General features: G+C 39.6%; 7 protein-coding genes and 3 pseudogenes across 16 annotated transcripts; 4 read left to right on the forward strand and 6 right to left on the reverse strand.

Moving 5' to 3' along the window:
* Positions 1-5,409: 5,409 nt before the first annotated feature.
* On the forward strand, positions 5,410-32,562 carry TBX4 (T-box transcription factor 4). The gene is made up of 8 exons (XM_081110069.1): positions 5,410-6,445; positions 7,134-7,228; positions 15,271-15,390; positions 16,591-16,738; positions 26,550-26,702; positions 27,590-27,678; positions 27,792-28,027; positions 31,001-32,562. Exons 1-8 carry the CDS (start codon positions 6,260-6,262, stop codon positions 31,618-31,620), a joined length of 1,647 nt encoding a protein of 548 aa, XP_080966195.1. The 5' UTR covers positions 5,410-6,259; the 3' UTR covers positions 31,621-32,562.
* Positions 32,563-73,157: 40,595 nt separating this feature from the next.
* On the reverse strand, positions 73,158-78,093 carry LOC308531850 (protein maestro-like; annotated as a pseudogene). Its single transcript has 2 exons — positions 77,932-78,093; positions 73,158-73,867 (listed from the first exon to the last, which is right to left on the reverse strand). The product of its transcript is annotated as a protein maestro-like (transcript).
* A 65,265-nt stretch (positions 78,094-143,358) lies between these two features.
* On the reverse strand, positions 143,359-260,841 carry BRIP1 (BRCA1 interacting DNA helicase 1; the record flags this gene model as incomplete). Of its 2 annotated transcripts, XM_081108822.1 has the most annotated exons (20): positions 143,359-144,170; positions 146,713-147,540; positions 149,457-149,690; positions 153,002-153,084; positions 159,662-159,774; positions 185,787-185,908; positions 186,844-187,003; positions 195,190-195,351; positions 198,992-199,132; positions 199,243-199,408; positions 206,200-206,354; positions 208,008-208,140; positions 211,133-211,332; positions 213,887-214,108; positions 216,564-216,854; positions 245,506-245,625; positions 248,018-248,145; positions 256,979-257,152; positions 258,928-259,039; positions 260,746-260,841. In XM_081108822.1, 20 exons carry the CDS (start codon positions 260,839-260,841, stop codon positions 144,073-144,075), a joined length of 3,738 nt encoding a protein of 1,245 aa, XP_080964948.1. In that variant the 3' UTR covers positions 143,359-144,072. The 2 variants fall into 2 exon arrangements, with proteins under 2 accessions (XP_080964948.1, XP_080964949.1); XM_081108823.1 differs by lacking the exon at positions 143,359-144,170 and having other exon boundaries at positions 146,638-147,540.
* Positions 221,908-231,109, forward strand: LOC308532575 (armadillo repeat-containing protein 10-like; annotated as a pseudogene). The gene is made up of 2 exons: positions 221,908-221,921; positions 230,269-231,109. The product of its transcript is annotated as an armadillo repeat-containing protein 10-like (transcript).
* Positions 260,842-266,179: 5,338 nt separating the features above from the next.
* Positions 266,180-312,346, reverse strand: INTS2 (integrator complex subunit 2). The gene is made up of 25 exons (XM_081110674.1): positions 312,247-312,346; positions 310,719-311,025; positions 309,911-310,049; positions 308,351-308,453; positions 307,352-307,465; positions 305,725-305,855; positions 305,081-305,254; positions 303,898-304,124; positions 301,650-301,775; positions 299,922-299,993; positions 299,719-299,833; positions 297,203-297,271; positions 295,134-295,268; positions 293,805-293,981; positions 291,848-291,956; positions 289,693-289,797; positions 285,112-285,276; positions 281,274-281,475; positions 278,428-278,553; positions 274,002-274,200; positions 270,355-270,606; positions 269,915-270,022; positions 269,677-269,782; positions 268,300-268,476; positions 266,180-268,199 (listed from the first exon to the last, which is right to left on the reverse strand). The coding sequence occupies exons 1-25, from the start codon at positions 312,263-312,265 to the stop codon at positions 268,030-268,032; spliced, it is 3,627 nt and encodes a 1,208-aa protein (XP_080966800.1). The 5' UTR covers positions 312,266-312,346; the 3' UTR covers positions 266,180-268,029.
* A 10,717-nt stretch (positions 312,347-323,063) lies between these two features.
* MED13 (mediator complex subunit 13) lies at positions 323,064-416,365 on the reverse strand. The gene is made up of 30 exons (XM_081109403.1): positions 416,154-416,365; positions 414,190-414,424; positions 403,482-403,650; positions 387,125-387,270; positions 386,091-386,288; positions 382,939-383,133; positions 382,025-382,187; positions 381,251-381,361; positions 372,730-373,413; positions 361,368-361,581; positions 360,201-360,282; positions 356,747-356,868; positions 355,014-355,104; positions 354,667-354,881; positions 353,085-353,281; positions 349,528-350,438; positions 347,962-348,123; positions 342,073-342,296; positions 340,064-340,253; positions 338,578-339,037; positions 334,271-334,490; positions 333,545-333,736; positions 333,110-333,333; positions 330,594-330,736; positions 329,722-329,880; positions 329,420-329,605; positions 327,445-327,587; positions 325,909-326,082; positions 324,915-325,015; positions 323,064-324,154 (listed from the first exon to the last, which is right to left on the reverse strand). The coding sequence occupies exons 1-30, from the start codon at positions 416,217-416,219 to the stop codon at positions 324,022-324,024; spliced, it is 6,510 nt and encodes a 2,169-aa protein (XP_080965529.1). The 5' UTR covers positions 416,220-416,365; the 3' UTR covers positions 323,064-324,021.
* A 48,860-nt stretch (positions 416,366-465,225) lies between these two features.
* LOC308531851 (keratin, type I cytoskeletal 18-like) lies at positions 465,226-479,405 on the reverse strand (annotated as a pseudogene). The gene is made up of 2 exons: positions 479,312-479,405; positions 465,226-466,418 (listed from the first exon to the last, which is right to left on the reverse strand). The product of its transcript is annotated as a keratin, type I cytoskeletal 18-like (transcript).
* Positions 479,406-494,172: 14,767 nt separating this feature from the next.
* Positions 494,173-508,918, forward strand: RNFT1 (ring finger protein, transmembrane 1). 2 transcript variants are annotated; one of them, XM_081110548.1, is made up of 9 exons: positions 494,173-494,293; positions 495,932-496,376; positions 496,582-496,658; positions 499,748-499,848; positions 501,684-501,837; positions 502,201-502,359; positions 504,144-504,209; positions 506,986-507,087; positions 507,755-508,918. In XM_081110548.1, exons 2-9 carry the CDS (start codon positions 495,986-495,988, stop codon positions 507,887-507,889), a joined length of 1,185 nt encoding a protein of 394 aa, XP_080966674.1. In that variant the 5' UTR covers positions 494,173-494,293; positions 495,932-495,985; the 3' UTR covers positions 507,890-508,918. The 2 variants fall into 2 exon arrangements, with proteins under 2 accessions (XP_080966674.1, XP_080966673.1); XM_081110547.1 differs by lacking the exon at positions 494,173-494,293 and having other exon boundaries at positions 494,567-496,376.
* A 4,556-nt stretch (positions 508,919-513,474) lies between these two features.
* Positions 513,475-548,829, reverse strand: RPS6KB1 (ribosomal protein S6 kinase B1). 2 transcript variants are annotated; one of them, XM_081109620.1, is made up of 15 exons: positions 548,621-548,829; positions 536,020-536,069; positions 534,939-535,059; positions 533,311-533,379; positions 528,293-528,332; positions 526,288-526,345; positions 524,772-524,872; positions 522,701-522,791; positions 522,427-522,517; positions 521,821-521,928; positions 521,460-521,522; positions 521,202-521,279; positions 518,667-518,774; positions 516,299-516,411; positions 513,475-515,086 (listed from the first exon to the last, which is right to left on the reverse strand). In XM_081109620.1, exons 1-15 carry the CDS (start codon positions 548,759-548,761, stop codon positions 514,849-514,851), a joined length of 1,470 nt encoding a protein of 489 aa, XP_080965746.1. In that variant the 5' UTR covers positions 548,762-548,829; the 3' UTR covers positions 513,475-514,848. The 2 variants fall into 2 exon arrangements, with proteins under 2 accessions (XP_080965746.1, XP_080965745.1); XM_081109619.1 differs by having other exon boundaries at positions 528,293-528,440.
* A 1,822-nt stretch (positions 548,830-550,651) lies between these two features.
* On the forward strand, positions 550,652-564,564 carry TUBD1 (tubulin delta 1; the record flags this gene model as incomplete). 4 transcript variants are annotated; one of them, XM_081108824.1, is made up of 8 exons in its annotated part: positions 550,652-550,823; positions 552,990-553,137; positions 553,924-554,140; positions 554,972-555,203; positions 557,532-557,696; positions 560,376-560,516; positions 561,624-561,807; positions 563,718-564,564. In XM_081108824.1, 8 exons carry the CDS (start codon positions 550,652-550,654, stop codon positions 563,818-563,820), a joined length of 1,362 nt encoding a protein of 453 aa, XP_080964950.1. In that variant the 3' UTR covers positions 563,821-564,564. The 4 variants fall into 4 exon arrangements, with proteins under 4 accessions (XP_080964950.1, XP_080964952.1, XP_080964951.1 ...); XM_081108826.1 differs by lacking the exon at positions 561,624-561,807 and having other exon boundaries at positions 560,376-560,526; XM_081108825.1 differs by lacking the exon at positions 557,532-557,696.
* Positions 564,565-576,716: the final 12,152 nt, after the last annotated feature.

The following is a 576,716-nucleotide window of genomic DNA, read 5'->3' on the forward strand; positions in this document are numbered from 1 at the left end:
CACTAAGCTATGACACACCCTTGATTTTAAGATGTATCCCATTTTCAGAGATGTCAAAATGTGGAAAATGTGTGTCTGTGAATCAACGAAATAAAGCATTCCGTTCTAGTAATAGGGAAGTGTGCATAACCTCCCTTTCTCTCTTGCTTGCTTGCTGGCTGGTTTGCTCCTTCCTTTTCATCACCAAAACTGCCTGTCCCTTCCACATCCAATTTCTCCATGTCAACATGAACAAGTTGATATTGATTTGGGCTGTGAGTCCAGAGTTCATGACTTGGAGTCCATGGGTCGCCAGAAAGCCTTACGCGTATAGAAAGGCTCCACTTTCATTTCTTTGAAGAGCTGCACTAAAAAAATAAAAAATAAAAAATAAAGAGCTGCACTAGATGGTCTCATGATGAACTTCCTCCAATGACTGTCAACACATTCTTTCCAGAATCTGGCCCAACTCTAGTCTTCCCATGGTACCTGGAGTTTCACTGCCTTCCCTGTTCATCATTCCAACACAGTAGTTGGTTGACTAGTCTGTATACTGTTTATTTACAAGGGATTTCCCTACAGGCTGTTGGAGAGGACATGGGAGGGGGTTTGGGAGCAGAGCTGAGGCGTGTCATCCACTTCTCTGTAACACAGGAAACATGACTCCCCGGGCGCCTCCTGAAACACCAGGGCCTTCCCTTTTCCCACTTCAGGAGGAGGTGGGATGCAGGGAGGATTACGCTTCTCCACCCTCTTAGCTCTTACTTCCCCTCCCTGGTTTGGGACTCCATGTGAGACAAGTCATGAAGGGAAGGTGGGGTAGCAGGATCTGGGGCTGCTGGGGGAGAGAGGGATTCGTGAGCAGTGGGCCATTGTGGAGCTGGGGGACAGGCCTGACGGGGCAGTTGGCTTTTCTGAGTTGTGTTTTGCTTCCTCCTATGAGTGCAGGAGGGATGGAGGAGGCACTACTGCTGGCGTCCTGTTTCCTAGCATTAGAAAAGGGACAGATCCATCCAGGGAAGGAATTTCCCCCTCCTGTCCTCTTCAATCTGATTTTGAGGTCAGAGGCTGATTGGAAAGGTTGCGGACACCAGTAGAGGGAGGGATGCAGCCACTGCTGAGAAGCCAGGGGCTAATGGGATTCCTTTGACAGAGGACTCTGGGCCTTTGGGATAGTGGGCAGGCCTACCCTGGACCTAGCATTCTGGGCATGTGTCAGACTGGGAGGCTTGGGCATGAGCTGAGGTCCACATGGGTCTGCCTGCTCTGGTACATAGTGGGAGGTACAGACAGACAGAGATAAATAGAGGTGAGTGGAGACAGTGGGAGTCAGAGGCTGCGCAGGGAGGTCTGGCAGTGGAGGGGTCCTCACTTTCTGAGGCCCAGAGGCTGGCTGGCTCCAAGCAGGGCTTCCTCAACGGGAGCAGGCATTGGGCTTCCTCTTCAGCTCTCTGGGATCTCGGGGAGCTGCTGGCAGAGTCCTGGTCCTCCCCACAATTTCCCCAAGAGGCTCTGCCAAGCCTGGCACCTTGGAGTTCGGGCCTCGGCTCCGGCTCCGATTCAGAGGCTGGCGAGGCACCTCCCCGCTGCCGGCACCGCTGCTCCAGGCCTCCTCCCTGTCGGAGAGCAGGCCCTGCCCTCACCCGGTGACCTCCACGGCCAACTCCAAGAGCGCCAGGCCGGTCACAGCGCCCGTTCCTCGGCAGGGCCCCCGATGAGCAGGGTCCGGTGAGCAGAGGGGCCCCCGATGAGCTGGGTCCGGTGAGCAGAGGGGCCCCGGGCGAGCAGGGGCCGGTGAGCAGAGGGCCCCCGATGAGCTGGGTCCGGTGAGCAGAGGGGCCCCCGATGAGCTGGGTCCGGTGAGCAGAGGGGCCCCGGGCCAGCAGGGTCCGGTGAGCAGAGGGCCCCCGATGAGCTGGGTCCGGTGAGCAGAGGGGCTGTGCTCAGACGAGACGGTGCCGGCCGTGCGACGGTGCCCGGAGCCCGCGGGCAGGAGCGAGCGCGGCCTGCGCGCAGGTGTGAGAATGTGCTGGGCACGGTCGGAGCGGAGGCCGGAGCGCGGGGCCGTGGCGCGCGGGCCCTGCGACGGGGAAGCGGCTGGCGAGGACCCGGCGTGCGCGGCGGGGAGCCGGCTCGGACGGGGTGTGTGCGGGCGCGGAGCCCGCGGCGGGCTCGGCGGAGGGCGGCGGTCTGGAAGCGGCCCCAGCCCGGAGGCCCCGGGCGGAGCGCCCCGGGTGCGGGCCTCGCGGGCGCTGGGGCGTGCCGTCCTGGATGTCGAGCCTCGGTGCGAGCCGCGCGGTGTGGCCGGGCCTCTCGCCCGCTCTTCCCGCCCCTCTAATCTAAACCATGCGGGCTCCCCGCCCGGCCCGGCCCGGCCGGCGGGCCCTAGGGCCGCAGGGAGGGCACCGGGCCGCGCGGTGGGGGAGCGGGCGGCTCGCTCCGGGCTGGGGTCCTGGGGCCGCGGAGCCAGGGGACCCTTGAGGCCCCCGCCACCGGGGGCGGCGGGCGCAGACTGATTGACAGCGGCGACGTCAGAGGGGGGGGGGGCGTCCCCGCAGGGAGGGAGGGAGGAGGAGGGAGCTGAGGCCCCAAAGTGCAGCCTCGGAGATCAAGGGTCCGCTCCAGAGCCGGGATGTGACGGGACCCGAGGGCGCGGCGGGCAGAGGGATCCTGACCCAGCGGCCCGATCCGGAGGCGGCTGTCCAGTGTCCCTCGGACCCGAGCCTGCAGGGGACTCGGGCCGCAGGCGCCTCCGCATGCGGCAGCGCAGTTAGGGTGAGTGTGGGTTCTGGCGGGGATGGGGGTGAGCCAGGCGTGCGGGACTGGGGCTACCCCGCGCCCAGGGTTAGGCTGCAGGGTCAGGGAGGCTCAGCTGGAAAGGGGGCGAGTAACGAGACCGGGTGAGAACCTCGGGACGATTAAGGTGACAGGAGGGCAGCGAGAAGTGCCCCAGATCTGGCTGCCGCCTCAGCCCGACTCCCAGCGGTTGGGGCGTGAGTCCTCCTCTCCTCCAAGCAACCAGACAAATTGTGTCTAGGGACCCAAGAGCACAGAAGAGCCAGCGCCAAGGGAACCAGGTTAAGCCGAGGTAGCTTTGAAATTGAAGTTTGCAGAATAGGAAAGGCCATGAAAGAAGGCCCAGCTCCTGACGGTGAATATCGTCAAAATTAAAGCAAAGGGCATTATATGTAGATAATGATCGATGATCAAGAATTATCAGAATGTGAGCAAGCAATTACCAAAGAAACGGGCTAAGCAGCATAACTAATGCAGTACTCGGGCTTTAAAACGACAAGACAATAATAGTCACTTTCAGAACCAAGTGAAAATTGTACCCACAAATGTAAAAGGATCACAGACAAAGTAACTCCAAATATAGGAACAATATGATGAGAACCACTGTATTAAAATCAATAGCAATAGTATAAGAAATGGTAATAGTGTAAAAATGATAAAAATGTAGGAAAAATGTGACTAAGAAATACTACGCAGGGAAATAGTAATATTGGTAGAATTGACAGAATACTACCATATAATTTATTGCTGATACTATAATGAATTATTAAAATGAATATTAACCCAAATCTTAAGAGCTATGGTAATACAAATAAAGACAGCAAGTAGAATTGCTGGAGTGATATGACTATTTACAACCAGGGTATTAATAGTCCCAAAACATTATAAATAATGGTAGAGTAGTAAGAGCTATTGTACCAATGTGATGAAAATAACCAGAATATTAAGAGCTACAGCAACATTACAAATTATGACAAAATAGCAACAAGTAATGATGTGATGAAAAATAACTAGGAAATTAGATCTGCAGCATGGCCAATAATGAGAAGGTAACAGATATCGTAACAATGTGATGAAGACTACCTGGAGTATTAGGAACAATCCGAACAAAACAAATAATGGCAAAAACCAGCAAGTATTAAGTATTATAAGGATTCGAAGAAAATTAAGGTGAATATTGAGAACAATAATATTATTAAGGTGAATATTGAGAACAATAATATTCCAAGTATGGTAAATAAGTTTTTGAAACGTGACAAAACACAGAGACCGAGGAAACATTTTAGAGACACAGGGTAAATTAAAACAATGCTAGGTTGACAAGACCTATTGGAACACTAGGCCCTAGAATGATGGGCACTGACAGGAAAGCAAGAGGGCCCAGGCTTAATAATGATGAATTAATAAATCAGACCAGTACTTGAACCATATAGTATTAAAGATAAAAAATAGCCAATAATTTATGTGCTAGGATAAATGTTCTTAATGTTGTTGAACTGAGCAGACGACTACTTTGATAACAGAGGGCATTAAAATACAACAGTCCCCCAGTGCAAGAACAATACCACCGGTCATCTAGAGAGCAAAGAAAATGCTGTTCTTGGAAAGCGAGGTGGCTGAAAGCGATGAATGCGGAGCCGCGCCCGCCCGCAGAGGGTCCAGGAGAGGGGCGAGCGGGCGCGGACTCCAGCTGGATGCAGACCCGGCTGTGCGCGGGGACCACGGGGATGGCCGCTCTGGGCCAGCCAGGAGGGAAGGAAAGGAAATTAGAGGGAGCTCCAGTGAGGCGAGCTGTGGGGTTTGGCTCCCTGACCGAGAGGAAAGGCGGAGGTGAGCCTCTAGAAGGAGAGCGCCTGGTCCCCAGTCGGGGCGATGGGCGTCCGAGGACCTGCTGGGTACCGCTCCGCAGCAGAGAGGCCGCTGTGAGCCGCTGCCGGCTCGCGGTGTGACAAGTGTCCCGCAGAGGGCCGAGGGGCCACCTCATCTTGGACCAGCAGATCGTGGGCGCCCATCCCAACTGGCACCAGATATAGTTGAAACCAGCGTCTTGTGCCCCAGCGAGCCACTACCCTGGCCATGCAGTTCCCCTTGCCTGGGGCTCCTGCGTTTCTCAGCCCAAGCCCTGGACCCGCACGTGGCCCGAGGCGGGTTCTGGCGCTGACCATGCGGGGTGCTCCTTGCTTCCTGCTGCCCGCGGCCTGAGGACCAGCCGGGCTGTCAGCCTTATCTTTACGGGCTTTTCCCAGCCCCGACTGGCCCCGGCCCCTTTTTATCTCCTCGGTTGCACTTGGCTTATTTGCTTTGTGAGGTCCTGGAAGCCGCTGCTGAGGCCCTGGGATGGGGAGGCCAGTGGACAGGAGGGGCAAGGGGCCTGGGCCTTGGAATGCCCCGATCCAGGGGAAACGGGGAGCGGCAGGAGGAGAAAGGGGGAGCATTCCACCACAGACATACGTACAGAAAGGCAGCCAGACACTGAATGCCCCCCGGAACTTGCCCAGACCCAGAGAAGGGAGGAGAGCAGGGAGGTGAAAAGGAGAATCGAAGCTAATGCAGGGTTGCCCCCACCATGGAGGCAGGACAGGCAGGTCCTTGCCGGCTAGGCTTTCATCCTGATATCCCAGGACCAGCAGGCACATGGGCAGGCTGGTGAAGAGTCCCAGACACTTGGGGAAGGACAGTTATGCTCTGGGCAGGACCCCACCCCAAGGCTGGTCCTTAGCTGGGAGGGGTCTGGGTCCCTGGCCCCAGAGCAGAGCCCGTTGGAGCTGAAAGTGTGAGCCGGGGAGTGTGACCGAGAAGGCAAGGCTGGGAGGCTCCTGGCTGAGTTCACTGAGGAGAGTGGCTGCCTGGGGGCTGTGTCTGGGAGTGAGGATGTGTGCTTCCTGGGTGACATACGGTGACTGGGAGTGAGGATGTGCAGGAGGAAACGCCTTTGGTTCAGGAAGGCTCCACCTGACTGCTGTCTGAGAGTGGGGGGAGGCGGAGGGGTGAGCAGGGGCAGGAGAGGCTGCCCAGCCTTTCTGCAGGTGTGGAGCCCCAGGAGCCTGCGTCCTGCCCTCCAGGCCTGTTCCCCTCTCCTGGCCCCAGGACTCCAGTTATTAGGGAACAGGGAAAAAGACCCAGGCCGCAGGCTCCACTGGAGCCCAGCGGGAGGGAGGGACTGGGGGTACAGCTGGGGCAATGCCGAGAGGGCGGTCCTTCCCCCCAGACCTGCTCACCGCACAGCCCCACACCCTGGGCAGGCAGACCTTGCACCGCACGCAGACCCTCCCAGGCCCAGAACCCAGAGGGAGGGGGCGAGGGTCCTGCCCTGGCAAATTCCCCCTCCCCCAGCTCAGGAGGGGGCGGGGTTCACGTGCGCCAGGGCGGCCTCCCCACCCTGTCCAAGACCCTCCACCCCCACCCCGCTCAGCTCGAGAGGGCTGCGGGCCTCTGGCCAGTGTGGACCTGGGCATGTGCCTGGTGTGTGCTGTGCCCGCAGGAGATGCTGCAGGATAAGGGCCTGTCGGAGAGCGAGGAGGCCTTCCGGGCCCCTGGCCCCGCGCTCGGCGAGGCCAACGCTGCCACCGCCCCTGAGCCCGCGCTGGCCGCTTCGGACCTCAGCGGAGCGGCGCTCGGCAGCTCCCCGGGCCCCGGAGCCGACACCGCCGCCGCCGCCGCCGCCGAGCAGGTAGGGACGCGCCCGCCGTCGGGGAGAGGCCGCGCGGCGGCCGGTCTGCAGGGCCTCCGGTGTCAGTCCGCCCCACTGCGGGCAGGACTGGCTTCCCGGGGCCTGGCTGCGTCCTGCGCTGACTGCCGGTTGGCGCTCCCCGGCAGGGGCTCTCTGCCTTCCGTCCTGCCCCACGGGGACCCTCTGGGACGGGGGGAGGAAACCCGGCGGCCCTGGCCAAGTGTCCAGTCCGACGAGCCTGCGGGTCGAGGGTGAAAGCCTAGGACCCGGGGGCCGAGCGCCCGACGGCGGGTGTGTGTGGGAGCCGCCGCGAGGACTTCACCGGGCGGGTCACGGTGATAACACGGTGACGACAATGACTGTGTCTGCGTGCAGTGTCCGAGGGCGCGCGGCTGGCGGAGGAGGCGCCCCTCCTGGGTCCGCGCTGCGGCTGTCTGGGCAGGTGGAGTCATCCACGTGTCCTCTGCCGGCCCATCCACAGGCGCGGCTCCGAAGGAGGGGTTCCGCTACTGATTCCATTTCTTAGCAATGCATCCACCCTACGAATAATTTCGTGAAACGACATCTTGAGGCGTGGGCCCCGGACGGGCAGTGTTTCTGCATAGCTCCTTGGGCCTGTGCTCTGCCTTCTGAGGGCTCTGCCCGACGAGGGCCATGCCGACACAAGTCCCCTCCCTCCCCTCCCTAGACCATCGAGAACATCAAGGTGGGCCTGCATGAGAAGGAGCTCTGGAAGAAGTTCCACGAGGCGGGCACGGAGATGATCATCACCAAGGCGGGCAGGTCAGCTCTGGGAAATCGACTCTGGGGGGGGATGATGGATAGAGCAATGGGTATCCCGCAGGGCACCCTAGCAGCCTCGGGGTCTCCAGGCTGGGGAGGGGAGAAGAGGGGAACGACGCGAGTTCCCCCCACCGCTCTGGCCTTAGCCCCAAGTCCCGAGAGTACTTCCCACCCCACCCGCCAGGGAGCACGGGAGGAGGGGCAGCAGTATGTAAATGACTGTAAATAAGGTCGCTGCTCTGGGGCTGGGGCTGGCTCCAGCAGTTTTGGCCCCCTGGGCAGCTGCTTTGTCCTCCTTTTGGGGATCTGCGGGGTTTTGCAGGACTGCATTGATGGGGCACCTGGAGATGCCCCCAAGCGGAGAGGGAAAGGGACTGTGTTTTCCTATTTCCATCACGTTATGGGGGCAGCACGAACCCCAAGTCTCTCATCCCAGGGTGCGGCTTTCCAGTGCCAGCCCCCTCCTTGGCCAAGGGGGAGGCACATTGGGCCCTGTGTGTGTGTTGTTTGAGGAGCAGCTCTCAGTGGCTGCCAGAGAGGGATGATTTATAAAGTGGAAACATCTTTAAAATGTGCTGGTGTCTGTGGGAGAGGACCGGGAGGAGAGGGTGAGAGGAGGAAGATGCAGATGGGCTTGACGGAGAGATTGGCTGGGGCAGCGTCTGGGTGGGGCCGCGGTGGAGAGCAAGAGAGTGGTTCCCAGGTGAAGGGAGATGGTCCTAGACAGAGATGCTGGAAAGTTCAGGTTCAGGAACCCCCCCCCCCCTCCACTCCTCCACATACTCACACTTGATTGTGATCGCTGGGGGACAGGTTAGGTGTGAAGCTGCCCCTTGGCCTGGCTGTGGGCCCATAACTGGGTTTTCTAAGATGGTGAAGTGTCAGGGCCAGGAATCTGGAGTCAGAAGGCAGGGGCTTCAGTTGCCACTCAGCTACTTCCATCTGGGCAACCCTCAGGCAAGGGTCTCTGCCCCTCCTCATCTCCAGCTGTAAAATAATAGGTGTGTCTCCATACAGTTGTATGTAAAACACTCAGCACACCTCCTGCACATGTAAGCACACAATAAATGCTAGCTATAACATTAATGTAACAAATGCTAATAATGTGAACCATAGTTAAGAGAAATGTCTGGTATCCACTCAGCATTTCCCCCCTACTTTTTGGAGAATGCTGTTGAACTGCTTAGGCTCTTCAAAGAAAACAAAAGGCGGTGGTGGTTTGCAAGCGTAGGGGTGCTGGCTGGCCTTGTGAGGTTTCCTTTGTTTTGTTGGGGGTGGGGATCATGCTTAAGTCAGGGAGGTGGCTTGGCCACTCAGGGTCTCTGTCAGGAGGGGGAGCAGTTAGGTGTCAGGGCCTGAGCTTGCTGCATTTGGGGGATGGGGAAGGAGGATGCATTAGGGGAGCCTGGCTGAGGGTTCCACATGGAGGGTCATTGAGGTCAGTGTGGGGTGGGGGCAGGTGTCACAAGCCCTGCCTTTTCCTAGCTGAGTGCACTTGGGCAAAGCCTGAACTTCCCGTGGCTCAGTGGTGCTAGGCAAAACAGAGATGGTGACTGCAGACCTACGGTAGTGTGAGACTCAAACCAGGGATCGTGGGCGGTGCATGGTCAGTTGTTGAGTGGATTACAGGTGTGAAGAGGGGGGAATTTAGTTCTTGCGACTGCTGTGGTGGACCGAAGGAAAGAAGACAGAGAAAGACTCAGAACTTCCATTTTTAGGCAGCAGAAATAACCTTGTCTCTAGAAAATAAATGGCCAGCGGGTTCTTTGGGCATGCCTGGCCTCTGCCATTTTCAACAAAAGGCATTTGTGATTTTTCTCAGTGGGGTTTCCTGCATCTGCTTGGGTCCTCCCTCCCTCCCCCCAACACACACACACACACACACACACGCACACACACACACACGCACACACACACACACGCACACACACACACACACGCACGCACACACACACACATGCACACACACACTTTCAGAGGTGACTGGCTTCAGGCAAAGTTTTGTCCCTGATTCTAGTGGAGGCTTAGAGATGGGCCACAGGGACTGATGATATCATTTTAAAAATGGTTGTGATGATGTTGGCCAAGTATGGATTCATCAGTCTTCCTTTCTCTGGCAGAGAGTTATCCTTGCCCCAGGTCTAGTCCTGAAGAAAGCCACTGGCCTTCCCCTCCCCCAGAGTTCTCGCAGGCTCTTTTCCTCCTGCATGGCTGCCCACTGACTTCAGGGGCCACTTCCACTGCTCTGATCCCTGCCTCCCCCCGTCTATGTCCCCCCCCCCCCCATGCCTCCCTCCCACGGGCAGCCTCAGGAGGCAGCTTGCTTTGCTTGGGCTTGTGGCTCTTCAACCTCCTGCCCGGTGCCTCTCCCTCTTCTCTTCTTTGCGTCTCTATCAACATTTCCATTTCTCAGCAGATGACCTGGACCCTTCTCCTAAACCTCGACTCATAGAGTCCTAGACTGTTAGAGTTGGACAACCCGATCCCAGAGAAAGGAAGGCACCTGGCTCTTGCAGACAGAAGCAGAGTTAGGCGGTTACCAGGTCTCCACAAGTCAAGCACATAGTACCCACCCCAACTTTGAGAAACTTCCTTGATTGCTTATTGACGGGGCCAGTTCAATGCTTTGAACGGGGGCTGTTGCTCTGCCCTAGAGAGCCTGGCTGGTTAGGGGCAGGGTAATTGCTGACTGGCTGATGGAAGGGTGGGTCCTGGAGAGGAGGGAACAGCATGTTCTCAAGTCAGTTTGAGTCCTTGAGTCACAAGCCTCTCTCCCCTCTGCCTTTGAAGGTCTGAAGCCACAGGAGTGAGTTTGAATTCTCGAACAATTGAACCTGGTGAATACGGTGCCAACCACAGGGTGATACATCAGTTTCTGATTTCTGAATGCTCAGGCATAAGATGTGGCCAGACCCCTCCCCAGCCAGTCTCTGTCCCTCCCAGGCCCCGCAACCCGAAGGTTCATGCTGTGGACTGCAGCGAGCAGACCCCTTTCTCTGCCTCCCTACATCCCTGCCAAGCTTGACACATGTGAGAAACTGCATTTTTCTCCCAAACACAGATAAAAGTGAGCTCCACAGAAATTTAAATATAAACCTCCCCAAAATGAAAACGTCCTAACCGTCTGACGGCGCTGCTCCTAGGTCACGGTTGTGCCACCAGATAAATCTCCACTATCAGCCTTCAGAGCCTGTTGAGTTCAATGTTGCTTGTGTTAGTGACAGTGAATTTGCGTTTGAAAAATGAACTACCGATGAGAACTCCTGTTGAACCTGTATTGTTTGTTATTCTGAGGCAAGGATTTGGCCTGGCTTAATCCGGGGCTTCAAAGCCAATTGCCCTCGCTCTGTATACACAGCGTCAGAGCTCAGTGGCGTGGGTGATAAGAGAAGTAAGGGTTGAAGACACTGGGAAAGTGGACTGGGGAGAGAGTGCTTTGATCTCTTTTTAAAGTATTTTCTGAAAGCAAAAGTCTATCAGAAGGAAATGTCTTTTAAAAAAAGAATCTAAGAGAAACAACTGACCTTCCCAAACAGCATCCATTCCACACACCCTCACTCCTGCCCCCACCTCAGGGAAAATATTTCTTAAAAATGCTCTGAGTGAATTAGAAAACTCTGTGTGTGTGTGTGTGTGTGTGTGTGTGTGTGTGTGTGTATGTGAAGTGGAAATAAATTACGGAGCTGTGTTATTGCTCTCAGAAATCATTTGGCTACAAAAGATTTGGCCCCATAACAGCCCCCAAACTCAGCCTTGGTTGCTGGGCCCTGGCCTCTTCCCAGCATATCCCGAATTCTTCCTGAAGATCCCCAGAAACTAGGGATAGAAAGACTGGTGAGGTCTTCTCTGGACCCCCGACCTTTTTTCCTGCAGCCTGTTCCTTTCAGAATCTGCACTCCAGGTCTCTCTGTGTGTGCGTGTGTGTGTGTGTGTGTGTGTGTGTGTGTGTGTGTGTGTGTATAAATTTTAATGTCAATTTTATTGAAGTGGAACATTCCTGCAGAAAAGTGAGCAATTCTTAATTGTGCAGCTCTATAGACTTGCACAGAGTGAGCACACTCGTGTAACCACCACCCAGATAAAGAAACAACACTCCCAGCCCCCAGAATCCCTCGTGTGCCTGCAGTCGCCACCTCTCCCGCCCCCTGGGCTTCTCTCTCCACACTTCTCACCCCTCCGATTTGGTTTTGCACCTACATTTAAAGGACAGCACCTAGAGCTGCTCCTGGGGTCCCTGTTGTCCTCCCCCCACCCCCAGGAAGTCGGAGCTGCGGCGGGTGGAGGCTTGGAGACCCGCTGGGTGGGGAGAATTGGTGGGTCCCTTAGGTCGCTATTCCCTGTCCCCCTTGCGGGCTTGGCGGGGCGGGTGGGCCAGTGCTATGAACTGGCGGCGCTCTGAGCCCAGCTGTAACTTGCGTGTTCCCGCTCAGCAGTGAGTTTGCACTGAAGGATTTGTTGCCAAAATCAAAATGCCCTCAGACCGTTTCTCCGCGCCCGTCCAAGGAAGCTTATCTTAGCAGTTCATTCTAAAGCCATTTCCGAGTATGGGGCAGATAAAGGCTCAGCCCCGCACCCTTTCAGAGCCTGTTTCTTGATCAGAGGAGGAGCCCGGCTTTCATCTCCTCCCAGGCCGGCGGGGCGGGCGGCTTGTTTATTCCCCGGCGGAGCCGTTTCCGCGCGCTGGGAGCGCTGCTCCCGCGGGGTCCGGGAGCCCGACCGTGCGGCAAACTAGGAGGGAGCGGCGAGGGCGCCTGGGCAGAGGGAAGGCTCGCAGGCCGTGGAGAGGGTGCGGAGGGGCGGGGAGAGGATGGAGGACGGGGAGGCGGCGGGCCGGACTCGGGGAGAGGGCTGACGGCGCGAGGAGAGGATGGGGAGACGGCTGGCGGGGCGCCGGGAGAGGGCCAGTGGGGAGCGACGAGAGGGCAGGGAGAGGGCCAGTGGGGCGCGGGGAAAGGGGGGAGAGAGGGCTGGCGGAGCGCGGGGGTGCGGGGGGCAGGGCGCAAGGTGTCTGGGACCAGCGAGCCAGGTCTTGACATCCAGCGCTGGTGGCGGGGCTGCGTGGGATGCAGGCTGCCCGGTCATTACCTCCCTTCGTGGCCCCTCCCTCCCTTTCCCACTGAGATGTTCATTTCCGACATTGGCGTCAGTTTCAGGTACATTTAACGTCCCAAATCACAGAAACACTATCACGCCATCTGCTCATGGGTTTCAGTGGGGCGACCTTCGCAGTGCAGGGTGAGCCCAGAGGAAAGTCGGGCTCCCAAGCCCGGCCTGGCCTCGGTGGCTTGAGTGATGCCCACCTGCGGATCCTCCCATGCCCAGCCTCTGGGCTCCAACTTCAGCCACTTCTGGAGCCAGGGCAGGTGCCCTCAGCGTGGGCAGAGCCTATGGAGGGGGGAGGAGGGGAGTGTGTCTCACATCACACTCAGCTTTTCCCCACACAGGGCAGCCTCCATCCTGCTAGAGCCCCCGAGAGGGGATGTGGCTGTGCCTGGGGTCCCCCCGAGTGTGTCCTCCGTGGCCCAGAGCCCTCACCACTGAACCCGACAGAGAGGAGATATGTTTCCCTGAAGGAAGGGAGCTCGCGGAGGAGCCTTTGGAACCCCCCCTTCAGACCAGATGTCCCATCTCCCTCCCTGCTTCCTGAGAGAGGGGGCTCGGCAGGCAGGGAGGCAGAGGCTGTGACACCTTCACTCTGTCCTTGCCCCTCCTCCTTCGAGTGACCGAGTGACCGTCGTCAGGGATCTGGTCTGTAGTCAGTTTCTAGCAGAAGGCAAATCATGGGATGCAGGCTCCGGGCCTTGGAGGGCTCTTAGCTGGCCATCAGAAAAGCACGCCAGCCACCTGGCCCCTGCACTGCCGAGGTGGCCACAGTGGGGAGCAGAAAGCGGAGGACAGGGCCCCAGGCTATGAAGCCTGCAGAAGTGACAGCGAGCCATAACCTCCCAGCCCCCTTTGGCCTGGGGGAAGCCATGCCCGCCCTCTGCTGTTGCCCCTGGGGTGATAACGGGAGAAACAGGCCACATGCAAGGCAGGGCACTGGTCCCCAGCAGCCACGCACAGCCAGGGCTGCCCCATTTTGTGGCCGTTTCCATGGCACTTATAAAATGGTGCCTGGAAAGGACAGGGTGTGTGCCCCCCCACTCGCCCAGGGAGGGGGAGCTGAGGCAGCTGCGGCCCCCCTCTGAGGGTTAGGCCCACCAGGGGAGAGGCTGGGCCAGGAAAGAGGGTGGTGCAGCTCCAGCTGTGCCCCCAGGCCAGGCAGGGGGGTGGTGAGCAGCAGGATTGGGTTCCTGAGCCCTCTCACTTCCCCGTCCAGGAGAGGGGGTGGGGTGGACATTTGAAAATGCTTTCAATTGACATCTGAGACAAATTCTTCAACACGGTTTATAAGTCCCTAGACTTGCAGCTAGAACTTCCCTCCTGCCTCCAGGCACGCACACATGCACGCATGCGCACTCCACCTCGCACGCCACCACATGCGCCGGTGCATCCACACGGTCACACACACACACACGTCCCATCCCGGCCCACTGCAGCCTTCCCCCGCCTCTCCTCCAGCAAGAGGGGGCACAGACCTGGCTGGGCTGGGGAGCGGAGTGGAAGCCTGCACCTCAGGGCCTGACCTGGGCTTGCTGTAGGGTCTGGCAGCGTATGGAAGCCTTGCCCTGTCCAGGTAAGCAGGTACCCCTATTGACAAACTGGGGTACTCCGATAATTGGAGGTGCCCAGGACAGCTTCTCTTCAGGGCCCCTGACTATCTCTCAGCTTAGTGAGAGGCAGAGGACCACCCGATGGCTTTCCTGGAGTGGGCGGGTCGGGCTCAGGGGACTTGGCCCTTCATGTCATTTAGGTTTGGGTCCTGCCTCTCTCAGGGGACACTTTTGTGAGAGGCCATCTAGGAGGGATGGGGTGTCTGAGGACAACTGTCTGCCCCTCTGGGAAAGGCCAGTGTCAGGGACCTGGTGGCCGGGGAGGGAGGTGTGCCCTGCAGGTATGTGTGCATGCTGTTGTATGTGTCTATGTGCTGAGGGGCCTGGGGAAGCTCTTCTCTAGAATGTTCTCTGCGCCTCAGGGTCCTGGAAAGCCTCAGCATGGGCTACAGGGACTGGACAACTTCTTTTGATGAATCTATTTTCTTAGAGGTAGGTCATCCCACAGGTCTGTGGAGAGAGCAGCTCAGTGGGGTCCATGGTAATTGTGGTGCATGGGTTCATTTAATACACACAGCAACCTATGAGATATGTAGTAATATCCGCATCTTAGAGATAAGGAAGCCAAGGCACAGAGAGCCGAGCGAGCTGTCCAAGGCCTGCCACTTGTGGGGGTGGTGGGGGGGTTGGGGAGCAGGCTGTGAATCACGCAGAGTGGCTCTGGAATCCATGCTCTTCTCCCGAGGCTCCTGGGCTGACCTCCCAGGCACCCAGTTCATGTGGGCAGGCCCAGTCCAAGCGTTCATCTCTGCTAAACACCGAAGGACTCCAAAGGCCTCGCAGAATCTCCTGCTCTCCTGCAAGTTGGTTTGAGGCCTGAGGGTTTCCACAGAGACATGAGCAGGGGAGCCATCTCATTGGTTAACGAAGCGGCTGACAGACTCCCAGGTCTGCTGCTCTCACTCCCTGTAACGGCAGCCCAGAATTTTAGCTGTCCACGGACTGGTGAAGGACAGGAGGGGAATTAAGGCAGGCAGGTTGGTGTCGAAATCCTCTCTCAGAGCCTCTGTGCTTTACCTGCTCACAGCCACTAGGCTAGGGGTGGGGGTTCAGTTTGGGAAACCATGTAAATAAACCCTCCTTCTAGACACACAGACTGACAGCTGCAGGGGCTCAGAGGGAGTGCCTAGTGCATCCCTCTCATTGTGTAGGGGGAGGCTGAGGCCAGAGAGGGAAGTGACGTACACAGGGTCCCACAGCTCTGACCGATGCCAAGACCTCTTGCTATAGGGGCAGTGCCCCTTAAGGCCTCCTGCCCCCTTGCTCACTCTGTGCCCTCTCTCCTGGTGCTCTGACCACACCTCTGCCTCACCCTTTGGCTTCTCCCAGGAGGATGTTCCCCAGCTACAAGGTAAAGGTCACGGGCATGAACCCCAAGACCAAGTATATCCTGCTGATTGACATCGTCCCTGCAGATGACCACCGCTACAAGTTCTGTGACAACAAATGGTAAGAACTGGGACCCTCACATCACCTGCCTTCCCTCCACTGCTCTTTCCATTCATCACACCCGTGGCCACCTGATGTTTGCTGCAGGGACTCACCAGTTAGTCTGAATGACTGCCCTGATCTGCAGCCTGGGGAGCGGGGCCTGCAGAGGCTGCAGGGTAGGCAGGTGTCTGAACACCTGCTGCCGGCAGGGCTGGGGCTGGGGCTGAACATGAGCTGCAGTGTTTGGTGGATTTCAGGGTCTGTGCTCTCCTCACAGCTGTGGACAAACAGGATTGCTGACTATGCTGTGGGGTGACAGGTGAACACCCACCAGGGTTGATTTAGGCCCCAGCATTGCTGCATGGGGAGGAGGATGGGAGCTGTTTTCTGGTGGGGTCCAGCTGCCTGCTCTGTGGCATCTCCTTTTTCTCCACTCACTTCCTCTTTGCCTGGCTACATTGTGTGTCCCCCACCCAGAGTCAGTGGGTCCGGTGGTTGGATGATGGGACCCTTTGGCAAGTGGCTGGATTGAAGGGCAAAACCAGGCTGGGGCCGGGTAAACACTGGGCTCCATTTCCTGAGGCCACCTCCTTAGTGCCCTGTCTGCCCCTAGAGCCCAGGACAGCACTCAAGGAGAGTGAGGGAGAGAGCAAGGGATCGAATGAATCAGCAGCCTGGGATGTGGGCTCCCTGGTGGGTGGTCTGTGGGGCCCGCAGAGGCTGAGGGGATTGGTTGGCCAGTCCTGCCCAGGGGTATGTTTCTACTTCTCTCTCTGGGCTGTATTAGCACTCAGAGCTGGCTCTGGCTGAGGGGACCAAGACCAATTAATTTCTTTGGGGCAAGCATTGTTTTGGGGGCAAGAAATCTGAAAGTTGTCTGGGTCCTCTGAGAAGCTCCCTCCAAATAATGTAACTTATAACATTTTAAAATGGTCTCTATAACACAGAGAAGTGCTGCCTAAATCGCCCTATAATACATTTGTGCTTCACCCCATTCCTTCTAGTAAACACTGACATTGCTCTGTAATGTCCCTTTCTCTTTCACGCTCTCTTCTGTGCTTCACTGCTACCCCCAAAGTCCTAAATTGTCAGTGTGATGGGACCAGCATCGATTTTTCCCTTCAGGTCTGTGAGGATTTGCTCTCAGAGGGGACAGGGTCTCTGGGCTTCCCACACCCCAGGATAATCCCCTGCTGTGGCCGGTTGCTCTGTTGGCAGGATGGTGGCAGGGAAGGCTGAGCCCGCCATGCCAGGAAGGCTCTATGTCCACCCGGATTCTCCGGCTACTGGGGCCCACTGGATGCGACAGCTGGTCTCCTTCCAGAAGCTGAAGCTGACAAACAACCACTTGGACCCTTTCGGCCACGTAAGAAGGGGCCCCTGGCCCTGAGGGCGAGTCCTGGGCTGGCTGCAGATGGATGGGTGGGTGGGGACGGGGAGAATCCAGCTCCAGGCTTTGTCACTTGTCAAGCCAGGTTGTGGCAGGAGCCAAGGTCCCAGCCCCACAGTTGCACATCCTTCCCTAGTGCTTACTGGCTGCGTGACTTTGGGCGAGTCTTAGCCTTTTGGAGCCTTAGTTTCCTTGTCTAGAAAGGGAAGATGACCATGCACACTTTGCATGGGCGTGAGAATTAAACAAGGGAATATGCATGAAGCACCTTACACCAAGGAGGCTCTAACTAAAAGGCAGCTGTGACGACAATGATGGCGATGATGGGTCTGATCGCCCAGCTTCGGTTTCCCCGGATTTGGCCTTGCTGGAGCATAAAACAGTCCACTTCCTTGAGAAAGAGTCACGATGAGTCCAAGCCTCTCTTTGGCGTGTCTGTCTGCTTGGCCTGGCAGCTGCCTGCCCTCTGGAAGGGGAGGCCTTGCTTTGGCTCCTGTCCACTCCTTCCTGGCCTTGCCTGGGACCTGGCTCTGGAAAGAGATTCTAAAGCCCTACGGATGCTGCTGTTGACGCCCCATCCAGGCTGCTAAAGCTTATTCTTTCGCCATCTGGCCCTGGCAGGCCCACAAAAAGCTTTTTATGTGGAAATTTTTAGCTCAAGTGCGTGGGGCAAACTAAAGTCTGGGGACCTGGTATTATGTGCCAGGGCACAGGCCCTACCCCTCTAGGCTACCCACGGTTACCCTGGGAGTGCAGGGTGGGGTGGGGTGATGCGGGTGCATGAGAGGCTCCTAGATGCAGTTACTGGGCTGCCCACCTAGTGCTCAGGTGGCAGGGTGGTGGGGGAAGCAGCAGTGGGGTAGGCAGGCAGGTACGTGCCTCTTTCATGCCTCAGTTCTATTTCTGGAGTCTGTGAATCACAGTTCCCCGTGGAAAATGCCAACGTTGCTGTGTTTCCGATTGACCGGTATGTAACTAGCAAGCAGCTCTTAGCTCTGATTTTCTTAGAGTCTCTTCCATTCTTTTCTGAGTTGGTGATCCATAACAGGCAACTAGGAGAATGCTTAATTAACGTAATTGACTCCCAACTTATCTGTTTTGCAAGCAGCCCCATGCAGGGCCAGTAGGTGCTGTTGGGTGCATGGCATAAACGTGCAGTGTGCACAGTGGCATGTGCTCATGCAGCCCCAACCTGTCGTGGCGGCAGAGACAAGCCAGCGATCCAATGGGAAAGGTCAGCCAAGCCCCGCACACACCCCCCCCCCCCCCCCCCCCGCCTTCTCAGGGCACAGGGCCTTGCAACTGAGGGGAAAGGGGCCTTCCAGGTCTTCCTGAGCACTGTCCTGGCCAAGACTTTGTTCCCAGCCAGCTCCTCCCAGCCTCCTCTGCTTGGCCAGGCTGTGGCACCAACCTCAGAAGGTTAGTGAGGGCTTCTGCGTGGGAGATGGAACCTAGCTGACATGCACATCCCTGCCCACAACTGCACACACTGCAGACCCAGGGGACAGACCCTTGGGGTTCGCACAGAGCTTGGCAGGAGCTGAATCTTTGGGTGAGTGGCCAGGGGACCCAGGGATCAAAGCTCTGGTGAGAATTTTGGATGCATAGCTTGCCATGATGGCTCCCAGCTGTAGGGATGCCTGGGAGGACTCTTCCACCTCCCCGACAACTCTGCAGAAAATGGCAGGGGAGAGAGTCAGTGGCCAAAAAGATGGGCTTTTTAAGAGTGGGAGACAGACAGAGCCTTGCAAGCCTGGTAGTAGGTTTTCCCAGCCTGACTTGCCTCTTTGGTGGCTCTACTGAGGCCCCTAGGGGCTTGCACTAACCCTGCATATAGTCTTGTGTCTGGGCCAGTGGGGCTGCTTGATGGGCTAGTGATGGGGGTGCCCCTGGCTACACTTTCCATGTCTGCCCCTTGGTGTTAGGGATGGTCCTCACACTAACTCGGCTTTCTCTCCAGAGGGTTGGGATGCAGCGCATCTTCCTTCTCCCCCAACCCCTACCCAGCACATTCAATGTATTGGTAATGACACCCCCTGTGGGGGAGCGGGGCTCAGGAGATGCAGTGATTGTCTAGGGGCTGGGAGCAGTGCTGGACCCTGCTTTCTGATTTCAGTTCAGCTCTCTCGGCTTCTCCACCCGTTTTTCTGTACCCAAGGCTGTCACATCTTCAGCTATTTGGAGCACCGCTGGGGAGGGAGCAGGCTTTGGCCGTGCAGGAGAGGCGGTGGAGGACGGGTTAACGTCCTAGACATATCAGGGCCTGGACCTGGGCTCTCTGTTCCTTGGCCTGTGTCCATGGTAGTGAGGAACTCTCCAAGTTACCCTTCTTGGCTTCTCAGTGCAGGAACCTGGGAAAGTGCCATCTCATACTGTGAACTTGCCCCAAACAAGTCTTTCCTTCTGCCTAATTCATCTCCAAATGTTCAGTTATTCCCAGGAGCTTCCAAACCTCAAGTATCGGTCTCCAGCCAAATGGACTTCGAACTTTTCTCACAGCACTTGAGGGACTTTATCTAGCTGCTGCCTCCCATTTGCAGCCTTCCACCAGGAGAAGGGTCCAGGGCTCAGGGGAGGGCTGGGGGTGGACAGCTTGTCCTGCATGACAGGCAGGGGCTCCGGGACAAGGACCCCCTCAGACCACATGGTCATGTGCTCTGAAAAGATAGGACTGGGTTCTAACTTGAAAACTCCTTGTGGGTTTTTGCTGAGTCTGGGAAAGTCCTCTGTTCTCGAGGTGGTAGGTTCAGGGTATGACCCCTGGGTTGTGGAATAAAACCCAAGGCCACGGGCAGGGCCGGCAGCAGAGGCAGAAAGGATCAGGGGCTGGGGCAGGACTGAGCTGCCTCCATACAGCCCCAGGTCACCTCCATTTCTGCTGGCTGTGCAGGCTGCTTCCCATCATGCCTTCCTACCTGCCACCCCACCCTGTGCCCATGGGCCAATGACTGTGGGTGGAAAGAGATGCTTCGGGAAGTTGAGGGCCTCACTGGGGTAGGGTTTGTTTCCCACGGTGGGGCGTGGAGATGACTGGCACATAAGTCTTACTTTTCTTGTCTCAAGTCTCCCAGATTCCTGAGGAGGAAGGTCAGTTTATGATTTCTGACATGAATTTGATTTTTGAATCTGTTCCAGAGGCTGAGTTCATCCTGGGCTGGGGGTGTGGGCTGCAGCTCCTTGGCCGCAAAGTAACATGGGCACAGTCCCCTCAATGTGCTTCCTCCTCCTCCTCCTCCTCCTCCTCCTCCTCTTCCGGCCGCAAGCCTCTTCACCTAGTTAGTCCCTCTCCAGCTTGGCATCCAAGCTCAAATGCCACTTCTTCAGGAGACGGTTCAGGGCCCCCCTCATAGGCTTTCAGAACTTTGAGCACCTTTCTCCCCTAGTACTTCCCACAGTTACAATTTTATACTCATGTGTCACCTTTGTTTTTGAATAGGAAATACATTCACAGGTTTTAAAAATAAACCACTGAATAAACCAAAATGTCTTCTTCCATGGGGTCCCCATCCATCTAGTTTCTTCCAGTCCCAGCCACAGGTAACCAATGTTACTAATTCTTTTCACCATTTCTTTTTGCATAGACAAGCAGAATGCAGAATTTCAGATCCCTTCTTCTAGACACAAATGGTAGCATACTACAAACCCTTTTCTGCACCTTGCTTTGTCAACCTAGTATGTCATGGTGATGGTTCCATTCATCTAGCATCCGTATTCCTTTTTTCACAGCTGCATAGAATTTTATCCCGTGATTGTTCCATAAATTATGTAGCCAGCCCTTATAGGACTCAGATGTTTTCCTATATTTTTGCTCTTTTGATTAAGCTTGTGCATATGGCATTGTATATCTGTGCCATAAAGTGCCTGTTCAAAGGGTATTTGGATTTGTCATTTGTAATTCTGCCCTCCATTGAGTTACACTGATGTATATTCCCGCCGTCACTGTAGCCTCACCAACACGGTGGGAGAGAAAAGGTTTGGGTTTTTGCCAGTCTGATGGGTGAAATGTAGATATCAATTTTAGTTTTAATTTGTATTTCCTTTATTATGAGTGAGGTTAAGTATTTTTTTATATGTATTTCCTCTTCCGTGAACTGCTGTCTTTATCCTTTGCTTATTTTTCTCTTAGATTTTTTTTTTTATCACTTATCAATTCTAGGACTTTTATGAATTAGGAAGGCTTAGCTCCTATCTGTGATATGAGTTGTATATACGTTTCCCAGTTTGTCACTGGTCTTGGGGTTTTGCTATGGTGGTATTCCTGCGCAGGAGTTTTTCATTGAATGCATTGGTCTTTTCCTTACTCATTCTGCAGTGTGAGTCATTGAAAGCCCATATCCACTCCTCACTTACAAGGGAATTTTGTTCTGTTTTCTTTTAGTGTTTTATAGGTTTATTTTTACATTTAAACCATTGATTCTTTTGGAATTTATTCTGGCATTTCATAGGAGGTGTGAATCCAACTTTTTTATTATTTTCTAGAGAGCTATCCAGTTGTGCTGACACCAGTAACTGACGAGTGCTCTCTCCTCCTGCTTTAGATGCTTATTTCAGGAGTCGAAATCCCCAGTTGAGTCTGCGACTGTTCAGGTGCCAGAGCCTTAACTGCAGAGGCTTCAGAACAGGTTTCAGTGCCTGGCAGGGCTGCTCTCCCCCTCGCTGTTCTTTTTCAGTTTCCTGGGCTTAGATGCATGTATTGTTTTCACATGAACTTTAGGATAAGCTTGCAGTGTTAAGAATGAAACTTATTTTTATTGATTGATTGATTTAAATTAGATTATTGGGCTACCATGGGTCAACAACATCATATAGGTTCCTGGTGTACAGCTTTATAATACCGCATCTGTATACGCCATTGTGTGCTTCCCACCCAAAGTCTACTTTCTTTTTGTCACCATATATTTTACCTCTTTTGGCCTCCCCTTTTCCTTATATTTTTATGAGAATCACTATAAATGATAAATTTACTTAGGGACATTGGTAGGAATGCCTTTCTCTTTGTTGGAGTCTGCTTTTTTGTCTTCCAAAAGTGTACTCACGTTTTCTTTCTAAGGTCCTAGACCCTTCTCATTCTGTATTTCATCTTGTTACTATTATCAATGCGAACTTTCTTCCACTGCATTTTCTCACCACTTTCTTCCAGTTTCTGCTTGATTTTGGATGACTGTGTGACTGCCCACTAGAAGGAAACCATGAGGTTTTTAATCACCATAATGTCCTAGTGCCTGAAACTGTGTCTGGCAAAAGGTGGATGCTGGTCAGCAGTAAGTGAATGAGTGGACCCACTGAAGGGGGTGCTATTTAGACAGAGAAGACACTTCCTCCACCAGGGGCTGGTGTTCCCCCAAAGCTTAGGCCAGTGATGGCGAACCTTTTGAGCTTCCAAACTTAACTCTGGTGCTGTGTCACGTATAGAAATTTTTTTATATTTGCAACCATAGTAAAACAAAGACTTATATTTTTGATGTTTATTTTATATATTTAAATGCCATTTAACAAAGAAAAATCAACCAAAAAAATGAGTTTGCGTGTCACCTCTGACACACGTGTCATAGGTTCGCCATCACTGGCTTAGGCTGTTAACTTGCCAGTGGGGGCCCAGAGCTATTGCTGTCCTTTTCCTCCCCTATTTGCTGAGCCCTGACAATGTGATGAGCCCTTGCCGGGGGCTTTGGGACATATAGATGGATGCCCATACAACTCCAGATCAGGCTTGGCCTTCACCAGCCAGGCACAGGTACAGGTTCAGGCTTGGAAATTAGCACCAATTCTGGCCTGCCATCAGCTGTCTGAGGTTGGGCAAATGCCTTCACCCCCCTAAGCTGAGCCTCTGTTAAAATGAGGCTGATAATAATGCCTACTTTACAGGGATTATAAAGATGAATTATATGATGTGTGTAGGATACTCGGCCCAAGGCCTGGCACTCAGGATATGCTCAGTGAACATTGGCTATTATTGCAGTTTCTGGGCCCCTGATTACTGCCCCAAGAGCAATTCCCAACCTTGGAGTTGACCCTTGAACAATACCATTTGAACCACATGAGTCAATTGAAAAATAATCCGCGTATAAGTGGATCCACTCAGTTCGTGCCGTGTTGCTCAAGGGTCCATTGCAATGACTGAGCTTGCCAAGAGCAGCGTGTACTGTGTCAGAGGCTATCTGGATTCTTCTCAGGATCCGTCGGGTGTCCTTGGGCAAGTCCCACCCCCACGACAGGCCTCCTGGTGCTCATGTGCAAAACGAGGAGGTTGGACTCGAAAGATCCCAGGTCTGCCTCCCCGCGCCCTAATGTTCTGTGTTTCTAACGTAGATAATTCTGGGCCCCACTGGCCGAGCATGTTACGGTGATCTCTTGAGAAGATGGATGTTTGGCGCTATCACAGTTGTTAAAATAGAACAGGCTTCTGAATCGTAGCCAGGACATAATGAATCCCATTTCCATAAAACAGCGATGATGACGAGACCAGCCGTGTAGTGGGCTTTGTTGACGTGGCTAGCCCATTTGGCCCATTATCCTCGGCAACAAATATAAATGTGAGACTCTGGCAAAGTAGTTCAATGTGACGCCTGAGGAACTTCCGAGTGAAGCCAGGTGTGTGAGTCACCGCGTTGGTCTCACATTCTCTCTGGCTGATGGGACTGAGACTCCAATTTATATTTGTGTTGGTTCCATGGGTGGGACTTCCTTCCAGACACCTGTCCAGGTTCCAGACTGCCAGAGTCAGGAGGATATTTGGGACCATTTAGTGGAAGGCCTCACTTTCTAGATGGGGACCCCAACGACTAGAGGGGAAGAGCTTTGCTCAGGACTTGCAGCTGGTGAGCAGGGGTCTATAGAAGCTTCCAGGCCCTTCTTCACTTCTCTGAGGCTGGGATTGCACACCCCTACTGGCATCTACTTGCCCCTGCAGGTCTGGCTGTTTCTCTCTTTCCAGGTTCCCCTGCCAGCCTGTCTGGTTCCCTTCCCTAGAAGGTGTGTTTGACAATCCAGGACTTTGTCCGATGGGCTACGGAGTTTGGCATTTATCCCAAGGGGCAAGAGGGAACCATCAAAGGTGACATTATGACTAAGTGCTCGCAGGAGTGAGGTGGTGGGAACATGGAGGCAAGAGGAGGAAATACAAAGGGCCATGCTCTCAAACAACGGACGGTCTTCTTGGAATGGCCATCAGGTTCTGAGCAGGGGAGTGGCCTGACAGGATGTGTCCCAGGGGAAATGGGGAGAAGTAGATGGCGACCAGGAGGAGGCCGTCCCTAACCCTGTGAGAGACAGTGGGGCCTGAGCCAGGGCTGCACAGCGGGAAAGGGGAGGCTTTGTTTTACAGCCGGAGTCACAGGACTTGGTCACCACTGACTGACCTGGAGGAGGGGGACCGTGAGGAAAAGCGGGGTTGACAATGCCCAAGGCTCTGGCTGACGGTTACAGCCTGTGACTGCTGCCATGGGTCCTGAGGTGTCCCTAGGGGACAGCACAGCCTCATGTGCAGATGCCTGTGCCCTCCCCTTGTGCCCCGTCCCCAGGAGAGCCGAGTGACCAGGGGTGGTCCTGTTGCCGGAGAGCATGTGTGTGCTCACAGAAAGATTGTCTATGCATACGTTTAATCACCATTTTTGACCTGAAAAATGCCTTAGAGGCCAGCTTGTCTGTAGTGAACAAAGAGAGACAAGAGAGGAGTGGATAGAGAGTTTGTGACCATGACCCAGGTCTCCCCATGCCTGTAAACCTGCCTTATACTTACTAGTTCCTGTTTTGAGGGAAAGTACAAAAGGAATAAAGATATGGCCCCTTTTCTTGAGGAGTTTTTAGTTCAATTGAAGGGACAGGAAGAAATAGGAAGTCAGGAGGAAGAAGTACCACAGTCATGGGGAAAATACATGGGAAGTTTCAGAACTGAGAGTTCAGAGTAGGCCCTGGTAATCTAGGAAGGCTTTCTGGAGGAGTTGCTAGGCCTAGAAGGTGAGAGAGAATGGGAAAGGAAGATAAAAACAGCACAGGGACTGCATGTGCAAAGATGCAGAGGTAAGTATCTAGGGATTCCTAGGGGCATCTAGACCACCTCCCAGGGATTCAGTTGCTGGGTCTTGTGGGAACTTAGTTCCTTTGTTAGCTCCTGCAGCTTGAGGGAATAGTGCAGGGTGACAGAGGAACTAACGGACTGGGAGGTGTTTCCCAAGATCCAGCTCCTCTCCCCAGTGGACCTTTCCCTGGAAAGGGGTGTCTATCAAGCCCCACCCCACTCCCGCCTGTTGTTAGTCTCTGTGTTTCTTGTCTGGCAGGCCCAGTTGGGAAGCGGGACCTAGTTTGGGGCTTGGGAAGCTCTGTCCCTGAGGGCTAAGGGGTAGTGGCTGGTGCAGGAGGCAGAAAAGCTAGTTCCTGCTGGACGGAGCTGCTCAGCCAAAACCACGGAACCCAGGGAGAGCCAGAGCCCACAGCCCAGCTCCTGGCCAACTACCTCCTCAACTGCACCTGTGCTCTGGGCTGTCCCTGTCCCTGGGGTGTGGTCCGAGCAGAGCCTCCCCAGACTAAGGCTTCTGCCCGCTTTCCACGGGAGAGCCCTGCCCTGCTTCAGTCACTCAGAACTGAAACCTTTCACTAAGCTTCAGCACCAGGTGGGGAGAAAGGAGAGAAAGGAAAGGGAACTGGGACCCAGGGCCAGCTTAGCCCAGCCAGACAGGAGCCAAAGGGTTAACAAAAGCAGCAGTGCTGATAAAATGCCCCAAATTCCTGGTCTTGCCTCCAATGGGGAGTGCGTCTGGCAAATGTCAACGATAAAAAAATACATTTTAATGGCACATGATGCAGCCGCTACCGTGGGGCGCAGGCCAACGAAGCAGGTTTTGAGCGGCCACTACTGTGTGTTACTCCCGGGCACCAGGGCCGTGCCTCCTGGTCTCTTATAAGCTTTGGCCACGAGGGTGACCCACCGCCCAGCCCCAGGCACCTCGGGCCCCTGGCCTCCTCTGGCTTATTTTAGGAACTTGGTTTGTCTCCTACCTGGGTACCAAGCCTGGGATGGAGCTTCCCTCTAAGCTGTGAGTAGCCTCAGGCAGGTCTCAGGATAGGATACAGCTGAACTACCAGCAGCAGGCCTCTGTGAAGGCTGAGAATGAATGAACAAAGGAGTCACTAGATGACAAAGGTCAGAGTGCAACATTCTCTTCAGCTCCCTCCCTCCCCCATGCCACAGACTCCTGGGCTGGGAAGTTGCTTTTGTTGCTGACAAATGTGAGGAGGGGGCTGAGCCCCCACAGTGAGCATTACTGGGGAAGGCTGGTCACACATAAGGGGGAGGGAGGGGGAGGGGGCAGGGAGGCGAAGAGGCAGGAGAAAAGGAGAAGCAAGGGGAAGAGTCAGCCTATAGGGGACCACTTGAAGGAGGTAAGTTATGCATTATGATCCCATTTTACAGACATGAAAACTGGGGCTCAGAGACGTCCAGTTACTTGTCTGAGGTCAGACGCTGAGACAGTGGCAACCTGGACTTTTGTCTATAACTCAGAATTCCACCCACTACACTGCCGAGTTCCCGGGGGACTTTAAACGGCCAAGTTCTCGGTTGCCACAGTGAAGCCATCTAACGTAGGGGCGTCCTGGGACCGGGCAGAGGTGCTGGAGCACAGAGGCCAGGTAGGAGCCCAGGGGCCTCGTTCTTCACGTGGGAACTTTAGGACCTTTCTGGGCTCAGTCTTGCAGTCAGGCGCCGGGGCCCGGGCCTTCAGGAGATGAAAGCCAGTCCAGGGCCCGCGGGTGGGGACCTGGAGCTCAGAATGAGACCCTTGTCTTCCAGATCATCCTCAACTCCATGCACAAGTACCAGCCGCGGCTACACATCGTGAAGGCTGATGAGAACAACGCTTTTGGCTCCAAAAACACAGCTTTCTGCACCCACGTGTTTCCAGAGACGTCCTTCATCTCCGTGACCTCCTACCAGAATCACAAGGTACAGCTGCAGTTGCCACCACTCCACCACCGACACCACGCGGCATTTGTGTTGGCCTTCAAGGCAGGAAGTGCAGCTTTGGAGGCAGTGCGGTGGAGGCAGGCCCAGTGCAGGGAGAGGCATAACGAGCAGGAAGGGAGACCAGACTCCTAAACCTCTGTGCGAAGTAATTATGCTCTCTATTTAGGGTTCAAGGTTGGCAACTGTAAAAACTGGAGCGTGGCGCTTGCCCTGTGGCATCAGTGTTAGGACCCTGGTGGGATTCAAAGGTCGAATGCTGGGCCTACAGAGAGCAGGGAGAGCCCTGGGGCCCTGTCAGCTGTAGTCAGAAGGCTGCCTCCCGCTACTTACCCTCCCTCCCCAGCCCAACCAAACTGCTTCCGATCCCTGCATGGGTCACACCCCGGCCCCTCTGCCTGTGCTACCCTCTTCAGCGTGCTTCTCATATCATGTACAATGGACTGGTGAGGGGTCAAGGGTCACTGCAGAGGGACCACGGCTGTGGTGGACTTTAGGCAGAGAGTGACAGAGGCAGATTTGCATCTAGAACAGTCCTTGGAAACTTGATGTGGCAGTTGCACTGGACAGGGGTGACAGGGACAGGAAGCTGTCACAGGCACTGGGGGAGAATGATGAGGGACTGAGCCAGGAGCACAGTGAGAGCAGAAGACAGATGTGGAGGGTCTGTAGCGAGTAGGGTGGATAAGAACCAGTGACAAGACGTGCAGGGTGAGGCCAAGGAGGACCCAACAGGACTGGGCCCAGGGCTGGGTGGGCAACTTCCCCAAACCCTGCCATGAATTCTGAATGTGCCTGGGGCAGGAGGAGGGCCGAGGCCAGCCCAGTCCTCTACCCTAGCACCTCTGTTGTGTATCCTCTCCTGACAGATCACACAGCTGAAAATTGAGAACAACCCTTTTGCCAAGGGATTCCGGGGTAGTGACGACAGTGACCTGCGTGTGGCCCGGCTGCAGAGGTGAGGGTTCCCAGGGGGTGGGATGGGCAGCCTGGGTTCAGGTACGTGGACTTGGTAACCCTCAAAGTACCTTCACTCTTTCCTGTCTCCCTCTGTCCTCCCCGCTGCTCCAGCAAAGAATACCCCGTGATCTCCAAAAGCATCATGAGGCAGAGGCTCGTCTCCACCCAGCTGGCGGCGAAGCCCGATGTCAGCCCCCTGCATGGCCCCCACCAGGCGCTGCAGCACTACCAGTACGAGAACGGGGCTCACATGCAGTTTGCTGGGGCTGAGCCACAGGACCTTCCCCTCAACACCTTCCCGGCCCAGAGGGATTCAAGCCTCTTCTATCACTGCTTGAAAAGACGAGGTAGCTCTCGCTGGTGTGGAAGCCCTAGAGGGTCAGTGGAGGGGTGCAGCTCACCTTGCACACACTCCCCACTACACATGGGAGCATGCATAGATGCACACCTGTGCGCATGTGCACGCGCACACACATGCACACATGGGAGAGCAAACTGAAGGGTTAGGAACCATGGCTGGGCTCAGCGCAGGGATGTTGGTTCTTGCTTTTAATGCAGCCTTCAGAAACCTCACAGATAGCTCATGGCCTTGGTGTCCCCAGACATTGGTACCCCTCCCCAACTCCAGGTGTTGTTGCTTTGCAGCCAATGCTTTGAGAGCCTCCACAGGGTGAGCAGACATCCGAAACCTGCTGGATTCTGCCTCTGAGCAGGGGCGGAGGCTGAGGGGTCACAGTCCAGAGGTTTTGGATTGGGCCTGTCATTCATCAAAACAACCTCAATCCTAGAACAGGGGCAACCTCGTTCTAGGGCTACAGGCTCTCTGCCTCATCACACCAGGACTTGCAAAGGCTTCTTGAGAATGGAGATGAGCTATTGTGGATGTAGACTTGGGCCAGGACCACAGGCAACAGCACAGTGTGTGCTGAGCCCTGAGCCAGAACCAGCACATCTGTGCTCTGTCTGGTGCCAGGTCTCATCTATAAACCTATAGATTCCTTCATCTATAAACGAGGGGCGATTAGTGCTACTGTACCAGAAAACTTCATGGGGTCACTGAAATTCTCTTGGAAATGAGTTTGGGGACTTTTGCTTGCAATCTAGAATGTTCTCTCAGCCCAGCTCGTAGGGACCAGTGGGCAGAGCTCTGGTACCAGTCCCATTAGATCTAAGGACCTAGACCAGGGGTTGGCAAACTGTGGCCCTTGGACTAAATTTGGTCTGCTGCCTGTTTTTATTTGTGCCTGTGAACCATACAAAACGGTTTTTACATTTTTTAATAGTTGAAAAAAATCAAAAGACTATTTCATGATATGAAACGCAAATGTTAGCACCGTAAATAAAGCTGTATTGGAGCACAGCCATGCACATTTACTTACCCGCTGTCTGTGGCTGTTTTCATGTGACGACAGCAGAGCTGCGGACAGCAAGTCCTGGCTTAACATCGTCCACAGGCTCTGCGACTTCGAGCAACACTAAGCACGACAAAACCAGCGTTACCATAGGCTAACTGATATAAACAGGAGCTAAGTTCCTACAGCATATTGCTGGCCATGAAAACACCATCAAACTTCTAGATAAAGATGCCAAACACTTCAACATTAAATATTGAAATAAAGGTGAACTATATGTACATTTAGGAAAGATTAATTTTAAAAGGTAAGACAATGATTTTGCAACCTTATTCCAGTTCAGGGTGGCAGGTGGCTGGAGCCTGTCCTGGCAGCTCAGAGCACAAGGCAAACCCACTCTCACTCAGACAGGGACAACGTAGACAGGCCCACTCACCGCATGTCCTCATCTTTGGGATGCGAGAGGAAACCGGAGTACCAGAGAAAACCCACACAGACATGGGGAGAACCTGCCAATTCCACACAGTGGCCCGGGCCCAGAATCGGTTATTTTTCCTCATCAACATTATAATGAAATGATGTTGAATGAAACAACATTATTCATAGACCTATTGTAGTGGCGACAGATTCCACATGGCCCACAGAGCCTAAAATATTTACTATCTGGCCCTTTACAGAACAGTTTGCTCACTACTGACCTAGAGTGACTGGGCCACTTTCCAAGTTCAAGAGCTTAGTGCGTTCGAGAGAAAGGAGGAATCTGGAGAGAAGATGGAGAGGAGGGATGAGTGAGGGGTGAAGGAGAGAGCTGGGTAAGAGAGAGGGGCCAGTGCCTCATCAAGGAAGATGCCTCTACCTGGGGCAGAGTTGGGGCAGGCCTTCAAACGCAGCCCACGCCCCCGCCCGCCCTGCCCTGAGCACATACTCCCAGAGTGAATCTCCAGAGAGAACAGGAGGTGAGCCAAGATAAGCCGCAGGACAAGCGATCTAAGTTTGTCAAGTGGGCTGTTGCCCAAGTCCTGGGGCCTGGGTCATCCCTGGATTCCAGGAGGGGACATGCCACTCTGGAGTCAAGTCCTCATGGTTGAGGATGGTTTGGGGCAGTTGAGGTTATCTTTTCCCAGAGTATTAGCTTAGGCTCACAAGTAGTCACCTTTTACTTATTATCAGCTCCATTTCTTTTCTTTTTTTTTTTTTTTTAAATATTTTTATTGATTTTGTACAGAGAGGAAGGGAGAAGGATAGAGAGTTAGAAACATCGATCAGCTGCCTCCTGCACACCCCCTACTGGGGATGTGCCCGCAACCAAGGCACATGCCCCTGACTGGAATCGAACCTGGGACCCTTCAGTCCGCAGGCCGACGCTCTATCCACTGAGCCAAACCAGTCAGGGCTCCATTTCTTAATTTTGTAAACAATGTTATCTTGGAATCTGTGTAATGACAATTTCCTCTTCTGAAAGCAGCAGGAACATGCCTGCAGGTAACTTGGGCTTCCTAAAGGCCTTCCTGGGAGCCGAGGATTGAGGCAGAAACACTGTGGCTTGTACTTCCTGGCTCATTCACAAAGATGTGGCCTCTGGGCCTGGTTTGGTCTGGCAATTGTGTCTACTTTCCTTGGCCAGGGTGGGTCTAGTCTAAAAATGCCAGCACACATTAAGGCCTCTTCCCAGCCCGGAGAGTCAAGGCAAAGGATCAAAGCTGAGGGCCTCCTGGCTAAACACACAACTCAGTGCCCAGTGATGGAGTGTCCCTGTGCCTGTGGGACACCATTTCTCTCACCATTTCTCGGCTGCTGCCACCTTATAAAAGCTGTTGCTGATTAAAGTGGTTTTGGGAGTGCCATGGCAACACGGGACAAGGGTTGGCCCTGAATGACAAAGGTAGGCTTATCCTGGCCTCCAGCTGGGGTGCTCTGACCCATGGGCTGGTGGGAATGGCTCTTCCTGAAGGTTTCTTTGTCTTCCAGCAGACAACGCCCGCCACCTGGACCTACCCTGCAAGCGCTCCTACCTGGAAGCCCCCTCTGCGGTGGGGGAGGATCATTACTTCCGTTCGCCCCCTCCCTACGACCAACAGATGCTGAGCCCCTCCTACTGCAGCGAGGTGACCCCACGAGAAGCCTGTATGTACTCGGGTTCAGGGCCTGAGATTGCCGGGGTGTCTGGGGTGGACGACTTGCCCCCACCCCCCCTGAGCTGTAACATGTGGACGTCAGTCTCTCCGTACACGAGCTACAGCGTTCAGACAATGGAGACTGTGCCTTACCAGTCCTTCCCCACGCACTTCACCACCACCACTATGATGCCTCGGCTGCCCACTATCTCCGCTCAGGGTGCCCAGCCACCAGGAAACACCCACTTCAGTGTCTACAATCAGCTCTCCCAGGCTCAGGGCCGAGAGCGTGGGCCCACCTCCGCCTTCCCCAGGGAGCGAGGCCTCCCCGCGGTGTGTGAGAGGAAGCCACCCTCTCCACACCTGAACGCTGCCAACGAGTTTCTCTACTCTCAGAGCTTCTCCCTATCCCGGGAAGCTTCCGTACAGTACCACCCAGGAATGGGGACTGTGGAGAACTGGACTGACGGATGACTCCCAGGTCCCTCGACAGCCCCAGGACCATGTTGATCCAGCACTGACCTCTGTGGGTGGCCTGCACTACCAAGAAACACAGGAAGGTAGTTAAAGGGTGGGCTGTGTGCATGTGTGTGTGTGTGCACATGCATTTGGAGAGCCTTGATCTTCTGCCATACAATTGAGGCCATGACAAGGAACAAAACACAGCTGTCTAGGATGTGCTTTTGGCTGTAGGACCTGGGTCCTTTGTTATCTGGCATCTCTTGAACATGCCCACGGGTGGGATGGAAGTGGGGAGTTCATGTGAAATATTCAGAGATTTTATAATATAATATTTGACTTACTCAGGGCCAGGTGATGAGGTCCCTCCGACAGGAAAGGTGGGGGAGGATTCTCTTCGCTGGGGTGGGAGGGCTCTGTGCACACCTTAGTGGTCCTGGCCTTCTCTTTGCAAGGGGGGCTGAGAACCTCTGGCCCACTCCCTTGGCTTCTGAAGGTTCTATGACCCGACCCAAGAGGTGGGCTCAGCTAAGCCACAGAGCACACCCTTAGTGGAGCTGGCTGCCCAGTGAGTGGCCTGGAAATTCATCCCTGAGCTATGAGGGCTGATCTTCAGAGAGGGTCATGTGCTAAGTGCCACCTGATGGGTATAAAAAAAACTTTTTTTTTTCCTTTAAGAGGAGGGAAAATGCAACCTATGGCATCTCTGTCATCATTCAGGTTTTCTTATAAAGTGCAAAGCCCTTCCCCCTTGGTCCCGAAGGCACAAGCTCTCACTCCCTCTGCTGTGCAAGACTCAGCCTCTCAGGCCCCATCTGCATCCTGTGGCTGGCAATTATGAAACACACTCCACCTGGCAGCGTCCCCAGGAGACTGCGCTGGGGCTGCTGCCAGGCATCTACGGAGCCTGTTCTGCTCCCAGAAAATCCGTGCCTCTGGAGCAGGAAAGCCCAACAGAAATAAAAACGAGAATCGAGAAAACATTCACTTCTTCCAATAAATTCAGCCAGTGCGCTCAGAGGAGCAAGGACCATTCTTCTGCAGCGAGGTGGGTCCAAGTCCTCAGCCCCGCTCTTTAGCATTGAACATCACCAGACCATCCACGCGGCTGGTGCAAACTCTGTAATCCAAGTTGGGAAATCTCTAAACTCTTTGCATGCTGAATAGCTATTTATATATTATATAAATAAAGAAATATATATATATATATATATCTCACAAATGCAGGCCACATGTCAAATTCAGCTTTGCTCTTTACAAATGAATAAACTTTAAAAAAAAGAAATGTTGGAGGGGGTATTTGGAAAGACATCTATTTAAATTTTTATTACACACTTGATGTTAAAAAAACTAAGAATGGTTTAGAAAAACATAAATAAATGAATAAATAAATAAATATATATATATATATATAAACACACACAGTACAGATTAAATTTTATTAGCAGACACATTAGCTAACAGGGGATATGGAACCTCAAGTGTTTTGTTATATAGCATGGGCATTTTATTTTGCATATCGGAACATAAAGCCATTTTATAACTGTGAAGTGTGTGGGTGCCCTTTACTCCTGACTTGTCATTTCTTGGCTCAGCCATGGTCTCTGCCTCCCTTCTGCTCGCATTTTTTCTCAAGGGCCAGATGGAGCCCTTGGTGCCACTGACCGTTTGTACCATGGAGCCTCTCAGCGTGGAGAGAAGGGTCCACGGAGCCACTGGACCGTGGACTTCATGCTGCTCTTCAGATGATGGGTCTGGGTCCCAGGGCCCACAGAGGCCCCAGAGGGGCAGGGTAGGCAGTGCCCAAGGGGCTGTTCCCTTTTAGTAGCCAACACACAACCTGGTGGTTTGGGGGAGGTGGTCTCCCCTGTAGGGAATCATTAGTGGGGTTTGTGCAGCTGCTTCAGAAAAGCAGCTTCCATTGGAGACGAAGACTTTCCGAGCTCACCAGCCACCTGCACCCAGAGAGGAGTATGAGTAGGCCTAATGGAGCCCTCCCTCCACTTGCCCACTCCCCAGCCAGATCCCTGAAGCCTGGCCACAGGTGGAAAAGGGAGATGAAATCCAGTGCGGAGTCGTCCCACTAGATTAGAAGAGACGCTGGTGTCGGAAGTGCTGTTGGGTTTCCCTCCTAACCACCCCCTGCCTCTTGCCCTACCCCCCATGGCTCCTTCTCCAAAGCCGCTCACTGTCATCCACCATCTCCAGTGCAGGCTGGTACCTTTCCAATCCCGTCCTCATCGGGATTAGGATGAGATTTCCGGCTGGGCACAAAGTCAACCTTGTCTTCTGTTTCCTCAGAGTCCTGCCCTTGTGGCTCTAGGGTTTCTCCCTGACTGGACTTCTTCCTGCAGGAGGAGGCCAGGCCCCTTCTTCCCTTGCTGTTGGTTCCCACCTTGGGCTTGCTGATCACAGAGGAAAACTTAACTTGGTTCAGGGCACAGGGAAGGGGGCTCTTCCTAACTCACACCTGCTCTGCTCTTTTCTTTCTGGGTGAAGACTGCATCCTGGGATACTCTGCATCTTCTAGAATCCAAGCAGAGGGCTGGGAGCCGGCTGTGGGTTCCCAGGCTCACACCAGACACACAGTTGCCTGGGTCCCAGGTAAAGAAAGCTGCTTCTACAGGGGTGTTTTGCCTTTAGGCAGCTCCCAGCTTCCTCCCAGCTTTCTGGGAAGCAGGAGGTCCTTGGTCTTCCCCACCTGGGTACGGCTGGAGCAAGGCCTGCAGTGGGATTTGTGGAACTTTCCGGCCCCTCTGAATCAACAAGTCAATAAAAAGGGGGCACATGGGATACCCGGGAACAAAGGGCACTATTCAGTAGCGCCAACAGGCCATACATCATCGGGCCAGAAACCTGCCACATGAAAAGGGTCTGCTTCTGCTGTGCCCTGCCTGGGAAGGAAAAAAATAAAAAAAGAACGATGAACATTCATCTGTGAGGCCATCGGCAGGCAGCCCCAGGGCTCTGTTCTCCAGCCCAGGGCCAGGCACTGGGAAAGGCTGGTCCAGGCTCAGCCACCCAACTGCTCTCCCACAGCAGAGGAGCCTGGGATCACAAAAGGGAGAATGAAGAGAGAAGCTGGGTCAGGCTGACAAATTGTTAAAAAACAAAACCAACTTCCAGCCTCTGCGAGGCCTCAGGGGGTCAAGAGGCCTCCGCTGGCTCCACTAATGGAGCCTGCTGGAGGAGCAGCAGCCCGGGCCTCACAGTGTCTTATCTTACAACATAAAATTAAAACCCACTTAAAAGGCCGGAGGGCATGTTAACATTCCCCCTGCTGTCTAATTGAAGTAGTTCCCAGTGCAAAGGATTTCACTTGAAAGATGCCTCCCTCCGAGGCCCAGTCCTCCTGCTTGGCGGGCAGCAGCGGGGGCTGGGAGGGTGGGACTGTCATCTCTAAGACCAGCACCGGCTCAGGCCAGAGAATCCTGTTTGCTGCCACCACCCAGGCGGCAGGTGGCGACAGCGAAAGTTAGAACAGGCTGGGTTGTTCTGTATTTTTAAAAATTTACAAATTCATTAGCAGCGATGTCAGCAGAGGCCAGATCCCTGACAAGAAGCCCTGGTAATGATTCAAATATGGTGAGCTCCGCAGCAAAACCTGGCAGTTCCCGAGGCCAAGAGATTTCTGTTCTATCCCCCACCAAGGCCCTCCTCCCTCCTATGCAAATCCGTTTCAGGTCTGGGAGGCATACGGAATCAATCAGGGCCATCCTGTAAAGGTGGTGAACTTGCACTGGCCATCCCCAGTAATGGGAACCAGTCAGCCCGAAGCCGGCTGGGACAGAAAGCCAAGGTGACAGCTATTAAGCAATTGTGTGCAGAACAAAATGGCAAAGGGGCCAGGTAATCAATTCAATTTCAATGGGCGACCCAAGCAACGGCAGCGTCTGTCGCAGCTGATTAGAGAGGCCCGGCTGGAGCTTTCAATGCGAGCCCATCACAGATCAGAAACAGGCCCTGGATGAAACGGGAAAGAACTGTCTCCTGAGAAGCAGGCGATGAAGGACTCTGTTTTATGTGACCGTGTTCTTCCTTCTCTCCTTGAAGAAAGAGTAGAAAAAAAGCAAGCAGTTGGGAGATTAGATAGTTTTCTTTTCAGCCATTTATCATTATGAAAGAAAGTAGACAGGGCAGGGGCAGAAAACTCTCCAGTGGGATTTCTGCAAAGTCTCACTAAGAAGGCCCAGGTTTACACTCTGCAGCTCCAACGGCCCCGGCTGATTACCACAGCCTGATGGGGCCTGCAGAGCGTCCAGAGTCCCTCTTCCCTAACAAGGGCAAACAGGCCCCGTGCTCTGAGGATCACATTCTCCTGCAGAAACCCCAAACCACCAAATTGTATCATTTGTGAAAATTAAAGTCTGAGTTAGAATAATGGGGAGAGGAAAAGATGAGACAGAGTTATGCCAAGTCCCAGTGGGCTAGACCCCGATTGGAGCCCCCCATTTGCTTGGGCCCTGCTGTGCTTGCCCCAGGTCAGCAATGGCCTGTCTGATGGTGGACCCAAGCAGCCAGCTGGTTCTCTGGTGCAGAGGGTGAGGGAGGCAGAGCAAGGGGGCACCCACAGGCACAGAAGCAGAGAGAGAGACCAGAGATGAGGCTGTGGAGGGAATGGGAGAGGCTTGTGAGCAGACGGCAAAGGGTGCAGAACCAGGAGGGAGAGGGCCACCTTGGAGCCCAGGGCGGGGAATGAACCTCTGGGGCAGGAGGCTTGGGGCTGGGGCAGGGCTGGTGGGGAGGGAGGAAGGGGGACTTAGAAGAGGAGAGCAATGGGTGCCATTATCAGGTCATTTTAGAAGAAGAATTACAAATGGTTGATTAACCTGAACAAACCTAACCTCACTAATAATCTAAATATCACTTTTGTCTAGCAAATTAACAAACATTTAGGGAGTCTCTCTCAATCATTGCTGAGCTTGCTATAGTCTTTCTGGAAAAAGCAATTTGGTAGCATGGACAAAGGCTCTAAAAGTGTTCATATCCCAAAGAAAATAACCAGCAATGTGAACACAGCTTAATGCTCTACAATCTTCATTGTGGTATTATTTTGAATAGCTCCAAATTGGCAGGAAGTAAATTGTGGTTAAGTAAATGATGATATACTCATATTCTGGAATATGATATAATCACTGAAATTATGTTTACAAAGTGCATTTAATGACATGGGGAATTGATTTAAAACTAAGTGAAAAAAGAGTATGGACTCAAGAATATTTGAAAAGAAAAAAAAAACACTGGTGTAGCCAAACAATAGATCATTAAATAGCAATCAACAAGAGATTGAAATATATAAGTACATATATCCATTATATATTATGTAAAAAAGTTTCTGAGTAATATTTATGGTCTCCCATTTATGTAAAATACAAAGCAAAAACCTCTGTGTGTGTGTGTGTGTGCGCACATATATTTATTTGTGTGGTGTATGTGTGTGATGTGTGAGTCTGTATGTGTGTGAGTGATGTGTGAGCCTGTACCATGTATTTGTGAGTGTGATTGTGAATGTGTGCGTGTGTGTGTGTTAGGGGCACAAAGATGTAGGAGGAATTGTTTTAGATATTTCCCTCATACATCTGTTTCATTTGACTTACTATAATATGCCTGTATTACTTCTATAACTAAAAGCTTTAATTAGAGGAAAAAGGAAAAGAAGTTGTGATTATAGAAGTGCCTGAAATAAAAGAAGAGTGGAAGAAACAGTGCCCGAATGCTATGGCAGCAACTCTGGGAAGTGGTGGCTGCTGCCCATCAAGTGGAGGAGACTGACTTCTGGGCCCCTCACCCTCCTCACCCTACTGCCCTACTAGTTTCCTCCTGACACTCAGGTGCTCCCTCTCAAGACGCCTCCTCTTCCTCCAGCAATGCTGCTGTGGTTCAAGGTCTGGGGCTTTAGCCTTCCCTTCCCACTAGCTACTCTCTCTGGGTGATGCCGTATCTTTCCTCAGCTCCTCCTTTCCCTCTTGAGACCGTCTCTGGAGATGTCAGGATCTCCAGTGCACCCTGTTTAAACCTGAACCCATCATCCCCTCCCAACCTCCCCTTGCGTTCTGTCTGGTGAACGGCAACACCAACTATTGTCCCCTTGCTCAAATCAGACACCCAAGCTTCTGCGCTGACTCCTTCCACTCCCTACCTGCCCACGTGCCAAATTACACAGTCTACCTCCTAAACAGCACATATCTGTTCACCTTTCCTCTCTCCCACCAGGCCTGGTAGCACCCTGGTCCTGGGCTTCCCACTCTCTAGTGTTAGCCGTGTGAGGCTGCGGAGCTTCAGGTTGCTGTGAGCAGCACCCCTGGGCACTTAAGAGTCACTCCTGGGGTTATTATGGCTGCTCAGCCATGTGGAGCCAAGGAACTGCCTGAGGAGGCCGCTGGGGTAAACTGCTGCTTGCACCCATGACTGCTTTCAGCTGGGCATGGCCTGAGCCCTCTACTGTGGCTGCCACGCCACCAGGGGTATGCTGAGGAAGCAGGGTCCTCTGCTATACCCCCGAGTGACAAGCGATCTGAGCCCCTCCTGCCCTATAGGTCTACATCCAGAGCCTGATGTTCATCAGCTCTCTGATGTCTTAGCCAGCTGCTTCCTAGGAGCATATGAGCTGCAGGAATACGAGATCAGGGTCGTTTCCAGTGTCTGCTCTCCATGTCTCTACATCTCTTTCTCTTTCAGGGATTCCAAATTGTTCCCTCCCGCAAACCCTTCCACGGAGACCACTCAGCCTATGACAAGATAGGACTAGCCTTGTCTCTCTCTTAAGAAGGGAAAAACCAAACCAAAGACAAAAAGCCCCCCAACATGGATTCCCTATGTCAAGCACATAGGACAAATGCATGCTTGGAAAGTGATGTATGTGTGTGATGTGTGAGTCTGTATGTGTGTGAGTGATGTGTGAGCCTGTACCATGTATTTGTGTGTGTGATTGTGAGTGTGTGTGTGTGCGTGTGTGTGTGTTAGGGGCACAGAGAAGATGTAGGAGGAACTGTTTTAGATATTTCCCTCATACATCTGTTTTGTTTGACTTACTATAATATGCCTGTATTACTTCTATAACTAAAAGATTTAATTAGAGGAAAAAGGAAAAGAAGTTGTGATTATAGAAGTGCCTGAAATAAAAGAAGTCCTTCATCCCTTCCCAGCTGCACCTCTCTCCCTACCAGGTGCCTGATGAGCCCCTCACCAGCCCACCTGACCATGAGCTACTGAGCTCCATGAGCTCCTCGGTATGCTCTACTCGGAACCTTCTTTAGATTTGGGTCCAAAGAGTTGGGGGACTCCTCTAAACATAAGTTACTGAATAATTTGTGGCACTTAGAGTTACAATCACTTCCACCAACTGAAACTACCCACAACGGGGGCATAAACTTGGGTTATCTACGGCCCTGCCCCTCACAGAGAGGCAGGCTGATCAAAGGAGGGGCTGTCACTGCATTAGGCCTCATCCTCTCCACCAGGCTGGGATAGTTCGAGCAAAACAGCTGCTTAAAGTGCTGTGGGGACGCCCCCAGCCCCACTTGGCGTGGGCAGCAGAGCCTTGCCTCCCCAGTTCCTGGTCACATGTGCTTCCCTGGGAGGACTCTGGCGAGGCTTGTTCTGGAGCCACTTTTCTTTACCATCAAGAATTCCTAGCTGGGGTGCCTGAAGCAAGGGCTGGGTCTGTAAAATGACGTGGCTCCATTAGGAATGATGGAAACTATGTGAGCTGCTTTTAATAGGATCAAATATAGCACAGCACAGCCTTCTCCTTAGACCCCACGTGCTAATGGCCTGGCCCACATGCTCTGTGGCCCAGACTGAACGGCCAAGGGCTGTATCTTCAGGGCAGTTGATGAACCTGAATTTACTCCAGACACAGCAGTGAAGAAGGCTCAGGCGTTAAGTTCTGGCCTATCACACTGGAGACCCAAATGCAATTTTCTAGCCCATGAAAATGAGCTTTTGGCTTCTTTTGATATCAATATAGAGCAGTGAAAAGTGCTTGGGACTGGATGTGAGGAGATGCGGGTCCTAGTCCCAGTCCCATCGCATGCTAGTCCTGGGACTTGCCCTGCTTCTGAGCCTCCTTTCCCTTCTTCCTTACAGGTCCTCCTACCCCTGGCAGCACCAAAGGTCTATGATTCCAAGAACAATGACTGCAATCATGACTTTCTTAGTACTAGGGGGACTCTGTCTGACTCTACAGCAGGACTCTCTCCAAAGTAGGGTAATGAAAGGAAATATTAGAACTTATTTATTTATTTTAATCACATCCTTTTCCAATATCTGAGTCTATACCAGTACACTAGTGTGTGTGTGTGTATATAATTTATAAGTAAATTTATAGATAATAAGTAGTATATTGGGAATATGTACTTTAAAGCTTGTCACTGAAGGGAGTTGAAATAATAATAGTTGTTGTTGTTGTTGTTGTTATTATTATTATTATTATTATTAAAAGGCATGGAGACTACAGGATGAAAGAGAAGTCACTGTGAGACTCTGGGCTCCCCATGACCTCCTCACAATGGTTTAACAGAGCGTGGGATGGAGAAGCACAGTGAGGAAGTGGAGAGAGAATGGGCCTGGCGCTCTACACCCATTAGATGTCTTCCTAATCTCTGGGAGCCTCTGTCTCTCCACATGTTAATTGGGGGTAATAAAGTGCTCACTTCAAGTTGCCCCCTCCCCCAAGATGAGATGCCAGTCTGCACAGGTTTCATTTCAGATGCTTAAAAGATGTGAGTCTTCTTTTCCTGGGAAATTCCTTTTATTGCTTTTCAGGACTTTATTGCTTCTCCTGTCTCACAGTTAAGCCTCCTTTAACAGATGCCAAAGCCTAAATCTATGTGCAGTTAGGTGTACAATGCCAAGCAGGGGCGGGAGGGCCATGCTGGGAAGAATCCTGCTTGCTCCGTCCAGCCCTCCGAGCACCTCACATTTCCAGAGGTTTGGGGCTCATCTAGGATTCAGGACACTTAGGAAAGGGTATCCCTCCAACAGAGAAGCCAGCCATCTTCACCAGTGCCTCCAGGAAGGGACCGCCTGAGTTTTCCACTCCTTTATCCAAAACCCACTGCCAAACTCAGTGATAGTGGGAATTAATCTACTGCTGAAAGTCCCAACTCTGCCACTAGCTTCTTGGAGGTGCTGGACAAATCCCTCAGTCTTTCTTGGCTTCAGTTTCCTCATTTATAAAAAGGGATGAGTAATATCTGTGTTGCCAACCTCTGAGGCACGGTTCTTGGGCCAGATGAGATGCTCTGCATCAAAATACTTAATAAGAAATGAAAGGGATTGCAATTAAAACCTCCTGTTGGCCCAATTAGTACCAGCCCATGCTCATTTTTGCATTTTCATGGAAAAAACCAAAAAACTTCCACAAAAACACTGCTTTTTATAGACTAAAAATGGGGTATGGTTGCCAAGATATTAAGCAATCCCATCAGCTTTGAGAGGTGGGTGATTTAGCATCATCACCTGCCTTATCATTATCCTTGCCCTGCCTGCATCCTCAGCTTTTGTGGAGGTCAATTTCCGGCACACACAGAAAAGCCTGTGGCTGTGGTCGGGAACAATCGGCCACAGTGCTCCTCTCGGGTTGTTGATCCTTTCATTTCCTCCAGCAGACTCCTGCCGTGGACTGAGTCCTACGTTTTACGCTACTCTTTTGAACTGATCATTTACAACAGCCCTAAGCACCAGCCTTCCTCTCACTTTTGCTGTCCAGCTACTACTGCTCTGGATGGCAAGATGGCTAATTGGGACACGATCCCAGCCAAATGGCAAGAAAGATTCAACAAGCTGGTTCACTGGACCTTAAATATCCTGCCCACAACTTTACAGCTCCAGCAGCCATGGAGGAAGCATGAGTCATACCCAAGAAGTGAGGCGGCTGCTTAGGGAAGGCCTCGGCAATGACATTTTTCACGCTTTTAATAAACCGCTGTATTATTAGAACTCACCAAAGCTGAATTTAATGAAAGTTTTAGGCCCTAAGGCCTGCATTTTTCTTTTGTGTTGCAAAATGAAACCAACTGGCCCAATTCAAATTAACCCCAGAAAATGCATAGACTTTAATTATGTTTCTTTCATTCTTTTTCCTTTCTCCCTTTCTTTTTCTCTCCCTTTCTCCACCCTCTCATTTTCAAATTTTGCTGGTGATTACCCTCTAATTGGAAGAAAAGGAAATAAAGTATGGGAAACATATTCAGATAGCCACAGGTTTCTCAACAGACTTCTTTAAGAAAAGTTACTGGTAAGTGATACAAATTCATGTGAAAATTTTAAAAAAGAGAAATAAAAAGGCAAAAAAATACAAGGTCCTCTCAACTTGTACCAGAGACATAATCTGATTTGAAATTCTGTTAGACCTGCTAAGCATCATTTCATAACAGGCAACTCTGCACGGTGACCTCAAACAAACCAGTAATCACTCCAGAAATAATAAGAAGGCAAGTCCTTTATTTTTCAAATTCCTGGGACTGAGCCCTTGGGGGAGGCGGGCAATGAAATGTGCTGCTGTGCACCTGGCCTTCAACTATGCAAAAGCCTGGGCGGCCGGAAATAGCTCCACAGCAGCTTCCGTATTCGCAGGAGCTAGTGAAAGACATCTTTTTCCCCTCACAGCTCCGTTCTTAAACAAATGCTTACTCTCCAACCCTCACCCCAATTTGGAGCATATTTACCAAATAGAGTGGGCTTTCAAACGCCTCCTAGTCCTTTATAAAGAAGAAAGGCTCAAGTCCCCAGCTCCTAACCTCACGGCCACCTCAGGGAATGCACTCGCAGCCCTTCCCCAAAGCAAGTCAGTAAATCCCCGGAGGATGCACGGGATCCCCCACTTGAGCTGCTGGACTGTAAAGTCACCCAAGAGGATGGCGGGGAGGGAGACATTTCAATGCACTGCCTTCCGCATGAAGGGGCAGGAGACAGAGAGGGCTGGGAAAGTCCCGGGTGCAGGGCTGTCTTTGTCTCAGTCCATTCCTTCTTTTGGGGATCAGCTCAGCTCTGAATCCTGCAGGGAAGTCCCTGCTTGGCATCAAGGCTGGCCTCAGGCATAAGATCCTAATTATTTGAATGGTATTTGTTTTCATAGCTCCTTTTTTTTTTTTTAATGTGTCCAGGTCGATGGCATTTTAATGCCTTATTAAATGGGAAGTTTTACAGCAGTCTGTCTGTTCAGTCTCTGGGCCCATGCCTGTACTTTGTGTGCAGGGATTTTATCTTTCCTGCTGGCTGAAAATATTTTCCGAATTCCCTATAAAAGTTTTCGAGATTTCCTAAGACAAATAGAGTTCCACCAGCTCTAAATGCCCTCGATGCTGTCGGAATTACATTCAGACACGTGTGCTTTGCCTTGTTTACACAAAGAACAGCATGTCCCTGTACTGGTTAACTCCACAAATGTGCTGGTGCGTAGAAACCCAGCTCTACCCGGGATGGCTCCCCAGAACCCCATCTTTTACCGGTTTCTTCCATCCTCGCCAACGGCCGCAGCACCAGTAAAGCCTGTCCTGGATGAGGGCTTACACAGGAGCGGGCAGCAGCGCACAGCTGAGGGGAGCAGCCAGACCTGCAACAGAAACATGGTCTCATGAAGACCACAGAGCCACCTGGAAGAAAACCAGCCGAGCCCTTTCGTTTACTTGATAGTCTTCAAAGTTTATGAAAACATGTTGTTCAGTTGGAAGCTGAAGGTACTAAGTAGTGAAATAAAGCATAAGTCCGGCAACTTAGTGTCGTGGAAAGAACCTAGAATAGACTTAAGTTCAAATCTCATTTCCAGCACAATTTATAGCATGTGACCTTGAGCAAATACAATGGGGACAGTTAACTATATTTATGGGTATCTCTGGGTTATGGTGAGGGTTGAAATGAAGTAATGTACATAAGACTTCGGGAGCGGCGACTGGCAGTGACTGTAGATGGCTGCCGTTACTATTTCATGAGGGTGCTTAGGACTCAGATGGGCAAAAGCACAATTCAGGCATGTACTCAGGCTTTGTTAGGGGTTCTGGAGGTGAGAGGGAGAGACACCTCCGGATGGGAAGCCCACGCTGGGCCACAGACAGCACTATCTGGTGGAACCAGAATTTAAATCCAGACCTGACTCCAGACCTGTGCCGGTTCCACTATTCAACTTGGGGAAATTAAATATGGAGAATTATCTCACCTGCCTGCAACACAACCTAAGCCTAAAGCAACAAAATGAGGCTTATTTCGCTCAGTTGGCATTAAAACACACACACACACACACACACACACACACACACACACACACACCCCAAAAAACACTCCCGGGCCAACTGCTTGGCCACCAAAAAGTTCCCTCTGAATTTCTGTTTCACTGGGTCATTTTTGAACCTTACTCTCCTGGTGGTATTTCACTAAAAATGCCACACTTAACATTTAAGAGAGACAAATGTCCTAGAGATGAATTGATAGGAATGCCCAGCTCATTCAGAACATTTCCTGCTTATCCCATGTCTGCTGGCATGAAACATGTCACAACCAAAGATGGAAGGTTGCTTGATGCCTGTAATTGGAAAGGATAATAATCAGGGGTTATGTTTATGATTCTAGGGTTAAAACCTTTTATTTATTTATTTCCTCACTTGAAGATATTTTTCCACTGGTTTTTAGAGAGAGTGGAAGGGAGGGACGGAGGGAAAGTGGGAGTGAGAGAGAGAGGGAGAGAAACATCGTTGTGAGAGAGGCACATCAATTGGTTGTCTCCTGCACACAAATGCAAGTGAACTGGGGCCTGGGATCAAAACCTGCAACCCAGATACATGCCCTTGATTGGAAATTGAACCTACGAGCCTTGGTTCCATGGGTCCACACTCTGACCACTGTGCAAAACTGGTCAGGGTTATTGATTTTATTTTATTTTAAATATATTTTTATTGATTTCAGAGAGGAAAGAAGAGGGAGAGAGAGATAGAAACATCAATGAGGAGAGAGAATCATTGATTGGCTGCCTCCTGTATGTCCTCCAATGGGGATTGAGCCTGCAACCTGGGTACATGCCCTTGATCTGAATCGAACCTGGAACCCTGCAGTCTGCAGGCCGATGCTCCATCCACTGAGCCAAACCAGGTAGGGCTATTTATTTTTTAACTAAGAAGCTCCATTTTCACAGAATCAGTAAAAAATCTCAATTTTAACAAATATGTTTCATTCCTTGAAATTCAATTTGATTCCTTTTCAATTCAGTTTAGACTCTTTTTTGAAATATTGCTTTTTTGTGATCTCCTTTTTATGTGTTGAATTATCTTAAACATATTTAATAATATGCTCTGGATGATAATAATGTTATCTAAGGTTCTTGGGGAGTGTCTAATTCCACCATTTACTGATGTTTCAAAACAGGTTTTTCCTATACAGCTTATAGTTTTTCTTCCTTTGATTTCTGCATGACTTCTGTTATAGCTTAACTTGGGCCCTTATACATTAATGATTCAGAAATCAAGAGACAAATCACTTCTCTCTTGAGTATCAATATCTGTATTTCTATTGCCTTCTGGGTATTGTTGCCTAATGTCCTATGGATACCTCAAACTTTTCATATTCAAAACTGAACTCTTTTCCTCACCATAAAGCTCTTCCTCCTGCAAGTCCTAAGCAGAAGTTGATGATTTACTAATCACCTGGTCACCTAAGCTAGAAACCTTGGGGTCAATGTTGTCTCCTTCCTTTTCTTCCCCTTTCTTTATTGCATATATTGAAACACAGATGTTTTTGTTACACAAAGCCAAAAGAGTAAATAGCAAAATTAGAAGTTCTCATGTGCAAGGCGCTAGGAATGACATGAAATAAGGTATGGTCTTCATGTTTGTAGTGGTAAAAAAAAAAATGCTATTAAAAACAATAGCCTACTACTATAGGAAAGTTGAAAAATTGATTTTTAGGATAGATAGGAAAGTACTTTGATGGGACTTTTTGACTGAGAAAAGCACAGCCTGTATGTGCTAGACAAAGAGAGAACTGAATTTCTCTGTGGAAGAAAGGGAGAAGACTCACTGTGAAAGAAATGGGGTGGGACCACAGGGTAGAGATATCTGGAGTTATGAGGAAGGACCATGGAGAAAAGAGGGCCTAACAAGATAGCAGTAAGCTAGAACTGAAGAAAAGAAAGTTTTGTTTTTTTCTGGGGAAAAATGCTCTGTAATAGGGATGGCCTGAAGACCACAGGACGGTGATGCTCACATCCCAAGTTGTTTGCTGTGCTATGTTGCTAGCTCTCCTGTGACTCCCATAGAAATATACTTTCCATAACAGCCTTGCATAGATGGTGTTGAAAGAAATGAAGGGTGCGGGCAATAAAAAGAAATGAAACCTTCTCCACAGCCCCTCCTGGAGCCAGTGTGGCTGGTAGCTGCAGCGTGGAGGAAGGACAATTCAAGATTGTACCCCTGAAACACAATTCCCTTTCCTCAAGGATATCAGAAGCAAGCGATCTTTGAAAGGGGGCAGGAAGACACTTAGGTTGTACTAATAGGTTAGAAGAGGAGATAACACAAGTAAAATCATAACTATGACACAAAGCAATGTAAGACACATGCCATAGAGTTGTATATACAAAGAACTATTGGAGTTCTGATTCATATTGAAAATCACTATATAAAGGGAGGGCTGAGAAACACTGAAAATCACTATATCAAGGGAGGGCTTTGATATTAATGAAAGGTGAATGAGGTAGAAGTATCTAATGTATATATAATAAAAAGCAATGTGCATACCAATGAAAAACAGATAAATGTGCTATGAGTTACTAAAACTATAACTAATTTCTGCAAGAGTAAATTAAGAGTACATTTTTATTTATTTATTTTTTATTTTTTAAAATACATTTTATTGATTTTCTTACAGAGAGGAAGGGAGAGGGATAGGGAGTTAGAAACATCGATGAGAGAGAAACATCAATCAGCTGCCTCCTGCACACCTCCTACTGGGTATGTGCCCTCAACCAAGGTACATGCCCTTGACCGGAATCGAACCTGGGACCTTTGAGTCCGCAGGCTGACGCTCTATCCACTGAGCCAAACCAGTCAGGGCTAAGAGTACATTTTTTTTTAATTAAATCTTTATTGTTCAGATTATTACATTTGTTCCTCTTTTTTTCCCCCCATAACTCCCCTCCTTCCAGTTCCCACCCCACCCTCCGCCCTCACTCCCCACCCACTGTCCTCATCCATAGGTGCACGATTTTTGTCCAGTCTCTTCCCGCATCTCCCACACCCCTTTCCCCCCCAAGAATAGTCAGTCCATTCCCTTTCTATGTCCCTGATTCTATTATAATCAACAGTTCATTCTGTTCATCAGATTATTTATTCACTTGATTCTTAGATTCACTTGTCGATAGATGCATATTTGTTGTTCATAATTTGTATCTACCTTTTTCTTCTTCTTTCTCTTCTTAAAGGATACCTTTCAGCATTTCATATAATTCTGGTTTGGTGGTGAAGAACTCCTTTAGCTTTTCCTTATCTGTGAAGCTCTTTATCTGACCTTCACTTCTGAATGATAGCTTTGCTGGATAAAGTAATCTTGGTTGTAGGTTCTTGGTATTCATCACTTTGAATATTTCTTGCCACTCCCTTCTGGCCTGCAAAGTTTCTGTTGAGAAATCAGCTGACAGTCGTATGAGTACTCCCTTGTAGGTAACTGAGTTTCTTTCTCTTGCTGCTTTTAGGATTCTCTCTTTGTCTTTTGCTCTTGGCATTTTAATTATGATGTGTCTTAGTGTGGTCCTCTTTGGATTAATTTTGTTTGGGGTTCTCTGTGCTTCCTGGACTTGTGAGTCTATTTCTTTCACCAGGTAGGGGAAGTTTTCTGTCATTATTTCTTCAAATAGGTTTTCAATATCTTGCTGTCTCTCATCTTCTGGCACCCCTATAATTCTGATGTTGGGACACTTGAAGCTGTCCCAGAGGCTCCTTACACTATTTTCCTATTCTTTTTTCATTTTGCTTTTTTCCGGTTGGGTGTTTTTTGCTTCTTCGTGTTTCAAATCATTGACTTGATTCTTGAGCTCCTCTGGTCTGCTGTTGGGAGTCTGTATAGTATTCTTTATTTCAGTCAGTGTATGCTTAATTTCTAGTTGGTTCTTTATCATAACATCGAGGGTCTCATTAGATTTCTTGTAGATCTCATTAGTTTATCGGCGGCTTCTAGACAGTTCTTGAGAGACCTTAAAAGTGTGGTTCTCAACTCTATATCTCCCATTGACAATTTTGTCCTGTTTCTTTGTCTCCGCATTTTTTTTATGCTTTCTTGGTGCACCCCCTAGTGGTCTTTGTGCGCAGTCTTGTTGTAGTTAAGCCTTGATTGTTGTAGTTAATACTGGGGGGATTTGACCTCCAGGCCAACTGGCTGTGAGAGTCAGCTGTGTCTGCAGTGGGAAAACTTCTGTCCTCTGGGGAGGTGCTAATCTAGCCTTTGCCTGAGGCTATCCGGCAAATGGCTCTGTGCAGGGCTTGGGCAGGGCGGGTCGCACGGGATCAAGAGGACGGGCACAGGGAGCAGTTATGGCTGCTCTCAGTCCTGTCCCCAGAGTCTCTGCCTTTCAGAGTCCCAGCAACCGCTGCAAATCTCGGAGAGAAAGCTGCCCTCGCGTTCCAACCGATGCCAGACAGTCGTGCTTCTCCCGTTTGAGTCTGGGTCCCTAGAGACTTGCCCAGAACTGGAGCTCAGGGCCTGAGCCTCCCTCCCGATGGAAAACAACAACCGTGCCCTCAGCTACCAGCCCGCTCCGCGCGACCTCCGCACCTTTGTATTTTCCGCACTGCGCCTCCTCTGAGTGTCAGTATGCTGTTCTCTTTCCTTCTAGTTGAAGAATTTCCCCTCAGCCAGCTTTCCTGTGGTTCTGGGTGATGTCCGTTCCATCTTTTAGTTGTATTTTTGAAGTGGTTGTGCGAGGCAGCATTCTCCGGTGTTTACCTATGTCGCCATCTTGGTTCTCCCCCAAGAGTACATTTTTATTTTTTTTATTTTTTATTTTTTTAAAATACATTTTATTGATTTTTCACAGAGAGGAAAGGAGAGGGATAGAAAGTAGGAAACATCAATGAGAGAGAAACATCAATCAGCTGCCTCCTGCACACCTCCTATTAGAGATGTGCCCGCAACCAAGGTACATGCCCCTGACCAGAATCGAACCTGGGACCTTTCAGTCCGCAGACCGACGCTCTATCCACTGAGCCAAACTGGCCAGGGCCAAGAGTACATTTTTAAATGTAAAACTTAACACAATGTTTTTTGATCAGATGAATGAATGAAGAACTTGTTGAAGTAATTCAGAATGGGAACATGATAAATGAACGAGTGCAACTGATCAAGCAGGAAAGATTGTAAAATAAAGGAACGAACGGCTGACAAAAATGATCTGAGATCCTAGGTGACCAGGGGGTTGGTATGTTTACTAAAAAGTACATTTGACTAAAGGAAGAATGAGCAGCACAGATGCTAGGGCATCTCATCACTCTACCAAGATCACAAATCCTGTTGCTAGTCAGGGCGAGGGCAATTGATGAAAAGTTGATCAAGTAGAAAGCTCCTTAAATTGTGACAAAGAGCAGAAAAGATGAAATTGGAAACTTTTAACCAAGTTCCTGATTCATTCTGATCATAGGTGGCTATTCTGAGTAGATTACAGTAACTAAAAAATATCTGTGCAGGAGGGTGTGTGTTTGTGTGTGTGTGTGTGTGTGAGAGAGAGAGAGAGAGAGAGAGAGAGAGAGAGAGAGAGAGAGAGAATATGAATGAAAGAAAGTCTGTGGCATTTGTGAGTGAAACTTTGTGATTAACAACATGAAAATCAGAATGTCCAGTTGTCCTTTGTCCTAAGTGATCCTCCCTCAGATTCTGGGCCTGTGAAAATAATATTGGCTTTTCATTTGACAAATATATGGAGCATGATGGGTAAGTTGAGTTGGGATGGTTAAGTACATGGTATTAATATTCCTGAGTATTTAAAGAAAAGGAAAAAAATCAGAAGCTCTTGCCAACAATTATTTTTCTACCACAGTCTTTACATAGGCCAAATGTGCAGATGCGAGTCTGGGGAGAGTGGCAGAGGAAAAGTTTTTGGCCAAGGGCTGGAGAGGTTGACTGCTGTTAAAGGACTACTCTTCCTCACTTGTTGAGAGCTCTGTATCATCTTATTGATTCTCACAAGTGAGAAAGACAAGTGTCTTCATAAATAGACAAGAAGACTGAGGACCAAAGAGCATACACATTGGATAATTATTAAAACTTGGTTCAGGTACCAGGCTTGTTAGCTCCATCTTTCCATACCACTTGAACCCTAAATAAGGGTAAGCATTCCTTTTTACAATTTCTTACTGATTCTCAGAGACGACAAAAGAAACCACACAAACATTTTTGAGATTCAAATGGCTGTTTGACACTAAGCAGAATTCCCCTGGAACAGGTGAAAGTTATCAACAAAAGCCTGTACTTTTTGAGGGCCTCTAGAGACAGACTCCTGCTTTGGAAAAAGAAAAGTGTAAAATGAACTGAATCAACTCCAGATTCGTCCCAACCAGTACTGTCCAAGAGGCTCTAGGGGAGCCACTCACTAAGGGTGAACTAAATTCAGCTTATTTTTCCTCCTCAGAGAAACAATTATGTAAGAAAAGAACAAAGACAAGCTATATTAAAACTTAGTCAGCATAAATAACAAGAGACATGTCAGTAATATATTTGCAACACATCAAGTGATAAGACTATAGTACATATAGGTAGTTTCTACAAATGACTAAGAAACAGACAAACAACTTCAAAGATAACTGGGCAAGAGACTTGAACATGTGCCTCACAAAAGAATAGATATGATTGACTGATAAAAACGTGAAAGATGCTTAACTTTATTGGAAATCAGAGAAATGAATCAGAAAAAAGATAACATTTCACATTCACTAATTGCCAAAAGTTAAAGTGTCAAATAAAACCAAGAATTAGAAAGGATATGGGGCAACTGGAACAAACACACACTGTTGGTGGCTAGAAAACAATTTGACATTATTTGGGATATTGAAAATGTGTGAACTCTAGGACCCAGCAGAAATAAATCCCCAGAGAAATTCTTGCTATAGTCCCTGGGGTCCAAAGCAGAACTGTGCAATAGCAAAACACTGGGTTAAATACAGTTGAGTGCAGTCAAACAATGAACTATTACATAGCAGTGAAAATGAAGTTAGCCATGTATATCAACATGGGTGAATACTGCAAGTAAATTGAATGAAAGAAGTTGCAGAATAATACATACAGTATGACACCATCTTTATAAAGCTCAAATAAAAAACTGAGCAACAGAGTTTAAGGATATGTACTCACATAGATGAGCCACACGCTAAAGAAAAGTTAAGGAGTAATAAACACAGCATTCAGGAAAGAGGGAGCAGAATTTGAAATGGGAAAGGAGCATGCAGGTCTCTGGTGGTGTGGGACTGTGTTCTTATTCTTAGCCTGTGTTTTGGTACATAAGTGTTTATCTCATTCTTCTGCCTCATATATACTTTATATGCATTCCTTTGAATGTATAATTTAAATTTTTGAAGAAAGAAATAGTATTAAAGGCTTAGAAATACATTTGCTTTCATAAGAACCTTACTAACTTCCCCTCCCTAATCAGTTAGTATTCATCAAACACTTTTCCTTTGCCTTAATGACTCCCTTTGGAATGGAATTTACAGTGGATAAAAGGATTAGACAGCAGAGGTAAAATTGTTAACTGTTGGTAGATCTGCAGTTTGCTTTTGACATTTAAAAAGTAAAAGTTAAATTTCAGGTTTGACTGACCCCTAAATGTTCCATGAACATTTCAGTAGTGCCTCCATTAATGAAAAAGACTTTTCTGAAAATGCCTTTGTTGATAGAAAGAAACCTTGTTTCTAGAGATAGAAATCGTATTGGCAGTGTGGGGTTGGGGCTCAGAGCCATGGATTCCTCTCCTTGCTCCCAAACCAGGCGCCACAGCCAGACATGGCCTTTCTCCCCGGAGATAAGCCTTGACTCCCCAAGTCTCCTGGACTGTTGGGGAACCAGGGGCAACCTTCTGCCAGGGATGGGGAGGTCCTTGATCAGTGATGGTGAACCTTTTGAGCTCAGTGTGTCAGCATTTTGAAAAACCCTAACTTAACTCTGGTGCGTGTCACATATAGAAATTTTTTGATATTTGCAACCATAGCAAAACAAAGATTTATATTTTTGGTATTTATTTTATATATTTAAATGCCATTTAACAAAGAAAAATCAACCAAAAAAATGAGTTTGCGTGTCACCTCTGACACGCGTGTCATACGTTCGCCATCACTGGCCTAGATGGTGGCTGCCCAGCTCCTGCTCTGCCCTTCCTTCAGCTGGGGCATATGCCCAGTTACTGTCAGTGCTCCTCTCCCTCAGCCGCCAATTCTCTGATTTCTCAAATTTGGGATTTATCATGTCACTCTTGAGAGTCTTTTCTTGGGAGGTAATTTTTCAATTTTACATATATTTTGAATGTCTTTCCTAGAGTGAGTGGCCAGTGAGAGGTATTACAGGAAGAGTAGAATGAGTGGGGATATTAAAGTGAAGAGGTTAGAAGAATTTTTACTATTAACTACTATAGATACTGTCATGTCTCTGAGTTACCAGTAAGTTGCTACCAATAAAGTCAGTCTATTAGATGTCAGGCTGTGTTGACTTACACTGTTTTCTGTTTGTACCAAACCTAATGGAAAGTAAAACTGAGGTTTAAATATCTATTGGTCAAGGTCACATAACTTGGAAAAATCTGACTTCAACCCTCTACAAAGCTGCCTCCGCTTGGAAATTCAAGTGTCTTTAAGGTGAGAACAGCTCCAGCCCCTGGTGGCGAGTGACAGTGATGTCACTCGACATGTTACTCAGGATATGCAGTAACTCTGGACTCCACTCACTTCCACTGCCCCAGTTCGCGTGTAGGAAATCCATATTCCTGATGGAACAATATTACTTTTTCGAAATACAGTTTCTGCAAATTTATAGAGGCAGGCTTTTGCTGCAATGTACACCAACCACTTTACCACATGAAGTTTTGGGGATGTTTATAGAAGTACCCCAAATGTATCAAACTAGAAATGTCTCCATTTCTGAGCACACAGCTTAAGAACTGCTAAGAGACTGGATGCCAAACTTCAGGCAAGAGTGAATTTTTATAACTTAAGCTGTAAGCCTATGAAGTTAGAGGTTTAAAATGGAAACGCTGACACAATCTTTGCACTTCGTAGAACACTGAATGCTGGTCGGGGCAGAGCTCTCCTCTTGCTGCTGCTGGCCACTGCTGTGCTAGGAAACTTCCTGTCTAGCTTTCTCCACTTTGGGGCCTCTTGTCCCTCTTAGATCTCCCCAGGCCTCCCTCTGGCCCAGCTAGGAAAAGCAGCTCAGATATAGGCCCATCTGGAGATGTTCAGTGTGAGGCCTGGACTGGCTGCGGAGCCCAGCCTGGAAGCCTTACTGGTTTCACAGCTTTCTAGTGCTGCCCTGGACTGCTGTCCACCAGGCCTCCTAGTCTCAGATCTCTCAAGCGCCCTGAGAAGTCCTGCATCGAACTGTTGTCTTTCCAGGGCCAGCCACCACCACCTATGAATCCTCCCCATGATGCAGAAGGGCACCATTCCGGAGGTATCCAGGGCTCTCCCTTGGATTGACCAATGGCTTCTGGCTAGTGCTGAGTTTGAATTCTCCTGAAAGCAAACCTTTCAGAATCTTTTCCCTTCGTGGCAGCAAGAGTGACAGGTATTGAGGGCTGCCTGAAAGGTACCTCAAATCACCATAGCTTTAAGAATGACGACTTTGTCAGACTGCCTGGATTCAAATCTTCACAGTACCTACTCACAGGCTGTTTTGAGGATTAAGTGAGGTAATATAAGCAAAGTGGGTGAGGGTAGTCCTCTTTCCCCTGGAGCAGGAGGCACGGTTAGCACTAAGGGGACTGGCTCTGGGAGGATTGCACTGGAGGGAAACCGAGGAAGAGAAGAATGGAAACTGATAACTTCAAAATAAAATGTTATCTGCATGGTGCTTTACGGTTTATGGTTTCAGAATTTAATCAGATTATCCCTATAAGGTAGGTTATCTCCATTTTACAGAATGAGGTTCAGAGAGGTTAAGTGACTTGGCCAACGTTATATAGCTAGTAAGTGAACCATGTCCTGATACTAAGTTTGGAGCCCCCCCCCCCCCCCATTCCATGGGTTGCATGAAACTAGAAGGAATGGCTGGTGGTGATGGTGGAGACCCCATCAGGTTATGGATTTTTAATTTAAAAGACTGATTTCATACCTTTAAAAAGACTCACTTTTTAAAGAAAGCTTAACTCATTTCTTTATCACTAAGAATCCCAGAAAAATGCCTTGGAATTTGTACAAACCAGGTTCAAATGAACATAGAAGTTTTTAAATGGAATCAAATCGAGTTGTCTAATTTACTTCCTCTTTCTTTTATACTTTCCCCAATTTTTAGCTTTAGTAATTTTCTTTTCCTCAGTGATTGTGTTACAAAACCTTTTGGTCCATGATCTGAATTTCACTAGGAAACAATAGAGTGAAAAACATAAAAACAAAGAAAAAATAGCTAAGAAATTTTTCATAATTCAGTAAATGTGCTTAGAAATTTGATGTCCACATAGATATGGGCCTGAAATAATTAAACAACAATACTCCAGTTTGCTACAGTCAGAAAAAAGGATATGGTGTAACACAGGAACTATTATTACTCCTGGACAGTGGAGAAGACTTCTCAGGTTGTTCCAACCTGAAAACTGTTTTCTTCCTTAAAAAAAGAAACAGAGACAGAGAGAATATAAACAAGCGAGTGAGAGCAGCAGGCATCAAAACTGGACAAGACAGAAAGTGCATGGTTGTGGTGTGCATTTTGCAGGGTGCACAGTGAAAAAAAAAAGAACCTTCCTATGTTACACCTTAAATGGTTCTGTCAGGGGCAGATGGCGAACAGTTTTTCTAGTGCTATGGAATACAGTTCCACAGACTGTAATTAAAGACAATTTTAAGCAACTGCAGACGGGGAAGCTGAAAACTCTCTGTGATCAGTTAAAAGCATTTGAAGAAGGTAGAACAGTGAGGACTATCAGACAGTATGGGACCCAGAAGATGGGTAGATGGTGTACTACCAGGCAATCAACAGGACCAGGAAAGAGCCACCGCACCAGTGCTTAATGTCGGAATTGTATTATGTATTACCATGGATGTGTTTACAGATTTATGTTTAAGTTAACTATTTGATAAAAAATAGTTCATTCTAGAATATATATTTAACCCAGCCAGTGTGGCTCAGTGGTTGAGCATCGACCTATGAACCAGGAGGTCACAGCTCAAATCCCGGTCAGGGCACATGCCTGGGGTTGCAGGCTCGATCCCCAGTGTGGGGCCTGCAGGAGGCAGCTGATCAATGATTCTCTCTCATCATTGATGTTTCTATCTTCCTTTCCCTTTCCCTTCCTCTCTGAAATCAATAAAAATATATATTTAGAATATATATTTAGTCACTATCAAAAGATCCTTTTAAAAGTTTTTATGAAGTCCAAACAGACAAAACCTTTAACTCTTGATGATACTTGAAATAACTGGATTCCAGCTTACAAATATATCAAGATTTTGTCAACAATTGGCCAATAAGATAAGCACTCAGAATAGTGGCTGATTAAGGATGACCACACTTGCAACTATATGTAATATATTACCAATGTTTATATTATTGATTTTTTTATGCTCTAATGATAATTGCCTTATCATCTTGGCATTTTTCTTCCTTTTTACTTGCATGAGTGGAAAATTATAGTCAGACTTCATCTCTCAGCTTCTCATGGTCTCAGTCTTCTATGGTATCACCACTACCACTATCCAAACAAATTCCAAAATGTATACCATGAGAGAGCATATATCTCACCTGAGATAGTAACTCAATCATCCAGAAATACAGTAAAAATCAGGAAGAAAATAAAAATGAAGGGCAAAGTAAAGAAAGAGAATAAAACTTTATGTATCACCTACTATGTGTCTAGGACTCCACTATACAGTTTACATATATTTCTTCATTTAATCATTGTCATTCTATAACAGATTTTATTTTCTCTATTTTAGAGATGAGAAATCTGAGGTTCAGAGAGATCAAGTAACTTGCCCAAGGTCACACAGCTAACAAGTAGAGGAGTTAAGGTTCAGACTCATATTTGTCTAACTCCCAAACTCCTGTTCTTTCACTGTACCACACTATTTTCTGAAAAGGTGTCTGGATAACCAACACTTGTATTTCAAAGTTTGAATCTGTGATCATATATTTTATTCACACACATAGTCTAAAACCCTCGTGTGGAACTTGGTTGCTCTTACATGTATTTAAGTCATGGTTGCTTGGTTTCTAAATCCAGAGCAGATTAGAAAAGAGAAGCAAATTAAAAGACGGGAGTAGGGTTTCAGTGAGCAAATACAATGATTACAGTGAGAAGAGATAAATGCCAGCTTGATGGAATACAGAAAACCACATTAAAAAGCAGATATAAAAGCATAAATATGAATAAAAGCTTCACATTAAGTGATGCTAATACTAAACTGCTGTCATTTAAATAGTACCTACTAGGTGTCAGACTTTGTGCTAGATGCAATGATTTTAAAAACTCAGAACATTTTATTTGTTCACAATGGGGCTCTGTATGAAATTTAATTTATAAAAAGAATTTTGGGTGAAAGATTCTTAAAAACCACTGCATTATATCATTTAATCTTCAAATCATAACTGTTACATTTGATTCTGCCATCCCCTTTTATGGGTGAGAAATTGGAACTCAAAAACTTGCCCAAGGTCACACAGCTATTAAAGGAGCCAGTATTCAAACACAGGTCTGCTGCCTTCAGAGCCTGTGTTTTTTCCACTGTCATGCTGCCTCCACATTCATTGGCATGACTCTGAGTCATTAAAAGAAGATTAACTTAAAAAGTTTAAAAAGCCAGGGAAATTGCACTGGTTAAACTAATGGAAAAGTGTACTTACATGGCAAGCAGCCAGTTACCTGGGAAACTTAGCTCTCTAGAAGGAGCAGATACACAATAACCTAGGGGCTATTCCGTAATCAGGACTCTTATACCTTTCCTAACTTTATCTTTACATTAGTGCAATTTTGTAATTTTCATGTTTCTTGCAGATGATCTTATGTGGCCATTTCAGTGGATGTTTTGAAAAAGTCAAATTCAGAAAAGATCATGAGAAATGTACACTTTTCAGTTAGGGTGTGTGTTTTCCTGCCTTCTTGGCAATTACTTTATTAAACCACCACTCATTAGTAGCGTTCATACAAACACATAAATATAATTTATGAATTATTATTAATAAAAATGTATCCTCTGTGAATAATAATGTGAGCCACATATCTTTAATGATATCTTTCTAATGATGTTGTTGGAGGGAAAAGGAGTGCTTATAAATCATTCCTCAAATCCCCTAAAGGTTGAAAGGTAAGTAGTAACTAGTCATCTTCAGAACTCATTGGATTTACAAGTTTATCCTTGGAAAGGTTCATGACTGGAAGGAAGCCTCATTAATCTTAATCATATCAATCTGAGTACCCAGTAAAGTCAGGTCCGAAATGGCTGCTATCAGAGGCAGTCAGGACAGACTTCAGACAAGAATGCACTCACTTCTTAGACACACATACCCAGGCCAGATAACAGCCAGGGATTTAGGCGAGGCTCCCTGGAGACACAAATAGTCTCAATAACGACAATAGCTAGAGATCCCAGAGCCAAACATACAGATAATAAAACCACTAGGCTGCAGGGTCAGACCAGAATTAACTGCAGAGTCATCCAGAGCACTACTGGCTCTATTAAAAAAATAAAATAAAAAGGCTACAGAAGCCTTGTGCACCACCAGTGGCCAATTTGGAGCTCCAAAGGGTAAACTCTGATTGTCCTAGGAGATAGGTCTGATATCATTAGGGTCAGGAAGAACTCTACTCTGAGCCTTCCATTTAGATGTGGGAGATCAACACGAGATGATGAAGACAAAAAGGAAGAGAGGAAAGAAGAATCACGTAATATAAACAGATGTTTGCATTTGTTGGAGGGTCTAAACTCTAAAAGTTTAGATGGACCTGACCAGAGAAGAAAAAAAGAGCCACCTATCACCCAGTGTTGGGAACATAACCAGTCGGGTTAGTATGTTTAAATGTTTTTAATCTTGTGAAATATACAAGTTTGCCAAGAAACTCTAGGATAGATATTCTCTTCTCCCTCCATCTCTTCAGCCCAAGTAGCTTAGACACTCACTCTATCAAATTTCTCCTAGATGTAAACTCTTTAGGAACAAGAAAATCATATCTAATTCATCTTGTTTCCCCTACAAAGCCTAGCACAAAACATACAGCAGGCTCTCAATAGACGTTTGTGGATTTTAACCACCCTCTCCATTTCCCTTCCTCCCACTCACTGTCATCATTGACAAAACTCTTTACCTTTTGGTCATAATTTTTTTTAATGTAAAGAAGCACAGGCCTTGAAATTGAAGCATATAATTCACTTATTTAAAGAGTGCAACTCAATGATTTTTAATATATTCACAAATTGTGGAACCATTACCATACTCAATTTTAGCATATTTTCATCAGCTCAAAAATAAACCCTGTATCCGTTGTCTATCACCCCTTCATCCCTCACACACCCTAGCCATAGACAAGTTCTAAATGCTTTCTGTCTCTATATATTTGCCTCTTCTGGACACTTCATATAAATGCATTCATACAAAGTATACTGTTTTATGACTGGCTTCTTTCCCTTAGCATAATGTTTTTAAGTTTCATCTATGCTGTAGCATGTATCAGTACTTTATCCCTTTTATGGCCAAATAATATTCCATTGTATGCATATATTATTTTAATTTAACCATTCATCAGTTAATAGACATCTGGGTTGTTCCCACCTTTTGGCTATTATGCATAACAGTATTATAAATATTGGAGTACAAGTTTTTGTGTGGACATATGTTTTCATTTCTCTTGGGTATATACCTAGTAGTAGAATTGCTGGGTCATATAATAGCATATGGTTTGAAAAACTTCCAGTGTGTACATTTCATCAGCAGTGTACGAGGGCTCTGATTTATCCACATAGCTCACCAATCCAACACTCGTTATTATCTGACTTTTTAAATTCTAGTTACCCTAGTTGAGGTGAAGTAGTATCCCATTGAGGTTTTGATTTGCATTTCTCTGATGGCTAATGATGTTGATCATCTTTTCAAGTGCATATTGGCCATTTGTACAGATTCCATTCTGTCTCTAGCAGAATAGAATAACATATCCATAATTACTGGCACCTGGCAGGCTCTCAATATGAGGTGGTTTTTGTTTTAATGATAATAGTTGTTGATTTTTTTCCTATGGTCTAGGTGAAAGGTCTGATAGATTCATCCTGGCAGCAGAGAGGCAAGTTCTCTGAAGCTGGTCTGGAATCCTTGCCTTCTCAGTGGTTCAGGCCTACCATAATCCAAGAGGCGGAGTTCATCTTACACACAAACTTCTCTTTTTGGCTTTTGCTCTCCCAACCCACTCATGATGTTAGGATCCCAGGTGCATAATATACTAGAAATTAGATATTTCATGGCAGAATCAATCTGCCATGAGACTTTTTTACATAGTGATGCTTACTATTTTATACTTGATGCCTATTTTCCTCCTTGGAGATAATAATGTTTCATAATTGTTTTCATTATGCTTACTTAGGCAGAACTTCTCTCCTAGAGGGTATGCAATCAATTTTTCTAAGATATGGAGAAGCAGCCAAAAAAACTTGCAATTCAGAGAAATATTGGGACATACAAGGTCCTAATCCAGAAAGAGAAAAAAACAAAAACCATCTAAATTTAATAGTTTGTTGTTATTTTTTTGAGATAGTAGAAGGGAGGGGGAGAGACAGAGAAACATGGATATGAGAGAGACACATTGACTGATTGCCTCCCACACACACCTGATCAGGGCTGGGGATTGAGCCTGCAACAGAGGTACATGCCCTTGACAGGAATCGAACCAGGGACTCTTTAGTCCGAAGGCTGATGCTCTATCCACTGAGCCAAACCAGCTAGGGCTTATTTTAATAGTTTTAACAGCCAAATTTGTATGACCTCCTTGTCTTTAGTCAATCCAGCTGAGAATGAGGAAAACAAGGTTGAAACCCAGAAAAAGAAGGAATTCCTGATCAGAACCCTCTAATGTATGTAGATGCAATGTCTACCATGAAATACCACACATATGTACACAGGAGGAGCTAAACCTAACAATAGAACTTTGAGCACCAGATTCAGAGATCTCATAAATATGAGAGATAAAAAAGAAATGTCGTTACCATCTGATGCTTGCTGACATTATCCAGATACTGACAAGAGAAAAATCAACTCAAGTTTGAATAGTGATTGCAGTTTATACCTCTTGAGTAAAATACCTGAAAACCCCTAGTGTGGGATACTATGGTAGAGAATAGATAGGGGAGTGGTAGTCATTATTCTATGCATTTAAAGTATGTTTTTCTGAAAAAACCTGGTTCTCAGATGTGCCACAAAATATGAATTTGCCACAACCCTAATTTGGTGGTTAAGAAGGAGTAGAAAGAAGCTGGAGAACAACTTATCCTCCAATACTCTCTTTCCAAATATTAAGTCTGTTAACAACGCCAGCATCTCAATAATTCCAAGTTTTGCTCATACAGGAACACAATCAGTATAATTTATTCCTGGACAAGAATTTGCCAGGAGTCTACCAGGTGCCCACCCCACATCCTGGAGAACAGCAAATTCACTAGACAAACTGGCAGCCCTTCCAAACCTCTCCACTGGGTCAGGCCTCCAAACGTGTAGCAGCCACAATGCTTTCCTTGGACCAGCCTCCGAACTTTTATTAGCTTTTTGCTGTTTTTCTAGGTTAAACCCATTGGAAATTGGATTCCCTTTAAAAAGAAGTCTATTTTGGTTGTGAATACAGAGTATGTATAATAATCAAGTCAGGTAATCTCTGGGGCTTTGGATTAAGAATTCTTTGTACATAATGCATTGTATTTAGCTTTTATTTTATTATTATTTTTAAATCCTCTCCTGAGGATATGTTTTTATTGAGAGAGAGAGAGAGAGAGAGAGAGAGAGAGAGAGAGAGAGAGAGAGAGAGAGAGAGAGAGACATCAATGTGAAAGAAACATGACATGGATTGGTTGTCTGCTGTACGTGCCCTGACCAGGGATCAAACCCGCAACCTAGGTATGTGCCCTGATCTGGAATCAACCCACAACCTTTTGGTGTATGGGATGACACTCCAACCAACTGAGTCACGCAGGGCCAGCTTTTATTTTTGGTGAAAGGCTAGTCTAAGAAATTGTACAGAAAAAGAAGCAATGATAAATCTGGAAGAATAGAAACGATGTCTGACTAACTATTCAGTAACTCAAGAGGATTCTGGCTTTGTCCTTTTTGCTTGTTTTAAGTTGACAGGTGTTTCCAGAAAAATGAGTCATATTGTTTAAGGCCAGTATTGGAAGCCAATACAAAAGGCTGAACTTTTTGGCTCTGAGATTCACTGTGATTTTGGATTTTTCTCTCTATTACATTAAATACGCATTCCTTAAAGAGTACCTAGAGTCCTGGGATGGATGTAAAATGTCAACACTGAACTAAGAACACAAAATTCCTGAAATCATAGCAAACATATTGTTAAGGAGCAAACTGAAGATGTGCAAATCAAAAATAATAGTTTAAATATACTCTCAGCTTTTCAGGTCATCCTAAAAACTCAACTGTTGCTCCCAGTAGAGGGTAATGGTCCTTTCCTCCCCTTCTACATACTTCTCTGAAGAGCTCAGAGCACTTTCCAGGCATGACTTCTTCATTCTCCCAGTAACTAACAGTCAGGAGATGAGAGCACGAATTAGTCTCTCACTATTACATATTGAGGAAAACGTGGCTTAGAAAAGAAATTATGTTTGAGTAGTGTAGGATGTCAGGTGGAAGAGTCTGTGTGCCTCTCATGTCTCCTGACTTGTAAAGGCGAAGTCCATAGAATGTGAAAGCTGGGAGAAAACTTAGATGCCATCTGGTACAGGGGTTTCTAATGTTTTGGATGCTATATATATATACAAGTAAAATTTCAAAACAATTTTAAGAATTAACTATACATGTTTCCCAAAAAAAGGACATTTGAAAAACAAAAGCCGTCATCTCATGGAAAAAAAAAAAGGGGGAAGAGGGTATTATAACACTCTGAGACCAAAAAAAATGATAACACCTGGTGTAGAGGGAGAAGAAATTTTAGGCTCTAAGAAAGAAAGTAATGGAATTTGGAATAATAAAATTAGAATTAGAAGTGGGGTTGAAGATGGTAGGTATCTAAGTTATGAATTAGTCAGATAGAAGAACAATCTCAAAATAAAGGATAGTCTTTCTCAAGAAAGGACCTTTTCAATTTTATATCAATACATGAATGCAAACACACTATATATTCCTAATTTTTATCATCAAAGATCAGCATCAGTACAAGGGAAGATATAGGAATTTAGTCTATATCTTCATTTTACTAATGAGAAAATTAAGACCTGAAAAAGGAAGTAGGGCTGCTAGATGAAATACAGGACACTCAGTTAAATTTGAATTCCATGCAATATTTAAAATATACTTATACTAATTATTTACTGTTTATGTGAACTACAAATTTAACAGGGTGTCCTGTATTATTTTTACTTGCTAAATCTGGCAGCCCTAAAAGGAAGTGAGTTCTTGCTACTTGACTTGAAGTAACTGTTGCTTAACGATGGAATTAGGAGAAATCAGTTCTGACTCCAGTAAGTTTTAAAAAACAAAACACTGTGCTATCTTTACTACATCAGAGTCCTACTCTTATTCAACACAATCCATCAACCATACTAATTCACAGTTTGAACACCTACTGTCTTCAACCCTTACCTTTAATTCTAATTTGATTATTCCAAAGTCTGTTACCTCATTCTTTAAATCCCAAAGTTTCTTTTCCCTCTATACCTGCAGTTCTCAAATTTTTTTGGTGTTAAGACTCTTAAAAATAATTGAGGAACCCAAAGGATTATTAATTATGTGAGTTATGTCTATCAGTGTTTACTGTACTAGAAATTAGAATTGAGAAAAATTATTTTTAAAATAAGCTATTACATGTTTATATGAATAATACTTAACTATTATTTTCCTAAACAAAACAAAAAATAGCAGGAAAAATGGTAATGCTTTATATCTTTGCAAATCTCTTTAATGTCTGGTTTAATAGAAGACAGCAAGGGACTCTGGTATCTGCTTCTTCATATGACTTGTTCTGAAACTATTTAGTTGAAGCATATGAAGAAAAAGCAGCGTCATACAGACATATAGTGAAAAAAGGGATAAGTGTTTTAAATAACCTTTGAGATAATTGTAGCTATTTTTCTTTGATGATACATCAAAAATTAACAAGTGGTAGTTTCTTAAATATTAGTTGCAAGGGAGAATCTGAAATCTTATCAATAAACTTCTTTGTTAGGTTAAAACCATTGGTCTCTTATGCACTATGAATGGATATTTTACCAATGAATGATTCTTTACCATTATTCATTGGTAATTTGGAAAATATTTATTAATTGAGTTCCAAATGTTGGCACATTTCATTAAACAATATCAAAAAAATCACACTTGTTAATATCACTATTGAAATGATAAAAAAAAAGTCTTCAAGTTTTCCACAATTCTATTTTTACTTGGAAACTGGACTTTAATCACTGGCAACAAATACTGTATTTGGCTCCCTTTTTTCTCATTGAGAAAATGCCTTCCAAATCTGAGTAACCACAACTTGTCTGTCAGTAATTTTTTCAAGTAAAAATAAAGTTTTGTGAAAAGCAGCATCTAGTTCAGTGATGGTGAACCTTTTGAGCTCGGCATGTCAGCATTTTGAAAAACCCTAACTTAACTCTGGTGCCGTGTCACATATAGAAGTTTTTTGATATTTGCAACCATAGTAAAACAAAGACTTATATTTTTGATATTTATTTTATATATTTAAATGCCATTTAACAAAGAAAAATCAACCAAAAAAATGAGTTTGCGTGTCACCTCTGACACGCGTGTCATAGGTTCGCCATCACTGATCTAGTTCAACTTGCAACTCACACAACTGCACAATAATTTTCCCTGAGACAGCCATCGTACTTTGGTACACAGCAAAAGTGCTTTAGCTACTGTTTGTTACACAGACAGTTAAAATCATTCTGTACTCAACAGTTGAGATTAAATAAAATTAATATTTTCTTCTGCTTCATCAATAATATTCTCAAATGAAACTGGATGTTTGTATTTGTCACTGTTGTGTTTTGTTTTTCTCGTCACTGTGAGTGGGTGTTGGTGAAGAATGCAATGACTACTATTACAAGTTTGTAACAACAGTTTTATCTATTACTGCTTTTGAATCATCAGTGTAAATGTCAACATAGTGAAAAAGGCAAATAATGGTTTAGTTTTGTTTAAAAAATACTTTTGCCTTATGGACCCCTGAAAGGGTCGTATGACCTCCCAGGGTCCCTCCAATTGACTATTCTATACCACCTTTGCTCTAACATACTCACAGCCAATTGAATTGTTTAATGAGAAACTTGTTAAGTCTAAAACTCATTGAGAGGGTCAACCCCTTTGTTCTAACTCATCACCAAAGCACATAACCTGCAGAGAAGCCTCAGAAGTCATTTTCTTTCTTAATTATCAAAAGAGAGCTGTGGCCTACATGGACACTAAAGTATGACCTTCTCCCAAACACATGCTTTTCCTTGGGCCTAGAATGTTCCTTGGCCCTTCCCTACCCCTAACTGCCACACATTCTTCAAGTTCAGCTGAGGCATTACCAAATCCTCTAAAATTGTATTCCCATAGCATTGTGCTTGCCATCAAGGGCAAGGGTTAGGATGGAGGTAGGCAAAGAATAATATTGTTAGGTGCCTACCATATTTCATTCATCATGCAGGATATTTAACATTTAATGCTTACAAAAACTCTGCGAAATAATTTTACAGATGAGAAAACCAAAGTTTAGAGAGGTTGAATAATGTAGCTGGTAAGAGGAAGAACTGTCTAAATCCAAATCTTGATCATGGCTTAGTTTTTTTTACTGCTTAGAGAAATTCAATTTAGTTTAAAAAAATTTCCCATCTTATCATCTATGAAAAGGTTTAAATCAGTAATCTCATTCCTTTTAGCATTAAAATTTTTTAATTTATGTTTCTTGGCTTCTTATAGAGCAACTAATCATTTATTTGGCAATCCTTATAGAAATAACCATAATATTTTACATATTGCTGAAAACCAGAGAGGGCAGAAGAAAGGCTGAAATGGAAATGGGATAGGGGAGGAGCAGAGGCAGGAAAGATATATTTAGCCCATTTGTTGACATCATCAGATGGTAGAAATTGATATTCAAAGTAAAGTCACACTATTAGAAAAGCCAGGAATAACTATACTTTCAAAACCCAAGAGCATAATTTAAAAAACAAGGTAGGGAAATCTGTCCAAACAAAAATCAAGATCTATTATAAAGTGATAGTAATTAAGACACAAAGAGCATAAATTACAAAGAAAAGATTAATAAATTTGACTATTTTAAATATTAAAATTTTGGTTTATCAAATGACACCCCATAGAAAAGGTGAACAGGCTAGATATCAATTAGAAAAAGAGACGTAATATGCAGAACCAATAAAGAATAAGTGTTCATGATATAAAAGAAAAATAATTCCCCTGTCCCCTAAAAGAGAAAAGATATAAGTTTATATTTCACAGAAGATCAAACATGAATGGCCAATAAACGAATAGATATTAAACCTCCCTTAAAAATCAGGAAAATGAGATATTTCATAACTATCAGATTAACAAAAATTAAAAAGTGTTATAATACTAAGTGCAGATGAGATGGTGACACAGAACCTGTTGAGAAAAAGCAAACTTCCTAAGAATACACATAGTATGATAACACTTATATAGAGTTTTTAAAATAAACATTACTACTATGTATTGTTTAGGGACACATACACGGGTGTTAAAAATATACAGAAATGCCTGGAAATGATAAACACCAGATTCCCTCCTCTAAGGGACTGGGAGGAGGATGCAAATGGGGAGGGGAGCACACAGGAGGCTTCGATTTTATTGCTAAGGTTTCATTTCTTAAGTTAGGCAGTAGTAGAGGTGTTTGTTGCATGGTTGTTTTACATGGCTTTGTATATGTCATAATACAGTTCTAAAAGCCCAAGGTCAAATGTCTAAAAAGTCATTCTGTAGGTATACCAATGATATAAATATATTCTCTAGGTGGCCAATAACTTTTTTTCTATATTCAGAATATTGGACTTTAAGAATTGAATTGCATTCAAGAATAGCATTAGGCAAAATAGCACAAAACCTCATTCTCACTAGTTAAGTTTCACATTATGTGCCTTCTGGATTAAAATAATGCAATGTGGAATCCAGCTTACGTCACGTGAGCTCAGGGGAAGAAAAAATAACGATACCTGGAAAATAGCAAGGGGAAACAGACCCTCTGTGCACACTGTTTATTTGTTCAGGCTTGTAGCAAGGAGAAAGGGAAACATGGAAATACCTTGGTCATAAATTGTCATGTAAAAGACAAAGAGAAACTCTGGAATATTATGAAACTATAAATTACTTCTGCTGAAAGGGTAGAATTTGCAGTATCCCCTTAACCGAGGTTTCACCTCCCCACGTTTGACAGAATAACTCCTGTTCTTTGGAGAAAAACACATGAAATAAATGTAAAACCCGAGAGGGAAATCATCTAATATGTACACCACCTGCCTAATAAAATGAGAATAAATTTGGCTTTTTGGCTAAGTAGATTTGCTTATGTTTTAACTTAGATAGAGGCACATGCCATCGAAATTACACATTTTTTTTTTTAAAAAAAAGCCAACATGAAGGGACAAAAAATAATTTCAGAATGTCTTAATGGTTTGCTTTCAAAGTACACATCATACAACAGAATTCATAATTATAAAATAAGCCACAATCAACTCTTAGGTTAACATGGAACCATGTCTATTTACTAATAATGCTAATGAGATTCTGAAACATCACAGTTTTCGGGCGCCAGCTCAGCTCTGAGATCTTAAACCCATAAAGGCTGAAGTACAGGACGACACAGACACATACTTTTACTCCAGACGTTGCCAGCAGTTTAGTTACTGAGCTAATGGCTGCAGGTACCAAACAATGACTTCTCAAAAGTAAACATCTCTACTCTTTTAAAACTCTCTTTCTCCCAAATCCTAGGACGTGGCAGGCCTCATGAAGAGCTACCTGCAAAATCCTTCCTTTGAAGAAATTCACAAATGAGTCAATCCCCTGTTAAAGGATTTGCCAAAAACAAAATTCCAGGAAGCCACGTAAAAATGATTTGTGAGGCTGCTTGATGCCTGACATTTTGGGGGGGCGGGAAACACCCACCCTTCCTATGCCCCGTTTCAAAAAATGCATCTGCAGACAACTTCACTGCTACTTAAGACTAAACGCTGGTCTCAGATGTATCTTTGAGGCGTCTATTCAATCTGGAGTTTACTATAGCCAAGATCGAAACCATAAAAATAGAGTCAAAACGGAGAACTTCAGAGTCAGAGCCAGATCCCTATCCTGACTCTTCCAGCACCTTTCACTTATGAGTAGTCACTGCCAAATGGAGCAGTGGGAGCTGCATGAGTCCCTCTCCACTGGCCAAGGTGACTCACTCCAATGGAAGCCCGCAGTCCCTTGGAGCTGCTGGTTTTTGCAGTTATGTTTGGTAAGATATGAAGCTAGAACTTAAAAAAACCCAGGGTATTGCTTTGGCTCAATTCCATTCCTTATATTGGATGATAGAAGCAAATATATATTTTCCAAAATTCTGCATTCTGTACAAGAGAAAGAATGGCCAGTATTTGAGTATCAAACTAGGACCTCTTTTTGGTACCAATTAGTTTTTATTTTTATTACTGGGAAGAAAAATTACAAGAAAATTATTTCAACAAGCATTTGCTATGAATAATAATAGTCACGAGCCCGACCAGTGTGGCTCGGTGATTGAGCATCAACCTATGAACCAGGTCACAGTTGGATTCCTGGTCAGGGCACATGCCCTGGTTGTGGGCTCGATTCCCAATGTGGGGCGTGCAGGAGGCAGCCAACCAATGATTGTTTCTCATCATTGATATTTCTCTGTCTCTCTCCCTTCCTCTCTGAAATCAATAAAAATATATTTAAAAAAAATAATAGTAGCCATGATTTTTCAGCCACTCTTAGTGCTTTCAGACCCTGAATTTCATAATCCTCCTAACACATCTAATAATATAATTATTATCTCCGTTTTATAAATGAGAAAACAGGCCCCGGCATTAAGTAATCTGAACCGGGTCACAAATTTACTAGGTAGCAAATTTGGGATTTGAATCCACATCTAGTCCAACATTAAACCCCTTTTCACTACACTATAATGCTTCTTCAGAGTTATTTTGTATGTGAACTACTCACAATGCTGTAAGATCAAAACACCTAGATACATTAAAACACATTATGTTTCCTGAGTAATGTACTCTAGTGGTAGGCACCGAAACCTCCATTCTGTAATGGGAATAAAGTAGGAAGCAGTTAGCTATTTAGTTTAGCATTACACTGTAAGGAAGAGCTGTGGTCTTGACTTGACCCTTTGACTTTACTGCTCTAAGAAAGTTATAAAATACTTATATGACTCCTCTTATTCTACCGCTGTGTTTGATCTGACAGCAATAGTTTACAAAACCTCCTTTGTTTCCAAACAATGTTAAATAATATACTGAAGGGAGAAAATTAGTCCCCTACCCCAAAGTCATGTACAAATAGTAAGCTGGCTAAAAAAAAAAAAAAAAAAAAAAAAAAGAAGTATGAGCTCTTTTTGGAATTAATTCATTGAAAGAACCATTACAGTATCTATATCCCTTTCCATCAACCTTGCCATCTGGAATTTATTTTTTAGGCACTCATTGCTTCTCACAGGTTCAATGTTACCCATTTCACACCATTTAACTATTGAAAGCACTTGAAATTCCGGACCCTAGAAGCAGAGCCTGTGTCTTGCCCCGTGATGTAGCTAATGTGTCAGACTTGTAAAATAGCTCTTAGTGGCGGGCCTCCATTTAGAGAAAGACGGAAACTAGCTTTAAATACTTAGAGCTTTAATATCTAGTCCATTATACTGAAGCAGGGTCTTGTAAAGAGTCAATTATGGGATACTTCTGATTTGATCCACATGCAAGGGAAATCCGCTTCTTTGCCTTTAAATCCCTGTTATAAGTGTCTTGTTTAAATAATTAGTGACACTTTTTCTTTGATCAAATTGATTCATATTGTTATTCTTCTATGCTAATTTAAAACTTAATCCATGTAAAAGTCTAAGACAGATTTTAATCTCTCATGGAGAAAGCTTTCCCCCAAAATGGAGTTTTCCAGAAAATATTTTAATTTTTAAAACATCATTAATTGATTGAAAATAGTTATTTTTCTAAATGGGATTTGCGAATCAATCACAAGCCAAGATGGTAATGTTATTTTTTGTATATGATGTATTGCATATACAAACACATATACACAATACATAATACATGCTTAATAGCATTTTTAAGCAACTAATATTACTGAGACCTCTAAAGGCAATCAAAAGTAGTCTCATTTTATGGCTTGGGGCTAAAATGTTTATGTGTATTTGCAACATACTGTCAAAGGGTTAATATCTTGTAATATTCATTTATTCACAATCAAATAATCGATAAGTTTATGTAAAAACAGAATGCAGGACTTTACTTATCAAATTCATATTTTTAAAAATTACAATTGGCCAGGGCACTAGGAAACTGGTACTCTCATGTGCTACTGGTAGGTATTAAATAATAGTTTACTGAAAGGCTTTTGGAAATACCTATCAAAGACCTAGAAAATGCACATGATGTTTGATCTAGCAACAACACTTCTAGCAATTTAGGATTCTAGTCTCAGGAAATAATCACAATAAGAATTTTGTTATAAAACACTGAGAAATATTGGGAAAAATTAAAAATACAACAGAAGATTGATTAAATACATTTTACTTCTACTCACCATTTTGCCCCTAGTATTTATTGAACAAATGAAGGAATATATATCCTTTTAAAAGGAATAGTGCACATAAATATTTTTATGTTAGGGCAGATGATCACAATATAAAATAGCATTTTTATTTTTTAAATGCATATATGTGAATAAAAAATTGGCAGGTATATATAAAAATATTAATAGTGTTTTGGGGGGGTTACAGGCTAATCTTTATTTTATTTTCTGTCTCTAAATTTTTTATAATAAACATAATTGCTTTTATAAGAGCGTCACTGCAAACATTTATGTAAATTTTAAATTATTTATACAAGAAACATAGTCTCATTAATTTTATAAAAATATGTAAATAGATAACATAAATATTGAATAGTTCTTTCTTCCTTTTACTATCCCCAGTTCTACTCCTTTTTCAAGATGTAACTAGTATTAAGAGTTTGATGTATCCTTCTTATGAGATTGCATTTCATGAATCCACAGAACCAAAGTCTACTTAGCTCCATGAATATTTATATTTCTCTTGTTTTTTGCTATTATAAACAATGCTTCAATAAACATCTTCATACATATTTTACCATATACAGGTACAAATATTAATCTAGGATAAAAAGAAATTGAAGTGATCGGTTGATGAGAATGGTTAATGAGAACTTAAAATCACCTTCCAAACTCCACCAGTTCTCAATGATTCATGTGAGTGCCTGCCTATTGCTTACATTCATCAGTGGTGGATAGTACCTCTTTTTCTTTATTTTAGTCAATCAGATGAGCAAAAAGACCGTATCTCATTGTTGCTTTTCCTGATTACTTGTGCATTTGAACATCATTTCAAATCTTAATTGGTCATTTTTATTTTTCTGTCAATTGCCCTTTTTATTCTTGGTCTATGATTTCTTTAATTGCTTTGTACTACTCTTTATATTTTGAATGTTCCCATTATTTATTAGATATGTTGCAAATATTTTCTCCCTGCCATTTTTCTTTCCATTTTCATAAAAAAACTGAGGTAAAATTTACATATGGTGAGTACACAGTTCAATTTTATAAAAGCTTACTTTTGTATCATTTTAAAAAATGATGTGTTTTCAGTTGTACAGAATTTTTTATTTACTGTCAATCTATTTTATGGCTTCTAAAATTTTCATCACGCTTAGGAAGGACTTCAACAGACCAAATTTAGACTAATCTTTTATACTTTTTGTGATGTTTTATATATTTAGCTTTTTAATCTATTTAGAATTTAGTTTTGTATTTTATGTGAGATGGTGATATTCTTTAATTTTACTTTTCTAAATTGACAGTAATTACCTCAGCAGTATTTTCTCACGCATTTGAAATGCCATTTTTATCATAAATTAAGTTTCTTTGGATGAATGCTTCAGTTTCTGAGCTCTGTATTTGTTCTCTTAATCTAATTGTCTATTCTTGCACAAATGTCACAATGTCTTAATTATCATAGGTTTACAGTATATTTTCATATCTGGCGAGGCTATACCCCCCTCACATATCAAATAGTTCCCTTGTGGTCTCATTCAATTTCTCTTCAATAAACAATTGATCAGTTTCCATGGAAACTGACCAGTTTCCATGGAAAATACTTAGTGGGATTTTGACTGGGTTTGCATTAAACTTCTGGGCAATTTGAGGGTAACTGACATCTTTACCACATTGGGTCTGGCAATCCAAGATTAAATTGAGATATTGTTTCATTATCTTTTGGCATCTAGCCTTAGTAATGAAACATACAATGCCTACTTGATATCTATTTCTTTGTAGATTGTTTTCCCTCACCTTACCCTTGGTATTCTGATGTAGGCCCTTTCAATGGAAAGCTTGTATTTTCCTCTAGATCTAGAAAACTTTCTTCTATTATTTCTTGGATTATTTCCTCTTATCCTTTGCATTTTCTTTCAGAGATTCTTCAAAATGTGTAATCTGGTTAACCTTTCCTTCTTTTTAATATATGTTTTCTTACATTTTACAATTTTTAAAAAATATATGCTTTTATTGATTTCAGAGAGGAAAGGAGAGGGAGGGAGACAGAAACATCAATGATGAGAGATAATCATCAATTGGCTGCCTCCTGCAACCCCCTTCCTGGGGATCCAGCCTGCAACCTGGGCATGTGCCCTCATGGGGAATCAAACCATGACCTCCTGGTGCATAGGTTGACGCTCAACCACTGAGCCACACTAGTGGGGCTTATAATTTTTTGGGCAAAGGAAGTAGCGTATAATCAGATCACAATTTTAATCCCATCTTTCTATGCATTATGAAGGAAATTTTAAAATAAATTTCAAATTACAACTTGATTGAATTGAGCTCTGGCTATTTCCTCAAAGAATCTTAGAATCTTACAGAATTTTCATTCACTGAACCAGTATTTATTTTGTGCCTAATTTCTGTCTGGAACTGTTCTAAGTTCTGAGGATCCCAAGTGAAAAAAGGCACAAGTTTATAGTCTGGCATAGTTTCTCAACCTTGGTACTATTTATTTATTTATTTTTTTACATTTCTAACCTATCAATCAATTATTCTATAACAGGCAGTGCCACATGGTGGTTGAATGTTGACTCCAAAAATCAGATCATATGGGTTTGAATTTTGGATCCATTGTTTATTGGGGCCATCTTGGGCAAGTTACTTTAATTTCCCTGTGACTTAGTTTTCTATCTATAAAATGAGGATAATAACAGTACCTTTCTCATAGGGTTGTTGTATTAAATAATACTTGCACAGCACTTAGCACTCAATAAATTATAAATGTTCTCAATAAATGTTACTTCTTATTATTCCATATGTTACCATCACCCTGAGGTTTTTCAACACATGCTTTATAGATTTTTTCTCTTTATTAATTCTTGTTTGGAATGATCTTGGAGACAATGACTATTGATGATTATGAGAAGCTAAAGATACCCCTCCAACCTTCTTGGTATTTTGACCAACTTTAAATAGGTCTTACCAAGAAAAGGAATCAGTAGCAAATGACAAAGTATCAATAACAAATTTTTTAAATACTTAAGGTAATAGTTATTCTCCTATGGCTCAGAAATTAAAATAAAATTAAAACTGAAAGATAAGTGACAGCATTGAACTTAAGGAAAAAAATGAGAAAGAAGCACTGAATCGACATAGACTTTAAATGTTTTAAAGAAAGGACATACCTTCTCGTCAAATTTGTATGGGGAGACATTGACATAGGGAAAGCAATTTAGATTTACTTTGGACATAATTATACTATTCTGCAGTATTATTTTTGCCATCAGTTGTTCTTCCGACATCCCCTTTTCTATCACAGTCACCAGAGGAAAGCAGAAGCGTCTGAAGAGTTTGGAGAGGGGAACGAGCAGCGCTCCCGCTCCCGCAGTGTGCTCATGTGGAAGCATTTCCCTGCGGCTCTGTGTTTACAGGATTTTATTTGTGTAGAAGTACTGCAGAAGCACTGGGTGATAGTGGCTCAGCTGCGGGCAGAGCTGGAGGTTCTTTTGCCCTTCTTCACTCTGGAAGCTGTGTTCCCTCCTTTGTCTCAGATAGGGAGAACAGGCCCGAAACGTGGTTTTGCAAGCCTTGGCAACCTGGAGATTTCTATCCTGTAAATGGATTAGGAGGGAATTTTGAGTTTGCTTAATATGATTGGTGAAAATTTTCTTCCATTTCCACCCAGCAAAAGCAGCCAATTGCCCAAGTGAGACAAAGGCTGAGTGTCTCAGGCTGTCATTGTTGGCATCTAGTAGAGTCCTGGTCTGAAGAGTGATGTCTATGAAGAGCCCAAACCTTTCCCCTGGATCTTGCCCAGGATGATGGTCATAGTCTTCCTGCTCATGCAGGTGCCTTCAGAACTCACAGGATCATACAACCCATGCACCAGCAGGTCTAGGACAATTTTCTTGTACTTTCTCATCTTGTTGGGGTTCTCACAGGCCATGGTTCCCAGGCCTTTCATTGACATGTGATACTTTTTAGCACTGGATCCTGGGGCTCTTTCTGTCAAGAGGAAAAACACATTCTTCAGAGGCTCTCTCTTCTAGAACCTCAGTTTCCAAGAGATCCTGGAAAAGAAAGACATCGTTGATGTCCTTTTCTTCTTGGACTGGGAGGTGGAGATGGAAAGGGGCTAGTCCAGGATTCTTCTGTTTGGTCCATGGATTTTAACTCATTTGCTGAGCTCCAGCGCTGGGGCAGCAGCTCAAAAGGCCCAGGGACATATGAGGAGGAAGTGAATTGTCTGGCTTCAGTTTGAGAGCTGGAGGGGCAGCTTTCTCCCAGACGGAAGTGCTGGCAGAGGCCATTGTTCTTTTACTGAGTCCTTCCTCCACAGAGCCAGCAGGCAGGCACAAAATCTGAGTCTCCATCAACCTCAACCTTGGTATTATTGACATTTCTGACTGAATAATTCTTTGTTATAGGCTGTTTAGCAGTATCTCTGGCTTCTACCCACTAGGGCTTCTACCCTTCTGTGACAATCAAACCATCTCCAAACATTGTTAAATGTCCCCTGATAGGCAAAATTGCCCTTCTCCCCCCAGAGCACGGGTCTAGCAGAAGAAATATCTAATCTAATATTAGAAATATGTTAGTGGAAAAGTATACACAGTATAGTATTGACACAAAGAGGGTAATAGCTAACCTTGCCTGGGGTTCAGGAAAGGTTTTAAGAAGCAGAAGACAGTAGATCTGGGTTGTGAAGAAAGAGTTAAGTGCTTGACAGGCAAACAAGGGAAGACAAAAGAATTAATAGTAATATTAGAAAGAAAAACAGCATCTAAAAACAGAAAGGTTGAAATAGTTTGGTGTCTATGTAGAGTTCTAGTTCAGTGTTGATTGGAACATAGATTTGAAGGCTGTGGTGAAGGGAGAAGGAAGCAATAAAGCTGAAGAGGTAGAGACAAGGTTATAAAAGAACTTGCAGGCGATGCTAAGAAAAGTTGGGTTTGCCCTGACTGGTTTGGCTCAGTGGATAGAGTGTTGGCCTGTGGACTGAAAGGTCCCAGGTTCAATTCCGGTCAAGGGCATGTACCTAGGTTGCGGGCACATCCCCAGTAGGAGGTGTGCAGGAGGCAGCTGATGGATGTTTCTCTCTCATTAATGTTTCTAACTCTCTATCCGTCTTGTAAAATATTAATAAAATACATTTTTTTAAAAGTTGGGCTTTATTGAGTTATGATGATAAACCACTGAAAGTATTAAGCAGAGAAATGGCATTTTAGAAAGGTAATTTTTAAAAATAATCAGGGAATGGTTTAGGAGGAGATAATATTGGAAATAGATTAGGTAGAAGACAGTTACAATAGTTAAGGGCCTAAACTAGGGCCATGGGGGCTAAAGAGATGGGAAATGGCACAATCAATATACAGGAGGTAGAACTGATAAGATTTAGTGATTGCTTAGCTATGGAGAATAAGGAATTGAGAGGAGTTAGGACAATGTCAGATATCCCACTATTGAGTTAACTCATTATTGTGGCATTACACAAGACTGTAACATTTTAAGCCAAGATCAGATAAAGACTAAATTTTTTTCATTTATTAATAGACAATTGTATCCATAAAATGACTAAGTTCCACAAATGCCATGAAGGCCAAATAATTCAAGGATGGGATAATTTTTCAACACCTTTGTTGAAGAACTATGGTAATGAGGACCTCTACTGTTGAGAATATGAATAGCTTCAACATTAGAATTAAACATTCAGTAAAACGTCACCCAGGCACCAGCAATCCACAGCCTACCCAGAGTTCAGATATTCTTTTTAGAGGCACAAGGCTAGTTGTGTTACTGGAGCCTAAACAGAAATGCTAGTAGGGTAGAATCCAGGTCTCCTCCAACCTCCTGGAATACTTCTTCACCTCCAGGTGCTCCGCATTCTAGTACTGTCTGCTGGCCTGAGTCTGTATTCGTCCTGAATACTACTGTGGTTTTTTGTGGGGGGTTTTTGAGAAACAATTACACAGCAAATTTAATGTTTATGCAATTTAAATGCATTGATGCTACAAGTTGGAATAAACTGTACTCCAAATTCTCCCAGTCTATGCTCAAATCCTTTTAGAAAGGGAAGAGAGTGCTTCTTTCTGTCTAACCCTTGCCTCTAGAAAAAAGAGCTCATCTGAGATGGAGGGCTTAGAAATGCAACCTGGTCAATAGAAATATTCCCTTTTCCAGATAATTTTTCCTTTACGTAATCCACCTAAATGCTATGTTGACTGAAAGCACCAGATTCTCCTACAATTGACTCCTCCACAAAGTCTGAATCCAAAAGATGTTTGAGTTTGCCAAGCAACTGAGCATAGGATACACATTTTCCCTCAGGTTTCCTTACAGTTATCTCAAAAGATTTTTAAACAGTTCAATTACTTTTAAAGGGTTATTTGTTTATTTGTTTGGTGAGAAGCTTTTCTCAAATGTCACAAACTATAGGGTTAAGGAAGATTTCTTTTGTGATTATATTTAGTATACGCATGGTTATGGCTCTTTATACAGCTTTCCCTTTAAGGGAGCCTTAGTTCCATTATTTCCACGATATTCATTGATAGCTATTAAACTGACCCAAGGGTTTCCCTAGGTATAGTTTGGCTAATAAATATCAGACACACTAGTGTTTGAATTTGGGCTCTGCCATTTATTAGTTTATTGTTCAAGTTACTTAACCTCTCTGACTTTCTCCTGTGTTAAAATGGGGGTTTTATGAGGTTTGAATATGTTAGCATTTATGAAAAGTATATGACAGAGACCAGCACAAAATGAATGCTGAATATATCTAAATTTCCCTTCTCTTCCTTTTCCTTCTCTTTATAAAGAGCACAATAAATAATCACTTCAAAGTGAGAGTTATTTAACTGTCTACAAAACATGTCTAGGTGGAGTCCTTAATCAACATCATGTTTTCAAGCCAAATGTGAGTCAAACCAAATTCTTCCCTTTATCAGATTGTGTTTTTAGCATAAGAAAGGCAGTCAAAAGAAACTAGGTGTTAGAGGGTGTGGTTGTACGCATACAGTACCAAAGGCATAACCCATTTTGTATAAGAAATCCAATAGAATTACCAAAGAGTTTTTAGTCAGCATCTATGGTCACATGTGAGCATGTTATTTGGTACAGGGATTGATGAGGGAGAAAAGCCTACGGAAGTTCGAAACAAGAAAAACAGAAACCCCAAATGCAGAGGAGGCTCACACTATCACTGGCACCATGTACGCAAGTTCCCAACAGGCAACGTGCGCATTTAGTCACTCTATACCAGTGATGGCGAACCTATGACACGCGTGTCAGAGGTGACATGCGAACTCATTTTTTTGGTTGATTTTTCTTTGTTAAATGGCATTTAAATATATAAAATAAATATCAAAAATATAAATCTTTGTTTTACTATGGTTTTCTTTGTTTTTCTATATGTGACACGGCACCAGAGTTAAGTTAGGGTTTTTCAAAATGCTGACAAGCCGAGTTCAAAAGGTTCGCCATCACTGCTCTATACAAAGAAAGATCAATAGCTCTCATGCCTCAGCTTGAAGACTCATAGTTAGGTCATCCCGTCATAATTTTTGTTGTTGTTAAAAGGGAATCTCAAACCATATGCAGAGAACCATATGCTAAAATACAAATTCAAGCTAGTGCACAAATGTATTTTCATACAGCCAGGAGATTTTGTTGTTTTCAATGCTTGGGGTGAAATGTGAAAGCTAATGGTTCCTATTCATTTTGAAAATGAAGAGGAAGCAGCAATTGGGTTGAAGAAATAATGGGTTAGCAATCAGGAGATCAAGAGTCTAACCCTTGCTTCTGTCACTGCCTATCAGTGGGACCTAGGACAAGTCCCCTACATACAGTGCTTCGGTTTCCCCACCAGAATGTTCTAAATAACAATTCTGGCACGAACCTCAAAGGGAAAAGATAATAAGCATACAATACTTTGCAATCTTCCTTAAGACGGTGTTACATAAATCCCAGTCATTACTACCACTAATACGCTAGGATGATAGTACCTGCAGGGAGGTAATCATCACCCTGTAGAGAGAGTAAGCTATTAATCACCTCCAATCCCTCAAATTGTGTGTCAAGTCAAGGACAAGTGAGAGATATGCTGACTATAGTACTGGTATCAGAAGGAGTTTCTATAAGCCTCAAGCCTTCACTGTGAACATTTTGCTTCTCAGAAAAAAAAGATTCTGCATTCAAAGTAACCTCATTGCTATGAGAAGGTATGATCTTGACTAGTTTATCTTTCTTGAGGCTTTCAATCTTGGCAGCAGTGCTGTGCTTCCCACTGAAGCTGAAGTACTTGTGCCAGATTGTATTGTCAACATAAGCAGGGGGAAAGAGGCTTACATCAGCTGAGAAACCCATTTCCAATTTAGGGTTAGAAAATGTCTTTCTAAATCCAAATTGTAACTTTTATCTTAGACTTCCCCTTTAACTAATGCGGTCACGTGCAGATCAAATGCTTAGACTGATAAATGTGTAAGGGATTCACTCATTGTCAAAGCCCAGAATCCAAAGGTGATTAGTCGGCTAAAGAGGGAAGATGCGCACCAGACAACCTTGTTTGTTGCTTTGCCACTTAATCACATTAATCCCTCCACAAGAAGTTCATCTGCATGGCAGGGAATTAAACACTGACAAAAATAAAACCAAAGCCCTCAAATCAGTCCAGACACCTGTTTCACATAAGTAAGTGTGATAAGATTGTCTATGGGTAGCAATTTTTTTTTCTTTAAACATCCTTACCATTTTTTTTGACACAAATAATTTAGGATTCATTTTCATAAAGGTGCTTTTTCTATAATGTAGTTAAGTGTTATATTCGAGGTACAAAGCAGACTAGATTCTAATGGAAAGCCAGGAGTGTCCTCTAAGTGTGGTTACTAAATCATAAGCAATAGATTTCCTATTTCAGAAGAAAGCCAATTTAGAGATTTCTCTTAACTACGCCAAAACCACTAAAAGTGACCTTTGTTTCTGCACATACACTTAACCTAGTTGATTCTGATCAATTTTCCCTCATGATCCTTACATTGTTTAAATAAACTCTTTATAAGGCAGACTTTAATCTTTTAAAGTCCTAGTATGGAGAGTATTATTTAAAGGTGTTTTTTAAAATCCAAATTAAATATATTAATTTAAAGACTTTAAATTTTATCTTTAAAAAAAACCACACAGCCAGTCTTGTACCATTTTTTGATAATTATTTTTCTCCTATGTTCCATTTTTAGCTAAAACCACAGACATAAAACCATGTGCAAATCAGTTCAACATTTGAGAAAATATTAGTGAAACAGTAAAGTAGAAAATAATTTCTTCTGAGAAAAATCTACCGTTTACAGGCAGTGCTAATTAAATTTTTTAAATTTAAAAGTAATTTAAAATGGAAAATCTTTCATCGGAGTTAACTTTAAGCAGAATTTAGTTTTTCTTTAACAGTGCAAATGTACAGAAAATCCCAGAGATGTTCAAATGCATTAGGCACCTATAGAGCAACAACATCCAAGCGGAAATAACTCGGAAAAGATCCATGAGGGTTTTCGTGACTGCTGGAGAGAGTCAGCTCAGAGTACAACTTTCAAAGCACACCAGTGTAGGGAGTAAAGCATTCAAACACAAAATGAGCACTCAGCAAGAGCTGCAAAGGACGCTTTTACCTAATTAAAAGCTTAAATTCACAGAACTTCAGAGCACTGCCGTTTCAGCTTAACTTTGCCAAAATAATCAAGCAGAATGAAGCAAAACAAATAGGAGAACAACAAGCCTACCACTCTGGTTTTGATTTGCTGCCCATTACAGTGGAGCGGTTTGGCCTGCTGGGGCTAGACTGCTCTCAAACGTCTTCCAAATGCCCTATAATGACACCTAATTTTACATTTAACTCTTGGAGGAAAACGTTGTTTTCCTTGTGATAGTATTTGTCCTATGTGAACATTATCAAACTGTTTGTTCTCACCCGTTGGAAAGAACCATAAGGCTCCTCTGAAATGAAGGCTTTTCCTAGTTAGGAAGGTGACTGAAAAGATTTAGTTCTTTAGCTTGTCTTTAAATCTTCTAATGAAAGATGATTTACAATTAAGCTATGAAAATGTGAACACTCTCAAGTCTGGAAAGTTTCAGTCTGAATTGAGGTATCCTAAATCAATGCAAAGACTCTGTCTCACAGAACCAAATCTTACCCAAATCAGCCTCTATGCTCAAATCTTAATAAATTATAAAGGGTTTACACACTATGTCTAATTCAACTAATTTCAGCTGAGACACTACCAGTATTTCCCTATAAAGTGCCATGAAAAAATAATAGGGTTTATATTTAAAGACAAAATGGCATAAAGTACTAGGAGTTGTCACACAAAGATCATTTTCCTTGAGAAAAATATGATTATACTTCTAATGATTTGAGAAAGTAGATTAGAAAAATAAGGTGCGCTAGGCTCTTCAGAAGACCTCTCCAGATTTAGTTGCAAATAAGGTGAATTTTTATAAATGGAATCCTCAAATTGTTTAAATTTTTAACCAGTCTAGGATTATCAAGTTTGGGGACCTCATTAGCATAAACTCCTTGCTTTCTCTTCTCTGTACTTTCAACGTCCTTCCCCTTCTTCAGAGACCTTATTTCTATTCAACAAGCAATACAAGTAGTAGAAAGACCATGGTTAGAATCCTGGATTTGGAGCCAAGCTATATACATTAGGCAAATTTCTTTTCACCAAAGCTCATTTTCCTCATCTGAAAAACAATGAATTAGACCAATTATCTCTAAGAATTCATTCCAGTTTAAAACTGAGTTCTCAGCAAAAGAAGAGTACCCAAGTATTACATCACCCAGGTCTCTCAGCAGACCTTTGGGTAAATGCTGTAAAACTACCCAACTAACTGATTATTGAAACAAGAACTAAAGGCCAAGAAACTAGATTTGGGAAAAAGAAAAGAAAACAGGGTTAATAAACTAGACAGATAAAATCTAGAGACAGAGGAAATTGAGTAGAAAAAGTTGTTGTACACAGGATAGGTATGCATAAGTTCCACTCCAGATAGTAGAAGGAGAAAAAGAGAATGCAAATCCAGAAAGAGGACTATATCAAGAATGAGATTTACAAAATTGTGTCAGAAATAACACTTCCCAAAAATGAATAGATAAAATTTTTCAATTCCATGTATTACAGTGACATTGTTAATACAATTATATAGTTTCAAGTGTTTAGTTAATGATACATCATCTGAATATTGCATTGTGCACCCACCACCCAAAGTCAAATCTTCTTCCATCACTATGTATTTGATTCCCTTTCTCAAAAATTAGGATACTCACACTTTTTTGTCTTAGACAAAAAAAAAAAAAAAAGACAACGTAGATAGTGGCTAGAACACTGAGGTAGGACTCAGAAGATTCTGTGGCAGTTTAGACTCTGCCATTTATTAAGAATATGTGATAGAGAAGTCACTTCACCTGTCCAGAAGTCACTTCACCTGTCATTTACTTATCTGTAAGAGGAAGGAGTGGGACTAGATCTTTAAGGTCCCTTAGAGATCCTAAATTGTATAAATTGACATGATTAAACAAAAGCGTTCTTAATTAAAGTTAGCTGAGAATCTAAGAAAGGCCTTAAAAGTTGACATTAGCCCAGCCAGAGTGGCTCAGTGGTTGAGCGTCGGCCTATGAACCAGGAGGTCACAGTTCAATTCCCAGTCAGGGCACATGCCCAGGTTGTGGGCTCAATCCCCAGTGTGGGGTGTGCAGGAGGCAGCCAATCAATGATTCTCTCTCATCATTGATGTTTCTGTCTCTGTCTCTCTCCCTTCCTCTCTGAAATCAATAAAAATATATATATATTTTAAAGTTGAGATTAATAATAATAACTGCTTCATAAATTTTGGAAAATTTAAAGAAATGGTGATTGTGGCAGTGTTTTGTAGGCTGCAAAATGCTATAAAAATTATGGTAGTGAATATTTTTATTATTAACATTTTAGAAAAATGAGTTAATATTGATAAAATTTTGGCAATGCAAAAGTAGGTAGTTGACACATACTTTCTGAACAAATAATGGATTCAAAGTAATATGTCTAATCTCAGTACAACTGATAAATAAATTTGCAGATAAAAGGGAGGGGAGCTCATATAAACATTGTGGAGAATGTGGGCAAATAGGAAGGCTATAATAAATCGCACCAGAAATTATATAGCTATATACATATATTTAAGGTTTGGACTCTCAGTCTAACTCAAATCACATTTAAACACTTTCACTTCAATTTTTAAACAGCATGAGGCATACAATGGAGCTAACTTTCCTCCCTATGGCTCCAGGACATTAACTTACTTATTTCCATTTTCCCCAGTACATTCTTTTATCTCCCTTCCAGAGAGGTGGCATATATTTCACTCACTTTATTGCTTTATCTGACTGCTTAATAATTAGCCAGGTTCAAATATCTTTTCAAACTTATCCTCACCATGAGTTAATCAACCTAAGTAGTCACTTCTGAGTGCTGCAATGTAAGGCATACTATCCCTGACACGTTCCCAGATCCTACTGGCGTGGGTCCAGAGTTTGGAACTGGAAAGTCAATCAGAACCATGCGTTCCTATGGAATTTGACCTTATATTATTTTTAACACATACAGTCCAGCAGAAACAAACAGCTGTGAAAAGGAACTTCATATTAAGCACATAGCAGGCTGTGGGGTAAACATCCCATATTATGCCATAGCGGCTATGGTCTCTCATGTAGCATTTCTGTTGTTGGAAGGTATAAGCCTATCCATCAGAATATGACTGAGCTATACTAAAGCAGGTGGTCTGGTCTAGGGATCCTTTGGAGAAGATGGTTCTAGAGAGATGGGGGGAAACACTGGGCTACTTTTTCCAGTCCTTTTGCATTTCTCATGTTCCACAAAGGTCAAACAACTTTTATAAAAGGAAATTAAAAGGTAAAAACAAGCACTAAAATGAAATGACTCTATTTTCTCACATAAACCCACCAAAGTCAGGGTGTTTGGAGCTCCTATCTCCCCATTTCAACAAAACAGATGATTTTATTTTTTAAAAGTCTCTAGCTATTTCATATGCAATAATTCTTCAGAAGAGGATATAACTCTGGTATATCTTTTTAAGGAAATATGACTTATATAATAATAAACTGGGCACTGCTTTCTACATCATGATTGAATTTTTCATTGATTTCCTTTGCTTGCAACATATGTGTAAGCACATGTACTATATGTGTGATTCTATCTTTAAATACATGTCCATTAAGGAGGCAAGCGCGATATTTCTAGGTGCCAATTCTGAAAGTCCTCATGTAACACTTCCTTTTGCTGCCAAATGGAATAAACCCACTTTGTTTAAAACATATAGTTTCAGATACATGCAGTGCAAGTGCGAAGATTTATGTGGCAAAATTCACCTGCAGGGAACACACAGAAACTATATTTATAATAATTAATATTTGAGAGGCAGCATAGCATTGTGGGTAAGCATGCTGGCTACAGATGCAGACTGCTATGCTTGAATTCCGGTGCTACCACCTACTACTGTACAATTTTTCTTTGCCCTGATTGTCTTATCTTCAGTGGAGATTATAATAGCATCTAGGATAAAGTTAATATGTGTAAATTGCACTATGCACAACACATACTAGTGCCCCAAACAGTAGTTATAATTATTTGCATAATTCTGTGCTTTGAAAGTGTTCTCACTGGCATCTCACTGGCTCCTCCTAATAACCTTGCTCCTGTAATGCAGCATAGTGTTGTTAAAAGTATGGATTCTGGAACCAGACTGCTTAGGCTAGAAGTCTTGCTTCCCCACTTACTAACTATGCCAAATGGTTAAATTTCTTTTCTAAAGCTTCAATTTTCTGATCTGCAATATAGGGATGATAATAGTATCTACCTCATAGCATTATGTGTACATATGCAAAGTACTTAGAAGAATACCTGTAACATAGCTGATATTTAATAAATATTAGCAATTATTATCTTCATTTTAAAGATGTAAAAAGCCATTCCAAAGAGGCAATTCATTTGCCTAAGGGCAATTACCTACAAAGTAATAAAGTTATAAATAAGAAAAAAACACCTTCTAAGCTCATAAACTATTATGTTTACTCCAGAAAACATACAAATGTATGCATTAAGTTTAGTGTTAGGCACTGGTGGCATAAAATGACATTGCTCTATATGTAACAGAAATGATTTCAATATAATATGCTGAATAGAGATTTGCAGAGACCATTATGTGGTCAGGGAAAAAGGGACTTAAAATTTTTTATTTTTAAATACTTTTATTGATTTTTGAGAGGTGGGGTAGAGGGAGAGAAGATGTTTCTAACATCTCGGCTTGATTCCCAGGAGGGGGAATCAAGCCCATAACCAGACATACCATACTGGGAATCGAACCAGCAACCTCTTGGTGCATGGGACGATGCTCAATCCACTGAGCCATGCCAGCTAGGTGAGAAAGGGACTTTTAAAAGTACAACCTAGGACCTCAAGAGATAATGATGCCTCAATTGGGGTCCTAAAAGATGAGTAAGAATTAGCCAACCAAAGATTCATGGGAAGGACAATCCACGTAGAGGAAACAATGAGAAAAAATGCACTAGAGGTATGAAATAGCATGTATGTATATGTTACAATTTTAAAAAATCAGTATTAGCAGAGCATAAAATTCTAGATGGAGGGATGTAGAAAATAATATTGAGCAATGATGGGCCAGAGGTCTTACATGCACATTAAAGAACTCGGACTTTATTTGGTTGGCAATGAAGTTTTAAGCAGGAAGTTGTAGGCAGGCTGTTGTGGATGCAATATGTATGATGGGTTTAGAAGGTTAAGATTAGAGAGAGGCAGGAAACCTGGCTAGAAGGCAAGATATGAAGCAGGTCAGAACTAGAGTATGAGAAGCAGAGGTGGAAAGGATTGTCCTTAGGCTGCATCTATTGGGTATTGACAAAACTTCGGAAAAAATGAGACTGGTAAAAACATTTTATAGTAATGATACTATCAAAGCACGTTAATATAGCACCAATTTTATAGTTTTGCTTTTTTAAATCACTTTTCTAATTGTTGACAGTTTACCTGGTATCACCCATATCTAGAGTCCTAGACATACTATATTAATATGTTTATGTCATTTCCTCAATTAGACCGTAACTTCCCTGAAGACAGTAACTTTTTCTTATATTTATCTAACAGTATCTAGTTCATTCCTGAATATGTAGTAGACATACTATAAATACTTGATTAGTGAACCTTTATTATGTTAATATAGTGTGATCTTATAAGGAAAGTACTAGAGGCCCGGTGCACAAAAATTTGTGCACTCGGGGGGAGGGGGGGGGGTCCCTCAGCCCGGCCTGTGACCTCTCGCAGTCTGGGACCCCTCAGGAGATAACGACCTGCTGGCTTATGCCTGCTCCCGGGTGGCAGAGGGCAGGCCCAATCCCTAGGTGCAGCCCCTGGTCGGGCTCAGAGCAGGGCCGATTGGGGAGTCGGGGCGCCGCCCCGTCATGCACAGAGCAGGGCAGATTGGGAGGTTGTGATGCCACCCTCAGTCACGCTCAGGGTAGGGCCGATTGGGGGGTTGGGGCACCGTCCCCTGTCACACTCAAGGCAGGGTTGATGGGGAGGTTGCGGCGCCACCCCCTGTCACGCACAGAGCAGGGCCAATCAGGGGGTTGGGGCGCTGCCCCCGTCACACACAGAGCAGGGCCCATCAGGGGGTTGGGGCACCGCCCTCTATCACCCACAGAGCAGGGCCAATCAGGGGGTTGGTGCACCGCCACTCTCACACTCAGGGCAGGGCCGATGGGGAGGTTATGGCTCTACCCCATCACACACAGAGCAGGACCCGTGGGGGGGGGGGGTTGGGGAGCTCCCCCCTATCAGGCACAGAGCAGGGCTGCTCAGGGGGTTGGGGCCCCGCCCCCTGTCACACACAGAGCCACAGGGCGTTCGGGGGGTTTGGGCGCTCCCCCCTGTCACGCTGATCCTGGTGCCGGGAGGCCTCGTGGCTCTGCTGATCCCGGTGCTGGGAGGCATATTACCCTTTTACTATATAGGGTAGAGGCCTGGTGCATGGGTGGGGCCCGCTGGTTTGCCCTGAAGGGTGTCCTGGATCAGGGTGGGGGTCCCCACTGGGGTGCCTGGCCAGTCTGGGTGAGGGCTGTTTTCGGGCTGGGAGTGACTGAAGTTCCCAACTGCTCCTTTTTTTCTTTCTTTTTTTTTTTATTCTGGGCCAGCTTTACCTTGAGGCTTGGCTCCAGCTCTTAGGCCTACCTCCGTGGCTGAAAGTAGGTTTCTGGCCTTTGCTTACAATGTTGCGAATCTGCTGGCTGAAGTCTGGCGGTATTTGTTACAATGTTTCTTAAACTGCCTGCTCAGAGGCCTGCAGTCGCAGGCGGGGAACGTTGGTTTCCTCCAACGATCCTCAGATCCTCTGTCACTGAGGCAAGCAAGCCTCATGTTAGTTTCAAGCTGCCTGGCTGCCGGCCGCCATCTTGGCTGACAGTTAATTTGCATATCTCGCTGATTAGCCAATGAAAAGGGTAGCAGTCGTACGCCAATTACCATGTTTCTCTTTTATTAGTGTAGATAATTCTTACTATAATAAAGTCAGTATCAGTGAGTGACATAGCTAATACCAGAATGATTAATTCATCTAAATATGAGAAATTCTAAAAGTAAAACATATTCTCAGAATGGCCAATAATTAAATTTCCAAATTACTTTGATGAAAGTTTTTTTAAAAAACAAAAACTATAATATCAAGAATTTCCAGAAAAGGAAGCTATACCCTTAAGAAAAGTTGCTGCAACATATCTGGGAAAGAAAAACTTTTCAGGGACATGATCAAAGGAGTACCATGTTCAACTTAAAGAGCAACTTACACACCTGCTGAAATATTAGTTTTCTATTAATGTTTACAGGGCACTAGACTCTATAGTATCTTTCTTACAGCTCTTCTATGGGATGGAAAGTTGACAAAAGGTTATTTCTCTGTACCTTTTGAAAATTCTACTTTTATCTAGGGACTGAAACTTCTTTTGTCCCTCTCTTTTGTTCTACTGTACACATTGGTGGATTTTAATTGAAGTGACTCATCATTGATGCAACTTGTGAAAAGTTCAGCATAACTGGCAATTAAATGAAGGCATTTTGGAAAACATTACAACTTTTGTGTTAATGGGTGGAACCCAAAAGATGGGCCTAGTGAATATTCCCTTTTATGTATTATGACTCCACCACATTAAAACCAGATAATAAACACTAAATACACTTTAAAGTGCAAGGTATTATCAAGCAGAAATCATTGATCTTGTACCCAACATGTTAACAATGACCAAACAATATTACCTATGAGTAAAAGAGAACTGTATTCTATATAAATTGTAAATTGTTTGAGCTCATTCAAAAAATATTTTCAATTTGCCTTGAACTTCTTTTCACTGCAAACAGTTATTACTAGGAACTATTGTCTCTATGAAATCCAATAATGAAAATGAAGCAAAAACAAGCTAAAAATACCTTAACAAACACCTATTTTTCTATAGAGCTGGAAAGTTGAATATTTTAAAGATAAAAGAAGTTTCAAATACCCTAGATGAACATAAACATTGACTTCTTTATCTGGTTTTTAAACATGTTGCTCTCCAAGACAAGAAACTGCATGCTAATTAACACAGGTTTCATTTCGAGTGAAAGTTCAAAGAAGAAGCACACGTTGGAAGGTATTACAAAGTTATGGTGACTAATTCTACCAGAGAATTATTAGGTATCTTTGTTTTAAGTGTTTTATGTGCATTTTTGTTACTCAAAGCCAACTTTTTTAGATAGCTTGAGCTCTTGGTGGGAAACATTCCCTGCCTACCTCTATCTATCTCCATTTCTTAATTTTTTTCTTTTTACTTTCAGACTCAATCAATACTCACTGTGAAAAGAAGCCAGAAAGAAACATTGCAAATACGCAAGTCATTACCATAAGCACTGAAAATAGAATGCTTTTACAAGTTCATTTTAGCTCATTTATCTCCTCTGTGTTTACCTAACCAACCACACCTATGTTGACATAATGATTCACAGAGAAAAATAAGAACCCATATTTAAGCATAAAGTTCAACAACAAAAAATACCACCCAGGAAAATATTGTCATTGAGTCAAATCATGAGTAACTCAGAAAGATGTGTAAATGAATTGTCAACCTAATGGCTCAGGTGCCAAAGGATACTAATTGGAGCCAAACCTCTTGTCCATCTTTGAGTTCTTGCAGCTAACAACGTGTGCACAAAAGAGGCAGAGTGGGAGAGGAGAGGATCAAGGACTCCAGCCCAGAACAAACACCTTTTCTGAGTCAAAGCAGAGGTTGCTTCTGTCATGTGCACAAGAGATGAAAAGTAGCCAGACTAGGGTGAAGTGTAGGGGTGCCTGAATGATGTATAAAACCATCAAACAGCAAAGTTCACCTCCTGATAAAATCAGTGCCTCAAAGCAAATACGGTTGAAGGTTAAGTATACAACTGTTGCAAGTTCTCATCTAAAAATGTAAATGTCACCCCAATAAATTTAATAACTTTTTTAAAAAGACATAAACATACAGAGCCATGTGTAGACATTAAGTATGATTATGATTAAGCCCATACTTTTGACTTTATACGGTTATCTACATAGTTTTATTCCCAAATTATCTAGATATTTTGAATCCACTTGCATTTCTCAATAGTGTTAATTTTTATAAAATGCTTGTATTACGTATATGGCTAATGTTCCCTAAAAATTGAAATGTAATTAAAGAAAAAATTTGGGGTACTGTACCTTTCTTTTTTTTAATCCTCACCTGAGGATATTTTTCCATTGATTTTTAGAGAGTGGAAGAGAGAGGGAAAGAGAGAGAGAAATATCAATGTGAGAGAAACACATCAATTGGTAGCCTCCTGCATGTGCCCCAACCAGGGCCAGGGCCAGGGAGGGGCCTGCAACCAAGGTACGTGCCCTTGACGGAAATCAAACTGCAGGCCGATGCCCTATCCACTGAGCCAAACCAGGGCATTACTGTATCTTTTAAATATGACTTTCTTTGAATGCTTTATGTCTTATAGCTTAAATTCTGTATTATCATTTGTAACAGAAAAATATATAGAGCATAATGAGACCCAAATATCTATCAACTGATTGAGTGAATTTTTACCTTTTTACTATTATGAATAGTGTTGCTATGAACATTTTGTAAGAGTACATGTTTTGTAAGAATACATGTTTTCAATTCTTGAATGTACAGGTGGGAGTGGAATTGTTGGGTCATATGGTAATTCTATAACTTTCTGAAGAACCACTAAACTGCTTATCACATCAACTACACCATTTTGTATTAACATTGGCTATGCACAAGGGTTTCAATTTTTCTATACCCTTACCGACATTTGTTATTTTCCTTTTTTTAAAATTGTTATAGCCCTGGCAGTTTGGCTCAGTGGATAGAGTGTCAGCCCTGGGACTGAAGGGTCCTGGGTTCAATTCTGGTCAAGGGCACGTACCTTAGTGCAGGCTCCCCTGCCCCAGTTGGGGAACCTAAGATAGGCAACAATTGATGTGTCTTTCTCACATCCATGTTTCTTTCTTTCTCTTTGTCTCTCCCCTTCCTTTCCACTCTCTTAAAAACAATTTTTTTTTTCCCAATGGAAACAATATCCTTGGGTGAGGATTAACAACAAAATTTATAGCCACCCTAGTGGATGTGAAGTGATATTTCATTGTGGTTTTTGTTTTGCATTTCCCTAATAATAAACGATGTTGAACACCTTTTCATGTGCTTTTTGGCCATTGCCTATTCAAGTCCTTTGCCCATTTTTTAATTGGATTGTCTGTATTTTTGTTGTTGAGTTGTAACAATTCTTTATATAGTCTGGATACTAGACCTTTATCAGATATATGATTTGTAAATATTATCTCCCATTCTTTAGTTTGTCTTTTCATTACCTTGATAGTGTCCTTTCATGTACAAATTTTTAAGCTCAGTGAGGTCCAATGGATCTATTCTTTCTTTTGTTGCCTGGGCTTTTGGTGTCATATCTAAGAATCCATTGCCAAATCCAAGATCATAAAGATTGACACTTAAATTTTTCTTCTAAGAGTTTTATAGTTTACATTTAGGTCTATGATCCATTTTCAGTTAATTTCTGTATATAGTTTGAGATAGGAGCCCAACATCATTCTTTTGCATGTGGCTATCCATTTGTCCCATTACCATTTGTTGAAGAGATTATATTTTCCTAGTCTTGGCATTCTTATCAAAATTCAGTTGACCATGGACATATGGGTTTATTTTTGAAGACTCAATTCTTTTCCATTGATCTATATATCTATTCTTATGCCCCCATGCTTTCTGTCTTTTTTAAAAAAAAATTTTATTGATTTCAGAGGAAAGGAGAAGAAGAAAGAGATAGAAACATCAATGATAAGAAAGCATCACTGATAGGGTGCCTCCTACATGCCCACACTGGGAATCGAGCCCGCAATCTAGGCATGTGTCCTGACAGGGAATCAAACCATGACCTCCTGGTTCATAGGTTGACACTCAATCACTGAGCCACACTGGCTGGGTCACCATGCTTTCTTAATGATACAGGCTCATTGCTTTTAGTATGAATTTGCCTTCAAAGTACACTGAAATAAATTCAATTTTTAACAATATTTTTATTAATGAGAGAGAGAGAGAGAGAGAGAGAGAGAGAGAGAGAGAGAGAGAAGTGAACTTTATTATGAAGGCAATTGGAAGGCAGTAAAGGTTTTTTGAGTAAGTGATGTGACTAGTTCTGTTTAGGAGAATAACGTAAGTGCTTTGCAGAGTAGTGCTGGTGGTAAGGCTGAGGCAGAGTTAGGAATTTAGTTTTTAATCTATATATGAGATGATGAGGAGTAGGCAAGTAAGTCATAAGGAAGTTATAGTGTATAGTCTTTGTGATGCTTAACTTTTGACTACTATGAAGGAAGAAAGTGACAGGGTTCAGATCACACTATCTCGAAATATGGCCCACTGGCATACTGAATATTTTAAGATGAAGGAATCTGAGAAACAGCATGTACAGGAAGAACTTTCTGACCTTCCCTTGAAGCAGGTCATAAGACCCTCACATGAGCAGTGCCCTTTGCATATTTGGAAGAAAGGAGCATCCTTATCTCTGAAGACAGAGGGACACAGAGAGGAATCTGAATAAACAGGCCTTACTAAGTTTCCCCAGTTTACTGCACTCAGCGTATATTAATTTTGTCCTATCACACTTTCCACAACTGTCCACTCTTCATCACACCTATCATAAAATCACTCGGATTTCATCACTTCTTTGGGTCTTCATTTCCTTAGGAAGGCTCCCATGTCATATAAAATAGACTTGTATGATTTTCTCTTGTTAATCTGCCTTGTTACAGGAGCCCCAGATGAGAACTTGGAATGGCAGGGGAGAAGATACCTTTTCCTCGCCTACAAAGGCATAAAGACAGTACAGGTTTTATGGTCACTAGAGCCTCAACTCTGGCTCTACCATTCCCCAGCTTGCTATGGGCAAGTTCCTTAATGTTTTTAAATGCTATCCTAACACGGATCCATTACTATTAGTATCACAGAGTTAATGTGAAGTACTGAGATAACATGAATGCTATTCAATAAAGGTCAGTTTTCTTATTTTCCTTCCCCTCCCAGGTTCTTCACTATAATTTTAATGGTTGAGTTTGTCATATAATTAAATGTCCTTGAGATTTAGCATTATTAAACTAATCTTTTTAGGTTGTAGTTAAGGGTTGATGAGAAAATAGTGACCCTGTCTCTTCGCTTTGAACTCAACACAATTATTTTCTAAATTTTTTGCTTTAGTATTAGAGCTAAATGGTACTATTTAATGTAAATACCATGCTTTGGTTCATGCTGCCCCTCTGTTTGGAATCCTCTTCTATGCCTTCCAGTTGGCTGGTGTAGCCTATAAGACACAACTGAAATGTCAGTTCCTTCAGGAAGGGTCTTCCCCTCTACACCAAGTGAGTTTTGCCTTCTCTGTGTTCCCATATTGCCATATTATACGATGTAGTAAATGCAATGATAGAGCATACTGTGTTATAATTATCTGTTTGTTGGCTTCCCCTAAACACTACAAAAGGGCAAGTGTCAGTGTTTCCTCAGTTCTTATCCTGGGTCTAGTACATAACAAACATTTAATAAATATTTACTGAATAAAGAAAACAAATTTTAAAAACCATCCACTACCCACTCCAAGTGCTTGCAAATTATACCCATTTTTCTGTCTTAAATTTATCATGTCCTACCTACCAGTCTCTTTCTCTTCAGAGAAGCAGCTGTAATGGCTCTGAAAAATTGATCCTATATAATAAAAGTCTAATATGCAAATTGTCCCCTTGACTGGGAGTTCGACCAGGGGGTGGGGCCGGCTGAAACTGCCCAAGGCCCCACCCCCTGGCCGGCCTGCACCAGCCAGCAGCAGGTAGCCGGAGGGAAGGGAGGCCCAGGCCAGTGGCCGGCAGCCGAAAGGGACCCTACACGTGCACAAATTTTGTGCACTGGGCCTCTAGTCTTAGAATAAAAAACCTGAATTGCAGCTTGCCCCACCACTGTTAGCTGTGAAAAGTTGGGCAAGTCATTGAATCTTGTGGCCCTTGCTTCTTCATGTGCAAAATAAAAATAACTGGGTTTGTAACATGGCTTAAATGAAATATAAAAGGACCTTACATAGTATCTGTCACAGAGTGAGTTTCCCTCACTTACTGATTACTCGTTTTTTTCTTTTGTTAAAAATTTAAGTTAGAATATAGCTGGATGTGAAAAAGGACGTTCCATGAAAAAGTGAGGTCTTTCATGCAATTAACTAGATTATTGCAAACATCCAGAGAACTCTATAAAACTGCTTTTATTTTAGGTTCTAATTGTTATCACTAGCACCAGAATGAACCTGTTAACAAAAATAAAACAAAGTAAAACACCCAACCTCAAAGTCATTGCCAGTCATAAATAACTTGAAAGTTATTTAAATGAAGATATATTGCCTCTATAATGGGGTGCTGTCTATAAATCAGGAATGAAAACAAACAAATAAAAGGGCCATTAATGTGAAATGCTGACAAATCTGTGTTTTCAAAGGCCCTGTGATTGGTATTTTTAGAACCTCTTATACAGTACACATTCATGGTGTCTCCCCAATGCCACAACGAAAGGAACGTGCTTAAAGCTGCCTGAATGTAGTGAATTTAGAAGTGGATGCTTTCAGAGTGAAGAAAAATTTTCACCCTCAACAAAGAAAAACCATGGCTGGTGTTTTAGTGAATCAACTGTAGTCCTCCAGGAACCAGAGCCCCTAACATCTTTCTCACAAACTCGCCTTGGGAGGCTTTAGGAAGAACACATTAGTGTGATGCTGCCACCTACAGCCAGAATTTTTCATCTGCTTCACTAAAACAATGAAAAAACAATTCTAGGCCCCCAGCATACACTTTAAGTAATCTTTTAGGCTGCTTAATTGAATAAGGTGGTACTCTTTAGCTCCAAAAGAATTTTTGGCTGAGGTTCCTTCTGGTTAAGAAGGAACCTATGTTAGTTCCACTTCGAGAAATCTCATAGATAAGATACTTCTATCCCATACTAGTTTTCCTGAATTTTTACGGCACACATTTCTTTCAGATGGTATTACTACTAGAAATATTTTTTAAAAATTATGTGTGTATATGCTAATGATTATGTAAAATCACTTTAGAGTGAAGTTATAAATATAGGCAGACCCTTGGGGGTGCTGATTCTAGACCTTCCCAGCTCCGCTCCCTGACCACCTTGTGTGGCTTTTGCCTTTTCTCTCCTGTTTTGACAGCAAGCAGAGGGAAATAAGATGGCAGCAGAGGGCATCCATCTTTTTCCTAGAGAACAATGCTGCCTTAGTAGTTAGCATCCCACTAATATGTAAATCACATTTATAAAACACAGAACATTCCCAGTTTTATAAAGATGAATATCATGCTCTCTACTTCTAGTCTCTACCTTGTTAACAAGTTTGGTTGTTTTCAGCTAAAGTAATTCGATTCAGCTAATTGTACCATATATTTTTATGAATTTTTCTTATGTCTCATTATGAGCCATCTTATTTTCCTCAAGCTAAGTTCACTTCTCATATATCTCAGTGCTTACTTAAAAACAAAATAAAAATCAGTGTTCATAATCTCTCTCAAATATCCTAATATGAGTTAGCTTATTTAAACTCTTATCGTGTTTCAGTGTATTTTAGATTAAGAGTTCAACAAGTTTCCCAAATGCGAATCGAGGTATCATAAAAAAATGTATAAGTCATATTAAAAATATTAGTTTGTTGGTATCTTTCCAAGGGAAAGATACTTTTGGTCATCAGAAGCTGCCATGTAACTAGACCATCCTTTACTCTCATTTGGCAGATGAGAAAAATAAGACATGTAAAGGTTAGATGACTTAGTCAAGGTCATTTCAAGTAATAAACACTTAGAGGAGAGGGTCTTATCATTAAGATCTGTACTGAGGTTCTAGCAAGAATGTTAGGCCTCTGCTTTTTTACTTCAAATTTCCCATCTGTAAAATAGGTATCAATTTCTCAAACTGAACAGTAAGATAATAATTTATGACAACTCATACAATTCCTAAGAGATAGACTGGGGAAGAAAAATGAGATGCTGCCCAGCCGGTGTGGCTCAGCAATTGAGCATCACCAGTTCGATTCCGGGTCAGGGCACATGCCCAGGCTGCGGGCTCATACAGGTGGCAGCTGATAATCGATGATGTTTCTCTCTCTCTCTCTGGCTTAAAAAAAAATCAATAAAAACATATATTTATTTTTAAAATAGATGAGATGCTATCTTGGAAAGTTTAAAAGAAAAGGCTTTTATCTAAACTTACAATGATAATGTTTTGTTTTTATATCTTCAGTAGTAAAAGTTACTAAAAAGTCAGTGCAGGAGTAAGTTATTCAGCTTGTTTATAAAATAGTTAAGAAAATATTACTAGCAAGCTTATTATAAAGGCTTAAGTAGAAAAATATAATTAATGCTTCCACAATCAATCTTCTGAAATACTTGGGATAAAACATATATGTCTCAGTTATAATTATTTATCACTTTGAATTATACCTATGCTTTCTCAAAATATAAGCTTTTTGTTTCTTCATAGTTTGAAGAGAAAAAACAATTATTATCTCTCTATCGCCTTCAGATATTTTTGGTCTGGGCATGATATATAATCATCTGTGTGAATTTTAAGTGAACAGAGGGAGAAAATATTTTAAATGGGGGGGGGGGGGGTAGGGGAGTCCAGGGGATTGTCAAGGGCAGGGGGAAAAAAAGGACACATATGTAATACCCTTTGTAATACTTTAAGCAATAAAACAATAAAAAAAAAAGAAAAAGCAAAAAAAAAAAGAAAATATTTTAAATGACAACTATTTTAAATAAATTCAGAAACATATGAATTCTTCAGCCTCTTATTCAGCTTTCATTGTATTGCAAAACCATCAAACACACACACTTTTAGCTTTTCTATTTTTGTAAACCAAATATTTGGTAGGTGGATTTTTAAAATGTTTTTATTGATTTCAGAGGGGGAGACAGAGATAGAAACATCAGTGATGAGAGGGAATCATTGATTGGCTGCCTCCTGCACACCACCCACTGGGGATCAAGGTGGAAACCTGGGGATGTGCCCTGACTGGGAATCAAACTGGTGACCTCTTGGTTCATGGGTCAGTGGTCAACCACTGAGCCACACCAGTTGGGCTAGATTTCTAATTAAACCGAAAATGTGCCCATAATACAGTTTTATTAACTCTGAACAATTAAAAATTTTACAACAGAACAAGGTCTTGAATGAAAAAAGAATCTATGCATAATATCAAACCTACTAAATAGGAGCAAGCAACTGGTATATTGTCTATACACTTTCATTTGTTTTTCAAATACAATCTATGGTGATGGCTGTACAACTCTGTGCATATACTAAAAACCACTAAATTATACCTTAAGGGAGTTAATTTTATGATATGTGAATTGTGCCTCAATAAAACTTATTTTTTAAAAATGTAACCCAGCCCTGACCGGTTTGGCTCAGTGGATAGAGCATCTGCCTGCGGACTGAAAGGTCCCAGGTTCGATACCAGTCAAGGGCATGTACCTTGGTTGCAGGCACATCCCCAGTAGTGGGTGTGCAGGAGGCAGCTGATGGATGTTTCTCTCTCATCGATGTTTCTAACTCTGTATCCCTCTCCCTTCCTCTCTGCAAAAAATCAATAAAATATATTTTAAAAAAATATATAACCCAAAGTTCTGTAAAAAAAAATCCTGCTAGGAAATAATATATGTGTTTTTTCCATGTTAGCATCATATTTAAGCATATATACAAAAATGAAATAAGCAAAATAAGTGTTTGAAGCAGCTCAGATAAGGCGATGCTATCATTTAGAGGATATGATCTGTGCTATAGTTATGAACCCCAAATTCTTATCTCAAAGATTTGTGTGAAATTCCCACTGAAACCAGTGACCATTACACTACAAAGCTTAGGGCATAATTTAGCACATTCTGCCACGTACTTATATTTTTATTTTTTTAATATGTATTTTATTGATTTTTTACAGAGAGGAAGGGAGAGAGAGAGTTAGAAACATCAATGAGAGAGAAACATCGATCAGCTGCCTCCTGCACACCCGCTACTGGGGATGTGCCCGCAACTCAGGTACATGCTCTTGACCGGAATCGAATCTGGGACCCTTCAGTCCGCAGGCTGACGCTCCATCCACTGAGCCAAACCGGTTAGGGCACATGTACTTATATTTTTAAAGGATTCTTTGTTATAACTTTCATCTGTTTTTGTTTAACTGACAAAAGGATCAAGCAAAAGTTATGCTCTTGTGCTATTTCTTTAAAGTAAATCTGGATAGAAACATGAAAGTTAACCCAATATAGCCACATAGATTTAAATTCACTGAAAGCTTCTAGAAATAAATACAACAGGCACCTTCCATTTGGATTCTGAAAGGAGGAGGAGTCAGAAGGGTCATTCTTTCCTAGAAAAAATAGTTTTGATATCATCAAAGAATCTTAGAGTCAGAAGCACTTTAGAGATAATCTGGTTAAATCCACTACCCTCCTTGGTGAAGAAACAGAGGCGCAAAGAAGTTAAGCAATTTGTGCCAGGCCACAGAGTGTGTGAGTGAAGGAGTAAAGTAGAGAATGGGCCTCGGTTCCCTAACCAAGGCGTTTCCTCCTCTCCTTCATTAGACTACTGTCATCTGGGGAAAATAAAAATTGTTAGGTGTTCCCAGTTTAAAAAATTATATGTTGATGAGATTTTGTAATTCATCTCATAATAAAGAATATTGTACATGGAGAGTTTGGGGGTGGGGGTGAAGGAAAGGGTCAAACAGCAATCACATCGCTTTCCAAATACCACTGTGCCTCATGAAATCCCAAGAGAGTTTTAAAAATCAGCCACCTGAATGGAGCCATGAAATGAATATTGTCACACTCTGCTAGAGAGAATGTAAATTGATACAACCATTCTGGAAAACAATTTCACAATTTCTACCTCAAGCCTTTAAAAAGTTTTTAGTCTAACCAAGATCCAGAAATACAACTTTGCAGGGAAATGTTCATTGCAATATTACTTATCATGATAAGAAGTGATACACATCAATGAAGCAATGGTTAAGAATACCATAAGATACTCATTTGATGATGATCATTATAGCTAATAAAAGAAATTTTAGAGTAATTTAACACAAAAACAAAAAAATTAAAATGTGATATAATGTTAAGTTTAAAAAGCAAAATATAAAATTTCATATATGGTATATTTTTAAAAATATAAAAACCTGTGCATAGAAAAATATATTGGTTGCCTTTGGGTAGTAGAAATATAAGTGGTTTTTTCTCATATTATCTAATTTTTAAATAAAATATGTATTGCTTTTATAGTTAAAAATCTTTAATAGATGTTATTATTAAATATAAAATGAGCCAACCAGTCAAAAACCAATTCAGAAAATATAATTAGAATCTACCATTGGAATGAAGTATTTATAGGCTTTGGGTTCAGATGCCTTTTCACTACATCACATTACCCAATACCATCACTTCTCATGTTGTTGCCAACTGCTTTTCTCTACAGAATCACGTACGATTAACATCTAATATAATATATAGTTTGTTGAGATTCTAAAGAATACCATTCACTCCAGAGCTTATAAATACTTCATTCCTTTGATTTGCTTGATCAGACTGCACCAATTAGAACCAAACGGCACATGTCTCCCAAACTTAGTTCAGGTGCAGAGGCTCCTCTCGCTGCTTCCTGAGAGGCTCTTAATTCAAGTCAGTCCCCCTTTTACTGCACATGGTAAAGTCCTGTTTTCTCTTTGTACTGGGACCACATCCAAACTCACACAAAAGCATGAGGGGCCATAATTCCTCATTTCACAAAATCCCAAGTTAACCAAAGTTCTCACACATCAATCTGGAAGGATACCAAACACTTTAAAGGTAATAGCAACGATCCTTTTAAGGAGAATAGAACACTGTTTCAACCAAGAAAAGAGCTTCTAATGAACTATTCTGTGAAAATGTTCTTCATTTAAGAAAGACAATTTATTCAAGGGGATTTCAAAATTCCTGATATCACCTTTAAAAAACATTCGCCTGTTGCTTACACTTTGGGATAATGAGGCCAGATAGAAGAACCCTTTATTTCTGACAGCGTGACTCACGTCCCAGCATTTGAAATGAAGAGGATCCCTTCCTGCCTAGATCTCAGTAAGACAACCATGAAGGCAAACTGACAACCTGGGTTTCTGCTGTCAGAGATTTGCGCATCAATCAACGAGACTCCATATGGCATCTGTTTTCAGTGATCATGTCATTTACCATCAACATCACATTAAACCCATGCTGTAAAAATGGGTTATTTTCCCCATATTCACAAGCAGATGATCTCTGGTTTCATCCTTAGGCCTTTCAGGTTGGGAAGAAAACAGTGCAACAGTGTCTCCTGCTGCCTGTGAGCATGGTGGCCCATGTGCATGGGTGGGACTCTTCCTAATGAAAGAGAATGAAGACTTAATCCTTGGCAGTACTTGACTTCATTCCAGTGTGTACTTTCTCTGCATGCAATTAAACTGTGTTTTGAATTTTGTGTTGCTCATTCCAAAGTTAAGAATACCATGATCTCTAGTATCAGAACTCTCCTATTATTAAGCAATTACTCACATTTATTTAATTTTGTATACGTTCATTTCCACACTTGCCTACTCAGCACTCCTACTCTCAAGTGGCAAAAGCAATACAAAATAGCTAGTTAAATTTGGAGAACAGTTATATCAACAGAAGGACCCTAATTTTAGACTCCCGAGAGAAAATTACTGGTGTCAGGACATATTCTGATAGTTTCACAGGTTTGGCATAACATTCAGTGGGAAATCACTCTGGATGAGTGCCATGAAAACCCACACAAATACAAGTTGGCTTTTTAGTATTCTTTTAGATCCTTGATGGAGGAAAAATGCATGTCTGGGAGCAATCAGACTCAAGCATATATCTTCCTCTGATGCAATTTTGTGAATCCGAAGTGATAAAAAGAAGTTGTGACTTCTGACATTACTAAATAAATTCCGAGGTACTGTTTGAATCAATCAAGTTACTTCTTCCCCTAAAATAAGTCCAGTATGTTGACACTCCTTACCATATGTTAGAAGAATGCATTTAGAAATCTCATGATGAGTTAATTTATTTTTTAAAAAGGTGATGGCAAGGGGGAGAGCTCATGTAGAAAACTGCACAGTGTTGCTCCAACTCTTTTTTCCTTCCAAATTTCCAGGCACTTTTCTAATTTTGAAGATCTGCTCCTGGGGAATGGCTAGTTTTTTTTATTACTTCTTGCTTCGGGAAAATTTGTCAAGCAGGGCTGCACCATCTTACATGCTAAGGTAACTGCCTTTGACTGTAAGGGTAGTATGTTCCATATGTGTTCAGAGTTAGCTGAGGAAGGGCAATTACCTTCCCTGGTCTTAAAGTAACTACTGAAGAAGTTAGTGTGTAAGACAGAATCATGGTGTTGTAATGCCTGCCGTTCCTGAGGAGCAAAATAGCCCTTTGCTCTAAGGCCAACTATAGGTCGTTTTCTACCTCTCTACCCTGATCTGGAACAGTTATTGTCTATTTTGACACATAACCATGTCCAACATATTTTCCTTCTAAAACAGGACTTACTTAAGGGTATGATGAACGTGCTATGGTTCCTCTAGCTCTAAGCACATTTATTGAAATGATCTTTTTTTTCTTTGCCTTAGAAATCTCAGGGACAATGCTAGCAGACTTTAAGAAGTGTTATGGAATCAATTCATTAATATTTGTGCAGCACTTCAGAAATAAAGTACTAAATACTGTAGCGGGTAGCAACTTAATAAGATAATTAACCGACCATTTCTAACTTGAAACTGTATAAGTATGGGCATGTTTTACTTCTGAATATTCTTTCTTCCTTTTATTGGCTTAAGCATAATACTGAGCAGTCTGATGACTCAATTTGACACACAAAAAAGAGACATTTTTAGTTTGAATAAGAATTACCTTACTATTTAGCAGCAACATTTTCTCTCAGTATACAGAATGTTTTTTTTCATTTTAACATGTCATTTTTGTGCCCTGAGTAAAAAGACCGTTAAAGGTAAACACCTGAACTAATCTCTAGTTAGAAAAGCATTTGATCACTGGCTTTGCTTACATTTGAACAAGGACACTCTTTAAGAAGACAACCAACGCCTCCCAAGGTAGAAAGCAACTACTCATTTCTGTTGTATATACAGTTAAACCTTCTATTATGTGTCCTATTAATAATTATATTTGTTTTTGCAGTGTGTGCTGTCTCCTGATCTTTGAGCTCATACCAACTATAATCCTCTCTAAACAAATAACATTCGAGTTCCAATCTACTGGCAGAGACCGTTTCCCTCCATTTTTTTCTAGCGCTCCAGGACCCCAACATACAATGAGAATCTAAAACTATTTTAAAGGAACAATTAGAGTAAAATGACAATTAGGAGCTACTAGAAACTCATAAAATACTTAAATGCATTTACCGATTTTTTTTTTCTGGCAAGATGTGATGTTTAAACCATAAGTCACTCAGCTTAAAGTATATTGAAGACAGGTAAGCAAAAGATAAATGCAACAATAGTTTCAAATTAATAATAGAAAAAAGTATAGAAAATCATTAGAAATAAATATTTTTAAAATAAAAATAACAGTCTCATTTATCTTGCTGAATATTAGGTTTAAGGCTATCATTACTATTTTATTAGTCCTAAAAGGTAGTTCATCCCATTTTGTATCCTCAATGCTTAACACAATATGCCAGGAACAATAATGAAGGCACTGAATAAATATTTTTTTTTTTTTCTCATGAAAAAAGCATTTTTATTATAAAGATGTCAAGAAAAATACTTTTTTTGCTTGTTTTCTTGCTACTAACATGATCGCAACCACACCTTAGGCAACACAGATGTTCTATATAAATGAATATTCCACCTCATTTTTCTGATCATGTGCCAAGCATCTTTCAGAGTCATCAGGAAAATATATTTTTTAAAATTACCTAAATAAATGAATAAAGAGAACAAAAACAGAATCATTTTAGATATTACCTTTAACTATATTTTTAAAATGCTTATATTTTGGTAATGAAGTGATTCTGTGAATTGTAAAGTAGCCATTGCCCACCTACACTGGCATTTCTGTATGTGGGGACTGCCTCCCACACCCTACCAAGAAGGAATGGTAAAGGAGAATAAATAGGAACATGAAGGTGGATTATGGCATTAGAATAAATATTTGACGAGTGAGAGAATGAAAAAATGAATGGGTGGATGGACAATGTACTCTAAATATATACTGCAGTTTATATATAAGCTTGTATCTTCCTGCTGTTTTTACAGATGTTTCTGAAACAAAGATATAGGAAGCAAACATAAAGAATCAAAAATCTTTAACTTGAAATCTCACTCATTTGAGAGTATGTGAGGGGGGCATTGAAGAAGTCATTTTGGAAAAAAGGAAAAGGCATAATCCGAGGTATTTGGAAGGCTTAAGATAGATTGTTAGGTTAAAATTGAATTTTATTGCCAACAATTTTCAACTTTTGTTTTAGATGACTTCTAATATTATTTCACAACTTCATTCAATCCTATACTATATGCAAATAATTTTTATATGTAAAGGAACATATTATTTCTGTGAAGTATATTTAATTTTTAAAGCCATAACCATAGGGGGAAAGTATAGGGAAACTAATCTTCTTGCTGAGAGGGAACACATTTGGAGTTCTCATTGAGATCACGGTTAAGAATACCCCCAGAAGTGTGTTTATTGAGGGCAATACAGAAAACCTTGGCATGTGTTATCAATTTGGGAACAAGTACATGTATCTACTTTGGCATCAGGCAATTTGTTAGACCCAGAGGCAGGATTCTAAGTGATGTACTAACAAAGCAAAAATAAGAAAACCATTTTAAAAAGCACATAATTAAATTCAGAATAAAAACACTACCCCAAATAGTTTATACATAAAACATACCACCTTGTGGAATAAAAGATAAATGCTTTACTATGTTCTGCCACTTGTGAATGATGTCATCACTATGATTACATGAAGAAGAAACTTCTTAGCTACAGATGGTCACCATTCTCTCTCTCTCTGGTAGTCCTAGTGTTCATAAGTTAGTACAGTTTTTGTTCAATTCAATTGCATAAAAACCACATTGCAAAAACACACATTGCCTTTCTCACTGCTATCAGTGGATGAGCATATTGTTTTATCTTATTACTCTCTTCAGTCTTTGCTAATGTGTTTTTCTATATGATTTATTCTGTTAGGATAGTGATCACAAGCTTTGCCTAGGTAACCAGAACAGACTTTTAAAAACCTCTTTTCTCTTACTTTCTAAGTGGATCAGAGATTTTTAAAAAAGGTTTACTAAAGCCCTAGCTGGTTTGGCTCAGTGGATAGAGTGTTAGCCCGAGGATTTGATTCCGGTCAAGGGCACATGCTGGGGTTGCAGGCTCAATCCCCACTAGGGGGCATGCAGGAGGCAGCCACTCAGTGAAGTAAAACAGTATCTTTGCTTGATTGCAAGAGAGTTTAATAAACGTTTTTTTAAAAAGATATATTTTTATTGACTTCAGAGAGAGAGAGAGAGAGAGAGAGACTTCAGAGAGAGAGAGAGAGAGAGGAGAGAGAGAGAGAGAGAGAGAGAGAGAGAGAGAGAGAGAGAGAGAGAGAAACATCGATGAAAGAGAATCATCTATCGGCTGCCTTATGCATGGAGCCCACAACCCAGGCATAAGCCCTGATCGGGAATCAAACTGCGACCTCCTGGTCCAGAGGTCGACTCTCAACCACTGAGTCATGCTGGCCAGGCTAGAGTGAATTTTAAGTGGGCTTTCCAAACAGCAAAATCCATTCTGTTTATCAACTATACAACTTACTCAAAAGCTATCAGTCTCTTGTGATTTTTATATTTCATGTCTTAAATATAATGCTAAAGTTCCACTGTGATGAAAATAAAGCTATTTTTTGTATTTCCTACTTGCAATTTTTTTTAAAAAACATGCATTTTATTTTGAGATTCGCTTTATTGTATGTGCAATTTAAAAACCAGGAAAATGGAAACACTTCTGATTTTTCCATCAGCTATAAAAGCAATGTACTTGCTTCAAGACAAGAATTCATTATAGGTATTTACTCTATGGCACATATGAATTCTGCCAGATGCTTGGCTTACCCATATTACAGAAGTTTGATGACAGCTACGTTGCAATTTCTAATTGAAGGAGCTTTAAGCAATTGTGCTAAAACCATGTTCAATGTCTGTAGCAATGAAGAAGCCCAGATATTGGAGAAGAATCTTTCACTGGAGTTATCAGAATCCAAATTCCAGTTTGTAAAGCCACCAGCTGCAACCCACTTGTGATATACCATATGAAGAGGAACAGATGAACTTGATAAAAATGATTTATTTATAAAAGCAGAAATTTGCTATTTAAAATTCACACTAGGTGATTTAAAAAATATGTTTTTGGACTATTACTTGAATTAAGAACAAGCAACCTAAGTAAAAACTCTACAGCATCCTAAAAATATGCAACGTCAGGTACCTATAGCTTCCTTCTTCTGAAAAGTTTTTTTTTCTAAATATGGAATTAGAATACCATTTCCTTTGTCTTAAAGAATAAATATAAAAAAGATGTTTCTTGGATTTATATCTGGTAAATAAATGTTCTACATTTCCAGTTTAGTCTTATAAAAAATATGAATTACAGTAAGTTTCTTTGGAAGAAAATGTACATATTTACCAGTGAGGGGGAAAAAGGAATCATCCTATTTAATAAAAGGCTTATATGCAAATCAACCGAACAGGGGAATGACTGGTCACTATGATGTGCACTGACCACCAGGGGGCAGCTCAATGCAGGAGCTGCCCCCTGGTGGTCAGTGTGCTCCCACCAGGGGAGTGCCGCTCAGCCAGAAGCCAGGTTCACAGCTGGTGAGCACAGCAGCGGTGGTGGGAGCCTCTCCCGCCTCCGTGGCAGCACTAAGGATGTCCAACTGATGGCTTAGGCCTGTTTAAACCGTTAGCTGGACATCCCCCAAGGGCTCTGGACTACAAGAGGGCACAGGCTAGGCTGAGGGACACCCTCCCCCTCCCCAGTGCATGAATTTTGTGGACTGGGCCTCTAGTCTATATATAAAAGTCTAAGTGAGAGAAAATGGCGGAGGTTTAGACAGACGTGTCGGTGCCTTGTCCCGGAGCAGATAAGGGCGGGCAGCTGAAACGGGTAGCATACAGCCCGAATAAGCAGAGGAGATTCAGCTGAGACAGTCTGCAGCCAGGAAAGACAGAGAAAGCCTAGATAAAGGGAACGGTTAGAGGCTGAGGCTGAAACCTCTCCAGGTGCGCCGGCACAGCCGCGGAGACCATACCATCTCGGGTGACTGTCGCCGGCATCCAGAGACCAGCTACTAACCCGGCAACAACGGCTCTCAAGCAGCGCGACTACGTGAACTCAGAGGAACTCGGCTTCTCCCCACAGAAAGGTTAGACTTTCCCCAAAGGTGCGGTTTGCAGTTTAGGTTGGAGAGTGGAACGCGCGCAGGGGGGTGGGGGCTCTGCGCCCCACAAAGACCGCGGCCGTTGGAGCCAGCGTGACCCACGAGTGTGGAAGGGCACCCCCAGGGCTGCTGGCAGAAGGGAACACTATAAATAAGCCCACAGTTGGACAGGACACAAACGGGCAGCCTCAGATTACGCCAGTTTGCCGGCTACTCGGTGCCAGGAGCCAGAGCGCGCGCAGAGACTTCGCGCAGATTTGGAAGGTGAAGCGTTGCGAGTTCGCACAACTTCCCAGGCTCTTAAATCTGTGCGTTTGATTGTTGAACCCAGTGCAAGGGACTACCCAGTTGGGGTCAGTCACAGAGCTTGTAAGGGAAGGCTGTTTTGGGGGAGCCTGGGAAACAGAGCGGGGAGTGACTACTGGAAAACCAGCTCTGGGCGGAGGACATTCCCAAACCAGCTTCCGGTACAATAGAGAACACCTGGTCAGAGAGGTCCTATACCCTCGGAGGTCAATCCCGATGCACTGCCACCCAGAGGCAGAGCCATGAACTGACTCTTCTGTAAATACAGATAAGGGCTGTCTGGGAAACCAATGTAGCCTGCCTTAAAATCAGGACTGTGGCTTACAACACAGAGGAACAGTGTATCAGAGGAAAATTCAACATTCTCCTGAATACCTGGTGTGCCAAAAAGAGGAGCATAAGATCTGAAGCACCTTCATTACAGCCCATTTTTTTTAATTATTTTTTTTTAATTATTGTTTCACCTTTTAACTAAGAAACCATTTATTTTCTTTTTTCATCACCTGATATTACCCTTTTAATTACTACATTTTTATTTTTAACCAGTATTATTACTGCTGCCATTTTACCATTTTTTTTTTTTAAAGTGTCATTTTATTTTCTCTTTATTTTATTTTGGGACTAAGGTTCTCCATTCTATTTTCATCGTTCCTTTAGCATCATTTTCCTCTACCTCAATTGTGCTGCTGTGCTAAAACTCTCTTCCCCACTTTTCCCCTTTTGCTGTCCTGTTTCTCTTACCCTATTCCTGCTTTAGATTTTTCCTATTCTTCATACGCCCTGTCTAAATTTCACCCTACTTATATATCCCTTTTCCAATCACCTGCTCTAAATCCTTATCCACCTCTCCCTTATCTTTCTTCACTATCCAAATTTTTTTATTCTCTCCTTTTCTCTATTGTTCTGTTGTTGCTTGCTCGATTGTTGAGTATATTGTGTTGTTTTTTTTTTTTCTTTTCTTTTCTTTAAGGATTGTATGTGAGGTTGTTCTGCTTTTTCTTTTTCTTTTTCTGTCTCCCATTCCCCCTCCCCACCCCAACCCCGGCCAGTTATTTTTGTGCTTCTGCTTTCCCTTGCCTCACTTGATATTATTGGCTGTTTGTAGTTTGTATTCACTCCAGAGATCCGTTGCTGGAATTTGTTGGGATTAGTGGCGGTTCTATCGGAGTTTTCTCCTCATATGAATAGTCTCCTCCCCTCTTCTACTTCATTCTATTTTTCTTTTTTTTTCTTTTTCTTCTTCTTTTTTTTTTCTCTTTTTTCTGTTTTTCTCTCTATCTTTTTCTCTTCTTTCTTCCTTACCCCCCAACTCTCTTAGCTTGGGTGGCCATCTTTATTTGGGGTTATTAATACCGTAATTCATTTGTGTTCAGTGCCTGGTACGTTGTGCCTTGTTGTGTTGTATTTTGTGCCTTTAAATCAACGCAGCAGATCCAAGCAACAGCGGCCTCCTGATCTCCACACGCTCTGTCTGAGGAACAGCTGCTGTGGGTGAAGCCTCCCTCCACCAGCCAGAAGAGCCACAACAGCTGTGAACAGCACCCATCAGAAGACCCGCTAACAACAGAGGAGCAGCTGCTACCACAACCGCCCAAGGAGCAACCACAGCCCGAGGAGCCACTGCCACCTAGGGAGCAGCCACTGAACGACTCAATATCTATATACGTCAGTGAGATCAAACATGGGTAGACAAAGAAATCCCCAAAGGAAAGAAAAGGAGGACTCACCAGAAAAGCAGCTAAGTGATACAGAGGCATACAACATGACAGAAAAAGAATTCAGAATAAGGGTCCTAGAGTGCATACACCGGATGGAGGAAAAAATCGACAACTTATCCAAGAAGCAAGAAGAAACAGATGAAAAAATCGACAACTTAACTAAGACCCAAGAAGAAATGAAGTGCGATATAGCTGCAATAAAGAACACCATTGAAAGTATCAACAGTAGACTAGGAGAAGCGGAAGACCGAATTAGTGAATTAGAAGACAGGGAAGCAAAACACACCCAAACTGTACTTCAGTTGGAGAAAAAAATTAAAAGACAGGAGGAGAGCCTAAGGGAGCTTTGGGACAACATGAAACGAAACAACATACGAATAATAGGGGTGCCAGAACAACAGAAAGAGGAACAAGGATTAGAAAACCTATTGGAAGAAATAATATCAGAAAACTTCCCTGAGGTGGGGAAGAAAAAAGTCACACAAGCCCAGAGAGTCCCAAGCAAGGTGAACCCGAAAAGACCCACACCAAGACACATCATAATTACCATGGCAAATGTTCAGGACAAAGAGAGAATCTTACAGGCTGCAAGAGAGAGACGGAAAGTTACATACAAGGGATCTCCCATTAGATTATCAAATGATTTCTCAACAGAAACACATCAGGCCAGAAAAGAATGGACGGAAATTTACAAAGTGATGCAAAGCAAAGGACTGAATCCAAGAATACTCTATCCAGCAAGGCTATCATTCAAAATTGAAGGGGAAATAAGAAGCTTCACAGACAAAAAAAGGCTAAGGGAGTTTATCACCACCAAGCCAGCAATGCAAGAAATGCTAAAGGGACTGGTGTAAAAAGAAGAAATAAAAATCCCAGAAAGAAAACAGCCACACACACAAAAAAAGAAATGGCTACAAACAAGTACCTTTCAATAATAACTTTAAATGTAAACGGGCTAAATGCTCCAACCAAAAGATATCGAGTGGCTGAATGGATAAAAAATCATGACCCATACATTTGCTGTCTACAAGAGACCCACCTCATTAGAAAGGACTCACACAGACTGAAAGTGAAGGGATGGAAAAATATCTTTCAGGCTAATGGAAAAGAAAAGAAAGCTGGGGTAGCAATACTTATATCGGACAAAATAGACCTCAAAGTGAAGGCCATAACAAGAGATACGGAAGGCCACTTCATAATACTAAAAGGATCAATACAACAAGAAGATATAACCCTGATAAACATATATGCACCCAATGCAGGAGCACCCAAATACATAAAAAATCTTCTGGAAGATATCAAAGGAGAGATCGACAACAATACAATCATAGTAGGGGACTTTAATACACCACTGTCATCACTGGATAAGTCCTCTAGACAAACAATCAGCAAAGATACAGCAATACTAAATGACTCGCTAGATCAGATGGACTTAATAGACATCTTCAGAACACTTCACCCCAGTGCCACGGAATATACATTCTACTCAAGTGCTCATGACACATATTCAAAAATAGACCATATATTGGGTCACAAGCAAAGTATCCCCAAATTCAAGAAGATTGAAATCATAAAAAGCGTCTTCGCAGACCACGATGGCATAATATTAGAAATAAACTACAATAAAAACAACCCAAAATACTCAAACACCTGGAAGCTGAATAGCATGCTATTAAATATTGATTGGGTTACCAATGAAATCAAAGAAGAAATTCAAAACATCCTGGAAACTAATGACAATGAAAACACAACAATCCAAAACCTATGGGACACAATGAAAGCAGTCCTGAGAGGGAAGTTTATAGCTCTACAGGCCTATCTCAAAAAACAAGAAAAAATGGTAGTAAATCAGCTAACTCTACAACTCAAAGAATTAGAAAGAGAGCAACAAGAAAACCCCAGAGTGAGCAGAAGGAAGGAGATAATAAAGATTAGAGCAGAAATAAATAACATAGAGACCAAAAAAATAATACAGAAAATCAATGAAACCAAGAGCTGGTTCTTCGAAAGGATAAACAAGATTGACAAACCTCTAGCCAGACTCACCAAGAAGCAAAGAGAGAGGACCCAAATAAACAAAATCAGAAATGAAAGAGGTGAAATAACAACAGACCCCACAGAAATACAAATGATTGTTAAAAAATACTATGGACAGCTCTACTCCAACAAACTAGACAACCTGGAGGAAATGGACAAATTCCTAGAAAAATACAACATTCCAAAACTCAATCAGGAAGAATCTAAAAATCTCAACAGGCCAATAACTATGGAAGAAATTGAAGCAGTCATCAAAAAGCTTCCAGCAAACAAAAGCCCAGGACCAGACGGCTTCACAGGGGAGTTTTACCAAACATTCAAGGAAGAACTAAAACCTATCCTCCTCAGACTACTACAAAAAATTCAAGAGGAAGGAACACTTCCAAGCTCATTCTATGAAGCCAGCATCACCCTAATACCAAAACCAGGTAAAGACAACACAATGAAAGAGAATTACAGGCCAATATCCCTCATGAACATAGATGCCAAAATCCTCAACAAAATCTTAGCAAATCGGATCCAGCAGTACATCAGAAAGATCATACACCATGACCAAGTAGGATTTATCCCAGGGATGCAAGGATGGTACAATATCCGCAAATCAATAAACGTGATACATCACATAAACAAATTGAAAGAAAAAAACCACATGGTCATATCAATTGATGCAGAAAAAGCATTTGACAAAATTCAACACCCATTTTTGATAAAAACTCTCAGCAAGGTGGGAGTAGGAGGATCATACCTCAACATAATAAAAGCCATATATGACAGGCCCACAGCCAACATCATTCTCAATGGACAAAAACTTACACCATTTCCCCTAAGAACAGGAACAAGACAGGGATGCCCCCTCTCACCACTCCTGTTCAACATAGTACTGGAAGTGTTAGCCATTGCAATTCGGCAAGAAGAAGAAATAAAAGGCATCCAAATTGGAAAAGAGGAAGTAAAACTGTCCTTATTTGCAGACGACATGATATTATACATACAAAACCCTAGAGACTCCATCAAAAAGCTACTAGACTTAATACATGAATTTGGCAATGTAGCAGGATACAAAATTAACCCCAAGAAATCTGAGGCATTTCTATACACCAATAGTGAACTTTCAGAAAGAGAGATTATAAAAACAATCCCGTTTACCATCGCACCAAAAAAACTAAGCTACCTAGGAATAATCTTAACTAAAGAGGTAAAAGACCTCTACTCAGAAAACTACAGGACGTTGAAAAAAGATATAGAGGAAGACATAAACAGATGGAAGAACATACCGTGTTCATGGATTGGTAGAATCAACATCATTAAAATGTCCATACTACCCAAAGCAATCTATAAATTCAATGCACTTCCCATTAAAATACCAACGGCATACTTCAGAGATCTAGAACGAACTCTCCAAAAATTCATCTGGAATAAAAAAAGACCCCGAATAGCTGCAGCAATCCTGAAAAAGAACAAAGTAGGTGGGATCTCAATACCAGATATCAAGTTGTATTACAAAGCCACTGTTCTCAAAACTGCCTGGTACTGGCACAAGAATAGGCATATAGATCAATGGAATAGAATAGAGAGCCCAGAAATCGGCCCAAACCAATATGCTCAATTAATATTTGACAAAGGAGGCAAGAACATACAATGGAGCCAAGATAGTCTCTTCAATAAATGGTGTTGGGAAAATTGGACAGATATATGCAAGAAAATGAAACTAGACCACCAACTTACACCATACACAAAAATAAACTCAAAATGGATAAAGGACTTAAATGTACGACAGGAAACCATAAAAATTCTAGAAGAATCCAAAGGCAACAAAATCTCAGACATATGCCGAAGCAATTTCTTCACTGATACAGCTCCTAGGGCACTTGAAACTAAAGAGAAAATGAACAAATGGGACTACATCAAAATAAAAAGCTTCTGCACAGCAAAAGAAACCATCAACAAAACAACGAGAAAACCCACTGTGTGGGAAAACATATTTGCCAATGTCATATCTGATAAGGGCCTAATCTCCAAAATCTATAGGGAACTCATACAACTTAACAAAAGGAAGATAAACAATCCAATCAAAAAATGGGCAAAGGACCTAAATAGACACCTTTCAAAAGAGGACATTCAGAAAGCCAAGAGACATATGAAAACATGCTCAAAGTCACTAATCATCCGAGAGATGCAAATCAAAACAACAATGAGGTACCATCTCACACCTGTCAGACTGGCTATCATCAACAAATCAGCAAACGACAAGTGCTGGAGAGGATGTGGAGAAAAAGGAACACTTGTGCACTGCTGGTGGGAATGCAGACTGGTGCAGCCACTATGGAAGACAGTATGGAGTTTCCTTAAAAAACTGAAAATGGAACTCCCATTTGACCCTGTGATCCCACTTCTAGGAATATATCCCAAGAAACCAGAAACACCAATCAGAAAAGATATATGCACCCCTATGTTCATAGCAGCACAATTCACCATAGCTAAGATTTGGAAACAGCCTAAGTGCCCATCAGTAGATGAATGGATTAGAAAACTGTGGTACATCTACACGATGGAATACTATGCTGCTCTAAAAAGGAAGGAACTCTTACCATTTGCAACATCATGGATGGAACTGGAGAGCATTATGCTAAGTGAAATAAGCCAGTCAATGAAGGAAAAATACCACATGATCTCACTCATTCATGGATAATAGAGACCATTATAAACTTTTGAACAATAATAGATTCAGAGGCAGAGCTGCCTCAAACAGATTGTCAAACTGCAGTGGGAAGGCCGGGGAGGGTTGGGGGGCAGGAGGTAGGGGGGTAAGAGATCAACTAAAGGACTTGTATGCATGCGTATAAGCATAACCAATGGACATAAGACACTGGGGGATAGGGGAGGCTGGGGGACTGTCTAGGGCGGGGGGATAAAATGGACACATATGTAATACCCTTTGTAATACTTTAAGCAATAAAAAAATTAAAAAAAAAAAAAAAAAAAAGTCTAAGTGACCATTCAACCATTAGCTATGATGTGCACTGACCACCAGGGGGCAGATACTCTGACTGGTAGGTTAGCTTGCTGCTAGGTCCAGCCAATCGGGACTGGGCGAGACGGACCAGACATGCCCTGGTGCCCTCCCGCAGTCCCTCCCTGGCCCCAATTGTGCACCAGTGGGGTCCCTTGGCCTGGCCTGTGCCCTCTCACAATCTGGGACCCCTCAGGGGATGTTGGAGAGCCACAGGCCAAGCTGAGGGACCCCATTGGTGCACAAGGCCTATAGTATTAAATAATATTTCTTACTAAACTTGATTTGGACAAGCCTATGTCATCATTTTCTTCTCTTCTTCTTCCTTTTTCACCTTGTTCCTATTCTGGTAGCTGTTGATGCCTGGCTGCAGTGCGCTCAGTGATTGAGCACCGACTAGGGACCAGGAGGTCACAGTTCAATTCCCGGTCAGGGCATATGCCCAGGTTGTGGGCTAGATCCCCAGTGGGTAGAAGGTAGCTGATCAATGATTCTCTTTCATCACTGATGTTTCTATCTCTCTCTCCCTCTCTCTACCTCTCTGAAATCAATAAAGATATATATATATTTTTAAATAAAAACAATGAATTTTCTATTTCTTGACTTCTAAGAGCTGAGAAATAATTGGCATCATCTTTTGAGAAATTAAATTTTAGTCATGGAATGTCTATTTGAACCAAAATTACATAACTCATAAATATATTTTGATTTACACCTAATGACAGCAAATTGGTTCATAGTGGCAACAGAGTAACTCTAAATAGACATAAATTTTATGTTTCAAAATGGGACAAAGTTTTCTAATTGTAATGAAGAAGAGAATCCAATTAGTCCCAATTGCCAAATGAGACACAGTGCCAGAAATTTCAAGAACAGAAGAAAAAAAAAGAGAGAGAGAGAGATTGTATTTAATCTCTCATGAATGCCAGGGAAAGAATGCTTCCCAGAGGCTCTAAGACTCCTCATGGAAAATAAATCCCTTTAGCTCGTTAAATTTCCATACCTATACTTTTCATCAACACCAAGAATTTCCTCAATTTTCAAATTTCTGGTATTCTAGTTTCCTTTATTAAAATCCCTGTCATTGCTCTGAAATTTCCTCCTCAGTTTAGAAAGCCTGAATTTATGAAGGTCTTATGATTTTGTTTTCTAATAGTATCAAGTTTTTCCTTTTAATGTAACCAATGAAGAAGAATATAAACAAGGAATGGACAGGGGTCACTGGCATCCAAAGATACTGCACCCTTTTTAAAAATGTCTTGCTTATTGTCTCCTGGATCTCTAAGAAAATGCCCATGTTTATGTCCTGGTAACTTGCTGGGTCTGTAAAATGACTGCTTCCCCCTATTCTGAGAATGATTCCACTGAAATCCAGAATCTCACCACAAACTCAATTCATCACCCTTTCAAGAACATCATGAATGCATCACTTTCCAGAGAAAGCAACAGCAAAGCAATGTGGGAAATGACACATCAGGTTTCTGTCTCTTCCAATTTATATTACTGTATTTCTGAATTGGCTTTTTACCTATTGTACGTAGGCATTAATATTGTCTCTTTGCCAAATTGCTTAAGTATAAAGATTTTTAAAAAACAGCCTGACTGGTGTGGCTCAGTGGTTGAGCATCAATCGTTGAACCAGGGTGTCACAGTTCGATTCTGGGTCAGGGCATATGCCCAGATTGCAGACTCAATCCCTAATGTAGGGCATACAGGAGGCAGTTGATCAATGATTCTCTCTCATCACTGAGGTTTCTATCTCTCTCTCCCTCTCCTTTCCTCTCTAAAATCAATAAAAAAATATTTTTAAATATATTTTATTGATTTTTTACAGAGAGGAAGGGAGAGGGAGAGAGAGTTAGAAACATCGATGAGAGAGAAACATCAATTCAGCTGCCTCCTGCACAGTCCCTACTGGGGATGTGCCCACAACCAAGGTATATACCCTTGTCTGGAATTGAACCTGGGACCCTTCAGTCCGCAGGCCGACGCTCTATTCGCTGAGCCAAACTGGTTAAGGCTAAAAATATATTAAAAAAAAAAGATTTTTAAAACAAAAATGGAGAATAAATGTCCATTCTCCAAGGAGAATACATGCATAGTCTTCTCCAAAGCCATCAAAGATAAAGACATTTTCTTCTCATGCACTCAGAAACTGGGGTTAGGTGTCAAAACATTATGTGATTTTAGCATCTTATTAAAATTGGTGTTTTTACCTATAAAAGCTTTCTCTCTTTCATTATTCTCATTTGGTTTGAAAGATGATGCTTTATAACCAGCCAAAAATGTGAAAGATTCAAGTACTAAGCATTTACATAGTCAGTATATTGTAGTATGTGGTGGTGGCTTCAGCAACGTATTGGCTCCTATCCACCAGAACTCAAAATGGAAAATGTACCTAATGAAGGCTTATACATAACTTATGGGAAACCTCTCTAGATTTAATTTTTTAAAATTTAACCCTATTATTCATTTCATATAAGTGGTCCCAAAGAGATCTCTGTTAAGTGGCCAGCTTTAATTCATATTCCTCAGGAATTCATGGCATTATAAATAGAAGGGCTAGCCCTGGTATTAAAATAACAGCCTGCTTGATTACAGGCATGATACAGTAGTTTGAAATTAACCAAAATTAACAGAACTATATATTCTACCTCCTGATTATTTAGCTACCTGAAAAGTTATTCTAGCTGCCTCTGGTCAAATATATCAGCTAAATTAGATTTAATCCATTGTTCAATACCAACTCCTTTAGTAGTATTAGACAAATTGTCTACATGTCGTGTCTTCTCTAAATGTATAAATGGAGATTATGCTCTTGCCTTCTGTAATGAAATACTAACCTCCTGCTTCTGTTGCCACTACCCAAGGACTTAAGGTTTCTTCCTGTGCTCATGGCTTGGAAAGGTAGCCCTTCCTTTCTCTTGTACTTCTCCTCATTTTATATTGTCCATAGCAGCACACCCTCAAAATACTTATCTTCTTTGAATTGAAAAAAAGTCCTTAACTATTCATTGAAATTTATAAAAAGAAAAGTAAGACTAGGTTGACATTATAGTAGGTAAAGTACCTCCATAATCTAGCTTTTTGTAGCATAGGGAATTCACCTAGTAAAAGATCTTGTTTCTGGGTGCCTTTATTCAGTCACGTGGCCTACTTCTTCACTCAGTCTAATATAGATCCTTTCCTGGTCAATGAAAATTAGGTAATATTAGTTCAACCATTCTTTTTGTTACAAAAAAAGAAAGAATTTATGAGTTAGGCTTTTATGCTTTGACTTACGATCTTCCCTCTGCAGTTATATATTAAAAACCTACTTATATCTTTAAGAATTAGTCAATACATATAAAGCATTTAGAACAGTACCTAGTACATAGTTCTATATTAACATTTATTCTTATTAATATATTTTTATTCTAACTCCTTTGTAAGTCTTCCCTATTCTCACCTGGCCTCTTCTCCCTGTACAATCATATATTTTGGGGGACATATTTTCCTATTTAAACTTATATTGAACTTAATTGTTTATATTTTCCTCTCCTTCAATAAACAGTAAGCTACTTGAGAGCAAGAACCATGGATTTTCTTTGTATTGGCCTCCTCTCCAGTGCCTAGCGTATTGCTTTTCAGGCATTACATCTTTTTTAAAAATGTTCTTTGATTAATTATAATGATGACTTTCAAAACCAGTGAGAAGTTATCAACCAGTGTAGGCTTTTTTCTTAGATCTGCCTACAAATATGAATAGAAATCAAATTAGTTTCTTTATCCAGACAAGTTGAAATTGCACTAAGATTAAGCAAGTGGCATGGTCAAATGGTAGGGACCAAAAAAAGGTCATTGCAAAACAACAAAATGCACAAACAATGGGATTAACAATGGAATTTAGACTGAAACTCAGTAAAGCAACAGACTGAGACAAGATTAGAGACAAGGAGCCCTAACCAGTTTAGCTCAGTGGATAGAGCATGGGCCCTGGGACTGAAGGGTCCCGGGTTCCATCCTGGTCAAGGACATGTACCTTGGTTGTGGGCTCGATCCCCAGTAGGGGGTGTGCAGGAGGCAGCTAATTGATGTTTCTATGTAAAAATCAATAAAAGATATTTATTTTAAAAAGATTAGGGACAAGGATAGTTTTATTTCATTTTAAAAATATTTTTATTGATTTCAGAGAGGAAAGGAGAGGGATGGAGGAAGGGAGGGAGGGAGAGAGGGAGAGGGAGGGAGGGGGAGAGAGAGAGAGAGAGAGAGAGAGAGAGAGAGAGAGAGAGAGAGAAACATCAATGATGAGAGAGAATTACTGATCAGCTGCCTCCTCCACTCCCCACACTGAGGATCGAGTCTGCAACTCGGGCATGTGCCCCAACCCGGAATCAAACTGTGACCTCCTGGTTCATAGGTCAATGCTCAACCACTGAGCCATGCTGGCTGGGTAGGACAAGAATAGATTTAGTTAAATGAATAGGGCATTTATAGGTGGGAAAGAGAAACTGCAATCCAAAGAAAGTATCTGAAATGACTTCCAAGTGTTGCATTAATAGGCGATTATAGGATAGGAGATTAAAAAACTACAGTGTCTTAACTACAAAGGATGTTGTTCTATAATATTAGTTCTGCCCACAAGATATTTGTTAAAGGATCTCAGAGTGGTTAATTAGAGTGGTCCCCTTTTACCCAGATTCATCTTCATAACTGTATATTCCACAACTATGTCCAGATAGTAATGCTATTTCTTCAAAGAGGGTCTAAGACATAATCATTACTTAAATACCAATTCCAATTTTCTAAAGACTCCAGGAATTTCTATATGGAAGTTGTTCTCTAGAAGTCATACTAGCTGAGCTTTGACTAGAGCAGGGGTGGGCAAAGTTTTTGACTCGAGGGCCACAATGGGTTCTTAAACTGGACTCAGAAGAAGGAGCTGCGGCCGTGTTTCCCGACGTTGCCATGTTAACACTGCTGCTGGTGAAGGAGCGGAGGGGAGAGCAAGAGAACCCTCTGCTCTTTAGGCTCCGTGGGCCAGATCCGGCCCGCGGGCCGTAGTTTGCCCACAGCTGGACTAGAGGAACAATACTGTTTCCACTCATGCTCACTAAGTAGAATATCAAATGCATAAATTCCTGGGTGTTATTTGGTTGCAGATAGCAGTCCCAGTCTAAAAGCTATTCCTTTCTATTGAGTATGCCTAAGAAATACTACATGGTTCAAACCTCAAATTTCACAGCATTGCTTACTTGAATCAGTGAAGGATGGAAAAGAAGGGAGGGAGGACACTGTGTAGGAAGGAAAAAGGTTTAATATTGAGTTTGGTGGGGCAGAGAAGAAAAAGGGAAAACACTGTCTAAACTTAAAGGTCATTGGGAAGCTGAAGCTAATCATTTTCCTGATAAGAGAACAAAAGAAAATACTTTTTGGTCTTTAAGAGGATTAAAGGGGACCCTAAGTATAGTTAAAAGTAGTTGGTCTCCAATCCATTAATATGAGCGACTGCAGTTTATTTATTCGCTCAACCCCCCTCCCCCCTTTGTAGAAGGATGTCCCCTGACAATTTAAATTCTTTTTTAAGCTTGAGAGAGTCTGTAAGAGCTCAGGACCTTGGGTGACGAGGCTTTTTATGTTTCTATCATTTAGGCCAGTGGTTCTCAACCTTCCTAATGCCGCGACCCTTTAATACAGTTTCTCATGTTGTGGTGACCCCCAACCATAAAATTATTTTTGTTGCTACTTCATAACTGTAATTTTGCTACTGTTATGAATCGTAATGGAAATATCTGATATACAGGATGTACTTTCATTGTTACAAATTGAACATAATTAAAGCACAGTGATTCACCACAAAAACAGTATATAATTATATATGTGTTTTCTGGTGGTCTTAGGCGACCCCTATGAAAGGATCGTTTGACCCCCAAAGTGTGCGCGACCCACAGGTTGAGAACCGCTGATTTAGACCCTCTTAAACCCTTGAAGAAGGTTAACCAGACATTTGTGTTTTTAAGGTCTGTGGACTCTTATCTTCTTGACACCTCCCTCACATCTGATGTCTCTTTGGCTATCCCAAATTCAATCTCCTTTCCTAACATCACTTTAATTTTGGGGGGGAGGTGGATATTTCCTTCACTGAGTTTTGTGCAGTCTTGAGGACTATAAAGCATGAGCAAGAGAGGAAAAAAGAGGAAAAAACTCATGGACATGAACAATAGTGTGGTGACTATGTGGTGAGAGGGGTGGAGGTGGAAGAAGGTATACGAGGGATGAATGGTGATGGGGAAAAAATAATAAAATAAATAAAATAAAATAAAGGGAAAAAATAGCAATACAAAAAAATATTTTGTAAATAAAAATCCTAGAAGGATATACAGCAAAGTATTAACAATGGTTTTGTCTGAGAGGGAGACAGAAGTTCTATAGGTAGAATTTCCAGTTTTGAGATTTTTATATTGATTTTTACAACAAATGTATATTTTAAGTATTAAAAATCAGTAAAAAGTTTCCGTTTTGAAAAAAACCTGTTCTAATGTTATTCAATAAAAATTTAATGAAATTATTAATAAAATCCACCCCAACCTAAGTTTTAAAATATTCTAAGTGGTTCACTGGAAGCTTCTATAAAGTGTTTTTTCTATTGAAAGATCATAAACAATGTTCTTAAATTGTGATTTTTAAACATTTGCAAGCAATGGTTCTTAACCAAACAGTTTTGAGCATGAAAAGTACAAGATGTTGGACTTGTATAACCAGCTCTGAGTAAAATACATCTATCATCACTTTGTGAGATGACTTCCCACTAAACAAACACCTGGGCTAAGAAAATTAATGGATAAACCAATATTGCAAGCCTGGGCTACATTCATATATATTGGATTAGTTTTCATTCACATCATTACTTCTTGTTGAAAAGTATTCCATTTAAAATAGTTTAAGAATTCACTTTTCCCAATATATTGTCACATTTATACATTAAAATACTCTGAATAATGTTACACAAAAGCTACAAAACCCTGTAATTATTTTTGAAAAGATATTGTATAATAATCATCTGTGCTATATATTTGCACATGAAAACAAAGCACTATGAGGAACACCAGTTATTAGAACAATGTGTCTGAAAATGAATCATCTTCAAATTTTAAAAAATTCACATCAGGGAAAGTTGGCAAGATCAAGGCATGATTAAAGATAATAATAAGTTACACATCAAATATGAATTGCATCACTTCTCTGCACCAAATTTTATCACTGCTGCCTATGACAACTTAAACAAAAAATCCAAACACATTATAAATCATGCACCCTCACACACACTCTCTTAAGCAAAAACACCTACCAGGTATACAGTCAAATTAAAACTGTAGGAGAGATTTATTAGCTTGTAGATGTTCCTAATTATTTGAAAAACGTGTCTTATGTTCAATAGCAACATCTTTCAAGAGCACATTTCAATCTTAGGAAAGGGGATCAAATCACCATAAAAGCGATCATAGAGAGTGTTTATTAGATCAACATTTCAGGGCAAAGCAAATTTTTGGCAGGTATTGTGGGTTATTTTCTATAATGCACACAATAGTGCTCAGCCTGTGTCTCTATCTAGAAAGCTTGCTATGTATAGGAGATACAATAATGTAGAAAGTATACTGGGGCAGGGGCAATATAGAGGGAAAGGAGGTAAGATTTATTACCTTCAATTATTTTTGTTAAAAATGTTCCTCAGGGCACAGGCACATAATATATTGTACTTTCCATTACTTAGCACAAATGTAAAACATATCTAAAAAACACATTTCATCTTTATAACATATTAAAATAACAAGTAGGATGTCATGACGTTAATTTGACAGATGGACTGTCATTTAGCAATGTTGTACGACATTAGTTAACAGCAAATTAATATCATCATACCCAATTTTTCTTAACATCTAGAAGCTATCAGATTGAAAAAAATTTCCTAGTATGGTATCTTTGATTTACTTACTAATCTAATGAAGCAAAATAGTTAACTAAAAATATGCAAATGTAATCCACATATAGTTTAAAAATAGCTAATTTCCAATGAATTATAAATAAATGGTAAAATAATCTAAAAACTCTGATCTTAGCCACTATCCCCCAACTTTATCCTTCACTAAGGCAGTGATTTTTTTTTGACAAGTTCACATGTACATTATTAATTGACTCATAAAAATTTTCAGCATATTGTACTAGGTTTATTATAACCACCCTTACTATATATTAAAACCAGTATCTTTTCATCAACACCAGCTGTTAAGCAAACTCAAGTGACATAGTAGATTAATGATTAGTCAATAGAAAAGAAAGCAAAAATAGAGTGGCATAAATTTAATTTCATTACACTTTGGCATCTGAAGCCACAATTTATGCCCCACTGACCAGAAATGACTTCTCTATTGTGAAACAGTTTTGATGTATACAATTTTAGTAGCAATGACATTCACCAAATGAATGTTAATTTTAAAGTCTTCATATTAAATATAATGTTTTCTGAAATAATTTTAATAGTATGGAAATAAACTGAGAAAATTATTTCTTGCAAATTTATCCCCATTGATAACTTGTTTCTATAGGTACTTTCTGTTAATATTTTTTCATTATCTAATGTACGAAGGGGAGGGGCAAAAGAGGAAGGAGAACTTCCAGCCTAATATCAGGGTTGGAGTCAAAACGTCAGCTTAACTTTAGCTGGCTCTTGAAACAGGAACAGGAAAGGTTGCAAAAACATGGTTTTAAACCTTTAGCAGCTACATTCTAGAAAAACATAAAAGAGTGAGGTTATAGCATTAAAATCGACTTACTTCTCAATAAAAGGAATTGTGATCATCATAATTTATCAAACAGGTTTTTTTCCCTAATGGAAAAAAAGAAGACCTGATTTCAGGAATGATTGTATCAAACTTAAAGAAGGAATTTGCATGCTCTTTATTTAAAACTTGAAAATTTTACCTCCTTTGAGAAACTAAATCATTCCACACCATATAGCTTATTTCTCTAGTTGTCTTATGTATGTTAACTCAGTCATTCCCATTGGATTTTACATTCTTTGAAAGTAGAGACCATATCTTAAATTTCCCCTTTCCCTTTATCACATAGTGTTAAGCACAGAATATGTACTCAATAAATACTTGATTATGAAAGCTTAGCAATGTTTATCTGTTAAAAAAAACTAGATATACTTTTTACCCCAACTCCAGTCTTACTAGTATTAGATTAAGTGTGCCTTCCTTTCCTGCTTATGACTTATTCCAAGTCTCACTTTTCCTTCATTTCATCTATTTCTTACTCCCAATCTTTCCTTTTTCTTTTTCCTCCCCCTCTCAAGATATATATATATATATATTTGGAAGCACAGACACATATACACAGACACAATACTGAATATATAACATTCTTATGAAATTATATATAAAATATATTATAATCTTATGTAATTGATTAATCATGAGTATACTTTGTTCCTATCTTATTGCTTTAAAAGAAATCTAGAACACTAAATCAAGTTTTTTTTTAGGTTATCTTAAATTGACTTTTTCCACCAAAATCACTGGTCCTCTCTTCTAATGGTTGGTTTTCATTATCTCAGGACACAGCAAGGATTTCACTCAAATGTAACATTCCCTACTTAAAACATTTAATTTTATTACCTTCTTGGTAAATTTGTTTTGCTGCATTTGTTGGTTCCATTGGAAGAAAGTGATGGTTGTTACTGATAAAAGAGGATTTAAAAAATAATTATTGATTTCTCATGGTGGTGTTAGTAGTTTTATCTTAGCTTTAATAATGCTCAGTCATTTCTAGATTATAAATCCTCATATCTTTTGTGATTTATGATTATTTTAGGATCAAGAATGTAAATTATTATGGCAATTGATACACAGACCTGGAACTCAGTAAGAAACCTAAATTTAATTCCCATCCTTCTAAAAATAAAAGCAGTATAGCTGCTCAGTTTCTGTGTCTATTAGATTTGAATACTGTTGTTCATTATTGATATGTAATCTATTGTGTCTATTGGAAGTGATATCAACAAAAGGGCAAATAAGAACTAGTAATGCAATCATTATTATACTATGCTATCATTTGAACATCAAAATATTTCACAGAAAATTATATTTAGTGATTTGAATCACACTATTGATAAACATGTTGAGGCATATGGAAAGTTAGTATTCAGATCTGAGTTTCTGGCACTAACAATGTGTGGCTGTAGTTGGTCTTTAGAAAATTGCAATGACCTGGATATCATAAATACAAGTTGACTTATGATAAATAATAACAATTTTCAGTGGGTAGAAAATGCATATTTCATGTACCCTAACTGGTGTTTGGCATTTACTTTGTGAAGTTTAAGGTTTCTTAACACATTGTATGCGGGAAACGTATTTATACATTTTACGTTGACTGGTAGCGTTGACTGGTAGTAGAGCGCGGGACACGTATTAATACGTTTTTTATAGACTAGCGGTAGAATGCAGGTAACGTATAAATACGTAAACTAAAGTTATTGTAATTTTACTGAACGTTGCCATTTGCGCAAAAAATTAGCAAAAATTGCCCTCGCCACCTGTTAGCGCGCGATAAAAACTACCCGCAAACAATGTGTTAAAATATAAAACTGGACTCAGAACGTTATTTTCATGATTCTTTTAAATATCCATAATAACTGGTTATTTATTTGACATAGAATCACCTACTTCAAATGTAAATGTAGAATTTAAAACATTGCAACTCCCACTCTGCATGTGAAATTCCATCAGAATTATCTTTTGAAATATCTACTTGGTTTTTCTTTTGATCTCAATGATAGGTATCTGTAATTATCCACACTAATAAAAGACAAATATGCTAATTGACCATACCTTCGCCACATCCACCAGCCAATCAGAGCAACTATATGCAAATTAACCCAACCAAGATGGTGGTTAATTTGCATATACGGGCTGTGAGTGAAGACCGAAGACAACGTAGAAGGAAGCCAAGCACTGCAGAAGGGAGCAAAGTAGAAGCGGCGGAGACAGGAATGGAGCCAAGGCGGCGAAGGCGGGAGGCAGGGACACGGGGCGCTTCGGCCGGAAGCGGCAGGCGGTGGGAGGCGGGAAGCAGTGGGCAGCGGTGAGCGGCGGTAGGTGGCAGCAGGAGGCGGCAGGCGGCGGTGGTGGGAGGATGCAGGAGGCGGGAGGGAGCTGAGGCGGCAGAGGCCGGAGCGAAGCCCTATTCTTGCAGGAATCTTCCTGCAATGGGCCTCTAGTAACTACTATAATAGGCAACTATAATTAAAAACTATATCTACCTTTGTCCCTGATCCATGGCACAAATCTTCAAAACCCTTGTGATTTCCTGAGTTACAGGAGTGTCATTTTTATGCTAATGAGGTGACTCTAAACTGGGCCCTAGATAGCTTCAGGATGAGGGCTAGTCACCAGAAAGACCAATCACATTATTAGGTTGGAACTTTGGGCAGTCCAACCTTCAGGGAAAGGAAGAAGGCTGGAGAACTCAATCACAGGGTCCTATGATTTAATCAATCATGCCTGTGTAACAAAACTGTCTGCACACCCAGGCCCAGGGGCACTTTCTGATTGGTGAACAATTCAATATATCGGTGGCACACCCTGACTCCACAGGGACAGATGTTCTTGCACTCAGGACCCTTCCAGACCTTGCTCTATGTAGCTCTTCATCTGACTGTTCATTTGAATCCATCATATATAATAAAGGCCTAATATACAAATTGTCCCCTCGGGCAGTCATTCGACTGCTCGCTATAATGTGCACTGACCACCAGGGGACGGCATGGAACATGGTGGGCATCAGCGACATGGCACTGGCAGCAGGTGGCAGTGGAGGTGCTGTGGGCCCCAATAGGCCATGACGAGAGTGGGACTGTGGCAGGATAGTGAAGCAGGTGAGCGGGCGGCACTAGGCCATGGTAGGTGCGAGCAGGGGCCCAATCGCCCCGCAGATGGTGGCCAGCGGTGGCGGCAGGGGGCGGAGCCACCACCCGGCTCCCAGGCACTGAGGGAACTGGGTGTGGGCCCTGGCCCCGATTGATCGCCCCATAGGCAGGATGGTGGAGCAGGTGAGGGGGCAGTGCCAGGCCAAGGTGGGGTGCCAGGCAGGGCTGCGGGGCTGTGAGGCTGGGGGCATGAGCTGGGGCCCAATCTCTGCAGGCCACCCCAAGGGATCCCACCCATGCACGAATTCATGCACAAGGCCTCTAGTTATAATATAATGGCCATTATAGGTATAGCATTTTCCTGAGTTCTGTGAGTTACTCAAGTTAATTAATGAATCTGAGAAGGTTGTGGGAAATCCTACCTGAATTTGTAGTTGCCAGATGTTAGTGTGAGTGTTTTGGTGACACCCAAAACCTGTGACTGGCATCTGAAGTAGGGGCATTCTTGTGAAGGACCCTGTCCTAAACCTGAACTGAACTGAATTATAGGACACCCAATTGGTGTCAGAGAATTGGTGTGAACATAGCAACAAACACTTTTATCTTAGAAGTTGTAAACTTTTAAATTTATTTCTCCTCTGCCCCCTGCAATATGTAACCATGAAATTTAAATAGCCTTTAAAGAAAATATGTCAGTGATGTCATAGCCATTATTCGAATTGCTTTTTCTAAATATTTGCATCTTAAATAACAAAACAAATATCAATTTAAAAAACCCCAACCTACTAACACATATGCAGGACACAGGGAATGAGAATAAAATCGATAGAATATATATATGTGTGTGTGTGTATATATATATATATATATGTGTGTGTGTGTGTGTGTGTGTGCGCTCGCGCGCGCGTGCGCATATATATATATACATGCATATATATATATATATGCACACACATATATATATTCAATGGTCTTTATTTCAATTATATTTATAGAGGTCAAAACTAAAGCCCAATAGACTTTAATTTAATGAAAAAGAGCTAAATGCCAAAACCCTAAAACACTAGCAATTTAAAAATACAAAATATGTTGTAGTTGGAACTGTTTCATGAATGTTTTTGCAAAAGTGTTTTGTGAACTATACAATATTATGTAATTTAAAATAATTTATATAAAACCCTAGATAAAAAGTATTCTGCTAATTTTTGTTTTGCAATAAAAGATGCACTGCCATGAAAAATACTGAATTACAAATTAAGAGAGTCCTTATATACAAGACTATACTGAATTTTAAAAAAATCTTTGTAAACATTGGTGAATGCCACATGTTTTAAAGAATTATCAATTTTAGAGACTGATGAGAAACAGATGAAGTACACAGTAAAGTTGCCACAAGGGCTAAGTAAAAGTCCTGGCCACTATTTTTACCAACATTTAATAGTCAATAACTCTAAAAACATTTGCTAAATTTACTTACTAGAAACTGAGGGATGTAGAGAGTTATTTATAAAGAAGAAATGCTAAAGACTAGGGGGGAAAGTGTCTGTTTCTTTATGATAAAATGCATTTTACAATGAAAATAATTCACCTGGTGATAAAATCTGAAAAATACATTTTCCAGCACACCTTATCCACTTATCAGAGTATAGGAAAATACATAGATTTCAATTTGGTGATTTAGCCTATAGCTTTAAATCTTTAATAAACAAACTTGAAATTCCAAACTTTAATAATAAAAAGGCCATAACTGAAATGATGTCAACCCTGGATATGAATCTCTTACCAACACGATGAAAGCCCCACTTGTAGAGCTGCACTTCTGGTCAGCAGCTGCATTCTTGTTTTAATAAAAGGAGAAAGGGTGCCAGCACACCAATGCAATCCAAGGCATGGTTGCTACATAAGCAGGAGGATTAATTGCTTTTCCAGAAAGCTGGAGTAAGCTCTCCTTCCACTGTCCCATCAGGATCAGCTTCCATAAAATGAGTGTAATAAGATAATGTATTACATACGCCAGTAACTCCTACCACCAGTATACAGCTGAACAAAGCCATCCATATTTATATCAGTCAATAAAAACTTCATTGCTACACATATTTCAGACATCACATTTTAGCTACATCTTTTAGGTGGAGATAAGGTAGGCTGTAAAGAAGCAAAAGTGTTACTCCCTGAAGGATCTGCCCACCTTAGCTCCAATAACTTCCATGGCTGCTAATGAGATGAGAAAAAAACACCATGTATTAGGGATTTTGAAAAAATAGCTCTACCAATATGAAGGACCTTATTCACAAAAATAAGAACTATACATGCTTTAATTAGTACCAAAATAGTCATACTAATCATAATTGGTATGATTTCATGACTGATGAGATTTGGAGTGATCATTTGATTTTACTATATGGAGCCATGAGAAGGTTCGTTTTGGTTGTGATGTATCTTGATGACTTCATAGGCTCACATTATCCTTTGAAGGTAAACATAAAGGAAAAAAAATATTTCTAATTTTAAGAATAGCACAGAAGGAAGCAAGACAAAGGTCACTCTCCAACTAGAAAAAGAATCTTTTCTCTGGTTCCACAGTCTGAGCTTATCCACTAAATCATTTGGATTTCTAGACCGCAACCTAAATATACCTTCTTATGGTTATACTAGAGGCCCGATGTATGAAATTCATACAAGGGGCTTGTCCCTCGCAGCACCTCACAGCCTCAGCCAGCCCTCCCAGCCCCGCTTCATCTGGAAGGTCGTTCTGCTATTTAGTCTAATTAGCATATTAGCTCTTTATTATATAGGATACAGGATAATCAAAGATCTCTCCAAAATTTATCAATCATTTTATAAACTATTGGAGAGCCTAAAAACCATAGTTTATGTTTACTTCATAGATACAAAAGTTCTGAGACTACTTTTGAAATTCTGGCCCATTTATGAAAATGACACAATGTACTATATTAGCAACTGAAGTCTTCCTATGATAGCTTCAGGTACAATAATATGTAGAATAATATTATTTTCAAAGTAAGCTATCAGCTGCTTAAAATGTTTTAATAACATCAGCCAAGCATTTTCTAAATTCTTAATAAAATTATTTTTTGTTGTAGCCATTACCTACTCTGAGAAACCACATACAATTCTATCATCCTCTATTATGATGTCCCTGATGATTTCCAAATGTTTCTTTGCTATGCAGCAGAAGTATATGATTTCTGATCCAGATGCTTTAAAAAGCAATTCTAACAAAGAAACTTAATCTGAGCTGAACTTGGCCCAGATTCTGAAAACCTATAGGATGATGTTTTGGAAGCTGCTCAAACAAAAGCTGAAACAAAAATATGCATCCACAATCATATATCCCTGGCTGGTAGTAATAAATGAAGGATGCAGACTTTTTCCATAAGTATGGGTGAATAGAAGTTAATGCTTATAAAATACAGTGTAAGTACCAAAACAGTATTTGAGATTGATGCTTCTATTTTTTTAAAACCAAGACACCCATTTACTTCACAAAAAGGTATAAATTAAGGAAAGAAAGATTATACTTATTCTTTTGAAAGCTATTCAGAAATTTTGGTGTTCTTCTTAAGTAAAAAATTATTTTAATTATAATATTCAACAAAATTATAGTATAATATTCCAAAAACTGTTAACATAGATGAGGGCACTTTGAGCCAATTTATTCCAGTGACCATGTAATAGGTTGGGTACAAAAGTTCCAAACTCTTTTTGGAGTCCCAGAAGAAGAGGAGAGGGAGAGTAAGACAGAAAATATTTGAAGAGATAATGCCTAAGAATTTTCCCAAACTCACACATTCAAGATGTGCAAATACCGCCACGAACAATAAACACGAAGAAAAATATACGAGGAGCATCATAGTAAAAGGGCTGAAAACCAAAGACAAAGAGAAAAATCTCAGAAGTAGCCACACGAAAGAAAGTACATATGACATTTCAATGAAAACAACTGAAGTAAGAAGACAATAGATTGTTATTTTCAAAGTGGTTATAGAAAATAATTCCAACATAGAATTCTATACCCAATGAAAATATCCTTCAAATATAATTGTAAAAGAAGTTTTCAGACAACTAAATATAAAAAGAATTCATCACAAGAAGACAAAAACTAAAAGGGAAACTTCTATATAAAACATAATTTAAATAAAATAAAACAATAAATTAAATTTTTGATCTTGTATTGTAAGACCTTGTTAAACATACTGATTAGTTCTAGTAGCTTTTTTGCAGATTCTTTATGATTTTCTACATAGGTGATCATATTGTCTGTGAATAAAAAGTTTTACTTATTCCTTTACAGTCTATATATGCTTAGTCCCCACCCCCACCCACCCCCACCTTCATTGCACTAGCTAGGGCATCCAGTACAGTGCATAATAGAAGTGTTTAGAGCATATTCTTATTTTGTTCCTATTCTTAGGTAAAAGTATTTGATCTTTTACTGTAATTAAGTATTTTGCTGGCTGTAATAATAATAATAATAATTAAATACCTTTTTAAAGTTTTAGATTCGCAGAAAAATTGAGAGGAAAATACAGAGATTTCCCATATACTCCCTGCTCCCGGACATGCATAGCTTCCCCCATTATCATCATTCATCAGAAAGGTACTTTTGTTACCAATATATAATGGAATATTATTTAGCCTTAAAAATAAAGAAATCCTATTATTTGCAACAACATGGATAAACCTATGGGAGGACACTAAGATAAGTGAAATAGGCCAGCCACAAAAAACAAATACTGCATGATCTCATTTATATTGTGGAATCTAAAAAAGTCTAACTCATTGAACCAGAGAATAGAATAGTGGTTACCAAGGAAGTGTTGGTGAAAGGGTACAAACTTTCAGTTATGAGATAAATAAGTTCCAGAGATCTAATGTGCAATATAGAGACTATAGTAATAATAATTTATTACATACTTGAAATTTATAAGAGTAGATCTTAACCGTGTCACCGCACATAAAACAAGGTTACTATATGAGGAGATTGACACATTAATTAGATTGATTGTGGTAATCATTTCACAATATATCAAAACATCATATTGTTTTGATACATCTTTTACTTGTCAATTATATCTCACAAAGCTGGGAAAATCCCAGATGCACTGTAAATCTAAATGAGAATAGTTAAACAATAAAGGTACTAGAGGATTTTTTTTAAAGTGAATATTTTCACTCTTAAATAGAAATCATTATTACATCCTATAATTATTACTTTATTTATAAAATGCTTGACATTAACTCATTCTTAATATAATTTGCAATACGAATTAGAAAAATTCAGTTTCTTCATAAAATATAAAATAATAAATATCTTTCCTCTAAAACTCACTGGTCAGAAAACAAGAACAACTATCTAATTCCATCTACTCAAAACTTTTAAAACAGATTAAAATGCTAAATCTACCTTAACCCTTAACTGATGAGGATTTTATTTCTAAGGCTGCAATAATTTCATTTATGGCCAAGTCTCAATACCAGGAGCAGACAGATTATCAAAGACATTCTGAGATCAGTATGAAGCACATTCTGCTTAAACCAATTATGATGAAATTGTTAGATTACACATGACAGCTGATACCATGCATCTCATAGCCATTAAATTTATTTAATCACAATAATAATAGAAATTGAACAAGAAAGATGTCACACCTATAAATCTTTTGGAAAATAAAAATCTTAGATGAATATTTTACAAATAAAATTCTGTGGGTCAGCAAATAGGATTCTAAGAAAATATGTTGTAGAGAAAATGTGAATGTATAAACATGTTGTTTAAAAATTATACTTTTATGATTATTTTCTGCTTATTTCTATCAAGGGAAAGCTAACATGTAAGTTTAATTAATATATGTAATATTTTCCCCTCTGTATCATTTCATCAATAAAAGTGGATAAAATATATCAAGGTAAAAGAGCAATGCTTACAAAATTCTCACTTCTATACACTTTTAACACATAGATTCTCAATGGTGCTCTATAACATACACAAGAAGAAACTGTTTAATAAATATAAATAGCAATTATTACATGCATTCTTCAATATAAAAACCTGTTTTGAACTAAGAAGAATTCATATGAGCTTTTTCTAAGATTGTACTTCATTGTGTGCTTGCATAATAATAAGATCCAATCTGTTAGAAAACAAGTAAAGGACAAATTAATAAGGTCATAATTTGGTCTAATGATGCTTAATACAGTTTTAGCAATCTGCTCAAGACAAAGGTGACCACTCAGACATAGCCAATTATGCATTTGTGTGGCAGATGAAATCTTTAGTGATGAATCTGATTAACATTCAATAATAAACATACAGGCTGAGAAAATGACCACGCACCTCCTGCAAACATCAACTAAGGCTTTGTTAAGATTGAGGTCAGCCTGGTATTCCAGAAAGGCGCATTAAGATAAAAAGTTTATCAAATGTGTTAACATGGATCCCTCTTAAAAAACACAAAACCCCTATTACACAAAGGTCACCTTTTAGCAGCTGACTTGTCTGATCAATTAGGAAAATAATAGGCCAACCTTCTTTACGAGTCACATGTATTTAATTTTTAGAGAAGTTTTAAATCAATTTGGTTTAATCTCCAAACACTGGAAACGTAATAAAATCATGCCATAGAACATTTAGCAGTTCCACTGCTTAAGTTTTTCCACCAATGACCCTTTCTGAGTAACTTGAAGTGATTCTGTTTTACTAGTACATACATTCCTAAAATGCCTTAGATCCAATTAGGCTTGATCATTGTTTCTTATCTAAGTAAGCATGAATTAATAAAGTATGAAAGAGGTTAGATGAGGATACAACAAACTGTACTTTAAAAATACTTTATGTAAGAATAGCATACATATAGAAAAGTACACAAATAAAAGTTCCCTAAATTTTCACAACGAACACATCCCATTAACCAATAACTGGGTTTTTAAAAACTAAATATCAAGAAACAGCATCCTGGAAGCCCCTTCAGTCACCAGATCCCTCCGTGCCAGCCCAATAACCTGACTTTATTTTTATGTTGATTTCCAAGAAGAAGGGAGATGGCCCTAACCAGTTTGGCTCAGTGGATAGAGCATCGGCCTGTGGACTCAATGGTCCCAGGTTCAGTTCCGGTAAGGGCATGTACCTTGGTTGCGGGCACATCCCCAGTGGGGAGTGTGCCGAAGGCAGCTGATCAATGTTTCTCTCTCATTGATGTTTCTAACTCTCTGTCCCTCTCCCTTCCTCTCTGTAAAAAATCAATAAAATATATTTAAAAAAAAAAAGAAGAAGAAGAAGAAGAAGGGAGATGGAGAGATAGAAACACCAATGATGAGAGAGAATCATTGATTGGCTGCCTCCTACATGCTCCCCATTGGGGGGGATCAAGCCCACAACCCTGGCATGTGCCTTGACCAGGAATTGAACAGTAACACTCCTGGTTCATAGTTCAACACTCAACCACTAAGCCACACCGGTTGGGCTAACCTGACTTTAAACAATATAAATTAGTTTGGCCTGTTTATGAATTTGCTCTTTGATTTCTTCATTAACCCATTGGTTGTTTAGTAAGTAGCATGTTTAGCCTGTACATGTTTGCTTTCTAGTTTTCTTCTTGTAATTGATTTCTAGTTTCATATCATTGTGGTCAGGAGTGTTGCTTGATATGATGTCTTTTTAAATTAATAAAATTGTTTTATCATGTGATCCTGGAGAATGTTCCATGTGCACTTGAAAAGTATGTGTATTTTGTTTTTGGCTAGTGTTCTGTAAACATCTATTAGGTCCATCTGGTATAATGTGTTAAGGCCAACGTTCCCTTGTCGATTTTCTGTCTGGATGGTCTCTCATTGTTGTATATGGGATGTTAAACTCCCCTACTATCATTGTAATACTGTCTATCTCTCCCTTTATGTCTGTTAATATTTGCTTTATGTATTTAGGTGCTATGTTGGATGCAGAGATATTTATAAGTGTAATGTCCTCTTCTTTGATCCCTTTTCCATTATATAATGCCACTATTTTTCTTTTACATTCTATACCAAAAACATAAAATTTGAAAGTATAAATATAAGTGCAGTTAACCCTTGAACAATGTGGGGTTAGGGATGGAGACTCCCCATAGTTGAAAGTCCACATATAACTTCAAAAAGTTAAGTTGTTCCTCAGTACGTATTCACAAGAGATTGGTCCCAGGGCTCCCTGTGGATACCAAAATACGAGGATGCTCATACTCTTCCCTCCACCTGAAAATCTTAATATCTTTCAGAAAAGTTTTATAATTTTCATCACATAGGTTCTAAACATTTTCTAAATTTCAGTGGACTTTTCCATCTTGTATGAAAAATTCAAAATAGCCTGACACATTCTTAAATACATAAAAGTGAAAATATCTTGAATATTAATTATTTCAGTTCTTTCCTCCTTGGATAGAAGTCATCATAATTATGGCTTTTGTCACAAAGATATATTGTCTTACAAAAAATCAGGAGTCGCCTTCTTAAACATAGAGTTATATACTCATTAAGAAAAATTTGAAGTGGTTATTTTGAAATTATGGTGTCAGTGTTAGGGTTTTAAGATTAAAATAGAAATGTACTAAGAGATTTGCCTAATAACAAACATGTAGAAAATTGACTCACTGGAAAAAAATACAAAGAAAATTGACTCATTGGAGAAAATAGCCAATATATTTGAATCGGGCAATTATTTAAAATAATTACTGAAAGTTTTAGATGATCAATGTATAATAAAGTATAATTGCTTAATCCTTTCACTAAAGATCAGTAAACCCGTGTGAATGGTTTCTCAACAGTATCAAGATATCTTCTAAAGAATCTAGAAGTTTAAAAAGATAAATTCTAAGGATAACAACAAAATTTCTGATGCTTTAATGAAATGAGTGAAGAATGAATTATTAAAAAGAGCATTTTTGCCCAGCTGGTGTGGCTCAGTGGTTGAGCATCAACCTATGAACCAGGAGGTCATAGTTCCATTCCTGGTCAGGGCACATGCCTAGGTTTGCCTCAGTCCATAGTGTGGGGCATGCAGGAGGCAGCCAATCAATGATTCTCATCATTGATGTTTCTCTCTCTCTCCCTCTCCCTTCCTCTCTGAAATCAATAAAAGTGTGTGTGTGTGTGTATATATATATATATATATATATATATATATATATATATATAATTTTAGTGTATATTTTTAAAAAGAGCATTTTATCCTCACCCAGGGATATGTTTTTATTACTAGAGGCCCATCGCACGGGATTCATGCACTGGTGGGAGGAGTGACCTGCAGGGATCAGCCCACTGTGGGAGCGCCACTCATCCTGATCAGCCAAGCGCTGTGGACCCACGCTCTGAGTGGCTGCTCCCTGGTCTGTCATCTTCCACGGAGCTGGAGCACTCACCTCTCCAGGGGACCCAGTTGGGGCCGGGCCCATGGACAACAGCACTGAGAGGCAACAGAGTAGGCCTCAGTACCGCGGTGGCCACGAACCCGCCTCCTAGGCTCCAGGGTCAGCTCTGTGAGCCTGGCAGCAGCGCTGCACAGCCTGCGGGCATCCGGAGGAGGCGGCAGGAAGGAGGAGGAGCCCAGGGTGAGGAGGCGATGATCTGATCGCAGCCCAGGTTCCTGCCCATGGCCCAGGGTTCCCAGCCGGAGCAGCCCCTCATCCCCATCAGCCAAGCGGCGCTCCCATTGTGGTAGCACACTGACCACTAGGGGGCAGCTCCTGAATTGAGCGTCTGCCCCCTGGTAGTCAGTGCACATCATAGCAACTGGTTGACTGGTTGTTCTGGTCCTTCCACCATTCGGTCGCTGGGCTTTTATTGTATAGGGTTATTATTATTATTACTACTATTGATTTTAAAGAGAGAGGAAGAGAAACATCAATCAGTTGCCTCCGACACATGCCCTGATCAGGGATTGAACTCACAACCTAGGTATGTGCCCTGACAGGGAATAGAACCCAAAACTTTTTGGTATAGGGGATGACGCTAGCACCAACTGAGCCACCTGGCCGAGCTAAAAAGAGCATTTTTAAATGAGAGATGTGAAAGAAAGCAAGTTTTTACCAATTCTCTATTGAATCATTACTCTTGTCGACCTTAGGATGCAATATGAGATTTTTAGTTCATTCTTCATCATGCTTTATAGATGTGACCCAGTGCACAGACTCATTGAAAGAAAATTAATTAGAAGGTGGCCAGTGGGGTAGGACTGGGTGGGATGGGCTGGGCCAGACACTCCCTGGAGCCAAGCTCCTATGGTCCCTCCCCAGCCAGCCACACCTGGGGTGGCACTGCCGCTCAAAGGGTGTCTGTGGAGTGAGTGGGGTCCCTCCGGCAGGTGGGGTCCCTTGGCCTGGCCTGCGGGGACTGGGCCGAAACTGGCTCTCCAACACCCCCCCTCCCCCACCCCCGAGGAGCCCCAGAGTGCGGAAGGCAAACACAAGTGTGCAGTAAACCAGATTCGGGGCCGACAATGCCCCAGCAACAACATAACCCACGGGTCGAAGGTGGAATTATGCAACCCAGTGAGGAATCGGGCTCCCTCCTCTCTGGTGCGTCACCAGAGAACTGCTGCTGCCAAGTCACCACAGCTCAGCAGCTCCTGTGTTGAGTGTCAGTGTGCCTCATACCTACCCACCGGTCGGGTGGTTGCTTAGCCTTTTATATATATATATAATTATGGAAGTGACATAATGATCCCAGGGTATGTTTAGTTCTTAGGCAGAAGTGCTGTCTTAATTGAGGAAGATTTGTTTTGGATCGACACAATGTTCTCTTTTAATAGTTGCCAAATAGAATGCAAATGTTTTCCATATTTTGGGTTTCCACAAAACACAAAATATTTTTAGAGAGTAATGTAATTAATGTAAGTTGTATTGATGCAGTCATTTAGGGAACACTAATAAGCAAACCCTAATTTGGTATAAGTAGTAAGTAGCAAAACAGGGAGAAGGGTTATAAATAGGCATAAATGAGAGAAATAAGACAAGAAAAATAAATTTATAGAAAATTTTAAAAAACGAATATTTAATAGGTGTGCTTAAAGATACTATAAAAGGAAAAGGGAATATGTTAAGAACTATAAATCAGCCGAAACCGGTGTGGCTCAGTGGATAGAGCGTTGGCTTGCGGACTGAAAGGTCCCAGGTTCGATTCCAGTCAAGGGCATGTACCTGGGTTGCGGGCACATCCCCAGTAGAAGATGTGCAGGAGGCAGCTGATCGATGTTTCTGACTCCTATCTCTCTCCTTTCCTCTCTGTAAAAAATCAATAAAATAAAAAAATAAAAAAGAACTATAAATCAGAGAAAATGTAGTTTGTTCACTCTATGTGGTTATAAAATATGAAAAAATGTATCTTTCACAAGCAATTAAGTTACATATGATGTATTTGTCATGAAAACATTAACATCTCTAAAGCACACCTTATTTTCATCAATAAGATTGCTACCAATAGCTATAAAAACCACCTTCATAATGCCAGAAACAGAACTAACCCTTCACTTTCAAAGTAAATTTGCATGTACAGTCAGATCAATTTTAGATTTCCAAATAAATTCACTATTTCAAAAGGATCACTATATTAAACAAGTAAAAAGTAATATCTGAATTTTGGTGTGCTACTGTTAGGTACAATTGAAAAAAGAGAAGAAAAAGTAAGTTATCTCTCAGTAACTTAGGTGATGCTTATGTTCAGCTAACAATTTCCTAACAAATGTAAGAGTGTGTGATATGGATGGATAGGACATGGGCATAACTATAAAGGAGAAAGTTATATTTGAAAGCTAATTCCCAGCTGTCCCAGCCAAAATAAGGTTATTCTTATCCTCCTGTCTAAATTTCTTATCAGGCAAGACAATGGAACAAAATCTTGTTACAAAATTTTTATTACATTTCCAATTGGGAAGAGTAAATTTTAAAAAATAAAATATATAACCCTGCCAGAGCTTTTCAATGTTCCCATACTGCCAATTTTACCTTTCTTGGAAGAAAGACAAGCTCTATTTTTTCCCCACAGAGAAGTATTCATTGTAAGACATAATTCGCCAGCCCACAAAGGAACAGTACTCTTCCTGTGAGCCTTCAATTAACTGTATGCTTATAAATGGCATTTCCTCTGAATGTGTATTGAAACTCACCTTATAAAATCCACAACGGTAGAGCAGTTCTTGTTGCTAAGGGACTATGATATTATTTCATGATGCTCAAACAGGAATATTATAGTTTAAATTGTTCATGTGCCTAGCCATCATCAGACTTTTTAAATACTAAAAGAGATAAATGTTCTAACCTCTATTTACGTTATTTAATGTTGAGATAAAGAATGATCCTGTACTTTTTAAAAACTAAAGACTTTTAAAGTAGTATCAATAATAATAATAAAGCATTATTATCAATATGATTGTTGCATGAGCTCTTGCATCATGCCAGGCACTATTTTATGTAGTTTATAGGAATTAACTCATTTAATCCTTATAACAACCCTACTGGTTAGGTATTATTACCTCCCCAGTTTTGCACAAAAGGAAACTAAAGCACAGAAAAGTAACTTGCTCTAGGTTATGGAGCTAATAAAGTGGCAGAAGTAGAATTTGATATCCAATTGGTCTCACTGTAGAGTTTACATTCTTACCTGCCACACTATATTACACTAAGAAAACATTTTTAAAAATCTTACTACATACATTTATTTACCTGGGATTTGATGTTTTTTAAAGTAAAGTAACTCATAGTTCTTTAAGAACATACCTAGTCTTATTCATAGAACATATTTGCTGAAAGTACTTCCATACTCTGGTGGAATTATATTTATAACCTAATTGTTTACATCATTAGGATAACTTTGAACCTACTAGGTTGAGGGATATGCACTAGCAGTTTACATTGAGTGGAAATCTGATCCTTATTTTACAAGGCTAATCTTTGGGTCATGTCTCCAATGTATATTTAATCCTGATTAGGCTTAAATGAGCAGATTAAAAAACACACAAAGAGGTAAGACAAAATAATAGTGCAAGTTTCTAAAGTGTAATTTCACTGTAATGTGGAAACTTAATTATCTAATTTTGCTATGCAGCCACACCAAGTGGTTTTTTACTTTGGCTTTAATGTCCAATTTACTAAAGCACTACATCTAGGAATAGTTCATCTTTAATAGTATATCATACTTTATATTTTTTATTAAAAAAGAGAATGGGCCTTATTAATATATTTATGTGCAGCATAGCAATACTTCATATATCTTCATCATAACATAGGTATAGTTATGCATAAGAAAGCTTCAAATTAAGTTTCAAAAACAAACATATATAAACTTACCCTTGATTCAGCAATATTTCTAGGGTCACTTATTTCAGCACCAATTAAAGGACATGGGAGTAGAGACTGGTTGATACAATTTCTACACTGTAAGTAGCTGGTTAAAGAACATTCTTTCGTATTCCAGATGGCATTTAAAGATAAACCTGTCTCCATGCCTACAAAAAATTAAAAAAGGCCTTTCATAAACCCTGAACTACCAGATTCAACATCTCAATTTCACTTATAAAGGTCTAACAGAAAGTGGAGTGGATGTTAAGATTGGGTAATATTTTTGAAAACCATTACTATAACATATTTAACTTTTACAATCTTGAGTCTAACATAGAAGAGTACAGAAAATAAGTTTAAAAAAGAGTAATAGCTTACATTTATTAATGCCTATTATATAAATTCATTATTTTATTTTCACAGCAACGCTATGAGGTAATTATTATTGTCCTCATTTTATGGGTGAGAAAACAGTTTCAGGGAGTATAAATTAAAGTCAGAAAGCAATAGGCTGGGATTTAAAATGTCCAAATCCAAAACTCATGCTTCAGTCCCCTTTGGCTTGGTGCCTTCCTCAGAATCAAAATTGTTTTCAAGAGAAAAATGTAATTCTTTGTTTTCGAATAAAACTATGTATAGTTGAGAACCCTATAAATCTCCATATTCTACAATCATAAAATTGTTCTACATTAATTGTGAAATGGGACTTTTCATAAATTTAACACCAGTAAGTTTAAAACAGAAATTTGTTTATCATACAAGTCTATGAGAATGTAATTTCCCACAATTAAAATAGCAAAGTAATTTTGCTCAAGCTTTCACATGGTAATACATCTGCAGGAGTAGCATTCCTTTTACAGTACATTCATAACAATAATAGATATCACTATTATATATTTGGTTTCAGGACAAAAAGTTTCTCCATATTCTTTAGTTGAACAATCCACCAAACAAATTTCAAATATGCAAGGACAATCTTCTTTGTGTGTGGACTGCCTTTGGTAAAAAGTGAATAAAACTCCAAGTTTTCATGGAGGAAATGAGAGTTCCAGGTGTTAGATGAGCACTTGCTACCTTCTGTAGGAATTAATGGTACTACACAACAAAGGTGTACAGTTATGGCAGAGAAGAGACAAGAGACCAAGAGAGAACCTCTCTTAAACACTGCACTCCCCAACCTCTCTTGTGACTGAATTTTATTTGTGCCTGGAAGTCACTAAAAAAAGGAGTGGAAACTCAGAATGAGATGTTGGAGGCAGCACAGAAAAGAAATTAACAACATAGCTTTTCACTTCAAGCTTAAGTGTATGCAGTTGAAATGGGAAGAATTTGTGTAAAAGAGGACTATGAATCTATACAAAGTTGTAATTCTCAAAACTATCTTACAATCTTCCACACTGCACTAAGCCAAGAAATTTTAACAACCACATATTCATTTTTTGATAAATGAGTACATTCCCACAAGAAAGAATTTCCAATTCCAGAGAAAATATTGAAATTGGTCAAAGCTGCAAAGTACTGACGTGAACATTATTAGAAACATATGATCTGACCATATGTTTCTGCAGACATTTGTAACCAAAGTAAACATTCAGACTTGTCCTGAATGGTCCACCTTTGAGGTGGTAGCAACAAAAAGAAATCCCAAGTTTTATTTTTAAGGGTCTTTTATATTTAGTATTGAATGAATGTATATTATCATAGAGCTTGTTGCCCTCGGATTTTAAATGGGAAGAAAAGGGTTTAGATGAATCCACTGATGTTAAAAATGGTAAATGATAGGGTGTCTGGGTTATCTGAAGTCAGCATTTTGGAACAGAAGTAATATGCTTCGCCTTGTCCCTACTGCTTCTAGGAAGAGTAGACAAACTTATTTCTAGGTGAGTGTAGGGCTGAGATAAAGAATAGTAGTGTTTGGCCTAGTCCTTTCTACCCAACATTGGAAACAGGTATTGGTAGAATAAAAATGAACATGATGAGCAGACTTGAAAGTAGCTGGGAAATTGTACAAGGGCAGCAGGCAACCTGAGACATACTTATGCAAAGGTAAAAACACTTGTGTTTACGGGTCATTGGTTTGTCTCTAAGCATCTAGCCCACTGTTTTTTAGGAACAGCTGGTAGAGCCCAGTTGCTTCTACCCTGGAGGTTGCTCCCATGAGTTACTACCCATCCTTTACCCAGGTCAAGCCTGCCAAAGCATGCGTGGGACCTGGATTTGTGGTTTTTCTTTTTTTTTCTTTTTTGGAGTCAGTATCAGACACAGATAGATGAATGCCTCATCTGTCCTGATGTGACTTTTCTTATTTATACATTGCTTTGTTTTGAACAAAATTTGAGATTCTGTTTTATTTTTCTTCCTTTGCAATTCTTAAGTCAGTGGAACATATTTTAAAGAGCAATTTTTAAAACTGCTTTTCATTTGAGAATTCACACAAAAATAAAAAGGTCCCTTATTTACGTTTAAGGGGTTTAGAAAGTGACAAAAAAGCAATATAGCTATTAAATATTAAGTTTACCTTCATTCTTTACTGAAGTCTGATAAACCACTAATGTGGTTTTTAAATGGTTAAGGGCAGCACTGTCCCCGATGACATAAAATGAATTTTCTTCTTCTGAACTGTACTCGGACTCAGTTAAGCAATGGCAAAGGGATTCTGTGCAACTTAATTTAACATTTAGGAAGATTCTTTGGATTTTTATCAGCATAGCATTCTTGGAAAAAACTTTTTTTAAAACTCCTATAAGAAATAAGGTGAAAGAGATTTAAGGAAAGTAAATCATACTAGTAATTATATTAATTTTCTAGAAATATACTGCTGGTTGCTGTAATTTATTAAAAGTAATTTGTGTAGGTATGTTTGTCAATCAGAAGACAACTCAATGGAGAATTATTACACATAGTGGAAACAATAAAACAAGTAAATATATTGTCATTAAAACCTAGTATCACCAACAGATACCACTTCTCATAATAAACTCTAGTTGGATGCAGTTACAAAGAATATAATTGAGTGACTTTTTAATTAGTATCTTAATGTGTTAATTTCTTGGTTATCTAAAATTGTACTTTTCTCTAAGAATGCCTTAAGAAATCAATTTAATATGAACTAAATTACATTAAAAACAAAGTGTGGTGTGTTGCCATCAATGACCTTGATCTGTATACTATGCTCTAGGACTGTTGAGTTTATATTCCTCAATAAATGTTAATATATTTTTGTTTAATATAAAAACTAGAGGCCTGGTGCACAGATTAATGCACGTGGGGATGGGGGTGGGGCCCTCAGCCCGGCCTGCGCCCTCTTGCAATCCGGGACCCCTCAGGGAATGTAGCAGTGCACTAAGCGGCAGGTGGCCAGGGAGGAGCATAAGCTGGCACCACGCCACTCACACTCATCCTGGCCCACTGTGCTTGCTGCCACTGCTGGGTAACGCTGCCGCGGAGTCCGGAGAGGCTCCTGCCACTGCAGCTGCACTCATCAGCCGTGAGCCCAGCTTCTGGCTGACCAGTGCTCCCCCTGTGGGAGAAGACTGACCACCAGGGGGAAGCTCCTGCACTGAGCGTCTGCCCCCTGGTGGTCAGTGTGCATCATAGCGACTGGTCGACCGGTCGTTCTGGTCATTTGGTCATAAAGGTCGCTTAGGCTTTTATATATATCTAGATACTATGATTCTGGAAAGTACTCCTTTGGGAAAAAAATAAGAGAATGAGGCTTGCTTTCAGAATTCTAAGACTATGCCTTTCATAAAGAGATTCTGGCAAAGGTAAACTAAAATAAATATAAAAGTACAAAAATACATCAAAATGGTGGAAAGAGTTCCATGACCTTGCTTGAGCTCTCATTATAACGTTCCCTTTTCCTCACTTATAAAATAAGAATACCACCTGTATTGTTGACTTTGAAAGCTCTATAATACACTACATGGCACACTCTAAAGCACCATAGATGTCTCTGCTATGTTCTTGCTTTGCTTTGCTTGCTTTATAAGTAAAGAATCCAGAGTAGAGAGGCTAAGAGATCAGAAGATGGGAACACCAGGAACAAACAGCATATCCTGAATTCCCTCAAGAATATATTTTTAAGTTTTTGTTTTGGTTTTTTTCCGTAAAAACTTAAAGAAAATTGCCCTGGACGTGTGGCTCAGTTGGTTGGCAAATCAACCCAAACACCAAAAGGGTGCAGGTTCCATCCCCACCCAGTCAAGGCACATACAGGACAAAACAGATTGTGTTTCTCACATCTATGTTTCTCTCTTTCTGTCTCTCCTTTCCTTTTGGAAAGAGAAAGGTCACTAGAGTCTAGAAACTGGTCAAATGAAAAAGGTATTTATGAGAGCCAAGTATCATGACAAAGTAAATACATTTATAGAATGCTCTATTCAATTTATTTAGTCATAGTCAGTTAATATAGTGTTGGGAGTGTAAGAGTAAACAGCAAAGGTACCCCCCTCCTTCAAAAAAAAATCCCTGACCTGCCCTATGGATTTTACATAGAATGTTCTCAATGGATTTCAGTGTTCCTTTGGTAACTTTGTGTGTGTGTGTGTGTGTTTTCAATGTATATATATTTTAAGATACTAAAATGAAATGTAAAAAAAAACCAAAAAAAACAGAAAATAAGTCTTCACAATACTTAAGTCTTGCTAGTAAAAGAATAACTACATAGAACTTTTTTCCCGAAGAAGCCCTAAGTGTTTTTCAGCCAAATTTGAAGGTGCGATGCTGAGATAACAATTACTGTAGATTACTGTTTTAGTTTCCTAACAACTAACATTTGCACAGTACTCCAGAATTTATAGAGCACTTTCACATACTGTATATCATCTCATTTAATCCTCACAATAATTTTCTTAGGTAGGTAGTGCTCACCTTTCCCCACTAGAAAATAAACCCAAAGCTCAATAAAGTAAAATACTATGACCAAGGCCACTCTGTAAATAGTAGGGCCAAAGCTCACACTCATTTCTTTGACCCCCAATTCTGTTATCTTTCTCTTTGCCTGATGTTTAAAAAAGTTTTAATGTACTCTACTGCATTGGTATTCATAAAGTTTAATTTATTTCTTATGAAATTATTTATCTCCATTTTAAAATGAGAAAACAAATTCCAAAAAGTTAAGTAGCTTGATCAAAGTAAGTCAGCAGCTGGAACTGGAACGTTTCCAAGTCTAATGATAATAAAGTCAATGTATATTAACAATCAACTTTAAAGACTAAAATATGAAAATATTAATACACCAATCTACTTTATTGCAATTTAGGTGAACCTATACTAAGGATGACACAAAGTAATTTTTTATATTTCCTACCTCCTTCTGCTTTAGGTAATAGTTCAGTTCCACAAATAATACAATAAAGTCCTGACTGGCAGGGCAGGGTACTTGTGTCCTTTTACAACACATAAGAGAGATCAATGGTTGAAAGAATGGTTAATATTCAAGTATGAATACCATAAGGCAGTTTGAAAATAAGAGAAAATATACCTAGGTAATAGTTGATACAAAATAATAACTATCAGTATTTAATATCCTTAAATCTTTTCAACTACTATGAATCATATATAAATGATGGCATCTAACTTAGTTTGCATAAATGATACTCCAATTATATAATCTCATATTTTATAATAGCAAGAGGCCAAATGAAACATTTTAATATTGAGCTTTGTAAATACTGATGTAAAATAATTTAATGTGAAATGATGAAATTTTGGGGAAAAGCATGAGCTTCAAAATCATAGAAACTGCTTAGAAAAGACCAAGATTTAAAAAAATACAAATCAATTATGAAGAATAGTAAGATATCTACATGACTATGCCTTGTTAATAAATATTCCTTTTAATCACTATTTATGCTTGGATTTTCAAAGGTTAATTTCTGGGAATAGTAAGTTTCATATAGCTTTTGTTTTCTTTCTAATACATTGAAGCTCGTTCATTATAGAGTGGAATTTGGTATAAGATGGGCTGTTTTGGACCTAGTCCAAGAGTTTAGTTACTGAAAGCACTTCATTCTTAGGAGGTTTCACCAATAAGGTGATCCACTGGCTCAGATCCCTTGGATATTATAACAAGGCTCCATTGTAGAGTACAGGAAGCCAGGCAGCTAATGGTTCGTTCTATCAAGTGAAAGCTTAAGAAACAAAATTCTTTTTTTTTTTTTCGTAGGCATGAAAATCGTTTAAGGCTAGAGAATTAATAAGCCTAGGTCATCCGTCTAAATTTCCGTTCCCTAAAGTGATGTTCTCTATTGTATGTTTAACAGCTGCAGATACTTCATGTTATGGTTTTAGCTTCCTTAGACATTCACTGTCTGATACAGTCTTAAGTTTACTTTTTATTAATAAAATTTTCAGTATTAGTAACTTTCTATTTACAAAAGACTAAAAACTACCAAGAATTCATAAAGGTTAAAGTAAAATCTTGTCTAGCTCATTAATAAATATTAAAAAGGGCACAAGCAAAAGTAATTTTTAGGTAATCATATACCCAAAAAAATGACATCACTGAGATTAAACGAGTACAATAACCAGTCTTTCAAGTAATTTTACATCAGGCACTTTGATTTTGTAAAATTTTATAAGCAATCCTAAAGAATTAAATATTTTGAATGTGTTTTACCACAGGAAAATAACATGACATAGTCTATTGCAGAAAAATAATATAGGAAAGCCTTTTAAAAAAATTAATGTCTTAAAGATCATAAGGAAGACTAAAAACAAAGCCTTGTGTGAACTTTGGAACAGTGCTAAATTTAAAACCATGTAATAATTAAATGCATAGTAGTAGCAGAGTAAGAGTTGTCATTAATTTCCAACATAGCTATTACAAGTTTTAAATGATTCATCTAAATTTCAATAGTCAAGACAGGTACTATCTACTCTTTACATTGTACCTTTCTTCCATGAATAAAGCCCTTTCTCCAACTGGTAGTTTTCCTGGTTCGTGGCTTGTATGTTCTATAAACTTTCAGCCCTTGAATAAATTCAGTATTAGATAATTACTTCATATGCATCAAATGGGTAAAGCAAATTACCTGATAAGCAATTTCTATCTTAAATATCTCAAAAGTCCTAAAGAATAAACCAAATAATTTTCCTTCTAACCATATAACAATTCTTTATTTTTTATTTTTTAACTTTATTTTTATTATTGACAGTATTACAGATATCCCCATTCTCCCACCCCTTGCCCACCTCCACCAGCTCCTGTCCCCTCTTCCCTCTGGCCATCACATACAATGATTCTTTATTGTTGGTTTATCTATTTATTTATTTATCTATCTATCTATCATCTTCATCATCATTAGGAAGTTTCATATAAAGTAAGGATGCACTCCAGATATGATTGATTTACTAACTAATAACTGATAGTTTGCCATCTGCCAGGTACTCTTTTAAATGCTTTTATATATTTTAATGTATTCAACTCTCTAAAACGTCTTTAAAAAGCATGTAATCACTAATGAAACTGTTCTACAACCTACTGTATTATATAGGTTAGTACTTTTGCAATATCCACTCAGTCAAAATTATAAACTAAGGACACAATATATACCTGATTCAAAATTGACATTATACAAAATGTTTGAAACACCTCTTGGAATTACTAAAAGCTGTGGCACATCTCTACATACATTCCAAATAAGAGAAATTTTTAGTTTTAGACAGTTTGGAAGGAATAAATATTAGGGAAAGGAGATGGTATTTGAGATCAACTTGGATAATAACACTAAGATATGAATAAAATATAATGTGCCTGGTTTTTCTCATGTAGTTTACCAATTTTTCTAAAGGTGTTTTAAGCACAGAATTATTGAAATAAATATCTTGCTTCTCAAATTATTATGTACATATTCATAAAATTAGTCCCTTAAAGGTAGATTAGTATCATTTCATCTATTCTATAAAATGGTTTGCTTAACTTTACTCATTTTAGAACAAAAGCAAATGAAAAGTAATTCAGAGTAAAATAACATATTCCTTTATAGATTTTTAAAGCTGAGATATACATGATTTTATAGTGCTAAATCCTGCATTTCACAATTAAAACATCCCCTAAAAGGCACAGTAATTGACAACATGACTAAGCTATTTAGTGGCAGAGCCAGGAATAGAGCCCAAATCTCTTTTCTTCCTCCAGCTGGTATTCTTTCTACTACTCCACTACCCTTACCGACAAATTTAAAAATATACCAGAGAGGAGAAATGATTATACCCTTTGAAAACAATTTAGAAATTACCTTCTAATCTAATGCTTTGTAACTTGTTACTCATTGATCAACTAAAAAAAAATGTGATACGAGGTGGGATATAGTACATCCCAATTTCTAGATGAATGCTTTAACTGGTAAATTATCAATTTGAACTATGCTTAAGAGTTATGGCATCCAATGCTATAAAACAGTTAAGCTGTATTCAATCTAAATACCATCAAAATAAAAGTAAACACATGCATATGTAATAATTTATCATCCACATAAATGTAAAATAAACTTCATTGCTGGGAATTCTGACTTGAAAATAATAAGCCACTTCCACAACTTCAACAGCTCGTAAAATTTCAATTCAAATCACTCACAAGAAGCCTAAATGTCCATAAAATAATAGATATTTCTTAGAAAAGGATCAGTGAATGTAATTTTGGAATGATGTCAGAGGAGAGCTTCTTTTATAACCACTTTTGATAAGAAGCATAGCTCCATTCACAAAACCTAGTCAAAACTTACCGAAAGACTTACTGAGCTGTAAGGGAACATTTTTAAGCTACAGTTACATGTTTACATTTACTTATCAAATTTACATATGAAGTTTTTTATCTTAATAGTTGCAAAATTAAAGCCTTTATGCTAAAACATGTCACTTTTCCTCCCAATGATAATGAAGCTAGATAATCAGAATTGAAAATTCGGAGTCCTTCATTTGGCATTTTATAACTTTACATAAGTTTGCTTAAAATATGCTTGATTTTAATTTATCAAACAAATGCAAGACGTCAATTTAAAATGCATGCAGTTTTCTTCCTTAATTCTTAATTCTTAGACAGTTTAATACAGGAATAAAAATTTTAAGAAAACTTTGATTTCTAAAAGAAATGTCAGACTAATTTGAGGCAAAATCTATAATAAAACATAACTGATTTACACTGTTGTTAATTTTTATGTATTGGATGAAAACAAATGGATGAAGAAAAGTACAATATATAAATGTTTATGTAAAATTTAAGATGCCCTAGACAACTATTATCTTTTAGACTGATTAATTTTGAATTGCACTTAGCTAAGGAAGACTGTTGAAAGAAAATATTTTGAATGAATCTCTTTATCAAAACTCAAGAATAGTAAAACTTATATTTCAGAACTTACTATACTTTTAAAACTCTAATGCAATTAAAGTAAAAAATATATCTCAAATTTTAAAAAATTATACTTTGCTAATGTATAAGTTATCATTTATAAGAGTTTAATATAAGTACAATAATACAGTTAAGTATTATTATCTAATACCAGGGAACACACCTTTATTTTGGGGAGGAGACTGTTTAAAGTCCTTTATATCCATTTCATGAGTTTTCCCCACTTCCAATTCATTTATATGAGTTGTTTTTATATTATTACCAATATCATCAACTTTACTTTCTTCAATATGCATGAGTCTATTTAACTTTGTGTCTGGGCAATCCTCAACTTTCATTTTCCTGGCTGAATCTACTTCTTTTGTAGTCCTAGTTTCAAAAAGATCTTCAGCTAAAATACAATTTGAATTATTGGCCAATCTATTGTCTCTATCAGTTTCAACTAGTTCATTTTTTTCTTCATTTGTATCTACAGGATCATAAAGTTCAGGCGTAAAATAGATAGATTCATCTTCTGCTTCTGTTTCAAAAGCTCTATTTGAAGTAGAAAGTTTATCTTCTTCACTCACTAGAGATAATTCAAGGTCTGGATCCAGAGCTTCTTTACAGCAAGGTAGCTGTTCAGAATGATCTTTTTTAAAAAGAGCAGCCTCAATCTTTATTGATGGAATAACAGTTTCTGTCTGAGGGCATGGTTCAAATGACGTGTTTACTCTTAGAGATGAGGACTCAAATTTATCAGTGAGTGGCAAAACAGTTTCACAATCCTTTTCTGTTTTGAAAGTGGAAGAACTAGAGGCACAGTCCTCTGATGACCTAAACTTAGGTGCTGTAGTCAGAATTTTACTAGAAAAACACTGTCCCAAAGAATTAGAACTAGACCAGCTAACTCTATTTGTTTGTTTGCTGAAGGTTGGGCTTGTGGATCTGGAAATCCCAATGTTTTCTGCTTCCATTGCCTGGCCAGACTCTTCCAATAATTCTGGATCATCTAGGAGTACAAAAATGTAAAAATGTTAACTTTCTGTTCCTAGCATAATAATTCTTTTATCAAAATGATTTTTGTTAGAAATACTACAATAACTGTAAAGAAGACAAAATTCTAAGCCCACAACCAGTAGCAGGACTTCCATCTTAGAATGTAAATCACAAAATATTAACTCTGAAAAGAACCTTATGTCTCCAGTGAGTCCTAACCCAAGTTATAATGCTGTATGGTATATTTTCAAATCCCTCTCCAGAAACCTTGGGAGTGAATGAGAAAAGAAGTAAAAAGAGGAAGAGGGATGAATAACGGAGGGAACAGGCTGTAACAATTTACTTTTTAAATCCACTAACTAGTTACTGACCTAGACTAATTCCCTTAAGGAAACTGACACTACACAGACTAAGATATAAAACTGGTTAGTACTCAGACCTGAATTAGAACCTAGGTTTCCTAATTACCAATATAATTACCTTGAATTCACTATGACATTTATTGTATACTAGAGATCCAGTGCATGAATTCGTGCACAGGTGGGGTCCCTCGGCCTGGCCGGCGATTGGGGCCAGCTGGCCGGGGGTAGGAACCACAGGAGGTTGGCCAGCCACGGGAGGTTGGCTGTGGGAGCACAATGACCACCAGGGAGCAGCTCCTGTGTTGAGCATCTGCCCCCTGGTGGTCAGTGCGAGTCATAGCTACCAGTCCAGTAGCCCAGTCATCCATTTGTAATGGTCGCTGAGGATTTTATGTATATAGATAGAAGCACATACTATAAAATATTTAAAATTTGATATATTAATCTATCATATATTCATTAAAACAACTGAAATAATACCAATCATATATATATATATTTATACACAGTTTGGCAAACTTTTTCTATCACAGGCCGGACAGCAAATATTTTTGGTTTTGTGGGTCTTATTGTATTTGTCACAACTACTCAATTGTGCTGTTCTAGTGTAATAAGTACAATTACTCAACTCCACCTTTGTATATAATATATAAATGAATGGATGTGACAGTGTTCCATTAAATTATATTTAAAAAAACAGATAGCAGACCAAATTTGGTCCAGAGGCCATAGTTTGTCAATTCCTGATACTGACCATTATATTCTAATATATTTTGAAATATTTTTTTTATCATTTAGAATACATGGCTTCATTTCCTTAAACTAAGAAATTCATGTAAGAAAAAGACCTATAAGTGAGACCAATTTTCAATATAACCTTTAGAAAAACACCTAGCATATGCATAGTACTTTACAATGCTGTAATATTTATGTTATTAAATCTTTACTATCCAACTTTGAGGGATAGGTATGCAGATAATCCTTTTTCTATTAAGACTCAAAAAAGTTAAGTGACTTGCTCCTGGTCACAAAGCTAGTTAGTAGCAAAGTTGTTCTTGTTATTTTTTAAAATATATTTTTATTATTGATTTCAGAGAGGAAGGGAAAGGGAGAGAGAGAGAGATAGAAACATCAATGATGAGAAAAAATCATTGATCGGCTGCCTCCTGCAGGCCCCACACTGGGGAATCAAACCATGATCTCCTGGTTCATAAGTCAACGCTCAACCACTGAGTCATGCCAGCTGGGAGTAGCAGCAAAGTTTGTTAATGGAAAATCAGAAAATGTGCTCAGCTCTCCTGACAAAAGTTTGTTCCCATTCCAATATACTTTAGTACTTCACTAATTTATAATAATACTTTACATTACAAACCAAGGTATTTAAGGACATTAATCTACAACACAAAAATATCACTTCACTAAATATAATGGAAGACTTTTCTATCAAATGAAAATGGACAAAGCTTTTCATACATTTGTCCTTCCTGGAGGTGATGTCACTTGGGAGAGATGAACTTTTAGTTATTCATTTTACATTTTAGTCCTTAGACACACATTATTGCTTTACCTTCCCTAGGATTTTCTGGTAATAGATGATTTGCTGCTTCTAAAAAGTAAGGTGAGGTATTGTCCTTCAAACAAGCCACTTCAAGTGTAGACTGGCTGTCCTGTATGGACTTTCTGTCCTCTTTGGATACATCAATGAACTTTTGGTGCTTTTTAGAAAATTCAGCCAAAGATTCCAGGGCACTTTCAAAGGTTGAATGGTGCTGAATCTGCTGCCGTACCCATTTAGAAAGTCCTAAGGAAAAAGTAAACCCAGGGAAGAAACTTCGGTTATTTTATGATATTATTTATGATATTTGGTTATGATGATATTGTGTATTAAGAAAAACTTGGATAATTTTTCTAATGAAGTAATGTAGAATTTAGAGTACATAGAATGGTTCTCAATACTTTTCCTGCCTTTTTACCGTCATATGTACAATATGCTCATATATCAGTAACATTTCTCTTTATATGCAACGATTGTCAACTGGGGAGAGGAAAGAGGCAATGAGAGTAAAGTGAGGAAGGGTGAAATTTTTGTCACTTTAGAATAACTCGGGAATAAAGCAAATTTAATTTCACAATTCCCCACAAAAATTGGCTGCTTTTTCATTATAGGAAAACTAGAAGTTGTAAACAACACAATTTTGCATACTTTCTAAATTTCACTCCTGTTGCAAAAATAAATTCAAGATTTCAGTCTCATAGGTTTTTTGTTCCTTTTTCCCCCCTAATTCCAAATATACCTTAAACTACTCTGGGGGCCAAAAGGAATAACATTGTTTTATGAGTAAAGCATGTCCTATCTAAATATTACATTATTTTTAAAATATACAAATAATCAAGTTGTAAGGGAAAAAATTTGATCTATGACATATGAAAACTACATAAAAATGAACCATAAATGAATCTAACGGGCTGTATAGTAAGACTCACTTCAGAATGAAATTCAAAATCAGATATTCAAACTTTTAAAAAATAAATTTTCTCTACTGTTACTAAAATTATCATCACCTTTCAGAGTAATTTAAAAAGTCACTGTGGCCATGGCTTGTGTGTCTCAGTTGGTTGGATATTGTCCTGGGCAACCAAAGGTTGCCAGTTCAATTCCTAGTCAGGGCACATGCCCAGGTGGCAGGCTTGATTCCTCTCTCTCTCCTTCGTCCCCTCTAAAAATCAATAAAAAAATATTTTTAAAATAAAAAATAAAAAGTCACTATGGTAACTATCTTTGATTTCAAATATATTCCTTTGTTTTTTAATGGAATTTTTATATCAGTCTATATGTATAAAAATTGAATTTAAACGGATATCAGTCATCAAAAGAAATTTGTATTTTGTGCTATTATTGCCCAGATAAGAAAAAATTTCACACTTTGAGTCTCAAGAAAAAAAAAAATTAAAACCAGACAGAAATAAAAATACGTATTTAATTCAAAAAAAAAATCTCTCAACAAATCTGAACTATAAGATAAAAAATTGTTCTAGATTTTAAAATTTAAAAAATTAAATATGAATTTCCTTTAAAGTTCTTTATTTTTGGTTGCTAGGAGAAAATAATTACACCACCTAATAATATGAAGAAATTTTAGCACTATAGTTACCTCTTCCATTTTGATTATTTTGTAATCAAAGTAAGCCTTTTCAGTGTAAAATGTCAGTTTACTTTTGAAATTTGAAAGAATATGAGCTCCACCTGCTGACTAAACATAAGCACTTAACATTTTGCTTGTAGTTATGTCTTGACCTAAGCACAATTGCTTGCTTTACATTCAAAAGCAAGACTAATAAGGCAACATTTGCTGCTTTAATCCATCCAAGGTGGATATGTTTTGATATCAAACCAAATATAGTAATTAGGCTCTGAAATGGAAAAAGTATAGTCCATACTCATAGAAAGCTAATTTGAAACAAATTTAAATTTAGAACCTTTTCATTTTAGTATAGTACGAACTTTCTAGCATTAAAGATAATAATAAAGATGCAAATATTTCCAACAGTTCTTCAATAACTGATGGGTTTCTGGTATTGCCTCTAAAGGGATTGTGTTACTGCAAAATAAAGACTACAGACGTTCATCAACTCATGATGGGGTTACATCTTAATAAACCCACTGTAAGTTGAAAATATTGTATGTCAAAAGTGCATTTAAAATACCTTACCTACCGAATGTCACAGCTTAACTTAGTTTACCTTAAATGTGCTCAGAACACTTACATTAGCTTACAGTTGGTCAAAATCATCTAATATGAAACCTATTTTATAATGCCCAGCATCACCAGAGAGTATCCTACCACATATCACTATCCCAGGAAAAGTTCAAAATTCAAAATTCAAAGCATGGTTTCTATTCAAAGTGTAAAACTTTTGTACCATTGTAAAGTAGAAAAATCCTAAGTCACACCAATGAAAGTCAGGGACCACCTGAATAGGACATAATATTTGTTCATCTGAATGAGGGGGGGAGAATGACTATTTGATTTTGGGGCATGCAATAGTGTTTTTCCTTTTAGAAAATATGAGCTCTGTCTAACATAAACCCTATAATAACTGAAGCAATTTCTAGACAAGCAAACCAAGAAACACAACAAACTTCAACATAACCCAGAATGAAAGAATAAAGAATCCTAAGCAACAAAAGGAGATGTGCTTAAATGAAAAAGCTTAATATTTCTCAGAAAAGTCATTTCTGTAGAACAGCTTTTACCCCTGACAATGCTAAATAAATTATTAGTGTAACTGAGTCGAATCCCATATTCTATGAAATTGAAGGATCCTAATTGATTAATACTATGTTGATAACTAACCAGATTCTCCTCTATAAAGATTGTTTTGCAAACACATAAGCACTAAAAGGCTAGAATTCCTTTCAATATTGATTTTTCATGTTTGATCTAAATATTCAAATTCTCACAATGCAATATACAGATGATATAGCATAGAATTGTGCACCTAAAACCTACATAATTTTATTAACCAATGTCACCCCAATACATTTAACTTAGAATTCTCTATCCAATTGTCTTTAAAAATAAAAGTCATTAAAGACTGTTATTGCCGAAACCGGTTTGGCTCAGTGGATAGAGCGTCAGCCTGTGGACTGAAGGGTCCCGGGTTCGATTCCGGTCAAGGGCATGTACCTGGGTTGCGGGCACATCCCCAGTAGGAGATGTGCAGGAGGCAGCTGATCGATGTTTCTCTCTCATCGATGTTTCTAACTCTCTCTCTCCCTTCCTCTCTGTAAAGAATCAATAAAATATTTTTTTTTTTTAAAAAAAAAGACTGTTATTAATTCATTACTCTAAGCCAGTGATGGCGAACCTATGACACGCGTGTCAGAGGACACGCGAACTCATTTTTTTGGTTGATTTTTCTTTGTTAAATGGCATTTAAATATATAAAATAAATATCAAAAATATAAATCTTTGTTTTACTATGGTTGCAAATATCAAAAATTTCTATATGTGATACAGCACCAGAGTTAAGTTAGGGTTTTTCAAAATGCTGACACGCCGAGCTCACAAGGTTCGCCATCACTGCTCTAAGCCAACCTGAGAATCTTACCAGATATATATCGACTTGGGTTACTCCTGAAGCGGTCATCCACTAAAATAAGAGCTCCCCAATCATTTTTGTGTCGAATACATCTATAAAATACAGGAAGAAAATAAAATAGATATAACTTTGAAAATAAAAGCTAAATATCTAATGGAAAAGATAGAAGACTGAAAAAATCAATTACGTGTCATTGGTTTATATTCCTTTAATCAAACTCACATATATTCCTTTAATCAAACTAATTATTATGAACAAGGTTATACTCAATACATTGTACCAAAGTAGTTCTGTAACCAAATCACATACTTCTGCTGACTACTGATAACTCAACATCCCAAAATGTTATATGCATTCTATTTTGAAAGGCAAAAAAATATATTTTCCAAAACTTTTCTTAGCCACACAGACTATTTTTCACCTCGTGCATTATATTGTTAGTTTTATGTAGATGACTTTTATTCTAGTTTAATGAGTTTTTATCATAAGTGAATGTTTAATTTTACAAAAATCTTTTATATGCACCAATTCATATGCTCATGTAGTTTTTCTTCTTTCGACTGTTAATGTGGTAGATTATACTGGCAAATTTTTGAATATTGAGCCTGCCTTTCATTCCTAGGATAATCACATATGGTCATGATGCATTATTCTTTTTATAGATTGTTGGATTTGATTTGCAAAAAATATTAAAAGTAAACATATAATTCAGTGGTTTTTAGTATATTTATAAGGTGGTGAAACCCACACCACTATTATACAACATTCTTATTTCACCAAAAAAATCCCAGTGCCCATTATTAGTCACTCCCACTTATCCCAATTATTCTCCCTAACCCCTGGCAACCTCTACTCTACTTTGTCTTTACAGATTTGCCTATTTGGGGCATTTCCTATAACTGGAATCATACAATATTCAGCATTTTGTATCTGGCTTCTTTCACTTAGCATGATGTTTTCAAGGTTACTTGTATTGCACATTGGTACTTCAATCCTTTTTATGGCTGAATAATATACCACATTTTGTCAATGGGCATTTAGGTTGTTTCCATCTTCGGACGATTATAAACAATAGTGCTATAACATTTGTGTACAAGTTTTGGTATGAATACAAAATTTTTATTATCTTGGATATATAACTAGGAGTAGAATTGCACACTTTTTTGGAGTTGAAAAGTATAATTGACTAGGATAAAGAAATAATCAGTTTAATTAAAAATAAGTGAATTGAGTCCTTTCAATCAGAAAATTATGCCCTCTAATTCTGAACATTTTTCTGAAAATTATTTCTTTGCTATGTTCCTTTCCCTTATTTTCTCTAGTCTGATATGATATGGATCATATCAGAAGTTGGTTCTTACATACTGACTTTTTTTTTTTTTTCAAGTTCTTTCCTATTTTCCCTTTGTCTTTTTGATCTGGAAAATTTCTATTTTATCTTCTAAGCCCAATTCTTCATTTAAAATTTATTGCTATCATGTTAATGTCTAGGAGCTTTTTCTTATTTTCTGTTCTTCCTTTTTGAAGGCACTTAGCTCACCTCTCTATAAATATTACTGATACTTAATTTTTAAAAAGCTTTCTTCTATCCAGAGTTTAGCAAACTATGAACCACAGGGAAAATCTGGCCCATATCTTGTTTTTGTGCAGTCTGCAAGGTAGAAGTGGTATTTACATTTTTAAAGGGTTAAAGAAAAAACAAGAATTTGGATGCAAAACATATATGGCATGAAAAGCCTAAAATATATACTATCTGTACCTTTATGTAAAAAGTGTGCTAACCCCTGTTCTATTGCACTGTTTCTGTTTTCTATGAGTTCTTCCACCCTATTTTGTTTTGTTTTGTTGGTATTATTTTGCTATTGTTTTGGTTTCTATATCTCATGATACAGATATTCTTTGAATATCTAAAGACTCTTGGGACTTATTAAGGGTGAGGCACTAATTCTTGGCAGCTCTAATTATGAGCAGGGCTTATAGGTTAAGAGGCTTTGCAGTAAGGCAGTGGTTCTCAACCTTCTGGCCCTTTAAATACAGTTCCTCATGTTGTGACCCAACCATAAAATTATTTTCGTTGCTACTTCATAACTGTAATGCTGCTACTGTTATGAATCGTAATGTAAATATCTGATATGCAGGATGGTCTTAGGCGACCCCTGTGAAAGGGTCATTCGACTGCCAAAGGGGTCGCGACCCACAGGTTGAGAACCGCTTCAGTAAGGTAATCTGGTAGAAGCGGGGCCACTTTGTCACTATCTGTAGACCCTTACTCATGGAGTGGTCAGTTTCCTGGAAAAGAAATACTGTACTTTCCTGATCTGTAGATATAAGATTGTCAGCTTACTCAGAACTGATAAGAAAAAGGAGATGGAGTTCTGACATTCAGTAGGTAGACTTTTCTTAATCCCCATTGTTAATACATCCTTAGCTGTACTAGGAATTGAAGAATATATAGACTCTAGTTTAATCTCTCTAGAGCAGTGGTTCTTAACCTGTGGGTCGCGACCCCTTTGGCGGTCGAATGACCCTTTCACAGGGGTCGCCTAAGCCCATCCTGCATATCAGATATTTACATTACGATTCATAACAGTAGCAACATTACAGTTACGAAGTAGCAACGAAAATAATTTTATGGTTCGGTCATAACATGAGGAACTGTATTTAAAGGGCCAGAAGGTTGAGAACCACTGCTCTAGAGAGTAAACCTGAATGGGGGAGGGAGCTATCAAACTATTTTTTTATACTAACTTGCAACCAATCCTCTTGTGTTTAACCTTAACTTTAACTGAAACTTTAGAATGCCCCCAAGTCCTAAGCTTTTCCATGACTGAATCTGGAGGATCTTCTTAGCTTTCATGACTATGGATTTAAATTTCAGTTTTCTCTTGCCTGTTAAGTTATTCAATCATTCATCTGTTTTCCAGTGTTCAGAATTTGCTGACATTTCGTCTGTCATTGTCCCCCCTCTGCCGTTCCTTTTTAATTTTGTAGGTTTGGCATTTTAATTCCTTTACTATCATGGGATTTTGAGAAAGGGTGAAGATTAATATAAACGTTTGATTTTTCCACAGAGACTTGGGCAGAATGGGAAGATGGATATTGCCAACATTATAGGACAGTGTCAAAAATCATTAGAAAGTCAGGCTGGCACTCTGTTTTGGTTCCACTACAGTTTATATTTAAAGTGCCCTAGCAAAGAAAGGCATTTAAGTTAACAAAACAGTTCAGAAAAACAGGTTTCACCTTTTCATTTTCCCATTGTTTTCATACTGCCTTGCTCAAATGAATTACGCCCACTTGAGACAAAGGTACTTTTAGTAAAGCAGCCCTGTTAGGAAACTCATAGTGCAGTTATACTCTGGTCACAAAACCATATGGTACATTCCTGAAAGCTGTTATTACATTTCAAGGACTTATATTACTTCAAATACTCATGTGGCCTTAAAAAAAGATAACACTTTTCAAACATAATTTGTTTCTGTTTACTTTAGACCCTCTAAACATATCCCTTGTAAGGACAGTGCCTAAGTATAAGCACCTTTTATGTCAATCAATACACATTATGAGTATGATCAAATGATGTAAAATATTTACTTGGCTTTTAAACAGACATGTTTCTATAAGTTGTTACTTATTGATACTGTTGCCCTTAAAATCAATGACAGTTGTTACCCATTTTTTAATTAATAAAATACTATAACTACAGTATTATATATCAATACTTGAGGCCCAGTGCACAGATTCGTGCACCGGTGGGGTCCCTCGGCCTGGCCTGCGCCCTCTCACAATCCGGGACCCCTTGGGGCCAGGCCGAGGGACCCCACTGGTGCACAAAACCGTGCACTAGGCCTCTAGTATGCATATAAGATCTTTGGTTAATCTCTTCCCGCCCTTCCCCTTTACCCCCCCTCTCTCTGAGATTCATCAGTCTGTTCCATGTTTCCATGCCTGAGGTTTCTGCTCCTGCGTTGAGCATCTGCCCCCTGGTGGTCAGTGCGCATCACAGCTACCGGCCAGTTGGCTGGTTGGCCAGCCGCTTAGGCCTTTATATATATACTGGAGGCCCGGTGCACAAAAATGTGTGCACTCAGGGCGGGGGGGTCCCTCGGCCCAGCCTGTGCCCTCTCGCAGTCTGAGACCCCTCGGGGGATGACCACCTGCTGGCTCAGGCCTGCTCCCCGGGGGATTGGACCTAAGCTGGCAATCAGACATCCCTCTGGCAGTCCGGCAGCCCTCGGGGGATGTCCACTTGCCAGTGGGGAGTAGACCTAAGCTGCAGTCAGACATCCTTAGCGCTGCTGAAGAGGCAGGAGAGGCTCCCACCACCACCGCTGTACTGGCAGCCATCAGCCTGGCTTGTGGCTGAGCAGAGATCCCCCATGTGGGAGCACACTGACCACCAGAGGGCAGCTTCTGCATTGAGTGTCTGCCCCCTGGTGGTCAGTGTGTGACATAGTGACCAGTCATTCCCAGTCTTTCTGCTGTTAGGGTCAGTTTGCATATTACCCATTTACTATATAGGATAGAGGCCTGGTGCACGGGTGGGGACTGGCTGGTTTGCCCTGAAGGGTGTCCCGGATCAGGATGGGAGTCCCACTTAGGTGCCTGGCCATCCTGGATGAGGGGCTGATGGCTGTTTTTAGGCTGGCCACACCCCCTTTAGGGTGGGGGTCTCCACTGGGGTGCTTGCCCAGTCTAGGTGAAGGGCTGAGGGCCGTTTTCAGGCTGGCCGGCGACTGAAGCTCCCAGCCTCTCCTTTTTTTCTTTTTTTTTATTCTGGGATTTATTTACCTTCTATAATTGAAACTTTGTTGCCGTCACTGGAGCTGAGAGATGACTCCTGCTCGGCCTGCTGAAAACAGGTATCTGGGGTTTGTTTAACTTCTATAATTGAAACTTTGTTGCTTTTGGAGCTCAGAGCCAGGCCGCGGCAGGCAGGGAACCTTGGCTTCCTCCATCACTGGAGCAAGCAAGCCTCCCGCTCGCTTCAGCTGCATGGCTGCCGGCCGCCATCTTTGTTGGCAGTAAATTTGCATATCGCCCTGATTAGCCAATGGGAAGCATAGTGAAGGTAGGGTCAATTACCCTTTTTGTCTTTTATTAGATAGGAGATATATACATACATACATACATATATATATATACACACACACACACACACACACATATATATATTACAAATACATACATATATATATATATATATATATATATATATATATTACAAATACATCCTTTTTATTCCGTTTTAGAAAAGTAGGTTTTGAGGCTCTAGCTCTCTGACCAATACGGTAAAATGAAAAAAAGCACTGAACCTGGCATTTTCCACTAATTCAACAAACCATCTATTAACACATTGTGTACCGCATAGAAATCTGTAAGACATACACCAGGGACCGCACGTTTTTGGGCAAACTGCACGTTATTTAAATCATCATAATGCACTTTAGGTGTTGTTTTTCAATAACTATAACATTTTTATTTACAAAAACAATTAAACAATTAAAGTTCCTAGTACTTTTTTAACATATGGTACTGCGTAAAACATTTTCCTCTATGAAGAGGGACCAAACAAAATTTACATAAGTATCTAGATTCGCTCCTTTTTCCATGGGCATGAAAAACGAGAACACTCGTGAGCGGTCCTTAACAGATGGCGCGCGAAACACGAGAAAACTCCTGAGCGGTACGAAATGTGTTAATTAACCATCTATGCCCAAGCTGAGATATGGTTGCTGAAAATACAAAAATGTATAATACATGCTTAGGGAAGGAAACAGAGAAATAACAAGTTAATATAATACAATGAGATATATACTACACCATAAATAATGTATAAAATACTAAGGTTTCTTATAGAATAAATAATTTCAGTTGGAGAAGTAAAAAGTGTATTAATTAAATGTTGGTGCCTTACAATATGAAATTACAATATAAAATGGTGATTTAAAAACTAATTCTACAAAGTACAAATCTTAATGAACCAGAATCCTTAGAAAAAGGAGTATTATAATTAAATTTTATTGTCAGTTTGTGTTAATTCTTTGGTATCACAAGCATGGTTTAGTTTAACTCTTCTTAAATGGTTTGCTTTTTTATGCATAAAATCATCATCTGAGTGTGGCCAGTGTGGCTCAGTGGCTGAGCATCAACCTATGAACTAGGAGGTCACAGTTCGATTCCTACTCAGGGCACATGCCTGGGTTGTGGACTCAATCCCCACTGTGGGGCATGTAGGAAGCAGCCGGTCAACGATTCTCTCTCAGCATTGATGTTTCTGTCTCTTTCTCTCCTCTCCTTTCCTCTGAAATCAATAAAAAAATATTTTTTTAAAAAAAAATCATCATCTGAGTCTGATGGTCATTAAGACAAAAATTTTATTATTTGCTAGTAATCTTCTACAAAGGTGTGTCATTCATTGTTTGAACAACCAAAAATCTTTAAACTTTAGCAAAGTGAGTTTTGTTTTGAGTTTCATTTATTCCACTGATTCTTTGCAACTTTCACTTGTAACATCTATCACTGAAAATGTACAAGTAACTAGGGTTCCAGTGAAATAAAATTCTACCTAATTTCTTAAAAGGAGTAAAGTAGTAAGACTAACTCTACATAGAGCCCTGCTCACAGATAATGTTACAATAACATTACATTAAATTTCACTCCACTTACCTACCTAGGGCCTGATTTAAGGCCCTGTATGCTTGAATTTCATACCATTGACGACCAGGTAAAAGACCTCTCAATTTTGAATGCTGGTCATTATATTGGCGCTTTAGTTCAACCTAATAATAATTTAAAAATATATTAAAATATAGTAGGTAATTAAAGCTCATTTAAAAAATCATATTAACTTCTAACATTTCAAACATCATTTTAGTAGGGTAGAGAGATTTTGTTTTTCAGTGCTAAATTTGTTTCAATTCATTTAAAACAATTTTTTTAAAAATTTACTTTTTCAATTGAATTTATTGGGGTAACATTGGTTAATAAAATTTATATAGATTTCAGGTGTACAATTCTATAATACATCATCTGTTTATTACATTGTGTGTTCACCACCCAAGTCATCTATTCATCCTTACATTCCCCAAGTTCCTACATATACATAATAAATTCCATGTGATATCAATTGCATTGAGAAATAATGCACATACAATAAAATTCACAAATTTCCAATGTACATGGAGACAAGTTTTGATAAATATAATCATAATCAGAATGTAGAATATTTTCAGCACCCCAAAACTTCCCTCCTATCCCTTTTTCAGTTAATCTCCTTCACTACTGACCCTATTAACCAACGATCTGCTGTTATGTCTTTTCTAGAATTCCATGTAAATGTCATAGAGTATGTAATTGTGCCTGTCTTTTTTCATTTAGAATAATGATTTTGGAATTCATTCATCAGTTCATTCTTTTATGTTTATCTAGTCTGATAATCTCTGCTTTTTAATTAGAATGTTTAGACCACTCACATTTAAAGGGTTATTGTTACAATTTGGCTTAAATCTACAGCAGCAGAATACACATTCTTCTCAACTGCACATGAAACATTTTCCAGGATAATATATGTTGGGTCACAAAATTAGTCTTAAGATCTTTAAGACTGAAATCATATCAAGTATCCTTTTCAACCACAAGAGCATGAAATTAGAAATCAATAACACAAGGAAAATTGAAATATTCACAAACACGTGGAAATTAACACACCTGAATAACCAATGGGTTAAAGAAAAAAATCAAAAGAAAATCAATATCTTGGTAAAAATGAAAAGGGAAACCAAAACAATGGTTTCCTACAGCAAAAGTAGTTCTAAACAAGAAGTTTAAAGCAATAAACACCTATATTTAAAAAAATAATCGCAAAAAAACCCCACCCTAACTTTAGACCTTAAGAAACTAATAAAAGAAGACAAACTAATCTCAAAACTAGCAGAAGGAAACAAGATGAGAGCAGAAATAAATGAAACATAGACTAGAAAACACAATATTAAAAAATCAATGCAATTAAGAATTGATAGTATCTTCAGGAAATGGTGATTGAAAATGGACATGCACATGCAAAAGACTAAAACTGAATCCTTATCTTACACTATACATAAAAATCAACTCAAAATGAATTAAAGACTTAAATATATGACCTGAGATCATAAAAGACCTAGAAGAAAATGGGAAAAGTTCCTTGACTTTGGTCTTGACAATTGTTTTTTGGATATGACACCCAAAAGCACAGGCAACAAAAGCAAAAGCAAACAAGTGGAACTATATCAAACTAAAACACTTCTGCACAATAAAACAATCTATATGTATAAAAGGCTAAGTGTCTGTCTCTCCAACCAGTAGCTATGACACTCACTGGCCATCAGGGGGCAGGCGCTCAACGCAGGAGCTGCCATGATGCGCACTGGCCATTTAAAAATAAATGGCACCATGGACCTGGCGCCAACAAACCAACACTTGGCTTCCCCCAAGTGGGACACAGGTCCCGCCACCACCCCGGAGTGACACTCCACCAAACTGCAGCCAATGCTGCCAAGACCTCATGGCGCAAAATGCAGCCCACAGCCCAGCCCGGCCCAGAAACAGTGGCTGTGGACGCCAGGTAATGATGTCACGTAGCAACACCCGGCTTCCTCTCCCTAGCAACTAGCATCCTTGGAGTTTCTTCAGCCCGGGAACTCAACTTGCTTTATAGCCAGGTGCAAACATTTTACAGTTCAACCAAATGTTTGTGAAGTGTTTTCTCGTGCTTCATCTCATTTGATCCTCACAGAAGTCCTGGAGTAGGTAGATAGGAGACTCGGTAGAATCCTATTTTCTTTTCATTAGCAAGACACAAATAGTGATATTAAAATATTTCTTCTAATTAATTTACTTTCAATATGCACGAATCCGTGCACTGGTACACTAGTCAACAATATGAAAAGACACAACCTACAGAACATGAGAAAATATTTACAAATCATATGTCTGATAAGAGGTTTATATCTAAAATTCGAAAACATACAAATAGCCAACAGGTATATGAAAAGCTGGATCTCTCAACTCCTGATTAAAAATCTTTCAGCCAGAGCCAGTTTGGCTCAGTGGATAGAGCGTATACCTGCGGGCTGAAGGGTCCTGGGTTCAATTCCAATCAAGGGCATATGCCAGGTTGCAGGCTTGATCCCCAGTAGGGGCGTGCAGGAGAATCAATGATTCTCTGCCATCATTGAAGTTTCTCTCTCTCTTTCTCTCTCTCTCTCTCTCTCTCTCTCTCTCTCTTCTCCCCCCCCCCAGCCCCCTCTCTGAGATCAATAAAAATATATTTTTTTAAATCTTTCATGGTCCCAAACCACCACAAGTAACATTGGAAGGCAAATTAAAAACTGGAGAAAGGTGTTGTCATCAAACATACAATTAGCTCATACACATGACCAATAACAAAATCTGAGCTACTTACCAAAGAGAAAAGTGAGTAATGTCTATGAGAAAGCAAGTCATCAAAAATGAATGATAAATTCCTGGTAACCCACATGAAAATATGCTTAACTTTACTAGTAAGCAAAGAAATGTAAATTTAACAATCCCATTGTTTTCATTTATACAATACTGACAAATATTTACCAAATGTGCTTATATTTTCCCACAAGAAAAGATAGATAATGTGTACAAGGATATGCATTGCATCTCTGTTTGAACTGAAGAAAAATAGAAAACAACATAAATGTACACCAAATGGATCAATTTAACATATTACAGTTACTCTGAGATAAATATTGGATTATTAAAAAACAGATGTATAGCCGTAACCGGTTTGGCTCAGTGGATAGAGCGTTGGCCTGCGGACTGAAGGGTCCCAGGTTCGATTCCGGTCAAGGGCATGTACCTTGATTGCGGGCACATCCCCAGTAGGAGGTGTGCAGGAGGCAGCTGATCGATGTTTCTCTCTCATCGATGTTTCTAACTCTCTATCTCTCCCCCTTCCTCTCTGTAAAAAAATCAAAAAAATATATTTAAAGAAAACAGATGTATATGTTTTGACATGAAAATTTTGCATGTATATATTTATTAATTTTTTAAAAGGAACATATATACACAGAGACATATACACATGGCAAGGTATTATGTTAGGAATACGGACCATAATTTAGAGCAATGTCAATTATAAACCAGCCTGCCAAAAGACTTAAACTAAACCCTGACAAGAAGGGAGACAAGAGTTTAAGGATGTGTACTTTTAGGTTTTCCCATATCTCCCCTAACAAATTGTTAAACCATGCCCATATAAATTTAGGATGACTGACTACTATCTGACCTCCCCACAAAAACAAAACAAAACAACAACAACAAGAACAAAACCCACAAAAATCAATACAGAGAATAGAATCCATAATCACTATAATGTACCAACTATAATGTCCAACATAAAATAAAAATTCTTAGAAAAATGTGGCCCATAATCAGGGGGGGGGGAAATGGTAGTCGATAGAAACGAATCTAGAAAGGGCCCAGCTGTTGGAATTAACAAAGACTTTAAAGTACCTGTTATATTTATATAATTTTAAAACATGTGACTTAATGAATGAATTTGGGGGATCTCAAAAGTGGAAATTATAAAAAAGAACCAAATGAAAATTCTACACCTTAAAAATACAATAATAAATAAAAATTCATTGGATGGGCTTAATAACAGATTGGAAAAGGCAGAATTAGCTAGTAAATCTTAAGACAGATCAATAGAAGCAATGAAACATCAATAAAAGCAAAATAACTTCATACACAACAAAGACACTGGTGTAAAAGAATCAAAGCATATATAACCAGTCAGCAATGACCTAATCAAATTTAAAATTGAGAGTTGAAACAATACTAATGCATTTGATCCATTATTTATTGCCTCGATGGCTCCACTTATTAAAGGATATCAACAATCTCTCACTTTTCCAAGTGACTGAATTTGCATTCATTTTCTATCTTGGGAGTAACACACAGAGACTGTGTTAAACTAAACTACTTCTTTGCTGGAAAAGAAATCATAATAAATTCTGCTATCTAGTCATTGAATTTGATATTATAATCATATCCCTTTTCAAAGAGACTCAGAATTAATTACAGGGCATAAAAATACATTCCTAGTAAAAGCAATGCCATACCAAAGGGTACTAAAAACCCAGCTTTCATCTGGTCTTCAGAAAAATCTTTAAAATTACATAGTCCCAAGAGTAAAATACTTTTCTACTGGGTCAGAAGGTATAGTATACATAATTCAGACTGACCTATTCAAATATATAAGTTAATAAGCTTTTTCCTGTAAAAAGTTCACCTGTAAAAAGTACAAGTTCTGAGTGAAAGGAAATTATGTATTATGGTTTCAATTTTTTAGACACTAACTGAATGAAAACAAGGACGTATTTTAAGCAGCTCTCGAGAATGCCAGCCACAGAGTTAACTATGCCTCAATAAAGCTTAACAAAGGAACCTAAATAAAAAAGAATTCTTTAGAAACATTAAAAATAACATTTAAAGTAGAAAAATTGATATAATGCGAGGAAGAAATTTTTGGTAGCTTAAGAAACACTCAATTCAGTCCAATATTTACAATTTTGACTGTGTGCAAGATCTGTGAAAGGAACTAGAAATACGAGGATGAGTTAAAAATATTTTTTGCCTCCAAATAAGAGCTTACAAAGATCAGAAAAAAATATGAGGGCAAATGGCCATCAAGTAAATAAGTGCTAAAATATGAAATTTGATTACAGTATATAGAAGAGGAGTTGAGGAATGACAACACACTATGAATTTGGTGCAAGAGTGATGAGGGCCTTACCTGGAAAGGCAAAAGGAATGGAAAAGAGGCCCAGTTTGTAACACATTGTGGACCTAAAGAACTTAAGTGACAAAGTAGATGTGGAGTTTATTAAAGAGGGAAAAGTCTAAAATGACTCCAACGTTTTAGCCACTAAGAGAAGCAATCCAGTGATCCACCCAGAGAAGACAAGAGAAGTTTATGGAAAAAGATACTTTGGGTTAATCCATTTTAAAGGAATAACTTATAAACCAAAAACAGAAATTGACTATGAGTTAACTAAATAGAAAGTAAAAACTAGGAAAGCGGGGAACCAAAGGTCATATATATAAAAGCCTAAGTGACAGTTATGACCGAACAACCAGTCGACCAGTTGCTATGACATGCCCTGACCAACAGGGGACAGACGCTCAACGCAGGAACTGCCCCCTGGTGGTCAGTGCGCTCCCACAGCAGAAGCACCACTCAGCTGACCAACCCGTCCTGGCAGCCCACCAGCCTGGCGGCAGCCACACATTCCCTCAGTAGTCCTGCAGGTCCAATCTCCGGAGAATGGGCCAGACCAGCACTGCTGGCACGATCCTGACAGTGCCGCAGGCCTCCTGGAAGGCAGCTTCAGGAACCTTGTCCGCTTCCCCTCCTTAGACGCTCCACAAGGAAGGATATAAAAGCGGCCGCCAGGTGGCTCCCAACAACCTGCGCAAACGTCAACAGGATGGAACGGGATCCCAGGTTGGCAAGGGTGTCCCACTGCCCGCCCAGAGGGCCGATCGTGACCCAACCCCCACCCCCAGGACCTCACCCGTGCACGAATCCATGCATCGGGCCTCTAGTTAATAATAAATGAGCCTGGTCCGTGTGGCTCAGTGGTTGAACATCAACCCATGCACCAGGAGGTTGCCAGTTCAATTCTCAGTCAGAGCATATGCCCAGGTTGTGGGGTTGGTCCCCAGCAGGGGCATGCTGGAGACAGCCAACCAATTGATGTTTCTCTCTCATCAATGTTTCTATCTCTCTCTCCCTCTCCCTGCCTCTCTTTCTCTAATATCAATAAAAACATATCCTACATAATAAATGGGTAATATGCAAATTGACCGTCACACCCACACACAAGAGTGCTGCCACAGATGCCTGGCAGGCGAGGGCAGTTGTGGGCGATTAGGCCAGCAGGGGAGGGCAGTTGTGGGTGACCAGGCCGGCAGGGCAGTTGGGGGTGATCGGGAGAGCAGGGGAGGGCAGTTGGGGCAATTGGGCCAGCAGGGGATCAGTTAGGCATCGATCAGGCTGGCAGAGGAGCAGTTAGGGGGGGACCAGGCCTGCAGGGGAGGGCAGTTGTTGGGGGCCGGGCCTGTAGGGGAAGGCAGTTAAGGGCCACCAGGCTGGCAGGGGAGGGCAGTTAGGGGTGACCAGGCTGGCAAGGGAGGGCAGTTGGGGGGGACCAGGCCTGCAGAGGAGGGCAGTTAGGGGAGACCAGGCCAGCAGGAGAGGGCAGTTAGGGGTGACCAAGCCGGCAGGGGAGGGCAGTTGGGGGGGACCAGGCCTGCAGGGGAGGGCAGTTAGGGGTGATGGGGCCAAAAGGGGAGGGCAGTTGGGAGCGATCGGGCTGTCAGGGTAGGGCAGTTGGGGGCGATAGGGCCAGCAAGGGAAGCAGTTAGGCATCGATCAGGCTAGCAGGGGAGTGGTTAGGGGGTGATTAGGCTGGCAGGCAGAAGTGGTTAGGGGCAATCAGGCAGACAGGCAGGCAGGCAGGCGAGTGGTTGGGAGCCAGCAGTTCCGGATTGTGAGAGGGATGACCGACTGCCGGTTTAGGCCCGATCCCTGTAACCAGCAGTTGGACATCCCCCATGGGGTCCCGGATTGAAGAGGGTGCAGGCTGGGCTGAGGGATACCGCCCTCCCCCTGCATGAATTTCATGCACCAGGCCTCTACTATTTAAATAATAATGATAAATGACAGCAACATTTTGAACTCCTATAATGTTCTTTCCATGAACAGTGCAGTGCTTACTACATATTATTTCATTAAATCCTCACAACAATCTTAAGTGGTATATGTTATTATTCCATTTTACAGATTAGAAAAATAAGGTTTAAAGCATTAGGTGGCATGTGGAATGTCACCCAGCATAAAAGGTGTAGAGCTGGGATTTATCCCTTGTCAGATATAACATCTTAAAGATTTTCAAAATTTCCTACACCATGTTCAGACAAATACTTTATAATGATCACTTTGCCTATGACAACCATTGTTCTAGGAAGTATTAGTTATAAATGAAATAGAGCTAATGTAACAACTATTAAATTAAATAAACAAAATTATATTATCTTTCCTTGGTCTTTTATTTTTCATTAAAATGAATTAACTTATATATGAATACATCATTTCAATTTCTTGTAAATTTGCAATTACTCTTTACAATCCAAATGGCTTTTAAAAGACTGCCAATGTTTTACCTAGAGAGATTAATTTAGGTGAGAAGAAAAAAACTTTTGAAAGTAAAAATATATAAAGGTTAACTTTGAAATATTTTTTATTATTTAAGAAAGAGATTTTTTAAATTAATAAAATAATTACTGTTGGAGGAATACATTTAATCAGGGAAAGCAAAACTAAGGGTTTGAAAAAGTAGGAAGCCAGTGCACCTCTTTTTAATGACACCAAGAATCTATTTCATTGTACACTTAGGAGGCACGAATCAATTTAAAAATGACAGAAAGTGTGCCGAAACCGGTTTGGCTCAGTGGATAGAGCGTCGGCCTGCGGACTGGAGGGTCCCAGGTTCGATTCCGGTCAAGGGCATGTACCTGGGTTGCAGGCACATCCCCGGTGGGGGATGTGCAGGAGGCGGCTGATCGATGTTTCTCTCTCATCGATGTTTCTGACTCTCTATCTCTCTCCCTTCCTCTCTGTAAAAAATCAATAAAATATATTAAAAAAAAAAATGACAGAAAGCGTATGTGAAAAAGCCAGTTTCTCCTGCCAGCAAATAGCCTAAATGTTAAGTAAACCAAAAACTGGAAGGGATTAGTTGAAATGTCAAAAGACAACCTTTTACCTGCTCATCCTTATAAACTCATTCTCATCCCTCAGGCATGCTTTCTAAACAAATAGTTTCAATGTGCAGCAGCAAAAAGCCTATGGCAAGGTCTGCCATCTTGTAACTGTCAAAGAGATTAGTCTTTGATCTATTTGGGAGGTCATGTCCACATTCACATTAGCTAAGTCTAACAATATTATACCTGTTGAGCAATGATTCTTTAATGCTTAATGAGACAGACATTTTAAATTATGGACGTTAACTGTGAATTTTTTTTTCTAAGTTTTGACAGAAAGTAAACACCAGAAATTGAACTCAAGTGTGGTTTGGAAAAATGATCTTTTAGACCAGTTAATATTACTTTTCAAATACATTTTACAAGGCTTTCCCAAAATAGAAAGTTATATTTAATTGTACTCTCTGAAATGAGTTTAAACCAGTTGGTGCCCACCCATCCCTGATAAATTAGTGTATGTGTAATTTTGGAGGAGTGTGTGAACAGCAGAGAGATGGCAAATTCTTTCACCAGAGATTGCAAACGGAAAGCCCAAAGTTTGTTTTGTAAGGCCCTTATTGTAGCTTAAAATAATCTGAACTATTAGCCAACCCTCAACTAGCTCACTCATTTAAATAATCTGTTTAACTTCTGTAATGGCTTGAGTTTTTAACCTATTGGTTTAGATATTGCACTAATTCATAAAACATGTTTTCATACGAATTCAAAGTTCACACAAAACGAAAAACACCCTTAATTTGATAGATTCTAGCCAAATGAAAATATTTCTGCATCAAAAGCTAACCTGATGGGAGGGCGGGGGCGGGTAAGAGATCAACCGAAGGACTTGCATGCATGCATACGAGCATAACCAATGGACACAAGACACTGGGGGGCATGGGAGGCTAGGGGAGGGTCAAGGGGAGGAAAAAAAAAAAGGAGACATATATAATATTCTTTGTAATACTTTTAGCAATAAAACAATTAAAAAAAACACAAAAGCTAACCTCATAGCCCTAGCTGGTTTGGCTCAGTGGCTAGAGCATGGCCTGCTAACTAAAGGCCCCCGGGTTCAATTCTGGTCAAGGGCACATGCCCAGGTTGTGGGCTCGATCCCCAGTAAGGGGCATACAGGAGGCATCCGATCAATGATTCTCCCTCATCGCTGACGTTTCTCTCTTTCCCTCTCTCTCTTTCTCTCTGAAATCAATAAAAAAATAATTTTAAAAAGTTAACCTGATATAAGTAGAGATGAGACCCTGAGTAGCAAAGACAGATAATCAAGAGTGAAGAGGTACTTAGAGAACTTTGTAAAAATACCCAAATAGCATCCAGGCCATCCAGACAGAAGTTATATGGTTTTGAATTTTGATTTTACCATTATATTGTAATACACTTGAGATCAAACAGTATGCTCCTGAAGTACTCCAATGACTCAGTTTTATTGCAGACAGTATAAGTAGCATACTACTGATAGTAGTAGTAGATACAAAATAACCAAAAAGATTATACTGTATATGTCAACAAGAAATTTAAGTCACAATTTTGAACATGAGATTACTTTTTCAACTTAGTCAAACCCAACCATGTTGGTCTTAAACTGCTCTGTTCAAGAGTAGCCTTTTATAAATTTTATAAGTAGCTTCTGACAAAATAAATGGTTTAATAAACATGAGCTGGAACTATAAATGCATCTCTTTACTTCACTACTGCCTTATATCCCAATTCACATAAATATGCATTATTATTTCAGAAATAAATGCCTCCCTAAAAGCAATCAATATAGCCAGAATACATACTTTTTCTTGTCTGTAAGTTTTATCACAAAAGTTCAAGCCTCAAAATAAGACTAAGAACAAATAATCAGCTAAACTTAGTAATTAAAAATATTAAGAAAACTTTGCCTCAGAAAAATAAACACATTTGTCTAGCAAACACTCAAGAAGAACAGTTTTATCTTTAGCCAAGATACAGGACCTAAAATATAAACATTTATAGCAAACCACCAAATCTGGAAGACGGAGACTGTGCATTAGAGGCATTTACTGCTCCATATCCTCACAGTGTAAACACTTTTATCAGGGTATCACAATATAAATTCCAATGGTTAGAGTTCTAAACTCAGCATAAGATCTTGTACGTGAAATAATTTAGCTAGATAAAAGGAATATAGCTGGTTTTATTTCATCTGGCACATTTTCAAGATTTCTGAAACACCACGTTAACCAAATGTAGTATGTGTATGTGTATATACATATATATATATATATATATATATATATATATATATTTTTTTTTTTTTTTAAATGGGGAAAAATGGATTTCTGCCAAGAGTTAAGAAGCCAGGCTCCCTTTTAGATTAAAAAACACACACACACACACAATACATTAGAAATGGTTTTCAATTGTTATGTATTTTTCTTGTTATGTGAGGAATTGACCACAATAATCTACCAAGAAATAAGAATCAAGACATAGTAACAGACATAGTAATGTAACTTATTTCACATATGCTTTAAGGCTGCTTGTATAAGATACTATTTGCAGAGAAATCTGTATTAAACTTTGTGTCATAAATTGTCAGTGTTGAAAAAATAGCCTAAATTTTCCAAATATAAGAAAAAGAACAAAGTATATTGCTCTTCAATAGGGATATTGTTCTCAACATAAAGGAAGGAGCAAAAGTAGATTTACAGTTGTGAGTATGATAAACATGGAGTTAATACAGCTATTGTAATAATGATAATCTGCATGTCTTTTTCCATATGAACAACTACAAACCTACTTTTGCTAATGTAGGCCATCTAGCCAATGTTGGCCACCTACTTTAGGCGTTTTAACACTTGGATCAACTCTCTCTGAAGGTGTTTAACCTACACTATTCAATATATACATTATTTTAGGTGACTTATAAAACAATTTCTTCAGCTTATGGAGTGGCTACTTTTATATAAAATATCAATGAAAATATGTACACTGGCAGGACATACAGAGAACAATGTTCAGTTTTGAAAAATACCTTTTACTAAATGACTTCCACAACTGATCTTACTTTGTCTGAGAAATTATAATATTAACATTCTTAATATCCTTCACAATATTTTTGATCACTTTGCAACCCTATGAGCTGTAATAGAAGCAAACTATATAAACTACTACTGACCCGTCGCACGAGGACCCATCCCGCGAGACCCGGGACCCCTTCCTCCTCCCCCACCCCGTGCCATGGGACCTCCCCACGTCCCGGAGTCCCGCCCGGCGTGTGGCCAGCACACCACGAGACAGCCTCAAGACCTGGAGTGCCACCCCGATGCCCCGCCTCTGGCTGCATGCAGCTGCCGCCGGGCCCCGCCCCCGTGGCACGCACATGGGGCCGCAGAAACCCTGGTGGAAGCCGCACGGAGCAGCCGCCAGCCCCACCCCTGCTACCCCACCCCCACTGTGCACGCTGCCATCTTGTGATGGCATTACAGCATTAGGGTCAATTTGCACATTACCTCTTTATTATATAGGATGTTAGTGGTGTAATTTACAGAATGAGTGCATAATTAAGCCTTGATAGTCTAAATATTATTTCATTCCCGTATCTTATAATCTAGAGCTTCCTCTGTTAAAGTCATGAGATTTTAACATATGAGAGTCAAATAACAATGAATAAACAACAACCAACATAATGAAATATTATCTTACATAACAAAGCAAGGTGCAACTGTAAAAGGAAAACTAAGCTCTCAAAGGAATGAATCAATATTAAGAGGTTTTGTTAAGAGGAATGAGTAGTGCTGCATTCAGCAAGTGACAGACTTGTACCTACTCCCATATAACCCTTGAGGATGGCAAGATTTCTCATGGAGGAAGCTTATGGATGCTAAAAGGAGCAATACTAAGTACTGAGGGGTTGTATAAAAGTTTGGAGGCAATGGCAAGCAAAGAAAGTAGAAGATAATCCCAGCAAGAGGAAGCTCAGACTCAGATTTACATGACTAAATACTGTGACATTTAACACATTGTTTGTGGGTAGTTTTTATCGCGCGCTAACAGGTGGCGCGGGCCATTTTTGCTAATTTTTTGCGCAAATGGCAACGTTCAGTAAAATTACGATAACTTTAGTTTACGTATTTATATGTTACCCGCATTCTACCGCTAGTCTATAAAAAACATATTAATACGTGTCCCGCACTCTACTACCAGTCAACGTAAAACGTATAAGTAAAACGTATAAATACGTTTCCCGCATACAATGTGTTAAAAACAAGCATGAGCAAGAAACAGTGTACAAGTAAAAAAATATAGATTAAAAATATACTTAAAACTTTAATGTTGGGGCTGACCAGCAGCCCCTGAGCGACGGAAGAGTGGATTACTCCGACACATTTGCTGTGAAAGAGAGGCTAAGGGACTACCTGGCTATAGCAACCAGACAGCCTTGATTGCCTGCCTCATTAGCCTTTTATTGTAGCAGCAGTTTGAAATAAAATTTATCTTTTAGATACAATCAGCAGGGTAATATTGGGAGGACACATGTGTTTGTAATGTCCTGTAAGCAAGGGCACCCAAAGATTAGGCATAAGTACTCCAGTAAACACACGGAGGTCTGCACATGCACAGACTTGTTTGGAAAGGCCAAGGAATAATTAGAGGCACCGCCTCCGACACGCCCCTAAGTCTCCCCTAAGTTGGAATTCCAATAAATGGCAGGTGGCCTTCCACACACTTCCCTTTTCTCAGAATATCCTCCTTACGAACTTTCCAATCAAGTCTCCTGTGCTCCCCAACACTTTAAAACTGTTTATCACCTCCGTAGCCTAGCACAGTGGTTCTCAACCTTCCTAATGCCACGACCCTTTAATACAGTTCCTCATGTTGTGGTGACCCCCAATTTCACTGTTACAAGTTGAACATAATTAAGGCATGGTGATTAATCACAAAAACAATATGTAATTATATATGTGTTTCTGATGGTCTTAGGCGACCCCTGTGAAAGGGTTGTTCGACCCCCAAAGGGGTCGCAACCCACAGGTTGAGAACCACTGGCCTAGCAGATGCATTATTTTTTTAATCCTTTTTAAAATATTTTATTTTATATTTTGCACAACAGATGAATTATAATACTTCACCATTCAAAGTTATCTTTCAAAGATAAATATGTTTGATTTTTTTTTTTAATTATTACTTTCTGATAGCACCTTCAACAGTCCCAGATCTGTCTCTTGCTTCAACACTGTTTGGAGGGAACAGACCCAGGGACACCCCTTCTTCCAGCCTCTGACCACTTTCTAGCATTTTATCCAGTCACCACCTTCAGAACCACCTCTGAGACCAGCCAACACCGTTTTTGTTTTGTTTTTTTTTTTCCCTATTTTAATTCCTTATTTCCTAACAACCCTGAGCTCCCAAATTCAACAGAATTATTCCACTAAGGTGGAGGCTGCGGTCAACCACCTGGTCAACCTGCATCTGCGGGCCTCCCACACCTACCTCTCTCTGGGCTTCTATTTCCACCTAGATGATGTGTGGGCCATTTCTTACTTGATTTGTCAGAGAAGAAGCATGAGGGTGCTGAGTGTCTCTTAAAGTTGCAAAACCAGTGCAGTGGCCGCATTCTCTTCCAGGACATGGTGAAGCCTTCCCAAGATGAGTGGGCAAAACTCAGGATGTCAGGAAACGACCATGGCCTTGGAGAGGAACCTGAACCAGGCTCTTTTGAAGCTGCCTGCCCTGGATTCTACTGAGAAGACCCTCAGCTCTGTGACTTCCTGGACAACCACTTCCTGGGTGAGCAAGTGAAACTCATCAAGAAGATGGGTGACACCTGACTCACCCCTGCAGCCTGGCTGGCCCCCAGGTGAGGCTGGGCAAGTATCTCTTCGAAAGGCTCACGCTCAAGACCTTTGAAGGGCCCCTCTGCATTCCCCTGGTGTCTGGCTTTTGCCTGAGCCTCTCCCCAAAACTACTAGCCATTCTTTTAACCACTCTGAAGCACTTTCCCATGCACTGGACCAAATGAAAACAATGAAGCTTCTTGCAGCAAAATAAAATAAAGTAAGTATTACTTTCTAACTTAACAATGTTTGATTCAGTTTCTCAAATGTGAATGGGAATAAAGGAATATTGGATCATAACACTTTAAAATACTTCATCTTAGGAAGTAATTAAAAATTCTGGTTTCAGGAAGGGAAAAAAAGGCATTTCTTCTTTCCTTGCCTCTTAAACCCCCCAAATTAAAAGACAAATGAGAAAGTGACATAGATTCTATCTTCAATTAAACTAAGAGACATCTGTAACCTCAAACGCCAGTATATGAACATTAAAAGCTGATGGACAAAGCAGAGGTGAAAGTTCAAACTGGAGTGCCCATAGAGTTATTGATGGGAAATAGGCCAGCAGGAGTCAAAAAGGATTCAGGAAATAGGTGCACAGGGAAACAGTTGGAGGATGTGTACTACAAAGATGAAACAGTAAACAAGAAACAGAAGAACTGAGACCCAAGAAACTTGGGATCCAACACAGAAGATAAGCAAATCAACTCCTAGGATGACAGCAAAGGGAAGTCTCAGGATGTTGGCAGTTAAGTAGACCTAAACAGCAACTGATTAAAGCAATTGATTACTTAGTCCTGATAGAAATAGGAGATCAGGAGGCTGCAGAAGGGATGTCTTCAGGAGGAAAGAAAAAAAAAAAAAAAAGAACTGAGATTATCTAAGAGATCTGATAGAAAAATTATGTTAAGAGGCATTGCACGGATTTATTAAAGGGTTGATAGATGATTTAGTTAAAGATCTTTCAAAAAGACCAAAAGGGGGAGAAGGGTATTATTATTGCCAAGAAAAATTTTAAAGTTCAAGAAAGGAAGGAAATCATTTGACTACAATGAACAATATTTTCAGAGTCATGATAATGTATATTGGTTATGAATTTTAAAACATTTGATATAATTATATGGGAGGATAAAGGAAGAGAAAGGTAAAGTAAGCTAAATTCTTATCTCATATAGGAAATAACTAATTAATACCTAAAACTGATTAAATAAAGATAAAATGTATAGATAAAAATACCAGATATAACAGCTAAAAGAAGCAGGGGCTGGGAGTAGGGTAGAAGCCAAGGACTGTTGCCCTAAGACTATTACTGTATTTAGTTATAAATTAGGCTCTCAGTAAAAGCTTTATTGGACTTTTTTCAACTTGATAAAAATAATTTTTAAATAATAGTAGGTTGTTACTTTTAATTCATGACATACACAATGGCATTCAACCAGAAGATATTGGCGTGGCAATGTCTAGAGACATTTTCGTTGTCACAACTGGTGGGAGAAGAAGGGTTTGCTACTGGCATTGAAACATCCTACAATATACAGGACATCACTCACAGCAAACAATTATCCTGCCCCAACTGTCATTTGTGCCAATCTTGAAAAACCCTGCTATAAAGTAATTTTAAGCAACACATCTGGAAATTTTGATGCTATAGGAAAATAAGTTGGGTAGCTTATTATATTCCCTGGCACACTGGGGCTATTTGACCCAGAGTTAGAAAGCATAAAGTGAACTCATTCCCAAGGTATCAAACCTTTAATCTTCATGAAAACAAGAAAGACATGTTATAAACACCAAACAGTGCTCTGGGCCAGCGGAAGTAGTTAAGCGTCAGTCAACCTTATAATTGAAGTGTGATAATTTCACTTTTAAAGCCTTCCACCTATTATAAGAGCAAAAGTAAAATACAAGTAAGGCCAACAAAGTTCTTGCTCTTTCCAAAAAATAAGATGAGCACAAGAAAATAACTGCAGAATTTTTCAAAAACCAAAGTTTTTGTTGGCTTTATTAGTTATCCACAGGTTTAACTTGTAGCTATCTATATTCAGACATGGCTTTTTCCCTAAGCAAATACAATGACATGAGTGTTGAGAGAAATTACAGTTTACAGTTAATACAATTTTGTATTAGTTTCAGGTGTACAGCATAGTGGTTAGGCAATCATATCCTTTACAAAGCGATCCCCCAATATCTCAAGCACCCACCTGGCATATAGTTATAACAATATTACTGACTACATTCCCTACGCTGTACTTTACATTTCTATGACTCTTTGGTAAATATCAATTTGTACTTCTTAATCCCTTTACCTTCTTCACCCAGTCCCTCCAAACTCCCTCCCTTCTATAACCATCAGTCTGTTCTCTGTATCTATGAGTCTGTTTCTGTTTTGTTTTTTCATTTATTTTGTTCTTTATATTTTACACATAAGTTAAATCATATGGCATGTGTCTAAAATTTTGTGACTTTAAATGTTTCCTCCCATGAACCTAAAACATTTAAGATATATGGAAAAAAATGTTTAATTTAAAAACACCTCAGCAATTCATTAATTTTGTGTTTTTATGTTTGTTTTTCAAGAGGGATAGGAATAATGGATTTGGCTATTCTCATTCTTCACTGTTCAAGGAAAATTACAAATTATCTACTTACATGGCATACTTAGTTTTAAATTAGATTTTAATTTTGGAATTTCAAAATATACTTAAGCCTGCTTTAATAATACTATTGGCTACACCAATTTAAAAAATAAAGCTGGGAAAAGAAAGTTTTCTGAGAGGGAAAAAAAGGATTTCATAATTGAAGATAAACTCATTCTGGACCTTCAGCGGTGACAGGTTTTTCTTCCATATCTGTGATTTGGCTTAAGTGTTTTCAACACTTTCAACAGCATGTTGCTGGGCTCCTAAGTATTTACAGCCCTTTAAGTTTATCCATGAACCTGTTACAGGTCCCGGTCCTTTACTAAATTATAGACATCACCAGTACAGAGACAGGATCTTCTTCAGTTTTGCACTTACTATGTTAAGTACAAATTAGGCGCTTAGTACAAGTCTGTTAAATGAATAAATAAACGAATGCTAAAACACTCAACATTAACACAATTATAAAAGTGGCTCAAAAGAAATACATAAATTTACTACTTCCCCCGGGTAACCACACATTATTTAGGCTAGGTCCAAGTGGGTTTCTGTATCAGATGCTACACTATAAGAACACCTGACCTCACACTGACCTCAGGCTCTATTCCTGGATAGTTTCCCACAACTTACGATAAAGTCTCAAATCCTTAAAATGGTGTACAGAGCCCTAACTGATCTGACTCCTTAATATCTCTCTCAGCCTCTACTCACATGCCGTTCTCCCCAAACTCACTCTCTACCTCAGCTTCTTTTTTTTGTTTTTGTTTTTTGGTTAATCCTCACCCAAGAATATATTTTGTTGTTGTTGTTAATCCTCAACCGAGGATATTTTCCATTGATTTTTAGGGAGAGGAGAAGAGAGAGGGAAAGACAGAAACATCGATGTGAGAGAAACACATCGATTGGTTGCCTCCTGCATGAGCCCCGACCAGGGCCCGGGCCAGAGAAGAGCCTGCAATCAAGGTATGTGCCCTTTATTGGAATCGAACCCAGGACCCTTTGGTCTGCAGGTCGAGGCTCTATCCACTGAGCCAAACCAGCTAGGGCCCTCAGCTTCTTTTAATTCCTGGAAACTGCTATCTTCTTTCAAACCTTAGGGCCTTAGCACACGCTGTTCTCTCTGCAGTGAATACTCTTATCCATTCTTTGCACCTACATAACTTTTTTCCTCAGGAAGTCTTTCTTTACCCCTCAAAATTAGGTCAGGAACCTGTTATACATTCTCACAATTCCTGACTTTTTCTTACAGTCCTCATGACAACTATAAATAACTGTTTCTTCACTGCTTTAATATTAATATTCCTCACTAGACTGTAAGCTCCATGAGACAAGGGGCTATACTCTGTGTAGTGTATCACTATGTCACCAGAGTCTAGCTATTAGTACTCTAGCCAGATATTAAAAAAACAGTTGTTGGCTGGGTGGCTCAGTTGGTTAGAGTGCTGTCCTGTACAACAAAAGGTTGCAGGTACGACCCCTGGTCGGGGGGCAACTGATTGATGTTTCTCTCTCTCTCTCCCTCCCTCTCTTTCTAATAATAATAAAAAAAAAATCAAAGAAAACAGTTGTATTGTTATTCTGAAAAGTCTTAATAAAGTCTTAATAATCTGAATAGTTTTGTAATCTGGCCTTTCATTCCACTTTATCAAATGTTTGTATGTTTGAAACTCAATGTAGACAAGATTTAAGATTCATATCTCATCTCTCTGGTTCCTCCATCTATTTTAGGCAAATCAGTCAAAGTAAATGAATATTTGCATGAAAGTGAAAGGTGTTGTTCAAGCTCTCTTTCTCTAAGCAACCAAACACCCATATCTTATCCCACCAAAACATCCTGTTACACATTCGAGTCCTTTACTAAATTACAGACATCACTAGTACAGAGATAGCATCTTGTTCATTTTGCACCTACTATGTTAAGTACAAATTAGGTGCTTAGTACAAGTTTGTTAAATACATAAATGGTTATTATATGCCAATACTAAGATAACTAACTAGTCACTATCTAAACTGTAAATAGTTTCTAAGTGAATTTATTTTGGTAACTCAACATACAACATATATTACTAAAGAAAAATAATACACAAATATAAAATTTGTTTATCTTATTTATCTTAATTTTAATAATTGTAACTTCTGATATTGACATCAAATTTTATTAAGCTAATTATAAATATTTAACATGCCACTTGAACATCTTTAAAGTATAAAAATTTTTTGCCTCATGCCATGGTTTTATAAATTTTTTCTCAGAGGAGTAAAGGCACAATACTCATGAAAGGAGAATATTTCTATGTACTCTTAAACTAATCTGTGCTAAGGAATACAAATAAAATGCAAGTTTAAAAATCTAAGTAGAGCCTGGCCAGTGTGCATCAACCCATGAACCCGGCCGGAGGTCACAGTTTGATTCCCGGTCAAGCCATAATGCCCGGGTTGTGTGCTCGATTCCTAGTAAGCAGTGTGCAGGAGGCTGTGGATCAATGATTCTCTCTCATCATTGATGTTTCTACTGGTATTTCTCTCTCTTGTTCTCTTCATCTCTGAAAGCAATAAAAACATATTTTGACTTGTTTAAAAAAAAATCTAAGTATTGTACTTTATAATGTCTCAGAAATTAGACCATGCCATCAACTTGAGATGTGGATGCCTGCATTATAAAGCTGAATGCTTTTGCAGTTTTTAGATCATACTATTTGGCCAAAGGATTTGCTTTAGATATCCATTATACTGTGACTTAACTGCGTTAAAAGAAAACATCTTTTCTTTCAGTTATACTTTTCCACCAACATCTGATCATGCAAAAGCCTTGGTTCACTTTTCTGCTCCTCAAATACTTTGGTTTAGTGCACAGAAAGGTTTCTTCTTAACTATTACACAGTTAAGTATGTCCATATAGAATGATCAGAAGCATCTGGAAAGGTGGAAGTGAAAAAATCCTCACTGGGAAAGTTACTTACTGCTTGCCCTTCAGAGTGGCCTATTATCAACATTTCATAGTGGGTTTCTTTATTTTCAGGTCCCTGAGGTATATGCAATAAATTATGACAAACTAAACAAGTCACACTTGGCTCCAAAATGAAATTTTCCTACCACTACTTTCTAGTCCCCAAGGTGGGAAAAGGAAATCCTGGTCACAGCCAAAGAAGTCATATTTTTGGCTCTAACATACATTTTCCTGCTTCTCTAAAAGCCAAACTCTGCAACTGAGACTACAAAAGTCTTAAGTTAGTATTTTAAACTGCATTTTAATTTTTACTTCCATAATCTGTGCCTCAATTTAAGGAAAATATTTAGTATCATAAAATTAATGTCACTGCCTTTTTTTCCCCCCACTCAAATGACTTTTCTAACTCAGACACTGATCTGAACTTTTTAAAATAACGATTCAGCGCTCGCTTCAGCAGCACATACGCTAAAATTAGAACAATACAGAGAAGATTAGTACGGCTCCTGCCCAAGGATGACATGTAAAATAAAAATTCAAATCAAACAATATAGAAAATAATGCAAAAATAGATTTTTTCATTTCCACAGATAGAATATTTAAGGTTTGCATTTATAAATAACTTTTACTTATTCTTGCATGATAGACTGAGTATTAATGCAAAAGAAAATAATAAAGTCCTAATTTGTGGTCCAGTAATTTGAAGCACGGTGTTAGTTTTGGAAAAGCCATTTCAGGAAATCATTTGCCCTGGTCAGTTTGGCTCAGTTGGTTGGGTACTGTACCATGTAATGAAAGGTTGCCAGTTTGATTCCTGGTTACAGCACATGCCCAGGTTGTGGGCTCGACACCCAGTAGGGTGGTACTAAGCATGCAGGAGGCAGCCAATCAATGTTTTTTTCTCTCCCTCCCTCTCCCTTCCTCTTTCTCTAAAAACCATTAAAACCTTTAGGAATAAATAAATAAACTTAAGAGCTAAGACTATATGAAACTCTTTGAAGAAAACATTAGGGGCATGGCCTTGTATTTGGCAATGGTTTTCTAAGTATGTCACCAAAAGCACAAACAACAACAAAAATAGATAAAGTGAATTCATTAAAACTGCCACGATATTTTGAATTGAATTAAAAAAGGTCCACTGCCTGCGTCTATAGATGCTTATGGCAGTTAACTGGTTAAAATTTCAGAATATCTTTTATATCCATAAAAGTACAAATAAATATTTTTAACTTGTTTGGTCATTTATGAATTTTAAGAAACCATTTATAATGATGCTCTGATTTATTTCAGATATTAATATTTCAGATATTCAGATATTTCAGGAATTAACTGCTGGTATTTCCAAATGATAATAGACCTTCTTAATTAGAAAACTTGCATACCTATACTGTTAAAGTTTATAAACATCAGTCTTTTGGATGGATGCCTTATAAATACCCTTTAATTGTAAAAAAAAAAAAAAAAATGCCAGGATTCCTTTTTGAAGTCTTAATTCTAAATCTATTGCCCCCCATGCTGCTGACTTTGGGCTTGGGCATATGACATGCTATGGGCAAAAGGTTAGAAAATGTGGAAGTACTTACACAGTCAAGCCTGCCCTCTTGTACCCCTGTCATTGCAATGATAGCATGTTTTGGCTAGTCTGTCGGTCCATGAAAAATGAGATAGATATGTAAAACAGTCCTTACTCAGTCGAGCCCAACCTACATTGGTCAAACCACAGCAGGGTGACTGAGCCCAAGTGAAATTGCCCAACATGCCCAGCCTAGATCATCTATTGCCCAGCCACCCCACCCCACCATACATGTGTGTATCATAATAAATGATTGTTGTTTTAGGTGAGAGTTTTAGAATTGTTTGTTACACAAGAACTGATCCAGACATATGACAAAAAGAAATACACTTCCCTTATATCTAGTATTGCCAATAAAGAATTTCCTACAACTTGGATTACTCTTAGGTCTATCCCATTTGGCCCTTCTAGGAACCACTAGGGATACTAGGCAAACTAGGTCAACTTCTTTAGAACAAACCTCCTCCTCCCTACCCAGACCTCATTGTCTTCTGTTATTCTGCTATTTTGTACAACTAGAGCCACTAGGATTCAGTTAAGTAGAACTACAAGGAGGATATTACTGAAGAATGTCAGAGCAGACTACAGGGTGTCTATCTCTTTTTTTTTTTTTTTTTGTATGACAGACTGAAATGCTGCCTGGAAAGAACTTATTGTAAGAAAAATAGAGCATTAAAAACCCAAATTGGGAGGAGAACCAAGATGGCGGCATAGGTTAACGCCGGAGTTTGCTGCTTTGAACAACTACTTCAAAAGTGAAACCAAAAAACGGAAGGGACATCACCCAGAACCACAGGAACGCTGGCTGAGTGGAAGTCCTACAACTAGGAGGAAAGAGAAACGCATACGGACACTCAGAGGAGGCGCAGTGCTGAAGTCAAATCCTGAGGTGCGGAGTGCGTGGAGCGGGCTGGCGGCGGAGGGCACGGTTGGAGTTTTCAATCGGGAGGGAGTCGCAGACTCTGAGCTCCAGATACAGGCGAGTCTTTAGGGACCCAGACTCAAACGGAAGAAGCGGGACTGTCTGGCTTCGGTCAGAGCGAGTGCAGCTTTCTCTCTGAGGTTTGCAGCCATTGCTGGGACTCAGAGAGGCAGAGCCCCTGGGGACAGGACTGAGAGCCACCATAACTGCTCTCTCCGGCCCACCCTGTTGATCCTGTGCGACCCGCCCTGCCCAAGCCCTGCACAGAGGCATTTGCCGGATAGCCTCAGGCAAAGGCTAGATTAGCACCTCCCTAGAGGACAGAAGTTCTCTCACTGCAGACACAGCTGATTCTCATAGCCACTTGGCCTGGAGGTCAAACCCTCCCTGGTATTAGCTACAACAATCAAGGTTTAACTATAAGACTTGCGCACAAAGACCACTAGGGGGTGCACCAAGGAAGCATAACAAAATGCGGAGACAAAGAAACAGGACAAAATTGTCAATGGAAGATATAGAGTTCAGAACCACACTTTTAAGGTCTCTTAAGAACTGTTTAGAAGCCGCCGATAAACTTAATGAGATCTACAAGAAAACTAATGAGACCCTCAATGTTATATTGAGGAACCAACTAGAAATTAAGCATACACAGACTGAAATAACGAATATTATACAGACTCCCGACAGCAGACCAGAGGAGCGCAAGAATCAAGTCAATGATTTGAAATGCGAGGAAGCAAAAAACACCCAACCGGAAAAGCAAAATGAAAAAAGAATCCAAAAATGCGAGGATAGTGTAAGGAGCCTCTGGGACAGCTTCAAGCGTACCAACATCAGAATTATAGGGGTGCCAGAAGATGAGAGAGAGCAAGATATTGAAAACCTATTTGAAGAAATAATGGCAGAAAACTTCCCCCACCTGGTGAAAGAAATGGACTTACAGGTCCAAGAAGCACGGAGAACCCCAAACAAAAGGAATCCAAAGAGGACCACACCAAGACACATCATCATTAAAATGCCAAGAGCAAAAGATAAAGAGAGAATCTTAAAAATAGCAAGAGAAAGAAACTCAGTTACCTACAAGGGAATACCCATACGACTGTCAGCTGATTTCTCAACAGAAACTTTGCAGGCCAGAACGGAGTGGCAAGAAATATTCAAAGTGATGAATACCAAGAACCTACAACCAAGATTACTTTATCCAGCAAAGCTATCATTCAGAATTGAAGGTCAGATAAAGAGCTTCACAGATAAGGAAAAGCTAAAGGAGTTCATCACCACCAAACCAGGATTATATGAAATGCTGAAAGGTATCCTTTAAGAAGAGGAAGAGGAAGAAAAAGGTAAAGATACAAATTATGAACAACAAATATGCATCTATCAACAAGTGAATCTAAGAATCAAGTGAATAAATAATCTGATGAACAGAATGAACTGTTGATTATAATAGAATCAGGGACATAGAAAGGGAATGGACTGACTATTCTTGGGGGGGAAAGGGGTGTGGGAGATGCGGGAAGAGACTGGACAAAAATCGTGCACCTATGGATGAGGACAGTGGGTGGGTAGTGAGGGCGGAGGGTGGGGCGGGAACTGGGAGGAGGGGAGTTATGGGGGGGAAAAAAAAGGAACAAATGTAATAATCTGAACAATAAAGATTTAATTAAAAAAAATAAAATAAAATAAAATAAAATAAAAACCCAAATTGGCATAAAACAATGCCCAGAATCATAGTTGTTAGAAGTGAGGGTAGAGAAAATAGAAGTTAATATAATTTTTTTCTTCACAAGTAACATTTTATTTAATTTTAAGAATGTTGAAAGAATAACATATAAACACCTGTATTCTCACTATATTTTCTTGAAGCTTGCTTTTTACTAAAACAAACAAGTATTACAGAAAATGCTAAAGTCCTTTTGATCACTACCCTCTATACCATTTATTTCTCTTCTCAGACATACATTGAGTTGGATGTGAACCCTTTTGTATCTGTTACGTGGTATTTAGTACAAACTATTATTAGCCATAAAGGTTTTTTTTCCCCCAGCTCTGAAAAACTCATATATAAGTTCAAAAAGAGAGAAAAGATTTCAAGCAACAATTTAAAAAGCTAGGGTTTTTTTTTTGGGGGGGAGTACTTATTTAAGACATTGGAAGAACATGTGGTTCAGAAAGAAGGGGAAAAATACTCTTTCCACTTTAACAAAGCACTATTAGTGCAATAATATGGGTAAAATGATAAGACATAAAAAAGAGACAATACCACTGCCAACAGCAGTGCCATCAGCAGCAACTCAGCTTTAGCACTAATGCTGTTGATGGTGAACACAACAATTTCCCCGAGTGGATGGCAGCTGTTTCATCAGTAGCAATAGCCAGAGGCATCATTGGCCATTTTAGAACAGGAGCCCTAGGCATGGTCATCAGCATTCTCAATGGTAGCACTGGTGGCTGGAGAAAGGTACTGGAAGGCACCAGTTACTGTAGGCGGGAAGGATCAGATATCCTTTATGGACTTTCAGAAATTTTGAGGAGCTCCAGAGGTTAGGGAAGAGTAGAAACTAACCAGAGAAATATCACTTATTACTGTTAATATTATATAATTCACAGTGTCTAGTAAAATATTAACAGTAAAGAAGATAACTGCCTGGAGAAAGAATTTCTTCTTTGGTATGAGATCCTAACCAGTTGTGCTCTGGGAGGAAAGATATGAATTATACTCAATGCAATCAGCTCAGTGGTCAGAAAACCTCAATTCTTGGTGTCAGATTGCTAGCATCTTCAAATGCCCGTAGAAAATAAATAAAAATTCTTCTCGATGGAAGATAACATCATCTTTGGCTTCAAATTATTGCTACGAGTAATTTTTCAAATATAATGTTTAGCAAACAATCAGTGATAATGAAGCAGAACTCCTGTTTTTGGCCAAGACCAGAATAACTGGTTTAGGAATATCCCTCTCTACAGTCTTTAAGTGACTGTAAAACTGGACACAACAGATAAAGCAACTGCTTTCAAGGAGTAGACACCAGGCAACACAAGACTAGTCTCAGAGATTAGGGAAATCCATTTCAGGGGTGGGCAAACTTTTTGACTCGAGGGCCACAATGGGTTCTTAAACTGGACCGGAGGGCCGGAACAAAAGCATGGATGGAGTGTTTGTGTGAACTAATACATGTTAACACTGCTGCTGGTGAAGGAGCGGAGGGGAGAGCAAGAGAACCCTCCGCTCTTTCGGCTCTGCGGGCCGGATCCGGCCCGCGGGCCGTAGTTTGCCCACGGCTGCATTAGGTGAACTCCATGATTCTCAGCTCCCTTCCTGGGTAAAACTTCCTGACAGCAGCACAGAGCACTGAACAGGCAGAATACAGGGTCCTGTTGAGCTGAGGTGGAAGAGAGAAGAATTTGGGCAGCTAAAATCACTGCAATCTGCAGGGCAGGGCACGGCATTGGAAAGAAAGGAGCCAGGTAGAAAAAGGGCCCCACAACTACAGGGGACCCCTGTTAGTCTGTGGCTAACAGCTTCACAGAATGCAAACTGCTGGACTCTACTTCCATAGGTCTGGATGGAGTCTGAGAATATGTATTTCTATCAAGTTCCTAGGTGATACTGATGTTCCTGACCTGGAACCACACTTGGCAAATCACTCTGTTAAACAATAAATAGTATAAGTTAAAAATATAATAGGCGCACTCTCCCTCTCAAGAACACGCCCATGCCTTTCCATTCCCCTTCTTCTTACCGCCACCCCACCCCACTCCTCCTCACCCCATCACCACCACCAGTTACTTCTCTCTCCTAAGCTCCAAGGGTCCTTCTTTTGCTTCTGTAACTTGGTTCTTGAGCCTACACAGCCCAGCTGGCTCATTTCTAATACCTCGCTAACTTCCTAAATAAACTTTCTCTTATAATTTGAAAAGACAAATAAAATAAACCGGTATCTACTAAACCTTTCTCACTCATTAAGTCACTATAAAATTAAAATAAAATACCTGAAGATACAAGAAAAATGTATAGTTAACACAAAATCAACAACTTCTATGATAAAATTTCTTAAGACTTTGAAGGCCTACCTGAAGATCTTTCACATTTGGAAAAGGAATTCCGATTGTTATGACAGCACGGGCATTGTCATCTGAGAAATCCAGACCCTCACTCACTTTACCACGACAAACTGCTACCAGGAGGGCTCCATCTTAAGCAACAGAAAAAAAAACATTTTCAAAAGCACACTCAACATTCCCAGAAATTGCCTTTTCTTGTCATTTTGAAAAGCTCCGATTAAGTCATCATAGTAACAAACTTAAAAAAATCAAAATTAAAATCTCTTATGAGATAAAGTTTTAAAAGTTCAATGTCTTTAAATAAATGAGGAAAATAAAATTACATTTAGGTACAATGTGGTAGCAAACCAATTTACAAACTATGTGTCTCAGAGAAACACACAGTAAAACCACATCAGAGGAGTAATTTGCACATGAACTGAGCAATTGTGAACCAATAGTTTTATCTTTAGAAATTGAAACGGCAACCCTTACCATTACCATAAGCATATAAAGAACTCAGAACTATTTAAATAATTCTCAATTTGTATATCATATTGAATCAATGTAATATTAAAAAGTATGTACAACACGCACAGAATACTCATCATACAAGGATAATGACAAGTATGTTATAGTATCTTTCTGATCTTGCATTGTCCATAAATTATGGGCATTCTCTAACTTTCATATTCAGTCTTCGCTTATGTTTTGAAAACTCAAGTTTACCTTACGTAATAGAATATAAACACAAAGTATATTATTTGCATCAAAATGTGGAGCTCATTTGGCTAGTAAGGAAGATCTATAGGCCTGCTCTACCTGCCTTTTCCCACAACACATTGTGGGTAGTGTAGGGATGACTATGGAATAATAACTGAATGTTTCCCCAATTGAAAACATTCACAGAATAACTCCAAATAAAGAATTTCTTTCACTTACTTTCTTTTCACTCAGGAGTATAACATATAATTCTTCCTTTAAATGCATTTAAAAAAGATAACACAAATAATGTTCTAACAGCGCCAACTTCTTACTTTACAGTAAAAAACATTTTTTCATTGGTCACCCAATTATTTCCAATTACCTTTCTCTCCTTTGCACTTGATCGCATCATAGTACACTTGTAGTAACTCATCAAAATCAGTTTTTTCTCCTCCCTGTGGTTCTACAATGACGGTCTTCACCAACTCCAGATTATGCCATAAACCAGTAGAGAGCCAACGTTCTTTTAACTTTTCTAATAACTAAAAAGGAGGGTAAAAGTGAATTTTGTGTATGTCAAACTTACCTTGATTTGTTTAAAGCCAATGTGGCTACAACATGACTATGGCAAGCATATTAACGTTTTTGTGTACGGGTGTGTACAGAGGCAACCGATCAATGTTTCTCTCTCATGTCGATGTCTCTGTCTCTCTTCCACTCTCTCAAAACATATCCTTGGGTGAGGGTTAAAAAAATAAAAATTAGTAACACATGTACCAACAAGGATGAACACAAATCTATATGTATTGAGTTTAAAAAGTGAATTACAGATAGATAACATATAAATGATTTTATTCTTTTTTTAAAATTTATCTTTACTGGTATTGTTGAAAGTATTACAGATGTCCCTTCCCGCCCCCTGCCATGGACCTCCCCACCCTGCTCCCACCCTATTCCAGGCCTTCACCGCACTATTGTCTGTGTCCATGAGTTATACATATATGCATATAAGTTCTTAAGTTCAAAAACAATATATTATCTAAGCATATATACCTATATATAAACTACTTTTTTAAAATAAGCAACATTAATGTCTCTAAAGATGAAAGGATATGATTATGAATGGGTACATGGAGTTTTCTAATGTTCTATTTTTTGTTGAATGGTGGATACTTAGAAGTCCATTCTATTATTATTGAAATGTGCATATTAAGTTTATACACTACATACATATTTCACAATTAAAAAACATAAAGACTAAAAATAATACTACTCTGATATTAATATGGAAGAGTTAGGGGGGTTAGAATGGGTAGATTAAAAAAAAAAAAAAAAAAGAATGGGTAGATTTAAATTACTAATACAGCAATCCAGAGATGGGTGTAGCTTGGATTAGAAAGTATTAAAAAAAAATTTACAGAAACATGAGAGAAAGGGAAAGAAGTATAACACAACCTTTCGATTTCATATGGAGGCAAAAGTCCATCCAAGGATTATATAGGGAAATGGACTTTACTGAACTCACTGTTTACTGTTAAGATATAGATTTAGTGAAATTATTTGAACTTATATTTTTTACCCAGTAGAAATGCAAATAATTTCTGTCCAGGAGAAAAGATAACCCCAAAGGTTACAGATTATTAGCCTGTAGTACATTAACCAGTTTTGTATTCAGAATCTTATATTCTATTCCTTTATAAGTATATAGCTCCTGTAAATGCTGTCTGAATCAGCCTTAACATCATATTCATTCTCTTATTAGTCAATAAGTTGAATAAACTCTGACAGGTGTTCAGTTTATATTGACATGTGAGTCATGATTTTATCTTTTTGAAAATTATATTGTAGAGAAAGTGAGATTATAAAATATTTAAAATTAAAATGATCATATCCCCAGGTTATCTGATTAGTCCAAATATAGATTGTGGTACCATTCACTCATAAAGGCAACACTGGAAAACAACCAAGATTGGGAGGAAAATTTAGAAATATTTTGCCTTTGAGATACTCATATTGATATATTAATCTGGCATTGAGTAGGGTGAGTATGATGTTGTGATTGATAATAAGAAATATATATTTGATCTTTATATATCAGGCTCCAGGAACAGAGCTCCTAAAACCCTTGGAATTTCCTCAGTAATAAGAGCTATAGGGACATCTTTTGTTCCAGTTCCTGAAATAGCTCCATGGCCATAGGTGAAATAATCTATAATAATAAAAAGGTAATATGCTAATTAGACCAGAAGTCCTTCCAGACAAAGCTGGGGCCGGAGAGAAGTCTGGGTCCTGGGTGTCTGCCAGCTGCCAGAGGGAAGTCCGGGTCCCAGGTGCCTTCTGGCAGCTGGAGCAAAGCCTGGGTTCTGGGTGCCTGCTGGTGGCTGAAGGGAAGCCAGGGTCCCGGGTGCCAAAGGGAATCTGGTGCTGGCAGTCAGGGGAAGAAAGACCTACTCTTGCATGAATTTCATACATTGGGCCTCTAGTTTGTTTATAACAAGCCCCTTTGAACCACACCTGAGTATATGTTAATTAGACTTTTGGACAGTCCCTAAGTAACCTTAAGATGGTGGATGGTTGCCAGGGGAATCAACCATATTATTAGAGGATTGGGACACCCCCAACCTCCAGGGAGGGAAGAAGGGTTAGAGATTAAATCAATGGCCAATGGCCAATGATTTAATCAATCGAGCCTACGTAAGAAAACCACCATTAAAATCCAAAAGCATGGAGTTCAGAGACCTTCCTCCTTATGCAGGAGGGAGTAAGCTCCAGTACTTGAGATCCTCCTAGATCTCATCCCATACACTTCTTCATTTGGCTGTTCATCTGTATCCTTTAAAATATCTTTTATAATAAACTGGTGGAGGTAAGTCAATGTTTCTCTGAGTTTTGTGAACTACTTTAGCAAATTAACTGAACCTGAGAATCTTTAGCCAGTCTTGTGGGATGGAGCTCTTAACCGCTGGGATCTGATGCTATCTCTAGGTGGATAGTGTTCAAAATGAGTTAAATTGTAGCTGGAGTCGCAGAATTGGTTGATGCGTAAAAACTGTAAAAACCCACACATCTCGAGTCAGACGTGAAGTTGTGTTGTAATTGATTACTGAGAATAGAGGAGTCACACAGCAGTGAGTTTTTTCTTTAAGCTGTGTTACTTAGTGAAGAAATCAGAACTGAATTATAAACTGGGAAACCAAGACAATAGATGTTCCTGAAAGAATGCACTTGGATGAGACTGACTTACAGTAGAGAACAAAAAGAAAAACGTCCACTAAGAAAACCTGACTCACTCTTTCTATCATGATGCACATCCAATCTATCAGCAAATCCTGCCAGTGCTACTTTCAAATTTTATCTAGACTCCAAAAATACTGCTACCACAGTGGTCCAAGGCACCACCATCTCTCCCATGAGTTATTACAGTAGACTCCTATATAGTCATCTTACTCTCTACAGTCCATTTTCCATGCAGTAGCTAGTATAATCCCATTAAAATTAAGTCTAGAGCCTCAAATGGATTCCTATTGCATTTAGAAAACATAGCAAAAAATACTAATTATTTTTATGAAAATGGTCCATAGCAAAATTTCAGTTTTAGATAACAAAATATTTAGGTCTACAGCTTTTCCATGATCACTCAAACTGCACATTTATATAGCTTAATTACTTCCCCCTTACCAGAGAAATCATACAAATAACTAAACACATACATAATCCAGTGATTTTTAAATTCTCTTAAGTATCGCAACTAGGTATCTAAAAGTCAAATAACTTAGAGGAAAGTACACTGACACGAAGCCATCTCTCGGTTTTAAGACTTATATATATGAAAAATGTGAGGCATCGCTATTATAAAATAGTTTACTTAGCTCATAAAGAGCAAATACTATTCACACAAAGAGACTAACCCACATATAGTGACATAGGTGATTTAATCTACTAGTTGGTGTTCACATCATTTGGATTTGGTAAACTCAGATACTTTTTTTGTCAGATCTCACAAATTAAAAGACACTTTGGAATGTTTGTGCCTTATCTGGTTATTGTCATTTTACTTTTTCAGACTTCTTAAAACTGGTATCTCACTGGGGAGGCAGTAAGTTAGAATGCAACCTAGTGGGGAAATCCTGCATTTGCTCAATGTCTATAGCTTTTACACAGTTCCAGATGTTCAGTACATTAATAATGCACTAACTCAAAGCCTCTTTTTGAAACTTTAGAAAGTGCAAATTGCATTAAAACCTCTTTGCCCTCATTAATGGTATTGTTACAATCCTAGTCCTCTGGAAAATGTTTTTTGGCATGTGTTTAACTTTATAATATTGCCATTTACTCACTTTAATAGCCAGTACTCAAGTCTTAATGCTTTCTAATAGGCCTGCCTAAACAGGCTACCACCTTTTGTAATCTTTTTCACATAATTTACTTACACGTAAAACCTGTCATATTTTTCCATATGAAGGTGATTCTTCACTATTCATTTCAATATTTAAGAAATTTTTACTAGACTTTATTCAGTTATAATGTACCTATAGATGGCACATGTTAGGAATAAAATATAGTTCCTTATAAATAATAATAAAAATTAAAAATAAACGTATTTTTTTCATAACTTTTTTAATTACAGTAAAAATATATGCTTAAATCTTACTGTACTCAAACATAAAATATGAAAAATATTAATTTCTATTGAAACAACTTCCTATATGCTAACTTTATCGTGATGTCTGATTCAGCATCTTCACCTCAAGAGGCTCAGTTATATTTCAAGATCAAATTTTCAACAAATTTGGACGCAGTCAGTAATGCACTAGGAAGAATAATATGGAGGAATATCGTCCTGAAGTGTAAGATCCATTTTAGTTCTTGGTTTAATAAAAATGAAAGGTCCTACAGTCCTCTCTCTCATAAGAAAAATTCCCTCACATAATTTTGTTATAAGAATGAGGACTCTGAAAATGTTAGAACTGCACTACTGTTACTGATGTTTATTTACAGTCATTTATTGATACATTATGATAAAAATATACAATGATATACACAATGTAAAAAATTTCAAATAAAGTAGAATTTCAGAAATAACTCATATAGTTCCTCATGATAATCTACTTGTTGAAATCTCTTGGATAGAAAATAAGAACTGAATAGCTATTTATGTATGGAAAAAATTCTTGACTCTTTAAAACATAAATTCTGAATTTCTTTTTATTGATCAACATAGTTGGGTTCATCAATGACTGAAGAAAATATTTGATTAAAATGCATATATTTGACCAGTTTTGCAACTTTAGAGTTAAGTACTGGCTTACTAAATGTTGGCTGAAATCTGAACAAATAAATTTATTCATACAAATACATTTTTATGTTTCATTCCTTACCAGAGTAGATTAATTCTAGGAGAAAAAAAAAAGCAACTCATTTTTTATCCCTCTATTAAAAGGCTAATAATTAAAGTAAACTATAATGAGGTCACTGTACCTGCACTATTATAATCTAAGTAGAATCTAGGCTGGGAAGAAGATAAATAAGATGTAACCACTACAGTGTTTCCTAAAACATACTACTACTTTCAGGTATGCCAACCTGAATCTGCTATAAACCTGTTGCTATAAAACTTGAAGATGAGATACTTTGGAAAAAACACCATTTCAACAATCTAGTGGAGAAGATCCACTAGAAAAAAAAGAAATTTACAACGCCAAAATAATAATAATAATCCTTTTTAAACTGTGGTAAAATATACAAAGCATAAAATTTACCATCTTAACCATTTTTAAGTTTATAGGTCAGTTAGGTTAAGTATACTCACATTATTGTACAACCTATCTCCAAAACTCTATTTATCTTGCAAAATTAAAGCTATTAAACAGCTCATTCCCCTCTTCCCCCAGCCCTGGCAACTAACCTTCTAACTTTTTGTTACTATAATTTGACTACTCTAGCTACCTTATATAAATGGAATCACAGTATTTGTCTCTTTGTGATTGGCTACTTTCACTTAACATAATGTTCTCCAGGACCATCCATGTTGTAGCATAAAAACAACCTATTTATTAAAACAATCTGTCTATAATAATAAAAGCATAATATGCTAATTAGACCAGAGGTCCCTCTGGAAAACCTTTGGATGAAGTTGAGGCTGGGAGGGAAGCCACTGCTGGCAGCTGGGGAAAGGAAGGCCTACTCTTGAATGAATCTCATGCATCAGGCCTCTAGTTTATTATATCTCTAGGTCACAAATCCAAGCACAGCCCAACTGGATTCTCTACTCAAGGTTTCAAAATTAATGTGTCTTCTAGGGCTGCAGTTCTCATCTGGGACTTGGGGTTCTCTTCCAAGGTCTGGCTGTTGAAAGAATTCACTTCCTACCAGCTATTGGCCAGAACTGCTCTCAACTCCTACAAGCCACTTGCAATTCCTTGCCACATTCCCTACCTCTCCCATCGTCAGTTTACAACACAGACATCTGCTTTCTTCCAAGCAAGCTAGATCATGTCTCTCTGACCTCCTATTCTGCAACCAACTGTAGAAAACTCTCTGCTTTTAAAGGGCTTGTGGGATTAGATCCGGACCAAATAGATAATCTCTCCCTATCGTAAGGGATTTCTTATGCAAAATCCCTTCACAGCAGTACCTATATTACTGTTTGAATGAATAAGTGGGGGAAAGAATGTATACACAAGGGGCCAGGAATATTGGGGGGCCATCTTACAATTCTGCCTACCACACATAGGTAGGTATGAAAATGCATGACAGTTCTAAGCATGCATAATGCAATGTGCTAAAATAAAGGTATACACAGGATGGGGGCAGGCTAGGAATAAGGCTGAAAAATAACCAACACTATGGGGAGAGCAAAATATTTTAGGCTCAGTCTTTCAGAAAATAAGGAATTATTAAAGGTTTTTAAACCTGGATATACTATTAGGGTCTGATGGACCTATTTTTCACTTTTGAACATGTCTATTTGTAAAGATTGATATTTCATCACTTTTTTTCTTAGAGAACTTAAACATACACATAAAAGGCTTGGTGCCTGGTGTCTTTATCAAAGACAAAGTACCCAATGAACAGAAAAGTACTAATGCCTATAAATTTTAGTTGATTCATTTAGCTATAATATATTTTAAACTGCTGAAACTGGCAAATGAAAATTATATCATTTGAAAACACTGGAACCAGAAGGTATGATTTATTGTTCAGGCTGTTTTCCACTGTAACTTTTTCATTGACAATTATATTACTGTCCATTGAAATAACTTTACATTAGATTTGGTTCTCCTTCATATATACTAAGAAAAAAACATACAAAGCTGGTTCCTAGCATATAAAGAATCATTCTTACCACATCTTTGAAGCTTAGCAAAAAATGAAATTGTTCATTTATTCAACTGGGCATTTCCTGGCTCACTTTTTACCACTGTGATTAGAAAATATAAAAAGGTTTTATTAATGTGTTAAGATATTGCTTTATTTTAGTTCCAGGCTTAATTATTGGTTATCCTTAACATAACTATTTAGTGTAGATGTTCACACTCTGGAATAAATATTGCTTTGTATTAAATATTTTAAAGATGTTTATGTCCATTTTATTTTTAGAAATTTCTTGTAAAAAAATCTGATTAAATTTCTTGTAAAAACAATTCCTTCAGTTTATCTCTAGGAGGACTAATTCACTGCATCTCTAGCTAACAAAGTATGTCTCTTAGTTCCAATCGGGCTGCTATAACAAAATACTCCTGACTGGGTAGCTTAGAAACAACAGAAATTTATTAATAGTTCTGGAGGCTGAAAAGCCTAAGATCAAGGCACCAGTGTGACCACATTTGGTGAGGGCTCTCTTCCTGGTTCATAGCTGGCGCCTTCTTGCTGTGTTCTCACATGGTGAAAGGGGCAAGGGATCTCTCTGGAGCCTCTTTGATAAGACACTGATCTTATTTATGAGGATTCTATTCTCTGACTTAAGCACCTCCCACTGCTTAATGTTATCATCTTGGGAGGTTAAGATTTCAAAATATAAAATTTGGGGGATATATTTAGACCACAGCAGTATGTATGTAGATGAAAAGACAGTAGAAAAGCCAAAAGTATCAATACTGCCATTCATATATATTATTTCTACGACTGTCCTTACATATATAACTTCATATGAAAAAAGAAAAGGAAATGCCACTTCTCTACATTGGAATTTAGCTTTGATTTTGATAAATATATTACTCTCAGAAATTATATGTGGTTTAAATTCTTTAGCTATTAAGACTAAGATATTATAACTCAATTTAACTCAAGAAAATATTATTGAAAATCAGAGTGAGTCTAAAAACAAGGAAAAAAGTCATTTACATGAAGTAAAAATATAGACAACCAAGAAAGTTGACTTTAGATTCAAATTACTAAAACTTTCAAAAGTGTAATCTATGAAAGTGGAAAAGAACGCTCCTTTTCCCTTCAACTATGAAAATATCAAGCTACCTCTAAGAATAAAAATCCCATACACATAAATAGTCCCCTTATATAACAAGCACTGCTTCAAAACGTTTTTAGTCTTTAAACTGTCAAGTAAAACAGTAATAGAACAATTAGGCAGTGCCTTAATCAATAAATAAGTAAAACAACATATGATGTTTAGAAAACTATAAGTCCCCTGTTGCTTCTAGCCCTAGGAATCTTACCATGGTAATCCCACATGATTTTCTAAAGGCAAAAGAAACAATAAGTATTCCCCTACCTTGTAAGATGGCAAGAAACACAAAATTCCTTGGCCAACAATCTGGCACACAGATAACAAAAGTGCTCCCACTTCATCCTGGAACTCAAATGTTTCTGTGTGCTGGAAGGTAGCACAGAGATTCCGACCCTTGGGTCCTGACCCAATGGTGCCAACCCAAACCTAGAATATAAATATATTAGTATTAGAGTTATACCTAAACTAGGCAGGCAATTTAGAATTTAGTTGGGAGCCTTAATTACATATATATCAAAAGAAGATCAAGCAACAAGTTTAGAGGAAATTTATTTTTAAATTCCCTTTATATAATTATATATAGATTTAATTTATAAAAGTTTTATTTTTAGGCAGATCATTGAATTCTCCTAGGATAAAAGCAAAAAGGGTTTCACTTATCTATTCCTTAAATGGCTTTGCACAATTAAGCATGTAACAAAATTATGTTGGATTATGTGAACAAATGAAATGGATAAATCAGAAATAGTCCAAGGTATTAGAGGTAAGGACTGGTATGATCTGCTATAGACAAGTTTCTAAGATTCAACTATAACATGAACTACTCTTTCATAAATTCACTGATATTCAAAGATCTACAGTCATAAAAAAAATCAAACTCACGAAATTTTACAGCTCTATGCAATTCCTCTAACTCACACAGATCTAGCCTTAGTGTAGTTAATTTGATTAAGAGAAAGAACAGACTTTATTAGTAATCCACAGAAAATACAAACAGTTCAGATTGCTAAAAAATGTAATATTATATTTTGAAATAATGTATAAGATTGAAGTACATTGTACAAGATAACATCTGACGGACACCATATTAAGCAATTATTACTTAAACGATCAACTAGTAACATAAAAAACTGACATTATGTTTCTTGACACAAAGCAATGAAAAGTAACAATACCACCTGTATAGTATTCTTATCAAACTGCTTACCCTGAATCTTATGATAAAGAAACAATCAGATAAGTCCAAATTATAAGCCTTTCCTTAAGGAAACAGGTAAATTGAATTCTTCATAAAATGTCAGATAGGAAAAAAAAGGCAAGAAAACTGTTTTTAAGACCAAAGAAACATGAAAAACAAAAGCAATATATAATTCTTGTGTGGATCCTGGATTAAGAATTTTAAAAATAGAGAGAACCAAGATGGCGGCATAGGTTAATGCCGGAGTTTGCTGCTTTGAACAACTACTTCAAAAGTGAAACCAAAAAACCGAAGGGACATCACCCAGAACCACAGGAACGCTGGCTGAGTGGAAGTCCTACAACTAGGAGGAAAGAGAAACGCATACGGACACTCAGAAGAGGCGCAGTGCTGAAGTCAAATTCTGAGGTGCGGAGCGCGCGGAGCGGGCTGGAGGAGGAGGGCGCGGTTGGCGTTTTCAATCAGGAGGGAGTCACAGACTCTGAGCTCCAGATACAGGCGAGTCTTTAGGGACCCAGCCTCAAACGGGAGAAGCGGGACTGTCTGGCTTCGGTCAGAGCGAGTGCAGCTTTCTCTCCGAGCTTTGCAGCGGGTGCTGGGACTCAGAGAGGCAGAGCTCCTGGGGACAGGACTGAGAGCCGCCATTACTGCTCTCTCCGGCCCACCCTGTGAATCCCGTGCGACCCGCCCCGCCCAAGCCCTGCACAGAGGCATTTGCCGGATAGCCTCAGGCAAATGCCAGATTAGCACCTCCCTAGAGGAGAGAAGTTCTCTCACTGCTGACACAGCTGATTCTCATAGCCACTTGGCCTGGAGGTCAAACCCTCCCTGGAATTAGCTACAACAATCAAGATTTAATTATAAGACTGCGAACAAAGACCACTAGGGGGTGCACCAAGAAAGCATAACAAAATGCGGAGACAAAGAAACAGGACAAAATTGTCAATGGAAGATATAGAGTTCAGAACCACACTTTTAAGGTCTCTCAAGAACTGTTTAGAAGCCGCCGATAAACTTAATGAGATCTACAAGAAAACTAATGAGACCCTCGATCTTATATTGGGGAACCAACTAGAAATTAAGCATACACTGACTGAAATAAAGAATAATTTACAGACTCCCGACAGCAGACCAGAGGAGCGCAAGAATCAAGTCAATGATTTGAAATGCGAGGAAGCAAAAAACACCCAACCGGAAAAGCAAAATGAAAAAAGAATCCAAAAATGCGAGGATAGTGTAAGGAGCCTCTGGGACAGCTTCAAGCGTACCAACATCAGAATTATAGGGGTGCCAGAAGATGAGAGAGAGCAAGATATTGAAAACCTATTTGAAGAAATCATGACAGAAAACTTCCCCCACCTGGTGAAAGAAATGGACTTACAGGTCCAAGAAGCGCGGAGAACCCCAAACAAAAGGAATCCAAAGAGGACCACACCAAGACACATCATCATTAAAATGCCAAGAGCAAAAGACAAGGAGAGAATCTTACAAGCAGCAAGAGAAAGAAACTCAGTTACCTACAAGGGAATACCCATACGACTGTCAGCTGATTTCTCAACAGAAACTTTGCAGGCCAGAAGGGAGTGGCAAGAAATATTCAAAGTGATGAATACCAAGAACCTACAACCAAGATTACTTTATCCAGCAAAGCTATCATTCAGAATTGAAGGTCAGATAAAGAGCTTCACAGATAAGGAAAAGCTAAAGGAGTTCATCACCACCAAACCAGGATTATATGAAATGCTGAAAGGTATCCTTTAAGAAGAGGAAGAGGAAGAAAAAGGTAAAGATACAAATTATGAACAACAAATATGCATCTATCAACAAGTGAATCTAAGAATCAAGTGAATAAATAATCTGATGAACAGAATGAACTGTTGATTATAATAGAATCAGGGACATAGAAAGGGAATGGACTGACTATTCTTGGGGGGGAAAGGGGTGTGGGAGATGCTGGAAGAGACTGGACAAAAATCGTGCACCTATGGATGAGGACAGTGGGTGGGGAGTGAGGGCGGAGGGTGGGGTGGGAACTGGGAGGAGGGGAGTTATGGGGGGGGGGAAAAGAGGAACAAATGTAATAATCTGAACAATAAAGATTTAATTAAAAAAAAAAAAAAGAATTTTAAAAATAGGTTGAAAGTAACTAAAGAAATACAAATATTGACTTTATTATATCAATATTAATTATTTCTCTCTTCCACTCTCTCTAAAAATCAATGGAAAAATATCCTCAGGTGAGGATTGAAAAAAAAAGAAAAAGAAACAGAAAACAGATCAATAAATGACAATAAAAACATTTTTAGGAAAATTAAAGTAACATCTATATGGTATTATTATAAAAAATTAAAATCTTAAGTCACAGGACTCATAAGAGTACTTCTAATTCATTTCAGATACTCAAATATGTGCCCACCACTTGCTAACTAATGCTAGATAGATGTTAGTCTAGGTACAGTAGAAGAATGTATACATAAAAAGAAGAACAAGAATACACCATAGTCTAATGGAAAAGAGAAACACATAAATAAATAATTAAACAATAGAAACTATGGTAAAGAAGTTGAATTTTGTTTTGGTTTTCATTTTTATTTAAAAAAAAAAAACACATTAAAACTTATTTAAATGAGGAAATTGCAATACAGTCTTTGCACCCAAAGTATATATTTTTTATTCAGTGGGTTGAAGGAATGCATTCATTAGTATTTCTTTTTTGTTGACACTATCAAGTAGCTGACAGATTTTCCTTTATTCTAAAACTGAAATGTTGATTTTCCTATCAGGATCTGTTTGCTAGTACTTCCAATTTGTTTATGTGCAATTATATTGAGGTAAAAAGACTGAACGCCTTCAAAAAAAAATCCTAACCTGTGAGTCATTAATGACATGATTAGCTTCCAGTTGGATAGTAAATGTAACACCCAGTTCTGATGAAAAGGATTTCATTGGTGATAACGTCCCAGATGTCAAAACAATCGTCCACACTTTGCCATTAATATCTGAAAAGGCCTAGAAGGAAACACCATTAGATATATAAAATCATCTTTAAAAGAGTCAGCACATTTATTTGTTTGTATTGAGTTAGAAGATAGAATTTTCATATACAACAATCAGCTTACCACAGCTGGATTTAAGCACCAAAAGTTTAGCACATGAACTGCAGTTTTCTGTCGTGAACGTTTCTTATTTTTTGGTGGAACAAAGAACACATTTTTATCAGAAATATCACTCTGATTTATCCAAGAATAAGTCTGTTGAATAGCAACTTTATAATCATCTGCAAACCTAAATGAAAGTAAATGTTAATTAAATGGCAAAGCTTTATAAAACCTATATTGTCACAGCTACATACAAGAAAAAAATTGATTATATTAAAACCGAGTCCTGTATCTTCCCCAAAATTATATTTTGCCTATGAAACACCTACCACTAATTAAATTCAGTAATTCTGATAGAAAATAAGCCATTAAGTCTTAGAAGCAACCCCCTCTTATAGAGATTAGATATCATCTAACCATCCACCCTTTATCATTCTCCTCCCTATGATCAAACACTACATAAATCATGGCAGAGCCAGAATTAAAATCCAAGCCTCCTAACTCCTAGTCCAGAGCTCTTTGTACTCTGTTACATCATTAGTTATAAAATAGATAACTAGCATTGTTGTTAGAAAAAACTAAAGTCGCTTATACTTTGTTACATGAGAAAGCAGGAAAACATTCATTTTTACTGAAAGTTTAAAAAGTTCAGGAGACTACAAAAATGTTAACTTCCTTTAATATTTGGGTCTCAGTCTTCATTCATTTTTAACAAAGGTATTGAACCAGATGGACTCTAGAATCCCATCATTTTATAATTTCTTTCAATCAGAGGCTATAAACACCTAGGCTTAAAGAGAATAAAATGTGGTATTCTCTACCAGTCCTCAATTTTTCTCTTACAGAGATAAGGTCTCGATGTTCAAGGCAGGAACCCTATAATCTGTGAAGAGAATTTTATAAAAATATTGAGAGCTAAAAACTATAAAACCCTTAGAAGAAACATAGGGGGAAATCTTCATGACACCAGATTTATCCATGGTTCTTGGATGTACCAAAAGCACAAGTAAGTAAATTGACTTTAAAGAAATAAATTGGACTTCAAATTTTTAAAACTTTTATATATAAAGGATACTATCAAGAGAGTGAGAAGACATCCATAGAATGGAAGAAAATATTTGTAAAGCATATATCTGATACAGGATTAACATGCAGAATCCTATCTAATAATAGACAAACATGGTAATTAACCATACCTCCGTTACACTTCCCATTGGCTAATCAGGGTGATATGCAAATTGACTGACAACCAAGATGGCAGCCGGCAGCCAGGCAGCTGAAGTGAACATGAGGCTTGGTTGCCCCGGTGATGGAGGAAGCCATGGTTCCCCGCCTGCGGGGCCAAGCTCTAAGCTACACTCTAAGCAACAATGTTTCAATTATAGAAGCTAAACAAACCCCAGATACCTGCTTTCAGCCAGCCGGCTTCAGAGCTGGAGCCGCAACAAAGTTTCAATTACAGAAGGTAAATAAATCCCAGAATAAAAAAAAAAAAAAGCCCTGACTGGTTTGGCTCTGTGGATGGAGCGTCCGCCTGCGGACTGAAAGGTCCCAGGTTTGATTCCAGTCAAGGGCATGTACCTTGGTTGCAGGCACATCCCCAATAGGGGGTGTGCAGGAGGCAGCTGATTGATGTTGCTCTCTCATCAATGTTTCTAGCTCTCTATCCCTCTCCCTTCCTCTCTGTAAAAAAAATCAATAAAATATATTTTTAAAAAAAGAAAAAAAGGAGAGACTGGGAGCTTCAGTTACAGGCTTGGCCTGCCTGAAAACAGCCCTCAGCCCCTCATCCAGGCAGGCCAGGCACCCCAGTGTGGACCCCCACCCTGAAGGGGGTGTGGGTAGCCTGAAAACAGCCCTCAGCCCCTCATCCAGGCTGGCCAGGCACCCCAGTGGGAACCCCCACCCTGAAGGGGGTGCGGGCAGCCTGAAAACAGCCATCATCCCCTCACCCAGGCTGACCAAACACCCAAGCGGGACCCCCACCCTGATCTGGGACAACATTCAGGGCAAACCAGCCAGCCCCCACCCGTACACAAGGCCTCTATCCTATATAGTAAAAGGGTAATATGCAAACTGACCCTAACAGCAGAAAGACTGGGAATGACTGGTCACTATGACACACACTGACCAGCAGGGGGCAGACGCTCAATGCAGGAGCTGCCCTCTGGTGGTCCGAGAACTCCCCACATGGAGGAGCTCTGCTCAGCCACAAGGCAGGCTGATGGCAGCCAGTACAGCGGTGGTGGTGGGAGCCTCTCCTGCCTCCTCAGCAGCGCTAAGGATGTCCGACTGCAGCTTAGGTCTGCTCCCCACTGGCAAGTGGACATCCCCCAAGGGCTGCCAGGCTGCCAGATGAATGTCTGATTGCCAGCTTAGGCCCAATCCCCTAGGGAGCAGGCCTCAGCCAGCAGATGGTCATCCCCCGAGGGATCCCAGACTGTGAGAGGGCACAGGCCAGGCTGAGGGACCCCCCCGCCCCGAGTGCACAAATTTTAGTGCACCAGGCCTCTAGTCTATATATATAAAAGCCTAAGCGACTGAACGACTGGTCAACCAGTCGCTATGACACACAATGACCAGCAGGGGGCAGATGCTCAATGCAGGAGTTGCCCCCTGGTGGTCAGTGTGCTCCCACAGCAGAAGCACTGCTCAGCTGACAGGCGCCAGATGCGGCTGGCAAGAGCAGCTGTGGTGGCGCAAGCTTCTCCCGCCTCCACAGCAGTGCTAAATGAGCTGCGGCGGTGGCAAGCACAGTGGGGCAGAGATGAGCAGGAGCAGCGCAGCACCTGACCCGGGCTGGACTCCTCCCCGACCACCTGTACTTCATGCACTACTACATCCCTCTGGGGATGTTGGATTGCCAGTCTCCGCCCGATCCCCACAGGGGATCTAGCAGTCCGACATCCCCCAAGGGGTCCTGGATTATGAGAGGGCGCAGGCCAGGCTGAGGGACCCCACCAGTACATGTGCACTGGGCCTCTAGTATATAAGCAACTCCTACAGCCCTGGCCAGGTAGCTCAATTGGTTGGAGCATCATTCCATACAACAAAAGGCTGTGGGTTTGATTCCTAGTCAAGGCACATACCTAGGTTGAAGGTTCAATCACCTATCAGGGCATGTACGGATGGCAACTGATGGATGTTTCTCTTTCACATTGGTCTCTTCTCTTCTCTTCTCTTCTCTTCTCTTCTCTTCTCTTCTCTTCTCTCTCTCTCTCTCTCTCTCTCTCTCTCTCTTCTCCCCCCCCCTCAAATGAATAGAAACATGTCCTTAGTGAGAATTATAACTCCTCCAACTCAACAACAAAAAACCCAATTCAAAATGGATTTGAATAGATATTTCCACAATAATGATATACAAATGGACAATAAGCACATGATAAGACGCTTGACATTTCTAGCCATTAGGAAAATATAAGCCAAAACAGCAGGAGATACCACTATGCCCATTAGAATGGCTAGTATTAAAAACAAAAACAGAAAGAACAAGTGTTGGCAAGGATGTGGAGAAATTGGAACTCTTGTGTGTAACTATGAGAATCTAAAATGTGCAGCTGCTGTGAAAAACAGTATGTTGGTTCCTCAAAAACTTAAATACAGAATTACCATATGATCCTGCAATTCCACTGCTAGGTACATACTCAGAAGAAGTCAAAGAAAGCACTCAATATGATACTCCTGCATAAGTGTTCACTGTAGCATTATTCACAACTAGAAGCCCAGTGCACGAAATTCATGCACATTAAAAGGGAATTAATTGCCCTAAACAGTTTGGCTCAGTGGATAGAGCATCGGCCTGCAGACTCAAGGGTCCCGGGTTCGATTCCGATCAAGGGCATGTACCTTGGTTGCGGGCACATCCACAGTGGGGAGTGTGCAGGAGGCAGCTGATTGATGTGTCTCTCTCATCAATGTTTCTAACTCTCTATCCCTCTCCCTTCCTCTCTGTAAAAAATCAATAAAATACATTTTTTTTAAAAAGGGAATTAATTAACAGAGATATTTTAATATTGCTATTTGCCCTTTCTCTATAATAGAAGTGTGAGAGATGAAAGGAAATTAGTAAAATGTATATGAAAATAACATATAAATTTATTAATAAACAGTAACAAAAGGATATAACAACAGAGGCATGATATAAAAATGACAAAAACATGATATGAAAACTACAAAAACATATGAAAACAAAAACATGATATAAAAACAACAGTGATGCAAACAATGACTGATAAAGTGATTAAATTTATTCTAGTATCTCCCTGTACACCACATTAAGAGTGAAAACACTTTCAGAGTGCTTGACTAATTTCCCTTGTGATGAAGTACTTAGAACTTTAACTGTAACGTCACATGCTCTTCAAACTCGAGAGAAAACAACATATAACTGACCATGTGCGAAAATGGGTTCAGTAGGAATATGCCTACTCTATCTAGAGTTTGTCCTTGAGATTTATTAATAGTCATCACAAATGCTGGCATCACAGGAAACTGTCGTTGAATCAATTTAAATGGGAGGCCAGTGTCAGATGGGGACAAATCAATTCTTGGAATCAGAACAACCTCTCCCTCTGCAGATCCTGTTAATACTTCAGCTTCGGTAATGTTAGGTCATAATCTTTTGATAATAAATCTGGTACCATTACAAAGACCCCATTTACTATTAAGATTTCTCAACAGCATGATGATTGCACCCACTTTCAATTTTAATTTATGACACGGCATTCCCAAAGGAGTAATACTATTAAGAAATTCGGTGGGAAAATTTTCCTTTTCACCATCATCTGTGGAATCAATGGAATCATCACTCAAATATGTGTGAAAATCTCCATCGAGTATATCCAAAATTTCTTTATTTAATTTTTGAACATGCTCATTTTTTGGACAAAGAATTGCACGTTTAGATATATTTTTAATATTATCTATAGATATAGTATTTCCAAAGGTAGCTTCAATAATAGATCCATTACAAACCATTTCACAGGGGATTTCAATAATATCCATTCCTAAATGAAAACTGCTATCAAGTTTGCCATCTCCAAGTTTTACTAACCATCCACTATAAGCAGAATCCTCTGATCTCATATTTGTTGTAAGAGACAACTTTCTGAAACATCCCCAAACATTGCAGTACTTTAAACTCGTTTGTACTATGGCCGATCACATAGCATGCAGTACAATACTGAGACATTGTCGAAAATCTCCTCTGAGAAGGAGAACTTTCCCACCAAGTATAACATTCAAATATGTCTTAGTAATCTGTCTATGGCGTTTATAGCATGACTGGGTGCCATGGTGCATTCATCAACAGGGAGAAGTTGCGCCTTTTTAATAGTTTTAGCAACTTCACTCTTTATATTGAGTCTAGAAATTGAAGTTTCATTTAATGGAATCGGTAATTTATATTGGGAATGAAAGGTGCTTCCACCAAGAAGTAAATTTGCAGCAATTCCTGTAGACGCTGTGGGTAAAACAGTACCACCACAACCTCTAATATAATGTATTAAAACTTTATACAGATATGCAGGTGAATAGGATTCCTAGCTGGCAGGCCCCTGACAGCAAGCTGGCCACCTGTGGATTCCGTAAGGAATGGGGCTCCCTCCTCCCTCCTGTCAGGGTCCGGGCTGCAGGTGAATGGGGTTCCTGGCTGGCAGGCCACTGACAGCAAGCTATTCAATAGCAGGTTCTATGAGGAATGGGGCTGCCTCCTCCCTACTGTCAGGGTCTGGTTTGAAGGCCGGACTCAGTACTTCCACGCTCAGCTCCGAGGGTGGGTTCCTGCCTGAAACCTTGCCCTCTGGGAAACAGCTGGGGGAGGGCACAGCCGTTTCCAAGACGACCCCTGCAGGACTGACTTCCTTCCTGTTGGTCAAGGTTCTGGACATGATGTTACACCCAGGGTTTTTATATAAGTAGATTGGCAAAAGGTGCAAACAATTTAAATGTACATCAATATGGTAAACTAAATGTGACATATATATATATAGAATATTAATCAGCCATTAAAAAGAATGCTATTCTGATATATGTTACAGCACAGATGAACCTTGAAAAGTGAAATAAGCCAGACACAAAAGAACAAATATATATGGTTCCACTTATATGAGATACCAAGAAAGGGCAAATCCATAAAGATCAAAGTAGAATAGACGCTGTGAAGAGAGGAAAATGGTAGATATTTGGGAGATATTGTTTCATGGGTATAGAGTTCCTATTTGGGATGACAAAAAAGTTCTAGAAATGGTTAGTGGTGGTGGTTGCACAACAATGTGAATCTACTTAATGCTACTAAAATGTACACTTAAAAATGTTTAAGAGGATAAATTTTATGTTATGTACATAATACCACAATTTAAAAAACAAAATACTAGAATCAGGGAGTACCATAACTGCTTTTCATTTTCCACAATTCACTAAATAGAGGCTTTATGCAATAAGAAACTTTCTAATACTGGAAGAAACATATATAAACTATACTTAAAAGATAACTTAAATGCTTAAATTTAGTCCTAGAGAACTATAAACTTAATGCTGAATTAGTGTATCTATTGATTTCAATACTTATTTCCATTAATAAAGACTAATTTCAATTAATCTGAATCTGTGCCAAGAAGAGCAATATTTCTACCAATTGTTTATTATTATCCTATGTACTCATACAAAATAAGAATGTACTAAACACATGCTAACATCCAGTAAGGCTAATATTTTTTTAAATATATTTTATTGATTTTTTACAGAAAGGAAGAGAGAGGGATAGAGAGTTAGAAACATTGATGAGAGAGAAACATCGATCAGCTGCCTCCTGCACACCTCCTACGGGGATGTGCCCACAACCAAGGTACATGCCCTTGACCGGAATCAAACCTGGGACCTTTCAGTCTGCAGGCCGCCGCTCTATCCACTGAGCCAAACCAGTTAGGGCAAAGCTAATATTTTTAAGAGAAAAAATACAGATCAGATATCTTCATTTACCTGCTATTTTGCCTAAAAAGATAGTCAAGCACCATAAAAAGTCCTTTGAGCATTATTTGAGTTGAAGCACTAATAACAGGTACTTCTCTTGTCTCCTCTTTACCATGAACCAGTAACATTTTTTCTTCTTTTTGAAGGACAGCAGAAAAATGTCCCTATAAGAAATTACAATATTAAGTATACAGTGGGGAAGTGTTAAGCAGTAAAACAAACTTTTCAAAGCTATCATGAAACCCAAATGAAATATACATTGAAATTTTAGGCAAACATTACTAATACACAAATGCTAACAATATGCTTTGGGTTCCCACATTATCGTCAAAGACCTTTAATAAAATTATATATTTAGGAGGTTCATTACATCTTCAGGTAATCAGGATATTATTTAGTACCCTTCAAAAGTAATGAACTACATAAAAATGTACTTACCAAATGGCTTCTCCATGGAGCTTAAAAGAGTTGATATGTCACCTAAATGTCTGAATTATTTTCAGTGTACTATGATACTCAAAATAATACGACTATATTACAAGAAAAATTAAATGAATGAACCAAAGCTAATTCTAAAATTCAAATGGCAGAGTAAGGCCAAGAATAGCCAAGATCATTCCAAAGGAAAAGAACAAAGTGAAGAGATATGCCTTACCAGATATATCAGCATTTTTCTAACAGTAATAACACATGACAGTTTAGATCAGTGGTTCTCAACCTTCCTAATGCCGCGACCCTTTAATACAGTTTCTCATGTTGTGGTGACCCCCAATCACAAAATTATTTTCGTTGCTACTTCATAACTGTAATTCTGCTACTGTTATGAATCATAATGTAAATATCTGATATGTAGGATGTATTTTCATTGTTACAAATTGAACCTAATTAAAGCATAGTGATTAATCACAAAAACAATATGGAATTATATATATGTTTTCTGATAGTCTTAGGCGACCCCTGTGAAAGGGTTGTTAGACCCCCAACAGGGTCGCGACCCACAGGTTGAGAACCGCTGGTTTAGATAAACAGAATCATAGAATAGAGTTCAAAATTAAATTCACACATGAATGAAAAATTAGATGTGACAGATATGGCATTACAAATAGAGGGAAAAGTGGACTATTTAGTAAATGAGAAAATTCACTATCCATACAGGAAATCAAAATGGATTTCCTACCTCACGAGATAACACAAAAACAAATCACATACTCATAACATTTTGCATACTATTTCATAATGTTCACAGTATCCCATAGCCCACTCATGATCTCCATCCACCTAGGTTTATATAACCACTATTCTGAGAACAAAATATGAACTTCTTACCTATTTATTTTCCAAATTTTTAACTTTTACAATTAACAAAATAAATTTACAACCTAAAAATATTGACTTCTTTTATCTTTGAACTAGTGGTCCAGCGCGCAAAATCGCGTGAGACCCAGACCTGCGGGAAATTGCGCGATACCTGGGACCCCCAAGTCCCACCGCGCCACGAGACCCAGAGTCAAGTCCCTGCCCACTGTGTGCACCTCGCCACGCAGGCAGCCTCCTGGTGACCAGTCTTTGGTCCTTACGCCATTAGGGCCACTGGGTTTTTATAATATAGATAAGCAATTCATTTCTTTAAGCCTCATTTCCTTCAAACTAAATACTACTACTTTTTCATCCATAATTTATGCCATCACACATAAGCCTATCAAACTTACATAATAAAATTTTAAAACAAATTGCTATATTTTTTACCCTGGATAAAACTTATTCACTATTAATCATTTCTAATTCACTAAATGAATTTCCACAGGTGGAAATCTTACCTGCAAAATGGGAAAAGTAGCAGTGGTGATGCCCATTTTGTGGAAATTTAAGAGCATTTCACTTCCACTCCATATTTTACAGGATGATTCATAATCCCGTTCCACAAGATGTTCAGAGTTTGCTTCTAACCAACTGGAATAAAATAAAATAGTCCCCATCAACCAGTATCATCCTATAGGCACCATTTTCACAGAACAGAGAATTGAGATATGTTCATCTGGATTCCTTGAAGCACTTAGGACACAAATATGGACTAATTAAGACATATTTGTGTCCTAAAAGCATGCAAATCTCACACTAGTATTACAAAATAAACATTCACATAGCTAAAAAGCAAGCTTTCAATCAGAAAACAAACAAACAAATAGGCTTTTATTCACAAAAGAAAAACAGGCAGCATTTTGTGGATTCAGCTGCTTTACTTGACTCTCTCCAAATGAGAGCCATGTCTTGGGAGCTTCATCCCAAATACACATTAAAGAAAATACAAAACTACCTAATAAAAAAATTTAAGTTACATATTAACACACAAAAAAGATAATTAGTAGAGCCCTGGCTGGTTTTGCTCAGTGGGTAGAGCATTGGCCTGCGGGCTGAAAGGTCCATGGTTCTATTCCCGGTTAAGGGCACATGCCTGGATTGTGGGCTCGATCGCAGTAGGGGGTGTGCAGGAGGCAGCCGATCAATGAGTCTCTCATCATTGATGTTTCTCTCTGTCCCTCTCCCTTCCTCTCTGTAATCAATAAAAATATATTTTTTTAAAAAGTGAGTTACTAGAAAATATATAAATATATTCATTAATTTATATACACATGTGTACATCCAATAAGTGCTTAAATGCCAATTATTATGCCAGACAACTATACTAGGTAGTAGAAATACAGCTGTACATAAAATAGGGAAGGCCCTTATTCTCATGGAAATTACATTCTACTAAAGGAAGAAAGAAATTTAGAAACAAATACATGAACAAGAAAATATCAGGTAGTAATAAGAAGTATAATGAAACTAAATTAGATTAATATAATCTAATTGCTACTTTAATTTGAATATCAAGAAGGCTCTCCCTGAGGTAACATTTATTCTAACAATTGAAGGCAAATGTACTTGGTCATGGCAGTATTAAAAGCAAAATGTACCCAGTCCTGGGAGAATCAGAAGAAATCATGCAAAGATCCTGAGGTGGTTCACAAATTATCCTCCTTTAAGGACCTGAAGAAAGCCAATGTATTTGCAACACAATGGGCAAAAAGGAATAATGGTATGAATAATGTTAGAGTGATAAGCAAGAATCAGATCATGTTAAGCCAGGATAAGAAATCTGAATTCTATTCAAAATGCAATGGGAAGGTTTTAAATGGAGGATTTTAAAAGAGAGAGAGAGAGAGAGAGAGAGAGAGAGAGAGAGAGAGAGAGAGAGAGAGAGAAACCATCTATTCTAAGTGTTTAAAAGATGATTCCTGCTTCCAAGTCACAATGGAGAAAGGCAAGAGTGAAAGCGGAGACTGGTCAGGAGGCTGTTACAGTATTCTAGTTGAATGGTAGACATGAGACTGAGGAATTTGGGATATATTGTGCAGGTGGCATTTACAAGACACTGATAAATTGAATGAGGTGGGGCGGTAATCGAAAATTATACTTAAATTTTCTATTTGAGAAAATGATTAGTACTGTTTGCTTAGATGAGAAAGACAGGGGGTTAGGTAGGGGAAGGGAATAAGTTTTGTTTTGGAAAGCTGAAATTTTATATCCAAACAAAGATATAAAGTATAGTTGGATTTATGAACATAGCACTCCTGGGAGAGGCTGGGGCTAGACACAGGTTCAGGCCTCGGCAGTACTGCTGTGGGACTGGGTTATATAATTTAGGAGAAATGCAGAGCTAGAAATGAAATGAGGTCCTAGGACAAAGTCCTGAGGCACTTCAACATTTAGACATCAAACAAAACAAGAACTATCAAAAAATTGAGAAAGAATGGACTCATTATGCATAAACATGCACTAAATGATAAATTTGTATAGGAGGACAAGAACTAAGCATATGGGGGTGGGGTGAGAAGGAGGTTTTTACAACAGAAATTTGTGTATACCTTTTCTGTTCAAACATGTGACTATGTAACTTTCACATTTTTAAAAAGTATACTGTTAAAGGAACAGAAAAATGCTGAGACAAATGAAATAGGATGTAGAGTCAGGGGAGGTTTTTTCCAAGATCCTATATAATAAAAGCCTAATATGCTAAGTGTCCAGTCATCCATTCAACCAATCAAAGCGTAATATACTAATGATATGCTAAGACTGCTCAACCGCTCGCTATGATGTGCACTGACCACCAAGGGGCAGACAGTTGGCTGGTCGACCAGTGGCTATGACGTTCACTGACCAACAGGGGCAGATGCTCCAACTGGTAGGTTAGCTTGCTGCTGGGGTCCAGCCGATCAGGACTGAGTGACAGGCTGGACACACCCTGGAGCCCTCCCACAATTCCTCCCCAGCTGGCCAACCTCCCGCATCCCTCCCCGGCTCCAATCGTGCACCAGTGGGGTCCCTCGGCCTGGCCTGCGCCCTCTCGTAATCCAGGCTGAGGGATCCCCCCCAAGTGCACGAATTTCGCACCAGGCCTCTAGTAAAGAGATAAAAAACCTAATGTCTAATGAAAGAGAAATTATGTAATATAAATCTTAATGAAATTACTACTAAATATATTATTTTATAGTACTGAAATATTGGTTAATTGAAATTCATTGGTTAATTGAAATTCTACTCAAACTGGATGATAAAGCAATAAATTAAAGCCATATCCAGAATTTTAAAATGTTAATTAAAACCATTAATTTATGTACAGCCCAATGTCCTATACACAGCATAAGTGGCTGTTAAATTATCCTGTTAAATTAAGATAAGATTCACAATTATCAATTTAAAAAAATCTATTCTGTCCATTATGTTCTTTTGAATAAGACAAAGTTTGGACTAGACCTATTTTTAAAAGTTTAACTGATAAGGAACAATCCATTTCCAAAGTAGCCTGGTCAAAGTTTGCTAACAATAAATACTCTGCAAAATAAAACATGTTTTTAATACAAAGGCAGCACAAATGACACTGATAGACAAATGTTCTTACTTAATGAGACTGCAGCACACAGCTTGTAAGGGTTCATGGTCTTTCTTCCTTATGTTATTGTTGACCATGCTATCTAGTTCATCTCGAGCAAACCGAAGCTGAACTTCCGTTATACTATAACTTGCTGATTCCCGAGCACAGTCCTCAATGTTATGAGCTTCATCTAAAATGACAACCTGTTCTTTCAGATTGATATCCATCTATAAGATAAAAAAAATTCCCCGTAAAACTTTCAGCAAAATGCATTTAACAGCCGTAGGTAAGATGTTTCATTTAAAAATTCACACTATAGGCCAATATTGCACGTGCAACTGATTCCAGGCCTTAAAACTTCTAAAGCACTAAAGCCAACCAAATATCAGCTCAACATTACAAAGTTTGCCATTTTTCACTCTCAAAATACTTTGCAAACCTATCACAACCAAAATAATGTGTTAAGTGAGCCTGGATTAAAGTATAGCTGGCTACACAAAGGAGCATAAAAATCCCTCTATGAAGGGATCTCCAACATAATTTAAAAAGCAGAGTAAAAAAAAAACCTTTAAAAGTAAATTAACAATACAAGATTCCAAAGACTCAAAACATTAATGTATCTTTCATTTTAGTCTGTCCTGCAACACTTCATTGTAAGAACTGCTCTTCCCCAACTCCTATGTGATGTTGGTAGGACTTTTAATCTGTTAATCAAGGGACATCACCACTCTTACTACATGGGTAGACTCAGAGACTAGGCTTGTCAATTAAAAAAAGTATTACATCCCTACATGGTCACAGTGACTGGCACAACAATGGATATGAGATACAAACTAGGCCAATCAGAGTAATTTGGAGTGACTAATATAAGATCATGTTCTTTTTTCCAGGTTAGCTAGCTAGCTACCTATGGTTATCTTTGTTCCCATTGAAAAGAACTTGCCATCACAATGAAGAGTTAGTCAAGTGGTTTTTCTTAAGCTCTAATGAAGCTGAGCTTGTGTCACTTGCCATTGGAAAAGTCCTGACTAACACCAAGAAATGTCACAAAGCAACTGTCAATGAGTTACTCTGAAGAAATAATAATATACAGAGGGTTGAAGATGACTGAGAAAGAACCATAGAAGAGTAGGAAATACACGGGGCTTAAGGAGGAATAGGACTTGGATTTGGATAGAAGAGAGTAGGGCATTTCAACACAGGTGTCATCAAAAGCAGAAATACAGGCCTGGCCAAATGGCTCAGTGGTTAAAAATAAAAAAGCAGAGATATAGGAAATAACAAGGAGTCCTCAGGGGACTATAAGGTAATTTTTATTGCTTGATTGATTTTAGAGAGAAACATTGACTTGTTGTTTCACTTATTTATGCATTCCTTGGTTGGTTCTTTTTTAATTTTTTTTCTTTATTGATTAAGATATTACATATGTGTCCTTATCGCCCCATTCCCCCCCCCACCCCCACTCATGCCCTCACCCCCTGTTGTCTGTGTCCATTGGTTAGGCTTATATGCATGCATACAAGTCCTTTGGTTGATCTCTCCCCCTTACCCCTCCCCTCCGCTACCTTCCCTCTGAGGTTGGACGGTCTGATCGATGCTTCTCTGTCTCTGGATCTGTTTTTGTTCATCAGTTTATGTTGTTCATTATATTCCATAAATTCTTGTATGTGCCCTAATTGGGGATCAAACCCACAACTCTGGTATATCGAGACAAAGCTCTAACCAACTGAGCTACCCAGCTAGGTAATTACCACTATGAGGTAATTTTTGAGGCGTTCCAGTTGCGAGTTTGCAGCAGAGAAAGCTGAAAGAGCAGATTCAGGTCAGACTATTAAGAACTTGAAAGTAAGCTTAAGAAATATGGACTTTACCCCATGAGCAAAGAGCCTGTGAGATTTTTAAGCAGAGGAAAGATTAATAAAAGTAATATTAGAAGACTGGTCTGCAGAGTTGCTCAGAATAAAGAGACTTAGCCAAGAGATAGGATAAGAGGCAGGATAGTAGGGGTAGTAAACACAATTCTATTCATTTCAAACTTAAGGAAATAGAAAGCTAGAGTTTTGCAGTCAGATCTAAAGAGAGAAATAACAATTGAATATACCAAGTTATTCTGGGTGTTTTTTTCTTATGCTGAAACAATTGGATGTGTCTAAGAAAAACCAGGCAAATAAACACAAATGATGTATACAAAGTTCACTTCTCAAAAGCTCACAAAGCATAATTTGCATAGTATGAATATTCTTCCAACATAAATTCTCCAAAAAAGATTCTTCAGATATTTAAAATGTTTTAAAATAATTCTTTCTGACTATTCATAAATGGAGAGAGTGATAGCTATAAATGGATCATAATTGGGCAATTTTGCCCCCAGGGTATATTTGGCTAAGTCTGGAGACATTTTTTATTATTACCATGTGAGGGTGCTACTGGCGTCTAGTGGATAAAAACAGAGAAGCTGTTAAACATCCTATAATGCACAAGACAGTCCAACACAACAAGGAATTATCCAGTCCAAAATGTCACCATTAACAAGGTGATGAAAACCCTGCTATAATCCCACTTAAAAGTACTTATTACTTTGGAAATTAAAGTGACGAGACCTAAAATTCAATTTTTACTACACCTTACAATATGCTTTCAGTACTCTAACCTGTTTATACACTTACATACATTAACTATAAAACAAAAAAATAAGACATTAAAATATCTAAAAGCTTTCACATTCACCATGTATATCCCAATAAGTAGGAAAAAAGCTCTAATTTTTACGTATCTACTCACACTTTCCCTTATTTGTGCATCTAGAAGATAGTTGTAGGGACAAAATATTATGTCAGCGTCTTCTATTAGTTCTCGTGCTGTGTAATATGGACATGCCTTTAATTTTTTCCCCAAGCTAACGAGTTCTTCTATGTCCCAGGCCTTGCACATCCCTTGGAGAGTCTGGAATGTGTGTTGACCACTAATTTTATGAACACCGTGATAAAAATAGCAGGATTTGCCCTAAAAACAAATATGCACAATTGAAATGTGAACCAATATTGGCACAGAGAAATAAAACAAGTTTATCTCAGAATTTTAGTAACATCATTAAAGCTACAAAGCAAAGACGAGACAAATTATACCATGTCTACCATCCCAAACTAATCAGAAAACTTGTATTTGTACAAAATTATCACTAAGGTAGGTGCCTTCACAGTCTATGATTAAAAACTGTTAAATCTCATCCTAACAAAAGTAGATATTCTTGCATACCTGAAATATTATTTTAAAATTACTTCTGGGGCTAGTTAAGGTAATTTTTTCTTAACTGAAACAAAATTAACTTTTAACAGATAAATGCATTGCATTTCCAGTATAAGAGCACATTCATAAAAGAAACAGTGAACAAAAACACATGTGCCTTTGGATCAAGCCAAAGAATCAGAAAGTTTACACTTTAAGGGCACTTAGAATGACACTCCTGTACAGGCTGATAGCAAAACCAGAAAAGCTCATCCATTTTAGCAGTGTAACACAACCCTGAGGGCAGTCTGTCAATTAAAGCGTTATCACACTTTACACTCTTTTTCACTCAAACTGTCAGTTATCTATTTATCATTTCGCTTTGGTAATTCAGCCACAGTAAACATAGACACCTATGGTGACTTTGTAATTGGCCCTCATTACAATACCAAATTACCCTAAGGGCTTGGGGACAAGAAAAAGAATGTTCATGTATGCCTATGAGCTAAGCATTCTGAGGCAAAATTAGGTCAAGACAAACAACTAAAAAGCAGGTATATTCAATTATGTACATCGCTAATATTTTTTAAAGACTTGTTTACTTTAAAACAGAAACTAAATGCTAATGAAAAATTCTAAACATTCAAGTCTATTGAATTACTTTTTATTTTTACACGATTCAAACTTATGACAGTAAAGATCAATCAAAAAACATAACCAGCACTACAGTATTCTAGGGATTACATAAAATAAGATTATCTGCTTTCAATGCACAATCTTAAACTTTATAATTGCTTTTAATAATGAGATAATAAATAATCGATTATGGTAAAATTTTCCCAATAACAAGCAAAAAATAGGCAATGCCAAGTCTTCTTGCATAAACTATACAGACAAAAGAGAAATTTCAAGAATTTGAGGAATCCAGTAGATTAATTAACCACTTATGGAAAGAAGTCTACTTAAAAGTGCACAAAATTTATGGGTATTTATCATGAAGAGCCTTTTCTCTATTTTATTATTTTTTTAGTATTTGACTTTTTACTATTTTCATCTCTCCTTGAAGAGAACTTTTTAAATATTGTGAAGATTTCACAGTTCTTCAATTAAGAAGAACTTATTGGAAATAAATATGTAAATAGTATTTACAACAATGGTTTTGATTCAATAATCTGTATTCTCTTCCTGACTCTGAACAAGTTCCCTAGTACTTCTACTTCATATTCACATGTCTGAATGCCTATTGAAACATCTTTTTAATGTCCCAAACAAAGCTTGAATAAATTTCCATCTAATAAAAAAAAGCAGAGAAAGAAAAGCATAATATAAAATAATTTATTTACATTATATAGTAAGAGGTGATATATCAATTAAATGAAATCTAGGGGCTATAGCCATCTCCTTTTGTGTAAAAATAACTGACAAAATAGTAGTGAAAAACTGAAATTTAAAAATGTATTAAAATGTCATCGGTCATTTCATCTACTATCAATTTATAGTTCACCAATAATTTCTGGGTATAATTACAGACTCGTAACTTCCATTTTAGAGTAAGCTAGTTATCAAACAGGGACACAAACTACCAAACTAATACTATGCCAAAAAATTATTTAAAAGTCGTGTCTTTAGTAAGAAAGACTTCTCTATTTCCACCAAATTTCCAGTCCAAATTTATGTCAATCTAGATTTTCCTGGAAAACTTCAAAACCACTATGACATATCTTTAAAGTTAGTAATTTAATATATTTTTTGGAAACAGAAGTTTGTGTTAATCAGAATGAGACAAGGTAATCATTATATTTCTCATTCAATTAAAAAAACATTTTAAAATTTGCTCAAAGAAAACCTAAATAAACTATATTCCTTTGAAGTTTTAAATATGTATAAGACATTAATTAAATCTAGTCCATTTAAATACTTTTATCTCTTCATATGACATCATCCATGTTTGACTTACAAGAAAGTTAAGAAGGCATCTGGTTTAAATGAAAATTAATTTCAAGGAATTAAATATCCCCAAATTTTAGGACAAAAACCATAATTTTAAACTTGAATAAAGATTTTTCTTGTGGTAAAATTAGTTTTCAAAAAATATTAATACTAGCAATAATTTGATTTCAAAAGTTATTTGATTATAACTGGAAATGTATATATAAAAAATAAACCAAAAGACTGAGTTAATGTAATCCTTTTAACCTTATTTTTTTCTCAAAAACAAAGTAACTTTACTCACATTTTTTCCATCCAGCAATTCCATGCACTTTTCATTTCTGTTGAAGTTACCTACTACTTCAGGATGGACACAAGTATGGTCCCTGCTGGAAAGAATGGTCATTGGGACCCTTGAGTACGCTGTCCTCCGGAGCTCTCTAGTAATTTGAGCAATCTGCTTGTGTGTACGTGTCCCAAAATATATTTTTGGTATCTTGGATTTCCCCCCGTGATCCTTCTTGGTGGCATTTGAAGAATCTTGACTGTTTCCTTGTTTAGTAGAACAACAGCACCTAGCACAGTGACCAGAGGGCTATATAAGAAAAGAAAAAGATAACTAACGTCTGAACTACCATAAAAAATGTCATCAAACTTCTCAAAGAATCAGAACCCATAGTAATGAATCACAACTTTCAAAAAATATCAAGATACCATCTAACACTTGCCATTAAAGAAAAACTACAAATTCCGTTTCAAATTGGTTCTCTTTCACTCTTAAAACTTATAAAGGATATTTTCATATTTGCACTGGTTCCTACATACCACTCCAACTCTCAAATTCCAAATGCTTTAAATACATTTTAACTTCACTTTTTCATAAATTATAATAAGATAATTTTAATTTTTGCTTAGGCTTCAAGTGAACAAGTGAGCTTAGAATTGATAGTACTATTTTGTTTACAGCACAGCCCATTTAAATATCCTGTAATATATCTATATTTTTAAAGTATTTAAAATATAGCTTACAAAAAAATAGAAATATCAAGTTGAATCTAAGTATCACTGAACAACAGAAGCAAAAATTATTCTCTAACAAAGGTATGAAAATGAATGCATATTAATATTTAATAATAAAGGCAAGTTGCTTGTGTGGAACAAGTATATCTGAAACTCAATTACCTGTCATAACATGCAAACCCATCAGTAAAATTATCATTCAGGATACCTTTCCCTGGACAATTTTACTCGTAATTCAGTTTCATAATTGAAATAGTTATATAAATGTCTCCTTAAATACACCATATATGGAACTTCAGGAATATAGTCTAATGTTTACCGGATTTTTTTCTCTCCTATTTCTAAACTCTTAAAAATAAAAAGCAGTTTAATGCTATATATTAGAACTCATGGATTCTTAATAACTACTACCTAACTTTAACCTTAATTACTATACATATGAGACAGAGTGCAGCCTTATTAAGAGAAATTCCATGAAATGGTTAGTTTATAGAAGTGATCACTAATGGGGGGAAAAAAGCTAAGTAGCACAGTAGCGTAAGAGAATTTGTACTGTAGAGTTATAGTTTAGTAGAACAAATATACCATTTAACTGAAGTGTTTTGAAAAAAATATAATCAGTAAGATTAGCCTTCATCAACAAATGCTAAGTCATAGCATGTTACACCACAATACTGGGGCTCAAGCTGTCTTTTAGCCTCAACTCAGTGGAAAAGCAAGTTCAAATTACTGCCAGTCTCACTCAACCTTGTCCGCCATTAAATATTACAATACATGATAGAATGGATGTAAATGTGACCCTTCTGGAACTGTCACTCACTGGGATAAAAGGTTCACTGATGTGCCAAATAAACAGTCAAAGCAGATAAAGTTACAGCTATGCTGGAATTGTTACATTCCCCTCTCAGGTTGCCAGTAACAGCAGATTTCATTACAGAGTGCTGCCACATTAAATAGCCAGTTCCAAATATCCTGCCTTCTATATTGAATAATTACTTATTCACTGAAAGGATAAAAAGAAGAGTTATGAATGGGGCTCTTGTCAACAGTGAGGCAGGAAACAGCTGACATGTGGTTTATGTTACATATATTGCAATATCTGACAATTTATGGTCACACACAAAAATGGGATGCAAATTATACCATGATATTTCTGACTGAATTCTTTTTTGGCCTTTGCAATGATCACATTAATTAATTAACACAGTAAAAGAATTAGGGTAACTCTAGGTAGCAGAATTAGTTTACTTTTTTATACCTTCAATCTTTTCACTCAATTATACTATTTCTCTTCCCTGTGATACAGTTAAATTTATCCTGAGTATTAGAAAGCTGGGGTCTAATGCATTGCTGTATACTATGTGGATCTACTCTATCCAAACATAAAAGTAATCCTGTAAAATGGTCTTTTTTGAAGAGTTGGACATCATCTATATTTTGATGGAAGGAATACTTTTCAACACCAATTCCACTTAAAAGTTTATCACCTGTCCTACACCTTTTAATTCCACTTTTTTCCCCCAACCAAAAAATTCAAACAACACAGAAATACACAAAATAAACTAGCTCCCCATCCCAAATAATTCATTATAACTTTAGACCTTTCATATATGTGTAAATACATCTTTCATATAATTTTTTCAAACAAAAAAAGAAGCTATTACACAGCTTTATAAGTTGCTGCTTTGTATTCAAACTTTTTAAAAGGTGTGAATTGGACACTAATAATTTAAATAATGAATGTGTTTATTTTTAAATGTTATGCTTATAGCTGTACTAACAAAAACTAAGATCAAGCACTAGTTTCAGAAAATGTTTCCACTAGAGCAGTTTTATTAAGGTATCTTAAATTTGTTTTTCATTTCATAATTTAAAAAATTATAAATGATGGAAAATTTTATATTAACATGTTTTTCTTTGTTTTGTTTTAAGATTTAAAGTGCTCTGAAATCATCACACCATCTATCAACTTAAAGTGAGTCCTCAAGAAGATAGTTTTTCAGTGGGTGGATGGGCAAGTAGAGTAGAAGAAAGAATTTAAGAAAGAAAGTTGATTCTTTTTCTTTTGCTATTGTAAAAAGAAATTATTTCTTCAGGAATGATCTATGAAAGGATTTGGTACAATCATATTTGAGAATGGAAAAAAATAAATGTGGCAATAGGACAGAGGCTTCAAAAAGACATTTAATAACAAAAAAGAATTATTTGTACCCAAATCAGCAACATTCAATGCTGTAAGAAAACTAGAGAAATAATCTTGAAAAGAGAAATGGCAGGAGGTCATAGTATACTTCAATTCAATGAAAGGCTAACACTTTAAAAGAAAGATAAGACACTTTAAGGATAGAGGTGGGCAAATGGGAATGGGGGGGCATCTATAATAGTGGCGACAATAAATTTAAAAAAGAAGAAAGACACATTAAGAAAGATAAAACACATGGGCTCCCCAAAACCTGTAATCTCTAAGATCTGTAAAGCAGCTACACTGAGTGGCAGAAGCAAACTCTAAAAGAGAGGGCTTCTTCTCCCATAGCTAGAAACTGTCTATAGAGTCCTTTCACTTCCACAAAAGGTAAGAAAACCCATCCCAAATAATAGCATAAACCTATTATTATGCAGGATTCAATTATTCAAAAATACATTTCAAATCTACAGTAGCTAAAACTATTCTTAGAATGTCAGCATCCAGGGATTTTTGGAAAATGTTCTTCTAAAAACTTCTATCTAGTCCCTCATTTCACCTGGTATATAGAGACATATATCTAAATCCCTAGAAAAGATGAAGAAAGATTTTAAGATTTGATCTTGAAAAAAAAGGCCAAAACTGCTGAGTCCTTGCCAGTATTTCTTTCACAAAGCCATAATTAGAAGTTCAAGTAGATTAAGATAGCACAGTGTCAATCTCTAAAATTTCATAACTTTCTCCAACCTCTGCTTACAACAAAAACAATTACTATACCTGAATACTTAAAAAATAAAAATAAGCATGGTGATTAAATATGCTTAGAAATAGAAAATGACAAAGGCATATTTTAAATTAGGGTTGATGAACTATTACAGAGGGTTAGAGATGACCCATAAACTACAGACACAAGTTTTTGTGCATTTCTAGAAAATGACTCCATAATATTCATCAGGCTCTCAAAGAAGACTGCTATTTATTTGGGTGACGGCTTTACCCCAAAACTTATGTCTGATTTTATATGGAAATCAAATTGAAACAGCATTTTCTTTATAACCATATTGGCCAGACACAATTATACTGCAGAGAAGTAAACAAACTGAGCCCTGTCCAGTGTGGCTCAGTTGGTTGGGCATCGTCTCATGCACTGAAAGGTTGCGTTACATTCCTGGTCAGGGCATAATCTCCAGTAGGGGGCATTCAGGAGGCAGCTCTCACACTGATGTTTCTCTCTCTTTCTCCCACTCTCTCTCTCTCCCTTATTCTCCCTCTCCCTTCCTCTCTCTCTACAAATCAATAAAAAATATTTTTAAAGAAATAAAATTATAATTCACACAAGACATATATATATATATATATATATATATATATATAGATAGATAGATAGATAGATAAAAGTTTAAGCGACTGACTGACCAGCCAACCAGCCAGTAGCTATGACGTGCACTGACCACCAGGGGGCAGACACTCAATGCAGGAGCAGAAACCACAGGCATGGAAACATGGAACAGACTGATGAATCTTAGACGGAAGGGGGGAGAAGGGGGGAGAGATTAACCAAAGATCTTATATGCATACTAGAGGCCCAGTGCATGTATTCATGCACGGTGGGGTCCCTCGGCCTGGCCTACAGTCTCTCACAATCCGGGACCCTTCAGGGGATGTCGAAGAGCCGTTTTCGGTCCGATCCCCACAGGCCAGCCCAAGGGACCCCACCGGTGCACAAATCCATGCACTGGGCCTCTAGTAATTTTATAAAGGTTCCTCCACTGCTTGCAAATTCATTTCTTTTTTATATTTTTTAATTACTTAATATTAACATAATTCTAAAACAGTTCAGTAATATTATTTTTAATTCCATTTTACAGATGAAAAAAGTAAAACAAAAAGTTCTTCAAGTTACTACAAAACACAATAAATTTGTGGAGAAGTTAGAATTCATAACCTCAAAACTTAAAGCTTTAAGATTTATTATCATCTACCATTTAACTTGGCAAAAAAGCAAAATACTGCCCTTTTTATTTCAAAAAGTCATGCACATATAGAGCTAGTGGTAAAAAGCCAATGAGTGCAGAATTATATTACAATCTTGAGGCATAAAAAACAGGGTTTATTGTTCATCTTTATCAACCATTTGCTGTTGTCCAAACCATCTAAACAGGTACAGAATGCCTGTTGTGCAAAATCTCACATAAGCACACACTCTAGCAAGATAGCAAAAGTGACATAACTATACCTTTTCAACTATTCTTTTTAAAAAATTCAAACAGTAGTAGTACTCTACCGCCACAGTTTCATGATTAAACTGCACAAAGCAGCTGTTTATCCACTCACAGCCACCAGCAGGTGAACCTGATTCAATATTTATCACAGGCTTTCACAGATCACTGCTAACCAAGCAAACGTTTTAATTAAGCTGGAACTTGCTTCAAAGAGCTCATTCAAGATGTCAATCAGCAGGTAAGGGATCAGATACAGTGTCAGGTGAGAGTGTGTAATACAAATCCACAACTTTCTTCATCCCATCGCTGTAAATTAGCCTGCTCTAAAGTTCAGACTCTGATTGTAACAGACTGCCAGTCTCCTGGAATGTGTAACTGAAGTCACTCAAATTCTATTGTGAAGGTTGTAAGCAATATGTTAAACTGCAATGGGCTAGCACATTAAGACAGATCCTTTTCACGGTTGTTTTTTGATACCATAAGTGTTTGTTACCCTACTCTCCACTTACTGTTTACTTTCTTGCCTAGTGTAAATGGGAATTCCTTAACACAGTTGCCCCAGTTTCTGAAAAGTTTATGTTTCAGTAGAATTAATCAAGAAAGACCCAAAGTGGTATAATTTTTATCTATGTTAATACTTGAACCATCTTATTCTATAAGAATAAGAATTCTCAGTTTAAGTCAAACATATAAAAATGTCCAACCTGCTATAAAGTAAAGTTCTCCTGGATTAACATCACTTTACACAGATGTGGCTATACATAGCAATGAGTCCCAAAGTACAGTGATGAGTTACACTGACCAACTTCATAAAAAATACCTGGGGTGCTTATATTAAAAAAAAAAAAAAAAAAAAAAAGGTGGGGGAAATACAGAATCAAAGGAGAGACAGATGGGCAGGGAGGGGAACTGAATTTTAATTTTAGAGAAGAATGCCAGCTAAAAATTGTTAAATAGAATGATAAATGATAGAATTTTTATACACCATTTTGCAACTCCCTTGTAATAATTGATTCCTGCAAGCTACCTAAATGGATGCTAAAATCATTAGGTGAAAAGTTGTTGGGAAAAAAGATATTCACATAGTCTTTAAGTATTACCCCAGATTACTTATTAATTACAAAAGGAAAATATGCCTTGATAATGGAGACCTGGCAGTCACCACTTCAACAAAGTGATCAAACCTGCCATCATCAGTGAGACAAATTGGCATCACATGCCTCTTGATGTAATATAAGAAATATACTTATGTGTTCTTCTTGAACAAAACTATGATTATAAAATCCAAACAAGCAAGACATGGATAAAAAATATCCCAGGAATAGAGAAACTGTAGTCAAAAGACATATTATTTAGTTAGTGAAAATTAATACAACTGCACACTATGTCCACTTATATACTTCAAAAAAGCTATTTAAAACTCCTATCCCTTGGGGTCGCAGGAGATTTTTATTTTCTCCTTTATGGTATATTGGTAATTTTCAAACTTTCTTTCATCAACCTTTTAAAATGAGAAAACATAGCTATCTTGATATCATCTTCCACATATTGATCAAAATAGTATAAGAGAACCCTATACAAAATATTTTTGCTTCTTCCATGGGCTTTAAAAATTAGATAAATTATCTACCTGGCCAGTGTTTCTCAGTGGTTGACCATCAACCTATGAACCAGGAGGTCACAGATCAATTACCAGTCAGGGCACATGCCCGGGTTGTGGGCTTGATCCCCAGTGGGGGGTGTGCAGGAGGCAGCTGATAGATGATTCTATCCCATCATTAATGTTTCTATCTCTCTCTCCCTTCCTCTATGAAATAAATATATACTTTTTAAAAAATTAGATAAGTTATCTGCCGAAACCGGTTTGGCTCAGTGGATAGAGCGTCGGTCTGCGGACTAAAAGGTCCCAGGTTCGATTCCAGTCAAGGGCATGTACCTGGGTTGCGGGCACATCCCCAGTGGGGTTGTGCAGGAGGCAGCTGATCGATGTTTCTCTCTCATCGATGTTTCTAACTCTCTATCTCTCTCCCTTCCTCTCTGTAAAAAATCAATAAAATATATTAAAAAAAATAAATAAATAAAATAAAAATAAAAATTAGATAGGTTATCAATAGACAAGCCTCTAAAGAAGCACTACCCAATAAAGGTTTCTGCAATGATAGCATGTTCTACATCTGCACTATTCAATACACTTGCCACTACCCATATGCAGCTATTGAGCATCTGAAATATGATTAGTGTAATGAAAGAACTGAATTTTAGTTTTAATTAATTAAAATAAAGTCACATATGGCTAGTGATGAGTGTAGATTTAAAGTATAACTATAGGTTCTACATTTAATCTGGAAAGAAACTACTAGTGAGAATAACCAAAATATTTTTAATGGGAAAGAATAGTATATATTCCTTTTATATATATATTTATTTATTAAATTGATTGGGGTGACATTGGTCAACATGAACATATGAAGATTTTTGTACATATGATAAAGACGCTGTACTAGGCACCTCTTAAGACATGTGTCCCACCCTTTATTCTGAAAACAGTTCATCATCTATAGCCCCTGCTGAAAAGGTTCACCTAATACTTACATTAATAACACATGCCTAAACTCAATCCCAGGCATAACAAGATGAATTAAATTCACTTTCCTAGGAATTGGTACTTGGGCCATGTAAACTAAGTTAATTAACTATAAGGAACAGACCAGACCGTCTTGTAGTCTTAAAGGCTTCCGTTTTGCAATGTCATGGTAAGGTCATATAAAAGAGAAAACCAGTCTACAGAAAAAAGAAGAAGAAGAAGAGAGGCAGGGAAGCCACACTTGAGGCCCAAAGAGAAGAGAGAAGCTAGCTAAAAACTTCTGAGTTTCAGTAAGGGCAGTTATATTTCCTGCTTGATCTTTCTTTGAGTAGGCTTCTATTTCTTCAAAAGCAAACCACTCTGATTAAGTCAGGTGGCATTTCAAATCAGTGGGAAATTATTCAATTAATATTTAGACAAATGACTATTTGAAGAAAAATTAGTTAGATCCTGCCTCTCATCTACATCAAAATTAACAAACAAAACAGAAACAAACAGAGATTTGGGGGGTGGTGAAAAAAGTGAAAGGGATTAAAAAATACGAATTGCCAGTTATAAAAATAATCATGGAAATGTAAAGTATAGCATAAGCAATATAGTCTCCAATACTGTAATAACTATTTATGGTGTCAGATGGGTACTAGACTTACCCAGGAAGTTGGATTCCATGCTCAATGGAATCCTACTTAGTCAGCAGAATCAACAGAGGAAGAGAATGATAAATAAGGCTAAAATCAGGGGGATAATCAGATTTGAAAAACAGGACAATTAACCTAATCAGCATCCCAATCTATCTCATACAGAAAGCAGTCAGTTAGCAGACACCAGATGCCTCTTCTCTAAAAAATTGAATTAAATATTAGGAAAGCTAAAGCTTCTAGGGTGTATTCAAGCTTAAATATTGGCTTCCCTGAATAAAGTTCTCCTCCTGCAGATTATTTTTTTTTAAATATATTTTATTGATTTTTTACAGAGAGGAAGGGAGAGAGATAGAGAGTTAGAAACATCGATGAGAGAGAAACATCGATCAGCTGCCTCCTGCACATCTCCTACTGGGGATATGCCCGCAACCCAGGTACATGCCCTTGACCGGAATCGAACCTGGGACCTTTCAGTCCGCAGGCCGATGCTCTATCCACTGAGCCAAACCGGTTTCGGCCTCCTTCAGATTTTTAAAGAGCCCACAGTCTCATAGCCAGCTCTCTGCCCACCTAAAACAGGGACTTTGCCCTCACCATTCCCCAATACAAAACATTCAGTTTATATAAAAGCTGAAAAAACCTACACCAGCCACCCAATCCTTTTGCCTTAAATATGAACTGACAAAGATAGCCAGCATATGAAAAAAAACCAAAGGTGTAGAAGAGAATGAGCAAAAAAAGATATGAAAATTCACTCTGAAGGAAACTCACATAATTTAGGGATCATTTTTAAAAAACACAAGTAAACTCTCATTACACTATCCAAGAAAATAGTACATCTTTTGACAAAGGAATAATCATACTATAAAAAAGAGCCCAGTGAGGCTAAAATCTGCTGAAAATTATCAAAGAAATCACAAAATAGAATTTCCGTAGATTAAAGTCTGTGACTCTTCAAAATAATAAAAACACTGAGTAATTACCATAGTGAATGAAGAAGACTCTCGCTTAAACATCCAGCCATAAAATATAAACATAACTTATGGAACAGCCAGTCAACAGAATGCAATGCAGTCATCTAAAATTTTGTAGAAAAAATAGTAAATGACATGAAAACATAATCCGGATATGTTGTTATAAAGAGAGATAACTGGACATTATTTCCCTCCTGAGCAATGCAACACAAAGCATATAGCACTTTGTGTTATTCCTGAAAAAATAAAAAATAAGGACAAAATCAAACCTGAATCTAATTCAACCTCTAAATCTAACTACTATTACTAGAAATATGGGGATAGACCTCTATCTTAAATGAAATCGTAAGGATAAAATTAAAAACATCCTAAATATGAGAAATTCTATAAGACAAATAAAGCAGTTTTTTTCAACAAATAAATGGCTTCTCTCTTCAAAGAAATGTCATGGATTTACATTTGGAATCTGATTTTATTTTTTTTATTTTTATTTTTTTAAAATATATTTTACTGATTTTTTACAGAGAGGAAGGGAGAGAGACAGAGAGCCAGAAACATTGATGAGAGAGAAACATCGATCAGCTGCCTCCTGCACATCTCCCACTGGGGATATGCCCGCAACCCAGGTACATGCCCTTGACCAGAATCGAACCTGGGACCCTTCAGTCCACAGGCCGACGCTCCATCCACTGAGCCAAACCGGTCTCGGCTGGAATCTGATTTTAAAAGCCTCTCTAAAATGACATTTTTTAAACAAACACAACTGTAAACAGATTGGGTATTAGACAAAGAACTACTGTTAATTTTTTTTTAGCTATAATAATATCTTTAAATAGTCACTGCTATATTTCTTTTGTTTTTAAAAAATCTTTATTGTTGAAAGTAATACATATGTCCCCGTTTTTCCCCCATTGACTTCTTCTGGCCTGCCCCCACCCAGTCATTGTTAATTTTTTTTTTAAGTCTTTATCTGTTAGAAATATATATTAAACTAGAGGCCCGATGCATGAAAATTCGTGCAAGAATGGGCCTTCCTTCCCCTGGCTGCTGGCACCACCTTCACTCCGGCTGGAACCGCCTTTTTGCCTTCACTCCAGCCCGGAGCTGCCTTTCTGCCTTCGTTCTGGCCCAGAGCCGCCGGGGCGGTGCCGAACCCCTGCGTTATCACCATGGCAATAATGCAAGCATCCCACCCTGCCCCCGGTCGCTCGGCACCTGCATATGCAAATTAACCTGCCATCTTTGTTGGGTTAATTTGCATACTCACTCCTGATTGGCTGGTGGGCATCGCGAAGGTACGGTCAATTTGCATCTTTCTCTTTTATTAGTGCAGATTATTTATGGGCAAATAGGTATGATGTCTTCTAGTTTCTTTAAAATATCCCAGTCCCACACTTTCTTCTACCAATCCCTCCCAAAGAAAGAAAAGAAAATGATATGGGATAAATAAAACAAACACAGAGGGAAAATGGCAAAATATTGATAACTGTTAAAGCTATGTGATGGACACAAGGAGGTTCACTATCCTGTCCTCTTTCTGCTTTGTGTATAAAATTTCCTTAATAGAAGATTTTAAATATAAGGAAGAGTTTACAAATTCTTTTTTATAAAACAAATACAACAATGATCTTAAAACAAATCTAGATAAGCCTTCTCTCACCAAAAATATCAAGTGACATCACTAATGAATTCTAATAATAGCAAACAGGACTCTTGTATATACACACACACACACACACACACACACACACTTGAAAAAAACCAAAAAGCCAAGAACAAAAGGATATACCCTTTTCAGGATTAGGACATCTATTAATATAGTTTAACATATCAAAAAATAAAATATGAAAAATCATATTTATCTCTATAGCTTAATATTCATTCTTGATTAAAATGCTAATATACAAATGATTCTTCTCTATAATGTAAAAAAATTATACCTTACTATATATATATATACTAGAGGCCCGGTGCACAAAAATTTGTGCCCTCGGGGGGGAGGGGGGCGGTCCCTCAGCCCGGCCTGTGCCCTCTCGCAGTCTGGGACACCTCTGGAAATAACGACCTGCTGGCTTAGGCCTGCTCCTGGGTGGCAGAGGGCAGGCCCAATCCCTAGGTGCAGCCCCTGGTCGGGCTCAGAGCAGGGCCAATTGGGGAGTTGGGGCGCCGCCCCTGTCATGCACAGAGCAGGGTGGATCGGGAGATTGCGATGCCACCCTCAGTCACGATCAGGGTAGGGCCGATTGGGGGGTTGGGGCACCGCCCCCTGTAACACTCAGGGCAGGGTCAATGGGGAGGTTGCGGCGCCACCCCCGGTCATGCACAGAGCAGGGCCAATCAGGGGGTTGGGGAGCTCCCCGCTGTCATGCACAGAGTAGGGCCGATAGGGGAGTTGGGGCGCCGTACCCTGTCACACTCAGGGCAGGGCCGATGGGGAGGTTATGGTTCTACTCTGTCACACACAGAGCAGGGCCTGTGGGGGGAGGGGGGTGGTTGGGGCACCACACCCTGTCACACACAGAGCAGGGCTGATCAGGGGCTTAGGACGTCGCACCCTATCACACACAGAGCCGCAGGGCGATGAGCGGGTTGGGGAGCTCCCCCCTTTCAGGCACAGGGCAGGGCTGATCAGGGGGTTGGGGCACCTTCCCCTGTCCCGAACAGAGCAGGGCAGATTGGGAGGTTGTGGCCCCGCCCCCTGTCACACACAGAGCCACAGGGCGATCGGGGAGTTTGGGCGCTGCCCCCTGTCATGCTGATCCCAGTGCCGGGAGGCCTCGCAGCTCCGCTGATCCCGGTGCCGGGAGGCATATTACCCTTTTATTATACAGGATAGAGGCCTGGTGCACGGGTAGGGGCCGGCTGGTTTGCCCTGAAGGGTGTCCTGGATCAGGGTGGGGGTTCCCACTGGGGTGCCTGGCCAGCCTGGGTGAGGGGATGATGGCTGTTTGCAGCTGGTCACACACCCTTCAGGGTGGGGGTCCCCACTGGGGTGCCTGGCCAGTCTGGGTGAGGGGCTGAGGGCTGTTTTCAGGCTGGCAGCTGACTAAAGCTCCCAACTGCTCCTTTTTTTCTTTTTCTTTTTTATTCTGGGCCAGCTTTAGCTCTTGTTCCAGCTTTGAGGCCTCTGCTGCTGAAAGCAGGTATCTGGTTTGTTTGGGTTCTATAATCGAAACACTGTATCAACTCCAGCTCTGAGATCCCGGCTGCCTGAAAGCAGGTTTCTGGGGTTTTGTTTAGCTTCTATATTTGCAACAATGTTTCAAACTGCAAGCTCAGAGGCCGGCAAGGCAGGCAGGCAATGTTGGAGTCCTCTGTCACTGAAGCAAGCAAGCCTCATGTTAACTTCAAGCTGCCTGGCTGCTGGCCGCCATCTTGGCTGGCAGTTAATTTGCATATCGCCCTGATTAGCCAATGGGAAGGGTAGCGGATGTAAGGCTAATTACCATGTTTCTCTTTTATTACATAGGCATTTACCCCCCCCAAAAGCTAGTATCGTGCTTAATGGGGATAAACTAGAAGCATTCCCATTAAGGTCTCGAACAACACAAAGATAACCATATTTTCTAGTTTACATCTGTTGTTTCAGATTAATTAATAATGCTCCCTACCATCTTCATTCTCAAAAGTGTCCTGGTTTGGACAATAAATTAAATGATCATTCTATCTGTTACTATAATTACACTTATACTTTTTCCCTAGATATATAAAATTACAAAACAGGTAAAATGATCACTACTTATAAAAGATATGATTGTATACTTGGAAAAAATAAGAAAACTTTGAAACTATTACAAACAATAAAAGAATTCACTAATGAGGTTTGGTACCAAAAAAATAATAAATGTGGTTTGGTAAAAAAAAAAATTAAGTAGTCATATACAGTGGGGCCTTTACTTACGAGTGTCCCAACTAACGAGTTTTTTGAGATACCAGCTGTCTCTTGGCCGATTTTTTGCATTGAGTTGAATGAGTAATTTGAGTTAACAAGCTCCTTAACGAGCTCGGTCTCGGAACGAATTAAACTCGTAAGTCAAGGCCCCACTGTATAAAACCACAACTAATTAGAAAATGTAACAAAATAAAAAATCCCAATTATATAGAAATAAAAAATAAATTACCTAAAAATCAACTTACAAATACATTTAAGAAGTTATTGACAGGATGTGTTAATTAACTAGATGGGGGGAATTCTTTTACAATCTATATATACATATCAAATTATCATGATGCAGCTAGGGTGGCTGCGGGACCTGCTTGCTGCCTAGATCCCTGCACCCAAGAGCCTCCCACACCCTTACCTATGCCCCAGCCCCAGAGGTAGTATGGATGGCTCCCTGAATGGGGGCTGGGTGGCCTGGTCCTCAGGGGCTATTGCATTTACAGGCTGACACAGGGCCAGAGGGGAGAAAGTCATGTGTCCTGGGTTGCGTCCTCCCAGTTTGCAGAAGACTTAACCAATGGTTCATATGATGTTGTTCTAAATGCTGAACAACTTCAGAACTCCTTTATCTACTTGAGTCAACTGAGGATCCTGTAATTATTTAAAGAGATTTGGTCACTTTGGGTAACAATGCAGCCTTTTCAGCTAACCAAGTCATTATTCGTGAATTGGTTGGTATTCCAATTGTTGGTAGCAAAATCAACAATCCCAAGCACGATATTAAAAAGAAGGCTTTCGATACACTGAGTAACCCGAGTGTGAATGTTAAAAATCAATTCAAGATAAAGGTATATGTCAATCAAGTCTGTGAGGATGTCTTCTCTGGTCCTCTGAACTCCCCTGTGCAACTGGTGGGACTGAGATGGTTAACAAACATGACAGTTACCAAAGACCACCAGCACATGCCTAACAGTTATATTACAGACCTGTTCGAAGTGTTGCTTTCAGGAAATAGAAGCACCAACATTCAAATTTTAAAACTGCTGTTAAATTTGTCTGAAACTCCAGCCATGACAGAAGGACAACTTGGTGCCCAAGTGGATACATCATTCCTTTCCCTTTATGATGGTCATGTGGCAAAGGAGATTCTTCTTCAAGGTCTTACACTCTTTCAGAATATAAATAACTGCCTCAAAACGGAAGGCCATTTAGCTATTCAGCCTATTTTCACTAAAGGTTCACTGTTTTCCCTATTACATGGAGAAGAATGTGCCAGGAAATATGAGCATTTATCACCATGATGTAGACATGAAGGAAAAGGTAACAATAATATCCAAATTCTAACTGGTAGGTCATATTTTTCCAGAGTAATGTAAACTTCATTTTCATCTTTACAAAGCGATTCTTTCAGCTGCTGAATTTAAACAGTAAATATCAGATTTCATCATTTACACAGCTATAACTTGTCATGGTCTTCTGGTTTAATTTGGACCATTTTATTGATACCAAATGAATGTAACAGCTTGTTCTGAAACATTTTTTATTTTATTATTTGCTGAGCTACTTCAATTATTTCCTCGACATGAGGTGACAGTGACCTTTTTATGTGTCAGCTACTCTTCTACTGTTTACTTTGATTTGTAGTTACTCATCTGAGAGAACATTAGTATGTGATTGTTTCAGAACTGCCTTAGGAATGACCTTGTTCTTTTAGTAACAATGAGATCCTAAGCTCTTGAGTCCACCTGCCAGCCTAGCCGTCCTGCTTTCGGAAGTCTATCCCAATCATCAGAATCTATTCTAGCCAATGAAAATTGTAAACTTTAGGAAAAATGCTTCCTCTATCAGAAATGGATGGACCTAGCAAGCAGAAAATTAGTAAGGACATAGTCTAACTCAATAACACCATCAATCAACTAGATATAAGTGACATCTATAGACTACTTAATCCAACAATAGAATACACATTCATCGCAAGCTCAGATGGAACCTGAGATTCTGGGCCATAAAACACACTTTAACAAATTTTAAAAAATAGAAATCATACAATGTCTGCTCTCAGACCACAACTGTGCAAGTCTGGTTCAACATTGGAAAATCAATTAATGTCTAAACATCAACAGTCTAAAAAAGAAAATGCACATGATCATATCAATAGAAGAAGCATTTGACAAAATCCAACACCCATTCATAATAAAAACTCAGTAAACTAGGAGTAGCGAGTAACTTCCTCAACTTGATAAAAAAAAAAAAAAAAACTACAAAAAAAAACAATTGTAACCAGCATGCCTAATTGTGAGAAACTTAAAGCTTTCCCACTAAGATCAGGTACAAGTCAAGTATGTCCTCTCCCACCACTCCTATTCAACATCATACTGAAAGTTCTAGCTAATGCCATAAGACAAGAAAAGGAAACATAGGGTATACAACTTGGGAAGAAAGATATAAAACTGTCTTTACTAATGGAATGATCGCCTACATAGAAAATTAGAAATAACAAAAAAAACTCCTGGAGCCCTAACCAGTTTGGCTCAGTGGATAGAGCGTCAGTCTGCAGACTCAAGGGTCCCAGGTTCGAATCTGGTCAAGGGCATGTACCTTGGTTGCGGGCACATCCCCAGTAGGGATTGTGCAGGAGGCAGCTGATCGATGTTTCTTTCTCTCTCATCGATGTTTCTAACTCTCTATCCCTCTCCCTTCCTCTATGTAAAAAGTCAATAAAATATATTAAAAAAAAAAATCCTGGAACAAAGTAAGTGATTAATAGCAAGGTTGCAGGATATAAAGATTAAATGTAAAGTGTCAATTACTTTCCTATATACCGGCAATGAACAAGTGGAGTGTGAAATTAAAAACATAATACCAATTATATTAGTACCCTCAAAATAATTAGGTATAAATAAGTCTAACAAAATATAAATAAGATATATATAAGGAAAACTACAAAACTCTGATGAATAAAATCAAAGAACTAAATAAATGAAGAAACATCCCATGCTCATGGATAGAAAAACTCAATATTGTTAAGATGTCAGTTCTTCCCAATTTGACCTATAGATTTAATGTAATCCCAGTGAAAATCCCAGCAAGTAATTTTGTGGATATTGACAAACTAATTCTAACATTTATATGGAGAGATGAAAGACCCAGATTAGCTAAAGAATATTGAAGGAGAATAAAAATGGAGGATTATGCTGTCCAACTTTAAGACTTACTATAAAGTACAGTAAGTAAGACTGTGGTATTGGTAAAATAATTGACAAACAGATTGGTGGAACAGAAGAGAAAGCTCAGAAATAGACCCACATAAATATAGTCAACTGACCTTGAATAAAGGAGCAAAGGCAATAAAATGGAGCAAAATTCGTATCTTCAACAAATGGTGCTGGAAGAACTGGAATCCACATGAAAAGAAATGAATCTAGACACAGTCCTTACACCCTTCACAAAAATTTAAGTCAAAATGGATCATAGACCTAAATGTAAAATACAAAAGTATTGAACTCTTAGAAGATAGCATAAGGAAACCTAGATAATCTTGGGTGTGGCTTTAGATACAACACCAAAGGTATCCTATCTAATAAAAGAGAAACATGGTAATTGGCGTACGACCGCTACCCTTCCCATTGGCTAATCAGCGAGAAATGCAAATTAACTGCCAGCCAAGGTGGTGACCAGCAGCCAGGCAGCTTGAAACTAACAGGAGGCTTGCTTGCTTCAGTGACGGAGGAAACCAATGCTCCCCAATTGCTTTGCTGGCCTCTGAGCCAGCAGTTTAAAAAAAAATTTTAATGAATATAGAAGCTAAACAAAACCCCAGAAACCTGCTTTCAGCAAGGCCGGGATCTTAGAGCTGGAGTTATACAGTGCTTCGATTATAGAACCAAAACAAACCAGATACCTTCTTTCAGCAGCAGAAGCCTCAGAGCTGGAGCCAGAGCTAAAGCTGGCCCAGAATAAAAAGAAAAAGAAAAAAAGGAGCAGTTGGGAGCTTCAGTCGGCCTGAAAACAGCCCTCAGCCCCTCACCCAGACTGGCCAGGCACCCCAGTGGGGACCCCCACCCTGAAGGGTGTGTGACCAGCTGCAAACAGCCATCATCCCCTCACCCAGGCTGGCCAGGCACCCCAGTGGGGACCCCCACCCTGATCCAGGACACCCTTCAGGGCAAACCAGCCAGCCCCACCCATGCACCAGGCCTCTATCCTATATAGTAAAAGGGTAATATGTCTCCCAGGACCGGGATCAGCGGAGCCGAGAGGTCTCCCGGCACCGGGATCAGCTTGACAGCGGGCAGCGCCCAAACCCCCTGATCGCCCTGAGGCTCTGTGTGTGACAGGGGGCGGGGCCACAACCTCCCTATCTGCCCTGCTCTGTTCGTGACAGGGGAAGGCGCCCCAACCCCCTTATCAGCCCTGCCCTGTGCCTGATAAGGGGGAGCTCCCCAACCCCCTGATCGCCCTGCGGCTCTGTGTGTGACAGGGTGCGGCATCTCAACCCCCTGATCAGCCCTGCTCTGTGTGTGACAGGGTGCGGTGCCCCAACCACCCCCCTCCCCCCACAGGCCCTGCTCTGTGTGTGACAGGGTAGAGCCATAACCTCCCCATCGGCCCTGCCCTGAGTGTGAGAGTGGCGGCGCCCCAATCCCCTGATCGGCCCTGCTCTGTGGGTGATAGAGGGCGGTGCCCCAAATCCCCCCCCCCCCCACGGGCCCTGCTCTGTGTGTGATGGGGTAGAGCCATAACCTCCCCATTGGCCCTGCCCTGAGTGTGACAGTGGCGGCGCCCCAACCCCCTGATCGACCCTGCCCTGAGTGTGACAGGGGACGGTGCCCCAACTCCACTATCGGCCCTACTCTGTGAGTGACAGGGGGGAGCTCCTCAACCCCCTGATCGGCCCTGCTCTGTGCATGACAGGGGGCATCTCCCCAACACCTTGATTGACCCTGCTCTGTGCGTGACAGGGGGCAGTGCCCCAACCCCCTGATTGGCCCTGCTCTATGCATGACAGGATACGGAGCCCCAACCACCCTGATGGGCCCTGCTCTGTGCGTGACAGGGGGCAGTGCCCCAACCCCCTGATTGGCCCTGCTCTATGCATGACAGGATACGGAGCCCCAACCCCCCTGATGGGCCCTGCTCTGTGCGTGACAGGGGTGGCACCGCAACTTCCCCATCAACCCTGCCTTGAGTGTGACAGGAGGCGGTGCCCCAACCCTCCAATTGGCCCTACCCTGAGCGTGACTGAGGGTGGCATCGCAACCTCCCAATCTGCCCTGCTCTGAGCCCGACCAGGGGCTGCACCTAGGGATTAGGCCTGCCCTCTGCCACCCGGGAGCAGGCCTAAGCCAGCAGTTCGTTATCTCCCGAGGGGTCCCAGACTGCGAGAGGGCAGAGGCCGGGCTGAGGGACCCCCCTCCCCCCCGAGTGCACAAATTTTTGTGCACCAGGCCTCTAGTGATCTATAAAAGATAGAACTGATAAGCTGGACTTCGTTATAATTAACATTTTCTGCTTTGCAAAAGACAATGTTAAGAGATAAGAAGATGCCCTAGTTGGTCTGGCTCAGTGGATAGAGTGTCGGCCTGTGGACTGAAGGGTCCTGGGTTCAATTCCAGTCAAGGGCACATGCCTGGTTGCAGGCTCGATCCCCAGTTGGGGGTGTGCAGGAGGCACCTAATCAATGATTCTCTCTCATCATTGACGTTTCTATCTCTCTCACTCTCTCCATTCCTCTCTGAAATAAATAAAAACATTTTTTTTTTTTAAAAGAGAGAATAAGAGGACTAACGACATTCTCTTGGGGGGAAATATTTACAAAAATACATCTAATAAGTGACTGTTATCCAAAATATGCAAAGAACACTTAAAAATCAACAAGAAGAAAACAAACCAATTTTAAAAAATGACTTTTTAAATCCTTTTAGACCTATTAGACACCTCACTTTTTCACCCTGATTAAAAACCCCACTAGCCGAAACCAGTTTGGCTCAGTGGATAGAGCGTCGGCCTGTGGACTGAAAGGTCCCAGGTTCGGTTCCAGTCAAGGGCATGTACCTGGGTTGGGGGCATATCCCCAGTAGGAGATGTGCAGGAGGCAGCTGATCGATGTTTCTCTCTCACCGATGTTTCTAACTCTCTATCTCTCTCCCTTCCTCTGTGTAAAAAATCAATAAAATATATCAAAATAAATAAATAAATAAATAAATAAATACCCCACTAAAGAAAATATACAGTTGGCAAATAAGCAAATGAAAACATGCTCAACATAACATGTGATAATGTCATCAGAGAAATGCAAATCAAAACAAGGAGACTACATACCTATTAGAATGGCCAAAATCCAGAAAGCCGACATCACTAAATGCTGGCAAGAATGTGGAGCAACAGGAGCTCCCATTCATTGATCTATATAATTTTATTAACCAATGTCACCCCCAATAAATTCAATTAAAAAATCAGTGGTTGGCAGGGGTTCAGGGAGACAAGGACAGGATGAATAGCCAGCACACAGAGGATTTTTAGGGCAGTGAAAATACTCTGAATGATACTACAATGATGGATACATGTTATTATGCATTTGTCCACACCCATTATATGTACAACACCAGGAATGAACCATAATGTAAACTATGGACTTTGGGTGACTGTGATGTGTCAGTGCAGATTCATCATCTATACTAAAATACACCATTCTGGTGGGGGATGTTGATAATGGAGGTAGGACCTATATGGGAAATGTATGTATCTTCCCTTCAATTTTGCTGTGATCTTTAACCGCTCTAAAAAATCATCTCAATAAAAAATTAAAAATTAAAGAAAAATAACATGATTTAAAGCAAAAATAGTAACAAAATACTGTGTCATTCATAATATATAGAGAGGTAAAATATGTAACAAAATTGCACAAAAGATTAGAGTGGAAGTGAAAACAGTGGTAGAAGGTTCTTACACATTATATATGAAGTAAAATATTTGAAAGTACAGTGATAAATTTATAAACCCTAGAGCAACCCCAAAACAAATATGCCTTTGCAAGGTCACTTTGTAACTCTTTTTTCCTTCTTTTTTTAATATATTTTTATCGATTTCAGAGAGGAAGGGAGAGGCATAGAGATAGAAACATCAATGATGAGAGAGAATCATTATCGGCTGCCTCCTGCATGCCCCCCTACTGGGGATCCAGCCCACAATCCAGGCATGCGCCCAAGCGGAATCAAACCTGGGACCCTTCAGGCCAATGCTCTATCCACTGAACCAAATCGCCCAGGGCACTTTGTAACTTTTCTCACCAAGAGGTTAACTCCACCCCCTGAATCTGGGTTTGGCCATGTGACTTGCTTTGGTGACTGAGACATTAGCAAACATGACACAATGAGGAGCTCAAAATATATTTGTACATTGGGGTTTATTCTTATGCTGCTCCTGGAACCCTGGGGATATTATATACATAAACCAGGATTAGCCTGCTGGATGATGAGATACCCACCCCATGTCCCAGTGGACTGCCAACCAACCCCCTGTAGCAGAGCTGCCTTGCTGACTTGCAGCTGACCATAGACGCATGACTGGCCCAGCTGAGATCAGCAGAAGAAATGCCCACCTGAGCCCAGCCTAAATTGCTGACCCCCAGAATATAAAGCTAAATAAATGGTTGGTTTGTTACACAGCAATAGATAACTAATTGTGTGTGTGTGTGTGTGTGTGTGTGTGTGTATAAGAATAGATAAGTAAAATATCATGGTTTGACAGAGAAAATAGTTGAATTCAGAATTAATGTTAATAACTTAATTATACACTTTGATGGTTTCCAAGTTTTCTCTAAAAAACAGGTAATCTTTCATACACAAAAATATCAATGTCATTAAAAAATATCTAATTCAACATAAAAACATTATTTCCACTAAATACCAAGAGTCTAAAAAAAGGACATTCTTGACCTGATGCATTTGAATGAACGGACAGATTTTAAGTTCTATCAGAGTTAGGGTATAAACAATTACAAGTATATAGAAAATTGCGTATATTACAAGACAAGACAAAGATTAGCACTAGAAAAAAACAAACAAACCTGGTTTGTGGAAAAACATTGTTAACAGTATAACATTTGGTTCAGTTTTTTGATATAGACAAAATTACAATAAGGTAAACACCAAATATGTGAAAGGTTAAGGGGGAGAAGTAATGAAGAAATTAGAAAAAAAATAGTAAGAAAGCAAAAGAAGGTATCTAAAACCAAAAATTCAAGAGAAAAGCAGTGAAGCATGTTATTTTTAAACAAATAAATATCAGAATAAACAGGTAAAATGATTTCAAATCATTGACTTCAGAGAGTGGAAACTGGTGGAAAATAAAACTAATGCAAGGTCTACTACTTTTTGTTGGAAGCCATGTAGAAAGAAATCTTTGACTCTGAGAAAATACATACATACTTTGAAAAAATAAAAATTTAAAGATAAACAAAAAAGGTCCAGTAACCAATTCAAGTATATATTTGGTGTATAATAATAGCAAAACTTCATAGCAGGAAAAATTACTTTAGTTGACTCTACAACTGATCATCTATTTGGAAAAGCATACAGTTAGAGCCTGGCCTCATACATATATTAAAATAAATCCCTATAAATAAGAGGGTTAAATGTTTTTTAAAAAATGTAAACTATAACAGATCCATGAAAAATATCTGTTGTAAATTTATTCAAAAATATTAAGATTCTCATAAAAGTGTTTATGCTGTTTACTTGTGGGAGGCAGAAAAAGGTGTGGGAGCAATATTTTAAGAGAAAATATTTTAATTTTCACTCTGTACTGGTTTATATTGTTAAAGGTTTTTCAAACAATTTTTTTTAATTTGAGTTTTAAATTTCCTTTGCTTCTTTAGTAGATAAAATACAAAAATGTTTAAGATAATTTAATATTTTCCCAATTGTAGGTTGACTATTTAAAGGAAGATATTTTGATGCCAGGCGTATTGAATAATAAAATCTATTTTCTTTTGCACAGTAACTTTGTTTTTTCCTCACCAGCCAACAAGAAAACATTTTTTTCTTAGTCATTCCTTTGCTCTCTTTTTCCCCCATTTATAATCATGAATCCATACTCACTCAATTTTAGAAGTAGGCTCAAATAATGGTTCCACTATTTACATGCAGTATGACCATAGTCAAATAATCTAATATTTTCTAGCTTCAATTTTCTAATTTGTAAAATGGGACTAATATCTGCTCAATTTCCTCACAGTGCTGATATAAAAATTAAATGAGAAAACATAAATTAACTGGTACAAATATATATTCCAAAAAGCTATCATCATATCATTATTAACTAGTGGCCCGGTGCACAGATTCGTGCACACTGAAAGGAAATTAACTAGAAAAAATGTTTCAATATCACTATTCACCCTTTCTCTATAATAGAAGTGTCAGAGATTAAAGAAAATTAGTAAAATGTATATGAAAATAATATAGAAATTGATTAATAAACAATAACATATAACAAAGACATGATATAAAAACAACATTGATAAAAACAATGACTGATAAATTTATTAAAACTTATTCCAATATCTTACTGTATACCACATTAAGATTAAAAACACGTTCAGAGTGCTTGACTAATTTCCCTTGTGATGAAGTATTTACAACTATAACTTTAACATCACACGCTCTTGGAACTCGAGAGAAAGCAACATATAACTGACCATGTCCAAAAGCGGGTTCAGGTAGGAATATTTCTATTCTGTCTAGAGTTTATCCTTGTGACTTATTAATAGTTATCGCAAATGCTGGCATCACGGGAAACTGTCTTCTAATTAATTTAAATGGGAGGCCAGCGTCAGATGGGGACAAATCAATTCATGGAATCTGAACAACCTCTCCTCCACAGATCCTGTTAATACTTCAGCTTCAGTTATGTAAAATCACAATCTTTTGATAATAAATCTAGTACCATTACGAAGACCCCCTTTACTATTAAGATTTTTAGTAGTATGATGATTGCACCCACTTTCAATTTTAATTTATGACATGGCATTCCCAAAATAGTAATACAATTAAGAAATTCGATGGGAAAATTTTCCTTTTCAACATCATCAGTTGAATCGATGGGATTATCACTCAAACAGGTGTGAAAATCTCCATCGAGTATATCCAAAATTTCTTCATTTAATTTATGAACGTGCTCATTTTTAGGACAAAGAATCGCACATTTAGATATATTTTTAATATTATCTATAGATATACTATTTCCAAAGATAGCTTCAATAATAGATCCATTACAAATCATTTCATGGGGGATTTCAATAATATCCATTCCTAAATGAAAACTGCTATCAAGTTTGCGATCTCCAAGTTTTACTAACCATTCGCTATAAGCGGAATCCTCTGATCTCATATTTGTTTTAAGAGACAATTGTCTGAAACATCCCCAAACACTACAGTACTTTAAATTCATTTGTACTGCCCGGACCAGTTTGGCTCAGTGGATAGAGCATCGGCCTGTGGACTGAAGGGTCCCGGGTTCGATTCCGGTCAAGGGCATGTACCTTGGTTGCGGGCACATCCCCAGTAGGAGGTGTGCAGGAGGCAGCTGATCAATGTTTCTCTCTCATCGATGTTTCTAACTCTCTATCCCTCTCCCTTCCTCTCTGTAAAAAATCAATAAAATTTATTTTTTTTAAAATTCATTTGTACTATGGCTGATCGCATAGCATGCAGCACAACACTGAGACACTGTCAAAAACCTCCTCTGAGAAGAACTTTCCCACCAAATGCAACATTCAAATTAATAATTTCTCTTAGTAATCTATGGCATTCCTGCCAAAACCGGTTTGGCTCAGTGGATAGAGCGTCGGCCTGCGGACTCAAGGGTCCCACGTTCGATTCCGGTCAAGGGCATGTACCTTGGTTGCGGGCACATCCCCAGTAGGAGGTGTGCAGGAGGCAGCTGATCAATGTTTCTCTCTCATCGATGTTTCTAACTCTCTATCTCTCTCCCTTCCTCTCTGTAAAAAATCAATAAAATATATTTAAAAAAAAAAAAGTAATCTATGGCATTCCAAATTCACGATCGACAATGACAGAGAGAAACACACATGTGCGACTGGCGCCAGCAAGAGTTTTATATGTATCACGCATGCACAAGTCAACATTTATTTTTAAATTGCCAGTGTGCGTCATATATGCCAGCCGATCAGTCGGTCACTTAGCCTTTTATATATAAAGATAACTTTGTGAAATACAGGTTACTGGTGGTTTTTTACTTTATTTTTGTTGTTGACACTAATACAAATATCCCCATTTTCTCCCCCTTTGCTCACCTCCACCCAGCCCCGCTTCTCTCTGGACATCACCACACTGTTGTCTGTGTCTATGGGTTATGCATATATGTTCTTGGGCTAATCCCTTCACCTTCTCTCATCCTGCCCTCCTGTACCCACTGACAGCTGTCAGTATGTTCCATGTATCTACTTAAGTGTCTCGCATATAATTGGTTCAAAAATTTGTCTGCCTTGAATATATTATACTTCAACTAGTTGGTAATATTATTTAACAACTTGTTCTGAGAGTAGCTACAGAAATCAAAAGTTATTTCTAATCTTTTCTTTATATTAAGCACCTATTTGCCTGTTGGTCCCTGAAATCATTGTTTGATCTTTTATTTTTGTATGCTACAACCAAAATGAGCCATAGAAGAAAAAGAAAACATTTTAAAACCTGCTTTAAGTTGCCTCTATTTAATAGCATGGTCACCCCTCCTTAAGTATATGGATCTGAGTAAAATCTGTAAGCCACAATAGTGGCAAGTTGTGCAAATCTTTAACTTTGGCCATTTTTTTTTTCATTCATTTATTCAACAAACATGTAAGACTGCTAGATACAGGTCCTGTGCAAGATACTGGTTATAAAAACGTGAACAAGAAAGACATCATATTTGTCCTTATGGACATGCTGGCAAGGAGGCAAACTAAACAATTAAACCTACAAATATATAAACTTTGTTAAACATTGTAAAGAAAAGAGCAGGATGCTGAGAGACTGAAAAGAGGACCTAAGTTAAAAGAATTGTCTGTATGGTATTGCACATAATATGGCCTGGAACTGTACAAAAATGAACTACCTTTTCTCCAAATGTCATCTGAAAGGGTTTATTCAGAGGGAGAATAGTGAGGTTGTTGAGAGGATCAATTCTAAAGCTGATGGCCTGGGTTTTATTTTAAACCAGCCTCTACTCATCAGTTTTGTGACATAAACAACCTATTTAAATGTTCTGTGCCTTAATTTCTTCATCTGCCATTGGGGAATATATTAAGACATTTTTCATAGAGTTAATATAAAATTTGAATTAAGCTCTTTTGTCTTATTTTGAAAACTATCAAATTCACAGAAAAGTTAAAAGACCTGATACTAACTTGTAACTCACATGAATCTGTATTTATCAGGCAAACTAATATTTCTACAGTGCTTAGAAGAGTTTCTGGCACATAGTAAACATCATATCACTACATAAGCAGTTATGTTAAATAAAAGTAAATTAAAACTATGAGAAAATGATTTGTAAAATACTTTTCAGAGAAAATTGGTCATTTTCTCCTGAGATCCTAGAGAACATGCCAAATGTTGAAGAGAGGGAGGGAGGGAAAGAGAAAGAAAGGGAATGAGAAAATGTGGAAGAGAAAGACAGAGACAGAGATAGAGTCAAAGACAGAGACAGAAAAAAAGAAAAGGCAGGAATTAAGATGAAAAAGGAAAAATAAAAGTCCAAGGTTTTGCCCAACAAGACTTTATCTGAAGGTCAACAGCGCTCTCTGCTGGACCTATGTCTTTTCTACACACTAGGCGAAAGTAATAAATTAAAATAATACATGCTACCACAAATAAAAAAGTATCACTTTTGTAAAGGAATACAGACAATGTTAGCATTTATTTAATAAACAAACAAATAAAAGCAAAATAATGTATCTGTAAAAATACCTCCCCCATTGTGAGGATTTGCTAAAGGAATGGAAACAATACAAATAAATTCTAGAGAAAATGATTATAAATAGTGGAACAAAGTAATATCAGAATGGTAATGTTCTACTTTTAAAAACAATGTTTTTCTTAACTATATTTTAACCACATGGAGACTAGTTGTTCTTCAACATATAAATTAGCAGTCAAAAAAGGAAACTAAATGTCCATTCCAGTGACCATGGAAGGTAATTCAAATAAGAGAGGAGTATTGACACCATTTTCTGAATTGGAGAGACAATAAGGAGACTGGAAATGATAGGAAGGTAAAAAGATAACTATCCAATTCTCCAATCCACAGGATGGGAACCAAATTAGTTTACTAAAAACTGAGAAAATTTGAAAGAAAAACCTAAAAAGTTTTAATGTCAAATTTAGTGGAAGACAAAAGTCATTTAATTTATGAAGGAATGTTTAAAAAAAAAAATAATACAACTGCAGATTTCAAATGTATGAAGACTACAACATTTATATCTTTGTAGGGATAAACGAATGAAACCATTATTTATTAATCCAAATATCCATTCCTTTAAAAATTAAATACTGCCCTCCCTAATAGCATCTTATTGGAATCAAAATAGGAAAAGCATCCTTAGAATTTAGAGCTATTAGATCTAAATGAAATATAGGTATACTAAATCTAGTCCCACCATCCTTTTCCTCCCATTTGAAGGAACAGGTCCTAAAAAGAAATGGTACTTGTACAAGTCCCTCAAATTACCTTAAGATCTTTATATGATACGCCCTAACCGGTTTGGCTCAGTGGATAAAGCATCTGCCTGCGGACTAAAGGGTCCCAGGTTCGATTCTGGTCAAGGGCATGTATCTTTGTTGCGGGCACATACCCAGTAGAGAGTGTGCAGGAGGCAGCTGATTGATGTTTCTCTCTCATCAATGTTTCTAAGTCTCTATCCCTCTCCCTTTCTCTCTGTAAAAAAGTCAATAAAATATATATATTTTTAAAAAGATCTTTATATGATTAAAATCTAATACATAAAATATGAGTCATATAAACTGTCAACATTAAAAAAGTTCCAAAATACAGAATGCATTTTTTAAATTACTTTAAGAATTTTGGTGATAAACTAATTTCAGAAGCTGTAATACAATAAATATTAAATCTTATGAAACAGTTTTCTTCTACTTCTTTATGAAATCACCTATTCCAGAATTAACAGAAAAAATTTTTGTGATTTATAATATGCCACTCTGTTAAAAATTAAGAAATATTATACAATGAGGAAAGAACAGTCCCTGTATAGTGTGAAATGGATACTAGATTTATCAGGGTGAACACTTCATAAGTTATATAAATGTTAAATCACTGGGTTGTACACCTAAAACTAATATAATGTTGTATGTCAATTGTAATTGAAAAATAAAAATGATTTTTTAAAAAGAAAATTTGAAAATAAAGAGCAGAAAAAGGGTAATAAATTTTTTTTTAAAAAATCACTGTAGCTATTACAATAAAGAAGAAAAATTACCATAATCTGTCAGTCATTCTTTCAAGTAAAAATGATGTTCCGTGAAAAAAAGTGGCTAGTTCAGCTCACAATCCAAACTATCCTACCACCAGTGTTCTTCCTCAAGACAATCATTGTATTCCTGTAGGCAAAAGTGTTTCATGAGCACCACTCCTTTCTTCACACAGAATGTTAAAAATCTCAAGCACTGAGATTTGATAAACAGTAATTTTTACTGCTTCATCAAGGGCATTCTTAAGTAAAACTGGCTTTTTAAAAAACTGTATATCAATGATGAAGAAAAATACTATTAGTACAGGTTGGTGCCACTATCTTATTGTGTTAAGTCACCAATAGCTTTACCCAGCATTGCTTCTGCATCAGTGTAAATGTCAAGACAGTAAAAAAAAAAAAATTAAGAGCAAATAACATCTTAATATTACTGTGAAAATACTTTTGGCCTCACAGAGCACCTGAAAAACATCTTAAGAATCTCCAGCCCTGACCAGTTTGGCTCAGTGGATAGAGCGTCGGCCTGCAGACTGAAGGGTCCTGAGTTCGATTCTAGTCAAGGGCATGTACCTTGGTTGCAGGCACATCCCCAGTGGGGGGTGTGCAGGAGGCAGCTGGTCAATGTTTCTCTCTCATCGATGTTTCTAACTCTCTATCCCTCTCCCTTCCTCTCTGTAAAAAAATCAATAAAATATATTAAAAAACAAAAAAAAGAATCTCCAGAGCTCCATGATCTGATGATGTGCCTTCCCTCTAACCCAGAGAACTCTAACTCTGCTGTCATGCCCTGCAAAGGAAGCCAGGGCCTAGGATGGGGGACAGTGAGATAGCCCCTCCCTGACACCCACTGTCCTCTCAGGAACACCAAGCGGACAGCTGAATTGTGGATGGATGAATGTACTAGTATACACACAATACTATTATGCTACCCAACCACTACTTGAGAATTGCTGCTCTCAGGACACTGAAAGAACGTTAGGGAAGTGGAGTTCACAAACATAAGAATATAGATGAGGCAGAAAACGTTCAGATCTCTTTCTAGTTCCATTCTTACATTTTACAAATGATGAAAAGGGAGCACAGAGAGGATAGGATTTACTATCTCATACATTAGTAGCAGAGATGTGATAGCACTTAGAACTTCTGAGTGGTTTTCTATTTTTCTTTGCATTATACTATTCTTTCTTTTTCAAACATGGATTTAACAAATTTCACATTCTCCTTCTTTAAACTAAACAATGGCATAAATACATACATTTTGTGGAGAAACCGAGTTTATCTTTCTTAATGGAGAGTTGAGTTTTGTGGTCTTTCCTGAAGCAACTTTTGTATCAAAATGGTGTACTTCCTTTTCAAAACAATGCCGTTTTCTAATCTGTAAACACAAGACCAAAATAAAGTTTAAAATAAACATTTGAGCAGGCTGGAAGGGTGGGGGGATAAAAGGTGATGAAAGAAGGCTTGACTTGGGGTGATGAACCAACAATAGTGTACAGATGTTGTATTGTGGAACTGTACACCTAAAACCTGTATAATTTTGTTAACCAGAGTTGCCTCAATAAAGTCAATAAAAAGGAAAAAAAAAAAGTTTGAGCAGGTTAGTTGTCCCCCAAGGTCCAAATAGCTATGTTTGTTTTCAGCATTTAAAAATGACTATTTCAAGCTGGCCGGTTAGCTCAATTGGTTAGAGCGTGGTGCTAATAAAAATGACTATTTCTAACTGACGATAATCAAATAATTTTTAAAAACACAAACAGGCACCTTATTACAAGACCTAAGTAAAATAAAATATAGTAATACCTCCTTAATCCTAACCAAAATAGCTTTAATTAGTGATATTCAAAACTATAGTACTGAAAAATGATCTTCTCATAAAATAGTTCCACCATATGGACACCAAGTATAATATTATAGCAAAGTCCAAATTACATATCTAACTGGAAAGTAAAAAAGCAAATAAAGTGTAAACCTCATTGGAAATTAAAACTCAAAATAATTTAAATGTAGATATTCATAATTTCCTACATGACAGAATTCCTTGGTTACTATTACTTTTACTAGATAGTTGATAATCTAAGTTGTATTTGACTAAATTTCTTTGATAAATACCACTAAGTTTGCTTTCCAGTCTATCCTTTTTTTCTACTTGCCAAAACCCTAATTACTTAAATTATAAAAGGGAGAGGGACATTTCTATTCATGATCCCATTCCTACCAAAAAAGAAATGAGACCCAAAGAAGTCAAGGATAAGTGTTATATGTTGAGTCCTACCTCACAACAGCCAACTCTATGTACACATTTTTGAGGGGAAGGGGGAATTTTCTAAAGATTCACGCTTCATTTGTAATTGGTGTTTTTCTAAAAATAAACTAGTTCATTCTATTTCTAAAAATGGTTTAATTATGAAAGTTAAAGATGGTAAGTAAAATAAACTACATAAGAATGCAAAAACTTTTTTAATATATTCAATTAAAAATATTCAATTACGTGCAAATGACATGCTGATTAAATAATACCCTTTTTATTTGTAATTAAGGCTATTAAAAGTCCCAGCCTCCCCATCTCACTGCCATAAACTCTATGAGAAAACAGGGTATTCATCTTTGAAAAGTACTGTCATTTAAATTATCTAGTAATTTAGGCCTTTCAATAATTTTTAGAAAAATTTTATCCTGTATTGATATTAAAAACTCAGTAAATAAGAGTAAACCTTGTAAATATATTAAAACTACCAATACCAATAGTATCCATGATATAAATATTTATATAAAAGGAATTTTGGCCGAAACCGGTTTGGCTCAGTGGATAGAGCGTCGGCCTGCGGACTGAAAGGTCCCAGGTTCGATTCCAGTCAAGGGCATGTACCTGGGTTGCAGGCACATCCCCAGTAGGAGATGTGCAGGAGGCAGCTAGCTGATCGATGTTTCTCTCTCATCGATGTTTCTAACTCTCTATCTCTCTCCCTTCCTCTCTGTAAAAACTCAATAAAATACATATAAAAAAATTTTTTTTTAAAAAAAAAAGGAATTTTGGACAAAAAATATGCCATTATTAGATAAAAACAACAGAGGAGTTAAAATGTACAAAGTTGCTCTATTATTAATATATGCCCTAAGTAAATATTTTATTATCAAATTCCTCATATATAAGTAAGCATCATGCAGTTTCACTTTAATGGCATTGATTGTAAGTAGCCCTATATAATAAAAACCTAATATGCTAAGTGTCCACTCATCCTTTCAACCAATCAAAGTGTAATATGCTAATGATATGCTAAGGCAGCTCAACTGCTCGCTATGATATACACTGACCACCAGGGGGCAGATGCTCCGACCAGTAGGTTAGCTTGCTGCTGGGGTCTGCCCAATTGGGACTGAGCCAGACAAGCTGGATACAACCTGGAGCCCTCCCACGGTCCCTTCCCAGCCTCGATCGAGCACTGGTGCGGTCCCTTGGCCTGGCCTGCGCCCTCTGGCAATCCGGGACCTCTTGGGGAATATTGGAGAGCCAGTTTCCGCCTGATCCTGCAGGCCAGGCCAAGGGACCCCTCTGATACATGAATTCGTGCACCAGGCCTCTAGTCTTTTATAATAAACTCCATTGTAATGAGTACCTAGCTAAAATTCAACTACAACAATTTACCATTTACTTTACATCTGTGACCCCATTAATCTCCACAAGTGACACTGAGAACTAGATTGATATCTGACAGCCTTGTTCAGCTATAACTAATGGGATTATTTCACTGCCAATAAACTCTGTTTACCTGCTGTGTAGTTTCTAAGGATCGAATTCTTTTCTTCTCTACTTGAAAATCATCATTTTCATCTCTGTATAGGAATGCCTGTTTCTTGGCAGATAATTTTGCAGCCAGCGTAGTTTTTTCAGGCGAGTCTTATAAAAGAAGTTAAAAAATCAGCATAAATAACTTACACTTAATGCAGTTTTCCTAAGAAAAAATTGGAATCAAGATGTAGACTTATTTTAGAAATTAACATATTTTAAAAAATGAATTGCTAAACATGTTTAAAAGCACTTTTTTACCAGATTACTTTAACAAAATATAGACAACATTTTGAGAAATACGTTTTCAATAAGAAAGTCCAATTTTGATTTAACAGGTTTATACTTTTGTATACCACTCCCAATGTGATTTTAAAAAATACAACTGTAAGACTCTCTCAAGAAAATGTATTTCATTTCTATAAAAATATTTCTTTACATGTCTCAATGTCACTTTCTTACTAAGCTTCTATGTTTGTTAGGATTAAAAATATAGTAAAATTAAGCTCTTATAATCTACCTTTTAATCCCACAATCCTGAAAACCCATTCTCAAGGTCATCAACCTTATAATTCACCAAATAGCATCATCCCATTTTACCAGGTGTACCGGTTAATAATGCGGATTTTGTAATCAAAGAAAACACAATGATTTCAAGAGAAACATCAAAAGTGCTTTATTCAAAGTAATGTCCATCACTAGCTACACATTTCCCCCATCTTTCAGGTAATTTGTGGATACCGTCCCAATAGAACTTTTCTTGTTTTGAGGCAAACCATTCAGAGACCCAATTTTCCACCTCTTCATATGTTTTGAAGTGCTGCTCAGAAAGCGCGTGTGCCATCGATTGGAACAAGTGGTAATCTGAAGGAGCAAGGTCTGGTGAATACAGCGGGTGGATTAATACTTCCCAGGCAAAATCTTTTAACGTGTCTTTAACTGGTTTTGAAGTGTGTGATGGTGCATCATCATGAAGCAAAATTATTTTGCCATGTCTTCTGGAACATTCTGGTCTTTTCACGATCAAAGTATGGTTCAAATTGATTATCTGTTGTCGGTAGCGATCAGTATTAACGGTTTCACCTGGTTTTAGAAGCTCATAATACAGTAACACCTACCTGATCCCACCAAACACAGAGCTTTGTCTTCTTTCCGAAGCGATTTGGCCTTGCAGTCGATGTTGATGGTTGACCTGGATCAACCCATGATTTTGTGCAATTGGGATTCTCAAAATAAATCCACTTTTCATTGCCAGTCACAATTCAATGCAAAAAAGACTTTCTTTCGTGCCATTGAAGCAACATTTTACTGATGACTTTTCAGTTTTCCATTTGTCTTTCGTTCAGTTGTGGCACCCATTTTCCTTCCTTTGAAATATTTCCCATTGCTTGTAAACAATTGGAAATTGTTTGCTGAGCAATGTTTAATTTTTCTGCAAGTTATTTTTGAGTTTGACATGCATCTTCATCCAATAATGCTTTTAATTGTTTTTTGGTTGACCTGGACCGTTCTTTGTCTTTCACATCGAAATCATCACTTTAAAAGCATTTAAACCAGGGTTCACAAGTATCTTGAGATGGAGCATGTTCATCATAAGCTTCCCAAAGTATACGATAACTTTCAGCAGCACTTTTCTTCAAAATAAAGTAATGAATTAAAACTTCCCACAAATGCTCTTTTTTTTGGCATGAAATTCGACATTTTTAAGCCCCAAAATATCTATGATGTTAACACCTTCAGCAAATTTGACATATGAAGTTTTGAAGCTTGCTGTCAATACAACAAAATAGCATACATATCAAATCGCATATATATCAACATATGTGTAACTCCATCTATTGAAAAAAATCTGGATTATTAATCGGTACACCTGGTATAAATATGAACACTAGGTTTTTAGAAAGTCAAGTAACATGCCAGTATCATACAGCTAGTAAGAGGCAGCGCCTGGATGTGACTAACTCCTGCTGTCTGACTCCAAAATACATAAGCATAAATTTAGGCATAAAGCCAAACATAATACTCTGTCTTCTGTAAGATAACAAACACATTTCCTTTTTCCTTAATGTCTGTAAAACTGTTCTTAACTATCCCTATACATTGGTTTCTCCCTGTCCCTAAATGTGTGTTCTTAAAAGTACCTTCCTTCCTCTTTGTTCTTCTCTATGAGTTCCCTTGAATTCACTAAACAAGCATTTATTTTATCAAGCCCAAACAATTCCAGACACCATGAAAAAGAAACCGTTCCTGGCCTTAAAGAATTTACAGACTATTAGGACAGAAAGATCTGTAGGCAAGACTGGTACTGTTTTCAAAAACGCAAGTTTATCTGAATAAACGCAGAAGTGAATCTATACCACACACAGCACTGATTTTCAAACTTTTTCTGAGGATAATATTTTTTAAAGAAAAATTGCTTACAATTTCCAAAACAGGATGAAAGACTTAGCCAGTGATGGCGAACCTTCTGAGCTCGGCGTGTCAGCATTTTGAAAAACCCTAACCTAACTCTGGTGCCGTGTCACATATAGAAATTTTTTTATATTTGCAACCATAGTAAAACAAAGATTTATATTTCTGATATTTATTTTATATATTTAAATGCCATTTAACAAAGAAAAATCAACCAAAAAAATGAGTTCGCGTGTCACCTGACACGCGTGTCACAGGTTTGCCATCACTGACTTAGGCCTTCTTTGGTCCACCACTATTCTTTCCCCGCTATGAGCCATGCTTTTTCCTAAGACTCATAGGAACATCATTTGAAAATTCTAAAACCGTAATTCTGCCTTTCAGACCTAGATCTTTAATCTACACGGAATGGACTTTTCTGTATGAAGTAAAATAGGGCTACAATTTCAATTTTTTTCTATAGGAATATCTGAGAGTCCCAGTACCACTTATAGAAAAGTCCCCCCTTTGCCCTCTGCTCTGTAGGAGCACTTCTATTTAAAAAAAAAAAACAAAAAACTTTCTGGCTATATGTGGAACTAAATGTGGGTTCTCCATTGTTTTCCATGGGTCTACACTGCACCAATACTAAAGTGTTCTAATTACTATAGCTTTATATATAGTAAGCCAGCCCATCTCAGTGGTTGGCAAACTCATTAGTCAACAGAGCCAAATATCAACAGTACAACGATTGAAATTTCTTTTGAGAGCCAAATTTTTTAAACTTAAACTATATAGCTAGGTACATTGTTATTAATTAGGGTACTCCTAAGCTGGCCTTTGCTAAAAACGTCTTCAATCTGATTGAGGTACGTTCGCTGAGGTCGACCCCTTCCAACTCTCCCATCCACACTCGTCTTTTATACTTGTCTCGTCTATCTCCTTTCCGAAAGCCGACTTCTGCGCATGGGCCACGAAGTTTCAATCGCACTGTACATGCACGCCGGCACGTGGTATTTTGTGGAAGAGCCACACTCAAGGGGCCAAAGAGGTGCGTGTGGCTCGTGAGCCGCGCTTTGCCAAACACTGGCCTATCCCATAGATTAAGTCTTCTCACCTTGACCACATTCTCAAGAGTGTCTTTGGCTGTTATTCTTAGCCCTTTGCATTTCCATATATATTTTAGAAAGACATGTAATTTTGAGCTCCGCAATTTCCAGGCAAATTGGTAAAATACCCACAAAACAAACTAGCATAGTGGTTCTCAACTGGGACCATTTTAACACCCCTATCCCCACACCAGGAACATTGAGCAATCTCTGGAGACATTTTTTGTTGTCAGCAAAGGCAGGAGACAGCAGGAAAACTACTGGCATCTAGTGGGTTGAGGCCCGGGAGATGCTGCTAAATATCCCACAATGCACAGCACAGTCCCACAAAAAGAATGATCCAATTCAAAATGTTAATAGTGCCCTGTTTGAGAAACCTTGCCCCAAATAAACCAAGGGGCAAATTTGTATGGGCCCATTAAAGGGTAGGGAATAGCTACCATAAACAATAATTTAGTTTTAGAAAAATTGAACTGCCATCTGCCAAAAAAGATTAATACCCAATTCATTAAAATAAAAATCATATTATCTACATATACAAAAAAGGTTTATCTTCATGTTCTTTATAGCAGAGAAGTTTGCAGGAAACTTATTGAAAAGGTTAAGTCTCTAAAATACAAAGTTATAAAGAAATGAGATATATTCAGATTATTTTTTTAATATATTTTATTGATTTTTTACAGAGAGGAAGGGAGAGGGATAGAGAGTTAGAAACATCGATGAGAGAGAAACATCGATCAGCTGCTTCCTGCACACCTCCCACTGGGGATGTGCCCGCAACCAAGGTACATGCCCTTGACCGGAATCGAACTTGGGACCTTTCAGTCCACAGGCCTACGCTCTATCCACTGAGCCAAACCGGTTAGGGCCAGAATATATTTTTTAAAAAAAACTCCTAGAAATGAATAAGAAACCACCCAATTCAAAAATGGGCAAAAAACCTGAATATTCAGTTCAATAAAAGGAATATTTAAACGACCAATAAACATACTAAAAGATGCTCAACCTCACTAATCAACAGAGAAATACCAATTAAAACTCATGAGAACATGACACATGCACCAAAATGGGTAAAATTTTTAATGACTGGAAATATCAAATGCTAAAGGTTCAACCACTTTGGAAAATATTGGCAGTAACTACTATAACTGAACATATGCATACACTATGAACAGCAATTCCATTACTAAGTATATATCTGGTAGAAAATACCTATTTGCACCAGAATGAATAAGAATGTTCAAAATTGCCCAGCTGGCGTGACTCAGAGATTGTCGACCAATGAACCAGGAGGTCAGGGCTCCATTCCCAGTCAGGGTACATGCCTGGGTTGCTGGCTCAGACCCCAGTAGGGGGCATGCAGGAGACAGCCAATCAATGACTGTCTCTCATCATTGACATTTCTCTCTCTCCGTCTCCCTTCCTCTCTGAAATCAATAAAAAAATACATCTAAAAAATATATATATATATGTCCATATGTTTAAAAAAGAATGTTCAAAATAGCAATAACCAAAAGCAGAAACCACCCAAATGTCTAACAACTATAAGATAAATTAATAAATTGCAGCATATTCCTAGAAAATAATATATAGCAATAAGTACTACTATATGCAATACACAAATAAATCTCATAGTACAACATTAAGCAAAAGTAGATGGATATAATTTCATTTCTATAAAAAGGCAAAGCTCACTAATGGTGACAGAAGGGAAGACAGCAATTACCTGTGGAAAGGTGACTAACGAAGAGGATGAGAAGTGTTGGTCATATCCTATTTTTTATCTAGATGGGAGCACATTAGTGTGTTTACTTTGTGAAAATTCTTCAAACTATACACTTAGAATTTGTGCACTTTTATGTATTTAGGTTACATCTTATTAAAGAATTTACTTGAAAGTATAAAGAGAGTATCAGAATACAACCATGATTTATGCCATCTGATTCTTCAAGAGAAAATTCTACATACTCTAACTCACAATAATGTTAAAATGAAAGTTGTAATTGACAACTGATTTTTTACAAAGGCAATGCAGTGGACAAAGGATAGCCTTTTCGATAAATGATACTAAATAATTAGATATCCATATGAAAATAAATGAACTTGGATCCATACCTTGCACCATATTAAAAAATTAACTCGAAATGCATCTTAAACCTAAAGTAAACCTACAACTACATTTTTTTAAAAAACATGTACTCAAAATATATAAAGAAACTCTCAAAACTTAACAGTATTTCACCAAAGAGATTGAAACTTAAAAAAAAAAAAAAAGGAACCAAACAGAAATTCTGGAACTGAAGAACTGAATGAATGAGATGAAGAAAGAACTAGCAAGCTTAGGAAATAGAGCAGACCAGATGGGAGAAAGAATTAATGATACTAAAGACAGAAATCTAGAATTACTCAGGTGGAAGTAGAGAGAGAATCGTGAGTTAAAAAAAAAAAAAGATTCAAGAAGTATCTGACTCATTAGAAAGAAAAATATAAGAATAATGGGGCCCTAGACGGTTTGGCTCAGTGGATAGAGTGTCAGCCTGCAAACTGAAGGGTCCTAGGTTCGATTCTGGTCAAGGGCAAGTACCTCGTTTGCAGGCTCAATCCTGGCCCTGGTCGGGGTGCATTCAGGAGGCAACCAATCGATGTGTCTCTCTCACATCAATGTTTCTCTCTGTCTCTCCCCCTTCTTCCACTCTTTACAAAAATCAATGGGAAAAATATCCTTGGGTGAGGATTAACAACAATAACAAAAAAAAGAATAATGGGCATACCAGAAGAAAAGAGGAAGAAGGAAATGAAGAACCTATTCAAACAAATAATTGATGAGAACTTCCCAAACCTATAGAAAGAACTGGGTCCTCAAATCCAAGAAGCTAACAGAACATCTGATTATCTCAATCCAAAAAGGCTTTCTCCCAGGCACATTATATTAAAACTGTCAAAAACTAACAACAAAGAGAGAATCTCAAGGCAGACAGGGAAAAGAAGATGGTAACCTATAAAGAAGATCCCATTAGAGCAGGGGTGGGCAAACTTTTTGAGGGCCACAATGGGTTCTTAAACTGGACCGGAGGGCCAGAACAAAAGCATGGATGGAGTGTTTGTGTGAACTAATATAAATTCAAAGTAAACATCATTACATAAAAGGGTACGGTCTTTTTTTTGAATAGTTTTATTCATTTCAAACGGGCCAGATCCGGCCTGTGGGCCATAGTTTGCCCACGGCTGCATTAGAGCATTACTGCATTTTTTTAGAATACTAACCTCAGAAGATCAGGCAAATTTATCAAGAATAAATGAGGCGGATTACAGTTTGTATTACAATACAAATTAATATGTTTTATGAAATTCTACCATACTATCTAATAAAAGGGAAACATGGTAATTAGCATATGTCCACTACCCATCCCATTAGTAATTAGCGAGATATGCAAATTAACTGCCAGCCAAGATGGCGGCCGGCAGCCAGGCAGCTTGAAGCTAACATGAGGCTTGCTTGCTTCAGTGACGGAGGAAACCAACGTTCCCCGCCTGCCTTGCCGGCCTCTGAGCTTGCAGTTTGAAACATTGTTATAAATATAGAAGCTAAACAAAACCCCAGAAACCTGCTTTCAGCACACCGGGATCTCAGAGCTGGAGTTGATACAGTGTTTCAATTATAGAACCCACACAAACCAGATACCTGCTTTCAGCAGCAGAGGCCTCAGAGCTGGAGCCAGAACTAAAGCTGGCCCAGAATAATAAAAAAAAAGAAAAAAAGGAGCAGTTGGGAGCTTCAGTCAGCCGCCAGCCTGAAAACAGCCCTCAGCCCCTCACCCAAACTGGCCAGGCACGCCAGTGGGGACCCCCACCCTGAAGGGTGTGTGACCAGCTGCAAACAGCCATCATCCCCTCATCCAGGCTGGCCAGGCACCCCAGTGGGAACCCCCACCCTGATCCAGGACACCCTTCAGGGCAAACCAGCTGGCCCCCACCCATGCACCAGGTCTGTATCTTATATAGTAAAAGGGTAATATGCCTCCCAGCACCGGGATCAGCAGAGCTGCAAGGCCTCCCAGCACCGGGATCAGTGTGACAGGGGGCAGCGCCCAAACCCCCTGATCGCCCTGCAGCTCTGTGTGTGACAGGGGGCGGGGCCACAACCTCCCTATCTGCCCTGCTCTGTTCGTGACAGGGGAAGGCGCCCCAACCACCTGATCAGCCCTGCTTTGTGCCTGATAGGGAGGAGCTCCCCAACCCCCTGATCGCCCTGTGGCTCTGTGTGTGACAGGGGGCGGGGCCACAACTTCCCCATCTGCCCTGCTCTGTTCGTGACAGGGGAAGGCGCCCCAACCACCTGATCAGCCCTGCTTTGTGCCTGATAGGGAGGAGCTCCCCAACCCCCTGATCGCTCTGCGGCTCTGTGTGTGACAGGGTGCGACGCCCCAATCCCCTGATCAGCCCTGCTCTGTGTGTGACAGGGTGCGGCGCCCCAACCTCCCCACCCCCCCACCACGGGCCCTGCTCTGTGTGTGATGGGGTAGAGCCATAACCTCGCCATCGGCCCTGCCCTGAGTGTGAGAGTGGCGGCGCCCCAACCCCCTGATCGGCCCTGCTCTGTGGGTGACAGAGGGCGGCGCCCCAGCCCCCTGATCCGCCCTGCTCTGTGCGTGACAGGGGGGAGCTCCCCAACCCCTGATGGGCCCTGCTCTGTGCGTGACAGGGGGGAGCTCCCCAACCCCTGATGGGCCCTGCTCTGTGCGTGACAGGGGGCAGCACCCCAGCCCCCTGAATGACCCTGCTCTGTGCATGACGGGGGGTGGCACCGCAACCTCCCCATCGACCCTGCCTTGAGTATGACAGGGGGCAGTGCCCCAACCCCCCAATCGGCCCTACCCTGAGCGTGACTGAGGGTGGCACCACAACCTCCCGATCCGCCCTGCTCTGTGCATGACAGGGGGCGGCGCCCCAACTCCCCAGTCTGCCCTGCTCTGAGCCCGACCAGGGGCTGCACCTAGGGATTGGGCCTGCCCTCTGCCACCCAGGAGCAGGCCTAAGCCAGCAGGTCGTTATCTCCCGAGGGGTCCCAGACTGCGAGAGGGCACAGGCCGGGCTGAGGGGCCCCCCTCCCCCCGAGTGCACAAATTTTTGTGCACCGGGCCTCTAGTATAATTAATAATAGTGCCTACAAATAACATCAGTCTCTGAACATCATTTATTCTGCCTCGCCTTCAAAAACTAATTTAAGCTAGCAAAATGTCTGAATAAATGAAAAGTCAAGCCAAGAATAAAATAATCCAAGGATTTCTGACTACTCTATGAATTATCTAAAATAATTGCAGAGAATATATGTAGAAGTACATAATCAATTATGCTAACCAAATTTATCTAAATAAGGTCTCATAACAGCAATAAATAAGGCTTCTGTTACAGATACTAACAGACCCCAGCAAAATATGAACTACCTTGACAAGGTGATGAAGTGCCATTTCTTTCAGAAGGTGGTGTACTTGGACTATTGAAATGACGTGAAGTTCCTTGGTTCATGTCATCGTTTGTAAAATTCTTTGAATGGCATGTACAACAACATGACAATGATACTTCAGCTTTTTTACTTAAGCTTTCATCCATTGGCTTTCCTAAAAAATAAAAGAACTTCTATTTATAATATTTCTAATTTTTTTTAACTCAATCTTTCTATGCAGTTAGGGTAAGCAAACACCCCAATTTGCCCAGGATTGGGAGCTATCCCAGGATGCAACACTTTTTGTGCTAAAACTGAAAAAGTGCCTGGCAAATCTGGACATCAAATTTGGGACAGCAGAGAAACACTTATGCCAGAAACATGTAGAGAGGTTATCGTGTTATTTACATAAGTTATTAAAATTTAATTTTAAAAAATTAATAATGTAATAAAGGCACAACAATGCAAGTATTAATTTATATTGAGATTTATTAAAATATCAATCATGGAATAAAGACCTAAAATATCTTAATTACTGTTATTTCCCTTAATCAAGAATTTGAAAGTTCAATATGTTAAATAATAATGTAAACACATAAGGGTAAATCATTCCCACATTATACTTCTTTTTCAAACAGAAACATGTTTCATGATGTAGCAATTATGATACATGTATCAAAATACACTTTAAAGTCAATATTCAAATTAAATAAAACAGGTCATTTTTAATACTTTAATATAATACAAATTTGCAATATCTACATTATGTGCCTGTGTGTTTCAATATACAATTCATAGATATAAAAAAAGCTGAGTAATTTATTTTCTCTAAAGAGTACTGCATTATTTTCCTCTCTATACTACAGAAATACTACTAATTCTATTTTCCAGAATCTCATTAAAATTTTAAGTTAAGATAATCTCATTTTCCCCCAAAGATTAATTTAACATCAGTAAGAATCAAAACGGACAACCAAAAGCTTATAAAATATTTACTTTTTATTTTTAATATTTAATAATGTTATCAGTAACACAAACATTTCCTTTTAAAAAACATTATATATTCAAACATATATACATACACAAACACACATATACATACATATACACCCATGCTTACTTTTAAATTCTGCTAATACTTTAGGTCAAAGCAATCTAATTATGTAACTAAAATGTATACAAGATGGTACTTCAGATTCATTATGTGTAGTAGACAGTCTTTTCATAAAAGTAAATATTACTAGGCATTTTTTTGCAAATAAAGTAAATGTAATGAAAAATAATATAGATTCATACAAACAATTTTACAACAAATGCTTATCTGGTACCCAGACAAGTAGAAATGTTTTCCTTTTTATATATTCATGTTTTAATGTTATGAGAAATGGACAGATAAGCAAATATACCACAGGATTTACTCAAAAAATAAACAAAACACACACACACACCCCTACATACACACACACACAATTATTCCTATGATGGCATCATGACAGACCCATCTCTTGCATCTTTTACATAAAAATTATAATTAACTATAATAATAAAAGTGTAATTGCTAATTAGACCGGACAGCCGGACAACCTTTCGGACGAAGCCGAGGCTGCAAGGGCTGAGGCAAGATGCCGCAGCTGTGAGGGCCAAGCCCCTTGCACAAATTTCGTGCATCGGGCCTCTAGTTTTGATAATAATAAGCATGCCAAGATTCTTATATATACTCTGAATCATCAAATAAAAAACTACATTATGTTCAAATTTATTTGGGGATTAATTGAACATATTTTGCCATATTGAAACTCTTTTGGAAGACATAATAACATCATAAAGAAAGATCTTAAAAGAGAATACTAAGTTAGCTAGAATACAGATGAATCATTCTGAATTAAAAGTACTTCATTATATTTTTTCAGGTCCCAATAAGCAACCTGAAGATAGCAATCAGCTACTTACCACTAAGAGATTGTTGCCATGCTAAAGCAGAACAAAGTAAGGCTAAGCTTTTCCCACTTCCTGTAGGGCTTTCCAACAAACAATGTTGCTTACTGTTTAATCCTCTGACAATCTATGGACACAAAAACAATTAAAAAAATCAATAAACAATTTCTTTCATTAGGGTCTCTCTCCATCAGAAGGAAACATGCATAAGAAAGTTCATAGCAACACTGTTTATAATTGCAAAAGAATGTAAACAATTCAAATGTCTGGATGTGAGAGCGATCTGGCTGCGACATCTGTCACCCCATTGATTGCCAGGGTTGATTCAGCTGATCTGGCTGGCTAGGCGGGTGTCCCCCTCCTCCCTCACCGATCCATGTGCGTCCCTCCCGAAGCTGCGCGCTAGGTCGAAGAGGACGACCTCCCCCCCACCCCCGGCCCCCGCCCCCAGGAGAGGACCGGTCTTCGGTCAAAAAAATTCTGGTATTCATATAATGGAATCCAATAAAGCAATTAAAATGGATTAACAATCAACAGGGTGACATCTTTTTTTTTTTTTTTTTTTAGTATATTTTTATTAATTTCAGAGAGGAAAGGAGAGGTAGAGAGAGAGAAACATCAATGATGAGAGAGAATCATTGATCGTCTGGCCCCTGCATGCCCCAAACTGGGGACTGAGCCCACAACCCAGGCATGTGCCCTGACTGGGAATCGAACCGTGACCTTCTGGTTCATAGATCGACCACTGAGCCATGCTGGAAAGGCCAGGGCTACATCTTAAAAATAATGTTGCCATAACCAGTTTGGCTCAGTGGATAGAGCGTCAGCCTCCGGACTCAAGGGTCCCAGGTTCGATTCTGGTCAAGAGCATGTACCTTGGTTGCAGGCACATCCCTAGTAGGGGGTGTGCAGGAGGCAGCTGATCGATGTTTCTAACTCTGTATCCCTTTCCCTTCCTTTCTGTAAAAAATCAATAAAATATATTTAAAAGAATAAAAATAAAAATCATCATTCACCCCTTTAAAAAATAAAAAAATAATGTTAAGCAGCCCTGGCCAGTATGGCAAAGTTGGTTGGAACATCGTCCGGTACACCAAAATTTGGCAGGTTCAATTCCTGGTCAGAGCACATACAAAGGTTGCAGGTTTGATCCCTAATCAGGACGTGTGGGAGGCAACTATAGATGATTCTCCCCGTCTCTCACCTTTCCTCTCTCTAAAATCTATTAAAATAATAATAATGTTAAGGGGGAAAAAAATCAAGTTCTACAGAGAGGTATAGTATGATATCATTGTGCAAAGTTCAAAATTATGTAAATTAACTGGATACATACATAATAAATGTATTAAAGCAATGCTAGGAAAGAAAAAGGAAAAATTAAGGATACTAGTAATCCTGTTATTTATAAACAAGGTATAAAGCAAATATGGCAAAATATTAAAATATAACAAAGTTGGAAAGTTGGTAAACTAAAGTTTGTTTCCATATGACTGAACTATCTTCAAAAAAATTACGGTAGGAACTAGAGTGTACCATGTGGAAGACAATAAATACTTTGTAGAAAGCCGTAATTCCGTAAAGTAAAAGTTCCAAATGAGCTGAGAACTTTGTTCAGAATGTTCTCCTTTGCCTCGTAACTAACCATGGACAGACAGTTTAGCAGGGATCAGTAATACTTTTCCAAAGGTTAGCTGTTCTTCAGTAAACCCAGCAAATGTTTTCAATCCATTTACTATCTGAGAAAATAAATGTAGTCACAGACTCAATGTATGTTATGACTTACAGACATAGGTATCTTAATAAGACTTCAAATAACTGCTGAAAAATACTTACAGAATTCATCATAGCAAGCTGGGATGGATAAGCTTTACAAGGAAAGCTAATCTTCACCCCACCAATGGTATATTCAGACCACGCTGAAGACATCATAGTCTCTTGTTTACTTCAGATTCCTAACTGCAACACAAATGAAAATCAATCTTGAAACAATGCCATTCAAAGAAAACCAGATACCCAACACTAAGACAGAAATCTGGAAATAAAAATTGGAATAAGTATATAAACAAAACAAATGGAAGTGAGATAATTTCCTGGCCTTATAAATCACCGCACTTGAGAGCACGTCTTGGAATCTAACACACCTGGTTGTGTATCCCTACTTTGCCAAAGCTGTGGGCCAGGAGTTAGGAAATAAAGGTTCTAGATCAGACTGTGACAACTCACACATGTACCTTGATAATATCTCTTCATTTCTCACCCGTAGTCGGCAAACTGCGGCTCTCGAGCCACATGCGGCTCTTTGGCCCCTTGAGTGTTAAGCCTTAGGAGTATCCTAATTAAGTTAATAACAATGTACCTACCTATATAGTTTAAGTTTAAAAAACTGGGCTCTCAAAAGAAATTTCAATTGTTGTACTGTTGATATTTGGCTCTGTTGACTGATGAGTTTGCCGACCACTGCCCTAGAGCAGTGGTTCTCTGCATATTAGAATCACCTGGGAATCTTTTTAAAATCCTGATTTCTGGGCCTCATCCTCTGGAAATTCTGTTTCTTTGTTACTAATGTTGTGGCCCCGCCCCATAACAAAGAAACAGAATTTCCAGAGGATGAGGCCCAGAAATCAGGATTTTAAAAAACATTCCCAGGTGATTCTAATGTGCAGCCAAGGTTGAGAACCACTGCTCTAGACTAAGATCCTTACCTGTAACAATGCTTCCTGTAAAAATGGTTGTAAGGAGAAAAACTCCTTGGCATATAGCAGGTGTGCAAGAATTCTTACTTCAAGGACAGTATGGTAGAATGGAAAGGAGTGGGCTCTGGAGTCAGGCAAGCCTAAGTTTGAATTTCGCTGTGTGAATCGCTTAAGGTCTCAGAGCCTGTGAAATGGAGGTATTATCTATCTGATAGGATTTTATGCAAATTAACCAAGCACTGAGTTACGAATAAGGTCACTACAGAATAAGTCTAAACTCCAGAATCCGTCACAGAGGAAGTGACCGGCTTTAATCTCCGCCTCTTCTAAACCACTCTTTCTTAACCTAGGACCCACAGGTGTCATTCGGAGACTGAACTCGCTACAGTGCATGCCCAAGTTTCTGTGCACAGCTGCATTTTCTCAAGAGAAAGTCCATAGGGTTCTCTTTCCCAGAAACATATCCTAAGGAAGTAACTGAAAATATAGGGGGAAATGACATACACTGTTATCAAGTGATAAATTATTTGCAACAGTGGGGGGAGGGGGAGGTAAATTCAATCTAGGGATGGAGGGATGGTTAGGACAGCAATTCCATAGAATGAAGCCAATAATAACCTTAGCCACTGCTAAAGTGTTCCCAGAGAAGTTAAGGGTATATATATATATATATATATACTAGAGGCCCGGTGCACAAAAATTTGTGCACTCGGGGGGAGGGGGGTCCCTCAGCCCAGCCTGTGCCCTCTTGCAGTCTGGGACCCCTCGGGAGATAACGAACTGCTGGCTTAGGCCTGCTCCTGGGTGGCAGAGGGCAGGCCCAATCCCTAGGTGCAGCCCCTGGTCGGGCTCAGAGCAGGGCAGACTGGGGAGTTGGGGCACCGCTCCCTGTCATGCACAGAGCAGGGCGGATCGGGAGGTTGTGATGCCACCCTCAGTCACGCTCAGGGTAGGGCCGATTGGGGGGTTGGGGCACCGCCCCCTGTCACACTCAAGGCAGGGTCGATGGGGAGGTTGCGGTGCCACCCCGTCACGCACAGAGCAGGGCGGATCACGGGGTTGGGGCAACGCCATTGTCACACTCAGGGCAGGGCCGATGGGGAGGTTATGGCTCTACCCCATCACACACAGAGCAGGGCCCGTGGGGGGGGGGGGGTGTTGGGGCGCCGCACCCTGTCACACACAGAGCAGGGCCAATCAGGGGGTTTGGGCGCTGCCCCCTGTCATGCTGATCCCAGTGCAGGGAGGCCTCGCAGCTCCACTGATCCCGGTGCTGGGAGGCATATTACCCTTTTACTATATAGGGTAGAGGCCTGGTGCACAGGTGGGTGCCGGCTGGTTTGCCCTGAAGGGTGTCCTGGATCAGGGTGGGGGTCCCCACTGGGGTGCCTGGCCAGTCTGGGTGAGGGGCTGAGGGCTGTTTTCAGGCTGGGGGTGACTGAAGCTCCCAGCCGCTCCTTTTATTCTTTTTTTTTTTTTTTTAATTCTGGGCCAGCTTTAGCTCTGGCTCCAGCTCTGAGGCCTCTGCTGCTGAAAGCAGGTATCTGGTTTGTTTGTGTTCTATAATCGAAACTCTGTATCAATTCCAGCTCTGAGAACCCGGCACTCTGAAAGCAGGTTTCTGGGGTTTTGTTTAGCTTCTATATTTGTAACTATGTTTCAAACTGCCCGCTTAGAGGCCGGCAAGGCAGGCAGGGAACGTTAGAATCCACTGTCACTGAAGTAAGCAAGCCTCATTCATGTTCGCTTTAAGCTGCCTGGCTGCCGGCTGCCATCTTGGCTGGCAGTTAATTTGCATATCTTGCTGATTAGCCAATGGGAAGGGTATCGGTCGTATGCCAATTACCATGTTTCTCTTTTATTAGATAGGATATTTAGATATATGTGTGTTCCCAGAGAAGTTAAGAGTATATCTATATATAGCCTTATAGTGTGTGTATACATATATATATTTATATTTTAATCTCATTCAAGGATTTTTTTCCCCACTGATTTTTAGAGTGTGGAAGGGAGAGGGAGAAACAGAGGAAACACCCTGAGAAAGACACAGGGATTGGCTGCCTCCCGCATTGCCTCCGACCAGGGCGGGGAGCCTGCAACCGCAGTACGAGCCCTGGACCGGAATCCAACCCAGGACCCTTCAGGGCACAGGCCGAGGCTCTATCCACTGCGCCGAAACAGCCTGGGAAGCCACCCCTATTCTAACCTAATCGTCTGTGACTCTATCGCTGAGGCTCTGAGAATTAAATCTGGTGGACCCTAACCCCTTGTCCTGAAACCAACCACTCAACGCTGGCCTAGTTACTCGGCTATTACCAAGAAACCAACCCGTCCCCCCCCGCCCCAATTGTGGCAATGAGCTTCTCAAAATGGGGCCGCGTCCCCTACATAAGGCGGGGGCGGGGGGCGGGGGGGGGGGGGGAGGGAGGGTCTGCCTGCCGCTGTCGCCCCCTGCTGCCAAGTGACCGCGGGGCCGGGCGGTAACAGGCCTTTGCTCTAAGGGGAGGGCAGGCTTCCTCCTCCCAGGTTGGCTTCCGCCCTCTGCCGTCTACCGGAGGTGCAGGTGACCCCCCCGACGCCGCGGAGCCCGCCGGGCGGCTGGGCGGCGGCAGAAGGCGCCCTCCGTCAGGTGAAAGCACTCCCCCGCGGGTGGCCGACTTGCCTGGTCTGAGGAAAACCGAAGCAACGCTGCCTGGGCTCCGACTCCCAGGACAACAGGACACGATGTCGGCGAGCAAACGCAGCGGAGCCCCGGCGCCGAGGAACGGCCACGAGCCTCTCACCCCCTCGCCAGGCTGCGGCTCCCTGCCTGGCCGCGGGCCCGCGCCGCCTGACTGTTCCTCTCCTGCGGCTCTCACCCGTCCCCTCCACCGCTCTCCCCGACGAATTCCCGCCTCCCTCCCCCTCGACTCCCGGCAACCAATCGCCGGGACGAGCTCAGACGAACCAATCACACGCCAAGACTAGAAATCAAGCAACCAATCCCGGCGCGAGACACGGGAATTCTGCGCCCAATGGGAGCCTCGCAATGTCCGTAGACCCGAGGTAATTGGCGGCACCGGAAGACGGACTGGGGAAAAGCGAATGACTCCGCGCAAATCCCAGGGATTCAAAGGCGGGGGCAGCTCCGTTTGACTTTTTGCAACCGGCGGTCGAACCCGTGTGTCAGTTTCTTGGGAAACTCGAAGTGTTTTTCAGGTCTGTAGCTAAACGGAGAGGACACCCCTTTGAGCCTCGCCGACCTCTCCTCTAAGCGTTCTTCCATGCTGCTGGATTCGAAATTCCGAGCTTTAATATAATAGAGTGCCCAGGGGATGGAAAAGAATGAGGCTGGAATTGCTGGTCTACTGAACCGGACGTGGGGAAAGGTTCGTGACTACGGGCTCCAATATCTCAATAATCAAGGATTTCCCAGATACCACATTCAACCGGAGAAGCCTCTCGAGGGCTCTCCAGCACCAGATCACTTACGTCTACCTCCGTTAAGACTTATCCCTCCTAAAAATCAACTTATTCTTCTTTGCCAAGAGTACACTTCAGTTTCCTCAAAGGTAGGTGGTTAATCATCATCTCGCCAAAAAAATTTTTTCGCTCTGTAAAGCCTAAACTTGGCTCAAAGAGTGTACCAAAAAAGTAAGACCAGCTAGTTTCTCAAATTCGGGAAACTACTTTTGGGAGAGAGGTGTGCTGCAGGAGGGAGAAGCAGGAGGAGAGTCTCACATCTTCCCCAAACGACAAAGCTTAAGTCATAAAAATAAATTTTACTCTTTAATTCAGTAATTTCAGGCTGAGCAATTTATCCTAAAGAAGTAATCTTTAAGAAAGAAAAATTAATAATACCTCAATTGATCAGTGTCTATTATAATACCGGGGGGGGGGGGGGGGGGGTGGGCGGGGGGCTATAAACTTCCCAGCCTAGTAATAGGGAGATGGTTATTATCAATTCAATCAGTATAAAGCCAATAAAATAATTATAAAAACTAAGCAGCCTGCAAACAAATTCCATGTAAAGTTATATTTTTAAAAAAACTCCACATTTGGTATTAAGAATTATATGAAAATATAAGCAAAGATGAAGGGAAGGTACAAAACTAATTTATTAAGACAGTGGAATAAAGGATAATTTATAAAAATAAATCCCTAAGTATACCTTTAAATTGTTATTCTGCCTTTATAATTTTTTAAATTATTTTTTTATTTCAGAGAAGAAGAGAGAGAGAAACATCATGATGAGAATCATTGATTGGTTGCCTCCTGCTCGCCCCACACTGGGAATCAAACCGTGACCTCCTGGTTCATAGGTCCATGCTCAACCACTGAGCCAAGACAGCCAGGCTACAAAATTTTTAAATATCTTTTAAGTAACTGCTCCAGGATAACTACTCTGATTCTTCTCGCCTAAATTTCTAAAGCGCTCAACAGACTCTAACCTTGTGTTGCCATTTGATGTATGTGGCACAACTGAAATAGATTCACCTATGCTCTGAAGCCACATAGTCCTAGATTCCAATTCCTTGAACTGTTCCTTTCAGATTAACAGTAGTGAAATGAAACAAAAAAATACAACTTCATTTGATAAAGAAGATGAATGTTTATAGACCAATATTCAAAATAGCTGCACACATCTGTTTTCACTTGAATAAAAAAAATCACATTTTGACAAATTTTATAACCTTAACTTAAAATACATGAATATTAGCATTTACTAATATATTTACACACTTTATTTACATCATCAATAAATCTGATGAAAAACAGCATGTTATTTTAACACAGCAGGTTTTGACCAGTCTTTGAAAAATTATCCAAGAATGTGCACTGCATTCAGTTAGAAAACATATTTCAACCTTTTCTGAATTCCTAGAGGTTGGTTAACTACTCACAAAATATTCCAAAGCCTCAGGAGCAGGAGTATTTAATTTTAAAAGACTACAAAACAGCCTTGTTTAAAAATATGAAAATTCTAATGGTATTTTTTAAATGCTTTTATTTTTCACAAAAATTACTTAATTGAACATTAAGCATCTACCATCTATAATACTGTACACTTCATGATTTGAAACAGCTACAGATTAGTTCTCATTTGATACCCTTATGAGGTAGGGCCAGTAGTAATCCCATTTTACAAGGAGGAAAATGAGATGTGACTATTTGCTAGTAAAAAGGCTGAAGTTTAATTTCCTAAAAACCACACTTTCTTATTAGCCTGCCTAATTTCCTTTATAAGTGAAGGGTCTGTTTCAAGTAGGGGCAAGAGAAGGGGATGATATCTGTCATTCAGTATATCTCAGAAAGCAAAGAGAAGTACCTTCTACACTGGATACTTAAGAAAATAAAATGAGGATTATGGATTACCTGAATGCATCTACCTAATGATCAATGGAAGTTATTAACAGAGGACTGCAAAATCCTTCAGCTACATGGCATTTTTCGTTTGTTTGTTTGTTTGTTTTTCTTATTTTTCCTGAGGTCCAAACATTGTATACATTTTCTTAGTCAAAGATATAAGATTATGATGTGAATTATAATCCTAATGACAAACAAAGAGCTCTTTAATGCAATGGGTTGTATTACTCTAAAACTTAAATAGGTACCAATGTCTTTCTGACCATTAGATACGTTAGTAAAGCATTATAAAAATAAATTTTAAAAAAACTAAATGAGACTGTCCTTTCAGGTTCTTCTCTGCACAAAGACATTTCTGTATACACTTTTAAACCAGTATCTTAAAATCCCAAATTATTCAAGTATCTCTTTAAACATATGGCTTTACATATTAGTAAAAAATTGAAGCAAACATGTAAAAATCTTAAAATCCTCACCTGTAATTCCATGAAAATCATTTACAAAAAGCTATTTGCCCTTTTTTAAGCCTTCTCAATACCATTTCTTGAGAACTGGAATTTGATCTTGCATTACTATTACTTGCATTGCAAGTTTGAGAGATTTCTATTTTGGGTATTTAAATTCCTAATTTTTCCTGAATTCTCCTTTTTCTCCCTCTCATCGTTGCATAATTGTCACACTGTGTTACTAACTCACAGCTAAAATAAACACTTGGGCTACCCACAAACTCATTTTTATAAGAAATTAAAGGCATAGCAGTTTTTCTCCACTTCAAAAGCTAAATACAAAGACAAATTCACTTTCCAGTAATAAGTTGTTTAAATGTGCCCCCAATGGGGAAAAAAAAAAGGCTCAGCTACTACAATATAAACATACCAGCAAAATAGATCCAAAGAACTGCCAATCAAATACAAGCAAGCATAATTCTCAAGAGAGTTCTAAATTGTATTCATGTTGAATTGAACCATTTTACTGATTCCAAGACGGTACTGTTCCCATTCAGTTTAGAGTTGTTATAAGATACAGATTCATATTGGGCATATGCAGCAACCATCTTCATTTTTTTAAGTTTTTTTTTTTAAATTCCACTAACACTCATGTTTATTATTTCAATTATTGTGCTTTCAATACAATGACAGAGCTGTACATCAGGATCCATGCTTCCAGTGTCCCTGGATCCATTTTTGTAAGATGAAACTTTACAGATTCCAGACCATACACTTGGTTTCTCCTTTATTTGTTGAAGACCTAAAAACATATGGAAAAATTTTAATTAAGGCAAGAAATCTAAAAAGGATTTTGTCTGTTTGAGATATTAAAACAGGTCTGAAAATAAGTTACTACTTACGTGTAATAATTGGATCAATGTCTCTAGTCTGAGTGGCAACATCAGAGGCACAGACTTGCCCTATTTGGATCAGCAAAGACATAATATCCTCATATAGTGGAGGAAATGCTCGACAAAAAGAGACCAAACTTGGCAGAGTTGGCATGAAAAAAGCATATCGCTTAGCCTGTGTTAAAACTGTTGGAAAGAATGAAATAATTTTTGTCTTTACAGGTATAAATTCAACATACATGGCCTATACAATATACAAGTACCATGTTTGTGCTGAGGATACTGTTTTCTAAGACATGGACAGCCCCTGCCTTTAGGGAGCTCACAATCCACTAGGCAGTCATCATCCAACATATAAATTCTTATGCCCAAGCACTGTGATAAGTGTATCACATGCATTATTTCATGTAATTCTCATAATCTTATGAGTGAGAAAAGTACCATACTGATACCTATTTTTATATGAGAAAATTCATAAATAAAACATAGTTTAGCCCTGGCTGATAGCTCAATTGGTTGGAACATCATCCCAATACATCAAGGTTGAGGGGTTCAAATCCCTGGTCAGGGCACATATAATAATCAATCAATGCATATATAAGTGGGACAACAAACTGATGTTCTTTTCTCTTTCTCTCGCTCCCTAAAATCAATTAAAACATACATACACACACACACACACACACACACACTATATATATATACACACACACACACATATATATAGTTTAATACATTTGTTCAAGGCCACATATCCAGTTAGTGGTAGAGTTGGGATTCAACTTGGGCTTTAAGCTCTTAACCACTACAAATAATTATAACATGAGGTGAACACATGGAAAGAAAAATGATCAGGGTATTATGGGATCACTGAAAAAGAATATAAAATTAACTAAGCCATTATTTTACAAAATTAAATTATAGTTCATATCTTTTAAAGTAGTTTATTTTCATACTATTTTACTCTAGGAACCAAAAGGTGGTTAAAATGTTAGGGTATGTTTTAGAACTTAAGAAAACAACTAATTTGTGTATCTTATTTATACATAGGACTATGTTTTTCTGGAACTCTACACATTTGTAATAATTGTAATTTGTTTTCTATTGATATAATTACATTCAGAAAGTACATTTGATTTCCATTTACAAAGTGTGGGAAGCTTATTATTTATTATAAATCTATACATAGTCATTCACAAAATGAACGATACAGTTTGCCTACCTATTCATCTCTACACTATAAATCACATTTGTAATAGAAAAATTTTCAGAAGATGGCATAAATTAAACCTATTAGTGACACAGAAAACAGTGTCACTAAATTCAGAAAAACTATGTACTTCTCTCTATTAGAAGTTTTCTCACTGATGTTGGTTGGCTACACACCTGTCAGCAAAGTTCCCATGACATTGACAGCTAAGCGAGCCACACTGAGTGACTTTGGTAATGCATACTGGATACACAAATGAGAAAGCAACTGGATAGCAAATATCTGCAATACAAAATCCAAACATTACATGTTTCTGAAGAATGTCTTTAAGTGTTAAAAATTATTAAATGTTTTACATAACTAGCAAGACTAGCGAGAGATCAAAATTTATCTAAAGCTCTAAATGCTCATTACCTGTTTTTCAAGTTCTGGCTGTGCAATAAGCTCAGGTATGAAATCCAGACAGATGTGCATAGATGGAATACCTGCGACCGTCAGAGGCAAAAGTTCACATGGATAGCCCTATCCCAACAAGAAAGGAGGGAAAAGATATAAAGAAAATAAAGATATAGGTCAACTACAGATAAAAATATAAAGGAAGGTTTCACTTCCTTTATGTAAAAGTTGCTGTATCTATCCTGGCATTTCACCTTTCTGATGCACTAAAATAAATTATCTAAACACTTGAACAGGCTGAAATAAAATCTAAAAAATATGATTTTTCTCCATATTGAAGAGGAACATGATTATTTCTTATCTCCCATTTCTAAATGATTCCTATTAATTTAGTATTCAAACCCTCCATCCCCCCCAAAAAAAGTTCAACCATAAAGCAACATTCTTTGAAAACAGACCTGAAAGTGAACAAGCTTAGCAATGTTGGGATCCGCAATGTACATTTGGTGCAAGAGACAACAGATAAGGCACTGAACTTCTCGAAGGTTACAAAGCAAATTGTCTTCTCCTTCCTCCATTCCCTTATTTGGAGTGCTGGTAGTAATAACACTTTGAACATTCCTTAGCAAGCTGTCTGGATTGACACCCTTTGCTTTCTCCTCTTCAGTAGGTAAGCAAATCTCCAAGAGAATCTGGACAGCTGCACTATCCTACAAGCCAATAAAACAGTGAATTTAAGGAGTTTCTGAGAAGTTTATTTGAAACAAATCTGATTTTGTTTTCACATGAACAGAAATTAAAATTATAACAAAGGTACTTCTAGGGGAAAAGTAAGCAATCTATAGGGCAATGGCTCTCAACTTTTTTAGGGTTATAAACTCTTTTAAGAATCTGAAGAAAACTATACATCCTCTCCCTATAAAAATTAACATGTATAAATAAACATATAGCATTAATTCAGGCTGGTCACATATCCTATAGACTCCAGTTTAAGAATATCTACTAGAAGAGTTTTCTGATTCAGTGACATCCAAAACAGACCATAGGCAAAAAAAATTACTTCTATCAAAATGTCCTTTCTGCCCAGCCGGCCTGGCTCAGTGGTTGAGCATCAACTCATGAACTAGGGAGGTCACGGTTTGATTCCCGGTCAGGGCACATGCCCAGGTTACAGGCTCGATCCCCAGTAGGGGGCGTGCAGGAGGCAGCCGATCAATGATTCTCTCTCATCATTGATGTTTCTGTCTCTCCTCCTTCCTCTCTCTGAAATCAATAAAAGTATATTTTTTTTTAAATGTCCTTTCCTTCCTCGTAAATTCCTACTTCTCCCAGTATTACCCTATCCTGTATTACCCTCTTTTTCTCATCTGGCTACCAGCTAATTAATTCCTCTAAAGATGTTGGTTAATAATTACTGCCTAAAAGTCACTTCCCAAAGCTTTTTTCCCTTTTAATTTGAAGATGGGCTTTTTAAAGCCTTGGTTTTGCAAGGAAAAATTCTACCTTACCATCCATTCCACCTGTGCAATTCAATGTTGCTCAGTCTACAGGCTGGAGTGTCATTTCATAGAATAGTAGTTCCTTACAGGGTGCTTTCCTTAACACCCCTACATGTAAAGGAAAGCTATAATCACTCTCATCTCACAGGAACAAGTAAAAAAAAAAATTAATGTACAACATGCATCTCTAAAAGACAGACATTGTCTAAATAAAACAATTCCTTCATCTCATTAAAAACTGGATTATAAAGTAAGGTTAGGCTTATATTAGAATCACTTATAAAGTAAGGTTATCTTTGCTTTATAATCATAATTCTTGGGTTGCGGGGTTCTTGGTTTGGGGTTGTTATGTTTTGTTTTGTTTATATTTGTTCTTTGGAGCCAGACTGCCCAGGCTTGGATCCTAGCTCTGCCACTTACTAGATGTGTAGCTTTGAGCAAGTCACTTAACCTCTCTGGGTCTCATTCTCCTTTAAAAATGGAGATGATAATACTCCATACCTTGTAAGTTGGTTGAGAAGATTAAATAAGTTAATATACATAGAGAACTTAGAATAGTACCCAGTATATAGTAAGCATTATATAAATGGTAGCTATTAAGATTCTCAATGCCTTATTAGAAACTGAGGGCCAGATTTATTTTCAAACTCAGAATTATTTTTACTGAAATATTATATAATGCCACCAGCAGAGACTAGGGTAGCACATTATAATCAAACATATTTATATTTCTGCAGCAAACATACCAATATTCACCTTAAGTGGAATAAAGGCCATAAATAGTTTCACATCAATTCAGGTCAAGTTTGTCAAAAATGAGGTCATATCAGGTCAGGTTTTTCTGCCAATTGAATTACCCAAAAAAAAGGCCTCAGTTTCCATAGCCTTTTGGAGATCTGTATTACAGATAAGGGATTGTGGAACTATATTATTCTCTTATTTCTCCTATTACCAATGATAAGATTTCAGAAAATACATTTTAAACTAAGAAAATATTTCTACTTTGCAGACCTCAAATTTCCTCACATTTAATCACCTCACATCTCCTTTACTATTCAAAAGGACTCCTTAAGGCTTCAATAAAATTCTACATTGTTACAAAGTTTGTCTAAATATAAAATTGAACTGCTTCTGTTATAGTACTTAACACTGCTTGACATTTTATGATATGCAGAGGTGGGCAAAAGTAGGTTTATAGTTCTTCATATGGAAAGTAATATAATCCTATATAATAAAAGGCTAATATGCAAATTGTCCCCTTGACCAGGTGTTCGACTGGGAGTTTGACCAGGAAGCGGGGCCAGTCAGCCAACCGCCCACGGCCCTTGCCCCCAGCCAGTCCCACCCCCAACTGGCTCCCCCATCCCGATTGGGGGTGGGGCCGGCCGGCCAACCGCTCACAGCCAAGGTGGATGTGAGCAGGGGCCCAATGGCCCTGCCAATTGCCCTGCAGACAGTGACCAGCAGTGGCAGTGGAGGGGGGCAGGGCCGCTGTCCGGCCCCCAGGCACTAGGGAGCCGGGTGGGGGCCCAGCCCTGATTATTCACCCTACAGGTGGGATGGTGGAGCAGGTGAGGGGGCAGCACCAGGCCAAGGTGAGGTGCCAGGCGGGGCTGCAGGGTTGCGGGGCTGCAAAGCTGGAGGAGCGAGCTGGGGCCCGATCCCCGCAGGCCACCCCGAGGGACCCCACCAGTGCATGAATTTGTGCACTGGGCCTCTAGTAAATAATAACACAAGAATAAACTGTGTTTCACATACACCTATAAACCTACTTTTGCCCTACTCTGCATATATACTATCTATTTCTTGTTCTGTTTGTCTCCACCATTAAATTCTTTCCATTTGATTTTTTTTAAAATATGTTTTTATTGATTTCAGTGAGGAAAGGAGAGGGAGAGATATAGAAACATCAATGATGAAAGAGAATCATTGATCATCAGTTGCCTCCTGTATGCCCCCTACTGGGGATCGAGCCTGCAACCTAGGCACGTGTCCTTGACTGGAATCAAACCTGGGACCCTTCAGTCTGTAGGCCAATGTTCTATACATTGAGCCAAACCAGCTAGGGCCACCATTTGATTTTAAGAAGCAGAAGTTTTATATTTTGTTAAAATGTAAATCTGATTTAAATGGCTGTTATATTAGTATCATGAAGCCCTGGCTGAGTGTCTTAGTTGGCTGGAGCATCGTCCTATACACCAAAAAGGTTGTGGGCTCAATTTCCAGTCAGGGGACATACTTAGGTTGCAGGTATGTTCAATCCCCAGTCAGGATGAGAACAGGAGGCAACCAATCAATATTTCTCACATCGATGTTTCTCTCTCTCTCTTCGCATTCTCTCTCTCTCTCTCTCTCTCTCACCCTTCCTTCCTCCCAAATCTTTGGGTGAGGATAAAACAAATTAGTATCATATTATTTCTGATTTTAGTAATACAGTCCTTCTGATATTTAGAAGTAAAGGTAACACCATTATATTATATTCTATAAAAAAAGGAATGCACAATATGACACCTTTGTACAGAGAAAGCATAATATGCCTTCTACTTAGCTGATTATATTAATAGTGAAGCACTTGCCCTTTTTTACTAAATTTTACTTTATATTACCTGAGCAGCCAGTAATGCATTTTTCAATTCTTCTCTAGTAACTTCTGGGCCATCAGTTTGTCCAACTAAACCTAATGTATTATTCTGGGAAGACCTATCCTGCTCTGCTGTTTCCTTCAGATGAGCACTCAGGTAAGCTTTGGATGCAAGAAGATATCCATTCAACATGTGTAGAGTAATATCCATCAGTGGGGGGCATCTATATACAGAAAGAAGAAAAATACATGAGAAAAAATATAAATGTATAAATTAGCCAGAACATGACCAATTATTTTAACTTGAACAGTGCCTAAAAACAGTAGAAAAGTAACACTTTTCCCACTGAAATATTCATTCTCAAAATAAAAGTTCAATATGTCTTATTTCTCTATATTTTAAGATTCTATAGGAGTATTTATTTCCTCTTACCAGCTATAATATATAATGTATACCCTAGAGAAAAGATATTCTATTTTGCAGAAAATGGCACTACCAGTAAATCTTTTTGATCTGATCATGCAAAGCAGCTGTCTTCAAGGAGAAATATTCTATTATTGATAAGATGAAGGAGAAATATTCTATTATTGATAAGATGAAGCAGAATATTTACTCTTTCTACTCCTAACTCTTGCTTGTTTGGAGCAAGACAACTCTGTATTCCAAGAGTGCTTTATCCACTTGACCTGGAAAAAATATTTACTGAGCCTCCGTTTCCTCATCTATAAAATAAGTACAGTTATTCATTCCTCGAATAACTGAATTAAATGTAAAAAAGGAAACAAAAAAGGTAAATTGGTAATGACTAAAATTTTTAAACTGAGCCCTTAGAAAACCCTAAAATGCCATTTCTCAGTCTATCACAGAGCAAACTAGCATGTGTGCATAAACAGCATTATAGCTTTGTTTACAACTGTGGCACACTGGAAAAGCTTAAATGTCCATAAATACCAGTATGTCAATGGTTTTTGTGAAATGTCTACATTTTTTATAATAACTATGTATGTATTTACAGTGGAAAAAATATGTCAATGGTTAAATAAACTATAGTAGTGTTTCCCAAAATTGAAGATTAAGAATCACCTGGAGTATGCATTTAAAAAAAAAAAAATTCCAAACTCTCCTCCAAACATTTTGTATGTTTCTAGAGGACAGGCCTGGTAATCTATTATGGAATACTATGTAACAGTTAAAACAAATGAGGCAGAACTATGCATACTAATATGGGAAATGTTGAGCACAGTAAGTTTTTTTAAAAGAACAAAATAATTCCCAAAATATACTACTACTACTACTATTTTTTAAAACTACCCAAAACAAAAAAGTAAATACTTCTATTTATAAATTAGTAAATACACAGAAAGTAAAGCTACATACACACTATTCTGACATCAGTTTCCTCTAGAGATGGAACTGGGATTGATCAAAGAGGACAAAGGAATTTTGCTTTAGCAATGACAGCATGGTAGAGATACAGAGAACAAGACTTTTCAACTGAAGAACCTTTTTCTTGTGAAACTTCTTGTTTATTCACTTATTAACATGTATTATGAAAACTTCCAAATACACAAAATAGAGGAAATATTATAATGAACCTCCAAGAACTCATCACTAGCTTCAACAGTTATCTACACACGGCTAGTCTGATTTCATCTATACCTCCATCCACTTTCCCATCACCAACACTGAGTTAGTGCAAAGCAAATCCTAAATATCATGAATTTTTATATGTGTATATCTTTTCATATTGTTTGACTTTATTAAAATACATGTGAATGACCACTTGTTAAAAAATCAACAAAATTAAAAGACAAAACCATAGAATAAGAGGGAAAACAGCAATATATATATATATATATATATATACACACACACACACACACACAAAGAGCTAATATCCTTTATAAAGAGCTCTTTAAATTTAAAAAAAAAAGATAAGCAATCCAATATAAAGGTAGGCTAAAATATAAAGAAGATACATTAAAATATTCAATCTAAAATATAAATTGAAATGGGAATTCATTTTTCACCTATGAAATTGGGAAATATATAAAACAGTGTAGGAAGTGTGTAATATCAAACACAGTTATGGGAATGTAAACTGGTTCAGCATTTCTGGATGACAATTAAAATTGGAATCAAAAGTCCTAAAAATGGGTGTGTTACTTTTGCCCCAATAATCCCATTTTTAAGAATCTATTCTGCCCTGGCCAGTGTTGCTAAGTGGTTAGAGTGTTGCCTCTCTTCCCACTCCCCCACCCCACCCCCAGCTAAGTGTGGTGGGTTCAATTCCCGGTCAAGGGCATGTACCTGGGTTGCCGGTTTGCTCCCCACCCCCCATCAGGGTGTGTAGGGGAAGCAACCAGTCAATGTTCTTTTCTCTCACATCAATGTTTCTTTCTCTTTCTCTCTCTCCCTCTCCCTTCCTCCCTTCAAGTCTCTCTGAAAAGCAATGGGAAAAATACCTTCAGGTGAGGATTAACTAAAAAAAAAATTTTTTTTTTAAAAGAATATATTCTGAGGAAATACTCAGTACATAGAACAGTCACCACAGCACTATTGATTGATAACAAAATATAGAAATAAACAGAATATCTAATAATAAGAGACTGAGCTAAGCATATCTATGTGGATATCCTGTGGCCAATTAATATAAGAATATCTATTAAAATGAGAAAAGGTTCAGAAGCGAAGTAAAAAATCCAGGCTACAAAAACATTACATACATATGATGGCATAATGTAACAACTTCCTGAACAACTGGAGGCACTTCAGGTGAAAAGTTACCTACTTAGGTAGATTTTTAACACTGATAAATTGTTTTAGAAGTGGCTCTTTTCTAGAAGTATAATTACTAGAGGCCCGGTGCACGAAATTCATGCACTGGTGGGGTCCCTAGGCCTGACCAGCGATCAGGGCCAATTGGGGCCTCTGGCTGCCAGCCAGGGCCTTCCTTTGTTCTGCACCGCCCCCTGGTGGTCAGCACACATCATAGCGAGTGATCAAACTGGTCTAGTAGTCAAACTCCCGAGGGGACATTTTGCATATTAGCCTTTTATATATATAGATTGTTTTCCTTTTATTAGATATTTAATGTCACTTATACTACTAGTATTTATTCTTCTAATTCCTATTTTCTATGAGACCCTGAGCTTGCCAAATCATATTTGGCTGATTTGGAAGGTTTTGTCACTTCAAGAATATCATCCCCAGATTTGAGGGCAGATGAGTCTATAGAGTATATTCTAGTTAGTCTTTACTCGTTTCTTTAAACCACATAGCACAAAGCTTCCCTTCTTAAATTACCACCTAAAATGACCTCGTTAGCCTATTACTCAAGGCTCCCCTCCCCATAGTATGACCCTAACTAATATTCTAATTCTAAAATTGTTCTTGAAAACTCATCCTTCCACACTAGTCCTTTTTATTCTTGCTTCTACACTTTTGTTTATACTATTCTTTTGCCCACAATATCTTCCCTGACCCCCTAACCACCACCATTATAGTCTGTTCATCTAAATTAGCGGTTCTCAACCTGTGGGTCGTGACCCCTTTGGCAGTCAAACAACCCTTTCACAGAGGTCGCCTAAGACCATCCTGCATATCAGATACCTACATTACGAGTCATAACAGTAGCAACATTACAGTTATGAAGTAGCAAAGAAAATAATTTTATGGTTGGGTCACAACATGAGGAACTGTATTTAAAGGGCCCGAAGGTTGAGAACCACTGATCTAAATCCTATTTTTATCCTTTAAAATACTACTCAGGTCGGACTTCCTCCTTATCTTTCCTGAACTTTTAACAGCATTCACTTACTATACCATTCATCTACCTGTGACCATATTATTTAACTTTCCATTTATTTGTCTTATGAAGGTGATAATCACTTTGAAGGCAGGCCCCTCAACTTATAAATCTTTGATATTATTTAGCAAATAGAAATTCAAACATTAATTATGTGAATTAATTAATTATGCCCCTTGAAGTGAAGCCACTTCAAAGCAATTAAGTTTGGCAATTGGCAAGGAAATATAGACAAATATGGACTCAGTGAAGCTAACATCACAAGTGAGGATGCCAAAAAGATCACAGTTATAATGCATGTAATGGTTCACAATAAATCAATTTCTTTAAAAGCCTTTTCAACAATGCTAGCAGAAATGGTATTATTCTTTACTGGTCTTGTTCTGAGAGAAAGAAAAGCCATTATTGAGGGTTGCCAACACAAGAAGGACATTTCTTTAAGGCTAGATTTACTAATCACATATTAAATATTAAACTGAATATATAGTTCATCAACATAGACAACTTAAAAAAAAAAACCCACCTCACAGATCATACTACAAGAACCAGTTACTACAAGAACCTTAGATATGTTTGAATTGAATTTCTTTGACTCTCCAAAGTAAAACTCTATAATAAAAATGAAATTCAAATGACACATACCTGTGTACCCTATGATCACATCTTAGAACAATGAGAGGATCTATCATCAGGTCATTCTGAGTATACTTTTGTTGTCGAACAAACTTTATTGAAGGTTGAAGTGCATTGACTGTCATTACCCACAGCCTGATGAGAAAATAATCACATGTTCAAAAACAATTATGTTATGATTGAAACATGTAGCCATCTAGTCCTTTCTATCTTAAAAAGATATATTCAGGGGGAGAAATAGAAAACTGGTGTGAATGAATTTTGAAAATTAAAAACTATAGAAATCTAATCTATTGTTATGTCTCTAAAACAAATGAAGTTAAAACATTAAACACAAAGTAGTTTCAAAATTCTTCACCAGTGTAATGGACTAATCATGGCATTTAAAATAAAAATCTGAATTAAATCCTCAGTAATACCATACTTGCTATGACTATGTACATAATTGAGCCTGTCTGAACTGTTTCTCACCTATAAAACAGTAATATAATACCTATAAATGAAATCTTACCAAAGTTTGCACTTTCAAACTGTATTTGGCCTCACAAATTAAGTTACTGTTCTATATTTGTCATAAAATTTTAATGTGAGGTGCCACTTTGAGATGAGATGTCAACAGACTATAAACATAGTTATTAACCTGACTGCACATCAGAATTATTGAATGACATATCAATGTGGAGGGTACCTGATCTTCTACAGTGAAACCCAGGAGTCCACTAGTCCCACCTCACACACACAGGTTGTCCACTCTTAAATATGAATGGACAGCCAAGAATGATCAGACATTTCAAGAACGCTTCTATTTTGAAAGATTAAAATATACAAACAGAAGGAATGGGACTCCAAGAAACAGGATGTTTGGATGAGAAGGAAAATAAATTTTTTAAACCTATAATTAATATCCTTAAAGCAGTGGTTGGCAAACCGCGGCTCGCGAGTCACATGCGGCTCTTTGGCCCCTTTGAGTGTGGCTCTTCCTAAGCCTTAGGAGTACCCTAATTAAGTTAATAACAATGTACCTACCTATATAGTTTAAGTTTAAAAAATTTGGCTCTCAAAAGAAATTTCAATCGTTGTACTGTTGATATTTGGCTCTGTTGACTAATGAGTTTGCCAACCACTGCAAAGGATAGAATATTTCATATATGAAAACAAGAACAGGAGGCATTCTAAAATATTCAGATCAGAGCTCTTAGAAATTAAGAATATAACAGGATTTTTTTAATTCAAAGGAAAGATCAGATGATAACATTGAAGAAATATCCAAAAAAGTATACTCAAAAGACAAATTTTTAAAATAGAGGAAAGCCCAACCAATGTGGCTCAATGGTTGAGCATTGATAGACCTATGAACCAGGAGGTCACGGTTCAGTTCCCGATCAGGGCACATGCCTGGTTGCAGGCTCAATCCCCAGTGTGGGGTGTGCAGGAGGTAGCCTATCAATGATTCTCATCAGTGATGTTTCTATCTCTATCTCTCTCTCTCCCTCTCTGAAATCAATAAAATAATTTTTTTTAAAGATTTGGAATTGGTATAACATCATTATTCAACACCAGTAAGGGAAGCTCCAATTCAGTCAATAGAAGGAAGCCTTCAAATTTCTGAAAGGAAAAATGAGCTAGAATTCTACATTGAGGCTAAATATCAATCACATGTGAGCGGGAAAATAAAAATCTTCTCAGACAGACAAGTCTCAAAAAAAAAATGTTTCCCAAACACCTTTTTCTCAGGTAGCAACTTGAGTGTAAGTTCCACGCACTGAAATGAGGAACTAAACCGACTAAGAGAAAAACATGGAATCCAACAAAGAAACAAGACAAAGCAATTCCAGATGACTACTGTGCATATCCCATATTCAAGCATGAGAAAAAGCTGTGAGAGGAATGTTTCCAAGGAAAAAATGTTACTGATGTGTTATAACTAACTGTGAAGTAAGTTTCCCCTCAATAATGGAGTTTAGGGATGAATAAGTTATTGATGCAAAATCTGAGTGAATGGATACAGGCAAGTAGGGTTTGTGTGCGGGGTGGGGAGGCAGTTGTATAAGTAGGAAATTATAATCAAAGGATATTCCACAGATGAACTATAAGTAACACTTATGTAGTCATAATAATATGCACAGTGAAGATTGCTATAACCAAAAATTTCGAGATAACTATGTTGAGAGAAAAGGAGAAAGAGAAAGTATGTACTGGTGGACGAGGGACTCACAGGGGAGAAAGCAGGTACTAAGTCTTCATCTTGCATAGTAGGAAGTCAAAAGATAACTTCTAAATTGGAAAGTCAGGAAATCATAGTAATTATAAGCATATTATTGTGACATATGGAGAAACATTAATGCCAGAATAAAAAGATAAAAGCTGAAAATAGTTGTCTTTAAGGAATAATATTCTAAAACAGGAAGGTATAGGCAGACCTAATAAACTATTTAACTTTTAAAGTTATTTCCATTTATTAATTTATGTGTCAATTTACTTATAATTAATTTCTTTATAATTAATATGAAATTTAATTTACTTATAATTTAAAATTATTTTTTTATTTAGAAAGTATAAATATTTCCAGACCTCCTGAATCAAAATCTCAGCTTAAGTCAGCCCAGTATTGTAAGTCAGCCCATACAATCTATGGATGAGTAGAGACCCATTTGACTAAAGACTAAATAAGTAATCAATGTTCTTTAAACTTACTGCACATTGAAATCACCTAGAGAATCGTTTAAAAAAATACCAGTGTTTGACTCCACCCACAGACATTCTTCAAATATTCAACAATTTTCTTTAACATTTAAGTTTAGGTTATTGTATATAATCACTGCAACACATTATATGTAATAATACACTAAAATTACCTTCTAGGCATCACAGTGTTAAGAACCATCCACAGTTTATTGACTGTTTGAAGAATTCGCCGCGGAACCCCTGCATTCAACAGCTGGTTCATATTGGATGTTAATACTTCTGCATATGGTATGAGTTCACTGGCAGAGAGTAGAGTCAAGTGTTCTAGAATCTGCATCACTTGTGTGTGACTTACTGGGACAGCTGAAAATGCTAAAAGGAAAACTTAGCAGTCATAATCTAAATTCCATACAGCTTACCAAAGACGAAGTAATATTGCTCTATCACAGCAATTTTTCAACCCTTTTCATCTCATGGCCCACATAAACTAATTACTAAAATTCTGTGGCACACCAAAACATATATTTTTTGACAATATGAAAAAAAAAATAGGTATAATTTTGATTCCTTCACACCTAACGTCTATTATTGTGTTGGCTCTTGTCATTTTTTATTTGATAATCTAAGGGAAAAGAGGTATTGCATGTTTTAAATATTCTTGTGTCACACTGGCTGAAAATTGCTGCACTATCAGACTATATAGGTCAAGCAAATCAAGAAAACAATGTTGCTTTAAAAAAAGTAAAACTTTCAATCCTAGCCATAGTTTTGGCTATATTTAGAGTAAAGACCTTAAGAAAAATTCATGTTAACTGTAATTATTTCATAGAGAACAAAAAATATATTATTTTTAAATTCACAGTAGCGACTCAAAGACAAATGTCATTATCTTGATGATTCAGACTGATTTTAAAAATTGACTGAAATATGAAAATATCCCCTAGTATTGCTTTTGGCAATAGTATTCATTTGAAGGACGCAAACTTCTTGATGCCTTCTTCTGGGTGCCCCCTTTATAAGTTGTAAGCACCTAGCAAATTACTGTTAATAAAAAATTTCTAGAACTATGCTTTTCAGTAGAATAATCACTAACCACATCTGGCTATTGAGCACTTGAAATGTAGTTGCTCCAAGATATGATGTGCTCTAAGTATAAAATACACACCAGATTGCAAAGACATGATATGGAAAAACAGTAAAATATCTCATTAATAGTTTTTTATATGTTTGATTACATGATGAAATAATATATTAGATATATTCCACTAAATAAAATAATTACTAAAATTAATTTTTCCTGTTTTTAACTTTTTTTTTTTAATATTTTTTATTGATTAAGATATTACATATGTGTACCCTCTACCCCCCCTCTCCCCGCTCACCCCCTCACCCCCCCGTTGTCCGTGTCCATTGGTTAGGCCTATATGCTTGCATATAAGTCCTTTGGTTGATCTTTCCCCCTTGCCCCCACCCTCCCCTACCTTCCCTCCAAGGCCCGACAGTCCAATCAATGCCTCTCCGTCTCTGGATCAGTCCTTGTTCATCAGTTTATGTTGTTCATTATATTCCACAAATAAGTGAGATCTTGTGGTATTTATCCGCTCTCCAGTTCCATCCATGCTGTGGCAAATGGTAAGAGTTCCTTTTTCTTCTTCCTCTTCTTAAAGAATACCTTTCAGCATTTCATATAATGCTGGTTTGGTGGTGATGAACTCCTTTAGCTTTTTCTTATCCGTGAAGCTCTTTATCTGACCTTCCATTCTGAATGATAGCTTTGCTGGATAAAGTAATCTTGGTTGCAGGTTCTTGCTATTCATCTCTTTGAATATTTCTTGCCACTCTCTTCTGGCCTGCATGGTTTCTGTTGAGAAATCAGCTGACAGTCGGATGGGTACTCCCTTGTAGGTAACTGACTGTCTTTCTCTTGCTGCTTTTAAGATTCTCTCTTTATCTTTTGCTCTTGGCATTTTAATTATGATGTGTCTTGGTGTGGTCCTCTTTGGATTCCTTTTGTTTGGGGTTCTCTGCGCTTCCTGGACTTGTAAGTCCATTTCTTTCACCAGGTGGGGGAAGTTTTCTGTCATTATTTCTTCAAAAAGGTTTTCAATATCTTGCCCTCTCTCTCCTTCTGGTACCCCTATAATTCTGATGTTGGTACGCTTGAAGTTGTCCCAGAGGTTCCTTACACTATCTTCATATTTTTTGAATCTCTTTTCTTTTTTCTTTTTCGGGTGGGTATTTTTTGTTTCTTTGCATTTCAAATCTTTGACTTGATTCTTGGGATCCTCTTGTCTGCTGTTGGAGCTCTGTAAAGTATTCTTTATTTCAGTCAGTGTATGCATAATTTCTAATTGGTCCTTTTTCATGACCTCCATGGTCTCACCATACTCCTTGAGGGATTCATTAAATTTATCGGCGGTTTCCATAAAATTCTTGACAAACCTTATAAACGTGGCCTTGAACTCTATATCCAGTCGTCTGTCCTCCTCCGTTTCTGCCAATTGTGACCTGTTTCTCTGTCTCCGCATTTTGGCTGCTTCCCTGTGTTGATAGAGTGGCCTGCGTGCCAGGTGTCCTGTAGGGCCCAGTGGCTCAGCCTCCCCAGTTACCTGGGGTGGACACTCTTGGTGCACTCTTGGTGCCTCGCTTGTTGTAGGATCACTGGGAGGAATTGACCTCCAGGCCAATTGGCTGTGGGAAGCAGCTGTGTCTGAAGTGGGAGAATGGACCCCCTCTGACCACTGGGTACAGTGGCTCCTGGATCTAAGGAGGTGCTAATTCAGCCCCTGCCTGAGGCCACACAGCAGGAACCACGAAGAGGCTCAGCTGTGAAGCAATGCAAGTCGCTGCGGGGCCTTGGGCCTTCTCTTGGAAGTTCCAGGTCTGGCTGGCCCGGCTGCAGTTAGGTAATTATCAGGTTGCAAAGTTCTGGGGCATTCACATGCAAAAGCCTCTGCCGCAGCCCGGGTGGGGCGGGGTCTCAGGGAGTCAAAGGGCTTAGAAAGAAGCAATGGCTGATTCTCCGCGCCCGGAGTCGCGCGTCTCAGTGTCCCGGCAATGGCTGCAAGCACCTCCGAGGGAAATCCGCCCCCAAGTTCGCCCGCTGCTGCCTGAGAGAGCCGCCTCTCCCCGTATGAGACCTGGGTCCCCAGAGACTTCCCGGAGCCGGAGATCAGAGCAGTCGGGAGCTTGTGATTCAAAAAGACAGCCGCGTCCTCAGGTGCCACCCCCTTTCCGCGCGCGCGAGCCGCCGCCGTACCTCTGCACTCAGCCTCCGCAGCTCCTCTGGCTCTCAGCGTGCTTTTCTCTTCTTCTAGTTGTAGAAATTACACTCAGCCAGCCTTCCTGTTGTTTTGGACGATGTTTGCTCCGTCCTTTGGGCTAATTTTCAATTGTTGTGGGAGGCGACTATTTCCCGGTGTTTATCTATATCTGTTTTTAACTTTTTTAATGTAGCTATTGAAAAGTTAAAATTATAAGTGTGGCTCACTTCATATTTCTAGTTGACTCAAGTGCTGAGCTAGAATGCCAACCCATTCAAAAGCCCGTTCATTGTTCTGACCAGGTCAGGACGTTCCTAAAACAACATGACCTATGTAGTGACATAACTTAGTACCTACAAGGAAACAGAAGTGTGTCAGAAAAAAATGGTTAAAATTCAAACTTGCCCTGGCCGGATAGCTCAGTTGGTTAGGGCGTAGTCCCAACACACCAAGGTTGTGGGGGTTCAATCCCCAGTCAAGGCACATACAAGAATCAACCAATGAATGCATAAACAAGTAGAACAACAAATCGATGTTTCTCTTTCTCTTTCTCTTTCCCTTCCTCTCACTAAAATCGATATAAAAAACAGTTTTTAAGCCCTCACACTCAAAGAGAATTACTTAAAATATACTCAAAAAAGCACTGTTATATCCCCAGGAAAATTCTGCATGATTTTAAGAATGTAATGAGCCTAACATTTTTTGATACTACTAAAGGGATAAAAGGACTATCAATTTGCTGTACCTTCTTGGAGTTGTTCAGGAGAGTGGTTTTTGGCATTGTTAGTCAGGAGCATTCGCCTTAGCAGGGCACCAGTTCCTGTGATTTCTTCTTCACAGATCCAGTCGTCCACAATGCATAAATGAGGATAGTTCGTTGCAAGGAGACGTAGTAAAGCAGAATGCAACCCTTGAAAATATATAAAAAGTCCATTGGATTCTTTATTCTTAAACACCAAAATCATCTTTCCTCTCTCCCTTCTCCCTTCCATTTTCAGCAAGCCAAAGGAATTTGCACTTCTTGTGCATGCATACTAAGTTTGAGAACCTGGTCAGCAGTTCAGCTTGGGAATCTGCTTAAATAAAGAAAACCAAGTGATCTGATACACAGAACATTGGAAACTACTTCTTTCATCAAAAGTTCTCAAGCTTTCTTCAACACTATCCCAAAATAAAAGTCTCCAGTCAGGAAATGTTGTTTGACATAGCAATAGTTCAAGAGTTGAGGGGAGAGGAAAGAAAAGGAGAGAAAAAAATATCCACTTGGGGGAAATCACATAGGGTTTGAAAAAGGCCTTACTCAGAAATCCTGATAGGCTTCTCTCAGAGAACATGTCTTCTCTACCCAGTTGACAATCATTGCTATAGATGGGTAAGATTTAAGTTGCCCACTTTTGGATACTAAAAGGCCTCAAGCACTTTATGTACATTTTCTCAATTCACCCTAACATTCTCACAAGGTAAGCAATATTGTCTCCATTCTACTGTAAGGAAACAGGCTGAAGACGTTAAGGTTGCCAAAGTGACACAGCTAAGTTTGTCGGCCAACTGAAGCAGTATTGATGATATCCACAGAGGGTTGATTTGTCTTCCTTCAAGAAGGGTTAAGGACAGTTTCCAGAGGGGAGACAAGTGGAAAAGAGGAAAAGGATTAAGAAGTACAAATTTCCAGTTATAAAATAATTTAGGATATAATGTATAGCACAGGGAATAGAGTCAATATTATCTATATATATATAAAAGCCTAAGTGACCGTTTGACTATTTAACTGGTAGATAGGACGTGCACTGACCACCAGGGGACAGACACTCCAACTGGTAGGTTAGCCTGCTGCTGGGGTCCAGCCAATTGGGACTGGATGAGACTGGCCGGACATGCCCTGGAGCCCTCTCACAGTCCCTCCCCAGCCCTGATCATGCACTGGTGAGGTCCCAGATTGCAAGAGAGCGCAAGCCAGGCCGAAGGATCCCACCAATGCACAAATTCGTGCACTGGGCCTCTAGTAATTATATAATAAGCATGTACAGTGATAGATGGTAACTAGACTTATTGTGACTACTTTGTAAGGTAGATAAATATTCAATCTCTATGTTGTACACATGAAACTAATAATTAAAGATAAAATTTTTAAAAAGGAAAAAATAAAATAAAGTCTACTTTTTAAAAAAAGGGGTTAAGATTGTCTCCCTCCACAAAACCACATTTGACTGACTTCAAGAAAAAAAAAGAAAGAAAAGAAAAGGGGGGGTTAAGGAAGCTCAAATGGAATGGGAAATCTTCCTTTTATTAAATCGAAGTCTTGTTTCCAACCTTTTGCTTATAACATCATTTGCCTATTCATGACTGTCTATAATAATAAAAGCATAATATGCAAACTAGACCAGACGTCCTTCCGGATGAAGCCAGGGCTATGAAGGAAGCCCAGGTCCCGGGTGCCTGCCAGCGGCTGGAGGGAAGCCTGAGTCTCGGGTGCCATAGGGAGGCCGGTGCCAGCAGCTGGGGGAAGGAAAGCCTACTTTTGCACAAATTTCATGCATCAGGCCTCTAGTTATTAGAAAATATCAATAATGACAAAATAGGTAGCTATTTGAGCCACCCGCTGGCAATTCTCTTTGAGTGTACTTTCTCTTTGCTTGTTCAAATAAATTTTCTCTAGCGAGTTTGGGTCTTGGCTCTGAATTCTTTTCTTAGCCAGAAGTCAAATACCCAGGTTGTTGAACCCTGATTTGGTCTGACCCCACTGCTGCCTACAACAATAGAGTGGGACCTTGCCCCAGGGTGACTTTTCCTTCCAGAGCATAGAGCTGAGCAAGAGGTTTGGACCCTCTGACCTTTCCTCCCTAGAGATAACATCGAGGCTTCAGTTGTATTTCATCTCTAGGTCCAGATAAGCAACAAAATAAACCATGGCTCACTGTCTACTTCAGGACCAGCTGTATGGAATAATGACCCCCTGCCCTGGTGGTGGCCAATCAATCAGTGGAGACCACAACCCTGAATGAACACACCTGGAAAGCTACTGAATATTCCATTAAGATCTTTCCTGGGACCTCCCCTAAAATCTCCACCCTTAAAACCCTTAGGCCTGAGGACCCAGTGCACTCTCCTTCCAGGAGCATGCCTGTGCCTTTCCCTTTCTCCCTCCCCTTCCTAGCCCTAGGCACGTTATCATTGGCTTCCTCACTCCCAAGCTCCAAGGGCCCTTCCTTTACCTCTATAACTTGTTTCCTAAGCCCATTCCTTCTACCTATGTAATTTAACCAATAAATGTTGTCCAAAAAAATTTTTTTAAATAAATAATGACAAATTATTATACTGCAAAAACTTATAGAGAAACAAGTGTTGGCACATAAATAACCTAATAAATATTGTTGCTACTATATTATCATCAGAGTTATAAGAGTAGTAATAATAGTATTAGTAGTAATAAAAGTACTTTAGATCCAATCACTCCCTTATTATGCAACTTAAATCAACTCCTAATACCACTGCTTAGTCCCAGAAGGGATAGCATCTGCTTCCTTTCTTATAGAAACTGCTTAAGCCCTGGCTGGATTGGCTCAGTGGATATGGCATCAGCCTCCGGACTGAAGGGTGCCGGGTTCAATTCTAGTCAAGGGCACATGCCCGGGTTGCTAGCTCAATCCCCGGTGGGGGCCATTGAGAAGACAGCTGATCGGTGACTCTCTCTCATCATTGATGTTTCCATCTCTCTCTCCCTCTCCCTTCCTCTCTGAAATCAATAAAAACATATATATTTAAAAAAAGAAAGAAACTGCTTAAAATTAATGTTTCTCGCCTGGCCGGCATGGTTCAGTAGTTGAGCGTCAACCTATGAATCAGAAGGTCACAGTTCAATTCTGATCAGGGCACATGCCTGGTTTGTGGGCTGGATCCCCGGTGGGGGGCATGTAAGAGGAGGCCAATGAATGTTTCTCTCTCATCATTGATCTTTTTATCACTCCCTGAAATCAATAAAAATATATTTTAAAATAAATAAATAATGTTTCTGTTTAAAAGGACACTGTAACAATCAAAAGTGGTATTATTATTTTTTTAAATATATTTTATTGATTTTTTTACAGAGAGGAAGAGAGAGTTAGAAACATCGATGAGAGAGAAACATCGATCAGCTGCCTCCTGCACACCCCCTTCTGGGGATGTGCCTGCAACTAAGGTACATGCCCTTGACTGGAATCGAACCTGGGACCCTTGAGTCTGCAGGCTGACACTCTATCCACTGAGCCAAACCAGTTAGGGCTAAAAGTAGTATTATTTTAAAATTTAAATATCTAAATGCACAAATATATGTAAAATTAAGACTATCCCAAAACAGTCACAAAAATGACTGCTTACAATAGTGCAAATTAATTTATATTCCTAATATCTTTAATAAAACATGTGTTGCCAAATGCTACCAGATATAACATCATTTCTTTGAATATAAATTAAGCAAAGATACAATAAATGCAGACATCTACCTAAAGTAGACCAAAGAAGGTTCATGTTCCTCCTTGAAACCAACAATAATAAAGAAAAAAATAGAAAATTTGAGCTTCAAAGAAACAAACAAAACCCAAACTCAAACATGATAAACAGAAATAAGGAAAAAATGAATTTCAAAAAATATTACCATATTTTTATTTGACAGTTTTACAGTAAAAATATTACAGTAATTTCATGCTATGGAGTGTTATGAAGCAGTTAAAAACAATAATGTACATGTACTGACATAAAAAGATTTCCAAGACTCCCAGACAAAAAGCAAATCTCAGAAGAGACAGATATAATAACACTTATAATTTATTTTAATTTTACTCATGTATGTATCTATTCTCTTCAACCATATGAAATTAAATTTTTGAATAGTTGAATACGTGCAATTTCATATAGATCAACTTGTATAAAAAAAGGTCTGGCCCTAGCTGGTTTGGCTCAGTGGATAGAGCATTGGCCTGCGGACCAATGGGTTCCAGGTTCTATTCTGGTCAAGGGCACATACCTCGGTTGCAGGCTCCTCCCCAGCCCAAGGCAACCAATTGATGTGTTTCTCTCTGTTCCTCTCTCTAAAAATCAAGGGAAAAATATCCTCAGATGAGGATTTAAAAAAAAAGGTCTGTAATTACACACCAAAATAAAACAGCTAGGATTTGGGCAGGGGAGGTGGGGGTGTTTCAAGAAGTAAGATTAGAGAGGAAGGTAAACAGGAATTTCACTCTGGAATATTCTGAATTTTTAATATTGAGCGTCTATTAAATTTATAACATAAACAGAAGAAAATGTTTAACAGTGAATGTTAGCAGTAAAAAGCAAGTAAAACAAATACCTCCCAACTCCTGCTGCAGCCCTTGAGCCTGTCGAATAAGGAATTTGATAGGAATCTGATCCATTAAAGAGGCCGAATATGATTTTGGCTTTCTTTGCATGGCAGCTGTCAGTCAAAGGTAAAAAGCATAAGAAAAATAAAGTGTCAGAAACAACAGAAATCTTAACCTTCAACCCAAATGGGAACACAATGTTAAATTACTTTTAATTCACTTAATCTGAGAATACAACTCATAAAAGATGAAGGATTGCTACCAAATAGTAAATACACAGAAGAGCAAGAACATGCCAAGGGCAAGATCTGGAAAATGTCCCAAAATTGAAACTAGTGGGAGGAAAATCATGAGTGAGAGAAGCCATATGCAGAAATGTCTTACACTAAAAAAAAAAAGTGGTAAGTCTAGACTCCCAAATCCCATTAGGAGGACCAAATACAGTCATGACCACATGGCTTAAACTAAAGCCTCATGATTCCAGCAGTCTTAATCTAATCATGTATAACTGTGGTGACTGATGCTTTTTAAAGGAAGTTGGGCACTATAAATTTCACTTCCTTCTCTCACAACTCCCTCTTTCTCTCCTTCCTTTTGCTCTAAAAATCAATAAAAACATGTCCTTGGATGAGGATTAAAAACAGAAAGGAATGAGATTGCATTTAGGATTCCACTGGCTGCTTTATAGTTCCTCATATGTTCAATATTAATCACTATTGTCTTTAACTTCAAAAGTATCTAAAAATAAACTGTATTACCTAGTAATAAAGTCTTTAGATGTAATAAATAGGAAACATTTTTTAAGTATAAAAACTGGCCGGTGTGGTTCAGTTGTTTGAGCATCATCCCATGCACCAGAAGGTCACCGGTTCAATTCTAGTCAGGTCACATGCCCAGGTTGTTGGCTCAATCCCCAGTAGGAGGCATATAGAAGGCAGGTAGTCGATGTTTCTCTCTCTCTCTCTCTCTCTCTCTCTCTCTCTCTCTCTCTCTCTCCCTCTCCTTCCCTCCCTCCCTCTCCTTTCCACTCTCTCTAAAATCAATAAAAACATATTTAAGACCAAAAAAACCCCCAAAAACCTAGAAATATAATGGTAATGCTCATATATTAACTGGGTAATAGTACACAGAGATTTATTATATTACTCTTTATTTCTTACACATATTCTTTTGGATTAATACAATATTTAACTAAAACTACACACATGTATTATATATTTTTAAAACCAAAAATATATGTGTATGTGAAAAAATATATACATGTACACACATACACACTTTTTAAAAAAGACTGTGATATCCTAATACTTCATTCAACCTCAAATTTCAGGAATTCCATATTTGAGCTTTCTATAGCTACCTGGTGGCTGTTAATGTTTATTATTAGGGCCAAAACAGAACAGTTAACAAGGTCTGAAATTACAATACAACTTCACAGACAGGAATAAATTTGAGGCAGATAATTATCTTTTTGGCTATTCAAGAGCAAAGTTTTCCCATGCTGTGACATATTCTGCAGTTATTTATTCCCCTTGGAGATAAGAAACTAGAACTAGAAAAAAAATCTATATCAAGGGAAAAAATTCTCCAAGCAAGGCCAATCCCTCCATTTGTCTTCTATATCCCATCTCCGTCACCTCTCACGGGATCACTCCAGAGATTCTCTCTATATTTACATTTAGTTAATAAAGTCATTAAAATTATTAAAATACAGGCAATTCAGTTATCTATTAAATTAGCCTAAGGACTGAGCCTGAAGGGGTAACATAGATGTATTCATGCATCAGAGTATATACAATGCCTACACTGCAAAGACTATAGAATAGTAGTTCTCAACCTTCTGGTCCTTTAAATACAGTTCCTCATGTTGTGACCCAACCATAAAATTATTTTCGTTGCTACTTCATAACTGTAATGTTGCTACTGTTATGAATCGTAATGTAAATATCTGATATGCAGGATGGTCCTAGGTGACCCCTGTGAAAGGGTCGTTCGACCGCCAAAGGGGTTGCGACCCACAGGTTGAGAACCGCTGCTACAGAATGATGCTGAAGCTTGTCAGAGTAGTTGACCTGACTTTCTCATATAATAGCTTGAGGAGTAACAAAATATAAGCAAATAAAATGAACTATCACTAGAAACACTCCCCCATGCACAACTTACCTAAAGTCTTTGTGTTTGCTAGGAGAGCTTCCTCATAAGACAGTATGTAGTAAAGCACCAAAAGCTGTGCTGTGATACTGAAACGCTGACTAAGGCGGGTGTTGTCACTCTGGAGGTAACAGAAATGCTTTAAAATAATGTTAAATTTCATGAATGCTTTTTTGATAGCAAAAGTACTCAAAATAGACTATTCAGTGTTGCTGGTCCCAAAACGGGAGGAACATTGCTGTGTTTGCATTACTCAGAGAGACAATTTGAAGTTTAAATTAAATTTGAGATGGCATGGGAGATGAAGGGCAACAGCTGTTACACAACAGAAATCCCATCAGGCCGTGTCTGGAAAAAGGTTTACAGGAGTCTAAAGTCTTATCTGAAATTACCATAAAGAAAATAACTCCTTTTCCTTAAAAAACTGAAAATGGAACTCCCATTTGACCCTGTGATCCCACTTCTAGGAATATATCCCAAGAAACCAGAAACACCAATCAGAAAGGATACATGCACCCCTATGTTCATAGCAGCACAATTCACCATAGCTAAGATCTGGAAACAGCCTAAGTGCCCATCAGTAGATGAGTGGATTAGAAAACTGTGGTACATCTACACGATGGAATACTATGCTGCTCTAAAAAGGAAGGAACTCTTACCATTTGCAACGTCATGGATGGAACTGGAGAGCATTATGCTAAGTGAAATAAGCCAGTCAATGAAGGAAAAATACCACATGATCTCACTCATTCATGGATAATAGAGACCATTATAAACTTTTGAACAATAATAGATACAGAGGCAGAGCTGCCTCAAACAGATTGTCAAACTGCAGCGGGAAGGCCGGGGAGGGTTGGGGGGCAGGAGGTAGGAGGGTAAGAGATCAACTAAAGGACTTGTATGCATGCATATAAGCATAACCAATGGACATAAGACACTGGGGGAAAAGGGAGGCTAGGGGACTGTCTAGGGCGGGGGGATAAAATGGACACATATGTAATACCCTTTGTAATACTTTAAGCAATAAATAAAAAATAAAAATAAAAAAATAAAAAAGAAAGAAAAGAACTCCTAAAAAAGTATTACACATTAAAATATATTTGTTAAAACATGTGACTATTTTTCCTTTTAAAAAATAGAGAAAAGCCGAAACCGGTTTGGCTCAGTGGATAGAGCGTCGGCCTGCGGACTGAAGGGTCCCAGGTTCGATTCCGGTCAAGGGCATGTACCAGGGTTGCGGGCACATCCCCAGTAGGAGATGTGCAGGAGGCAGCTGATCGATGTTTCTCTCTCATCGATGTTTCTAACTCTCTATCTCTCTCCCTTCCTCTCTGTAAAAACTCAATAAAATATATTAAAAAAAAAAAAAAAAAAAAAATAGAGAAAAATATTTTCTTCAAATTTACAACAAATGAATCTAGGTATAGCTAAAATCACGGGAAGCTAAATAAACCTGTGTTGGATGTTACATAGTCCTTTGATCAACACACATTCTCCAGGCATGCCTGATGTTAAAGTGAGCTTTTAAAAGAATTCCTCAAAAAATGCCTTTCGCCCGACTGGTGTGGCTCAGTGGTTGAGCGTTGACATATGAACCAGGAGGTCATGGTTCGATTCTCAGTCAAGGCACATGCCCGGGTTGCGGGCTCATCCCTAGTGAGGGGCATGCAGGAGGCAGCCGATCAATAATTCTCTCTCATCACTGATGTTTCTCTCTCTCTCTCTCTCCCTCTCCCTTCCTCTCTGAAATCAATAAAAATATACTTTAAAAGATGCCTCTTCAACAAAATACTTGGAATATCATTCTTTAAATTTTTATAAGTAATCTAAAGAAATTTAATCCCATTTTAATCCAGAACCACCTAGAAGTCCTCTAATAATTGGTAAAAGAAAAATGAAGTAAGTTAAAGAATAAACTAAAAGAACAATAAGCTTATTAATGTAAAAAAAAAAAAAATCACTATTTTACCCCAGTGACTCCTTGGAAAATGTCAAGTATCTCCTGTTCTGTGACTGGCTGATTTGTGGCTTCTGGATTAGATTTAGATGCAGGAGTAAGTACAGAATTTATGTACACGTCAATCAGAGGAAGTAATTGAGGATGGAGTGGAGTAGAGGTTTCACATAGCTGTCTATAAATCCAGTCCTAAAAAAAAAAAAAAAAAAGGTGATAGGCACTAAATCAATTATGGCAATAAGAAAAAGCAAGTGAAATTTTAATAGCACATACAATTTTACATGATTTAGGAATCAGTGCACCTCACTATTAACTTTCAGCAGTTAAAAATATATTCTTCAATTTCACACTGTCTTTGATTTAAAAATATGAACTACTTTTATATCTAATTGAAAATATTGTCCAGTGAAAGATAAATCTAAAATGATGAGTTTGGGTTTTGGATTTGAACTTTCAGTTTTTAATTTGTTTTTAAGTAGTGGCGAGAAAACTAAGTCCCTGCTATATCTGTATATACAGCACCTTATCTGTTGTTGTAGAAGACCTCACAGCAGAGAGAAATTTAGGAAGAGGAATGGTTCTTCACTGAGCAAACTCCCAGATGGATCAAGAAAGTGGCTTTGAAAACCGCTTATGAGAGACTGTCACTTAACTCTCTACACAGACTGCGGACATGCAGAAATGTTGGGTGTGCATTTGGATTCTTAATTCGTATCTATTTCACTTGCTAAAAATACAAAGTAGAAGACACCAACTAGCTAGAAAATAACTTCAATAAATCATAAAAACAAGGATAATTAAAAGTGATATCAATGCACATATTGCTCATTTAAAAATGAAAAAAATGCACATATTGTTCATTGTTTTTTATAAATAAAAGAGCCTCTAGAAAAGGTTCAAACAGATTTCTATGCCTCCTGGGATTCAGCCCTTCCTCAGAGGCCCTTTTAACTGTTTGACATAGCCAACTATCACAAATTGAAAACATATAAAAATATGTACAAGCTGGCTATGGATGACTAGCAACTTTCTCAGTTTGGTGAATAAAACCAAACTACTAGTATAGAAAATGGCAATCTCTTACTAAGGCTTAATGAAATAGTCATATGCTATTAATGAGAATATAAATGAATTATTAACACTGTACATTTTGTAAATAACTAAATTTTTATTATTTAAAAAAACTAAAATTAAGTTCCTAATTACTATACCTATGTGAATGACTTCTAAGAAGATATATTTCATACACAAAACCCACAGTAAAGGCCTAAAAAATGAACCAGGACTGGGAAAAAAACATTAACTGAGGGTGTAGCTTAAAATATAAATGTAAGGCCATACTTTTATTGACACTTTGTGCTTGGTAAAGGAACGACTCCTGAGAAGCTGGTAAATACAATGAATAGGCAAAAAACCAGTAATGTTGGCACTCAGGTTGCTGGTGACAGGGACTCGAACTGCATGAGCTGTGACAACCTAAAAGGGAAACGCAGTATTAATACATATGATAGAACTAAATACAAAATTATTCTGAAAGAGGGAGGATTAAAAGGTAGACTGTCCATACTTAATACAAGAATAGGCCTTAGAAATAAATAAGAAACAATTGTTACATGATTTATTTTTTAATGATAAGGTAGCATACAAATAGGATTTGTGATGTTCTCTAAGTTTTTAACTTGTTTTTAAAGATAGATATGTTGATAGTAGCATAGTATGTTAAAAAATATAAAATTTGGGCCCTGGCCAGTGTGCTCAATGGTTAGAATGTCAGCCTCCACACAGAAGGGTCTCAGGTTCAATTCCTAGTGAAGGGTACTTACATGGGTTGCAGGTTCAATTGCTAGCCCATGTGGGGACCCATGCAGGAGGAAACCAATCGAAGTGTCTCTCTCACATCCATGTTTTTCTCTCTCTCACATCCATGTTTTTCTTTCTCTCCCTCCCCCCCACCTCCCCTTCCACTCTCTCTAAAACTCAATGAAAAAATATCCTCGAGTGAGGATTAACAAATATACATATATTTGGAATCCATATCATCTGTGCTTAATGACTCTGGCTAAGTCATTTTATCTTCTAAGTCTAGTTTCATATCTACAAAATGGGACAATAGAGACTTACTTGCCTCAAAATCTTTTTTGTGAGGTGGAAAAATTTTTTTGAAAAATACGTGAATTATAAAGTATCACATAAATATAAACCGAAATTTTTACTGTTATCCTCAGTGGCATGCACAGATCTCTATTGTCTTCTAGTTAGTTCAAAATGTGTGACTGTTATGTGGGAGTGTATGTGCACTGAGGGGAAAAGGAAGACTCTGATACAGAGATGAGAAATTACCCTAAAAGAAACAACAATTAGCCCAGCTGGTATTGCTCAGTGGTTGAGCCATTGACCTATGAACCAGGAGGCAGCTGATCGGAGATTCTCTCTCATCATTGATCTCTCTCTCCCTCTCCCTTCCTCTCTGAAATCAATAAAAATATTTTGTGCATATAGCTGAGCATATGAAAGTACATAGCGACTAATAATAACATCTCCCCAAATTATTTTTAATTTTTAAAGTAAAAATTATGGATCCATGAGTATTTGTAAATATTTCATTTGTTAAGACATATATTTTTGTATTCTGAGGTTTAACATGACAAGTGAACCTGAGAATTAATGTTAAATTTTAGAACAGTCTCCTTCACTGAAAAAATAAAATATCCTTGGGAATAACCATGGAAACAAAGTACTGAGGCCAGGATGTGAGGGCGATCTGGATGCGACATCTGTCACCCCATTGATCGCCAGGGTTGATTCGGCTGATCTGGCTGGCTAGGCGGGTGTCCCCCTCCTCCCTCACCGATCCATGTGCGTCCCTCCCGAAGCTGCGCGCTCGGTCGAAGAGGACGACCTTCCCCCCCCCCCCCCCCCGAGGAGAGGACCGGTCTTCGGTCAAGGGTATACGAGTAGCTGCGCTCCCCTGCTAGAACCTCCAAACAAGCTCTCCAAGTACTGAGGCCAAATAAGAACATGTAAATACAAGAATAAGGAATTTAGACTGTAATTTATAATCTAGGTAGAAATGAACCTCACAACCCAAAGGTTTAAATAGGTCTCTATTTTATTTTTCTTCTGACAAATCCAAATGATTACCCCATGTGAGACCCCTACCACTAATATCTAAGGCTGTACTCTAAGTATCTACTCAAAATCTCCAAAATATATAAATTTCAAATATGCTTTTGTATATAGTAAGTAGCTTTAAAAGTAAATTTTAAATGGGATTATTTTTACAGATGTTTCAAAGATTAAATAAATCATCACTGGAAACAAAAAAGAATAGAAAATACCTTACTATTCTCTTAAACTGAGATATACACGTTTTCCCCAAAGAATGTTATGAAAGAAGGTTAAAGAAGTACCTGTTCAGTAAAAATTTCCTGTGTGAAGATATTCTTCATCCTGCTCAAGGAGCTGGGCTTAATTACAATCTAAAACAACCAAAAAAATTCCCATAGGATATAAAACTATATTAAGCACCATTTTCTCTGGTAAATTTATTATCTAAAATGACTGTGATATATAACATTAATGTTCAAATACTCTATTTCAGAAGTGGCTTCTCAGATCCAATATTGAAGTATGTTTTTCCTCAGAAAATGAGCCAACATATAAAAGTACTTAGTAAATAATATTATTGACATTTCAAGTCAGTGGGAAGAAGTGGATTATTCAATAAAGAGAGGTGGGCAGCTACCTTTTTGGGAATATTTATAATAAGTCCTCACTTAACGTTGTTAGGTTCTGCAACTTTGAAAGAAATGACAAACAGGTGCAGGCAAAAGCAGGGTTACAAAGAAGTCAAAAAATACAATAATAAGTAAATAAATAAATAAATAATAATAAAAGAATAAACTCTGTGTTTCATTTACTTACAACTATAAAACTACTTTTGCCCAACCCTGTATATTGAAACCAATTTTACCATAGACTAATTGAGAGTAACAAGAGTTAGGTTCCCACAGCATCTCATCAATGGTATAACAAAATGACAATGAACAATACGATGTTATGGGACCTGCTGTATATTTGCACACATGACTCCATATCCAAAATAAACTCCAAGTGTATTAATAATTTAAATGTAAAACATGAAGCCACAAAAACACTAGAAGAAAATATAGGGGACCATTTCTATAGACCTGAGGAAAGAAAAATATTTCTAAGCATAACAGCAAAGTAAGAACCACGAGAAATAATATGCACTATACACACACAAAAAGAAATAATAATTTCCAAGTGGCAAAAACAACTGGGAAAAATTAATTACAACATAATGTACTTCTCCACATTAAGGATTATAAAATACATCACTGATTTAATTAGTAGGTTTTCAAGAAAAAGAGGGGTGAAATACTAGCACATTAACATTACACATCATTTCAATTCAATATTGGGTAAAATATGTCTTTAAATTGATGAGATGTGATATATACAGCATAATGGCCTATCATTTATATATAAAGAGCCCTTTAAGTCAGTAAAATAAAAAATAAATGATAAAAATCCCTAGAGAAACATTGAGCCATTGGTAAGTATTTCACAAAACAAACCAGCCAAAACACATAAATTTTTTAAATTACAAAAAAAAACAAAAAACATCACTATAGCCCTGGCTGGTTTGGGTTGGTGGGTAGAGCATTGGCTGTGGACTGAAGGGTCCCAGGTTTGATTCCAGTCAAGGGCAAATGCCTGGGTTGTGGGCTCGATCTCCAGTAGGGGGTGTGCAGGTGGCAGCCGATCAATGATTCTCTCTTATTATTGATGTTTCTCTCTCTCCCTCTTTGAAGTCAATAAGAATATATTTTTTTAAAAAACATAGTTTTTGAAAGCAAAGAGAAAAAATCATTTAAAAAAAGAAACAACACTGTGAGCTATAAAAAATGACAATCATATTTACCATAGTTTTCACTAGTAATCGAAGACAAAATCAAATTTCAGTAATGCCAGTGATGGTGAGAGTAAAGAAAAATAGGCACTCTCACTCACTAATGAAAATAGTTTGATTACTATAATCTTTCTAGAAGATAACCTGGCAATACTCATTAAACACCTTAACATCATCATACTCTTTTAGTTAGTAACTGCCTCAAAGAACTTTATCCTAAGGAAATAATCCAAACAGCATTTGATAATAAACATGTGTGAGTATCTGTGTATATACTTACATAAATAAGGTTTTTAATTTTCCCAAAATTGGAAAATTTACATAGCAAATAAAAAAGGATCCATTAGGAAAGTCATGACTGGTCCACATGATGGACGACGATAGAATCACTGAAAATTATACAGTATTAGAATACTTGATATGGCCAAAACCGGTTTGGCTTAGTGGATAGAGCATCGGCCTGCGGACTGAAAGGTCCCAGGTTCGATTCCGGTCAAGGGCATGTACCTGGGTTGCGGGCACATCCCCAGTGGGAAATGTGCAGGAGGCAGCTGATCGATGTTTCTAACTCTCTATCTCTCTCCCTTCCTCTCTGTAAAAAATCAATAAAATATATTAAAAAAAAAAGAATACTTGATATGAAGAAATGCTCATCATATATTGCTAAATTCTTTAAAATTACAAAATATGTATGTCAATTTAAAGAAAGAACAGACACCAGAATGTTAACAATAATATATTTGATATCCCTAAACAATGAAGTTATATTTTCTCCTTCTTTTCTGTGTTTACCAAGCTTTCTACACTGAACATCTATTATTCTGGTAAATAAATGTTTTCATAATGCAATTTTTTCTAAGACCTCCTGGTAAAATTTCAAACTATTAAATTAAAATTAAATTACTTCTACATGAAAATCTATTTACTTTACACTAAAAGAAAATGTCCAGCTTAGGAACCTTCTTTAGAAAGAAGACAAAAGAAAATTACCTTCATCCCCAAAGTGGAACAGACCAAGTCAATGATAGCACTAAGTTGGTTGCTATGAAAGTACATAGCGACCAATAATAACATCTCCCCAAAAGAAGCAGAAACGCCTGAAGTACTGTAGAAACAGAAAATAAAATATGAATTTCCAAATAGAGATTAAGAAAAACTTACTCAGCTAACTGAAACAAATGAAGTCCTCTTACCTCTCAAAATAAGCTTCTTCTTTTATCATCCAACTTAGCCACACTACCATTAGCTGCTCCTGTTCAGGTGTACTATATAAAAAATACCAGAATGTTACTGGTTTAACTCAGATGTAACAGCATAGGAGTAAGGAAGCATTCTGAAATTATTTTTAGTAGAAGTTATTTTTCCTTCCCTATTTTGAAATATCAATTCAAATTAATAGTGTGTTGAATTGCCCATTGTCACTGAGATATGAAGTAGTTGTAGGTATGAAGTAGTTGTAGAGATGAAGAATGAGGGCCTATGCTTTTCTTTAAGGTTGTAAGTAGTCAAAGTCTCTCAAAAGTCTTAATTATTTCCTTTCCATCTTTTACCTAGAAAATGAAATTTAACTTATAGGAACATTTTGAGAACTCAAAATTGTAGAAAAAATAAGTGATCATTATTCAAAAAGAGAAGAACGATATAGGGAAAAAGAGACAGCTACAGTACATCAGATATGAAAGATGGTTATAAAAGTACATCAACAATGACTTTTAAAGGAAATTCCTAGATTTAGATTGTAAAGGGCAAGTTAACTCTGACTTGTAAAAATAATGTTCAAAAGTAGGATGATCATGTGTAATTACAACAATAAATTTAAGGTCATATACAAGCACACAGACAAAAGAAGTAAAAAATATTGACAAAACATAAACATGGATGGGGGAATAAAAATGGTAGTGATTATAAAATGTGTTTGAATTTAAATGATCATCAACTTACAATAGATTGATATAAACATAGTTTTGGTATATTATATATGAAGCACATGGTAATCACAAACCAAAACTATGGGAGAAATACACAAGAAATAAAGAGAAAGGAATCCAAACACAACACTACAGAAAACCTTCAATATATAAGAGAGCAAGAGAATAAGAAAGGAATAGAGAATTACATAAACAATCAGAAAACAATTAATAAAATGGCAATAACTACACACCTATCAATAATTACTTTAAATGTAAATGTATTAAATGCTCCAATCAAAAGACAAATAGAACAATAGGGAGGTGAAGGCCTGAGGCAGGGGACGGGGGCAGGCTAGAAGGGGTCAATTGGGGTAAAAAAGGGGGGCATATGTAATACTTTCAACAATAAAGATTTAAATAAAAAAATAAAAAAGACAAATGGATAAAAAAGTGGTACATATATACAATGGAATATTACTCGGCCATAAGAAAGAATGAAGTCTTACCATTTGTGACAACATGGATGAACCTAGAGGGTACTGTGCTAAGTGAAATAGGTTAGGCAGAGAAAGACAAATACCATAAGATTTCATTTATATGTGGAATCTAATAAACAAAATAAATGAACAAGCAAGACAGAAGCAAACTCAAAGACGCAGAGAACAAATTGATGGATGCCAGATGGGAGATAGGTTGAGAGATTGGGTAAAAAAGGTGAAGGGATTAATAAATTCAAATTGGCAGTTACAAAATAGTTACAAGGATGTACAGTACAGCTTAGGAAATATAGTCAATAATATTATAATAACTATACATGGTGTCAGGTGGGTGCAAGACGTACCGGGGGATCACTTTGTAAGTTATAAAAATGTCTAATCACTGGTGTACACCAGAAATTAATACAATATTGAATGTCAACTGTAATTGAAATTTTAAAAAGTTAAAAAATAAATAAGTAAACACACAAACAAACAAAAGCAGACCTTGAAAAAATAGAGCAATGTCAGGTACCTGACAAGTGCAGAAAAGGCCAGCAGCATACAAAAGGAAAGGGAAACAAAGCGAACCCCAGCAGGTGTAGCGGGAGGACGGCTCGTCATCAACTGGAGCAACTGTTCAGCTTCTTCCTCAGTTGGTCTAAAAAAGAAACACATGATTACGCTTTCCTTTTTTTAGCTGAAGAAGGGAAAAAGGAAAAGGGACTTCCCAACAGTTTCACCATTCAGATACAAGCTTTGTAATAATACCTCACTATTTATAATCTTTAACATCTTGAGTTGTGAAAAGCAACACTGTTGAGTTTACAACCAGTGTTCTTTCTTGGACACAAATACAGGCACTGCTCCCGGTGCACAATAGTGTGGAAGCATGAAAATAACCATATAAGCTGATGCCCTGGCCAGTGTGGCTCACTTAGTTGGTTGTCATCCCATGCACCAAAAGTTTGCTGGTTCAATTCCTGGTCAGGGCACATGCCCGGGTTGTGGGCTGAATCCCCGGTAGGGGGCGCGCAGGAGGCAGCAGATTAATGTTTCACTCTTACGGATGTTTCTCTCTCTCCCTCTCTCTTTAAAAATCAATTCTTAAAAAATCATTAAAAAAACATATTAGCTGAAATTACACATCATGATCTTAATAATCAATGGAGAATATTTCAACTGTTCTGTGACCTTTAAATTTGTTTTTGTCAAAACATTACAAATTCTGTCAGTTATAATGCATAAGGAAATAAAACACGGTAAAACTTTTATACAGCACTCTATAATTGAAAATATTAGACACATTGGGAACTAAAGTGTTTTCTTCGTAAAAAAATAAAACTATCAATACTAGTCTGAACAGCCTTTGTCTTCTCACTGTCTAACTTACAACACAAAGTGTATGTCTTTTCTAAGCCTTGATGAACTGTCATACCCCCTTCTAAGTTTGGTTCAACTTCCAATATGTTATCCCCTGAACTTTCAGTCATGAAATATCTGAGACTTCCTTTCATGTGAAGATTTTTGCCTGCACCACTTCCTCTAAAACTTCTTCATCCTTTTTGTCGCAATAAATTTCCTCATTTATGTTGACAAGTTCATCTGGCTGCATATCTAGAGTCTCTCAAATGGAAGCTGTGTCAACATTCTCACAAGTCAGCTATTTCTTCTATTTACATTTGGTTCAAATGCCACTTCCAACAGCACCACTTTTTGTGTCTTTGCTTCACTTTCATCTTTATTGGCTAATCCCCTCCTTCAGTTATCTATTTTTATAAAATGTCACATGGGTTTCAAGGAGACAATACATGCACCCACTTTGCTGTCTATTCATAAACTGACGATGTGTGGTGACCAACTGCTGACAGATTTTAAAAGAAATGATGCAATGGGCCACTGATCATGATGTGCATGTTATTCATACAGTAATCTATGGCTTAAAGAGCTCTCAGCAAAGCTGGTATTTTACACAATTATGTGGTTAATGTATCATGGTAACTGATACATTAGATGTTGAGGGAGCATAATATTTAATTAAACAGTGGTAACTGAAATTCACATATATCAAAGCCATGCAAAGTGAGGATTGTGTAAAACAGTTGAGGACATTATTCAAAAGGATATAGTGCACTGACTAAATGATAAACCTTATGCTTAATAATCACATCATATCAACTGATGACCTCAGCTGTCATAGGAAACATAGGAGAGCTTTACTTGAACCAGCTGCATGGGCTGGTAAACAATCACTCACAAATCACTCCCAGTGATGGCGAACCTATAACACGCGTGTCAGAGGTGACACGCGAACTCATTTTTTTGGTTGATTTTTCTTTGTTAAATGGCATTTAAATATATAAAATAAATATCAAAAATATAAGTCTTTGTTTTACTATGGTTGCAAATATCAAAAAATTTCTATATGTGACACGGCACCAGAGTTAAGTTAGGGTTTTTCAAAATGCTGACACACCGAGCTCAAAAGGTTCGCCATCACTGCATTATACTCTTGTCAAGCTGTGGTGAAGCCACAGGTTTCTTAAACTGCTTTGGCTTGTCCCATATTTACATAATTATATTTACATCAGACCAAAAGAGATGGATACATCCCAGCTAAGGATGTTTTGCCTTAAGACTTCATTCTTTATATAGGCCAGCCCACTAACTAAGCCCAACAGAAAACCCAAATCCTCAGAATAAAAGGCCTTTGACTCACTTTCTTGGGATTAGAAACAAGAAAGTAAAATGACAAAAAGGTAAAATATCGAATTATGGAATACTTGAGTCCAGCGATCCCCATCAAAGCACAGTACAGACGCAAGAGTGCACTGGCTTTCACAACATGCTCTTCTTTCAGCCCCGAGTACACAGACACATGGGGCTCGGTCTCCGCGTCAGCCTCGTCCGCGATGCGGGTGCTTCTCACTGTGGGAAGGATGCCGGTCAGCTCCAGAAGCAGCTGCCGTCGCATCTGCCAAAGGACAGAACTGCTGGTCTCTCTCTTCCTCTGTAAGAAATATGAGCCACAAGAAGAAGCAAGCATGGGACACTCAGTAAGTCAGAAGGAAGTTCAAACAGAGCTCCCCAGGTAAACACTTGAAATTGACCCCTTTAAGGAGGCTGTCATAACTACAGAATCTCATTTTAACCAATCGAGCACACTCAAAATTCACTGGTTCATTTCAAGAATACTCCACTCATCCTAATTTGGACTGGTTGTACAGAATACACTAAATTAAGTACAATTTGAATTGTAAAACATCATCTAAAATGGTATATTTTCAAATACATAATGACTAATGGAGTCACATGTGCTATAGAAGTGGTCATATTTTGGAGACACAGACCTTGGGTTTAAAGAACAGCTCTGCTATTAGTGACATATGCTTAGGACTCTGCAGATTCCCAAACGCTTTCAGGGAAACCGGGTAAAAAATGTGTCCTTAACCATTTGTACGCCGTAAGCGTCTATAGACGCAAGCGGCAGACCTTTTTAATTAAATTCAAAACATGGTGGCAGTTAACTGGTTAATAATACTAAGACATTATTGGCCTTTTTTACTATTATAGTGCAGTTCTCCAACAGTTTCTATGAAACCAGACATTAAAGAGATTTGCAAAAATGTAAAAACACCACAACTCTCATTAATTTTTTTTAATTTTGGAAAATATGGCTATTTTTCATTAAAAGATGTTATGTTCACACTGAATAGATTATTATTTTTAAATAAATATTTCAAATATTTGTTTTCATTTCTAATCTGATAAATAGCAATAGATAAAAGCACAAAAACAAAAGCTCTTTGGTATCCTCAATGATTTTTTTTTAATGTTAGGAGGGTCCTGCAGCTAAGAAATTGGAGAACTATTGGTCTAATGACATCATTCTCAAAGTGTTTCTTCCTCTTTTACTAATTGCCAAAATATCCTGATCCTTGACCTATACAGACATTTATCCCTCACCTGTTGTCCATTTCGGATAAAAGTTCCAAACCAAGTCCGGACTTTCGCATTTGTTCCAAGAAGCAAACCACTAACAAAACAAACCAAGTCAGTCACTCCATCTTCACTAACTTCATTTTTAGTATGATCCAATGTCAAAGCTACTCCAAGGCCTGGCAAGTGACATTCTTCCACCTAACACAGCACAGAAAACAAACTGAACTCAGTATCATAAGGAAAAGAGCCAGGATGGTTCAGAATCTAAAGCCTCTAAAGAAGTGGTTCTCAACCTTCCTAATGCCGCAACCCTTTAATACAGTTCCTCATGTGTGGTGACCCCCAATTTCATTGTTACAAATTTAACGTAATTAAAGCATAGTGATTAACCACAAAAACAATATGTAATTATATATGTGTTTTCCGATGGTCTTAGGCGACCCCTGTGAAAGGGTCGTTCAACCCCCCCAAAGGGGTCGCAACCCACAGGTTGAGAACCGCTGCTCTAAAGTTTAGAGGAAGAAGTATCACAAAACATAAAAACCCAGAGAGGAAGGTAATACATCCAGGATATAATTATAATTTTCTACAAGATTCCAAAACCATCTTGAGAAGAGTTTCTGGTCCTAATATAAAGTCTTTTGTCTCATAAAAATAAGACCTCTTACCACCATGCCTCGGACCTTGAGAGCCTGAGAAGGATTCATTTTACATAAAAAGCATAAGGCATCTGTTCTGCGCCTTCCTCCAAGACTTTCTTCATCCTGTCGTTCTCCATTTTTGATCAGGCCTCTACAAACTGAACATTGAATAGCCTCTATTACTTTAAGCTTTGTAAGTAAAAAGCTAGAAAAAAATTTTTAGCCTTGAGAAGCAATCATTTATGCAGATTAGACACTACAGAAGAAAAGGGTTAGGAAACTTGAAAGCATAGTAAAAGAAACTGGTAAAAATAAAGCACAGAATTTTAAAAAAGGCTTAAAATATGCACAGTGACCTGTGGGATAATATCAAGGAGCCAAAAAGAGAAAGGGAATAGAAGACAAAAATATATTTGTCCAAATTTGATGAAAATTAAAAACACAGAGAAACTCAATAAACTCCAAGCAGGATAAACACAAAGAAATCATATCCAGACACATCATAATCAAATTTCTGAAAATCAGTGATAACAAAGAAAGTAGCCAGAATAAATAAATAAATACATAAATAAATACGTAAATAAAAATAGCCAGAGGCAAAAAGAAACATTATATACAGAACAGAAATAAAAATCACCACAGAGAACAGAATGACATCTTGAAAGAGCTAAAAGAAAATGTCAACCTAAAATTTTATACCCAATGAAAATATCTTTCAAGAAATGAAGGCAAGCCCAGCCCGTGTAGCTCAGTGGTTGAGCGACAACCTATGAACCAGAAGGTCACAGTTCGATTCCCAGTCAGGGCACATGCCCAAGTTGCTGGCTCAACAAACTGAAAGGAAATCCACAATTATGTTTGGAGATATCAACACCCTTCCCTCAGTAACTACTGGAACAAGTAGACAGAAAATTAGTAAGGACAGTGCTTCCAAAGAGCTTTTGCATATCATGTGATAATCTCTTAGAAATGTAAGAGAAATATCAGTATCTCCATTTTATAGATGTGAAGTATCTTGATGGCAATCACATAAAGTATAATTGACAAAGCCAGAAATTATAACCCCCAGATTCAGTGTTTTTTTCCTCCGTGGCTCCCAATTCCCAAATTACCTTACTCAATAATGTTTTTACTTTCATATCACTCCGACCCAAATAATAATCTTCAATCACTAGTAGTTTGAAATAGACATGAAAAATTTCAATTGATTTTTCTTAATTTCTACCCTTTACTTTTCTGCAAACTGATAGCAATAAGGCTAAAAAACAACGGCCTAATTGCTGGTATTTCTGATTACAGATACCATGCATTGACTGCTCCCTGGCTATTTCACAGATATATGTCTCCTCTCCTCTTTGCTCCCTGAGCATTGGGATTATATCTTCTAGTCCTTTGGTATTTTTTATTGTCATAATATAGCACCGGTGCCTAATAGCAAAAAAAAAATTTGCTACATACTCACTGTACTTAAAATGTTAATCTCAACGCAATTTTGAAACCTCTAAACTCAATATTTCTAAAATTAGTGCACACTAATAAACTTTCAAAAGACAAAAAATATCAAAACCCCATAAATGTTTCTTCTTAGCTCAAACAGAGGTCCTTACATGCCCAAGTAAATCTCTTCAATATCCCATTTCAAAATTATATTTACCTTCATTGAAACTATCAGGAACATTGGCCACCAAGAGACACAAGAACCAGGCACCATTTCTAACATGTAGCAAGGCTTCAGCTACATCCACTATGGGAAGCAGGGAAGGCAGCTCTATGAGAAAACAAAAAGGCAGCGTTACTGCTGCAGAGCAACATTTCATTGCATTTACATTAAACATCTTTTGACATTTCACTGATGTCATTTAAAAGCAATTAAGGCCATTTCTTTTCACAGTCTAGAGTTGAAGTGTCTAGTAGGACAGCCACCAACCACCTGTGGTTATTTAAATCTAAATTAAATAAAATTAAAAATAGCTCAGTTCCACCCAGATAGTGTGGCTAAATGGTTGGGCATTGACCTATGGACCAGGAGGTCACAGTTCGATTCCCCATCAGGGTACATGCCTGGGTTTGTGGGCTTGGTCCTCAGTGTGGGGCGGGAGGAAGGGGGGAGGGGAAAGAGAGAGGGAGACAGAGAGAGAGAGAGAAAGAAACATTGATGTAAGCGATACACATAAATTGGTTGCCTCCCACATGCACCCTGATCCAGGCCAAGGATTGAACCTGCAACCCAGGAACGTGCCCTTGACCAGGAATCGAACCCGAAACCTTTAGTGTGCAGGCTGACATTCTAACCACTGAGCACACTGACCAGGGCTTTTTTTTTTTTTTTTTTAGTTCTCACCCAATGATATATTTTATTGATTTTAGAGAAAGCAAAAGGGAGAGGGAAAAGAAGAGGGGGAAAAGAGAAGGAGAGGGAGGGAGGGGGAGAGAGAGAGAGAGAGAGAGAGAGAGAGAGAGAGAGAGAGAAATAACTGGTTTCGAATCTGTGACCTTTTGGTGTGAGCTCCAATCAACTGAGCCACACCAACCAGGGCATACTATTAGTCATTTTTTACTTAATTTTTTAAGGTACATTCCAAGTTAAGAAGTGATACAGTATTATTTAACAAAAAACTATAACTGAAATGTATCTTAGCATTCATTACAGTACCTGCTTGTAAAATACAAAGTACATCTGCAGCTTCCTCCAAATAGACTGGACTCTCAAATAGCTCAGATGACTTGATAAAAAATTCTCCACTACAATCAGATACCTAAATTAAAAATATATATATATAAACTCTATTAATTTTAGGTAATTAAATTCCTTACTAATTTTGTAATTATTTGTTCAGCTTGCACCCCACGTCTCTTAATATGTCATTAATACACAGCATCAGAATATGCAATATTCCATACATTTGAACCAATGTAACCAATTAACAGTCACATTAATTATTATTCAGACATGACAGTATGGGTTTCTATAATTTATGTCTATATAAATATTTGGAGACATCTGGAATTAAAGATAAGACAATCCAAAGAAATGAACTAGAAATGCTACCTACATAAGTTGTAGCTGAAAAAAGAAAAAAAAAAAAAACCTGTAAACTTAAAGTAGCATAACAAATATAAATTCATGTTCAATGCTGAATGAATTGTGAGAAAAACAAAGAATAAAAATTTAAGTCAACAAAAGTACCTACTAACTTTATAAAAACTTTCCTAGAGTAGTTTTATCACATTTCCTATATGCCAGAAACATTCCACAACAGAAAGGTCACTTATTTTATTAGAGACATCAAGTGAGGTTATTGAGAAAAATATGTAGGAGAAATATTGGTTGAAATTAAAGACTTTCCATATAATAGAAAAGAGTAAAATAAAATAATTATAGTAGAAAGAAATTTTTTAAAGACTTATAACATATCTTAAAAACTATCTAAAATTGATGAGCCCCTCTCCCCTTACCAAGTATTTTATTTGGAAACAGAATTTCGGGGGGTTCTCCACAATTTATAAAACTTTATTATAAATTAACTGACCTTGAAATCGAACAGTAAATAACTTTTCCCCTAAAACTCTGGGCCTAATCTAATTTAAGCCATCTTACTATGAAAATCTAATTTAGTTCTTTGTATGATAGAGCCCTGACATTCACAAATTTAAAACTCAAGAGTTTCAATTAGCCATAATTACCCACAGGTGCATAACCTAAAATAATCTATCATTTTGCTGACATGAGAAGTTGAATAGCCTTTACTGTACAGAAGCAATTCAGTCATCTAGTGAGTAAGGCTAGTCAATGACCTACATCCAATTCAGCTTTGATATTCCCTACTCACTGTTATATAGAGGTTATTAATACTCAGTGTCTGAAGGAACTGTGTACATTTTTCAGTTAAACATCACAACATTTTATGGTGGAAACTGTACCCTATAATGGTATAATCAAATTTGGTAATCTTATCTAATTATCAAGAAGCCATTGTATTAATTCCATATAAAAAAAAAATTCCTATGCTGGAGAACACAGAAGAGACATACATGAGAGAAAACAGTAATAAGAGAAAGAAAGCCTTTAAGGCAGGCATTTAATAGCATTTCAAATCTTTGAAAGGAACACACTTATATAACCAATAGAAATATGTGTAGAAGAGGAAGCATCCTGCCTGCCTTCTTGTCTCTGCTTCATGCATATTTTGAGCTGTAATTCAAATAAATGTACCTTGTTCATAATTGCCAACAGCTCACTAAGCACAAGACGCAATCGACGAGGTGAATCACTGTGTTCAAACTCTAATGTTAGTCCATGCTGCAGCTGTGATACCAGGATGCTCTCTCCAGCACCTCCTCCAAGTTTATGCCTAATAAAGTACAAATGTGTAAATCAACAATTATGAGAACAGTGGCATAGAAGTAATAACAAAAAGGTTATCTTTTGTTGAAATAATCTACAAAAGAATGTATGAACTCTATTCATACATTTCATGAATGTATGAAATTACTTCTGAATTACTACTTAGTTTGCCTATCTACTTCAGGAATTTACAACCAATGTAAAGACTCCATCACAAATGACAGTTAATACCCACTTCCATTAACAGCAGTGGCACATTGTTGGATTCACAATGGGCAGGGACGAACAAACCTCCGCCCAGAGACTCACATTGGAGACTCCATGTAAACTTAAAAAAAACCTCTCAGATGATTCCAATAAATCCTTCTACTCTAGGGGAACTTACTCTACCCAGTTCCCACTGAGAGTAACTGGTCTAATCAGTTTAGACGGAATACAATAGTGTGTGTATCGAAACTTCTCTACACAACATTTTATGATATGGAAATTCAAAAGAGTTTTCACTGTAAGTAGAAAGAAAACCAAGTAAAATACTCTCCAAAGTTTAGACTCTCAATCTTCTCTTTTTGGCGTGCATCCAATAAAAAGCCCACAAAGCTCCAAAAGATATTTGATTCCTTCTTCTTTGGCAAGCCCAAGTAAATCCCAATCTGCATATTGTATAACATAACGTTACCGAAGCTGCTGTTCTTTGCTGGCATCCTGTTCCAAGGCATGGAAGTCCACAGACAACAAGGCAACAATGGAGTTGACAGCCTCCACTCCCGAGAGAAGGCGAAGAATGAGTTTTTTATCCTGGGCCCAGCTTTGGCTCTGGTCCGCAGGAGCACAAAGTGCCATCCGCACCAAGCAGGGCAGGAGAAGTCTTAATTCTGGGTCACTTAACGATGCCAAACGAACAACATCCACCTTCTGCATTGCCTCAAAAGCAAAGGGGCTGACAAACTGAAGGCTTGTACACTCCGTCATTGTCACTATTGGTCCTAATGATTAAAAAAAAAAAAAAAAGTAGGGATGTAACTCCCACACGTATGAACACCCTCTTTTTAAATACCCTGGAAAATGTGGTTTATCTTTAATAGGCCCCTGTGTTGACAATCAGTTCCTGGAACAATTAATGGCTCCCTACATTTCTACGGCCATCTGGAAAATGAGAAAGAAAATAGTCTATTAATGTCTCTTCTAGCTTTAGGGATTTTCTGTTCAAATACTCTTAGTTGGCAAAGAAGGAATACGAGGCAGAGAGATTAAGTAACAAGCCCATAGTATTATTACTAGTTAGAGGCAAAAGCCAAGGCTGAATCCTCATCTACTATATCTCAGCCCAAAGCTTTCTCCGTGACACCAGTCCTCTGAGTGCCACACGTAAAATAAAAATAAGCCGACGGCATGGTGAAGAACGCTCCTCTTCTGTCCCTCTTGTTTCACATGCCTAGCCAACAGGTTAAAGAATGTCAGGCTTCTCTTTCCACGCTGCAGGAGTCGGCGTTGGTAAATGGCCTCAGGAGCCAAAGGCAATGTCAGATTCAAAACTCTGGAGGCCTTACCACCATCCCGTGTGCGCTGGGTGACAACCAGCTGTGGAGGCGGGAGGTGCAATTAGCTATGGGCGACAGATGAGTCCCACTCGGGCACTTTTCTGTCCTCAGGGGTAATCAGAAGCATTAAAAAAACAAACAAAAAAAAACACAGGGGTCAGTAAGCCAATGCCATCATGGGTACCAGTCGTGGGCAGAAACGCTGCTTTGCTTTTAAGCTAGAGGAGTTGGCCTTCGCACCGGGGGGCGGGCTGAGGGAGCAGAGGCGCCCTGTGTGCTCATAGGTCTCGCCCCCGGTGTAACGAGAACCCACCAGTCCCTCGGGCTGAGAAAAGCGGGCGGGCTGCCGACCAGGACCAGGGGACGTGCTGAGGTCCGAGAAGCGGAAGCTTCAGACCTTCGGTTCTGCCCTCCAACCAACCGGGATCCCACCCGCATCCGCGTCCCAGAGGCGGGACGCGGTAGAAATCGAGAGCGCGGTCCGAAATCGGGCCTAGGCGAGCATCTGGACTCCCCGACCCCAGCGGTGCCCTGAGCCGACCCGGTCTCCCTGAAGTCTGACGCCGGGGCCAATCGGGTCAGCGGTGCGGAGGGCCTGGATGGGGCCTCCGCGCTAAGGCAGAACCTAGGCTGAAGGGAGCAGAAAGCGGAGGAGACTGTTTCAACCTGCACCCAGCACCTTCATTCATCCCCAGCGTCTGGCTCCCGTCGGCCACCGTACTGCACTGAAAGGAAGAGTGGCTGCGAGAGAAAACCCAGAGACGTCGGCGCGGACACCCGGGTGCGCGTGCGCGGCCCCGCCCCTTCCTCCCCCGCTGCTTGCTCCGCCCACTCTCCCCTCCGGAGGGTTTAGAACTTGCTGTCAGTCTGTTTCCCTGACTCTACCCGCGGTGTCATTCAGCCCCTTCGAGCTGCAGTTTCGGCTTCACCTGGCTTAACGTGGGTAAAAGAAGTGTTAAAATTGTCCCCACTGTTCTTTCACCGGAATACACTGTCCTCTTCTTCCGTCTCTGCCTATGCCCTCCTGCACCAAAGTTCTAGAACCCCAGGATTTGTAGAAAAATTTAAAAAGTAATCTAATCCCCGAGCCTTCCTTCCCTCTCGACCTCACACACAGTCAGAGGTTAAACCTCTCATTTCAGGGTTCCTGCGTTAGGGTCTATGGATCCTTGGAGCGCGATGAATGGAGATTCGGGAATTCTCTGGAACCTGCGGAAATTGCGAGTTGCTTGGCATGTCTTCTGGAACGAGGGTCCAAAACTTTCAACAACTCAAAGAACACTGGTCTCCCAGAAAAGATTGAGAACCACTACTCTGTGTGTTTCATACTATCTCCAGTGCCTGGTTCAGTCGTCCTGTATTTAGCACCTTCTATTTATAAAACATTGTGCTCGGAGTTGTAAACAAAAATATTTGACAGAGACAGTACTTTATAGCTACCAAGGCTTTCACAGAGAGATGATCTCTTTAAAAATAAGGGCTGTGCTCCGGCCGGGTTGCTCGATGGTTAGAGTGTCTGCCCGCACACCAGAGGGTCCGGGTTGGATTCAGTTCCAGGGCACAGAACTGGATTGGGGCTTCCACCCCAGGAGGAGTATGGGAAGCAACCAGTCAATGTGTCTCTCACATGGATGTTTCTCTCTCTCCCTCCACTCTCTCTGAAAATCAATGTGAAAAAAATCCTCGGGTATTAACAACAACACAAGTAATAATAATAATGTCTGCTTTCAACATGAAAAATCAGCAAAGGAAGAAATGAACTAACGTGTTGCAGTGTTTCTCAAGACTTTTTCCCACCTGTCCCACAGTAATACATTCCACACTGTGCCTCAAAAGACACATATGCATATGTACCCACATTTAAATGGAAACAGGTATCTTATGAAATAATACACATACTACATGTAATGTATTCCGTTCTACTTTAAATTGCTGGTCACTACATACAAATTGATTATATAACTATAATATTGTTATTTTTAAGCTGATGTTTATTAAGGAGTTATTTATTGAACACTTGCTAGGCACTAGTACTTTATAGCTATTATCAGATTTAATTCTCAGAGGTAGATAATATTCTCCATTTTAAAATTGTGGAAATTGAGAGAGGTCAAGCAATTTAATCTCCCTTGTGGATGGTTATTTCACAGGAAGAGTAATTCAAACACTGATTTGGGGGAACAATAGAAGAGCAGGTGGATGTAAACTGATTTTTAAGATCTCTTTAAATCTAATTGTTTATGATCCTGAAATCATTAATGGAGAAACAACATGCAGATCCATCTTGATCAACAGAGAACAGCAAATCGTGTCTAGCCTGAACAAGGTAGCGAGAGTGTGATGGTGACAAGTGCTGACACTTGTTTTCTTTTTTTCTTCTCTTCCAATTCTAATCTCAGTATCACCACCACCCAGAGTTGCTCAAACCAGAAACCTGTAAGTCATCCTAGACTCCAGCCTCTCCCCCAAATAGCCACTTCGTCAGCAAGTCTTCCAAATCTGCATTGTAATGTTTGCCAATGAAATCATTTTGACAATCACAGAGAAACACAGACACCCTAGTGAAAAAGACTTACTCTAAAACTTTTGAGTTTTAGAGCTGCTTTCTCTGAGATTGATTACCTAACTGTACTACAATCAATTTATAAAGGTGTTGCAGCCCACATTTTCAATTAGGCAGATTCAGAAACTTCTAGAATGGCAAATAATGCTACAAATTAGCCCAAACATTTAGTTGCCTATAAAACACAAAACCTTAGATTATCAGTGGAGATTCTTATGTATTTGCTTCACCCTTTTGTGATAATTATCCCTTTTTAAGACCAATATTGCACTGAGGTTCATTACCATTTCTGTCCACATAAAAATGTATTTCATCAATTCTGTGATTATTTTTTTCACATTTTAATCTCTCTGAAATTGGGATGTCTTAAAATCAATAGTGTTAAATTGTACCTAGCAGCATTTTATTTTTAGTGACACATAAAATAAAGTCTTACAATTGCTGGTGTCTTAGGTTTGATGAAACATATAGTGTGGTTCCTATACTTTTAGGTTGAAAGAGAAGACTCCTTCCTGGATGAAGTAAACCTCTGAATGGCTTGCTTTGACTTACTGTTTTCTACTTGAACTACTTTTTAATCAGACGGGGGGAAAAAAGAAAAAACAAAAAGACGTTACCTACTATGTTTCAGGAATACTGGGTGCTTTTATGTAGATTATTGCTGAGTAAATGAACTTAAGGAAATTAGAAGATGAAGGTATTGAAAGGAGGACCAATGTTCTTTGGAAATAGAATCACAGAATTTCAAAAGTAAAAGGATCTCAGGAGACATCTAGCTCGTTCTCTCAACGGGCCTCTTTTATCTTGAAAGATTTCTTCCATTGTTTCAGCCTGTCAAGATGTTTTGATCTCCTTCTACACTGGCTATCTGCTTTGGCAAACAGTTCATATCTTCATTAATTTTATGGATAAATGTTGAAGAGAATAGTGTCCGGCCAAGTTCTATAGTATAGCATTAGAGACCTCCAGACTGATATAGCCTCCACTAATCAAGCCTCTTTGGTTATGATTTTTAACTATTAAGAAATCACCCAACTACTTTAATCAACCAATGTCACCCCAATAAAATCAATAGAAGCAAAATAAAGAAATCACCCCAACTACTAACACACTCCCCTGCTTGGAGATAGTGTTGATTTTTTTAACGTGGCACTCAAAAGGCAGAGTTTTTCATGGTCTGACTTCTCTCTGGCCTGGACGATGGCCAATATCCCACCATGGTGCCTACATTTTAGTGACTTTCAGCTGCTTGTTTCCCAAATCCTTCATGTTATTCACTGTTCCTTCTGTGTGGCATGCCTTTTATTCTCTTTATGTCTCTGTTCTTTTTTAAAAATATATTTTTATTGATTTCAGAGAGGGAGAGAGAGAGAAACATCAATGATGAGAATCATTGATTGGCTGCCTCCTGCATGCCCCCTACTGGGGATCGAGCCTGCAACCCGGGCATGTGCCCTTGACCAGAATCAACCCCAGGATCCTTCAGTCCACAGGCTGATGCTCTATCCATTGAGCCAAAACAGCTGAGGCTCCTATGTATCTTTTAAGTTGAAGTGTTCCCTTGCTAAGAAATCTTTCCCTGGCAAACTACCTGTCTCTTCATTAGATTCGAGCATCCTCCTTCAATGCTCCCAAGCCACCCTTTACTTTCCTTCCATCATAGTACTTCACATATCACACTGTAATTGTTAGTACATACATGACTGTCTCTCCCACCAGAAAGTACTTACTTTGAGGGCAAGAGCTATATTTTATTTCTTTGCCCTTAGTATAGTATGTCACTTAATATTGGTTCGTTGAATTAATGATTTAAGTGTAATACCAAACTCATGTTGGATTCTCTTCCTTTTTTGTTTTTGCTTATATGGAAACCTTCAAATAACTCAGGGATGTGGGGGACTGACTTATCTGATCCAGTTGTTAATAGAGCAATATACCCTTTATACCTTGTTAGTAAGCAAAGCCTGGACATTTTACTTAACATGCTGAAGAGGTGCTTCCTACTAAATGTCAATGTTTCTCTAGAAACTGTAATATTTCAAAAGTTATTTATCCTAAATGGTTTGAGTAAAGTTCAAACTGCACTTCTAAAGTGGATGTTCTGCTTCTATATTCTTAAAAAACTACCATATACTCCAAATATTTTTAACATTTCTGATTGTAACAATTCTGTCTCGTGCATATTTTGATAAAACCATTAAACAGATCAAAATTGTCAGAACAGCCCTAACCGGTTTGGCTCAGTGAATAGAGCGTCGGCCTGCGGACTGAAGGGTCCCAAGTTTGATTCCGGTCAAGGGCATGTACCTTGGTTGCGGGCACATCCCCAGTGGGGCATGTGCAGGAGGAAGCTGATCGATGTTTCTCTCTCATTGATGTTTCTAGCTCTCTATCCCTCTCCCTTCCTCTCTGTAAAAAATCAATAAAACATGTTTAAAAAAATTGTCAGAACATATTGTAATTTTGATTCTAGTAGTGTGGTAAATGTATGTATACTTTGAGTAATAATCTGATACTATTTCAAGTCACCTCAACAAATTAACAAATACATAGATCTATGTACATAATATGCTACTGGTATTAAGAGGTCAAGAGAATTTCCAATATACTAATTCCTTCTAGAACATTTTAAAATGTTCGCCATATTTCAGAGTTTTACCTCTTAATCTGTAGTTCTTAAATCACATGGAGAAATCTGACAGGAAATTTGGTAAGAAAAGATTACAGGAGCCCGGCCAATGTGACTCAGTGGTTGAGGATCGACCCATGAACCAGGAGGTTATGGTTTCATTCCCGGTCAGGGCACATACCTGGGTTGTGGGCTCGATCCCCAGTGTGGAGCATGCAGGAGGCAGCCAATCAATGATTCTCTTTCATCATTGATGTTTCTCTCTCTCCCCCTCTCCCTCCCTCTCTGAAATCAATAAAAATGTGTTTTGTTTTCTTTTAAATATTACAGGAAAGGGATTAACTAGCATTTTGAGCTTTAAGCCTTGGGTTTCGCCAAGATGTGGCAGAATGGGTCATAATGTATTTGTGCCCAGCCAGTGTGGCTCAGTGGTTGAGCATCAAAGCAGGAGGTCAGTATTCCATTTCCAGTCAGGGTACATGCCTGGGTTGCAGGCTCGATCCCCATGTGGGGTGTGCAGGAGGCAGCCGTTTAATGTTTCTTTTCCTTCTGCTCTCTAAAATGAAAAAAATATATGTTTTTAAAAACTTTATTTGCTTAATGTAGGCAACATGTCTATCTCTAAGCAGGTTGAATTCTTACCAAGTATCAATACCTTATGCATAGTACAAACAAGCATTTGGTTTCGCTTTTAAAGGAAAAAACTTATTTCCTTCCTTTAGTAAGCCACTCAATAAGATTTTTCAGAGCTTGGTATTCAATACTGAAAACTACAAACAGTACAGAAAGATTACACCTAGTTGTACAAGTGAATACCACCGCCCCCCCCCCCAAGAAAAAAGCTTGATTTGCATAGTTATTTTTAGTCAGACACTATAGTAAAAAAAAAAAGAAAAAACAGAATATAAACTGTGAGACAGAAAATAATTAAAAGTTGTGACAACATAATGTATACACTGAGTGCCAGATTATTATGACCACCTGATGTTTGTAGGCAAATTAGCCGTTCACTGCATCGTATGGGATATGGAAGCCAAAGGCCTATTCGAACACCTTTGCTGTCTACAGTTACCAAGATAAAACGTCTCCAATTTGCACAGGAGCACAAGGATTGGACAGTCGAGCATTGGAAAAAAGTCATGTGGTCTGCAGATGGCAGAGTGAGAATTTGGTGGAAAAAGCATGAAAGCATGCACCCCACATGCGTGAGTACAACCCTTCTAGCTGGTGGGGGCAGTGTTACGGTTCAGGGCATATTTTCCTGGCATGACTTGGGCCCTTTAATTCGTGTGGAACAATGTCTGAATAGCACAACATATCTAAGTATCGTTGCTGATCAAGTTCATCTATCATGTTGATGGCGTATCACAATGGGGATGGCTTCTTCCAACAAGACAGTGCACCATGCCACGGTGCTCATATTGTGCAGGAGTGGTTTCAAGAACATGAGGGAGACTTTACCTTGCTTAGGTGGCCCTCACAATCACCAGATCTCAATCCAATTGAGCATTTGTGGGACAAAGTTAAAAGAGCCATCAGGCAGCTGGTTCCACAACCATCAAATCTCACAGAACTAGACAGTGCTATTCATCAGGCATGGTGTCAGATTCCTCGCATCACCTTTCAACATCTCGTGGAGTCAATGCCAAGAATTGTCGCAGTATTGAAGGTAAAAGGTGGCCCAACGAAGTACTGATGGGGTGGTCATAATAATATGGCCACTGAGTGTGTGTGTGTGTATATACATATATATATATATAGTCTCCTATGTTCAAAGGCTGTTAAATCGCATTGTTTACCCATATATTCAGAAAAATAATCACTTCTACTGTCGTGGTAAACAACCTGCTTCCCTATTTATAATGGTCTGGCGCTTTAGCAACTTCAGCGCATAATTATAGCTAATTTGCCTACAAATGTCAGATGGTCATAATAATCTGGCCACTCAGTGTACATCCTTTTAAAGAATTCTTTTTAAAATTCTGTTGGCAGAAACTATTTTAAAATGACAGTTTTGGAATTTGTCCTTAGCTTAAGTTTGACAAAAAAATATTTAAAACTAGAAGCCTGGTGCACAAAACTTCTGCATGGGTAGGGTCCCTAGGCCTGGCCAGGCGATCAGGGCAGATCTGTGGAGCAACCAGCAGGGTGATCAGGGGCCCCCTGCTGGCACCTGCCTTGGCTGGCCTGGCACCACCCACTCACCAGCCCTGTCCTACCCGCCACCGCTGCCAGTTTCCTCCCTCTGCGGGGTGACTGACAGGGTGGTCGGAGGGCCCCTGCTGGCACCCATCTTAGAGGTGACCAGTGGGGCGATTGGGGGGAACAGCACTGCAAGCTCGCCGGCCAGCCCTGCCCCCCCCCCCCCATCACCCTGCTGCCACCAGTCAATTTCCTCTGTGGGGTGAGCAGGGGGGTGGGGGGAGGCCCTGCTGCCACTCACCTTGGCTGGCCTGGGACCTGCGGGCTGGGGGCAGCTCCTGCATTGAGCGTCTGCCCCCTGATGGTCAGTGCGTGTCACAGCAACTGGTCGTTCCGCTGGTCATTCGGTCAATTTGCATATCAGGCTTTTATTATGTAGGAGGACTAGAGTCCTGGTGCACGAATTTGCACACTAGTGGGGTTCAGCCGGCCGGCCCCCGATGGTGGCCATTGGGAGCAGGCCGACTGAAGCAAGGGGCCGCGGGTGTTCTGGTCATTCCACCATTTGGTCAATTTGCATATTACTCTTTTATTATATAGGATAGCTGCTTAGACAAAATGGACAGAGAACAACAACAAAAAAAGACAGAGCTATTTTTAATCGATTGTTCATATCTGAACAACACTCTTGCTTCAAAAACATTTGTGATTTAAAAAAAAATAGGACAGAGCTATGCTTTAAATATTCGAAGGTAACTTTTCAATTAGAAAACTGGTTATTAAACTAATCAGCCTAAAGGAATTAGTATGCACATGTATATATAATTTTCCTATATATTTAACATTGATATATGATTAAAATAGTTTCTAAAATTAAATACTTCAGCCCTGGCCAGTGTGGTCCAGTGGTTAGGTCAGCCCTCACACCAAAAGGTTGCGGGTTCAATTCCCCATCAAAGGGCACATACCTGGGTTTCGGGTTCCCTCCCAGGTCCAAACAGGAGGCCACTAATCTATGTTCCTCTCTCTCCCCCATCCCTCCTTCTCATCCACTCTCTTTAAAAAGTAATAGAAAAAAAATCCTTGGGTGAGGATTAACAAAAAAATAAAATACTTAAGATGGAGAAGTTAAAAGTCCATTAATCAGTTTTTAGGTTGCTCCTTTCCATTTATAAATGACAAAAAAAAAGTAATACTGCTCCTGATTTTCACACAAACTTTAGAGATATTTTCAACAGAATGAGACACCACAATGAAGGCTTCATGAATAATTTATTCCATTTGAAGTTTTGTTTTTTTTGTGTTTTTTTTAAAAGTATAAATCTTTTCATTTCCTCAATCACAATTTATACAACTCAGTGTTATGGCATTCGGCAGCAATAGTGTTTGTTCCTTATTCTTTTTTTGTCACTTTAAAAAAAAAAAAAAAAGCAACTGGACCATATTAGGTGTCACTGCTAAACAACTTTAAAACGTCCCTTCATAAAGTGACCAAGTTATTTTGAGTTGATGCTGACACATGTCCAGTAATGATGTTACAATTTGTAGTTTAAATTCAGTAACTCTAAGGTCCACAAATCCAGTTTACTTTGAAAACTAAATCTATTTTAAAACTTTATGAATACATCAACCTGAGGAGTATTTTAGGTCCCAAATCCAGTTTTTTACTTCATACTCCACAAAAAAGAAAACATATATATAAATTTAAACCACAGTTCTGGGCCCATAAAACACCAAGAAAATCCCAAAAGGTTAAGATTTCCAGCTGATTTGGGGGATGGGACAAAAAATATGTCAAAAACATTTTTCTTTAATTTAGACAAACTAAAATCTTAAGAGGAAACCCAGACTAAAACATCACTCATGCACATTAAATGTATTAACAGACTGATATGCAATGCTATAGTGGATGAGAGGCAAATTATATGATGCAACAGCATTTAAAAACTTCCTTTTAATGTATTCAATTTGAACATTTTAAATAATGCAACATAGTATTTTGATATTACAGTATTAACATAGTGCTTGATTAAAGATCTGCAAATCTTTGTAGTAACACATTAAGTTAAAAAAGTTACCTCAGAAGGTAAATATGAAGACAAAAGGAGAATATTTTAATACAGTAATCTGTGCCATACTGACAATTGAGTAGGAATACAGCTGAGGATAGTTGACTAAGTAGTAAGAGCTTAATTTTAGTGGTTTAAGAAAAGTTTAGAAAGATTAAAAATTACAACTACTTTAAAATTTAAGGATTACATATAAGTACACTTGGTGGCCTTCTGGCCAAACAATAAGGTGTACAGAAATTTATTCATACAGTGTTAATTCACAGTCCTGATAACTGAATGGCTTGCATAAGAAAGGTATGGCTAGATGTTTCTCACTGGCTGGAAGCAGACATAATGTAAGTAATCTTTTGAAATGCCAAAATACTGGAATTCCACCCTGCTTTATAATGGATAACAGCACAAAAAAACAGATATTAGCACTGTAACAAGGAAGTCAAGGTGTTGCTGATCAACTGGTATGAAGCGTATTATTTTGCTTACCTATTTAAACAAAACAAAACAGCCTACACTTGTCTGTGGCAGTACATTAGTAAGTTAGATCCATCATCCTGCATAAAAGGCTTTTTTTTTTTTTTCCGAAATAAGTCTCCGACCTTTTCTAATGGCTATTTAATAATTCTCTATTTGAGTGTGAACTCATATATGAAAGGAAGAAAAACATATCAGTAAATCCTGTATATTTAGGAACTACTCCCTGATTCCCAAATAAAAAGGAATTGTATACTGGGTTCATTCCTTATGGCTCCATATAAAAGAAACTGTCAGGGAATAATTTTTTAAAAATCTATTTTCAAACTGAGATGTGGTTACTAAAGGCTAGTAATTTTAAACAACTGAGAATATAGCTTCTATTTTTAAAAGTTACTATTGTGCTAAGTATATAAAAAAGGATACTCTTTTCATAGAAATTCCAAATAAGCATCTTTTCCTTCAAATCTCAGACAAGTTTTTTTAAAGTATAGAATAAACATGCAACATAATCCTTAGTGTGTGAGCATAATTTAAAAATGAATGCAGAGATGTGATCTTTAAATTTTAATTTCAAAATATGCTGGGATATCCATTGGGATTGCATAATTTTGAAAAAATGATTGAAAAATCTTTGTCACTAATTGTGTTTTCTTTATAGAAAAAAAGACCTGTTAATATTTTAATATACACAATTTGAAGAAGTTATATTGTTCATAAGAAAGTGATATTTAAGCTAAGCATATAGAATTTACAAAATGTTTCAGTAAAAAATAAAATAAAATAAAACATACCGAATTACTGCTTTGTAAATACAATTGATTTTGTCCTTGTAGAGAATTAGTGAACTTATAAATCCGGAATTTTGCTAGACTGTTTCCAAGAAAGATAGGTAGACTTGGCGACTGTGAATTCAAGTCAGCAGCACAGGTAGGAGGCTAACTTGGACTCTCTTGTGAGCAGCACTGTAGAAAGGATTTTTCAAGGGGGTAAAGCCTGCATAGAAGCAATTATCTTGGCATGTGCAAACAAGAAGGGGGAAAGCTGTATCGAAGGAAGGGGTGAATTAAAGTCCCTAAAATTCAAGTCCCTTCTTTAGGGAGGTGAGAACCTCCTTGACATATGTCCTGCCTTAATCTGAACTGTGTTATAGAAAAGTACAGACTCTGGTGTTTGGGACTGTCATCTCCAAACCAAGAAAATTAAATAAATAAAAGGCAAAGGGGAAACAAACAGGTTAAGTTTAGAAAATGGTTTTTAACTAGTGAAATAGAGTCTGAATACCAGAATTCACTGAGAATCTATTTACACCACAGTTTGATTGCACACACACACACCCATACATATGCATACTCTCACACACATTCCCAATCTTTAATTTAAAAAAAAAAAAAAAAGTCAAACAATCAAGAGTGACTGCTCTTAAAATAATTTGTAAAATGCCTAGAGCTGGGCTAAATTTCAACCTTATAGCAGATCCTGAAGATAATTTTCATAATTAATAATATTCCCATGCCTAGATGTGCCACTGTTAAAACTGAAAAAAATTTAAGCATGTAACATGAAACACCAAAATTAGTTTAAGCATTCAGTAGCAAATGTTTTTCTTGTAAAACTAAGTTTTTTTTCCCCACTGGAAATGGCCTGAAATATTAGTCATAGCCCTAAACCATAGTACAAAATATAACTGAAGATTTCTCATTTTATTCTAAATTAAACCACTTAACAATATCACTTGTATATTGCCATCATGTTATTCTGTAAAGGTGTGATATATAAAATGCTGTAAGACCTGGTACCTTTTCAATTTATAAACACAGTGAACTTCATTACTGTACATGTACTCTGCAACTACAGCTTAGCTGTAAATCCTCCACACACAATGGTATGGACATTATTCCCCCTCTATTCCCATTAAACTGTACATCAAGACAATACAAATTTACTGTCCCACCCACCCCTTACAAAAAAATAATACTCTAAAAGCAACCCTACTGCAACTTTTTAATTAAGACGATTACATATATTTTAGACCAATTGCTTTAAAGCAAGAAGGCAGTATAAACCTTCTAGGAAAATTTTTATAAAAGAGGTTAAGAAATATAAGACAATTTATACATTTAAAAACTTACAATAAATAAGAGATGCAGGCATTTTGAATACTAGATACTATACTCCAATACAAGAACATCTTGATGTTCTGAAACCATATGTTGAAATTCATTGTTCCTTGTTTCCTCTCCATGCTTTTATTATTCATTTAACATGACTGGGTACTATGGCTCATTACTTTTCACAAATACTGTGACTGGAAAAAAAAAGGTTAATTTTGCTACGAAAATGTTATAATACGTTTTGTATGATCAGTCATCACCCTAAAGAGTTCAATATAGTCAATGAAAAATAGCAGGGTTATAGCCCCTCCCCCAAGTCAAAACAATATTTGTTGAAGTAATAAGAATTAGACCCTATCACAAATGACTTTCAGTGAGAAGATAACTGTAACTTAATCTTGCAGCAAATGTCTTTTCCTTGTTATTTCCTTGCACAGTTCCATCAAATGAAGATCACAGCATATTCATGATAAAGTTATATAACTGATTCAGCACCACAAAATGAATTGGGAGACATGAGCGTCTGTCCTGGATCGCAGGGTCACAGGTTAGCCAGGAGAGTGCATTGTACTGTTCCAAAACAAACCTGAAAAGCAAATAAACTATTTAAGTCGAGTATTTATTTATACTGTAGATTTTGGGAGCAGTTTCCAATTATGGCATCTTAAGATTCAAAGTAACTTAAAAAAAAAGATGGAACCAACCAGTGTGGCTTTGTGGTTGAGTGTTGACCTATGAACCAGGAAGTCATGGTTCGATTCCTGGTCATGGCATATGCCCAGGTTTTGGGCTTGTTCCCCAGTGGGGGTCGTGGAGGAGGCAGCCGATGAATGATTATCTTTCATCATTAATGTTTCTACCCCTCTCCCCCTCTTCTTTCCTCTCTCTGAAATCAATAAAAACATTTTTTAAAAAAGTGGAAGTTATGGAATAGTGAGTCCTTGGGGAGATTAGAGTACTTCATAAAAATTACTCTAAAGTAGATCACATGTGTTAACAAGAAAAAACACTCATTCTGAATGGTATCATTTATCTCAGTAATGGCGAACCTATGACACGTGTGTCAGAGGTGACACGCGAACTTATTTTTTTGGTTGATTTTTCTTCATTAAATGGCATTTAAATATATAAAATAAATATCAAAAATATAAGTCTTTGTTTTACTATGGTTGCAAATATCAAAAAATTTCTATATGTGACACGGCACCAGAGTTAAGTTAGGGTTTTTCAAAATGCTGACACGCCCAGCTCAAAAGGTTCACCATCACTGATTTATCTCAAGACCCAAGAAAAATATATAAGGATCAATACTGGAGAGAACACCTAATGGTAAAAAAGAGCTGTACCTGAGGACATCTGAAGTCTGATTTGAGTCAAGTGGGTGGGAGTCTTTACTGTGAAGCAGCTCGTCAGATTGCACTGAAGGCACATGGAGGTGCAAAGAGGCCTAAAAATAACAAGTAACAGGATATCAGCCAAAGGAAAAAACCAAGGTGTCTGCCTTGATGAGATACATTTTAGACCTACACAAGGAATATAAAAATGCTTCTTTTTGTTTAATTCATTACAGTAGTAATTTATATCAAACCTTACTTCCTTTTCTTCAGCTTTATTGTTTTTTAGACATGATAATCTTAAAAAAAAGAAAGGATTTCCAATTATTTTCTAAGTGTAACCTGACTAGATGTGTAAAGTAAATGTTTAAGGAAGCACTAAACTGATAAACCTCAGTACAGTTTGTATCTAGGTTATATAGAACTTAAGCCTATATAGATATACCTAGATGTAGCACTGAAAGAAGTTAACAGGAGTCAAGCATATGCAAATATTTTACTTACAAAGTTATAAATCTTTTTTTCCTTAGTTAAAATAACTTCTTTATTTTAACACTATAGGAAGACAGATTTGGAACAGTCAAGGCAAGAACAAGGAGATATTTGAAAAATCCAACGGATTTATTTTGTCTTGAAAACCAAATTCTGGTAATATAAGTTTTCTCCCTAGCTCTAAACTTCAGATGTCTGTTAAAAGTAATACGAGTTCAACAATAAAGAATTATTTAAAAATAATCATAATATAATAATAATATGAGCAAGCATCCCAGAAGTTTAAGATTAAAAGTTCAAACTTAAAAAAAAGTTCAAACTTAATATGCATTTAAAAATTAGAATTATTTCATAATGAGATAACTCTTTTGGTGATCTTGTGTAAAGTCAAATGTGGCAATGCATATAAGACCTTAGACAAAAGCTACAAGGTTTCAAAAAGCCACTTTTATATTTCTTAGAATGTAAACCAACAATGAGCATTATTTAGGAACTAGCATAGAAATGGCAATACCTTAAGAAAAAGGGGACACTGATATTGTGCTTGAGGACATGCTGACCAGAACCAGTCAGGTAAGGGACCTGCTTTGGCAGTTGATACAAAGTAACCAAGGGCCAATGGTTGCTGAAGAATATTAGTTACTTCATCATGAGACTCTGTTGAAAGTAGCCGATCAGTACCCAGACCCTTAAAAAGACAAAATTACAAGTGTGTTAGTTCATTTGATATATCTAGGCATTAGATATAAATACAGAATGGCTTATGAAAATCAATCACTTCAATTTTTTAAAATGCTGAAGGGTATTTTTTAAAATTTCTAGTACTTATTAGTAAGAGTATCATAATTAGTAATACCATTAAAAGAATGAGTCTTAACAGTTGCATAAGGAAATATGTTCAGAGTTTGTGTGTATGTAACTCTTTGTAACTGACTGAAAAATACAAAATGATCAATGAAATTTCTGCATTATTTCCTAAAACTCCTTCAACTAATTCCTGACCACCAAACCCCATCCAAAAGGTGATAAAATTTAGCTTGTTCATCTAGCACTACCTATAAAATACAATTAATAATGTTTTGAAAAACATTATGACAACACGAGGAGATAGCTACTAAGTGATGTTCATAGCCTTTGGATTAGTCAATGTATTTCTTGGTATTCATTTTAAGGCAATAGGTAAAAAGAAAAAGTGATATGCATAAAGACGTTCATTGCAACATTGCTTATAACAGAAAAAAATAACTTCAATATCCAACATTTTGGGAATGATATAACAAATTATGCTAAAACAACAATGCAATATTAAAAAGCTGATATACTTCTTGAAAGCTACAATATAAATACATCTGGAAGCTAATTTGCTAAAAGTAAAAATGGTCTTATTAAAGTGGTGAAATTATTGGTGCTTTATCTCATATATATTTTTTTAATAATCTCATTTCTTTTCAATTAAAAAGCAGGTAAGAAGACTGGACAAAGATCTTTATTTTTAAAAGGCAGGTTCTAAACATATATATACTAAAATAGTCAAACCACTACTACATATAATTTCACTTAAAGATGTTAGTCAAATGAAGCCCAATTAGTTTTCAGTTCAAACAGAAAGAAAAAATAGTCTGCTAAAAATAAACAGTTTGGGAAGCAAGGTAGTCAGTGTTTTTTCTGTTCTTATGAGAAAATTAGTATTTCTATTATGTTGCTTGTTACAGCCCTGATATGAAGAGCAGCTCTTAGAACTATATATTGATTCTCAGAGATAATCCAGTCCTAGACCTGAGTAGAAGCTACGGTGAAGTGGCAGGAAAAATACAAAAGAAGGATTAATGAAAAGTAGTCTAGAAAATATAAAGTCAGGAAAAGCAGAGCTGCAGAGACGCCCTCTGCCTTAATAATGTATAATTCAAAGAGCAGAAATGCATGAATGTACTGTTAATTTCACTATTTGCTAATTTAAACAAGGGAAAAACAGGACTCTATTTCATGAATCAATTCATTACTAAGTTAATGAATGACATTTAGATAAACTGAACTTTTATAATAGGGTTACCTTGCCAGCATCAACTCCATGGGGGTAATGAGATCCTGGAGAATGTACAGGAGACCCCGTTGGAGAGGCAGGAATAATATTAATGATATCAGGGTCAAGATCATCTGCTGTGTCTAACAAATCAAAGAAACCCATTCCATCTGCTATAAGACAAAGAAAAAAGATTAAGTACTTCATTTTTCATCTCATGGTTATCTATAGGAGAGAGTTAAAATTAATTTAACCAACATCTACTGAGTGCCTTCTGTGTGTCAATTATTGTGCTGAGAGCCATTTAAATAATTATACATAAAAAATAATTATGCAGCCCCATTGGTGTGACTCAGTGGTTGAGCTTCAACTCATGAATCAGGAGGTCATGGTTTGATTCCCCGTCAGGGCATATGTCTGGGTTTCAGGCTCGATTCCCAGTAGGAGGTGTGCAGGAGGCAGCTGATCAATGATTTTTTTTCTCATCACTGATGTTTCTATTTCTCTCTCCCACTCTCTGAAACCAATAAAAATATACTTTTTAAAACATTTCACAGATATGACCAAGCTAAGGATCTTGAAAGGGGGAGATAAATCTTGCTTATTTAGGTGGTCCTTGTAATCACTGGGGCCCTAATAACAGGGAGGCACTAGGGTTAGTCAATGAAGGAGATGTGCTGATATTATACTGCTGATGTTGAAGATGGAAATAAAGGCCATGAGCAAGAGATGCAAGTGGTCTCTAAAGCTGGCAAAGGCAAGGAAAGAGACTGTCTCTTAGAGACTCCAGAAAGAACCAACCCTGCAGGCTCTTTGACTTGAGCCCAGTAGTACTTCTCACTTCCAAAACTGTAAGATAAGTGTGTGTCATTTTAAGCCACTAAGCATGTGGTAATTTGTTACAGCAGCAATAGGAAACTTACAAAGCAAACACAATATGCTGAAAATGAAAATGTACTTAAAATGACACTACTCATGATTGATACACTTATTCTTTACTATTAAGTAAAACATTCAAATTACTGTATAACACACACACAAAAATAGAATAATGAATACCCATACTGTGACTTTAAAAATGTGCCATCTTCTAGGATAACTCAGAGCAACAGTAGAATATCATTTATTTTTTTCTTCTACTCAAATGCAATCTATAAACTCATTGAGAAAAGTTACATCCCTACTCTTACAATTCATATAAATTACTATACTATTTTGGCAAATCAAGATAGAAAATAATATAATATGAGCTGCAAAGTATATATATAGATAACTCAACAGCACAGGCAAAAAACTACAAACATTTTATGACCAATGTTGTCTTTTAAAATAAGTAAATATTTGAGATAATTCATAGCACCAGTTCTGATATCAATAAGGTGGAAGAATGGTTATATTAGTTTCCTGTTGCTGCTTTAACTAACTATTACAAACTTGTTAGTTTAAAACATCACACATTTATTCTCTAACAGTTTGGGGTCCATAAGTTCAAATTCGGTTTTATTGGGCTGAAATCAAAGTGTTGGTCATTAGGCCAAAATCAAGGAAGCAGCAGGCCTCTGCTGCTTCTAGAGGATCCAGAGGGTGATCTGTTTCTTTGTCTTTTCCAGCACCTAGAACTGTACTCACTGGCTCATGGCTCCTTCCTCCATCTTTAAAGTCAGCAGTGTAGCATTGGTTTTCTGTGACTTTGCTTCCCTCTCTTTGCATCACTTGGCCTTCCCCTCTTTTGTGGATAGTCAAACTTCCATTTTATAAGGATACATATGATTGCATTTCGGACCCACCTAACACAGGATCTCTCCATCTCAAGACCCTTAATTTAATCACATCTGCAGCCTTTTTGTTGTTGTTGCTATTGTTTTGCCATATAAGGGCACATTCACAGGTTTCAGGGACATTCGTAAGATATGGATATGTGTTGGGAACATTAATCAGCCTACAATCAGCAACAATCATTAAGACTTTTTATATTTGCAAAACCTTTAAAGATTAATTCTCCTACCATTGTTAGGATTGAAAGCTAAGTCCAAATTTTCAGTGGTATAAGTAGCTGAAGCTACTTGCACAGAAGCAGAAGTAGGGAATACAAGTATATGAGTACATGATGTATCCTGTGGGGTATTTAGCTGAGACGTCTGCATATTTAGAGTGGTGCTTCTTCCAAATACAGAACCAGTTGACACAGAATCTGGAAAGGAAATGAAAGGTATTTTTTCTCTTAATAAATGAAGAATCAATTTTACATAATATTTAGAAACTTAAGTGCATGAAGAATTAATTCTGATATAAACTAAAGTAGCTAACCTGGCATAATAACAAAAGAGCCTTGGGGTTCCATTGCTACCAAGCAAGCACTGAGAATGCTGGGAGAGTCGGCAGCAGATATACAACACATTCTACACATGTCTTTGAGTCTTTTACTTAGAGACTGCAAATTTCGACGACTCAGCAAACAGCTCCAATCTGTGGGTATCAACAATAAAAATAATAATCTAAAGTAACACTGTTATTAACAACCTACAGATCCAAAGTTAAAACATAATGGCTTTATCTACTTTTTAAAAAATATATGTTTTTTAATTGATTTCAGAGAGGAAGGGAGAGAGAGAAAGAAACATCAAGGATGAGAGAGAATCATTGATCAGCTGCATCCTGCTCGTCCCTACTGGGGATAGAGCCCACAATCCGGGCATATGCCCTTGGCAGGCATTGAACCCAGGATCCTTCAGTCTGCAGGCCAACACTCTATTCACTGAGCCAAACCGGCTAGGAAAACAATGGTTTTAAAATAAGTGTTATCATCAAGCCAAAACCGTCTTATTGGTGATATTACTCAACATTCTTTATCACCTTAGCTTTAATGTACATCAATATCAATTAGAATCTGCTGAACAGAAGATAAGTTGAATAATAAAAAAAAGGAAAAATAAAAATAGTAGTAATGACACTGATATTAAAGTTGTAATATTGTAAAATATACTTTTATATCTGGACTTAAGCCATTTGTGGCTTAGACATCTGTGGTTCCTCTTTAAAAACAAAAATCAGTAACAAAAAACGTTTTTATAAGGTATGCATTTTATCAAGTACATAGTATACCTATATGTGGTCTGAACAGTGTATGAATTAACATAAAACAGAAATCTAAGTACTAAAAAATAAAAGCACAATTTTACCTTTCAATTCTCCGTGACCAATCCTTCCTAGACGGCCAATTACAACTCTCCATGGTAATGAACTCATTTGTACAAGTCCTAAGCACCATTCCCAAAGTTTCTGTAGACCAAATCTTCTAGCAGATCCTTTTTTCCTACGAGCTCTATTGTGCAAAATAAAGAGACAGTCATAAATGTGCCTAAAATTCTTATGACATTTCAAAAGAGCTCAAATTTGTAAAAAAAAAAAACCTGGTTCCTTAATGCTTGAAACTTTTATACAAGTCCTAAGCAAGAACATATGTAAAATTATAGGGGTGGCATGCTAGTTTGTGGTTTTTTATCATACATTAAAGTATATACAACTCTGAATTCAAAGTTATCCATAAGCATCAAAATTAATCAGAAACACTGCTCTACACCAGAGATTGGCAAAATTTTTCTTTAAAGAGCTAGTATTTTAAGTTTTGTAGGCCATCAAGATTGTGTTATAACAATTCAACTCTGTTGCTGCAGCATGAAAGCAGCCGTAGATAATACTTAAATGAACGTGGCCAGATTTGGCCCACAAGTTATAGTTTGTTAATCTTTGCTCTACACTTTTAAGTTGAAGGATATAAAAAAAACACTACACTTCTCAAACCAAACAATGTTATTGAGTTTCTGCATGCATGTCCTCTTTTAGGCAAATAGGTAACATGAGCAACAGTAGCTACCATTTATTGAGTACTTACTATGTACCAAAAATTACACCCAATTTACTTGTAATACCTCATTTTCATCCTAACAACTGTATAACACATTTATCCTCCCAGAGAAGCAAGCTGTAGCTTGGCTGGCTCCAGATCACACAGTCGTTAAGTGGCAGAATTGGGATTTGAACCCAGGTAACCTTTCTCTAACTTCTACTTTCAGTAAAATGGCAAGATTATCATTGTATTGGAAAGGTGATATTATTCTTCCTCTATTCTATGCTTATCCTTCACAGGTAAGAATACTCGTTCCAAAGCTCATTTAATTAGTATAACTATCCCATTTTAAAAAGTCAAAATTACGTGAAGGAAATGTATAAAGTACTGCTGTATGGTTTATAAAATAATAAATCTTTGTAACCAATAATATAAAATTCTACTTTTTCAGCACTCCTATAAACTAAGAATCATTAAATATTTCTGTAAATAACCAATTTCTGAACTTAAAGGAACAGAATCTTTATACAATAGATAAAATAAAGGATAAAACCAAATCTTTAAAAATTAAAATTATTGCAAGGATTTGCTTTTCAAGAACTCCCAGGCAGTGTTCCCTAGCTTTGAAACATGTTGAAATATCTATTAAGTGATAACTCAACATGAGGCTCACCTGTTGTGACCTATTAGTTACAGACTTCATAAATAAATGGCCATATTTAATTACTACCAAGAAGAATTCTAAAAAGAAAGCCTCAATTTTCAGAAGAGACTCTAACATTTAAATGGTAAAAATTTCAGTCCACAATTTTAGTAAAGAAAGTTAAGTTAACTCAATGTAGGGATTATATCTTAGATGGTACATGAAAAAAATAAATTTCTAGGGTGCTTCACTAGTTTGTTTTTAAAATTGCAGAGGGCTTTCTAGTTCTATGCCTCAAAATTTTTTCAGGTTAAAATAATTATTTCAAGCTTTATTATAAAGAATTTAGGAAGCTTGCCCTAGCCGGTTTGGCTCAGTGGATAGAGGACTGGCCTGCGGACTGAAGGGTCCCAGGTTTGATTCCAGTCAAAGGCACATGATTGGGTTGTGGGCTTGATCCCCAGTGTGGGGTGTGCAGGAGGCACCGATCGATGGTTCTCTCTCATCATTGATGTTTCTGTCTCTCTTTCCCTTTCCCTTCCTCTCTGAAATCAATAAAAAATCTATTAAAAAAAAAGAATTTAGGAAGCTTAATCTCTTTTGTCTGTGTAACAGATTAATCAAATTTATTTTTAATTCTAATTATACAATGTATATATACACTACGTAAGGGTAAGAACCTACAATCCCAAGACTTAATATTTTATTTATTGATTTTTATTTGTTTTTTAGAGAGAAACATCAAGTTGTTGTTCCACTTATTTATACATTCATTTGTTGCTTCTTGTATGTGCCCTGACTGAGGATCAAATCAACTGATGCTCTAACAAACTGATCTACCCCAGCCAGGCCAAGACGTAATTTAAAAAAAACTTTTTTTTATTGATTTTCAGAGAGAGAAGAAGGGAGAGAGAGAAAAAAAAATACAGATATCAATGAGAGAGAAACATCAATTGGCTGCCTCCTGCAAGCCTCCTAACGGGATCAAGCCTGCAACCAGGGCATGTGTCCTGACCGGGAATCTAACTGGTTACCTCTTGGTGTATGGGATGACACTCAACCAACTGAGCCACCGGCAGGGCAAGAGTTAATATCTTAATGTACATGACCTGCAAAACAGTTTTCTACTCATTAAATATAAAATGTAAATGTATGAATTTTAAAAATGGGATGATATAATGATACATTTAAAGAAATGTAAGTACCTATTTGGAACATCGATGTTAATGATACATGTTTCTAAAAGTTCTCCATATAGATCTGTGCAAGAAGCAAGAATCCATCTCTGATCATGTGATAAACAGTACCCCACGAAAAGAACATTATATTTCTGTCCAGCTTCTCCAAATGTTTCTCCTAGCTCTGTCTGTTTATCCTTCACTGGAGCCAGAATAAAAGGAGGTGTATAAAGTCGAATACACTCTGGTCTCTGTAAAACAAAAAATTAAGGTACTATGGTACTATACAAGCACAGAAAAATCTTTTATTAAAAAGATTTTTATTGAAAATGTGATATATTATCTTTTCCCAATTATAAGATAATTGGAAAATGAGAGCTAAACAGAGAACTGCACTTGGTTTTGCATAAAATCATAAAATGTATAGTTTTTAATAACTCTGGTCATAGAAAGCATACTTACATCAGGACTTTTAAGAGCAGTCTCCATGGCTAAACCTGGACCAAACCCAGTCAATGTTTTCACATTGGTTGATGTTGGAAGGGGTCTCCGGCACTGGGTAAAGGCCGAAAAAGCCAGGGATTTTAAATGCTGGGTATAGATTTGTCTATCTTCATGCTTCACAGGTTGCAACAGGTACTGACAAGGAACAATCTAGGAATTATAGGCAAATATTACAAATGTTAAACTTCGAACAAGTCACAAGAGAATAAAAAGGGCTGTAGGTTTGAATTCTAAAACTTTTACTAGAAAATTTAAACAAACCAAAATAAAATGATAAACTAAATAATTTAATAGGAATTTAATAGTTAAAATATGGTTAAATTCTTTCTACTTTTCCTTGTAACCTGTTTTATTTAGATCCATACTCTAATTTTTGTACTTAAGTTTATGAACTTAAAAACTGGTTTATAAAAGTAACACAAGAGAAATATTCAATGTACTTCATGCAATCTTTATTTTCCATTATTACTGTGGTTCCTTTTATTTTTCATTATTATTGACATAATTGCAAAGTCTCTCTTTTATAAACTCTCTTAAGATTTCTAGTATATCACTTAAAATAAAATCTACATAACAGAACCTGGCTATACAAAATCAATTTAGACACAGACTAGTATCTTTGAAACTTCTATCAACATCCAACGGTTTTATATAAATTTTATCTCCAACATTTATCATTCTTACCTGTACAGAAACAGTACTCTTAATATGAGGAGGAAGAGTCTGGACCATTTCCAGAAAGCATCGAAGTAGCCCCAAAGTCCATACATTAGAAGAATTAGTGCTCTCATCTTTATTTTCATATGTAAAAGGATCAATTATATAAACGACAATTGCAGGTGGATAAGTGATTGCATGTGAGTCACCATCTGTGGGGATACCCACTTTATCCCGATCCATCGTGCTAAAATTCAAGGTAGAAATAAGACAGTTAGGAAAGAAGTTGTATTATTCCTTTCTTGGGGAAGCATTAAAAGCAGGTTCTTAATACCTCATCCCCTTTTCAGAGAACCTCTCTAAAATTGAAGGACGTCTCTTTTTCTTCAAAGAGAATTATAAACACCATATGTAAAATCTCATGGTGTACGAAGATCCTTGTGTTAAGGTCTTGCTTTAGAAAGGAATTCTTTAAATCCATAGAGAAGGGGTGGGGAACACCCAGCCCACGGGCCATAAAAGTCCTGGGAAATCATTTGGTCTGGTTCATAGGTCGACACTCAACCACTGAACCACACCGGCTGGGTTAGCAGGCTAATTTTTAAGTTGATAATTTTGTATGGCCCACAAATGACGTTATAAATACCCAAATGGCTCTTGACAGAAAAAAGGATCACCACCCGCGCCACAGACTATCAAAATTACTAGAGAGCTTACTGCTTAGGTGATAAAACTGAGTCAAAGATAAGCTAAATGAGCGGCCCAAGATCCCAAAGCTGGCTAGAAGCAGAGCTAAATAGAAAGAAATCAGGTTTCCAAACTACAGTTTTAGCTATAGACAGTCATTTCTTACTTCATAACTTCAAAAGTGAATAAGGTTCATTCTTTGATGATGATATTTTTTTTAAACTCCAAATATATGGAGAGGTTCAAGATAAATGGGTCAACCTGGATAATTAATAGTTTGTTTTTACTCACATAAATGAGTATAGCTTTGGGCAAAACTGCACCTGGGTAGCTGAAAGATGTAATTAAGCTCAGGCTAATCTAACCGAAAAAGCAGAAGGGAAACTCACTCAATACCTTCTTCAGAAAAGGAATGAAGAGAGCTGTCATTATTGTTGTTGTCAAAAACAACTCAAGCGCCCTAGCTGGTTTGGCTCAGCGGACAGCGCGTCGGCCTGCGGACTCAAGGGTCCCAGGTTCGATTCTGGTCAAGGGCATGTACCTGGGTTGCGGGTACACCCCCAGTAGGGGGCATGCAAGAGGCAGCTGAATCGATGTTTCTCTCTCATCCATGTTTCTAACTCGCTATCCCTCTCCCTCTCCCTTCCTCTCTGTAAAAAAATCAATAAAATATATTTTTAAAAAAACAACTCAAGCATTTGGACGCATTGTGTAAAGCACTTACTGTGCATTATATCCTGCTAGTGGCCCAGTGCACAAATTTGTGCACAATGAGAGGAAATTAATTAGAAGAAATATTTTAATATAGCTGTTCACCCTCTCTATAATAGAAGTGTCAACCAAATTCAGGATCGACAATGACAGATTGAAACACGCATGTGATTAGCGCCAGTGAGAGCTTTATATGTGTCACGCATGCATGAGTCAACTTAGCCTTTTATAGATATAGAATAAACTTGCTTAACTAGACCTACTTTCTGATTTAGCTAAACTTTTTCCAGCCCAGTGAAGCACCCCAACTTCTTTCAGGTAATTGTCAGCAACACAGCAGTAAATATCAACACGAAGCAGATTATTATGATAGATCATGCAGGGAAAACAAAGGGTAAAATATTTAACTGCAGCAGTGTTTGACTATATTGTGCGTAGTGAGAAAACCTGAAATCATTTTCAAGGTCCATCATTTCTCACTTCTTTTTCAGTCGGGTCAAGTTTCTAAGCTTTCTAAATCTCCGTTTTCCAGCTAATGAAAAGAAAATAGGATTCCACTGAGTCTCCTATCTACCCATTCCAGGACTTCTGTGAGGATCAAATGAGATGAGGCACAGGAAAATGCTTCACAGACATTTGGTTAAAGTGTAAAATGTTTCCACCTGGCTATAAAGCAAGTTGTGTTCCTGGGCTGAAGAAACTCCAAGGAGGCTAGTTGCTAGAGAGAGGAAGCTGGGTGTTGCTGGGTGTTGCTATGTGACGCATTACCCGGTGCCCATGGCCACAGTTTCCGGGCTGGCTGGGCTGTGGGCCGCATTTTGCGCCATGAGGTCTCGGCAGCATTGGCTGCAATTTGGTGGGGTGTCCCACTTGGGGGAAGCTGAGTGTTGCTTTGTGGGCACCAGGTCTGCACTGCTGTTTCTCTGTAAATGGCCAGCTCCTGCATTGATCATCTGCCCCCTGGTGGTCAGTGTGCATCATAGTGACCAATCGGATGGACACTTACCATATTAGCCTTTTATATATATAGGTACCAAAGTCACAAAGCCAGTAAATGGCAGAACTGAGATTTAAATCTTGGTATGACTCTTATGCCTGAAGAGGCTAGTTCAATAGTGACTTTCTAAATCACTGGAGTGACTTGCATAGGCAAATCTACTTGACAGTTTTATCACAGAACAGATTCAATCATCATAGAATAGTTAGACTAAATGGTTTTCAAGGTCTCAGTTCCCGGCCTGAGATTCTAGAAGTCTGCCATAAAGACTTTATGAGAATGCCTGGCTCAGTGGTTGAGTGTTGACTCATGAACAAAGAGGTCACTGGTTTGATTCCTGATCAGGACACATGCCTGGATTGTGTGCTCCATCCCCAGTAGAGAGTGTACAGGAGGCAGCTGATCAATGTTTCTCTCATAATCAATTTTTCTATCTCTCTCTACCTTCTCCTTCTCCCTTCCTCTCTCTCTAAAAGTCAATAAAAACATATATAAAAGCCTAAGCGACCGTGATGACAGGTTGCTATGATGTGCACTGACCACTAGGGGGCAGATGCTCAACGCAGGAGTTGCCGCCTGGTGGTCAGTGCACTCCCACAATGGGAGCGCCGCTCAGCCAGAAGCTGGGCTCATGGCTGTTAAGTGCAGCTGCAGTGGCGGGAGTCTCTCCAGCCTCCGCAGCAGTGCTACCGGGTGGTGGTGGTGGCAGGTGCAGCGGAGCCAGGATGACTGGCAACAGAGCTGTGGCCAGCCCCAGCTGGGCTCCTCCACAGCCACCTGCAGCTTTGGCACTGCTACATCCCTCAGGGGGATGTCGGACTGCTGGGTTTCAGCCCCTGAGGTGTCCCAAATTGTGAGAGGGCACAGGCCAGGCTGAGGGACCCCACCCATGCACGAATCTATGCACCGGGCCTCTAGTAAAAAAACATTATTTTAAAAAAGACTTGCCCTGACTGGTTTGGCTCAGTGGATAGAGCATCGGCCTGCGGACTGAAGGGTCCCAGGTTCGATTCCAGTCAAGGGCATGCACCTTGGTTGCGGGCACATCCCCATTAGGGGAGTGTACAGGAGGCAGCTGAATTATGTTCCTCTCATCAATGTTTCTAACTCTCTATCCCTTTCCCTTTCTCTCTGTAAAAAAATCAGTAAAATATATTAAAAAAAAAAAAAAAGACTTTAGCCTGGCGGTGTGGCTCAGTGGTTGAGTGTTGACCCATGAACCAGGAGGTCACAGTTAGATTTCTGGCCAGGACACATGCTCTATCCTTAGTAGGGGGCATGCAGGAGGCAACTAATCAATGATTCTCTCTCATCACTGATGTTTCCATCTCTCTCTCCCTCTCCCTTCTTCTCTGAAATCAATATATATATATATTTTATATATATTTTGTTGATTTTTTACCCCCTACTGGGGATGTGCCCACAACCAAGGTACATGCCCTAGGCCGGAATTGAATCCGGGACCCTTGAGTCCGCAGGCCGACACCCTATCCACTGAGCCAAACTGGTTAGGGCAAATATATATTTTCTTAAAAGATGTTATGAAGAGTCTTCATTATAATTTTATAAGTAAAAGATTGAACACTTTAAAAACTAAAATTCCAGCCAAAGCAGGTTTGGCTTAGTGGATAGAGCGTTGGCCTGCGGACTGAAGGGTCCCAGGTTCGATTCCGGTCGGGGGCATGTACCTGGGTTGTGGGCACATCCCCAGTAGATGTACAGGAGGCAGCTGATCGATGTTTCTCTCTCATCGATGTTTCTAACTCTCTGTCTTTCTCCCTTCCTCTCTGTAAAAAATCGATAAAATAAAAAAACCAAAAAAACTAAAATTCCACTGATAAGACCAAAAAACTTTGTTTATTCATAATGACAGTATTATTCAGACAAAAAGATGCATCAAATATTTATATTTCTGCAAAATTAGTATATTTAAAAGTACCTTTCAGATACATCAGGATGTGGCTGAGTGGGAAGAGAAGATGACTCTCCAGAAATCCCAGCTGTTTGTAGAGCTGATGACTGTTGCCCTCCTAGCTGGCCATTCTGAACTGTACTCGCCTGCGTAGACATGGATCCTGCAGCACTACTGTTCAAACTGCCAAAGGGTGGAAACGAAGGTAGTTTATTTGATACTCCACTATTCAAGTTGGAGGATGATGAAGATGAAGTTGAAGTTGTGGTCAAAGTTGAATTAGCTGTGGCAACTGAAGAAGACATGGTAACACCTGAAGTCACTGTCATAGTGCTGCTCGCTGCAGATGCTAGAGTGGCAGATGGAGTATTAGCATTTCCAGTATTTGTCATCTGAGGTGGAGTAATCAAAGATTGACTTGTAGGGGCAACTAAATTTGGCTGGGAAAGTAGAGAGCTGTCCAATGGCTGGGAAGCAAGATAAGGACCTAAAGATAATAAAAACAGGCAGGGTATTTAATTCTTTATTTCACTGATTGGTTCTTTATTTATTCAACTATGTGAATAATAATATCTAATTGATGCTTTTTTGGTAATTACCCTCCCTAAGTTGCTTGCTAAGAATGTAGCATATATAGCTTTCTATTTTCCTACAAACTGAAGAAACAAATTTTAAATGGATTTGAAAAGGACAAACCAGCATTTTCATACAAAATAAATGGATTTCATGAAAGTATAATAAAATTCTATTTCCTAGGCATAATTAATTAAAAATAAATAACAGTACCTAGCAAATTTTATTAGGCCATTCAAAGGGTTCCTAAGTCACAAATTAAATAAATATTGACTACACTAGGAGCTAACTAGATATAAAAAGGAGAAATGTTATCATGAGGTTCAAATTATAGGAAGGTCTAATGAGATTCTATATTTTGGTTAAATCTATTTAATCTGTGGATTAAGTATAAAGTAAGTCCACTGATATTTAATTAAGAGTGTTAAAATAAGCAAGTCTTAAATATGTAATTCAGGAATGTTAAAATAAGCATCTTATACAGCTATCATTTTCTTAGTTCCAACAAAGGACTGTTTTTTTGTGTGTGTTGTAGAGGAAACTACAAGTTATTTACTTTCTAAACCATTAACAAATCAAGAATCTTAATGTTAAGAAGTCTTAATGTTAATAAACTTAAGTAAAAAACAAATTCATCAGATCCTACAGAAGCAACAAAAAATTGCTTATAACCCACAATTTCCTTCTACCTGATGGGATCCCTAGCACAGGGATCAGTAAACTTTTTCTATAAAGGGTCAGATGGTAATTATTTTAGGCTTTACGGGTCACAGTCTCTGTCAAAACTACTCAGGTCTGATCTTGTAGCACAAAAGCAGGCATAGGCAATATGTAAATAAATGAGCATGGTTGTGTTCTAATAAAATTTTTACAAAAACAGCTGGAGGACTGGGCCATACATTCTAACACTGGCCTTATATAATAAATGCAAATTCAATACCTAGGTCATATCTGCAGACTTGTGCATAAAGCTTGAGTTTAGAAAATGCTTCATTGTTACCATCAGCTGTCTGAGAAAACCATTCTGCTACCAACTTTTCTGACAGTTTCTTTGATGCAGTAGATCCAACTCTCATGATCCCATCTGTCAACAGTCGAGAAATAGGTCTATGTTGACCTAATCGACAGGACTACAATTATACATACAGAAAGCAGAATTAGTGAAATTATCATAGTATTTAAGTACATATTGTAAAATAAAGCATTTCAGATATTTAAAATAAACTATCACTTATACTTAACATTTGGGATAAGAATATCAAGGGTAAAATGGTGCCACAGATCTTTTCCTTTTGTACAGTAAAAATCCATTAAACTTCTTTTAAAATTAGAACATTTCCAATGAAATAAAACAACTAGATAATAATAATGGCACTAGAGCTTTATGAATTGAATAATGAAAACTTGAGGAATACAGAAATAAGTGAGCATAAAAATGTAGTCATTCTAAGCTGTGAATCTATCCCAATTCATCTATATAAATACACATATCCTTAAGCAAAAGCAAAATAAAAATTAGTATACAGCTACACTATGAATTTGCCAGCTCTCCCTCCAATTCTGTGGGCTACTGATGTCTGTTGCAAGAAGCCTACTATCAAATAAGTTTGCCATACTTGATTAAGAAAATTTAGCCCTCACTGGTTTTGCTCAGTGGATAGAGCGTCGGCCTGCAGACTGAAGGGTCCTGGGTACGATACTGGTCAAGGGCACATGCCCGGTTTGTGGGCTTGATCCCCAGTAGGGGGCGTGCAGGAGGCAGCTGATCAATGATTCTCTCTCATCATTGATGTTTCTATCTCTCTCGCTCTCCCTTCCTCTCTGAAATCAATACAAATATATTTTTTTTAAAAAAAGAAAATCTAGATAGGATTTCTTTACTATTAAGACTTTCAACAGCTCAAAAAATCTAATATGAATAGTGAATCTCCATATGGTAATATAATACACAATGTCTCCTCAAGCCTATTTAACTATGGAACTTTTCTCTGGGAAGATTTTGCAGCATTAGTGTTCTATACAACACTCTTTGGGAAATACTTATTTCTACAAAATACACTACATACCTTGTAATTAAGTGGAACATTTATATGGAGTTAAGCCAGCACAAATTAACAATTGTAAAAGCAATTTTAAAAACTGGATTTCCAAGCATTTATGGGAAAAGGAAGGTGTAATGAATTAAGACTTTATGTCCCACAGCATTTTAAATTTGCAATCATTGCATTCAGTGATGGACATAACATGAGAATTATAACTTAAAAAAATTAGTCAAGAATTTCAGAAATGAAATAGATCTTACAAAGATCTAGCATAGCTTTATTTTATGTATGAGGAAAGTGAGGCCTAGTATTAGTACCTGAGGTCCTAGAGAATCAGGGCTAGAATTTCTGTAAATGTAATTTTCCTTGGCTATTTGACAATGCTGCCCTTTGCTTTAGAAAATATCCTCTCTCTCTTTGTTTTGTTGATTTTTAGAGAGTAGAAGGGAAGGGGAGAGACACAGAGAGAGAACCATCGATGTGAGAGAAAGACACATTGACTGGTTCCCTCCTGCACATGCCCCGACCAGGGCTAGGGATAAAGCCTGCAATCGAGGTATGTGCCCTTGACCGGAATCAAAACTGGGACCCTTCAGTCCGTGGGCTGATGCTTTATCCACTGAACTGGCTAGGGCAAAACATATTCTCTTCAGTGAGACCACATATACTCTCAACTTTCCCCCCCAGTAAGGCAATTTCCACCATGACCCATGGCGCACACATCTAATTAAGGGTGTGGGTTAAATCCTGTAAGAATGTAACTGGCTAGTATGAGAGGTAAATGACATCAAAGAACTTGACATCATTACTATTCTGTCCCAATCAACTGAACTGCCCAGTATAATTTATATTTAAAAATACAAATAATAAGGCAGTTTTAAAATGCCATATTATTTTAAACACCTACCTCATATATTGCAGTAAGATCCCTAAAAAAACTTTTGGCTCCATTTAACAAAGCTTCATTTTCTGGACATAGTACAACATAGGCTATATCTCTTTGAGATCCATAGGGTTCCAGCATAAGTCTCTCCCAGTAAGGGAGAGCAAATGGAGAAAGCACCAGAAAATCATAATCATAACTCAACAAAAACGTGGGGATTGGCAGTGGTTCTGGAGATTCATCAGTTCCTAAATAAGAAAAATATATTTGAAGAAATCATTGAAAAGCAGTATGTCTTTTTTACTGAAATGTCAAAAGTACTAAGTCATTATTAGTAGTAAAAATATTTTATTAAAGACAAAAATAGGTAAAGCCAGTGACTGAGGCTTTTCCACAGTTAAGAATTTGCTAAAATGGTCTTTAAAAAGAACATATGACTTATACCTTCATTTAAATGCAAAAAAAAAAATTGATCTGAATAAAAAACCTTAGAAGTATAAAAGAAAACATGGGAGGAGAGTTTTATTTTTAAATCTGGACTGGGGAAAGCCTTTATAAGCATAACATAAAACCTATCCATTTAAAAACTGATTAATCTGACTATATAAATTTTAAATTTTAGTATAAAGAAAACAATAAAGCCAAATGATTAACAACAAGTTGGAAGAATGATTTGCAATGTATATGAAAAAGGGGTTACTATCCTTACCACATAAAAGGGAAGTATAACTCTGTAAGAAAATGACCAAAAACCTAATAGAAAAGTGGGTATAGGATATGAACAAAGTTCACAGCAATAGAAATACCTCTTGCACATAAAAAGATGCTCATTCTCATGACAAAGCAATTAAAATAATTAATAGCAAACAATTATAACACTCACTATGTGTTAGGTACTGCCTAAAGATCTTTCTTTTTATTAACTCATTTAGACCTCACAAAAACTATACAAGGCTGATACTAATATTAATCTCATTTTAGAGATGAAACACCAGTAATAGAAAAGTTAAACAACTTGTCCAGTAGTATAAAAGATTGGCAGAGGTGGGATTAGAAACCAGGAAATCTTCCCTCACAATCTATACTATTCTACCTCTCAACTATAATGAAACAACCATTTTCACCCATCTACTTACTCAGCACCCTACTCGTAAAGGTTTGGGGAACAGGTATTTAACTGGTAGGAGTTTAAACTGGTATTATAACGAGTAATTTGGCAATATTTAAAAGATATATACACACATGCTTTACAAGCCAGGCATGTCTGAATTCTAGAAAAATAGTTGTAATAATTATGGAAACTGCCCAGCCAGCGTGGCTCAGTGGTTGAGTGTCGACCTATGAACCAGGAGGTGGTGGTTTAATTCCCAGAAAGGGCACATGCCCAGGTTGCAGTCTGGATCTCCAGTGTGGGACATGCAGGAAGCAGCCGATCAATGATTCTGTCTCATCATTGATGTTTCTAACTCTCCTTCCCTTTCCTTTCCTCTCTGAAATCAATAAAAAAAATGTTTTTTAAAAATAATGATGGGAACCATCTATCTATCTATAATAATAAAAGTGTAGGGGAGAAACTAAGATGGCGACATAGGTAAACACCGAAATTGCTGCTTCCTACAACACCTTCAAAAATACAATAAAAAGACAAAACGGACATCATCCAGAACTACAGGAAAGCTGGCAGAGTGGAAATTCTACAACTAGAAGGAAAGAGAAGGGCACACTGAGGGTCAGGAGTTGCAGAAGTAAAGTGCAGAGGTACGGAGGCTCGAGCGCGCGCGGAAAGGGGCTGGTACCTGAGGACGCGGCTGTCTTTTTGAATCGGGAGGGAGTCACAAGCTCCCAACTGCTTTGAACTCCGGTTCCGGGAAGTCTCTGGGGACCCAGGACTCATACAGGGAGAAACTGGACTGTCTGGCAGTGGGCAGAACTTGGAACTCGAGGGCGGCTTTCCCTCAGAGGTGCTTGCAGCAACTAAATTACCGGGAAACAGACGCCCGCGGCCCCTTAGGGCAGGGATGAGAATCCGCCATAGCTGCTTGCTCCGCCCTTTGATTCCCTGAGACGCCGCCCCACCCAGGCTGCAGCAGAGGCATTTGCATATGAATGCCCTGGCCCTTTGCAACCTGAAAATTACCTAACAAACTGCAGCTGGGCCACAGACCCAGCACTTCCAAGAGAAGGCCCAAGGCCCCACAGCAGCTTGCATTGCTTCACAGCTGGGCCTCATCAGGGCACCTCCAAACTCCAAAAAAGGAAGGGGAATCTGCAGTTCTCTTCATAGCTCCTGCTGGGTAACCCAGTGGTCAGAGGGGGGGCCATCCGGATTACAACTCCTCAGATCCATAAGGGACACACTCAGGGGGCAGACTCAGTGAGCACCAAAGCCCCACTGAAGCAAGTCTTACCCCAGAAGGGTGTCTTCAGCATAGAAGTTCTTCCACTGCAGACACAGCTGATTCTCACTGCTAATTGGCCTGGAGGTCAATTCCTCCCAGTGATCCTACAACAATCAAGGCATAACTACAACAAGACCGTGCACAAAGCCCACAAGGGGGTGCACCAAGAGTGTCCACCTCAGGTAACTGGGGAGGCTGAGCCACTGGGCCCTACAGGACACCCAGCACACAAAACCACTCTACCAACACAGGGAAGCATAAAAAATGCGGAGACAAAGAAACAGGTCACAAATGACAGAAATGGAGGAAAGCAAATGACTGGATATAGAGTTCAAAACCACGTTTATAAGGTTTTTCAAGAATTTTATGGAAACCGCCGATAAATTTAGTGAGACCCTGGAGGATATAAAAAAAGACCAACTAGAAATTAAGCATACACTGACTGAAATAAAGAATAATATACAGAGATCCAACAGCAGACAAGAGGATCCCAAGAATCAAGTCAAAGATTTGAAATACGCCGAAACCGGTTTGGCTCAGTAGATGGAGCGTCGGCCTGCGGACTGAGAGGTCCCGGGTTCGATTCCGGTCAAGGGCGTGTGCCTGGGCTGCGGGCACATCCCCAGTGGGAGATGTGGGGGAGGCGGCTGGTCGATGTTTCTCTCCCATCGATGTTTCTAGCTCTCTGTCTCTCTCCCTTCCTCTCTGTAAAAAATCAATAAAATATATTTTTTAAAAAAAAGATTTGAAATACAAAGAAACAAAAAATACCCAACCAAAAAAGAAAAAAGAAAAAAGATTCCAAAAATATGAAGATAGTGTAAGGAGCCTCTGGGACAACTTCAAGCGTACCAACATCAGAATTATAGGGGTACCAGAAGAAGAGAGAGGGCAAGATATTGAAAACCTATTTGAAGAAATAATGACAGAAAACTTCCCCTACCTGGTGAAAGAAATAGACTTACAAGTCCAGGAAGCACAGAGAACCCCAAACAAAAGGAATCCAAAGAGGACCACACCAAGACACATCAAAATTAAAATGCCAAGAGCAAAAGACAAAGAGAGAATCTTAAAAGCAGCAAGAGAAAGACAGTCAGTTACCTACAAGGGAGTACCCATACGACTGTCAGCTGATTTCTCAACAGAAACCAAGCAGGCCAGAAGAGAATGGCAAGAAATATTAAAAGTGATGAATAGCAAGAACCTACAACCAAGATTACTTTATCCAGCAAAGCTATCATTCAGAATAGAAGGTCAGATAAAGAGCTTCACAGATAAGAAAAAGCTAAAGAAGTTCATCACCACCAAACCAGCATTATATGATATGCTGAAAGGTATTCTTTAAGAAGAGGAAGAAGAAAAAGGAACTCTTACCATTTGCCACAGCATGGATGGAACTGGAGAGCGGATAAATACCACATGATCTCACTCATTTGTGGAATATAATGAACAACATAAACTGATGAACAAGGACTGATCCAGAGATGGAGAGGCATTGATTGGACTGTCGGGCCTTGGAGGGAAGGCAGGGGAGGGTGGGGGTAAGGGGGAAAGATCAACCAAAGGACTTATACGCAAGCATATAGGCCTAACCAATGGACACGGAAAACGGGGGGGTGAGGGCATGAGCGGAGGCGGGGGGGGGGGGGGTAGGGGGTAATGTGGGGATAAGGACACATATGTAATATCTTAATCAATAAAAAATATATTAAAAAAATAAAAGTGTAAATATGCTAATTAAACTGGACGTCCTTTCAGACAACCTTCCAGACAAAGCTGTGGCGGCAGGGGCCGAGGCAGAGGCAGCTACGGCGGCAGCAGGGGCCAGCCTCTTGCACGAATTTCATGCATCAGGCCTCTAGTCTATATCTATAAAAAGCTAATATGCAAAGTGTCCCCTTAGGAGTTAGACTGGGAGTTCAATCGCTCCCTATGTGTGCTGACCACCAGGGTGTGACATGGAACAAAGGAAGGCCCCAGCCAGCAGCTGGAAGGCCCCAATAGGCCCTGATTGCCGGCCAGGCCTAGGGACCTTACCCCTGCATGAATTTTGTGCACTGGGCCTCTAGTGTGTCCATTAACAGTAGACTGGTAAGATAATATCATGTGGAAAGAACAACAGAATACATGCAGCCATTAAAAAGAGAAAAACCTCTCTGTATGTACTGATCAGTAAAAACTCTGGGTATTGTGTTATGTGTGTGTCTACTATTTTGGTGGTGTTTTTTAAAATATATTTCTATTGATTTCAGAGAGGGAGAGAGAGATAGAAACATCAATGACTAGAGAGAATCACTGATCAGCTGCCTCCTGCACACCCTACACTGGGGATCAAGTCCACAACCCAGGCATGTGCCCTGACTGGGAACTGAACCATGACCTCCTATTTCATAGGTCGAAGCTCAACCACCACCTGGGCTCATCTCTGATGTTTCTATCTCTCACTCCCTATCCCTTCCTCTCTGAAATCAATAAAAATACGTAAGGAAAAAAAAAAAAGAATGTAACAAGATATAATTAACCTGCACTTCTCACTGAATATAAAGTTATGTATGGGATTGAAATTATTTAGCTATTAATAAAAGAAGGCAAAAAGGAAATATGAGAAAATCTACTACTTCTGCATAAACATAATGCATTCTAAAACCATGCACAAAAGTCAGAGATTTCAATGTTAAAAACTAACATTCCAGACATATTTTTAAAGCTCCAATTATATCCCACCGTTCAGAGCCAACCTTCAACCAATAATTCATACAAAAAAATTTTAAATATATTTCTATTGATTTCAAAGAGGAAAGGAGAGAGAGAGAGAGAGAGAGAGAGAGAGAGAGAAGGGGGGGGGAATATTAATGATGAGAGAGAAATTGGATTGGCTGCATCCTGCATGCCCCTTACTGGGGATCGAGCCTGCAACCAGGTCATGTGCCCTCGACTGGAATCGAACGCGAGACCCTTCAGTCCGCAGGCCAATGGTCTATCCACTGAGCCAATCCAGCTAGGGCAATTAAAGCAATTTTTAATGTTCTTTTTTATTATTGTTAACCATAAATCTACAATGCACATACCACATTGGGAATATTCATTTGCTACTCTTATCACAACTAGGAAATTTGTCTTTTTTTTTAATGAGACCTTGAGAACCTTTATCACTAATATCACTTGCTCCTTTTTACTCCATTTTTTTCATTCAATTTTGTAAAATAATGATTTACAACAAAAGTGGTACTCAGTCTTTTTAAAAAATTTGGCAGTATGATTCTTTCTACACATAAAATTGTACTGGTAAGTCTCACGTAAAAACAGATCTAAATGAAGTTATTCTTTCTGATGTACCAGTATACTGAATGCTGTAAATGTTCAAAGTAAGAAAAGCTGAGATTGACCCACACTGCCTTAAGTCAAGCATATGCCACAAAAATATTTAAGAAAAACAACTGTGCTTATTCAAATTGGGCATAGAAACTGAGGACTGAAATAAAAGTAGTCAATATACATACTATAAATTACTTACCATAAGAGCCTCGGCCAGCCATTTTATGAAATTGTTGCCAAGTGAGAGGACCTTGAACCCCCCAAGGCCTTACTGTTCTTTTTTTCTGAATAGCATCCTGAAGAACTGGCTGAAGAGATAGGAGCATTCGAAGTATGTCCTGTGAGCACTGCATACTCACATCTATAACCATTAAAAAAAGTAAGTAAGAATTCTGCTTGACATAATTTTATATATAGAAAACGCTAAAGACTCCACCAAAAAACCATTAGAAATAAGTAAAGTGCAGGGTACAAAATCAGTATATAAAATAACTGTTGTATTTCTATACTCTAACAACTCTCATCTTCACCATCCACAACACAACAGCAAACAGAAAAAGAATCATGTTACTTCTCTACTCAAAACTGTCCTATAACTTCCCATCATGCTTTTTTAAAAAATGTTTTTATTCATTTCAGAGAAAGTGAGGTAGAGGAAGAGATAGAATCATCAACGATGAGAGAGAATCATCAATCGGCTGTCTCCTGCATGCCCCCTACTGGGGGTCAAGCTCACAACCCTTGGGTGCATAGGCTGATGCTCTAAGCCAGCAGTCGCCAACCTTTCAAACCTGGCGGACCACTGGTTGGCGACCACTGCTCTAAGCACTGAGAAACACCAGCCAGGGTATTGGCCAACTCTTAAACTTCATCTCCTACCAGTCTCCCCATCACCCAATTCATCCCAGCAACAGTGACTCCTAAGCATACTACTCACTCAGGGTTTTTTCACTGCCTAAAACACATTCCCCTCGGTTAGCCACAGAGCTAACCCCTACCACTTTATGTCTTTGTTCAAATGTTGTCCCTCAGTAGTATCTTCTCTTATCCAAACATCTAAAACGTGGGTTCGATTTCCCATCAGGGCACATACCTATATACCTAGATTGTGGGTTCCAGCTCCAGTTGTGGTGTGTACAGGAGGCAACAGGTTGATGTTTCTCTCTCACTTCGAGATCTCTCTCTCTTTTTTCCTCTCTCACTAAAAGTCAATAAAAAAATCATATCCTCCGCTGAGGATAAAAAAATAATAAATGTCACACACTTGTCTTTTTCCACTTCTCTACCTGCTTTTTCTTCAAAGCATTTGTCATTATATTATATAATTACTTATTTTTCTATTTTTGTATTCTTCACTAAATTACAGGCTCAAAAAGGTTGGGAAATATGTTTGTCCAACACTACTTTATAAAAGAATAGGCTGAGAACATACTAGGTGCTCATAAATATTTAGTGAGTAAAAGCATGTTGAATACTGCAAACATCTAGCAACTTTCTGCTAATCAACATGTGCAAAGTACCTTTTATACATCTACACAATACATAATTACAAATTTACAATAACCCTACTTTTATTTTGAAATTAAACTAAACTGCTAGGAAATTCTCTCTTTGAAAATTTCATTCTTAAAGGAGTTTTAAGTCCAAATTTAAGTGTCTCTGTTGGCTACCTGGGAAATGCCTTTAGTATTTTCTCTTAAGAAAGAAAAGCCAAGTCATACATCTAAAGGAAAACAAACAAAAATTATTCCATTAGCATACTTACCATTTCTTTTGGACCAGGGGTGTAAGCACGAACTTTTCACAAGCACTTCATCAACTTTTCCTCCTGACATGTTATCCATGAACTGACGCCCATGTTCTAATGCAAGGTAGCAATCATTGCAATAGTCCCGCTCTTCAACACGTACCCAATTGCTAACTACACCAATTTTAGGGAAAGGGTCTTTTTCTGCTGCTCCAAAGGGTGAAAATAAATTAGTGCACTGATCTTGTAACAGTAATATCAACTCATCAGGCAATTTTTCAGATTCCTTTAGGCCTCCATTAACATGTTCAGTAGTCCTGAGAGCTTCAAAACGTTTTTCTGCTTCTTTGCCACATTCTGTGTTGCGTCCTATGATATCTAGTTCATCTTCAAGAAATAATCCTGAATTGTTTCCAAATTTTCTGTTCATAACAGCACTGAAGCCACAGGTACACCTATACTGTGCTTCCTGCGTTGGATCTGGAATGTAAACTCCAACATCGGCACCCTTGATATTCATGTTGCAGACACAGATACAGCAACTATCAAAGTTACAGTCTTTAAACAAATTCATAACTGATTCTGAAAGAATGAGGTTTACATAAAGACTGTGTGCCTCTGGGATGGAAGGAACAGTTGCAGGTTCAACAGAATTAAGGGGTCTGCATGTGGATGGGGTGGAAGCTGGTGAATACAAGTCTGAATTTTCATATTTGACTGAACCTTGGGCACTAGCAGGTCCACCAGCTCCACGAGGAGTCCTTGGAGTCCTGGGAGTCCTTGGAGTTGGGAACCTAGGGGTAGATGGAGAAGGAAGAATTCCTGCTCCACTGTTGCTAGGAGGTGCGCTGCTAGGAGGCATCCCAAAAGAAGTATGAGTTTGAGGTGTATAAGCAGGGCCATATTCTTGATCCATTGTACTTCCGTCACTAGCATCACCAGGGTAAAAGAAAATCAAATATATACATAAAGAAACATATTAGTAATGTGAAAAGCAACTGAAAATATTCCAAATGTTTTTCAGTAACAGTGAAAATTATGAAAGCACAATTAGTGCTAAAATTCCGAGTACAATTAAAATGCATTTCTGGTTAATATATTCATTCTAGGAGATTATTGTGGGCTGACGACCAACCAACTAATTCCAAAATTATAAATAAAATCTGTATACACTTATCGACACCTATATATTTCTTATACTACAAATATCCATAGTTCATAAATTCTAAGATGTAAAAACATAAAATAAAATCCTAATCTTAGAGATGTCTGTGGAAAGGGACCACAGCAAGTTTAAGATGCTACCAATTATAAGATAACTCAATTTCACAGATTTTAAATTAGAAAACTGTGTGAAATATGACAAATGTACACATGGGAGTGGTTTAAAATTTTAGACCAAAATAGAAAAGAAAAAAAAAAGTTTTGAAGACAAAGAATCAAAGCACAACAGTTCTAAGTTTTCTAAGTTTATCCATGTCCAGCTAATCCTATCTAATAAAAGAGAAACATGGTAATTAGCGTACAACCACTACCCTTCCCATTGGCTAATCAGGGTGATATGCAAATTAACTGCCAGCCAAGATGGCCGCCGGCAGCCAGACAGCTTGAAACTAACATGAGGCTTGCTTGCTTCAGTGATGGAGGAAACCAACGGTCCCCGCCTGCCTTTGAGCCTGCAGTTTGAAACATTGTAACAAATATAGAAGCTAAACAAAACCCCAGAAAACTGCTTTCAGCGAGCCGGGATCTCAGGGCTGGAGTTATACATCGTTTCGATTATAGAACCGAAACAAGCCAGATACCTGCTTTCAGCAGCGGAGGCCTAAGAGCTGGAGCCAAGCCTCAAAGCTAAAGCTGGCCCAGAATAAAAAAATAAAAAAAAAAAACAGAAAAAAAGGAGCGGTTGGGAGCTTCAGTCACCCGCCAGCCTGAAAACAGCCCTCAGCCCCTCACCCAGACTGGCCAGGCACCCCAGGGGGACCCCCACCCTGAAGGTTGTGTGACCAGCTGCAAACAGCCATCATCCCCTCACCCAAGCTGGCCAGGCACCCCAGTGGGGACCCCCACCCTGATCCAGGACACCCTTCAGGGCAAACCAGCCAGCCCCCACCCATGTACCAGGCCTCTATCCTATATAGTAAAAGGGTAATATGCCTCCCAGCACCGGGATCAGTGTGACGGGGCAGCACCCAAACCCCCTGATCGCCCTGCGTCTCTGTGTGTGACAGGGGGTAGGGCCACAACCTCCCTATTGGCCCTGCTCTGTTCGTGACAGGGGAAGGCACCCCAAATCCCTGATCAGCCCTGTTCTGTGCCTGATAGGGGGGAGCTCCCCACCTCCTGATCGCCCTGCGGCTCTGTGTGTGACAGGGTGCGGCGCTCCAACCCCCCCACCCCACGGGCCCTGCTCTGTGTGTGACGGGGTAGAGCCATAACCTCCCCATCGGCCCTGCCCTGAGTGTGAGAGTGGCGGTGCCCCAACTCCTCTATCGGCCCTACTCTGTGAGTGACAGGGGGGAGCTCCTCAACCCGCTGATGGGCCCTGCTCTGTGTGTGACACAGGGGAGCTCCCCAACCCCCCTGATGGGCCCTGCTCTGTGCGTGACAGGGGTCAGTGCCCCAACCCCCTGATTGGCCCTGCTCTGTGCATGACAGGGGGTGGCACCGCAACCTCCCCATCGACCCTGCCTTGAGTGTGACAGGGGGCGGTGCCCCAACCCCCCAATTGGCCCTACCCTGAGCGTGACTGAGGGTGGCATCGCAACCTCCCAATCCGCCCTGCTCTGTGCATGACAGGGGGCGGCGCCCCAATTCCCCAATCAGCCCTGCTCTGAGCCCGACCAGGGGCTGCACCTAGGGATTAGGCCTGCCCTCTGCCACCCGGGAGCAGGCCTAAGGCAGCAGGTCGTTATCTCCCGAGGGGTCCCAGACTGCGATAGGGCACAGGCCGGGCTGAGGGACCCTGCCCCCCGACCCCGAGTGCACAAATTTTTGTGCACCGGGCCTCTAGTCCTAGATAATAAAAGCCTAATATGCTAAGTGTCCGGTTGTATGTTCAACCAATCAAAGTGTAATATGCTAATGAGATGCTAAGGCCACTCAACTGCTTGCTATGACATGCACTGACCACCAGGGGGCAGATGCTCCAACTAATAGGTTAGCTTACTGCTGGGGTCCAGCCGATTGGGACTGAGTGAGACGGGCCAGACACACCCTGGAGCCTTCCCATGGTCCCTCCCCAACTGGCCAAACTCCCATGTCCCTCCCCAGCCCTGATCATGCACCTGTGGGGTCCCCCAGCCTGGCCTGCACCCTCTCACAATCCGGGACCCCTCAGGGGATGTCAGAGAGCCAGTTTCAACCCCATCCCGCAGGACAGGCCGAGGGCCCCCCCACTGGTGCACCCGGCCTCTAGTACCATTATAATCTTACTAATCAGAAAACAACTTTTAGAATTTTCAAAAACCAGTATATTTTTTCCAGGAACCAGCATACCAGGTACTTCAATGAAAAAACATTAAAGCTATATAAGTATTCATATACTGTACCAATAACATAAATCTAAACCATACCTGTCTTTGATGAATGGCATTGCAGGTCCTGAAGGAAGCAATTCCATTTTTCCAACAGTCCAACTCTGACGGTAAATACACTCTTCTGGCAATTTGATAGGAGGCAAGCATTGGCTTGGTAGAGTTTTTAGAGGTGCAAACATGGAACATCCCACTAGAACTTGACAATTTTCAGGCTTGTAGACATAAGAAAAATCCTACAATATAAAGACCGTGACATTCAGAACCTTGTCTTCCATGGGGGGAAAAGCAAACCAATTCTAGCCATTTTTTTCCTTTCCTAAAACAAAATAAAAAAATGTAAATATAATTCCTTTTTTTTTAGAGAGAGACAGGGAAGGGGGAGAGGGGAGGGAAGGAGATTTGTTGTTCCACTCATTTATACATTCAATGATTCATCTTGTATGTGCCCCGACTGGGGATTGAACCCACAACATTGGCATATTGGGACGACACTCTAATCAACTGAACTACCCAAGCCAGGGCAATTCTATTCTTTTCTTAAATACATTCTTTTTTTTTTTTTAATATATTTTCATTGATTTTAGAGAGGAAGGGAGAGGGAGAGATAGAAACATCAATGATGAGAGAGAATCACTGACCGAATGCCTCCTGAATGCCTCCCACTGGGGATCACGCTCGCAACCTGGGCATGTGCCCCGGCTCAACCACTGAGTCATGCCCATGACAGCAGGGCATCTTAAATACATTTTTTTAAAATTTTAAATTGTTTATTGTTTTAAGTATTACATGAGTCTCCTTTTTCCCCCATTGACTTCTCCCTGGCTACTCCCACCCCCCCAGCACATGCCCTCACCCCCCACAATGTTTGTGTCCATTGGTTATGCTCATATGCATGCATACAAGTCTTCTGGTTGATCTCTTATCCCCTCACCCCCCGCCTTCTTAAAAAAAAAAAATATATATATATATATATATATATATATATATATATATATATTTTTTTTTTTTTTTTTGGTGCCCTTGACCGGAATCGAACCTGGGACCCTTCAGTCCACAGGCCAACGCTCTATCCACTGAGCCAAACCAGTCAGGGCTTAAATACATTCTTAATAGTGTCACAATTCAGTCTTCAAATTTGTTAACTACAAAACTGAATCAAATAATTTTTAAATTAAATTTAGTGAATATTAGTTAATAACATTAGATACATTTCACATGTACAACATTGCAATTCAATATCTGTATACTCTACTGTGCATTCACCACCCAAAATCTAGTTTCCTTCCTTTATCATATATTTGACCCTTTACCCAATTTGCTCCTCCCCGCCAACCCCCCCCTCCCCCCAGTACCTCTTCTGCTCTGGTAACCACCTATCTGTTGCATCTATAAATTTATTTTGTTAGTTCCTTTACCTTTTGTTTTATATTCCACATGAGTGGGAAGTATATGGTATTTGTCCGTTTCCATCCAAATTATTTTGCTTAGCATAATACCCTCAAAGACCAACCCATGTTGTTGCAAATGGCAGTATGAAATGAATTTTGAATATAGCTATAAACTAATTCTATATGAAAATATAGTAGTAAATTATTTTCTAGAGAAATAAAATACTTACTTTAATTTCAGAAGGTTTGGGGCTACAGAATCCTTCGTCGACCTCAATTTTGAACTGTGCTCCTATACTACAACTATTTCCTTCTAAAACAGTTCCTCCAGGTGTTGTATCCATATTACCATATTCTTTATTATTCATATTCATTGGGGAAAATCCCATTATATGTTGTTCCAATGATGGTGGTGTAGGATACATTTTATGAAGATCTGCAGTGCCTATATTTAATAAAACACACATTTTAACATAACACTCTAAAGAGGTTAATCTGTTTAAAACAAAGATGTGGAGAATTTTGCTGACATTAAAAGTTTGTAGATTTATCTGGAGCACATATTGGGGAAGCTTACTTATGCAAGATAACGGGTCCAGATTTCCTGTCTTTGATTCCTTGCAGTTGGATTTATCATCTGATCCATTTGCCAATTTTTTAGATCCAGGCTATTAAAAACAAAAACAAAACACCCACATATTTATATTTATTTCAAGTTTTATATCCAATGTGATCTCAAGATAGTAATCATTCAGATGTGACTTGAAAGAAGAGTCCATTCATGAAAAGTAGTATTTTGAAGTTGTGCTAGAGCCAAATACATACTAGCTATGATTTAAAGACATAAAACACATTTTAGGCAATTGATAAACTCAGATTAGTTTCTCTATTTCATAATCCTCCAAATTAACAGAGGAAAAAGTTCCTTCAAAGAAAATAACCCATAGTTTCAAAACACTTAGAAGAAGCAAGAGTAACTTCCATTTAAAACCTATTAAAATGAAAATAAAACCTGCAATAAGAAGGGTTGTAATTAACATCAGATTTGCTCCTTAGTAAAAGATACTCAGAAAGTATCTGTACCCTTAAAGACATTAGTTTCCTACATAATCAATCTTCCTTCTGATGTCTTGTTTACACTTTTACCTTGTTTAATAATCTCCTTACCCCTGTACCAGTAAAAATGCTACAACAGGTAAAACTAAGCACAAATTTCAGAAAGATCTCATATGACAAAGCAACAGGATCCCTAACTAAAAATATATCTTAATACATTGAACAAACCAAGTTTCAGTATCTCCAATCTGTCATTATTTTTAGACCTGATAACTTGGTTCCTGTTAGCCACTTTGTCAAAAACACTAAACTATTCTCTGATTACAACCTTTTTACCTCAAAAGAGCCACAGCTGATACATGAATGGTAGCAGAGAGAAAGTATAAAAGTACCAAAATTTTAGGGATATATTTACCCAATAAATGGTATCCTAAAATATACTATATTATGGGATATAAAATAAAAGTTTATATATAGTTGTATCTGGCTTATGTCACTTAATTGAATACACCAAATGGGCATATATGTATGTGTGTATGTATATGATGAGAGAGGATTAAAAGTATATATTATATAGGACAAGAAAGACCAAATGTACTATAGAAGTTTCCAAGCTACCTTATGCAGATGAAAAAGGAATTCCCTTTTATGATAATGCAGCACCCAATTCATTAATTTGCCAGAGACTTGACATTCTAGGGAATCTCATTTTAAGCTTTAATTCCTTTTATCTTCACCTTTCTCTGCAAATGGGTGTTAAAGATTAAATGTTACTTTTTCTTCCTCTTTATTATAGTATTTAGCTGTCTTATAATAATGACTATTATGTCAAACAAATTCTAAAGAAGTAGTATTCCTTAATAAATTGACAAGGCATGTAATTTTAATGTTAATTACTTATTCTCTAAACAAGTCGATTCTAGGGCCATTTCTCAACTAAAGGATCAAAGATAAGGAAAATAATGCTATTTCCTAAGAACTGCGGGAAAAGAACATATGGCAGAGCTCAAAGTTTAATCATACAAGTCCTTCAAACACACAAAACAAAGAAACAAAGTTTATATGTGACAGACACTATGTCAACACTGTACAAACATGAGGCTAAAAAAATACAACCAATTAATGAAATTTTATTATAAAGTATTTCCTATTGTTCAGGGCTAAACAATATTCAAGTCGCATATCACTTCTGAAAAAAATTTACAAAAATCAAGGGGAAAAACTTATAACCTTAATCATTAACAGGATACTCACAGTTAGTTCATCTTCATCAGAATTGAAGAGATTATCAAGGTCAGTATATGAGACAGCCAGGTCTGAGTCATAAATTAAACTGGTTGAAGGAGGACGAGCATGACTAGTAGGACGTAGAGCATCTACATTTGTCAATGAAGAAAAAAATAAATTCTACTACTGACCAAATAAGTATTATTCTATTTATTTAAGCTAGATATATTACTTTACATTTATAAGGGTATAATACAATAAGAAGTTGTGATTTGTTTAAAATCTATAAATTTTTTTCACACAAAAATGTAAACCTATTAGAATAGAATTAAACACACACACAATTTTATTTTTCTATCTTCTTGAATGTAAAGGAAGCACAGTACAAAGACTAAGTGCTCCAGCTAGAGTCAGACAGACTGTTACTCTGAATTCCAACTCCAACAGTAAGAGTACGACCCTGGGCTACTGACTTAACCTCTCTGTGCCTCAGCAACTGCAAAAATTAAAGGTGAGAGATTATAGGTAAAGCACTTTGCCCAGTGCCAGACACTTAAATACTAAATAAATATTACTTCTTAGGTAAGTTTCATTTCAGTTCTAGAATTTTATTCTTTTTATTTTTTTCCCCAGTTTTAGAGGAAAAAATATATTACTTAAAAAGAACTGCAAATACAAATAGAAGTTAAACTCCTCTTATATTCCCACACAAGAAAAAAATGAAAAACAATTTGCAGTTTGGTGTATAACCTTCCAAAATATCCTTAGGATGTCAAATGACTTGAAAAGCCCTCATTTTCAGAAAGACTCAAGTCATTTTCCAAGTGCCCCTGAATGTCAATTATAAAGACTCACTAGAGCAATAGTTCTAAAATTTTAGAGTATGTAAAAATTATCTAGGTTTTTAAAAACCAAGATTTCCAATCTTCACCTTAAAAGATGCCCCAGAAGGTGGTAAGATGGTCCACATTTTGAGAAAGCCACACCACAGACACAAAAAGGAAATTACACATTCCTTATATCCCAGAGTAGGTAAACAGGCCAAAGAACCCAAATTTCATTCAGCAACCTACCATCAATCACTACATTTTTTTTTTTTTCCTGAAAGACCATCTCGTCCTTATTCTGGAGGAGTTTTTTCTTATTTCTATTTTTGGTCACACAAAGCCTGACTTATTAATTGAGCTTTTAGATCTGAGAAGGACCTTAGGCAATGATCTCATCCAGTCTTATTTTACAGATAAGAGCTATTTTTATTTGTAAAAAAAGAAAGAAGTTCTAACAATTCAAAACACAATTTCTATCATCTGAACTTGCTTCTCCCTATGCAATATAAACAATGATCCATCATTTTAAGATATCCCATTTCATAGAAATCCATCCCTTTCTATGAAACATATGAATTTTGCAAAAAAGAATTGTAGAAGTCCAACAACTTCAGATTAGAGTTGACCCTTGAACAATACGGGTATGAACTGAGCCGGTCCACCTAAAAGCAGATTTTTTTCAGTAAATATGTTGATTATACTAGGCTTACCATAAAGCAATCATATTGCTGCCTCTTCATTATCAATGAATAAATCATTATACCTATAAATATCAATTTCTTTTTCACATTATCTTTTCATTTTTGATGTCTAGTGCTAGTAATATGTATACTATCTAGTGTTTCATATCATCTAAGACAGCATTAATGCAGGTACTGACAGACCATATAGATAAATACAGTACAATACTGTAAATGTGTTTTCTCTTCCTTATGATTTTCTTTAGCTTACTATATTGTAAGAATCTATGTCTATATATATATCTACATATCTATATCTACATATCTATATAAATATATATACATATATATACATATATATATACATATATACACACACACACACACACACACACACAGACACAAGGGGCCCGGTGCACGAAATTCGTGCACTGGGTGTGTGTGTGTGGGGGGAGAGTGTCCCTCAGCCCAGCCTGCCCCCTCTCACATACTGGGAGCCCTCAGGCATTGACCCCCATCACCCTCCGATCGCCTGATCGGCCCCTTGCCCAGGCCTGATGCCTCCGCCAGAGGTGTCAGGCTTGGACAGGGGACCCCCATCTCCCCCCGATCACTGGCTCTGGCCCCCGCCCAGGCCTGAGGCCTCTGGCCCAGGAATCATGCCTGGGCAGGGGACTCCCATCTCCCTCTGATCGCTTGCTCCACCCCCCGCCCAAGCCTGACGCCTCTGACCCAGGCTTCAGGCCTGGGCAAGGGGACCATCATATCCCCCCAATCCCCGGCTCCGCCCCCCACCCAGGCCTGATGCCTCAGCCAGAGGAGTTGACCCTCATCACCCTCCGATCACCAATCACCGGATCGGCCCCTTGACCAGGCCTGAGGCCTCCGGCAGAGGTGTCAGGCCTGGGCAGGGGACCCCCAGCTCCCTGCGGTTGCAGGCTCCGCCTCTGCCCAGGCCTAACGCCTCTGGCCTAGGCATCCGGCCCAGGCAGCGGGGACCTGCAGTGGCAGTGGGGGGCGCCGCGATTGTGGGCTTCGCTTTAGGCCCAGGCAAGGGACCCCTAGCTCCTGGGACTGCCAGCTTCGACCGTGCCCAGCTCCCATCACTGGCTCCACCCCTACTTCCTGCTATCACTGGCCAGGGCGGCAAAGGCGCCTGATTCTCCAATCATGGCTGGGGGGGCAGGGCAAAGGCGGCCCCAGGGCCGCCTTTGCCCTGCCCCCCCAGCTCTTAGCTCCCCCCTGGGTTTCCGATCACTGTCAGTGGCAGGGGACTTCTTCCTGCTTTCCCTTTCGCCTCCCTGCATTGTGCCTACATATGCAAATTAGCCACCATCTTGTTGGCAGTTAACTGCCAATCTTAGTTGGCAGTTAATTTGCATATAGCCCTGATTAGCCAATGAAAAAGGTATCACCGTACGCCAATTACCATTTTTCTCTTTTATTAGTGTAGATATATATGCCTAAGCGACCTTTATGACTAGTCGCTATGACGCGCACTGACCACCAGGGGACAGACGCTCAATGCAGGAGCTGCACCCGGTGATCAGTGCGCTCCCACAGCCAACCTCCCACTGCCAGCCATCCTCCCACTGCCAGCCAACCTCCTGCGGTCCCTCCCCCTGGCCAGCTGGCTCGATCAGCCCGATCGGGACTAGGTGAGATGGGCCACAACTGGCCTCGATCGCCAGCCAGGCCGAGGGACCCCACCTGTGTATGAATTCGTGCACCGGGCTTCTAGTATAGTATAAAATACATATTACAAAATATATGTTAACAGACTGGGTATGTAATCAATAAGGGTTCCAGTCATAGTTGGCTATTACTAGTTAAATTTTTGAGGAGTCAAGTTATATGAGGATTTTCGACTGTGTGGGATCAGAGTATCAGCACCCCAATCCCCACACTCTTCAAGGGTAGTTTGTAGTAACAATCCTGGAATGAAATATTTTGATTCTGAAACAGAAGTTTTACCTTGCTTGATAGAGGGACTAAATAATGACATAGCATCTTCTTCATGTGATAACACTGTTACACTAGATGACCCATCTTCTACCTGCAAACAATATTACATATTAGGCTAAAGTATATCATATCATTTACCAATAACAAAATCCAGAAAATACTGTTTCAAGCATTCTGCTAGGTATTTTGCAGATATTATCACTAATTCTCACAACTAACCTATATGATAAGTAAGTAGTATGCCCATCTTACAAACAAAAAAACAGTTCTAAAGATAACCTGGGTAAATATGGCTGGTAAGTTGTGGGAGCTGTCAAACTCCAAAGCCCATGTTCTGGTGATGAAAGGAAACTTAACTTGGGGTGGAGTGAATACACAATACAATATACATATGATGTGTTATAGAATTGTACCCCTAAAACCTATATTATTAACCAATGTCACCCTAATAAGTTCAATAAAAAGAAATAAAGTAACAAAGTCCATATTCTTTGTACAGTATCTACAGCCTTCCCAGCCACTACTGTTTTCATATTTACAAAAAGACAAAACTTCAAGTACCTAGCACATAGTAAACATATTATTGTATTAAACATATAACTGAATTCTTTTCATAATTTTACAGCTTTCAGTTTTCGTATTTTGTATTTAAGGCAAAAAACATATATAGCAGGGTTAGCTTGTGCTTAAGAGATTCTCAAATATTTGATATTTAACCTTTTAATCAAATACATATTTATATGTCTTATATTTCATTAATATAACATTTTACTTTTAGGGACACTATAAGTTCTTGGCTCACATATTTAAAAATAAGTATTTTATAAACTCACCAATATGCATTCTATTGTATTTTTGAAAACTGGTAATTCACTGATGGCATATTTTAACTCAGTATTAAAATAGTTCATCTACCTAAATGTCCTGATTTCAATGTAAGAAAAGTTAATGTTCTCTTTTTCCAATCCAAAAACTTTTATAGCAAACAAGATCTTTTCATGACAGAAGGCAGCTATAATTTAAAATAGGTGCCTGACTTACCTATTTTAAAAAATGTTTTTTTAAGTTAAAATGATGAATCTATTCTATTTAAAAGAAAAAAATGAGAGGTATGGTACTGTATGCAGTGCTACAAGTCATCAGAGACCCTTTGGTATATACTTTGATTTCTCTTACCTTTTGTTTTTTCCCAGCTTCTCTCTCGTTATTTTGTCTATCTTTCTTATCAGGAAAAAGAAATTCCTCATCTCCTTCAACAAATGCATATGGATCAATTTTAGGTTCTTTTTCTGCATCAGATACTATTGCTGAAAGATACTGATTTTTAATTTGATATCGCTGTACTAATTCATCAGAAACTTTTAAAGGTTTCTTACATTGCACCATTAACCTGCATTAAAAAAAAAATTAGAAAATTAATTATATTTATTCTCCATAAAAGCACAAAAAACTTCCAAAACAACTTCACTATTATGAAGTTTTTACAGTTATTTAAAGGTGATCTAACCTGCAAGCCTTCATTTTACAAATGAAGAAATTGAGGCAGAGAAAGGTTATCTGATCTACTGACATCTCATATTTAGCAATAAAGAAATTGAGCTAAAGCCGAAACCGGTTTGGCTCAGTGGACAGAGCGTCGGCCTGCGGACTGAAGGGTCCCAGGTTCGATTCCGGTCAAGGGCATGTACCTGGGTTGCGGGCACATCCCCAGTGGGAGATGTGCAGGAGGCAGCTGATCGATGTTTCTCTCTCATCGATGTTTCTAACTCTCTATCTCTCTCCCTTCCTCTCTGTAAAAAATCAATAAAATATATTTAAAAAAAAAAAAAAAAAGAAATTGAGCTAAAATTCAAGTCTCCTATCCTATGTTGTTTTCACCAAAATATGTTTTTTGTTTTTGTTTTGTTTTTAAATATATTATATTGATTTTTTACAGAGAGGAAGGGAGAGGGATAGAGAGTCAGAAACATCGATCAGCTGCCTCCTGCACACCCCCCACTGGGGATGTGCCCGCAACCAAGGTACATGCACCTGACCAGAATAGAACCTGGGACCCCTCAGTCCACAGGCCAACGCTCTATCCACTGAGCCAAACCAGCTAGGGCAAAATATGTTGTCTTTGGCAATCCGCTCAGTTCCCAAGTTCTCAAGCACATAAACCTGACAAAATCCATTCACTTAAAGGAACTCTTAAATTTAACCTGTTCCAGGACAGGCACTCTCAAATTATGGGCTACATAGTGAGACAAGACTTCGCTTACACGATTTATACATTTACACAATGAAGAAGTGACTATCCTTTTCCCATTGCCATAGCAGATATATTTTAAGTTAAAACATTGTAAAGGCCTGATTTGTGTTTCATGAAAATAACATTATTAGATTAATTCAGGCAAGATGTTTTACAATAGCTGGTGAAGTTTCAGAGCAAGTACTTCAGAGGTGTTTTTCTAATCGCATTGGAAAAATCAGTTTTTATAGTCTCAGTCTTCCGGTTCCACATGGAGACAGATAAGCATACTTCGCTGCACTCTCCTAAGATAACCAATAAAAAGACGAAGAATGACATAACAACAGTGAAGTTGGAAAGATGAGAACTAATAGAAAATAACAGAATTGAGAAAGCTAAACTCTAAGGCTAAGAGAGGGAAGATACAACAGGCTGACCTGCACCACAGAACCGTGGAAGGCATCAGGAGTTCTAGATCTCTCAACACCAGGGTGCTTGGTGAATGTGAATACAGAATGATTTTTAAGACCCCTTTCGACTCCCAAATTCATGTTCTCTATGGCTTGCAAAGCTGAGATTCCCATGCTGCTAGAACAGTGGCAGCCAGGCTTCTAAGTCAAATCATGCTCAGAATCCTGCAATGACTATTTTCCTCTGAGTAAAAACCATAATCCTTATAAAATCCTACATGATCTTTGTCCTTTTTCTAACTTCATCTTCTATTCTACTCCCTCTCTCACTCATTCTGCTTCCATTGGCTTCCTTGATGTTCCTTAACACATTAAGCGCCCTGTGTCACTGGTGACTGATGCTATACTTTCCATCCGGAAGACAAAACAGGCTGGGCGCTTAACATGTTAAACAGGCCAGACACACTCCTGGCTATTCTCTTTGTTTGGAACATTCTTCCTCCAAATATCCACCTCCCCAACTACACCTTCCTTCAAGACTTTGTTGAAATAATCACTTTTTCTATGAGACCTTATTTAAACCTGCAATATGCCCAACTGCCTCAACACTCATCCCCTTTAGCCTGCTCATTTTTCCCTTCATGGCAGTTACTTTTAACATACTATAACTTACTTACGTTTATAGTTGACTGTCACTCCCACTAAAATATAAGCCCCTAAATCTTGGGGAGCTTTCTTTGTCCACTTAATTATCCCAAATGCCTGGCACGTAATAGGTGCTCAATAAATATTAGCTAAATAAATATATTAACTCTAGAAGCCACAGCAGATATGTTTGCATTAATAATTCTAAATTTTGAAATAAACCATCTTTGTTAGAAAGTGATATTGCTGCCACTGCTTATCTGTCCTGAGTATTAAGATAAAAAATGGTTAAGAGAGGTAAGATTTGGGAGCCATGAAGGTATTTTCTAGCTTACAAATTCTCTGACATGGGTTATCACATTTTACTAACTTACTCACCAATGTCCAGCACTATAAACACTCTATACTATATACTATAAACTAAGGTTAAAATAGAACCATTAATAGAATAACTGATATGATATTTGATAGTTCATTTAGAAAATATGTCATTGTTTTTCCAATATGCCCCTGATTTCCCACCACAAATTCCAAGTCTACAAAAACTTTCTTCCATGGCAACACAGTGCTAACACAACTGTCATGGCAGATATGCTTTACAATTAATCGTTAGAATAGTTCTGTTCTATAAATGAAGTTATTTCTTAAGAGTCACTTTGTAATTCACTGTATTAGATCCTAAAAAATTGTCTGCTGAATTATCTATCAGACACTAACATAAATCTTTTCAAGACAGTATTTCTATGTACTTGACATGTATTTTCTTAATACTTAAAAAGACCTCATGATAGGAAATGCAGGGTATGCTCTCTGACTTTGATGTAGAAATTATGGAAATGGTTTGCTAATAAAAAAGAAAGAAAGAAATGGTTTGCTAAGGTCACAGAGTTAGTACTGCAAAGATTTTAAGTATGCATATTCAAATAACTATTCATAGGGAAAAAGTATAAGAACACCCCCCCCCCACCACCACCACCACCCTGAAAGACACTACTATTCTGTCTAGAGGTAAAACAGTTTTTCATAATAAGTGCCCTCTGGCAGAAGCATTAAAAACTGCCACACTGTTTACATAGGTAGTTGTTAAACTAGTGTGCAGCAATATTAAAAGAACCAACCCTACTGCACAGGGCTCTACTAAAAATAAAAATGAGTAAACCAAATGCAATACCTAAAGACAACTTTTTCTTATTTTATTGAACTGGTTCTCACAGACAGTGGGATATGCAAAGAATTTAAATGTAATCAGTAATATCAAGAATATCAAATCACAATAAATTTAAAATATAAATTATTTACATTACATATCCTTCTATATTTAATAAGATATAAAAATTGTGACTTTTAAGAGACGCCCGATTAAAAAATCAAGTTATCATTTGGTCACTATCCAATTATATAGTATACAAATACTTCTGTGAACAAGAACACCACCTCTCCTTTTCTAAAAGAAACTTTCACATATAGCCAAATATAAAACTACAGATATAACTTCAATCAGATATAAAGCTAAATACAGCCAAACTGGAAGAGGATTAAGTACAGCCATCAACAGAAAGCTTTGCAAAGTCCAAAGCAAATTGAAATTACTTTTATATTATTCATTAATTTTATCTCCTTCCTTTTACTAAGACAACAGTAACACACTATCCTGAAATGTAGAGAATTTAGCATGGCTTATAGCAGCACATGTTTTTATCCTTTATTCAATATAAATTCTTCTGGACAAGGTATGACAATATTTTAGGATTAACAATTATAGAAGGAAATAAGCTACAGAAGGAAATGTTTAGGCACAGATAAATTTATAATAAATCTCAAAAGTCCTTTTTTTTTAGTGGTACCTTTTCCAGTACCATCTCCAATATTCAAAATCAATTCTTAAACTGAGCCAAGCTACCTGTCAAAAATATAGCTTTAATGCATTAATATAAGATATCAAATTAGGAAGACTTAATTAAAAGATTTAGACTACAGTAAATCAAAACAAGTTTATTTCATCATTGACTTCTATGAAACAAATTAGAAACTATCTTTTAGCAATCAAATAATGCATTCTATAATTATACACATACAATATAAATCTAGTGTATCACTAATACAACATAGGAGCTTTAGGGGTGGGCAAACTTTTTGACTCGAGGGCCACAATGGGTTCTTAAACTGGACCGGAGGGCCGGAACAAAAGCATGGATGGAGTGTTTGTGTGAACTAATATAAATTCAAAGTAAACATCATTACATAAAAGGGTACGGTCTTTTTTTTCAATAGTTTTATTCATTTCAAACGGGCCCGCGGGCGTAGTTTGCCCACGGCTGTACTGATGAACATTATGGTTAAGATATCCTGATGTAGCCTTACTACCAAACAAGACATGGTGAGAACTATGCCCAAGTACAGTTCTTTCTTTGTTCAGGGTTTAGAAAGGTTTCCCTCTGAATTAAAATAGTAGACTACTTTAAGTCAGCATTAATTCTACTAAAACTAGTGCTAAACTCTTGAATAAAGATATTAAAAAACAACTGCAATTGTTTTTTTGGCAGCAATTGTGTTACCTTTAAAACTTATAAGGTCTTAAGCCACTATTCTGGAATAGATGTTATCATTAACTAATAGAGAAACTCCAAGTCTCATTTTTCATCATGACACACCAAACTACTAGGCAGCACCCTATAGTACACGCGTGTCAGAGGTGACACGCGAACTCATTTTTTTGGTTGATTTTTCTTTGTTAAATGGCATTTAAATATATAAAATAAATATCAAAAATATAAGTCTTTGTTTTACTATGTTTGCAAATATCAAAAAATTTCTATATGTGACATGGCACCAGAGTTAAGTTAGGGTTTTTCAAAATGCTGACATGCCGATCTCAAAAGGTTCGCCATCACTGGCCTATCCATACCAAACTGCGTAACACTTCTGAATCTCCATAAATGGGATTAAATTATTCCTATTCTGGCTCTGCATCGCTACTGTATTTTATATATACCTCTATCAAATAACTTAATGTTATTGTCCATTATACTACAATTTCATTTACAGCCAGGACTAAATTTATTTTATACCCCAACTGTGCTTTATGGCATCTTGCATATTAGAGAAACTTCAGTTTTTCAAAACTGATAAAGTGTATCTTTGAGGAATATAAATTTAAAAGGGAAGATAAACTTCCTAAAAAGAAAGTGTAAGAGCTGCAACAACCCTCTAACTTCATTAAAATTAACTGTTATACATTTAAATACACTTTCAAAACTCAAATATAGAAACAATAGAAATTTATAATGGACTAGAGGCCCAATGCACAAAATTCGTGCAAGAGTAGGCCTCCCTTGCCCTGGCTGCCAACACCGGCTTCCCTCTGGCACCTGGGATCCAGGCTTCCCTAGCAGCCCCGGTTTTGTCCAGTCTAATTAGCATGTTACGCTTTTATTATTATAGATAATATGAATATTCAAAGTTTATTTATATAAAATAACCTGGGCTTCTGAATAGATAACTCTATGACTAGAAAAGTGATATTACATCAATGGGATGCTTCTATAAAGAATTTAAGGTTATTTAAATGCCATCAAGAGAGCATAATCATAATTCATAGATTTTTAATGACAAACACCATCCAATTTTATCAGCTGGCTTTGCTATATCTATAAGGAGATGCTGATTCTCATAAAATCCTATCTCAAGTAACGTATTAGCAGGCACCTGAATTAGTTATTCCAACATGACACTTTTATATTTTATTTATTTTAAAATATATTTTTATTGATTTCAGAGATAGAGAAAGGGAGAGAGAACTATCGACTGGCTGCCTCCTGCACATCCCTACTGGGGATCGAGCCCACAACCTGACATGTGCCCTGACCGGGAATCAAACTGGGTGACCTTCTGGTACATGGGACAATGGTCAACCAACTGAGCCACACCAGCCAGGGCCCAAAAAGATACTTTTAACTATGGGGAAAAACGTTTGTTTCAACATAATATGAGCACTGAAGACCATACCGGTTTGTGGGAAGGGGCAGACCAAAATAGTATGGGGAATCTCTGTAGTGAAATTAATCAATAAATATTTTTGGCATACCTAATTTAATAACTTATTCTAGAGTTCAAATTTCTCTACTAAGTTATGCATGACATTGAAGCACCTCAATACTATTAACACTTAAGCTAGATAATTCTTTGTTGTGGGGGACTCTCCTATACACTGTAGAATACTTAGCAACAGCCTTGGCCCCCAACTATCAGATGCCAGTAATATACCCCCAGTGTGGCAACCAAAAATGTTCCGAGACATTGCCAAATGTCACCTGGGGGTCTGAGTGGGTGGGGATAAGAAATTGTCCCAACTGAGAACTACTTTCATAGCATAACTTTAGGAAAATGGCAGATTTATCCAGATAATTAAAACATAAAATAAAAAACTTCTGCCCTGGTCGAGTAGCTCAGTTGGGTAGAGTTGTTGTCCCGATATGTCTAGGTTGCGGGTTCAATCCCTGGTCAGGGCACATACAGGAGTCAACTAATGAATGCATAAATAAGTGTAATAACAAATCAATGTTTCTCTCTCTCCCTCTCCCATCCCCTCTCTTTCTAAAAATCAGTAAGTAAAAAATAAATAAATGTTTTAAAAAAATTCAAAAAACTTCTAATCCACCAAGTATAGAACATTATATTCCATAAATGTTTCTAAGTTCATATAGCAGCTAAGCTTCTGATGGTTGATTTCTTGTGATATTTACCATATTCTAATCTGCTACAACAATACAAAAACAAGGATTCTATCTAAAAGTGAATTGTGGCCGAAGCCGGTTTGGCTCAGTGGATGGAGCGTCGGCTTGCGGACTGAAAGGTCCCAGGTTCGATTCCGGTCAAGGGCATGTACTTGGGTTGCGGGCACGTCCCCAGTGGGAGATGTGCAGGAGGCAGCTGATCTATGTTTCTCTCTCATCGATGTTTCTAACTATCTCTCTCCCTTCCTCTCTGTAAAAAAATCAATAAAAAAATATATTAAAAATAAAATAAAATAAAAGTGAATTGTGACATAAAACATATCTTAGTAGTATAACCAAAACAATACTCACATGAGACATAGAATTTAAAAAAACCTTTTATTCAATCTTTTCTTTCTTTTTATGAGGCAGAAAAAATGGTGACTAGGAACAAATAGAAGCATGTTTTTTTCCTTAATTTATATCATTCTATTCTGCGAGCTACTGTTCTACATTATGCTTCTCATTCTAATTCAGTACGAAAAATGCCAAGGAATCAAAACAGATTCTAAGATTAAGCTGTATTAACTTCTCAGAGACCTTCATTTCACTTATAGATGCTCATGCACACAAGCAGCCAATACACTTATTTGGCTAATACAGTATGGCTAGAATTCTTGGAATTTGTAAATATAATGTGCCCTCACTCTTTAAAGTTTTTAAAACTGAAAATATTCATGCCACTATATTTTAACATATAGTAAACTAGAGGCCTGTTGCACGAAAAGATTCATGCAATAGGCCTTCCCTTCCCCAGGCTGCCGGCACCCGTTTTCCTCTGGCACCCGGGACCCAGGCCTTCGCTCCGGCCGGAGCTGCCTTCAAGCCTTCGCTGCTCTGGCTGGAGCCGCCTTCAGTCTTCACTCCTTCACACCTACTTATGCAAATTAACCGCGATCTTTGTTAGCGGTTAATTTGCATATCTCGCTGATTAGCCAATGGGAGGCATAGTGAAGGTATGGTCAATTACCATGTTTAACTATTATTAGATAGGATAATATAACCTAGAAGAAAAATAAATGTTAAAATCTTAAAAGTAATCCATGGCCATATTGTCATTTCACTCATCCAAACTTTTGTTGATAGTCTACCACGTGCCCAAGATTGCTCTAGAGTGTGTGTATTTGTTTAGGCTGGAGAAACACACACCAAACGAGACACAATCCTTGCCCTCAAAGAGCTTACATTCTAATAGGGAAAAGACCATTAGAAAATGCATAATATAATTTCAGATAATATTGTAGATAATATTATATATAGGGAGAAAATGAAAACAGTGTACAGGATAAGCAGTGATCTGGAGAGTGAGCAGAGGTCATAGTTTAGATAAAATGTCAGGGAAATACCTCCTGAAAAGGTAACTTTTGAGCAGGACTGAGTAAGAAAGCTATCTACCCCCCCCCATCTATAATGCAATTCTGAAGGCCGTTAAGAAATGAGCTTGGCTTTTGAAAGGCATGGCAAGAAAGCTGGTGTGGCTAAATCAGAAAGCAAATAGGAGAGTAGTAAATAAAAATGAAGAACTAGCTAGGCAGGACACTGTGTAGAATCTTACAAATAAGGAAAAAGAGTTTAGATTTTATTCCACATATAAAGGGAAACTACTGAAAGGTTTTAAGCAAATGGAGTAATGTAATATTTAACTTACAATGATCACTCTGACTGCTGTGTACAAAATAAATGTAGAGAAGTACAGAAATAAGAAGTCTGACAGTAGTTTCAGACAAGAGTTGAGGCTAGCTTAGACTTTCATATTCATCCAGCACAGGTAATTTAAGAACTTTTCAGGCTTGTTTCCAAGAAATCATTTGTTTTCATGAGACCTGCTGACTAACTACTAAAATTAAATAAGCTAGCTGTCTTCCATGATCATAAGGGTATCCTGAAGTCCCTCAATTTCAAATACAGATTAATTTTAACTTTAAAAAAATTATACTAGAAAACTTTTAAGATTCAAAGTGCTAGATGAAAAACACAAACAAAAACAAAAAAGAAAAAAAACTACAAAGTGACAAAGCACACAGATTTGTCTACTGAAATAAGAATCAAGGTATTTTTTCTTAACAGTAGGGATAAGTGAGAGAGGCTATAAGTGGACCAGTCATTTTACTTCATTTCAGTGAAGCTCAAAAATTAATATAACACAGCAGAGAAAGTCCACACCCTCGAATGTGTAAGAGGCTATCAGCAAACTATATAAACAGGACAGCCAAACTGCTCAGACAACCAGAGAAAATCTGGATTTATCTCTCTAGACAGAAATGAAAACTAAGAGCTGAAAATGGAAGAACAGGAAAGGTTCATCTTATGAGAAAAATGAGCTCAGCTGGCATGGCGCGGTGGCTGAGCACTGATCTATGAACCAGGAGGTTGCGGTTCAATTCCCTATCAGGCACATGCCCAGGTTGGGTTGCAGGCTCAATCCCCAGTATGGAGCATGCAGGAGGCAGTCAATCAATGATTCTCTGTCATCACTGATGTTTCTGTCTCCCTCTCCCTTCCTCTCTGAAATTCGTAATAAAAATGTATTTTAAAATGAGAAGAAAAATGAATAAACTACCTGGTGAAGATCTAAGATCTGGCATCCTCTTCATTCTGGAATTTTAGGTACAAGGCCTCCCTTCCAAAACATCTCTTATTCCATTATCATAAAGCAAAGTGTCTGGAACTGATACATAGTATACACTAAAATTTTTATTGAATGAATAAGCAAGGCCTGCCAATTAACAAGGCTCTGCATATATACGCAAAATTTCCAATCAGCATCTCTATGCCCTCATTCTAAAATGTGATGAAACAATAATCATAAGAAATATGGCAGCAATAAAGAAGAAGACCAAAATAAGTCAGGTAATTCTAATAGGGAAAAAAATTATAGGGCATTAAACAAGAGGAGGATGCTATTAACAAAAAAGTTACAGGGCTGGGGGGGAGGGGGGATACATGAAAAATAAATATTACAACTTCAAGAAAGGGCTAGAAGAACGCTGAGAAATCCCCTCAAAATATAGAGGGGAAAAGGCTAGAAAATGAGAGAAAATATAGAAAGTATTCAATATCTGAATTATAAAGGTTCCACAGAAAGGGGGGTGGGGGGACTGAGAATATATCCAAGAAAAAGAGACCTTCCCAGTGGCAAGACTAAAAAAAAGGAGGAGGAGGAGGAGAGAGGAGGAGGAGGAGAGAGGAGGAGGAGGAGGAGGGGAAAGGAGAAGGAGGAGGAGAGAGGAGGAGGAGGAGGAGGAGGAGAAAAAGGAGGAGGAGGAGGAGGAGGAGGAGGAGGAGGAGAAAAAGGAGAAGAGGAAGAGGAAGAGGAAGAAAGACTTCAAATTAAACCAACCCTCCTCAAATGCCCAGTATAAGAACTAAACAAAAGATCACTATACCTACACATATTCTTGAGCAATTTCAAAAAAATCTACGGATAAAAATCTAAAACACTTATGGGACAGACAAGTGTAATTAGAACAACTATAAAAATAAAGGGAGATAAGGAAAAAAAGTTTACTTCTGCTCAAGATATGTCAGATACAAAGTGGACAAAGAAGGCTAACCATAGAATGGAGGAAGACAGCTATAGCACATCTAACTAATATAAGGTTAGAAGCCAGAATATGTTAAGAATAAATCAGTGGAATGGACTAAGAAATATGAGGTATAGGTAATTCACAGAAGAGGAAACCTAAATATCCAATAAGCATTTTAAATAATGCTTAACTTCACTAGAAATCTGGAAAGCACATATTAAAACAATAAGATGTCATTCTGAATATAGATTAGCCAAATTAAAAGTTTCATAATAGTAAATACTGAGGAAAATGTAAAGAATAGCCATTCTCATATTCTGCTGGTTGATGAGAGTGTAAAGTGGTATAATTTGATAAAGCAATCTGGCAACAATTCTTGAATATGGAAATATTCCATGGCCCAGCAATTTCACTTTAAAATGTATTCCTAGAGAAATTATTATACAAGTGTACAAGAAAATGTATACATAAAGTTCACTGCTACATCCTTTGTAATTCTGAAAATAACCAACATGTCCATCTTGAAGAGAGTGGATGGCAAATTCAAAACAAAGAAATACTACAGAGCAATTAAAATGATAAAATAGAGCTACATGTATAAAAACACATATAGGAATAATAACTACCAAATTCAGGAAAGGGAAGGAAGAATGGAGGAAGAAAGACAGTACATAAGAGTTCTAATTATATGGAAAATCCTTAAGTTGGTTGATCAAACAACTTAAATCTTTAAGTTGGTTGATGGATAAATGTTAATATTTTCTCCACTTTTTTGTGATTAAAGGATTTTATAATAAAGAGGTTCCCTTTGGACAGAACATAGTAAAAATAATACTCAAAGGATTTATTATTGAAAATCCTACCCTGAAACCAATTCTGGAGTCCTAATATTAAGAACTTACATCATTTTTCCACCCTTAGATTATAATAGTGACTATTAAAAAAAATACATACTCTGTAACTGATGTTACACTTTCCTGTCCAAAAGGTCCAACTGGATCATCCTTGAATTTATCACTTGGAAGTTGAGGTGGTAAAAACTCTACATCTTTTTTCTTTGGGACCTTGTAATACTTCCAGACTATATTAGCTTCATCTTCTTCCAAATTTACTGCTGCACCAACATATATTGTAGGTTCTACAGCTTCCTGGAATTGAGCTGGGAAAGCCTGGGATAAACTGTCTATCCTATCTTCCATTAGTTTAGAAGGAACCAAGGGATCCGGTGTTGGCATTTGATAAAAATGTTGACTTTGAGGAGTTGAAGGTGTTTTAGTCACTCCTTCATCAGCCACATCACATGGGTGAGGACTAAGTGGGGGTGGTTGAGGTGAATTTGCCATTTCAGTGCCATGAATCTGAGAAGTCTTTGCTACATCATTAGTTCGGATGTTTGAAAATCTCACTTGACTGTCTGGAGCAGATATCACAAGTCTTTGGCTGGCTGAATCTGTGTCCATGACAACATCATCACTAATAGATACACGATGGTGAAAAGGAGTCAGGGGGCGTTTCTGTGGTTTTTCACTCTTTTCTTGCTTTTCATTGGTCTTGTGCTTGGCAAGTACTTGTTGTTGTTGACTTAAAGATAATGCCTGTCCTTGTTGTCCAGAATTTCTTGGTTTAAGATTTTTGTGCCTGAAAAGAAAAGTTTAATATTTATAGTATCACATTATATCAAATATACAAGTTGACAATAGATACTTCAGATATTTGTTTTTGACATATAATCCTAAAGTAAAATGATATAAAATTTACATGGGAAAAATACTTTGTCCAGTGACCTAAAACAAAGAGCATGCAGAGTCATAAAAGTCAATTCTCTTACAAAGATCGTTTGCCTTATATAATCTAAATATCTTAGTATCTGAATAAACAAAGATTCTACTTATTTTAAGATATAAAAATAAAAAAGGTTCTGAAATTTATTCATTTATGAATGTACCTAATATTTCAGTTAGTACTTATAAATTAATGGCTTAGCTGACCTCAGTCATCCTCTACAATTCTACAGCAACTGGCTAGAAAACCTATTCTACTGAATTGAAGTTAGAACAGTCTGGATAGTGCTAAAATTGACTGATTTATGGGCCCCACATTATACCAACTTTCCTTCTCCCAAAGCTTACCACTACAGAAAGAATCAGCTGACTGGAAAAAGAAAAGAGAAAATTCCTAAAAGAAATTTTTCTTCCTATTGTGAAACATTCTTAAACTGAAGGACTTAAAACTATACATCTAAAAATCTATTAATTTTGTTCACAGTTTAATATAATATTTCTTTCAGTGAAGTAAAAATACTGTGCATTTGAGATTTCAAGCTGAACTGATACTGATGTATATAAAAATATTTTTTAGCCCTGGCAAGTTTGGCTCAGCGATTAGAACATGGACCCAAGAGTCTCAGGTTTGACTCTGATCAAGGGCACGTACCCAGGTTGCAGGTTTGACCCCCGGCTCAAGTTAGGGCACATGTGGAAGCAACCAATCTATGTGTCTCTCTCACATTGATGCCTATCTGTTTGTCTGCTTGCCTGTCTGTCTATCTCTCTCCCCTGCACCTTCCACTCTTTCTAAAAGAAAAGAAGTAAATAAAATAACCTAGAGTGAGGTTAACAAAAAAAATATTTTTTAAATAAAAAAACATAGAAAAATGTAGAGGAATATAGACTTTAAAGCATTCAGTATTCATTAGGTCGTTTTAGTTTGCTTTTAAAATTTATTTGATTAGTGGTTTTGTTATATCAGAGATATAACCAGACAGTTATTAAAAAGCATTGACAGGCACTTTTTTTTTTTTTTAAAGAACCCTCTCAATTAAGGGAATGTGCTGAGACAACCTTTTGTACAAAGCCCTCCCATGCACCTTTCTGTGAATGCGAGGAGGGGAAAGCCTGAAAAGTTACCAAGGAAAAGTATAGTTATGTCAAAAGATCACAGTAGAAATACACCACTACCCTCATACCAAAATCAAAGATATTATAAAAGTAAGAAATCACAAAACAGTATCTCTCAAGAACACAGATATGAATCATTAACAAAATATTAGCAATCATTAATATAGAAAAGGATAACATACCATAACCAAATGGGATTTGTCCTATAATCCTATATAATAAAAGACTAATATGCAAATAGACCGAAGGGTGGAACACCCGCTGTCCATGCCCAGCAACAGTCCCAATCACTCGGCACCATCAATGGGTGCAAGTGGCAGCTGCCGGTCCTGATCACCCATGAGGGCTTCTCCACCTTCCCCAGCTCCTGAGGGGTGATTGGGGCAACAACCACCACTCCTACCCACTGCTGGCGCCAGACCCACTCGCATTGCTGCTGGTGCTGCTGTGTGCCTTCTGCAGGTATGAGCGGGCTGGCACTGTCAGTGCATGGGGACAGTGGCGGCAGCAGGGCTGCCGGCAGACAGGGGATTGGGGGCTCTGGTGGGAAGGGCCAGGTGGGGGCGTGGAGGATGGGCCGAGACCCACCCCTCAGCCTCACGGCCCACAGTTCCTTTCAAGGTTCATGAATTCATGCACTGGGCCCCTAGTGTAAGGTATAACATTCAAAAGATAAAAGTCAATATTATCACATTAGCAGAATAAGAGAAAACCATATAATTATTTCAATACACATAGGAAAACATAGGACAAAATCCAACACATATTCATTAAAAAAAAAGATTGAGCAAGGAAGGAATAGGACTTAATCTGATCAAGAACATCTATGAAAAGCTACATCTTAATGTCATACTTTATGATGGAAGATGAATAATTTCTCCCTAAGACTGGGAACAAAATAAGAATATTAAACCTTTTTTTAATCCTCATCCATCATATGTTTATTGATTTGAGACAAAGAGGAAGGAGGGGGAGAAAGAGAGAAACAGATAAGCATCAATCAGTTGCCTCCCATTCTCACCCTGACTGGGGTTCGAACCTGCAACCTAGGTATGTGCCTTGACCTGTAATTGAACCCCCAACATTTTGGTGTATGGGAAAACACTCCAACTAATTGAACCAGGACAAGAATATTAACTCTTAACATTTCTATTCAACAATTTCATTGAAAGTTTCAGCCAATACAATAAGTCAAGAAAAAGATCAGAGATTTTCAAAGGAAGAAAAACTGTCTTTATTCATAGTAAACATGATTTAGAAACTTTATAATGAGGGGTCTGGCTGATCACCACCTTCTCAGGGAGAGAGAGAGAGAAAAAGAGAAACAACTATGTATCTCTCTCACATAGACCAGCTGCCTCCGGCAAGCACCCCAACCAGGGCTGGGAACTAACCTGCAAACCAAGTATGTGCCCTCGACCAGGAATCAAACCCACGACCCTTTGGTGTGTGGACTGAGACTCTAACCTCTGAGCCACACCAGCCAGGACCACCTTCTCAATCTTAACATGAAAAGTGGGACAACCAGACATGTGTCTCTTCTGATGTGACACAATACAAAACAACAAAGCACCATCTATTAAGTATTCTCGCCAAAAATAACAAACCTAAATCTCTAATCAAGCCTCTAGATCAGCGGTTCTCAACCTGTGGGTCACGACCCCTTTGGTGGTCGAACGACCCTTTCACAGGGGTCTCCTAAGACCATCCTGCATGTCTGATATTTACATTACAATTCATAACAGTAGCAACAGTAGAGTTATGAAGTAGCAACAAAAATAATTTTATGGTTGGGTCACAACATGAGGAACTGTATTTAAAGGGCCAGAAGGTTGAGAACCACTGCTCTAGATCAAGCATGGTCCAACAGAACTTTCTGTGATAATGGAAATGCTTTGTATGTGGCTATTGAGGACGTGAAATTCGATTAGTGCAATTGAGGAGCTGAATTTTTAATTTTTAAATCTAATTATTTTAAATTTAAATAGCCACAAGTGGTTACTAATATAGCTACGAGCATTGAACAGCACAGCTCTAGAGCTACCTTCCACTTACAGTAATGCAAGGGATAAATAAAGTTAAATGACGCTAAAAGAACAAGTTAAAACACATGGACAAGTTGAGAAATTCAGAATGTGGGGCAGACGACATACAGGACAACTGATGTAGTTTTTCCAACCAAGTCAATCTCATAAAAAGGAGGTAGGAAATTACAAGAGAGACCCAGATGATGTATACAACCAAATGAATACTCCTCATTTGGATCCTAGTCAAATAAACCAATAAGACATTTCTGAGACAAATTTGTAGAGAGTAGCAGATCATGCCAAGAAAATAAGAGTTCCTCCTTTTATTAGGCATCATAATGGAACTATAGTTATATGAGAAAATGTTAACATTTTCAGAGTTGCATACTGAAATAGGAATGAAATGATGACATTTAAGATTAAATCCCGGCTGGTGTGGCTCAGGGGCTGGGCGTCAACCTATGAACCAGGAGATCAGGGTTCGATTCCCAGCCAGGGTACATGCCCAGGTTGCAGGCTCAATCCCCAGTGTGGGGCAAGCAGGAGGCGGCCAATCAATTATTCTCTCTCATCACTGATGTTTCTCTCTTTCTTTCCCTCTTCCTTCCTCTCTGAAATCAATAAAAATACATATTTTTAAAAAAGCACTCATTCATTTACTTGCCCTTCTATAAGGGTAAGAAACTATTAATTCAGACTATATACTAATTCCTCTACATTCTTTTTTCCTGTTGATTAAGTCCTTGTATTTTATTTACTGTTAACACTTGAAATTTATTGTCTTGCTTTCTATTAATATAGCCTTCTAAGTGCTAATTTTCTTATGAACATTCCACTGGACTAAAGCCTAATATCAATAACTGTGCAATACTAAATCCCACTAATAAGTGAAAAATACCAATTAAAACAATTTTATGCTTTCCACTTACTGCAGTGGCAAAAAAATAAATTTTAAGGACAGCTCTCAGAACAGTGAAAGCATAAGAAAAAACAGCACTCTTATATGCAATAAAATTGGTAAAATCTTTCTGAAGTCACAAGAAGTGTTTAAATAACACCCTTGCCCACAACTATCACATCACCCACCTTGTTTTATTTTCTTCCTAGCACTCATCATTCTTAAAATTTTAAAAGATTAAGAATTCTTTTAAAACAAATTACCTGCCCCATTCCCATTATGGTATAGGCTTCATAATAGCAAAAGCCATGTTTACTATATCCTGAGCCTAGGATATCTCCTATCACAGAATAAGTGTTCAAAGAAAGTCTAATAAATAACTGATGGTCACAGAAGTATATATATTTTTAAAGTAAACGTAAACAAAAGCCTTTGGAAACAACCTATGTATCCATCAAACCCAAATGATTAAATACACTATGGTGCTTCCATTCAGAATACCAAAAAGTTTTTTAAATCAATAAGGCAGATGTACAAGTAACTAGAATGGAAAGAGCTAAGACACATTGTGGGGGGGAAAAAAGATGCCAATACATCAGTATTATATTTGTGTTGGGTGAAAAAACACATATACACACAATTACAGAAAAGTATGGAAGCATAATGCCTAATTGGCAAATAGTCACTTCTAGAAAAAGGTAGTAAAATTTGGAAAGAGAGAGTGGGATGAAGGGAACTTCAGCTTTATTTGTATAATTCAAATTCCTTAAAATTACATATACTTATGCAAGTTGCTATATAACTATGCAATTTTTTCAAATAGATTTCTAAGAGAAGCCAACATATTAGTCAGGGTCCAGTCCTATCTTTCATACAGAGGAAATTTACTATAGGGAATTGGTTACAGAGAGAGAGAGAGAGAGAAAGAGAGAGAGAGAGAGAGAGAGAGAGAGAGAGAGAGAGAGAGAGAAGTGAGGCAACCTATAGACAGTAGCTTCTATGACTTCTAGGACTGAAGATAAAGTAACCTCACTGTATCACAGAAGTTTAATATGGTACTAGAACCATAGCAGGACCTGCTCAGTGGTAACTGGAACCTTGGAAGAAGGGACTGTTGTTAGAGGTACACAAAGTTGCTACTGGAGTTGGCTCAAAAAGGGCTGGGGAAACACCTTAGTTTTTTCCCCCTTTGGTCAACCAATCTTCTGTTAGTGCCTCCCATTAGCCAAATTCAGAAATCAAATGAGCCTAATCAAATCATCATGTTGTATACCTTAAATGTATACAATATTATCAATGATATTTCAATAAAGCTGGAAAAAAATACATGTAAAAGGCAAGGGAGCCAGGAAATGTAAATATCTTCAATATAACTAGAACAGAAGTAGGACAGATTTAAAAGCCAAAAGTTTGACTAGCACCGTCACTTATCAATGTGTGCCCTACTTCCTATATTCCATGGCAAGGGAGGATACACACACATATGGTGGCTCAAGTCTTTTCAAGTCTTATTTAAGAACTAAATAAGAAAACAATATTTGAAGGGAGGAAAGGGGAAACCTATAGTACAAAATGCAATAGTGGAAAAAGGTGATCAGAAACACTATTTACTAGAGAAATAAATTTACCAAAGCAAGTCACCTATAAAAGTTATACAAATTTCATTATACCAAATTTCTATATGTCTCGGAAAAATTTTTGAAAATATGATAGCAAGTTTTTAAATATAAAAGGTTCAGCTTATAGACCAAGAATTTAAACTTAAACTTATGTTTACGAACATGCATTTTGAATGTCTTCCTCCAAGACTATTTTAGACAAATATACTTAAAATCCACATCATTAAAAAAGAATAAAGCACAGTCTAGGTGAGAAACTAAAAAAAAGCTGCTTAATAAGAATGCCAATAAATATAAGGAAAGAAAAGCCTAATTTCATTTAAGCATTATATTAGTCTTAGACCAGGAGTTGGCAAACTTATCCTATAAAGGACCAGATGGTAAATATTTTAGGCTCGAGGGACCATACAGTCTGTGTTGTAAATACTCTGTGAAAGCAGTCAGTTAATATGTAAATGAATGGATGTGGCTCTGTTCCAATAAATCCTTATTATGAACACTAAAATTTAAATTTTGCATAATTTTCACATCACAAAATATTCTCCTTTAAATTTTATTTAACTATTTAAAAATGTATAAAAGTAATTTTCAGCTCACAGACCATACCAAACAGGCAGTGAGCCAACATTAGCTAATTGATCACTGTTTGCTGACTCCTGGTCTCAGACAAATACTGTCATGGAAACTTGCATTTCAATACTAGGTTTGTTTTCCCTTAGATGGATGTGGTTTTTAACTCTCTTAAACTGTTAAATAGGAGCTAATGTATTCATGTTTTTATTCCAATCTATCAACAACAGAGGCAAGTTTTCAAAAAAGTTGCCAGACTTTAAAAGATTATACAGATTCTAATCCCAAGAATCTATGTAAGAATATTTAATCTATGCAAAAACATACCAGAATACTTGTCTGTTCATTGTATTCAATCAAACAGAACTAATGTAAGAAAAATCTTGGCCCTAACCTGCAGGCAAGGCACTCCAATTCCTTTGGCTCATATCCATGACAAAAAGGGTGGCCAACTATTTGCTCACAAGTCCTGATTAGGGGTGTTAATGCTATTATTTGTTTATTTGCTTGCAAAAGCATATGATCTACCTTTATTGTAGAATAAAATAAACTCCAGGCAAAATAATCTTTTTCTAAAAATAGATTTGAGAGAGAGAGGAAAGGCGAGGGAGAAGGAAATATCGATCGGTTGCCTTCCGTAGGCACCCCAACCAGGGAACGAACCTGCAACCTGGTTAGGTGCCCTGACCAGAAATCGAACCAGTGACCTGTCAGTGCATGAGGCAACACTCAACCAACTGAGCCACACTGGCCAGGGCTAGGTCATATAATGTCAATGCCTCTAATAACCTAATTTCATCAAAGGCCCCAATATGTAAAATAAATACAACTGCCTAACGAATTTCAAGTTCATACATTCTTCTACCAATCTTCCAACCAATACAGTTTATTACTAAGTTTGTATTTTTACAGTACAGTTTGGTCCCATGCTGAAACATACTTTGTGAATCTTATTTCAGCATTTCACCTACAGCTTGCCCAAAGGGATGTTATAAGAAAATGCACAAACCCTATACTGTATTTACTATAAAACAGATTGTGGAAATTTGTATCTAGTATGTATCATCATTTTTAGGAGAACCCTTGGGAGAAATTTCTCAGGCACAATGCCACCTATGAACACTTCTCAAGTGATGTGTGTGCCTTTTACCTTATAGATGTTATAAATACTATAATAAAGTATAAAATTCTCCTTTATTGTCTGTGAAACCAAGCTTTCACAGCCCAGCCCAGTTAACTGTGTTAAGAACTTAAGGCATACATTTATATGTACTTTCATAATCGGCTCCAAAATACTGAACATTTTTCCTCAAATGTTTTCTTTTGAAAAATATCCTAACACACTGTTTATATAAGCTTCTTCAAACAAAGTGGGACATACATATTCAACAGCATACGAAACTATCACACACACACACACACACGTATAGATATCAACCAACTAAAACAAACAAAAATATCTACCTCGAACAGCAGCAATTTGTTCTTTGTGTAGCTTCAACAAAATCCCAGGATGTTACTTTATCAGCTGTCTCTTCTTCACACAGACCAGCTGATGAAGCTGAATACTTCCTCCTAAGATTTGAAATTATAGAATTGTTTAGAATTCAATTTTTCTGTAACTCTGAATTAAGCATTAAAATTGATATTTTTTTTAAATCAATTTTTTTGCCCAGCCAGTGTGGCTCAGCGGTTGAGTGACACTCACGAACCAAAAGGTCACTGACTCAATTCCCAGTCAGGGCACATGCGCAGGTTTTGGGCTGGATCCCCAGTGTGGAGCATGCAGGAGGCAGCCCGTCAATGATTCTCTCTCATCATTGATGCTTCTATTTCTCTCCCCCTCTCCCTTCCTCTCTGAAATCAATAAAAATACATTTTTAAAAATATCAATTTTTTAAATTAAGGAATAGTCACACAAATGACTGTTCATACTATCTACAAGTAACTACCAACATGTGATTTTTATTTATTTATTTTTTTAATCTTTTTAAGTATATATTTTGATTTTAGAGAGGAAGGGAGAGGGGAGATAGAAACATCAATAATGAGAGAGAATCATTGATCACCTGCCTCCTGAACGCCCCCTACTAAGGATCGAGCCTGCACCCCGGACATGTGCCATTGATCAGAATAGAACCTGGGACCCTTCAGTCCACAGGCTGACGCTCTATCCACTGAGCCAAACCGGCTAGGGCCCAACATGTAATTTTTAAACTTGAAAATGAAAATACGTACTTGTTCTGAGCTCTGTTCATATTGCATTCTTGCCAAACTCTGTCCACCACATGATTGGCTAATTTTCTGGGTACTTTCCCACCATGATGGCTAGTACTATCCAAGTTGAAGCCATCAGATACTGAAGAAAATTTGACCCACTTCTGGGCAGACTGAGGATCAACTGAAAACAAACAAAAAAGAATAAGATGTAGGAGAATAAAGGTAGGTTTATAGTAATACTATTTGGGTTTTTAAAAATTAATTAGTGTTAATAAATTGCCCCAAGCTATCCGAGTAGCTTATTTACATTTTGAGGAAAAAAAGTGCGTTACTTCACTTATACAAAAAAGCAAAAAATCTGGACAGGGATGTGAATTGGATTGTAGTGTTATATAATGTTGATTTCCTGATTTGGAGGATTAAATTGTAGATATATAGAAAGGTGCTTTAATCTTGGAAAATATACTGAGTACATAAGAGGAGATGGAGCATCATGCCTGCAGCTTGCTCTCAAGAAGGCCAATGATAATGAATGTATACATACAGAGAAGGTGCAGAAGCAAATGTTAACAGTTTGGAAATGTGGATGCAAACTCTTCAATAAGTTTTAAGTTATTATATATATATGTGTGTGTGTGTGTGTGTGTGTGTGTGTGTGTGTGTATTTTACATATATCAGCCTAATATGCAAATTGTCCCCTTGGGAGTTCAACCAAGAGGTCAATTGCTCGCTATGACGTGCGCTGACCATGAGGGGGTGGCATGGAACGAAGGAAGGTCCCGATCAGCTCTGATCGCCAGCCAGGCCTAGAGACCCTATCTGTGCACAAATTTCGTGCAGTGGGCCTCTAGTTTTAAAATAATCATTTAATTGTTTACTGTCTTCAAAATAAGACAATCACTAGAGTTAACAAAACAAATTAGGACAATACCTGTCTGGACTTCCTCAGGAGATGTAGGTGGTGTAAGAGTAACCGAAGACATTGCAGGATCTCTTGTGGAAGCAGGCACTTGGTGTACACCCAAGCAAGAAGTTGAACAGTGAGAGGATCCCACAGAGCTTGGAGTAGGAATGTCTGACTGAGGAACTAGAACAAAGCATGCTGGGTAGATCATTCGGACACCCGCTGAAAGAAAAAAACACAGGAAAATCAATTACTATTGTAATTGTAAAGAAATTAGTTTCACTCAAAAACACTGTAATGGAACAGTAGGTATAACAATCACATTTAAGTAATAATATATTTAACATGTCTTTATAAATATATGCTTTTTGGCATAAGGTTTTTCTGGAAGAAACCACAAGAAGCTATTAGTAGTGGTTATCTTCAAAGACCGAGAAGAAAGCAGCTTTCTCTTTTCATTTTTATTTTTTTGTTGTTGTTGTTAATCCTCACCTGAGGATATTTTTCCATTGCTTTTCAAAGTCAAAGAGAGGGAGGGAGGAAGGGAAAAAGGGAGGAGGAGGGGAGAAACAGAAATATCAATGTTAGAGCAACATATTGACTGATTTGCCTCCAGCACACGTCCTGATAGGGTCCAGGAGCAGACCTGAAACCCAGATACATGTCCTTGACCTGGAATCGACCCCACGGCCCTTTAGTACACAGGCCAGTGCTTTAATACAGCAACCAGGGCTTTCTTTTCATTTTTGAATTTTCTAACCATGAATCTGTATTACTTTCTCTTTTTTTTTTTCCATTTACACATAGCACTTTTATTGAATTTATTGGGGTCACACTGGTTAACAAAATAATACAGGTTTCAGGTATACAATTCTGTAATACATCATCTATATTATATTGGTGTATTACTTTCTTACTTTGAATCCTTATTTTCAAATTTGACCAACTACAAAGTGTATTAAAATTTATTTTAAAAGTTTAACAAAGGTACCTTGGTTGCAGGCTCCTCCCTGGCCCAGGCCCTGGTTGGGGCTCGTGCAGGAGGCAACCAATCAATGTGTTTCTCTCACATCGATGTTTCTCTCTGTCTTTCCCTCCCTCTTCCACTCTCCCTAAAAATCAATGGAAAAATATCCTCGGGTGAAGATTAACAACAACAACAACAAAATAATAAGTTTAACAAAGGTAATCTGGATACTAGAATTATGGAACATTTTCGGTTTTCTTCTTTTTATGTCTCTATTTAAAAAGCCTAGTAGATGTTTGTGTTTTGCTGCTGTTTTGGGCACAACTACTCTGATAGTAATGTATTTATTGAAGTTGGATGTTGACATTCTTTTATTTAAAAAGAAAACAACAAAAAACCAATGCCCTGGCCAGGTAGCTCAGTTGGTTAGAGCATCATCTTCATATGCCATGGTTGTGGGTTTGATCCCTGGTCAGGGCACATACAAGAACAGCCGTAGGCAAACTATAGCCCGCGGGCCGGATCCGGCCTGTTCGGCTGTTCTATCCAGCCCGTGGAGCCGAAAGAGCGGGGGGTTCTCTTGCTCTCCCCTCCGCTCCTTCACCAGCAGCAGTGTTAACATGTATTAGTTCACACAAACACTCCATCCATGCTTTTGTTCCGGCCCTCTGGTCCAGTTTAAGAACCCATTGTGGCCCTCGAGTCAAAAAGTTTGCCCACCCCTGTACAAGAAGCAACCAATGAATGCATAAAGTAGAACAGCAAATCGATCCCTCTCTCAAATACATAAAATAAATTTAAAAATAAGGCAATCTTTATATATAACATTACCATATGATTCCATTACACACAGTACTGCAGATTCTAACCCCAATTACCTGCTCAATTATATATTCCCCACACCGCCTATGTCTAAGGTGGAGTATACATCTTCATCTCATTGTTAGGCTTGGTTTTGTAATTTGCTCTGGAATGTAAATGCGCGTAATATATGTCACATCCCAACAGGAGCTTTAATTTAAATGTGCTTGCAGGAACAGTGCAGCCTCTCTTACTTCTATCCTTTACCTTGAGATTAACTTTTCCAAAGTACAGTTTACCTTGTTAACCTAGGTCCCTGATGAGAAGACATATAGAATACAGCCAATCGCCCTGATCGGTTTGGCTCAGTGGATAGAGCGTCGGCCTGCGGACTCAAGGGTCCCAGGTTCGATTCCGGTCAGGAGCATGTACCTTGGTTACGGGCACATCCCCAATAGGGGGTGTGCAAGAGGCAGCTGAATCGATGTTTCTCATCGATGTTTCTAACTCTCTATCCCTCTCCCTTCCTCTCTGTAAAAAATCAATACCAATATGATTTTATTGGAATATGGAATGTAAACAGATGCTTTCAAACAAACAATCTACCCTTATAAAAACATATGGCATTATTAAATAGTTAATAAAGAAACCCTAATGTGACGTGGTGGCAGACCCCTCGAGCTCCAGCCTAGCTGTGCGAGTCCCCATAGCTGTGGCACGGCTCTGCAGCTGGGGGGCGGGGACTGCTTGCAAATCAAGTTCTAACTCTCTATCCCTCTCCCTTCCTCTCTGTAAAAAATCAATAAAATATATTTTTTTAAAAAAGAATACAGCCAATCAGAAGAGAGATGACCTGGCTAAAGCAGATGAAAGATCCAAGTTCTTTAGGTACATACTATTTTCTGTCTTTTAAATTATCAGAGGTGACAGTTTTACTAAATTTTAAAATATTGAGTAACACAGGTTGTCAACTTTTCAGCCTCCAAATATTATTCATTCACAATTATTTCATTCCCACCTTTAGCATGCTATCCTTTAGGTGGAATGTATTTCCCTGACCCAATGACTTTGACTTGGCCAAATGACTAATTTTGTCTACTAGAACATGAGCAGATGTATCCTAGTAGAAGTTTTAAATACACTTACTAGTACATAGCTAGACTCAGTCCCTATTATTCTTTTGTTCCTGTAAGAACAGCATGTCCTAAATACTGGGTACTCCTTGAATCTAGATTGCAGAATAAGATACAAGGAGCCAAACCATGACAATGCTGAAGCCTTTACATAACATGAGCAGGAGTAAGGAAAAAATAAAATGTTTGGTGTTGAAAGCCACTAAGGTATTGCAGTTGTTTAACTAACACATACAGTCACATATTTCCCCCTTAGGATTAATGCTCAGGATCCGTACCAACAAGAACTTCTACTGCAGCTAAAGAATCATCTTCCCAATCCATATCTTCCTGTTTATCTTCAGACATCTCCTTCAAGCAAGATGAGATAGGATAGAATTGTTTCCATTCACCAATTAACTTTTTTGTAGCTGAATCAGACATCTTGAATGCCTGTCCTGTGAGAGTGCCATTTAGTCCAAATGGGCTTAAGATAACTAGAAATCCAAAATGGAATACAGTAAGTAACTAAAAACTATTACACCAAATATGATCACATTGAACAATATTGTTAGTAATTATGCAATTCTTAAAAAGTTAAAGAAAAGCCATAATGATCATTCCTGAGAAAAATCAATGTATTGTACTTCATTATTGTGAAGAAAAGTACAACACTGAGGTTATAAAAACTTAAACTTTTGTCTACCCAAAAATTCCAGATGTACAAAATTTCACAACAAACTGGGAATATTTGAATTCAATTTATCCTGATTTCCACTAAGGAAAAGTAATTCAAGGAAAAACAGTATGTATATATGTAAATCTAAGTACTTATTATGTAATGCCATGTACATTTTTAAAAAGCAAACACTAGGCTTAGAATTAAAAGAAAAACACACTGCCAGTCCTTAAAAACAATTCAGCAATCTTATAAAATATACTTCTAAATAAATTATACCAAAATCCATGTTAAATGTCTAAAATGACTTACATGAACTGACATGCAAGATGGCCAAGAAAACATAAACCCATATATCTACTTTCTATTTAAAAAAACACTTTAAATAAATAAATAAATAAATAAATAAATATAAAAAAACCACTTTAAAATATACTACCAATCAAGTACAAGAATTTTTAAAATAATATTGATATTTAAAATTATTTCATTGGCTTAATATTCTAATAGGTAAGTAAAAAGTAAACTACATCAGAATCATCATTAGGCCAAATCTCATTAATCCCAAAATGTCAAATTACCAACTTCAGAAAGAATTTTCTTGAAACAATAAAAAAATCAAATACGTAAGCCATCAAATCAAAAATAATCTACCTTGAAATGGGCTATTAGACTGCTGAGCAAGGGTAATATGCTCTTCACTAAGAAGGTACACAGGTTGATGTTGGTTAATTTCCACACTGGTACAAACATTGCTATCTCCATGCAAGAAAAAGGTGAAAGAGCAGGACAAGTGTTCACTAATAAAGAAGAAAAAGTTATATTTTAGTGATAACATGCCAAAAAAAAACTTGCTTTTCTTTATTATGAAATTATACCACAACAATACATATTATCTTTATCCCAGAAATTCTAATGCATCATCTGAAGGGGAAAAAAATAACAGATCTGAACAAAGATTTAACTACAAGAAATGTTCTTCACTGTTTATAGTAAAAAACCTGCAAATGGAGGAATCAATTAAATAAGTTAGGTGTATACACACACCACACCACACACACACACACACACTACAATATAGCCGCAAAAATATGTAAAGGTGGGGACTAGATTTAATGGAAAGGGTAAACTGCCAAAATAGTATAGTCTCAATTTTTTTCTTTTAAAGACAGGCACTTGCCGAAACCGGTTTGGCTCAGTGGATAGAGCGTCGGCCTGCGGACTGAAGGGTCCCAGGTTCGATTCCGGTCAAAGGGCATGTACCTGGGATGCGGGCATATCCCCAGTGGGAGATGTGCGGGAGGCAGCTGATCGATGTTTCTCTCTCATTGATGTTTCTAACTCTCTATCTCTCTCCCTTCCTCTCTGTAAAAAATCAATAAAATATATTAATAAAAAAAAAAAAAAAAGACAGGCACTCTTTTTTTTTTTTTTTTATTGATTTCTTACAGAGAGAAAGAGAGAGGGATAGAGAGTTAGAAACATCGATGAGAGAGAAACATCAATCAGCTGTTTCCCTCACACCCACTACTGGGGATATGCCTGCAACCAAGGTACATGCCCTTGACTGGAATCAAACCCGGGACCCTTCAGTCCACAAGCCAACGCTCTATACACCGAGCCAAACCAGTTAGGGCTAGTCTCCATTTTTTAAAAAAGAAAAATGAGTTCGGCTGGCATGGCTCAAGGGTTGAGTGTCGACCTATAAACCAGGAGGTCACTGGTTCGATTCCCTGTCAGGGCATATGCCTGGGGTTGTGGGCTCGATCCCCAGAAAGGGGCGAGCAGCAGGCAGCCAATCCATGATTCTCTCTCATCATTGATGTTTTTCTCTCTCTTGCCCTCTCCCTTCCTCTCTGAAATCAATAAAAATATATTTACAAACAAAAAAGGAAAAAAGTATCTTTGGTGAAAAAAAGTCTAGGTGTGCAACAGAATTAAGGGTGACCTAATTTTTATTTTTGTTCATTTCCCCTCTATTTAAAAAATAGATATATTTCATTTTATTATTTCTGAAATTGGGCTGCATGTAATCAACCAAGAATTAAATGTATGGTCCTTCCTCCAGCCCCAATGAAGTTATTTTAAAGCAATGATGGGTCTTACAATTGAAGGCATCCTAGAATCAAAGCTACATGCAAAACAGAACACCTTATGAAATTTAGATATGGCTTGGTATACAGGTCGGAAAATAAAACTTCCCCAAGAAAAAGAAAGTAGCTGTGTCCTTAAGATAAAAATTAGAAAGGTGCCGAAACCGGTTTGGCTCAGTGGATAGAGCGTCGGCCTGCGGACTGAAGGGTCCCGGGTTCGATTCCGGTCAAGGGCATGTACCTGGGTTGCGGGCATATCCCCAGTAGGAGATGTGCAGGAGGCAGCTGATCGATGTTTCTCTCTCATCGATGTTTCTAACTATCTCTCTCCCTTCCTCTCTGTAAAAAATCAATAAAATATATTTAAAAGAAAAAAATTAGAAAGGTTAAGTGGCCCAGAGAATATTGTACACTAAGAAGAATCTACTTTTCTTATTTCTTCTCTACACATTTATCGTTTTTTTTTTTTAATATATTTTATTGATTTTTTACAGAGAGGAAGGGAGAGAGACAGAAACATCGATGAGAGAGAAACACCGATCAGCTGCCTCCTGCACATCTCCCACTGGGGATATGCCCGCAACCCAGGTACATGCCCCTGACCGGAATCGAACCTGGGACCCTTCAGTCCGCAGGCCAACGCTCTATCCACTGAGCCAAACCGGTTTCGGCCACATTTATCTTAATACGACTTAATCAGTTCTTTAAAATATAACAGTAAGCTCAAAACCTGTTGTATGTACCTATAAGCCCTCTTGATTTATTTCTGGACAAGGTAAGGTCACAATAAATTAAAATAAAGTTATAGTAAAAGTAATACTATAACTAACAGAAGTGGGAAAACAGAAGGTAGGAAAGAGGTGAAGAGTAATGGAGAGCTGAGAATATCTTCATCGAATATATTCAGGGTGGGGCAAAAGTAGGTTTACAGTTGTTCGTATGGAAAATAGAATAATAATAATACAAGAATAATATCCTCTGCAAATTAACAACTGTAAACCTACTTCTGCCCCATCCTGTATTAGGGAGCCAACAGGTAATGTCTAAAGTTGATAGAACAAGAAACTGAAATTGAAGCTTATCATTCAAGGTCAAAAGAAAAACTGAAAATAATATAGCTGAAAACAATGTAACTAAAAAAACCATCTTTCATGGCAAAGAATCAGTAGGTAAAACATTTCTGAAATTATGGCAGTAACCACCAAAAGAAATAAACAAAAACATTTTAAAAACAAAAATAAAAACAAACAAAACCTGGTTACTTTTAGGGAATGGGACTAGAGCAATTAAACAGCAATCTTAAAATTTTTCTAAATTTATAATACCATTCATTTTGTGTTGCTTGCATCAACATAACTTTCAGTTTTCAAAAAATTTATGAATTCGCCCTGGCCGGTGTGGCTCAGTTGGTTGGAGCATCGTCCTGTACTCCAAAAGGTAGTGGGTTTGATTCCCAGTCAAGGCACATACCCAGGTTGTGGCTCAATCCCCAGTTGGGGTGTGTGTGGAAGGCAACCAATGGATGTTTCTCTCTCACATCCATGTTTCTCTCTCTCTCCTTTCCTCTCTCTAAAATCAATTTTAAAAATTTTTATGTATTCTATACATTAAATCCTTCCTCCATTGAAGGGTCCTGGCACCCTTGCTGAAGATCATTTGAACACATATATGAAAGAGTTTATTTCTGGACTTGATCCTTTTCCACTGGTTTACATATCTGTCTTCATGCCAATACCATGCCTTTTTTTATTATTATTATTATTACTGTAGCTTTGTATTGTTTTGTTCACCCACCCTTCGCTTTATCCAGGCTCTTTGGTGTGATTTTGGAGTTCCTCCCATTAGAGGTGAAATATACGTCCCCAACTGTTGACTTAGGCTTGCTTTGTGACTTGCTTTGGCCAAGCAGAAGCTTGAAATGTGCTTATGCAATATGGCTTGCCCTCCAGTGTCTCTTTCATCACCATAAGAAGATGTCCTGGCTGACTCACTGGTCTAAGATGGAAACACACCTGTACCCAGCCTATAGTTTACTATGTGGACTAGACTGGCTAATCTCCATTTGGCCTGCAGATACATTAATAATACATAACTGATTTTTTTGTTAGTTTTGTTCTTATCCCCGAGAATATTTTTTCCATTGATTTTTTTTTTAGAGAGTAGAGGGGAGGAGGAAGAGAAGGAGGGAAGGTAGGGAGGGAAAGAAACATTGATGTGACACAATGTTTCTGCACTCGCCCCTACCAGGGTCGGGGATCGAGCCCGCAACAGAGGAACGGGACCCTTGACCAGGAATCAAACCCACCACCTTTTGGTCTATGGGCTGATGCTCTAACCACTGAGCAAATCGGCCAGGGCATAACTGATGTTTTAAGCCCTTATGTTTGTTTTGTTTTTTTAATTTGTTTGTTAATTTGATTTTTTACAGAGAGGAAGGGAGAGAGATGGAGAGTTAGAAACATCGATGAGAGAGAAACATCGATCAGCTGCCTCCTGCACATCCCCCTACTGGGGATGTACCCGCAACCAAGGTACATGCCCTTGACCGGAATCGAACCTGGGACCTTTCAATCCGCAGGCCGACGTTCTATTCACCAAGCCAAACCGGCCAGGACAAAGCCCTTATGTTTTGGAAGTGGTTTGTTACACAGCAATAGCTGATACACAAATTGGCACCAAAGATGAGACGCTACCATGACAAAAAACCTAAATATATGTGGCACTGGCTTTAGGATCAGATGATTGGTAATAAGAAATATAAGACACTGAAAAATGGTGAGAAAATTATTATGTAGGGGGTTGGGGAAATGGTGAGCACATTTTATACAATGAAAAAATATTTCATAGTATTGTTAAGCCCAATGTCAGTCACGGGTGACTGATACTATACTTTCCATCCAGAAGACAAACCACGCTGGGCGCTTAACGTGTTAAAATAATCTGGACAACAGAAGACGTGCCTAATGAACTTACAGAGTTGGGGAACAGATAAAGTAAAAATATAATTCGGTTGTAAGCAGCTATCTATATCTATCTATCTATCTATCTATCTATCTATCTATCTATCTATCTATCTATCTATCATCTATCTAAAAGCCTAAGTGACCGGTGCAACCAGTCACTATGACGTGCACTGACCACCAGGGGGCAGACACTCAATGCAGGAGCTGCCCCCTGGTCATCAGTGCGCTCCCACAGCAGGAGCAGCACCTCACCCAGCCTGGGCTTGGGATCCTCCCCAGCCGCCTGCTGCTTCATGCACTGCTACATCCCCTGAGGGGTCCCAGATTGTGAGAGGGTGCAGGCCAGGCTGAGGGACCCCACCGGTGCATGAATTTGTGCACCGAGCCTCTAGTACTTGATAAAGTACTAAAAGAAAGAGATGAACTCAGAAAAGAACTTTCTGGTTTGCAAATATAATCTAGAAAGAATAGAGACAGCCCAGAAACTACAGGGCTAGAAAATAAACTGTTTCTGAACAAAGTAATGGTGTGGCCTATATTATAACACAGCCTCGAGGAAAAGACCAAATCAAGAATGTGTTAATAAAACATGAGCCCAGCTGGCATGGCTCAGTGGTTGAGCATTCACCTATCAACCGGATCACAGTTCGATTCCTGGTTGGGGCACATGCCCAGGTTGTGGGCTCAATCCACAGTGTGGGGGCATGCAGGAGGCAACCGATCAATGATTCTCTCTTATCACTGATGTTTCTATCTCTCTCCCCCTCTCTCTTCCTCTCTGAAATCAATAAAAATATATTTTTTAAAAAAAGAATACGGAATGCAAACGTGAGTCTTGATACCAACTGAAACATCAGGCTTTCTTTTTAATTATCCCCAAGACTCCATACATTTATTTTTCTCAAAAAAAAAATGCATCTAATATAAACAAACATACATGCAACTAGTTTTGTTTCTATTATGTTGTAACGCAAATGTAGCCATATTTGTGGTTTTGAGTGTCCTCTTTTCTGACATAATTTTTCTATAATTAGGTTGAGTTATAGAGCATATAAATATACAATATAATTTCTAAGTAGCATTTTTATCTTAGTAAACCATTAATGTTTCATTTCTGAGAGGAATATGTCCATTATATGTATTGACACAAAACAGGCAGAAATCAATTTTCAAGGCATTTTTCTCTCTAAACAATAAAAAAGGACATGAGAATTTAAAAGCAAGACAAAAATGCTTTTAAAAATAAGAAGAGTTTACATTCCACTGGTCAGAATGACTAGAATACATTTTTTAACAGTATAAGATTTTTACAGGTTTTTCAGGAAACCTTACAAGGCAAACTATCTTAGTAGAGGAAGTAAAATTTAAGTGTTCAAAGGGGGAATTGCTAACTGAAACTACTACGCATGTCAAGAAAAACATTTATTAAGGAAGTGACTCAAGCAAGAATAATCTAGTAGGTAGAGAAATTATAATTTGATTAGTTTTAGGAATCAAGTAAGTATGCTATACAAATGATTATGAATGCTGTGTGCTTTCTCAGTAACTGAGTAGCAGATTTTAAATCTGAATTGCAAATACTTCCAACAACATTTGCAAGTATAAGCAACAACCTCAAACAGTCTGATGTTCTTTATCTTTAAAAGGCAAAGAAGATAGGAGATCTGAATTTTATATCCTCATATTTACTGTTCTGTTAATTAGTGAAGTATAGTTCTTAAAAATATAACTTTCAACTATACATAAAATATTAAATGAGAATAAAAAATGGATATTCAAAATGGATTTTTGCCATGACATAAGAAGCAAATGATCTGACTAAAAATTTTCCTGAACAGATTACTGTAATCTAGTGAATGTTAAAAAGAAGTGCATTGCTTAAATTCTAATAAATATTATTTAGGAAATTAAATGTAATCTGATATATATAAAAATCAAGGCCCATAAAAATGAAGGCCAAATATAGACTTTCCATATGTCCAAAGAGCACATGACAATCTTAACAACTTTCAAATCAGAAAAGAAAATTTGGCTCTTTGATGTAAAGTGATCCATTTGTCTCCAAGGGGTCCTGGTAAAAACCTAATATTCCAATATGCAAAATATATGATCAATTTCTCAGCTCTATTTATCTGCACTGCCCTATACTCACCAGCAGTTCTCAATTGCTGTCTATGATTAAGTAGAACATCCCCTCCTATATAGTGCTAGCATGTTCTCAAAATGTAGGTTTACAGTTGTGAGTTCAAGAAACAGAGTTTATTCTTGTATTACTTATTAATTACTGTATTGTTTTCCATACGAACAGCTGTAAACCCATTTTTGCCCACCCCTGTATAGTCTTATCTAATTATAAAATGGTTTAAAATAAACCAAGTTTGTGCATGACCTAGGAGAAAAAATTATGCATTCTAAATATGAGGTAAAATTTCTGAAATTCTTATATTAAAGGCAATATTCTAGTCAGAAAATATAGGGCCAAAAGAATGGTAAGTAATACTGCCATACTAAATTCAGAATAGTTCTTTCAAGGAGAGGTATCATTGATAATATTTTTGGTACTTAGCACTTAAAAAAAGTGAAGTTAATCCCAGCCTGTGTGGCTCCGTGCTGAACCAGGAGGTCACGGTTCAATTTTTGGTCAGGGCACATGCCTGGGTTTTGGGCTGGATCCCCAGTGTGGGGCGTTCAGGAGGCAGCTGATCAACGATTCTCTCATCATCAATATTTCTCTCTCCCCCTCTCCCTTCCTCTCTGAAATCAATAAAAATATATTTAAAAAAGGAAAAAAGTATTGCAGAGAATACCATTGCTCTCCAGGGGCTTACACTGTAATAACCAAACCAAAAGGTATGAGTGAGGCAAAATTTACAGGTGAAACTTAACAGTCATCTGTTGTAGAAAAATGTTCCTCATTTAAGTACTGAAATTAAAAGATTCTTTATTCCTAAAACAGAAAATGAAAATATGCTTATAGATTAAAACTAGCTGTTCTATAACAGTTTAATGTGTGTACTGCTTTAGGAGGCTCCATATCTAATCTATTTTTAGCATTTCTGTTAGGTAGGTATAGACAAATGATCTTATTTTGCTGGTAGGGAAGTCAAGGCACAAAGAAATTAGATGGCTTACGATCATAAAACTAGTTAAAGGGAATGATGATTTAAAGCCCTAGTCATCCTAACAACCAATTAAAAATGGGCAAAGGACTTGATATACATTTATCCAAATAAGTTATACTAATGGCCACCAAACACACAGAAAGATGCTCAACATCATTAATTACTAAGGTAATGCAAACCAAAACTACAATAAGATACCACTTCATACCCATAAAGATAGTTAAAAAAAAAAAAAAAGAGGAGGAGGAGAAAGGAAAAAGAAAAGAAGAAAAGAAAAAGAGGATGTGGAGAAATTGGAACCCTTTTTCACTGCTGATGGAAATGTAAAATGGTGAAGCCACTATGAAAGGAGTATGGTGGTTCCCTAAAAAGAAAAAAACTAACGTAGAATTACTATATAATCCAACAATTCCACTTTTGGATATATTCTCAAAAGAACTGAAAGCAAGGACTGAATAGACTATTTTCACACCAATATTTATAGCAGCATTATTTAGTATAGACAGAAAGCGGAAATAACTCAAGTGTCCATGGACAGGTGAATAAACAAAAAGTGGTATAAAAATACAACAGAACATTATTCTGCCTTAAAAATGAATGAGGGGAGAAACCAAGATGGCGGCATATACTTGCTGCCTCTCAAAACCACACCAAAATTACAACTAAACGGCAGAACTACTACCACCCAGAACCGGGGAAAAGCTGGCTGAGTGGAAATTCTACAACTAGAGAGGTGAAGAAAGCGCATTGAGACCGGTAAGAAGTGCGGAGGCGCGGAAAGTGCTAGCACCTGGATGTGCTGTTCTTTAAACTGGGAGGGAGATACAAGCTCCCGCTTGCCCTGAATTCCAGTTACCGGGGAGACTTTGGGGGATCCAGCCACATACGGAGAGAAACTAGACTGTCTGGCATTGGGACAGGAACGTGAGGGCGGCTTACTCTTAGAGGTGCTCGCAGCAATCATTGTTCCTGCACGGGTGCGCGGGGGCCGGACAACCAGGGACTTAGCCGGTCGAGGGAAGCCATTGCCGTTTGCTCTGCCCTGGTGATTCCCAGAAACCCCTCCCAATTTACAATCCCTCCCAAGCTGTGCGGCATTGGCTTTTACAAATGAATTGCCTGTCCGTTTGCCTAAAACAAACTGCAGCTGGGTCAGAGAGGCCCAGAGATTCCAAAAGAAGGCCCACTACCTGGCAGCAGCAGCAGCCTTGCTCACAGCGGGGCCTCATCTGGGCACTTCCAAACTCCACACAAAGAGGAGGAATTTGCAGATGTCTCTGTAGCTCCTGCTGGGCGGCGCCTGACAGTGGCTGACCTTGCACCTCCTCGGAGATGAAAACGGATTACAACTCTTCATATCCATAAGAGACACACTCAAGGGGCAGATTCAGTTGAGCACCAAAGCCCTACTAAAGCAAGTCCTACCCCATAAGGGTGTCCCCTGCGCAATAGATCTTCCATTGTAGACACAGCTAGTCACCACAGCCTATTGGCCTGGAGGTCAATTCCTCCCAGTGATACCAACAGCAATCACGGCTTAACTACAAGACTGTGCAAACATCCCACAAAGGGGTGCACCAAAAAGCATCCACCTCAGGTGATTGGGGAGGCTGAGCCACTGGGCCCTATAGAACACCAACCACACAAGGCCACTCTATCAACTCAAGGAGACTTAGCAGCTACCCAGTACATAGAAACAAACACAGGGAAGCAGCCAAAACCACAAAGAAACAAATCACAAATGAAAGAAATGGATGAAAACAAAATACTGGATGTAGCGTTCAAAACCATGGTTATAAAGTTACTCAAGAATCTTCTAGAAACCTCAGAGAAATTTAGTCAGACCCTCAAGAATATGAAAAAGGACCAATCAGAAATTAAGCATATACTGACTGATATAAAGAATAATATACAGAGATCCAACAGCAGACGAGAGGATCCCAAGAATCAAGTCAAATATTTGAAATATGAAGAAGCCAAAAACACCCAACTAGAAAAGCAAAAAGAAAAAAGAATCCAAAAATATGTAGGTAGTGTAAGGAGCCTCTGGGACAACTTCAAGCATACCAACATCCAAATTATAGGGGTGCCAGAAGAGCGAGAGCAAGATATTGAAAAACTATTTGAAGAAATAGTGACAGAAAACTTCCCCTACCTGGTCAAAGAAATAGACTTACAAGTCCAGGAAGCGCAGAGAACCCCAAACAAGAGGAATCTAAAGAGGACCACACCAAGACACATCATAATTAAAATGCCAACAGCAAAAGACAAAGAGAGAATCTTAAAAGCAGCAGAAGAAAAACAGTTAGTTACCTACAAGGGAGTACCCATACGACTGTCAGCTGATTTCCTACAGAAACTATGCAGGCCAGAGGGAGTGGCAAGAAATATACAAAGGAATGAATAGTAAGAACCTACAACCAAGATTACTCTACCCAGCAAAGCTATCACTCAGAATTGAAGATCAGATAAAGAGCTTCACAGACAAGAAAAAGCTAAAGAAGTTCATCACCACCAAACCAGTATTATATGAAATGCTAAAGGGTATTCTCTAAGAAGAGGAAGAAAAAAGGTAAAGATAAAAATTATAAACAACAAAGTGACCACAAATACGTATCTATCAACAAGTGAATCTAAAAATCAAGTGAATAAAAAATCTGAAGAACAGAATAAACTGGTGAATACAATAGAATCAGGGGCATAGAAAGGGAGTGGACTGACAATTCTCGAGTGGAAAGGGGTGTGGGGGGCATAGGAAGAGATTGGACAAAAATCTTACACCTATGGACAAGGACAATGGGGTGGGGGGTAAGGGCATGGGGTGGGGTGGGAACCGGGTGAAGGGGAGCTATGGAGGGAAAAAAGAGGAACAACTGTAATAATCTGAATAAAGATTTATTTTTAAAAAAATGAATGAAATTGTGGTGCATGCTACAACATGGATGCAAACCTTGAGCATATTATGCTAAATGAAATGAGTCAGCCACAAATACTATATGATTCCACTTATATAAGGTACCTAGAACAGTCAAATTCATTAGAGACAGAAAGTAGAATGGTGGTTACAAGGGACTAGGAGTAGAGAAAAATAAGGAGTTACTATTTTTTTTTAAAAAATATATTTTATTGATTTTTCACAAAGAGGAAGGGAGAGGGATAGAGAGTTAGAAACATCGATGAGAGAGAAACATCGATCAGCTGCCTCCTGCACACCTCCCACTGGGGACGTGCCCGCAACCCAAGTACATGCCCTTGACCGGAATCGAACCTGGGACCCTTCAGTCCGCAGGTCGACGCTCTATCCACTGAGCCAAACCGGTTTCGGCAGGAGTTACTATTTAATGGGCACATTTTCAGCTTTGGATGATGAAAAAGTTCTGCAGATAGACAGTGGTGATGGCTGCACAACAATGTGAATGTACTTAATGCCACTGAACTATAAAATGAAAAGTGGTTAAAATGGTAAATTTAGTTGTGTATATTTTACCACCATTCAAAAACAAAACAAAAAAAACAACACCCCTAATCATTCTAATTCCTAGATTATTCTATTAATTCAATTGCTTCCAAACCAGTCTTTCACCTGGAGAACTTTTAAAAATTCTAAAGCCCAGGCTCTCAGGTTAAAACACAATCATCAGTAATTTTAATCTCTCAGGGTGATTCTACATCCAGACAAATTTAGGAACTAATGCATGACTCTGTATTTCTGTAGTCCTAATAGTAATTTTTTAAATTTATTAAATTTACAGGTATAATTTCAATATCCAGTATCCCCCTGAAAAAAAAGGATCTATACTAAAATTCCAAAGATAAACATCTTATCAGTGAATTTTGTATATACTTCTACTCACTTAGTGAATACTTTACTGACCTTATACAGTCAAGAATTCTTAGAAAGCAACAGCATATTATTCTGGTTTACTAATTCAAGTGCTCTGTAAATACTTTTGTTTCTTTTTTAAAAATATTTTTATTGATTTCAGAGAGGAAGGGAAAGGGAGAGAGAGAGAGAGATAGAAACATCAATGATGAGAGAGACTCATTGATCTGTTTCCTCCTGCATGCCTCACACTGTGGACCGAGCCCAGAACCCGGGCATGTGCTCCAACTGGGAATCAAACCGTGAACTTCCTGATTCACAGGTCCACGCTCAACCATTGAGCCATGCCGGCTGGGCTTTTTTTTTCTTTTTAATCCTCACCCAAAGATATGTTGTACTAATTTTAGAAAGAAGGAACAGAGGGAGGGAAACAATGTTTGAAACATTGATCGGTTGCCTCTCATAATTTTAATGACCTATAATCCAGCTCCAACACTTACAAGCTTTATACCTTGGACAAGTTACTTAATCTCTTTGTGCTTCAGGTTTAACAACTGGAGTAAAATGGGGATGCTGTGGGAATTGAGCTAATACATATTAAGCCCTAATTTCAAACACTGTGTAGACAATTCTGCTTAGGCAAAAATTGCTCACTCCCTTCTCCCCTTCAGAAAAAAATTCTCTATTTTCATTCATATCTAAAACCAACAGTTCAAAAAGATAGACCTTTACAAATCGTAGTAAGGCCCAGCCGGGTGTGGCTCAGAGGTTGAGTGTCAACCCAGGAACCAAGAGGTCACCGGTTCGATTCCCGGTCAGGGCATATGCCGGGGTTTCAGGCCTGATCCCCAGTGTGGGGCATGCAGGAGGCAGCCGATAAATGATTCTCTCTCATCATTGATGTTTCTATCTCTCCCTTTCCCTTCCTCTCTGAAATCAATAAAAATATATTAAAAAAATAAAATAAGAATCGGAGTAAAAAATGATAATAAAAAAAGCTTACTGTAGACAGGCTCTTTACATTATTCCAGGTCAGAGAAAAACTTAGAGGCACTCACTCTCTGAAATGGATGAAACAAGGGGACTCAAGCACCCAGAGATACTAGATATAGCTGAGGTGATGTATTTAAAAGAGGATACAAGTAATCCCCAATATAAGTATACAAGTATTATACCCTTTCCTAATAGGCTCCCTAAACACTGACAACAAAGTATATACTCTAGTCAGGACACTGAAGAACTGCTCTGGGAAAACTAACTTAAATGGTGGGAATGAGGGGACACACACAGACTATTGAGCAACAGGCACCCAATAAAAATGGCCACGTCTCTAACAAATCACTCTATTAAAGCCTGCAACTTCATGCTACTCAATACATAGACCTTCCAGTCAGCATTTTAATGCCCCAAAGTCTTAAGAGTAGAAAGGGAGGTAAGTCAGACATTCGGGATCCAAACATATTACTTCTCATGTACTCCCTTTTCAGGAAACTACTGGTGGATGGCCACTACCAAAACAGTTAAACAGGAAAAAAAAGGAAATATAAGATCTAAGAAATAAGAGGCAAAGGGAATTCCCAAGATGACTGCTGTGAAACAGATCTATAGAACAACCATTTGGAACTGAAGAATGAAGGGCTCCAAAAGAGATGTTAACAGGAGAGGAAGAGAGGAAAAAAACAAAATAGATTACACAAACTTCTTAAAGGTAAGGAGATTTATACTTCTGGTAGATTGTCTAGGGGTGAATTATCAAGTTGTACAAAGATCAGGGACCAGCAAACTTTATCTGTAAAGAGCCAGAGAATAAATATTGTAGGTTTTGTGGGTCATCATTATTCAATTTTGCTTCAGTGTGAAAGCAGGCATAAAATAAACCAGCAATGAGTTAGCATGGCTGTGCTACATTATAATTTTACTTACAAAACATGTGGCAGGCTACATTTGCTCTGTGGAGTGGTAGTTTACCAACCCCTAACATAGATAATTAAATGAAAAAAGAGATAATCATTAACATTAGAAAAAACAAAAAGATGTGGAAGAAATGGAATATAATCCTAATACACTATATGGCTCAGCTATAAATAATATTTATATAACCATAGTAATATAAACAACAGGTATTGTTTTTACCATGTCTAATAATAACTATACTAGCAAGACAAGGAAGGAGTAACCAAAGAACATATACGCATATATTGATAGCCCATGGACACAGAAAATAGTGTGGTGAAGGCCTGGCGTGGGGCGGGGGCTGGGTGAAGGGGGGCAAAGGGGGATATGGGGGACATCTATAATAATGACAACAATAAACAAATTAAAATAAGAAATAAAAAGATAAGGAAAGAGAGAAGGGATAAGAGTGTATACAAGTATGCCAATGTCCAAGTGTTGGGCATTGGGGGGGGTATCAGGAATAAAATACCTAAACCATCAATAGGAAATCAATAGATTAAGCCTGAATAACTGAAATAACTGAAAACTCAAGAATAAGTATGATATTTGCTTCTAAAACTTTAAATAGGTAAATTAAAATAAAATTAAAAGAGACTGCCTGTGTTTTTCACATCTAATAGTTGGGACTCAGGACTACAGCTTTTCATTTTAAATTATGGTAATCTTGCCAAAACCGGTTTGGCTCAGTGGATAGAGCGTCGGCCTGCGGACTCAAGGGTCCCAGGTTCAATTCGGGTCAAGGGCATGTACCTGGGTTGCGGGCACATCCCCAGTGGGAGATGTGCAGGAGGCAGCTGATCAATGTTTCTCTCTCATCGATGTTTCTAACTCTCTATCTCTCTCCCTTCCTCTCTGTAAAAAATCAGTAAAATATGTTAAAAAATAAATAAATAAATAAATTATGGTAATCTGCCTGACTTTTTAAAACTAAAGAGTGAGCATTGCTAATTGCCTACCTGATAATCTACTTCCCCTTCCAATTGCCTACTTAATATCTATTCTCCATTTTTTCTTACTAACCAAAAGCCTTATTTTGTTCAGAGGGGTAATGTTCCCATACAAAAAAAATGTACGTTTCTCTCAGAATAGCCAATAATATGTCAGCTAAAGTTTCCAGAAAATAATCTAGGTCAATCCGCCTTATTGCTTCTTCCCTTCCTTCCTCTTCCTGCCTAGAATCCACTGTGATTGAAGTCTGGGGATACAACACCTATAGGGACCATCAGAATGAAAGTCAAAGGCTAAAGATGACTGAGTAGAAAACTCCAGGGAACCCGAGTCCTTGATGACATTATTGAACAGATACACCAGTACTGAACTATCTACCTCCAGATTCCTTGCCAGGTAGGTAGGTTTGCAGTCATTTGCAACTGAATGCATTCCTAACAAGTATAGTTATTTTGTTCACATTAAAGGTTTATTTTAATTTTCAAAGAAGAAAAAAATGAAAGAGCCTTGATTTATCCAGGCTTATCTGCTCATCCATTTTACTAAAACTAAAAAAGGAAGTATGACCCTAGCCGGTTTGGCTCAGTGGGTAAAGCGTCAGCCTGCAGACTGAAGGGTCCCGGGTTTGATTCCGGTCATGGGCACAAGCCTAGATTGCAGGCTCAGTCCCCAGTAGGGGGCATGCAGGAGGCAGCCGATCAATGATACTCTCTCATCATTAATGTTTCTCTCTCCCTCTCCCTCTCCCTTCCTCTCTGAAATCAACAAAAATATATATTTTTTTTTAAAAAAAGGAAGTATGAAAAAACTTCACAAGCACAAGAAAAAGATGTGCACATATGACATAAAAGATAGCATCTCAATAATGATTACAATTAACAACCAAATGTTTATTTCATATCTGCACATCTTTTAGGGAAAGCAAATACATGTCCTTCATTTTATCTTCTTCCACATCCCATCTTACTATTATTTCACCTCTCTCTATTTTTTGTTTGTTTGTTTTGTTAATCCTCTTCAGGGGGATAATTTTTGCATTGATTTTTGGAAAGAGTGGAAGGGAGAGGTACAGTCAGAGAAACATCGATGAGAGAGAAACACAACGATTGGTTGCCTCCTGACTGGGGCTGCTTATTGAGCCTGCAACCAAGGTACATGCCCTTAACTGGAACTGCACCCACCGCCTTTCATGCTCTAACTGGCTGGGGCTATTTCATCTCTCTTGAAGCTTCACTAATTCAACAACTACTTGGCACTGAATCTTCTAACAGACTGTGCCTTATAGTATTTGAATTACAGAGAAATACAGTAGCCTAAAGCTTTTAACCGCCTCTATCTAAAACTACTCTGCAACTTGTCATAAATTTTCTTAATTCAAAGTTCAAAATAATTATAAACACTCCAAGAGTAAACATGTTTTAGAGAGCAAAACACAAACTTAAATTACTTTAAAGCAAAACGAGAGGTCTGGAAATGTAAAAGGTTAACTTAACGCAAAACAAAACTATAGGTCACTACCTTTAACAAGTATTAAATTACTTAATTTTTTACAGAGAGGAAGGGAGAGGGATAGAGAGTTAGAAACATTGATGAGAGAAACACCAACTGCCTCCTGCACACCCCTACCTGGGACATGCCTGCAACCAAGGTGCATGCCCTTGACTGGAATCAAACCCAGGACCCTTCAGTCTGCAGGCTGACGCTCTACCCACTGAGCCAAACCAGTCAGGGAAAATTACTTAATTTTTAATAGAGCACTGAGAATAAACATTTCCACTAGTAATAAAAAAGTAACTTCAATGCATGAACTTGTTTTCATCACACATTTTTTTTCTATCATCCCAAAATAAAATTTAGGCCACTCTATTGACACACAACGTATTCCCACTGCAAGAAAATTCTTACAATGTGTAAATGAAAGGGTTAAGTGGGCAAACAAAATTGAATACTTATAGTAGTTTGCCAAAGTTAGCTCCCTAAAATATGTCTGTAATACATTAGCTTATCTTAGTCTGTAATACATTAGCTTATTTTACATTTTCTGTAAAGCCATAAATACTGACAAATAAAAAAATACCAAGTAAGAGTTTAAATACAATAGCTTACCTTTTATTTATAGGCTTTTCATCTTTTTCATAAGGCTTTACAAACCACTTGCCAATACGTACAAAGTTCCGGTTCATTAAACACCGTTCCAAAAGATTGTGAACTGCTTTGAAAAGCAGAGTACGGCATTCATAAGAAAGTCCATTCTCCCAAACTCCATCTTCCTCTTCTACCAGAGAAAAATGAAAGAAACAGAAAGTAAAGTAGTGGCACCATATCTACTCCGAGTTAAGTAAAAAGGGTTACAGTTTAAACTAAATACATAAGCCCTACTTCACCTCAGTATATTGAGCTACAATTACTTCCATATATCTGTAGACATTATAATATCAGGTTTCAAAATTACTCCATAGGAATAAAAGGCCCAAGTGCCATGTATGCTATTAAATTACCTGAAAATGATTTTCCCACCATATAAAAATGTAACACTATATTGCAAATATAATGATTTGGTTTCTGTATCAATGAAAAGGACATTTGTGTAACCTGGGAAATATTAAACACACTCTATACCTAAGATGCCAATGTCTAAGCTAGTTCACTTATTACTTTTTCCTAATTCTTCCAAGTCATTCAGCCTGCCAAAAAAAACTAGCCAGTTAATAATTAAAATCAAAATAGTTTATGTCCATCAGCATTCTAATCCATGACTCAACTATAAAATAACTATGAATAAAAAAAAAGCTTTTGGCTCAGAGCCTAACAACAAGCAGTGCATTATCAGCCACCTTAGGTCTCATTTCAACCAAATGATTCCCATGACTCAGAATAGAATCCTCTACTTGAGGGAGAAATTTAAAGACTTAAATTTTAGCCCTAGCTGGTTTGGCTCAATGGATAGAGCATCAGCCTGCGGACTGAAGGGTCACAGGTTCGATTCCGGCCAAGGACACATGCCTGGGTTGCGGGCTCGATCCCCAGTAGGGGGCATGCAGGAGGCAGCCAATCAGTGATTCTCTCTCATCATTGATGTTTCTATCTCTCGTTCCCTCTCTCTTCCTCTCTAAAATCAATAAAATATATTTTAAAAATAAAATAAAATAAAGACTTAAATTTTAAATGGTACTTCTGATATAAAGCTATCTTTATTAACTATACAGCCTCAATTTTGCCAGCAAATCTATTAACCATTCCAACTAACTTATAGATACTACCTCAGCATTTTAACTTTCATCATGTTTTAAACTGTTATTTCAAATACAATTTAATATTCTTCTATAGCCTACATATCTTTATAAACATTTCACAAATACTGATCATCATCTTTCAATTTAATGAGTAACAAAACCTTTCTTAATTCAATAAAAATGTATACACTACACCAAGCATGTCAAACTCGCGGCCCACAACAAATATTTTTGCAGCCAAGCCAATAGTACGATATGTAAGAAACATTTTAATAAAAATTTCATAACTTAATTTTTACAATATCCTGTTATACATAATAATTATTAATAACGAGCTACAACATTCGCTAATGATTGATTACTATAATCATGTTGCATTCATTTCCCTTACGCGCAGGCGCACCACTTCTCTCCACTAATACTAGCAGCAAATATTTTAGCAGCCAATTGCCATATCATTAGTCTTGGACTGACTTGTTTGGTGTGCATAACAGGAAATATTTCGCTTTCGGAGAACAAGAAAAATAGGTTTATTTATGTTACCCTTATTAATTTGTGCAGTTATTTGGTGTCTGGAAAGTTAATGTTCAAAAAAAAATATTAATATTTATTAAAATGTTCTATTATTTTATGTTGATTACACATTTATTTCAGCCCTTTGTATTCAGCATGTCTCTATCAAAATAAACTTAAGTTTCTATGAAAATTGAAGCTTTTTTGTGTGTGTGTCCCACATAAACTTAAACCTTGTTTTTTTTGGCCTGTGTTAGCCTGAGTTTGACATGCTTGCACTACACCCATAGAAAAATAATAAACTATGATGCTTTTGAGTAAAAGCAGAGACATTAAGAGTGACACATGGGCCCAACCAGCATGGCTCAGTGATTGAGCACTGACCTATGAACGAGGGGGTCATGGTTCAATCCTCAGTCAGTGCATATGCCTGAGCTGAGGGCTCAATCCACAGTATGGGGCGTGTAGGAGACAACCAAACAATGATTCTCTCTCATCACTGATATTTCTATCTCTCTCACCCTCTCCCTTCTTCTCTGAAATCAATAAAAAAATATATTTTAAAAAAAGTGACACATGGTTTATATCCATAACTTGCACAACAAATTGGTAGAATAAACATTAACTAAAACTCATAATGACTGAATTTTAAACTTTAAGGTTGAATTTGTTGTTCTTTAAAGAGTCTCCTAAATTATAGTCATCTTTCATATTAACTGTTACTGCTTAAAAGGTAAGCTTTAAGAAAGGATAAGATTTTGAAAATGACAACTTAAGAGTTACAATAATTTTTAAATCAACATCTGGCACTAATATTAAATTTAAAAAGTTCTTCATATTCTATTATGTTATAGACATTCTTATCTCCTTCTATTTAAAGCCTTAGCTTTATGAGTTTCACTTGGTTGAACACTGGCTAGGAGAAAAGGGAAGTAGCACATAGTGACATTGCTTTAATCTGGATCACAAGCATATTTGTGAATTGCTAAGAGAAAAGAAACCTTTCTCAATCAATCTATTTTCAGCTTAATCAGTTCCTATCATTTCAAAATTAAATAGCTATATTAAGAGTTTTGTCTCAAATTATAACGATTATTAAAAATGCATGTCCTTAATTCCAAGAGAATTACGCTGAAAATACCTCCCAACTCTTCCCTTCTTTATAATCTATTTAATATATTTTTGTACTTTACTTTTGTTGCCTTTTAACTCAAAAATCCTTACCTTCTAAGAAGCACATGGTTGTAACATCTGTCCTACACAAGTAGCCTTTATCAAAATCATTTTTCTAACTACTTCTAAGTTTTAAAGCATCAAAAACCCAAGACACAGCTACCATTACACATCAAAGTTATAGTCACTATAAACTTCAAGTATCAGAAAATTATGCACTTAAAACCTAAGATTGAATTTTGAATTTGCCTTCTTCCCCAAAAGAGTAAATTAAAAAACCTTTGGCATAGTAGGGGCTATAATACAATAATTTATGTATTTTCATATAAAACTCTGAAATTTTTGCTTTTGTTCATTAAAAAAATTCATTTCAGTTAAACCTGTAGATAAATGATTTAAGAATACTAAATATAGTTTAGAAAATTATTCAGTATTCATTTCCAAGCATTTCTCCCTCATTGCTCTAAATTTTATCTAGAGAAACTCAGGTGAACTCAATTCTCATTTTACATTATATCCTCAAATGCCCACAATTCTCATTAACACTAAATGAGGATAATGCATAAAACAAAGAAAAACAGACCACCTCTTAGGGTTTTCCAAAGCGAAAAAATCTCTGAAGTACATCTTCACCTGTGACAAATAATATTACACTAATATAATATCATTTTTCATTGCTGAGGAGATCATGAGAATTAAGTTCTAATAGCACTCAATAAAAAGCCTGAAAGGAAGGTGGCATCATTTAGAAACAAGAAGCCTACTAAGCCAAGCTTCTAATACCCTAATCGTAGTTAATAAAAGGCTAATATGCAAATCGACTGAACAGCAAAATGACCGGTTGCTATGGTGCGAACTGACCACCAGGGGGCAGACACTCAACACAGGAGCTGCCCCCTGGTGGTCAGTGCGCTCCCACAGGGCGAGTGCAGCTCAGCCAGAAGCCAGGCTCAAGGCTGGCGAGTGCAGTGGCGGTGGCAGGAGCCTCTCCCGCCTCTGTGGCAGTCGGACATTCCCTGAGAGCTCCCAGACTGTGAGAGGGCGCAGGCTGGGCTAAGGGACCCCATCCAACCCCGAGTGTAACACCAGGCCACTAGTGTTATAATAATCCTAATAAATGTACTTCTCTACATGTTGTATTCAAAGATATGAAAAGTGAAATGGTACTACTAAGACATAGTGATCTGCACCTCTTACACTAATTAAAACAATTCATCAAATCTCAATGACAGCATTGTATTAGGAAAGGGAAGGAAAGAGAAACACATGGCAAATCTTTACCTACCTCTTTTGAACTTAATCAACCATAACCTAATGGAAAAGGTCTGCTTAATGCATTTAAATAAATGTCTTCTTCCTCTAGTATCTGTATCCTTAGAGAAAAGTTTCAATTCTGGGTTTTCAGTACTTTCCCATTACTATTAGTATTCAAACTTTTAATCATTGCTACTTATTTTACAAAGTATTTATTTAAACAATCCAAAAGTTCAAATGCTAAATATGATTACTGTATTTTTTTCCTGAGGACACAGATTATAGTGATACCAAAGTATGTGGTAGGTCATCAAAATAATGCTCTATGAGTGGGGCAAAGAAACAAAAAACAAAAAAGCTAACACACTTAGTACTCATACGCAACATTTTTCTCAAAACTGACATCTTTAAATATCTCTAGTGATAAGCTGGGAGAGAAAGAATCTTTTCCTAAATAATTCTGACAAGCTATTAGAATGCAACATACACTAATGATTAATAAATGGGTCGCCCTAACTGGTTTGGCTCAATGGATAGAGCGTCAGCCTGCAGACTGAAGGGTCCCAGGTTCGATTCCAGTCAAGGGCATGTACCTTCGTTGTGGACACATCCCCAGTAGGGAGTGTGCAGGAGGCAGCTGATCGGGGTTTCTCTCTCATCAATATTTCTAACTCTCTATCCCTCTCCTTTCCTCTCTGTAAAAAATCAATAAAATATATTTTAAAAAATAAATAAATGGGTCAAAATTATCATGGTAGAAAATATCATTTATTTCCTGAAAGAATAAAGAAAAATTAAATATCTAGTTCAGTGTTTGTCTTGAACAGTAACTGCTTAATCATAATTCATTCATTCAACAATATTACTGAGAGCCTTAAACTGGCAGCATCGTTAATAGATAGCAAAACCAACTTTGATTTTAAAATAGTCTAATATATTAATGATTATTTTTGAAGACTTAAAGAAACACTTTCTTGTTTAAAATGGATAGTACACAGAAGAAATATGGCAAATAAACTTGTTCCTAGAAGATTAGCCAATTTAAAAAGTTGGGTCACAAGTACTGTGGTACAGAAAATAGAAATAAATTAACTCTTCAGGCTACCTGGGGCACAAAACAATTTTTTAGTTTGTAGATACCTATACTTGGCAGTTGTTTATCTGTCAATACTGCTAAAGCTGCCACTTAACGTTAAATTCCACTATAATTAATATCCTTCAATAAAAAAGCATCCAAAATTAAATTCTAAGACTAACCAACGGCCCATTTAGTTTGATAGTACTATGATGAAATTCCAGCATAATTAAAGTATTTGAACATGTTGCTAAAATCCCATTTATAGACCATAGGATTCAGGAAAAATAGGAAAAATAAGAAATATTTTTGGCTCTGAGCCTGTTTTTTAGTTTTCGGAGTCTCATCACATTGTAGTTTACTATGATTTTTTTTTAAAAGATGCAAAGGTTGGGAGAGGGAGTAGTTTTTTTGTTTTGTTTTGTTTTAAAGTAAAGACTAAAAGCCAATGATGACAGTAATAAAATACCAAAAAGGTTAAGACACAGAATAAAAAACCCAGAAAACTTTTCTCCTTTAAGGGCACACTAATGATAGTGAAACAATCTTGCATTGAAGCAAACTAACAGTACATGTAAAATAATCAATCAGTTCTATCCACTATAGAGATTTTTTAAAAAATATATTTTTACTAGTAGCCCTGCACACAAATCCGTGCACCAGTAGCTCTCTGTGGGGCCTGGCCGCTCCGCGCCCGCTGCCCAGAGGCTCTCCGTGCCCCAGAGGCCCATCCACAGCTGGGCGCAGAATGCTTGCCTCATTGCTGGTGTGACAACGCAAGCATTCCATGCCCTGGCCTGGCCAGAGGCCCTCTGCGGCCAGGGTGGAATGCTTGCCTTCGTCACCAGAGTGACAAAGCAAGCATTCCGCCAGGCTGCTCACGCTGCCTGCTCTCAGCGGCCACCCCCCAGGGACTGGGGGACTCTGGCAGGGCTGAGAAAACTGGACGCCACCATCTTGTGGCTATGGGCACCACCATCTTTGTGACAGAGTGACAGTTAATTTGCATATTACCCTTTTATTAGATAGTATTGATTTCAGAGAGGAAGGGAAAGAGAAAAAGAAATAGAAACATCAATGATGAGAGAGAATCATTGATCAGTTGCCTCCCACATGCCCCCTACTGGGGACTGAGCCCACAGCCTCGGCATGTGCCCTTGACTGGGACCCTTCAGTTAGCAGGTGGATGCTCTATCCACTGAGCAACCAGCTAGGGCCACTATAGAGATTTTTGACCGGAGGGTTCAAGCTAAAATTTTCCCACCATCAACTTTACACTTCTATCATATAAGCACTAAACAAGGTCTGCCACAAAGTTTAAATTTTAAAAATAAATAAAATTTAAAAGGCTGCAATCAGAGAGAAGTTTTGTTCCCTAGTCTTTATTTTATCAAAACATATTGATACTGATTCAACTATCTATTCTCTTAGAGAGAACAGAGCAAAAAGTTTTGTTTTTGTTTTTTAAAGTGTTTGGCTTTCCCCAGCTGGCCATGGCTTAGTGGTTGAGCATCGACCCGTGAACCAGGAGGTCACAGTTCTATTCCCAGTCAGGGCACATGCCTAAGTTGTGGGCTCGATCCCCAGTGTGGGGCCTGCAGGAGGCAACAGATCAATGATTCTCTCTAATCATTGATGCTTCTATCTCTCTTTCCCTCTATTTATTATAATAAATAAAGTGTTTGGCTTTCCAATTCAAGGGGTATTTTGAACAAATGCTAAATAGTATTGCGAAGTACTAAAATAGGTCTTACTAAAAAGTATTGACCTCTACTACAAAATAAGTGACTGAGAATCTAAAGTATTTATCAAATCAGATTTGGTTTGCTGCAAGATTTTTACCAATTAGCAATAAAACAAGTTTATGTTCTATTTCTATACATCAGCTAAACTTGAAAGGAAGGTGACCCAAACATGTGCTACATGATATAAGACAGGCAGAAATTAAAATGCACTATGGAATCTGACCAGATGATTCAGAACTTTCAAGATCATAAAAAACAAGGGAAGCCTGAGAAAATGTCTAGAATAGCCTAAGGAGATATGACAAATGAAATGTGGTATATCCTGGATGAGATCATAGGATATTAGATAAAAATAAAGACATTTCAAATAAAGTATAGACTTAGTTTATATTAATGTATCAATATTGATTTATTAGTTGGAAGATATACCATTCTAATGTAAAATGTTAGTAAAAGAAACTGGGTGAAGGATAAACAGGAACCCTCTATACTATTTTTGCAACTTTTATATAAGTCTAAAACTGTTCTAAAATAAAAACTTTAAAAAAACATACACTATGGCCCTGGCCAGGTGGCTCAGCTGGTTGGAGTACACCAAAAAGTTGCAGATTGGATTCCCAGTCAGGGCACATTCCCAGTTGGGGCAGGTATGGGAGGCAACCAATGGGTGCTTCTCTCTCTAATAGATGTCTGTTTATCTGTCTCCCCCTACCCCCTTCCTTACTCTCTAATATCAATAAACATATCCTCAGGTAAGGATTAAAAAAAATTACACTATGGATGACACAAAGGTGATAAGGGGATTAAGCAAAGGCAATTCTGTACTTTTATTACTGAATACTTTAGTTCAGTAATAAAAGTACAATAAGAAAAACTGAGACTTCTAATCTTTGCAGAAAGAAATGCCTTTCCTCCTTCCCCAATAAAAAGGGCATTATTGGGAGAGATCAACCAAAGGACTTGTATGCATGCATATAAGCATAACCAATGGATACAGACACCAGGGGGTGGGGTGGGGGGTGAGGGCATGAGTGGGGGAGTGGGGGGAAAGTGAGGGGATAAGGACACATTTGTAATACCTTAATCAATAAAGGGGGAAAAAAAAGGGCATTATTATCACCATAATTACAAACATTTAATAAGATGTGGTAGGTGCTAAACCAAACAGAAGGAGCCTGCCTTGAAAATCAGCCTCAAACTAAATTAACCAGCTTTTTAGTTACCACCTGGGTCCTTCCGGTTCCCCTTTCCTCAATGCTACACCTCCACTTGGAACTCAGGATTGCCTCCTGCAGCTGATGCCACCCCTACTGTCCAGATGCTCTCTTCTCAGGGGAGCTTAAAAGGAGGAAATAGAGTGCCACAGATGGAAAGAAATGAAAATGGGTTAGCTAGAGAGACAGAGGCGAAGACTAATTACCCCAAAAGGGAGGCAGACGGTGTGTCCCTGGGGCAAAGAAAAGAGCGAGACAAATAAACTCCATCTGAAAAGACCTTACTATTCTTTAAGATATGTCTGATTTAAGTGACAACATTCTAAAGTAAATGACAGGTTAAAAGAAAAAAAGTTAGAACATTATAAAAACACCACTGACTATACAACTGTTTAAAACAGTATAGGACAGTCTTTGGAAGAGCAAGTATGATTGATTATATACAACTCCTAATATATTTTGGTTTACTATTTCAATTGCTTTTATTCTGATAAAATTTTAAAAGTTATTTACCATTGAAGGGCATTCAGTTAAATCCGACAATTAAAACCTAATCTTCCAAAATTACTTTTATTCACATTCAAAATCAATATCTTAAAGTACAGGTATTACCATTTTTTAAAATTATGCTAAAAAATTAAACTAGAGAAGAAATGTTTTAAACTGTAATGCAGTTTCAGAAGAAAACATTTAACTCATAACATGAAACTTAGAAAAATATCAACATGGTTTTTTAATATGCATCAAAACAGCTTACATTTAACTTTAATAGGCTTTTAACTTTCAAAACATTAGTCTCACTATGGTAAAACGAAATACTATGTATCTGCTAAAATTATCTTTGATTCCACAAAGTGTATTTCATGGAATCTGGGAGAAAAATGGTCTGTTCAGATGCTCTGCCAACTTTACTAAGACTGAAACCTCCAAGAAATCACTGTAGTTTATCAACAATTATAGTTTACCTATAATTTATAGTTTATCAACATTAAAACAGTCTTCAAACATTTTTGTAAGGTGGTTTTCATATCACCTAAAATTAAGAAAATAGCCGAGGTATACCCAAGTTAATGAAAGAAAAAGGAAGTGGGCAGGTTGGCTTTTGGCAATTAAAAAGCATCATCTTGCTGATGCCATAAAAGAATTTTATGTCATGAGATATATATATATACAAACACATCGTTTTACATAATTAGGATATATTACACACTTAGAACTAAGGGCTAACCTCTCCAGCAGAGATGTTATTAGGAAAGCTGGAAAGCTAGAAAGCATTTATCATAAAAGAATAGCAACCTCTCTCAAAAATGAGGATTAACATGAAGGGTCTGTTCATTAGAAGATGAAAAGCAACCATCAAAACAAATGTAACACTTACATTCCTGCACAAAAGTTGGTCTAAGTGCTTATTTGAGATAGTCATCTGGATTACATTACATCAAAAATATAATAGGTCCTATAGGTTATAGACAACAGAAACTTCAGAGTACTCAATTACAAATAACAATGCCTTTTTTTCTTTTTTTTCTTTTCTTTTTTTTAGTAATCTAAAAATCCTAAATTTACCTGCCAATAATCATTATCAAACATCTTGCTGAGTCTTTGGTACCTTGCAGCAAACAACTAATCATTTACATTCCTATCATCAGAGATTCAGTTTACATTGACTCTTACAATATAAAGTACACAACCATCAGTATCTTTTTAAAGTAACATCTGGTCCTAAATAAAAAAATAAGATGAAAGATTTCTTAATAATTTGCTCACAATTTACTTCTAGGTAACTTTTTAGATTATGTACCAACATCCTATAAAAGCTAAATAAGTTGGCACTCATCTTGATAGTCTTTGATGCAACGGTATCTAAAATAATCACTTTCCAAGAATAACCAAACTAACATAAGGCTCCATATGTTAATAAAATAACAAATTAACTGTATGCCTTGAAAAAATATGAGAAAATTACAACATTTCTAGATACTCTTACAATTGTCTGCCTATTCATATAGAGGAAAGCAGTGGCAGAATTGATTCAAGTTAAATTACACTTGGCTTCAAAAGTATTATGTGACTTTGTTAGGAACTTTATGCTCTCTGATTTCATTTTTCTTAGGTTAATGTAACATTTCTTTCTTTTTTTAAAAAAAAATATATTTCTTTATTGATTTCAGAGAGGAAGGGAGGAGAGAGAGCTAGAAACATTAATGATGAGAGAGAATCCTACACGTCCCCTACTGGGGATTAAGCCCTAAACCCAGGCATGTGCCCTTGGCTAGAATCGAACCTGAGACCCCTCAGTCCGCAAGCTGACGTTCTAGCCACTGAACCAAGCCTTCAGGGCAGTAACATTTCTTTCTTAAGCACTACCTGAGAAATTCATGAAGAAGCTGGGTGGTGGGAGAATAAAGTTATTTAAGGTTTAAAAAGCCTGCCATAATATGGATAATTTAAGTAAAATAAAATAACCACAGTGAAATAAACATAAAGCTGAATGTTTATCTGGCTTCATACCTAAGGTTGTTCTACCAAAAAACTCTTAATACAAAAGACTTGGGGGGAAAGTATACAACATTGCTATATCATTAGCTAGAAATAAGTTGCTTTCACCTGATAAGTCATGGTGAATAAGGTCAGCAAAATTGGGATCTTCACCCCACCAGAATATCCACAATTCTCTTCTTCCAGGTCTTTGATCTCGACGCCAAACACCAAGTACATCTGCCTTAAGGCAGCGACTAAAGCTGCTCAAAATGGGGTCTTCCTCTGTCACCGGAAACAGAATAGGAGCAGAAGTTGGGCCTTGCCATACATATCTTTTCCATTTAATTCCTGTCAAGTCAGCCTGAAGAAAAGAAAGTGAGATTTTTTTTATTACTGCACATTCCAAGTCAAAAACATTCACTATTAAAGTCCCTTATTTTTCATCAGGACATTACAATTTTTTAGTATATGCTTAAGATCTTGAAAGCAGATTGACAAAAAAGATGCTAATTATGAAAATTCAACAATCAAAATTTTAAGTAGAAGAACAAAAAAGTTTAACAACATTGGAATGTCACTGAATAGCAAGCCAATAAATGTGCATCCCAAGGAGAAATGAAAGAAATGTAACAGTGATAAATATAAACGTGCATTTAATACTGCACACCGAGTAACATTTCCTCTCTAAACTGTTCTATTCTAACTGGTCACATTTGTTCCTTGGTGTCAAACTTGTAACAGAAAATTAATTTTTAAAGACGCATGTTTACGGAAGTCTGAACTATAACAAAAAATTCTTGGTACTTCTTCACATATCCCCTTTAGGAAGTCAAATAGCTGCTCACAAAGAACTGTCAGATTTGTGCTAGTCTATCTGCAAAGAACCTGATCCTAAAAGTACCAAAAATAGACTGAGTCGGAGAAGATAGAAATGTAAAACCTTCGTTTGTCTTGTTATATCTGAAGAGATGCTGATTAATGGACATTGTACACACACACAAAAAAAATTTCACAGGGAGAAGGGCATGAAAGGTCTTCATTTAGCATCTTTAAAGAAATTCTTCACTCGAGCTGAGAGGTGCAGGTCTAGGTGCCAGCATGAAACGGCCGACCCATGACGGGCAGTTTACACTTGCCAGCCAGCCGCGCTCCGCCCACTCGGCTCACGTACCTATCACACACTCTCTCCGTATTTTTCAAAGCACCGTGAAAACGAAAAAGAAAAGCCACCGAAACTTTAAAGCACGGACGCTACAGCACCGTCCAATCGCGGACTGAGCATCTGCAACAGTTGGTGCCGTTTCCAGCCGTCAGCGGTGGGACGCTGCCGGCCCGGGCCAACCTGCACGCCTGTCACCCTCCCTCGGCCGCCCGGACTCCTCCGCAAAACGTGGGGCCGGCCGCTCAACATGCCCAACACGCAGGCAACACACACACACAAACACTCGGTGCACGAGACCACAGCCCCTCCCCGAGCCTGTGCCGCTCACACACACCTCACGTCCTAATAAAAGCAAGATGGCCAGAAATTGTCAAAACGGCGAACTGTTTTCAAAGTTTAAAGAGAAACATATGAAATGGCTTCTACTGTTCCGCACGGGGGTCTGAAACCACCTTAGGAAGAAGAGACGACCCTTCTGTTAGTTTGACTCGTGTAAACAAAAAAATGGCAAAACGAAGAGATTTTTTTTTTTTTTTTTTTGGTGAAGTTCCGGCGTCCCGTATATCGGGGGACACAAACGACCGGAGTTGAGCCATAAAGACCCGGGGGAGACCGGGCACCGGGGGGGGGGGGGCAGGGGGAAGCGGGGAGCCATGGTCAGCGGGAGGAAAGCGACGGAGAAGCGAGAAACTCCGAGGAAACGCCAACGTCCTGCCAGACCCGGAGCCCAAGTTGAAGACGAGACCGAGGGGGGAGAGAGTCGCAAACAAGACAAGAGGAACCCCAACTCTCCCGAAGCGGAGCCGGGGCGGCGCGGCAGGCACCCGGCCCCGGCCCGGCGGGGCCTAGCCGGGACCGGTCGGACGGACCGGCGACCCCCTCCCCCACGGCCCCGGGCGCCCCCTCCCCCGCCGCGCCCGGCACTCACCAGGCAGAAGAGGTTACAGTGACAATCTTCCAGGCTGGCCCCGTTCGGCACGAAGGAGGAACTCATCGTCCCTCACAGCAGCCGCCGCCGGCGCCACGACCCACCATCCGCCATTACCTCCGCCTCCGACCGGAGAGAGAAACGCCGACACCGGGGAGGGCGGGGGGGTGCTGGCCGGGGGGACCGTGGAAGAGGAGGCCGCCGGGCCGCCCGCCCTCCCCACCCACCCCCCCGCCGCCGCGAGCAGCCCCCGCCGCCCGCCCGCCGGCACCCAGCCGCCCGGGGCCCGCGCCCGAGGCGGGAGGGCCGGGCCGCGCTCGCCCCGCTGGCCCGACTGCGGCGGCCGCGGAGCCCGCGGACGCTCGTCCCTCTTTGGGGGACAGAGAGGATGGGTGCCCCTTCCACCAGAAAAATAATAAATTACACAATAAATAATTAAAATCGAGTCCGGGAGGGGAAGGGCCCGAGCGCCGGAGGCTGCCCCGGGCGGGAGGCGCCCGCGGAGGGGCGGGAAGGGCGAGCCCCGAGAGGAGCCCAGGCCGCCGGCCCGGCAGCGGCGGTGTCCTTAGCCCGGTCTCCTCGGTGGCGGCGGCGCTGGCGGCGTCTGCGGCTCACACCATCCTCTGGCCGTGTCTCCCGTGGTCCCTGGGCCCGGCCGGCCTCGCGCCTGCTCTCCCGCGGCCTCACCGCCCGGACGCCGTAGTCTCCCCCATTTTGTGGGCCCAGCGGGCGGTGTTTTTCCCCCTTTAATCCGAATTCACGGGTTTTCCCTTCGCTTTAATGGCGGCCACAGGGACCAGCTCGCCCTCTCTGCTCGCCCATTGGCCGGCCCGGGGTCACGTGGGCCCGGGCTCCGTGGGGAGGGGGGAGAAGGGAGTGAGGCAGGACCGGGAAGCTGGCGGCGGAGGCGGAGAGCCGGGGCGATCGGGCCGCCGTCCGCTGGCCACTGAGAGAGCGCCACCTGCCGGGCGCCCGGGCCAGTGTAAGATGACCCGGGCCCGGGCCCTGGCCCTAGCTTCCCCTTCCCTGCTGCGGAGTTGGCAGCACGAGAGGGAGGGTTCGCATCGCAAATCTGAGAATTACGTGGAAAGCACTTTGGATTCTTCGGGAGAGAGAGTGTGGCAGGAATTACAAGGCATTCTCATTCACTTCAGGAGGCCGCTGGGGTGCAGCGCAGAGCCCTGGGCTTGGGAGTCAGACGTCCTGAGACAGGACTCAGCCACTTAAAAGTTGTCATACTGAGAAACATAAGAAACAATATATAGCCTTGTGGTCGAGAACCTGGGAGTTAGAGCCGCATTGCCGGGTTTTGAACTTTGACCCAGTCACTTCACCTCTTTGTGTCTCAATTTCCTCATCTGTAAAATGGGGAAAACATACGCCCTGCTTCACAGGGTTATTGTGATAACTGAGTTAATACACATAAAGCATGATAGCCTAGTGCAGCCGTGGGCAAACTACGGCCCGCGGCCGGTTTGAAATGAATAAAACTAAAAAAAAAAGACCATACCCTTTTATGTAATGATGTTTACTTTGAATTTATATTAGTTCTCACAAACACTCCATCCATGCTTTTGTTCCGGCCCTCCGGTCCAGTTTAAGAACCCATTGTGGCCCTCGAGTCAAAAAGTTTGCCCACCCCTGGCCTAGTGCCTGGCATAATCCATTATTATTGTCATCATTACCTCATGTGGTTATTAGGAGGAGTAAGTGAACCAGTGTATTTAAAGTGCCCACTAGAGTGTAATCTCCGTGAGAACTGGGATTTGTTTTGTTTACCACTCTATCTCTAGTGCCAACAAAAGGTTCCTAGCACACAGTAGGTGCCCCGATATTTGTAAATTTGCAAATGAATGAATGGCAAGAAACAGGAACCTAATAAAATGTTGGTTTCCTTCCCCAGGAAACACGCAGTTATTGCCTGGGTTACATTTCAATATAGATTTTTCCTGAGAGTGTTAGAGAGGAAAGAAAGGGGGTGGGGGGAGGTAGAGGGGGAAGAGGAAAGGTGATTCAAAAAGTTAGAAACATCAGTGAGGTAGGACTTACCATAATTTTAAATTATAACTGCCTCTGTAAAATAAATGTCACGTCTTCAGCCACAGTATGAAAAGCATTTCTCACCCATCCATTCATTCATCTAGGGTGGCTAAGAGCCCAGATCTTGAAGCCAAAAGCCTGTAGAAAAAGTTCTTCTACTTACTAGTTGATCTTGGATCAAATTTGACTTTAGATCAAATAAATTTTTTTCTCAAATGAATTTCTCTTACTCTCAGTTTTCTCATTGTAAAATGGGGATAATAAAAGTACTTTTCTCCTAAAGTGTCCAGTGACTGAAACAGTGTAAGTATAGGGCTTGCCACTGTGCTTAATAAATGTTAGCTATTAATATACTTTTAAAGTCATTATTCAGCACTGTGTGCTCAACTGCTTGTGCCGCTGGTCTGTGCTAGGCCTAGGATGCAAATATGAATAAGATACTTGCCTGTCCCTCAAGATTCCTGAAGAGAGGCAATAAAGGAACCATTCCCCACAGCGTACGATAAAATACGATGGAAATAATTGCCTGAATAAGGTATGTATCAACTATGGCACAATAAGAGCGCTGGAGGAGGAGCATCAAAGTCAGAGAAGGCGTCTCAAAATAGGTAGCATTTGAAATCAGATTTAAAGGCTAAAATGAATTCTTATAAAGCCCTTTGAAGCAGTTAAATCTTATTAAACCCAATTCAGATCTAAAGGCCACATATCAAAGTCAATTATACAACCAGGACTAATTCAATCCAGGAGCTCAAATCAACTAAGGTCCGCATCCTTCTAAGTGAGTGCCAGCACCCGGGAGACAGCAATCCCCACACCCAACAAGGTAAGAGCCTCTGCTCACTTTTCCGGGAAGAACCCGCACACCTCTGTTCGCACTGCTTTTGTCACTCTGAAATGTCCTCTCTCACCTCTCATTTTGTCCAATACATAGCATCCTCTTTAGAAGTCTGCTCTCCATTGCCCCCTCCCCCAACTTGAGCACTTTTTCAGGGCTCCAGAGGCAGGTAGCATCTGCCTAAAACCTACCAGGTGCAAAGTAACATTTGATTGACCTTTCATGTGAATGTCAATCGTCTCAAAAAGAAGAGGGAGATAGGAGACAAGAAGGGAGGAAGACCCAGAGGAAAAATATGAGAGGGTCACAGAAAGGAACAGGTCAGAGAGAGACAGAAGGGAAAAGAGAGAGAGAGGTAAAAAAGCAGGAGAGATTGAGACGGAGAATGGAGCAGCCAAGTGGAGGAGAGGGGCCCCAACTGTGAGGGGAATAGAACACGCTGGGGGGTGGGGGGTGAGGAGCAGAGGAGAGAGCACTGTCAGCACAGAGAACAGTCAGTAACCACCTACCTTCTCTTTCAATGACATTTTGAATGAGTAATGGAAATAAATCAAAACAGTATATGCACATTGTCAAAAGTCTGGGAGATACAGAAAAGTGTAAAGATAGCTTTTTTAAATGTACATTACTGCCGAAACCGGTTTGGCTCAGTGGATAGAGCGTCAGCCTGCGGACTGAGAGGTCCCGGGTTCGATTCCGGTCAAGGGCATGTACCTGAGTTGCAGGCACATCCCCGGTGGGGGATGTGCAAGAGGCAGCTGATCGATGTTTCTCTCTCATCGATGTTTCTAACTCTCTCTATCTCTCTCCCTTCCTCTCTGTGAAAAATCAATAAAATGTATTAAAATAAATAAATAAAATGTACATTACAAAATACACACACATAAACATCACATCCTTTTAACATTTTGATGTATTTCTTTCCAGACTTTTCCATATATATCCCTACATGGTTGAAGTTGTACTATATATATATATGCTACTACACATATTTACTGGCCATCTAGTATGTGTCAGGTCATGTATGGACAAGGCATAGGACACACAGGAAGCTCATAATCTTGCTAGATATACCATTGGATGGTTGGACCAACTGAAGTCAAAACACCATGCCTGCCAGCTCCTTAACTTCTCTTTATTCATTTGTACAAAGTGCATGTAATAATAGCACCTAAATGTTAGAGTTGTCGCAACAATTAAAAGAGGTAATCCAAGTAACATAGAATAGCCAAGTTAAGGTGAATCTTAGATGTTGCTTTGGGTCAATAATCACCTATTATCCTCAACTCTTTGAAATATGGATTTGCTCAGTGATCTCAAACTGTTCTTTAACTCCTTCAGCCTCTTTAGGACTCCATGCTGAATGTGATAGGGGGGCACCTACCTTCCAAGAAGGGTGACACAGCTACATCACCTGAGACAGAGAACGTCCAGGAAGACTAACGCTCCCCACCTGGTTCTGAAAAGTCCCGGGGTCTACAGCAGCACTGTCCAGTAGAAATATAATGAGAGCTAAAGAAATATTTTAAAGTTTCTTGGTAACCACATTAAAAAATATTTTTAAAATAGGTGAAATTAATTTTCATTATATATCATATTTATTCCCATATAACAGAAACATCATTTCACATGAGGATCATATAAAACATTATTGAGATAGTTTGCCTTTTTTTTTTTTTAACTAAACCTTTAAAATCTGTATTTTTACTTATAGAACATTTCCAATTTTGGTCAACCGTATTTCAAGTACCCTATAGCCACATGTGGCTAGTGGCAACTGTGTTAGATAATACAAGTCTAGAGTCGAAAGCTGAAGGCTAAGGACCAATTAAGCTGTGGAGTGAGTGGTCGTGAGCCTGGGGACGATATTGATTTTCTTTAAGGTCACCTTAATGGCTTGATGCTGTACTTAATTCAATAGAGAAAAAAAGGCTGAGGAGTTGCAAGCCATTTTGTTTAGTGAATGTACAGACACTACTTCGTTGAATATAGAAATAAACCAAGTAAATTAGCAAGTTGGGACAAATAAGAAAACATTTCAGCTCTAAGCATCAAATATCCTGAATTGACTTGAAAGGTGCCCTGACGTGCATTTTTCTTAGTCGTGTAGCATCTACTCTCAACATCAAGTTTATTTCTAATAAATATTTTATTTTAAAAATTAAATTTGAAGTCAATTTCCCCTAACTTCCTCACTTTGAAATTTGGTTTGTAAACCTTAAGCAAATCAGATGTCGCCCTCCCCCTAATTTTATTCTACTTGAGCTGGTCATTTGACCACTCTGGGTCAAACATAATGAAGATATTGAGTTAAGTGCTATGATTTAATACCTAATATGTAACATTTAATATATGTCAGGCACTTTGCATCAATTATCATCGCTGCCATAAGCTTCAGAGGTAAATACTATATTATCCCAATTTTCCAGATTGGGATGCTGAGGTGTAGAGAGCAACTTGCTCAAGGCCAAAGAGGTCTGTAAAGCATGCTAAGGGAGCCCTGCCTATGGTGAGGGGCTCCAGAGAAACTTCCTGGAGAGAGAACTGAAACTAAATCTTGAAGAATGAATTGGGTTGACTTAGAAGATTCAGTTGAGAGGGGAGGGAGAGGGCCAGAAGGAAGGGTAGAACTGAAAAGCTTGGTGTCAATAAGAAAAGATTTGGCTGAAAAAGTAACCCCAAGGCCAAATCATGAAGATCTGGATTTCATCCAGGAGAGAGTGCGCACCCATTGAGAAAAACTTTAAACATGAGAGTGCCCAGCTAAGATTTGTTTTTAGAAACAAGATGCCAGGAGACTCGTTGGGGGCCCTGTGGTAATCCCAGCAGGAAGTGAAGAGGCCTGAACTAATTAAGAGGAGCTGATCTAAAAACCTCCTTTCTGTTTTGAATTTATTCCCTCTATCAAGGCATTAGCAAGGAAGATAGGGAAGTAGAGGAAATCGCTTTTGCAAAATGCTGAGCATTCCTTTCTTACTGAGCAGACAATTTTTTTCAGAGTAGCCAAAGCTGACAGAGGAGACCAGTGCAGCTATCTGAGCCTACACCTCCTGCTAAAAAGTTCCCAGAGGACTTTGGTCTCACAGGACAATTATCCCTGCACACAAACCAGTTTGCAATTTTATTGTTCTCTTCCCTGAAAAACAGGTTCAAAGGCGTTCAAAATATGTGATCAGCCAAGAAAATAGGAAGATTACTCTAGAATCTCTTGGTTCCACCATGAGTATATAAAGGAGTCAACAGTAATACAGAGGAAGGCAACAGAGTTGTATACCATTTGTACCACTGGCTTTGACATCCATTCACTCACTTCATACCTACTGGTATTTAATATGAACAAGATCCTGTGCTAGGTGCTATGATGATGAGGCAATACACAACAGTGAATCAGAAACAGATCTGACCCTCACGAAGCTATCAGTTCTCAGACAATAAGACATGCACTAGATTACGATGTTATGTTGAAAATGCCTAAAATGGGTATAAGTCAAACGTTGTGAACTGAAGACAATGGTGCTAACCCAGGTAACAAAGACCAAAAAGTTAGTGGAGAAAAACTTTTGCATTTAAAGTGTATAATAATTGCCCTAACCGGTTTGGCTCAGTGGATAGAGCAGGGGTGGGCAAACTTTTTGACTTGAGGGCCACAATGGGTTCTTAAACTGGACCGGAGGGCCGGAACAAAAGCATGGATGGAGTGTTTGTGTGAACTAATATAAATTCAAAGTAAATATCATTACATGAAAGGGCACGGTCTTTTTTTTTTTTAGTTTTATTCATTTCAAACGGGCCGGATCTGGCCCGCGGGCCGTAGTTTGCCCACGGCTGGGATAGAGCATTGTCCTGGGGACTGAAAGGTCCCAGGTTCGATTCCAGTCAAGGGTATGTACCTTGGTTGTGGGCACAACCTCAGCGGAGGGTGTGCAGGAGGCAGCTGATCGATGTTTCTCTCTCATTGATGTTTCTAACTATCCCTCCCCCTTCCTCTCTGTAAAAAATCAATAAAATATATGTATTTTTTAAAAGTGTATAATAATTGATGTATAAGATTTGGACTTGCAGAGATTTGAAGAAGAGTAGTTGTAGGCCACTGTTCCCTGAAGTGGAGTTTGAGGACAAGGTTCTGAAGAATGTTACTGGAATTCCACATGTAAAAGGATTCTTGGTTGTACTGGTAATTTGCCTATTTGTTCTTAGATTAATTTCCTTCTCTCCCTCTGCCCTGTTCTGTACTGCAAGAGGTTGCTCTTGCAAAGGACATTTCTCAGGCTCTCCTATGGTTTGGTTTGGCCCATGGAGGCAAGGGAAGCAAACGAGGGGCTATGGAGGTCTTTCCTTCTCCCTTACTTCAGGCAGTATCTCCAGTAATGGCTGCATCTTCTTTGTGGCTCCGACTGTAAGCCAGACAAGTCCCTCTCTGCTGGGCGATCCTAGCTCTTGGGCTGGTGTCTTTATCATCTATTGCCGCATAATAAATCACCTTGAAACTTCACAGCTTAAAACAACAAAAATTTTATTATCTCACACAGTTCCTGAGGTTTAGTAATCTGAGAGTGGCTTAGCCAGGTGGTTCTGGCTCAGGGCCTCTCATGAGGTTACAGTCAAGATATTGGCTGGAGCTGCAGTCATCTCAAGGCCAGAGTAGAGCTGAAGAGTTCACTTCCACATTCACTCACATGGCTGTTGGCAGAACACAGCTCCTAGCTGGCCTGAGACGTAAGTATTCTGCCTGGTGGTCTTCTCCTTAGAGGTGCATTCAACACGGCAGCTTGCTTCTCCAACAGGGGGTTATTCAAGAGATAGAGATAGAGATAGAAACAGAGATAGAGATACCAGATTGGAAGCTGCAGCCTTTTTAATAACCTAATCTTCACAAATAACATACTGTCACTTCTGCCACATGCTGTTGGTCATTCAGACCAACTGTGCTACTTGTGGGAGGAGCCTACACAAGGGTGTGAATACCAGGAGGCAAGGATAACTGAGGGCTCTCTTGGAGGCTGGCTACCACAGTCCTTCCTCTGATCCCCAGTGATTCATGTCTCTCCCATATGCAAAATACACTCACTTCCTCCCAAAGTCACCAGAAGTCTCATCTCATGAAGTCCAGCATCTCATCATCGAAATCAGGTGCAGGTGCAGTTGACTTCCTTCAGTATAGCTCTTTGAGTACAGTTTCTCCCCCCCCCCCACTCCCCCCGGAAAAAAAAACACTATTTGTCCCTCCATGCACCCAACATACAATGGTGAGATAGTAACAGGGTAACTGCTATAGACATTCCCGTGCAAAAAGTGGGGAAATAGCAGGCACAAAGGAGTCACTGGCCCATTTATTTCTGAAATCCAGCTGAGCAAACATTGAAAGTTTCTTGATTAAGTCGCAAGGCCTGGGAATAATTTTCCTGGTTCTCAGAGCCATGTTCTAGGGATCAAACCCACAACCGGGGCATGTACCCTTGACTGGAATTGAACCGGGGACTCTTCAGTCCGCAGGCCGATGTTCTATCCACTGAGCCAAACCAGCTAGGGCTGGACAATTTTTTAAAAAATTGATTTCAGAGAGGAAGGGAGAGGGAGAGAGAGACAGAAACATCAATGATGAGAGAGAACCATCCATCGGCTGCTCCTGCACACCCCCCGACTGGGAATCAAACCCAAAACCCGGGCATGTGCCCTGACCGGAAATTGAACCAGGACCTCTGTTCATAGGTCAACGCTCAACCACTGAACCACGCTGGCTGGGCGAGCTGGACAATGTTTTATTGTCAGTACCCTGGATGTGATCTTTGCTCAGAATCTATATCTTAATTTTAGCATTGTTTGCCATTTGGAGAGGCTGAGAATTTTCAAACCCGTTTTGTTTTACAGTTCTCCCTTTAGTTTACCTCTCTCCTCTCACCTTTTACTATAAGCAACAAGAAGAAACCTTTGCTTGAAAATCTCCATAGCTAGATCACCCAGTTCATTAGATACATTTTCTACCTTTCAGTTACTGCAGGTAACAGTGTTGCTAAACTTTCTGCTACTGTATAATAAGGATCCCCTTTCCTCCAGTTTCCAAAAACATGACCTCATTTTCTTGCAAACCTTCACCTGCAGCAATATTAAAGCTCAAGATACTTCTATTAACAGTTTACTCAGAGTATTTTAGACTTTCACTAACACTCTCCCCAAAGCCCACTGCCCATTTTAGGATTTTTGTTACAGCAGAATCCCACTTCCAGGTACCAACACCTACATTAGTTATCTATTGCTGTGGGTCACATTATTCTGAAACTTATCAGTTTACAACAACAAATATTTATTTTCTCACACAGTTTCTGAGGATCAGGAATCTAAGACCTGGCTTAGCGAGGGGACTCTGGTACAAGATTTCTCATGAGGTTGCAGTCAAGATGTCAGCCAGGGCTGGAGTTATCTCAAGGCTTAACAGTAGCTGGAGAGCCTACCGCCAAAAATATGTTACCACATCTAGACAACACTGCCTCCTCTAGTCCTAGAGCCCTAGGGTAGCATCTCCTTCATATTTCTCACTTCTGGGTTGTCTCACCATCCAACCTTTTTAATTCCTCCAAAAAATGTAAAACTAGTGTCTGATATTAGATTCCCTGGCATAGGTGCTATATTCTGGTCTGGATTCTGACTCATGTAAGTCTTGTGTGGAAAAAGCTACTGTTTGTGGGGGGAAAAATTTCTTTACTGTAGGACTTCTCAGAAATTTTTAGTATACTAATATGCTCTGTAAATCTCTCTGAGGAATCTACAGTATGCAGCATTTGCAAAACTTTTTTGACCTGTTTTCGGATTGTTTTTACATGCACCTAATAGCTAGCATGCATAAGCCATGCATTAGAAACTATGAGTATGTGAAGGAAAGCAGTAGAAAATCTGGTATATAAGAGGGTAGAGGATGAATCATATAGGGCAAAGTATTTGAACTCTATCCTGTAGGCATTAGCGAGTCATTGAAGGTTGTCTCCTGTTGGGTGAAAAGTTAGAATTGTTGAGCTAAACTGTTTAAAAATTGCAATATACATTTCAATTACTAAAAGGACTTATATTCTTTTCACAGGGACAATCTCAACCTTTATATAGTTCTCTATAAGACTATTCTAAAGGTAAAGTACTGCCCTCTCCCTCAGTGACTTGTCAAACAGAGGCAGTGTGGTGCATAAACTTCGGCATTAAAGATTTATATCCTGAATTTGCTAGCTGTATGACCTAACTTTTCTAAGCCTCTGTCCACAAGAGTAATGTAAGCAGAAGAGACACAAAATAGCATATATACTCCGATTAAACTATGTAAAACTGTATGTATGTATATAACGTAGTACAGTGGGACTCAGAAGAGCTGAGTTCTAGTTATGACAGAGGCTTCACCTGGCTAGGTATCAGTACCTGAACAATTTACCTGCTTGCTCTCAGTTTGTGTTCTCATTTGTGAAATGAAGGAATTAATTGAAAACGATTCCAAGGGCATTCTTAGTGCTAACGTTCACTGATTCCATAGTTCAAAGATTTTGAGTGACATAGTTTACTGTTGATTACCTTCTTCCCGTAAAGTTGTTTATGTTAATAAAGATGTTAAAAGGACACTGCATGTCGTCAGGAAGACACAGGGGAGAAATTATATTAGTCAGTAAGATTGAGTGACAGATCAGCATACTATTTTCCTTAAGCCTTACTTAAAAAAGAAAAAGGCCATCGGAAGTCACTGAAGGTTTTGGAGTAGAAAAGTGACACGATAAAAGCAGCATTTTAAACCTGAAAACGAGAGAATGAACTCAGAATGACCCATTAGAACAGTGGTTCTCAACCTTCCTAATGCCACGACCCTTTAATACAGTTCCTCATGTTGTGGTGACCCCCAACCATAAAATTATTTTCGTTGCTACTTCATAACTGTAATTTTGCTACTGTTATGAATCGTAATGTAAATATCTGATATGCAGGATGTATTTTCATTGTTCGTGACCCACAGGTTGAGAACCGCTGCATTAGAAGGTGACCGACAATAAAGTAGGCATGTGGAAGTGAAGGCTTGAACTTGGAAGGGGGCAGTCATTTCTTCATTTATTTATTTGTTATTTATGGCCCCTTACTGTGCTAAGTGCAGGGGCAGGGGAGATACTCTGAATACACAACCATTCTCCATCCCCTTCCCCAAGTTAACTTTCTTCATAGAATTTACGATTCCCTGAAATTTATTTGCATTTTGTTTATTTATTATTTTATTGTCTGTCTCACCTTCCACAATCCATTTCATGAAGGCAGACAATACCATGTATACAAGAACTCAATCAATACTTGCTGAATGAGAGAATAAATGAAAATTATATTGAATCTTATAGAGAGACTCAAACATCTTTTCTGATACATTTTTATGGCTTTGTACCTTCAGGCTATTTTAACACCAAAAGCCTTTACAGCTCCTCCTGCTGTGTTCATGATAAAATTAACTTAAGAATTATTCCTATGACTGCCCTCCCTCCTTTCAGCCTACTACCAAAGTATTTCCCCATAAATTATATTCCCCTTCTGTTCAGAAATCCTTGTCTCTGATACAGATGAAGCTAGAAGATGATTATCCTTTCTGAATTATCTATACCTAGATAGTTGTTCATTAATTTAATACAATGGTTAAATACTCATTCCTTACAGCTTCAGTTCACAAACCTGGTTTAAAGGTAAATGACCTGTTGGGGGATGGGACAGAGGTAAGGGTCAGAGCCATGGACAACAATTAGCTTTAAAACTCTCAACTCAGCCATGGGCTCCAACACCCCTCCCTCTGGGCGATGCTTGAATCTCCTTTCCTTAAAAACAATAGCATTTCACTTTTTTTCTTTAGTGCCTTTATCAGCATTTTACATTTGTTGAGCACTTAAAAGTTGACACAATGCTTTGACCCCCATGATCTTACTTACATTTTACTAATCTCTTTATTCTCAGATTATTGCTCCCCTCCCCACCCTCCAGGAGAACTACGGGGAAAACTAGAGGAACAGATGTGGGAAAAGAAGGTTTGTAGACAGTGAATTATAAACTGACTAAATGCTAACACCATAATCATGATGAGACCACAGCCGTTTGATTGGCTTGGCTTCTTCACTCTGGATAGGTTGATGTATTACCTCCCAAGAGCTGTCTTTGTCCTTTGTCCTCTGCTGTCTGGTTCATCTATAATTAGTTGTGCTGCAAGGTTCATTCTACTCCAAAGCGAATGTAGGTCCCACTTGTGTCTCAGCTGGTACCTGACTCTGTCTTCCTTGCAAGCTGGACACTGGCAGCTCCTCATCTCCTACCCCGCCCCTCCCTCCGCCCCCCTTAATCTCTCTGTTAGCTTGGCCATATCGCCTGTGCAGGGCCTTTTGCTAACTAAAAAATAAATTATTTTTCCTTTTGTTCTAACATCACTCTTCCAAATTCCTTTCCCTAATTACCTGACCTCAGATTATTTCTACTTTTTCTTCTTGTTATTGTTGTTTTTCTGATACTTCCTGCAATTGCACTTGTTGATTCTCTTTTTATCTTGTGTGTTGTGGGCGGCTGATAATCTGTTCTGTCCCCATTATCTCAGGTTAACAATTCCACCCACTTTCTTGGATATTAATCACTCAGGTGCCCTGGGGAACTGTGACTTCTCAAAGTCATCTCATTACATTTTTACCAAGGCCAGCTCAATACCTTAGGGACCCTGGTAATAATAAAATAATAACAATTGCCATTACTGAGCATTTACTAACATGTAGTGCCCGGCAATTTACAGAAGTGATTTTATTGAATCCCCTACACAACCCAGTGAGGTCAAAATGGAGGAGGTGGATCAACAGAGACTTTATTTGCATGACTGGAAATTAAACCACATACTAAAGATAGTTACCGGATATGGTGGGGTATATGACTAGCCCTATACACTAAGATTCCCAAGCTCTCAGGAAAGACTTTATAGAGATTATATCATATGTAGAAAAAACTAACCCTGAGTGGGGAGAGAGGTGAGTCCTGGCATACATTTACTAAATCTAGAGATGGAAAATCAAACTCATAGCATTTCTTATGGAGATCGGTTATACTGGTGGCCTCCAACCATCCTCCCAGCATTCACACCCATATGCAGTCCCTCCCATTGAGTCATGGCTAGGTCTGTGATTGTTTTGTTTTTTATATACTTTTATTGATTTCAAGAGGAAGGGATAGGGAGAGAGAGAAATATCGATGAGAGAAAATCATTGATTGGCTGCCTCCTGCACGCCCCACAGTGGGGATTGTGTCCACAACCCGGGTGTGTGCCCTGACCAGGAATCGAACTATGAACTCCTGGTTCATAGGTCAACGCTCAACCACTGAGTTACGCTGGCCAGGCTGTGACTTGTTTTAAGGAACAGAATATGGCAGAAGAAACACTGTGTCTGCTCTAGACCTAAGCCTTAAGAATGTTTGGCAGCTTCCACATCTATGCTTTCAGGAAGCCTAACCCACCATTTGATAACCCCACACGGAGGAGGAAAGCCCTGGGACTGCACAGTGAGAAAGAGGGACCTTGCCTTGTCAGTATCCCAGCTGAGGCTGGCCTTCCAGACATCCCTGGCACAGTATCAGACACATGGGGGAAGCCATCCTGGAAATTCCAGCCGCAGCTGCCAACTGGCTGCAGCCACGTGAACAACCCAAATGAGTCCAGCAAAACTGACCAGCGGAGCACCAATCTATCAACCCACACAATTATGAGAAAGAAAAAAAAAAGATTGTTTTAAGCCACTCAATTTTAGAGTGGTTTATTAAGCAGTAACAGATACCAAAACACTACTAATATTAATAATGCTAAAGGTTATGGTTGGTTTGGAGTCCTCCAGGTAATATTAGGTCAAGAGGCTTAAGAACACCAGAATCCTACCTTAAACCACATATAACCCCCGCTTCAAGGTCTAGAGGGAGAAATATACACAGGAGACAGTGGCAAGGAAAACAAATAACACTTGAACTTTGGCTAGGCTTGTACTCTCTGATAAGGTGGTCTGAGGTCACAAGCCTAGAGCAGGAGGCTCACAGGGCCTTTTCCAGGGGTAAAATTAAAAATATTTAACCACCACGACAGCCAAGACTCCGCCCAATCAAAATACATACTGACTGAGCCAGACTGTCCCTTCACAGCGTAACTACAACCTGGCTGTCCCACTCTGAGCCTGAGCCTGCCTGAGTGGGAGTGTCACTCAGGCCCCCGGGGACAAAGAGTGAAGAACCCGGAAGGATCCATCCCTATGCGTGATCCGAGCACAGCGTGCGTGATCCTGACTGCTAGGGAAAATGGCCCGGTCAATGTCTTTGAATCTGAACAACCAGATTAGATATTCCTCCCATGCGTGGGATGGTGATAAGGAAGAAACTGGAGTGTCCCCTTCCCTAGACCCTTTCCATATCAGCTCATTTAATCCTCACAGAAACTCTGAAAGGTAGATCTTCTCCTTCCCATATTACCCAGAGGAAGTTAAATATGACAGAGGTTGAGTAACTTGTGTGCAGGCACACAGTATTAGGAACTACAGACGGGGGGGGGGGGGGGGGGGGGAGCGCGTCAATAAGGAGAGTTGGTTTTTGAGGGTGGCAAACTGGGAAGCCACTCACGTCGTCATCTCAGTTGTTTTTGGTTCAGGTGGAAAACAAAGTCACATGGAAGTGTTGTACCGTTAGAGGCCCCCAAAGACACAGGGCCCAGTGTCAGGCTTTTTTGTGGCTTGATTATGGAACAGGTGGGAGGAAGCCATCTCTCTCGCTTCAGCAGCGAAGAGGCTGCATGCCAGCTGTGGTTGGTGAAATGAGTCAGTGAATAGCCACGCAGAAATGCATGTGAGACCCCCCACTTCTCCCCGCTCCCCATCATCCTTCAGAGATACAGAAGGGACCAGAGGTTCCAATGATCTCCTGGTGGAGGCTGCTACTCTCCACACTATACTCACACGAGAGCGGCCGGGAGAAATGGGTGTTACACAAACATGACATCTCTGACAGAAAACTCTATTTGTTCCAACACCCACATTCTCCATTCAAGTTCCCAGAAGTCTGCAATTCTCCAAGAAAGACCTTTCCAGGCAAGGCTTACTCAACTGGTTTTCAGTAGAATGAGATTAATTTTGTTTTGGTTTTTGTTTCTTTTTAAAATATATATATTTTTTATGATTGATTTCAGAGAGGAAGGGGGATGGGGAGAGATAGAAAACACCAACGATGAGAGAGAGTCATTGATCGGCTGCCTCCTGCATGCCCTACACTGGGGATCGAGCCCAGGCATGTGCCCTGATTGGGAATTGAAACATGACCTCCTGATTCATAGGTTGACACTTAACCACCGAGCCATGCCAACCGGGCTGTTTTCCATTTCTTTAAACTTGGATGACCATTTTCATTCCACCCCAGGATGGTGTATAAAGGCCAGTCATGAACCACCCACCTGTTTCCATACACACTTCGCCTGCTGCTTCTTTCTCTCCTCATCCTGGATTCTCGGCCTTCTATGCTAATTTGATATCTGCAACCCCTTCTTTGTGTCAACCCCCCTTCTCCACAGCCTCCACTTTCTCCTTCGGGTTGCCTGGACTTGGACCTCCGCCCAGTTTTCAGCTGCACTAACTCCTCTGGTGTGGTGTCTTCTATACATTTTTTTAAAATCCTCACTCAAGGATATGTTTTTATTGATTTTAGAGAGGGAGGAAGGGGCAAAAAGAGAGAGAGAGAGAGAAATATCAATGTGAAAGAGAAATATTGATCAGTTGTGTCCTACCGGGGATGGAACCTGCAACTTTTTGGTGTTCAGAATGATGCTTCAACCAACTGAGCTATCCAGCCAGATCTTGATATCTTTTTTAAAAAAATATATATTTTATTGATTTTTTACAGACAGGAGGGGAGAGGGATGGAGAGTTAGAAACATTGATGAGAGAGAAACATCCATCAGCTGCCTCCTGCACGCCCCCCACTGGGGATGTGCCCGCAACTAAGGTACATGTCCTTGACCGCAATAGAACCTGGGACCCTTAAGTCCGCAGGCCGACGCCCTATCCACTGAGCCAAACTGGTTAGGGCAAGATCATGATATCTTTTATTGGCTTAGCTGAGAATCTTCATACTAAGCCCCAGTACTGAAGAATTCTACCAGCCAACTGCACCTGGGTGACATGTATTGTCCATCTTGGTACCTTAAGAAAGAAAAATAGCTGCAAAAACAATGGCACAGGAGAGGAAAGAGTTGCTTTTAACCTACACTTACTTGCTGGCACTGCCAGCCAAATTTATACCTGCCTGCCTCTGCACCCCCTTCCTTCTGGCTCCAAGAGATTTAGGAAAGATAAAAAATCCTTGGTTACAACAACTTCAGGAAACTGTTTGGCAGTATCTACTAAAACTGAACATATGCATACACTTTACTGAACAATTCAACTCCTAGATACATACCCACCAGAAATGTACACATATGTTCACCAAAAGACATGTACAAGAATGTTCATAGCAGGACTATTCATAATCACTAGAAACTGGAAGTAATCCAAATGTCCAACAGCAGTAGAACATATAAAAATTAATATATTCATATGATACACTATATAACAATGCAAACTATTGCTATGCACAACAGCGTGGATAAATCATACAAATACAATGCTGACCAGAAAAAAAGTCACACATAAAAGAATACATAATATATATTCCATTTATAGGAAATTCTAAAACAGGCAAAACTAATCAACGTTGTTAAAAGTCAGAATAGTGGTTACCATATGGGGAGTGGTGACCAGGTGAGGACATGAGAGGACTGGATACTGATAATATTTTGTTTCTTAATCTGGATACTGATTAAACTAGTGTGTTCACTTTGCAAAAATGCATCCAGCTGTACACTTGTGATTCATATATTTTCCTATATGTGGTACATGTGAATGAAGTGAATGGCAGAAAGAAAAATTTCCTTGCTGACTCCTGAAAATGTTGTGATAAAGGACACTCATGGTCAGGGCTGGGTAAATAGGTTTTCTTGTGTTCCTCCTTGTCATTTTGGAAAATATAGCAATTCCTATGTAACTATAAAACCTAGAGCTTCCTCTGCTATAATGGAGACATTTCCCTACTCCCCACCTCCATCATGGTATTTGGCAGGACATGATCAGTGGTATGGCACACAGTCAACACAAAATATAAGTCTCCATCTCTTGGTTTCCAGGTGGAATAGAAGGAACATCGCTGTGGGCCTAGCTCTGAGAAGGATTCAGGGGGTGTTCCCGGACAAGTTAGATTGGCTGGATGAGATGGCTTGCAGGCTGCAGAGCACGGGGCCACAGCTAACCTGGACACTGTCAAGGGTTGCAGCTGAAATAGGGACCAAGGAGATTTCTCAGTGAACTACCTAGCCAAAAATGCTAGGCAGAGCAGCAGAGGCTGGGTAGAGGACCATGGGATGTACACAGAGGACATTGAACAGAACAAGTAGTTTTGGTAGAAAATGGAACATGGAAATGAGCAGCCACAGGCTTTCTATAGGATCCTTACAGCTCACTGGGTTGGGAAAGAACTACGGAAGGGCTGAGCTATTTTAGAAAAACAGTTCCATACTCTTTCCACTACTCTACCCAGCCTCCCTCTCTGCGCTTTGTTTTGGAGACATCCCCCACTCCAGACTCTTCTTCTAAATTCTAGGATTTCAGTTTTGATGATTTGGGTATCTCCCATTGTCTCGTGTGAGAAATTCCACACTTTAGCCAACAACCTCCTGCCTCCAACATCTGACTCTCTCCACCCCTCACAGGTCAACCACACCCCTCTATTTCAGTTACCATCACCCACTAGGGTGGAGATCCCACATGGAAAGGACAAGAGCAGCTGGAACCAAACAAGCCTATCACCTTCGAACTCAAGATCATTTCTTTGCTGCTGGAGCCACTACACCTTCTCTGATACTCTCTCCCTGCTCCAGTCTGTTTCTCAGATGGTGTTATTGTTCTGAGAAAGATAAGTGTCACATGATCTCACTCATATGTGGAATCTAATGAAAAAAATAAACAGATGAAGAAAATATATCCAGAGACAAAGAACCATGAAGAGACCGATTAATTTCAGAGGGAAAGTGGGGTAGGGGTGTGTGGGGGGAAGATTAACCGGGGAACTTATATGCATACTAGAGGACCGATGCACGAAATTCGTGCAAGAGTAGGCCTTCTTTCCCCCCGCACCCCGGCTGTGGCTGTTGGCACCAGCTTCCCTCTGGCACCCGGGACCCGGGCTTCCCTATGGCCACTGGCAGGCACCCAGCACCCGGGCTTCCCTCATAGCTCTGGCTTCATCCGGAAGGTCATCCAGAAGGACGTCTGCTCTAAATAGCATATTATGCCTTTTTATTATAGACTAGGGGCCCGGTGCACAAAATTCGTGCACTGGGGGGTGGGGGGGGGGAGTGTCCCTCAGCCTAGCCTGCCCCCTCTCACATACTGGGAGCCCTCAGGCATTGACCCCCATCACCCTCCGATCGCCTGATCAGCCCCTTGCCCAGGCCTGACGCCTCTGCCAGAGGTGTCAGGCTTGGACAGGGGACCCCCATCTCCCCCCGATCACTGGCTCTGGCCCCCGCCCAGGCCTGAGGCCTCTGGCCCAGGAATCATGCCTGGGCAGGGGACTCCCATCTCCCTCTGATCGCTTGTTCCACCCCCCGCCCAAGCCTGACGCCTCTGACCCAGGCTTCAGGCCTGGGCAAGGGGACCATCATATCCCCCCAATCCCCGGATCCGCCCCCCACCCAGGCCTGATGCCTCAGCCAGAGGAGTTGACCCTCATCACCCTCCGGTCACCAATCACCGGATCGGCCCCTTGACCAGGCCTGAGGCCTCCTGGGCAGGGGACCCCCAGCTCCCCGCGGTTGCAGGCTCCGCCCCTGCCCAGGCCTAACGCCTCTGGCCTAGGCGTCCGGCCCAGGCAGCGGGGACCTGCAGTGGCAGCGGGGGGCGCCGCGATTGTGGGCTTCGCTTTAGGCCCAGGCAAGGGACCCCTAGCTCCTGGGACTGCCAGCTTCGACCGTGCCCAGCTCCCATCGCTGGCTCCACCCCTACTTCCTGCTATCACTGGCCAGGGCGGCAAAGGCGCCTGATTCTCTGATCATGGCTGGGGGGCAGGGCAAAGACGGCCCCAGGGCCACCTTTGCCCTGCCCCCCAGCTCTTACCTCTCCCCTGGGTTTCCGATCACTGTCAGTGGCAGGGGACTTCTTCCTGCTTTCCCTTTCGCCTCCCTGCATTGTGCCTACATATGCAAATTAGCCGCCATCTTGTTGGCAGTTAACTGCCAATCTTCGTTGGCAGTTAATTTGCATATAGCCCTGATTAGCCAATGAAAAAGGTATCACCGTACGCCAATTACCATTTTTCTCTTTTATTAGTGTAGATATGCATAGCACAATGGACACAGAGAATACTGTGGCAAAGGCTTGGGAGGGGTGAATATGAGGAGGAGGGGCGTCAATGGGGGGAAAACAACAACAAAAAAAACCCACAACAAAACGGACACCTTTAACACTTTCAATAATAAAGACAAATTAAAAAACAAAAACAAAACAGGCAAGTTGGCATGGGGATGTTATAATGAGGCCCACTAGTTGTAAGATTATAGTCTGTCTTCCACTTTGGGACTTGCACCAGGCTGTATGTCTTCATGTCCCCTTTGCTTCTGCTTATTCATTGGCTCCCCCTGTTTTCCCACCCACACTGGCACCACTCTAGGACAGTGATGGTAACAGGTACTCTATCCTGGTCCCTCTAGGATGCTACTCTACTTGGCCACCTTTGTCCTATTATCCTATCAGGAGAAAGTAATAAAAAACCCCTTTGTCCTAAAGTCTTTCTGGCTGTTTACCTAGCTATTTGATATTCTCTTTCCTAAAATGTTGCAAACTAAGATCTGAGCAAACAGCAGAAATAAAGGATAGTGGAAGTCTACATTTTGGAAACTGATAAAATGGGGTTGAATTCCTGGATCTTTCTATCACCTACTAGGCTAGGAACCTTTGAACAAGTTACTTGACTTTTCTAAACCTCAGTTACATCATCTGTAAAATAGTGATCTAGGAAAGTTCTTGGAAAGATAAATTATATTATGTGAGGATAACATCGGGTTTATATGAGCTACTTAATAGATGTTGGTTGTTATTGTTAGAAGATTTGTTATTTTAAAAGAAGTCATTATCCAGCTTCCTAGTTATTGAGTAATGTTAAGGAGTCCAGCTGATTTCTGAGAAGCACACACACAAATCCCTCTCAATGAGTCTCCACCAAAAGAACCACAAACAACAAGCTGCCCAGCCGGTGTGGCTCAGTGGTCAAGCGTTGACCTATGAACCAGGAGGTCATGGTTAGATTCCCGGTCAGGGCACATGCCCAGATTGTGGGCTTGATTCCCGGTGTGGGGCCTGCAGAAGGCAGCCAATCAATGATTCTCTCTCATCATTGATGTTTCTCTTTCTCTCTCTCCCTCTTCCTTCCTCTCTGAAATCAATAAAAATATTTAAAACAAAACAACAAGCTCTACAAAGCAGCACATTTGGAAGTGCAGAAGAATACAATTCAAGAATATGAGTTGGCCCTGGCCAGTGTGGCTCAGTTGGTTGAGTATCACCTTGTGCACCAGTCTCTGGTTCAATTCCCAGTCAGGGCACTGGTTCAATTCCCATACCCAGTTACGGGTTCAACCCCCAGTTGGGGTACTGGAGGCAATCAATCAATGTTTCTTTTTCACATCAATGTTTCTTTCCCTCTCCCTTTCTCTCTCTCAAAATCAATAAAACATATTTTTAAAAAGAATACAAATTAAGTACCAAAATTACATTATGCATAAAAACACACAAATATGAAAAGTCACAGTCCTAAGATATTGCTGATCTCAATAAATGGCTGTTGACAGTGGAAGGGCCTAAGGGAAGTTGGCTCCAAAGTAGCAAATGTTTGGTATACCCATACAGAAATCTAGAAAGCAATGGTCTTCATGTCGAGTGTGGCAGCAGGCTGAGGGTATGAAAGAATAAGGCCACAATGAAAATTGCAAGGGTCTGGGCAGCAATAAGACAAAGGCCAATTAATCAACAGAAATCAAGGGTGAGTAAATAAATATCAGAGGGCAGAACAAGATAGGATGATCAAAGTACAGGCAAACAGTCTGCTGGGAGCTGTTGATCGAACAGCTGGCCTCAGAGAGCATCACAGGAAAAGTGGGAGAGGCAGAGTTGCAGGGAGAACACACAGTATCCAGACCCAATATCGAAGGACTCTCCATACCAAAGGAACAGGCTCTCCTGGCCTCAGCCACCATGATAGTTCCCTCACCCTGGTGAGGATGCATCTTTAGGGAACCTGGTGTGCAATCTTGCTGGTCACCGTAACTGAATTGTTAGGAGTCGGGGTGAAACTTAACAGGGTTCTCTGGACGAGTATTTCAGGGCTGTCCTTGCTGGCTTCTTGGATGCAGGTTTGAGTGTCATTGATGGGAAAAGAGGTCTTGATTGGAGCATGAATCTGACCAGTAAACCCCCATGGGCAGTCCTTGGGTCCATAGCATTCCCAGTTAATAAAATGGCAGGATTATCCATGGTCTCTTTCTGAGAAAAATATTTAGTATGTCTAGCAGTCTTCCTGACTATGCACTGTGGTGGGGAAATACAGAAAGCATTCTATCCTGGGAACATGATTTCCTTTTACATGTGTAATGCCAAGTACGTCTTTAAAGGGCTCAAGAAAGTCCATCTTAAAGCCTCTGAAGGAATGTACGTGTGGTGGTGTATTAATTTTTATATACATTAACTAAGTTCCACAGAAAATTTGGAAGGCCATGGGACATAGTGGGAAATGCATGGGGTTAGTGCCTGACTAATTTAGTCTGAATTCCAGCTTTATCACTTACCAGCTATGTGACCTTACACAAATTATTTAACCACTCTCAGTCTGTTTCTCTACCTATAAAATGGAGATGATATCTATTGGAAAGAATTTTAAAACAGAAACAAACTCATAGATACAGACAACAAACTCATGGTTGCCAGGTGGGAGAAAGGCTGGGAGACTGGGTGAAAAAGTAAAAGGATTAAGAAATACAGAATGACCCTAGCTGGTTTGGCTCAGTGGATAGAGCATTGGCCTGTGGACTGAAGGGTCCTGGGATCAATTCTGGTCAATGGCACATACCTCAGTTGCAGGCTCAATCCCTGGCTGTGGTCAGGGTGTATGCGGGAGGCAATCAATCAATGTGTCTCTCTCTCATGGATATTTCTCTCTCTCTGTCTCTCCCCCTCCCTTCCACTCTCTCTAAAAAAAGAAATTCAATGGAAAAAATATCCTCAGGTGAGGATTAACAACAACAACAGTACAGATTGGTAGTTACAAAATAGCCATGGGGATGTAAAGCATAGCATAGGAAACACCTGGGAAGCCCTTGTAGAACTTCTAACCTATAGTGCTTTAAGATAATAAACTTGTGCCATTTAGGCCACTATAGATGTGGTAATTTGTTATAATAGCAATAGAAAACCAATATATACAGGCATCAATTAACCAATTGATAATTCATCATAATCAAACAGTAATTACTGATGCTATGATAAAACTGATCCTCATATTTTTCATAAATATTAGAAAAGAGTAGGAGAAACTAAGATGGTGGCATAGATAAACACCGGGAAATAGTTGCCTCCCCACAACAATTGAAAAATATCCCAAAGGACGGAGCAAACATCGTCCAGAACAACAGGAAGGCTGGCTGAGTGTAATTTCTACAACTAGAAGAAAAGAAAAGCACGCTGAGAGCCAGAGGAGCTGCGGAGGCTGAGTGCAGAGGTACGGAGGCGGCTTGCGTGCGCGGAAAGGGGGTGGCACCTGAGGATGCGGCTGTCTTTTTGAATCACAAACTCCCGACTGCTCTGAACTCCGGTTCTGGGAAGTCTCTGGGGACCCAGGACTCATATGGGGAGAGGCTGCTCTGTCAGGCGGCAGCGGGCGAACTTGAGGGCGGATTTCCCTCAGAGGTGCTTGCAGCCGTTACCAGGACACTGAGACGCGCGACTCCGGGCGCGGAGAATCAGCCATAGCTTCTTTCTCCGCCCTTTTGACTCTCTGAGACCCCGCCCCACCCAGGCTGCAGCAGAGGCTTTTGCATGTGAATGTACCTAACTACAGCCCAGCCAAGCAGACCCGGAACTTCCAAGAGAAGGCCCAAGGCCCCGCAGCGGCTTGCATTGCTTCACAGCTGAGCCTCTTCGTGGCTCCGGCTGTGTGGCCTCAGGCAGGGGCTGAATTAGCACCTCCTTAGATCCAGGAGCCACTGTACCCAGTGGTCAGAGGGGGACCATTCTCCCATGTCAGACACAGCTGCTTCCCACAGCCAATTGGCCTGGAGGTCAATTCCTCCCAGTGATCCTACAACAACCAAGGCACCAAGAGTGCACCAAGAGTGTCCACCCCAGGTAACTGGGGAGGCTGAGCCACTGGGCCCTACAGGACACCTGGTGCGCAGGGCCACTCTATCAACACAGGGAAGCAGCCAAAATGCGGAGACAAAGAAACAGGTCACAATTGGCAGAAACGGAGGAGGCCAGACGACTGGATATAGAGTTCAAGGCCACGTTTATAAGGTTTGTCAAGAATTTTATGGAAACCGCCGATAAATTTAATGAATCCCTCAAGGAGTATAGTGAGACCATGGAGGACCTGAAAAAGGACCAACTAGAAGTTAAGCATACACTGACTGAAATAAAGAATAATTTACAGAGATCCAACAGCAGACAAGAGGATCCCAAGAATCAAGTCAAAGATTTGGAATACAAAGAAACAAAAAATACCCAACCGAAAAAGAAAAAAGAAAAGAGATTCAAAAAATATGAAGATAGTGTAAGGAACCTCTGGGACAACTTCAAGCGTACCAACATCAGAATTATAGGGGTACCAGAAGGAGAGAGAGGGCAAGATATTGAAAACCTTTTTGAAGAAATAATGACAGAAAACTTCCCCCACCTGGTGAAAGAAATGGACTTACAAGTCCAGGAAGCGCAGAGAACCCCAAACAAAAGGAATCCAAAGAGGACCACACCAAGACACATCATCATTAAAATGCCAAGAGCAAAAGATAAAGAGAGAATCTTAAAAGCAGCAAGAGAAAGACAGTCAGTTACCTACAAGGGAGTACCCATCCGACTGTCAGCTGATTTCTCAACAGAAACCATGCAGGCCAGAAGAGAGTGGCAAGAAATATTCAAAGAGATGAATAGCAAGAACCTGCAACCAAGATTACTTTATCCAGCAAAGCTATCATTCAGAATGGAAGGTCAGATAAAGAGCTTCGCGGATAAGAAAAAGCTAAAGGAGTTCATCACCACCAAACCAGCATTATATGAAATGCTGAAAGGTATTCTTTAAGAAGAGGAAGAAGAAAAAGGAACTCTTACCATTTGCCACAGCATCGATGGAACTGGAGAGCGGATAAATACCACAAGATCTCACTTATTTGTGGAATATAATGAACAACATAAACTGATGAACAAGGACTGATCCAGAGACGTAGAGGCTTTGATTGGACTGTCGGGCCTTGGAGGGAAGGTAGGGGAGGGTGGGGGCAAGGGGGAAGGATCAACCAAAGGACTTATATGCAAGCATATAGGCCTAACCAATGGACACGGACAACGGGGGGTGAGGGGATGAGCGGGGGGGGGGGGGGGGTAGAGGGTACACATATGTAATATCTTAATCAATAAAAAAAAAAAGAAAAGAGTACTTATTTTTTCTTTCTTTTTTATTTTTAATTGATTTCAGAGAGGAAAGGGGGAGGGGGAGAGAGAGAGAGAAACATCAACGATGAGAGAGAATCATTGGTCGGCTGCCTCCTGCAGGCACCCTACTGGGGATCGAGCCTGCAAGCCAGGCATATGCCCTGAATGGAACTGTGACCTCCTGGTTCATAGATCGATGCTCAACCACTAAGCCATGCCAGCTGGGCTTATTTTTAATTTAAAATGCAGCTGTGGCCAAGCAAATTTGGTTGCCCTTGCTCAAGAGTGCTAAGAAAACTGTCTTAAAAAGAGGGTAGGGGAGAGACATGTATGGCAGTTCTAGATTGAACCTAAGCTGTGTCTCCGACCACTCTGAACTCAAGCACGTGGGGACATCTCCATATGATCTGGCCACCATGCTATTCACAGAAAGGAACGATGTGCTTCTTGGGAAAAGTAATAACTGAGTCCCTTGGAGCTCATGTGCTGTCCCCAGGCTCCCGAAAGCTGAGATTCCCATGAAGTGGTAATTCACTCAGGTTAGTAAGAAATGGTTTATTGTAAGGATAGTTATTCATGGAAATGCAGACAAGGATGAGCAATCAGGGTCAGGAAAAACAGGAATAGGAGGGTAGCTGTGGATTCAAGGCAGCTCTGCGACGTCAGCCACAGATTCTGTGAATTTTTACTGGTGACTCAGCTCCTCCCTACGTGTCTGCCACGCTCTCCACGCACTACTGCTTGGCTTGCTTACCGTCTTACTCACTGAGTCTTTTCTGCATCATAGGTTCTGCTTACTCATAACTTGGCTTACACCTAACGTGACTTAGTCAAATCTTTGACTCACTCAAGTCCTCTCCTGACTTCCCCAATTTTATTCATGCATTTAATTATCAATTAAAAATAAAAACCTATTGAGCACCTACTATGTATCTCCATGCAGTTTACTGTCTAGTCAGAGAGAGAAACATTTATCAGATAACCACCAAAGTGCTTCTGGTGCATTCTGATTGCCTTGGCTTATCTGTTCAAATCAGGCCTTGGGATCCATTTCTGGACACTCCATGAACTGGCTGCCTTCAGAAGCAGCAGCAATAGGCTGTCCTGTTTATTACTAAATTACCCTCCCTCTCCTCCAATGTCCAGACACAGCTGATTGGACTAATGGTTGGCATTTGACCAAGGACAATTAATACACTGGCTGGCCAGCAACCTGCAGTTTAACTCAAATCAATATGCTTCCCTTAGAAGGAAGACATTATAGCACAGCAGACATTATATAGAATTGACGTTTACCATAAGGGGATAAACCTTACACTCGAGAGCAGTAATCTAAATGTGGAAGGGAGGGTTGGGGGTGGGCGAAAGTGGGGCAGGGGTTCAATTGTCTGGTGATGGACAATAACGAAACTTTTGGGAGAAATCACTTTGTAGTGTATACAGATGTTGAATTATGTTGTACACCTGAAACTTGCATAATAACAAAAATAATAAATGTGGAAGGACTTCATTTATAAGGAACTTTCTCATTCACGAGATGGAAAGTTAGAGGCACTTGTCTGATTCAAGGACTTTCAATGAAGCATTTTAGACAAACCATGGTATATAAAGGTGTCATGGCACAACTATAGCACATGACCTTGAGTTTTCCTGCTGCAACCCACAGATAGGAGTTTATGTGGAGAGACAGTCCCCTACGATGTTGATTCTGGGTTGGGAATGAAGCTGGCATGGCTCAACTGGCTATGGGTGTTGTGTTGTGTTGTGTTACTGGTGTAGCTGGAAAGGAGGTAAGGCCTCCGGATGTTGAATAGTAACAGCATTCTTTACGAGGCACATTGACTAAAGGGCTGGTAGTTCCTGGAAGTTTGTGTATTTTGGTTTTTGGAACAGGATGTTGGCACATTTGTTCTGTTTTCTGATGGCAGGCTTTATTTTGAAATGAAAACACACAGAGAACTAAGTTTCCTCTGGGGCCATCTGGTAGTGTGTCCGAAACCTGATTTGGAGAGAAATATCTAGTGTTGGTCCAGAGTGACTTGGGGTTATGGTGATTCGTGCAGGCCTTAGTCATGGCCCTGGGACACAGGAGCAGGAATCCCAAACTGTAGCTCTGCCCGGAGCAGGAGAGCACTGACCAGCAAACTGGATGTGTTAGCATTCACTGTGAAAGCCCGAGGATGGGGGAGGGACAGGCATGAAAGTACTTTAGTATCTGGAAGACTCCCCACTATCCTTTATACTATCCTTTAGAAGCCATCTGGTTCAGCTTTCTCGTGTTACTGGTGTAAATACTAAGGCCCAGAAAAGTCAAGTAACCTTGTCTACTGGAATTAGTGGTTGGAGCAAGAATAGGACTCATGGGATGACCTCCCTTTCAAGCAAGATCTGGCTGGGAATGATCATGGTTAGCACCAGAAAGCAGGCAACAAAATGTCTCTTGTGTGAGCATATTTACATGTATGCTGAGAATATATGTGTTCAATGGTGTTTTAGCATGTAGTGACGGTATTGATGAAATTGTCCTAGATCCTCTGCACTAACTGTTGAGTGATGACACTGAATCATCAAGTAGGGCACGCCAAAAACTTCACTGGCCCTTGATTCCCCAACCCACATCTAGTCCAACACCGAGTCTTGTCAATACCACCTTCTATCCACTTCTCCTTTTTCTCCATAACCACTCTGGTCTGAGCTACCATCTTCTCTTGCCTGGACTTCTGAGACAGCTCTCTGATGGTTTGCCCATAATTACTCTGCCTCCAATCTATTTTGCTCACAGCAGCAAGTGGTCTTACCCTTCCCTCCTTTTTTATAAATCAGCAGACTTTTAAAAATATATTTTTATTGATATTTTAGAGAGGAAGGGAGAGGGAGAGAGAAATAGAAACATCAATGACGACAGAGAATCATTGGTGGGCTGCCTCCTACATACCCCCTACTGAGGATCAAGCACACAACCTAGGCAAATGCCCTTGATCAGAATTGAACCTGGGACCCTTCAGCCCGCAGGGCAACGCTCTATCCACTGAGCCAAACCAGGTAGGGCAGTAGACTTTATTTTTTAGAGCAGTTTTAGGTTTACAAAAAGTTGAGCACAGAGTACGGAGTTCCCTTATGCCCCATCTCTATTTTACTCCCAATTTCCCCTATTAATATCGTGCCTGAGTGTGGTACATTTGTTACAATTGTTGAACCAATATTAATACATTATTATTAACTAAGGCACATAGTTGATATTGGGGTTCACTCTTGTTGTTGTTATAAAGTTCTATGGGTTTTAACAAATGCACATTGCCATATATCCACCATTACAGTGTCATGCAGAACTGAAGCCAGGTTTCAGTTCAGTGCAAGGTGGTGGGAGATTAGCTAGATCTCTGGTTGCATGTAACAGAAATCAACTCGAGCTATCTGTGGTCAGTAGGGGATGAAGGGTTGGAGGAAGTATCCAAGGTTTAATCTCAGGGTTATCTGCCCTGAAAAAGCCCTGAGCTCCACCTGCCCAGTCCTTGCCTGAAGTCTTTTCCCAATGCAGATCTTACCCCGTCACTCCCCTCACTCAGCCTCACCTTGCTCCACTCTCTTTCTAATTTTCCGTCTTCACCCATATAGATCTTTTTGTTTCATTTCCTCAAACCACACTCCATTCTGTCTCAGTGTTTTACTCAAACTGTTTCTTCTCCTGAAATGTCCCTTTCTACCTCCCGGCCCCACCCCCAGACCTTATCATGGTTTGTAATTGTGTTTATGTGTGTGATTACTGAATTGACCTCCATCGTGACTGTGAGCTCCTCACTAGCAAAGCTGTGCCACTGTATCCACAACACCTGGCACATAGTAGGTACTTGATAAGTAATTGTTGAATAATAATAATGAATGACTTAATAACTGAACAGAGAGAGTTTCACCTGATTGTGTGGAGCTTGGGAAGAGTAGAGAAGGTTTGTAATGACTTCAGAAGATGCAAGGGAAAGCTGACAAGAAACAAGTAAAAGATTTGCCCAAAGGGCTGAGAACACCACTAAAGAGTTGTAGAAGCTTCAGACCATCAGAGTGTGTCAATGGAGAGATCTGGATTGGTAGATATAGTGATTGAGAATTTATGTTTTCTAGGTTGGAATTGTTCTCATGATGACAAAGTATAGGGTATGGCCATAGGAGGACACTGAAGTGGATTGGAAGTGGAGGGTCCACAGGGCCAGCAAAATCCCTCCAGGATGAAGAAATGAGACAGGCATTTAGTAAACGTGAGGATATAACCAGGTTGGTAGATGACAGGACAAAAGGTGACTAGTTAATGGCGTAGACCTCAATGGGGCAGAGGTATTTCATACTAGAATAAAGGAGAGATTGCTCGGAAGGGAGATACAGAATGCTGCTAGTGCCTCTCTGTATGTGGGGCATGGAGGAATAAATAGCTTGTACTTGAAAGGACTGCAGGGGAAGTGGTAACCTCAGGGGAAAGCCAGGTTTCAGTTCAGTGCAAGGTGGTGGGAGATTAGCTAGGTCTCTGGTTGCATGTAACAGAAATCACCTCTAGCTATCTGTGGTCAGTAGGGAATGGAGGGTTGGAGGAAGTATCCAAGGTTTAATCTCAGACACATTAAACAAGATAGTAGAGCCTGACACATACTGAGTGTTTTCTCCATTTCCTAAAATGACATTTCTTCTACATGAGTTGAGTCCCCATCCCAAACACGGTTTAGGGCCAGGATCACCTGGTTCATATTCCCCAGACGGATTCTTTTCCTGCCCTCTACATCGCTAATATTCTAGCAGAGGAGAAGCCCAGGGTAAGTGTAGAGAATGGCAGAGCATTTACATGGCCATGATAATCACTGAATCCGGAGAAGTGATTATTTCTGGAATAGGAGGGAGATGGGAGGAGACCAGAAAAGGCTATGGGTGCTTCAATGTTTGGGCAATATTTTATTTCTGAAGATGAGTACACAAGCATTTATTCTTTATACCTTTTTTGGGATTCTGAAATGTTTCTATTTAAAATTTTAGAATTAGAGGTCCTCAGCTTTTACCTTAGTGGAATGCCTGCAGGTGGATCTGGGACTAGAGACAGCACTGATGGACTCTGAAGGCTAGAGGGAATTCAATCAAAATGTTCAGCACAGGAAGACAGAAGGGCAGAAGAGGGAGGAGGGTTTCTGGGCTCAGTGCCAAGATCTTAAACCACAAGGCTGTAGGTTCATTTGACCGACTGTGAAAGCCTATGAATCTATTGTGTTTACTGGTGAAAAGCCTCAAAATAGGCGATTCCCAGCTTATAAATTTATTTGCTGGCCTGCTGTCTGGAACTGGGAACAAGTTTTCCTATAGAAACAATATTATAAATGATGGCTCTGCCCAAAGGCCAGCCTACAAAAGCTTATAGAACCCTAATGTATCTAAAATATTGTGCTAATAATACCAAAGACCCTGACCACTATTTATAACAGTATTTGTGTGGGAAAATGCATTTAGAGTTTTAATGCCAGTAATACATATTCTTCAGCCCTGTGAATCCTCTGGATTCTTGATCTTATTCCCACAGCAGCTGATTCCTATCATAATGGCTCCATATGTGGGGGAGGGCAGGGTAGTTGCTTTCTGTTGCTACAGGATTCAAGCTGGAGTTCCAAGCACTTCATCTCCACTGAGATGATCCCACCCCCACCTGTATGCTGGCCCGTGATCTAAGTGTAGCCTCCCAAGCACAATATGGAGTTTCTTGTTTGTACGTGTTTTGCACAACTATCACAAGCCAACACTTAGACTCTGTCATATTAGGGACCTCATTTGCATGTTTCTGGGACATCACAGGAGACCTCATTTCATAAGAGAAATGGTGTGGGAGACTTTGGAAGTAATATAATCCCTGAAACACTGGGAAGGGAGATAAGCTCAGGACAGTCCTTGACGAGGAGATAGCATGGTCAAGAAGAGAAGTCAGGCCCTAGCTTGTTTGGCTCAGAGGATAGAGTGTGGGCCTGCAGACTGAAAGGTCCTGGCTTTGATTCCAATCAACAGCACACGCTTGGGTTGCAGGCTCAATCCTTAGTAGGGAGCTCGCAGGAGGCAACTGATCAATGATTCTCTCTTATCATTGATGTTTCTCTCTCTCTCTCCCTTTCCCTTCCTCTCTAAAATCAATTAAAACATGTTTTTGAAAAAGTCAAAAATTCACCCTGATTTTGGTAAGAATGTGATGAAAACTGTGCTTCAGGTTAGGACACTGGTGGTGTTAGCAGGGAGAAGTATTCCTGAGAGTGATACAGAGGAATGCACTCAGGTACTCTCACGTACAGAGCTCACTAGTAGAACTGAAAACTGGAAGATCCATGTGGTATTTTGGGACCTGAAAGCAAAACTATCATTTACAAAATGTCTTGCTCTTTGTAAAACAAACGTTGTAATTATAGGAAACCTCATTACATCCAGAGTCCCTGTCACAGTAGTGGGGGGACAATGACATGTGGTGGGCCTAATAATATGGAGAAGTGGTGAGGAATAGTTTCTAAGGAAATAATGAGAAATGTGAACACAGTTTTGTTTTTTTTTTTTATTGCTTAAAGTATTACAAAGGGTATTACATATGTGTCCATTTTATCACCCCGCCCTAGACAGTCCCCTAGCCTCCCCTATCCCCCAGTGTCTTATGTCCATTGGTTATGCTTATATGCATGCATACAAGTCCTTTAGTTGATCTCTTACCCCCCTACCTCCTGCCCCCCAACCCTCCCCGGCCTTCCTGCTGCAGTTTGACAATCTGTTTGAGGCTGCTCTGCCTCTGTATCTATTATTGTTCAAAAGTTTATAATGGTCTCTATTATCCATGAATGAGTGAGATCATGTGGTATTTTTCCTTCATTGACTGGCTTATCTCACTTAGCATAATGCTCTCCAGTTCCATCCATGACGTTGCAAATGGTAAGAGTTCCTTCCTTTTTACAGCAGCATAGTATTCCATCGTGTAGATGTACCACAGTTTTCTAATCCATTCATCTACTGATGGGCACTTAGGCTGTTTCCAGATCTTAGCTATGGTGAATTGTGCTGCTATGAACATAGGGGTGCATATATCCTTTCTGATTGGTGTTTCTGGTTTCTTGGGATATATTCCTAGAAGTGGGATCACAGGGTCAAATGGGAGTTCCATTTTCAGTTTTTTAAGGAAACTCCATACTGTCTTCCATAGTGGCTGCACCAGTCTGCATTCCCACCAGCAGTGCACAAGTGATCCTTTTTCTCCACATCCTCTCCAGCACTTGTCGTTTGTTGATTTGTTGATGATAGCCAGTCTGACAGGTGAGAGATGATACCTCATTGTTGTTTTGATTTGCATCTCTCGGATGATTAGTGACTTTGAGCATGTTTTCATATGTCTCTTGGCTTTCTGAATGTCCTCTTTTGAAAGGTGTCTATTTAGGTCCTTTGCCCACTTTTTGATTGGATTGTTTATCTTCCTTTTGTTGAGTTGTATGAGTTCCCTATAAATTTTGGAGATTAGGCCCTTATCAGATATGACATTGGCAAATATGTTTTCCCACACAGTGGGTTTTCTTGTTGTTTTGTTGATGGTTTCTTTTGCTGTGCAGAAGCTTTTTATTTTGATGAAGTCCCATTTGTTTATTTTCTCTTTAGTTTCAAGTGCCCTAGGAGCTGTGTCAGTGAAGAAATTGCTTCGGCATATGTCTGAGATTTTGTTGCCTTTGGATTCTTCTAGAATTTTTATGGTTTCCTGTCGTACATTTAAGTCCTTTATCCATTTTGAGTTTATTTTTGTGTATGGTGTAAGTTGGTGGTCTAGTTTCATTTTCTTGCATATATCTGTCCAATTTTCCCAACACCATTTATTGAAGAGACTATCTTGGCTCCATTGTATGTTCTTGCCTCCTTTGTCAAATATTAATTGAGCATATTGGTTCGGGCCGATTTCTGGGCTCTCTATTCTATTCCATTGATCTATATGCCTATTCTTGTGCCAATACCAGGCAGTTTTGAGAACAGTGGCTTTGTAATACAACTTGATATCTGGTATTGAGATCCCACCTACTTTGTTCTTTTTCAGGATTGCTGCAGCTATTCGGGGTCTTTTTTCAGAGAAATGTGAACACAGTTTTATACACAAAAGATATTTATCATAGCATAATTTATAACTGAAAACGAACTAAATATTCAGTAATAGTGAAAGTGTTAAAGTAATTTATGGTACCTCCACATGAAATTCATGGCTCCCCTATGCAATCATTTAAAATAATTTTGTGGCCCAGCTGGCGTGGCTCAGTGGTTGAGCACTGACCTATGAACCAGGAGGTCAAGGATTGATTCCTGGTCGAGTCCTATGCCTGGGTTGCGGGCTCATTTTTTTCCTACAACTTTATGCCATAATGAATTTTCTGGTGGTGTACAAAGAATTGCAGTTCAGATAGTAACTGTCAGAATCATTTTACATATTACATAATCACATATTAAATAACTTTGAGCTTTACTATCTATTATATTGGAGCATGAATGAATTAAGCAGTAGAGTGTACTTTAAGACAAAAATAATCATTCGACAGTTTACCTGAACTCGTTTGATACTTTCAGCAGCCTAGATGCTCTGTCAAAGGCTCCTGCCCTCTGCTAACTTTGCCTTGGGTCATATCCCCAGGCTTCATCTTTGTTTTGCTCCCTTGGCCTTGCCGGAATTCGGTATAGGTTCTTCAACTCAAGTCTGACTCTTAATCTCTCCTAATCCTCTTGTCTTGATGTTTTAACAGTTCCCTGCTTCTCCAGCCAGATCTCTTTGAGACATGATTGAGACTTCAGACCAAGTACACAGAGAGATTTCCTGAGGATCTTTGGATTTTCTTGCTCTAGGTTTCCAGGATCCCCACCTGGCATGGCACCTCCAAAAAGCCAGTAAAGCACACATTACTGGCCTTCTTTCTTTTCCCTCTCTTGGTTAGTTCTCCATGAACAGTTTTCTCAGCCAGTTAAGTTTCATGGGCCAAATCTCCGTCCTGACCATCTGGCACCCTCCAGTGGCCATAAAAGGGTGTGCCTTGGCTAGCCATGAGTTTCAGAGCTACGACCTACTGAGCATCCCAGGCCTGTTAGCGCCCTCCAGCGACAGTTAATAGGAGCTGCTATCAGAATCTACTATCAGATTTTGGCAAGCATTACTTCAGCCTGGCTCCTTCAACTTGCTGATGGAGAAATTCACCAAAGGCCCTGTCTCCCTTTTTATTTGGTGAATGTATTTGTATCAATACATGCTAAGATCTACATTCTGAAAGGAAAACCCTTTTCTGGTTTTACATTTGGCAGGCAAGTAATAATAAGTACTGACTTAATTGAGTGCCAGATGCTGAGCTAAATACTTTACATACATTATCACATATAATCCTCACAACACTGGGAGGTAGGCACCTATTTCAAATCTTCATTTTAAGAAGAGTAATCAGACTTAAACTCAAGGTTATGCTTAAAGATCAAGATCTCCCTGCTAGCTGATGGCTAACTTAAGCTTCAAAACCAACCCACCTGCCGTGGGGCCCATGTTTCCTAATTGCTAAGCCATACAGTCTCTGCAGAAAACTGGGATAACCAGAGGCCATGTTTTCTACCACGTGTTAGTCCTTAGCAAGAAGAAAGAATAAAAATATACAGAGAGAAGCAGCGACAAGATATAGAACTAGAGTTCTAACAAGGCTTCAGTCCTTGGTTCTCGTTGTTCCGGAGGCCCAGGAGCATCCTTGCCCTGTTCCAGATTTGGTTGTTTCATCCGATACTTAAGTCCTTCTAATAACCTCCCCTTTCAGTCTGTTTGATGTGGCTTCCTGACACTTGCAACGCAGGAGTCCTGCTAAAACAGGACACAAGTGGGGCACTTTTGAAGACAGTCTAAGTATTAACACCCAGAGCAGCATTAGACAGAACAGTCATGAATTGTGGAGACCATGCTGGGTTATTTCGGTTAAAAGAAGAAGAGATTGAGTCAAGTTACTAGAGACAAGTCACTCATTATTCAGAGACGAGTCAAAAGGAGGGTTTCTAAAAAATATCTATGTGCACTACACCCTGAGGACACTGAGCCACAGGCCTCAGGAAGAGCTGGAGGTGCAGCAGGAGCATCTCCCCTGCGGCCTTTTGACCTTCAGTGAATCGGCACCGCTCTCTCTGGACCAGCCTTCTCAGTTTACTCATCTTGCACCTGGCTGCAAAAGTGGTCACTCTAGCCCCTGCATCTCAACGGCCTTCCAGTCACAGCACATCCCGAAACTGTGGTTTCCCTTTGTGTTTCTCATTGCAGGTTCTCAAGAGAGAAGACTTGACTTCTGCTTTTCTTTTTAAACCAAAACACACGAGACATAGGTCACCAGGTATAATTTATGGCCACTCCCTTGGACCAGGTGTCCAATTAGTTATGGTCATGGTCATATGGCCTACTGACAAGTCAGTGAGGTCAGTGGGTAGGGATTTTACTAGAAAGGGATGTGAGCGGGCCAGTAACAATTGGTATCTCTAATCAAGCCCATTTAAATGTAATTTGAACTCTTGCCAATAACAAAAATCAAGCACATTGTAGACATGGACAACCCATTCCCCAAACACCCTCTCTAATTATCTCAAGTTGGCAAAAGAGTTCACCTTCTGGTACTTGTCGGCTTGCCTGCTACCTCTACCTCATCGTGCACCTTCTTCAAGCTTCCAGTCCTGCCTGCACCTGCCCTAAACACTGCAGTGCGCCAGACCACTCCACTCACTTGGGAGTCTATTCATTTTTTCTCTCCTTAACCACACTAAAGACTTTGCTTAGTAAAGCATTTTGAAGATTTAGAAAGTGACTGCTCAGTCTGCTTAGGATTTATATCCCAAGCAGATGTGCCAAGAAGTCGTAGGAATCAAACTGCTGTTCTGTGAGCAGAATAATATATGAACATGCCTTTTAGTAGTTTCGATTACACAGCTGTACAAATGGCAACAGAGTCCTCATAGCTAAAACCGCTTTTATCAAAAACACATCACTTCCTCGGGGCAGATAGAGGTTTAAGCATAGCAGACACCGTGAGGGGCATTAATTCTTGTACAATATTTCTCATTACTTGAGAGAAAATATTACAGGAAATTGAGATATTGTAGTACTTAACTTACCTTGAGGAAACCTCTGCCCTTTATCCTAATAACTGAACTAAGTAATATGATGAAAATAAGGAGCTCTAAATAATGGCACCATCATCTTAAACTTTTAGTCTCTGTCAGTCTCAGTTTCTTTAACTGTTAAACTGAATATTAGTATCCATCTTAGAGTGTTGTTGTAAGGAGCCAATGAGAGCTTTATGAAGAGCTTAGCAAAATGCTAATCATAGTAAGTGTTCAATAAATATTAGTAGCTATAATTTCATTACATTTTATTTGTCAAGGTGTGTTTTAGCAGTTTCTCATTTTATCCATCCAACTTATAGGTAGAGATGATGATAAATATATCCTGATTTTATAGTATAACCAACAGAAACAGAGGTTAAATAACCTATCTGGGATAAGTGACTTTGCCAAGGTAACACAGACAATAATTCACATCTCTGACTTCCACTGAGTGTTCTTTCTGCACAGAACTTAAGTCCTATGACTGGGACTTTAATGAAAGGAGAAACTTAATATTATACTAAAAAAAGAATCCTCCACAACTTCCATCCAAGAATTGTTACTTAGCTAGAGATGCTGTGTGGATATCCATTTTTTGGCAGCATGGAAAGCTAGATAACCTGTAGGGCCTATTACAGGGATGGGCAACCTTTTTGTGAGTGTATGCCAAAACCAGCAAAATCTCTGACTCAAAATTCTTTTGCGTGCCAACCCTAATTTTTTGAGAACATGTTACGCCTACTTGATATCTCTTAAGGTGTACGTATGTGAAGAACCTTGAAGAAATAATAAAATTCATTCGAGCGACAAAAACACAATATATGATGATGAAAAATACATTTATTTTTTAATGTATACATGTACACTGATAGTCTGACAGAAAACTTGGTTTGATATTATCAGTGGGACTTTTGCTGCTGCATCACTGATGACAGAGATTTTACATCAGGTTTATATTTCGTGACCTTCAGAGATATGCACGAGCTACTACTTTCACCCATCAGGCTACTCCTATTACGAGACTTAACAAAATTCATCACTGAGAACAAAGATTCACAAGCGTATGTGGATGAAACCGAAACATTGGTTGGATCCAGGAAGGCAGGGAGAGTTAAGGCAGAGGCATAGAAATTGTTCTTCCCCTCTCTCGTCAATCCATGTCTATGGTCTTTAAGATAAGTTGTTATGTAAAATTATTTATTTATCTAAGATGCACCTACACTGAATTTATCTGAAAAATGAAAAAGTCGATATTAAGAAAAAATTGTAAATGGAAGATTATAAGAGAGGGTTTCGCGTGCCAGCAAAAGTTACTGGCGTGCCATGTTTGGCACGTGTGCCAGGGGTTGCCCACTCCTGGCCTATTAGCTATGAGGTAATTAAATCCTGATGAAAACTAACATGCATTTTAAAGTTTTGCTGCAGTTTCATGAAAGGAATCAAAAAGGAAAAAAAGTGAGCTCAAATAAGAGCAGGGAGCAAACACAAAAGCCAGAGCTGGCATGGTCATATGCCAGCACCAGTCCCAGACAAGCCTGGAGGCACATTACAAGGTGTGGGAATTACACCTGAGATTTCTGCTTTGAGCACCGTTCATAAAAAAAGCTGCAGAGACCCTGATGATTTAGTTGCAACTCAGAGCTCCCCCTCAGAATCAAATGCAAATACTCCCTGAAGGAAAGCAACTCCCAGTTTGCATCCTTGGGATTTCCATAAATTAAGTTCAACGAAATATCAGCTCACAATTTTAAAAAAGGCACCAACACATAAGCCACCATGAGTTAGGACAACAGAAAGAGCAAATAATACATTTATAAGGACGAAAGTACTGGAATTGGGTTACTAAATAACCTATTATGAACCCTGTAACGAAATAAAATATGGAAAAATAAATTAAAAAACATGAGACTATTAAAATAACCATAAATATTAGTAAAAGAAGCAAAGAGAACTTTTTGGAACAATAGATATTCTAGATTTTGAAATTAACAACTCAATGAATGTGTTAAAAACGAAATAAATCCAGCCTAAGACAGGACTAGTGTCCTGGAAGTAATATCTGAAGAAATTACCCAGAATGCATGCAGTACAGAGTGTGCAGGAAGTGGAAAATATGAAAGAGGGGTAAAAAGACACAGAGGGTAGAACAAGGATTAACATATGCCTAATCAGAATAAGAGAAAAGGAGAAAGGCAATATTGAAAAAGATAATGATCAAGAATTTTCTTGAACTGATTAAAGATAAGTCCACCAGTAGGGAAAGCACAGCATATGTCAACCATGATAAACAGAGAAATCCACACCTGGGCATATTGTGATGAAACAGCATAACACTAAAAGTGAAGGCCGTAAAAATCCCAGAGGGGGGAAAAAAGGAGCACCCAAAAGAACAAGTAATAAGCTACTAGAGATTTTTTTTAAAAAGTATAACAATAATTTATTAATGTTCACAACAACCCAATGTAGTAGTTACTGTTATTATTTCTGTTTTAATGTAAGAAAATTCTGGCTGAGAGGGAAAGCCCAAGGTCCGACAGATATATGGCAATAAGGATATAGCTCAAAAACACAAGAATGAGTGGGGAAAGTAGGTCGTAACATTCTGCTTCAGCCATATGCAAAACAACATATGAATCTTAGAACATAACCTTAGGATAAAGCTCAGAAACATAACACAGTTTTTTTAAAAAAGCGCCCTTGCTGGTTTGGCTCAGTGGATAGAGTGTCAGCCTATGGACTAACGGGTCCCGGGTTCGATTCCAGTCAAGGGCACATGCCCAGGTTGTGGGTTCAATCCCCAGTAGTGGGAGTGCAGGAGGCAGCCGATCAATGATTCTCTCTCCTCATTGATGTTTCTATCTCTCTCACCCGCTCCCTTCCTCTCTGAAATCAACAAAAATATATTAAAAAATAAATTAAATAAATAAAGTGCCATGGAGAACTATGCTAAGTTCGTTAAAAAAAACAAACAAACAAAAAACAACAGGTGGAGGAAAACCATATACAGAAGATCATTTGTATAAAGTGAACCAAAAAAACCCCAATATTTTGCTTAGAAATACATACATGGTTAAATCATTTATAAAAGCAAGAGAGTAACTGCTATGGGCTGAATGTCTGTGTCTCCCTGAATTTGTATGTTGAAACGTATTGCCCAATGTGATGGTACTAGAGAGTAGAACCCTTGATTAGGTCATGAGGGCAGAGCCCTATTGAATGGGATTAGTATCTTCATAAAATAAGCCTGATAGAGCTTCCTCAACCCTACCATTATATGAGGTTACTGTGAAGAGACAGCTACAATTGGGAAGCAAGTTCTCACCAGACACGGAAGTTGACCATGGGGGCAATCTGAATTTAAACTTACAGACTCTATTACTGTGAGGAAAAAAAAATTTTGTTGTTAATAAGCCATCCAGTTTGTGGTGTTTTGTTATAGCAGCCTGAACAAATTAAAACAGGAAGATACACAACACTCAGGGTAGTGGTTCCCTCTACAGAGGTGGAGCAGAATGGGCCAGGGAGAGGCCCATGCTGCAAAGACAAAGGTAATGTTCTATTTCTTGGATTAGGTGATAGGTAACTGGTACCCATTTAACCATTATATTTACAGATGTCATTTCTACTCCTCTGTATGCATTAAAAGTTATATAATAAATATAAAATCTGCCTGCCCGGCATGGCTCAGTGGTTGAGTATCCACCTATGAACCAGGAGGTCGTGGTTCAATTCCCAGTCAGGGCACAGGCCTGGGTTACAGGCTCGATCCCTAGTGTGGAACATGCAGAAGGTAACCAATCAATGATTCTCTCTCATCATTGATGTTTCTATCTCTCTTCCTCTCCCTCCCTCTCTGAAATCAATAAAAATATATTTAAAAAATAAAATCAACTGCCAAAGGGCTCATCTTTAACTGGATTTTTACAATCTATATATATAAAACCCTAATATGCAAATAGACTGAACAGCAGAACAACTGAACAACCAGTTGCTATGACATGTGCTGACCACCAGAGGGTGCGTGCGGAACATGCTGGGCATCCGCAGTGGGATGGTGGAGCAGGTGCGCCAGACCAAGGTAGAGTGCTGGTCGCTGTCATTGGGGCGAGCCTCTGGTGGTTACTGAAAATTTTTTGCTCCTGTGTGCCGTGGTCCCACCGGGTGCTCGCACCTGCTGCCATCAGTGGGTGTGAGCAGCGGCTGGCAGCCCCGATCGCTCCTCAGGGCTTCTCCACCTCCCCCCTGCTCCTGAGGGGCAATCAGAGCAGCAGCAGCCGCTCACACCAGCTGACAGTGCTGGCTCCGCTTACACCCACTGCTGGCACCGGCCCCAATGGCTCCACACAGTCAGCGGGTGTGTGTCAACGGGTGTGAGCGGGGCTGGCGCCATCAGCATGTGGGAGCAGTGGTGGCGGGAACGGGATTGCTGGCAGACGGGGGACCGGGGCCATTGTGGGAGGGGCCAGGTGGGGGCATGGAGGATGGGCCGAGACCCGCCCCTGTGCCCACCGCAGCCTTGCGCCCACAGTTCTTTTCAAGGTACACGTATTCGTGCACTGGGCCCCTAGTATATACTTAAAAGCCACCGGTTTATCCTTATGACTGATGGGTGAGGGAGATAATCAGCCTCTAGAGTTTAACTGCCAATTTTTTGTAGTGAATCTCAAAAAGGTTTCCTACATAATTAGTGAAAGATAATGATGGAAGTCATTCGTGTCTTGGAATTTTAAATTCCTGGTCATGTATGTTCTTCCAAATGAAACAGTTTATTCACACAGTTCTAATAAGAGGTGTGCTATTCGCATCATTTATATGGGTATCTTTAACCTTCTATTCCAGATGGTAAAGAAAATTTCTACATAGAATAAATGTTTATAGGATAACCATATTAGAAAATAGCTAATTTCATTTTGTGTTTGATATCAGATAATTAAGTTGGTAACAAGTGAAAAAAATGGATTTCTTTTTTTGGGGGTAGTAGGAATATAAAGTAAATTGGCTCTCTCATATGAAAAATGTTATAAACCAATTAGCTCAGTTTTTTAAAAAATATATATTTTTATTGATTTTTTACAGAGAGGAAGGGAGAGGGATAGAGAGTTAGAAACATCGGTGAGAGAGATCAATCAGCTGCCTCCTGCACGCCCCGCACTGGGGATGTGCCTGCAACCAAAGTACATACCCTTGACTGGAATCGAACCTGGGACCCTTCAGTCTGCAGGCCGACGCTCTATCCACTGAGCCAAACCGGTTCAGCTAGCTCAGTTTTAAAGTAAATAAATACATCTGCATTTCTATTATAGCAAGGGATATTTACTCAATAAACTATAGATACATTTGTACCACACTAAATTTACATATTAGTCAAGTTCTAATTGCTTTTTTTTAGCGAATTTTATGCAAATATATTTAGTTGTATTTAAGTATTTTTCAAAACGTTTGGAAAGTGCCTAATCCAAAATCACTAACAATCAGAAAAAACAAACAAACAAAAACAAAATCGCTAACAATTAGAAAGCAAAATCAATATTGTTTGATATTTTCATGCTACAGCTTAAAAGCCAGAACACTTTGAAAAGATAGTCTTATTTTTCAATTCTTATAATAAATTCAAAATCACTAGACCAATTTAAAATGATTTCTCCTCTTCTCTATATTTCTTGCATACCTTAATAGTTTGTAATTATCATTAAAACATCTTAGAATTGGATGTTTTGAGTTTTACCTTGTTTTGTGTGGTGGTGTGTGTTTAATGTGATAATATACTATCTTCCACTAATCAAAGTCCATAAACTTGATCTTCCCTCAAGAATTGCACCAAAAAAACCCTCAGCACCTCATGCTATTTCAGTATGGTAGAGTGTTTACTAGACATAATGCATGCAATTTTCCCTTCATGAAAAATAAAGATTAATTTGTTTTCATGGGGTAAACCAGCTTAGTGATTTATTAGGTTGGATGCATTATGAAATGGAAGACATGATTTAAAAGATTTCTGTATAATTTTTCATTCTTTTGATTAGTTATATAATCTGAAATTAATACTATAATTTCCTGGAAAAGGAAAAAGGATTTTCCCATAGGTAATTAAGATAAGCTCTCAAAAACGCATCCTTACTGAGTCTGTATTTACTAATATGCCAGGTCTCATACTCTCCTACAGTTTTTTAAAAAAATGTATTTTTATTGATTTTAAAGAGGAAGGGAGAGGGAGAGAGAGATAGAAACATCAATTATGACAGAGAATCATTGATTGGCTGCCCCCCGCATGTCCCACACTGGGGATCAAACCCACAACTGAGCCCGCAATCTGGTCGTATGCCCTGACTGGGAATTGACACTCAACCATTGAGCCACTCTGGCTGGGCAGTTTTTTTAGTTTTTAAAAGTTATATTCACTAGTTTAAATGTTTGTGAAAGTAGAGTAGACTTTGCAAGGCGTTTGTCTAGAAGCCTTTGTGATTTCCCTAATTTTAAACAAACAAAACAATAAAAACTTTATTACATAAAACTTGGTCTATAGAGAGAAAAATCAAGTTGCTTAGAGAGAAGCAGAATTCAAGAGAACCAGATCATACAATTCTCCTGTATTCTATGCTGTTTTCTTCCTGAAACCCGGCTGCCTCCCAGCCTGAGATAATAACCCTTTACCTATACAGCAGTGATTCCCAAAGTAGGCGCTACCGCCCCCTGGTGGGCGCTGCAGCGATCCAGGGGGCGGTGAAGGCCACAGGTGCATTTGTTTTAACTTTTTTTGTATTACCTTTCTATTCTGAGTTCAATAAATAGTTTCATAATTTCAAACTTCAATGTTTCTAATTTACACCTTTCTTTACTATATTTTACGAAAAAGGTAGAAACATTAATACATATATCTTTCTGTTTAATTGCTATTAAAATTTTAAAAAAATTAATTTCCAGGGGGCGCTGAGTAATATTTTTTCTGGAAAGGGGGCGGTAGGCCAAATAAGTTTGGGAACCACTGCTATACAGTAAATTCCCTCTTTAGCTTCAAGCTACTTCAAGTTGGTTCCTGTTACCTTCATCAAGAGTTCTAATAAATATATTTATGCTGAACTATCTGGTAATATATATAATTCATTCCATTGCATGGACCCACTGATTTTCAGCTAATCTTTTTGATATCTTACTGATGTCATGGAGTTAAGAATCCTTTTGTTAAAAAAGGAACCTGAACCAACTGGGTTCAATCTGACTTGCAAACAAGATTTCAGGGCTCAACGAGCATACCAAATAGAAGCATCCTTTACAGAAGGCTGCCCATTCATATTTGGGTGATTCACAGATTACAATGTACAACTAGATCTCAGTGATAAATGAAAAGAGTAAAAGGACTTCAATATACCAGTTCTCTGCAATATAGGTAGTATCTCTTTCTTTGAAGCCTAATACTAAAACCAGATGCTTAGCTTTATGATTTCCTTCTCTCAAACAAGATAAGAAGAAAGACATACATAAGTCAGTTAGCATTATAAGGATTATTAGTTTTGCTGAAAACATAATGTCTTTGGGGCTTTGAATGAAAGTCCTAATTTAAACCATTCCTAGAATGAATAAATATTCAAAAAGAGTACTACACAAACTTTGCCTGCCTCAGGCTAACAAGTATTTATGACCCTATCATATGCATTCTTTTTTGGAATTTTTCTTTCATCTGAGAAGTGATTCTTTCACCTGGATACCTTTTAGAAATCAAATTTAGGTACAAAGCAATGACAGCTTAGATCTTGCCCTATATATAATAAATCAATTCATACAACTTTTTTCCATTAAGAACAGCTCACTAATAGTGAGCCAAGTGGGCATGCTTTAAATTAACCTGGTATACAAGAGTCCAGTCAGGTTGTAAGTCTTTGGATTATAGTCTCACCATCTAATTATATGTTTTGTTAAGAGTCCCTTAAAGGGTGTAAACTTTGTAATTAACATTTTAGCAACATCAGGATTGAAATTACATATAGTGTCTCAAAATACTCTGTAAGCCCTAGGTGGTTTGGCTCAGTGGATAGAGCGTCGGATTGTGGACTGAAGGGTCCTGGGTTCGATTCCCGGTCAGGGCACATGCCTGGGTTGTAGGCTCAACCTCTGGCGTGGGGCGTGCAGGAGGGAGCTGATCAGTGATTCTCTCTTATCATTGATGTTTCTATCTCTCTCTCTCCCTCTCTGAATCAATAAAAATATATTTTATTTTATTTTTTTAAAATATATTTTATTGATTTTTTACAGAGAGGAAGGGAGAGAGATAGAGAGTTAGAAACATCGATGAGAGAGAAACATCGATCAGCTGCCTCCAGCACATCTCCCACTGGGGATGTGCCCGCAACCCAGGCACATGCCCTTGACCAGAATCGAACCTGGGACCTTTCAGTCCGCAGGCCGACGCTCTATCCACTGAGCCAAACCGGCTTTGGCAATAAAAATATATTTTAAAAAAATACTCTGTAAACTCCTAGGAGTTGTTTAGTAGAATGTGGAATTGGATTAATAACAGCAATGGGAGAGCTGGTACAGAAGAGAAGAAATGAAACAATATGGAAACATTGTGGCACCAGACTTGGCAATGGGCAGAGGCCAAGGGTAAGGAATAACATGGAAAGGACATGACAGCAAGTATGAACCAAAATTTTGTTCATTCTGAAATACAGTTATACCTAGGATATGGAAACTGGCAAACTGCCTGAGCCCCACTGTGTTGGGGGCTATGTGGACTTCAGGATTAAATTAGATCAACTCCATGAATTAGATTAGATCAACTCCATGAATCAAAATGGCATTGAGGGGAGACAGAGGAAGAGGCATTGCTATTAATTAAACAGCAATGATTCAGCACATTGTGGCAAAGTAAGTATGTATGCATCTCAATTAAATTCACATGTGCAGGGAATGAATGTAAGTTTATTTTCCTATAATACTTAGTTTCTATTATAAGCTTCCATTCCATTGGGTGGATCAATCAGGATGGAGTAAGAAAACAGAAACCACTGTAGGTGTTTCAGGCAGGAGGGGATTTAATATGGGGAGTAAGATGCTTATATAACTCTTTGGAAAAGGCTAGGGAAGCAAAGGCCAGGGAAAACCACCAATAATCTGAGGAAATAAGAAGCTGCAGAAAATTTAAAAGCTATCTCAGCTGCCTGCATGGCCAAGGCAGAGGGAATTCAAGGGGACAGCCAGAAGCCACTGCAATACTTGATCTTGCTGTCTGCTGAGTCCCATGTTCCCTCGATGTTGGAGAAACAATAATGGCTTCTGCTTCTCTACTACCTTCCAAATCTCACTTGAATGCCTCTCATTGACTGAATCTACTAAGGCTATCAACAGGGGAGTTTGCCAAGAGTAGTTGCTAGGCTTCCTGCTCCTGCAATATTGGGAAGAGCTTACAAGAATAGGGAAGGTTTTGAATACCAACAGACAATATTTGGCACATGGTGGAAATTTAAACTCAGCTAATTCAGAGGTCCCCTACTCTTTCTCTAGGATTTGGGGTAGTGGGTAGAAGCAGCTTTTATGAGACCTAAAGTTTATAAAATTGGGAGGGAAGTTCATTACAAAAAGAATACAAAATAAATAAATTAGGTGCAACCTTGAATTTTTATTTAGAATGGGACATCACAACTAATTATTCATCTTAAAAAGTTTACAAGTACACAAATATAACAAATTCCAGAAAAATAACTTGGTATCTTTATTAATTAACTATCCAAGGTGTTGTTATAGCTTCAATTCAATATTGGTAATGTCATGTAAATCTTTAGAATTGTCAAGTCCAAAAAAGCTTCTATCGAGTTTCTTTCATACAATAACTATTTTGGTTTTCAAGTTCAGAATTTGATGTTTACATTCTTAGCTCTACTGATATAGACTGCCCTGGATGCTCACTCTAACGATTTCCACCTGTTCAAAATGACAGGCAAGAAGGTCTTAAAGAACAACGTGCTCCCAGTTTCACCACCCTTAGGGAGGGTTCTTCTTGGAACTGAGCCCAACATTAATAACATAGTGAAAAGGGGAGACAACAGTAGCATCTGCTTTATAATCATGTTGCATTAGCCTTTTTATGTAAGTAGTTTTTCTTGTGGGAAGCAAGAGCTAACTTGTTCTAGATATAAATCCATATAATAAGCCAGGTTCTAGTATAACATTTACCCATTTGCTGATTTCAAAATACTAATCTTGAAAGAAGAAAACATACCTGTGAGGACTTAATACTATCCGTCTGAATTTCCTTAGCCAATTCCTAAAACACACACACACACACACACACACACACACACACACACACACACAACTTTTTTTTTTTTTCCCAGAGAGGGAGGGAGAGGGATAGAAACATCAATGATGAGAGAGAATCATTGATCAGCTGCCTCCTGCATGGCACCTACTGGGGATGGAGCCTGTCATCTGGGCATGTGCCATGACCAGGAATTGAACCATGATCTCCTGGTTCATAGGTCAACGCTCAACCACTGAACCACTCTAGCAGGGCAACACACAACTTTTTTGAGAAATTTTCCAGCATGATTTGCTGTAATTAGAGGGGAGGTGTAGCTGCTACAATCTAGCAGTGAGATTCCTGGGCTTAAGAGAGGTTTGCTGATTGGTTCCTTGGCCTACAGCAAGAAATTGAATCTGGATAGATCACTTTGTATAGTAAATGAACTTCCCTTGAACTCTCATCTTTCACTTTCTTATGCACGACACCTTTCTTTGAACTCTCATCTCTCAGTTTCTTATACATGACAGCTAAATTTTCATTTTCCTCCCTTCCTAGGACGAAAATTTTCATTAGACAATGTGACATACAGTAAGCAATTATAATGAAAATCAACATAATATAGCAGATACTACTAGTTGCTTATCCCAAATATGTTCTCTCCTTCTTCCTTACAAACAGAACTCCTATATCATTGGGAGCATTATTGTATTGAGCTAAAAGATTAGCTTCTCTTAAAAACCATATGGCCTCATGACTAAATTCTGGACAAATAGATAAAAGCAGAAATGATGTGAGGAACTTGGGGACAGACTCCTTAGAAGTGAACTTAATCAGCCTGCAGGTCTTAAAGTCCTTTTGGATTTCCTTCTTTTTCCTGTCTGGAATGTGCAGGTGACGGATACTTTCAATAGCCATGTAGGACCATTACTAGCTATGCCCTAGAAAGGCTGACCTATAAAGCAGAAGGAAACTGGATATATGATAACTATGGAGCTGCCAAATCAGCCCTGGGTATCTCTTTCTAAACTTCTTTTGTATCAAAGAGAAATAAAATGCCTTACTTAAACCATTTGTTATTTTGAATTTTCATTTATGTACAGCTGGACCTAATCATAACTGACAAAATAAACAAGCCTGGTAACACATTTTATTGTATCCTAAATGAACAACTTAGGAGTTAAATATCTTTCTTCTTCTCTAATACATTATTAAATGACGGCTAGCCAACTTATTTTAATTTATAAATAATATTCTTTACTTTGAGGGTGTAGTGACAGTGAAAAGCAGGAGGAGAGCTCTGGGATGCTGGTAAAGTTTGTTTCTTGATCAGGTGTATTGCTTGTGAGTTGGACTTGATATATGCATACATCTCTGTCTAAATTTTATACATCAATACAAAGTTTTAAAATATATCCACTGTAAATTTGTCTTTCTTTGTGGAATTACTAACCAGTTTAGTTAGGATTCGATATTTTAAACGGTTAAGTCCTCAGAGAAGTGTGAAGATGAAATGAAATAATAAACGTGAATTATCCACTTTTAACCTACTGAGTCATGCATCCTATGAAAATTTTTGGAGAACCTACTATGTACACGGCAGGATCAGCTATCACTATTGTAATTGTTTGCCTATTTGTGTTCCTACCATAGACAGGGACTAACTCTGTTTTGTTCATGTTGTAAACACAGTTGTTTTACATGGTGCCAGTCAAATAGTGGCTCTTAATGGAATACTGAGTGTATATATTATATATTAAATAAGCTCTCATGGGTCACTAGGCGAATGCATTTCAGTTTCAAACAACTGACTTACAAGTGGTCTTTTGGAATTCATTTGTAAATTAAGGGCAATTGAAGGCTCTTCAGCATCAATATTAAATCAATAATCACAAGTAAAATTTCAGGCACTTCTCCTAACACCCCAGAAATTATGTAGTCCAAAACATAAAAGGGTGAAAATTATAATGCAATTATCACAAGAATCCATCAAAAGCCTTTAACTACACTAGTTAAAAAGAGTGGAACAGACTGACTTCTTGATATAATAATGAAAATGCAAACACTATGACTTACCACATACCATATCAAAACAGAACATTTCATTGCATGGCGAGAAAAGATGTCTGTGTTTTAAGCAATCAAAGAACAAATTGAAAATGCAAGCAACTGGAAAAAAGGCAGTCCATAAAAATTCCCTGTTAAAATACAGAAAATGTATGACTATAAATTTTCTATGTAATTCAGAATATACATGGTGGCTTTAAAAAATTGTCTAGATTTCAACAGGAGAGAAACATCAGCTTGACATGGGAGGAGACCTATTTTGGGGGTGCATACCCACTCCCAAATCCTCTCTGTGAAAGCTGCCTCCTTGACAAAAGAGCAAGCCTACCCAGGGTGACGTTTTTGTCGTCACCCTCCAGCCACAGCTTATTGGACAACTGGAGAACTTGGAACCTAAGATGAACCAGTCAGAATCTTCTCCTGAAAACCTGAGTTAGTAGGCACTGAGTCTGTAGGTAATGATGAGCTCCAGAACTAGAAGGTGAACTAGAGTCAGCACCAAGGCTACCCAAAGTTTCACAAAAGCCAAAATTATGAGAAGCAGAAGCTGTAAGCAAAGAAGACTGAAAAAAAAAGAAAGATGGAATATTTATGCAAAAAAGTGCAGAAGCAAGATATCATGGGTAGAATGCAGGCTAGGGGAATGAGCTCTGTTCCTGGACTTTCAGTTCCCATGAAATCGTTTCTTGCTTTTTTCCCCTCTTGCTCAATGATCTCTAAATTTTTTTAATTGATTTTAGAGAGGCAGGGAGAGGGAGAGAGAGAGATAGAAACCTCAATAATGAGAGAGAATCATTGATTGGCTGCTTCCTGAATGCCCCACACTGAGGATCGAGCCTGCAACCCAAGCATGTGCCCTTGACCATAATCGAACCCGGGTCCCTTTGGTCCCCAGGCCAACACTCTATCCACTGAGCCAAACCAGCCAGGGCGATCTCTGAATTTTTTATTGGCCTCCTTCCCCTCAAGGGGTCCCCTGGTTCTGCTGCCTTAACATCTCAGAACTTTGATGTCATTGACTTCAGACACCACTTTGCTGTCCACAATCCTCCAGGTGGCAGTATTTTGGATGGATTGCATGGAGTCGCCATTGTCCAGGGTGTCACCAAGATCAAAGTCCTCCCCTTCTTCCAGCAAGGCCTCATACTATTGTTGGGTGCTGCCCCTCTGCCCGGGTCTGGGCCAGCTCTGACTCTAGGTGCTGCAAGATCCCGTGGAGCTATTCCATCTTCATGGCACAGCACGTCTCCACCTCGCACAGGCTGCTCTCCAAACTGGCCTTTAGATTTCTCATCAAGTCAAGGTTGATCCCTTAGGATTGAACCATATGTCTCAGCTCCATGAGTGTCATCACAGCAGCTCCCATCTCAGTGGTCTGTGAGATGACCACTGTGGTTCTCTCTTCAGTTTGCTGGGACCAGTACTTGTCCAGCTCCTTTCAGTTCCTCTGAGCCAGCTCATCATATGGGCCTGGATACCCTGAGGTGCTGAGATTTGAGGCATCCAACTCTGTGGTCAACCCAGAGTTGGCAATCTGGCTTTGTAGACCATTTACTTCCTCCTCCTGGTTCTTCTTCATGAAGAGCAGCTGCTCCTTGAGAGCCTCGATCTCTGTCTCCAGCTGCAGTTGAGTGATACTGGCGTCAACAACTTTTCAGAGCCTATTGTCACTCTCCATAAATTGGCTCATGGCCAGCTCCCTCTCATATTTGTCTCTGAAGTCATCAGCAGAGAGACAGGCTGAAGGATGTGGGCATTGTCCACAGAACTGCCAAGGGCCTGAGTCCTCAGGTCCTCTGTGATCTTGAAGTAATGCCCCCAGTCTCTGACCTAGGGTCCCTTCTTCTCTAGGTGTTCCCAGATACTGCTCTCCGATCTCCAATTGTTAGCCTCCCGGCTCCTCCCCCTCGCCAGGCAGGAGGCCAGGCAGTCACTCAGGCATTGCATAGTCTCCTTCTCGCTCCGTCTGCCTGTTATGCGCACCAGACCCCTGTCCATTCCTGTGGCTAGGCCCCCGGACTCCCACTCGCTCTGCACGCTGGTGGAGTGGGACATTGAGATCCGGGAGCCCAAACCCCCAGCACTTGTATTTGATGCTGGCTGCTCTGCTGGCAGGCCAGCCCAGTTGCTGCGAGACTGCAGGAGCCCAGGGTCTGGTGTTGGTGGAAAAGCTGGTGTGGGTGCTGAAGCTCATATTGTTCAGGGAGGAAGGCAAGAGGCCAAGAGTCAGGTTTCAGCTGCCCTTGTTTTTTTATAATTAAAGTAATCTACTAATACCCCGTCCCTGTCCAGTGTTCCCAATCCTACTTTTTACTTGAACAAATATTTCTTCAGCACCTATCATTTGTCAGACACTTTTCTTTGCACCAAGAATATAGTAATAAATAAAAGAAAACAAAATCATGAAGTTATTGGTGTTAAGTGGTATAATTATAATGAACATATGAACAAATCATTATAACACGGGGTTATAACAGAGTAAATGCAATACCTTCTGTGACTTAGGGTGAACCTCACCCAACATTTTATTTGAAATAGTCTGAGTGCAGTTCTGTATATTGCAACCAAAAGAACCCCTGTTTGAACACCTGATTTAAATATAATTATATTGTTTCCCCTTGTCTCCCACCCTCCAGGAGTGGATAAGAATGCCAACACCCTACCAAGGTTAGAATGTAGGTTCCACCACTCATTAGCATACAGCCTAGACATATTGCAGAACCTCTATGTGCATCAGCCATTTCTTTTACTTCATGGGGTTGCTGTGAAAACTAAATGGGTAATTCATATGAAAAGCTTTAGAAGTATACCTGACATTTGATAAGTGCTCAACAAGTGTTAGTTGCCATTGTTGTTGCTGCTGTGCCTGTTATGTTAAATCTTGTATTTGTTGTCATCTGAAGAAGTGTCAGCTGGAAAATACTGGGTGGCAGTACTTGTTTGTATATGATTGACGGTTAAGGTCTGATACTCAGCTTTGCTAAACTAAAATGTGTCAGTACACACAGATTAGCGCATACAGTCAGGAAGTTCTGGTGAAGGTGCTGGCTCTACTGACTCAACTCTACTATCAGAGAATCAAGTTGACCACTCTCTTCCATGAACATATTCTCTTTAGAAACAGAGTAAAAGACTTTTTTCTTAGTAATTACCTCAAGTATGCTTGCTCTTTGAGGGTACTCACAGGCCACCTTGATTAGGTTTGGGGTGTGCCCAAATCTTCTTCAGTCTTACTTTAACAGCAGATATCTTAGATCTGTCTTTGCTGCTGATGGATGATCTCATTCATCAAAAGAACTTTTGAGCCTGGCTGGTTTGACTCACTGGATAGAGCGTCGGCCTGGGAACTGAAGGGTCCCAGGTTCGATTCCGGTCAAGGGCATGTACCTTGGTTGCGGGCACACCCCCAGTAGGGGATGTGCAGGAGGCAGTTGATCGATGCTTCTCTCTCATCGATGTTTCTAACTCTCTATCCCTCTCCCATCCTCTCTGTAAAAAATCAATAATATATATATATTTTTAAAAAGAACTTTAGAGACTTTTCTAATTTTATTTCTTTATTAACTTTAGCTTAATGGGTGTGTTGCAGTCATCCCCAGTATGAAAGATCATGTCAACCATTTAAGCATAACTTTATCCTATTCTAAATTACCATGTGTTATTGGTCACAATAAAATGAACTAATATTCCTCAAGATGAGTTGATTCTAAAATTAGAACTTTGGAATGGTGTGAGTTCTAAATACATTTCCTCCTATCTTCTTGGAATCCTTGCTATTTAGATATCTCCAGAGAGGCAACTGCTTAAAGATTTGACTTGTCTATATGAGAAAGAGCGTGGCACTTAAGTATGCTTTAATAGCTATAACTCTAAGAACAGATGTTTGTGTGTTTCGTGGGCATCATAAATATTAAGAACGATGTTATATGGGTCGGAAAGCACTTCCATTAATTGTTAATGCTCACTATGTGGATAAGAGAGGCAGATTCCTTGGGGAGAAATCAAGATACATTTTTATATTACTGTATTTCAATTTCAGGGCTGAGGCTAGGGAGCACTGGTTTCTGATTCCTTGAATATCAGATGAAAATTCAAATTAATATAATGCTTGGGTATCCCTTGATCCTTATAGCTCCGTAGTGAGATATATAATGCGTAACTATAACAGGAGATATGGTGGAAGAAGACAGCAGAGGTGAATTCAAAGGTCAGTTCCACCTCTTCGTGGCTCAGTGATCATGGACTTTTTTTAGCCTTTATGAATGTAGTTATTAACCTATAAAATAGAGGCTAATAATACCTACCAGATAGGGCTGTTATTCAATAAGAAATATGGTAAAGATTCTGAGTCAGTACCTGGATTACAGTTTTTTCTGCTTTGTATCAAATTAGAGATGGTGAGTGCTTGGTGTGGACTATGCACAAAAAGCAGCCAATGTGTGACAAAATTCTTTGAATTTTTGGCAACTTAAGATTGTTCGGGGGTTCTGACCTTCATATAGAAAGCTTTTCCCAGTGAGATTTCATATTCATCATTAATATCCCACATACCAGTCTAGTGCCGGTTGATCTTTCCTAGCTGCCCACGACATTTATTCATTCATTTTTTATTTCTTATGAGGAAGGGAAAGGGAGAGAAAGATAGAAACATCAATGATGAGAGAGAATCATTGATTGGCTGCCTCCTGCACGCCCCCTACTGGGGATTGAGCCTAAGGGCACGTGCCCTTGACTGGAATCAAACCCGGGACCCTTTAGTCCGCAGCCCAAGGCTCTATACACTGAGCTAAACTGGCTAGGGCTCATTCGTGTTTTTATTTTTATTTTTAGTATTTTTATTAATTTTTAGAGAGAGAGGAACGGAGAGGGAGAGAGAGAGAGAAACGTCAATGTAAGAGGGTAATATCAACCGGCTACCTCCGGCTGCCTCCCACATGTCCCCTACCAGAGATTGAGCCTGCAAGCCTGCATGTGCCCTGACCAAGAATGGAACCAACAACCTTTTGGTGCAGGGGACGATGCCCAACAAACTGAACCATACTGGTCAGGGCTATTCATTTTTCGCGGGCCCACTTGGAATCATGAAGACAATATGGTCTCTTACCTACTACCAATCACATAGTTTAGGAGACGACAAACAAGCAAAAACAATTACAATATTATCTCTAATAGAGGGATATGGAAGGGCAGCAAGAGCACAGTTCTGTTGATCTGAGGGACACAGCTGTATTAAGGAATGAGAAATCCAGGTATCTGTCCCACACACCAATACATATGGAATGCGACCAAAACCAGAAATGTGCTAGTTAACTAAGATTTCTGTACAAAACCTCTTAAAAAAAAAAAAGAAAAAGAACAAAAAGAACAGAGGCTCTCTTTTTTCAATTGATTTCCGAGAGTAGGGGAGAGGGAGAGATAGAAACTTTAATGATGAGAGAGAATCATTGATCAGCTGCCTCCTGAATGCCCCCTACTGGGGACGGAGCCCTCAATCCCAGCAGGTGCCCTTGACTGGAATTGAACTCAGGACCCTTCAGTCTGCAGGCCGATGCTCGATCCACTGAGCCAAACCAGCTAGGGCTATACAAAACTTCTTACCTTCCTGGTGAATATAATTTGTTTTTGCTTCTACCAAAGAAGACAATGCTTTCACATGGAAGTTTAAAGAACAAAAACCTCCTCTCCAGAGTTGACCTATGTCAGCTGATTAGTTTTGCCATGAGCAGCTGCAGATGAAATCAACTAAAATTCTGAAATCAAATCATGCATAGAGCCAAGCTGTTTTTTCTGGAATGAATTTCAAACTGTTGAACAAAGCCTAAATTTTAAACTCTTTGGTATGTCTCCCAAGTAGTCTGATTCAGTAAATTGCAAAAGAAAATAGAAATGAGAACAAGAATTACAAAAAAATGAGATTTCTTCTTTCCAGAACCTTGACTCTACTTCAGCTAGTGGGAGTGGTTGAACCCTTTTTTTAAAAATATATTTTATTGATTTTTTACAGAGAAGAAAGGAGAGGGATAGAGAGCCAGAAACATCGATGAGAGAGAAACATCGATCAGCTGCCTCCTGCACACCCCCCATTAGGAATGTGCCCGCAACCCAGGTACATGCCCTTGACCGGAATCAAACCTGGGACCCTTCAGTCCGCAGGCTGACGCTCTATCCACTGAGCCAAACCGGTTAGGGCCCTTTTTTTTTTTTAATATAATAATAAAAATATTAGTTTCTCCCTAACCCCACCTAAAATGTTGAATAAATATTTTTTTAAAAATATATTTTATTGATTTTTTACAGAGAGGAAGGGAGAGAGATAGAGAGTTAGAAACATCGATGAGAGAGAAACATTGATCAGCTGCCTCCCGCACACTCCCTACTGGGGATGTGCCCGCAACCCAGGTACATGCCCTTGACCGGAATCGAACCTGGGACCCTTCAGTCCGCAGGCTGACGCTCTATCCACTAAGCCAAACCGGTTTCGGCGAATAAATATTTTAAGTGTACTGTTTTGAGGAAGCATCAAATTATTAGTCCGTCTGGGATACTTTCATGTCTCACTCTTTCCCTGGAAGCAGAATGGGATGGGAAAGACACCAGAGGAGGAGACTTGTAGCTGCCTCCGGGGATGAAGTTTGTCTGGGAGGAGAAAAAGGAGAAAAAGAAATGCCCCCTCTTCTCCAGATTCATCATACCAAGGTCTATGATTTTACCATGATAAAAAACTGGGAAAAATAGTAGAAATCACTGTTTCCCGTTCATGACATGTTATGAACACAAATAATATCCAGGTGATCTAAAACTGCACTGTTACTTTGAATTTATGTAATCGATGAGGATTAATATCTTGTGCATGAGGGTACTTAATAAATATGTGTTAATGAATGTTAAATTGCTCATGGTGATGTTCTCCAGGAATGAAGAGCAGAAAGATGTCATGATAATCTGCATGTCACATTGCTTGAATCAAGCAAAGGTATTTGGAAAAATATAAAATATCTACATGGATTTTTTGAAGATAATATGTGCATTGTACCTTTTCTCAATTTAACATTTACTTTCCTTTTTTAGAATATTTTTTATTGATTTTTAGAAAGGAGAAAGAGAGAGAGAGAGAGAGAGAGGGAGAGAGAGAGAGAGAGAGAGAGAGAGAGAGAGAGAAACATCAATGTGAGAGCAAAACATTGATTGGCTGCCTCCTCACCCCTGACCCCCAGCAGGAATCCAGCTCCCATCCTGGGCATGTGCTCTGATTGGGAATCGAACCAGCAATCTTTCAGTGTAGGGACGACGCCCAACAGAGCCACACCAGCCAAGGCTTACTTTCCTTTTTTGAGCATTCTGGATTATAACTACATGATAAAAATGTAAAATTTTGAAATACTGGTTTTCATGTTTTATATAGTCATTTTTTTATTTTTCTTAAAATGAAGATACACCTGTCCTTTGAAATAAACTATCCACAGCAGGTAATATACTCCTTATTGATTCTACAACTTACTGTTCAGTTGGTCTTTGTATTAGATAGATCAATGTAATAAACACCAGGATTTTAAAAAAATATATCTTAATTGATTGCAGAGAGGAAGGGGAAGAGAGAGAGAGAGAGAGAGAGAGAGAGAGAGAGAGAGAGAGAAACATCAATGATGAGAGAGAATCATTGACTGGCTGCCTCCGGCACGCCCCCCACTGGGGACCGAGCCCGCAACCCGGGCATGTGTCCTTGACCGGAGTCGAACCTGGGACCCTTCAGTCCCCAGGCCGATGCTCTATCCACTGAGCCAAACCAGCGAGGGCAACACCAGGATTTTTTAAAAAGTAGCTTATATAATTTCTTTTTCATACATGCTGTATAGATTCTTTAATGAAGTTTTCTTTTTTTTGGTTTAAGACTCTGCTTTTAAAAATACACAGACATGTATGAAATAAAAACCAAATTCATAATTTATTCTTGCCATGAGCACCTTGCCATAAGCAATACTAATAGAGAAATTCTGATAGTTTCTTCTTAAAGTATTTGAAAGTTGATACAAATTTATGAATGGAAAAACATATGAAAGGGCACCTATCAATATACCAACAGTAATTTTCTCTGGGTGATAGTGAAATTATACACAATTTTTTTTATTTTTATTTTTACAGAGAGGAAGGGAGAGAGATAGAGAGTTAGAAACATCGATCAGCTGCCTCCTGCACACTCCCTACTGAGGATGTGTCCACAACCAAGGTACATGCCCTTGACCGGAATCGAACCTGGGACCCTTGAGTCCGCAGGCTGACGCTCTATCCACTGAGCCAAACCGGGTAGGGCTAGACAATTTTTTACCTTCTTTTTCCCTGCCCATACTTTCTGATTTTTCTCAAGTAAACATATTCAAATGTAAAAATAACTCCTGGAAAAAGAAAACCACTAGATGAGAAATGATCTTTGGGATATTAAACTTGACATTTGGAAGTCTGAGTTTTCACTTAGCACATTTTATCACCACTAATGGGTTGGAACTATAGCTCACCTTGCCATCTGTTAAATAGAAATGAATGAAGGAAATACCTTCTTCACAGTTATTGTCATAGCCGTAAAGAGCATATTTAAAGCACTTCACATAGTGCCTGGCACACTGTTAAGTGCTTAATAAGCTAGAGCTGTTGTTGTTATCAGTATATGCTAAGATTGTAGAAATAAACCCCCTAGGCACCCTTTAAGCTTTATTTAACAATGCTCTCAAGTCAATGGGAGATACACACTTGGATCTTTAGAAAAGCAATCAGAGAATTAAGCTGCTTATTTCTTCTTTGCTTTCAAATTTTCAATTAATGAAATATTTCAAACATTCAGGACATAAGAGAAACCTACCCTCTTTCTCACTCTTTTTAAAAGTGAAATATTACAGATGCAACTAAAGCCCAAACCTCTCAATTCTTTTTTTCTCTCCCCAAAGATAATCATTATCCTGAAGCTGATTTAGGCACACTTTTGTACTTTTCTACTTATATCCATACTATCCATACTCACTTATATTCATAAATAATATATACAAGTGTTTATGTGTGGGGAAACATGAAGCCAAAGCAGAAATTCCTTCTTGGGATGCTTTTATTCTCCATTTCTCCATCTTAAATAGTAATTCTACATATGTTTTTTAAAAAACTTTGCTTTATCAATATGAAATTACTCCAATTATAAGCCTTTCATTCCATATTAATGCGTGTTTAGCTTTAAACCAAATAAAATTACAAAAAGATAAGCCAAACCTCCCTAAAGGCTCCATGTACAATACTTTGTAATCCGTAGTCTAATTATGACTTTTAAAACACAGAACTTAGAAAAGTAATTACATCTTAATAAGTTTGTTCATTTATTAAATTGGGTTTATTCTAAAATATTTATGTTCTTATGTAAATGGAACAGATCTAATTAAGCAAGTCAACAAGGAAAAGCAGTTACACACAGAAATAAAATCTTTTTCTTTATTCAAACTTAAAGTGCTAATCATTATTGGAAAAGAATTACCAATTTTCCAAATTGTTAATGCCAATTCTATCCCTTCAAATATTATTTTCAACCTGAATATATAACTTATGGAGAGCTGGTACTGCAAGCTAGTAAATGTGATTAGCACATTTAATGAACTCACCCCTAATGCCTTGGTAGGGCCAGACCAAATGATTTCACGGGCCTTATATGGCCTATGGGCCGGACATTCCCCATCCCTGATTCTACCTGAAAGTAACTCATTCATGAATCTTTCTACCTTGGCAACATCTATCGGATTCATGATTTCACACCTGACATTTTTCTTTGGCACTCCAATATGGAGGTAAACCAGACAAATGCGTACCTGTTTTTCTAAAGACTTTTGAACACACTTTTGTACAAATCAATGCCAATGGCTACATTAAATGTAGATGAAAAAGAGTTCTTTTGGATGAGTTTGGCACCTATAAAATACTCAACTAAATTGTGACTATTACTTTCAGTCAAATAGATGATCAAAGACATCTTTTCTCCTTTTGATCCTGGTTGTTCAGATTCTATTGCCTTACTCATCAGCACAATTCGCTGAGTCTGTAGGTAAAATCTGCAGAAACCCTCAGCAATCAACAGGCAACTCCACAGACTTTTAACTATATTGCTTTACCTTATTTTAGCACCTTATCTTTCCCTACCACTTTACACCATGATACTACTACATTGAAATCATTATGTATACTAAAAGGTGGTGAAGGAAAGCAGTTGTCAAATGGAGCAAGATCTGAGCATTTACACACCTGAACTCTCCAGTGGACAGTTCCATGGCAAAACAATCTAGTCACAAAGGGAGGAGGGTTAAACTGAAATTATGACTATCCAGTGTCTTGATTATTTTGAAGGCCAAAGCGTGTTCATCTGTGTTCTGATACCTGCTTCCTGGTAACACTGAATGGAGCTCATCTCAGCATTTAATTTTTGCTCATACCACTTTCCAAAACAAGCATGAGGAGCATAAAGAAAGGAAATATTCTACTTAATAAACAAAATGACAGTGTGGGAAATAAATGCTTACTTTAAAAAATAGCTTTTATTCATTTGGTCAATATAAAATAAATATATCCCCATTATCGAAGATTTTGAAAATGTCAAAAACAAGAAAGAAATTAAAAAATCATGTTTGTAGCCCCAATCCAAAAGATAACTGTTAATAATACATCAGTGCATTTCCTTTGGGCTTTTAGTCATGCACAGTTTAAAAAAAAACAACATTGCTGTGATCATCCTATATATAGGATATATATATACTTTTGTGTCCTATTTTCACTTCCAATTATAACACAAGCAAAAATGCATACTTTGAAAGCTGATGTGAGTACAGGGTTTAGTAAAAATATGTGTTTCATTTGAACTAGAAGTCGAAATTATATTACTTTGAAAACATAAAACATATTTCTTCATCATTTTATCACTCCCTCTTGCATTATTTAAGCTGAACATTACATTTTTTTTCTAGACTTTGGAGTTTTATCTTTTTTGGACAGTAAATATGATTGCTAGCAGTTATTATATTTCATGACAAATTAAAAATGTTGTTTTAGCCCAGCCGGCAAGGCTCAGTGGTTGAGGGTCGACCTATGAACCAAGTCACGGTTCAATTCCCAATCAGGGCATATGCCTGGGTTGTGGGCTTGATCCCCAGTATGGGGCGTGCTGGAGGCAGCTGATCAATGATTCTCTCTCGTCATTGATGTCTCTCTCTCTCTCTTCCTCTCTGAAATCAATAAAAATACATTTTTTAAATGTTTTAAAGCTGTAAGTTTGCTCTAGGTCTGACATTTATATAATGGAATATTTTATTCAATTCATTAACATATTGTCAAAGACCTAGCATTACCTTTGAAATAAAATAATTCTACTTCTTATAATAATAGCCTTCTGTGAATCAATGTCTTAAAAAAACCAAATTACAAATATTTATTAAACTCTTCAATGTTACATCAGTTTTCCTCCCATTCACCCATACTGCAGTCCTGATATAAGACAGCATAAGGAGTAGTAATCAAGAATTAACTTTTTCTTTTTAAAAAACTGTCAAAAGCTTGCTACACCAGCATCCAGCGACAGGAGGAGAAATGTCTCCAGTCTACTATACTCCCCTCCAAGCCAAGTTTTAATTTGTTGAGAATGGGGGTGGGGATCCTATAAAAATCTTGGCAAAATACAGAGCTGCTAATTTAATCAATTTTAGTAGTTAAGGCAGTGATTTCAAGTGCTAACGCAATCTGTTGAAAGAACTAATTTCCAAGGTAGAGGAGATTCATTTATTTCTACTTTTCCTTCCCAGTTTTCCAACCTACGGGAATGTGGGTAGCCATCATGAAACCAGAGAGATCCCTCCCGGCCCCCAACCCCGAACATACACACATAAAGATTTAAGAGGCTTAGGCTTTAACTCAAACCCTAAAGTAGCAGAGAAATATACTCTCCCTTTCCCTGGGGAGAGTCTCCGAGACCCAAATGAAGTATATCTCAACAGATGTGGAATATACACCTGCATGAGAGTGCAGTAAGAACTAAAAATGGCCATTATAAGTGCCAGGAAAGTGACTTAAAGCACTTAGGAGTTTAGGGCAGGATGAGAGAGTTCCTTCTATGGTGCTCAATAAAGGATTCCTGGAAGAGGAACCTTGGACCTTCGCATTAAAAGATAAGATTTGAGGAGGTAGAAGTTGTAAAAAGTTTAGGTAAAGTAAGGGTCATGAAAAAGACATTGCAAGAAAACACAGGGCTGTTTGGGGTATGTTTCCATTTGGTGGATTCCAGGGTTCATATGGGAATTGTAGGGAATAAATATAGTTGGTTCAACTCTGTCTAAACAGAGTTCGAGTCAGGAGTATATTGAGTTGGGACCCGCCAGGGATCGGTTTATATGAGAGACTAAACAGCCTCCCAGGAAAAAATTACACAGACTCTGCCTATTAACCATAGTATGGAGGATTAAGAGAGGGGGGATTTGAAATTTTTATTTGCTTATTTTTAAGTAGATTTTGTCAACTGATAAAGGGATATATGTGTGTGTATATATATATATATATATATACACACACTAGAGGCCCGGTGCACAAAAATTTGTGCACTGGGGGGGGGGGTCCCTCAGCCCGGCCTGTGCCCTCTCACAGTCTGGGACACCTCGGGAGATAATGACCTGCTGGCTCAGGCCCACTCCTGGGTGGCAGAGGGCAGGCCCAATCCCTAGGTGCAGCCCCTGGTCGGGCTCAGAGCAGGACTGATTGGGGAGTTGGGGCGCCGCCCCGTCATGCACAGAGCAGGGCGATCGGGAGGTTGCGATGCCAACCTCAGTCACGCTCAGGGTAGGGCCGATTGGGGGGTTGGGGCACCGCCCCGTCACACTCAAGGCAGGGTCGATGGGAAGGTTGCGGCGCCACCCCCTGTCATGCACAGAGCAGGGCTAATCAGGGGGTTGGGGAGCTCCCCCCTGTCACGCACAGAGCAGGGCCGATCAGGGGGTTGAGGAGCTCCCCCGTCACTCACAGAGCAGGGCCAATCAGGGGGTTGGGGCACCGCCCCCTGTCACACACAGAGCAGGGCGGATCAGAGGGTTGGGGCGCCACCCTCTATCACCCACAGAGCAGGGCCGATCAGGGGGTTGGGGCACCGCCACTGTCACACTCAGGGCAGGGCCAATGGGGAGGTTATGGCTCTACCCCATCACACACAGAGCAGGGCCCGTGGGGTAGGGGTTGGGGCGCCACCCTCTATAACCCACAGAGCAGGGCCGATCAGGGGGTTGGGGCGCTGCCACTCTCACACTCAGGGCAGGGCCGATGGGGAGGTTATGGCTCTAACCCATCACACACAGAGCAGGACCGATCAGGGGGTTGGGGCGCTGCCCCCTGTCACGAACAGACCAGGGTGGATAGGGAGGTTGTGGCCCCACCCCGTCACACACAGAGCCGCAGGGCGATCAGGGGGTTTGGGTGCTGCCCCGTCACACTGATCCCGGTGCCAGGAGGCCTCTCGGCTCTGCTGATCCCGGTGCTGGGAGGCATATTACCCTTTTACTATATAGGATAGAGGCCTGGTGCCTGGGTGGGGCCGGCTGGTTTGCCCTGAAGGGTGTCCTGGATCAAGGTGGGGGTCACCACTGGGGTGCCTGGCCAGCCTGGATGAGGGGATGATGGCTGTTTGAAGCTGGTCACACACCCTTCAGGGTGGGGGTCCCCACTGGGGTGCCTGGCCAGTCTGGGTGAGGGGCTGAGGGCTGTTTTCAGGCTGGCGGGTGACTGAAGCTCCCAACCGCTTCTTTTTTTCTTTTTTCTTTTTTATTATGGGCCAGCTTTAGCTTTGAGGCTTGGCTCCAGCTCTTAGGCCTCCGCTGCTGAAAGCAGGTTTCTGGCCTTTGTTTACCTTCTGTATTTGAAACAATGTTGCGATCCTGCTTGCTGAAGCCAGACGGACTAAAGCAGGTTTCTGGGGTTTTGTTTAGCTTCTATATTTGTAACATAGTTGCTTAGAGTTGCAGCTCAGAGGCCTGCAGCGGCAGGCGGGGAACGTTGGAGTCCTCTGTCATTGAAGCAAGCAAGCCTCATGTTCACTTTAAGCTGCCTGGCTGCCCGCCACCATCTTGGCTGGCAGTTAATTTGCATATTGCCCTGATTAGCCAATGGAAAGGGTAGCGGTCGTACGCTAATTACCATGTTTCTCTTTTATTAGATAGGATATTCATTCTAACAATTCAAAGAAGGATTCAATAAAAAATGCTTCTCCCACCCAACCAGTGTGGCTCAGTGGTTGAGCATCAACCTATTAACCAGGAGGTCGAGGTTTGATTCCTGGTCAGGGCATATGCCTGGGTTGTGGGCTTGATCCCTAGTGTAGGGCATGCAGGAGGCAGCCAGTCAATGATTCTCTCATCATTGATGTTTCTCTCTCTTTCTCCCTTCCTCTCTGAAATCAATAAAAAATACATATATTTTTTAAAAATGCTTCTCCTGCCCATCCCAGTCCCCTAGTGGGGAAGGGATGGATTTTGAGTTCATCCTAGTGGCCACTGTTTACATTAGATCTTCCAGCCCAGTTCATGAACCCACACTTAGTTGTCATGTAGAAAGAAGGGGTTCAAAGTTAAAAATGGAAGATTTATGTTCACTGAAATCTCTAAAAGAATCTGGGGAGACAAAATGGTCACAGGAACAGTTTGGGTACCTTGGCATCAGAGTATAGCTCAAAAGGGTGAGAATAAATCCTTCCTACCTGGGTAGGGACCCCACAGAGCTATGACAATAGAAGGGCTCCAGAGACAGAGTGAAGCTTTGACACATCAAATCTTCCAGCTCACCAGTGACTCGAATGGTGCAGGTCCAGGCCCAAGGCTCTGGTGACAATGGCACCACTGACTTCTAAGCAGGGAGAGGAGCACTGTAAGGTAGAAACACAGAAGGCAGCTCAAGGGCATAGAGTCTGTGGAATTCCTCATCCTCAATGATGCAAGGTGACATCAGAGGTGTCCTTGTAGTGTGGTTGGTGGTTGAGAGTTAGACTTTTGGAGTTGGCCTTCCGGGGCTTTATCCTGGCATTGCCACTTACTAGTTCCTGCTGGTACCTTCTGCGCAGGGGATTGTAAGGAGTTGCTCAGGTAACAGACGTGAACAGTGTGACCCAGTGTCTGGTTCACAGTCATCTTTAGTGTTATTTTTTCCTTTTAACAAAATTGAGGTATAATTGACACATAATATTAGTTTCAAGTGTAGAACATAATGATTTGATATTTGTATACATTGAGAAAGGATCGCTCTTTCATGTTACTATTCTTATCAAGGTGCTCATCAGGATGTGGATACCTCAGCAGACAACCCAGGGGGGAAACAAAAGAGCCAAAGAAAAGGGGAAGGAGCCTCAGAAATAATAGGGGTCTCTGCAGCATTGGGGAGGGGCTGAGCTAGGAGAATGCTGTTTATTTTTGTGAAGGTGAGTCTGTTGTTTTTATTCCCAGGCCTCTGAATCCTCAGGAGACATAAGCTATTCAGGCTAGACAGGGAGTAAGGCTGGAATTCACAGTGGATTTTGAATGTTTAGCTGAGAAGCTTGATTTCATTTAAGAGGTTATGAAGAACAACTGAAAGCATTATATTAAGATTAATCCAGAGATCTATACAAAGAAGTCAGAGAAGGGGAAGCTCCAAGAAAGAGAGACCAATTATACGATTATTACCATAGACTGTGGGAGAAGACATAAGGAGCTGAAATAAGTTGGTAGCATTGAGAATAGAAATGAAGGGACAGATGTGAGAGAAACGCTTGGCGACAGAACTATCCGGGATATATAAAGCATCTGCCTGACCAAGTTTTCAATGTGTTCCAGTCCAAATCCCAGAGTTTTAGAAACTATGCAAACCAGCACCTTGCCATATGCAATCCAACAATGTATTGGATTTTTCCCACTGTTTGCATATATTGTTTTAAATAATGAAACATTTTTCCAGACCAAATTTCTTATTAATTTATTGAACACCACCTTAAATGATGATTCTCTAGCACAGATAATTTAAAAGATTTTCTTTTCCCAGTTCATTTTACATTTGTAAATTTTAAACTATTTTACCATCTGCTGACCCATCATAAATTAAATTATTAATGAAGCTTATAGTAAGTGGCAAATATATAACCAAATCATCAGGATTTAAGAAAATATATTGACATTAATGACTTTGTTTATTGTCATTACTTTCCATTATCTTCCTGATAGTGTAATGTTGATATTAAATTCAGAACTAAGAGTTATAAACACTTAAAAATTATAGTAAATCATAGATACAGAAAACAGATTGATGGTTGCTAGAGGGGAGGAGGGTTGGGGGAAGAGGAGGGTTGGGGGACTGGGTGAAAAAGGTGAAGGGATTGAGAAGTACAGATTAGTAGTTACAAAATAGTCACAGGATGCAAAGTATAGCAGAGGAAATATAGTCAATAATCCTATCTAATAATAGACAAACATGGTAATTAACCGTAACTTCACTACCCTTCCCATTGGCTAATCAGGGCGATATGCAAATTAACTGCCAACCAAGATGGCGGCCGGCAGCCAGGCAACTGAAGCGAACAGGAGACTTGCTTGCTCCAGTGATGGAGGAAGCCAACGTTCCCCACCTGCTGCTGCTAGCCTCTGAGCTGCACTCTAAGAAACAATGTTGCAATTATAGAAGCTAAACAAGCTCCAGAAACCTGCTTTCAGCCAGCTTCAGCCTCAGAGCTTAGAGCGGCAGTGATGGCAACAATGTTTCAATTATAGAAGCTAAACAAACGAGATACCTGCTTTCAGCCAGCCGCAGCCTCAAAGCTGGGGCCGGCTCTCAGCTCCAGTAACAGCTATAGAAGATAAATAAATCCCAGAATAAAACAAACAAACAAACAACAACAAAAAAAAAACAGAAAAAAAGGAGAGGCTGGGAGCTTCAGTTGCCCACCAGCCTGAAAATGGCCCTCAGCCCCTCACCCAGACTGGCCAGGCACCCCAGTGGGGACCCCCACCCTGAAGGGTGTGTGACCAGCTGCAAACAGCCATCATCCCCTCATCCAGGCTGGCCAGGCACCCAAGAGGGACCCCCACCCTGATCCGGGACACCCTTCAGGGCAAACCAGCCGGCCCCCACCCGTGCACCAGGCCTCTATCCTATATAGTAAAAGGGTAATATGCAAACTGACCCTAACAGCAAAATGACTGGGAATGACTGGTCACTATGACACACACTGACCACCAGGGGGCAGATGCTCAATGCAGGAGCTGCCCTCTGGTGGTCAAAGTGCTCTCACATGGGAGGAGCTCTGCTCAGCCACAAGCCAGGCTGATGGCTGCCAGTACAGCGGTGGTGGTGGGAGCCTCTCTTGCCTCCTCAGCAGCACTAAGGATGTCCAACTGCAGCTTAGGTCTGCTCCCTGCTGGCAAGTGGACATCCCCCGAAGGCTGCCGGGCTGCCAGAGGGATGTCTGATTGCCAGCTTAGGCCCAATCCCCTGGGGAGCAGGCCTCAGCCAGCAGATGGTCATCCCCTGAGGGGTCCCAGACTGTGAGAGGGCACAGGCCAGGCTGAGGGACCCCCCCCCCCAAGTGCACAAATTTTTGTGCACCGGGCCTCTAGTCTATATATATAAAAGCCAAGCGACCGATTGGTGGAATGACCAGAACGACCAGTGGCTATGATGCGCACTGTGGCAGCCAACCAGCCTGATCGGGGGCGGGGCCAGCCAACCAACCGCCTGTGGGGGCGGGGCCAGCCAGTCCCACCCCCAATTCCCCCCGCCACTCCCCAATCACTGAAGTGTGACCTTCAGTGATTCTAAGTAAGTAAATGCTCTCCAGCCTTCATAGACCAGAACCTGAATGACAAGTGATCAGAAGGAAAACTGCTCATGGTCTGGACCATCAGTCAGGTGTCTAGGTGAGGTACCCAGCACACCCACCATCTTCCCCACCCCCAATCAGCCCCCCCACCCTGATGCAGTCAGGTGTCTAGAAGAGGTACCCAGCACAACCACCATCTTCCCCACCCCCGATTGCCCCACCCCCACCCCAAAGCAGTCAGGTGTCTAGGAGAGGTGCCCAGCACAACCACCATCTTCCTGCGTTCTCTCTCCACTGCTTACTACCAAAGAGGGCAGCCACATCACACCACGGCCTCTCTTTAGAGGGTTTGTCAGCAGGGAACTAAACCACATTACCTGTGTAGGGAGAGGCTTAGAAACAGAAGCTGTAAGTGTCCCTGACACTAAAGCGCCTTTGAAGCTTCAACTCATCCAAAAGTCAACAGCAAATGTGTATACACCCTTCAAAGATCTTTGACATTAATAACTCCCCCCGATTGGGGGCGGGCAGCTGGACCCCATCCATGCACAAATTCATGCACTGGGCCTCAAGTATTTTAATAACTATGTATGGTGCCAGGTGGGTACTAGAAATATCAGGGGCACATTTTGTAAAGTATGTGACTGTCTAACTACTATGTTGTATGCCTGAAACTAATACAAAATAATACTGAATGTAAACTGTAATTGAAAAAGATATATCAGAAAATGATAGTAAAGTGCTCGCTTCGGCAGCACATATACTAAAATTGGACCAATACAGAGAAGACTATCATGGCCCCTGCACAAGGATGACACGCAGATTAGTGAAGCGTTCCATATTTTTTCAAGTGATAGTAAAAATGTGCAAACCTAAGCCTATAGTTTGTCCAATTATCCAGGAATGAAATGTTATACTACTAGAGGCCCGATGCATGAAATTCGTGTAAAAGTAGGCCTTCGCAGCCCTGACTGCCTTGGCCCTCGCAGCCCCGGCTTCGTCTGGAAGGTCATCGGGATGGTCATTCCGCTGTTTGGCCATTCACTCGATTTGCATATTATGCGTTTCTTATTATAGATCACTATAGATTGTGTGATATTGTGATTTATAATAAAAAATATATATATTTGGTCTTTGTTCCTGTTCCTGGCACAGGGCTTCTAAAACCCTTGGAATTTCCTGATAGGAATAATAAAGGTGTTTTTTAACCCTCACCTGAGAATATGTTTTTATTGATTTTAGAGGAAGAGAGAGAGAGAAACATTGATCAGTTGCCTTCTGAGGATCAAACCCACAACATAGGTACATACCCTGACAGGGAATCAAACCCACGATATTTCTGGTATACAGATGACATTCTAACCAACTAAGTCACCTAGCAGGGGCCAAAATATGTGTTCTTAAACAAATATCACACTGAACATTTTCTGCTCTTGTGTTTATTTTTATATAATTTCAAACTTACAGGAAAGTTGCAAAAATAGTACCAAGAACTCCCTTCTACTCTTTGCCCAGATCCCTGAATGTTAACATTTGACTACGCTTGTTTTATCCTTTCCTTTTCCTTTCTCTCTCTCTCTGAACCTTTTGAGAGTATCTTATGAAGCCCCTTTACTTATCAATAGTTCATTGTGTATTTCCTAAAAACAAGGAATTCTTTTGCAATAGCCACAGTACAATGACCAAATCAGGAAATTAATATTGATACAATACTATATCTAATCTTGTTCATGTTTTTCCAATTTTCCCAACAATGTCCTTTATAACAAAAGAAAATTCTGGGTCAGGCTTTGCTTTTGGTTATGTCTTTTTAATTTTCATTCTTAGCATTTCATGACATTGACTTTTTTTTTATAATAAAGACCAGTTATTTTGTAGAATGTCCCTTAACTTACAGTTGCCTGATGTTTTCTCATGATTAGATTCAAGTTATGCTTTCTTGGCGAAAACACCATAGAAATGATGTTATATTCTTAGTATATCCTGCTAGGAGGCATATAATGTCAATTTGTCTGATTATTGATGTTGGCCATGAACAGTTTTGCATCCTATGTTTTCATTCACAATACAAAATTTCTCATGTCTTTCAAAATTCATGGAACATCATTTCAGTGTCTACACAGCATTTCATTTATGAACATGTCATAATTTATTAATTGCTCATATTTCTGTTTCATTTGTCACTGCATTGGTAAGAACTAGAATTATATAACAACGAAGTTATAGATGCCTCATTTTAATAGAAATATTTTGTGTTTTGCCATTAAATATTTTATTGGCTGTTAACTTGAAATGTTTTTCAAATTATTAGAGAAATACTTTTATAGGAGTGATTAAAATTTAACAACCAAGAAATATCTGTTTGTTCATTACTCATTCATTTATGACCATATTCCTATAATTGCCTGCCCCCTACCATGATGCATACATAGCACAATACGTGTATTCAAATTATATTTCTTTTTTGAAAAAAATATTGTTATTGATTTCAGGGAGAAAGGGAGAGAGAGAGAGAGAGAGAGAGAGAGAGAGAGAGAGAGAGAGAGAAAGAAACATCCATGATGAGAGAAGCATTGATTGGCTGCCTCCTGCACACCCTCTACTGGGTGTGCCCTGTAACTCAGGTATGTGCCCTTACCAGGAATCTAACCATGACCTCCTAGCCCACAGGCTGATGCTCAACCACTGAGCCATGTCAGCTGGGCTCTTTTTTTTTTTTTTAACCCTCACCCTACGACATTTTTCCATTAATTTTCAGAGAGAGTGGAGAGGAGAGGGAGAAACAGAAAGAGAGAAACGTCAATGTGAGAGTGACATATTGATTGGTTGCCTCGGCAACATAAGTATATGTCCTTAACTGGAATCGAACCTGGGACCCTTCAGTTCTCAGGCCAACGCTCTATCCACTGAGCCAAATCAGCTAGACTGTGGTCGGCAAACTGCAGCTTGCGAGCCACATGCAGCACTTTGGGCCCTTGAGTGTGGCTCTTCCACAAAATACCATGTGTGGACACGCACGTACAGTGCAATTGAAACTTCGTGGTCTGTGCACAGAAGTCGGTATTTTGTGGAAGAGCCAGTATTTTGTGGAAGAGCCGCACTCAAGGGCCCAAAGAGCTGCATGTGGCTCACGAGCCGCAGTTTGCCGAGCTGCAGTTTGCCGACCACTGGCTAGGACAGTGGTCAGCAAACTCATTAGTCAACAGAGCCAAATATCAACAGTACAACGATTGTAATTTCTTTTGGGAGCCAAATTTTTAAAACTTAAACTATATAGCTAGGTACATTGTTATTAATTAGGGTACTCCTAAGCTGGCCTTTGCTAAAAACGTCCTCAATCTGATTGAGGTATGTTCGCTGAGGTCGACCCCTTCCAACTCTCCCATCCACACTTGTCTTGTATACTTGTTTCAGATAGATGAGTGTGGATGGGAGAGTTGGAAGGGGTCGACCTCAGCGAAGAACATACCTCAAAACAATGTACCTCCCCTGCGCTGTGTATCCCATGGCCCACTTGCACCGCATCTCCCGTTGCCCGACCAACCGACACCCCCCACGTCTTCTAATGCCACTTCTTCAAAATAGACTTGCCCAGGCCGAAAACCAACTTCTGCACATGGGCCACGAAGTTTCTATCGCACTGTACGTGCATGCCCACACGTGGTATTTTGTGGAAGAGCCACACTCAAGGGGCCAAAGAGCCGCATGTGGCTTGTGAGCCGCAGTTTGCCGACCACTGGGCTAGGACCAACCTATATTTCTTTATGATGCTATATTCTCTTGCCCTCTGGAAATTGTCTCTTATTTATTGTTTGAAACTTGCCATTCGAAAACTGCCCCCTCAGCTTCTTCTCAAAACAACTATATTTTATCAGTTCTACCCTCTCCACTCTGGGCTCTGTCTAGCTGCTGACTTTGGTAGGGGGGTGAGAGAAGAGGACTTGGTAGCAAGCAACAATGGCGAGAAGCTGATAGGATGAATTTGCTACCTGAGGTTAAAGGTTCAGCAGTTTCAATCAAGTGCAGGGCAAAAGGATGAAGTTCTTTTATCAAGGACAAAGCTCTTCTATCTTCTTTTGGATAACTCTTAGAGTTTTGGTCAGATAAAAGAGTTTTTGACACCCTCAGACTTACATAAGTGATGTTCCACTGGAGTGTCTTTGAGAGCAGGGTTCACTAGAAGACATCAAGCTGTTGTTGCACTCTAGTAATTGTTACGAATCACAAACTATGGAAGAGCATGGAAGATTTACTTATATATGCTTAACCAGTTTACTGAACCAGTTTACTGAGGAGTTTCAACTCAGGGGGTATAAACGTGAAACTCTTTTTTCTCTCATGGGCCCAACTGTACTATGTTTAATCCCTCCTGTCCCTTTAACATCTTGGGCAAATTCTGTAACTTGCTGATCCCTTTCCAATGCTAAAAGTCAAGCCCTTAAAAATTACTATTATACCCTTCAAACTTAAATGGTGCACTTAGAAACATGCAATATTATGGACATACTTATACTAAAAAAATTATTCATTGTTTATCTGAAATTCAAATTTAATTGGGTGTTCTGTATTTTCATTTGCTAAATCTGGCAACCCTAAATTTTATTTCATTTCTTCCTCACCTACTTCACTTCCCAGAGCAGGCTTGGCCCAAAGATGGAAGGATGTAGAGTGGAGAAGAGGCATAGTCTACATTGATATTTCTCTCTCCTCAGCTTTCTCCTCTTGCTCCTCTGATGCTGGTGGTGGCAAGGAAGGGTGGAAAAGGAAAACATCTCTGACTCCACCCTCATGACCAAATCACCTCTCAAAGTTTCCACCTCCAAATACCATCACTTTGGATGTTGGGATTTAACATATGAATTTTGAAGGGACACAAATATTCAGTACCTATCAATTTTCTTCAGTGAATTTTATCATTTTAACTCTTACATTTAGGTCCATTTTGAGTTAATTTTACACACACGCATTTTAATAAATATTGTTGGTACATGGGAAACATATGTTTCATATATAGATGCTAAGTGGTCTAGATTTGCTTTATGAGTGGGCTTCCTAGAACACCACCATCTTAGATAATTCAGTATTCAGTACAGCAGCAAAAACTTAGCACTTTAAATCTGGCTGGATTGTAGATAGAGACTGACATGTTAGATTTAGTACAACTGTAGAATTAATACTCAAATCTCCCATGCTGCACAGTTTTCCCATATGCTGCATAAAAATGCTATATAGTTTCTCACCCATAAGCTGCTATGTTAGGGTGTTAGCTGGTTTTATGCCCTCAACTTGCTTAATGTTTTCATTTATATACAATAGAGTTTTATACCACATAGGCCAAACCATCTATTGCAAAATAATTTACAGGAAAATCATAATAAATTTATACAAGGTATTGATTTAACATTAATTTTCAAACTGTGAAAATCAATGAGCTATAAATCCGTAAATAAATTGGTGAAACAAAAGACGTGAATGACAAGAAAAATTAGTCACTCTGTTGTGTATGTGCTTTTTAGATAGCTAAATATATGGGAGGAGGAAAATAGAGGGGAAGAGGCTTCATAAAATGTAAAATTAGCAACATATAAAAATAACAATGCACAAAGAAATAGGCTCTTGCAACAAAATTGTGAAGAATACCACCCAAGAATCTGGTTCATAATCTTGACATACTGGCATCCCAATTCAGTTGAATGATACTCTGCAAAGTAAAGCATCTTCATATTCTTGTGCTTCCAAAAAATTTTGGAGGCGATCGGTAGCACAATCTATTTAATTTTTAGAATATCATGTTTTTGTTTGTGTACATATGTTTGAATATCTTTACTATTGAAAAGACCACACTGAAGATATCACCTTGGCCACATAACAGTCTACATTTCCAGCGGATGTTTGAGTCCCCTCTGCTTACTTCATAAGCAATCATTGAGCCTGGGTTTGATAACCTGTAGTGATGGGAACTTAGGACTTTTGATACATGTGGTCTCTTTGTTCTAGTTTTGACTGGTTACTTAAAGATTGTGGCAATGCCAGGTCAGTCTTCATTTTGGTCAGAGAAAACCTCTTTTCTAAGGCCATATTTACCCTTTGCAACCCAACTGGGCACAAGAGAGACCAAACAAGGAAGTCACTATGTTAATGAAGATACCATTATCATTGCTTGAGAAAAAGCATAAGTCCTTCATTTGGGCATATTTAATTGATATCTGCTGTCTTTATATTGCCATATACATACTAATTTTGGGGGAATATCTACATTTTATATTCTCATCATAGCATCTATTTAATAAAATCTTTGTGGATGTTTATAGACCTTCTCTCTGGAAAATCTGCAGGCAGTCTGGTAACTCTATATTTATATAAAAGCCAAAGAATTAGGAATAGATCAGAGACCTGGGAGAGAATAAGGATCATATCCAAAGAAATCAGTTGAGAATCAGCTTTAAGTATAAATAAATCACAATTAACATTTTGTGGAACAAAAATTCATAAAAATAAATACACTAATTGTTTCTTCCTACATATTATAAATAAATTATATCATGCCATGGGTAAAGATTTTAAATAAACAATTGCCAAATGAGAGTCAAAATTCTCCAGCATGTATTCACTGCCAAGGGACTGCTAGACAATCTTTTAAAAAATCTTAATACCCAATTTATTTACTCTAAAGAATAGGGCATATAAAGTCAAAATCACTTTAGGCCTTATTTTTTCCCTCTGTAAAAATATAGTACTAGTGTTGACTTCTTAAAAGTCTAATTCCCAGCAACAAATATATACACACTTGCAATTTCTGACTGATTAGAGCGCCCTCATGTGTGTCTTTGTTATAATGTTTTAGACATCTGAAAAAGTATTAATCTCAGCAGCACTACAATTATGTCTTCATTTTCCCATAAATAATAGTTTCAAGTATCACTCAGTAAATTCTAAAGAGTGTGACAACCCTACTACATCTCTCTAACTTTTCATATGCCAAATTTTATTCTAAAGTAATGAAGTTATTATCGTTATGGTTTAAATTTTAATGAATTAAAGTGGTTTTCCTTTGAAGCTCCTATGATAAGTTTTTCATTATAATATTATTTTATTATCATTCCTGAAAGAAAATATGTAGCCAATTAAGTTGTTAATTGTATGTGATAGCTTGTCAGTACCTTTTTAGGGGTGGTTAACAGCTCAAAGGGCCAAATTATTTGAAATGTTAAATAATTTGCATAATACGTTTAAAAGTAGGAGGGAGGCCGTCATCAAACTTTAAAAGTTGGAAACAATTAACAATAGGCTATTTGGACACATGGAAATTAAAACTGGGGCAAGAAGACAGAACTGTGGGGTATGCAGTAGGGGATTCTGGAGGGTAGAGGACAATAGGAAGGGGGGGCTCTTGATATCTGAGAGAAAAGAAAGGGAAATTGGAAATAGGCAAAGGCTCCTAACTCTTGGTGGGAGGACACCAAAACCATATATTCACTTTTCCACAGGACCTAAAATTGTGTTTGATTTCATGGATTTTTGGAAGGTGAAAACTCTGGCTTCTGCCAGGATAGCATCATTGCTCCATTCTGGTTAGTCTAGTATAGCCAGTCTGACCTCTTGACTTAACTGGTGTCATTACCAACCAATCAATGCCCAGCACACAGAGTGCCTGTGTCCTCAGGGGTTGGGCCAAAAGAACCTGGCCATTTGGTAAATCTTTACCATGATTAATTTACCTAACCATCACTCATAGGCAATTCAGGGTAGGGTTTCTCATCATAATCTATGCTTTTGGCTTCTTAAATTCCCCCAAACTGGGGTACATGAAGCAGATCTGTTTAGGGCCTTTTTTTTTTAAATATATTTTATTGATTTTTTTACAGAGAGGAAGGGAGAGAGATAGAGAGTCAGAAACATCGATGAGAGAGAAACATCGATCAGCTGCCTCCTGCACATCTCCCACTGGGGATGTGCCCGCAACCCAGGCACATGCCCTTGACCGGAATCGAACCCGGGACCCTTCAGTCCGCAAGCCGACGCTCTATCCACTGAGCCAAACCGGTTCCGGCTGTTTAGGGCCTTTTAACATTGGGGGACTATCAGGGAGTCCCTTTGTTCCAACCAACTTTGATCGCACTGTATCAACACCTTTGTTTCAACACCATCAATATCTGCCACATTCATCCCATTTCTCAATAACCATCTGAAGACTTCAACTCTGCTGAGATAAGTTCCTTCCTTGCCTCATCCCTCTCTCCCCTCCATTTTCTTATCAATTATTTTAGTGATCATGGCTTGAGTAAAATCCATACTGGGAAGCTGAACAGCAAACAACTTCTCAGTCTTTTGTTTGATTTTGCAGCAATAGGGTTACATTTCCTTAATAAGCTAGTACCTCAGGAGTCAGATCTACTATTTCTAAATTCCATTCCAACTTTTACCTTTAGTAACTGAATGCAGTGCAGCTGCAGTCCCATACCATGGGTGACTAGATACTGCTTGTGTCCTGACAAATTTCAACTTATTCTTCAAGACTCTTTCTAAATGCCACAAATTTAATGAAGCATTTCTTGCCAGACAAAGTTATATGCTTCCACTGCTTGTTTCTATTCATCTCACACATCCCTCAATTATAGTGTTTATTTGATACTAGAGGCCCGGTGCATGAAATTTGTGCACGGGGTGGGGGATGTCCCTCAGCCCAGCCTGCACCCTCTCCAATCTGGGACCCCTTGAGGGATGTCCGACTGCCCGTTTAGGTGGGATCGGGCCTAAACAGGCAGTTGGACATCCCTCTCACAATCCAGGACTGCTGGCTCCGAACCACTTGCCTGCCTGTCTGCCCGATTGCCCCTAACCACTTCTGCCTGACAGCCGGATCACCCCCACCCACTCCCCTGCCAGCCTGATCAATGCCTAACTGCTCCCCTACCAGCCTGATTGCCCCTAACTGCCCTCCCCTGTCGGCCTGGTCGCCCCTAACTGTCCTCCCGTCAGCCTGGTCACCCCTAACTGCCCTCTCCTGCCAGCCTGGTCACCCCCAACTGCCCTCCCCTGCAGGCCTGGTTGCCCCCAATTGCCCTCCCCTGCTGGCCTGGTTGCCCCTAACTGCCCTCCCCTGTTGGCCTGGTCACCCCTAATTTCCCTCCCCTGCCGGCCTGGTCACCCCTAACTTCCCTCCCCTGCAGGCCTGGTCACCCCTAATTGCCCTCCCCTGTTGGCCTGGTCACCCCCAACTGCCCTCCCTTGCCAGCCTGATCACCCCTAGCTGCCCTCCCCTGCTGGCCATCTTGTGTCCACATGGGGGCGGCCATCTTGTGTGTTGGAGTGATGGTCAATTTGCATATTACCCCTTTATTATATAGGCTACTATAACTAGGGGCTCTGTGCATGAAATTCGTTCACAGGTAGGATCCCTAGGCCTGGCCGGTGATCAGGGCCAATCAGGTTCCCTGCCTCCCCGCCTCCTCCTTCCCTTGCCACCAAGGTGCTGCCACCACGCAATTTCCCCACCTCCCCGCCTGCCCGCCTACTTCCCTCACTCCCTCAGGACCCCACTGCCACCACTAGTCGCCTGCCATGTTTTGCACCACCCCCTGGTGGTCAGCACATGTCATAGCGAGCGATTGAACGCCTGGTCTCCTGGTCGAACTCCCAAGGGGACACTTTGCATATTAGCCATATATATATATATTACTTGTTTGGAGATCTGTTTAACCACTATTTCACTATGGGATGGGGATTATGTCTTTTTAAATGTCTATCTCTCCAACATCTAGCACAATCCTTGACATTTAGTAAGTACTCAGTAAATGCTTTCAATTTAATCAATTAAAATATCCATTTCAAACATTTTAGATGCCAGTGGAAAGAAAATTTACCAGCTAAGTCTGTCACTGTCAAATCTTGTCATCAAGTCTTTTTTACTTCTTCAAATGTTACTTTCAGTCAAGTTATCTGAATGGAATGCAGTTCCAAGTGTACTAATGAACTTTCAATATGCACTAATACTAGAATACCTTCAATGTGTTATGAATATGTTCAAATGAGAATTTAAACATTACATTAAGGTGTATAAATGTACTAAATTTACAAATATAAAAAATATGTTAAAATCATCAATGTACTAAAACATACTGATGCCCTGTTGTGACTGTAGCTGGATTATGTGAGATTGAGTCTCTTTTTCCTAGTCCCTAAATTCTCACACATTTTAAAATTTAAAATAAAAATATCCTTTTAGTAGTTAACACGGTAGAATATATACAAATAAGTCTCCTTGAAAATTCACTACAGTCCAGAGCTTGGCCCTCGGCCTTTGCTATAGACCAAATGTTTGTAGACGTCCACACAATCAATATGTTGAAATCCTAACCCACAATGTGATGGTATTAGGGAGGCAGGGACAGGTGACTAGGTCATGAGGGCAGAGCCTCCACGAGTGAGATTTTATAAAAACAGTGTCTTTATAAAAATATTACACAGAGCTCTCACCATCCTTCCAGCATGTGTGAAGACAGAGCTAGAAGACCACGCTTGTCTGTGAACCAGGGAGCAGGTACTCACCAGACACCAGAGCTGCTGGCACCTTGATCTTGGACTTCCCAGGGTCCCAAACTGTCAGAAATAAATTTGTTCTTTAAGAGCCATCCAGTCTATAATATTGAAGCCCAAAAGGACTAAGGCTGCCTTACTGACCCCAAACCAAATTTGTTGGGAAGACAAACATGAATCAAGGCTTACATTCTTGGGAGACTTAGGAATAAATAAAAAAGCAAAAAAAAAAAAAAAAAAAAAGCCAATACCTTCATCCACAGTGAGAAGCAGATCTAATACTGGTTGAGGGGGGAAATGTGCCTCTCTAACCAAGGGAAATGGTTTGGTAATAGAACTAACCTGATTCAAGTACAGCCTCAAAGTGAATCATTGAGGTTGAACAGTGGATGCAGTTTTACTCTGACTGACACAGGAGAAAATAAGGTGCAAACAATTTCATGGCTCAGGGGCCTCAAAAATCACACACCAGCAAACTAGCTCGGGCAAAATTGTTGTCAATGGCTTCAAATCGGGTAGTGACCAATAAGAAGACCAAGGATCACTATTTCCACTCGAGATTCAATTCATAGAGCGTGTATAGGAATGTAAGCTTATCCTTTCCAGCGAGGAAACACTAAACCCCTTGCCCAAGTTAACTTAGTCCACATGGCATAGAGTATTTAATTTCAAGAGCTGTGGGAAGATTTTCAAGAGTTATTTACTTGGCGTGAATCTCTGTAACTTAAAGGTATGAAAAGTTGGGGGTTCCGAATGGAAAGGCTGTTGGTGGTTGTGGAGGGTGGGGGAATGCATGGCACAGGATTATGATCCTTTAAAATATATTCTGGCCGGGGAACGAGAGGCAGGGTTTTTTGTTTCTTTTACTTACTTTTTTTCTGAATAACCTTTTTGTTTTAGAACAGATTTACGTTAACAGAATTATAGTGAAGATAGAACAAAGTTCCCTATGCCCCGTACAAAGTTTCAAAATCTTTTCTTTCCACCCCCACCCCCACTCTCCCCCACTGCTCTCTGCTTCCGCCCCTCGGGTTGGGGCAGGGCCGGGCTCACACGGGGCAGCTTGGGGATTGCAACCCAAACCCAGCTCCGTGAGAACGCCCGCCGCCGCCCAGCACAACCGGGTCGGGAGCGAAGCCACCGAAAGCCCCGCACGCGCTCGCTCCGCCCCGAGGAGCGCGGACTCCTCGCCGACGTGGCTCCTCCGGCTCCGGAGCGCGCGCTAGGCGGGACCAGGGGGCGGTGCCCGGGGGGACGAGCCGGGCGAGGGCCTGGGACCGTCCCCGACTTCGCGCCCCTCCTCCGAGGGCAGGTTCTCGAAGCCAAAGCATTTTGAGTCTTAAAACGTCCAGCTCTCAGAGGCGCGTGGCGGGTCACACACCTGTATCACAGATGCACATACGTGAGGCCGAGAGTGTGCAATGCACACGGCTGGCGTCCTCCCGGGCGCAGCGCCCTCTCCACAGCCAGCGCCCCGCGGCCCCACGCCCCCCGCGCGCTGGTCGCGGCCCTGCCCCCGGCGCGGCGGGCGCGTGCGCGGGAGGACGTCCGGGGAGCGCGCGCGCCGCCGCCGCAGAGCAGGACGGAGCCGCGGGGAGTGGGGTTGGAAGGCGATGGCCCGGACTGCGTGCCGCGAGGCCACGGCTCCCGCTCTTCCTACCGCCGCCGCCGCCTCGGTCTGCTCGTCGTCATGAGGTCAGGCCTCGGGGAGCGGGCGGCGGCGCTGGGCGCTGGGGAGAGTAACTGAGACGCTCGAAGCGCGAACGTGGGTGGAAGCTTGTCCTGGGGATTCCGGAAGAGTTGTTTGCGTTGACTTCCCTTCCTTTTTTTTCTTTCCTTCCCTTTCTTGCTCTCGCATCGAGGAAAGTGGGAGGGTTCTGCTTTTCTTTCTGGAAAAGGCACTAACGCTGTCGCGCCCAGGGTTGGTCTTCAGAGGGTGGAGGAAATAGCACGCGTGGCGTCGGAGCATCGGTGAAAGCTTTAGCGAAAGGAACTAAAAAGCCCAACCTCCGTACAGTAACTGAAAAAATGTCTGTATCTACTCGAACCTAAGGAAATAGAATGACCTGCCGGACCTGCTGCTTCCGACAGGGAGGGAGGCTGGGGCTCCGCGCTGCCCGCCTCCGTGCTGCCCACGGGCACTTAGGGATCTTCTCCCGACGGCGTCCTCTTGCGTGAGCCGCCCCCTCCCCCATCACACACACACACACACACACACACACACACACACACACAATCCATCACACTCACACACCCATCACACTCACACACACCCATCACACACACACATCACACTCACACACATCACACACACACCCATCACACACACACACACCCATCACACTCACACACCCATCACACACACACACATCACACTCACACACACATCACACTCACACACATCACACACACACCACACTCACACACATCACACTCACACACACCCATCACACACACACACACCACCCCACAGCCCGATTGTGGCATTTTTAATGGGCAGACTGTGTAACTATCCTTATTCAGACTAGAGTTGTCTAGAAATTACATGGCGACTCCCCACGTTTCCCTATTTTAAAGATGTTTGGGTAATATTTGGGTATTTATGGGAAGCTTTTTTATTAGCTTTGGCAAAGCTGTTTCAACATAAGACAAATTTATAGGTCACCCGAGTGAAATGTTTATTAGTTCTCCATGGTGTTTAACAAGGCATTAAGATTTAATTTTTTTCTCCCTAGCCTTTCCAAGCATTAGCAAACATGATTCTTATGAAATGTAGTGTCTACATTGGAGATGAAACTGCTCCAGGTGGGCAGAGTAAATGTACTGAAGTATTAAAATATGAATACTAGTGTTCACATTAGTCACATCTACTGGGCACCCATACTTTATTTTGTTGATTCTTATTAGAGAACTGGAGGCATCTGAAGCTCAACTTCTTTGGTAGCAGATGTCCCCTAAAAGATATTCTGTGTAGAGCAGCAGAGCCTTGTTATTAACGGAGGAGTCTAGTAACAAGTAATAACCAAACCCGCGTGGCACAGTCGTTGAGCGTCAACCTATGAACTAGGAGGTCCAGGTTGGATTCCAGGTCAGGGCACATGCCTGTGTTGTGGTCTTGATCCCCAGCATGGGGGTGCAGGAGACAGCCTATCAATGATTCTCTCTCATTATTGTTTCTCCCTCTCCCTTCCTCTCTGAAATAAAAAAGAAATACATATATATATAATAAATTCAAAAACAAGTAATGGATATCTGAAAATAATTCATCTACTGTGATTATCAGCCTCTCCTTTAACTGTTCACTTAGAATATTTTCTGCTTTTTGATTTTTAGAAGACAGAGACCTGAAGCAAAGAAATCTGTATCACAAAAAAGTATTCAAGGGTCATGCAAGCCAACTGTAGCCAATTGCAAAGAGCTGCAGGCAGTGAGGCTGCCTCAGCCTCCCACAGTGTCCACACAAGATTGACAGAAGGTTCTGGTCTTCATTCTGGAGATGTGCATATCCAGATTAACTCCACACCTAAAGAATGTGCTGAAAATCTAAGCTCCAGAAATATAAGGTCAGGTGTCCATAGCTGTACCCATGGATGTGTACAGAGTCACTCACGGAATCAGTCCCGTAACCAAGCAAGGCAGCCTGGTGATACTTCCATGGAGTCTGGAGATCATGGTAGTAGCTCCTACTCAGAATTCCGATATCTCTTCAAGTGGCTGCAAAAGAGTCTTCCATATATTTTGATTCTGGGTGTCAAACTTGTTATGCAGCATATAACAGGTAGAGTATAATAAAATATTGAGTTGTTTCATTGCTAAATTCAGTAAATTTGTTTCTTTATTGGTAATCTACTTTAACCTATGTATTTTTGTTACTGATTTTCTGCTAGCTTTTAAAATTGTAAATATTCCCTTTAAATTCATGTCATTGTGTTAGCTTTTTGATTTTTTTTTCTTGCAATTAACTGGAACTTATTATCTAACAGGAATTTCTCTTGGAATTGGACTGCTTACAACTTTTATGTATGCAGACAAAAGCATTGTAAATCAAGTTTTTCTAAGAGTAAGTATAACACAAAACTAAAAAAATTACTAAATGTTTCTCTCTTTAGATCATATACTCATTTTTGAGAGAAATAGGAATTAAGATCGTTTTTTGACAAATTTAAATAGATACATTATAACATCTATAATATATTAAGTTTTATTATATTAAGTTTTATTAAACTAGAGGCTTAGTGCACAAATTTATGCACAGGTGGTGGGGGGGGTCCCTCGGCCTGGCAGCAATTGGGGCCATCTCACCCAGTCCAGCGGGGAGGGGCCACTGGAGGTTGGTCGGCCACAGGAGGTTGGCTGTGGGAGCGCACTGATCACCAGGGGGCAGCTCCTGAGTTGAGTGTCTGCCCCCTGGTGGTCAGTGCACATCATAGCTACTGGTCTTAATGGTTGCTTAGGCTTTTATATACATAGATGATCTGGCATAAATGATCTGTCCTACAGCTGAATTGTTTCACCTTATTTCCTGTATAAGTTGGGTTCCTGATAGAGAAAGAAAAACTAGATAGAACGGTTAAAAAGTTTAGAATGCACTATTTGATCTGATTTGTCAAGTGCCTTCATGTTTTATGAGTTAGTTTAACCACGGTACATAATATAATCATCATTAGAAACTAGCTGTCGCACTATCAGATTTAAAGTAAAGAAAATGTACATTGAATAAATGGGAATCGAACTATTTAGGTCTCTCTTATTTAAAGAAAATTAAACCCAAGTGGTTTTTCCATAACATCTACACTAATAAAAGAGAAAAATGGTAATTGGCGTACGGCGATACCGTTTTCATTGGCTAATCAGGGCTATATGCAAATTAACTGCCAACAAGATGGCGGCTAATTTGCATATGTAGGCACAATGCAGGGAGGCGAAAGGGAAAGCAGAAAGAAGCCCCCTGCCACTGACAGTGATCGGAAACCCAGGGGGGACCTAAGAGCTGGGGGGCAGGGCAAAGGCGGCCCCAGGCCGCCTTTGCCCTGCCCCCCAGCCATGATCGGAGAATCAGGTGCCTTTTCCGCCCTGGCCAGTGATAGCAGGAAGTAGGGGTGGAGCCAGTGATGGGAGCTGGGCACGGTCGAAGCTGGCAGTCCCAGGAGCTAGGGGTCCCTTGCCTGGGCCTAAAGCGAAGCCCACAATCGCGGGGCCACTGCAGCTGCGGGTCCCTGCTGCCCGGGCCGGACGCCTAGGCCAGAGGCGTTAGGCCTGGGCAGGGGCGGAGCCTGCAACCGCGGGGAGCTGGGGGTCCCCTGCCCAGGCCTGACGCCTCTGCCGGAGGCCTCAGGCCTGGTCAAGGGGCCGATCCGGTGATTGGTGATCGGAGGGTGATGAGAGTCAACTCCTCTGGCCGAGGCATCAGGTGGGGGGCGGATCCGGGGATTGGGGGGATATGATGGTCCCCTTGCCCAGGCCTGAAGCCTGGGTCAGAGGCGTCAGGCTTTGGCGGGGGGTGGAGCAAGTGATCAGAAGGAGATGGGGGTCCCCTGCCCAGGCCTGATGCCTGGGCCAGAGGCATCAGGCCTGGGTGGGGGGTGGAGCCGGGGATTAGGGGGATATGATGGTCCCCTTGCCCAGGCCTGAAGTCTGGGTCAGAGGCGTCAGGCTTGGGCGGGGGGTGGAGCAAGCGATCAGAGGGAGATGGGGGTCCCCTGCCCAGGCATGATTCCTGGGCCAGAGGCCTCAGGCCTGGGCAGGGGCCAGAGCCAGTGAACGGGGGGAGATGGAGGTCCCCTGTCCAAGCCTGACACCTCTGGCGGAGGCGTTAGGCCTGGGCAAGGGGCCGATCAGGTGATCGAAGGGTGTGGGGGTATACGCCTCTAGCCGAGGCATCAGGCTTGGGCAATGGGCAGAGCCAGCAATCGGAGGGGTCTGGGGGCAGAACCAGTGATGGGGGAAATGAGGGTCCCCTGCCCAGGCCTGACGCCTCTGTCAGAAGCGTCAGGCCTGGGCAAGGTGCCGATCCTGCGATTGGAGGGTAATGGGGGTCAACGCCTGAGGGCTCCCAGTATGTGAGAGGGGGCAGGCTGGGCTGAGGGACAACCCCCCCCCCCACACACACACACCCAGTGCACGAATTTCGTGCACCGGGCCCCTAGTCCTATATAATAAAGCCTCTAATATGCTAAATGTCCCACTATTCATTGGACTGTTCAATCAGTCACTATGATGTGCACTGACCACCAGGGGGCAGACACTCTGACTGGTAGGCTAGCTTGCTGCTGAGGTCCAGCGGATCGGGACTGGCAAGAGGGGCCAGACATACCCTGGAGCCCTCCTGTGGTCCCTCCCCCGCCCCGATTGTGCACTGGTGGGGTCCCAGATTACAAGAGGGCGCAGGCCAGGCTGAGGGATCCCACCAGTGCACGTATCTGTGCACTGGGTCGGTTTCAGCCCTATCCCCTCAGGTCAGGCCAAGGGACCCCATTGGTGCACAAATCCGTGCACTGGGCCTCTAGTAAATTATAAAAGAGTTCTATTCATATAAACTATTGGGAAAATTAGGATCAGTTTATAAAACCTCACCTTTAAGCAATTTTAAAGGGCAGTATCTTTGTAAGGATCATGCATTCTGACCATGAAAATTTAATTTCATTTAATTCATGATTTAAAACTAGTAAAACTTTTAATTAAATCAATAATTGATACTTAATTTTAAAAAATAAATTGCCTTATTAAATTCTTATTGAATGTCTGAGAATTTAAAAATTATACTTATAAACCCTGGTAACTTAAGTACACTTGTTAACATTTTGTTTTGTCTGGGAGGCAAAAGTAGGGAGCTGCAGAGGTAAAGTTTACATTTTGCTGGGTCCTTTATGTCGCTTGTAGAAGATTTGGCTTCTTTCAAACGTAGGTAATGTTTTTATACAGTGAAGAAACTTGTTATTTTAAAAAGGTGTTTAAATGTGAGTTCTGTTTTGTTCACTAAAGATATAGAGTGTGATGATGTACAATTTAACATTTGTTCTATATTTTTAATAAGTTTAATCTGTTTAAACATTCTAAGTTAATAAATTAGTCATTAAAATAAAAGTTTAATGATATTTAAATCTCTGGCATAATCCAAAGTAATAAATTCTAAAATGGTTTATTTTTCAGGAAAGGTGCTCAAAGATTCAGTGTGCTTGGTTACTGGTATTCTTAGCAGGATCTTCTGTTCTTTTATATTACACCTTTCATTCTCAGTCACTTTATCTCAGGTAATTAGAGATCCAAGTACACAATCATATTTTTATGTAACATATTCCTTAGCACTCTGCATGTATTTTACTTGCATATACTTATTGTTAGAGTTCAATTTTTACCCTTCTCCTTCCAAGATTGAAAGCTTCAAGTGACTTTTTCAGATTTGTGTACCCAGTGTCTTGACTCCTAGCAGGCGCTTGATAAATATTTAATTTTTGATACTTAAATTTTTACTTATATCGTCAATAGTTATTAGTTCCATTTAGTCAATGTTGGTAGTGGTCTGTTTTTGTTTTTTTATATATTTCTTGCAAATAAAAATGTATACAGTTAAGTTTTACATGATGTTTTGATTTATGTGTACATTGTGTAATAAGAACATGATCTTTGCTTGTAGAAATAAAGACTTGCCAAAGGACAGTAGTTGTTAAGTTTCCCTGTTAGATGGAAGTGTTCTGAATTTTTGGCTCTAATCAGATAATTAGAAGTCCTGGTTTTCAGTTGAGTTGGAGAGGTGTGGGCAATTTCAGATATAGTTTGTCAGTGGATCCAATATCACTGATTGGATTGGGTGGGTAGGTAGAGGGGGAAAATCAAGGATGACACCTAGGATTTTCATCTAAGCAACTGGCTGGATGATGGTACCATTTACTGGGCTTGGAAAGACTGGGAAAGTAACTGGTTTTGAGGGGGAAAATCAATCATTTGTTTTGAACATATTGATACGTCACATAAAATTGTTAAGTGATTTCAAATATATATGTCAGTTGCTCAGAGTACATAGAGGTTAGGACTATATATTTTGGTGTTATCAGCATATGAGTGATACTTTAAAAACCAAAACTAACCAGGGAAAGTATAGTCAGAGAAGAGGGCCCAGGCTGGACATGCCCACAATTAGAGGAGCAGCAGCAAAAGAAACCAGGAAGGAACCATCAGTCACAAATGAGATCTAGGAAGTGTAGTGTTAGAAGTCTAGGAATAATAATTCAGGGAGGTAAAGGGAAAAAGGGACATGACCTTTGAATTTAGCAAGGTGGACGTAGTTGGTGATCTGTACAAAAGCAGTTCAGTGGAAAGGAGGGAATGGAATCCAGATTGGAGTTGGTTGAGAAAATGACAGATATTTAATATTAGTGATTTTTTTTTAGATTACAGGCTAGAAAAGTATCAACCATGACAAGTTAGGAAGACTTCTTTTATACTATAGAGCAGGGGTCCTCAAACTACGACCCACAGGCCACATGCAAATACAAATACTGCATTTGTTCCCGTTTTGTTTTTTCACTTCAAAATAAGATATTTGCAGTGTGCATAGGAATTTGTTCATAGTTTTTTTTTAAACTATAGTCCGGCACTCCAACGGTCTGAGGGACAGTGAACTGGCCCCCTGTTTAAAAAGTCTGAGGACCCCTGCTATAGAGCAGTGGTTCTCAACCTTCCTAATGCCGCGACCCTTTAATACAGTTCCTCATGTTGTGGTGACCCCCAATTTCATTGTTACAAATTGAACATCATTAAAGCATAGTGATTAATCACAAAAACAATATGTAATTATGTGTTTTCCGATGGTCTTAGGCGACCCCTCTGAAAGGGTCGTTCAACCCCCAAAGGGGTCGCGACCCACAGGTTGAGAACCACTGCTATAGAGGACAGATGCAAAATTAATACATTTTGAAAGTCTCTTTAAAATAAGCAAAATGTTCTTCTGTTTATGTGAACTCTAACACTTGCCAATTTTATATTTTTTACACATCAAAATAAATATTCAGTAGCAAATTAAAAACTCCCATGAATACTTTACCTTTGTATGTTGCTCTGATAAATTTTGATGTTTTTCTCTTGGTAGCTTAATTTTTTTAAATCCTACTTTGGACTATTCGAGCTTCTGGGAAGTACTTTGGGTTGTTGGAATTACAGATTTCATCTTGAAATTCCTCTGCATGGGCTTAAAATGCCTTATTTTATTGGTGCCTTCTTTCATCATACCTTTTAAATCCAAGGTAAGCAACTAAAATGTTTTGTTGGTACAATGTTAACAAACCACACTAATGCTATTTAGTCTCAACCTAATTTTAATTATCTCAGACTGGCCACCATTTGCTCAAAGACTTAAGCCAAAATATTGATCTAGAAAAATAATCAGAATTATATTTGCTTCAGCATCATCTAAAAATTAATTCCCATATCATATAGGGGAAAATATTAGATTTGTACTTATAGTTCTCCTCCAGGACATTATCAATTGGTAATTGATAACTAACTATATACTATTATTCAGTTTTTCCCATATTCAATAAAAACTTTAATAAAGTATTTGTGCAGTATATAAGGAGCAAAGGTAACTATTTGTTCTTCCTTTTTAGGGTTACTGGTACATGCTTTTAGAAGAATTATGTCAGTATTACCGAACTTTTGTTCCCGTACCAGTTTGGTTTCGTTACCTTATAAGCTATGGGGAGTTTGGTAATATAACAAGGAGGAGTCTTGGAATATTGCTGGCTTTACTCTACCTCATACTAAAAGTAGGTAACATTCTTAATCTTGTCTTATGATTCATACAATGATTACTGATTTACTTAACATTGCTTTACAGTTTATTTTAGATTGACATAATAGATTCTGTATCTAGTTAGAAATGGAGTAATGGAAATACGGTCTTTATCTTAATCCAGTGGTTCAGATTTTATTGGGGGAGTGGACTTCCACATAGCATGGATTATAGACGGGGAAGAAGAGAGAGTAAGTAGAATAGAACATACCCATCTCCAACAGCAGCATCTGTCCTACACATAATTCTGAAACTAGAGAATCTTACCCTGTTTCTTCTATGTCTTTTCCCCTCAGTTTAAATCACTTTATAAAACTTTAAAATCTAAATGTTAAAAACATGTGAACCATGTAAAATTGCCTTGTCTTTGACATAGTTAACTTTATATATAAAAGCCTAAGCGACCTTTATGACTGAATGACCGGAACGACCGGTCGACCAGTCACTATGACGCACACTGACCACCAGAGGCAGATGCTCAGTGCAGGAGCTGCCCCCTGGTGGTCAGTGTGCTCCCATAGTGGGAGCACCGCTCAGCCGGAAGCCAGACTCACGGAGCCTCTCCTGCCTGCACAGCAGTGCTACCGAGTGGCTGCGGCAGCAGCAGCAGGCACAGCGGGGCTGGGGGAGTGGGAGCTGCATGGCACCGGCTCAGGCTCCTACCCAGCTGCCTGCCACTTAGCACACTGCTACATCCCTGGTACACCATAAGCCTGCAGTTACAATCTCCGGAGAACAGTTGACGCATTGAAGTATGGACACCCAGAGTAAACAGGAGGAGCCTGATATGGCCACCAGGCTCCTGGAACTCTGCCTCGGGCATTGAGATCAAATCTCATCCCTTACCGATTGCCCTGGAGCTACAGAGGAAGGCAGCAATATAACAGTGGCCACAAGTGGCAACTGACAATCGGGGTAAAACTCAAAGAGAGATGGATCTGAAGGGTGGGGGGGTGGGCAACAGAGCACCCCCACCCTCCAGGACCTCCAACTTTGTATTGTTCACCTTGGAGTGTCTCTTACCTTGCTCTGAGCAATGGAAAGCATCCAGCACGGCCCAAGGTGTCTACCAGGGACTTCCAGGCAGGCAAGGCGCAACCCTGGCCGCAGAAGGGTCAGGGTTGCGCAAATATTTTTTCAGGAAACGGGGGGGGGGGGGGGGGGGGGTGAGAACAGACTTCTCGGCGGCTCAAGGGGATGTGGAAACTCCCCAGGCACTTGGGTGTGGGCTTCAGATTGCCTCTCAATGTGCATGAATCCGTGCACTGGGCCACTGGTGTGTATATATATATATTTTTTTAATATATTTTTTTATTGATTTTAGAGAGGAAGAGAGAGAAACATCAATGATGAGAGAGAATCATTGATTGACTGCCTCCTGCAAGCACCCAACTGGGGATCGAGCCCACTACCTGGGCATGTGCCCTTGACCGCAATCAAACCTGGGACCCTTCAGTCCACAGGCCAACACTCTATCCACTGAGTAAAACCAGCCAGGGCTGACTTTATATTTGTCTTGACCAAATTGTACCTCTAGGTATTCAGATTTTTTTTTGGTTAAGAGTTGATTGAAATCTATAAATTGAGTAAAATATTTTATAAGTGGACTTTAAATATATTTAGATTGAAATGATTACTCATGATATTCAATGAACATTATGCTATTATCAGTATTTGATATCGTGGCATTTTAGCTTTGTTCCCTGGGTTTAGCAGATAGGGCTCTTGGAATTAATAATCTCTTATTGCCTTTTTCAGCTTTTGGACTTTTATGAACATCTAAGAAATTTCAGACAGGTTTTGAGAAAATTTTTTACACGACCAGTAAGTACATTTTAATTGTTTAAGAAAAAACATTCAGCTATTTTAAAAATATGGATTTCATTACAGTTTTAAAACTTTTTTAGTACTTTGGCACTTAGGGTTATGAGAATGATTTAGGAGTTTTATCTATGATCAATTTCTTAACTTGCATATTAACTTTACCAAGTGCTTATATATTTGAATGTACTTGCCCCTTCTAATCATTTGACTTTCCCCATCAATACTCAACTCTATATGCACAAACTAGAGGCCCAGTGCACAACATTCGTGCACTTGGGGGGTGGATCCCTCAGCCCGGCCTGCACCCTCTCCCAGTCCAGGAGCCCTTGGGGGATGTCCACATCCCTCTCGTAGTCCAAGACCCCTTGCTCCTTACCGCCCGCCTGCTGGCTGCTCCTTACCACTCGGGCTCCTTAGCGCTGCCGGGGAAGCAGGAGAGGCTCCTGCCACCACCACTGCACTCTCAGCCATGAGCCTGGCTTCTGGAGGAGCAGCGCTTCCCCTGTGGGAGAGGACACTGTGCATCATAGCAACCAGTCATCTCCCCCGTTCAGTCAATTTGCACATTAGGCTTTTATTATATAGGATAAGTTCAAGGCATGGAATTTAACAATAAGTTGACACTCCAGCCTGACCAGTGAGGCTCAGTGGTTGAGCATCAACATATGAACCAGGAGGTCATGGTTCCATTCTCAGCAGTGCACATACCTGGGTTGCAGGGGTGTGCAGGAGGCAGCCAGTCAGTGATTTTTCTCTCATTGATGCCTCTCTCTCTTTCCCCCTTCCTCTATGAAATCAATAAAAAAAATTTAAAAAGTGACACTCCAGTGTCAATTATAAACTTGACTTATGTGATTATACTGAGATTACAAATTTCAGACAAAGGTTGTCAGAGGCTCATTTGCTACATAGTAGCCTTTATGGTCAACAGGCTTCAGAGTTTGATCCTCAGGTTTGCAGTGCATTAAGTACTTACTTTGTCAGGACTCAGGGGACCTTACTAATAAGAATGCCAACATAATGATGAATGCTGAAAAACAAAAAAGAGGACTGTATCTCCAAAGTGGACCATACTAACTGGTCCACTAAGATATATTCTCTCTAATATATAGTAAATATAGTAATAAGTTTTGCTGCATACTATTCAAACTTCATTCTTTAGACAAGATATAATGGAGAGTTCAGCTTTGGTCAGATTTATTCAATTCATTATGTGAGGATCAGCTATTGTACTCTAATCTAGTAAGGCTTGTACTGAAATAGTTTGATATTCTCTGTGAAGCAGAAAGAATATCACAGTCATCCATATTCTTTGATTTATTCTTGAGATTCTTAGGGGTTCCTTAACTTTGCCATCACCATCAAGATAAACCTTCACTTAAAAGGAGTCCGCAATATGCCAGACAAAAATGCTAATTTAAAAGCTTGTCAGCCTGTTATCTGTAGTGTACTCTGCTAAATGTCACTGAAAGGATTGGCACCAAGGTCATCTATCAGTAACCTGAAAAATCATAATTTTTAATATTTTATTTTTTGTCTTAAATTGACTTTGTTAACCCTCAATTTCAGTACAAGTTTAGATCATAACTTCAGACCATGCTTTGCTCTCATTACCGTGATTGACTGAACTTGGGTGTTCTTACTTCCCATTAGCCACCTTTTTTCCATCATTTCTACAGAAAGCTGATCTTATTTGTAACATTTTGTCACATCTAGTTAATAACTAAATTCTCTCCTGAATTTGGTGAGGAGTTATTAAGAACTTAGATCAGAAACTTTTTTAGTACATCAGAGGAAAAGGAAATTCAAAGAATGGCATTTTGATGCTGGCAGTTAATTTTGAACATACAACTCTATCCAAGTGATATTTTGCAATTACAGTTCTTTTATAAAATGTTAATCATTTTTTTCCTAGTACTAAATGCTCTGACTTATGTGATAATTAAGGATATTAAAATTATTTTTAGATTCAGTGGCAAGACACTGTTCAGTCGTTCCCAAACCTTCTTCAGAATGAACTCACCTGGAGAGCTTACAAAAACTTCAGAGTCCTGTTGTCACATCCCAGTACGTCTGGACCTGAGTCAGTCTCCAATATGGAGCACAGAAATCTGTTTTCTAAAGGAGTCTTTCCACATGAGTTGCATTCAGTCAGCCACGCTCTGGACTGACTTTTTAGAACCACTGCCATAGATAATAAATGGGCCCAATTTGGCAATATGAGGTCACCTAATACATTAATATATAGGTTTTATAATAGCTCTATTTCAGATTGCTTAGTTTCTTATGCCAGTTGAATTGTGTTGAATTTGAAGCCTGGATTTTAGAATCCAGTTATTCTAAAAATCTTTCAAGATCCTGTTATGGCCCTAACCGGTTTGGCTCAGTGGATAGAGCGTCAGCCTGCGGACTGAAGGGTCCCAGGTTCGATTCTAGTTAAGGGTATGTACCTTGGTTGCGGGCACATCCCCAGTAGGGGGTGTGCAGGAGGCAGCTGATCGATGTTTCTAACTCTATCCTTCTCCCTTCCTCTCTGTAAAAAATCAATAAAATATGTATTTTTAAAAAAAGATCCTATTATGTATTTAATGAGTTAACCTTGATGCAGTTCATCAAGATGTGGTTCTGCATATGTAGTTCAGCTTTGAAAGTTTGTATCCTGTGGGAGAGTTTTCAAGTGCCTAGTTCCAGGAATATTTGAAAAATATAGCACCACCTGCATATTGGAAGTGCAGGAAAGAAACTGGTAAATGAAAACAACTTCTTATCTTTATAGAGTTATGGAGTGGCTGCCAGCAAGAGACAGTGTTCAGATGTGGATGATATTTGTTCAATATGTCAAGCTGAATTTCAAAAGCCAATTCTTCTCATCTGTCAGGTAATTATATTTTTAAGCAACCTAAATACAACACTTCACTGTGACTTGCAAGGCACATTTATGTTAGTTATAAGGAAAAAGGCAAACTACATGCTTAGCAGAAAGTAGCATTCAGGGCACATATTGGTAATTTCTTATTTGTGATTACAGATTTGGTAGGTTAGCTAAATCTTGTCTCTATATGTTCTAATGATTTTTATGCAGAGGAGTGTATGAAGGGGAAAAATAATTCAAATGGCAAATTGTCTACCAATGTGATTTAAAAAACAGGCTATTTGTAATAATGGATATTAGTCTTTTAGAATAATACCAGCATTTGTTATTGGATTGTGGAATGCCCTTTCCTATACTTTATGGCAGTTACTCTCAAAGACTTATTAAGCCATTAAGTCATTATACTTGATTTTAAAGTTATCACCTAGAGATAGCTTATATTTGATTAAAAATGATAAAAGGATAGTATAGTCAAAAGAAAAGAACACTAGTAGCTCTTACCAGTAACACCATTCTTTTATTCTGGAATGTCATACTTTCTCATTTGCAAAATGAAGGGATTAGTGCTCTCCAAAATCCCTTTCAGCTCTAAAGAGTATGATTGTCTATAATGAGATGAATTTAAAATAAAAATGTTATCAAGTTTAAAATGTAGTTCTTAATTTCCTTACAGCATATATTTTGTGAAGAGTGCATTACCTTATGGTTTGACAGAGAGAAAACATGTCCGCTGTGCAGAACTGTGATTTTAGACCATGTAAACAAATGGAAAGATGGAGCTACTTCATCAGACTTCCAGATATATTAAGTTATATAAACTGTTAAAGCCACAAAACACTTGTGTTGTAGTCCAGTTTATCACGATTGTTCAACCTAATGCATATGCGACATTTATTCTATCCTAATCATTTGACAGATGATTGCAGTGTTAAATTATGTTTTCTTGTTAATTTTACCAAAAAAGCAATTGGATAACTAGAACCAGTTCTTAGAGGAACTCAGGTATTCTTTCCTGACATTGTTTTCAGAATAAAGAATATTTTTAATATTTTAAGATACACATTATCTGAAAGTCAAATTTTCTTTTGCATTGACTTTTATATTTCCAATTCTAAAAATTCTTAAAATTTTCATAAAAGTTGTATTTTTAAATGAACATTCTAAATGCTATATTTTACTTGTAACAGATTTTCTAAGTGAAGATTTACTGAGGGTGATGTATTTTAATATTGTGTTATTCTCTATAGTATGATTAGCAATCAATGAGAATACATGATTTAAATGTATTGTTTGTTGACCTCATACATACAATCCTGCCATTGGTTTTAATGTTTGTGATCTTGCTTTTTGTATAGTGCCATGGACTATCTTGAAGTACCTATTAAAATAATTCACATGGATTACAAATAGCTGGCTTCACTGATGATTTGAATAGTGTACCAGACAAGACTAACTCAAATCTTAGAAAACAATTCCCCTTATGACTAAATAGTTTTCTCCAGAAGTGTTTTGGAATATAATGCTTGAATCACCATTACTTAGGAGATTAAAGCCTGCACTCAGAGGCAACCAGATGCTTTGGATTGTGTAGTTTGTTTGCCTCTTAAATGTTTGTGTAATATGGTGGAAAAGGAATGGGGCACTATCTCCCTTTAAAACCTCTAAGGGGAAACCAAGATCTACTACCAGAAGTTTGAAGTGGTAGTTATATCTCAATTTAAGAGTACAAGGCCTCTGCCCATTTTCTCTATTACCATCTATTAGTTTGAACACAAGGAAGAGATAGAAGAAATTAGGAGGTAGAGGAAGAAAAGAAATTTGCAGTGTCACTAAGACAAAGGCTAAAAAAAAAAAAAAGACAAAGGCTAAACCAATGTATAGATTAACAAGGATAGTGACCAACCAGGTACAGGTTAAGTCACTTTTATGCCTGTATGGCTACCCTAATTTGCAAAAGAACTTCAGAAGGCCTGTAACTTTTTTCCTCAGGTAAATATTGCCCTAAGTACACCTATTTCTATTTATTCACTGATTATATATTTAACTATTATCTCCTTTGAGAACACTGCAAATATTGAAACAAGCTTACTGACTTTGTGGCGAAGCTAATAGTTATTTAGGTATACAGCAAGGGATGTGTGAAAAAGGCAATTTGGAATTAGAATTTGAGTGTGAAGAGAGAAAAGCTGACTTCTTGTTAAAACACAAGAATAGTATATCTTACCACATGGGTTACTTCAACCGTATTACGTCTCACAATCCAGGACCCCTCGGGGGATGTCCAACATCCCCTAAGGGATGTCATAGTGTGTGAAGCAGCAGGCGGCCGGGGAGGAGCCCAGGCGCAGCTCCCACTCATCCCTGCCCTGCCCTGCTGTGCCTGCTGCCGCTGCCTCTCAGTAGCGCGCCCGCAGCAGTGCTCGCCAGCAGTGAGCCCAGCTTCTAGCGCCCATCAGTCAGCTGTCAGTCAGCTGAGCGGAGCTCCCACTGTGGGAGCGCACTGACCACCAGGGGGGCAGCTCCTGCGTTGAGTATCTGCCCCCTTGTGATTAGTGTACATCACAGGACTGGTCAAATGGTCAACCGGTAGCTTAGGATTTTATATATATAGATGGATAACTTTGTTTTTTAATATGATTTAATAACAAAGGAGGTCCCCGGTGGATAGTGGGGTTTTTGTTTCTGTTTTTTTAACAACAGAGCATTTCACATCTGAATTTAAAAGGGGGGAAATGTCATAGGAGACCTATCCCATTCACTAACAATACTGATGAACGGGAAACATTTCTCTACTTCTATTCCTTCACCTCAAAAACTGGGGAATAGATTCAAAAACTCATGCATTTTGTGAATTCAGATCGCCTCTTCTGAAAAGTTGTTTCATTAGCATTAAGAGTCACTACAGTGTGGCTTAGTGATTGAGTATCAACCTGTAAACCAGGAGGTCACTGTTTGATTCCCAGTCAGGTTTCAGTCTCGATCCCCAATAGGGGATGTGAAGGAGGCAGCCAATCAAGATTCTCTCCCACTGATCTTTCTTTCTCTCTCCCTCTTCCTCTCTGAAATCAATAAAAACATTTTAAAAAGAGTCACTACTATGTTTTATTAAAAAGTCACATCAGTTTGAGAACTTCTATAGAGAAATCATCTTGGCAAGTGTGATAGAACTGCCACATAAATAAAAAGTGATTTAGCTCTCATTGCTTTGCTCAGTGAATGGTGCATCAGCCTGCACTCCTAAAAGGTCCTGGGTTCAATTCCAGTCAAGGGCACATGCCCAGGTTGGGGCTTGATCCCCTGTGTGGGGAGTGCAGGAAGCAGCCGATGAATGATTCTCTCTCATCACTGATGTTTCTTTCTCTCTCTCTCTCTCTCTCTCTCTCTCTCTCTCTCTCTCTCTCTCCCCCCCTCCCTCCCTCCCTTCCTCTCTGAAATAAAAAATTATATTTTTTAAAAAGTGATATACAAAACTATCCATGTATACTAATTACGGCAGTTAAAAACAGATTTGTGCACATTATTTTGTGTAGATGCATCAAATAATCAAATGTAGTTGACAAGTGTAGCTGAACAAACTGTTGACTGTTAACATAAAGTCTTCCTAGTGTTTTTATGTAAAAGTAGCTTTTACATAACTTTTCACATCAACTTTTTAAAAAGTAAGCAACCAATTCAACTTGGAAAATCATAGACGTGTAACATCTAATATATAACACTAGTACTAAAATTTGTTATGTATTTAAGTAGCTTCAATTTCTCAGCAGAAACAGTTTTATAACTCATTCCTCACATATATAATAAAGTTAATCCTTGAACAATGTGAGGATTGGGGGCACCAACAATCCTCCCAGTCAAAATACACATACAACTTTTGACTCACCAGCTGGCCCTTCGAATCATGGATACAGAGGGCCAAATGTATTTACTGAAAAAAATTCTGCATGTAAGTAAGTGGACATGTGCAGTTCAAACCCATTGTTGTTCAAGGGTCAACTGTAATTTATTAAATATGAGAACCTGAACATATCTGGCATGTTAATGAAAAAACTTATTGAAACCATTTGTGCACCTGATAGTTATTTCTTCCTATCTTAGGATAATAAAAAAAAAATCACTTCTATATTCTGTTCATTCAAATTTGCATTTAATTTCTATTTACATTCATTCATTCTGAAATCAAATACTTAATACAGTAAACTAAATACAAGATGAAAAGCAGAAAAGGTGTTACCCTCATAGCACTCCTAATAAGGCAGCTGAAGAATTTATTTACTCTGATAGATGCAAAGCCAACTTGGGATAGGAAAAAAAAATAAATTTAAAGAGCAAACACAGATGAACCCATCTTTCAGGTATTACTTCAGATAATCCACTGAGATAATACTTGTGCTGTAGTGGTAAATTAAGAATCACACAATAAAAGTTTTATATTAACCAGCAAGAGACTACAGGACATGGTGTGACAAATACTTTTATGATTGGTTTGTCCAGCTTGCCTAGAGTCTATGCCTATGAAAAAAGGAAAATGTCTGGACATTGATATTATTTATTTGAGAAATGAACCATTTTCAAAGCCTCAAAATCCATTTTTCATAAATTCAACATTTCTCATGGGAATAATCTTAGATCTAGCCCTTGTAAGCTAGGAACCATATGACTCAGTTACCAAAATAGTTAGGTCCTATATTAAATATAAAAATCCAAGGCTTAGTATATTAACACTATTGAAGATGTATCTTCTTTATAATCATATATTACTTAAAGAATGTTGAATTTATGGAGCATCATACATGCATTCTTCCCCCACCCTACCCTCATTATCTTCTATCTCAAAAAAAACAACAGCATGGAAAAATCCTTCTTGACGGATTCAAAGTAGTTAAGACCATAAAGGGGGAAAGAATGTAATTTTCTAAAAAATCTGGTTCAAGTTCAATAATTAATACTTCACATTGTTAATCACAGCTGGTTTATAAATCCCAGTTTATTCTGTAATGCTACAAACCTTATAAAATCAGAATTAGTAAACTTCGTTCTCAGTGACTATATTTGAATTAAAAAACAGCATGTATATAAAATTAAAAAATATCCTGTAATAGCTGACTTTAAAGAAAATAATCAGATGATGAAACAAAAAAAGCACTTAATCTCTTTTATACACTTACCTGGAAGAATCATAAAGAACCCTCTTAGAAACTCAAGACTAGTAATATTGACATAATATATTTTAAACTATGCTTGGATTTTTACAAATAAATATAGGGTAAGCCATATTGCATAGGTGTGTGCTTTCTGTCTGTGACACTTATGTGGCACGTGACATGTTTTCACAGTCTTAGCAGGGATATCCTTTTAATGAAACAATTTCTCAATAAACCTGCCACAGCATAGGAAATTAATTTCCCTTAATGTTAACTTGGAAAATTGTATTTGTATAGATGGCAGATGTGCAATTAATGCTTTTTATGCAGAAAAGTTGCAGTTTGCCACTATTGCTGGCAGTACTAATTATGAAAATGGTTTAACTATGGGGTGTTTATAGCCAGCCTATCACAGTGCATATGTTAGTAGCAAGTAGGACTGATGAGGAATATTTTGGTGTAAAAGTTTTGCTGGAATTTGGTCAGGCAGTCAACACTACAGTTAGTAAATATATCTGGGGGAAAAAAATCAAAGTATCACAAGCCATATGCTGTCTGAAATAGAGTCTATACATATCACCATAGCTTTTTGGGGTTTGTTTTTCCAGACATCATAAACTGTCAGAGAACAAATATCTGCACTTTAAGCACAATTTCTGCCTTATCATTATTTGTATCTTCTAATTTATTAGCTACAGTTATAAAGTACTCAGTAGGCTACTGCAATAATGGGAAAGGGGGGATTACAGGGAGTGATTTAAAAAACAAAAACAAAACAGCTTTCTGTTCAAAGATGAACTATTATCAATTCTTTCATTTATTGCCACAATTGAAAAGGTATATTTCCAATCATTTTTCATGGATCTGTTTTTGCTTAATGCCATTAAGCAAAATCATCTCATCTCACTTGAATTGCCATTTAAATAAGCAAAGCTTTGCTCTTTTCTAACTGAATTCAACATGCATAAAGAATTTTATGGCTTGGATCCTATGGCTCAAAAAGGTTTGGAGAACATAGCAAGCAGCATCTATTCAAAAAGAATTGTAGGATTGCAAAATATTACAAATTGACTTTGCACACTCAGACTAGGACATTATAAAAGACAAAAAAAGGTTAGTAAGACTCAACTGCAACTGCATGATCATCTATAATACCAGTATGCACTGAAATATATTTTCATAAAGCTCTGCAGATATTAAACCCTTTCACCAGCTAAAGTCATGGAAATGCTCTCTTTAAGGCAGGAAGTATTTAAGAAAGGTAAAGTTACCTTTATTTTTATTCTTTGTACCAGTAAATCACTTATGTAGATTTTGTTACAATTTCAAAAACATAGTGTCTTGGTAGCATATTTCCTAAATTAAGCCACTAAGTTTTCTTATTCACCGTGGAAGACATTCATCAAAAGGCCATCAAATATTTTTACAATAAAAAAATGTAGCCCCAGTACAGGAGAAAAGAACCTTTTTTCCTTTGAAAACTGCTGAGGGGAAAAATGTAAGGAAGGTAGACAGCAAAAACAGTAAAAAGTAAAACTTAAAACCTTACCAATTTGCTGTGAAGAGATTAGACATAGAGAGTGGACTATGGCAACACCCTCTTCCCTGAATCTCCCTCACTTTGCCGCCCTCAATATGCATTTTATCCTGACTCTCTTTGTCCTCCTTCAGCCACAGGCTGAAAACATTTGGTGTCTTGAACCAAATACTGGTATACGAACAGGTGGCGCGATGTTTCCAAGTGCAATGCAGGCCCAGGACAAGGATGAAATGTAGGACATACTACATATGCCCATTCCAAGGCTTCCAGTTAAGCTTAGCACGTAACAGTACTGCAAATAGAAATGATTAAATATATATTTTTTCTAGTATTACAGATAGTTGTTGCAGCTGGGTTACTGAAAATAAACCTCAGGTCCACCCCAATCCCTCAAACGAGCCACAGCTGTGGTTAACAATGATTCATTTACATTTTTATTATTTCACCAAGAGAAGAAACAGAACTTGTCTAGCTTTCTTCACACCAACCAAAAATTTCGGATTTGAAGTTTGGGATGTTTTCCATGATGAGCTGAATCAAAAGTCTATTTGAAAAATATATATTTATATAAAAAAAAGATTCGGGTTGTTTGCACGTAAAACATCAATTGATAAGTTTGTCTTTGATTCCATGTTGCTGGAAAAGTTTGACCAAGCTTGCATGCTAATTTGTCCTTGGTTGCAAGTATGACAGGCAATTTCATACTTTGCCTAGTGAAAGGATAACCCTTCCTTGACACAAATCAGAACTCAACAGTGATTCAAAAGCAACATCCTATCCTTAATACTGTCAGTTTTGAGCCATCAACATGAAAATCCTTGATAATGTTGAGAAGATGTTGCTAGGAATCAATTAACTGATGTGCCTCGGAGTTCTGCAATACTATTTTGCTTAAGTTATTTTTTTTTGCACCATTGATTGATTTTTAAAAATCCAGGTTTATTTTTCCTCTGTCCAAAGTGTTCTATGTAACGACACTGACTCTTCGAGACTGTCATTTTCAGTCTTCTTGTTTCACCCTGAAGGATAATCATAAATCCTCTCCCCACCTTTTTTTGCCTTAAATTCATTAAAAGCATTGCTCTGTCATAGATTCATACGCAGGTGCTCTGGTCGTTTGGAGATCATGGGAAAAGCTTGTTTTTTGTATGGCCCAGAGTTCGGCTGTCGTATTGGAAGTGGGGCTGAAGCTTCCCCACTCATCGTCACATCCATCTGCTCTATTCCACTTGTTTCCATTGGGTATTCCACCGGCGTCTGAGGATTTGCTGTGCTGGCTGAAGCACCTCTTCCCCAGAAATCCCCAGGAGAAAATTTGACTGGGCTTTAAGACAAGGAAGAGCCATCATTCATTTGTCTTACAGATTATCTCAACAACAACAAAAACTTTCCTTTGCATTTAAAGGGAGGGGGGTAATAAGACATTTATTTTCATTTAATTTTATTTTTGTGTAGATCAGCACAAAAGCAAAAGTTGAATTATCTCCCCTAGACTAACGGCCAGTTTCCCAACTAATCTCTTTATCTTTATAATTGCCCCAGTAAAACACCCAATGATACTTAGTAGTAGTTATTGTTTTTTTTTCCAAAACAACACATATTACTTCCCCACTTAAAACAGCTTCCCATTGCATTTAAAATAAAATACTTCTCTAAAACTTTGCCATTCTATTCCTCACTCACCACACTTCAGGAACACTGACCTCCCTTTCATTTCCCAAAAAAGGTCATGTTTTTTCCTCCCTTAACGCTTTTGCACAAGTTGTTGTTCTACCTGTTACACCTTGTATTTTTATTTTTTGTATGGCTGGCTCTTTCTCTTCATTCTTAGACTTACTTCACCAGGGAGGCCTTTCTCTCACCACCATGAATACATGCCCCCTTGTTATTCTTTGCTCTCTACCAACACGTTCTTCCCTCCACCCCCATATGGCACTTGGTACTACTCGCAATTACATATTTCTTGTATTTCCTTCTTTGCTTACTGCAGCGGTTCTCAACCTGTGGGTTGAGACCCCTTTCACAGGGGTCGCCTAAGACTATCCTGCATATCAGATATTTACATTACGATTCATAACAGTAGCAACATTACAGTTATGAAGTAGCAATGAAAATAATTTTATGGTTGGGTCACAACATGAGAAATTGTATTTAAAGGGCCAGAAGGTTAAGAACCACTAGCTTACTGTGACTCCCTCTCACTAAATTATAAACTTCATCAAGGACAATTCCTGTGTTAATCATGTGCCCCAGCATGCAGCAGAGCTCCTGGCACACAACAGATGTTGAATGAATGGGTAAAGAGGACAGCTGCTTACTTTTAGGAGGGAAGGTATATAACTGATTATCAGAGATTAGTACAGACTAGTCACTTACAATATAAGAAGGTATAGATAGATGCTATGCATATGTCGATCAAAGAGAATATGAGGCCAGGTCTTTCATTAAATGTAACTTGGCATAAATTTCATAAACAATGCTCTTCTAGGTTTAAAAAAAAAAAAAAAGAAAGGTGAAAGTAACAAAGTCTGAATACCTGACGGGTGTTCGTGGGCTGCCAATAAATCTTCGAGGTGATCGGATTTTTGGTTCAAAGGAAAACTTTTCTTTCACGCTTTCAAGTACAGATGGAGCCACATATGTAAAACCCTGAAAGATAGTAATAGTGGACTACAGAAGGTCATTTGTCATACACATCAAGAAAATATGATTATTCAATCTCTAACATACCATCACAACAGTTATGCATCCCTAAAATCATTAATCTATATACTCTCCAATCGCCTCAATCTCATTTCACACCTGTTAACTTTTTTCCAGCCATTTCTTGAGGCACAGACCTCAAGAAAGAATTCTATTGAGCCCCATATGCCAGCAAACAAAATTCCACTCTATTGAAAGGAGTAGAACAAAACAGGTAAATGTAAGCTCCATATTAAGATGTAAATACCAAGAGAAATGCAAAGAAAATTCTAGTGTTTCTAGCCACATGCATATAAGCACCTAAGATTATCACTCCCAAAAACAGTTTCTCATTATTAGGCCAAAATAAAAATAGAACTCTCTAACTTAGCACATGTGATTTTCCCCCAGTGATCAGATAGATTTGGTAGTTTCTTGATGAATAAATAAGTGTCAGCATTGTGAAAACTCTTAATTGTAATTGGCAATATGCAGTTTTATTAGCTTTTCTTTCTTGGATCTTGCTATTAGGCTATCAACTGGCATTTCTCTTGCTGTCAATATTCATCTCTTTAACAATCAGTCCTCCTCTATTTATTATTCCAGTCACCTATGAATCAGTGTTATGAGTTACAAATAAAAAGATTTAATAAAGTTCTGTAGAGCATACACTTTGTGATAGCCACGTATGGACTTCAGAGGACATTTCCTGACATGTTCTAGTGAGCTAAAGAGGACTAGGCTGTGCCTTGATCATCTTTGAATTTCCTTTAATTCTGTGATAGGAACTTATCGAACTGAAGTTGCTACAACTCCAATCTCCAGGTAAGTGAATGTAACTATTTCTTGTTAATTTTTTAAGGAGAGCTACTTTAGCCAGTGTGGCACAGTGGTTGAGCGTAGACCTAGGAACCAGAGGTCATGGTTCAATTCCCTGTGAGGGCACATACCTAGGGGGTGTGCAGGAGGCAGTTGATCAATGATGTTTCTCTCTCATCTGTTTCTATCTCTCAGTCTCTCACCCTCCCTCCCTTTCACTCTCTCTAAAATAAAAAAATAATCAATGGAAAAAATATTCTCTGGTGAAGATTAACAACAACAAAAAAAGATTAATTTTGAATATACACAATTTTTGTACTCCATGCTACATTTAGAACTTAACCTCCACCCCAAAATGTACATTACTTTGTGTTAATACTGTGAGCATGAGCGGTACAAAAAAAAGTTGGATAATTGAGTGACAAATTCAGTGAACTTGGAAACAAACAGGGAAAAAACCAACTTCCAAATGATTGCTTTTCCCATATTCCATTCCTTCTTAAGGTGGTCCAAAATGAAATGACAAAGGATAACAAAAAAGGAAAGAGGTAGATGTTCATGTTACACTTTAGGAATAAAATAAACATAAGCATACATGATACTTAGGCAAAATAATATGCAATGATGGGTATCAGATATAATCATTTTTGTTTATCAAAATCTAAAAGCTTTGCTTTTCTATCTGAGACAAGGTATAAATCAATACGCTTTATCAATAAAGATTAATCTAGTCCTAGCTAGTTTGGCTCAGTGGATAGAGCATCAGCCTGAGGACTGAAGGGTCTCAGGTTCGATTTCAGTCAAGGGCACATACCTGGGTTGCGGGCTAGATCCCCAGTAGGGGGCGTGCAGGAGGCAGCCGATCAATGATGCTCTCTCATCATTGATGTTTCTATCTCTCTCTCCCTCTCCTTCTCTGAAATCCATAAAAATTAAAAATAAAAGAAGATTAATCTATTAACTATCATATATGAACCTATATATTTTGATGTCAAATAGTCACAATTAATAGGTTTAAAATCCCCTTTAGACTTATGTGAAGAGTACCAAAAGTCTGTTTCAGGAATAAAATAGTTACAATGAGCTCTTTTCCTACTACTATAGCTGTCACTTTCGGTTGCTCTGCTGAGCCAAATATCATCTTAAGTCAGTGGCCTATCCAAAAAGGAATCAGACACTCTGAAAACCGAACATACGCTCCTACACTAATTGCTAAAATAGAATGTTGGATTATGAGAATCAATTTTCTAACATCAGTAAGTTATTAAGGGGATAACTTTAAAAAATAGCACCTCGGGTTATCTACATGAAACTGCAAAGCAAGCAAATTGAATTTTTTTATTGAAAAGGGCCCATCCTCATACTTAAATTTCCTATGCCTACATGGAAATTCTGTCACTTACCAGAAAGACCTGGTTGGCACTTTCACTGAGAGTCGAGTCATCTGGGCTGTCAACAGGTGTCTGACGTGTAAACTTTGAATCAAACTGACTCACATCCTCTTCAGATTGCTTTATAAAAAAATGATTAGAAAATGGTAAGTAGTCTATATTATACCAATCAAATGCATTACAGCCTTCTTTCTGGTACATCAGAGTATGTGGTTGTGCCTTTTAAAAAAGCAAAAAATCTTAAATCTCAAAAGCTGAACACCAATTTAAAAAAACTGCAATAGATAGAAACACAAATATGTTGTTATTATTTTTTAAAATATATTTTTATTAAATTCAGAGAGGAAGGAAGAGAGAGAGAGAGAGAGAGAAAGAGAGAGAGAGAGAGAGAAACATCAATTATGAGAGAGAATCATTGTACACCCCATCCTGGAGATTGAGCCCACAACCCAGGCATGTGCCCTTCCAGGAATCAAACCATGACCTCTTGGTTCATAGGTAGACACTCAAACACTGAGCCACACAGGCCAGGTGAAACACAAATATGTTAAAAGACATGAGTTCATTACTGCACTACATTTAAAAATCACATAATTCTTTGGTCAATTTGGAAGATGTTAGGAAACTAATTCATTATTTTGAAAAAGGCCACATATTCTGCTTCTCCTGTATGAACTGTACCTCAGGTAACCAAGCAATTGATGTAAAGAGTTTCTTTTTATGGAAGAATTCCAGCTAATAAGTAAAGAATGAATAACAATATTATAGTAAAAGAATTTTACAAACCCCTAATGAAATCCTGGAACTAGGCAGGAGTTTCCCAACCTCAGCACTATTGACACTTTGGGCCTCAATTCTTACAGAGGGCTGTCCTGTGCATTATAGAATATTTGGAGCATCTCTAGCTTCTACTCCTAGGTACTAGTAGCATCCCCTTCCCAAGTTGTGACAACCTGTTCCAGATATTGCCATACTGACCCTGGCTGAGAACCAGCGATGTAGACAATGACCAATGACCCCTAAGTCTCCCAATCAAGATATACAACCTCAAAAGTTTAATCTGATCTGCATCTAAATCTAACCACCAGTTTTCAGAAATACCAGGAACAGATGAACAAGGTCAATGACACCAAGTTAAAATTAAAAAATCAAAATGAGGGACCCTACAGGACAAATGGTCCAGTGTTGTTTTTTTCCCAATAAGTCCTCAAAAGAGGAATTAAGAGGGGGGAATCTATAGAAACCTAAGAGCCACAGTAACAAAATTATACAGGCCTTGATTGAATCCTTATTGAAACAAACGGGGGGGGGGGGGGGGGGACGACGACTAAGGAAATTGTCAGCTTTTTAATGGTGATGATAGCATGTTTATGTTTAATCAAGATGACCTGACAACTTTTAAAGTTGGGCAGTTGGTACATGAGGGCTAATTATCCTCCTTACAATTATGTATGTTGAAATTTTAAAGCAAGTCACCTTGTGCTCTAAGGACCAAATAATTATCATTATCCTCCTCCACCTTCACCCCAAGAATAGAAAAAGAAACCATTTTCTCTAATTCTGATGTGGTAGAAAGACAAGAACTAACATACTAACTCATTTACTCATAAACATATTATTATGGTTTGAAATGCCCCCCACAACACTCATATGTTGAAGCTCTAACTCTCACAGTAACTCAGAATATGACCTTATTTGGAATGAAAACCATTGCAGATATAATCAGTTATGAAGAAGTCAAACTGGAGCAGGGACTATCCTAATTCAGTATGACTGGTGTCCTTAGAAAAAGGGAAAATGTGGGCACAGACCTGCACATTCTCACAAGGAAAATCCCATGTGAACATGAAGAGAGACTGAGGTGATGTGTCTACAAGCCAAAGAAGCCAAAGACAGCCAGCAAACCACCAGAAGTTAGGAGAAAGGCATGGAACAGAGTCTCTCTCATAGCCTTCAGAAGGAACCAACTCTGTCAATACCTCAATCTCAGATCTCTAGCCTCCAGAACTGTAACACAATAAATTTCTATGGTTTAAGCCACCAAGCCTATGGTACTTGGTTGCTGCAATCCTAGAAAACATATATTCTACATTCTGAAGAAAAAAATTCTCAGGAAATCAAATTTAAAATTCCAGCTGAATTAAGCAAAATAAAACAAAACAAAAAAATGAGCCCTAGCCGGTTTAGCTAAGTGGATAAAGCATTGGCTGGTAGCCTGAAGGGTCTGGAGTTTGATTCCAGTCAAGGGGACATACCTCAGTTGCAGGCTCAATCCCCAGCCCTGGCACTGGTTGGGGTGCATGGGGGAGTCAACCAATTGATGTGTGTATGTGTGTCTCTCACATCAATGTTTCTCTCTCTCTCTCTCTCTCTCTCTCTCTCTCTCTCTCTCTCCCCCCCCACCCCCTCCTCTCTCTAAAAAATCAATGGAAAAATATCCTTGAGTGAGGATTGACAATAACAACAAAAAAATTGTTTGACTGCTCTGAGATTTTATTTTAAAAATGTGCCAGGTCCTTCAAATCATATGATTTCATGTATACATACCAACAGAGGTTTAAATGGGGGCTCCACCTTCCGAGCCAGCAATTCTTCCCAGTTAATATGTCTGAAGAATGGATGAGCCTAGAAAAGAAAGAGCAGAAAGAACAGTCAAGGGGAGCAGACTTCACTGGATTGACACTAACTGCTTGAACATACTGATCACAAAATAAGCAATACTTGTAAGCAACTACATACAACCTACACAAATACATAACATTAGCATTATCTTTCCCTCCAACCACCAAGCATGCCAGTCCCTACTTGAACTTCTCCAGCATCCCCAGGACCAGCTCCCAGACGAGAAGCAGCATTTCTTTTCAGCAGCTTTAGAGAGAAGGAAAAAACACTGATGAACTTAGTCAAACTGATTATTTTTTCTTTTCTTTTTTTTTGATTATTTTTTCTTTAGAGAATTTGCTTATCTATTTTGCCTTGGGAAAATAAATATTGTTTGGGATAAAAAGAAAATAAAACCTTTAAAAAAATTTATACTTTCCCTACAAAATCTATAGACTTTTTCATTCAATATCTGTGCATGATTCTTATTTAAAATGTATATTTAATTCTACTTAAATCCTAGTAGTTAAGGCTTATGATTTCAGTGCCTATTTAAGAACCCTACCTTTTTAAGCAGATCTCTGGCTTCTTGTGTGAGGTAGGGAGGCAAATTGAGTTTACATTTGAGGATTTTGTCAATTGTTTTCTTTCTATTCTCCCCAGTGAATGGTGGCTAAGAGTAGAAAAGAATGAGAAAAATTAGCATATAAAAAATAAAAATAACAGAATTATCCATTTCCTGAATTACTCAGTTATTCATAGAGGTCAGAAATGTATGAGGACTGTTAAAGACTGTAGTTTTTAAACAACAGGACAGAAGAAATAGCAATGTCCTGAAAGGAATAAGATTCCACCATTAACTTTGTGCGATAATGTAATTATTTATGTAATTTTATGCTTCACTTTCTCCATTTATAAAATAAGGGCCGTATCTATTTTACATCTATTTCAGAGGACATCCATGACATAGATCATTTAAATGAAAATGATTTACAAGTACAGGGGCCCATGTTACTTACTGCTAATAAAGCATTTTTTGTGCTAAATTTTAAAAAATAACTCCATTGGTAATATTTTCAAGGCATACAGGAAAGGTCTCTTGCTATAGTGATTTAATAATTACTCAGCACAGACAATATATAACACATGCAGCTTTTAACTGTGCACCTACTGCTCCAGTCAGCATGTCATACATTAATGCTCCCAGACTCCACCAATCCACAGCACGATTGTGGCCACTTCTCATCAAGATTTCAGGGGCCCTACAACAACAAAAAAATATACCCCCAAAATTCACCCACTTGCATATCATCTGAATAAGAGTTTCTAAAACAAAATATGAAGCCAAATGATGCTACAGAAAATTTAGCACACTACTACTTAAACCAGGTAAAAGATAGCTATTACCCCCAAACCAGTTATATTTCTTTCAACATGCAGCTCACATGTATTCTATTGTTCCACAAAATGTGTGTGTGACTGTTCCATCATGAATAGATTCTTTGCATAGTCCAAAGTCTGTTAGTTTCACATGACCTGCAAATGAAAGGTTATAGCATGGTTATTCTGAGAAATCTCGGGTTTAGATGGTGTTTAAACATCATATAAGATAATAATCTATCCTTCCATTTAACTTTTTCTGCTTTAATTTTTTGAAGTTATCAAGAACTACCAAGGTGCCATCCACAAAATGGGATGTTAACTCTAAGGTTAGGGTAGATTCATTTTTTGCCAATGATAATATCTATATAGCAAGGGTGGGGGGGAATAAAAGAGTGAAACGGCTTGTCTAAGGTACTAGCTTCACCTATATCTAGAATCCTCTACCATCCTGAGAAAGTAATTCCTGGGAAAACTTGAAGTCTGGTTTAAACACACAGACCTCATAAAGACATTCTGCACCTTTTAAACAAAGGCATGACTGGGCAATTCAGTTCATACTTCAAATATGTAGCTTCTATTACTGTGACTTGACAGCTTTTAAAATGGTCTCAGAAAGTCACTATAACAAATTAAATCATTCTGCCAATACACTACCAGTTCAGAAAAAGAAATAAAATTGCTACATGACATGGGACCATCATTTCAGATTCAGGCAAGTGATAAATTCACCACCTTACAAAGAATATTTTAGTTCAAGTTCAGCCTTACTGGACTGTCATAGATATCCAGTGGTTCAACCACCCCAGGGACCCTACTATTCCATATTTATTTCAGAAAAAATAAAAGGCATTGGCCTGTTGTTTCAAATGTAAATGTGTATTTTACTCTGACACAGAAGAAGTATGACCTTTCTTTTCACAGAACCACCTGACACACTCAAGCTTATGAATCAAAGAAGTAAACTATCACTTTCCTATTCTATCCTTTGCTTTATCATTCAGAATCAATATCCATGTGTGCAGAACTGGGAGGGAGGGAAATGTATATATTCCCATGTTGTACTTGGTTAAATATTGTGTATCTCCTTTAAAAAAAAAAAAAAAAAAAAAAAAAAGGAAAGGTACGAGTGTGGCTCAGTTGGTTGGAGCATCGTCTCATAACCAAAAGGTCATGGGTTCGATTCCCAGTCAGGGCACATGCCCAGGTTTCGGGTTTAATCTCCAGTTAGGGTGTGTATGAGAGGCAACTGGCCAATATTTCTCTTTCTCTCCCTTCTCTCTCTGAAAATTGGGGGGCGAGGCGGGAAGGAAGGTGGGAAGCACAATTTGAAACATTTATACAGGCATCAGTTGTCCATACACCATTTTCTGCCTAAGGATTTAAAACTGTTAACTACCTTGTGCTTCATTTTGTAGACATCTAAGGATCAGCAGCCCCCCAGATATCCTGGTTAGCTGGTTGCTCCTTTGGAGTGTGAGTGAACTGAATTGCCAAGTCTACCCAGCCCAGATTACTCTCACATAAACTAAACTGTCTGCAGCAGCATGTGGCTATAATCAAGGCCCTATAGCTGTACAGAATATTAATATCTGATTTTTATGTTTGTTGTTACAACTAATCAGCAAGAATAAACTGATACCTACTAAATATTTTATTTCCAAAGCTACATCAATTATTTTGGTTCAATTCTAAGCCTGTCCTTTTTTATAGCATTAATAAAAGTTATCATATAAAAGTACTGCTTCTAATAATTATGTATTTTCATCATTAGAGAAAACCCAATATGTAAAGTTAGATTCATTTTCCAATTTAAGGAATAAACTAAAATTTGTGTTTGGACTGGCTGTGGCGCACCACATTTTATGTAAGGATTTCTAAAAAATGATAAGCTATAAAGAGTAAGAATTAAAAAAATGTAGTATAGTGGCCAGTTATCCTCAACTCCCTTTAATCTCATCAACCATAAATACCTAAATATTTAAATCTCAGCAAGTATCATGATGTCATTTAAGTTCTGAGGGAAGAATGTATATAATAGACATGTGAATATGGGGCTTTGAAAATGACCATGACCTGTGTGGGAGGATTTTAAGATGGTTATTTACTATAGAATTGTTTACAGTATATCTCCACCTTGGTGATTAAGCATGATATTCTCCGGCTTCAAGTCTCTGTAGATGATCCCCTTTTGATGTAAATGCCCCAAAGCCATGGAAATTTCTGCCAAGTAAAAGCTGGAAACAAAAGTGATTTAATAAAAATTAAAAAGAGTAATCTACTCAAAGCAGTTTTATGTATGGAGCAAATAACCTTGGAAGAAATAGACATGCACCAAAGACCAAATTAGTGGCAGGAGGAATATCGGGGAAAGAGATGGCATAAGATGCTGCCAAAAGGCGTGAAGACATGTTTCACTTTTTTCGTGAAACTATATTTCATCATTAGAACATATGCTAAAATTGCTAAGAAATCCAGAATATGCCAAACTGTTACTGGTCATGTTTTGTTCTGTCTGTGTAGGAACTAGGCCAATAGTCATTCAGATCAAAGCAAATTTCTCCCACCCACCCCCAATTTTAAAATCCCATAGGAAATAAGAATTTTGCTATTCTCAAAGAGCAAATCTTAGTTTGAGAAGATACCTTATATATAACCTGATCCTTAGAAGCTCATTCATCCCTTACTTAATAAAGCTGCATATTTATACACAGTACATGCCCACAGTATCTGCCCTCCCTCTTGCCAGACAGCCCACAACTATAAACTGTGTGACACTCAAATTTATCTACCTCAAAAGAATAAAGGGCTGAGTCAACCCTGTCTGGATTCGAAAAGCACAAGGCACTGCAATACTGGCTGCATAACAATGTTGCAATCCTGCAGATTACTCCAGGATGGAGAGGGTGTGTCCTAGAGGACTGAGGCAGTTTCACAGCCAGCACGACCCCAAACAGCCTCCAACATGGCTCAGAGAGCCTCCTCCAAAAAAGGGCACTTCATCCCTAAGGCTCTTAAATGCAGCTTCTGTGTTAGAAAAGGCCTGAAATTAAACAATGGAATGCAGTTTGGTAATTAAGGTAGAAAAAACATTTAAGTGTTTTCTATTCAATTATTGTGTAGGATAAACTGATTTATTGTTACCCAGTACTATCATTTCACAAAAGAATGTGCACATTTTTAATCTGAAGCAGAAGAAATAGGAAGGTAGATCCCATCCTGGCCATAGAATCAATCCACAGATGATATGTGCAGGCTTATCGCCTGCCTAAGACTGCCCCTTGGGAACTGAAAAGTCTAAAAAAAGGTGGTGATTGCTGATACTTTCCATTGTTCCACACACAAAGTTTCACTGGAAAATCAAACTCACCCACAACCAAGGCAGGCAGCTTACCAATTCAAGGAAAGAAAGCCCCAGTGAGAATGGTTCTGTTAGGAACTGGTGTGAAGAGCGTTGCACCCAAGGCCTGAAGGCAAAGGAATGATGTGACCTCCAAAAGCTGCCCAGTCCCAAAGCTGCTTCTCCCCCTTTAAGTCCTGAGTGACTGAATGGCTCCCAAACAATTTATTGAGTCATTTAGCTGCCCACAGTGGGAATAAGGCTTTGCTTTAACATTACCTGAATCCATGCAACCGCAAAAATTTCACTTACCAGGCTGTGTCTTCCATAAATATTCCCTCTCTTTCTAACTGCATAAATAATTCTCCTCCTGTAAAGAAATAAAAAAGACATTAGAAATAAATCAATCTTTATTTCTAACCCACTTCTAATGAGAGGGTCTGTGCTTTCCTTTTAACCATAATTAAACATCAAGCGCCTTAAAAATAAGAAAGATTCTAAAAATTATAGTTTTAAAACTAAGACCTCAGAATCCCATTTTTAACAGTGTTCCCACTCTTATGTGAAATATGTAAGTTTCGGAATTCTAGGTTTTATATCTATGAACTTAAAAATTTTTATAGATTCCAGACCTGAGTTAAAAAAAAAAATCTTGATTAAAGCTTCTCTAACATTTTACCCATAAGTAGATAAATGTTAGTATATAATTAAAACCAACTTTTCAAATTAGCGAATGCCTCATAACTCTTAAATTAGACGAACCTGGCAGCAGCCTTCTAAAAAGCATGGCACGATTTGAGTATCAAAATAAGTGATAATAAAGGGTTATATCCCACTGAATAATCTTAGAATCCATGAGTCCACAGTGATATAAGTCAACAAACAGATAAATAAGTCTTAAATTAATTTTTTCAATGGAGGGGACAGGAAAGCTCTTCATTACAGCTGAATGCCAAATAACAAATGAAGTAGGCATGATGGAATAAGAAAAGTCACTTGACAACCATCAGAGTTAATTGTTTTAGGCAAGAATCAATGGATGCTAAAACCATATGTGAAAAGTTTGATGAGAGACAAGATATTTAAGTAACCTCAAAATATCTTCTCATGATACTTATTAAATACAAAGGGAAAACCTCACCAGGATAAAAACTGGCGGACACCACCTTATACATGTGATCAAAGTTAACATCAACAGTAATGGGACAAAAATATATATATCATGTACCTCCTGATCTGATACATGAAGAAGGAAACAATGTCACTTGGATGGTCCTCCCAAAAATGCATAACCTGAAACTAATCCTGAGGAAACATCAGATAAGCACAAATTGATGGAGTTTATAGAATAACTGGCCTGTACTTGTCAAAAATGTCAAGGTCATGAGAGACAAAGAAAGACTGAGGAACTGTTCCAGATTAGAGAAAACTGAGATATTACTGTATCAATGTTAATTTCCTATTTTTAATAATTTTAGTATAGTTATGTAAGATACTATTATTGATTTTAGAAAATATAAAGTATTTAGCAGCAAAGGGAAATCATGTCTACAACACTCTCTTAAATAGTTCAGAAAAGAACTATGTATATATGTATTCATGTATGTATATAGACATATATACACACACATATATACATATACATAGAGAGAAAGAGAAAGACACGGATGAAACAAAACATTGTGGTAAAATGATAACACTTGGGGAATTTAGGTGAAGGGTATGTGGGAAATGTACTATTCTTGCAAATTTTTGTGTAAATATGAAATTATGTCAAAATTAAGTTACAAGAGAAAACTGGCAAATGTCACAAAAAAGTTACTAAATTCTGCAGCTTTCTGTTCCATGTCACATGCTACTGGGAAATCTCTATTTTTTAGAAACCTCAAGTGTATTTGTTTGCTGTGATCTAGAAATGATACGTGGAGCAAGTAGTTTCTAGGAGGTGGTAAACCCTGGAAAATGTGGATAATTTCTAATCTAAATGCATAATTTATCAATAAGGCTACATTAACCCAAAATATTTTTGTTTTAAGACAAATTTCCAAAAATACTCAATATCTTAATCAATACTGTCAGTGAGTTTTCCACTTAATTTACAGATGGGAGGAAAAAAACTTATTCTTTAAAGTTTCCTTCATATTTGTCTGCAAAAAGAAACACCTGGTCACATCTGAATTCCTTATGTCAATGTATTCATCAATCTTAAGAGCTATTTGATCACATTGGGAAAAAGCATTTTTTCCATTGAAAAATGATGTTTTGACCCAGTTTCTGGAGCAAATGCAATTAATTACACCAAACTGCGTGTACTGACCGCTGAGATACTCAAGGATGAGGTAGAGTTTTCCACCAGTCTGAAAGGCATAAATTAAATCCACAATGAAGGGATGCTTTACTTCCTCCAGAATATTCCGTTCTGCTTTTGTATGAGCTGTATCTTTAGCATTTCTTACTATCATTGCCTAAAGGAAAAGAGATGATCTATAAGAACAAAACAGTAGACACTTGATTCTATAGTAAATGGAAAATCTAATTTGTGCTTTTCTTGCCAATATTAAACTATTAATTGTAGTTACCACTAGAAATTGAGATAGATGTAAATAGAAGACATATACTTCTTATATATATATCTGCACTGTTTGGATTTTTTGAAGTGAACATGTAAATGCAAACCTACAGATAATTTTTAAAAAATGTAAAAAGATTAAGCTTATTCATATATTCATTAACTGTTGAATGTCTACTATGCTCCAGGCTCTGTAATAAGAAAGCAGAACTAACAGAAGGAGTCTCTAGCTCACAGGAGCCCAAAGTCTCAGGGAAGAGAGATAAGTCAATGGAAGTAAGCATAAGGTGCTATGGGTCAACAGGGAAATTGAATTGCACCTGACCTGGCAAGAAGTCTTCCTTGAGGTGGTAGTACCTAAGCTGTATCATGAAAAGTTACTAAGACAAAATGTGGAGGATATAAAAAAGCATTCCCAGTGCAAAAGAGGCTTGACAGGACAAGATGTGTCTAGCAACTCTATAAGTAGTTCAGTATGGTTAGAAGTGGTTAGAGATTAGGTGGAAGATGGAGGCGGAGGCCAGGAAATAGAAGGCCTGGGCATCTAAGCAAACACACTTGAATCTTATCTTAGAGGCAGAGGAGAAATGTTAAGGTAAGGGAAATGAAAAGCACTTGCCTTTCAGAAAGACAGTTCTAGTAACAATGTTGAGTTCTACAGGAGAAATGAAATGAGAGCTGTTAGGAGGCCAGTACAGTAAACTAAGCAAGAACTCAGACCTGTAACTAAGAAAACGAAAGGTAAAAATTAAAAAAAGAAAGGGTAAAGATACATAATTAGCATTTGCTGACTATCTAGCTGTGAGAAGAAATCATGGTATCGTGGTTTCTATTTAAGTAATAGGATAGATAATGGTGTCATTTAATAATGTAGAATGGAAGGGAAGAAAAAAGTTTTGAGGAAAAATAATGCATTGTTTTGGACATGTTAAGTCTAAGTTCTAGGACTAAGTTCTGGTGCACCTCCAGCAACATGAAAAAGCATGTACAGAAGGTTATTAGTTGCAATATTATTTGTAAAAATGAACCATTAGAAACAACCCAAAAGCCCATGCATAAAATATTGGCTGAAAACCTATGGACTAGTTACACATTGTGTAAAAAAGCTATACAAAGAATGAAAACATCTCTATGAAAGCAAGGTGCAAAAGAGCATATATGGCATGACAGTTTACATTGTATGCTACCATTCTGTTTAAGAAAGGGGAAATCCTATATAATAAAAGGCTAATATGCAAATCAACCAAACAGCCAAATGACCGATCTCTATGACGCGCACTGACCACCAGGGGGCAGATGCTCAACGCAGCCTCTTCCACCTCTGCGGCAGCACTAAGGATGTCCGACTGATGGCTTAGGCCCGCTCCCCATGGGAAGCGGGCCTAAGCCATCAGTTGGACATCCCCCAAGGGCTCTTGGACTGTGAGAGGGCGCAGGCCGGGATGAAGGACCCCTCCCCCCCCGCCCCCGTGCGCGAGTGCACAAATTTCGTGCACCGGGCCTTTAGTAAGAAAAATATATATATGCTTATACCTGCAATTATAAAACATAACTAAGATAAACCAAAGCTAATGACAGTAGAAAGGTAGGAAAGGAAATGAGATATGCCTTGTGAGTAATGCCTTAATGGTTTTCTCATTCATTTTTTTTCTGACCTAAATCAAATATTACTATGATTATAAAATGGAGATTATGAATTCTGAACCATGTTAATGTTTTATACATTCCAAAAATAAAATTAAATCAACAAGAATTAGGGAGGGAAGTAAAAGTGAATACAACAGAAATACATATACTTAATCAAATGTTACATTAAAAAGCTTATCACATCTTCTCTCTTTCCCATTTTTTTAGGAAGGCAACCTAATTTTTGGTGGCCTTGTTTTGACAAGGGAAAAAAAAGCTTACCACAGTAGATAAAAAGGTATTTAAGTGATATGTGTGTGTGTGTGTGTGTATGTGTATAGCATAACAAAAATTGCAAAGAAATCTTTTTTTTCTTTTTCAATTACAGTTTACATTCAATATTATTTTGCATTACTTTCAAGTGTATAGCATAGTGGTTAGACAATCATACTTTACAAAGTATTCCTCTTGATATTTCCAGTACCCACCTGGCATCATACATAGTTATTACAGTTGGTCCAAAGGTTGTGGGTTATTGTTAAGCTGATTAACATAGTTATCACAATATTATTTATTATATAGTTCCTATGCTGTACTTAAGAAATCTTAAACCACATTTAGTGGGTTTGTAGTTGTTAGTAGTATTGGTATTCTCAAACTATTTGTATATATCATGCAACTGAGTAAATGAGTAAATTTATTAATACCATTAGGCATCTCACAATGGAAAAACGGAAATGTAAATATGGACTGAGGGCAGAAGAACCCTATGAAATTGGACTGGAATTAGGGATATCAATATGAAGCCATGATTTAAAACAATTAACCAATGTCATCCCAATAAATTCAATATCCTCGGGTAAGAATTAATAAAAACAAACACAAATCAGAAGGAAGAAACTCAAAGTCATCTTACCTAGAGATTTAGGAATTAAAACCCTGGGCTTAACCCTAGCAACCTCTTCTCTTACATTATTTTTCCTGTGAGCTTTCATGCACACCAAGAAAAGACTGGGACAGTATCTGGTTCTCTAGCTAGGGTTGGGGAAAGGAAAACCCTGAAAGTGGGAAGGAGTGGTAGCTAAGTGAAAGGAGAGGCAAGCAAGCTGTCTTAGGTGCCTGGGCCCAAAAAGGAAGCCTGACATTTAGCAGTAATTAAGTCTATGGATTTCCCAATACACCACACCCACCCACCAACAGTGGGGGAAAAAAACCACCTCTTCCTTTCATTACAGATACCAGTGCCAGAAACATACCTCACTCAAGATATAATTATGACTAATTATGGTCATCCCTGATTACCAGGCATGAATAAGCAACATGTCAAAAGGAATGAATTACTCTAAGAATTTTGACCAGGATTTCTTTTAACATTCCTAGAACAAGTATTATTATACTGTCTTTAATTCTACACCTAATATGGTTTACAGATTTTTAAAAAATCATTAATCTCAAATTATTTCAATGGGAAAGCCAGACAGCAGATTAATCCTGACTTGCTAATGTAGAAACTGATGTTTAGAATACCTAAATTGCTTCTTTAAAAAAATCACCAATACTATGTGGCCATAGCATGTTCCTCAGCTTTTAAGTTAAGAAGTTATTTATACCTTAAGTGAAAATCAAGAAGGTAGAAACCAAAGCATTAAAAACACTGTAATTGCCCTGGCCAGTTTTGCTCAGTGGCTAGAGCATTGGCCCGCAAACTGAAAGGTCCAGGTTCGATTCCAGTCAAGGGCACATATCTCGGTTGCAGGCTTGATCCCGGCCCTTGTAGGAGACAACCAATTAATGTGTATCTCTCATCATTGATGTTTCTATCTCTCTCCCTCTCCCTTCTTCTCTGAAATCAATTAAAAAAACAACAAAAAACTATACTTTTTTCAAAAAATAATTTTAATTATCTCTAAATAGTTTTCTACTAACCCTTGTTTTAAGACAGTGTGATCTTTTCAGAAATTAATCCCAAACAAAAAGAACAAGAAATGAAACACACATAATCCCTCTTCAATAGAACTAGGAAACATAAGTAACTCTACACCTCAAAAAAAGGCAGATAGGGAATAAAGCAATAGTACATGATTTGTAGAGTATATCAAACCTAAATGCCTGCCAAAGAGGAATAACTCAAAATAAGTTCATTCCATCAACAGAAACTAGCAGGGTTCAAAAATTAGAGGCAAAAATAAAAAGAAAGGGGGGGAAAAAAAATCAGTCATCCAAGACTGCAGCAGGCAGAAGGTGGAGGACTAAAAACAGGGAGATTATCTGAAAGTCTGTGTAAGGAACAGATACACCAACAAGGTTCCCATCCCCACACTAACCAGCCAGGAAACTACTCACTCAGAGGTGTACTTTCCAGAAAAAAAAAGAGTGAAGGGTCAGTAAGACTGGAGTGCTAAAGTAAAAATTACTTCAGTGCAAGTTTTAGTGTGGAAAAGTGAGATCTCCATCTCCTCTCTCTCATCTAGTTCCAGAATGCTTTTTGTAGACGAAAAAATAGAGGATCTTTCTCAGTACCAACTGATCCATACCAATGGATCTACAGACACTGATTTTGGAAGATATAGGACCCAGGAAACAAAGAATCCAACACTGAAGGAGTCAAGAGAATTCTAAGAATTATGGTAAAGGAAAAGTCCAATAATGACAATTATGCCTAAAAGCGATAGATTATCTAATAAGCATGACCACAGAATATTGGTCTCAAAGATTTTTTACAGAGTTGTTGAAAGGTATGAGAATATAATAGTAGATTCAATGAAAGTGAAGCAAAATGAGAGGGCAGGGCAAAGGGAGGATGGGGTTAAAAAAAAAAAAAAGAGTAAAACAGGAAGTCTGTACTATACATAATTCTAAAATGGATGCATTAAGTGATAACAGGATATGCTAAATTACTTAGAAATATGGAGACCAGAACAAAGAGATAAAAGAGTTACTTCAGAGGAGAATTGAAAGAGCTCTCCTTTCTACCCTCACCAAATAGAAAGAAAATAGTTATAATAATAATCAAACATATCTCACATTCTAAGAGGACTTAAAATTGTGTAAGAAATATTTACTGACTGAGAATTTTAGACCAAAATGTGGATATAGTAATTAAGAATATAGTCTGGGGGAAAGAGGAGGGAAGGTATCACCTTTTTAAGCACCTTCATGGCAAATATTTTTCCAGTATTTGCTCCTGTGACTTTTCGTACTTGAAAAACCTGTATAAAAAATAAAAGTGTTTGGGTGTTATTAAAGGCTAAACTATGCTAGCCACATTTCCTTAATTCCCATTTATAAGAAAAAAAAATGATACAATAGTTTATATCCTTATAAAAACTAGTATCAAGAAGGTCTGTGCAAAAAGGAGGTGCTAAAAGAGCAGACTATATTAAAGATTTAGTAGTGAAATCTGTTCCACAACATGGGACCTTCCTATTTGGTCTGCTGACATCTGGTGGCAAAGTTGAGCCGAAACCGGTTTGGCTCAGTGGATAGAGCGTCGGCCTGCGGACTGAAGGGTCCCAGGTTCGATTCCGGTCAAGGGCATGTACCTGGGTTGCGGGCACATCCCCAGTGGGGAGTGTGCAGGAGGCGGCTGGTCGATGTTTCTCTCTCATCGATGTTTCTAACTCTCTATCTCTCTCCTTTCCTCTCTGTAAAAACTCAATAAAATATATTTAAAAAAAAAAAAAAGTTGGGCAATGATCACCTAATGATGAGCCCTCCATGTTTATACATAAAATACAAGTTTGCTTAAAAAGCTATAATCAGGGTTCCCACAAGCATAATACCAAACTTAAAAAATTATAAAATATTTCATAAAGTTCTTCCAAGAATGTCACTGCTCTTGGTTCACATAAAACTATTTAATAATAGTTGACAGGAATTACTGTTTGCCTATCCCTTAAAATAGCTAGCTGTAAAACATTTTCATGCAACAGCTAAAATATGTGAGATTCAAAGTGCATGCGTTACATATTCAAGATGATTAGAACATATTAGAATGTGTCCTTAAACCTAAGAATATAATATACAAAGTCATGCTTTGCAAAAATTAACTCAACACAATAGCATAATTAGTTCTCAAGCTTTGATAGAGAATGGCTAGGTATAAACTGCCCTGGGCAGAACACAAAAAGATGAGGTCTTAAATTAGAAAGCCTTGAGCAAAACCTAAGAAGTTCTGTTCATTTTTCTTCTCCCTTCTTATATACTTCAACTTCTCTAACTCTTGCTCTAGATCAGGGGTGGGGACCATCCAGCCTACAGACCATATATGATCTGGCCCTGACAAGGCATCAGGGATGAGTTAATTAAATGTTTGGCCAAAAATAGCAGGATAATTTTAAGTTGATAATTTTGTATGGCCCACAAATGGTGTTATAAATATCCACATGGCCCTTGGCAGATACTATAAGAAAACCAATTCAGATTAACAGACAACAGTAACAGATATTGTACCAAGGCCTCTTGAAAGTAAGGAGTGATTTGTTTATTTTTCAAGAGAATACCTACAGAGTACCATTTAAAACCAAAGGAAGAAATGAATCCTCTAATAGATTTTGCTTGGCATAGTTGTCTATTTCAATTACGTGCCATGCTTTTACATGTGTGTTGGTAGGAAAACTACTGTACATCCCTCAAATAATACAGGGTTAAGTGATTATATCCTTTGTTGATAGCTAGCAAACAAAGACTGAAGAGGACTGCTGAAAAGAGGGTATAAAAAAATCAACCCAAGACAGACAACACCTCTCATTTCAAAAACACTTCCTACCTTTCCATAGCCCCCTTTACCAAGTACCCGAAGTAGCTCAAAACATTCTGGTCTGATTTTTTCTGGCCCTCTGTTCACACTAGTTTCTGAGATTTCAAATTTCTCACAATGTTCCATGCCACTGGGGAGAAAAGCAAAACCAAAAGAAAATTTGCAAAAAGTTAAGTTACTTTCAGCATATTGTTAGAAAGAGGAGAAAGAGAAATGTAACCCAATTTAGTAAAAGGGAAAAATACATGATAGTAAATTTAGTATCTGTGTTCTAAATAAACATGATTCAAAGACATGGTAGGTCAAGATTAGGGTGGCTTGATAAATTGCTTAGTTATCTGCTTGTTTACAAAATGTGCTGGCAAGTATTTTCACAAGCATCAAGTACCCCCAAACTAAGATAAATTAGAACAAGTTTATCAAACTGACAAAAGGAAAAAGTCTTCCAGTTATTCAAGTTTAGTTCATTCAAAATGTCTATTAAGGTCAGGCATTATCCAACCTCAATTGGCAGCTTCAGCAGAAAACCTGAGAACTTTCTAAAAATAACAATTAGTTCAAGTCTTTAGGCTACATAAATTCTTGCTAATACACTATAGCTACACATCTTTCCATATCTGCTATGAACATGATTTAAAGACTCCTCAGTTTCCCCTCAACCCAAGGGTTAGGGTACAGAGCAGATTAACCACCATGTCACTCCCCTAATGGAGCGTGCCTAAAAAGACTTTAGATTGCACAAATCTAGTTTGAATGGTGTATTACAAGCAAAGCAAGAACCATTTGACTTTTGGTGGCATTTCTCATAATTTTATTTTTCAGTAAGAAAAGGTGTTTCTCTATATTAAACGCAGACTCACATTCAATATACACTGAATCTGAATGATTATCTTTTTCTCAAAATCCATACATAATCTCAAAACCCTGGATATGTTACAATACTAATGCCAAACTCAATAAACTAAGTCTATATATATATGACTAGATATTTAAGAACAGTTCACTGGAATCACATGATGGCTATGAACTAGAGCTGATAAACCTACTTGTAAGAAAGACAGAACAATGAAATATTTTTATATAAACTTACAGTTCATATGGTCCAACTCCCCCATGGTCCATGCTTTCATTTAACTGACCCTGAAAAATATGTTAAAGTTTTAAAGATAAATCATCTCATACACATAAAATAAAAATATGTAATGCTTCACCCCATTACTGAAGGAGAATAAATTAAATAAACCTGACTAAAAATTCTCTATACTGTAATGGCAAATGTGGTCAAGATTAGGGTGGCTTAATAAATTGCTCACTTACCTACTTATTTACATAAAATTCTCTAAACTTTAATGACAAATGATAGACAAAATAAAGTACATGAACGGTCCCGGATTCAATTCCAGTCAAGGGCACATGCCATGGTTGCAGGCTTGATCCCAAGTGGGTGGCATGCAGGAGGCAGCAGATCAATGATTCTCTCACATGACTGATGTTTCTCTCTCTCTCCCTCTTCCTTCCATTCTAAGTCTGAGTTACTAAATCCAATATTTTATACAAAGTGCTATTCTGATACTCAAGACTAAGATAATTCTATGAGATAATACCTCTGTAATTACAACCTAAGCCTAAGGTAACCACAGCCAGTTGAAGATACTGCAGTGTACAATGTGGCTGATCAAATCAAAATAATTAAACACTCTCAAATTTTTAGGAGTCATTATTATTCTGATAATGGTATAAATAAATGCAAAATTTAATTAACCTTCTATACACTAGCAATGAATGATTCAAAAATAAAATTAAGGTACCTCCATTCACAATAGCATCAAAAGAATAAAGTATTTAAAATTTAACAAAATAAGTATAAGACTTGTACACTGGATAACTATAAAATATTACTGAAAGAAATTTTAAAAAGACTTAAATCAAAAGACATTCCATGTTCACGGATCAGATGGCTTAATATTGTTAAGATGGCAATAATACCCAAATTGACCTATGGATTCAACTCAATCTTATCCAAATCCTAGGTTCCTTTCTTGCAGAAATTGACAAGCTGATCCTAAAATGCACACAAAAAAAGCAAGGTAACCAAAACGGGCAAAACAATTTTGAAAAAGGAAAACAAAGTTGGAGGACTGACACTTCCTGATTTCAAAATGTACTACAAAGCAGCAGCAATCAAGACAATATGGTACTGGCATATCACAGACATACAGATCAATTAAATAGAACTGAGAGCCCAGAAATAAATCCCTACATTCATGGTCAACTGATTTTTTACAGAGATGCCAAGAAAATTCAATGGGGGAAAAAGCAGTCTTTCAATAAATGATGCTGGGACAATTGGATAACCACAAGCAAAAATTACTTTTGACCCCTATTCCACACGATACACCAAAATTAACTCAAAATAGATCACAGACCTAAATGTAAGAGCTAAAACTATAAAATTCTTAGAAGAAACCTAGGAGGAATTAATTTTCATGATCTTTGGGTAGATAATGATTTCTTAAAGACACATCTCCAAAAGAATGAATAATTAAAGAAAAAAATAAATAAAATACTTATTCAAAATTTAAAGCTCTTGTACTTCAAAAAGATACTATCAAGAAAGTGAAGCCCTGGCTGGTATGGCTCAGTTGGCTGAGCATCATCCTGTGCAGGAGTCACCAGATTCCTGGTCAGGGCACATGCCCAGGTTGCAGTCCTAATCTTCAGTAGGGGGAGTGCAGGAGGCAACCGGTAGGTGTTTTTCACACCCATGTTTCTCTTAATCTCTCTCTCTCTCTCTCTCTCTCTCTCTCTCTCTCTCTCATCAATAAAAACACATTTTAAGCGGGGGGGGGGGGGGGGGAGTGAGAAAAAGAAAACACCCCAATGAATAAGAATATATAAAGACCTTCCACAACTCAATACTAAAAAAACAGATAATGCAATTTTTTAAATTGGGTTAGGATCTGAATAGGTATTTCTCCAAAGAAGATATAAAAATGGCCAGTAAGCACATAAAAAGATGTTCAACATCATTAGCCATTATAAAAATGCCAACCATTAAACCACACTGAGGTACTAATTCATATCCACTAATTAAAAAGACAGAAAAATATTATGCTAAGCAAAATAAGCCAGTCAGAGAAAGACAAGTATCATATCTTCTCACTTATATGTGGAATCTAATGAACAAAATAAACTGATGAACAAAATAGATCCAGAGACATGGAAGCGTGGAATAGACTGACAAATGTGAGAGGGAAGGGTAGAGAGGGAGGACAAGAAGAGATTAATCAAAGAACTTCTTTGCATATATGTACAATCCATGGACATAGACAATATGCGGTGGACTTGGGGAGGGTGGGTACAGGGTGGATGAGGTCAATGGGGGGAAAGAGGAGGAAATATGCAATACTATAAAATATAAAGATAAATTTTTTAAAAAATAACAAGTATGGCAAAAATGTAGATAAGTTGGAACCCTCATACACTGCTGGCAAGTATGCAAAATCATACAACCACTTTGGAAAACAGTTAAGCAGTTTCTTCAAAAATTAAACATAGAGCTACCATATGATCCAGCAGAACTACCCTAATTATCTACTCAAGAGAAATGAAAATATATATTCCACAAAGACTTGGGTACAAATGTTCACAGGAGCATTATTCACAACAGCCAAAATTTGAAAACAACTCAAATGAACATCAATTGGTAAAATTAAAAAATAAAATGTGGTTGATCCATGTAACAGAATACTATTTGGCCTAAAAAGGAGTGAAGTACTGATACACGCTACTACATAGATGATCCTCAAAACATGTTAAATGAAAAAAAAGCCAGACACAAAAGGTCAATATTGCATGATTCCATTTATGTGGAATATATAGAAAAGGCAAATTTATAGAAATGGAAAGTAGACTAGTGGTTGCCTTACAATAAGGGTGGCAATGAGGAGTGACTGTAAATACGCCCAAAGTTTCTGTTTAGGGTGACAGAAATGTTCTAAAACTAAATTGTGGTGATGGTTGTACAACTCTATAAATACACTAAAAGTAACTGAATTGTAAGAATAAAAACTTGACAGCAGAAATTCAGTTATATTAATGTCAAAAATATAGCTTTAAAATGAGTACTCTTGAATATAGTCTGATTATGAATTCTTTCAATTTACACTAAAGGATATTGTTTAATTAAAAATAGGCTCTATAAAATTAGACATTTTTAGCCCAGCCTGTGTTGCTTAGTGGTTAGGCGTTGACCCATGAACCAGGAGGTCATGGTTCAATTCCCAGTCAGGGCACATACCTGGGTTGCTGGCTTGATCTCCAGTAGAGGGCATGCATGAGGCAGCCAATCAATGATTCTCTCTCATTGATATTTCTCTGTCTTTCTTCTCCCTCTCCCTCTCCCTCTCCCTTCCTCTCTCTGAAAATCATTTTTAAAAATACTTAAAAATAATTAGAAGTTTTAATTGAAAATTTTAGGATAATTCAGAAATTATTTAAGTGAACACATCTCCCTTTAAAGGCACCTGTACACCAAGCATGTTAAACTCACAGTCCACACTGAATATTTTTGCGACCCAGCCAATATAACAGTATGTAAGAAACATTTTAATAAAAATTTCATAACTTAATTTTTCAATATCCTGTTATACATAATTATTAATAACGAACTACGAAGTTCGCTAATGACTGATTACTATAATTGTGTTGCATTCATTTCCCTTATGCGCCTTACGCGCAGATGCACCATTTCTCTCCACTAATGTTAGTAGTGAATATTTTAGCCGATTGCCACATCATTAGTCCTAGACTGACTTGTTTGGTGTGCACAACAGGAAATATTTCGCTTTCTGAGAACAAGAAAAATAGGTTTGAGAAACCAAGATGGCAGCATAGGTAAACACCGGAAATTGCTGCCTCCCACAACAAATTCAAAAATACAACTAAAAGACAAAACGGACATCATCCAGAACTACAGGAAGGCTGGCTGAGTGGAAATTCTACAACTAGAAGGAAAGAGAAAAGCACACTGAGACTCAGAGGAGCTGTGGAGGTGGAGTGCAGAGGTACAGAGGCGCACGCAGCAAGGGCTGGCGACAGGACGCAGCTGTCTTTTTGAATCGGGAGGGAGTCACAAACCCCTGACTGCTCTGAACTCCAGTTCCAGGAAGTCTCTTGGGACCCGGACTCATGCGGGGAGAGACTGGACGGTCTGGCAGCGGCAGAACTCAGAACTCGAGGGCGGCTTTCTCTCGGAGGTGCTTGCAGCAATTACCGGGGCACTGAGACGCGGGGCCCCTTAGGGCAGGTCTGAGGATCAGCCATAGGTGCTTGCTCTGCCCTGTTGATCCCCTGAGACCCCGCCCCACCCAAGCTGAGGCAGAGGCTTTTGCATATGAATGACCTGGCCCTTTGCAATCTAAAATTACCTAACAAACTGCAGCTGGGCCAGACAGACCCAGAACTTCCAAGAGAAGGCCCAAGGCCCCACAGCAGCTTGCATTGCTTCACAGCTGGGCCTCATTTGGGCACCTCCAAACCCCAAACAAGGAAGGGGAATATGCAGATCTCTCCGTAGCTCCTGCTGGGTAGCCTCAGGCAGAGGATAAATTAGCACCTCCTTAGAGATCCAAGTGCTAGTGTACCCAGTGGTCAGAGTGGGACCATCCAGATTACAACTCCTCAGATCCATAAGAGACACACTCAGGGGGCAGACTCAGTGAGCACCAAAGCCCCACTGAAGCAAGTCTTGCCCCATAAGGGTGTCTCCAGCACATAAGTTCTCATACCGTAGACAGAGCTGATTCTCACAGCCAATTGGCCTGGAGGTCAATTCTTCCCAGTGATACCTACAACAATCAAGGCTTAACTACAACAAGACTGTGCACAAAGCTCACAAAGGGGTGCACCAAGAGTGTCCATCTCAGGTAATTGGGGAGGCTGAGCCACTGAGCCCCTATAGGACACCTAGCACACAAAGCCACTCTATCAACACAGGGAATCAGCCAAAATGCGGAGACAAAGAAACAGGACACAAATGACAGAAATGGAGGAAAGCAAACTACTAGATATAGAGTTCAAAACCACACTTTTAAGGTTTTTCAAGAACTTTCTAGAAACAGCCGATAAATTTAGTAAGACCCTCAAAAAGTCTGGTGAGACTGCCGATAAATGTAGTGAGATCCTCAAGAAATTTAGTGAGACCCTCGAGGTTATGAAAAAGGACCAACTACAAATTAAGCATACACTGACTGAAATGGAGGATATTATGCAGAGTTCCAACAGCAGACTAGAGGATCGCAAGAATCAAGTCAAAGATTTGAAACACGAGGAAACAAAAAACACCCAACCAGAAAAGCAAAATGAAAAAAGAATCCAAAAATACGAAGACAGTGTAAGGAGCCTCTGGGACAGCTTCAAGCGTACCAACATCAGAATTATAGGGGTGCCAGAAGATAAGAGAGAGCAAGATATTGAAAACCTATTTGAAGAAATAATGGCAGAAAACTTCCCCTACCTGGTGAAAGAAATAGACTTACAAGTCCAGGGAGCGCAGAGAACCCCAAACAAAAGGAATCCAAAGAGGACCACACCAAGACACATCATAATTAAAATGCCAAGAGCAAAAGACAAAGAGAGAATCTTAAAAGCAGCAAGAGAAAGACAGTCAGTTACCTACAAGGGAGTACCCATAAGATTGTCAGCTGATTTCTCAACAGAAACTTTGCAGGCCAGAAGGGAGTGGCAAGAAATATTCAACGTGATGAATGCCAAGAACCTACAACCAAGATTACTTTATCCAGCAAAGCTATCATTCAGAATTGAAGGTCAGATAAAGAGCTTCACAGATAAGAAAAAGCTAAAGGAGTTCATCACCACCAAACCAGTATTATATGAAATGATGAAAGGTATCCTTTAAGAAGAGGAAGAAGAAGAAAAAAGTAAAGATACAAATTATGAACAACAAATACACATCTATCAACAAGTGAATCTAAAAATCAAGTGAATAAATAATCTGATGAACAGAATAAACCGGTGATTATAATAGAATCAGGGGCATAGAAAGGGAGTGGACTGACTACTCTTGGGGGGGAAAGGGGTGAGGGGGATGCGGGAAGAGACTGGACAAAAATCGTGCACCTATGGATGAGGACAGTGGGGGGTGGGGGTGAGGGCGGAGGGGGGATGGGAACTGGGTGGAGGGGAGCTATGGGGGGGGGAGAGGAACAACTGTAATAATCTGAACAATAAAGATTTAATTTAAAAAAAAAGAAAAAGAAAAATAGGTTTATTTGCATTACACTTATTAATTTGTACAGTTATTCAGTGTCTGGTAAGTTAATGTTCAAGAAAAAAATATTAATTTTTATTAAAATGTTCTATTATTTTGTTAACGATTACTCATTTATTTCAGCCCTTTGTATTCAGCATGTCTGTATTGAAATAAACATACGTTTATATGAAAATTGAAACTTTTGTTTTTTTGTGGCCCACAGAAACTTAAACCTTGTTTATTTGGGCCGTGTTAGCCTTTGAGTTTGACATGCTTGCCATACACAGTCAAGATACACAAAGAAAACTGATAGTATTTTTACACAATGAATGCCAAAATGCCCAAAACAACACAGGTTTTTAGTCATAACTCGCTCATGGTGTGAACAAGTCAAGATGACATCTAACACCTAAGATGTATGTTTCATAATTAGACTGAAGCACATGGATGGGGCAATACCAAGAAAAAAATATTCTTGCAGTTTCAAGTTAATACAGTTTCGGGGAGGGTGGGGGTAGGCGCTGGCTATGGCTAAAAGTTTTTTTTTGCTTCTGTAGTTTCATATTATCACCTATAATGGCATCACTTTAAAGACAAAAGACTAATTTCTCTCAGCTACAGTAAAACCGATTATATAATGTTTTCTTTAATGTTAGTTTTTACTTAATTCTAAATTAAAGACCACAAAGTAGTTAACACTGAACCATGACTTAGAAGCCACTTAGAAATATATGCCCCGTGGCTGTGTTTCATTTCCGGAGCTGGCCAGACCTGTATTACCACTTGCGTCTGTGCTTATAACTTCCTACCGTTACCTTCTGGAGCAGAAGCATCAAACTAACATTATATAACACATACTGACAATTCTCTTTCACAGGAGTCTCTTTATTCAAATATTTTTTTCTGTTGCCTTAAGCTTTCTGATTCAATCAATGCTTTTTGTGTGTGCTACTATGACTGACAAAATAGAATCGTGAGCATCTAAGGTACTATACGAGATACACTATTTCAAACTAGCCCACCAAAGTGATTAAAACTTTGTAGTTTTAAATTAAATTTGCATACAAATTCAATATCCTTCAAGTCCCAATGAAAAAGAGCAGTTTACAAAAATTTAAGTAAACTGTTATAAAATCAGTAAAATATTCTTAATCCAAATATTCATTAAATCATTTATCTACTTGCTTGGCTGTTCACAGATATCTCCTTACAAATAACATTCAGTAATTCAGATGAATTGGGAAAAAGGGTTAAACTTTACCCAGAATCTTGGGCTATTTAAAAATGGGTCCTGGCCAGGTAGCTCAGTTGGCTGGAGCGTCGTTCCAGTATGCCAAGGTAGCAGGTTCAATCTCCCGTCAGGGCACATTTAAGAGTCAACCAATGGATGCATAAATAAGTGAAACAACAAATCTCCCTCTCTCTCTTCAATCAATAAATAAATTTTAAAATGCTTTTGGGTAAATCCTAGAAGAAAACATAGGCAGTAAAATCTCGGGCATTTCTTGTAGTATGTCATTTTCTGATCTATCCCCTCAGGCAAAGGAAACAAAAGAAATGGGACTACATCAAACTAAAAAGCTTTGGCACAGCAAAGGAAACCATCAACAAATGAAAAGACAACCCACTGAATGGGAGAACATATTCATAATGATACATCTGGTTAGGGGTTAATATTCAAATTTTACAAAGAACTTACAAAACTCAACACCAAGAAAATAAACACTTCAATTAAAAAATGGGCAAAGGACCTAAGTAGATAGTTCTCCAAAAAGGACATACAGATGGTCAATAGACATATAAAAAGATGCTCAATGTCTCTAATCATCAGAGAAATGTAAATTAAAACCACAGCTCAAATCTGTCAGAATGGCTATTACCAATAAATCAACAAACAATTGTTAGTGAGGATGTGGAGAAAAGGGAACCCTTGTGCACGGCTGGTGGGTATGCACATCAATGCAACCATTGTGGAAAGCAGTATGGAGTTTCCTCAAAAATTAAAAATGACCCAGTGATTCCACTTCTGGGAATATATCAAAATACCAATTCAAAAGAATATATGCATCCCTATGTTCACTGCAGCGTTATTTACAACAGCCAAGATTTGGAAGCAGCCCAAGTGCCTATCAGTAGATGAGTAGATAAAAAAGCTGTGGTACATATATACAATGGAATACCACTGGCCTATAAAAAAGGAAATCTTACCTTTTGTGACAGCATGGATGGACCTGGAGAGTATTATGCTAAGTGAAATAAGCCAGAGAAAGACAAATACAATATGATTTCACTTATATGTGGAATCTAATGAACAAAATAAATTAACAAACAAAATAGAAACATAGATACAGAGAACAGAGTGACAGCTGTCAGTGCAGAAAGTGGTTGCGGGGCTGAGTGAAAAAGGTGAGGGATTAAGCAAAACAACAAAAAAACAACAGACAGGATAACAGTATGGTGACTGCCAGAGGGAAAGGCGGGTGAGGGAAGGTGGAAGAGGGCAAAGGGGTGATAAACACTAGGGGAGCCGAAACCGGTTTGGCTCAGTGGATAGAGCATCGGCCTGCGGACTGAAGGGTCCCAGGTTCGATTCCGGTCAAGGGCATGTACCTGGGTTGCGGGCATATCCCCAGTAGGAGATGTGCAGGAGGCAGCTGATCGATGTTTCTCTCTCATCGATGTTTCTAACTCTCTATCTCTCCCCTTCCTCTCTGTAAAAAATCAATAAAATATATTAAAAAAAAAAAAAACACTAGGGGAAAGAGATTTGACTTGGGGTGGTGAGTACATGCTGCAGTATGCAGATGATGTGTTATAGGGTTGTATACTTGAAACCTGTATGGCTTTATTGACTAATGTCACCCCAATAAATTGATTTAAAAACATATATATAAATACTTTATGGTAAATATCTACTATAATGCAAGATTAAATATTGATAATGAGCTGTTTTTCCTATAAATTTTCATAATCATGAATATTTGAATGCATACTATCTAAATAGCACTTTGTTTTTCAAAGCACTAAAAAATTTTAAACTTTTTGCTCAGTAAAAATCTGATATCTCAATCTGAAACTCATGTAGTAAGATCTGTGACTAATTCAATTTTGAATTAGAGTAAAAATTGCAGACTTTAAATATTGCATTATAATTTTCTATTACTATTTCAACTTTGTGTCTCCACAGAAAGCAAAGGTTTCCAACATTTTCATAATCTAATGAAAATCTCTAGAGGAGGGAGGAAAAAATATCTCTAGGAAAACTTTCCCTTAGTTTCAACTCACTGTTCCCAAATTATACTATCATCAGCCAAGAAAAAAAAACCAACACAAACAAACAAAATAACCCCTCCCCCCCAAACAACAACAACAACTACTCTTATCCATTGGTTTTGTAATAGTCCTCTGAGGTAATCAATCAGGGTCTTTTAGTTAGGTAGCAGACATCCAACTTTATCTATAACTATATTAAATTACTCTCCTCATCTTTTAGTTACTGAAGAATATATATATTTACTAATACAGATTCATTCAGTGTAATACATCTAAAAATGTATCTCTAAATAGGACCAATGATTTAATTTTTTAGAAAAAGATATTACAGCCCCCAAAATGCAGCCTCTTGTGTAACTGCATTTATTATTAAGTCTCTAGGCACAGATGAGGGTAAACTTGAATGATTGGTTCCTTGGCAATGGGTAACACTGACGAGCTACTATATTTCCATAAATTAGCTAATTGCTTAATATGCCAATATGTTATAAGTACTTTAAAGACTTTATCTCACACAATCCTCATTTACAGTGAAAGAAAGTACCACAGACCTTAAACAATTTCTTCTAGGTCACATAGTCAGTGGCATGGCTGGAAGGATTTGACACACCACAAAGAAGTACTTTATGAACAAGATTAGTATATGCAATGAAGAACCTGTGTAGTGAAGCTTGCTGAATTGAGTCAAAAAACACTACTACTAGTTATCTACATGGTTTTGGCCAATCATCTCTTTGGCCTATGCCTCAGTTTCCTTACTGAGGCTACTTTGGTATGCACCAATGTTTAAAAAGTTTGTGTACTAAACTAAAGGTTATAAATTGACAAATAGCCAGAATATTAACTATATTATTATAAACTCACAGTAGCCTGATTTTCTAAAAAATATAAACTCTCATTTTTCAGAAAATTTAAATTTTATTTTGGAAGAACCTGCATATCACTGAATCTCCTTGAGTGGCTAACCCAATCCCACTGTAACTGTTTTTGGCTTTCTGCCTTGAAGCACCTCTTAAAATAATACACTCAAGCCTTAGCCAGTTTTGCTCAGTGGATAGAGCATGAACCTGCGGACTGAAAGGTCCCAGGTCAAGGGCACATGCCCGGGTTATGGGCTCAATCCCCAGTAGAGGTCGTGCAGGAGGCAGCGTATCAATGATTCTCTCTCATCATTGCTTCTATCTCTTTCCCTCTACCTTCCTCTCTGAAATAAATAAAAATATGTATTTTTTTAAAATACACCCAAAAGAAAAAGTTTCAATTCCAAAAGCATTGCTAAGTAAGATATACTATTTTGCTGAAAGCTCTTCCTCAAAATCCTAATTACTTTTGCTTTTCCCCCCAAAGTTCACCCCAGGGCAGTGGCCACATTTCTTTCTTTCCTATTTCTACCAATTTCTCTGGCCTCCCTTCCACACACTCTCAAAATCCTATTTGCTTGTACCCAACAGAACAAATGTCCAGGAGTAGGCCAAACCCAACGAGGTTCCAGGTCATAACCGATATCTTCATACAGTATTTTACTGCTACCTCCTTTAACTTCTGGGATAAACCAATGGTCTAGAAATTCTATCAGATTTTATAAAGCATCCTTCCTATCAAGTTTTCATCCCTACCCCAAAGCCACTGTCAAAATAACTGACAAGAGTATGCTACATGTAATGAAAGTAATCCCATTTTGTTTCAAGTTATTTAGTGTATCAAATGCTCCATTAAAAGGCTAACTGGAATTACATATGCAAACATATTAAAAAGTACACATCTCAATATCCACCGTCCAAAGTAATTTTGATTTAGACTCATTTGATTATGAACAGTATTATTTTAGTTTCTTAAAGTTTTCAAATTTCTATATATATATATCTATATATATGTACATATATATAGATATATATAGATATATATAGATATATATAGATATAAGCATTTCAATCTTTTGTCAATAAGCAGGGCACAACTTGCCAGAAGGAAAAAATTAGATGAACAAAAGAAAGGGAAACCCCCTTATGTAGTTAGAGCAAACTTCTGACATGTACTCATCTAGACCACGGAATTTAGACTCTAAATTACCACAAGGATCTGCCCAGAATCAGTGATTTACAACACCTTTTTTTTTTAACTTAAGGTGTAATTTGTGATTTTTCAATAAATTTATCTTGAAAAAAGAATGATATTCCACAAACAATAACAAACTATTAAGACAGGAAAGGTAAAACCAAGCTATGCATTAGGAAAGACAATTCTTCATTTTTAACACCCTAGATTACAGCAAGGAAAGCCCTCACACCACCATTCACAAGTCTCGGTTCAAGCAATTTATTTTTGGCAAGCCAAATCACAGCTGTCAACGCTGGGTTTTTTTCCACCCCAAAATTACATAAAGTATTTTGAAAAAATATAGACATCTTCAACTGGGGGAAAAGTAAGTTATAAATGCCGTGTGTTGTTACAAATGCTTTATATAAAAAAAAAAAAGTCACACGGAAGGAGTTTTGTTTTGTTTTGTTTTGTTTTTAAAAAAAAAAAGAGCAAACAAACCAACCCTGGAAGATGCAGCAGAGCCCCCTTGCTCCCGAAATAAAACTCCTGGTGGCTGTAACAGCAGCGGCAGCGCTACTCCCGACAGAAGTTTTCAGCTGTCACTTCTAACAGCTGAGCGCTTCCTAGGAGAGAAGCGACAGGCCGAGAAGAGAGGTGGTTGTGGGAGGTCTGACGATGAACACTCGAAATCTTACACTCGAAGGGAAACCCTTCCACACTTCACCTGCACTTAGGGGACACCCAGCAAGCGCCGTCCCCCTCCCCCCAACACGCGCCACGCCACTCGCGCCCCGCCACACTCAGGTCAGCCGGAGGGATCGACCGCGCGCCCGTCCTCGGTCCCTGCCCTGACGGCTCCGGGCTGCGCTGCTCTGGGGCGAGGGACGCGACCTGCACCTGCGAGCCCCGCCGCGGCCTCTCACCTCGGGCCAGGTCCGCCCCGCCCGCTCCCCTGTCTCGGGCCGCGCGGCGCTTCAGCTGGTCCGGGAGACTACGCACCCCCTGGGTCTCCGCGCTCTCGGACGCGCCAGGCTTCCCGGGCCCGCCCCGCCGCCCCGCCGCCCCGGCCCTGTCACCGCCGGCCCCCCGGGACCACGGGCCTCACCCCCTCCTCCAGCTCATCCTCAGAGCCCGCGTCCTCTGGCTGGTCCAGGTCTATGTCAAACACTCCTGCCATGTCCTCAGCTTCCCTGTCTCGGAAGTCCGGCGCTGGGTAGAAGCCGTCCCGCCTCCGTCGTCGCCTCATGGGCCCGGACTCACCGCAGACACCACTGCCGCTGCCGCCATCACTGGCTGCTTGAGCTCAGTGCGTCTGCGCTTAGGCCTTAGACTGGCTCCTCAAGTTCAGCACGAGAGCATGCGCACAAGGTTCTGTGAAGCCGACTGTGGGCAATGCACATGCGTACAACTATCGCCAGAAGTGAGGTACTGGCAGACACATGCGCAGAAACCCAGCTGAAGCCGCTTGTGGAAGCTGGATCATGCGCAATGTCAGCTCAAGCATTTGATCAACAGTGAGCATGCGTAGCGTGTTTGAAGTTGATAAATTGAAATTGAACATGCGTAATTAACCTTTCTGAATAGGAAAAGAAAAAAAATACAACAAAACTCTTCGTTTGTGGAACATGCGCATTCGTTGTCCCTAGTTTTTTTGGGTGTTGAAAGTGAGCATGCGCATAATGGCCCTCTGAAGTTTGAACAGGACAGAAACGGCTGGTCCTGGGGCTGTCAGTGAGTGGGGTGAATGGGGGAACTCCTAGGATTAGTGGGGAAAGGGAGAGTCTTGGCTTTGCTATTTATTACTTAAGTGGGCATGGGAAAGTCACATAACCTTTCAGAGCCTCAGTTTCCTTATCTATAAAATGAGAGTAATGATATCTAGTTTGCAAGGTAGTTTGAAAATTATGAGTACAGCCCTAGCTGGTTTGGCTGTGTGGATAGAGCCTCGACCTGCAGACTGAAGGGCCCCAGGTTCGATTCCAGTCAGGGGCACATGCCCGGGTTGCGGGCTCGATCCCCAGTAGGGGGCGTGCAGGAGGCAGCTGATAAGTGATTCTCATCATTGATGTTTCTATCTCTCTCCCTTCCTCTCTGAAATCAATAAAACTATATTTAAAAAAAAAAAGAAAAAAGGAAATTATGAGTACAGAGTATGGCTCACAAGTCACTGCTCTTTCCAGTGCTGCATAGGCCTGGCCTGAGGTATTTACAAAAAAATAAAAATAAAAATTGTCTCTTTTCATTGTTAAAAAATAGTGAAGACTTGCTGTAATATTTCATCTGGTCCAATTTTTCCAAGCTTGGTCTTCCTTGCTGTCCTACCTGAGCTAAACACAGTCTTTCTTTCTTTCTTTCTTTCTTTCTTTTTTTTTAAATATATTTTTATTGATTTTTTACAGAGAGGAAGGGAGAGAGACAGAGAGCTAGAAACATCGATGAGAGAGAAACATCGATCAGCCGCCTCCTACACATCCCCCACTGGGGATGTGCCCGCAACCCAGGTACATGCCCTTGACTGGAATCGAACCTGCAACCTTTCAGTCCACAGGCCGACGCTCTATCCACCGAGCCAAACCGGTTTCGGCTAAACACAGTCTTTCTTATAAGTGTTACTGTAGTTACCAGGCCCGAAAGGTGATTGGTGGAGAGAGAGAGAAAGTCATTATTTAGAAGAGAGAAAATTAATGTTAATTAATAAATGTACAATTGTTGACTTAACTTCTGCATTCTATGTGTCCCTGTGGTGGGAAGTGTATACTATTAATTCCTTCAACCAGCATGCATTTTTTTTTTTGTTTTGTTTTAAATACATGCATAGGAAAATAGGGAATGCAAATCAGACTTTGGAAACTGTTGAGCTGTGTATGAATAGATTTGGGTACAGTAAATTCCAAAACCATGTAGAGAAAAAGAACAACTTCCTTAAATGATTGGTTCCTTAGACGACATAGCTATTTCATCTGTAACACCATATATGCATATGGCATTTTAAATTATGTATTTTATTGATGTATATTAGCATACATGGCATTTTATTTGTCCTTTATTTGTTGATATGTAGTGTTCTCAAAGCTTATATTTTTCTATTACAGGTTGCTCACTTTTTTGAGGAAATAGGCCTCGTTTGTGTCTCAGCATGTCAATAGTAACAGTGCAACTTGGTCAGTGTGGCAATCAGATTGGTTTTGAAGTCTTTGATGCTCTATTTAGTGATTCACACTGTCCCCAGGGACTCTGCTCTAAAAGAGAGAATGAGGCATATCAAGCATCTTGCAAAGAGAGATTCTTCAGCGAGGAGGAACATGGAGGTATGTGTGGGTCACAGTCCTCTCCTTTACTCTGACATAACCAGCCACTTCAAGGCCAGGCCACCCACATCGTGTCTGAATGTCATCCCTTCGCATCTTAGTAGGGAATGACTTTGCGCTTGATCCTTTGTTTCTGTGTTAACGACCTTTGCCATTATGGTGGCATCTTCCCCCTCGGCACAGTCTTCTTTATTACCTCTTTACCTTCTCAGCTAAGAGTCTCAAAGGATTACCCACTTTAACCAGCTATAATCTTGCTTCTGCCCTACACCACTGATGCTGCTCTAAGAAGAGTTCCCAGTGATAGCCTAATTACCAAATCCAGTGGCTGTTTTATTTTCTTCATTTACTTAATTCTCTACTGGATTTGGTAACTAACTCGAAAACTCCCTCCTTAAAACTCCTTCTTCTGCCGAAACCGGTTTGGCTCAATGGATGGAGCGTCGGCCTGCAGACTGAGAGGTCCCAGGTTCGATTCCGGTCAAGGGCATGTACCTGGGTTGCGGGCACATCCCCAGTGGGAGATGTGCAGGAGGCAGCTGATCGATGTTTCTCTCTCATCGATGTTTCTAACTCTCTATCTCTCTCCCTTCCTCTCTGTAAAAAATCAATAAAATATATTTATAAAAAAACAACAAAACTCCTTCTTCTTAGAATCTGAACCTTTCTTCTCCAATGGTTGTATCTCAGGTGCTCCTCTGTCCTCACTTGTATAGTTCTCTCTAGGCAATTTCAGTTTCTCTTGTAATTTGTGACATCTTTTACACGAATGACTCTCAAATCTCTACCCTAGCCTCACTTCCAGGCAATGACTAGTGGACGTCTCCACCTGCATCTCCTATGTGTACTTCAAAGTCAGCATCTCCATATCCAGCATCATTCATTATCTTTCCTTTAAAACTTGGGCTCTTACTGCCCACATACCATCAGACATCAAGATCTGCTTAATTTAGTCCAGCCAGTGTGTCTCAGTGGTTGAGTGTCCAAGTCATGGTTCAATTCCAGGTCAGGGCACATGCTTGGGTTTTGGGCTCAATCCCCAGTAGGCAGGGGTGGGAGGGGGGGCATGTGTAGGAATGTTTCTATCTCTCCCTCTCCCTTCCTCTCTCTGAAATAAATCAAAACATATTCAAAAAAGATCTGCTTGATTTGCCTCCTACATATCTCTTGAAACCCTTCTGCCTTTTCCATGTTCACTGTCATTACCTTAGTTCTGACTCTTGTCCTCTCTCACATGGACTGTTTCAAGACACTCTCAGTTTCCCTGCCTAAACTCCTGTGTCTATCACATCTATCCTCCACACTGCTGTATTAAAAAGACATCTGTCCCTAGCTGGTTTGGCTCAGTGGATAGAGTGTCGGCCTACAGACTGAAGGGTCCCAGGTTCAATTCCAGTCAAGGGCACACGCCTGGGTTGTGGGCTCAATCCCCAGTAGGGGCCAGGCAGGAGGGAGCCAATCAATGATTCTCTCTCATCATTGATGTTTCTCTCTCACTCCCTCTCCCTTCCTCTCTGAAATTAATAAAAATATCTTTTTTTAAAAAAAGACATCTGATTATTCCTCCCCTGCTTGAACATTTTCAGTGATTTCACATTGCCTAAAAGATTATTTCAAGCTTTTAACATTGTACACAAGGACTTCCAAAATCTGAGCCCTGCCTGCTTTCCATCTCCATCCATCACTTCTTCTACTCCCTCCTCCATCATCTGCTTCAATAATCCTAAACTGCTTGTTGTGTTCATGGTATTTTGTACCTCCGAATATACTACTCAGTTGGTGTGGATTTGTCGTGTGTCATCACATGATACAGTGATTGTTTCATCTCTCCAACTAGCCCTTCTAGGGCTGGATTGGTGTTGCCTTCATCTCTGTGTTCCCAGTACATGGCACACGGTAAGCACTCAGCAGATGTTTGTAGACCTGACCCAGTGGTCATTGTAACTCACACTGATTCATCCTGCTTAGCAGAATGCTAGACATTATGAACCATCTGCATATACCTGCTGCTGCCCACCTTGATTTCTGAGCAGTATGACCAATCTTTCTATCCTCCAACTTCGGATTTTTTGTGTGTGGCAGCGGGGAATTAGAAGTTTATACTCTGTGTTAGCCTAAATACGACATATGAAATATTATTCTTTTATTCCGCCCCCTCATCTCTAGTTCCAATTGCCCGGGCTGTACTTGTTGACATGGAACCTAAAGTTATCAATCAAACACTATCAAAGGCTGCCCAGTCTGGCCGATGGAAATATGGCCAGCGTTCATGCTTCTGTCAAAAACAAGGTTCTGGAAACAACTGGGCATATGGGTAAGAATAATTCATCATGATTTTTCAGTTTAGATACAGCTACATAGTCGATTAGTAGAGAGTGTAGTTACAACTGCACGGTTGATATACTGTGCACATAATCTTAAAATTACTATTTTAAAATTTAGGGTATGACTTCACCCAGAAGAAACTCTCATTCTATCTCATGTATGTCTGTGCTTCAGGTCCAGGTAATGATGAAACCGTGGACCTCTTGAAGCAGGGTTTTCCACTTCTTCACTGTCATTCTGCCAGCTGACTTATTATCAATATCTTTATCTCGCAGGTACTCCAGCTAATGGGGAATACAATGAGGCAGTAGTATTTCCTGGGGTTCTTTGGGAAATTCCAGTGCCTAGGCTCAATTCAAAAATTCTGATTTAATTGGTATGGGAAGAAGCCCGGATATTGGGATTTTTCAAAGCTTCCCTAGGTGATTGTAATGTGCAAAAAAGTTTGAGAACCACTGCTTTAGGAGTAATGTTATGAGTACTGAATATTATGTTTTACCATAACCTTACAGAACTACCTGGTAATTGGAATCTCCAGCTAAAGGAATGGCCTGTAACAGAGAATTTTCTGTACCTAGTCAATTCATTGTCCTAGCATTCCTGCTCTCCCGTTAAGTATGTTTAACTTGTGTAGTTTACATTTTGTGCCTTTCATGAGAGTTAGCTCATGTTCATGGGGTTAAAAAGCCTTCTCTGTCCTATACCTTTCTCTCTGCATTGCATATCTCTGGTTAAACTGTAAAGTGTTTGTATTTGTTCTTTCTGCATTGCATAGTTACTCTGTTCATGGACCCAGACATGAAGAATCTATAATGAACCTAATCCAGAAGGAAGTAGAGAAATGTGACTCCTTGAGTGGTTTTTTCATCATAATGAGTATGGCTGGAGGCACAGGATCTGGGCTAGGAGCCTTCATTACACGGAATTTACAAGATCAGTATTCCAACTCCTTGAAAATGAATCACATTATATGGCCTTATGGAACTGGTGAGGTAAGAACACATTCACTGAAATTTTATATTTTTATATTTCAATCCTGCTGCAGTTGCAATACATGTAGGCAAGAGATAGGTCTGACCCTTTCTTTGGAAATGTTAAGTTACTGCTTCAGGAGTGACTATACAATATGGTACTTGCGTGAACAATTCATTTAACTTTGCTCAAACTTTTGCAAACAGATGAGGTGTCCTGATCTCTAAAAATTCCGAAGAAGGCAATTGTACATTTTCTCTCAGGGACCCATTCCTGAGTTAGTCCCACTGTCTACAGCAGGGGTCCTCAAACTTTTTAAACAGGGGGCCAGTTCACTGTCCCTCAGACCGTTGGAGTGCCGGACTATAGTTTTAAAAAAAACTATGAACAAATTCCTATGCACAATGCACATATCTTATTTTGAAGTAAAAAAACAAAACGGGAACAAATACAGTATTTGTATTTGCATGTGGCCCGCGGGCCATAGTTTGAGGACCCCTGGTCTACAGTATATAAAGCAGAGACCTTGAGAAATCATAACATGGAGGTGAGAGAAGTCACTGTAGGAAGGAAGTGTGATAGTAACGCTAGCCATCCATTAAATCTTTACTATATACTAGTGACTTACATGCATTCTATCATCAACCTTTAAAACTCTACGAGGCTGGTATAATTATTCCCACTTTACAGAGAGGAAACTGAGGCACAGAGAGATTAAACAACTTGTACAAGGTCATATAGCCAGAAAGTGATAGAGCCAGGACTTGATCCCAGGCAGGATGCCCTGAGAATCCACCCTCTTAACCACTATTCTCTCCTGCTTTTCTTATTTCTGACCTTCTCCTCTCCAGGTTATCGTTCAGAATTACAACTCCATTTTGACTCTTTCTCACTTGTACCGATCTTCAGACGCCCTCCTTGTTCACGAGAATGATGCTCTTCATAAGATCTGTGCAAAGCTGATGAATATCAAGCAGATCTCCTTCAGGGATATAAATCAAGTCCTCGCCCATCAGCTGGGAAGTGTGTTCCAGCCTACGTATTCTGAGGAAGGCTCATCTCACTACAGAAGAAATCCACTAGGTATTTGTCCTCCTGTATGTTATTGATAGGAAAGTCTTAAGTTCTGAGAGCCTCGAAATTACTCTTCCTTGGCTCCTCTCCTCTGCCAGATACACTCAGTCTCCCTCATCTCAAAAGCCTTCCTAAGGAGCTGCTTAGCTCTCTGAACTGTCTTACCGAAATGTTTGAGAAAGTTACTACATTTCTCTCAAGAGTGGTGGATGCCCATGAACTATTCTTAAGTATTCTCTCTCTCTTTCTTTCTCAGAAAAACTTTGAGGTATAATTCACATACCATACAATCCACCCATTTAAAGTGTACAAGTCAGTGTTTTTTTCATATCCACAAAGTTTTACAACCATCATTTTTATCACTCCAGAAAGACCCACCACCTTGGCCGGAGTGGCTCAGTGGTTCAGTATGGACCTATAAACCAGGAGGTCACGGTTAGAAATGATTCCCGGTCAGGGCACATGCCTGGGTTGCGAGCTCAATCCTCAGTGTGGGGCGTGTAAGAGGCAGCCAATCAATGATTCTCTCTCATCATTGATGTTTCTATCTCTCTCTCCTCTGAAATCAATAAGAATAAAGATAAACCCACCTTTTTTTTTTTTTTTTCAGCTTATTTGGCAAATAGTGCCTTATCAGTTCAAATCATCTAGATGCAAATGACTCTGTAATCTATATCCCCCCACTCTTGCCCCACTCTAATCTCTTTCCCAAATAGTTTTTCCCTATCTCAGTTTTCTTAGTTACCTTCTGCTTATTCAAATTTAGCATGTTCTGAATGGATTTATCATTTTTCCCCTGTCTTCCTCTCCTGCCACCTCTTCTTCAGTTCAAATCACTGATTTCTCCCACTGTCCTCACATCTTATCAGTGTGCTCAGACCTGTAGGTGCCATCTCTGTCATCTGTTTGCATTCTTCCTCTTTGCCTTTTGTGACAGCCTCTCTACTGATTTTTCTCCTGTCTCCATGACTACTCCTTTTATTCCCCTTTTTCCTCTGTTTTTCAGGCTCTAAATGCTAGTCTTGGATCCTCTCCCTAGTTCCATGGCTTTAAATACCACTTGTCTTTTCCAACCTGCCAGTTTATCTCCAACTCTGACCAATTCCCTGAGCTCCAGATTCCTATATTGAGCAGCCTTCCTGACATCTCTATGTACACATTTCATGGACATTCCAAACACACTGTGTCTAAAACAGATCCTTTAGCTTTCCTCCAATTGTGTTTCTTTCCTCAATTCCTCAATTGCTCAATTTTTAAAACATAAGTCCACTAAAGACCTCAGATACCCACATAGTTCTGCTCAAGTGTTTGAAGAGACATCACCTTCTCAACAAAGCAATTGGGGATTGTGAATTCCGAGGGGGTCCCAGTCTGCCCTCTGGGGTGACTTTCTATAGCTATACTCTGAAGGGCACAGAGAATCGGAAGCACGGGGCCGATCCAAGATTGGATTTTTTCACCAGAAAGATCTGATGAAGAGACAGAAGGGCAAGGAGCTAAATAAGGAGGGAGGTGCAGAAAAGGGAACACTGCCCTAGTTGGTTTGGCTCAGTGGGTAGAGCCTCAGCCCTTGGACTGAAGGGTCCCGGGTTTGATTCTGGTCAAGGACACGTATCTCAGTTGCAGGCTCAACCCCTGGCCCTGTTGGGGTGTGTGCAAAGGCAACCAATTGATATGTCTCTCTCACATCAATTTTTTTTTCTCTCTCTCTGTTTCTCCCTCTCCCTTCCACTCTCTCTAAAGATCAATGGAAAAATATCATCAGGTGAATCAGGTGAGGATTAACAAAAAAACAAAACAAAACAAAAAAATAAGAAAAGAAAGAGGAAGACTGATGGATTGAGAAGGCAGGACGTCCATAGATTAGTCTGTCTTAGTCCACTCAGGCTGCTATAACTCATAGGCTGGGTGGCATGGAAACAACATAAATTTGCTTCTCACAGTTCTGATTATCATTTAACTAGATAAAATAAATTAGAGAACTAGGAAAATTTCTAAAGGAATATTTAGTGAATACAGAAAGACAATAAAAGCATATTAACTCTTAGGCTTACTCTGTTAGCTAAATATTTCATTCATATAAAGTTACTTGGTTTCTGAACTCTTTGTTTCTTTTTTGGCAAAGTGTTATTTCTCACTCATGCTAAAATTGGTGCCAAAATGAAGCAAATACATAGTCTTTAATAGACTGTCTCTGAAAGTTTATTTACATTTTAAAATTTAAGCAATTCTGGCTTGGAGAAGAAAATACTCAAAGACCATCAAATTGTGGTTGTGTATAGACCAACTGGAACAATGCAGAATTAAATTTTAGTTAAATTTTTTTTTTCTTTACAGGAGACTTACTGGAGAATTTAGTTCCCCATCCTGAATTCAAGATGCTGGGTGTTCGTAACATTCCCCAAATGTCTGAGCACTCCCTGGCATACAGCACGTTTACTTGGGCTGGCCTCCTCAAGCATTTGAGACAGATGCTCATTTCTAATGCAAAAATGGAAGAAGGTAAAGGGTATTTTAAAAATATGTAGCCCACAAGCTGGGAAGAATGCCTATACTGGAGTTCTCAATATAAACTGGCTTGGGCCAGTTAAAAAATAATGGCCCCTTCTTCTGGCCAGGGAGGGGCCTGACTCACCAGGATATCCCGGGAGGGCTTCCTAATCACCCCACAGTGTCATTTCCCAAAATAATTTCAGATAACTGTGAATTTGTTTTTATTTACATTTTATTTTTATTAAAGTAATATATGAACAGAGTTTTTAAAAACAAGTAATTAAGCCCTAGCCAGTTTAACTCAGTGGATAGAGCATCAGCCTGTGGACTGAAGGGTCATTGGGATTCTGGTCAAGGTTACATGCCCAGGTTGCAGGCTCAATCCCCAGTAGGGGGCGTGCAGGAGGCAGCCAATCGATGATTCTCTCTCATCATTGATGTTTCTATCTCCCTCTCCCTTCCTCTCTGAAATCAACAAAAAAAATATTAACAAAATTTAAAAAAAAAACACAAGTAGTTAAAACTCATTTAAGTGTATACTTAAATCCATTTTAATATTTACAGATTTGTATTATAAACATAAAATATTTACGATTTTGTTTACATACATTGCAGTGTATGTATATTATAACTCAACCTTTTTTTAAAAGCCAAGAAATTGCCTGCATGAATTTATAATGAGGAAAAGAGCAGTGCCCTGCCCTACACCTCCCCCACTGCCCCGCTGATGCCTTACTTTCAATGTTTTTAGCTGCTGCTTCTGGAATTTGCCTCCATATTTCTAAATATCTTGCTTATACTGTTACTTGTTTTATTTTACATGTTTAGATATTATCAATTGCCTCCCTAATGTAAAAATTGAGGATAGAACCTTTTTACACGCCTCTACACACACACACACACACACACACACACACACACACACACACAACTTTTGGATTAGATCAGTTATCAGTGGTTGAATTACTTTTGCTACGTAAATACTCATAGTTAAGCCATGTAGTGTCATTATTCTGCCCTTTCATGACATTGGTAGTTTGGTTAGGTACAGGATTCGAGGTTGGGAATCATTTTCAATCAGTATTTTGAATGCATTACTCTATCATCTTCTAGCGTCCAGTGCTACTGTTGAGAAGTGGATCTGATTCCTAATCCTGTTTTGTTCTCTCTTGAATCTTTTAGGATTTTCTCTGTCTTCAGCATTTTGAAATTCCTTAATGTGGACCTTTTGATTTATCTTAGTAGAACATAAAGGTTTTTAAAATATCTATTTTGTTTCCTGCTATATCTTCAGAGCCTGAAACAGTGGCCCAGCAATAGTGTCCCTCAGGCCAGAGCCTCAGTGGCTTAGCCCTTCCTAATGGAGGGGTGCACTCCCCTTGCTGCAGGGAGTGGGAAGGGTCTGGGGCTCTCAGTGCTTCTCAGCCAGATTTTTAACTAATCCCCGTTTCTTCCTCTTTTGGAAATGCCTGGCCCGCCTCCAGGACCTCCACTGGGCGCAGGAGTTTCAGCTTTCCCTGGTTGCTAAATTAGTAACCACTCCTTTCCAGCTTCCAACATTTCGCTGCCATGATCTCCTCTGCCTTTTTTTTTTCTTATGCCTTAAAAAAAAAAAAAAAAAAAAATTCTTGTATTGTCTTGTTAGTGAGATTTGAGGAGAGAGTGGCAGTAAACTTGTTTATTCAATCTGTCATGGTTAACTGGAAATCACTACTAAGTATTATCTTTGTAGTGTATATTTTACCACAAATCACAATAATTTAGATTTCAATACTATGGAAGTGGATTTCTTCTACATCTAATTGTAATTCCTTAGGGATTTTAGATTATAGTGCCTGAGGTTTGGAGATAAGTGGATAGTTCACATCTTAAAGTAATGCTTCCCGAATTTTTTGGGTCACAGTATATACCTGTTTTTCTAGCAAAACCTGTTCACATCGCAAGGAACACTGTGTCCCTAAGGGTAATAATGTAAGGTGTGCTGTGCTGAGCTCAGGTCAATAAACCACAATTTGCTTAGTCATTTTTCTATGAGGGACGTTAGGGTGTTAACATTTTTTTTTTTCACAGGTATAGATAGAGCTTTTTTAAAAAGTTGAATTTATTGGGGTGATATTGGTTAATAAAATTATCTAAGTTTCAGGTGTACAATTCTATAATAGAGCTTTGAACATATAAATATTCGTGTATATAAATATATGAATAAATATATATCCATCACTAACAAGGTTGAAGAATACAGTTTTAAAACTCTTCATTTGTTATCAGACTGCTCTATATAAAGACTGACCCCGCTAATATTGCCACTAGCAGTATATCTGTTGCCACATGTCCTAGCAGCAGGAGGAATGAGTGATCCAAGATGGAGCCAGGTGGAAGTGACAGTGTGTTTTATGACCTGGCTTTGGAGCCACATGCCATCATTTCTGCACCACCCTTTTGGTGATTAAGGTCAGCCCTATCCCATGTGGGAAGGAGCCACACAAGGACCTGAATTTCAGGAGGCAAGAGTCATTGATATTCATCTTGGAGGGTGGCTACCACCCTCTCTCAGCAGAAAAAAACTTTTAGTTATCAAATAAAAATTTATGTAAAGTATATAAATTCTGTAACACACTTTTCTCTTCCTGTTCAAAGCCATTCATAAAATCTCTTGCTTTATTTTTGCTTTTTTTTCCCTTTTGGTAGGTATTGATTGGCAGGTACGGCCTCCTTTATCAGGAGCTCCTACTCTTGGTAAAATGTCTGTCAACAAGAACCTTCACTTTAACACGTCTCTTGCTAACTTGGTCATCCTTCGTGGGAAAGAGGTGCACAGTGCGGATCTGGGTAAGCAGGGGTTAAGTTGAAAATTAAGATGTGCTTTTTGCACATGCATATGGTACACATGGTTTAAAAATAAATTTATCCCTAAATTTATTCTTAGAGAAAGAAAAATAATAATTATGTGTTTTTATAGCAAAATGAAACCATTTTATCAGTATGTAGACTGAACACCAAAATAGGGATGGTTTAAACAAGATACAAATTTAATTCTTTCTTCCTGAATCTGGTTGTTCTATTGTTTTTACCTTATGGCTTCTTCCTTTTAGTCCAAGACATCTGTTAGAGTTCGGCCACCAACTCACATAGAAAGGAGCAAAGAGGGGCACACCTCCTCCTCCTAGAGTTGCACACCACACTGGTGTTCATAGCCATTTGACTGGGACTGAACCACATGCCACACCTCGCTGCAAGGGTCACTGTGAGCACAGTTAAAATTTGGGGGTTTTGTTACTAAAGAGAGAGAACAGTCTTGTGGGACAGCTAGTGGTCTCTGTGACAAGCGTTTTGTTACAAAATTTTCAGGAAGTTGAAAGAGCAATCTCTTGTTATTTTTGTGTTTCTATGGCATGTCTCTAGATTTTTATATTATCCTTATTTGATGGTTTCAGCAGTGTCCAATTGGCTGCTTCTAGCTGTGATATAAAGAACACCAAACAATCTAGTTCTTGTAATACCCCTTAGATAAATAACTAGTAGCAATTAAAAAGAGAACATTTCACCCCAACTGGTTTGACTCAGTGAATAGAGTGTTGGCCAGCGGACTGAAGGATCCTGGGTTCAATTCCGGTCAAGGGCACGTACCTCGGTTGCAGGCTTGGTCCCCATCCCTGGTTGGGGCATGTGAAGGAGGCAGCTGATCAATGTGTCTCTCTCACATTAATAGTTCTCTCTCTCTCTCTGTTATGATGAGTACAGATCATTTATCAAAAGCAATGTAAAGCTAGTTTTATTTTTAATTTTTTAAAAATTTACTTTTTAAATATAAGGCTAGTTTTAAAAGGCAAAACAAAAGATATTTGGTTAAGTGGATAAGGAAATATTCCTTTATTAATTTGTTTTAAAAATAAATGATTTACAATGTGAACAGTGGCTTATGTTGTTTTACTCTAGGGGGATTTAAAGATCCAGCCCTCTATACCTCCTGGTTAGAACCTGATAATGCTTTCAATATGTGGAAAACCCAACGAGCCTTTAACAAATATGAGAAGTCTGCAGCGTTGGTCAGCAACAGCCAGTTCTTAGTAAAACCACTTGATATGATTGTGGGCAAAGCATGGAATATGTTTGCTTCAAAGTAAGTCAAAGATCAATCTACAAACCTTCCTAACCTCAGGCAGATAATATAATTTAAAACTCAAGGCAGGATCTATAGCAGTGGTTCTCAACCTTCCTAATGCCGTGACCCTTTAATACAGTTCCTCATGTTGTGGTGACCCCCAACCATAAAATTATTTTCGTTGCTACTTCATAACTGTAATTTTGCTACTGTTATGAATCATAATGTAAATATCTGATATGCAGGATGTATTTTCATTGTTACAAATTGAACATAATTAAAGCATAGTGATTAATCACAAAAACAATATGTAATTATATATGTGTTTTCTGATAGTCTTAGGTGACCCCTGTGAAAGGGTCGTTCGAACCCCAAAGGGGTTGCGACCCACAGGTTGAGAACCGCTGATCTATAGCATCTTAGCCTGTTTGGGCTTCTTTGACAAAAATAGCATGGGATGGGTAGCCTATAAAGATCAGTATTTGTTTCTTTCTCACAGTTCTGGAGGCTGGGAAGTCAGGGTTAAGGTGATGGCAGATTGGATGTCTGGTGAAAATGCACTTTCTGGTTCACAGGTGGTGTCTTTGTGTCAGGACAGATAAAGGCACTTTCATGGGCCTCTTTTATGAGGGCACTAGTCCTATTCTTGAGGGCTCCACCCTCATGACCTAATCACCTCCCAAAGGCCTCACTTCCTAATACCATTACCTTGGGGGACACAAACGTTCAATCCACAATGTGGAGTAAGCATGGCTACCACTTTGTGGGTGTAAAACTTTAGGCATGTTACTCCAGGCTTCATTTCCTTATCTGCATAATGGGTCACTGAGAGGACCTGTGGTGAGGATTAAATGAGATAATCATGGTCAAACATCTAGTGCAGTGCCTGACTAGTAAATGCTCAGTCATTGTTTATTATTATTATTGCTGTTGACTAAATTAGTTTCTACCTGAAATGAAATTAAAGCAGAAATTTCATTATAAGACAGGGACAATCAGATAGTTTTCTAAAATAAGATCCTTGCCAAAACCGGTTTGGCTCAGTGGATAGAGCGTCGGCCTTCAGACTCAAGGGTCCCGGGTTCGATTCTGGTCAAGGGCATGTACCTTGGTTGTGGGCACATCCCCAGTTGGGGGGGTGCAGGAGGCAGCTGATCGATGTTTCTCTCTCATTGATGTTTCTGGCTCTCTATCTCTCTCTCTTCCTCTCTGTAAAAAACCAATAAAATATAAACAATTAAAAAAAATAAAAAAAAAAAATAAAATAAGATCCTTGAGCCCTAGCCGGTTTGGCTCAGTGGATAGAGCATTGGCCTGCAGACTGAAGGGTCCTGGGTTCGATTGCGGTCAAGGGCACATGCCTGTGTTTCGGGCTTGATCCCCAGTAGGGGGCATGTGGGAGGGAGCCGATCAATAATTCTTTTTCATCATTGATGTTTTTCTCTCTCTCCCTCTCCCTTCCTCTCTAACATCAATAAAAAATATATTTAAAAATAAATAAATAAGACCCTTGAAGTAATAGAAGAGATCCTTATCTTGCTCAGAAATATTGCAAGTGCAACTCCACTTGATACTAAGGAATGTCTACTTCATATTAAGAAATGTGTTATCAGGTTTCCTGACCTCTGCCACAGTGACCAGCTGTCAAAGAAAAATTCCTCAAATGATTGGACAAGGCCTCCACTTGGATTAACTAGTATTCCCAAGTTTATCGTCACTCTCTTGGACACTAAAAAGGCAGGGAGCCTGCATAAACTTTGAAAGTTTGCTAATCTTTGGAGCCAACATTGAAGCAAAAGAAAGACTTTAAAGATAGTCTATCATCTTTAAATGTTCATGAGCTGGGAAAGGTCTATTTATTGTTTGATTTTAAGAGTTATTTATCTGTCTGGTATTTTTCATTTAACATTTTCTGTTTCTTTTGCCAGAGCCTATATTCATCAGTACACAAAGTTTGGAATTGAAGAAGAGGACTTTTTGGACAGTTTCACATTGTTAGAACAGGTTGTTGCCAGTTACCGCAATCTCTGATCTTGAAGAAAAGGTTCAAGGGGGAAAATGCCTTATGTCATTTTTGGACTAAAATATTGTCAATACTATTTTCACTGTATGTTTTCAAATTTTGATCTTTGAAAGCCAGCCAAGTCAAATGCTTATTTCTTCTGCATACTATGCCCACAGAATAGGAGAAGAACCTTTTAAATAGAGAATATCATCTTTTCAATGAAAACATCTACTTGGTATTTTCATTTGCAAGACAAAAAATTGGTGCTTCTATAAAGAACTTTGGAAACACTTTGCTTAGATGTTGGAACTCTGGAACTATCCAAAAAGGGGGAATATTCTGTTTTGTCCCTATATGCCTAACTCTTCCTTCTTCACTTCAAAAAGGATTCATTAAATGTGTGCTAAATTTTCACAGCACAATTTTAAGTTAAGAAATTGCAGTTCTGTATTTAAATGTATTTATCTTTGAAGTGAATGTTTTGAACCACAAGAGGGAGCTGTTGTTAAATATTACAGAGTGAACATCTTGTATATTTTATTCTATAACAGGTAAGATTTTCTACCTTAAGCAGCTATTTAAAAATAAAGCCAGGATTTTGTTAATAAATATACATCATGCTTAAATACTAAGGTAAATGAGTAAATGGTTAATTTGTTTGCTTTTCTTAACCTTTTTGGTTATCAGAAAATTGTGTTGGTTTTTCTTTTAGATTTTGGAATGCCAGGGCAGAAATTGATTTTATTCCAACTAGTGCTTTTAACTTATTATAGGTATTTAGAAGATGGTTATATGCTTTTCAGTAAAAGGGGTAAGAGCTTGCACCAAAATTTCACTAAGTTGAGAAAATTATCACCAAGGAAATACTGTGCTTGATGAAATTGGCACATCCAGAGGTGTCGGTTTCACTCAGGACAAAACACAATTGAAAGTTGGCAACTGAGTTTGCGGGGAGTGGTGTACTTCAATAAAACACATCACATGTGATGTATTAACAAATGTAAAATGGGAAATAGGAACATTTGCCCTTTCTGCCAAATCTACCAGTGGTGATTTATTTTTATTTGGAAAAATGACAGTTCACAGCTTCACTGGCTCTTCCTTTTCTTTCCATATGGAAACGATTACCTTTTTTGCTGTTTTTCTTATCAACTGTTGCTATGATTTAAAATACTGAACCATATCTTATTTCTAAGGAATGTAAAAAGTGGTCTGTCTGTTCAGCTGCTAAAAGGCACGCCCCACTGCTGCATTTTGTTAACCCAAGTATACTTGAAAAATAATTACATCATAATTTTTACAAAATAACATTAAAAGTAATTGTTTGGCACTGAAGAGATCCTAAGACTAAATCAATTTTCCAAACTAAACCAGCATTAGTAAATATCTGTAACTGAATGATCTCACCCAGGGGTAAGCTGATTCTGAAGAAACTTGCTTAAAGTTTAGCTTAAAAAAAGTCTTAAGTTGAAATAATTTTATATTTAAAGAAAGGTACCATGGGGACACATATATTACTAATTTGGCAACTCATGGAATTAATGGCAGGTGAATATTAAAAATAAATCCTGCCTGGCCAGGGTGGTTCAGTTAGTTGTGGCTCAGTTAGTTGGGCATCGTACCATGCACCAAGAGGTCACCGGTTCGATTCCCGGTCAGGGCACATGCCCAGGTTGCTGGCTCAATCCCCAGTGTGGGGTGTGCAAGAGGCAGCCAATGGATGTTTCTGTTTCTCCCTCTCCCTCTCTAATATCAATTAAAAAAACATTTTTTAAAAAAAGTAAACCCCAATTAGAGCTCTGAGTCCACTCACTTATGTGGACCTAAATATTTGCAAACTTGTTTTAAACATTTACACAGAATTTTTTTTGTCTATTTGAATAATATGAAATCTTTGCTATTAGGGGTTAGGCTTTTGACTCAAAAATTAACACAAAGAAGCTGATCTCAAACTTCAAGATAAGGGGTGGCATTGCAAATATACTTTGATTTGTGTACACAAAATGGCCAATCAGCTAGGACCACAGACTAGTAACTTCCTGGGCATACAGATACGGCAGCTTTGGACATGTAGTTCCTTTGGTGGGTCCCTGGAGCACTGTTTGCACTCAGACATCATCCCATAGGGCCAGGGTGCACCCCTATAGGCAGTGAGTACAGTGTAATTCCAACTGCTCTTTGTTTTCAACCCTTTTCACGCTCCCCCATTTATGCTTTTCTCTGAGAGCTCTTCAGATTGTAAAACCTGTTTCTTCCCATTCATTTCCTCTTGCTTCTGGGGATCTTTGGGTGCTCCCCACCCAATACTATCCAGTCAACCTGCAACATCTTTCTCCTTTATTGAACTCATCACTTAGTCCTGGCTGGTTTGGCTCAGTGGATAGAGCGTCAGCCTGTGGACTGAAGGGTCCCAGGATCGATTCTAGTCAAGGGCACATGCCTGGGTTGCAGGCTCAATCCCCACTAGGGGGCGTGCAGGAGGCAGCCAATCAATGAATCTCTCTCATCATTGATGTTTCTTTTCTTTCTTTTTTTTTTTTTTACAGAGAGGAAGGGAGAGGGTTAAGAGAGCTAGAAACATCGATGAGAGAGAAACATCGATTAGCTGCCTCCTGCACTCTCCCCACTGGGTATGTGCCCGCAATCAAGGTACATGCCCTTGACCAGAATCGAACCCGGGACCCTTGAGTCCGCAGGCCGACGCTCTATCCACTGAGCCAAATTGGCTAGGGCACATCATTGATGTTTCTATCTCTCCCTCTCCCTTCTTCTCTGAAATCAATAAACATATTTTAAAAAATAAAACACAAAGCCATCCCTTAGAACTCAGTATGTGTGCCTACCATTCACTGTTCAGTTAGTTGAATCATTCAACCAGTTCAGTGTCAGGCATTGAACAAGATGTTAAGGAAACAGACCAATTCAACATAGACCAAATGAAGACGCTTACAATGTAGTTACTTTTCTTTGGATCTCTGGTGCTATGATTCTAGCTTCCTTATTATTGCTTTGTGTTTTGCCCATGCCCACATCAACTTTGTTACAGGAAAGATGTGGTACATGGGCAAGGACAATGAAGTGGGATCTCTAGTCTAGGCTTTCAGTTTGTCTGAAATGCCTCCTCACTGGCTCTGCAGAATCTCCTCCTCAGTGTACATACCAGTGATTCTTCTGCTGACCACCATGTTTATCACACTTGAAATCCTGTCCAAAAAATTCAAAAACATGCTCCATATGTTCCTATCCCACTATTCTCTTCCCAGGAGCCTAAGGTTTGGCAGTCAACCCCCTCTTGTTCTTCTACCTACCAAATATGGCTTTACCCACTACTTGGTCATTTTGGCAACTAACCAGTTATTGAAGAGATATTTGCTTATCTGTTCAACCACATTGTTTCCTATGAGTTTTAGGAATGTGAACTAAAAAGTCTGGCTTTACATCTTTAACTAAATGATTTCCTCCTCCTGTACTCGGAAGCGTCTCAGACGATGCACCGTCAGCCTTATGAGTAAATAGAATTCCATTTCCACTAGCAGGAATGCTTCCACATGAAGTTAAGATAAACAACGTAGATAGTTCAAGTTTGTGGGGAACACAGTGTGGGCTCAGTGTTGGAGAAGATACGGCATTCAAGGGAGAAATGGGAAAAGATAGACCATCATTTAGACGCTAGGGAGCCTGTGTAGCAGGAAGATGAGAAGGAGGGTCGGAGAGCTGATGATGCCCCAAATAACTGATGATAGCTTAGAAGCATTTCCAAAAAAACTTGGTTTTTGAATTATGGACTTCACCTAATGATGAAAAATCTAATAACTTATTAGAACAGTTTTAAAAAACAACAACAGTAAGCCCTGGCCAGTTTGGCTCAGTGGATAGAGCATCAGCTTGTGAACCAAAGGGTCCCAGGTTCAATTCCAGCTAAGGGCACATGCCCGGGTTGTGGCTCGATCCCCAGTGTGGGGTGCGCAGGAGGCAGCTGATCAATGACTCTCTCTCATTGATGTTTCTATCTCTCCCTCTCCCTTCCTCTCTGAAATTAATAAATATTAAAAAATATATATATAAATAAAAAGAAACAGTAAGCTAAATTATGTGTCCCTTAGCAAGTCATTCTATCTTATCTAAATTTAGCTCCTTTGCCAGTGATGCAGCCAATAAGGTAGCTCTCTCGTCCTATTTGAATTTAATTATTTATACGGCGAGTACACAAAAACTCAGATTCTATACCCATGCTGTCCAATAAGGTAGCCACTAGCCACATGTGGCTAGTGCTGTTTAAATATACATGGGTTTTGAAGATAATACGGATAAAAGAATGTAAAATAATGTTTTAAATTAATTTTGAAGTGTTATTGTTGAAATGACAAATTAGGTTAAATAAATTATTCAAATTGGTATACCTGTTTCTTTTTAGCTTTTAAAATGTAGCTACTAACAATTTTAAAATTAAATATATGGCTTGCATTGTATTTCTATCCAACATTTCAGGAGCAGAGTCCTGGGAATTACAGAAACGACTTGAACAAAGCTTGTCCTTGCTAGATGACAGAAGTTCCTAGGTACATGATAGTAAGAATCATGACATAATGCAAGAGATGGGTGTTTCCTTTTTGAAAAAAAGAGGCCTTTGCTTAAGCTGGGCTCACATGAACAGTATGAGTCAGGATGTGAGCTTAATTCAACAAACGTCCATTGAACACCTACAAGGAAAACCACATAGGCAGGTTTTACAGATGAGCTAAACCTGGCCCCTGGCCTTGAGTTCACCATTTCATATATTCTTTGCTGCAAAGCAAATACCTGGCTCTTGGTAGAGACTCCATCATATTCACTGTCTAAAAAACAATGGAGGAGATGGAAGGCTGCAAAACTAAAGGCACACAGGGAAGCCCAGGAAAGCTCCCATATTAACAACAGATCTCACAACTATTAGGTGAAACTAAGTACCTGGAGATAGAAATATAATGAAAAATATTTTATCACTGAAGCCCTCTTATGTAATTAAAAGCATTTTAAGACAACATAAATCCAAACACTATATTAAGAGAAAGAAGAGCCCTAGCTGGTTTGGCCCAGTGGATAGAGAGCCGGCCTGTGGACTGAGGGGTCCCAGATTCGATTCCGGTCAAAGGCACATGCCTGGGTTACGGGCTCAGCGTGCAGGAGGCAGCTGATCAATGATTCTCTCTCATCATTGATGTTTTTATCTCTCTCCCTCTCCCTTCCTCTCTGAAGTCAGATATATATATATATATATATATTAAAAGAGAGAGAGAGAGAGGAGAGAGAGAAGTGCCTTTGTTTTGAAATCCCTGCCTAAAATCTAAATTCCTTGTTCTGGAATTCCAAGCCTTCTAAAGTTTGGCCACTCCCTGTCTCCACCATTCCTGTTAATGTACTATAGTACCTGAGGCAGACAGAAATGGCCTCATGGAAAAAACACATGGATTTGTCTATATGTTAATGTTTAATGTTGTTCAGTAAGGACAGGGATGGGCCAACTATCACTAACTTGAAGATACAGATGGTAGACAAGCCTCAATGGTCCTGTGTGTCCCTGTGGTGCCCCCTCCCACCCCCCCTGCCAGGCCCCTAAGACCAAGAAGAGGCGGCTCTGGGCATTTCTGAGCAGTACTGATAGGGTACATACCAGATTGCATAGTCTTTTCTTTGGGGAGTGTCTTTCTCAGGGGATTTACTTCTTTTTTGTATTATGCATTTGTTTTGTTTGCAGTTTAAAAAAAAACACCAAAGCCTTAAAAACAATAAAGAGATAGAATAACTGATTTTTAAAGGGATGTTAACCCCTGGAGGCAGGCTGAGGAATGAAGGTGGAGTAGTAAACAGCATCAGTGTTCTATAAACTGTCACATAAGAAGGTTGTAGGAGCCCTAACTGGTTTGGCTCAGTGGATAGAGCATCAGCCTGTAGACTCAAGGGTCCCAGGTTCGATTCTGGTCAAGTGCATGTACCTTGGCTGTGGGCACATCTCCAGTATGGGGTGTGCAGGAGGCAGCTGATCGATGTTTCTAACTTTCTATCCCTCTCCCTTCCTCTCTGTAAAAAATCAATAAAATATATTTAAAAAAAAAATGGTTGTAGGAACTACAGGATGCTCCGGGTTCATTTGGGGGCAGAGGAGGGAGAAATTAAAGAATAACTTTGTGGTCTCTATTATCTCAACACGTTCTTCTAATGATGAACATTGCCTGCCACAGAAAAGACTGGTATATATCGCACACGAGTCTGGGAGCAGCCTGAAAAGAGCTGTACGAAGCAGGAAAGCTTCTGGGTATGAAAGAGCTTTGTCCTTCCTCCTTTGCAGAGACTGGGGATGTGTTTATGATCAGCTTCTTTACGTTTGAAGAAAATGCTGAAATTCTGAAAATGTCTTTTGAAATCTTTATTTTCCTAAAAGCACTATTTTTCAGCCTCATTTTATTCCCCTAACTTGTGCAAAGCACGCCCCTACACATGCTTTTATCAGACAGGCATGATTCTATCAGAGCACCAGGAATAGTGACACCTCAGGCTTCGAAAACTGTACCTCCCTGCGAGTGGAATACTCGCGTTTTGTACCTCCTTTCCACCAGAGGATGATTGCACAAGTAAACCTCGTTTTTCCTGAACTCCGGTGCTCCTGGTGAGTGGGATAATTCTGGTCATCTGTCATGTATTCTGAACTCCTATCCAGCCAACTTCAATAAGGATAAGTCACTTACTGAAACATGTAAACCGCCCCAGCACGAAAGCAGCCAGATGGAAAGCTGCCTTGACCACGTGCTCTAGAAGGTGCAATAAAACTGCAATCTTGCCTTTTGGCTTGGCAGAGGCGGTTGGGAGCAGGCCCTCGTGCGCACTTGGGAATACCTATGACATCTGGGTTCTAGGTGGCAGCCACTACTGTCTAGGCTGGTGCTACCGGAATCTTGGACTCGAGCAGAAATATACAGGAAATCACTCTGCCAAACTTTTCTCCTTATAAAGACAGATAATCTGTCCAGTTGAGTAAGCAGGATACAGCAGAGGAGAGGAAATGTAGAGCCGTTTCCTCCGGCCAAGGTCCAGCCCCGGGGCCATCTCTTCAAGAACAGTGGGGCATAAGAACCAGTCAAGGCTTAGATGATCACTTATGAACCTTTTTCCTGCCAAGGCCATTTGGATACTTATAACATCATTTGAGGGCCACACAAAATGATCAACTTAATTAGCCTGCTCTGTTTGCGTAAACATTTCATTAACTCAACCCTAATGCCTTGGCAAGACCAGACCAAATGATTTTGTGGGCCTTATACGACCCCATGGGCTGGATGTGCCCCACCCCTGACTTTGGGAAAGTACAGGGGACCTATTACTCTAGAGCAATGGTTCTCAACCTTCCTAATGCTGCGACCCTTTAATACAGTTCCTCATGTTGTGATGACCCCCAATTTCATTGTTACAAGTTGAACATAATTAAAGCAGTGATTAATTGCCGGGAGCCGGTCCATCCTTGCTGTTTCAAAGGACCTGGCATATATGGCATACTGTTCTTAATATGTTTGCTCACCTTCTTGGCACTATGTGTTTTAACCAAGGTCTCTGAGAAAGGTTGTTTCCCCAGGTAGGGATTTTCCCCTGAAGTTAGGGAGGGAATAAAACCCCTCAACTAAGTGCCAGGCGGGTAATGAATCACTTTAACTACGAACAATCATGCTTAAGCTACATAATCTTTACTCCCTGGAATGGAGATAAGAAATGCCCTAACCTTTGTAATAGAGATTGATAGGATTGAATCAACTGGTATAAATACAGATGTAACAAGACAGCAAGACTCAGAACTTAGAACACAGAACTAAGAAGACAGAACCTACACAGAACCTACAGACAGAAGAACTTTGCTGGAGAGAACATGGCAAAAGATCCTGGACTGAACCTGACTACAGAAATTGGCAAGAGAACCTGACTAGAATCTGGTGACTGAACCTGGCTGGAGAACCTGGCCAGAACCTGGCTGGAGAACCTAGCGAGGGAACATGGCCACAGAACCTGTCTGGAGATCCTAATCAGAACTTCGCTGGAGATCCAGACCAGAACTTGGCTGGAGAACCTAGCAAGAGAACATGGACACAGAACTTCGCTGGAGATCCAGACCAGAACTTGGCTGGAGAACCTGGCTAGAGATCCTGGCTAGGCTGCTGATCAACTGAACGCTGCCTCCTTGTCATTCCTTCTTCGCCGACTCCGTCCACACCTTTGGGGACCCCTGGACCTGCTGGGGTTGGACCCCGGCAATTAATCACAAAACAATATGTAATTATATATGTGTTTTCTGATGGTCTTGGCGACCCTTGTGAAAGGGTCGTTCAACCCCCAAAGGGGTCATGACGTGACCCACAGGTTGAGAACCACTGCTCTAGAGGATTCTCCAGAGAAGTCCAGTTTCTTGTCTGACAGGGACAAGTGACAGCGGTCCAGTGGATGGCACATTCACTAGGCGTTTAGAAATTAGGAAAACCGACATACAGACCCATAGGAAGGCCCCCGCATCCCCCTTTGTTCTGTTGTTCAGTATCTCCCTCGAATGTTCAAAACACAACTGTCTGTCTCCCTCAAACTTGCGCCTCCTCCGATGTTCCTGGCTCAGTGTGATCCACCAGCATTCTCAGGGCTCTCTGGTTCCTCCTTCTTCTTTTTTGAATCCTCACCCAAGGATGTGTTTTCACTGATTTTTAGAGAGAGCAAGGGAGAGAGAAACATCGATTGGTTGCCTCCTGTTCCCACCTCAACCGGGGATTGAACCTGCAACCTAGGTATGTGCTCTGACCTGACGGGGAATGAAACCTGCAACCTTGTTGGTGTACGGGACGATGCTCCAACCACTGAGCCACCAGCCACACTCCACCTCTTTTACTCCATCTTTGCCGACTACCCTGGATCCTACTCAGGTAGCACCTCCTGCCTGCCTTTGAATCTCCACGGTTGCTCCACCTGAACTATTGCAACGTTTGTTCGGCAAACACTTGCTGAGAGCCAGGCCCCGCGCTTGGCTCTGGGCATGCAAAGGACAGCACAATAGTGTCCGCCTTTATGGGGCTTTTATGTTCTAGTGGAGGAAACAGAGCAAACACAAGAAAACAGACAACAGTTATGAGTTATGCAGTTACTTTAAAGGAAACAAAATGGGGCTAAGGCCAAGAATAACAGGAGGTAGATGACTCACTGGTCTTATCTCTTCTACCAACCCCCCCCCCCCCCCCCCGCATGGTCCCCACCTGTTCCTTCCCAGTGCCTCTCATAGGGCTTTCTCTAATTAGAATACCTTCCCTCTCTCCTGGCAACTCAAATGCCACATCCGCACGAAACCTTTTGGGATGGATCCTTCCTACTCAGTAATTCTTTTCTTCTGGCATTGATCTCGCTCTGCGCAGTTATCTGCATATATGCCTAATACCCCCAAGAAGACTGGACGCTCGGGAGGAGTATCATTTTTCAACACCTTTGTCTCTTCCCCGCAATGCCTTAACCCAGGAGAGACTTCAACAGTGAATTAACCCCCCTCCCCGAGTGGGGCTAATGCCACTACTGGCCCTAACCGTTTCATAGGGTCATTATGAAGATCAAATAACACTGAAGATGTGAAAGTGCTCTGAAAAACGGAAAAAAGGTCTATACAAATAGAAATGGCTTTGTAATCATAATTACAGCGAGCACCACTCTGGGAACCTGCCCAACAGGAGCTGGCGTTGCCAATGCTTGGCCCAGGGAAGGACAAAGGCCACTCATCATTTAAACAGCAACTTTGTAGGCTGTGGCCCTGACTTCGCGTTGCCTATTTGTGACCGCAAGATAAAACAAGTAAGGCAGAAGCCAGGACTTTTCTGCAGAACTGAGTGGCCAGGAGCCAGAACACCTCGGTCTGAGTTCTAACTCTGCTACTTTCTTGCTTCCTCCAGCAAATTACTGAATCTCTCTGTCTTCATTTCCTCATGGGGTTGTTTACAAGGATTTAATGATTAAATACAATTCACGCAAGACAGCACTGAAACAATGCCCGGTACAACGTAAGCAAACAACCATCAAGTTAGTGTCCCCTCCACTTCCTGGTACAGGGCGTGGAAGGAGGGTCCTGGGAGCTAAGCTTCTTTCTTTGTGGATTTGAGAGAAAGGGGGGGGGGGTGTTGATCTGTTGTCCCACTTATTTATGCATTCATTGGTTGCTCCTTATATGTGCCCCGAGGATTAAAGCCTCAACCTTAGTGTACCAGGACAACGCCCTCACCGACTGAGCTCCCCAGCCGGGGCCTGATCTCGCCTGCTGGTGGTGTGTGGTTGTGCACAAAGAAAATACCATACAGCGGACATGGGGATGGGCAGGGGCTGGCGCAATGGGCAGGAGGAGGCAGAGGTGTCTGAAGAGCCTCAAGTATGAGGTTCGGTAGAGAGAGTTTGGCTGTTTTAAGAGGCTTAGTTAGGACCTCATTCAAGTGAGAGTGACTAGGAGGCCGAGCTGCACTGAAAAATGAAACAGAGAAAGGCCTCCTCTCATCATTTTGCTTCCTTCAGTGACATTTCTCTGTAACTGATGAAAACAGGTGAGCGCATGTTCTCGGTGACGCGAGGAGAGAACCCAACGTACTCTGTTTCCAACACAACCTGGCGAGGAGCCGAGCGAGACCACAGTGGCCGGACCAGTCGTTCCCCACCTCCAGGAAAAGACAGAACCATCCCTTCTCCAAACTGCCTCCCTCCACAAAGGCATTTCCCCACAGGAAACCACCTGGGACACAACTAAGCAATACAGTGCGGCTGAGTCAGTCGAAAGTGGCCTGAAGGAATACGCTGCTCACGCTGCTGCCCAGAGGGGCAGATGGCAACACAGGGAAAGGCCGTATTTGGCATTAGTTGGGGGCAGTGAAAATCGGCCTACAGAGGCCTCTCCGAAGGAACAAGGCTTTTCCTCAAAGAGCTTTGGGTGGGAGGCCATCAAAGCAAGTTGTCGATGCTCCTCCCGGGAAACCCTCAAAAGAAGGCTATGACTGTCAGCTTAGGGAGGTGGCTGAGGGGTCCCTCTGAGAAGCCCAGAAGAGACCAGAGCCTTGCGGTGGAGATGTCAGGAATGCGGTCTCCAATGCAAATAAAGACTGCATTGTAGGAATGGTGCTGGCCTGTGTCCAAGCCCTCCCTCCTGTCCTTTGAGTCACTGGGAAATGGTTAACAAACGGGTTGAACACCTGGGCTGATTACCCCCGAAGGGGATTTCCACACTGTGTATTGTAAAACCTTCTCTTCCCTTTCCGAGGCAGATCAGTCCCACCCCCTCTGAAGCGCGCCCTGAAGATTCCAAGTTTTCTAACTTCGGTTCTAGGCTTTCCAAGCGAGAGCGGTATCGACTGCTGACACAAAGAAACAAGGAGCCAAGCAACCTTGTGCTTTTCAAGTTTGTTTTGAATGAAGAGGAGCAGATGTCCAATGTTTCAAAAAGCCACACATTTGTGGATTTGGCTGACAAACCCTCTACACTGCATTCGTTTCTGTTCCCACACAGCTAGCCAGCCACTCAGAACTGACTCACTCTCTCTGGGCCACAGTTTGGGCCGGTCTCCCAACTACCGAATTAGAATCTCAGATCTCAAATGAGTCCAGGGTGTTCGGGTGGAGAGCGGGGGCCACCTAAAGCAATTTTTTGTGTGTTTAATTTAGGAGTATCAACACCCACACAGCAAACTGCAAGGCCAGTTGGTCAAAGAGAATGAGCAAACAGTTGGCACCTGCCTATCCCAGCACCAAGCAATTCTAAAGGCCATGAGTAAGCATCTGCCCAGAACGGGTTTTTGTTCCCATCCCTCTTGCGAGTACAGGGCAAATATGCAAATACATGTAGCTTATTTGCTGCAATCCAAGGCCTCACCCCCAAGGCAAACTCATTACCTCAGGTGAACTCTTGGACTCGTTGGGAAGGGAGGGACCGGAGCCCAAGCCCCTGACGACCAGACACTAATGACTCAGCTGCTTCTAGAATTTTCAGGTACATTCTGTGCTTTCTTGTTGCCTTCGACAATAAAGGAACAAAACACTTCGGATGCCAGTTTGCTGCAGGGTTTCATTTACCATGTTTCGTGAAAGGCGGAACAGCTCTGATCAATGCGAGTTAGAAATGGAAAGTTACTTGGCTTTAAAAAATGGCTATTCAACTCCTGATTAATGTGCTCCTTTTGTGAATAACTAATTATTCATGAATAAAATGAACGACTTTTTGTTTTTCTAGCAGAAATGAGACTTTGAGGCCTATTGAGGGAGATCACACCTGCCACCAAACCAAATTTTAAAAAACCCTGTTTAAAACCTATTTACATCCATCAACTCTCACTAATATAGGTGGGGTTTCTAACAAGGAACTAAAAGCTGGTACTCCGCCCCCCCCCCCCTAACTTCCAGATTTATTAGGATTAACTATCTTTATAATAAAAAAAAAAAGCTGTCAACATTTATTTATAAGGTGGGAGGGTTAGGAAAGTTATTTTCAATGATTTCACAGTATATTTGTGTACTGGTGCTTTGTACCTTATCTAGGCTAGCTGGGGGCCTATTTTTATTTTTTTAAATATATTTTATTGATTTTTTTACAGAGAGGAAGGGAGATAGAGAGTTAGAAACATCAATGAGAGAGAAACATCGATCAGCCGCCTCCTGCACACCCCCCACTGGGGATGTGCCCGCAACCCAGGTACATGCTCTTGACCGGAATCGAACCCGGGACCCTTCAGTCCGCAGGCCGACGCTCTATCCACTGAGCCAAACCGGTTTCGGCCTGGGGGCCTATTTTTAGATTTGAAAAGGTTTTTGTCTTCTTAAGCAAGTCATTAGTTCATTAATTTGTGTTTTTCTCTTTAATTTGTACCTTGGATTTAACTTCTTTAGAAAGAGTAGATCTACTCCAAAA

The sequence above is a fragment of the Myotis nattereri genome (genome assembly GCF_964212035.1).
Source record: "Myotis nattereri genome assembly, chromosome: 16".
Lineage (NCBI taxonomy): Eukaryota > Metazoa > Chordata > Mammalia > Chiroptera > Vespertilionidae > Myotis > Myotis nattereri.

Excerpts from the sequence above, each read along its gene's own strand:
- TBX4 (XM_081110069.1), top strand. The coding sequence starts at position 6,260 with ATGCTGCAGGATAAGGGCCTGTCGGAGAGCGAGGAGGCCTTCCGGGCC. Across the intron at positions 27,679-27,791 it reads CGTGTGGCCCGGCTGCAGAG|CAAAGAATACCCCGTGATCT; the intron begins GTGAGGGTTCCC and ends CCGCTGCTCCAG. Across the intron at positions 28,028-31,000 it reads TCACTGCTTGAAAAGACGAG|CAGACAACGCCCGCCACCTG; the intron begins GTAGCTCTCGCT and ends TTTGTCTTCCAG.
- INTS2 (XM_081110674.1), bottom strand. Across the intron at positions 308,454-309,910 it reads TGTTGGCAATTATGAACAAG|GTATCTGATTGTAGTGGAGA; the intron begins GTACATTTATTT and ends TTTTTAATTTAG. Across the intron at positions 307,466-308,350 it reads ACTTTGTATTTTACAAGCAG|AGCTGCCTTCCCTGCTTCCC; the intron begins GTACTGTAATGA and ends GTTTTCTCATAG.
- MED13 (XM_081109403.1), bottom strand. The coding sequence starts at position 416,219 with ATGAGTTCCTCCTTCGTGCCGAACGGGGCCAGCCTGGAAGATTGTCAC. Across the intron at positions 386,289-387,124 it reads GTCTAATAGCCCATTTCAAG|TTATCTTAAGCCCATTTGGA; the intron begins GTAGATTATTTT and ends TTGGATTTCTAG. Across the intron at positions 383,134-386,090 it reads TGCAGTAGAAGTTCTTGTTG|CGGGTGTCCGAATGATCTAC; the intron begins GTACGGATCCTG and ends TTTTTCTTTCAG.
- RNFT1 (XM_081110548.1), top strand. The coding sequence starts at position 495,986 with ATGCAAGCCAACTGTAGCCAATTGCAAAGAGCTGCAGGCAGTGAGGCT. Across the intron at positions 504,210-506,985 it reads GAAAATTTTTTACACGACCA|AGTTATGGAGTGGCTGCCAG; the intron begins GTAAGTACATTT and ends TTATCTTTATAG. Across the intron at positions 507,088-507,754 it reads CAATTCTTCTCATCTGTCAG|CATATATTTTGTGAAGAGTG; the intron begins GTAATTATATTT and ends ATTTCCTTACAG.
- RPS6KB1 (XM_081109619.1), bottom strand. The coding sequence starts at position 548,761 with ATGAGGCGACGACGGAGGCGGGACGGCTTCTACCCAGCGCCGGACTTC. Across the intron at positions 524,873-526,287 it reads TTTATGGAAGACACAGCCTG|CTTTTACTTGGCAGAAATTT; the intron begins GTAAGTGAAATT and ends TTTTGTTTCCAG. Across the intron at positions 516,412-518,666 it reads GTGCCAACCAGGTCTTTCTG|GGTTTTACATATGTGGCTCC; the intron begins GTAAGTGACAGA and ends ACTATCTTTCAG.